The 529,235-nt window shown below is 43.2% G+C and overlaps 3 protein-coding genes across 9 annotated transcripts; 1 reads left to right on the top strand and 2 right to left on the bottom strand.

Moving 5' to 3' along the window:
* Positions 1 to 7,167: 7,167 nt before the first annotated feature.
* Positions 7,168 to 23,659, bottom strand: LOC115471235 (trefoil factor 1-like). The gene is made up of 3 exons (XM_030204939.1): positions 23,516 to 23,659; positions 9,648 to 9,788; positions 7,168 to 7,248 (listed from the first exon to the last, which is right to left on the bottom strand). Exons 1-3 carry the CDS (start codon positions 23,595 to 23,597, stop codon positions 7,238 to 7,240), a joined length of 234 nt encoding a protein of 77 aa, XP_030060799.1. The 5' UTR covers positions 23,598 to 23,659; the 3' UTR covers positions 7,168 to 7,237.
* A 19,173-nt stretch (positions 23,660 to 42,832) lies between these two features.
* Positions 42,833 to 275,329, bottom strand: TMPRSS3 (transmembrane serine protease 3). Its single transcript, XM_030203809.1, has 13 exons — positions 275,267 to 275,329; positions 244,223 to 244,364; positions 219,820 to 219,930; positions 211,710 to 211,826; positions 206,132 to 206,255; positions 203,394 to 203,522; positions 196,140 to 196,183; positions 186,815 to 186,980; positions 157,601 to 157,770; positions 146,410 to 146,505; positions 126,390 to 126,532; positions 116,799 to 116,951; positions 42,833 to 43,396 (listed from the first exon to the last, which is right to left on the bottom strand). Exons 1-13 carry the CDS (start codon positions 275,327 to 275,329, stop codon positions 43,376 to 43,378), a joined length of 1,479 nt encoding a protein of 492 aa, XP_030059669.1. The 3' UTR covers positions 42,833 to 43,375.
* BCL9 (BCL9 transcription coactivator) lies at positions 275,114 to 522,316 on the top strand. 7 transcript variants are annotated; one of them, XM_030203803.1, is made up of 12 exons: positions 317,484 to 317,601; positions 335,486 to 335,510; positions 354,340 to 354,406; positions 380,962 to 381,045; positions 381,706 to 381,743; positions 401,959 to 402,246; positions 414,259 to 414,575; positions 414,876 to 415,050; positions 429,367 to 429,466; positions 472,600 to 474,838; positions 494,197 to 494,457; positions 520,186 to 522,316. In XM_030203803.1, the coding sequence occupies exons 6-12, from the start codon at positions 402,014 to 402,016 to the stop codon at positions 521,298 to 521,300; spliced, it is 4,440 nt and encodes a 1,479-aa protein (XP_030059663.1). In that variant the 5' UTR covers positions 317,484 to 317,601; positions 335,486 to 335,510; positions 354,340 to 354,406; positions 380,962 to 381,045; positions 381,706 to 381,743; positions 401,959 to 402,013; the 3' UTR covers positions 521,301 to 522,316. The 7 variants fall into 7 exon arrangements, with proteins under 7 accessions (XP_030059664.1, XP_030059663.1, XP_030059668.1 ...); XM_030203804.1 differs by lacking the exons at positions 317,484 to 317,601; positions 381,706 to 381,743 and adding an exon at positions 275,114 to 275,337; XM_030203808.1 differs by lacking the exon at positions 381,706 to 381,743 and having other exon boundaries at positions 414,262 to 414,575.
* The last annotated feature ends 6,919 nt before the right edge of the window (positions 522,317 to 529,235 follow it).

Genomic DNA, 529,235 nt, shown 5'->3' with positions numbered 1-529,235 from the left:
TTTTATTCTTATACATATGGACACTTATCCAGTTTTGTGCTTTTAGGAGTCATTTTACCAAGCTGTGGGAAAAAGGACCATGTGCTAGCGGTGGGGGCCATTTTTCCCTTGCACCAGGGCCCTTTTTACCGCAGTGGGTAAAAAGCCCCCAAACAAACATGGCCATGCAGTAAATGAACTGTTACCGTGTGGCCATGCAGTGGGGAACCCTTACCACCACCCACTGAGGTGGCAGTAAGGGCTCCCGCAGTAACCCGGAGGTAACCGGGCAGCACATGGCGATGTCTGATTACCGCCGGGTTACCACTTCACAAGCAATTTCTGGGGAGTTTCTTTTTCCCCTGTAAATTGTGCATGCTCGGAGCAGAACTACCACTGGTAGCTGCGCTGGGCCGGTGTTAATCCCGATTTAGCATTCGGTAAGCCTGCATTGGGCTTACCAATGCTTTGTAAAAAAGACCACCATAATGTATTATGTTTTTAATATATGTATATACATTTTGTGTAATTGTTTACACAGTCATTTATTGTTTATACACAGCGTTTCTTGTGACCCCTGAGGCAGGCAGCTGTGTCCGCTGAAACACGGACCCGAGTCCGGTCATTCTACTGGTGCTTTATCAATAAAGAACTTCCGAATATCTCCTCCCAGGCTGGATGTCATTTTTTTTGCCTTTTGCTCCTGTGTTGTTGGTCTTGAGGACTTTATCGCACCTACTCTTTCAATGTCCTCTATTATATCAGTTGTGGTCCTCTGTGTGGAAGATAGGTTTAAATGAATAATTAACTTATACGCATTGTCATACTTAGGCCCTTTAGGCTTGAAGAACGCTATAACTGACAGCAACACCATTCTATTGAGAATTTTGTTGTCAATAGCCTTAAGAGCAAGTCTATATACCTAGAAAGACAACATGACTTTAAATTACAATGGGGCTCATTTTCAAAGCACTTAGCCTCCCAAAGTTCCATAGAAACCTATGGAACTTAGCCTCCCAAAGTGCTTTGAAAATATGCCTCAATGTATGGTGGAATACAGTTTGCACCACAGCTAAATATAAACAAGCCTCAGCTAAAAGCGCAATGTCTTATCCAAGTTTTTAAAAATCTGGGAACTCTTGATTGAGCATAGTGTACTACTCTAATTGCATTTCTATTACCTAAACTATGATTATCTTAAATGTCTCTTCAAAATATAATATTTTCATATTTTGTTTCCTGACACTTTACTATTGCTACTAACCCCCCCCCCCCCCCTGTTTACAAAGCCGCATTAGCAGCTGCCGATGCAGTAATGCTGACACAGCGTATTCAATTTGAATGGGCTCTGTCAGCATTGCCGCACGGCAGCTACTAGCTAGGCTTTCTAAACAGGGGGTAACAATCTAAATTAGAAGAACTCATGATTCTTCTTTTCTTTTTTTTTCTTTAATATTGAGCATCTCATGATGTCCTTTTCCTTGTTGTTGTACCTTATGTGGAGGGGCATTTTTGATAGAACATCTAAATCTGAGTTTGGATGTTTTACACAAAACGTCCGCATTCTAAACAGGAAAGAAGGTCATTTTTGAAAAAGAAAAATGTCTTGTTTTTGAAAATACTATGGACATTTTGTAATTTGGATGTTTTTTTTGGTGGGGGGAGGGCTTTAAAAAAAAAAAACATCCGAGTGCAAAATGTCCAAAATCAAGCCATTGGGAGGAGCCAGCATTTTTAGTAGACTGGTCCCCCTGACATCCCAGGACAGCAATAGGGCACCCTAGGGGGCACTGTAGTGGGCTTCATAAGCTGCTTCCAGGTACACATCTGACCACTGCTCCCTTACCTTGTGTGCTGAGCTCCCCAAAACCCACCCCAAACCCACTACCCCAAACTGTACACCAGTATCATAGCCCTTACAGGTGAAGGGGGCACCTATATGTGAGTACAGTGGGTTTCTGGTGAGTTTTGGAGGGCTCACAGTTTCCTCCACAAGTGTAACAGGTAGGTGGAGGTAGGAGCCTGGGTCCACTTGTCTGAAGTGCACTGCACCTGCTACTAAACTACTTCAGGGACCTGCTTGCTGCTGTAATGGACCTGAGTATGATATCTGAGGCTGGCAAGTAATGTTCTTAATCACAATTTTTGGGGGTGGGAGGAAGTTAGTGACCACTGGGAGAGTAAGGGGAGGTCATCCCTCCAGTGGTCATCTGGTCATTTGGGGCACCTTTTTGTGCCTTCTTCGTAATAAAAACAGGTCTAGCTCAAAACATCTAAGTTTTAGTCCTGGACATTTTTGTTTTGTTCCATTTTGGCTGAAAAACATCTAAGTCTTAGGAACACCCAAATCCCGCCTTGAACACGTCCCTGACACGCCCCCTTGAGATTTAGACAGACTTCTGATGGACTTCAGAGAAAAACATCTAAAAGAGGTTTCAAAAATACTGATTTGGACATTTTTGTGAGATAAACTCCAAATGCAGACTTATGTCACTTTTTAGATGTTTTTCTCTTTTGAAAATGAGCCCCATAGCAAACTTTAATAAAATTTTTGAACTTAAAAAATGTTTGACTGTCTTACCTCCCTCTGCTAGCATAAACATTGGCTCCCCACATTCCACCTGGTTAATTTCAAAGTTCTCGTTTTGACTTTCCAGTAATTATGTCTTTCCTTTTTCATCACTGAAGGAGAGCCTCACTAAGGGGCCCTTTTACTAAGCTGCATAAGCGTCTACACATGCCCAACATGTGCCAAAATGGAGCTATGGTGCATATCTAATATGCGTGTCTGGAAAATATATTTTATTTTTGGGCGTGTGTAATGGATGCATGCCCAGTGGCATTTGGCGCACTAGGTCATTACCACCCGGTTATCGCCTGAGTCTTTATCGCTAGGTCAATTGCTGATGGTAAGGTCTCAGACCCAAAATGGACGTGCGGCAATTTTCATTTTGCCGCACATCCATTTTTTGCAAAAACTTTTAAAAGGCCTTTTTCACAGGCACACTGAAAGATGGATTGGCGCGCACCCAAAACCCGCGCCTACACACCTGCAAGCCATTTTTCAGTGCACCTTTGTATAAGGACCCCTATGTCTATGTGCATTCTTTTCACATATCCTACCCTCCTTATGTGTCTTAGTTGTAATTCATATTTAGAAACTGTTCTCCTTTCTAATTTATATTACTTAATTATTTGTAACTTAGGCCTCTTTTATGTGCTTTTCTTTCTAACCCCATTTAATTTGCTATCAGACTTATTTTCGAAAGTGATCGCAGGTGATCTTCCGACATAAATCGGGAGATGGCCGGCGATCTCTCAAAAGCAGTGAAATCGGTATAATCGAAAGTGGCTTTTTTGACACCATCGCTGCTTTCCCGTCGCAACGCCAGCGAAAGTTCAAGGGGGTGTGTCGGCGGCATAGTGAAGGCGGGACATGGGCGGGCATGGGCTTGGCTACCAGATGGCCGGCTTTCGCGGATAATGGAAAAAAAGAAGCGGCATTAATCAGTATTTTGCCGGGTTTACTTGGTCCTTTTATTCTCACGACCAAGCCTCAAAAAGGTGCCCCAACTGACCAGATGACCACCGGAGGGAATGGGGGATGACCTCCTCGTGTTCCCCCAGTGGTCACCAACCCCCTCCCACACTAAAAAAATAAAAATAAAAACCTTTTTTGCCAGCCTGTATGCCAGCCTCAAATGTCATACCCAGCTGCCTGACAGCAGTATGCAGGTCCCTGGAACAGTTTTTAATGGGTGCAGTGTACTTCAGACAGGCAGACCCAGGTCCATCCCCCCCTACCTGTTACACTTGTGGTGCTAAGTGTTGAGCCCTCCAACCCCCCCCCCCCAAACCCATTGTACCCAGATGTAGGTGCCCCCCTTCACCCATAAGGGCTATGGTAATGGTGTAGAGTTGTGGGGAATGGGTTTGGGGGATTTGGGGGGGCTCAGCACCCAAGGTAAGGGAGCTATGCACCTGGGAGCTATTTGTATATGTTTTTAAACATTTTTAGAAGTGCCCCCTAGGGTGCCTGGTTGGTGTCCTGACATGTCAGGGGGACCAGTGCACTACAAATGCTGGCTCCTCCCATGACCAAATGCCTTGGATTTCGCCGGGTTTGAGATGGCCGGCATTTTTTGCCATTATCGCTGAAAAACAAAACCGTCGATCTGAAACCCGGCAAACTCTGGCATTTGGCCAGGCTAAACCGTATTATCGAAAAAAAAATGGCCGGCCATCTTTTTCGATAATACGGTTCCGGCCAGCTGTTGCGCTGCTGCCAAAATAGATCACCGGCGAACTATTTCGCCAGCGACGTTCAGTTATGCCCCTCTATGTAAACCGCTTAGGTTTTTTTTTATTTGCAATATATCAAATAAACATGAAATGTGAAATTAACTGCTATTTTTTTGGCACATCTCACTCCGTACTTTCATGACATGGCTATCCAAGGAGTCTATTCCAACTAGGTGCAACAGTTGTGCAGTATATTGAATAACATAAGCGTCATCCTCTTTCACCATTTTACTCATGTTTTTCCCACTGTCTATTACAAAATAACTAGGAATCAGGGTTCTCTTTCTGTCTCTGGCCTAGTTTTCTGTCCAACATTGGCCTTATTTCTCCCTAAGATATGGGTTGTAGTATGGCTATCATCTATCACATGGGTGTCTAGCACAGCCAACCTGAACACTGCTGCTTATGTATTCCTACTATACCTGCAGTGTATCCATAGGTGTCGAAAAGGGAAAGGAGCACAGGTACCATGGTACCCCCCAAATTTTCCTTCCCTGTCGTTCTCCTTCTGAAGTGTTTATTCCATTACCTTGCTCCCCTGGGATGTCAACTCCAAAATCCTTATAAGAGGCACTGGGTGGCTGGCCAGCACAAGGCCTTGAACATCTACACAAGCTCAAGGCCAACTGAGTTAATCCCCTCCAAATTAGAAAGTTTGGAGGAGGTGAGTGCTGGCCAGCCTCAAGCATGTGCAGATGCTCAAGGTCCAGTGCTGGTCGGCTGTGCAATGTTTCTTAACCCCGGAGGAGTGAGGTAATGGAATAAATGCCTTGCTGTAGGGCAGGAGAGACATGCTGGAGGGAGAAGGGAAAAAGAAGGAGGGAAGGAGAGAGATGCTGAAGAGGAGGGGGAGGAGAGTCATCCTGGAGACCATAGGGAGGGGTAAGGAGAAAGATGCTGGAGGGGGGAGAGATATTCTGAAGACCAAGGCAGGAGGGAGGGAAGAGATAGATGCTGGAAACCATAGGAAGGAAGTTGAGAGGGAGGGAAGGAGAGAGATGCTGGAGACCATGGGAGGGAGGGAGTAGGGGTGAAGAAAATTACTGGACACCATGGGTGGAGGAGAGAAGGGAAAGAGATGATGCTGAAGGGGAAGGGAGGGAAGGAGAGAGATGCTGGAGAGAGAAGGGGGAGGCTAGACATGCTGAATTCTGTGGTGGGGAAAGTGTAGAGATGCTGGGGGATAGGAAAGATGTGAAAACCATGGGTGGAGGGAAGGAGGGAAAAGAAAGATGCTGGCGACCATGGGGGAAGGGAGAAGGGGAGGAGAGAAGTGCCGGACACTTTGGGGGGGGGGGTTAAAATGAAGGGAGGGAAGGAAGGAGAGATGCTCAATGCAATGAGGGGTGGACTACAGGATGGTAGGGAAACAAAAAAGCATTATACTGCCCTTGAGTGTATCCCTTCTTTCTCCAGTTGCTAACACTATGTCATCAAGGAAAAGTAGTTTGTATAGAATACTGACTACTCCAGATATCATTAATGAAAGTACGCTGCTACCCTCTGACTTAGCCAGCTGTGTCTGTAGCCAGATATGACACTGGTTATAGACTGGGGCTTGCCCATCTTCCAAAATGATTTCTCCTACTCCAGCATGTTATTTGCATTTATTGCAGCAGAATTTGCTAGTAATTCCTTTTTGTTAACTAAAATGTAATGACATCATTAGATGGAACACTCTTTCCATCATTGCTCCCAAAGTGGTTTCAGTTTGTCTTCCCTCCCCCTCTCCCATGGGTGCAGTTTGTTCTGAAAACAAATGGAATGAATGATCGATTTAGTTTAAGCTAAACCCTAGTCCATTCAGTTGGTTTAAAAGTAATATGCATCAAAAATGCCCTCATTTTTCCATTCTTCAGAAAATGAATGTACATCCTGATCTGGGGCATTTGTAAAGACAGCAGTTTCCACTTATTTTAGTGATATAGGAATTGTTGCCACGTTTCATTGTGCATGCAATAATTAATTAGGTGTAGTGTACATAGGCTGATCCATATGGATCATAAGCTTGCTTTTCTTCAAAGGGATCTCCGTTGATACTGCTGCTGCTACTACTGGGAATATCCATTTTTACTCTCTAGCAATGATATCAGCACCCTCAGCACTCACTGTTCTGCGACTGACACAAAATGGATGCTCCCAGAATTGCAGAGTTCTCTATAAGAGAAACTAACTTATGGCTCTTATGGGTCTACTGATTATTGAATTTTCACCTGACTCGAGGCTGAATTTTGATCAGGAAACTTTGGGGTCAATATTCAAAGCGATTTAACTGGCCAGAAACTGGCTAGTTATGTCTGTTGTTCAGGACTAACCGGTCATATTCAGCGGCACTTTACCAGATAGTGCAGCTGAACAACTCAAAACCGGCTATTTTGGAACTATTCCGGGGCGGAGTCAGCACTTGGCCAAATATGTGCCGATATTCAGCATTTAACCGGCCAAAGTAACTGTTATAACAAGGAAGCATAAAAGTCAGTCCTATGTTTATGCAGTTCACCATAGTCAGTTTAGTGCTAAATATCGTACTTAACCAGCTATGTTTTCACCAGCTCTGTATACCTGGAAATTCAATCCTGGAGCCATGACATGGCCCGGCATTGAATTTCCAGGGATAATGCTGATCACCAGCAGCTGAATATCGGGCCCTTTCACTTTAGCACTCCTAAGCTGACAGTGCTCAGGTCAAATCTTTTCCAGAAACAAAAATTCTTCACGATAAAAGAAAAAAGACTATTTAACTGTTTTAAAAAAATTATTATTAGATTAGTCAGATACCTGGTATTAATAATTCCAATTTTGTAACACAAATTGCAAAACATTTCCTTGAACAGAATATAGTCCTAAGGTAGCCAAATACTCAAGAGAAACATAAAGCATAGAGCATGGGAAGCATACAGGCAACTTTATTCTCATGGGTGAGACATTCCAAAGGCAAAACCAGGATCGGAGTTTATCACAGACATTCTGTAAATGAAAAATAAATATTCATAAGTTAGGTTTCGATACAAAATCTAAATGAACAAGCATGCATTTAAATGTCAAAATGTGTTTTGCCCATAGCAGTGTTAGTCCATTGTCTTAGGGGCATTGAGCATTGGGCAGTCAAGCCATGGCCTAATGCTCCTGGGCATAGCTTAAAGAGGACAGCAACCGTACTAAATAGGCATGGCCAGAGTGCCCCCCAGCACAAACCTCATCTAGTGCCCCCACCCCCAAATCAAGCCTCCCTCTATATTCCCCCAATCAGAATACCCCTAACCTGAAGGGTGCCCCCTCTTGGAAAACCCACCCTGGAAGTTCCCCAACACATACTAGAAGACCCTCCCAAAGCCCCCCTCTCCCACCCTATATAAAAAACTTAGTTCCTAGGGGTCCAAGAAGAAGTGATCCCCAATCACTCCTGTCCTTTCTGGTGCCATCATTCAAAATAGCACCAGCCACCTCTAGCGTTAGTCTTGCGGTAATAGCACTAGGGCTTCATGTTTCCATGTAAAGCCTTTATACATAAACATGCCCCTAAGGAGTTGCCGGCAGCATTTTGAATGATGGCACCAGCAAGGGCAGGAATGACTGGGAATTGCTCCTGCCTTGATCACTAGGGACCAGGAATTTTATAAATGTAAACCCAGGAGAGCCTTCAGGATGGGGAGACCTTTTGAGAGTTCACAGCCTGGGGTGGAGGGGAATCTCCTGGGGGACTTCTGCAATAGGAGGCACCCTTCAAGTTGGGGGAGTTCTAGTTAGGGGGATGCTAAAGGGGGTTTGTGCTTGGAGGACGTACTCTGACATCACCTGTTTAGTATGGTTATTGGCCACTTTAAGATATACTTGGGAGCATCGGGGCTGCGGGTTGTGGTGCAAAGTTACCAGGCAGTAAAAAACAAACAAACAGATTTTGCTGGAGTTTGGCTGTAAACTGTGTTATAATATTCACATAGTAATGAGCTACATTACATGCATTTGCATGTTTTGCATATCATTACTATGTATTGCAGGGCACCAAAACTAGCAATACAGCTCTTTAACATGTATTAAAGGTCAAATAATATGGGTGTTAGTGTTCAAACACAGTGTGATAACTGCCCCCCTTAGAGGCAGATTATTAGAAATGAGGCATGGGGATTAAAGTGAGTTGCTCAAAGTCAGACTGTGTATGATACAGAACTAGAACCCTGGTGTCCAACTATAACACCTTGATCTGTTCTCCTCATCAAATTAATATCTAACATGTCTTTTAAGGTTCCTATTAAATGTATAAAAATAAATAGATCATTTTTGTTCAGTAAAGTTTGCATAGAGACTTAAGTAGTTCTATGCTTAGATTCTTTATTCATAAATGATTCAATTTAGTATCTTTTCAAGTGACGTATATTAGAAATGGATCCGCTTTTGATGAGGCAACCATAGTCTTTGCCACCCTCTGCTTCTCTGGAAAACACCTAATCTGGGTTTCACCTCCATAAAATGGCCCACCTCTAGTATATTGGTTTTTTTTTTTTTTTTTTGGGGGGGGGGGGGGAGGTTGAGATCGTTCTATTAAAAAAAATTAAGAACAGCAAAAAAATGTTTTTTAATTATATTGGAATAAATAGGAAGGAGGAAGTTTTTATGAGTGATATTGTGTGTGTTTTGCGATTAATTTGCAAAGAAATTGGCATCTGAAGTCTTTTCCTCCTCAAATATAATTAGATGGAAAGTTTTCAACGGGAATTTTTGATTAAGACTTAATTTAGATATTGTGAGATTAGAATAAAAAATGGTCAAGTGGCACAATACTCCAAATGCTGGTGAAGAGGGAAGATAAGTGCCAATCCTGTCAGGAGCATTACTGACTGAGGGGCCCTTTTACTAAGCCGCGAAGGCGCCTACGCATGCCCAACATGCATCAATTTTGAGTTACAGCCCAGCTACCATGTGGCCCTTGTGGTAATTTCATTTTTGACGCATGTCCGCTACGCGCGACGGAAAATAATTTTTATTTTCTGGCACATGGCAGAAATCGATCGGTAATCATCATTCTATGCGTGTAGATGATTACCGCCCGGTTACCACGTGAAACCTTACCGCTAAGTCAATGGCTGGAAGTAAGGTTTCAGACCCAAAATGGACAGGCGCCAATTTTTATTTTGCCGCACATCCATTTTCAGCAAAAATATAAAAAAGGCCTTTTTTACAGGCACACTGAAAAATGGATTTGCATGCGCCCCAACCATGCGTCTACACTAGCGCAGCCCATTTTTAAGCGCACTTTAGTAAAAGGACCCTTGAGCTTTTCTAACAGGAAAGTTATCATCCCTCAAGTTGCCCTCCTGTCTAACAATCCAGATCCACCCCCCCTGTAGACTTTATAGCAATTACATTACCATTTTGTGGATGGAAACACCAGATGGTTTCAGGTACACTGTTGTCAAAGCAGCATCCTTTGTCGTAGCATTCAGTAGCTGAGATGCCCGCTTGGCCACAATTTTCTCGCTGCTTAGGTGACTGTGAACATTGTTTTTCCACTGTTCAAGAAAACAGTTTATGTTACCATTATGAAACACTTTCAAATTTGAACAGATCTGTGATGGAGTAAAAAACAGACACTATGGGGTAAATCTTGAAAGAGGGAGTGCAAAATCTATTTAGACAGGTGTGATATACAAGCCTCCTTCACAGACAGAAGTGGGCAGAGATTTAATTGAAGGTATTCACAATCTCACCGATACTCAGCCAACGGCAGGCAGCGTAATTAGCTGCCACTAGCGGCGTTGACCCCAGATATTCAATTGTCGGGCCCTTTCTGGTAACCGGCATTGACTATCTGGGGGGGGGGGGGGTGGGGTTGGACAACTCCAGCTTAACTGGCTATGTGAATATTTAGCGCTGGCCGGTTAAGTTAATAGCGGGCAAATATAGGACTATTATTTATGCGGTTCGATTTGCCCGCTAAACTTAGCCGGCCAGCGCTTGAATATTCACAGATAGATGGCTAGCCACTAAGTACTAATATTCAGCAAAGATAACCGGCTAGCTCTTGCTAAATATAAGCGATTAGCCGGCTAAGCGTTATTTAACTGTCCAGGAGCTGTTCCTGGTCGGTGAAATAGTGCTAAATATTGAGCCCAATATATCTATGAAAGGTGATTTCAATATGCCAGATGTTGATTGAGGCATCCCTGTCGCGAGGTCATCTAGAAGTAGGGAGATCCTGGATCCTCTACAGGGACAACTGTACCAGAAGTTGATAATGGAACTCATACAGGATATGACCACGCTGGACCTACTGATTACAAAGGGGGGAGGGGGGTTTCTGATGTTATTGTGAGTGATCTTCTGGCATCCAGTGATTACTGGATGGTGTGGTTCAATATTAAAATTCACATGGCTAAGTTTTATTCAAAAGTGAAGATTCTAGACTTCAAAAATAATCTAACTGTGTCAGGATGGGGGAATATCTCAAGGAGTTTATTTATTATTTATTTATTTATTTGTTGCATTTGTTTCCCACATTTTCCCACCTATTTGCAGGCTCAATGTGGCTTACAATGCTCAGTTATGGCATTCGCCATTCCAGAGTGAGAAGAATACAAATTGGTATTACATTGAGAACATTAAAAAAAAAAGTGTAATAGAATTAAACAGTTATGCGAGCAAATCTTGGAAGAAATCAGTTTAGAATGTAAGGTACAGAATCAATATGTTGCGATTATAATTGTTGCTCATTGTGGTATGCCTTGTTGAAGAGGGGGGTCTTCAGGAATTTACGAAAGTTAGTTAATTCGTAAATCGTTTTTAGGTTAAGTGGTAATGCGTTCCACATCTGCGTGCCTAGGTAGGAAAAGCTGGACGCATGTGTTAGTTTGTATTTTAGTCTTTTACAGTTGGGGAAGTGAAGCTTGAGGAATGTGCGGGATGATGTTTTAGCGTTCCTGGGTGGTAAGTCGATCAGGTCTGACATGTATGCCAGGGCTTCTCCGTGAATGATTTTATGAACTAGAGTGGAGACCTTGAACACGATACGTTCTTTAAGTGGAAGCCAGTGTAGCTTTTCTCTTAGGGGTTTTGCGATTTCATACTTTGCTTTCCCAAATATGAGTCTAGCGGCGGTGTTCTGGGCTGTTTGAAGATTTTTCATGATTTGCTCTTTACAACCAGCGTAGAGTGCATTGCGGTAATCTAGGTGACTCAGCACCATTGACTGTACCAGGTTGCGGAAAATGGTCCTTGGGAAAAAAGGTCTTACTCTCTTAAGCTTCCACATTGAATAGAACATCTTCTTGGTTGTGTTTTTTACATGATTTTCTAGTGTTAGATTTCGATCTATGGTAACTCCGAGAATTTTCAGGGTGTCTGAGACGGGAAGGGAAAAGTTTGGTGTGGTTATTGTGGTGAATTTGCTTGTATTATGTTGCGATGTAAGTATAAGACATTGAGTTTTTTCTGCATTAAGTTTCAATTGAAATGCATCCGCCCATGAGTGCATGATTTGGAAGCTTTGGTTGATGTCATTGGTGATTTCCTTTAAGTCATGTCTGAACGGGATGTATATCGTGACATCATCTGCGTATATATATGGGTTGAGGTTTTGATTGGATAGTAACTTGGCTAAGGGTGTCATCATTAGGATAAAGAGGGCTGGTGAGAGGGGAGATCCTTGAGGGACTCCACATTCAGGTATCCATGGGGCTGATGTAGTCAAGTTAGATGTTACTTGGTATGATCTTGTGGTCAGGAAGTCTTTGAACCAGTTTAGAACCAGTTTAGGATTTATTTACCACCTTTTTGAAAGAATTCACTTGTGAGCTGGATGGGGATAGATGCATGCTCCTTTACATGAAACTGCTCAGTTTCACATAAAGGAGCATGCACAGGATGTCAGCAAGAAGAAAGAGCAGGGTAGCGAATGCGGCTGCACTGGAGACCGGCACTGAAGAAGGCTTTGGCTGGTGGTGGTTAGGGACCCCCACCAGCAACCCAGGGGCCCAGATGAAATTTGCAGGGGCCCAGGCTCCTGTGGCCCCACCTAGCTATGCCCCTGAGTGGAAGTGCAGTGTGCAAAACTGAAAAGAGCTATTTTGAGGGTGACAAAGGTTTTGTTATGAAAGTAAATAAAAGGAAAATGAAAAGAAGGTCACTTTTGTTCTCAAAAGAAGTAACTGAAAAAGTAAGGAAAAAGAGGTTACCCTTCATAAACTACATGAGATCATAGAAAATAGAAGATAGGCAACAATACTTAGAAAAGTAGTAGTCAAGAAAGCAAAGATGGAAATAAAAGAAAAAGTAGTCAATACGGCAAAGTGGGGGGAGAGGGAAGAAGACATTTTTTAGATATGTAAGTGATAGGAGGGGTGAAAAAGTGGCATTCTGAGGCTCAAGGGTGAAGGGAAATGAATACGTCGAAAATGATAATGATAAGAGGAATTGCTTAACAGATATTTCTGTTTTGTGTTCACAGATAAAGGTCCAGAAGTAGGACCATAAAAGACAAGAACAAATAGGAATGAAAGTGTAGTAGACCTTAAATGATTTTCAGAAGATTGTGTTTGTGAGGAGCTAGCTAAACTAAAGGTAGACAAAGCTATGGGGCCAGATGGAATACATCTGAAGGACTGAAGGAGTTTAGGGAAGTTCTAGTGTCTACACCCTAACTTTTTCAGTGCTTCTTTAGAGTTGGTAGTGATTCCAAAGGGGTGAAGAAGGGTGGATATGGTCCCTCTCCACAAAAGGGGGAGTAAGGAGGATGTTGGGAATAACAGGCTGGTTAGTCTGACCTCTATGTTGAGTAAAGTAATTAAATCAATGTTTCTAACACAGAGGATAGTGCATTTCTACTAGAGGCAGGCCTTGTCAGATGAATCTAATTGGATCATGGAACAGTGCTAGATGTGGTGAACTTAGATTTTAGCATAGCTTTTAACACGGTTCCACATAAGTAACTTATAACTAAACTGAGTGTCCTCAGTATGGGCCCTAACTAGACTGACTGGATTAGAAACTGGTTGAGTGAAAGATGACAAAGGGTAGAGATAAATGGAGTTTATTATGAGAAAAGGAATATTACAAGTGGTGTACCACATGGATCAGTTTTTGGTTTGGTTCTTTTTAATATTTTTGTAAGTAATATTGCAGAAGAGCTGTCTAGTAAGTTATGGCTATTTGTGGATAACACCAAAATTTGCAATAGAGTAGACACTCCTGACTGTGTGGATAACATGGGGAAGGATCTAACGAAGCTTGAAGAATTTAGCAGCTAAGATTTAATGCTAAAAAAAATGCAGGGATATGTATTTGGGCTGCAAAACCCGAATGGAGCAGTACAGTATAAGGGATGACATATTTCTGTGTACAAAAGAAGAGCAGGACTAGGTCGTATCTGATGATCTTAAGTTGCCCAAACAAGTAGAAAAGGTGACAGTAAAGCCAGAAAGATACAAGGGGCCATAGGGAGATAAATGGCTAGCAGGAAAAGGGAGGTATAGTGCTTTTGTATAAGTGTTATGTGCATATCTTCAGCACTCAGGCCCACACACTTATGCCAGCTCTAATTGTTGGAATGTAATTGTATTTTTACATGCATTGCCTGTCACCTATTATTTCTCTGTGATTACTCTGTGACCTCTGATGTGAATTACTTAGAGAGGTCACACAGCTATGCAACTTCCTGTGGGGGTTAGACACAGCAGATGCAGCAGATGCAGCACATGGAGCACATGGAGCTCATGATCTCTCCTAACCTGAGAGGATCTATGGTGGTGTGAGCATCCATTACCATCTAAGCACATGGAAGGAGCTGATAATACAAATGTATAGTAATATGTATATATAAGCCTGTCTGATTATAATCTAACTACAAACTGTGAGTAAACAGATGTTTTGTTACTTCAACTTTAAAGTGACTCAGCAGTGAATTATTCAGGGGTGAATGAGAGAGAGATGAAGAAAGAAATTAACATTTCTAAAGCTGAAGCTGTGTGTACTAAAATCTGCTAATTATTTACTACAAATAATCCAACAAAAGGGTTATGGGCCCAGGGCTCAGGAATTGAAAAAGAAGAGAAATATTACCAGGCAGAAAAAAAGGCCACATTTTTTCTCTTAAGTTTTAAAGGAAAAATTCAGTCTGTCTCTCTCTCCCCCCACACAGCAGACAGAAGGCTAAGAAAATGGCTGAGGGAAGAAATTCACCATTTTTCTATTCTCTCAAGGTGCCTAGATTAACTGAGTTTAATTATCGGCAGTGGGAACTAAGATTCATATGTCTCCTTCGAGCAAAAGGATTAAATATATGCTTAGACCAAGACAGAACAGCTGAAAATATGGCTGAATGGGACAATGCAAACTATTATGTGAAGTGCATGCTTTTGGAAGCTCTCTCAGAGAAACAAGCCATATTAGTGGAGGGAAAAGATACACCAAAGGACATTTTATATAAACTGAGAACTATGTATGCAACTACATATGCAAAGCAGCAACCAATTTGGTTGGCAGAGTTGAATGAAACCAAATTAAGGGATAAAAGTAAATGTAATGATCACATTATGCATCTTATGTCTTCATTTCAAAAATTAGAACTTTCTGGAATTCCCATGTGTGATGCATTGAAAAGAGCATTTCTTTTTACCTCACTATCAAAGAAGTTTGATGTTTTTAGGTCTGTAAATGAGGCCATTGAAGGGCAATCTTTTGAACAGACAACATCAAAACTAAGGCAGGAATGCATAATAAATGATTCTGAGGAGATGTGTTCTCAAAGTCAGTCAGAGAGAAATGAAACAAATTTCTTGGCAAAGAACAGAGGAAGGCGGAGCTATGGGAAAACTCCACCCAAGGGCAAGCTGATTTGCTACTCATGTGGAAAGGAGGGACATGTATCTAAATGGTGTAAGGAAACACAAAACACTCCCTCTAGCTCACCTAAGCCAATGGAACTAAAGAATTTTCAAACCAGGAAATGTATGAAGGACAAAGATAAACACAAGGGCTTTCTAATGGCAGAAAAATCTTTGACTATGGTAAATAATAATTCAAATGAAAGTACTTGGATTTTGGATTCGGGGAGCACATGCCATTTAACCAATTGTAAGAATTTCTTTCAGGAAATGTGTCCAGAGGAAGGTATTCTTAAAACTGCAAACGCAGGGACTGCTAAGATCCAAGCAAAAGGTATTGGATTCTTAAAATGCAAAGTGTCTAATGAAGTTAAAGAAATTCCTGTAAGTGATGTCTTGTATATTCCCCAAGCAGTTTGCAATATGCTTAGTGTATCTACATTAGATAAGAAGGGATTTGCGATTCATTTTGAAAACAGTAAGTGCACAATCTCTAAAAATGATGAAGTGTATGCTGAAGCTTTTATGCATAATGATGTTTATAAGCTGAACATTTCAGGTGAAGCCTCACATATGGCGCAAGTAAGGAAGAATGATGGTAAATGTAGTCTGGAAATCTGGCACAGCCGCCTGGGACATCGTGATTCTAAGGTGATCCAGGATCTTTACAGTAAGCAACTGGCCACCGGCATTCAGATAAGTGCAGATGCTGGTAAAATGGAGAAATGCATAGACTGTGTTACTCAAAAAGGTGTGAGACCCTCATTTCCTGCATACACAGGAAATAGGAGTAATAAAGTGCTGGACTTAATACACAGTGACTTATGTGGACCGTTTAATATCCCATCATTGGGAAATAACAGATTTGTGCTAATATTCTTGGATGATTTCTCTAGATATTGTGTGGCCTATTTGCTGAAAGAGAAAAGTCAAGTCACAGACATGCTGAAGAAATACGTAGCCATGGTGAGCAATAAATTTGAAAGAAAACCAAAGGTTCTTCAGACCGACAATGGTGGTGAGTTCACTTCACAAAGCATGCGCACATTTCTAGAACAAGAAGGCATTCAGCATATCACAACAGTAGCTTATACACCAGAGCAAAATTCTGTTGCAGAGAGAAAATTTAGGTCACTTGTGGAAATGACCAGATGTATGCTGTCAGATAGCAATCTCCCTAAAAGACTATGGGGGGAAGCCATTCTCACAGCAGTGTACCTACAAAACAGAATGCCAACTAAAGGCGCTGAGCGCACACCACATGAGACATGGCATGGTAGGAAGCCAAACCTGTCACACATAAGAACATTTGGAAGTACAGCATATGCTCATGAACCAAAGCAAAGAAGGCATAAGCTGGATTCCACAACAGAAAGGGGCATTTTAGTTGGCTATGCTCCAGGACACAAAGGATATAGAATTTTGAATCTGAAAACTGGCATTGTTGGCATAAGACATGTTACATATTTTGATGAAAACAAAAGGGTTGATAAAGGCTGGATTATCCCAGATGAGCCTTATCATCCAGAATATGAAACTAGAACCATAATAGACATGCCAGTGTATATAAATGCCATACCAAGGCAGATGTCTGAAAGCAACTCACCTGTATCTAACGAGGAACAGGCAGAGGAAGCAGACACAGAAAGGATCATTGAAGAAGACAGTACAGTTGGAGAAGGGGAATCAATTGGAGAAGGACTCTCAGATTTAGAGGATGCGGAAAGGTCAGACCAACCTGTTGTCAGACGCTCATCCAGGGAAAACAAAGGTGTTCCACCCCCAAGACTGTCTTACCTAACAAAGTCAGCAGAAGCTCAAGAGCCCTTAACATGGGATGAGATTGAGAAAATGCCAGCAGAAGAAGCTGCTGAATGGCATAAAGCTGCACAAGAAGAAATTGATGCATTGGATAAAATAATACTTGGATTCTTACAAAATTACCTCCTGGCAAGAAGCTATAGGATGCAAATGGGTATTCAAGTTAAAAAGGAATGCACAAGGAAAAGTGGAGAGGTATAAAGCCAGATTAGTGGCAAAGGGATATCTTCAAAAATATGGAGAAGATTTTGATGAAGTGTTTGCACCTGTAGTGAAACACACGACAATCAGAACACTTCTGAGCATTGCAGTCTCAAAAGGCATGCAAGTCAACCACATTGATGTGAAAACAGCGTTTCTTCACGGAGATATAACTGAAGACTTGTACATGGAACAACCAACAGGTTTCATAAATACAAAACAAAGACAGCTAGTGTGTAAATTAAACAAAGGTCTTTATGGATTAAAGCAAAGTGCAAAATGTTGGAATGACAAATTGCATGAAATATTGACAAATTTAGGATTTAAGCAAGGTGAAGCAGATAAATGCTTGTACACTAGGTGCACAAATGGACAATATGCATACATTTTGGCTTTTGTTGATGATCTGCTCATTGCAAGCAAAAGTGAGCAAGAGTACAAGGACATTGTAAAATATTTAAACCTCAATGTTGAGATAAAAGAACTTGGTAATGTGTCATACTATCTTGGTATAGAAATTGAGAAACAAAATGATGGTTCTTATCTTCTAAGCCAGAAGCAGAAAATAAATGAGCTTATTGAAAGTTTAGGTATGCAAGATGCCCAAGTTGTAAGCACTCCCATGATCACTGATTTTCTGAAGGATGAAACAGTAAGAGAACCTTTACCAGATAACATCCAATATAGATCAGCCATAGGTAAGCTTTTATATCTAGCTACCACATACAGGGCTGATATAGCAAATGCAGTAGGAATTTTGAGCAGAAGGGTCAGCTCACCTACCAAATCAGATTGGACTGCAGTTAAAAGGATGGTAAGGTATTTAAAGGGTACCATTGATTGTAAATTAAAGATTTCAGCCAATAGTAATCCAAAACTAATATGTTACTGTGATTCAGATTGGGCAGGGGATCATTCTGATTATAAATCCACAAGTGGATATGTGTTTATGTATGGAAATGTACAAATTTCATGGGCCAGTCATAAACAAAGTATTGTGAGTTTGTCTTCTACAGAAGCTGAATATGTGGCTGTATCGGAAGCGTGCAGAGAACTGATGTGGATTGAAAAACTTATGCTGGATTTTGGAATAGCTGAACAGAGACCAATCCAGATAATGGAAGATAATCAGAGCTGCATCCGACTGTCACAGAATGACAAGGTTCAGTCACGCACCAAGCACATCGCAACGAAATACCACAACGTGCGAGAGTTGGCAAAAGAAGGGGTCATCAGTCTACACTATTGTCACACCAGTGAGATGACAGCTGACATCATGACCAAACCGTTACCCAGAGAACATTTTGTGAATCTGCGTATAAAGCTTGGACTTTGTATGAATAAATAATTGCATGACAGTTATGCATGAGAAGGGGTTTGTTGGAATGTAATTGTATTTTTACATGCATTGCCTGTCACCTATTATTTCTCTGTGATTACTCTGTGACCTCTGATGTGAATTACTTAGAGAGGTCACACAGCTATGCAACTTCCTGTGGGGGTTAGACACAGCAGATGCAGCAGATGCAGCACATGGAGCACATGGAGCTCATGATCTCTCCTAACCTGAGAGGATCTATGGTGGTGTGAGCATCCATTACCATCTAAGCACATGGAAGGAGCTGATAATACAAATGTATAGTAATATGTATATATAAGCCTGTCTGATTATAATCTAACTACAAACTGTGAGTAAACAGATGTTTTGTTACTTCAACTTTAAAGTGACTCAGCAGTGAATTATTCAGGGGTGAATGAGAGAGAGATGAAGAAAGAAATTAACATTTCTAAAGCTGAAGCTGTGTGTACTAAAATCTGCTAATTATTTACTACAAATAATCCAACACTAATGCTGCCTTACGTGCTCACACCTAACTTATAGGCAGGGCCGGTCTTAGGGCGAGGTGACCGCATAGGGCCTCGCGTTCAAGGGGGCCCCACGTGGCGCGCCTGAACTCCGCCCCAACCTCCCGAGTTCCAGTCCCCCTCCCTCTGAAGTTTTAATGTGTGTCCTGACTATGGGGTTTAGTAGTCCTGACCTATACCAGGCCAAAAATTGTGCCTTGTGCAGGTACAACAGTGGTGCTCAGGTCAGGATGGAAGAGATTTGTTTTCCTGGTAGGTAGGATCCAGCTGGTGGAAGGCAGGTGTAGTTATAAAAAGTGAAGAGATGATCTGAAAGATGTTTCTAGGCTCTAGCTGTCAAACTTCTGCAAAAGGGGGGGGGGGGGGGGGGGGGAAACTTACTGTGTATTTTCCACACTTGTTTATCCACTCTCAGGTGTGCTCTTGCTTTAAGTAACATCACTCAGGCACTCAGTTTAACTGTATTTTACTGAACTGTAGTCTGCCCTACGGTATTGTGTAAGCCACATTGAGCCTGCAACTAGTGGGAAAATGTGGGGTATACATGTGTTAAATAAATAAATTAATTAAAAGTCATCTTAGTTACCTCGTTGGGGTTACAGCAGCAGGCGGCAGCAGTGAAAAGCGTGCGAGCTGCTTGGCGCTTCAGGAGCCTCCTCTTCCCTCTCTCAGCTCTGGTCCCACCATCCCGCCTTTGCGGAAACAGGAAATAAGGGCGGGAGTCGGGACCAGAACTGAGAGAGAGAAAGAAAGGCTCCTGAAGCATCTAGCTCGCACGCTTTTCACTGCTGCTGCCTGCCGCTGTAACACGACAAGGTAAGATGATTTTTAAAATTCGGAGGGAGGGTAGGAGGCCCCTGGAGCTCGGAGGGAGGCCTCAGAGGGAGGGAAACCTTGGAGCTGGGAGGGAGGGGGGTCTTGGAGCTGGGAGGGAGGGAAGGGCCCTTGAAGCTCAGAGGGAGGGAGGGGGCCCTGGAGCTCAGAGGGAGGGAGGGAGGGAGGATGGTCCTGGAGCTCGGAGGGAGCTCAGAGGGAGGGGTGGCGGCCCTGGAGCTCAGAGGGAGGGGTGGCCGGCCCTGGAGCTCAGAGGGAGGGGGCCCTGGAGCTCGGAGGGGTGGAGCTAGGGTAAGGTGGGGCTAGGATGGGGCCCCATCAAATTGGTCTGCACAGGGCCCCGCACTTGCTAAGACCAGCCTTGCTTCTAGGTGCGTATTTTCACTGTTATGCTAGTATTCTATAAAAGCAAGTAAACACCTATGTTCCTTAGTTAGCAGATTTCATGAATAATGGGATATTCTCATGAAAGATAAAACATCTAGATTTGTGATTCCTTATGCAATTAAAAACAAAGGTTTCAGAGCTGCACATGACCAGATTTTTGGAAAGAAGCTGTAAACTAGTTCTGACTGACACTCTTGATGAATTCTGATACCTGTAATGTTGGTTTTCAGAGAAGGAACTACAACATATCACACTGCAATAGGAAATAAGCTCAAAAATTTTAAATGAACTAAAGCTCCACTTTGCTCCAGGAACTAAGTCACTTGGAGGGGCATTTTCGAAAGAGACATATAAGTCGGAATTTGAACGTTTTACAAAGACGTCCAAATTTGGAGGTGGGGAGAAGGTCATTTTCGAAAAAAGATGGACGTCCATCTTTCGTTTCAAAAATACCAAGGATGTCCTTGGATTTGGACATCTTTGATTTTCGGTGATTTTCGAAACCAAAGACATCCAAGTCTAAAATGTCCAAATGCAAGCCATTTGGATGTGGGAAGAGCCAGCATGTCTAGTACACTGGTCCCCCTGACATGCCAGGACAGCGGTCAGGAACCCTAGGGGGCACTACAGTGGACTTCATAAAATGCTCCCAGGTACAAAGCATCTTGTGTGCTGAGCCCCCCAACCCCCCCCCCCCCAAAACCCACTACCTCCAACTGTACACCACTACCATAGCCCTTACGGGTGAAGGGGGCACCTATATGTGAGTACAGAGGGTTTCTGGTGGGTTTTAGAGGGCCCGCTGTTTCCTCCACAAATGTAACAGGTAGGGGGAGTATGGGCCTGGGTCCACCTGTCTGAAGTGCACTGCACCCCCTAAAACTGCTCCAGTGACCTGCATGCGCTGTCATGGACCTGAGTATGACATCTGAGGCTGGCACGACATATTTTTAAAGATGTTTTTTGAGGGTTGGAGGAGGTTAGTGACCCCTGGGGGAGTAACAGGAAGTCATCCCCGATTCCCTCCAGTGGTCATCTAGCCATTTCGGGCACCTTTTTGTGCCTTATTCGTAATAAAAACAGGTCCAGGTGAAAACGTCCAAATTTTAGTTCTTGGACATCTCTGCTTTTTTCCATTATGGCTTAAAGACATCCAAGTCTTACGAGCGCCCAAGTCCTGCCTTCACCATGCCTCCGATATGCCCCCCTCAGATTTGGACGTCCTTGCGACGGACTTCCACTAGAGATGTCCAAAATTGAGTTTCGATTATACAGATTTGGACGTCTCTGAGAGATGGACGTCCAAGTACAGATTTATGTCAAAAGATGGATGTCCATCTCTTTCGAAAATGAGCCTGTTGGTACTTCTTTTAAAGGGTTCCATGGTGCTTTACATGAAGACCGTACCATACACAGATCACAAAATACTGCTTGCTAATATTGATATTTCAACCACCCAAACTCGCAGTACTGTAGTGTCTATATTGAAAATATGGGGGAAAAGTCTCAACAAATTTGGCAACACTTTAAAACAATCAGTTGCTCGCAAAAAAAGTCATCATCGACTAAACCCCCCCCCCCCCCCCCCCCGTCAATTTTATAAATATTTTAATTTTTCAATTTTTCTGTCGCTCTTTGATCAGTCACTACACTGTTTGCTTTAGATAGCAATCTTGCATGAAATGCACGAATACACTTATCTTATAAGCTCCAGCTTGCGTGTTGATTCCAACAGTCCCATTTCGGTATTCTTCCTCAGGGAACCATACCGCAAGACTTTATTGAATCGTTAATTCAAAAGATGGATGTCCATCTCTTTTGAAAATGAGCCTGATAGTGAGTCAGTGGCAGAGCTCAGGAAGAGAAAGGAAGTATACGAAGATAGAGTGACTTTGTGAAGATCACACAGAAGGTTGGCAGCAGAGCTGGGACAAAAACTCAAGCATAGGGAAACACTGTTGTGCTCTTAGGGGCCCTTTTACTAAGTGGCGGTAAGCCCACCACAGGCTTACCATGTGCCAATCTAGAACTACTACTGGGCTACCACAGGAGCCCGGTGGTAAATCCCACCCCTAGTGCACACTATTTCCAGGTGCTACAAAAATACATCCTATTTTTGTAGCACTGGAACTTAACCGGCAGTAATCGGGCAGCACGCCGCCAGGTTAGCGCAGGAGCCCTTATCAGTGGGTGGTGGTAAGGGATCCCCCACAAAATGGCCGTGCTGTGTTTCACATACCACACAGCCATTTCTTTTCTTCAGAAAAAGACAGCCTTACCCACCGCGGTAAAAGGGGGCCTCAGCGTACATCAAAAACAAGCACTGACGCTAGCGCAGGCTCCCTTTTACCACAGCTTAGTAAAAGGGCCCCTCAGGCTGCAGAGTCTGCTTTAGATCCTGAGTCTCTATGATTCTCTTGATTCATAATTTGTGACAATGTTTTCAGAAATCAGCTTCAATCTGTTGCATATTCCAATATTTATCTTACATCTTCTTATATTTAATAGATTTCCATCATGGCTAAAGACTATTTACCTTTTCAGTTTCAAATGAATTTAAAGATGATTTCCAAACATGTTTGGTAATTAATTGGGAGAGGAGAGGCTGCACTGTAGCTAAAATACATTAACAATCTCTCAGTAAAAGGGAAAGGGAAATGGGACTTGATATACCACCTTTATGAGGTTTTTGCAACTACATTCAAAGCGGTTTACTACTACTACTTAACATTTCTAAAGCGCTACTAGGGTTACGCAGTGCTGTACAATTTAACATGGAAGGACAGTCCCTGCTCAAGGAGCTTACAATCTAAAAGACAGGTGTACAATCTAGAGACAAGTGTAGAGTCAATCTGATAGGGAATACTATATTTCTCGAAAGGTTAGGTGCCAAAAGCAGCATTGAAGAGGTGAGTTTTAAGCAGAGATTTGAAGATGGGTAAGGAGGGGTTTACATATATTCAGGTACTTATTTTGTACCAGGGGCAATGGAGGGTTAAGTGACTTGCCCAGAGTGCCCTTGGGAACCTCACCAGGTGCCCTTGGCCTGGATTGACTGCTGTCGTAGACAGGATGCTGGGCTCAATGGACCTTTGGTCTTTTCCCGGTGTGGCATTACTTATGTTCAAGGAGCTGCAGTGGGAATTGAACTCAGCTCCCCAGGACCAAAGTCCACTGCACTAACCACTATGCTACTCCTCCACTCCAATGTTTGGTACCTAGTTATCCTTCAGTGCCAAGCACAGCTCTGACTTCCACCATCTATCATTAAGCTGTTTCCAAGAATAGAAACTTTAAATTGATGCACTTACTGTATGCTGCTTGGCCCTCAGCCAAGCTGCTGAAACCTAGAACCAGAGTGATAGCCAGAACACAGAGCAACTTATATTCCATTGCAGCCTGCAGTCCACAGTCCTTCCAGTTTACAGATGAATGGAGATTTATCCCAAGGGCTCCTTTTTTATATACCCTCAGCAACATTTGGGAAATAATCTTGGATAATAATTGACTTGGACATGCTTTTTGGATATGCTTGTGCTACTTGTTCTACCTAGTTATTCTGAGTAAAAGATAAACTTATCAGTCTTTATTTTGGCTTCAGGTAGCACACAGCTTGGTTGCTCTGAGTCATGCTTATCTCACTTCTAAGCAATTAATACTGGCAGAATAATGTAGGAGGGAGACTGCATACTCTGACCCCAAAATGACTGCTTTCTCGCTTTTCTCCTTTCATCCCTCTTCCTACCTGTTTTATCCATTCTACCACTTACTATCTCTGTGGTTAAAAAAATGTAAAAAATCTCCTCCGCTCCCACTCATCTTCAGTCTACTCCACTTTCAGCTCTCTTTTCTGTGCTGTAGTGTCTGCATCGCAGTATTCTTAGAACAGCACCAATGTCATGGTAAGAGATGTGCTTCCTGCAACAGAGGTAGGAACTAAAACTGGCAAAGCTGGGATTGAAATCTTGGTTAAAAGTCAATTATTTTGCTGTCTCACTCTCCAGGAAAATCATTTCAAGAATTTAAATTCTTCTTCCTCCCACCCAGTCCTTTTGTTCAGAGTCTTGCCTGTGTGAGTGTTGTCAAAAGTACTGAGTCATATAAAACAGCATAAAATAGCCTTACTGGGTCAGAACAATGGTCCATCTACATGATCTACACCAGGATCCTACTTCCAACAATTGCTTAGCCAGGTAACAAATACCTGGCAGAATCCCAAAGCATAGCAAGATTCTATGCTACTGATCCCAGGAATAAGTAGTTGCTTTCCCAATGTCCGTCTTAATTGCAAATTATGGACTTTTCCTTCAGGAACTTGTCCAAATGTTTTTTTTAATGATTTATCATTTTTATTAATTTTCAACAACTTAAACAGGAATATTCTGATTAAGTAAAATACAGCCAATAAGAATAATTCTATTACAATAATCTATCATAACATATACTGGCTTCTTTAGACCCCTAGTATGAAAAAAGGGGGGTTAGGAATTTAGTGAAGATTTTAATTCAAAAATTTTAATACAAACATTGCAAGAAAATATGTCACCATAATTCTCATTACTTCCCAAACTCTATCGTTGTTTTGAGTCTAGGAAAGGCTTAAGCTGATCAGGCATACAAAATACATATTTTATCTGATTAAACCTCACAATACATTTACATGTTTTTTTTTAACCCAGACACACTAACCGCTGGTACCCCATCCTCCAGCAACAAGTTCCAGAGCTTAACTACTTAATGAGTAAAAAAAAATATTTTTTCCTATTCGTTTTAAAAGTATTACCATGTAACTTCATTGAATGTCCCCTAGTCTTTGTACTTTTTGAAAGAGTAAACAATCGATTCACAAGTCACACATTCTACTCCACTCAAGATTTTGTAGGCCTCAATCATATCCCCCTTCAGCTGTCTCTTCTTCAAGCTGAAGAGCCCTAACCTCTTTAGCCTTTCCTCATATGAGAGGAGTTCCATTCCTTAATCATTTTGGTTGCACTTCTTTGAACCTTTTCTATTTTCACTATATCTTTTTTGAGATATGGTGATCAGAATTGGGTACAATACTCAAGCACCACTGTTTACTAAGCCGCGCTAGGGGCTGCCAGTGCGCTAATGCTGACACAGCACATTCACTTTGAATGGGCTGTGTTGACATTTTGCCACATGGCAGCCACTAACACAACTTAGTAAACAGGGGGTTGGTGAGATCATAGCATGGAGCGATACAGAGAGGCATTATAATATTCTTTGTTTTATGTTCTATTCCTTTCCTAATAATTCCTAGCATTCTGTTATCTTTTTTGGCTCCTTCACATGGAGGGGAATAATCGAACGGGGCTGGCCAAATAGATTGCTGGCAATCTATTTTGGCGGCGCCGCAAACAGCTGGCTGAACCGTATTATCAAAAAAGATGGCCGGCCATCTTTTCTTTCGATAATACGGTTTGGCCTGGCCAAATGCCAGAGTTCACCAGGTTTGAGATGGCTGGTTTTGTTTTTCAGCGATAATGGAAAAAAATGCCGGTGATCTCAAACCCGGCGAAATCCAAGGCATTTGGTCATGGGAGGAGCCAGCATTTGTAGTGCACTGGTCCCCCTGACATGCCAGGTCACCAACCGGGGGCACCCTAGGGGGCACTTCTAAAAATTAAAAAATATATATACAAATACCTCCCAGGTGCATAGCTCCCTTACCTTGGGTGCTGAGACCCGCAAATCCCCCCCCAAAACCCACTCCCCACAACTCTACACCACTACCATAGCCCTTATGGGTGAAGGGGGCACCTACATGTGGGTACAGTGGGTTTTGGGGGGGTTGGAGGGCTCAACACTTACCACCACAAGTGTAACAGGTAGGGGGGGATGGGCCTGGGTCCGCCTGCCTGAAGTCCACTGCAACCAACAAAAACTGTTCCAGGGACCTGCATACTGCTGTCAGGGATCTGGGTATGACATTTGAGGCTGGCATACAGGCTGGCAAAAAAGGTTTTTATTTTTATTTTTTTATTGTGGGAAGGGGTTGGTGACCACTGGGGGAGTACGGGTACGTCATCCCCCATTCCCTCTGGTGGTCATCTGGTGAGTTGGGGCACCTTTTTGAGGCTTGGTTGGGAAAATAAAAGGACCAAGTAAAACTGGCAAAATACTGATTAACGCTGCTTTTTTTTTCCATTATCCGCGGAAGCCGCCCATCTGGTAGCCACGCCCATGCCCGCCCATGTCCCGCCTTCGCTATGCCGCTGAAATGCCCCCTTGAACTTTCGCTAGCTCGGCGACAGGAAAGCGGCGATGGTGTCAAAAAAGCAGCTTTCGATCATACCAATTTTGCCGCTTTTGAGAGATCGCCAACGATCTCCCGATTTGTGTTGGGAAACCGCCGGCGATCTCTTTCGAAAATAAGCCTGACAGTAACATAGTAGATGACGGCAGATAAAGACCTGTGTGATTGATCAGCTTTGCCCAACAAGATAAACTCATAGCATAAGGTATGATGCGATACTACATAGGCATATTTGATTTTGATTTGTCCTTGCCATTTTCAGGGCACAGACTGTAGAAGTTTGTCCAGCACTGGCCTTGCTCCCCAACTGCTGAAACTGTCATCAAAGCCTCACTCCAGCCCATCTAAATTTGTCCAGCCATGATCAAGGTACAACCATAGAAGTCTGCCTAGCTACGGCTTTGCTTCCCAATTACTGGAGTTGCCATCTAAACCCTGCTATATTTGTTTGGTTCCATTCTTCATCCATACAGGATTCCTTTGTATTTATCCCACACATTTTTGATTCGTTACTGTCTTCATCTCCAGTACCTCACGTGGGAGGGCATTCCAGGTATTTACCATCCACTCAATGAAAAAGTACTTCCTGACATTATTCCTGAGTCAGTCCCCCTGCAAACTCAATTCATGTCCTTTAGTGCTACTGTCTTCCCATCTCTGGAAAATGTTTGTATATTAATAGCTTCAAATATTTTAATGTCAGTATCATATCATGCCATCTCCAGGGTATACACCTTCAAGTCATTAAGACTCTTCCCATGTCTTGTGACGCAAATCCCATGCCATTTTTGTCACTTTTCTCTGGATTGCTTCAAGCTTTTTTACGTCCTTAGCAAGATATGGCCTCCAAAACTGAACACAATTATTCCACGTGGGGCCTCACCAACAAACTTGTACAGGGGAATCAACACCTACTTTCTTCTTCTGTTTATACCCTTTTCTATGTAGTGTAGCATCCTTCTGGCCTTGGTCTCCACCTTTTCACATTGTTTCATCACCTTAAGATCCTCAGACACCATCACTCCAAGGTCCCTCTCCTGAGCAGTGCTCATCAATCTCTCACCTCTTATCTCGTATATCTCCTTTGGATATCTGCACCCCAAGTGCATCATTCTGCTCTTTTTCACATTAAATTTTAACTGCCAGATTTTTGACTATTCTTCTAATTTTTTGAGATCTCTTCTCATGGTTTTTACTCCCTTCGGGATATCCACTCTGTTGGCGATCTTCGTGTCATCCACAATAACGGAAACATTCCTTCTTGTCATGGAATGCTTTTGTGTTTCATTTATATATTCTGACATTTGCCATCATTTGTTCATTTCTGATCTGAACAAGAAGGTATTGCCTTCTAATGCTAATCAAAAATGTATTGTTAGTCCAATAAAAAGGTATCATCTTATTTTCTTTATTTTGTTTTATTTCTATTTATTACCAGATCATTTGTAAATCTGTTAAATAGTACTGGTCCAAGTACAGATCCTAGGGTCACTCCACTATTCCCCTTCCTCCATTGAGAGAAATGGCCATTTATTTCTACTTTCTGTTTTTTATGTTTTAACCAGTTCCCAATCCACAACAGAACTTTGCCTCCTATCCCAAGGCTTTTTAATTTCCTCAGGAATCTCTCATGAGGGAATATGTCAAAACGTTCTGAAAATCTAGATACGCTAATAGATGAAGAAGGCTTTGTAAGCTGAGGCAATTAAGGATAATTCAACCTTATTTTGATGCTAAACGTTTTGCACTTTTGGTTCCGTCTTATATATTGTCACAGCTTGATTATTGCAACTCAGTGTATGTTGGTCTTTCTAAAAAGCAACTAGATGGACTGCAACTTTTGCAGAGTACAGCTGCTAAAATGATTTTTCAGTGTAGTAAATATGATAGTTACCCCACTGTTAGTGGACCTGCACTGGTTGCCAGTAAATGCCAGGATTATTTATAAGGTTTCCTGTCTGGTCTTTAAATCATTATATAGTGATTTACTTTATCATTCTTCATCACAGTTAACTTTAAAATTAAAGAACAACACTATTCTTCTTTTCCCTCTGATTTATCATCTTGTGTCTAAAAGAAACTATGAAAGATCATATTCATATCTGTCTAAAAAATCACTCAAAAATCCACTGCTGAAAAATAACCAAAATGTAAAACAAAGGAAGAAAAAAGCCTCAAAGAGCTCAAGATCAAAACAGATTCATAGAGCTGTAAACATCAAAACGATCTCATACTCATTCATCATTGGCAAAAAACCTTCAACTTTTTTTAAATTTGTGAATGTGCATATGCTTTAAATCCAAAGTCTTCACATAAGATTATATCACTTCAATAAAGACATTTGTTTCAAAATCATGTTGTACAAAACAAAAGCAGAAAAGCACTTATCTTTTAAAGAGCTAGCAGGTATACAGAAACGGAGCCCAGCCATCACTTCACAGACGGAGTATAATGCTCTGTGAATCTGTTTTGATCTTGAGCTCTTTGAGGCTTTTTCCTTCCTTCGTTTTACATTTTGGTTATTTTTCAGCAGTGGATTTTTTGAGTGATTTTATAGGAGTGCTGTGTTAATCCACACCAATTTTGTATTGCTTTAATTGAATACTACAGCAGAAACTATCCTAGAATTGCCAGAACCAAAACACTGGGACATTATCCTCGAGGCCAATGATCCACATGCCATGTTAATTTGAAAAACCAAATTATTTCAGCATTCCATGACAGGGGAGAATTACATACTGAGACACTTCTCTAATTACAAATCTAAAGGAGTCATTTACATCTTTCCTTGCAAATGTCCTTGCATATTACTATGGGGCCCTTTTTCTAAAATTTATGCTCCTAAATTTATAAGCATCATTTATGCTCCTAAATTATGAGCATACGCTAAATTATGAGCATACGCTAAAATAGATTAGGAGCATAAATTTAAGAGCATAGCCTTTATAGAATAAGGCCACCAAGAAGTCCATTTTATATCCAAGGGCTTCTTAACAGTTAGGGTGTACTAAGCTTTAGTAAAAGGGCCCCTATATGTTGGAAAGACTAAGAAACATCCCATATCCAGAATTATTGAACACAGAAGTGCAATCAATCGCAAGGTGATGGAATAATCACTAGTAGATCATTGACTTAAAAATAACCACTCTTTTGATCCATTAAAATTTGTGGTGATCAGTATGTTTTTGCATTTCATATTTATAAGTCTTAGAATGTTTATTTTATATATTTTTTGTTTTTATGATTATGACTGTACATTCATTTTAAAATATTTATTGTTTAAATCTCTGTTAGTAATCTGTTGTACTTTTTAATCTGCAGTTTTATATACAAGATTTCAAACTGCATTTATATAAGCTATTTGATATGATTTCACGTATGACAATCATTCACAATTTTATATTTTTAATTTTATTTCATATTTTAATGTAAAAGAATCCTTTAAAGTGTTTTTTTACATTTTTTTCACAGTGCCCCGATGCCAATGATATCATCACCATGCCATTGGAATACACAAAATGATCGTTGAAACTCATAGAATATTTTAGCATTGGGAGGTTTGGCACAGCGATTTTTGAAAATTTTTAGCAATTCAAGGAGGTGAGCATACAATACTCTATTGATTTTCACCATCACTTTTTGTTTTTAAAGATTTTTCTGAAGCATTCTTTTTAAGATCTAAACAATACTTTTTTTCAGGAAAGCTAAATAATGAAGTTCCATTTCTTCCTTGAGAACATGCTTATTTTTTTTAATATTTATATTCTCTTTGAGTAGTTTTGAACACTAATTTTACAAAGAATAACCTTTAACCTTGAAGAAGCGCATATACCCCTAAATTCTATAAAATTCGCTAAGTATTTCCTGATATAACTCCTAAGTCTACCACACTGCAACCTCAATTGATGTTGTCTAGCTCTACCACTTTCTGTCCCTGGAAAAGAGCTGTTTATATATCAATACCTTTCAAGTATTTAAGCATCTGCATCATACCTCCCCTATCCCTCCTTTCCTCAAGGATATACATATTCAGGACTCCAAGTGGGGCCTCACCAGTGACTGTACAAGGGCATTAACACTTCCTTTCTTTTGATGGTTATGCCTCTCTCTATTCAGCCTAGCATCCTGGTTCGCCACCTTGAGACCTTCAGACACTATCACCCCAAAATCCCTCTCCTGGTCCGTAGATATCAACCTCTTACCCCCTAACACTTGCAGCTCCTTTGGATTTAATACTGCACCTCTTCTGCATCATTCTGCATCTCTTCACATTGAATTTTATCTGCCAAACATTAGACCATTCTTCTAATTTTTGTAGATCACTTCTCATATTATCTACTCCCTCCAGGGTGTCTACTCTTCTGGATATCTTCATGTCATCTGCAAAAAGGCAACCTGTTCTTTCTAACCCTTCAGCAATGTCACTCACAAATATTTTAAATAGAATTTGCCCCAGCATCAATCCTTGAGGCACTCTACTACTTCTTTCTTTCCTCCGAGCGAATCCCATTTTCCTTGACCTCTTGTCATATATCAAGCAACCAATTTATACTATCCTGCTTATTTTCGAAAGGAGAAAAACGCCCATGTTCGGGAGATGGGCGTCCGTTTCCCGTGGGCGACCAAATCGGTATAATCGAAAGCCAATTTTGGTCGTCTTCAACTGCACTCCGTCACGGAAACAAATAAAGTTGACGGGGGCGTGTCGGAGGCGTGGTGAAGGCGGGACTGGGGCGTGGTTATCGGCCGAGCAGAGATGGGCGCGCTCGGCCGATAATGGAAAAAAGAAAGGTGTTGTTAGCGAGAATTTAGGACACTTTTTTTGGACCCTTTTTTCTCACGAACAGGTCCCAAAAAAGTGCCCTAAATGACCAGATGACCACCGGAGGGAATCGGAAATCACCTCCCCTGACTCCCCCAGTGGTCACTAACCCCCTCCCACCAAAAAAAAACCCACTTGCAAAAATCTTATTTCCCAGCCTCTATGCCACCCTCAAATTCCGTACCCACCTCCATGACAGCAGAATGTGTTTGATTCTCTGACAGCCTTTCCCTGGGTCAGATGTGGCTCTCGGGTGCACTGCAGGGTCACATCAGCATTGCATTGTGGTGGGTGTAGGGTATTGGGCTCCGTGATTTCACTAGCTTGTGTTACAGTCTCACGATGTTGGTAGTTGGTAGGCTCTTATCCCATGGTGCTTTTCCCTCTGCTTACTGGGTCAGAGTGTGCCCTGTTTTGTTTCTGGTAGTCCACAAGATAGTGGCCATTTTTGTAAGTCCATTTTAGATCCCTTTCGTGTGTTAGCCATGTTACAGAACTTAGTTCTTACCTTGAATGTTGCTGAAAGAGGGCATTGTACACCATTCTGCCAGCTCTGAGCTACTGCTAATCTTAGTACCAGGCAGACTCGTTGCCAGTGGGGCACAACCTCTGATCTGCAGTTAACTGTGAGTAAACGTGGTTATTGAAATAAAGGACGTTTTCTGCAAGATTAGTCTTACAGTGTGAACTGCTGTGCCAAGGTTATACAGCAGCAACAAGTCCTGTCCCAGGAGCACTTTTAGTGGGTAATGCAGTGCACTTCAGGCAGGCAGACCCAGGCCCATCCCCCCCTACCTGTACCACTTGTGGTGGTAAATGGGAGCCCTCTAACCCCCCCCCCAAAACCCACTGTACCCACATGTAGGTGCCCCCCTTCACCATTAAGTGCTATGGTAATGGTGTAGAGTTGTGGGGAGTGGGTTTTGGGGGGATTTGGGGGGTCTCAGCACCCAAGGTAAAGGAGCTATGCACCTGGGAGGTAATTTAATGTTTTTTCCTATTTTTTAAAAGTGCCCCCTAGGGTGCCCGGTTGGTGTCCTGGCATGTGAGAGGGACCAGTGCATTATGAATCCTGGCCCCTTCCACGACCCAAAGCCTTGGATTTGGTCGTTTCTGAGCTGGGACACTTCGGTTTCGATTATCGCTGAAAAACAAAAATGCCCAGCTCAAACAAACACCCACATCCAATGCATTTGCCTGGCACAAACCATATTGCGAAACTAAAGATAAACGTCCATCTTTTTTGAAAATACGATTCGGCCCACTCCTTCACGGCCCCTTTCTCGGAGATGGACGTTCTTACACATGGGCGTTTGCGTTCGATTATGCCCCTCCACGGGTCCTAATTTCAGTCCATTAAGTTTATTTATGAGCATTCTATGAGGAACCATATCAAAGACTTTGCTGAAATCCAAGTAGACAACATCTAGGGCATGTCTCTGGTCACCAAGTCAAAGAAATCAATCAGACTCATCTGGCATGATTTTCCTTTGGTAAAACCATTTTGCCTCAGATTTTGTGATCCATGGGATTACAGGAAGTTCACTATCCTTTCCTTCAGCAGCTGCTTCCATTACTTTTCCAACCACTGAATTGCTCACCAGCCTATAGTTTCCTTCTTCTTCTTCTCTGTCACTATTTATGTGAAGAGGGATCACATTTAAAGGGGCCCTTTTACTCAGCTGCGTAGGCACCTATGCATGCCCACTGCGTGTCAATTTGGAGTTACTGCCCAGCTACCTTGTGGCCCATGCGGTAATTTCATTTTTGACGCATGTCCGCACCAGAAAATATATTTTCTTTTCTGGCGCATGGCGAAAATCGGGCAGTATCTCTGACTTGTTACACATAGGTGATTACCACATGGTTAACATGAGCGACCTTACCGCTAAGTCAATGGCTGGTGATAAGGTCTCAGACCCAAAATGGACGTGCGCCAATATTAATTTTGCTGCACGTCCATTTTCAGCAAAATTTTTAAAAAGGTGTTTTTTACAGGTGCGCTGAAAATAGATCTGCGTGCGTCCACAACCGTGCGGCTCTCGGCTCCGCTAGCTCCCTGCTCCCTCTGCCCCGGGAAAAGGAAGTAACCTGTTTCAGGGCAGAGGGAGCAGGAAACCAGCAGAGCCAACAGGCACACGACTACTCTCTGCACCCCTCCAGCAGCGTGCACCCGGGGCGGATCACCCCCCACCGCCCCGTCCTTGGTACGCCACTGCTTAGCAGTCCATTTTATTCTCATCACTCTCCACATAGCGGTTTTTAGTGTCTTTCAGATTTTCAATTTCATTTCTAGCCTTTCTCCTTTCCCTAATATATCTAAAAAAAGTCTTGTCACCTCTCTTTACATCTCTAGCCATCCTTTCTTCTGTAAGTATTGCAATTAGGGGTTCTCTTACCAAGCTGCGGTAAGCATTAACATGTGCTTACTGCAGCTTAAAAGGGCTTATTGCAGGGCATGTGGAGGTGTCCTGCACTAAAATCCCAATATCTGTAGGTTGCCCATGTGCTAAACAATTAATTTTATTTTTTGGCCAAGAAGACATGCTTGGGGGGGGGGGGGGGGGTGGAGAGTGAGTGTGTCTGCACTAATCAGTTAATGCAGCCACATTGCCATGCGTGATTAATGTGTGAGGCCCTACAGTCTGACAAATGGATGGCGGTAAGGGCCCACGATATTAATGATAATAGGTCTGAGACAAAAATCTCATGAGGGAGTTTGTTGCATTAATGAATACAAAAAGAGTGCCACAGGGTCTGTCGTTGGGGAGGTGCTACACAGTGAGGCTTTTCTAGAACTTTATGTATAGGTTTTCCTTCATCTAAAAATGTACGTTATAAGTCTGTTCATGATAACTTATTCTCAGTTCAAGGGGCTAGACTGTGGAATTCACTGCCTTTGGACATAGAACAGGTGCTATCTCTTCCTCATTTTTGGAAATTTCTAAACACCTACCTCTTTGAATCTTAATTTTGTAATGATTAGTTGTTATAGGGTTCGATAGAAATATAATTAATGCAATGTTGTGGCCTAGTGTTTAGGGTGGTGGACTTTGGTCCTGAGGAACTGAGTTCAATTCCCACTTCAGGCACAGGCAGCTCCTTGTGACTCTGGGCAAGTCACTTAACCCTCCATTGCCCCAGGTACAAATAAGTACCTGTATATAATATGTAAGCCGCATTGAGCCTGCCATGAGTGGGAAAGCGTGGGGTACAAATGTAACAAAAAAATTTTCTTAATTTGTATATCACTCTTCAAGAGAAGGGTTTTTATTTGAATTTTATAAACTGCCTAGAAGCCATTGTGGATAATATGAGAGATATGTAAGACATAACAATATAGCATAGCAATAGCATAGCATCAAAGGGCTGGGGCCATGTGGGAGGGGATGGATGCCATGGGGGCACAAGGCTAATCATGAGTGGGGGAGGAAGACATCAGGGGGTGATTGGCAGGAGGTTCAGATATCAGAATTTACAGCTTCCACTTACAACAGTTTTAAGATAATTTACTGTTTTCAAGCTTACTTCTTTTATTATATTTGTTTATTCTTGGTTATTTTACTATTGTTATGCTGTTAACAGAATTGTAAGTTTTATGTTACTGTACCTGCTGCACACCACCTTGGGTGAATCTCTTCATAAAGGTGGTTAATAAATCCCAATAAATAAATAAATAAATAAACAGGCACTTTCATTTACCTTGGGGCAGCTGTAAATATCAACATCTATGTGAAATGGGAAATGCATATCTGTCTTGGAGGCTCACCAAGGGCACTCCCTCTCCCCACCCTACCCACTCCCCCTTGTGTAGCTATCTTCCATACCTGTAAATGGCCCCTGTATGGTGTCACAATTGTGACTTTTTCTTGGTTTGTGCTCCTCTCGCCCTCTGGTGGCCAGAACCGGTGGTTGCCATAGACTTTAGAGACTCTCTTTTCAGTCCAGTCCAGATATTTTAGCCCTCCAGTCTTGCTTGGATGTTTGGCAGCTAGCCTCACCCTTAGCTGCCTTGAGATTGCTGCAGCTGAGCTCAGCTGCTGATGGACTTATTAGACACCTGGAAACTTTCTAGTTTGCCTTTGCAAACGCCAAAGGTCCAGGTTAGTGGTTGGTGCTGATAGGAGCACTTCTGTCTTGTTGTGCTGTTAAGAGCACTTCTGTCTGCTTGTTTGAGCTTCCCTGCTTTACCCTTCTGGTGCTGATAGGAGCACTTCTGTCTTGCTGTGCTGTAGGAGCACTTCTGCCTTGTCTTGTGGCTTACCTGTATGCCTTGTTCTTATCTGGGTGCCTGTGGGCACTCCTGTTTTGAACCCTAACCCTGTTTCTGTCAAGCTTGTTCTGTATTGTTAAATATAATGAGAAAAAAAGAAAGTTCCTATGGTCAGTGGAATGCAAGTATTAAGGCAAAAGAGATATGAGTCACAAACCTGTGAAAATAATAAGGGAGTCATAGAATCAGCCTTGAGCTGGGTAGCCTTGTGTGAAACAGAGACAGTCTGTGCTAGGGTAGAAGGAATGCTGCTGACATTTGTAGATAAGAAAGAACAGGCTTCAAAGGAAAGGGTTGCTGACGTGCAAGCATTGGGTGCAGTACGAAAGTAAGTGTATATAAGAAGAGCAAATTACATGTAACATAAGCAAACATATATCTCTGTATTACTGCTGATCATATATTGTGAGTATACTTTGCTTCCAGTATGATGTTCTCATACTGCCTCTGTCCAAGGGAGGACAGTTGAAAAAATAAAAATTATTGATTATTCTTCTTTATAATAGGTGTCAGTTTCTTTGTTTGCACTTATATAAGGTGTAAATAAACAGTATGCTATTCCCTGTCTGAGAATCCCGTATCCTCAGTAGTCCTGAACCCTGTGTTAGTCAAGCTTGATTAGTATTCTGTTCTAGTCTGTCTGCAAGCTAGGTCCAGTAAATCCTGCCGGCCACCTGCACCTGGGGGGTTCAACCCCTGGGGAATGGTGGTCAAGCGCAGGTGAAGACCTGTTGCTCTGTCCTGCTTATTCCCTGCCTGCCTACTGCTGTAGTTCCAGTCCTGTGGTTCCAGTTCGGTTGTTCCAGCTTTGCCTGTCTACAGCTTCTCTGCCTTGCTTGCTTACCCAGTCCTGGTTGAGGGTCTTGCCTACTGTTGCCGCTTGTCGGCAGCGGTCCAAGGGCTCACATGGTGCCAGTGTCCGAGAGCCTGAGACCGTGACATGTGGAAATGGCATTTATACATCTGAACCTCTCCAGAATATTTAAATACAGCCATTTACACGTGGGGATGCTTCTTAAATAAGAGCCACTGTCCGTCCGATATTCAGCATTATTAAAACCTGCCAGGAACAACTCCTGGCCAGTTAAATAGCACTTAACCAGCTAAGCACTAATATTCAGCATGAGATAGCTGGTTATCTCCACTGAATATCTGCGGTTAGCACTTAGCAGCTAATCAGCTATATCGCGTGATATAACTGGCTAAGCATCCCTGTTTACTACTACTACTACTTAACATTTCTAGAGCACTACTAGGGTTACGCAGCACTGTACAGTTTAACAAAGAAGGACAGTCCCTGCTCAAAGGAGCTTACAATCTAAAAGACGAAATGTCAAGTTGGGGCAGTCAAGATTTCCTGAATAGAGGTGTAGTGGTTAGGTGCCGAAGGCGACATTGAAGAGATGGGCTTTGAGCAAGGATTTGAAGATGGGCAGGGAGGGGGCCTGGCGTATGGGCTCAGGGAGTTTATTCCAAGCATGGGGTGAGGCGAGGCAGAAAGGGAGGAGCCTGGAGTTGGCGGTGGTGCAGAAGGGTACTGAGAGGAGGGATTTGTCTTCAGAGCGGAGGTTACGAGTAGGAAGATGAGGGTAGAGAGGTAAGGAGGGGCTGCAGATCGAGTGCATTTGTAGGTTAGTAGGAGAAGCTTGAACTGTATGTGGTACCTGATCGGAAGCCAGTGAAGTGACTTGAGGAGAGGGGTGATATGAGTATATCGGTCCAGGTGGAAGATAAGACGTGCAGCCGAGTTCTGAACGGACTAAAGGGGGGATAGATAGCTAAGTGGGAGGCCAGTGAGGAGTAGGTTGCAGTAGTCAAGGCGAGAGGTAATGAGAGAGTGGACGAGAGTTCGGGTGGTGTGCTCAGAGAGGAAAGGGTGAATTTTGCTAATGTTATAGAGGAAGAAGTGACAGGTCTTGGCTATCTGCTGGATATGCGCAGAGAAGGAGAGGGAGAAGATGACTCCGAGGTTGCGGGCAGATGAGACGGGGACGATGAGGGTGTTATCAACTGAGATAGAGAGTGGAGGGAGAGGGGAAGTGGGTTTGGGTGGGAAAACAATAAGCTCGGTCTTGGCCACATGGTAGTGCCGACACAGCCCATTCAAAGTGAATGGGCTTTGTTAGCATTAGCACACAGCAGCTGGTAGCGAGGCTTAGTAAACAGGAGAGTAAGTTTAGTGGCCAAAGTGGACCACCTAAATAACAATCCTATTTTTGGCTGCTATAAACTTAACCGGCCAGCGCTGAATATTAACATGACCAGTTAAATTTAAACTGGCAAAAAAAAAAGGATATTCAACGGAAATGGCCTGAATATCCAGGCTCAGCGCTCATCGTGGGACTTAGTCAGCCTGTCTCCCACAAGTTGAATATCAACAGGCATATATCCCAGGTCCTTCCAAGGACTTTCACTAACTACACCCTCTCCAAAAGACATTACACGATGTGATACCCGCAAGCAAGCCTTCTCCGGAGTAGCCCACACACTCTGGAATGCATTGCCTGAAAGGCTCCGCTTAACAGAAGACTATCTCTACCTCAGGAAGCAGGTGAAAGCTTGGCTCTTCAACCAAGCCTTTAACGGAAGAAGTAACTAACTGGTTAGTCTCACTCACACACTCAAGGATTGACTCGGGCTGCACATACTGCAGCAGGATGTTTATCCACTCCTACCCTAGCTGAGATGATATTTAACCATCTCTCTGACCTCATGTGCAACTTTCTTCAAATCAGTCTAATTCTTCCTACTTTTTTACTCATCTATGTTACAACTTTGCCTTACCCTTCACTACCAATTATAATGTTCTATTACGTATTGTGTAGTCATTGCAAGTAGTATACCATGCCATACTTTGTATTGTTACTTGAATATTTTTACTGCTGTAATTGCCTATTGCTCATGTTTGATCTATTCTTACTGTACATCACCTTGAGTGAATTCCTTCAAAAAGGCTGTAAATAAATCCTAATAAATAAATAAATATATATTGAACTGGCTCCACACACCTGTTTTAAACTACAGTGCACACGGTTTTTGGAATGCACCACAGACTTTTTTTTTAAATATTGCCTGATGATTCCTGCTTACATGTCAACTGGCATGAAGTTTTTATCATCACTTTGCACAGGCTTGTCCTGTTTCTGGTTTTCTTGTATGGTAACATAGTAACATAGTAAATAACGGCAGAAAAAGACCTGCATGGTCCATCCAGTCTGCCCAACAAGACAAACTCATATGTGCTACTTTTTGTGTATACCCTACTTTGATTTGTACCTGTCCTCTTCAGGGCACAGACCGTATAAGTCTGTCCAGCACTATCCTTGCCTCCCACCACCGGCTGGCTCTGCCACCCAATCTCGGCTAAGCTCCTTAGGATCCATTCCTTCTGAGTAGGATTCCTTTATGTTTATCCCACGCGTGTTTGAATTCTGTTACCGTTTTCATTTCCACCTGGTATACTCAGTTATTTACATACCTGGTTTTATGCACAATGGCAACACAAAAAGAGGAAAACAAAAAAAAAATCTTCCACAGGAAGTCCACAAACAACCAACAAGTAGAGGAAGTCATCAAGAAGAAATGTTTCAAAGACAAAGAAAATCTTCTAAAGCAGCAGGTGTTAAAAACCATAGGGTTTATTCATTCAATATAGGCTATAGCTCAATCCAAAGAAAGACCCAACAAGGGCCATGTTTCAGCATGCAAGCCTTTCTCAGGAGTCCTATTCCTATGGTTGTTGAAACAAATGAATAATCACAACCAGATATTGAGGATAACCAGTCAAATCTTCCAGAAAGCTGGACAATATTGCATTATATTACATTAAAACTCTTATATACAGCATATACCTTCAGAGCAGTTAACAATAAGATAAACCAGACATCCCTGAGAACTTACAAGTTATACAATAACCATAGCAGTTAACAAGAAGACAATGCGTATTTCTGAAATAAATAAGTTTTAGGTGATTTTTTTTAATTTTTAATAATCCGATAACACCCATACTTTCTGGAAGAGAATTCCATACTTTTGCAGCTTGATAACTAAACATTTTTGACTGGATGGATCTCTACCTACAACCCCTTTTGGACCTAGAAAACTAGCTTATGAAGAAATCTTTTTTCATGTAGCACATAATTAAGCTCTGAAATCTGTGGCTGGAAGATATCATCATTATGACAAATACACTGAAATTCAAAAGAGGTTTGGGCAAGTTCCTAGAGGAAAAGGTCTATAAAATGTATTACCCAGGTAGATTTGGGTGAGCCGTTGCTGATTCCTGGAAAAGAGCTGTGCTCGCTGCTCAACAGGATAGACGAATGGTTTATTTTTGGTTCTAACCATTGCATGTGTTGGTAATATTTACCAATATTTGAAGGACCAAAGGACTTACATTGATGACCCCTGATGCAGGTGCTTTGCTTAAACACGGCCCGTGTCAGGTCCTTTAATAAACTTTAGATGCTAACCCATCCTTGGAGGCCCACTGTGCTTTTTTCACTTGGCATGCTTTCTTGTGTTTTGGACTCCCTCTCTCCTGTTTGACTTTTCAATATATGTCCATAATTAATCCATTTATCCTCTGGATGGGCCAAGGGTGTTCCAGAGGAAGGGCTTAAATCTATCCAGAGCGGCAATATTCATCTCTATCTCAATACATTTATATATGTAAGAGAATCACATAAACAGTATCTCTACATTTATACAGAAGACTTACTACTGGGGCCAATAAAAAGCAGTATATAAAATTTTAATAAACCATAAGGAAAACTGTGGAACTTAAAAGGATATTTGTATATGGTCAATGTCCTGGTGAATACTGTCCTCAGACAGGGATAATTTTAAAAGTTATTTCTACATATAAAGCAATGCAATTGTCTCTGTATGTTCTGTGCAGATACACATATATGTTAAAAAGTCCCTGTATACTTTGTAGCTCTGTTTCAGCTCTATCCAAACATACCCCTCAAGAACTTCTATATACAATCCATATAAAAGGACCTACGATATTGTCTCTGCATTTGCTTTTACACAGGTATACTCCAATGCAATTTTGCAGCAGCCATTTCCTGAATGTTAAGCTTGCCTTACGATGTAGAAAGAGGGAAGTTCTATAAAACTGAAACTATGCCAAAGTTGGAAAAAATGCCTACTTTAAGCCAATTTATAATGGCAACAAGGAGGGGTATAATCAAACAGGGGCACCCATCTATAAGGGTGTCCATCTCTAGGGACGGACCCATAAAGAAGCGTACACGACTGTATTATCGAAACAAGATGGGCGGCCATCTTTCGTTTCGATAATACGGTTGGGGACGGCCAAATCTCAACATTTGGGCCGCCCTTAGAGATGGCCAACATTGGTTTTCGCCTATAATGGAAACTATGGACGGCCATCTCAAAACCGACCAAATCCAAGCCATTTGGTCATGTGAGCAGCCAGCATTTGTAGTGCACTGGTCTCCCTCACATGCCAGGACACCAACCGGGCACCCTAGGGGGCACTGCAGTGGACTTCAAAAATTGCTCCCAGGTGCATAGCTCCCTTACCTTGGGTGCTGAGCCAACACTGCCATAGTCCTTAAAGGGAAACGGGGGGAGGGGGGCACCTAGATGTGGGTACAGTGGGTTTCGGGTGTAACAGGTAGGGGGGGGATGGGCCTGGGTCCGCCTGCCTGAAGTGCACTGCAGTACCCACTAAAAACTGCTCCAGGGACCTGCATAGTGCTGTGATGGAGCTGGGTATGACATTTGAGGCTGGCATAGAGGCTGGCAAAAAAATGTTTTTTAATTTTTTTGTGTGGGAGGGGTTTGGTGACCACTGGGGGAGTAAGGGGAGGTGATCCCCGATTCCCTCCAGTGGTCATCTGGTCAGTTCGGGCACCTTTTCAAGGCTTGGTCGTGAACAAAAAGGGACCAAGTAAAGTCGGCCAAATGCTCGTCAGGGCCGCCCTTCTTTTTTCCATTATCAGCCGAGGACAGCCATCTCTTAACCACACCTCCGTCCTGCCTTCGGTACACTACCAACACGCCCCCTTGAACTTTGACCATCCCTGCGATGGAAAGCAGTTGAGGCCGGCCAAAATCGGCTTTCGATTATGCCGATTTGGCCGGCCCTCAGAGAAGGTCGCCCATCTCCCGATTTGTGTCGGAAGATGGGCGCCCTTCTCTTTCGAAAATAAGCTGGATAGGCACCTATGTCTCTTTTTGAAAGACACCCAAAACGAGCCCTAGTAACGGATAAATCATCATGCACAAATTTATAGCTGCTCTGAAAAAATTGTAACTGTATGTAGGTACTCTAAGCATGTGCATGCGTATTATAAAACTCCACTTCCACCACAAATCTCAGTCAGGAGGTTCTTAATCAATCCAATAAAACACTTTGCTCCTGTTTATATAATCTTTATCAAAGACCTCAGTGGTGCCACTTACTGAATAAGATTTTGAAAGTCAACAAGATTTATGCACTCACCTCCTCATCGGTCTAAGGTGTTATTAATTTTTCTATATGATTTTTATGCTTTTTTCATATTCTTCATACTTTTTTCCTTTGTTTATACCACAGCCTTCAGCTTTCCAATTTGTGTTCCTTGAAACAGCTCCAGGGCAAAACATAGTCTATGTTGGATTAAATAATCCCCTGACTGAATGTTCCCGAGTTCATCTTGAGACGAGTATCGTTATTTAATTAACTCTATTGAAATGTTGTTATAAAGGTTTTAAATTGGAAAGCGAAAGGCTGTGGTATAAAGAAGGGGAAAAAGTAAGAAAAATATTTTAAAAGAATTAAAATCATATAGAAAAATTAATAACACCTTAGACCGATGAGGAAGTAGGGGCATAAATCTTGCTGACTTTCAAAATCTAATTCAGTAAGTGGCACTACTGAGGTCTTTGATAAAGATTATATAAACAGGAGGCAAGTGTTTTATTGGATTGCATATTATAAAATATGTGTGTATATTGTGACTCTGCCACAGATTTGCCCAAACTAAGGGGCCTGTTTACTAAGCCATGCTATAGGCACAATAAAAATTAGCACAAACTAATGCTAGAGATAACCCAGCATTACTGCGCGCTAAAAATGCTAGCGCACCTTAGTAAACAGGGCCCTAAGTCAGGAGGAGCACCTACACACAGATAACATAATAGTGACTACTTTTTATGTATATAAAACATGCTTTACATTCAAACAATGCTTTATAAAATTAAAAGTGTCTGTGCCTTCTTTATACCTGCAGAAAGTTTCAAAGAGAAATTACGGGCATGTATTTGTTTTGAAACTTGTAAATCTAGGAAGTAAAATATATGTGTGGTCTTTGTCCCAGTGCAAAAACTGTAAATATTGTACCCTGAAATTTTGTTTTTAAATAATCAAACATGTTTATTGTGATTTTGTCCGTATGATTACTGGTCCCTGTGAAGCAAGTGAAGAAAGGCTACTTATTAATTTTTTTAAGCCTTTAGAAATAATGTACATTTTCTTTATGAGGTTTTTCACTATTCGTAGCAGATTGGAGTGTGAAATGCTGCTCATTATAGGCTAGGCTGAGTTTTCCTTTAAACCACTTAAAATACATCTGTCAGATAGACCCTTTTGTCATATCCTGTATCAGCTGCAGGTGCACCCTAGTATAAAGAACCCACAGTACATGGTTCCCCTTGAGCACATAATCAATTTGGTGGCTCCGGCTGTTTGTCCTTGGGTGCAAGTGTCTACAATGTACACATAATACGACCATTTTTTCTGAAGAGCAGAAGTTGTAGTTGATCTGGCAGATTGATATAAAAAGTCATGCTTTCCGTTCTTCTCTCTGAATGTGAAGGAAAAGAAGAGGTATATTACAAGTGAGCTCTTGCACTATCATAATGGAAAAATGTGTTGCACAGCTAATAACTGCACGTTTAGTTTTCATACTTTTAATGTACGTGACATAGCTAGTGATTACAGCATAGAGTTCCAAATATGAATTGTAGAAATGTGTATTTTCATTTTGTGAATAATCAGCAAAATATCCAAAATCAGATTTAGACATCACATTGAAAATGCCCCTCTTAATAAAAATAATTGACTAGATGCATGTCAGCCTGGCTTCAGACCTGGGTATGGAATGGAGACAGTTTTTTTTTTTCTCTTTCTTAAACACTTTGGGGCCCATTTACTAAGCTGTGTAAGCGTCAATACCCACCCAATGTGTGCCAAAATGGACTTACTACCCGGCTACCGCGTGGCATTTTTGGCATGCATCTGATACGCGCGACCAAAAAATAATTTTTATTTTTAGATGCACGTATCGGATGCGTGCCAAGTGGCATTTGATGCATGTAGGTCATTACCACCTGGTTACCATGTGAGACTTTACTGCTAGGTCAATGGCTGGCGGTAAGGTCGCAGACCCAAAATGGACACGTGGCAATTTTGATTTTGCCACACGTCCATTTTCAGCAAAAACATTTAAAAGGCCTTTTTTACAGGCGCGCTGAAAAATGGATTGGCGCGCACCCAAAACCCACACCTACACTACCGCAACCCATTTTTCAGCGCAGCGTAGTAAAAAGACCCCTTTATTAACAAACAGATAAACAAGAACAACAAATCAATTTTATAAAAAGGATATTACATCACTCAGATGTGGTGGTTAATGTTGAGCCCTCCAAAAAAACCCAAAACCCACTGTACCCACATGTAGGTGCCCCCCTTCACCCCTTAGGGCTATGATAATGGTGTAGAGTTGTGGGAAGTGGGTTTTGGGGGGCATTTGGGGGGCTCAGCACCCAAGGTAAGGGAACTATGCACCTGGCAGCTATTTTTTTTTTTTAATTTTTAGAAGTGCCCCCTAGGGTGCCCTGTTGGTGTCCTGGCATGTCAGGGGGGCCAGTGCACTACAAATGCTGGCTCCTCCCCTGACCAAATGTCTTGCATTTCGCCGGGTTTGAGATGGCTGGGCCTGGTTTCCATTATGGCTGAAAACCGAAGCCGGCCATCTCTAAACCCTGCGATCTCAACATTTGACCTAAATGTTGAGATTTAGCCGGCCCCAACCATATTTCAAAAATACAGTTGGCTCCGCCCCTTTGCGGAGCTGGCCCCAAAAATGGCCGGCCATCTATTTGGCCGGCGCCATTCAATTATGCCCCTCTATGTATATCAACTCCTTAACAGTTAATCCTGAATCATTTACCTGTTAGTGCACTAACTTGTAAACTTGGACTCAGGAACTCCTGGTTCCTTGTAATTGGTAAAACCAATCTCAAGAAACACTGAAACAGCTATCTCTCTTCCTGAGGACTAATCTAGAAGCAGTTATCAAGCTGATAACAAGATCTAGGTGTATGCACCAATATGTCCACAGAGTACAGCACACACCCTTCTTATACCTTTGAGGTTCTGGTGGCTGTACAATTCAATTCATAATCTGAGTCACCATGGAAAACAGGAACAGACCTGACTTTTACTCTGAAGATGATTATGAGAACAGAAGAAAACAAATTCTTTCATTGATCACCACCAATAATGCATAGTTTGTTTTCATCTTCTAGGGCAGTGATGGCGAACCTATGGCACGCGTGCCAGAGATGGCATGCGCGCCGTCGCCTCAGCCAATCAGGCCTCCCTCCCTCCCTTCCTCCCACCCACCCACCCAGCATCAGGCCGCCCAAGCACCAGCTCGCCCGCCCACCCGCCCTCCCTCCGAGCACCAGGGCCCCCCTCTGAAATTTAAAAGTCATACCTGGTTGGGGTTAAGGCGGCGTCGGCAGCGGCAGTAAAAAGCGCTGGCTCGGCGCGCCTTCAGCCTTCCCTTCTGTCTCTCAAGCGCTGGTCCCGCCCTCATTTCCTGTTTCTGCAAGGGCGGGACCAGCACTTGAGAGACAGAAGGGAAGGCTGAAGGCGCGCCGAGCCAGCGCTTTTCACTGCCGCTGCTGCTGCCACCTTAACCCCGACCAGGTATGACTTTTAAATTTCGGAGGGGGGGCCCTGGTGCTCGGAGGGGGGGGGGCAGGCGACCTGGTGCTCGGGCGGCCTGGTGCTGGGTGGGTGGGTGGGAGGCAGGGAGGGAGGCCGGCCTGGTGTTGGGTTGGAGGCCTGATGCCTGATGCTGGCTGGGTGGGTGGGATGCCTGGTGCTTGGTGGGAGGGTGGGAGGGATGCCTGATGCCTGGTGAGAGGGAGGCCTGATGCCTGGTGCCTGGTGGGAGGGATGCCCGATGCCTGGTGGGAGGGAGGGATGCCTGGTGCTGGGTGGGTGGAAGGGAGGGAGGAAGGGAAGGAAGCCCTGGAAACGGAGTTAAGAGAACAGACAGAGAGCAGCAGAATCAGAGACTAGGACCAATATGGATAGAAAAACAAAATCACCAGACAACAAAGGTAGAAAAGATCATTTTATTTTCATTTTAGTGTTTGGAATATGTCCAATTTGAGAATTTACATCTGCTGTCTTATTTTGCACTGGGTATACTGGAGCTGTAACAGCTTACAGAAATGATTTATAATGAAAAAAAATCATGTTATTTTTTTCTCCTATACTAGTATAATATTTTCAATGATGTCTGTTTATATGCGCCATGGCTGGTGTAAGGGATGTGGCTATCATAGGGGTGGAGTCATATGTGGTGACCCCGCCCATAATGAGTACCGGCACCTGTTATTCAGGTTAAATTGCCCTGTTGGCACTTTGCGATAAATAATTAGATTTTGGGTTGCTGTTTGGGCACTCGGTCTCTGAAAGGTTCGCCATCACTGTTATAGGGCTTTCTATAAAGTGTGCAACTGGAGACCAGTTGTTATTGAGCAAAAATCCTGCAGTTGTATTTCTGCCTCTCTAAGCAGGCTTAAAGAAGTGAATTTCAGAAGTCTGTGGAATGCATAACTTTAAATGGATGAGAAATCCATTTAAATTTAGTGAATTTCAGTGGTTCTATCTATGCAAGTGATACAACTAGAAATTCACCAATAATTTTATACAGATTTCTTATCTTTGTAAAGTTATACCTACTACTCACACATTCAAACTTGAATGCTAAGTATCTTTCTTTGCATTCAGCTCCCTTCCCCCTCCCCCACCAAATCCCACTCAAATTAAAACATTTCCAGCACCATTTTATAAAAGTTGTGGAAGTGGGAATATAGAAAATGTGCAGAGCCTGTGATATATTTTGCAATACCAGGGCTGTTAAATGTAGATGTACTGCAAAATCAACATAACTCTGCCCCCCCCCCCCCCCCCCCCCCCCCACCAACATCTAGGAAGCATGAAAAATGTACAGGAGATAAACATTGCCCTGACAAAATGGAGCCATGGTAAATGTAGAAATCCAAAACATTCTGAAAAAGTGCACTATGCGTACAGCCTCTGGTTGCAGCAGTAAACATCTAGATCTACATGTCACATAGAAGAACCCTCCTGGCAATGAGCAGCACAGCCATGTGACCATGAGCTATCTCACACAATATATACAGTGCCCACAAGGATAAGACAATAACATGCTAGTTCACTAGTGGTCTATCACTCCATTCCATACCCTTAAACCTCCTTGGTCATAGTCTTTCACCAGTTAGTTGTTTCAGGTATCTTGGTGTAACTCTTGACTCTCAACTAAATTTTTTTCAACAAATTTCTGGGTTATGTAAAACAGGCTTTTTTTTATCCTTCGCCAACTTTGTTCGGTTTGTAGATTCTTTGATTATGACACTTTTCATGCTTTGATCCTCTCTCTCATCACCAGGCTAGGTTATTGTAATATCACCTACCTTGGCTGCTCTCAATCACTTCTTAAGAAACTCCAGACTCTCCAAAATACTGCGCTCAAGTTGCTTCACAAAAAATATGATCATGTCTCTCCTCTCTTTCTCAAATCACATTGGCTCCCAGTTGATCAACAGATCATTTTTAAAACTCTCTCACTCACTTTACATAAGTACATAAGTAATGCCACACTGGGAAAAGACCAAGGGTCCATCGAGCCCAGCATCCTGTCCACGACAGCGGCCAATCCAGGCCAAGGGCACCTGGCAAGCTTCCCAAACGTAAAAACATTCTATACATGTTATTCCTGGAATTGTGGATTTTTCCCAAGTCCATTTAGTAGCGGTTTATGGACTTGTCCTTTAGGAAACCGTCTAACCCCTTTTTAAACTCTGCCAAGCTAACCACCTTCACCACGTTCTCCAGCAATGAATTCCAGAGTTTAATTACGCGTTGGGTGAAGAAACTTTTTCTCCGATTTGTTTAAAATTTACTACACCGTAGTTTCATCGCATGCCTTCTAGTCCTAGTATTTTTGGAAAGCGTGAACAGACGTTTCACATCCACCTGTTCCACTCCACTCATTATTTTATATACCTCTATCATGTCTCCCCTCAGCCGTCTCTTCTCCAAGCTGAAAAGCCCTAGCCTCCTTAGTCTTTCTTCATAGAGAAGTCGTCCCATCCCCACTATCATTTTAGTCGCCCTTCGCTGCACCTTTTCCAATTCCACTATATCTTTCTTGAGATGCGGCGACCAGAATTGAACACAATACTCACCACCATGGAGCGATATAACAGCATTATAACATCCTCACACCTGTTTTCCATACCTTTCATAATAATACCCAACATTCTATTTGCTTTCTTAGCCGCAGCAGCACACTGAGCAGAAGGTTTCAGTATATTATCAACGACGACACCCAGATCCCTTTCTTGGTCCGTAACTCCTAATGTGGAACCTTGCATGACGTAACTATAATTCGGGTTCTTTTTTCCCCACATGCATCACCTTGCACTTGCTCACATTAAACGTCATCTGCCATTTAGCCGCCCAGTCTCCCAGTCTCGTAAGGTCTTTCTGTAATTTTTCACAATCCTGTCACGAGTTAACGACTGAATAACTTTGTGTCATCAGCAAATTTAATTACCTCGCTAGTTACTTCCATCTCTAAATCATTTATAAATATATTAAAAAGCAGCGGTCCTAGCACAGACCCCTGAGGAACCCCACTAACTAACCTTCTCCATTGTGAATACTGCCCATTTTTTAACCCCACTCTCTTTTAAAGCTTATCAGTTGGGACACCCTCCATATCTCTCTAATCTTATTCCCCAGCACATCTTCTTCATTCTATAAATGACCACTGATTATATCTCCCTAGTCCCCATTCTGCACAACTGGATTCTACTCGGCATCAGGCTTTCTTCTTTGCTGCCCCTTTCCTCTGGAACACTATTCCTTTCTCAATCCATTCTGAACTGTCATTTAAAAAAATTCAAAACAATGCTCAAAACTTGGCTGTTTCAGCAAACATTTAATTCCACATAAGGCTTTACCGTTTTCTACCCAGTTCCTACAATATCCCCTACTTTCCCCTTTCCCCTGCCTTTTACTGTATATGTGATTGTGTCTTGAATGATTGGTATCATGGAACACTGTCCTGTCAATTTTTGAACTTCTTTTCTGTTTTCTTTGTTTTTCGAATTGTACACCATTGTGATCTGCGAGTTAGTTAATGGCTGTATAGCAAACCCAAATAAACTATAACTATAAACTAGTGACCCTACTACTACTAATCATTTCTATAGCGCTACTAGATGTACACAGTGCTGTACATACACAGGGTGGTGAACGCTTGGAATGCCCTCCCGCGGGAGGTGGTGGAGATGAAAACAGTAACGGAATTCAAACATGCGTGGGATAGGCATAAAGGAATCCTGTGCAGAAGGAATGGATCCACAGAAGCTTAGCTGAAATTGGGTGGCGGGGGGAAGAGGGGTTGGTGGTTGAGAGGCTAGGATAGGGGAGGGCAGACTTATACGGGGTCTGTGCCAGAGCCGGTGATGGGAGGCGGGACTGGTGGTTGGGAGGCGGGAAATACTGCTGGACAGACTTATACGGTCCGTGCCCTGAAAAAGACAGGTACAAATCAAGGTAAGGTATACACATATGAGTTTATCATGGGCAGACTAGATGGACCGTGCAGGTCTTTTTCTGCCGTCATCTACTATGTTACTATGTATATGCAGGTACTTTCTCTGTTCCTAGAGGGCTCACAACCTTAAGTTGCTTTTTTTTGTACCTGCGGCAATGGAAGGTTAAGAGACTTGCCCAAGGTGGCAGTGGGAATCAAACCCAGGTTGCTAGGATCAAAGAAGGCTGCACTAACCAGTAGGCCACTCTTCCACATGCAAAGGGAGGATGGAGGCCAGGAGGGAGTGCAACTTTCCAGAGAAAGAGAGTGACCCACCCTCCTGGTATGCCTAGTCATACAAACTTAGCACCGGCTGTTCTGGGAGGGCAGGCAGAAGGCACCACAGGAAGCAGAAAGAAGGGCTTGTGAAGACATCTGGAAGACCCTGGGAAGGGAAGGTAAGGCACACACTGCCCAGAATCCCTCTGAGACCAGGGTAAGCCACAAAGCAACCATGTTGTAGAGTGCACATGTGCCCAGCTACAGACAGATGAGATCACAGCACAGTGGCAGGATATACAGTACACCACCACACTGCACACATGTTGCCTTGTGCAGATCCTGTGGAAGAACAGAACCCTCCCCCCCCCCCCCCCCCCCCCCCACACTCCAAATTCCAAAATCTGCTGTCCAGCACATCTACCTGCAACGGCCAGTCCTGTCAGGACCGCCCACAATGAATAGGTCACCCCATCCCCCCCCCCCAATCAACTGTGTGTGTTGTGACAGCAGATGACATATCGTTCCGAGAGATGTCTGACGCAAGACTCCAACAGTAACCACAGTCTCGAATTGGCTGCTCTGAGTGTGCCACTCAAAGGCAGCAGGAACCAGGGAGCATCATTCCCTAATGCACACAGGGTCTGATATTCAGCGCTATTTAATTGTCCAGGAATGGCTCCTGGGCAGTTAAATAGTGCTTAGCCAGCTAAGTGCTAATATTCAGCATGAGACAGACGGTTATCTCTGCTGAATTTTAACGCATAGCGGCTAACCAACTATATAGCATGATATAGCCAGCTACCCATGAACCCATGAATATTCAACTGCTGGCAGGCTGAGTTTAGTGGGCAAATCGGACCACCTAAATAGTGGTCCTATTTTTGCCTACTATTAACAGGCCAGCGCTGAATATTCACATAGCCAGTTAAGTTAAAGATGGCCACCCCACCCCCACCCCCCAGCCCCAGATATTCAATGCCAGTCACTGGAAACAGCCCGGCCTTGAACATCTGAAGTCAGCTCTGCCAGTGGCAACTAATCGCGCAGCCTGACACCGGCTGAATATCGTGGGGGACAGTGACTAACTACTACACGCATCTGGTGGATATCCCAGCAGCTCTCCTGGCCTGCCAGGGAGATCCTGAACACATGCTAGTGGAAATGTTCATAACAAATCAGTAGTGACAATGGAATAAAGTGTGTGGAATCCCCTCATTTTACAGAATTTTAAATGTGACCAGAGACTTGGAGGCCTAAAAAAGCCAATTCAGGGCTATTCAGAGGACCAACCCCCTTCTTGTTGGTGCGCCTTAGGCATCATGTACAATACTGGAGAAATAAGACCCCTACAAACATTCTCCCCACACACACACTTCCTTTCACAGTTTCACAAAAAGTCTAGCCCATGCCACAAGCTGTTGCTGCATGCATATCCCCACTGTGGAATATGGGCAAACCATGCTGTCACCCACCTCCTCATGCCTGTAGTCATTATCAACAGCACCCCAAGATCAGATCATGTGCATGGTCACGTCTGGGAGATGCTGCTACAAAGAAAATGATATCACCCACAATCACTGGCCAGACACTTACATATAGGTGGTAACGTACCGCATATGGCCAGCACATGATCCCAAGTCAGCATACCTGCGCTATCCTCTAAGTTTGGCACTGCTATGTTGGTAATGGCTAGGATCTGTACTAAGCAGGCTCTGCCTATGTATGAAGGCTAGCATTATGATAGAAGGTAAAGACTCTTCAGTCCGGGTTTTGCTTCCATTGAAAGCAATGGAAGTGAAAACCAGACTGGCGCAATCTGTCCTCCTTTTTCTGGAGCCATATGGTAACCGTATGAAGAGGTAAACCATGGCTCATATGGGGCTTGTGTGGGTCACACATTCTCCAGCATTAGGATCACATTGCAACGGTCAGAGGAGCAAAGCTAGGACCCTCCCCCCCTGGGTACCACCCAACAGTCTGGTGTTTCCTAGCAACCCTGATGATTGCTGATGTTTTATGACCTCAAACAGACCAATTGCATCACAATCTCTATTAAACATTGTGTAGGTAGACTCCCAAAGGCTAGGCTCACAAATGCAGACACCTCTGAGTGCTAGCAAAGGTGGGACTGCAGGTACCGAGGAGACAAAGGACATACCCCAATGGGTGGTGAGAAGGATAGAAAAGAGGCACAGGGAAGTAGAAAGCTAGGTCCTCAGAATCAACATCCCCTCCACATGCTGCAGAAATGTGCTATATACCCTACCCCTGAGACTTTTGGGAGTTGCTTCCGCCCACAGAGCAGATGGCTGTGGATGATGGTGAGGACGAGGAGGAGGAGGAGGAAGAGGAAGAAAAGGCAGAGGTGGTGGAAGCAGAGGGGAAGAGCCTAGAAACCTGCAGTCTGTTCAGAATACCATGGTAAGGTTAATTTTTTCTTTACACTAATTTGAATGAATTTCAAAATATTATGAAGAGCTTCACTGGTTGCCTATTGAGGACAGGGTGTTGTTTAAATTCTCCTATGTATTATATAAGGTTTTGAATGGAGACTACCTGGCATATCTTTTGGCCCATTTGGTTTTCACTACTTCTGTTAGACACAGGAGATTACATAATTATCAACCTTTCTTATCTTCATCTCCTAAGAGACTGAAGAGATATAATCTTTTTGAAAACTGTTGACTTTTCAAGCCCCAAAATTCTGGAAAAATGTATTAATAGGTATGCATATGATGACTGATGATCTGTATTTTAGGGAAAGTCTTAAGACTGTACTTTTTAGAAGATTTGTTCAATTCTATTGAGATTGATGATTTTATGGTACTGTGACTGCAATTTAAATGGCCAGTGTTCTGGAATACAAGCAATAGCCAGTGAACCTAAATATGAGGGCATATTCTAATAATATTTTCAGCTGAAATCCAGCTAGCACATTAAACCTCCACTTCCCTTTCCTTAGACATCATCTACCATCACTCACACCACTATTCAAACCGTGCGGGTGGTATGGTGATGCCAGCAAGCAGTATCCACAAAAAGCAGTCTACTCCTGAGGCATGGGCATAGACTGGGGGGGCGAGGGGGGCATTGCCCCCCCCCAAATGACGACGACTGGAACGGTGACTTTTACCCAAAGTCGCAGCAATGAACGGGCAGGCAGCACTGCGGTAGTAAAAGCAACAAGGAGGCAGGTTCGACTCCATCCTTCGCTTCCCTGCCTTCTGCATCCCGCCTTCCTCTGATGTCCTCTGAGCCCCCCCCCCCCCCCCGCCACCAAATGAAACAGTCAAACTACGCCCATGTCCTGAGGCACTACTTTCATCAGAACAACTGAACTCCCTCTAGAACAGAAAGCCTGCACTTGGGAAAGACTTACCTCAGTCATCACCTATCATCACTCAAACCACTATTCAAACCGTGTGGGCAGTTTGTGAAACTAGCAAGCAGTATCCACAAAAGGCAGCCTACTTCTGAGGCTGCTAGCACAGTTAGCCTGCACTTGAGGAAGGCTCTCCTCAGTCATCATCTACCATCACTCACACCAATATTCAAACCACTTGGGCTGTTTGTGATGCCAGATAGAAGTATCCACAAAAGATAGCCTATTCTGAAGCTCTACTTTCATCAGAACAACTGAACTCCCACTAGCTCTGTAAGCCTGCACATGGGGAAGGCTTTCCTCTATTATCACGTACTATCACTCACACCACTATTTAAACCTCTTTGGCAGTTTGTGACAGCAGCAACCAGTATCTACAAAAGGCAGCCTATTTCTGAGGCTCGACTTCAATCAGAGCAGTAGAACTCCAGATAGCAAAGTAAGTCTGCAACAGGGGATGGCTTTCTCAGTAAACATCTACTATAACTCACTCAAAATGCAAAGAAGATTGTGAAGCCAGGAAAGAGTATTCACAAAAAGCAACATACTTCAGCTGCTACAATTCCATCGGAACAGCTGAAATCCCATTATCACTTGAAGAAGGCAGCGGGTAGGTGGGCTGCAGGAGATCAGCTGAGGCAGCGGGCGCCGCGGTACTCTACGGCAGGGGCGTATCTGGACTCTGGCAGTAGGGGGGCCAGGGCCAGAGGGAGGGGGCACATTTAGCCCCCCCCCCGGCACCACCGACCCCCCCCCCCGCCATTGCCAGAGCCCCCCTGCCACCAACGACTCTCTCCACCTCCTCTCCCGCCGCCAACCTTCCCCCGCTGACGTTGTTTACCTTTGCTGGCGGGGACCCCAACCCCCGCCAGCCGAGGTCCGCTTCCGCCTGCTTTTAAAAATAATTCTTCAGCTGGCGGGGGACCCCAGCCGCCGAGGTCTTCAAAGTTCTTGTTCGTCGTCCTCTGTGGCCATGTTGTACGCTGCTGATTCGGAGTCTGTCTGACGTCGCACCACGTTGTACGCGCGTACAACGTGGTGCGACGTCAGACAGACTCCGAATCAACAGGGTGATGGTTGATGATTATTGAGGAAAGCCTTGCCCAAATGCAGGATTACTGTACTAGTGGGAATTGGATACACTATAAATCTATTATAATTCACACCACTATTAAAACTTCGACGGCAGATTGTGATGCCAGCAAGAAGAATCCACAAAAGACAGACTACTTCTCAAGCACCTGCATTAGGGCAAGGCTCTCCTCAGTTGTCATCTACCATCACTCACACCACTATTCAACCCACAATGGCAGATTGTGACACCATCAAGAAGAATCCACAAAAGGCAGCCTAATTCAGTGGCTCTACTTCCATCAGAACAACTGAGCTCTCACTAGCACAGTAAGCCTGCATTAAGGAAAGGCTTTCTTCAGTCATCATCTACAATCAATAACATCACTATTCAAACCGCTCGGGCTGTTTGTGACAGCAGCAACCAGTATCCAGAAAAAGACAGCCTACTTCTGAGGATCTACTTCAATCAGAAAAGCTGAACTCCCGCTAGCACAGTAAGACTACAATTGGGCAATGCTTTCCTCAGTAATAATCTACCATTACTCACACCACTATACAACCATTCAAGCAGTTTGGGAAGCCAGCAATCAGTCTTCCCAAAAGGCAGCATAGGTCTGAGGCTCTACTTCAATCTCCACAGCTGAATTCCCTCTAGCACAGTAAGCCTGCACTTGGGGAAGGCTTTCCTCAGTCCTCATCTACCATCACTTAATTCCACTACTCAAACCGCAAGGGCGGTTTATGATGCCAGCAAGCAGTATCTACAAAAACCAGTCTACTTCTCAGGCTCTACTTCAGTCGGAAAAGCTGAATCCCCGCTAGCACAGTAATCCTGCATTTGAGCAAGGCTTTCCTCGGTTATCATCGATTGAAACTTCGAAAAAACGAAGTGATCATTGGAACAAATGTTCATTGGATCTAATGATATTACTAGCAGAAACTTCGAAAAAATGAAGTGATAATTTTAAGATAGAATATAATGGATCAAATGAAATTTTAAAAAAACTGACACCAATTTTGAACAAACACACGAAGATTTTAATAAACGCATGGATTCTTTTAGATCTGAAATCAAACAAATTAAAAGAGATAAATTTAAATGCGATGAGAGAGATTATCGCATGGGTAATGTATACCCGTGGGGTAAAGCAAGAGACAGAAAGAAATCCTTTAGACGACCCATGTCCTCATCACGCACACGTAGCCCTAGGCGTCCTTTCTCTCATTCTAACAATACTAGACCACAGAACTCTATATCATATCCATCAAACCATATCACAGAGGTGCGTAGTAGGAAACGCATTAGGAGTGATTCAGATGAGGTTTTTACCTCACCTCCCAGTAGTCCAGCAATTAACCATGAAGAAAATGAAAGAGTATCTTTTTTAGATCGCATATGGGCGAGGGACAAGATCAGACCAGACCATGGGTCGTTTCAACACAGGGATCAATATTGGCAGAGACAATATCCCCCTACACGAGGGAGAGGGAGAGGCAGAGCCAGAGGTTGGAACACAATGAGATAGTGGCTAAAGAGTTGCCCATTTTTAATCTTTCCAGTTTTATATTTCAAAAAAATCACATCTCAGTCTTACATATATAGCAGAAATTAAAAGACAAATATATGATTTAGAATACTATCTTCCTCTTGAATCAGATCCTACCGAAGATCTACAGAAAGATATCAAAGAGATAGTTCAGTTCGCGTACACAGCTGGATACATTACCCAGAAAGAAAAAGATTTTTTGTTAGTGGAATACCCAACTATTCCTACCATTTACACATTACCCAAGATACATAAAAATTCTGTTAAACCTCCAGGTAGACCAATTATATCTGCAAATGGATCCATACTTGAACCACTTTCCATTTTTGTAGACCACTTCCTAAGGCCCTTTGTACCCAATATTGCATCATATGTTCGTGATTCTACACATATGATTAATGTATTGGATGATTTTGACAGAGATCTTACAGATACAATTCTAGTTACTCTTGATATAGAGTCTTTATATACCAATATCCCACAGTTGGAAGCATTATCTGTCATAGATCGAACACTAAAAGGTAGAACCAATGTATGTCGCATTCCAAACAGGTTCATTCTAGCTCTAGCCACTCTTACAAAAATTTTTTTTGCCTTTCAAGGCACTTTCTTTCAACAAATCAAGGGCACCGCCATGGGAGCTTCCATGGCTCCAGATTTAGCCAACCTCTATGTGGCACACTTTGAAGAGAATTTTCTCACAGAACACCCCTTTGTAAATGAAGTCAGATTCTACAAGCGGTATATAGACGACATTTTCATTATATGGAAAGGATCATCAGAACGCCTTGAGGAATTTCACATATGGCTGAATTCTAGGAACCCAAATTTAAAATTTCAAATGCATCATGACCCAGACTCAATACCTTTTCTAGATATTCAGATTCAGAAATCTGCTTATTCATTTACTACTACAATATACCGTAAACCCACTGATAAGAATGCATACTTGCACTATCAAAGTTTTCATCAAAGGACTTTGAAGCAACATCTTCCTTATTCGCAGTTTTTGAGATTGAGAAGAATCTGTACTGACCTTGGAGATTTTAAAATAAAGGCACAAACTATGCGCAAAAGATTTTTGGACAGAGGATATCCAGAAGCAATCATCAAGAAGGGATACCACAAAGCACTCTTTGCCGAACGTGAGACTCTATTACAACCGGCAGAAAACAAACTACCTCCTGATCTTGTATGTGTTCTAAAATTCTCACATTTATCACATCATATCAAAAAAACAATCAAAAAGTTTTGGCCCATTTTGGAGATACATCCTTGTTTCAGAGAGAAAAATATTGTGTTCGCACAAAGCAGAAATAAAAATTTAAGAGAAATTCTTGTACCCTCTACATTACCTGATATGGTTACAAATCAGATTGGTCCTAGAGGACATCAACCATGTGGTACATGCTCGGTGTGCAAACACTCATTGGACATTACACATTACGAGGATTACCAGACTGGAAGGAAATATGCTTTAAACCATCAATCAAATTGTAATTCTGACAATGTCATTTATGCCATCGTTTGTCCCTGCAAGAAGATCTACATTGGTAAAACCAAACGCCAAGTAAAAACACGCATAATAGAACACAGGAGCTGTATCAAACGCAAAATAGTATCGGCACCTTTGACAGACCACTGGATTTCATACAATCATTCCATAGAAGATCTTTAATTTTTCGTTCTCAGAAAATTCATTCCGAAATGGCGCAAAGGCAATCTGGACACAACCCTCTTAAGAGAAGAGCAAAGAATTATCTTCCTCTTTAATAGTTTACATCCCAATGGTCTGAATGCAGAAATTGATTATAATGTTTTTCTATAAAAAAAAATTTTTAATTGTAAACATTTGCAATTGTGTTCAGTTGTTTTTCCCTGCCATAATTAAGGTCTCTGTATGTCTGGTCGTAATTCTCCAATTTTTTGATGATGCATAATAAGATTCACATATGTCCTATAATCCCTGTGATTTTTTCAGAATTATTTAATGTATTTATGTCTTTTAATTATATGTCTTGGCTTTATTTAGATAATTGCTCAAACTTAATTGCTTCTATTTTTGATTTATTCACAACCACTTGGAAAGTTCTACATCTCTTCATAACAATTTTGAAAAGTTGTACAATTTTTTAAAAAATTTTTCATATTAGAATTCCATAATATTACATACAACACATTTTTAAAGTGGTCCCTGCACATCACATTACAAAATCTTTCATTCCTAAATACACACTACTATGTCCAAAATATTTTACTATCACTTTACATTTTTGCATTCTATATTAGCTTTGTAAAACTGGATACTTTAATTTAATCAAATATATATATATATATATATATATATATATATATATATATATATATATATACTTTTCCATATTTTTTAAACAAAATCATCATTATTAATTTTGTATGTTCTTTTAACTGCGCACTTTTTAAATTTTCCTTTAAATTGCTTTCAATTTTCACATATTCATATCCTTCACAATTTCATTATAATGGAAAACATGTTTTCATGTATTTTCTAATCAGCATTTTTTTGTAACACACGCATAATCTATTAAGATATCACTGTTGGTTTATTATTTATGTTTTTCTGTACGATTATTTACACTTATAGATTTGATTGCTATTACATTTCTTCATATGCTAAAACAACTAAATATCTCCTGTTGCCAAATTTAGTTTGTTCGCTCACTCTTAAGTTCTCCCGTTGACTGCAACACCTAAGTGGATTCATTAGGTATGTCTTAGTTTCCTGGTTGCCTGTTGCTGTCAGTTCATCTGTTGGCTAAACAATCAATAATTTATACAACATCTTCACCTAATAAATACATCTTTTTGAAATTTGAAGAACATTAACGATTATCACTCTTCTACACAATCTTTGTGGATAAATTCATATTTTATAAAGTAACCGTGGCCGATTTTCTTTTGGCACGATCCATACCGGCATTATTATATTCAAAAATACAATCATTAGTTAACCAATCCATTATTCAAACAATTGTTTTTTTTAATATCATATCTCTTTCAATACACTAATCCATCACGTTCATTAGCACTCATTTAAATTTAATGGTGTTTAAAATTACCCTTCATTTTCACATTATCTCAGCGTTTTAAATAACGTTCACCCCATTCACAATCATTCTTTTGTCGGTATAAACAAATTGGTAATGGTTATGCAATACAATCTATCATTAACATCACACAATTAGTTTAGTTTAAGAGTATTCCAATTTCCGCTTTCAATTAGCTGTCATTTTTTCAGACGTTTGTCTTTTTCCCTCCATTTTTTGAAAAACGTCATTTCCTCTATTTAAAAGGTATTTTCGCCACCGCCATTTTTTATAGCAATTGGCAATTGCACACGCTTTTTAGGAGAGGAGGTAAGCACTTACATCAATGCATTTCTTCTTTTTCACATTCTTTAATCATCATACAGATTATTTGTGATTCAGCTTGTAGATTTTTGTTCGTTTAGCATAGACATCGTTTTGGTAATTTATGTTTTAAATGGTTGGGGAGATACATATGTATAATAAATAGTGGACATAGTGAGATCCACTCAGTAAAGGTTTCACAAAAATTTCCTCCGAAAGCAGACATTACATAAACATATATTCAAGAGATCATTATACTCGTGCCAGCACAATTGATAAATCAGTTATATTTTTTTTTCAATTCGTTTATTTTATAAAAATTGGTCACTTATAATTCGATAAGCAAGCACCTTTTTCAAAATGACGTCACTTTACATTTTCACTCGCATTGTTGCACTTCATTCTTAATTAATTAACCAGTAGCTTTTTTATTCTTGCCCAATTTTCCTTTTTTCTTCTCTTCTCCGTAGCAGATCAGGCTTGTTTCTGGCCATCACGAAAAAAAAAATTTCTGAGGAGAGGAGGTAAGCTCATTCTATTCTTTATAGGTTATTTTCTATAGCACGTTTAGCACCTGCATATCTTTCGACAGGGCTCCACTTTTTTGAATTGCAATTTATATACACACACTTTACCACATTTTGTTTATAGCATAGAGTCAGTATCATTAATTATTTAATTATATTCATTTAGTATCCGGTTTTATATTGCATCTTTATAGATGTACTACCTTCATGTTTTATTTATTGCACATTTATTCCACTGTTTCATTTAAAATTATCCCAAATGTGATAACCAATTTACATTATTTATTTTGCACTATATTTTTAACATACATCTTTCGGTATTTCACAAATTTTGTTACTTGATGTTTTTTATGTTCACTTTTATCATTATACGTATAGACCCAAGAGAGTTCCGCCATATTATATTTTCACCGTGCACGTTTCACATCATACTACTCCAGGTATTTGATAATAATTTTATTATATTCCCATTGTATAAGTCATGTACAACTTTTAATTCTGTACGGCTAAGTTATTATATTGATGAGGTAATCAGTAATACAGGCAATTAAGCTTTTTCAAAGATAAATATATATAATGATATGTTTTTCTGTTTTGTTTTTATTCATTCATTACTTTATAATTCATTCTTATGGTTCACATTCAGTCATATGACAATTTTTTATAAATGCATATGTTCACGATTTTTATTTTCCAGTTATATATACATACATATATACATTATATACAACTTTTAATCTTTGGTCCCCACTTGTATACATACACAATGTTTATTGCCCTTTAACACACATTTATGCATTTAGCATTGTACATTCCACGCGTTCTAACATCCCACATTTGTTAATTAATATATATTTTAATTAATTTTCATATATCCTTGAAATAATTTTTAATTTTTAACATTCAAGTCAAGTTTTCAGATCATTGTGTTTGCATATATGTCTTTATTACAATGTTATGTTCATTTATAGCAAATGCTACATACCTGTAGAAGGTATTCTCCGAGGACAGCAGGCTGTCCACGGCAGCCCCCTCCAACCGGAAACTTCACTAGCAAAGGCCTTTGCTAGTCCTCGCGCGCCCATGTGCACCGCGCATGCGCGGCCGTCTTCCCGCCCGAACCGGCTCGTGTTCGTCAGTCCCGTATGTAGCAAGACAAAGACAAGGGAAGACACAACTCCAAAGGGGAGGCGGGCGGGTTTGTGAGAACAATCAGCCTGCTGTCCTCGGAGAATACCTTCTACAGGTATGTAGCATTCACTTTCTCCAAGGACAAGCAGGCTGCTTGTTCTCACTGAAGGGGTATCCCTAGCCCCCAGGCTCACTCAAAACAACAAACATGGTCAATTGGGCCTCGCAACGGCGAGGACATAACTGAGATTGACCTAAAAACTTATCCAACTAACAGAGAGTGTAGCCTGGAACAGAATAAAACATGGGCCTAGTGGGGTGGAGTTGGATTCTAAATCCCGAACAGATTCTGAAGCACTGACTGCCCGAACCGACTGTTGCGTCGGGTATCCTGCTGCAGGCAGTAATGAGATGTGAATGTGTGGACAGATGACCACGTCGCAGCTTTGCAGATCTCTTCAATAGTGGCTGACTTCAAGTGGGCCACTGACGCAGCCATGGCTCTGACATTGTGAGCCGTGACATGACCCTCAAGAGCCAGTCCAGCGTGGGCGTAAGTGAAGGAAATACAATCTGCTAGCCAATTGGATATGGTGCGTTTCCCCACAGCCACTCCCCTCCTGTTGGGATCAAAAGAAACAAACAATTGGGCGGACTGTCTGTTGGGCTGTGTCCGCTCCAGACAGAAGGCCAATGCTCTTTTGCAATCCAATGTGTGCAGCTGACGTTCAGCAGGGCATGAATGAGGACGGGGAAAGAATGTTGGCAAGACAATTTACTGGTTCAGATGGAACTCCGACACTACCTTCGGCAAGAACTTAGGGTGAGTGCGGAGGGACTACTCTGTTATGATGAAATTTGGTGTAAGGAGCCTGGGCTATCAGGGCCTGAAGCTCACTGACTCTACGAGCTGAAGTAACAGCCACCAAGAAAATGACCTTCCAGGTCAAGTACTTCAGATGGCATGAGTTCAGTGGCTCAAAAGGAGGTTTCATCAGCTGGGTGAGAACAACATTGAGATCCCATGACACTGTAGGAGGTTTGACGGGGGGCTTTGACAAAAGCAAACCTCTCATGAAGCGAACAACTAAAGGCTGTCCTGAGATCGGCTTACCTTCCACACGGTAATGGTATGCACTGATTGCGCTAAGGTGAACTCTTACAGAGTTGGTCTTGAGACCAGACTCAGACAAGTGCAGAAGGTATTCAAGCAGGGTCTGTGTAGGACAAGAGCAAGGATCTAAGGCCTTGCTGTCACACCAGACGGTAAACCTCCTCCATAAAAAGAAGTAACTCTTCTTAGTGGAATTTTCCCTGGAAGCAAGCAAGACACGGGACACACCCTCCGACAGACCCAAAGAGGCAAAGTCTACGCTCTCAACATCCAGGCGGTGAGAGCCAGAGACCGGAGGCTGGGATGCAGAAGCGCCCCATCGTCCTGTGTGATGAGGGTCGGAAAACACTCCAATCTCCAGGGTTCTTCGGAGGACAACTCCAAAAGAAGAGGGAACCAGATCTGACGCGGCCAAAAGGGAGCAATCAGAATCATGGTTCAACAAAGTCTTCCCCACCAGAGGTATGGGAGGATAAGCATACAGCAGACCTTCCCACAAAATCCAGGAGGAAGACATCCGATGCCAGTCGACCGTGGGCCTGAAGTCTGGAACAGAACTGAGGGACCTTGTGGTTGGCTAGAGATGCGAAGAGATCTACCAAGGGGGTGCCCCACACCTGGAAGATCTGGCGTACCACTCTGGAGTTGAGCGCCCACTCGTGAGGTTGCATAATCCTGCTCAACCTGTCGGCCAGACTGTTGTTCATGCCTGCCAGATATGTGGCTTGGAACCACATGCTGTAACGGTGAGCCCAGAGCCACATGCTGACGGCTTCCTGACACAGGGGGCGAGATCCGGTGCCCCCCTGCTTGTTGATGTAATACATGGCAACCTGGTTGTCTGTCTGAATTTGGATAATTTGATGGGACAGCCGATCTCTGAAAGCCTTCAGAGCGTTCCAGATCGCTCGCAACTCCAGGAGATTGATCTGCAGATCGCGTTCCTGGAGGGACCAGCTTCCCTGGGTGTGAAGTCCATCGACATGAGCTCCCCACCCGAGGAGAGATGCATCCGTAGTCAGCACCTTTTGTGGCTGAGGAATTTGGAAGGGGCGTCCCAGAGTCAAATTGGTCCAAATCGTCCACCAATACAGGGATTTGAGAAAACTCGTGGATCACGTCCTCTAGATCCCCAGCAGCCTGAAACCACTGGGAAGCTAGGGTCCATTGAGCAGATCGCATGTGAAGGCGTGCCAAGGGAGTCACAAGGACTGTGGAGGCCATGTGGCCAAGCAATCTCAACATCTGCCGAGCTGTGATCTGCTGGGATGCTCGTACCCGGGAGACGAGGGACAGCAGATTGTTGGCCCTCGTCTCCGGGAGATAGGCCCGAGCCGTCCGAGAATCCAGCAGAGCTCCTATGAATTCGAGTCTCTGTACTGGGAGAAGGTGGGACTTTGGATAATTTATCACAAACCCCAGTAGCTCCAGGAGGCGAATAGTCATCTGCATGGACTGTAGAGCTCCTGCCTCGGATGTGTTCTTCACCAGCCAATCGTCAAGATAAGGGAACATGTGCACTCTGAGCCTGCAAAGCGCTGCTGCTACCACAGCTAGGCACTTCGTGAACACTCTGGGCGCAGAGGCGAGCCCAAAGGGTAGCACACAGTACTGGAAGTGACGTGATCCCAGACGAAATCGAAGATACTGTCTGTGGGCTGGCAGTATCGGGATGTGTGTATAAGCTTCCTTTAAGTCCAGAGAGCATAGCCAATCGTTTTGCTGAATCATGGGAAGAAGGGTGCCCAGGGAAAGCATCCTGAACTTTTCCTTGACCAGATATTTGTTCAGAGCCCTTAGGTCTAGGGACACATCCTCCCTGTTTTCTTTTCCACAAGGAAGTACCTGGAATAGAATCCCAGCCCTTCTTGCCCCGGTGGCACGGGCTTGACCGCATTGGCGCTGAGAAGGGCAGAGAGTTCCTCTGCAAGTACCTGCTTGTGCTGGAAGCTGAAGGATTGAGGGTGTATCCTTGCCGGACTATTTGGAGGACCCACTGGTCGGAGGTTATGAGAGGCCACCTTTGGTGAAAAACTTTCAACCTCCCCCTGACCGGCAGATCACCCGGCACAGACACTTTGACATCGGCTATGCTCTTCTGGAGCCAGTCAAAAGCTTGCCCCCTGCTTTTGCTGGGGAGCTGTGGGGCCTTGCTGAGGCGCACGATGCTGACGAGAGCGAGCGCGCTGGGGCTTAGCCTGGGCCGCAGGCTGTCGAGAAGGAGGATTGTACCTACACTTACCAGAAGAGTAGGGAACAGTCCTCCTTCCCCCATAAAAACGTCTACCTGAAGAGGTAGATGCTGAAGGCTGCCGGCGGGAGAATTTGTCGAAAGCGTTATCCCGCTGGTGGAGCTGCTCTACCACCTGTTCGACTTTTTCTCCAAAACTGTTGTCCGCTCGGCAAGGGGAGTCCGCAATCCGCTGCTGGATTCTATTCTCCAGGTCGGAGGCACGCAGCCATGAGAGTCTGCGCATCACCACACCTTGAGCAGCGGCCCTGGACGTAACATCAAAGGTATAATATACCCCTCTGGCCAGGAATTTTCTGCATGCCTTCAGCTGCCTGACCACCTCCTGAAATGGCTTGGCTTGCTCAGAAGGGAGCTTGTCCACCAAGCCCGCCAACTGCCGCACATTGTTCCGCATGTGAATGCTCGTGTAGAGCTGGTAGGACTGAATCTTGGCCACGAGCATTGAAGAATGGTAGGCCTTCCTCCCAAAGGAGTCTAAGGTTCTAGAGTCCTTGCCCGGGGGTGCCGAAGCATGCTCCCTAGAACTCTTAGCCTTCTTTAGGGCCAGATCCACCATACCAGAGTCGTGAGGCAACTGAGTGCGCATCAGCTCTGGGTCCCCATGGATCCGGTACTGGGACTCGATCTTCTTGGTCCAGTTCGCCAGCAATGTCTTTTTTAGGACATGATGCATGGGTACTGTGGACGCTTCCTTAGGTGGAGAAGGATAGTCCAAGAGCTCAAACATTTCAGCCCTGGGCTCATCCTCCACAACCACCGGGAAGGGGATGGCCGTAGACATCTCCCGGACAAAGGCCGCGAAACACAGACTCTCGGGAGGAGAAAGCTGCCTTTCAGGGGAGGGAGTGGGATCAGAAGGAAGGCCATCAGACTCCTCATCAGAGAAATATCTGATGTCCTCCTCCTCCTCCCACGAGGCCTCACCATCGGTATCAGACACAAGTTCATGAACCTGTGTCTGAAGCCGTGCCCGACTCAACTCCGTGGAAACACGGCCACGGTGGGAGCATCGAGAGGTAGACTCCCTCGCCATCACCGGCGAAGCTCCCTCCACCGACGTCATCGGGGACTCTTCCTGGGAGTCGGTGGCAACCGGTACCGCAAGCGGTACCGATGTCGGAGACCTCACCCCGGGCAAAGGGCCAGCCAGCGCCTCACTCGACAGTACCGGTGGCGCAGGCACCCCCGGTACTGGAGGGGAAGGGTGCAACAGGTCTCCCAGGATCTCTGGGAGAACGGCCCGGAGACTCTCGTGCAGAGTGGCTGTGGAGAAAGACATGGAAGCCGATGCAGGAGTCGAGGTCAGAGTCTGTTCCGGGCGTGGAGGCGGTTCTGGGCTGTCCAAGGTGGAGCGCATCGACACCTCCTGAACAGAGGGTGAGCGATCCTCCCGGTGCCGATACCTACTGGTTGCCGACTCCCTCGGCGACCCAGAGCTCTTGGTACCGATGCGGGAAGGAGACCAGTGTCGATGCTTCTTTGATTTCTTCAAACGAAGCATGTCACCGGAGCTTCCCGGTACCGACAAGGAGGATGTAGAATCCAGCCGTCGCTTCCTTGGGGCCGAGGCCGAAGAAGGTCGGTCTCTGGGGGGCTGTACCGCAGGAGCCCTCAGGGCAGGGGGAGACCCACCCGAAGGCTCACCGCCACCAGCAGGGAAATGGACAGCCCTCACCTGCACTCCAGTCGAAGCACCACCGTCCGACGACATCAGCAACAGCGGAGGTGCCGGTACCACCGACACCGATGCAGGCTTCCGATGTCTCGGTACCGACGATGCAGAGGGTCGAAACCTCGATGCCGTCGATGCAGTCGATGCCGAGGTCGAAGACTTCGATGCTATCGACGTCGATGCACTCGATTCCTCCGGTGCTGTTGTCGACTAGGAGCTCGAGAACAACACGTTCCACTGGGCCAATCTCGCTACCTGAGTCCTCTTCTGTAAAAGAGCACAAAGACTACAGGCCTGTGGGCGGTGCCCAGCCCCCAGACACTGAAGACACGAAGCGTGTCTATCAGTGAGCGAGATTACCCGGGCGCACTGGGTGCACATCTTGAAGCCGCTGGGAGACTTCGATGACATGGGCGGAAAAATCACGCCGGCGAAATCAAAATTCGTAATGGCGACGAAGGGCACCAAAAATAAGGGAGAGAGAAAAAACCCATACCAAGGCCATGAAACAGGCCTACCCCGAAAGCGAAAGGAAACTTACGCCGGGGAAACAACTGGACACATGGGAAGCGACAAAGACCAAAAGGTCTCTCTTTTTTTTTTTTTTACGAAAATCGCTAAGACGCGCGAGGGTCAACTTGAGGGGCACGAAACGGCGGCAAAACACGACCGTCCCGAGCGCGGACAAAAGAAGACTGATGAACACGAGCCGGTTCGGGCGGGAAGAAGGCCGCGCATGCGCGGTGCGCATGGGCGCGCAAGGACTAGCAAAGGCCTTGGCTAGTGAAGTTTCCGGTTGGAGGGGGCTGCCGTGGACGTCACCCATCAGTGAGAACAAGCAGCCTGCTTGTCCTCGGAGAATATGTATTACTACATTTTTAACTTCTTAGGTGTCATTTTATTCCACTTTAATGCAATGTTATGTTACGTTCATTTATGATGTATTACTACATTTTCGATTTCTTAGATGTCATTCTATTCCACTTTTAATGTCATGTTTTATTTTTCTGTTTTCATTTGTTTTGTTCTAGATTGTTAAAGACCCCTGAGGCAGCCCTTTGGGCCGAAACACGGCCGTGTCGGGTCATTTTATATGAATAAATACAATTTTTGGTATCCTCATTCGTCCTCCTCACTTTTTTTCTATATCTCAAGGTTCCTTGAGGGTTTTTACCTCCTTGTTTTTGCTGTGGCTCAGTTATCATCTACCATCACTCACACCACCATTAAAATAATGCGAGCAGTTTTTGAAGCCAGCAAGCAGTATTCAAAAATATACCCTACTTCTGAAGCTCTACTTCAATCGGAACAGCTACTATAACTCACATTTTTCATACCGCAAAGGCGGATTGTCATGCCACTGAGAAGAATCCACAAAAGGCAGCCTCCTTCTGCGGCTCTATCTCAACTGGAACAACAGAACTCCTGCTAGCACAGTAAGCATTAATTTCAGCAAGGCTTTCCCCTGTCCCACCACTATTCAAACAGCTCGGGTGCTTTGTAAACAGTTAGCATTCACAGGAGGAAGACTTTGTTCAGTCATCTCCTACCATCACTCAAATCACTATTCAAGACGCTCAGGCGGTTTGTGGTGCCAGTAAGCTGTATCCACAAAAGGCAGCCTACTTCTGAAGATCTACTTTCATCAGAACAGCTGAATTCCCACTAACAAAGTAAGCCTGTACTTCAGAAAGACTTTCCTCAGTCATCACTTACAATCACTCATACAACTATTAAAACTGATCGGCAGTTGGTGACACAAGCAAGCAGGATCCAAAAAAGGCAGCCTACGTAAGAGGCTCCAATTCCATCGGAACAGCAGAAATCCCGCAAGCACAGTAAGCCTGCACTTTGGATGAATTTCTCAGTCATCATCTACTGTAACTCAGACCACTATTCAAACCGTGAAGGAGGATTGTAAAGCCAGGAAAGAGTATCCACAATAGGCAATCTACTTCTGAGGCTCCAATTCCATTGGAAGAGCTGAATTTCCAATAGTACAGTAAGCCTACACTACAGGAAGGCTTTCCTCAGTAATCATCTACCATTACTCACACCACGATACAAATCACAAATGCTGACTGTGATGCCAGCAAGATAAATCAACAAAAGTCAACCTACTTCTGAGGCTCTATTTCAATCAGAATAGCTGAACTCCCGCTAGCACAACAAGCCAACACTTGGCGATGGCTTTCTCTGACATCATCTACTATAACTTACACCACTGTCAAACCGTGAAGGAGGATTGCAAAGCCAGGACGGAGTATCCACAAATGGCAACCTACTTCTGAGGCTCTATTTCTGCTCGGCCGGTTTGAATACTGGTGTGAATGATGGTTGATGATTACTGAGGAAAGCCTTGCCCAAATGCAGGATTACTGTGCTAGTGGGAACTGGATACACTATAAATCTATTATAATTCACACCACTATTAAAACTTTGACGGCAGATTGTGATGTCAGCAAGAAGAATCCACAAAAGACAGACTATTTCTGAAGCACCTGCATTAGGGCAAAGCTCTTCTCAGTTGTCATCTACCATCACTCACATCACTATTCAATCCACAAAGACAGATTGTGACACCATCAAGAAGATACCACAAAAGGCAGCCTAATTCAGTGGCTCTACTTCCATCAGAACAACTGAGCTCTCACTAGCACAGTAAGCCTGCATTAAGGAAAGACTTTCCTCAGTCATCATCTACAATCAATCACATCACTATTCAAACCGCTCGGGCTGTTTGTGACAGCAGCAACCAGTATCCAGAAAAAGACAGCCTACTTCTGAGGCTCTACTTCAATCAGAAAAGCTGAACTCCCGCTAGCACAGTAGACCTACAATAGAGGAAGGCTTTCCTCAGTAATCCATCTAGGATCACTCACACCGCTATTGAAACCACTCAGGTGATTTGTAACACCAGCAACCACCATCCACAAAAAGCAGTCTACTTCTGAGGCTCTAATTCAATTGGATGAGCTGAACTCCCACCAGAAATGTAAGCCTCCACTTCTGGATTGCATTCTCAATCATCATATACAATCATTGAGACCGCTCTTCAAAACGCTCAGGCAGTTTGTGATGCCAGAAAGCAGTATCCATAAAAGGCAGCCTACTTCAAAGGATCCAATTCCATCAGAACAGCAGAACTCCCACTAGCACAGTAAGACTACAATTGGGCAACGCTTTTCTCAGTAATAATCTGCCATTACTCACACCACTATACAACCGTTCGAGCAGTTTGAGAAGCCAGCAATCAGTCTCCCCAAAAGGCAGCATACGTCTGAGGCTCTACTTCAATCTCCAAAGCTGAATTCCCAATAGCACAGTAAGCCTGCACTTGGGGAAGACTTTCCTCAGTCATCATCTACCATCACTTAATTCCACTACTCAAACCGCAAGGGCGGTTTGTGATGCCAGCAAGCAATATCAACAAAAACCAGTCTGCTTCTCAGGCTCTACTTCAGTCGGAAAAGCTGAATCCCCGCTAGCACAGTAATCCTGCATTTGAGCAAGGCTTTCCTCGGTTATCATCTACCATCACTCACACCACCATTAAAACCATGTGAGCGGTTTTTGATGCCAGCAAGCAGTATCCAAAAATACACCCTACTTCTGAAGCTCTACTTCAATCGGAACAGCTACTATAACTCATATTTTTCATACCGCAAAGGCGGATTGTAATGCCATTGAGAAGAATCCACAAAAGGCGGCCTCCTTCTGAGGCTCTATCTCAACTAGAACAACTGAACTCCCGCTAGCACAGTAAGCCTTAATTTCGGCAATGCTTTCCCCTGTCCCACCACTATTCAAACAGATCGGGTGCTTTGTAAACAGTTAGCATCACCTACCATCACTCAATTCACTATTCAAGACGCTCAGGCAGTTTGTCGTGCCAGTAAGCTGTATCCACAAAAGGCAGCCTACTTCTGAAGCTCTACTTTCATCAGAACAGTTGAATTCCCACTAACAAAGTAAGCCTGTACTACAGAAAGACTTTCCTCAGTCATCACCTACAATCACTCATACCACTATTAAAACTGATCGGGCAGTTGGTGACACAAGCAAGCAGGATCCAAAAAAGGAGGCCTACGTAAGAGGCTACAATTTCATCGGAACAGCTGAAATCCCACAATCACAGTAAGCCTGCACTTTGGATGAATTTCTCAGTCATCATCTACTGTAACTCAGACCACTATTCAAACCGTGAATGAGGATTGTAAAGCCAGGAAAGAGTATCCACAATAGGCAACCTACTTTTGAGGCTCCAATTCCATTGGAACAGCTGAATTTCCGCTACTACAGTAAGCCTACACTACGAGAAGGCTTTCCTCAGTAATCATCTACCATCACTCACACCACGATACAAATCACGAATGCTGACTGTGATACCAGCAAGATAAATCAACAAAAGTCAACCTACTTCTGAGGCTCTATTTCAATCAGAACAGCTGAACTCCCGCTAGCACAACAAGCCTACACTTGGCGATTGGTTTCTCTGTCATCATCACCTACTATAACTTACACCACTGTTCAAACCGTGAAGGAGGATTGCAAAGCCAGGACGGAGTATCCACAAATAGCAACCTACTTCTGAGGCTCTATTTCTGCTCGGCCGGTTTGAATAGTGGTGTGAGTGATGGTTGATGATTACTGAGGAAAGCCTTGCCCAAATGCAGGATTACTGTGCTAGTGGGAACTGGATACACTATAAATCTATTATAATTCACACCACTATTAAAGCTTCGACGGCAGATTGTGATGCCAGCAAGAAGAATCCATAAAAGACAGACTTCTTCTGAAGCACCTGCATTAGGCAAGGCTCTCCACAGTTGTCATCTACCATCACTCACACCACTATTCAATCCGCAATGGCAGATTGTGACACCATCAAGAAGAATCCACAAAAGGCAGCCTAATTCAGTGGCTCTACTTCCATCAGAACAACTGAGCTCTCACTAGCACAGTAAGCCTGCATTAAGGAAAGACTTTCCTCAGTCATCATCTACAATCAATCACATCACTATTCAAACCGCTCGGGCTGTTTGTGACAGCAGCAACCAGTATCCAGAAAAAGGCAGCCTACTTCTGAGACTCTACTTCAATCAGAAAATCTGAACTCCCGCTAGCACAGTAGGCCTACAATAGAGGAAGGCTTTCCTCAGTAATCAATCTAGGATCACTCACACCGCTATTGAAACCACTCAGGTGATTTGTAAAACCAGCAACCAGCATCCACAAAAGGCAGTCTACTTCTGAGGCTCTAATTCAATTGGATGAGCTGAACTCCCACCAGAAATGTAAGCCTCCACTTTAAGGATTGCATTCTCAGTCATCATATACAATCATTTAGACCGCTCTTCAAAACGCTCGGGCAGTTTATGATGCCAGAAAGCAGTATCCATAAAAGGCAGCCTACTTCAAAGGATCCATTTCCATCAGAACAGCAGAACTCCCGCTAGCACAGTAAGACTACAATTGGGCAATGCTTTCCTCAGTAATAATCTGCCATTACTCACACCACTATACAACCGTTCGAGCAGTTTGAGAAGCCAGCAATCAGTCTCCCCAAAAGGCAGCATACGTCTGAGGCTCTACTTCAATCTCCAAAGCTGAATTCCCACTAGCACAGTAAGCCTGCACTTGGGGAAGGCTTTTCTCAGTCCTCATCTACCATCACTTAATTCCACTTCTCAACCCGCAAGGGCGGTTTGTGATGCCAGCAAGCAATATCAACAAAAACCAGTCTGCTTCTCAGGCTCTACTTCAGTCGGAAAAGCCGAATCCCCGCTAGCACAGTAATCCTGCATTTGAGCAAGGCTTTCCTCGGTTATCATCTACCATCACTCACACCACCATTAAAACCATGCGAGCGGTTTTTGATGCCAGCAAGCAGTATCCAAAAATACACCCTACTTCTGAAGCTCTACTTCAATCGGAACAGCTACTATAACTCACATTTTTCATACCGCAAAGGCGGATTGTAATGCCATTGAGAAGAATCCACAAAAGGCAGCCTCCTTCTGAGGCTCTATCTCAACTAGAACAACTGAACTCCCGCTAGCACAGTAAGCCTTAATTTCGGCAATGCTTTCCCCTGTCCCACCACTATTCAAACAGCTCAGGTGCTTTGTAAACAGTTAGCATTCACTGAAGGAAGACTTTCTTCAGTCATCACCTACCATCACTCAATTCACTATTCAAGACGCTCAGGCGGTTTGTCGTGCCAGTAAGTTGTATCCACAAAATGCAGCCTACTTCTGAAGCTCTACTTTCATCAGAACAGCTGAATTCCCACTAACAAAGTACGCCTGTACTTCAGAAAGCCTTCCTCAGTCATCACGTACAATCACTCATACCACTATTAAAACTGATCGGGCAGTTGGTGACACAATCAAGCAGGATCCAAAAAAGGCAGCCTACGTAAGAGGCTCCAATTCCATCAGAACAGCTGAAATCCCGCAAGCACAGTAAGCCGGCACTTTGGATGAATTTCTCAGTCATCATCTACTGTAACTCAGACCACTATTCAAACCATGAAGGAGGATTGTAAAGCCAGGAAAGAGTATCCACAGTAGGCAACCTACTTCTGAGGCTCCAATTCCATTGGAACATCTGAATTTCCGCTACTACAGTAAGCCTACACTACGGGAAGGCTTTCCTCAGTAATCATCTACCATCACTCACACCACGATACAAATCACGAATGCTGACTGTGATACCAGCAAGATAAATCAACAAAAGTCAACCTACTTCTGAGGCTCTATTTCAATCAGAATAGCTGAACTCCCGCTAGCACAACAAGCCTACACTTGGTGATGGCTTTCTCTGTCATCATCTACTATAACTTACACCACTGTTCAAACCGTGAAGGAGGATTGCAAAGCCAGGACGGAGTATCTACAAATGGCAACCTACTTCTGAGGCTCCAATTCCATCGGAACAGCTGAATTTCTGCTAGCACAGTGAGCCTACACTACGGGAAGGCATTCCTCAGTAATCATCTACCATCACTCACACAACTATACAAATCACGAATGCTGACTGTGATGCCAGCAAGATAAATCAACAAAAGTCAACCTACTTCTGAGGCTCTATTTCAATCAGAACAGCTGAACTCCCGCTAGCACAACAAGCCTACACATGGCGATGGCTTTCTCTGTCGTCATCAACTACTATAACTTACACCAAACCGTGAAGGAGGATTGCAAAGCCAGGACGGAGTATCCACAAATAGCAACCTACTTCTGAGGCTCTATTTCTGCTCGGCCGGTTTGTATAGTGGTGTGAGTGATGGTTGATGATTACTGAGGAAAGCCTTGCCCAAATGCAAGATTACTGTGCTAGTGGGAACTGGATACACTATAAATCTATTATAATTCACACCACCAATGAAACTTCAACAGCAGATTGTGATGCCAGCAAGAAGAATCCACAAAAGACAGACTACTTCTGAAGCACCTGCATTAGGGCAAGGCTCTCCTCAGTTGTCATCTACCATCACTCACACCACTATTCAATCCGCAATGGAAGATTGTGGCACCATCAAGAAGAATCCACAAAAGGCAGCCTAATTCAGTGGCTCTACTTCCATCAGAACAACTGAGCTCTCACTAGCACAGTAAGCCTGCATTAAGGAAAGACTTTCCTCAGTCATCATCAACAATCAATCACATCACTATTCAAACCGCTCGGGCTGTTTGTGACAGCAGCAACCAGTATCCAGAAAAAGGCAGCCTACTTCTGAGGCTCTACTTCAATCAGAAAATCTGAACTCCCGCTAGCACAGTAGGCCTACAATAGAGGAAGGCTTTCCTCAGTAATCAATCTAGGATCACTCACACCGCTATTGAAACCACTCAGGTGATTTGTAACACCAGCAACCAGCATCCACAAAAGGCAGTCTACTTCTGAGGCTCTAATTCAATTGGATGAGCTGAACTCCCACCAGAAATGTAAGCCTCCACTTCTGGATTGCATTCTCAGTCATCATATACAATCATTGAGACCGCTCTTCGAAACGCTCGGGCAGTTTGTGATGCCAGAAAGCAGTATCCATAAAAGGCAGACTACTTCAAAGGATCCAATTCCATGAGAACAGCAGAACTCCCGCTAACACAGTAAGACTACAATTGGGCAACGCTTTCCTCAGTAATAATCTGCCATTACTCACACCACTATACAACCGTTCGAGCAGTTTGAGAAGCCAGCAATCAGTCTCCCCAGAAGGCAGCATACGTCTGAGGCTCTACTTCAATCTCCAAAGCTAAATTCCCACTAGCACAGTAAGCCTGCACTTGGGGAAGACTTTCCTCAGTCATCATCTACCATCACTTAATTCCACTACTCAAACCGCAAGGGCGGTTTGTGATGCCAGCAAGCAATATCAACAAAAACCAGTCTGCTTCTCAGGCTCTACTTCAGTCGGAAAAGCTGAATCCCCGCTAGCACAGTAATCCTGCATTTGAGCAAGGCTTTCCTCGGTTATCATCTACCATCACTCACACCACCATTAAAACCATGTGAGCGGTTTTTGATGCCAGCAAGCAGTATCCAAAAATACACCCTACTTCTGAAGCTCTACTTCAATCAGAAAAGCTGAACTCCCGCTAGCACAGTAGGCCTACAATTGAGGAAGACTTTGCTCAGTAATCAATCTGGGATCACTCACACCACTATTGAAACGACTCAGGTGATTTGTAACACCAGCAACCAGCATCCACAAAAGGCAGTCTACTTCTGAGGCTCTATCTCAACTGGAACAACTGAACTCTCGCTAGCATAATAAGCCTTAATTTCGGCAAGGCTTTCCCCTGTCCCACCACTATTCAAACAGCTCGGGTGCTTTGTAAACAGTTAGCATTCACTGGAGGAAGACTTTCTTCAGTCATCACCTACCATCACTCAAATCACTATTCAAGACGCTCAGGCGGTTTGTCGTGCCAGTAAGCTGTATCCACAAAAGGCAGCCTACTTCTGAAGCTCTATTTTCATCAGAACAGTTGAATTCCCACTAACAAAGTAAGGCTGTACTTCAGAAAGACTTTCCTCAGTCATCACCTACAATCACTCATACCACTATTAAAACTGATCGGGCAGTTGGTGACACAAGCAAGCAGGATCCAAAAAAGGAGGCCTACGTAAGAGGCTACAATTCCATCAGAACAGCTGAAATCCCACAATCACAGTAAGCCTGCACTTTGGATGAATTTCTCAGTCATCATCTACTGTAACTCAGACCACTATTCAAACCGTGAAGGAGGATTGTAAAGCCAGGAAAGAGTATCCACAATAGGCAACCTACTTCTGAGGCTCTATTTCTGCTCGGCCGGTTTGAGTAGTGGTGTGAGTGATGGTTGATGATTACTGAGGAAAGTCTTGCCCAAATGCAGGATTACTGTGCTAGTGGGAACTGGATACACTATAAATCTATTATAATTCACACCACTATTAAAGCTTCGACGGCAGATTGTGATGCCAGCAAGAAGAATCCATAAAAGACAGACTTCTTCTGAAGCACCTGCATTAGGGCAAGGCTCTCCTCAGTTGTCATCTACCATCACTCACACCACTATTCAATCCGCAATGGCAGATTGTGACACCATCAAGAAGAATCCATAAAAGGCAGCCTAATTCAGTGGCTCTACTTCCATCAGAACAACTGAGCTCTCACTTGCACAGTAAGCCTGCATTAAGGAAAGACTTTCCTCAGTCATCATCTACAATCAATCACATCACTATTCAAACCGCTCGGGCTGTTTGTGACAGCAGCAACCAGTATCCAGAAAAAGGCAGCCTACTTCTGAGGCTCTACTTCAATCAGAAGAGCTGAACTCCCGCTAGCACAGTTGGCCTACAATAGAGGAAGGCTTTCCTCAGTAATCAATCTAGGATCACTCACACCGCTATTGAAACCACTCAGGTGATTTGTAACACCAGCAACCAGCATCCACAAAAGGCAGTCTACTTCTGAGGCTCTAATTCAATTGGATGAGCTGAACTCCCACCAGAAATGTAAGCCTCCACTTCAAGGATTGCATTCTCAGTCATCATATACAATCATTTAGACCGCTCGGGCAGTTTATGATGCCAGAAAGCAGTATCCATAAAAGGCAGCCTACTTCAAAGGATCCATTTCCATCAGAACAGCAGAACTCCCGCTAACACAGTAAGACTACAATTGGGCAACGCTTTCCTCAGTAATAATCTGCCATTACTCACACAACTATACAAATCACGAATACTGACTGTGATGCCAGCAAGATAAATCAACAAAGATCAACCTACTTCTGAGGCTCTATTTCAATCAGAACAGCTGAACTCCCGCTAGCACAACAAGCCTACACTTGGCGATTGGTTTCTCTGTCATCATCATCTACCATAACTTACACTACTGTTCAAACCGTGAAGGAAAATTGCAAAGCCAGGACGGAGTATCCACAAATAGCAACCTACTTCTGAGGCTCTATTTCTGCTCGGCCGGTTTGAATAGTGGTGTGAGTGATGGTTGATGATTACTGAGCAAAGTCTTGCCGAAATGCAGGATTACTGTGCTAGTGGGAACTGGATAGACTATAAATCTATTATAATTCACACCACTATTAAAACTTCGACGGCAGATTCTGATGCCAGCAAGAAGAATCCATAAAAGACAGACTTCTTCTGAAGCACCTGCATTAGGGCAAGGCTCTCCTCAGTTGTCATCTACCATCACTCACACCACTATTCAATCCGCAATGACAGATACTGACACCATCAAGAAGAATCCATAAAAGGCAGCCTAATTCAGTGGCTCTTCAAAACGCTCGGGCAGTTTGTGATGCCAGAAAGCAGTATCCATAAAAGGCAGCCTACTTCAAAGGATCCAATTCCATCAGAACAGCAGAACTCTCGCTCGCACAGTAAGACTACAATTGGGCAACGCTTTCCTCAGTAATAATCTGCCATTACTCACACCACTATACAACCGTTCGAGCAGTTTGAGAAGCCAGCAATCAGTCTCCCCAAAAGGCAGCATATGTCTGAGGCTCTACTTCAATCTCCAAAGCTGAATTCCCACTAGCACAGTAAGCCTGCACTTGGGGAAGACTTTCCTCAGTCATCATCTACCATCACTTAATTCCACTACTCAAACCGCAAGGGCGGTTTGTGATGCCAGCAAGCAATATCAACAAAAACCAGTCTGCTTCTCAGGCTCTACTTCAGTCGGAAAAGCTGAATCCCCGCTAGCACAGTAATCCTGCATTTGAGCAAGGCTTTCCTCGGTTATCATCTACCATCACTCACACCACCATTAAAACCATGCGAGCGGTTTTTGATGCCAGCAAGCAGTATCCAAAAATACACCCTACTTCTGAAGCTCTACTTCAATCGGAACAGCTACTATAACTCACATTTTTCATACCGCAAAGGCGGATTGTAATGCCATTGAGAAGAATCCACAAAAGGCGGCCTCCTTCTGAGGCTCTATCTCAACTAGAACAACTGAACTCCCGCTAGCACAGTAAGCCTTAATTTTGGCAATGCTTTCCCCTGTCCCACCACTATTCAAACAGCTCGAGTGCTTTGTAAACAGTTAGCATTCACTGAAGGAAGACTTTCTTCAGTCATCACCTACCATCACTCAATTCACTATTCAAGACACTCAGGCGGTTTGTCGTGCCAGTAAGTTGTATCCACAAAAGGCAGCCTACTTCTGAAGCTCTACTTTCATCAGAACAGCTGAATTCCCACTAACAAAGTACGCCTGTACTTCAGAAAGCCTTCCTCAGTCATCACGTACAATCACTCATACCACTATTAAAACTGATCGGGCAGTTGGTGACACAATCAAGCAGGATCCAAAAAAGGCAGCCTACGTAAGAGGCTCCAATTCCATCGGAACAGCTGAAATCCCGCAAGCACAGTAAGCCGGCACTTTGGATGAATTTCTCAGTCATCATCTACTGTAACTCAGACCACTATTCAAACCATGAAGGAGGATTGTAAAGCCAGGAAAGAGTATCCACAGTAGGCAACCTACTTCTGAGGCTCCAATTCCATTGGAACAGCTGAATTTCCGCTACTATAGTAAGCCTACACTACGGGAAGGCTTTCCTCAGTAATCATTTACCATCACTCACACCACGATACAAATCACGAATGCTGACTGTAATACCAGCAAGATACATCAACAAACGTTAACCTACTTCTGAGGCTCTATTTCAATCAGAACAGCTGAACTCCAGCTAGCACAAGAAGCCTACACTTGTTGTTGGCTTTCTCTGTCATCATCTACTATAACTTACACCACTGTTCAAACCGTGAAGGAGGATTGCAAAGCCAGGACGGAGTATCTACAAATGGCAACCTACTTCTGAGGCTCCAATTCCATCGGAACAGCTGAATTTCTGCTAGCACAGTGAGCCTACACTACGGGAAGGCTTTCCTCAGTAATCATCTACCATCACTCACACAACTATACAAATCACGAATGCTGACTGTGATGCCAGCAAGATAAATCAACAAAAGTCAACCTACTTCTGAGGCTCTATTTCAATCAGAACAGCTGAACTCCCGCTAGCACAACAAGCCTACACATGGCAATGGCTTTCTCTGTCGTCATCAACTACTATAACTTACACCAAACCGTGAAGGAGGATTGCAAAGCCAGGACGGAGTATCCACAAATAGCAACCTACTTCTGAGGCTCTATTTCTGCTCGGCCGGTTTGTATAGTGGTGTGAGTGATGGTTGATGATTACTGAGGAAAGCCTTGCCCAAATGCAGGATTACTGTGCTAGTGGGAACTGGATACACTATAAATCTATTATAATTCACACCACCAATGAAACTTCAACAGCAGATTGTGATGCCAGCAAGAAGAATCCACAAAAGACAGACTACTTCTGAAGCACCTGAATTAGGGCAAGGCTCTCCTCAGTTGTCATCTACCATCACTCACACCACTATTCAATCCGCAATGAAAGATTGTGGCACCATCAAGAAGAATCCACAAAAGGCAGCCTAATTCAGTGGCTCTACTTCCATCAGAACAACTGAGCTCTCACTAGCACAGTAAGCCTGCATTAAGGAAAGACTTTCCTCAGTCATCATCTACAATCAATCACATCACTATTCAAACCGCTCGGGCTGTTTGTGACAGCAGCAACCAGTATCCAGAAAAAGGCAGCCTACTTCTGAGGCTCTACTTCAATCAGAAAATCTGAACTCCCGCTAGCACAGTAGGCCTACAATAGAGGAAGGCTTTCCTCAGTAATCAATCTAGGATCACTCACACCGCTATTGAAACCACTCAGGTGATTTGTAACACCAGCAACCAGCATCCACAAAAGGCAGTCTACTTCTGAGGCTCTAATTCAATTGGATGAGCTGAACTCCCACCAGAAATGTAAGCCTCCACTTCTGGATTGCATTCTCAGTCATCATATACAATCATTGAGACCGCTCTTCAAAACGCTCGGGCAGTTTGTGATGCCAGAAAGCAGTATCCATAAAAGGCAGCCTACTTCAAAGGATCCATTTCCATCAGAACAGCAGAACTCCCGCTAACACAGTAAGACTACAATTGGGCAACGCTTTCCTCAGTAATAATCTGCCATTACTCACACAACTATACAAATCACGAATGCTGACTGTGATGCCAGCAAGATAAATCAACAAAGATCAACCTACTTCTGAGGCTCTATTTCAATCAGAACAGCTGAACTCCCGCTAGCACAACAAGCCTACACTTGGCGATTGGTTTCTCTGTCATCATCATCTACCATAACTTACACCACTGTTCAAACCGTGAAGGAAAATTGCAAAGCCAGGACGGAGTATCCACAAATAGCAACCTACTTCTGAGGCTCTATTTCTGCTCGGCCGGTTTGAATAGTGGTGTGAGTGATGGTTGATGATTACTGAGGAAAGTCTTGCCGAAATGCAGGATTACTGTGCTAGTGGGAACTGGATACACTATAAATCTATTATAATTCACACCACTATTAAAACTTCGACGGCAGATTCTGATGCCAGCAAGAAGAATCCATAAAAGACAGACTTCTTCTGAAGCACCTGCATTAGGGCAAGGCTCTCCTCAGTTGTCATCTACCATCACTCACACCACTATTCAATCCGCAATGGCAGATACTGACACCATCAAGAAGAATCCATAAAAGGCAGCCTAATTCAGTGGCTCTTCAAAACGCTCGGGCAGTTTGTGATGCCAGAAAGCAGTATCCATAAAAGGCAGCCTACTTCAAAGGATCCAATTCCATCAGAACAGCAGAACTCTCGCTCGCACAGTAAGACTACAATTGGGCAACGCTTTCCTCAGTAATAATCTGCCATTACTCACACCACTATACAACCGTTCGAGCAGTTTGAGAAGCCAGCAATCAGTCTCCCCAAAAGGCAACATATGTCTGAGGCTCTACTTCAATCTCCAAAGCTGAATTCCCACTAGCACAGTAAGCCTGCACTTGGGGAAGACTTTCCTCAGTCATCATCTACCATCACTTAATTCCACTACTCAAACCGCAAGGGCGGTTTGTGATGCCAGCAAGCAATATCAACAAAAACCAGTCTGCTTCTCAGGCTCTACTTCAGTCGGAAAAGCTGAATCCCCACTAGCACAGTAATCCTGCATTTGAGCAAGGCTTTCCTCGGTTATCATATACCATCACTCACACCACCATTAAAACCATGTGAGCGGTTTTTGATGCCAGCAAGCAGTATCCAAAAATACACCCTACTTCTGAAGCTCTACTTCAATCGGAACAGCTACTATAACTCACATTTTTCATACCGCAAAGGCGGATTGTAATGCCATTGAGAAGAATCCACAAAAGGCGGCCTCCTTCTGAGGCTCTATCTCAACTAGAACAACTGAACTCCCGCTAGCACAGTAAGCCTTAATTTCGGCAATGCTTTCCCCTGTCCCACCACTATTCAAACAGCTCGGGTGCTTTGTAAACAGTTAGCATTCACTGAAGGAAGACTTTCTTCAGTCATCACCTACCATCACTCAATTCACTATTCAAGACGCTCAGGCGGTTTGTCGTGCCAGTAAGCTGTATCCACAAAAGGCAGCCTACTTCTGAAGCTCTACTTTCATCAGAACAGCTGAATTCCCACTAACAAAGTACGCCTGTACTTCAGAAAGCCTTCCTCAGTCATCACGTACAATCACTCATACCACTAATAAAACTGATCGGGCAGTTGGTGACACAATCAAGCAGGATCCAAAAAAGGCAGCCTACGTAAGAGGCTCCAATTCCATCGGAACAGCTGAAATCCCGCAAGCACAGTAAGCCGGCACTTTGGATGAATTTCTCAGTCATCATCTACTGTAACTCAGACCACTATTCAAACCTTGAAGGAGGATTGTAAAGCCAGGAAAAAGAATCCACAAAAGGCATCCTACTTCTGAGGCTCCAATTCCATTGGAACAGCTGAATTTCCGCTACTATAGTAAGCCTACACTACGGGAAGGCTTTCCTCAGTAATCATCTACCATCACTCACACCACGATACAAATCACAAATGCTGACTGTGATACCAGCAAGATAAATCAACAAAAGTCAACCTACTTCTGAGGCTCTATTTCAATCAGAATAGCTGAACTCCCGCTAGCACAACAAGCCTACACTTGGTGATGGCTTTCTCTGTCATCATCTAGTATAACTTACACCACTGTTCAAAACGTGAAGGAGGATTGCAAAGCCAGGTCGGAGTATCTACAAATGGCAACCTACTTCTGAGGCTCCAATTCCATCGGAACAGCTGAAATTCCGCTAGCAAATTGAGCCTACACTACGGGAAGACATTCCTCAGTAATCATCTACCATCACTCACACCACGATACAAATCACAAATGCTGACTGTGATACCAGCAAGATAAATCAACAAAAGTCAACCTACTTCTGAGGCTCTATTTCAATCAGAACAGCTGAACTCCCGCTAGCACAACAAGCCTACACTTGGCGATTGGTTTCTCTGTCATCATAATCTACTATAACTTACACCACTGTTCAAACCATGAAGAAGGATTGCAAAGCCAGGACGGAGTATCCACAAATAGCAACCTACTTCTGAGGCTCTATTTCTGCTCGGCCGGTTTGAATAGTGGTGTGAGTGATGGTTGATGATTACTGAGGAAAGCCTTGCCCAAATGCAGGATTACTGTGCTAGTGGGAACTGGATACACTATAAATCTATTATAATTCACACCACTATTAAAACTTCGACGGCAGATTGTGATGCCAGCAAGAAGAATCCATAAAAGACAGACTTCTTCTGAAGCACCTGCATTAGGGCAAGGCTCTCCTCAGTTGTCATCTACCATCACTCACACCACTATTCAATCCGCAATGGCAGATTCTGACACCATCAAGAAGAATCCATAAAAGGCAGCCTAATTCAGTGGCTCTACTTCCATCAGAACAACTGAGCTCTCACTAGCACAGTAAGCCTGCATTAAGGAAAGACTTTCCTCAGTCATCATCTACAATCAATCACATCACTATTCAAACCGCTCGGGCTGTTTGTGACAGCAGCAACCAGTATCCAGAAAAAGGCAGCCTACTTCTGAGGCTCTACTTCAATCAGAAAATCTGAACTCCCGCTAGCACAGTAGGCCTACAATAGAGGAAGGCTTTCCTCAGTAATCAATCTAGGATCACTCACACCGCTATTGAAACCACTCAGGTGATTTGTAACACCAGCAACCAGCATCCACAAAAGGCAGTCTACTTCTGAGGCTCTATTTCAATTGGATGAGCTGAACTCCCACCAGAAATGTAAGCCTCCACTTCTGGATAGCATTCTCAGTCATCATATACAATCATTGAGACCGCTGTTCAAAACGCTAGAGCAGTTTGTGATGCCAGAAAGCAGTATCCATAAAAGACAGCCTACTTCAAAGGATCCAATTCCATGAGAACAGCAGAACTCCCGCTAACACAGTAAGACTACAATTGGGCAACGCTTTCCTCAGTAATAATCTGCCATTACTCACACCACTATACAACCGTTCGAGCAGTTTGAGAAGCCAGCAATCAGTCTCCCCAGAAGGCAGCATACGTCTGAGGCTCTACTTCAATCTCCAAAGCTAAATTCCCACTAGCACAGTAAGCCTGCACTTGGGGAAGACTTTCCTCAGTCATCATCTACCATCACTTAATTCCACTACTCAAACCGCAAGGGCGGTTTGTGATGCCAGCAAGCAATATCAACAAAAACCAGTCTGCTTCTCAGGCTCTACTTCAGTCGGAAAAGCTGAATCCCCGCTAGCACAGTAATCCTGCATTTGAGCAAGGCTTTCCTCGGTTATCATCTACCATCACTCACACCACCATTAAAACCATGTGAGCGGTTTTTGATGCCAGCAAGCAGTATCCAAAAATACACCCTACTTCTGAAGCTCTACTTCAATCAGAAAAGCTGAACTCCCGCTAGCACAGTAGGCCTACAATTGAGGAAGACTTTGCTCAGTAATCAATCTGGGATCACTCACACCACTATTGAAACGACTCAGGTGATTTGTAACACCAGCAACCAGCATCGACAAAAGGCAGTCTACTTCTGAGGCTCTATCTCAACTGGAACAACTGAACTCCCGCTAGCACAGTAAGCCTTAATTTCGGCAAGGCTTTCCCCTGTCCCACCACTATTCAAATAGCTCGGGTGCTTTGTAAACAGTTAGCATTCACTGGAGGAAGACTTTCTTCAGTCATCACCTACCATCACTCAAATCACGACACTCAGGCGGTTTGTCGTGCCAGTTAGCTGTATCCACAAAAGGCAGCCTACTTCTGAAGCTCTACTTTCATCAGAACAGCTGAATTCCCACTAACAAAGTAAGCCTATACTTCAGAAAGACTTTCCTCAGTCATCACCTACAATCACTTATACCACTATTAAAACAGATCGGGCAGTTGGTGACACAAGCAAGCAGGATCCAAAAAAGGAGGCCTACGTAAGAGGCTACAATTCCATCGGAACAGCTGAAATCCCACAATCACAGTGAGCCTGCACTTTGGATGAATTTCTCAGTCATCATCTACTGTAACTCAGACCACTATTCAAACCGTGAAGGAGGATTGTAAAGCCAGGAAAGAGTATCCACAAAAGGCAACCTACTTCTGAGGCTCCAATTCCATTTGAACAGCTGAATTTCCGCTAGTACAGTAAGCCTACACTACGGGAAGGCTTTCCTCAGTATTCATCTACCATCACTCACACCACGATACAAATCACAAATGCTGACTGTGATACCAGCAAGATAAATCAACAAAGTCAACCTACTTCTGAGGCTCTATTTCAATCAGAACAGCTGAACTCCCGCTAGCACAACAAGCCTACACTTGGCGATTGGTTTCTCTGTCATCATCATCTACTATAACTTACACCACTGTTCAAACCGTGAAGAAGGATTGCAAAGCCAGGACGGAGTATCCACAAATAGCAACCTACTTCTGAGGCTCTATTTCTGCTCGGCCGGTTTGAATAGTGGTGTGAGTGATGGTTGATGATTACTGAGGAAAGCCTTGCCCAAATGCAGGATTACTGTGCTAGTGGGAACTGGATACACTATAAATCTATTATAATTCACACCACTATTAAAACTTCGACGGCAGATTGTGATGCCAGCAAGAAGAATCCATAAAAGACAGACTTCTTCTGAAGCACCTGCATTAGGGCAAGGCTCTCCTCAGTTGTCATCTACCATCACTCACACCACTATTCAATCCGTAATGGCAGATTCTGACACCATCAAGAAGAATCCATAAAAGGCAGCCTAATTCAGTGGCTCTACTTCCATCAGAACAACTGAGCTCTCACTAGCACAGTAAGCCTGCATTAAGGAAAGACTTTCCTCAGTCATCATCTACAATCAATCACATCACTATTCAAACCGCTCGGGCTGTTTGTGACAGCAGCAACCAGTATCCAGAAAAAGGCAGCCTACTTCTGAGGCTCTACTTCAATCAGAAAATCTGAACTCTCGCTAGCACAGTAGGCCTACAATAGAGGAAGGCTTTCCTCAGTAATCAATCTAGGATCACTCACACCGCTATTGAAACCACTCAGGTGATTTGTAAAACCAGCAACCAGCATCCACAAAAGGCAGTCTACTTCTGAGGCTCTATTTCAATTGGATGAGCTGAACTCCCACCAGAAATGTAAGCCTCCACTTCTGGATTGCATTCTCAGTCATCATATACAATCATTGAGACCGCTGTTCAAAACACTCACACCACGATACAAATCACGAATGCTGACTGTGATACCAGCAAGATAAATCAACAAAGATCAACCTACTTCTGAGGCTCTATTTCAATCAGAACAGCTGAACTCCCGCTAGCACAACAAGCCTACACTTGGCGATTGGTTTCTCTGTCATCATCATCTAGACCGCTCTTCAAAACGCTCGGGAAGTTTGTGATGCCAGAAAGCAGTATCCATAAAAGGCAGCCTACTTCAAAGGATCCAATTCCATCAGAACAGCAGAACTCCCGCTAGCACAGTAAGACTACAATTGGGCAACGCTTTCCTCAGTAATAATCTGCCATTACTCACACAACTATACAACCGTTCGAGCAGTTTGAGAAGCCAGCAATCAGTCTCCCCAAAAGGCAGCATACGTCTGTCCCACCACTTCTGCTTCTCAGGCTCTACTTCAGTCGGAAAAGCTGAATCCCCGCTAGCACAGTAATCCTGCATTTGAGCAAGGCTTTCCTCGGTTATCATCTACCTTCACTCACACCACCATTAAAACCATGTGAGCGGTTTTTGATGCCAGCAAGCAGTATCCAAAAATACACCCTACTTCTGAAGCTCTACTTCAATTGGAACAGCTACTATAACTCACATTTTTCATACTGCAAAGGCGGATTGTAATGCCATTGAGAAGAATCCACAATAGGCAGCCTCCTTCTGAGACTCTATCTCAACTAGAACAACTGAACCCCCGCTAGCACAGTAAGCCTTAATTTCGGCAATGCTTTCCCCTGTCCCACCACTATTCAAACAGCTCAGGTGCTTTGTAAACAGTTAGCATTCACTGAAGGAAGACTTTCTTCAGTCATCACCTACCATCACTCAATTCACAATTCAAGACGCTCAGGCGGTTTGTCGTGCCAGTAAGCTGTATCCACAAAAGGCAGCCTACTTCTGAAGCTCTACTTTCATCAGAACAGCTGAATTCCCACTAACAAAGTAAGCCTGTACTTCAGAAAGCCTTCCTCAGTCATCACGTACAATCACTCATACCACTATTAAAACTGATTGGGCAGTTGATGACACAATCAAGCAGGATCCAAGAAAGGCAGCCTACGTAAGAGGCTCCAATTCCATCGGAACAGCTGAAATTTCTCAGTCATCATCTACTGTAACTCAGACCACTATTCAAACCATGAAGGAGGATTGTAAAGCCAGGAAAGAGTATCCACAATAGGCAACCTACTTCTGAGGCTCCAATTCCATTGGAACAGCTGAATTTCCGCTACTACAGTAAGCCTACACTATGGGAAGGCTTTCCTCAGTAATCATCTACCATCACTCACACCACGATACAAATCACGAATGCTGACTGTATTACCAGCAAGATAAATCAACAAACGTTAACCTACTTCTGAGGCTCTATTTCAATCAGAACAGCTGAACTCCAGCTAGCACAACAAGCCTACACTTGGTGATGGCTTTCTCTGTCATCATCTACTATAACTTACACCACTGTTCAAACCGTGAAGGAGGATTGCAAAGCCAGGACGGAGTATCTACAAATGGCAACCTACTTCTGAGGCTCCAATTCCATCGGAACAGCTGAATTTCTGCTAGCACAACAAGCCTACACATGGCGATGGCCATCTCTGTCGTCATCAACTACTATAACTTACACCAAAAAGTGAAGGAGGATTGCAAAGCCAGGACGGAGTATCCACAAATAGCTCTATTTCTGCTCGGCCGATTTGAATAGTGGTGTGAGTAATAGTTGATGATTACTCAGGAAAGCCTTGCCCAAATGCAGGATTACTGTGCTAGTGGGAACTGGATACACTATAAATCTATTATAATTCACACCACTAATAAAACTTCGACGGCAGATTGTGATGCCTGCAAGAAGAATCCATAAAAGGCAGACTTCTTCTGAAGCACCTGCATTAGGGCAAGGCTCTCCTCAGTTGTCATCTACCATCACTCACACCACTATTCAATCCGCAATGGCAGATTGTGACACCATCAAGAAGAATCCACAAAACGCAGTCTAATTCAGTAGCTCTACTTCCATCAGAACAACTGAGCTCTCACTAGCACAGTAAGACTGCATTAAGGAAAGACTTTCCTCAGTCATCATCTACAATCAATCACATCACTATTCAAACCGCTCGGGCTGTTTGTGACAGCAACAACCAGTATCCAGAAAAAGGCAGCCAACGTCTGAGGCTGTATTTCAATCAGAAAAGCTGAACTCCCGCTAGCACAGTAGGCCTACAATAGAGGTAGGCTTTCCTCAGTAATCAATCTAGGATCACTCACACCGCTATTGAAACCACTCAGGTGATTTGTAACACCAGCAACCAGCATCCACAAAAGGCAGTCTACTTCTGAAGCTCTAATTCAATTGGATGAGCTGAACTCCCACCAGAAATGTAAGCCTCCACTTCTGGATTGCATTCTCAGTCATCATATACAATCATTGAGATCACTCCTCAAAACGCTCGGGCAGTTTGTGATGCTAGAAAGCAGTATCCATAAAAGGCAGCCTACTTCAAAGGATCCAATTCCATCAGAACAGCAGGACTCCCGCTAGCACAGTAAGACTACAAATGGGCAACGCTTTCCACAGTAATAATCTATCATTATTCACACCACTATACAACCGTTCGAGCAGTTTGAGAAGCCAGCAATCAGTCTCCCCAAAAGGCATCATACGTCTGAGGCTCTACTTCAATCTCCACAGTTGAATCCCCGCTAGCACAGTAATCTTGCATTTGAGCAAGGCTTTCCTCGGTTATCATCTACCATCACTCACACCACCATTAAAACCATGTGAGCGGTTTTTGATGCCAGCAAGCAGTATCCAAAAATACACCCTACTTCTGAAGCTCTACTTCAATCGGAACAGCTACTATAACTCATATTTTTCATACCGCAAAGGCGGATTGTCATGCCACTGAGAAGAATCCACAAAAGGCAGCCTGCTTTTGACGCTCTATCTCAACTGGAACAACTGAACTCCCGCTAGCATAGAAAGCCTTAATTTCGGCAAGGCTTTCCCCTGTCCCACCACTATCAAACAGCTCGGGTGCTTTGTAAACAGTTAGCATTCACTGGAGGAAGACTTTCTTTAGTCATCACCTACCATCACTCAAATCACTATTCAAGACGCTCAGGCGGTTTGTGGTGGCAGTAAGCTGTATCCACAAAAGGCAGCCTACTTCTGAAGCTCTACTTTCATCAGAACAGCTGAATTCCCACTAACAAAGTAAGCCTGTACTTCAGAAAGACTTTCCCCTGTCATCACCTACTATCACTCATACCACTATTAAAACTGATCGGGCAGTTGGTGACACAATCAAGCAGAATCCAAGAAAGGAGGCCTACGTAAGAGGCTACAATTCCATCGGAACAGCTGAAATCCCGCAAGCACAGTTAGCCGGCACTTTGGATGAATTTCTCAGTCATCATCTACTGTAACTCAGACCACTATTCAAACCATGAAGGAGGATTGTAAAGCCAGGAAAGAGTATCCACAAAAGGCATCCTACTTCTGAGACTCCAATTCCATTGGAACAGCTGAATTTCTGCTAGTACAGTAAGCCTACACTACGGGAAGGCTTTCCTCAGTAATCATCTACCATCACTCACACCACTATTCAAACCACGCGGGTGATTTGTGAAGCCAGAAAGTAGTATCCACAAAAGGCAGCCTACTTCTGACGCTGTACTTCAATTAGAACTCCAGCTGGAAAAGTAAGCCTGCAACTGGGGATGGCTTTCTCAGTCATCATCTAGTTAGCATGCACTGGGGGAAGGCTATCTTCAGTCATCACCTAACATAACTCAAACCACTATTCAAACTGCTCAGTGGGGGGTCGGGATTGTGATGCCAGAATGTAGTATCCACAAAAGGCAAGCTATATCTGAGGCTCAAATGCATCGGAACAGGTGAACTCCGGCTAGCATAGTAGGCCTGCACATGTGGAAGGCTTTCTCAGTCATCATGTACTATAACTCACACCACTATTCATACTGTGAAAGCGGATTGTCATGCCATTAAGAAGAATCCACAAAAGCCAGCCTCCTTCTGAGGCTCTCCTTCAATCAGAAAAGCTGCACTCATGATAGCACAGTAATCCTGCATTTGGGCAAAGCTTTACTCGGTTATCATTTACCATCACTCACACCACTATTAAAACCATGCAAGTGGTTTGTTACGCCAGAAAGCAGTATCCACAAAAGACAGCCTACTTCTGAGGCACCAATTCAATTGGAACAACTGAACTCCTGGTAGCACAGTAAGCCTACACTTGGGGCATGCTTTTATCAGTTGTCATCTACCATCACTCACACCGCTATTTAAACCGCACTGGCGGTTTGTGAAGCCTGTAAGCAGTATCCACAAAAGGCAGCCTACTTCTGAGGCTCTACTTCAATCAGAACAGCTGAATTCCCTCTAGCAAAGTAAGCCTACACTTGGGGAAGGCTTTCCTCAGTAATCATCTACATTCACTCACACCAAACCACTCAGGCGGTTTTGAAGCCAACAAGCAGTCTCCACAAAAGGCAGCCTACTACTGAGGCTCTACTTCAATCGGAACTACAGAACTCTCATTAGCACAGTAAGTCTGCACTTGTATATGGCTCTCTCAGTTATTATCTACTATAACTTACACCACTGTTCAGACTTTGAAGCGGATTCTGACACCAGCAAGAATAATCCACAAAAGGCAACCTAATTCCGAGGCTCTACTTGAATCAGCACAGCTGAACTCCCACTAGCACAGTTAGCCTGCACTTGATGAATGGTTTCCTCAATCATCATGTACCATCACTCACACCAATATTCAAACCACTTTAGCAGTTTGTGAGGCCAGCAAGCAGTATCTACAAAAAGCAGACTCTTTCCGAGGCTCTACTATACTCATTCTAGCACAGTAAGCCTGCACTTGGAGATGGCTTTCTCTTATATGATCTACTATAAATCACATCACTATTCAAACCGTGCAGGAGCATTGTGAAGCCAGGAAGCACTATCCACAAAAGACAACCTACTTTCTAGGCTGTAATTCAGTAGGAAAAGCTGAACTCACTTTAGCACAGTAATCCTGCATTTGGGCAAGGCTTTCCTCAGTTACCATCTACCTTGACTCACACCACTATTCAAACCGCACAGGCGGTTTGTGAAGTCAGCAATCAGTATCCACAAAAAGCAGCCTACTTCTGAGGCTCTACTTTCATTAGAACAGCTGAACTCCTGCTAGTACAGTAAGCCTGAACTTGGAAAAGACTTTTCTCTGCCATTAGCTATAATCACTAACATCACTGTTCAAACTGAGAGGGCGGTTTGTGACTCTAGCAAGCAGTAGCCGTAAAAAGACAGCATAATCACCCAGGATCTAAGGGAACCGCAGATCAAATTCATCTACTGATGAGGCAGACAATGAAAGTGGCCCAAAACAGCCCAACCAAAAGGTAACACACAGTTCTGAGAAGTTCTGAGAGAAGAGGACATTTCTCTGGTAAGTGAACGCTACTTTGCTTTGTGCTTTGGGAACTTAAAGATTGGGGTTTAAAGGAGGAACTGTAGGTTAGTGTTAGGCAAAATAAAAATATAAAAAGCAAATTTTAACAACTAATCACCATAGTCTTTTCCACTTAGTTTTAAAAGCTTTGTACCACAGCATTACCAGATATAATCTAACAAGCACTGCAGGATCTAGTTTAGTATTAAAGGGAAATAAAAGAGAGAGAGAGAGGGAAAAGCAAGCAGGACCTAGTTTAGTGTTAAGGGGGGAATAAAAAGAGAGAGAGAGAGAGAGAAAAGCAAGCAACATTAACTAGTTGCCATAGAGGGGCATAATCGAACGGAAACGCCTATCTCCATGGGCGTTTATCTCTGAGAACGGGTCCATGAAGGGGCGGGCCGAACCGTATTTTCGAAAAAATGGACGTTTTTGAGCTGGGCGTTTCTTTTTTTTAGCGATAATGGAAACTAAAAACGCCCAGCTCAAAAACGTCCTAATCCGAGCCATTTGGTCGTGGGAGGGGCCACGATTCATATTACACTCATCCCCCTGATATGCTAGGACACCAACTGGGCACCCTAGGTCAGTGCGGTGGACTTCAGAAAAAGCTCCCACATGCATAGCTCCCTTACCATGGGTGCTGATCTCCCAACCCCCCCTCCCTCAAAACCCACTACCCACAAATGTACAACACTACCATAGGTCTTAGGGGTGAAGGGGGCACCTACATGTGGGTACAGTGAGTTTTGGATGCCTCCCATTTACCAGCACAAGTGTTACAGGTGGGGGGGGATGGGCCTGGGTCCACCTGGCTGAAGTGCCCTGCGGTACCCACTAAAAGTGCTCCAGGGACCTGCATACACGCAGGCCTCTAGGACTTGTTACTGCTGTATAACATTGGCACACCAGTTTACACCTGAAGACTAATCTCTCCGAAAACGTCCTTTATTGGAATAAGCACGCTTACTCACAGTTAACTGCAGATTAGAGGTTGTGCCCCACCACTGGCAATGAGTCTCCCTGGTACTGAGATTAGCAGGTCAGAGCTGGCAGAATGTTGTACAATGCCCTCTTTCAGCCACATGCAAGGTAAGAACTAAGTTCTCTAACGTGGCTAACACATGGAAGGGATCTAAAACTGACTTACAAAAATGGCCACTACCTCATGGACTACCGGAAACACAACAGGGCACACTGTGACCCAGTAGGCAGGGGGAAAAGCATCATGAGACTGTAACAGAAGCTAATGAAATCATGGAGCCCAATACCCTACACCCACCACAATGCAATGCTGATGTGACCCTGTAGTGCACCCGAGAGCCACATCTGACCCAGGGAAAGGCTGTGACAGGATCGAACATATTCTGCTGTCATTTGAGGCTGGCATAGAGGCTGAAAAAAAAGTTTTTAGTGTGGGGGGGGGGGGTTTGTGGGAGGGGGTTAGTGACCACTGGGGGAGTCCAGGGAGGTCATCCTCGATTCCCTCCAGTGGTCATCTGGGCAGTTGGGGCACTTTTTTGGGACTTGTTCGTGAAAAAAAAGGGTCCAAAAAAGTGACCCAAAATCGCGGTAAAAACGCCTTTTTTTTTCGATTATCAGCTAAAGATGCCCATCTCTCCTCAGCTGATAATCACGCCCCAGTCCCGCCTCCACCACGCCTATGACACGCCCCCGTCAACTTTATTCGTTTCCGCGACGGAGTGCAGTTGGAAACGCCCAAAATCGGCTTTCGATTATACCGATGTGGGCGCCTTTGCAAGAAAAACGCCCATCTCCCGATTTGGGTCGAAATATAGGCGTTTTTCTCTTTCGATTATAAGCTGGATAGTGTACAAACCCTTTTCCCATAGTTTTAAACTGACATTTTCTCTAGAAATAGGCATTTTTCCCATAGTTTTAAACTGAAACCTTTTCTAGAAGTAGAAACTAAACAGCCAAAAACTCTTGTTCTAAAAGGCAGTTATGCCTTGGCTGCTGGAGAGGTAGCTCATCCAGCGACCTCAATTAAGTGTCAATTGTTCTAAAAGGCAGTTATTTTCTGTTTGTTGACTGCTGGAGAGGTAGCTCATCCAGCGACCTCAATTAAGTGTTAACTAAGGTGTGGGGAAGTAGAATACATGCATAGGTTGCTGAGTCAGCTTCAAAGAGCCTGTTTAAAAGAGGCCCCTTAGATTCAAAACTATATAAAGAGGAAAGGTCCCACTGAACTTTCTTTCTGAGAAGTTCTGAGAGAAGAGGACATTTCTCTGGTAAGTGAACGCTACTTTGCTTTCTGCTTTGGGAACTTAAAAGATTGGGGTTTAAAGGAGGAACTGTAGGTTAGTGTTAGGCAAAATAAAAATATAAAAAGCAAATTTTAACAACTAATCGCCATAGTCTTTTCCACTTAGTTTTAAAAGCTTGTACCACAGCATTAACAGAATCTAACAGGCACTGCAGGATCTAGTTTAGTCTTCCCACCCCTAGGACAACTCTTCATTTATAGTCAGTTATTGTAATTAGGGTAACAAGCAAGGAGTGCTCTTACAGAGTTTTAAATACATTTCATTGCCATCTAAGAAGGAAACACTAAATAAATCATACAATATACTATATAAACTAAAAGACACTTTCATTTCAGGCTAATATCCTTAATACTGTAGCAAGTTTTAAATTATTGAAAAATTCAAAAACACTAAGATGGGGTCAGCTGTCCAGCAGCGAGAGGGGTGCTATCCAGTCTTTGCGTGAAGTGTCGCATGTATGATTATCTCCCAGTTGGTGAGATATCATATGTGTGTGCCCGATGCAAAGAGCTCCTAGCTCTTAGAGAATGTGTCCATTCTCTTGAGGCTAGAGTAGCAGACTTGGTGGAGCTGAGGGAGACAGAGAGGTACATAGAGGAGACCTACAGGGATGTTGTAGAGAAGTCCCACCTCCAGTCTGGTAGCTCTTGTGCTACCTTGGAGGAGGGAGGTCTCCTAGAAGGAGAGCATCACCCTGGTGAAGTAGGAAGTGCTCCTGTAGCCAGGACCTGCCCACCAGGGGATGTACTCTCACACCAAGGATATGTCTCCAAGTGCTGCCCGGGAGGGAAAGAATAGGACAGCCGTTGTAGTTGGTGATTCGATCATTAGGCATATAGATAGCTGGGTGGCTGGTGGACGTGAGGATCGCCTGGTGACTTGCCTGCCTGGTGCGAAGGTGGCGGACCTCACGCGTCACCTAGATAGGATTTTAGATAGTGCTGGGGAGGAGTCGGCTGTCTTGGTACATGTGGGTACCAATGACATAGGAAAATGTGGGAGAGAGGTTCTGGAAGCCAAATTTAGGCTCTTAGGCTCTTAGGTATAAAGCTCAAATCCAGATCCTCTAGGGTAGCATTTTCTGAAATGCTACCTGTTCCACGCGCAGGGCCAAAGAGACAGGCAGAGCTCCGGAGTCTCAATGCGTGGATGAGACGATGGTGCGGGGAGGAGGGTTTTAGATTTGTTAGGAACTGAGCAACATTCTGGGGAAGGGGGAGCCTATTCCGAAAGGATGAGCTCCACCTTAACCAGGGTGGGACCAGGCTGCTGGCATCGGCATTTAAAAAGGAGAAGTTATAGATAGAGTTATTATTAGTGACTTTCGTTTTTGATTTAGATAGAAACAATGTTTTGAAATTGTATTTCCGATACATGGTTGATAGTTTTTTGGGTTCAAAGATGCATATATTTCCTGACACATCAAGGGAATCGCAGACTGGGAGGTGTGAGGTCTTGGCTTTTAAGCCAGGAATCATTGCCCTAGGTGGGACCTTCCTAGCGCAATTCCCTTGTAAGTGTTTTATTTCCTTATTACTTATTTGTTTGAACCTAAGAAATTATAAGAGTTTGTGGAAACAGATGAAGAATCCTCTGCAGCAACTTCCTTCAGTTACCACTGTACCAGCTGCAATAACCGATTAACCTTCCTCCCTTAGAAAATGTGAAGTGTAAGATTAACCATTTTGAGTTTTTCTTATTTTCTTTAAGATTGTTTTCCTGATCTTGGATCTTCCAATTGTGGACAATTATGTAAATATATATTGTTGAGAGAAAATGTTTTCCTTTTTATATTAATTTCTGTATTTCCTTACATTTATGTGATAAATGTGAATGTAATTAAGTAAAATAATAAATAAAAAAAAAGGAGATAGAGCAGCTTTTAAACTAGAAATGGGGGGAAGGCCGACAGTCGCTCAGAAGCGCATGGTTCGGGAAAAGGTATCTTGCAAAGATACCTCACAAACAGGGAAGATAGGGTTTCTGGATAGTGAGGTTGCACAACAGACCGTGGTAGGCCAGGTGCCCTTAAATACAACTAAAGATCAGACAAAAGATGTCAAATCAATAGTGTCAGGTACTAAGCATCATGCAAATAAGCACAACAAACATACTCTGAAATGTCTATATGCAAATGCTAGGAGTCTAAGAAATAAGATGGGAGAGTTGGAATATATTGCACTAAATGAAAAATTGGATATAATAGGCATTACTGAGACCTGGTGGAAGGAGGATAACCAGTGGGACACTGTCATACCGGGGTACAAAGTATAAAGCAGTGATAGGGTAGACCAGACTGGTGGAGGGGTAGCATTGTATATTAGTGAGAGCCTTGACTCAGATAGATTACAAATTCAGCAGGACACAAATCACACCTTTGAATCATTGTGGGTTGAAATTCCATGTATAAAAGGGAAAAGGACGGTGATAGGATGAGCCAGGATGAGCAGGTAGACGCAGAAATGATAAAAGAAATCAGAGACCCAAACAAAATGGGCAATGTGATAATAATGGGTGACTTCAATTATCCAAATATAGACTGGGTAAATGTAACATCGGGACACGCTAGAGAGGTACAATTCCTTGATGAAATCAAGGACAGCTTTATGGAGCAGCTGGTGCAGGAGCCGACAAGAGAAAGAAAAATTCTATACTTGGTCCTTAGTGGAGCACATGATCTGGTGTGGGACATTATGGTACTGGAGCCGCTTGATAACAGTGATCATAATATGATCAGTTTTGATATCAACCTTTGAAGTAACTATACACAGGAAGTCAAATACGTTAGCGTTTAACTTTAAAAAAGGAGACTATGATAAAATGAGAAGAACGGTGAAAAAAAAACTTAGGGGGACAACTGAGAGGGTAAAAACTGTACAACAGGCATGGATGCTGTTCAAAAATACCATCCTGGAGGCCCAGGGCAAACATATTCCACTAATCAGAAAAGAAAGATGGAAGTCCAAAAGACAGCCGGCATGGTTGAAAAGTGAGGTGAAGGAAGCTATTAGGGCTAAAAGAAACGCCTTCAGAAAATGGAAGAAGGAACCGTCTGAAAATAACAAGAAGCAGCATAAGGAGTGTCAAAGAAAATGCAAGGCGCAGATAAAGAAGGCCAAGAGGGATTACGAAAAACAGATAGCATTAGAGGCAAAAAACATAGCAAAAATTTTTTTCGGTATATTAAAAGCAGGAAGCCGGCAAAAGAATCAGTTGGGCCGCTGGATGACCGAGGGGTAAAAGGGGCGATCAAGGAAGATAAAGACATAGCGAAGAAATTGAATGAATTCTTTGCTTCGGTCTTCACCGAGGAAGATTTGGGTGGGATACCGGTGTCAGAAATGGTATTTCAAGCGGACGAGTCGGAGAAACTTACTGACTTCACGGTAAACCTGGAGGACGTAACGGGGCAGTTCAGCAAACTGAAGAGTAGCAAATCTCCTGGACAGGATGGTATTCATCCTAGAGTACTGATAGAACTGAAAAATGAGCTTGCGGAGCTACTGTTAGTGATATGCAATTTATCCTTAAAATCGAGCATGGTACTGGAAGATTGGAGGGTGGTCAATGTAATGCCGATTTTTAAAAATGTTCCAGGGGAGATCCGGGAAATTATAGACCGGTGAGTCTGATGTCGGTACCGTGGAAAATGGTAGAGGCTATTATCAAAAACAAAATTACAGAGCACATCCGAGGACATGGATTACTGAGACCAAGTCAGCATGGCTTTTGTGTAGGGAAATCTTGCCTGACCAATTTACTTCAATTCTTTGAAGGAGTAAATAAACTTGTGGACAAAGGGGAGCCGGTTGATATCGTGTATCTGGATTTTCAAAAGGCGTTTGACAAGGTACCTCATGAAAGGCTATAGAGGAAATTGGAGGGTCATGAGATAGGAGAAAATGTCCTATTGTGGATTAAAAACTGGTTAAAGGCAGGGCTGGTCCTAGGGTTTCTGGCGCCCTCCTGCAGCCTATTAGTCGGCGCCCCTACCCATCCAGGGGTGGGATCACTATGGCTCTGCCCCTACAGTAGTCACAACCCTTTTACTAGCCATGACATCATTGAAAATATTACACCTGTCTTCCCTTCCCTTCCCTCCATCTATGTCCAACAATTCTCTCCCTGCCCTCCCCTCCATCCACCCATGTCCAGCAACTCCCCTGCCCTCCATCCATCCATATTCAGCAATTCTTCTCTTTCTCCCCTGCCCTCCCCTCCATGTCCGGCAAATTCTCCTCTCTCTCCCTGGGCCCTCTCCTCCCATCCATGTCCATCCTTGTCCATCGATGCTCCTCTCTCCCCTTCCCTCCACCATCCATCCATATCCAGCAATTCTCCTTCCTCCTCTCCCCTCCATGTCTAGCAATTTCTCCTGTCTCCCTGGGCCCTTCCCTCCCATCCATGTCCATCTTTGTCCATCAATGCTCCTCTCTCCCCTTCCCTCCTCCATCCATCCATATCCAGCAATTCTCCTCCCTCCCCTCCCCTCCATGTCCAGCAATTTCTCCTGTCTCCCTGGGCCCTGCCCTCCCATCCATGTCCATCGATCAATGCTCCTCTCTCCCCTGCCCTCCCGCTCCCATGTCCACCTGCCCGCCCTCTTCTCTGGTTTAAATCTTGTGTTTAAATTCACCTCTGACGTCGCAGCAGCTGCACAGCATCAGTGAAAGCACTGCTGCCGACGTCTCCCAGCCTTCCCTTTGCTCGTTCGTTCCCTCAGTGTCCCGCCTTCTTCTGACTTCATTTCCTTGCGAGGGCGGGACACTGAGAAGGGAATGAACGAGCGAAGGGAATGCTAGAGATGTCGGGCAGCAGCGCTTTCACTGATGCTGCTGCGCAGCTGCTGCGACATCGGAGGTAAATTTAAATACAAGATTTAAATGCCCTAGGGCAGCGCGGGTACCGGAGCAAGAAACCAAAGGCAGGGCTGCTATCGGGGTCCAGGAGCTGAGGTAAGCGGCGAGGGTCAACATGGCGTGGCGGCACCCTCCAGAGGTCGGTGCCCTCCTGCCACGCTTACTTCGCTTACTGGGTTGGACCGGCCTTGGTTGAAGGATAGGAAACGAGAGTGGGGTTAAATGGGCAGTATTCACAATGGAGAAGGGTAGTTAGTAGGGTTCCTCAGGGGTCTGTGCTAGGACCGCTGCTTTTTAATATATTTATAAATGATTTAGAGATGGGAGTAACTAGCGAGTAGTGTCACGATTTATAGCCCATTCAAGCATGACCTAAAGGAAATCACCAACAAAATCAACCAAAGCTTCCAAATCATGCATTCCTGGGTGGACGCATTTCAGCTAAAACTCAACGCAGAAAAAACACAATGTCTCATACTCACCTCACAACACAACACAAACAAATTCACCACTTTAGCCACCCCAAACATTTCCCTCCCCATCTCAAACAATCTGAAACTTCTGGGAGTTACTATTGACCAAAATCTTACACTTGAAAATCACGCGAAGAATACAACCAAGAAAATGTTCCACTCCATGTGGAAATTCAAAAGAGTAAAACCTTTCTTTCCAAGAGCCATCTTTCGGAACCTAGTACAGTCACCTGGACTATTGTAATGCACTATACACTGGCTGTAAAGAACAAGTCATCAAGAAACTGCAAACAGCCCAGAACACCGCAGCCAGACTCATATTTGGTAAAACAAACTATGAAAGTGTAAAACCCCTAAGAAAGAAACTACACTGGCTCCCTTGAAAGAACGTTTCGCGTTCAAGATATGCACGATTGTTCATAAAATCATTTACGGAGATGCGCCAACCTACATGCTAGACCTCGTGGACCTACCACCCAGAAATGCTAAAAGATCTTCCCGCACCTTTTACAAGAGGACCTTATGAGACTGGGAGACTGGGCATCTAAATGGCAGATGACGTTTAATGTGAGCAAGTGCAAAGTGATGCATGTGGGAAAGAGGAACCCGAATTATAGCTACGTCATGCAAGGTTCCACGTTAGGAGTCACGGACCAAGAAAGGGATCTAGGTGTCGTCGTTGATGATACGTTGAAACCTTCTGCTCAGTGTGCTGCTGCGGCTAAGAAAGCAAATAGAATGTTAGGTATTATTAGGAAAGGAATGGAAAACAAAAATGAGGATGTTATAATGCCTTTGTATCGCTCTATGGTGCGACCGCACCTCAAATATTGTGTTCATTTCTGGTCACCGCATCCCAAAAAAGATATAGTGGAATTAGAAAAGGTGCAGAGAAGGGCGCCGAAAATGATAAAGGGGATGGGACGACTTCCCCATGAGGAAAGGCTAAAGCGACTAGGGCTGTTCAGCTTGGAGAAAAGGCGGCTGAGGGAAGATATGATAGAGGTCTATAAAATAATGAGCCACACCCCTTATATCAGCCATGGCGCATATACACAAGCATCATTGACAATATTATACCAATATACGAGAAAAAAATAACTTATGATTTTTTTTCATTATAAGTAATTTCTATAAGCTGTTACATCTCCAGTATACCCAGTGCAAAATAAGACAGCAGATGTAAATTCTCAAATTGAATATATTTCAAACACTAAAATGAAAAAAAAAACAGATTTTTTTCTACCTTTGTTGTCTGGTGACTGTTTTTCTGATCATGTTGTTCCAGTGTCTGATTCTGCTGCTCTCTATCTGTTCTCTTAACTCTGTTTCCAGGACTTTTGTTCATTTATTTCTTTAATTTCCTCCTTTCTTCTTCATTTGTTGCCCTACATTCATAAGTAAATGCTGGGTCCTCCATAGAAGTTACTGGAGGAGATAAAACGTGGATCCAGCTTTTGCCTATTTTCTCCATCCATGTGCAGTTTTTCTCCTTTCTTCCCTTTCCCTCATCTCCATCCATATGCATCTTCTTTTCTCTTTCCTTACCTCCATCCATGTCCAGCATTTCTCCTCTCTCTTCCCTCCCCTGTATCCATATCCAGCAATAATTCTCTCTCCCCTCTCCTCCATCCAGTATTTCTCCTGTCTCCCCTGTCCACCCCTCCATCCATTTCCAGCATTTCTCCTCTCTTCCCTGCCCTCCCCTCCTATCCATGTCCAACAATTCGCTCTTCCCTGCCCTCTCCTCCCATCCATATCCAGCATGTCTCTTCTCTCCCCTGCCCTCCCCTGCCATCCATGTCCAGCAATTCTCCTCTCTCTCCCCTGCCCTTCCCTCTCGTCCATGTCCAGTGATTCTCCTTCCCCCGTCCTCCCCTGCCATCTATGTCCAGCAATTCTCCCTCCCCCCGCCCATCCTCCTTCTCCTGCTGCCTGCCTGCTTGAGAGTCTGGGCCCCCAGCATCAGCCAGTGCAGCAATTAACAGAGGCTGCAGTGCCGGTGTCAGGGCCTTCCCTCTGTAAGTCCCGCCTACTTTGTTTCAACTTCCTGTTTCTGCATAGGCAGAATTCGCAGAGGGATGCCTGCAGCCTCTCAATCACTGCTCCACATTGCCGAAGGTAAGGAGGGTCACAGGGAAGAGGGGATTGAGAGGAAGGGTGAAGGCCAGCTGCAGGACTCGCCGGGAAAAGAAAAGGTGCCGGTACACCATACCGGTGCGTACCGGAACAGAAAAAGCCCTGACTATTCTGCAAATCTTTGAAATCATATATCTTTAATAAATTCTTGTCAACAGAAAACCAATCTTCTGTTTAATTTCAGCAAATGTATCAGGCCTCTATGCTTATCTTCCATATACAGTCATACCAACTCTACACGAGCCTCTAATTGCAGAACTTGGTGCGCAGTATGACTGATTTGGCAGATTCCCTCCCACCAGAGCAGGCTGAATCTCTTCGGCAGCTGTCCAAGCAGCAGAAGGCATGTTGTAAGTTTCTGGACAGGGGCACTTATGATACTTTCAATGTGGCATCTTGGATGTCTGCCCAGAGTATAGCGATGCGCAGATTCTCATACGCTGCATGTCTCTGACGGACCCAGCAGTCCAGCAGAGATTGGGAGATGCCATGTGCCTGGGGGATAAGCTTTTTGGAGAGGATGGAGGAGGTCACTGACCTCATCAAAAAGCATACTGATACCATAGATACTCTCTCCCACTGGACGCCTTCTGAACCCTCCTCATCCAGGAGGTTTTCAGGCAAGTCGATGAGAGATCTCTACTACTCTCAGAGGTGTAGGTAGACTCCTTGTTCTCCCCTCAGCAGGCCCAGACCCAGTGCACTTGTTCTCATCAACAGCATGCACCTAAGACCCAGCTGGTTCTCCAGCCAAACAGGAGACAAGTTTTTGACTGGCTCCAGCAATGCATAGTTACCTTAACAGTGACCATTTCAGATGACCTACCAGTGGGAGGGAGTCTGAGTTTTTTCCAAGAAAGGTGGCCCTTCTAACCTCTGACCTGTGGGTTCTCCAAATTGCCCGTCTTGGTTACGCCCTGCATTAGCGTCAAAGACTACCATAATTGCCCTCTGAAAGCATCTTGCTTCAGCTCTCAGCACAAAGAGGTATTTGCAGAGGAATTCTGCCCTTCTAAAGGCCCACGCAGTCAAGCCCATTCCACCAGGGGAGGAAGGGAAGGGATTCTATTTCAGGTACTTCTTTGTTCCAAGGAAAATGGGAGGGATGCATCCCATCCCAGACCTAAGGGCCTTGAACAAATTCCTGGTCAAAGAAAAGTTCAGAATGGTTTCCCTGGGCACCCTTCTCCCAATGATTCAGGAAAAAGATTGGCTATGCTCTTGGGACTTAAAGGATGCCTACACTCACATACCAATACTTCCAGGCCACAGGAAGTATCTCAGATTTCGGTAGAACATGTCACTTCCAGTACTGTGTGTTGCTGTTTGGTCAGCTCCCAGGGTTTTCTCTAAGTGTCTAGTGGTAGTCATTGCATCGCTATACAGTCTGGGAATCCATGTGTTTCCCTACCTAGATGATTGGCTTGTGAAGTGGGAATCCATGTGTTTCCCTACCTAGACGATTGGCTTGTGAAGAGCACATCGAAGGACGGTGCTCAGGAGTTCATGTGGAGAACTATTCGGGTACTAGAACTGCTAGGATTCGTTTACCACAATTCCCATCTGCTCCTGGTTCAGCAATTGGAATTCACTGGACCCCTGATAGACATGCAGCAGGCACAAGTCTCTGTCCTTGTGCCGAGGGCGGATGCTCTAGTCGCACTGTATTAGATCTGTATTAGCAGATCTTGAGGTTACTAGGCCTCATGGCCTCCACAGTGCATGTCACTCCCTTGACACATTTTCACAGGAGAACCACCCAGTGGACCCTAGTTTCCCAGTGGTGTCTGGGAATCTAGCAGATGTCATCCGGGTAATGCCAGAGTTGGTTCAGTCCCTCCACTGGTGGACAATTTTGATCCACTCTAACCATGGGATTTCCATTCCAAATTCCTCAGCACGAGAAGATGCTGACAACAGATGCATCCTACCTGAGGTGGGGAGCTCACTTTTATGGTCTCCACATTCAGGGTGCTTTGTCAGCTCAGGTTACAGATCTTCAGATCAACTTCTGGAGCTTCGGGCAATCTGGAATGCTCTAAAAGCTTTCAAAGATCGACTGTTCAAACCAAATTGTACTCAATCAAACTAACAATCAGGTTGCAATCTATTACACCAACAAGCTGGGGGGGGGGGGTACAAGATCATATCCTCTGTATCAGGAGACCATCCAGATGTGGTAATGGGCTGTCTAGAACAGGATAGTTCTCAGGGTCACATATGGGGAACCCCCTCTATGGATCTCTTTGCCACTCCATTCAATCACAAAGTCCCTCAGTACTGTTCCAGGGTCAGAGTACATGACAGACTAGTGTTGGATGCTTTCCTCCTCCATTGGAGGAATGGTCTTCTTTATGCGTATCCTCCCATCTCTCTCATGGGGAAGACTTTGCTGAAACTCAGACAAGACCAAGGAACCATGATTCTGATCATCCCTTATTGGCCTAGGCAGATCTGGTTCCCTCTTCTTCTGGAGTTATCTTTTGTATATTCTACACTAAGATGGGCCTGCTAGCTCTCATATTTGCTAAATTTGCTGTCCTCAGCATAAATTTAGTTTCTCCCTGCAGCTGCATGTAAGCAGAGTGCTTGATCAGTACATGTTACATGTCAAGGAGAAACTCAGGAGGAAATGAGGCTATGCAGCCCATATATGGCAGATACACATGGATATAACTTTGATGGTGTAGAGAGACTTAGGACCCTGCAAAAACCAAGATATTCCAACAGAAATATGTATTCAGAGAGAAGGGCACCAGGTGTTTCATACTACTTGTTTGCTACATGGGTTTGCACGCTGGGATCACACTTTACAGATAAGGGATTAGCCAATGGCCACAAAGTGAGCATGTGAACACATGCAGGAGAGGATGATAGAATAGAGGAAACTGTCATTTTGTAAAAATATAATAAATAACGGAATATAACCATATATTGTGTAAGAAGAAAACAGGAAAATCCATATATGAACTTTAAGTTAGATTAGGAGAAATCACATGATTTAGGAGAAATGAAACTTGTAACAGTATAAAAATGAAGAATCAGAAAGCATTGCTGAGCAGATTTTGTTATTCAGTCTTTGCGTCTGGTTTTTCTGGGTGACAACTTGCTCCAGAGAGAACAATTATTTTGTATAGGCTTAGTGAAATACCAATAAAGATTTTTACTGGTTGCGCCTACATCTAAGTCTGATTGTCTCTCTTATTCCAGCCACTAGGACTGAAGTGTTTTCCTCTCCCCAGGGGCAAGGGACGGGACTATACATTTTGATGCCCTCGGGCAGGGACTTGATTGCCCCCATACATGAACCCTGGGCTAGTCCTGCAGCTGGTCTGTGGAGACTTATCGATAGCTCAGAGAAGGGATTCTCCGGAGCAGGCCACTTGAGACGTGGTATTGAATCCAGCCTTATAGGCTGAGAAGTAACTCCTGCGCTTTTGCGAAGGAAGACCACAGCATATGGTGTTGTAAAGTCCACCAGCATAAAGCGGTGAGAGGTGCCGACATCAAAGGTACACTTGAAAGTGTACGTGTAAATAAGTTTGAAGCCGGCTGCTGTAAGTATTGCTATGTTTTTTTAATTTATATTTTGATAGGGGAAGTTAATTTTTAATTCTCAACTAATTTCATTGAGAGTAGGAAATGGATAATGCATTGAAAATTGTTTGAACCAGTAATCTTTTATTGGAGAAAGAACTTGTGAATGATTTGTGGAAGCGGAAGCATGATAAGAAGTCAGTATCTGTAGGATAAGTATGTACTGTTCTTCTCTTAATGGCTAGGATATTAAATTGTACAATGTAAAATGCCATAAATTCCTAAAGTCTAACTCTTTTTTGTCCTGGTCCAAGGAGGGATCTTTACTGCCCCGTTATCTCATAGCCTTGCTGAGAGTCTTGGAGATTTGTGAGAGGGCTAAAAGCTTGTCGCAGCATTTATTACTGTTTGAACTTTGGAATAAAGTGAGAAAAAGTGCTGGAGAGTTTATTGTAGGGAGAGGGAGACTATTTGTCCAGGTTTCTTGTGGTGTCACTTATTAGAGGAAAGAGGGATATATTTTAGTTGGAAACAGTCTGTGTTACTTGATAAAAGAGAACCATTTTGTGTACTAAACATTTATTTTTTGGCAGTTGATCTGGGGATAGAAAAGTTATTTCTTTTAGAATGTTCTTTTCCTTGCTTCCTGGCAGAGGTTATCTGGATTGAAAGCACAGATCATTTCTTTCTTTTTCTATCCTTTCATAAGTATGTGTGGGCGTGAGTGAAGTCCAGTTTGTGCTTTCTTTCAGGGGGATATCAGCTACCTGTATATTTAGCCATGTTCTTTTGTTAATTGCCCTGTTTTAAGTTAAGTGACAGAAACTGTTATGATTTTTTCTCACTCAAGTCTTCTGGGATTGATAGGCTATCCCTATTAGGGCTGATTTAATTGCATTTTATATTTAAATTGCACCAAATTTGTTTTTCTTTTACAGTATGAGGAACATCATTCCTGGCAACTGCTTCGTGTTTCAGGGCCCGATGCATGACAGCTGAGGAGGAATGTGATTTATATTTAAGATACAATATAATCTTTAATTTCCAAATTTGTGCAAAAGAATTCCAGAGGATTATGGGCTATTTCTTGCCTGATCTATGTGAATCTTGTAAAGGTCAGCCAAGGATTCACCTTTGTCTGACTCATTAGGATTTGTACTTTTTTACAGCTCACTTTTATTAGATTGGGTTCAAAGCTGGTCATTAATTCTTCTGATTTTCTGCAGTATGTTTCATAACTAGATAGCTTTTACATTAACTATGAGATTTACTGACAGGCTCATGCCAGTGTTTTTTCCTGTTTTGTCTGCATGTTGTCCACTTTTTACTCTTGTATTTCTGATGGAACGCTAATCTTTATGTTGTAATTTTCTTATTTCCAGATGATTGAATTCCTCCGTGATAAACAAGAGGGACCATATTATCAGCTATAGTGTGACTGTGAGGTTTCTAAAAGAAACAGGATTTCATGAAGTCCTGCTGGGCTCTTGCCTTAATAAAATTGGACGAAATTGATTCTCCTTGCAAATTTAGTTACAAGAAATGTCTAGTGAAGTATTAAATGTGTTTAATTATTAGATCTCATGATAGAGGTATATATGTGTGTGTTCTGTACCCCAGATAACTGAGATTTCAGAGCACTAATTCCCAGGACGAGTCTATCTAGATAAGCTTTTAGATTTTGAAGTTGTTAAGTGCGTTTATGTGCCTTGTTTGAAACTGTTTTGTGTTGCTCTAGGAAAAAGGAAAGTGCCTTTCTAGGCACCTGCCTCGTTTGCCACTTTGTTTAACTTGTCCTCTCTCTATCCATATAGGAGATGGGATGTTCGATTTCCTATTTGGGACTGTTATCTGAGTGGTATGCTTCCTGAATTTATTGTTTTATACTTGGTTTTTCCACTATTTCAGAAACAAGATGGATGCTTCTAAATCCCATATCATGCCTAATTGTAAACAAATAGAATGTTAAAGTTTCATCCTCTCTCCTTGTCCTTTGTGAGCTTTATTTTTTATACATGGGGACACTGTGCACCTAACTGATTACTTGATGCCCTAATCCTTTTTGTTCTGCAAGATACTACTTCATTTTCTTGGGTCAAGTGTAGCACTTTATTTCCACTAATTTGCATTGTTAAAAATAAGCTACTGATGTGATTTTATATTTTCCTCATTTGTTTTTCCATAAATGAAATGTGCCTATCTAATAATTTAAGCGAAGGCTTGCCTGTAGCAAACCTGGTTACCCATAGAAGAGAAAACTACCATAATAAAAATTTAAATTTATATTTTGAATTGTAGGGAGTCAAATTGTGAAGAAGATGGAAGAAATCTCCCAGTCATTCTTGGGTAATTCTATGTGAAAGGTTACAGAGATGTTCAAGTAAATGATTCGTAATGAAACATTGTAAAGTTATTAGCTGCCAATGTGCAAGTTGTGTGCACTGTTTAACAGTACATATTGTGAATAGTCACATGGCAGGTGTGCATGCTAGTATATTAAATAGCCTGTATAGAAAGTGAACTGTAAGTTGGTCAAAAGGTATACGTAATGTGAATATATGTGGAAGTGTTTGAACAGGAATATGTATATGATTTATGATATACTCTTTTGGGATAGACCCAGACTAGCAATTGATTTTATTCAGAATTAAGTATAACTAGAACTGAGAACATCATTCAGCTAATGGCATTTTGTTATGGAATTGGGCAGACATTAACCCATTAGTGCCCAATGTTCCCATATTGTTCCCAAATATGGGAACATTGGGCACTAATGTGTTAAGTGAATTGTTATCCTTTATGAACAGATGCCCTCATTTCCCTGCTCTGTTTAATTGATTTATTGTTTGGAGTCATGTTGCAGGTTCAAAGAACTGTCATTTCACATTAGTTGAAGCTTTCCAGTGGAAGCAGGACATCACATCATTTGAACCATGCCTGTGTGACCAATGCCAGTGCTAGTCTTCGCTGCAATTGTGTAAGGACTGCTGCTTCACAATACCAGAATCAAGATTGGCCTCTGCATACTCCTCTGTCATCGGGATTGTCTGCCTATCACTGCAATGAACTTTTGAAGTGACACTTCCTGGACAGCTTTCTAGATGTAACTTTTACAATTATGGACTTTTTCTAGTTTTCTTCTTCCTGTACTCAGCCTTTGGTTTGCTCTGTCTTATTCTGTTGTGGTGTCTCATGTATTGTATCATGTTGCAAAAGATATGCTACTAAAGTTCTAATTGTTAATGGTCCATCCATTTCTCATGAAATGCTTCCTTTAATTAATGCTGCTCCCTTGTACTATCAACCTCTCCTACACATCATGTTTTGTCCCATTATTCAAATATTTTTATTATTAAATTTAGCTATATCGTTTTGTTTTGTTTTTTGTGAACCCTTGTGTCCTTTGCCTCTGACCACTTGGTATGCACTCCCTGAAGAACCCAGTCCCTCACCTTCTTGTGTGTGAAAGGCCACAATATTTTTGACCTTTGGCCTTTCAAGAGGGAAATGTATATTCCTCTCTATACTAGGCCTCTAAGATGGGCCTGGTAGCCCTCAGATTTGCTAGATTTGCCGTCCGCAGCATAAATTTAGTTTCTTCCTGCAGCTGCATGTAAGCAGAATGCTTGATCAGTACATGTTACATGTCAAGGAGAAATTCAGGAGGAAATAAGGCTATGCAGCCCATATATGGCAGATGCACATGGATATAACCTTGATGATGAAGAGAAACTGAGGACCCTGCAAAGACCAAGATATTCCAACAGAAATATATATTCAGAGAGAAGGACACCAGGTGTTTCATACTACTTGTTTGCTACATGGGTTTGCACGCTGGGATCACGCTTTATAGATAAGGGATTAGCCAATGGCCAAAAAGTGTGCATGTGAACACATGCAGGAGAGGATGATAGAATAGTGGAAACTGCCATTTTGTATACATATAAAAAATAACGGAATATAACCATATATTGTGTAAGAAGAAAACAGGAAAATCCATATATGAACTTTAAGTTAGATTAGGAGAAATCACATGATTTAGGAGAAATGAAACTTGTAACAGTATAAAAAATGAAGAATCAGAAAGCATTGCTGAGCAGATTTTGTTATTCAGTCTTTGCGTCTGGTTTTTCTGGGTGACAACTTGCTCCAGAGAGAACAATTATTTTGTATAGGCTTAGTGAAATACCAATAAAGATTTTTACTGGTTGCGCCTACATCTAAGTCTGATTGTCTCTCTTATTCCAGCCACTAGGGCTGAAGTGATTTCCCCTCCCCAGGGGCAAGGGACGGGACTACACACTTTCAAAGAACCTTGGAGATTAGAGTGATTTCTGACTCTCATCATGCAGAATGAGAGATCTCTTCTGCATCCCAACCTCCAGTCCCTGGCCCTCACAGCCTGGATGTTGAGAGCTTAGAATTTGCTTCTTTGTATCTTCTTGAGGATGTCTCCAGGATCTTGCTGACTTCCAGGAAAGATTCGACTAAGAAGTGTTATTTTTTTCAAATGGAGGAGGTTTGCCATCTGGTGTAAGGACAAGGCCCTACTTCTTTCTTGCTCTACACAGAGCATTGGCCTTTTAATTGGAGTGGACTAGGCCTTATAGACAGTTCACCCAGCTTTTTGTTTCTTTTGATCCCAACAGGATGGGGGTTGCCATCAGGAACACACAATCTCCAATTGGCTGGCAGATTGCATTTCTTTCACTTACACCCAAGTTGGGCTGACTTTTGAGGGTCATGTCAAGGCTCATAATGTCAGAGCCATGGTTGTGTCAGTAGCCCACTAGAGGTCAATCTCTATAGAAGAAATTTTCAAGGCTGCAATGTGGTCTTCACACATTCACACCTCACTATTGCCTTGAACAGGATACCCGATGTGATGGTTGGTTTGGACAGACAGAATATTTTTGGGGTCTAGAACTCCACCCTCCTAAGTCCGTTTTGTTGTGTTCCAAGCTGCACTCTCACATAATCTGAATATAGTTTCATGTTGATTAGTATTTTGAACTCTCCGTTGCAAGTTCCGTTTCTCCTACTGTTGTTGTTTTCAGTGAGCCTGGTACATAGGCGCCCCCGTATAAGAGGCTTGCCCAAATGCAACCTCTTTTGGAGCGCACGTCACTTGCAGATCCTGCCCGAAAGAAGCTGGAACCTGCTGGTCGGGATTGGATCGGACCGGCTGCCCCAGCATTATGTTCTCAAAAAGAAAAAGAAGCTTAGATGGAACTTCCCTTCCATGCTGCCCTGCCGCCAAACCCGCTGCCTCTCCGATTCAGTAGCCATCCATCGTCAGCAAACAAACACTGTGCACAGAGCCATAGAGCTCCACATGGCAGCGCTGACAGGGTGGGAGGACCGGAAGAGCTGTCAGCGCTGCCATGCAGAGCTCTATGGCTCCTTGCACAGTGTTTGTTTGCCGACGATGGATGGCCACTGAATCAGAGAGGCAGCGGGTTTGGCGGCAGGGCAGCATGGAAGGGAAGTGCTTCCAGGCTCTGCGAGGATCGGTGCTGCTACTGCCTTCGGGTCCAGGTGATCTCCAAGTTCCGATGGGCTCCGACGAGATCTCCTGGCCAGAGCTCAGGCGCCTCTTCTCCGCCTGCAATGTGAATCATTCAGGGCTGGTGGAGTTCGATGACTTTGCCTCCCTCTGCTGGGACCTGAACGTGAAGCCCACCCAAGTCCGTCCGAAGCACTGTCCAGGGACCAGCATTAACCCCAAGGAGCAACCTCACAGAGGCACATGGGTGTTACTGAATTGCAAGCAGTGCATTCGTGCATAACCCTTACACCTTGTGACAGGGTGAAGACATAGTGGGATGAGGAGGAGGGGGAAGAGATAGGAACCCACCCCAGCTAAACTATTTTATTTATTTATTAGGATTGATTTGCCACCTTTATGAAGGAATTCATTGAAGGTGGAGGAGGCAAGAAATGGGAGGAAACAGAGAGGATGATGGGGGAGGGAAGAGGCAGAGGCACAATGTTGGATATGGGAGGGGGGGCAGACAGAGAAGCAAGGCTAGATGTTTTGAGGGAGAAAAGGCAGATGGGCAAAGCTGGATATTAGGGGGAGAGAAGAAACAGAGGAGCAAAAAGCTGGATTTTTTTTGGGGGGGGGGGGAAGAGACAGAGGAGCAAAGCTGGATAGTGAAAAGAAAAACAGGCAGTGGAAGAAGAGAGGCTGAGGTGTAAAGTGAAGAGAGAGAGGGAGGAGCAATGCTGGAAGGTGGGGGAGAGACAGAGGTGCATTGTATGGGGAGAGAGAGAGAGACAAGAGATCTGTATGGTATGTGAGGTAGGGTGAGGTGGGAGAGAGAGAGGAGATCCTGGGTGCCTGGGGCAGGGGAAGAGAGAGAAGAGATGCTGCATGGCAGGGAGGGGGAAGAAAGTTAGATGGAGGGAGAGAAACAGAGGAGATTATGACAGGCAGGGAGACACATACACAAGATCCTGGATGGTGGGGTGGGAGAGAGAGAAACAGATCCGATATGGCTGAGGGGGAGTTCAGACACACACACACACCCTGGGTGAAGGAAAAAGATGGAAAACAGGGAAAATGAAGCATGGATAAGTGAGTGGTCAGAGGCAGAAAAATGGAAGAAAGCAGAAAAGAAAATATCAGTGTCGGAGATGGATGTAGTAGAAGATGTGAAGAAGACATGCGAAGAGAGAAAAATGATAAATGGACAAGAGATATGGAAAGAGTTAAAAGACAGAAAGGCAGTAACCAGAGACTGCGACCTGCACAATTAGAAAAATTGGATGCCAGATAGCAAAGGTAAAATTATTTTTAATGTAGAATGAAGTAGCCATGTTAGTCCACTTTACAGGTTAATAAATAAAAATGAAACAAAAAAATGTAAAATAAGATGACAACTTTTTATTGGACTAAATACATTTTTGACTTGCTTTCAGAGGTCTAAACCTCCTTCCTCAGGTTAGTAAACTCCAAAAAGCTACTCAAAAAATGTATTAGTTAAATAAAAAGGTATCACCTTATTATACATTTTTGTTTCAAATATTTATTCATTTTTTAATTTAGTGAGTGGAATGTGTCAGTTTCTGAAATTTAAATCTGTTGGTATGACTCAATATGGCTATTCTTATGTTACAGTCAATTTACTTTATAGGTCCTGAGTGACTTTTTTAAGGTTTTGCATTACTTTTCAATATGCCTAATATTAGAATTTGGACTTAATTTAGCTCATAGCATTCTCAGTAGTAGCTCAACTTTCATTTGCTAACCTTGAATCTCACTAATTGGGATGGTACTTTTCACTTTTGGGATGGGACACCCTTGGTATCTCTGCACTCTGGAAATTGGACCTTAGCACTGGTGCTTTTGTGTCATCAAAAGTTCTGACTGCCTATTCTATAGAAATGCACTTTCCTTCCAACTATACTGTTCAGCCATCAAGTTCTCAGACAGTTTGAGCAACCACTTTATTCTTTGACATATGATACATATCTAATAACTAAATTTAATAAAAGATATTACTTGTTACTATTTTACGTTTACTTATTTTTTTTCTGTGTTGTCAGATAATTATGGATGTAAGCCACGCCCCCGGCACTTCCCCTGATCCCACCCCCTTTAGCCTCCCCAAACAGTTGGGCCACCGACCGCATGTGGCCTGGTAGCTACAGATTCCCACATTTGAGTATGATATGGCCTGCTTGTCCTCAGAAAAAGCAGATACTTACCCATCGCAGGTATTCTCTGAGGACAGCAGGCCAGTCATTCTCACATACCCTCCTACCACCCCTTGGAGTTGATTATTGGATAGCTAATATACTGTACTGCTGGTCCCATGCTCTCACAGTGGGCAAGAAGGCACTCATGCATGTGCAGTAGGGACGCTGGCACATGCTCTTTAATCTATATACCTTCTGAAAGCGTTCCGCACAGGACGACATGGCTGATGTCACCCACATGTGAGAATGACTTGCCTGTTGTCCTCGGAGAATACCTGCTACAGGTAAGTTATCTTCGCTATACTGGACCTGTTACGCCTATTGATTATAAATGTAGATAAAGAAGCCCATGATCAATTAGATCAAATGCTGGTGCCATGTCCAGTACATTGACTAATGTACTGTAGAGTTCACAAATCAAAGCTGCTGTTATTGTTTCTGTACTATGTCCTGCCTGAAAGTCCAACTGTCTCAATGAAATTGGTTAAGCTGTTTTAACTACTACCTCTCCACCATCTTAGACAGAAAGCATACATTTGAAAAACAGTTCTCAAAGTATCACATACAACTGCATGTTCCCAACTTCCAGGAATTATTCCACTACTGGAAAGTCAGCTTTTAATCTACTTGGATGGAACTGGATCCAACTGGCAATGTGTGATATGCATTGTTGATAATAGTTTAAAAGGAAAGTCAATGAACATATTTGAAATGACTGCCATTCAGCAGTAGATAAAGATTTTTTTGGGGGGGTGAAATTTCCAAAAGCCTATTCGATTCTAATTCCTCATTTTCATTATTCAGCCCCATATGAGACAAACCTATTGGCCTAATTCTAAATCTGGCAATTTATTTTTAAATCCAAATCCTTTTCCTCCTAAGTTTCCTCTCCATTGTATGGGATAAAGAATAGAGAAGTTCCAACAGCAGGCACAGACAAATCAGCAATAAGAGACCACAAATTGGTGGTTGAGATTGAGAATTCTATCTTGCATAAGGCACTATGTACAAAAGGGATTTCTCCAGTTCAAGAACAATTTTTGAAATCATTTTGCAAATTATACAATGGGAAGTGAGTTGTTTGAGAAATGTTCACCAAGTCAGCAAATTAAAGTTCATGCTTGTTCCACAATATAATGAACTTTTACCAGCATTAAGTGGAAACAAATTCTAGGGCACTTAGGGTGGCAATTGCAAAACTTGCTTAGCTTTGTATTTGCAAATCTATACACATCATTTTAGAAAAAAGATCTGCAAGGAAAGTAGGTGCAAATGACTGTAGGTATTTTTTTTCCCTTAGGCAATTTTCAAAGTGAAAGTACCCAACATACTTTCACTTGAAAACTGGGTTAAAATACATGGTTAAGAGTTACCCATGAACTTTACAACAGTGTGAAAACTGCCCTTCTCATATCCACGGGAAGAACTGTTTGCACATCTGGCCTTAAGAACTCTTTCTGAGTCTTCCAAGACCACTATTACACGTGTAATTAAAAATGTGTGGGAAAAGAAAGTAAGTGATGTCACCAGCTCTAATGGTTGCTTGAGCTGTGTGCTCTACAGGACCCCTAGGCAATTAGTGACCATAAAAATGCTAAAAGGACCTATGGTGCACTAATAGCCAGTGTAAGCATAGCACCAATTGATTAAAAGATGACCGCCATGAAAACCCTGTTAGAATCGTAGGAGTTCTCAGACCCCAGGGGAAGCCAGTGAAGGAGAGAGAGCTTCAATATGATGAGCAGCCTTGCCAAAAAGTTTAGAGATAAGCAAGAAAGAGCTACATAAACAGACCTAGATACCAGTTTGCAAGTCTCTCCAGGCAAGCTGTGAGACAGACTACAGGATATCAAAAGTGATATTGCCATGGTCTGTGCCAAAATTGTGACTCAGGTGGCCTAATTAAGAACAGATATGGCAGAGGTGGATTGGCACCTCGAAGACACTGAATTAAGGATAGAGGGGAATACTGAGGCACTGACTGTACTAAAGCAACAGGTGGCAGCCCTGAACAGATCCAACAGCGACATGGCAGGCATACTCTGCAGTTCAGAATGGTCCCTCTGATGCCAGAATGTAGTTTTTAAGAATGATTTTGTTAACTGCCAGAATGTCATTTTTAAGAATATCTAATCCCTCCTAGTCTCAGAGTTGTTGCTTGTACAAGACACTAGCGTAAGAGTGGAATGGGCTAATAGATCCTTGGGCAAGCTGAGACCCAATGGCCAACAAGCTATATTAATTTGCTTTGATGATTTTGCAACCAAGAATAGACTGTTACTAAAGTGAAGTTTATGAACTCTCTTATTTGGGAAATGCACAAAATTGAGATATTCTTTGTCAAACAAGCAGAAGAACATGAAAGTAGTGCCAGAGTAGTAAGTACTTATACTCAGGGAACATCAGTTATCACCAGCTCCATCCATTTGCCATAGCATTTACAATTAGTAATAAGACATATACTACTTGCTCATTAAAAGGTATGATACTAGATTTGCATGAAGCATGGTTGCAAGACTTGGAACTACCTCCACCCCACAAGGGAACAGATTATAGATTGGGGTGGGGGGTTTATTGCTGTTCAGATGCAGCAGTCATGGAGCTAAAAATAAGCAAATCTCTGGGGCTAGACGGCTACCCTCACCTTCTGGTGGCTGTGCTGGCTGAGTTTTTTAACATTGTATTGAAGGAAATGGTTTAGCATGATTGAAAAAGGACACCAGGAAAGCAGTGGGCTAGAACAGAAAGGAAGGATATAGAGGTCTAGATCTGGGTGAAAAACTGACAGAAAAAGTAGAGAAAATGGAGATCCATACAAGAACCTGACACTCTGAGGCATATTTTCAAAGCACTTTGGGAGGCTAAGTTCCATAGGTTTCTATGGAACTTTTGGAGGCTAAGTGCTTTGAAAATGAGCCTCTCTGTGTATTAGGGGTAGGAACAGAAGTCCTTGTTGGGGGGGGGGGGGGGTAAAAAGCCTTTCTAGGCTAGTATTCATTAGTCTTGTAAATGCTCATATTTTAGGAAGTGAGGATTAGAGAGCTGCACATGAATGGGGTTAGTGGGAATCCCGTGGGGATCCCCTCCAGATCCATGGAACTCTTGCAGGGATCCCCCTCCAGGTCTGCAGGGATTCCTCGGGGATGGACGCAGGTCCTGTGGGGTTCCCACAGAAGTATAGTGCCAGGCCAGCCTACCTATCCTTTCCTTGTGTTTCTAAGCTAGCTTAGCAATTATATTAGCACTAAAAAAAATGAATGGATATGGTCTTTATAGCACTGAAATCCCAATAAGCACTGAGAGGGGATGTTATCAGCATGGGCTGCTGTTAATTTGGGGATATTATGGTTAACACAGGTTATTTTAGTACAGGGGATGAGGGGGGATGGAGGAGATTCCAGTGGGGATGAGTGAAATTTCTGTCCCCATGCAATTCTCTAGTGGGAAGCTCCAAGGCTGGAATTTGTTGGGCAGTTGTATGATGGTTCTATTTTGATATCTTTAATCTTATGTCATTCTACAAGAATCATATGCATTACATACTTACAAGTCTATGCCTTTCTGCAATTGTACCATTTTTTAAAATATCTAATGAAGACCTGTTAAAAGAGATGACACCTTTTGAAACTGTCTTAAAATAGGGAAAGGACCAGCAAAGGCTGCTCTCAAAAATTTATCAAATGCTACTGTACTCAGACAATCTCACTCCCAAGCATATTAGCAGCTGGAAAAGAGGTCTGGGGGAGATCCTGGGAGATAAGGCTTGTAGGTTGCTGTTTTGCCATGTGAACAAATAGGAATTTCTGCTAATATAATAGAAATGGTACACAGATAGCATAAAATTTACAATTTGGCATACAAATTATATTGGAGATGAGATGGGCAAGTGGGTACAATATTGCATGTATGGTGGGAATGTCCTGGTATTAAGAGCTACTGGAATATGTGTCATAAACTAGACCCAAAAATGTTTCTCATGCTATGTAGCAGCAGCCTGCTGTTAACTAGCTAAGACGTGGAAATAGCCCTTAGCATCAGGCCTACTTACCCTCTGGCAGAGACTCTGGAGGATATACATTTTTGAGCAAGGTGACAGCCAAAGAAATTCTCTGGAGAGGTTCGAGGGCATTTGGGCTCCTTAAGCAAGCTGAGTTCAGAAAAATATCTGAGAGTCGTGCCCCACAAGCTCGGCATTGGGGAGTAGCATAGTAGATGATGGCAGATAAAGACCTGTACGGTCCATTCAGTCTCCCCAACAAGATAAACTCACAGCATAAAGTATGATGTGATATTTCATATGTATAACTGATCTTGATTTGTCCTTGCCATTTTCAGGGCACAGACCATAGAAGTCTGCCTGGCACTGTCCTTGTTCTCTAACATCTGAAGTTGTCATCAAAGCTCCACTCCAGCCCATCTAAATCTCTCCAGCCACAATCAGGGCACAGAATGTAGAAGTCTGCCCAGCACTGGCCTTGTTCTCCAACTTCTGAAGCTGAATCTGTCCAGTATTTTTCAGTGGTTTCATAACTATATTTGTTTACCTTAGAGTAGAATTAACCTTGTACTAACGGTGCTCAAACTTGTGTTGCTGTTAGAACAGGTAGAAAGGAGAATATGTTTTAGGGAGGGAGGAGGGAGACAGCAGTTATTTTGTGAGAAAGCATCCTTAGCAGAACTGTGGTTGATGACTTGTGTTTATAATGTACTTGATCAGTGATAACAACATAAATAAAATTATGTATGCAAAAATTAGAATGAAACATGAAAAATGGAAGAAACTCAGGAGGTTTAACCTTTGCAAAAAATTATAAGGTCTGCACAATTTTATACTGTATAGATCAGTAAGGAAAATCTGATAAGGCGAATGCATGAGAGGAGGGGGCTTTGGCGGGTGAGGTGGAGTCTGGAGCTGAATGCATGTGTCACACATCAAATGCGTGTAACTTGATATGTCTGAAAGTAGATTTAATGTGGTAAATAAGCCCTGCCACTGGTATGTAGTTTCATGAATTTACAATTTATTTAGACAGTTTGGCAAGCCACTGGTAAAATGCAAATGGTATTTTTCACTCTTGCTTAAGCACAAGAGCCACCTAGTTTAATAACTCTATCCAGTAGACCAGAAAAGAAAACAATAGTATTGAAATAGCTGTTTCAGTTTCCATATGGACTGGCCTAAGTACCACAGTGTATTTCCATCACGGAGAAGTCAGCTGGGGAAAACACAAACCTCCATCTGTTCATGGATCCAGTCCAGGAATGAAGTGATGCGTGAATAGACCCCTGGCTTGTTCTTCTCAGCACAGCCCAATCCCCAGCTAGTAGCTCCTGTCAGCTTCCAGGCCATCCTTTCCTCACATGCTAAGGGCCCACCGCTGTCCCCCTGTGCACTCAGAGAACAAAACAAATGTTGGGGTCAAAAGAAACAAATTATCAATTGCATACAAATGTAGGAAGAGAAGAACTCATGAGGCAATGTTACTACTTCAGACATTATGGGGGTAATTTTATTAAAGGGTGCCTAAGTGAAAAGTCCAAAAAGGTACCAATTTTAAGTCTACTTTATAAAAACAAGATAGGTGCAAGATACTCAAAATGAATATGCATGAGATACATTTGCATTTTAAAAACCTGACTGGCTAGGTATGTCCTGAGAATTGGGTTGAGAATCCTTGTCCTACAGCCTCAGCTGCATTTAGGAAGTAAACAACATGCAGATCTTTCCAAATGTATACCCTGGATGCTCTGCTAGAAAATCTTATTCATTGGCCTTCAATATTAATCATTGTGGTAGTAAAATTCACTCTTTGGGATGGGAAACCCTAGGTGTCTCTGGGTGGAGGGGGGGGGGGGGGAACATGGGCCCTGGCCCTAGACCCTAGACCCACAGCTCCTGCTCTCACCAAAACTTGTGCCAGCTGCTCATTTCTAGTACTTGCCTGGCCTGGCACCATTAAATCACCTGCAGACTTTGGAGTAGATTTGAGAGGATACCTGTACAGTCAATTAAGAAAATGTTGATGAAACTCTGTAAGAAATATTTTGTTCCCTTGATATCTTCCCCTCTTAATTATTAGCTGAAGTTCCTATGAATATTCTTTTTTGGCTTACTGAGTTTGTGAACTCTACAATCTGGCAATTACCTGGAGAAATTATCAGATATTGTACTGATCCCTCTTCCTAAATCTTTAGGCACCAAATTCAGTGCTGTTGAAAACTATCGTTCGGATGCTAGCATCCTCTGGATGGCCATGCTGCTGGAGGTTTTGGTGAATGAGCAATTACAAACTTTTCTGGAAACACATACCCCTCCCCCCCCCCCCCCCCCCCCAATATTCAAACCCATTTAACCGACCAGGAATGGCACCTTAACTGGCTATCCAGCGATATGCAGCAGGGGATACGCTGATTATCCCCCACTGAATATTCATGGGTAGAGTACCTAGGAGATAAATGGCTATCCAGCGTATTTTCGAAAGAGATCACCGGCAATCTTCCGACATAAATCGGGAGATGGCCAGTGATCTCCTGAACCCGGCGAAATCGGTATAATCGAAAGCCGATTTTGTCCGGCACCAACTGCTTTCTGTCGCGGAGCTGGCGAAACTTCAAGGCAGGGTACAGAAGGCGGGGCCAGGCTACGAGATAACCGGCTTCACCCGATAATGGAAAAAAGATGGCCGGCTCGAACGAGCATTTCATCGGCTGCACTTGGTCCATTAATTTTTAGGACCAAGTGGCAAAAAAGTGCCCCAATTGACCAGATGACCACCGGAGGGAATCGGGGATGACCTGCCCTTACTCTCCCAGTGGTCACCAACCCCCTCCCACCCAAAAAAAATGTGTTACCAGCCTCTAAGCCAGCCTGAAATGTCATACTCAGCTCCCTGACAGCAGTATGCAGGTCCCTGGAGCACTTTTAGTGGGTGCAGTGCACTTCAGGCAGGTGGACCCAGGCCCATCCCCCCCCCCACCTGTTACATTTGTGTTGAGCTCTCCAAATCCCCCCCCAAAACCCACTGTACCTATATGTAGGTGCCCCCCTTCACCCCTTAGAGCTATGGTAGTGGTGTAGAGTTGTGGAGAGGGGGATTTGGGGGGCTCAGCACACAAGGAAAGGGAGGTATGCACCTGGGAGCAATTTTTGGAGTCTACTGCAGTGCCCCCTAGGGTACCCGGTTGGTGTCCTGGCATGTCAGGGGGGCCAGTGCACTACAAATGCTGGCTGCTCCCACGACCAAAAGGCTTGCATTTCACCGGGTTTGAGATGGCCGGGCCCAGTTTCCATTATGGCCAAAAACCGAACCTGGCCATCTCTAAACCCGGCAATCTCAACATTCGACCTAAATGTTGAGATTTAGCCAGCACCAGCCGTATTATCGAAGGAAAAGATCAGGGCCGTGCCAACACGGTAAGCGGGGTAAGCACCGCAGGGGGGCGCCTGCCTTCAAGGGCGCCGCTGCGGTGCTGCCCCACCATACCGCTTGGGGGTTTAAATGTTTAATTTACCGGTCGCAAGCCGAGTTGCAGGCAGCGCCTCGTGTCTGCCCGGCTGCTTGTAAAACAAGTAAAATCAAATCTCTTCTCCTCGTCATCATCGGGCCTCACTGTGTCCCGCCCTCCTCTGAGGTAACTTCCTATTTCAACAAGGGTGGGGCACAGTGAGGCCCGACGATGCATTGCCTCAACTTCAGTTCTCTGGCTTCCTCCTGCAGTAGCCTCTGCCCCTGGCCAAGTTTTCTCAGTCAAGGTCAGGATACGTTTCTGAAAGAGAGAGGGCAATAAAAAACAAAGGCTCAGGGCAAAGCTGCAGCTCCTGCTCTCCACAGGCAGGCAGGGAGAGAGAGAGTTTCAATGATCTGCCAGGGGGAGGGGAGAGAAGTGCACCATTTCAAAACCTGGGGTGGGGGTGGTAAGTATCCCCCCTCAGTATGTCCCGTGAATAGGGCAGATTGAAGGGTTGAAAGGTGAGGACATTAGAGTAGGATTCACCAGTTTTCTCTGACCTGTTGTCTTTCTGTGATTTCACAAATTTAAGCAGCTGTGTGTGTGTTTTTTTAAACAGTTCTCTGCTCACATTGATCTATAAAAAGTGTCACTTATTAATATAAACAGCTACCTCCGTTTATAACACATCTTAGCAGTCCGCTTTGAAATTCAAAATACTTATGCCTCCCTCCTCCATCCACCCACAGACACAACACTACAATGTGCCTGGGGGGGGGGGTCCCCTTTCTGCTGAGCAAGGCAAGGAAGGACAGTGACAATCTGGGTGTCTTAGGGGTTTGTTTGTTTTTTGAGAGTGAGAGAGCCTGTTGTTAACTTTTTACCAGCACACCACTGGAGAGGGGTGTTGTGGGGGTTCTCAGATGGGGAGCGGAAGGAGTTCTCAGATGGGAGAAGGGGGGGATTTTCAGATGGGAGAGGGGTGTTGTGGGGGTTCTCAGATGGGGAGGGGGTTTTCAGATGAGAGAAGGGGGATTCTCAGATGGGAGAAGGGGTGGGGTGGGGGTTCTCAGATGGGAGAAGGGGGATGGGGAGGGGGTTCTCAGATGGGAGAAGGGGGCTGGAACTGGGGTCTGAGAAGGGGTCATGAGGGAAAATGGGGCATGCCTGGGTCAGGTGGTAGAATGGGTTGGGCTGAAAAGGGGGGCCCTAGTGCAAGGCATGTGGATGAAGGGAGCTGGAACTGGGGGCTGAAAAGGGGGGTAGGTGGGATAAGGGGGCTAGTACTGGGACTGGGGGCTGAAAAGGGGCAGGGGCTGAAACTGGGGACTGGGGGCTGAAAAGGGGACAGGGAGAAGTGGCTGGAGGCTGAAGCTCGGGACTGGTGGGAGAAAAGGGCTGGGGCTGAAACTGGGGACTGGTGGGATAGTGGGGCTGAAAAGGGGCAGAGAAAGGGGACAGATCCTGGATGGATGGGAGAGAGAGGGCAAATGGTGGATTGAAGGGGCAGAGAGAAAGGGCAGACAGTGAATGGAAGGGGGAGAGAGAGAGAGGGCAGACAGGGGCAGATGGTGGATGGAAGGCGCAGAGATAGAGGGCAGATGTAGATGGAAGGCGCAGGGAGAGAGGGCAGACATTGGATGGAGGAGACAGCAGAGAGGGCAGACACTGGATGGCAGAGAGAGAACAGAGAGATGCTGGATGGAAGGAAGACAGTGAAAAGAAGATGAGAAAAGCAGAAACCAGAGACAACAAACTGTAAATAAAATATATATTATTATTCTTTTGCTTTAGGATAAAGTAGTATTGTAGCTGTGTTAATAAATGTTTATAATAGAACTTGTAAACAAGGTAATATTTTTATTGGACTAATTTTAATACATTTTGGTTAACTTTCGGAGAATAAAACCCCCTTCCTCAGGTCAGGATAGGATACTGTAACAGCACTATACTGTATTGACCTGAGGAAGGATGTTTTGGCCTCTGAAAGCTAAATGTATTAGTCCAATAAATTGGTATTATTTTATTTTCTATATTTGTTTTATTTCTATTTGTTAATTTGTAAAGTGGTGATTGGTACTTATTAGTTTTTTCATATTTACATCTGCTGTCTTCATATTTTGCACAGTACTAGGGGACATTTTCTGTTTCTGTGGTGTTGCATTGTATGCAGAGTCTGGCATCTTGGGGGTTCAGTTTAATTTTTGTCTAAATAGAAAGTTTATTATTACCTATTCTATAGTGGATTAGGGTATATCTGTGTTTGTGAAAAAGACATGACTTTCAGTTGGCATTGACTGTGCAGGATCGGCGATCTGTATTATTCTGCCTGGTTTCATTTTACAGTAGGTGAATTGATGTTCTAGTGCTTACTGTAGTGTTTAAGATGCTTTCCTTTTCCTTGTGTGACTCGTAGAAATTACTGCTTATGGTATGGTAGAATTGCTCTATAGGTCCTGAGTGTTTTGTATTCTCGGCATGCCTAGAACTAGATTTTGGAGGGGGGTGTTAAAAAACCTGCACATGGATGGAGAAAATAGGCAGAAGCTCGATCCACTGGACAGTCAAGTCTGCAGAGGACCCAGCTTTTACTTACAGATTTAAGGCAAGAAATGAAGAAGGGAGGAGGAAAGTAAAGAAATAAATGGAAAGGAAGACCTGGAAATTGAGTTAAGAGGACAGATAGCAGCAGAATCAGGTACTGGGCCAGGATGATCAGAAAAACAAAGTCACCAGACAACAAAGGTAGAAAAAATTCTTTTATTTTCATTTTAGTGTTTGGAATATGTCCACTTTGATAATCAGGTGCTCAACGTTAAAAGTTTATATTTATTTACTTATTTATGGTATTTTATGCTAGACAGGGGGGGCGCCAACTGATAGTCTGCAGGGGGGCACCAGAGACCCTAGGCACAGCCCTGGAAAAGATGGCCAGCCATCTTTTTCGAAAATATGGTTGGCTCCGCCCATTTTCAGAGCCCCGTTCGATTATGCCCCTCTATATCTCACGATATAGCCAGCTATCCCCGAATATTTAATTCATATCTGGCTATTGTAAGCGGCCACATTGGGCCACTTAAATAGCTGGTATATCTTTAGCCGGTTTCAAGTTAACCGGCTATCTTTGAATATCGACTTAGCCAGCTAACTGTAAACTGGCTAAAAATAAACTGGATATTCAATGCCAGTCACCAGAGATGGCTCAGCATTGAAAATCCAGGCTGACCACCGACCGCGGGAGTTAGCCAGGCTCCCTCCTGCAGTCTGAATATCAGCCCATAATATATTACATCAAAATCAACATGGTTTTAGATCAAGACATAGCACTGAAACATTACTTTTAGTTCTCATATCTAAGGTTAAACATTTTTTGAGTAGGGGACAGCAGTTCTTTTGCTGCAATTTGATATATCTGCAGCATTTGATGCAATAAACCATTATTTACTCCTGCTTAAATTAAGCCCCCTGTTTACTAAGCCGTGCTGGCGGCTGTCGTTCTGCAATGCTGACACTCCCCATTCAAAGTGAATGGGCTGTGTCAGCATTAGCACATGGCAGCTGCTAGCATGCTTAGTAAACGGGGGAAATAGATTTAGGAATAACTGAGACAGTACTGAGTTGGTTTGAGCTATTTCTAAGAATCAGGATTTATTGCATAAAGAGAAGAGACACTACATCATCACATCTGAGCCCTAGTTGTGGGGTACTGCAGGGTTCTCCACTTTCCCCACTTTTGTTCAATATATACTTAAGCTCATTCAATGCTTTTTTTTTGTGGATGTGGGAATTACAGTTCTAGCTTACTCTGATGATATATTTTTTTTTTGCTGTGTCCTGTATTTGAGAAATTTGAAGACACTTTGACTTTAACATTTTATATTTCATTTATAGCTAAATGGATGTTTGATCATTTTTTTAAAAAATTGAATAAGCAAAAGACAAAAATTCTATGGTTTGGTGATTCTGATAACATTTTATGTAGGGAGATAGTGTTAACTACAGGTGAAAAGTTAACAATAGATGACTATTCCAGCAAGAATTTTTGTTTAAAGCTTAGACAACTCCGAGTAATTAGGTCTTCATTGCATTTACAAAATTTTAGGATCTGACTGATGTGGAGGGGCCATAATTGAACAGGGATGACTATCTCTAAGGGTGCCCATCTCTAAGGACAGCACCGCGAAGGGGCGGGGTAACCCGTATTATTGAAACAAGATGGGCGTCCATCTTTCATTTCGATAATATGGTCGGGGTCGACCTTAGAAATGGACGACCTTAGAGATGGGCGACCTTGGTTTTCACCGATAATGGAAACTGAGGACGCCCATCTAAAAAACGACCAAATCCAAGGCATTTGGTCATGGGAGGAGCCAGCATTCATACTACACTGGTCCCCCTGACATGCCAGGACAACAAACAGGCACCCTAGGGGGCACTGCAGTGGACTTCCTAAATTGCTCCCAAGTCCATGGCTCCCTTCCCTTGTATGCTGAGCCCCCCAACCCCCCCCCAAACCCACACCCCAAAACTGTACAACACTACCATAGCCCTTATGGGTGATGGGGGGCACCTACATGTGGGTACAGTGGGTTTCGGGTGGGTTTTGGAGGGCTCACATTTACCACCACAAGTGTAACAGTTGGGGGGGTGGGCTTGGGTCTGCCTGCCTGAAGTGTACTGCACCCACTAAAAACTGCCTCAGGGACCTGCATACTGCTGTAAGGGAGCTGGGTATGACATTTGAGGCTGGCATAGAGGCTGGCAAAAAATGTTTTTACATTTTTGTTTTTTGGGTGGGATGGGGTTGGTGACCACTGGGGGAGTAAGGGGAGGTCATCCCCGATTCCCTCCGTGGTCATCTGGTTAGTTCGGGCACCTTTTTGAGGCTTGGTCGTGAAAAAAAAGGGACCAAGTAAAGTCGGCCAAATGCTCGTCAGGGATGCCCTTCTTTTTTCCATTATCGTATGAGGACGCCCATCTGTTAAGCACGTCCCCGTCCCACCTTCGGTACACTGCCGACACGCCCCTGGGAACTTTGGTCATTCCCGCAACAGAAAGCAGTTGAGGACGCCCAAAATCAGCTTTCAATTATGCCGATTTGGGCGACCCTAAGAGAAGGACACCCATCTTCCGATTTGTGTCAGAAGATGAGCGCCCTTCTCTTTTGAAAATGCCCCTGTGTCACTAAATATCCGCGGATGGCCAGATCAATGGAGTTTAACCTGCCTCATTAAACTCTTTTGAATATCAGGCCCCTCCATTTTTAAACTAGACTGCCTAGGCTTCCTAGGTAAAATCAGGCTTCACATGCATTAAGTAATCCAAAAAAATGACTAACTTGTTTTTCTTTTTATTAACTTTTATTTCTCTATATACAACTATTAAACATCCTGCTTTACCCTCTGCCACATATGTGCAAGCATGAACATTGGTGACACTCAGCTTTAAGAGGACCTGAGCTACAGTTACACACTGTGAAATGTAGCTAGGTCTGAGCTGTCACAACTTCTGTTAGCTATTCTTGTATGAAGCCTGCAGCATACAAGGAAAAGAAATATCTTATGCATATTTGCCTTCAAGGAACTGCAAATTGATCTAATGTTCCAAAAGATAAAATTAGCAGAAGTATCGTTAGTAGGTGGCTTGTTTTATGATTGCTGATTTCGGAGGACAAACAGTAGGTAGTAAGGTAGACACCCTGTATGTTTATCGACATGTACATTTGCAGATTGAGATACAGTATCCATTGCTGGCTCCAAACATTTGCCATGGAAGGCATGGCCTACTATATCTCATTTAGAACCTGATGTACTATATGGGTTTATTCCCACTAAGAGAGGAATAATCAAAAGCATTTCCATGGGTTTGCAAAGTCTGTATCTTATTCAACAAGTGTACTTTTCACCTGCATGCTATGGAGGCATTCCCAGGGATGGGGTTAAGTTGGTGGAGGAACAAAGATTCATAGTTTTGTATTTTGAAATCTATGCACATTGTTTTGCTTGGGTAACGTGTACACAGAGAAAGCAAGCATCCATCTCTGCAGGTGTTTTATCCTCTGGAAATAAGCAAAGCATAACAATTTATGTAATTTTGCTGTGATTACTGGTACAAAACCTGTGGATAAAAAGTATATATGATGTTTGCACCAATGCAGATGGTTTAATGGGGGAAATGCTTAGTACTTATGACTTGTGGACGCTCATTTTCAAAGCACATAAACTTACAAAGTTACATATGTTACAATAAGGCTCATTTTCAAAAGTCCAAAAAGGTGGCATAAATCTGCATTTGGATGTTTTCCTTACAAAAATGCCCACATTGGTATTTTCAAAACCAATTTTTAGACGTTTTTCTATGAAGTCCTTCAGAAGTGCGTTCAAATCATGAAGGTGTGTATCAGGGGCGTGTTAAGGGCGGGATTTGAGCATTCCTAACACTTGGACGGTTTTCTGCCATAATGGAACAAAACAAAAACACCTATAAATTAAGCGTTTTGGTCTAGACCTGTTTTATTAACGAATAAGCCAGAAGAAAGTGCCCTAAATAACCAGAAGACCACTGGAGGGAATCAGGGATGACCTCCCCTTACTCCTCCACTGGTCACTTACCCCCTACTACCCCCCAAAAATGTGATTAAAACATTACTTACCAACCTCTATGCCAGCCTCAGATGTTATACTTAGGTCCATTAGAGCAGCATGCAGGTCCTGGAGTAGTCAACTGGTGGATGTAGCACACTGCAAACAGGTGAACCCAGGCCAATACCTCCCCCTACCTGTTACACTTGTGGTGGAACCTGTGAGCCCTCCAAAACTCATCGTAAACCTACTTCGCCCACATATAGGTGCCCCTTTCACCCATAAGGGCTATTGTAGTGGTGTACAGTTGGGGGTAATGGGTTTTGAAGGCTCAGCAAACAAGATAAGGGAGCAACGGTGAGATGTGTACCTAGGAGCATTTATTTGAAGTCCACTGCAGTGTCCCCTTGGATGTCCCATTGCTCTCCTGGGATGTCTGTGTGGCCAGTCTACTAAGAATATTGGCTCCTCCTATATCCCAATGGCTTGATTTTGTGCATTTTTCACTTGGATGGGCTTTTTTCAAAAATGGACTAAAAAGATAAATGCACAGCACACAAAAACATCTAGCAAATAGCCATTTTCAAAAAAAAAAGAAAAAGATAGATGTTTTTTTATTTTGAAAATGGTTATATTCCCCATTAGAATTTTGGGCTTTTTTAGCAAAACGTCCAAAGTTGAACTTAGACGTCATATCGAAAATGCCTCTCTATGTAACTTTTAGTCTATGTGGTTTGAAAATGAGCACCTTAATCTATTAAATTAGTATGATAGTAATTAAATTAATTACATACCTGGCAGGTATCCACCCCACCTTCCAAATAGCCAGCACAGAGCATGGAGGGGCTTATGATGCCCCCATACACACTTTTTGCATTGCAAACTTTGTTAGAAATTAGGGGGATTCCAGCATACTCCATAATCTGGTTAGACTCACCTGTTTCAAAACAATATACCAATGTCACAAAGTCCATATTACATGCATGTAGAGCTGCTTTTGAAATAAACTGATATCAGAGAGTAAATTCTTTTCATTAGTACTTCCTGAATCCCCTGCACTTTTACAGCACAATAACAGAATGTGTAAACTCGTGGGGAAATCATGCAGAGCATGGTTTATGGAATTCTGTGTGTATGTATGTGTATAATCCCTGTTTTGTATGTTTATTTGTTTTGCTTGTGTACTGTTGGTGGAGGTGTACATTGTACTTATGAAGGCCTGAACCAAGCAGTTTCAGTGCTGCTAAGTATCTAATATCTAAGAATTAATGTACGGACGATGAGAAGTGGAAATTTCTCTTTTTTCTGTAAATTACAATGATATTAAGCAGGCCAGGTGAAGCAAGTACCCCCACCTCTTCCCCCCCCCCCCCCCCCCCCACCTTCCTCTGACCAAGCAAGTGAAAGACAATGAGCTCCTGCCATTTGTTGTCCATTTGCTGTTCACATGAATGTGTGTATTATCCTTTGAGAGACTTTTAGGATGCAGATCAAAGGAAGTTCCAGGTGTAGGGGGCAGGGTTGACAGGAGAGAGAGAGATAGAAAATCCTGTAAAAAGGACTGGATAAGAAAACATTATTGCAGAAGGGGGAGAATCTCTCCCTTTGAATATGGCCAAGAGACGAAATTCTTTCCCATGAAGTAAGGCTACTATCCCGGACAGAAATACCCTTTTACAACCACACTCAGGTAACACCTTATTTCCTTCTCTGCCTAGAACAATTCAAACACTATCTCCCTGGTCCCTGGAGTCAAAAGCAATAGTTCTATTGACAAGAGAAACCTAACACCTCTATAGCAACTGGAAGCAGTAAACGTTTGTCTCCTCTTTTAGAATAGGGGAGATATTAAATTAAAAGTTAGAGAAATGTATGTCCAAAACATTTGGACAACAGACCAAATGCATCTTCAAAAGGAAATAGAAACAAATGCTATATATGTTTTTATTGTCAGGAGATCCTGCCTGACTATGGGATGCTAATTAAGAGGGTGTGACAACCCCTCCCCCTTGTGCTCCCTTTTTGTCTTGTAAGGGAAAGAAAGTTCTATATATTATGTCTTTGCCAGATAAGAAGTTGGTCAGTGTCTAGTGCACTCTGCCCCATGCCAGGGGATGGAGAGCCTGACCTGATCATTTCCATTGTCCTTTCATGTTTTTTCTCCTCTTTTCTATACTTGAATATTTTCTTATTTTTTTTATCCTAATCTCTGGATAATTAAATAAACCTGTGTTAACCCCAGGAAGTGCTTCCTTGGTCTCATTTTGTCTTTGTTGCAGTCTAAATAGTGCTACCAGTTGTCTGGTTCTTTTAAGGTACTGTGGTCGAGGGGATTGCATTTGTGTGAGTAGTGCCCAGCCGTGATTAGACTCTGGAGGTGTGGCACAAAAAGCACAAACAGTACCCATGTCTGAAGGCAGGTATGTCTGCACATTTTTCTATGTATATTGTAGGTGTGTGCAGGTGTGTGCATGAATGCTTGCTTGTGTGCGTGTCTGTTCATGCATGGGTGACTTTGTATGTGTGTGTATTTATATTTGTGTTGGTTTTGTGTGTTATATTTCCATCCTTTTTATATTTAGGCATCCCCCTGAGTCTATCCCATGCATTTTTGAATTCACTCACTATTTTTAGTTCTACCACCTCTCCTGGAAGGGTGTTCCAGGCATCAACTACCCTCTCTGTGAAAAAATATTCCTGATGTTGCTCCCTGCAACCTCCATCATATCTCCCCTCTTCCGCTTTTCTTCCAGATTTTTAAGTCTGTCCCTATACACTTTATGGTGAAGATCATTTTAGTAGTGGCCCTCTGGACTGACTGCATCCTGTTTATATCTTTTTATGGTGCCGCTTATAGAATACGCATAAGCGGAAATGTTTTCCACGCAGACTTTTTAAGCGCCATATATAGAATCTGGCCCTTGGCATGCACATTTGCTATTATAGAATACTAGCTTAGCACTCAGATTTTTGTCACCTAACTTTTGCTGCCCTTTATAGAATAGGCCCCATAATGCACTTGAATTTTCGGGTCAAACAAAACTCAAACCATGAAATTATTTTTATCAAGTTAGTTCTGAGGATGACCTATAATAAACAATGGATTCAGCACATTCAAATGAATAGCAGTCCTGAAACCCTTGCAGAAGCTCTGTGGCCATAGTCTAGATTTTCTCTTGAAGAGACCAACACTAGTTTATATAGACTTCCAAATATATTACTTCCAAAATGACATAATCATTCTCTTTCGTGAAGTTGGTGCCAAGGTTGGGTTCATTTGGGAAAGAAGAAGTAGGGAAGGCCATTTTCAATGGTATTTTACTCATGGTTCAGACTTCACAAACATCACCTTTAGAGATTAAAGAGAATCTCTCATAGTATAGCATGGTTTTGTATAATTGTGATGTATTTTTTATTAGTACATTTGTATTTTATTTTGTATGTGATTTTGTTCCCCGCTTAGACTGCTCCAGATTCAGTGGCCTATAAATAAAGTATTATTATTATTATTATAGTTTTGTAATCAGCTGCAATTTGGGGGCAAATGCACTGAAGACAGCAGCATACATTCAGCATACTGCTGAATTTGAGAAAAGGGTCATAAGGCATTTGTTGATATACTATGGTTAACTGACTTGCTCCTGATCACAAAACCAACACTAGTTTAAATAGATATGGGCGATTTGTTTTGACTTTCATGTCCAAGTTGTGGACAGGACACAGGAAAATTATATGGACATATTTTTGCCCTTATGCCCCTCCTCTACAGTGACATCATAAGTTGGGACACATTCCTCTCATATCTCTACTGCTGTTCCAAGTGTACATGGAATCATCTTGGCCAATATCCAGCCAGCGGCGGTGAGCATTTTTTAAAAAGTTGATCATCGCTGGCTAGATTAGCCCCAGATACTCAGTGTCAAGCCATGTCCGGGCACCGGCATTGAATACAGGGGGAGGAATTTGGTGCGGCTGGTGGCAGGAGCTTATGGGGGTCCCGGTCAATATTCAGCGATATTCACAGCAGCCATTTTCCTTTCACAGCCAAAAGCAGCAGTAACAAGTGGGCTTTCCTTCTGCCCCCACTGCCCCCCACTTGGATCATCAGGTATATCAGGTAGGCCCAGGGAGCCTATCTGGACTGGGAGGGGGTTGGGGGGCTGTCCCAGGGGGAGGGGGAAGGGAAGGTGGGGGTGCTACATTGGGGGGGCCATGAGGGGTATCACGGGGCTTTAAAAAAAAGTTAGTTATACAAACCGCATACCTAACCCAACCAAGTTAGGACAAATTTTAAGCTGTCCTAATTTGGCCAGGTTAACTATGCGGGTCCTGGCACTGAATATTGCCAGCACTCAAATAACTGCCAGCTCATCCCCAGTGCTGCCACTTGTACTGCCCCTGACCTGCCCACTTTTAACAAGGGAGGCCAGAGATGATATTCAGCGGCACTGTCTGGTTTAGTGAAGCTGAATTTTGAAGGTTGGACAGCTCATAGCAATTGAAAGGCCAAAGCCTTTCCTGCCCGCTTAAATTGCCCTAGATATCAAGCCCATCATGTATAATATATATCCAAAGCAAAGGATTTAAGAAGCCTGTTTTTAGTTCACGCATTGAAGAAACATGACCTGTTTCCCTCCATTTTTTGTTAGTGCCTTTTTTCAGGTGATGTTTATACCCACATTACCAAACATTCATTAACTGAGCAGGCCCAAATTGTTTGTATTTAGTTTTTGGCACGTCTTTCTCTATTTAAATAATGGACTTTTCAGTGACGCCCTTTTTCTTCATTCAAGCAATTTCTACACTAAGGTGCACTTCCCTGCTCTGACAGCAGTAGGTTCTTGATTCACTATACCTTTGCTAGGAATCGTTTAAGGGGTCGTTTACACAGAATTTTAAAAAACATTTATTTATATATATATTATTGATTGTAAGATTTTTAGACCCAATCCTTTTATAGTTTTTTAAGAATCTTGTCCAACAATAGACGTCCAAAATCAAAAACCCAGCCTTGCACCAGCTGTGTGTAATTAATGTTGTCACTCGCACTGATAGCAAACCACCTAGCACCCACTCTGGATGGAGAAAAAAAGCCTCAGTCCACCGCTCAACCAGCCTGAACATGCAGACTATAAGGTTTGAACTCGGCTTACCATCATTTGGCTTAGGAAAAAAACTCCATCATTTAACATACCAGCATTAATATCTATCCTCCAAATTCGTACATTTATACATTGGAGATGAGGAGATAACGATGTTTGCTGACGCAGCAACAGCGAAACGAGGGGCTCCCTGTCGTCGGGTTGCACAGCTGGTGGTACCGATAGGAACAGAGCACCATAGCAATTGGACTTTAAGCTAAGTGTTATCTGGAGGGTACACCAGGGCTGAATACTAACTGACACTTTGTATATGGAATTGATTATATCAAAGAACTATCAAATAATTGATCTGAGGAAGTTGAGACACACACACTGTTTAGATAAGAGTTGTGATTTATATACCTAGCAAAGAAATTTGGAGGATAGATATTAATGCTGGTATGTTAAACGATGGAGTTTTTTTTCCGAAGCCAAATAATGGTAAGCCGAGCTCAAACCTTATAGTCTGCATGTTCAGGCTCGTTGAGCGGCTGGACTGAGGCTTTTTTTCTCCATCCAGAGTGGGTGCTAGGTGGTTTGCTATCAGTGCGAGTGACAACATTAATTACACACAGCTGGTGCAAGGCTAGGTTTTTGATTTTCGGTCCTCCTCAGTATCAGCCAGAAATAGTTCTCATTTTTTTGTTTTTCTCTTTTTGTTTTCTTTCAGATTTACACCTCTGTTTTAATATCGGCCAGACAAAGGGTTTTACACTCACACAGGCTTTCTTTATTTTGTAGACCCTTTTTTTCTGAACACAAATGACATATATCGATGTTAGTACCCTTACAGTGATCCAGTCAGGCATTCACTATATAGAAGATACACCGTCTCTCTCATATAATAATTTTATTATTTATTATTCTATGTATGCAAACATCGTCTTCTTTAAAAAGAGAAACAATTTTTTTTATATCTCTTTATTATAATATTTTTTTTAGAAAGGAAGCATTTCATAATCTTATTTGTTCAGAATCTGTATCCATAAGGGCGTTCACCATTCACATTTTATTTCACCTCCAGCATCATTTAAAGAAAACTGCTGTTCCATATAAATGCATTTTATATACGCCCATTCTCTATACTAGATTTGGTGGGTACATATACATACATATATTTCAGACACAGAGAACTTTGTGTCTTTGTGTTTTTATTTCTTGAGCACTTTGACATTTAAAAATGATTCTTATAATAAGCGAGCCTTCTGCTTTATTTATAGGATGATATTAATACCTTATGTGAAAGTATTTTTTTAAACAAACCATCGACTATATACAATCAGCTATACACCATAAGGTTAGTATATCGGTTGGAGTATACTATATTTGTTCTTAACTTTTGTTTTCATTTTTGTGTAAAATATCTTCATGACAATCTTTTTTGATACGTTTAATGATTTTGGCACAGAACACCTCATAAATTGTCTTCAGATATATATAAATATTTTTTTTTGTTTTCCTTGTGTTCATATGTATTCATTTTTGTGTACAATGTTTTTTACATTCCTTTTTGATCTATCCATTCAGTTTATTTTTGTATACAACACTATTTTATTGACACAACTTGTTTTTATCCACGAACTCTTTTATCAATGACTGATTTATATATATATATATATATATATATATATATATATATAGTTTTTAAAATTAGATACGCTTTGGCAATGTGTTTTATATGTATTTATGATTGTCTCATATATATCAATATGGACTTTATCTACAGATGTTTATATATTTTCAAGTCGTGCTTTTGCTGTATATATGTGTAATTATTTTGGCATTCATCTATGGACTCATGTATAGCTTGATTAGTTTATTTATCTATTTATATGTAACATTTTTTATTTATGTATTGTTTTTTTTATACATGTATTGAATTCTTATATATTTTCCAGATATGTTCTTTTATGATATTGGTGATTTTGATTGATTTTTTTGTATATATATATTTTTAAACACCTTGTTTCATAGACTCCTGAGGAAGGCGCGTGGTAGCGCCAAAACACAGCTATGTTGAGTCCATTCTTTTTCGTTTTTCTTGCAATAAAGAATTGATTCTCGACAGACGTCTCCTCCAGTGTTTCAGAAGAGCCTACCCTTCCTACTTCTTGCTTCTGCATCTTTTCACGTAGGAAACCTCTTGGTGGTATCTTCTGTTTAATATATATCCAAATCCACAAGGATTAGTGATAGAAAAGAATGACCAGAGTTAGTTAATATAGTCTGGAGTCAAGAGCAGATACCAGCCTTACAGACTATATAAATCCTAGTTATATATGTCTGCTGAGATCTACAGAACCATGCTATTGCTGTTTATTGCTGAAAGCAAATTGGATAAAATAGTGTGGTTTCCATGTTAGGCTACTTTAAAAGTAATAAATAGAAATAAAAGAAAGGAAAATAAAATAGAACCTTTTTTTATTGGACTAACCTTAGGTCAGGTATGAGCAAAAGATGACAATATCAAATTATATTGTTGGGTGCCGGGATGCTGCTCACTGGGCACGAATTCTATATCAGCGATTGCATGTGTGGTTGCCGTTGCAGAGTGCTGGTTTAGGACCACAGTTATGTGCCTAACTTTAGGCATGAGTAGTGATGCCAGCAGAAAGGATGGTGTAAATGTTTGTGCCTTACTGCTGTTACTCCTGAATTTGCACAGAATTCCCACCCCCGCAGTACACACAGAATTCTACCATGGAGTACCATCAGGTCTGTCCTCAATCTCTCTCCCCTTCCTCCGCAGCAATCGTGTGGCAAGAGGAAGGGAAAATGAACCACTGCACATCGGGTTGCTTCCTCCTCCTCTGTCGGCTTAGACCCGCTGTTTAGATGAACTGAGTGGGCCTTCCTACAGTCCCACAATTCACCTAAACAGTCAGATCTAAGCCGGAAGAGGAGGAGAAAGTGACCCTATGTGCAGCGGTTCTCTTCCTCCTCCTTCAGCTGCGCAGTCTCTATGGGGGGAGGGAGACAGCAGCTGATGCTGAGTGTGCCATGAGTAGTATGCCATGGGGGGAGGGGTTAGAGCATGGAACAGGTGGACAGAGCATTGTCAGTGTGCCAGGGAGGGTGGGCAAACTAAGTGAGTGTGCTGGGGAGGGAGGGGCAAAGCAAAAAGTGTGCGTATGCTAAGGGGAGGGGCAGAGCAAGGTAAGAGTGTGCTAATGGGAGGGGGCAAAGCAAGGTGAGAGAGTGCAATGAGGAGGGTGGGTGACAGAGCAAGGTGACATTGTGCCATGGGGAGAGTGGGAGGAGGTGAGACAGAGCAAGATGGAAGTGTGGTATGGAGAGGGTGGAGGGGGGCAGAGCAAAATGAGAGTGTGCTCTGTGGTTTGGAGGGGCAATGAAAGCTGAGAGGGTGCCCATGGGGATTTTTTTTTTGGGGGGGAGCAGAGAAAGCTGAGAGTGTGCCACTAGTGTGGGGAGAAATCAAGCTTGAAGATGTACCATGGGAAAGGGTAGAGGAGAGATACAATGATAGTTAAGAAGAGGAGAAGAAAGAATGAGAGGTGGGCGGGTATCTGGGAAGAGGGAGAATGAGAGGTGGGGGTATTGCATGTGGGAAAAGACTTTAGAGGCAGACAGAGTTAGAGGGCTTGCTGAGAGTTAGGGGGAGAGAAAACTGCAATTAGAGTGAGAGATGGAATGGGGGGAGGCTGGAGCCTGAACATGGAAAAGGCAGGAGGGGATTTCAGGCCTTAAGATGGGGAAATTCTGTGCAAGAACACTACAAATGATCAATGCAGAATTTTCAATATCAATATAATTCTTATTGACCACGGTTTTCCATCACGGGTTCAACGCAGTGTACAAATAATATGAAAGAAAAAAAAAGCACAAAATACAAGTTTACAACAAAATACAATAAAATATACAATCTAAATCAAAAAAACAACAAATAATATGATTATGGACTATCAAACAAGAAGGTTTTTACCTTTTGAAATTTAAAACAATTTTTTTTCATTCCTGATATAATATCCAAAGAGACACGCTGCAGAATTTTTAAATATTGAGTGCAGAATTGGCAGCTGATTAAGCACTTAAATTGCACACCTGACTGATCCTGGGACCCAAGATGGCGGCGTGAGCGGAAGCACCCGCGGGAGCTCCTGAACCCTGCTTGAAATCGGCGCATCTGAGTTTCCTCAATCCCGAAATGGGTAAGAGGAAAGGGAAGTCCAACTTGCCTGTCTCCACGGGCAGGGTCGATCCCCCTCTGCTGTGTCAGACGACGTTACAGGAATCAGGCCTTCGAGTACTTGGGACCGGAGGTAACACTTTGGGAGGTCCGGGAGATCTCGGAGACCAGAGCGCAGAGGGAATTTTGTTGAGCCCTCCCCAGATAACAGTCCCCACAAGAGCGGGGGTTGAAACGAAGACAACGAGGGAGCGCTTAGCAGAATCCGGAAGTCGGTCCCCTGCAGGCGCGGCTGGAGACCCCGTTGCTTCTTCGACACCGGTGAGAACAACAGCTCAGACAGGTTTGCTATCTGAAGCGAAGCCCGGTGAACCCCTGTGGAATCTTGGAGGGTTGATTAAACCACCGACTGTTACACTTGATTTATTATGGGAAGCAATTCAAGGCTTGAATACCAACTTGCAGCAAATTACAGGTATTTTGAAGGGAGAGGTGACTGAATTAAAGCAAGTTCAAACTGTAGTAAAATCTGAAATTGCAGAACAGAAGACTAAAATGGAGACTTTTGATAAAGATTTAGTAGCAGTGAATTCTTCAACTATAATGCTGATAAAAAATAGTAATTTCCAGCAGCGAAAAATAGAATACCTAGAAAATCAGATGAGAGGGAACAGTCTACGATTTCTTAATTTTCCTAAAGCTCCCCTCATTCCGGCTCTAGATATGCTTAAAAAATATTTTTCAGAGGTACTAGGTATCCCCTCTGAGGGATTTCCGCCTATTACCAGGACACAATATATTTCAGGAGCCGGTCTGAGTAAATTGCCTACTAATCCCGTCTGATGTAAACTTGGCAGAATTTTTAGAGCAATCTTTGGAAGTAGTGACTGAAAGAACTACACTGCTGGTTACATTTGCCTTACAACTGGATCGGGATAATATACTCAAACTTTATTTCAGACACATGAACTCTCCTTTTCTTGGATCAAAAATACAGATATTTCCGGATTTTTGTAGAGAGACTCAAAGAAGAAGAAAGCAGTTCTTGGTGTTAAAAGAGAGGGTTCTCCGAATAGGAGGATCCTTTATGTTGAAATTTCCATGCAAGTGTTATGTTTCTTTGAATGCTGTTAACTACATTTTTTTTGATCCAGGGAAGCTAATAGGGTTTATTTCAACTAAAGAATAATTGCTGTGAAAGTCCTTGATTGCTAGCGCTTATCCTGGCTGTAATATTGAAGGTCCTTTCTGCTCTTTTTTTTCTTTCTCTTACCTTTTTTTTTTTTTTAATTTCCTAGATCCTGGGTCAATATTTGTGGACTAAATAAGAGAATAATTTTGCCTTTTTGAGATATTAAGCTTAAACTTTAATTTGTGAAGTGTGCATCTATGTATTATTGCATAAATGTAAAATTAATAATCTATAAATAAAAAAATAATAAAAAAAAATTGCACACCTGATACTATTCTATAACTTGTGCATGCAATTTTGCCCACTACGCATAAAGTTGAGTGTGCTAGATTATAGAATGCACAGGTCACACTAGGAGTGGAGACTCCAGAATTATCCTCATTTTAACTATAAAGGGACTATGGTCCTGCTGCATCATTTCCAAAATGCCTTAGATAAGTAGGATACTGGATAAGGGATTCATTCCATGCAATTAGAATCAATAGTGACTGTGTAATGATACTCAAGAGTACATCTCACCATTGCCTCTAATATTTGGAACTTTTAAAATAGTGTCTTGTCCATCTGTGTGGTGCTTTAGGAGTATTTGCATTATTTATCTTCTGCAAGGCTACAGAGCTCTCTTCCAGGACCTCTCCCTAGTTCTGACAGGTTTGAAAACTGTTCTATGGCTTGGTAAAGCCTTCATTTAGTGCTGTGCTATCTTGATGTTCAACAGATCTTAAAATGGGCAAAGATTTGCCCACTTGAATTTCTTTATAATAGTTTTATATGGATACGTAGGCAGAAGAATGTACTGGGCATGTCTTCAATCGTGTGATCTTGTCTGACATGGGATATGGATTTGCTTGAACCAAAACTGAGTTGAAAAACAATTTTGTATTTTCAAACTGAAGGAATTCCCCTCCCCAGACCAGCTCTTGCTTTGGCCAAAATCCACAACTGTAATACATTTCTGCCCTTACTGGATCCACAACGTGACCCTTCCAGCCTCCCTTTTATTCATTGGTTCCTAGCATGTCCTTCTAGTCCAGTTTAACTATCAGCAGATTCACAAAGAAAAGCTCTCTAAACTTGCTAAATAAAAGTGATAACCTATATAACTGGCATCATATCTTCTAGCACCTATACCCTCCCCTTCCTCACACAGACAAGAAAATGGTTTAAACTTGGCCAAAGCTTTATGTCCAATAGAAACAAACAACCTCAAGCCACCTATCAAGATAGCTTTATACAATGCAACCCCAAAATACCAGGTATCTACCCACCGTGTTACTAGCTAGGTGGTCCAATGCCATCCAAGCAGCTCTAAATCCTCTGAGTCGTAGTCCATACCATACTACTAGCTGTGAACTACCAGGTGCCTAGGCTTGGCACCCATAAAGTCCATGCCATTATAAACCATTGTCAACTAACTGATCCCAAATCCTCAGCAAAGCATACAACTCATCACCTTTACAGGCTCATTGGCTCAGACACCCCCACCAAGGCCCAGACATGATGTGAATAGAACCCCACCCCAGCGGTCAAGAAAAATGGGAACAGAAAACCCACTCCAAGGCCTCCTGCAGGCCATTAAGAAACAGTTCCTTTTCAGTCTCCAATAAATGAACCCCATCCAACTCCAGTAGTTGGAAAGCAAAGACAATGCCAAGCAGATTTCTATGGCCTGTGTCCCATATATGGAAGATAGATCAGGATAGGTTGGAGTGAACTTTGATGGCAGCTCCAGTAGTTGAGACACAAGGACAGTGGTAGGCAGACTTCTATGGTCTGTGTCCCAAAAATGACAAAGGAAGATCAGGATCAAGTACACATATTTTATACCACATTTGTTGTTAGCTTAATCATGAATTGATAATGAATGACACTGTTGGGCAGTCTGAATGGACCATTCTGCTACTACTACTAGTACAAATCATTTCTACAGCGCTACCAGTCGTACGCAGTGCTTTACAATTGAACATGAAGAAAAGACAGTCCCTGCTCAAAAGAGCTTACAAACTAAATCAAGACAGACAGACAGGACAAATAAGGGATAAGGGTAGGACAGACATAGGACACATAGGGAAAAGGGGACTATTGAAAAGAGGAAGACAAGATAAAGGTTATGAGCAGGTGACAGGTTAGGAATTAAAAGCAGCATCAAACAGGTAGGCCTTTAGCCCTAATTTGAAGGTGGCCAGGGATGGAGCTTGACGTAATGGCCCAGGCATAAGGTGCGGCAAGATAAAAGGAATGGAGTCTGGAGTTAGCAATGGAGGAGAAGTGTACAATTAGGAGAGATTTGCCTAGTGAACGGAGTTCCTGGGAAGGAGTGTAGGGAGAGATGAGGGTGGAGAGATAGTAAGGGGCAGCAGAGTGAACGCACTTATAGGTCAATAAGAGGAGCTTGAACTGTATACGGAAACGGATGGGGAGCCAGTGAAGTGTCATTATCTGTTGTATCTACTATAGGGCTCATTTTTGAAACAGAAAAAGTCTTTAAAAAAGTGACACAAAGTAGCAAATAGAAGTTTTTTCGCAAAAATGTCCAAATTGCTATTTTTGAAACTAATTTTTAAGACATTTTTCTATGCAGTATGCCTAAATCTCAAGGCTGCTTGCTGGATGTGTGTTCTGGGCAAGACTATAGCAGGCTTACGATTTGGATGTTTTTCTGCAATAATGGAACATTGTAAAAACGTCCAGGACAAAAAATAGCAACGATTAAGTGCCAAAAAGGTGCCCAAACTGACCAAATGACCACTGGAGGGATAAAGGTATGACCCCCCCCCCCCCCTAATCTCGCCAGTGGTCACTGACCCCCTCCCATCTGCCTAACAGGTGAAAGTGACAGTACATACCAGGCCCTATGACAACTGCAAATGATCATTCTTCTTAGATCAGCAAGCTGCTTTCTGGTTGGTGCAATGGACTGTAGAGAAGAGGACCCAGGCCCATATACCACTCTAACTGGTACACTTGTGGTAGAAAGTGTGAGCGCCCCAAAACCACAAAATACCTATTGAACCCACATATAGGTGACACCTGCATGTATAAGGGCTATTGTAGTGATGTACAATTGGGAATAGTACATTTTTTGCTATTCTTGGAGGGTTCACCATACAATATAAGGGGGTTTTGATGTGATTGAACTTTTTATGTGACGTTCACTGCAGTGCCTCCTAGGCTGCCCCACTGCTCTGCTGGTATGTCTGTATAGCCATTCTAGTAAGACTGCTGGCCCCCAGACATCCCAATGGCTGTTTTTGTGCATTTTTCTCTTGGAGATATTTTGTTTGAAAATGGTCCTTAAAGAAAGAAGCCCTGAGCACAAAAACATCTAAAATAGGGCGATTTTTGAACCAAAAAGATAGACTTTTTCTGTTTCAAAAATTACCATTGTTGGCAATGGATTTTTGGCCTTTTTTTTTTTTTTTTTTGCAAAATGTCCAAAATCGGATTTGGACATCATATCAAAAATGTCCCTCTGTATTACTACGTTATACATAAGTGAAACATGAAAGCGTTCCAATAACAGTCTTGAAGTAAAGTTGGGGGTGGGGGTGGATGTGGAACACAGGGAGAGATGGATGGGTAATCAAAAGGTGATGAGTATAATTGTATTGTTTATAATATTATGCATTATGTATTAGAGGTAATACAACTATAGTGAAATATATTTACCCTGTGTAAGTTGTTTATAATATTATAAGATATGTTATCTTTATTACACTTTATACCCATACATTGTAAGCCGCACTGAACCTGCTATCGAGCGGGAAAGAGCAGGGTATAAATAAATAAATAAATCAGTCTGAATAAATAAATCACACTGAATCAGTCACAGCAGCAGCAGCGAATATACAATGTTGTGGTCTCGAGAGCGGCCCCCAAACAGTGCCTATCAAAATATTTCTGCAAACACACCCAAAAAATATACCAAATCAAAACAAAACCCTCACAACAAACTATATCCTCAATCTGAACTTCCCCAGTTGTAAAGGAATCAAATATAAGCAGGCATACGCCACCACCTTCTCTTACAGAAGTACACAGCTATGGAATGTGTTACCCCTAGCCTTAAAAACCATGGACAATCTAAGCAACTTTCGCAAATCTTTGAAGACACATCTCTTCAATAAAGCCTACAAAAAGAACCCTTAAAGACACAAATCACAACACAACCCACCCAAACAGCTAAATACAACTCCTACACCACCCTAACACCCCTTCTCTATCTTCAAATATCTTCGTCTTACCACCGAATGTATTTAGGATCCTCTGATGACTATCCAGCTTATAATCGAACGAGAACAACGCCCAAGTTCCGACCTAAATCGGGAGATGGGCGTTTTTCTCACAAAAACAAATAAAGCGGTATAATCGAAAGCCGAACTTTGGACGCTTTCAACTGCACTCCGTCGCGGATGCGGACAAAGTGGACGGGGGCGTGTCGGAGGCGTGGTGAAGGCGGAACTGGGGCGTGGTTATCACCCGAACAGAGATGGGCGCCTTTCGCCGATAATGGATGCGTTTGTAGCTAGAATTTAGGGCACTTTTCCTGGACCCTGTTTTTTCACGAATAAGGCCCCAAAAAGTGCCCTAAATGACCAGCCAGCTTATAATCGAACGAGAAAAACGCCCAAGTTCCGACCTAAATCGGGAGATGGGCGTTTTTCTCACAAAAACAAATAAAGCGGTATAATCGAAAGCCGAACTTTGGACGCTTTCAACTGCACTCCGTCGCGGATGCGGACAAAGTGGACGGGGGCGTGTCGGAGGCGTGGTGAAGGCGGAACTGGGGCGTGGTTATCACCCGAACAGAGATGGGCGCCTTTCGCCGATAATGGATGCGTTTGTAGCTAAAATTTAGGGCACTTTTCCTGGACCCTGTTTTTTCACGAATAAGGCCCCAAAAAGTGCCCTAAATGACCAGATGACCCCCAGAGGGAGTCGGGGATGACCTCCCCTGACTCCCCCAGTGGTCACTAACCCCCTCCCACCACAAAAAAATGATGTTTCACAACTTTTTACTTTCACCCTCAAATGTCATACCCTCCTCCCAAGCAGCAGTATGCAGGTCCCTGGAGCAGTTGTTAGGGGGTGCAGTGGACGTCAGGCAGGTGGACCCAGGCCCATCCCCCCCCTACCTGTTACAATTGTGCTGCTTAATGCTTAGTCGTCCAACCCCCCCAAACCCACTGTACCCACATGTAGGTGCCCCCCTTCACCCCTTAGGGCTATAGTAATGGTGTAGACTTGTGGGCAGTGGGTTTTGAGGGGGATTTGGGGGGCTCAACACCCAAGGGAAGGGTGCTGTGCACCTGGGAGCTCTTTTACCTTTTTTTTTGTTTTTGTAAAAGTGCCCCCTAGGGTGCCCGGTTGGTGTCCTGGCATGTGAGGGGGACCAGTGCACTATGAATCCTGGCCCCTCCCATGAACAAATGCCTTGGATGTATTCGTTTTTGAGCTGGGCGCTTTCATTTTCCATTATCACTGAATAACAAAAACGCCCAGCTCACAAAGTAGCGAATAACATATGGGCGTCTATTTTTTTCGAAAATACGGTTGGCTCCGCCCCTTCACGGACCCGTTCTCGGAGATAAACGCCCATGGAGATAGGCGTTATCGTTCGATTATGCCCCTCCAGATGACCCCCAGAGGGAGTCGGGGATGACCTCCCCTGACTCCCCCAGTGGTCACTAACCCCCTCCCACCACAAAAAAATGATGTTTCACAACTTTTTACTTTCACCCTCAAATGTCATACCCTCCTCCCAAGCAGCAGTATGCAGGTCCCTGGAGCAGTTGTTAGGGGGTGCAGTGGACGTCAGGCAGGTGGACCCAGGCCCATCCCCCCCCCCCTACCTGTTACAATTGTGCTGCTTAATGCTTAGTCGTCCAACCCCCCCAAATCCACTGTACCCACATGTAGGTGCCCCCCTTCACCCCTTAGGGCTATAGTAATGGTGTAGACTTGTGGGCAGTGGGTTTTGAGGGGGATTTGGGGGGCTCAACACCCAAGGGAAGGGTGCTGTGCACCTGGGAGCTCTTTTACCTTTTTTTTGTTTTTGTAAAAGTGCCCCCTAGGGTGCCCGGTTGGTGTCCTGGCATGTGAGGGGGACCAGTGCACTACGACTCCTGGCCCCTCCCACGAACAAATGCCTTGGATGTATTCGTTTTTGAGCTGGGCGATTTCATTTTCCATTATCGCTGAAAAGCAAAAACGCCCAGCTCACACCTTGGCGAATAAAACATGGGCGTCTATTTTTTTTGGAAAATACGGTTCACTCCGCCCCTTCACGGACCCGTTCTCGGAGATTAACGCCCATGGAGATAGGCGTTTCTGGTCGATTATGCCCCTCCATGTCTCTATAATACTCTGCAAGCCACATTGAGCCTGCAAATAGGTGGGAAAATGTGGGGTACAAATGCAATAAATAAATAATAATAATAATAATATTCATGTGGTAGGAAAAGACTTCAGAGCTGTATGGGATGAGTAAGAAAAACCTCCACATATCTTTTATAAGCCAAAATAAGCTAATTATATTTATGAATTATATATAAAAATTCACTTTAAGACTTCCAGCAACAATCTTATCTTTAACTGCTTCCATCCTAAATGTATGGTCTCCGCTATATCTAACGTGGTGGGGGAGGGTAGAGGCTATCAAGATGGTTCTGGCTCCAAAACTAAATTACATTTTTAGTATGACCCCCCTCTCCTTTCCCAACTCACTCTATAACAAGCTTGATTCCCTCCTAATTAAGTTCCTATGGAGGCAGAAGCCTCCCCGCATTGCGCTCAAGAAGCTTAAATTACCGAAAGACTTGGAAGGTCTTAATGTTCCTGATTTTAAACACTATCACAAGGCTTTTCGGCTTGCCCAGTCTTTACGGTGGTTCCAAAGGGAAGTATCTCATCTCACGCCTCGATGGCAGATTTTTGAGGCAGCGTTGGTGCACCCTTGCCCTTTATCTCTTCTCCCGTATGCAGATTTGTACCCCTATACCAGACGCATTCGGCTGTTAAAAGCCTCTGCCTCAGATATCCGTACGTTTAGGGCTGGCCTTGGAATCCGTGCTATCTCTTTGGAGGATATATCTCTCTGGTATAACTCTGGTTTTCCAGCTGGTCTCCTGCAGTCTCAAACAGCGGAATGGCAAGAGAGGGGTGTATGGCAGCTGTCGCAACTGTATATTGCTGGTACTCTGTTATCGCCTGCTGCTCTGTCTGCATTGTATAATGTTTCTTTGCTAGATTCTAGCACATGGAAGGACATCTCCACATATATTTCAACCTTTCAGGTCTCCAATTCACTTATCTCGAATCCTTCAGAGTTTATCTCCTTTTGTCACACCATTACATCAGGTCGTAAGAAGGCTTCTCTGCTATATAAAAAACTTCAGGATCTATATGCCGATGCAGTTGCTCCATTGAGGATGACTTGGGAAGCGGAATTTGGTTTGGATGCATCTGAATTTGATTGGTCTATTTTCTGGGTTAACTCCATACGTCCCACGAAGTCAGCAGCAATATCTCAATCCTCATATTTCATCTTTCACAAAGCCTATTGGACTCCTGCTCGAGTGGCCAGAATCACTAAGAGTGTCAACTTCAACTGCTGGTCTTGTCAAGAAAGAGATGGTTCACTGGCACATATGGTTTTCTACTGTAAAAACGTCAGAGCTTACTGGCAACTAATTTGGTCAAAAATGTGTCTTATCTTTCACTTGCCTGAGTCCACTGTGCTCTCTTATGAGGTTGTGATCTTACGAGCTTCTTGTCCGACTATCCCTCTTTTGGAGTCTGATAAGAAATTGTATAACATACTGCTAGCTGTTGCCTTGCATTTAATTGTCTCCAATTGGAAAAATAATGTGTACCTGAATTATAATGAATGGTGGAGTTATATATGCGTGATCAGAAAATATGAAACAATTTTGGCCCATAGACGTCGAAACATTAAGTCTGTTTTGAGGACCTGGGCTCGTTTAGACCTTTTTTGTCAGGAGCCACATAGCACTCCTTGAATTTGTGTAACCCTGCAATTTGTCTCCGGGTGTTGCCATGGAACTTTGACTTTGATTATGCTTATGCTATTTTTTTTTTTTTTTTTTTTTGGGGGGGGGTGGGGTTAATTTCCGGGGGGGGGGGGGTTTGTTTGATTTTGTGTTTACTTTTGTATTCCACCTTGAATTTGATGGTTAAGCAGATTATAAATGCCAGTATTCTCTGTATGACAAAACCTTTAATAAAAATATAATTCAAAAAAAAAAAAAAAAAAAAAAAAAAAGACTTCCAGCAACAATAATAATATAGAACAGTGGCACTTAGCTGAAAGACAAGATACTTAATGGAGCCGTCCATTTCACTTGAAGTTTCCTCAGGAATTGGACCAGTCTCTACTGGTCAGACTGGATGGACCATTTTAGTCTTTATCTGCTGTATTTTATATTGCTACTAGTGAAAAAGGCCCGTTTCGGAGTGAAATGAAACGGGCGCTAGGAAGGTTTTCCTCGTAGTGTGTATGTTTGCAAGAGTGTGTGTGGGCGAGTGTGTGTGGAAAGAATACTTGTACAGGCAATCCTCTCTGTAAATGAAACACAGACTCTTAAGGTTGGAAGCGGAGCCGACACTGAATCAGTCACAGCAGCAGCAGCGAATATACAATGTTGTGGTCTCGAGAGCGGCCCCCAAACAGTGCCCTCTAGGTCCTAGTGCCTGCCTGAGCTAACATACAGAACACAGCACCTGCAGTCCTCCCTGCATTCACCTCTCCCTGGCAGAGAACGAAACCTGAGCTGTGCCTTTTACCTTGAAGCACTGGGCTGGACAGCTTGTTGAAAAAGCTTTACTCTTGGCAGAGGGCATGAATGTGGGAACTTGCTAGCAGTTCTCTTAATTACTTCTAAAGCTGTGTTATTTGTTGGGGTGGGGGAGGAGAAAGTCGGTGAACCTGGCGATCTGGATTGTGTGCTGTTGCTGGTAAGAATGTGCCTCCGTGTTGTTTTTTTTGTTTTATGACCCTGCCGATTTTAGCACCTCCAGTCCTCCCTGCATTCAAGCAGTGGCAGCTCATTGTGAGGCAGGGGGAGGATTGCTGGTAAGAATGTGCCTCCGTGTTGTGTTTTTTGTTTTATGACCCTGCCAATTTCAGCACCTCCAGTCCTCCCTGCATTCAAGCAGTGGCAGCTCATTGTGAGGCAGGGGGAGGAGTAGGGAAACTCCTGCCTGTGATTCATGAAAACGGATATCTACACCACCATGCAAAACGGAAGTGAGGCTTCATTAGAACGTTGGTGGTACCTTTTATCCTATATAATAATTCTCACCTCCAACGTTCTAACCTGCCTGGGACCGTGGCTCCCTCGGAGTTGGTCTGCTAGGCACATTAGAACACAGTGACGTCACTGGCCGCATTATGACGTGATCCCAGCAGACCAACTACGGACACAGGCAAAACAGAACGTTAGAGGTGAAAACTACTGGTAGTGCTGCTGGAGCTCCGACGACGGTAATGGTGCCGCAAACACCCCCCCAAACCCCTTCTGACGTTTCAGGACCCCACTCCACTGTTCTCTCGCCCACCCCTTCATAACAGCCACCTGCTTAAAAGTTCTTAACTCCTGCACGCAGGGATGCCGCTACCGACAGCCTTTTCTTCCGCTTCTGTTTCAGCTGTTCCTGTGGTCCCGCCCTTCAGGACGGGACCACAGGAACAGCTGAAACACAAGCGAAAAACAAAACTGTCGGAAGCAGCATCCCTGCATGCAGGAGGCTACCTACCCCCCTCCTCCTCCTCTTACCGGAGTCCCGGCGGAAGCATTGAAGAGTGAGCAGGCTCAGCGAGTCTGCTGCCTTCCCTTCTCTTCGCTCTTCGCTCTGAGCTCTGACTCTGGTCCCGCCCTTGCAGAAACAGGAAATGAGGGCGGGATCAGAGTCAGAGGAGCTCAAAGCAAAGAGAAGGAAAGGCAGCAGACTCGCTGAGCCTGCTCACTCTTCAATCCTTCCACTGGGACCCCGGTAAGAGAGGGGGAGAGGGGGGGGTTGGTGATTTTGGAGGGGGGGCAACGTGCACATTGGGGGATGGGGGAGGGAGGGGGACTGGAACTCGGAGGGAAGACAGAGTGAAGGAGAGTGACAAAGGGAGGGAGGAAGCCATGGAAATCAGAGGGGAGGAAAGGGGGCCGTGGGACTTGGACGGGACAGAGGGAGAGAGAGAGGGAGGGGGGAGGAAAACCTTGCTAGCACCCGTTTCCTTTCATACAGAAACGGGCCCTTTTTATTATTATATATAGATTATGTTGCTGTGTTTATGTGCATGTTAACTTTAAAGTTCTCACCTCCTTCTTCAGTTGCTCCCCATCCTGTTATCCAGCAGACCTTTCCCTCTGGGAAGACCTCCCCATAGTTTGGCAGGCAGATTGGTTGGATGAAACCTGTATATGCATAAACAAAACCTGCTTGAAGCTCACAGTCACTAACTTTTAGTTGATTATTCAATGATTTAAAAAAATTCTTAAATACATTTGTTTAGAGCTTCTTTCCAAAGTGAGATATAATTGAAAAAGAGACAAGGTACCTCATGAAAGGCTGCAGAGGAAATTGGAGGGTCATGGGATAGGAGGAAATGTCCTACTGTGGATTAAAAACTGGTTGAAGGATAGGAAACTGAGAGTGGGGTTAAATGGGCAGTATTCACAATGGAGAAGGGTAGTTAGTGGGGTTCCTCAGGGGTCTGTGCTAGGACCGCTGCTTTTTAATATATTTATAAATGAATTAGAGATGGGAGTAACTAGCGAGGTAATTAAATTTGCTGATGTCACAAAGTTATTCAAAGTCGTCAACTCACGAGAGGATTGTGAAAAATTGCAGAAGGACCTTACGAGACTGGGAGACTCGGCAGCTAAATGGCAGATGACGTTTAATGTGAGCAAGTGCAAAGTGATGCATGTGGGAAAAAAGAACCCGAATTATAGCTACGTCATGCAAGGTTCCACTTTAGGAGTTACGGACCAAGAAAGGGATCTGGGTGTCGTCGTCGATAATACACTGAAACCTTCTGCTCAGTGTGCTGCTGCGGCTCGGAAAGCGAATAGAATGTTGGGTATTATTAGGAAAGGTATGGAAAACAGGTGTGAGGATGTTATAATGCCGTTGTATCGCTCCATGGTGCGACCGCACCTTGAGTATTGTGTTCAATTCTGGTCGCCACATCTCAAGAAAGATATAGTGGAATTGGAAAAGGTGCAGCGAAGGGCGACTAAAATGATAGCGGGGATGGGACGACTTCCCTATGAAGAAAGACTAAGGAGGCTAGGGCTTTTCAGCTTGGAGAAGAGACGGCTGAGGGGAGACATGATAGAGGTATATAAAATAATGAGTGGAGTGGAACAGGTGGATGTGAAGCGTCTGTTCACGCTTTCCAAAAATACTAGGACTAGGGGGCATGCAATGAAACTACAGTGTAGTAAATTTAAAACAAATCGGAGAAAATGTTTCTTCACCCAACGCATAATTAATTCGTTGCCGAAGAACATGGTGAAGGCAGTTAGCTTGGCAGAGTTTAAAAAGGGGTTAGACGGTTTCCTAAAGGACAAGTCCATAAACCACTACTAAATGGGCTTGGGAAAAATCCACAATTCCAGGAATAACATGTATAAAATGTTTGTACATTTGGGAAGCTCGCCGGGTGCCCTTGGCCTGGATTGGCCGCTGTCGTGGACAGGATGCTGGGCTTGATGGACCCTTGGGTCTTTTCCCAGTGTGGCATTACTTATGTACTTATGTACTTATCTATTAGAAAATGAAGCAGCATTGTAATGTCTAATTGTATTATTTCTATAAGATGTATTTTTACATAGTAACACAATAGATGATGGCAGATAAAGACCTGAATGGTCCATCCTGTCTGCTCAACAGTCACAATCATCATCAATGAAAATGTGGTATAAAATGCTTGGTCCTGGTCTTTACCATTTCTGGGACATAGACCATAGAAGTCCACCTGTTACTGTCCTTATGTTCCAACTACTGGAGTAGCTATCAAACCCAACTCCAGCCCAGTCATATACGGGACACAGACTGTAGATGTCTGCCCGGCATTTGGTTTAATTCTTCACAGCCAGAGTTGCCATCTAAGTACCACTTGACACATCAACACACATGTAATCATTCAAGTTTTGTTTATTAAACCATTTTCTAATTAGGAATCCTCTGTGTTCATTCCATGCCTTTTTAAATTCCATTACTGTTTTTGTCTCCACCATCTCCCTCGGGGGGACATTCCAGGCATCGACCACTCTCTCCATGAAAAAGAATTTCCTGACATTACTCCTATGTCTACCAACCCACAACCTCAATCCATGTCCTCTAGTTTTACCATTTTCCCTTCTCTGGAAAAGATTTGTTTCTATATTAATACTTTTCAAGTATTAAAACACTAGTGAAAAAGGCCCGTTTCGGACTGAAATGAAAGGGGCGCTAGCAAGGTTTTCCTCGTAGTGTGTATGTTTGCGAGAGTGTGTGTGTGCGAGTGAGTGTGTGAGAGAGAGAGTGACTGTGCGAGAGTGTGTGTGTGTGTGTGTCAGAGAGAGAGTGAGACTGGGTGCGAGTGTGTCTGTGAGAGAGTGTGTGTGTGTCTGATTGACTGTGTGCGAGAGCATATGTGAGAGACAGTGATTGTGAGAAAGAGTGTGTTTCCATGAAAGTGTGTGTATGTTGGTGTGGGGGCTGGTGAGTTTGCTTGTGTGTATAGATGTGAGTGAGAGATGTTGATTTTTCTTATTAGATGTTGTGTATTTTTTGGGGGGGTAATGTTTGGCATTTGGGGGGGTGTTTGTGGGTGAGGATAGGGTTGTTTTGTAAGGGAACGTGCATGTTAGTGGCAGACAGAAATCATGTATGTTGTGTTTGTGGTTGGGGGGACTGTGTGTGTGGGGAGTAGAGGGTAGTTGCGTGTTTCTGTGAGTGAGTTTGATGTTGTTCCCCTGTACTTCCCTTTGTCCTGTTGTAGAGGGAGGATTTTGAGGGTGGGTTAGTTATTGTTTTTTTGGGGAGTTTGTGAGTTGCATGAGTAATCTGTGTGGCTATGTTGGTTTTGTGGGGTTTTCTGGGGGGTGGTGACCGTTTTCCCCACATCATGTTATGTTGCTGCAAATGCAAGAAAAAAAAATGAAAGACCTGGAAAGACAAATTAAACGTTACTATAAATAGAAGGCCAGCGGCAAAACGCTTCGCTCAGTACATTCCCTGTCACACAGCCTTGACTGAGATACACTTTTCCGGTAAGCGTTCAACTACTTGCCTTTTTGTGTGTGGAAAGAATACTTGTACCGGCTATCCTCTCTGTAAATGAAACACAGACTCCTAAGCTTGGAGAAGAGCCGACACTGAATGGAAAAATAAAATTGTTTTTTCTATCTTTTGTTTTCTGGTCATTTTATTTTTCAAATCATGTTGACCCAGACTCTGGTTTCTGCTATCCCTCTGTCTTATCTTAACTCACTCACTCACCAAAGTCTCACTCACCAAGGTCTCCTGTCCATTTGACATTTCTACCATATCCATGTCCACTAGCTTTCTTCTTCCATCACTGTGCCTCTGTTTTCCTCAACCCTTTCTGTGTCCCTGTAGTTCCCTGTCCAGCTTCTCCCCTAGGCCAATATGTCTCTTTCCTCTCCAACCCTACCCCATCCAGCTTATCTCCCTCTCTCCCCTCTTTCCAGCATCTGGTTTGCTTGCTCGATTGCCTGCCTGTCCACCCTCTCTCCCACTGTGAGGCCTGGCATCTCTGTTTGTTTGTTTATTTATTTATTGTTCACTTATATCCCACATTTTCCCACTCATGCAGGCACAATGTGGCTTACAAACATTAAATAAAATACAGAATAGGAAAACTTAGAAGAATATACAAGGAGTATGCAGGGGGAGAAGCATCTAACAGGGTGAACTAGCAGGGTAGGAGCCAGGGAGGGTGCATCAAGCAGCGGTATAAAGTGAGGAGTAGGTCTTGGCAAAGAAGTAGGTCTTCAACAACTTCTTGAAGAGGGCGTGGTCCGCTTGAGTCAGCTCCTGAACAGGCAGCCAGTGTAATTTGAACCGTAAGGGTTCGGCATGTGCAAAGCGTCGCACTCTCAGGATGAGTCTCGCAGCAGTGTTCTGAGCTGTTTGGAACTTTTTCAACAGAGAGGCCTGGCAGCCCGCTTAAATTCCGCTGCAATAGTCCAAGTGGGAGAGGACAAGCCAGTGGACAAGTGTGCGGAACAAATCTCTAGGAAGGAAGTATCTGATATGCCGAAGCCTCCACATGGTGTGAAACATTTTTTTGGTGACCAAGTGCACATGATTGTCCAGCTGGAGGTGTGTGTCCAGTTGCACTCCTAAAAGCCGCAGGCTTGTGGCAATCAGAAGGACAGAGCCCAATACTGGGAGCACCGTGTCAGTTACTGGAGTGTGGATGGACGAGAGGATGAGACACTGTGTTTTGTCCTTGTTTAATTTGAAATGGAAGACCTGAGCCCAATGTTCTAAGGTGGAGAAGCAGGCATCAATGAGGTGAACAATTTCTGACATGGTGGTGCGAAAGGGAATGTAGACTGTAATATCGTCGGCATAGATGAAAGGGTTAAGGGTTTCCCTTCCCTCCCCCCTTGTGCTGTTCCAGGAGCTCTATCCCTTCCATCCAGCCCCCTCCTCCTGTTCCTCCCACATCCAGCACCTCTCTCTCTTCAATCCAGCTTCCTCCTCCTCTTCCTCCCACGTCCAACAGCTCTCTCCCTTCAATCCAGCCCCCTCTTTCTCTTCCTCCCAGAAGTTCAGCAGCTTTCTCCCTTCCCTCCAGCCCTCTCCTTCTCCTCTCCTTCTCCTCTTCTTCCCACATCTAGCAGCTCCCTCCCTTCCTTCCAGCCCCCTCTTCTTCCTCCCACATCGAGCAGCTCTCTCCTTTTCCTCCAACCTCTTGTTGCCTTTCCTCCCACAGGTCTGGCTGTCCGAGAGTGTTGATTCTTCTTGCCTGCCCACGCTGCTGCCACTTCCACTTTCATTTTCAGCTGTTGCTAGCAACGATTCACACAGGCACTTCAGGGCAGTGTACGGACCTCTCTGATGCAACTTCCTATTTATGCGAGCGCCAAACACAGCAGAGAAAAGGTCACCCTAGAGTGCCTGTGTGAATCGCTAACAGCAATGGGCCAATAAATGAAAGCTGCAGGCACCACAGCAGCTGCGGGGCAGAGGGGAGCAGGAAGAGGCAACATTCCCGGAAAGCCGGACCTGCGGGAGGAAAGTAGCAAGGGATGTTAGATTGGGGATAGTTAGGGTGGGCCTTGGCAAAAATGGGTGGATCTGGGCCCACCTAGGCCCACCCGTAGCTATGCATGGATTCAGAAGCCTCCTATGAAACACCAGATGGAGCCCACATTGAAAATGAACATTCTCCTGTAAAAAGTATCATAAGATTGAGGACTTTGTCCTAATGCCTCACCTAGCTAAAAAGCTTCAACGGCCTCCTTCCATAACATTATGCTGGGGCATTGTGTCAGAACTGTCTTAGAAGTGAGGGTACCCCTTAATACCATGCTGAGACATTGGTTTAGTACTGGCTCAGAGAGAAGAATTCCTCTAACTTATGCTGAGATGTGTCAGTACTAAATCAAAGGAGGGTGTATTGTCTAACATCATAGTGGATCAGCACTGGCTAGAAAGGTGAGTGTCTCCTAACATTGTGCTGGGACATTGTTTAAGTACTGGCTCAAAAGGGAGGGTGCTGGTAGAGGTCAATCTTTAAAAGTACTTAAACAAGTTGTGGCACCAGTTTTATAAGTACTTTAAAAAAATCTGGGAGCTAAATGGATAATTTGGGGAATAAACAGGACTGGCCCAAGGGTATCTGATGCCCTGGCCTAGGCAAACCTTCATCCATGCACATACCATCTTCTCCAAGGCAACTCAAGACAATCTGCTGCAAATGATGAGATAGTATCACCCCTCCCCTCCCTCCAAGACAATTGAAAGGAAGAATTCCTTCACTCGGATTGTTGACCAGGCAGTTGCCCCAAGGAAAAACATACAATTTATATTCTCAGGCTATATATTAAAGAAATTAGTACTGTACAATCACTGGCTTTACCCAGCAAACACTGAAGTAGATAAATTATATAGCATAGGATTCATATATATCCGGGCTCATTTTCCATCTGTCCTTGGGGTTATAGACTACACACACTGAAAGGCTTTTCACTCCCTAAACATGCAGGTGGTCTTCAATCCCCAATGTGAGATAACAGATGTTTTTCACCTCTCAGAATCAATGAGAGTTTTGAAAGCAGCCAGATCACAAGATGGCTGCTTGGTAAGCCCTGCACTTACCCACACTCACACTTCAGAAATGCACATGGAAAAAGTTCCATGAACCCTCTGTCACAACATATATGCAGAAGCATCCTAGCTCTGACTAATCACTACAGCTCACAGCCTATTTAACACATCATGACTGATGTTTGAGGCATTCCATCCCACACAAGTGACAAAGACTATCCTCAAAGGATGTGGCTCATGACCCAATTGTGGCACCCCACAGTAAAGGAGAAGACTGCCACAACTTGGCCCACCAGCAAACCAGAGATATCGAGAGGACTTTTGGCCTGCTGAGAAGTCACTTATACTGCCTGGACCATTCAGGTAGTGAACTGCTGTATAGGTCAGACAAAGTCTGTCAGATCTTCATGGTATGCTGCATACTACACAATCTTGCACAAAGGCACAGACAATCCCTTCCAGAGGGTGCAGAGATGCAGGTCAGGTCACCAAGGAAGATGCCGAACCACCCATACTGGACAAGCCATCTCATCCACAACAGCTGACCCAACAGCTAGAAACCAACTCATACACAAACATAAGAAGTGAAGTATTGTGCATATATTTGAACAAAACGTGTTTGCAGTGCATATTATCCTTTTTTCTGTGACTCCAGTTCAGTGTTCAACCCCTCCCATCCACCCATGTTCCCTTCTGACCTTACCTCTTTCCCCTTCCTTTCCACATCTCCGACCATTTGTATGTTTACCAGCCTATGTCAAACCTTGCTGCAGGGCTGTTCAGGGGTAATTAGTAGAAGAAGGCCATTGAGTTTATGCTGTGCTGTGATTCAACATTACTCCCTTCCTTCCTCATACTGTGTGATTCATGTTCAAATCCAAAGCAAATAAGGAGAGGTAAAAGATCGAACTAGAGAGACCAGCAACACTATGGCGCTCATTTTCAAAGCAGATGGGTATCTCAAAATGCCCAAAATGTCCAAACTGTGATTTTGGAATGGCAGAATTTGGACATTCTACACTGCAATGAGTCGAAATAGCAAGGGGTTGTGTTGCGGGCATGTTGTATGCTGGGCTAGGGAAGGCCCAAAATTAGGATGTCCAACAGTAATTACTGAATGGGAAGAAACATCCAAGTCTATAAAAAAAGACGTTTTTATTTAGACCTGTTTAAATCACATCCAGGGTAGAAAAAGGTTCTCTGATTGAGCACCTGGTGGGATTAAGGCATGACCTCTCATGGATCCCTCAGTGGTTAATGTGTGTTAAGCTAGGCCTCAAAAGGTTAAAAGTACAACCAGTAAAATTCTTGCAATTGTACATTCACTAAAATGCTTATGTGACAGACGGTCTCTAGGCCCTTTCAACATTGGCTAACAAGGAAGTGAATGTTGTTTTGCTAGCAGTTTGCTAAGGAACCGAAATATGATTGCATTAGACAATGGTTTATAGACTGATGATTTTACTGAAATTTTGAGGTAGTCCAACAGGTGGTAAGGAATAAACAGAACCTGTGGTTACAAGGACATTTAAGTTGCAAATGAGAATGACCCTGATGACCCAGATGATAGGTGAAACTACTGTAAATGTAAGATTAAGCAAGTTTCGGTAACTAATTGCTGATTCTATGGAAATTCACTAATGCTGAAACAAAGTAAATTTTATACTGAAGAAAGAGAACAGAAATATGTATGACGCAAATGCATGTGATTTTAAGGGTATATTTATTTATTTATTTGTAACACTTATACCCCACGCTTTCCCACTTATTAGCAGGTTCAATACGGCTTACATAGTATAGCAGGTTTACAAAAAGGGGCATAATCGAACGGCGCCGGCGATGTATTTTGGCAGCGGCGCAACAGCTGGCCATAACCGTATTATCAAAAAAGATGGCCGGCCATCTTTTCTTTTGATAATACGGTTTGGCCCGGCCAAATGCCAGTGTTCGCCAGGTTTGAGATGGCCAGTTTTGTTTTTCAGCAATAATGGAAAAAAATGGCGGTGATCTCAAACCCGGCGAAATCCAAGGCATTTGGTCATGGGAGGAGCCAGCATTAGTAGTGCACTGGTCCCCCTGACATGCCAGGACAGCAACCGGGTATCCTAGGGCAAACAATATACAAATACCTCCCAGCTGCATAGCTCCCTTACCTTGGGTGCTGAGCCCCCCAAATCCCCCCCAAAACCCACTCCCCACAACTCTACACCACTACCATAGTCCTTATGGGTGAAGAGTGGCACCTACATGTAGGTACACTGGATTGGGGGGGGGGTTGGAGGGCTCAACACTTACCACCACACAGTGGCGTAGCGGGGGGGCTGCCACCTGGGGCAGGGCAGTTCGCCGTTGCACCCCCCCCCAGGTGCAACACGATGACACCCCCCTCCCCCCCCCGACCAGCTCCCGCACCCTACCTTTAAAAAGAATATCGGGAGGCGAGGCGCACGTTAAAAAAATGTGGACCGTCGGGCCTTCTCTCGCTCTGTCTGTCCCGCCCTTACGGAAATAGGAAGTTGCGTCAGCGGAGGGTGGGACAGATAGAGCGAGGGAAGACCCGACGGTCCACATTTGTTTTACATGCAGGGCAGGCGCGAGGCGCTGCGCCTCGCCTCCCGATATTCTTTTTAAAGGTAGGGTGCGGGAGCTGGTCGGGGGGGGTGTCGATTCACCGAGGTGGGGAGCTGGCAGGGAGAACCTCCCCCCTGAGCTGACACCCGGGGCGGACTGCCCCCCCTGCCCCCCCTTGCTACGCCACTGCCACCACAAGTGTAACAGGTAGGGGAGGATGGGCCTGGGTCTGCCTGCCTGAAGTCCACTGCAACCAACAAAAACTGTTCCAGGGACCTGCGAAATACTGATCAACGCCGCTTTTTTTTTCCATTATCCACGAAAGCCAGCCATCTGGTAGCCACGTCCATGCCCACCCATGTCCCGCCTTCGCTATGCCACCGACACGCCCTCTTGAACTTTTACCGGCTCAGCGACGGGAAAGCAGCAATGGTGTCACAAAAGCAGCTTTCGATTAAACCAATTTCGCCGCTTTTGAGAGATCGCCGGCCATCTCCCGATTCATGTCAAAAGATGCCCCGCGATCACTTTCGAAAATAAACCTGAAAGTAACATAGAATGGATAACAACTGTAATATAGTGTATAACTGACAGCCTAAATCATTGAAGATTAGAGAAGTAATACTGTGGAAATGCAATTTGCGTCCAGTTTACCGCTCTCATATGAGAAAAGCTTGTGGACTGTCTTGATTGATTAATTCTGATTTGATGTACTGCCTAATCTGAGATATTTACACTGGAAAGGGAAACCAGGCTGCCTAACATCAGGTATTATTGGCATTCTGAACACAGCAGCAAGCAGGTCTAAAGGGTAGCCTAGTAGTCAGTGCAGTGAAGGAAGGGAAGGGAAATGGGACTTGATATACCGCCTTTCTGAGGTTTTTGCAACTACATTCAAAGCGGTTTACATATATTCAGGTACTTATTTTGTACCAGGGGCAATGGAGGGTTAAGTGACTTGCCCAGAGTCACAAGGAGCTGCAATGGGAATCGAACTGACTGTAAACCAGAGTACCAGGATTCAAATCCCACTTCAATCCTTTTTTTTAAACCTTTAAATTATGAGCCCTCCAGAACCAGAGATATATCTAAACATTAAAAACACTTGCAAACCTAAGGGCTACTGAGGAGGTATGCAGTGGAATATGAACCTGGGTAGCCCGGACTAAAGTCCACTGCAGTGATGTTGCTCCTCTGCCCTGCAGGGACGTCTATGTGGCCGTTTTTGTACAAATGCTACTAGACAGATGTTCTTGTCCCTGGTTTTTTGGCATTCATAATTTGCACATTTTGTTTTGAAAAATGTCTGTTCATTTTGGATGTTATCATGCATTTTCAAACAGGAAACCCTGACATTTTTCCTGTTCAAAAATGGCTGTGAGATGAACATTTTTCTTGGATGTTGTGAGCAGGACATCATCATGATATTAAGGTTATATTTGAAAATAATGCCCCCCACCCGTTCATAGAGAGGAATATTAGAGGTTAAATGTTAGTATAGTAAATAAGATGGAAAATTACTAAATGCTGTCTTTTACCAGATGCAAGAAACTTTTATTAGACATAAACAAGTTTGGAAGAGAAAAGGGAAGTGAATGTGATGCATGCAGATGTCTGAGCATACAGATGATGCATGGAATAATGTATGATAGTTCCACATTCCTATAAACGTTAGATTTTTACTGAAATCACTAGCAGTTTTGGAAAGTACCCTTAACCCCTGAAGTTGCAGATGTAAGAAGAATATAATCTAGCCAATGATTTTTCAAAATTTGTGTCCCGTGGTTTGTGATGTAATCAGTTGATCTATGACTTAATGCATTCTTAATAAAAGAGCAAAGGACCTGAGAGATTTTGAGACAATTCTGGGTGGCCTCACTGCCATTATGTGAGACCCTCTGTACTCTCTCCCAAAGGCCTTTGATCTATATCTTTTTATTGGTTGTGTGTGTGTGTGTGTGTGTGTGTGTGTGTGTGTGTGTGTGTGTGTGTGTGTGTGTGTGTGGATTTCTTTCCTTTGGCCTCCTAGAGATTGAAGTAAAGAGCCGAGTATTTGTCCTGCCCTGTTGGGGTCTTAGGCAAACAATCACAATTCTGACTTGGATGTTCTTTCAAAAATGCCCGTCCACATGTGCTCACTGACTCCCATGGACAGTGGTCAGTTGAACTACCTTCCCGTGGTTCCAAAATTGTCCCTTACTTCACTGAAATGTCCTGTTTTCACACAATAGAGCAAGAGATGGCCTTTCAAAGTGGGAGAATTCAACCAAAATGGAGAAGACTTTATAGGTCAGCTGTTTAAATTTAATTAGGCTCTTTTCAATAACTAAGTTATCAGCTGGCTGCCCTTGGATTTTTGTTTTGTTCTGGGTTTTTTTTTCTTTGGGGGGGGGGTGATCCAGGCCTGGTTTTACTCCATGGTATGTGAGGATTTGAAGTACTGACTTCTATGGAGAAAACATAACTATACCTTCATGCAATGCACTGGTAAATCCAGGACTAATGAAATGAAACTAGTTAGTAACTGCAGGTCCAAGTCCAGCAATGCCTCCTTTGTGTGCATGTTGTCAGCAAAGCAGCCTTGCAGAAAGGGCAGAAGCCATATGAATAACTGAACAAGAGAAGGGAAATATCTTGAATGCTTACCATTGAATGTGAGAGGTGTAGTCAGCTTCATCAATGCTATGTCATTTGCCAACGAGCTAGATTTATATTTGTGGTGGAAAATAATTTTTTCCACACTGTTCAAAGGAACTTGTAGATTGAGCTGGTTCACAGTTCCTATGTGCACACCCCACATGGCAGGAAAGTACAACCTGAAAGAAACAGGAAACTTCTGAGAAAGTGAAACCAGAGACGCTTACGATATATAACTTTATCATGTGCCAGTAATCCTAAACCAACTGTTGCATTTTTCTTTTGGGGAGTGGGGGATAGGGATGTCATGTTACTGTGTTTTCTGCATCTGTTTTCTTGTTATTATTTATATATAACTTGAAAATGACTTAGAAATCCCACTGAATGTATATCAGTGGGATTGTACAACTTACAATTTACAACTTTGAAACTTGTAAATTGGGACAGCTTTTGGAAGGTGGTAATTTGAAGTCCTTTCCGAGTTTGCAAGGACAAAGGCCTTGGAGATATTTTAATTATTTATAAATATTCTATTACATAAGAGGTAAAAAGGTGAAACTAAATCTGGATAAGAAGGAATCAGATTTTGAAGTCTTGTGTGAGGGGAGTAGGAGGATTGAGAGGTGAGGAAAAACCAAGCATAAACTAGAGTGGGAGTGGGATTTGGGGGTAACATTTGTCTATCAATTTTTGGCTATAATGTTCTACTTCAGGTATGCTGCACTGCTTCCCATCCACCAACTTTCTTTACTGATAGCCATATGCAGGAATTTCTGGCTGGTCTCAGACTCTGATGGTGCCTCCTATTGCTAGGGCAACTCAGCTGCCTGGTATAACTTGTTACAAATGTAATTTACTGAGAAGAGGTGTGGCAAGGACAACAACTGCAAACCTCCAGCACATATGAAGGAACCAATTACAAGTCTTCAGCACATATTCAGCACCTATGATTGGTCCAGGGTCCAGAGGAGAAGTAAATGCTCACCACAGGCCTATACAATTACGCTGCAGACAAAGAAACTCTGAAAACTAGCCATGCTGGCAAGAGAGTTTCATAACCTTTCCATGGTCTATTTTTACCGAAGGGGATACTTCCCCCCCCCCCCCTTAAGAATACTTCTTTACAACTAAGAATCTTTCTTTCATGCATTCTTTATGACCAAGGACCCACTTGTTGCTTTGTATCTGCACTTGAAAGCTAAGTTACTCTTTTGACTTTCACATGCTATATGGATCCCAAGCTGATTCTGTTGAGCTTTTAGCATCTTTTAATTCATTTTGGAACTAAAAGGGTATTTGCCTACTTGGGTTGGAGGTTGGGTTAAATTCAGAGGCTTTTCCCTTAATTCCCTTTAAAACAGATGCACTCCACAGAATCGTTAGTCTATTGTTGAAATTACTATTTTTTGCCATTACATGAGAGAGTTTTGTTTTGTTGTATTCTTATATATAATGCCCTCTCACCCTCAGGTTGTTAAACATTTCCACCATTACAACAAAGGTATCACCTGTTAATGTTTTTCATTCATCTTTTAATGCTTTTCATTCATATTTCTAACACATCACTCCTTCATCCATACACCACAAATTTCACCAGAAAATATGTACATTTTATAGATTTGTGATTTCATTTAATGTTTTTTACAGTATCCATTTTACTTAATGTACCCATAAGTGTCATTTTACCTCATTTTGTGTACTATTTTATTATATTATTGCTTACCAGGATTGTTTTTATGTGTATTTTATTCATTTATTTACTTAATTATTGATGATTGTTACATGTTCATGTTTATTTTTATGTAGATCCACTGACCCCTGAGGCAGGCCTTTGTGCTGAAACACAGCCGTGCCGGGTCTTTTTTCAGCTGTTACCAACAAAGACTGTTTGATATCCTCCTTGGTTCCACCTCACTTTTTTGTTCATCTCTCACAGTTATGTGAGGTTTGCTCCTCCTTTTTGCTTGTCTTATGGTTAGAGATGTCAGAAAAGGTTCTGTCCTGGCGCAGGATATGGACAGCACTAGAACTGAACAGAGGGGTTTTGTATTCAAATCTGATTGTACTCAGGGCTGGTTTTGTTGCACTGATGAGAAAAATGAGAGAAAGAATATTAGCGAGAGAAATAGAAACTCTTTGGGTCACCCCAACAGAGAGAGACTGTCCTATAAGGAGGAAGGGAAAGTCATGCTGTATACTAAAATCCTCCCAGTATAGCCAAACCTACCTCTACCCTAGAATGAAAGATGGGGGGAGGATACCAAACTTCCACTCAGACTAGTGAGAAAGAATACCAGGCTAAAATAAATGAATTGGAAGATAAACTAGCAGGACTGATTCCCTAAAGGGAAGGATTTCCCCACTGAGGGAGTGGACTGACAGGCCACAATACAGCCAAGCCAGGAGTAATGTGGGGCTACCAAGAAGGCAGAGTAGATTATTTGATAAATGTTTCAGGTGTGGGAAGTTAGGGCACCACAAGTGAGAATGTGGATCTCTACCTGATATAACAAGGAGGGTTCAGATCTCTCCAATACAAGAAATAGTGAGGGCTCCTGGGAGAAGGAGCAGCCTGGAGCTATGTATGTCAATAGTTATCATTCACCCCTGCCACATACAAATTGGACAAGAACCTCTGTGCAAGAAGGGCTAGTGGGGGCCCTAAGATTGTTCCCATCTGTTTGGAAAATGTGACTACCCAAGCTCTATTAGACAGTGGATCACAAGTCTCCCTTCTGTACCAGAGTTTCTATGATGCTAAATTATCACATATACCCCTACAGCCTTTGTGGATACTGAATGTGAGAGGGTTTAGTAATTATAGTTGCCTCTATGATGGTTATATAGTGGTGACTATAGAATTTCCCCAGTACTTTATGGGGGAAATCAAGAACTAGATGTTTTGATGTTAATGTATCCAGATCCTCAGCCTGGATCCCAGACACCAGTACTACTAGGTACAGATTCACAAATGTTTGATAAGCTAGGGAAGGCATACCAGCGGGCAATAGGAAGCCAAACCTGGTATTCCTCTCCAGAAATTATGTTGTTATAGGTTTATTTGGTCATGTGACTGTTGATGCCACCCTCATTAACAAACCAGTAGTTATTGGGCCAATTGCAGAGGATCAATTGCCAGCAGGACTTGTAGTGCAGAATGGTGTACTCTCACTGGATGGAAGAAAAGACTAGAGGGTATTTGTGAAGGTGAAAAATGAGCCTACATACTCTGATCAAATACCCTCAGGAACTACGATATCTACAGTGAGCAGGATAGAGACAGTACAAAAAGTGTAGCCAAAGAGAGGGCCTACATAAGGAATTGACCCTAATATTTTTCAATATGGGGATTCCCCAATTCCCCCCAAGTGGAAGGCTCATTTACAGCAAAAAGCTGGCACAGCGAGCCAGCATGTTTTCATTGTCTGAATAGGATGAAGGGTGTGCTAAAGGTGTAGAACAACACATATCTTTAACAGATTACACACCCCTTTTAAAGAAAGGTCATCGTCACACCCAGGGCAGCTTTAATCACCTATGGGGCCCTGGGCAAACTTTTGTGGATGCCCCCCCCCCCCAGTCCAGCGGCACAGCCTTCTTAGCCCCCTACCAAAAAGAAAACCCAGCATAAATGTGTAGAGCCATTGTCAAGGCCATACCATTGAAGTACCTGCTGGTTTTCCCCTCAGGAAGAGGAAGTCCGTGCCAGAAAGGGGCCACACAGCAGAGCCATCAGCTGTGTATCCTAGACAGCAGCTGCACACCTTTATATTACTTTTTTTTTTAAAGTGGGGGTGGGGGGGTAAGGAAGCCGCCGGGCCAGGTAAGGAGAAGATGCTGGACCAGAGTGCAGAGATGCCTATGGTTGCCCAACCCAAAGAGTGAGAGTGAAGGCCAATGAGCGAGTTTTTCTCATGGTGCATTCAGGGAATAAATTTTACATAGTGGTGAACGGACCAAGGCCTGGGGAAGGCTGCTGGCTATTTTTATTGACAAGCAATACCTTCATATGAATCTAAAAATTGATTTGTGTCATAGGTAAAATGTGCCCCTATTTCCCCCCCCCCCCCCCCCCCCCCCACACACACACACACTTTTCAACATTACTCCTGTGTCCCTGTCCCTATCTTTCCCCCATATTCACCATCTGCTCTGTCAGTGTCCTTATCTCCCCCTCCATTTTCAACATTGCTCCTCTGTGTGCCTGTCTACCCCCTTTCAGTACTGCCTCTCTCTGTGTCCCTATCTCCTCCCATCCCTATCCCCCCATTCTCAGCATTGCCCTCCCTGTGTCCTCCCCCCCCCCACACACACACACACACTTTCAACATTGCTCTCTCTCTCTCTCTCTCTCTCTCTCTCTCTCTCTCTCTCTGTGTTCCTATTCTCCCCAATTTCAGCATTGCCCTCATCTGTGCACCTATCTCCCCATGCCTATTCCCCCACACACACACACTTTCAGCATTGCCCTCCCTCTGTGTCCCTATCTCCCCCCTTTCAGCTTTGCCTTCTATCTGTGTCCCTATCCCCACCTTTCAGCATTGCCCTCCATCTTGTCCTTATCTCCTCCCCCCCCTTTCAGTATCGCCTCCCTCGGTGTCCCTATCTCAGCCCATTCAGCATTGCCTTCCTCAATGCCTCTATCTCCCCTCCCCTTTTACAGCATTGCCCCCCTCCTGTGTCCCTATCTATTCTCCCCTTTTCAGCACTGCCCCCTTCCATGTCCTTACCTACTCTCCCCTTTTTCAGCATCACTCCCTTCTGTGTTCCTATCTACCCCCTTTCAGTATCACCCCCTTCTGTGTCCCTATCTACCCCCTTTCAGTAACGCCCCCTTCTGTGTCCCTATCTACCCCCTTTCAGTATCACCCCCTTCTGTGTTCCTATCTACCTCCCTTTGAGTATCATCCTCTTCTGTGTCCCTATCTCCCCTGTCCTCTTTCAGCATTGCCCGCTCTGCATCCCTATCCTTGTAGTTCCTGCCTACCTCTTCTCTATGTCCCTGTTTAACCCCATGTTCAACTTATCCCTTCTCTTTCATTGTTCACGCACCCTGTAGCACATATCTTCCCCCCCCCCCCCCCGCACACACACACACACACACACACACACACACACTGTGGTATGGCATCTTTCCAAACCCTCCCACCACAATATATCGTATTTCCACACACACACCCTCCCCGCTGCAGTATGGCATCTTTCCAACCTCCCCCCTGCCACAGTATGGCATCTTTCCAACCTCCCCTCCCCCGACGCAGTATGGCATCTTTCCACCACCCCCATGGTATGGCATCTTTATAGACCCTCCCCCATACCCCCTGATATGGCATCTCTCTTTCCCTCTCTCTCTTCCCCGGTGAGTTCTACATCTATCCCTCTCCCTTCCTCCTCCTCCCCCCCCCCCCCCCCCCCCAGCCCAGTCCATGCTTTTTCTAGTGTCTTCGGTGACTTGGCTGCTACAGCAATAAAGACAGGCTGCCAAAGTCGGGGCTTTCCTTCTGCGAGTCCCACCTACCTTGTTTCAATGGGAAGGCCCTGACACTGGCAGACTGTCTTAATGGATGCTGTGGCTGAGTCGCCAAAATAAGACACTAGTAAAAGTACGGCGGGTTGCGAGGGGTCAGAAGGAATGGAGAGGGATAGATGTAGCCAGGGAAGAGAAAGGAAGAGAGAGAGAGACAGAGAGAGAGAGAGAGAGAGAGAGAGGGTCAGTCAGGGCTTTAATGTACCAATGGGCAATTGTGTGGCTGGGCCCCCTTTATGCAAGGGTCCAGAGCAGCTGCCCCTTTTGCCCATTGGTAAAAGTGGCCCTGGTCACGCCTCTCACCTGGTTCAAGAAGCCACTAGAGTCCTGCATCATGCTGTGCCTGAGAGTCTTGTGAGCAAGGCTGCTGCACTTCCCTTTTATAGCCCTGGATGGAGCACTGACAGATGACCTCACTTCCTGGCTGGGGATATATAAGGAAGTGCTCTACACTCCTCCAGTGCTTCAGCAATAGGCTTCCAGAGTTGTACTGCTCCAGTGTTCGTTACCTGGCCAGTTCCTGCTTCCAGTCCTGTTTGTTCCTGCTTGTTCCAGCCCTGCTTCTTCCCACTTCCGGCCCTGCTTGTTCCAGCCCTTTTTGTTCCTACTTCCAGCCCTGCTTGTTCCAGTCTTCCAGCCTTGCTGTTCCAGCTACTTCCTGGCCTCAACTCCATCAGGCCAGCCCCCAAAGGCTCTTTTCAGAGCCACCCCCAAGGGATCTTTTCAGATCCATCCTCTTGACTGCTCCAGTCTTGTTCCAGCCAGTCTGCTAGGCTCTGCCTAGTCCTAAGCTTCAGCCAGTCCAAGTCAGGTCCTACCTTCTCCAGCTTCTGGACTCTGCCAGTCGGTCCCATCAGCAACTGTTAATGATGGCCTGCACAGCATTTACACCGCACAGGTAGAGCCAATCTCATCACAGCCCAAGGACATACCTTCCTCATCCATGACAGTCATAGAGGATAGCCCCAGGTGAAAGCATTTGCAGGAGCTTATACAGGCAGGGATTATCTCTGAGTCCCATAGCTCATATGCTTTACCTATTCTAGTAGTAAGGAAAAAGGATGGATCAGTTAGACTTTGTGTTGATTATTGCAGTCTGAACTCCAGGACCACTCCTGATCAGTACACTTCCCCCTGAAATGGTTCTCTGTTTTAGATCTGCCTAGTGGGTATTACTAAATACCCATGAATGAGGCAGACAAAGACAAAACTGGGTTTATATGTCCTCTGAGATTTTATCAGTTCAGCCAACTCCCTCAGGTGGTATCAGAAGTCCCTGCTACATTTCAAAAGCTGATAATTCATATCCCCCCCCCCCCCCCCCCCCCCCCACACACACACACACACACACATTTTGTCTATTTATTTATTTATTACATTTGTATCCCACATTTTCCCACCTATTTGCAGGCTCAATGTGGCTTACACAGTACCGTAAAGTTCCAGTGTATTTAGATGATCTAATTCTGTTTGTAAAGACTTTAAAAGAACATGAAAAAAGATTACTTAAGGTACTGGACCAATTTGTTTATGTTTATTAAAATAATTTGATATACCACAATTACCAGCAAAGTATCACAGCGGTTTACAAACAAATTAAAATTAAAAATATATAAACCAAGAAAAGGAACGCCATTATTTGAAAGTAAAACAAAGACATACATATTAAAAGAATCACATCAAACCTTACAGGAGTCCATTCAGTCCACCACTTAACCTACCTCTAATGTCACACCGAAGGCGCAATGGAAAAAAATGGGTTTTTAACAAGATCTTACATTTTACAAAAGATAATTTAGAATGAACCTCCCAAGGAAAGTTGTTCCAAAGTTTAAGAGTTACAAAGAAGAAGACAGACTTCCACATAGAGCCATAATGGGCAGATTTAGGAAAAGGCAAGACAAGACGGTTAGTGTCCAGTGATTGAAAAGCTTGATCTGGTGTATAAGGAATCACTACAGAATGTAGATATGAAAGAGATCCTAAGTGTAAAGACTTGTGAGCAAGAGAAAGAACTTTAAACCAAGAATGATTATTCAACAGGTAGCCAGTGTAGTTGCTTGAGGAGGAGAGAAACCGCGCACAAGTATTCTGTAATTTTTTGTAATTGAATATTTGGAAGATTCATATAGAGTTACAGTAGTGGATCTGAGAAATAATCAAGGTATGAATCAAAGTGTGAAGAGACTAAAAATTTAAAAAATTACAGTTGGTACGTAACCGATGAAGAGAAAGAAAGCCCCATTTGAAAACCTGGGAAATCTGGTCTACAAAAGAAAGACGGGAGTCAATAATGACCCCTAAATAATAAAAGGCTTTGACTGTAAAAAGGGGGATGCCAAAGAGAACTGAGTTTATGGATGGTGGAGTTAACATGCCAATAATCTAGCAAGCTGTTGTCTTGGAAGGGTTTAAGACAAGTTTGTTAGTAAGAATCCATTGTGATAGAGAAGAGAGACAAAGCTGCAATGGTAAGATAGCAACAGAATCTTGAAAAGTAGGAAAAAGTAAAAGAATATTATCTGCATATATAAAGAACCAAATATTGAAATCCTGGAGTAAATTTGTTAATGGGCCAAAAAATATATGTTGAAAAGTAAATGTGATAACAAAGAATGCTGAGGAACCCCACAGGAAACGGTGTGGGGGAGGAAGTTGAAAGCTGAGCCTTTACTGAAAAAGAATGATCTGAGAGATAGGAAGAAAACCAGAATAGAACAGCACCCAACAGCCCTAGTGAGTGGTCGAGAAAGAAGGAGAGCGTGACCAACAAGATCAAAGGCAGCAAATAGATTTAATGACACCAGCAGAACAATTATTCCAGCATCAAGGTAATGGTAAAAACTATCATTGGATAAACGTAAATTTTATCAAGCAGAAGTTAAATATGTGGGGCATGTCTCCAGAAATGGAATGGCCAGGCCACGGACCTTGACAAGGTAGCGCTCTCACTACCACATCCATCTCCATAGAAGCCAACTTTTCAAAATGATTGGGGGTGCTGAACACAACCCAATAGTCTCCCTCCATTTTGTATCCCTTTCCTTATTCAAAACATAACTCTTCACTCTTCTATATAAACATCTCTAAAGAGAGTTTTCCTTCTCAGTTCAAAATTACCAGTCAATGTAAAAAAAAAAAGAAAAACATATCCAAAGGGAGAAAACACACCATCAACTCTGCCAGAAAAATAAACCCATAGAAGCTAAACCTCACTGTTCACAAATCACTACTTTCCTCTCTTATACTGTGGAACATGCGGGAATTCCCATTAAATATGTAACCAAGAACTTCTTGGTTAGGTAGGGGTGGGCAAAGATTCAATTTCAATCATAATTAATTGTGTGATTAATTTTAATCACATGATTAATCGTGCTTAATCATGACAGATTCTCTCATGACCCCCTCCCCATCCTCTCCCTCATTTTCTCTTATGCCCCCTCCCCAGCCCTCACCCAGATTCTCTCACGCTCCCCTTCCCAGTCTCTCCCCCAGTTTCTCTAATGCCTCCTCCATCCCCAGCCTTCATCCAGATTCTCTCATGCCCCCTCCCCAGCCTCTCCCCTAGTTTCTCTCACGCCCCCCTCCATCCCCAGCCTTCATCCAGATTCTCTCATGACCCCCTCCCCAGCCTCTCCCCCAATTTCACTCATCCCCTTCCCTCCCCAGCCCTCATCCAGATTCTCTCATGCCCCCTGCCCCCTTCCCAACTTCTTCTTCTCCTCTCATGCCCCTCCCTCCCCAGTCTTTATCCAGATTCTCTCATACCCTCCCCTGCGTTTACAGCATGGTTTGGGATCTGGATTTTTGCTCCTTCCTCAGTGCTCCCTGTCTCCCCTGTAGGGCTGAGCTCTGCAGATACTTGAGTCATTCCCCAACTTCTTGCACTGCAGTGGCTCAAGGAAACAAGGAGCACCAAGGAAGGAGAAAAGGAGCCCTGATGGCTGCTGTAGAGGTAAAAGTAGAACGTGGGGAGCTTGTCAGCGACAGCATTAAAATATTAACATGTTAATACAGTTATTAACGTGTTAATTGCCCACCCCATCCCATACCAAGAACTAAAACATATTGCTATTTCATCAGCCAGTCGTGACTCCAGTCCTCTGGGAGGTGGGAGGCTAGGATGTCAGCTGCTGCTGCTCCTGCTGAACTCTTCCCATTGGCTGTATGTCTGGGCTGGCTCATCACATTCTTCTGCCTCACTCTCAAGCTGCACACAGTGCATACATCATACGTCTCGTCACTCTGGGAGTTTTAAAAAATTATATTCGCTTTGGGCCAGGGTCAGGCTAGGCAGGACACTTGTCTCAGAGAGGTGCAAGCAAGAATATTATCACCACCACTGGCCATGAATCTTGGAAGAGATCTTATGGTGTGGTGCTGTGCTGGGCTGGTGGCAGCATACAAAGCTCCAGCCAGCCTCTGTTGCATAGGGTCGGGCCCCAAAATATTGGGGGTGCTGGAGCACCCACAGCACCAACACAGTTGGCGCCTATGCAGCCAATAGCCCCTTTCAAACTCCTTCACCCCTTCCTAGCTCCTCTGTTCCTTTCCCAGTACTTTTTCTGTCCTTTTTTTTTTAAACCTTAATTGCTAAACATATGATTATGGCAACAAATGTAAAATTGCCATGTCAATAAAGTTATGTGACTCAGTTTCTCTCTGTTGCTTTTCCCCACCCTATTGGCTGCTTCAGGCAGGAAGTGCCTCTATCCTTGGTTAAAGCAGCTTCCTCCCCTGAAGCCCATCAGCCAGACAACATTCAGCCAATATGTTTATATTTGTTACAACATTTAGTATACCATTTAGCTAAATAATAGATCAAAGTGGTTTACAATAAAATATTAAAAATCACACATATAGACTAGATAAGGGAACTCCAAATATAGATAGGAACATTTCTCAGTCATACAATAAAACAAATATGTACATATTGATAGCATACAGATGCATCCAGTAGTGATTCATACCCTCACTAATCTGGCAAAGTAAATGCTATTTTAAAATATATGTTTTAAGCTGAATCTTAAAGTTATTCAAAGATTTTTCCTTCTGTAGGAAAATCAGCATGCCATTCCAAAGTGCTGGGGCCAACCAAAAAAGAAAAAAGCGCTTGTTGCCAGCCATGCCTTAGAGGCATGAGGTATAACCATCCTATTGTCTCCCAGTGATCTAGGAGACCTACTAGGGACATGGAGAACTGCCAATGATGACAGATAAGATGAAATATGTTCAAACAATACTCTGTGAGTCAAAATAAGTATTTTAAATCCAACTTGGTATTTTATTGGAAACCAAGTTCTGAGGAAGAGATCTTGAAAACTAATAAGATATCATCCACATAAAGGTAAACACTAATCCCAGAGTCCTGAATGAGAGTAGCCAACAGGCTTGAAAAGATATTAAACAGAACTGGCAATGAGGTTGAGCCCTGAGGTACTCCACATTCCAAAGTCTTATTATCTGATAGTTTGTCTCCACAGATCACCCAAAATTATGATTCAATAAAAATGATTTAAACCAAGCTAATATGCTACCTCCAATCCCAATGGAACACATTCTATGAAAAAGCAAATATGATCAACTAATTCAAAGGTGGAACTAAGGTCTAAAAAGACTGTAAGAGCCAAGTGTCCACTATCTAATATACTACAGTGCAATCTGGTTTAGCGCAAAGGTTCTGGACTAGATTTTTACTTGCACTTAACCGGAGTGTGCACATAACCGAAGTTACCTTTTTCTGTACAGTGTTTTGTCCATTTGTGTTGTAGACAAGGTTCAGCAGGTCATAATAATATTCATAACTCTGGCAACCATTACCCTCTAGATATGCTCTTACTATGTTCAAGCTTTGTAATGTAGCAGCAAATTTCACAGTGCGTCTTCCTTTACATTCACTGCCAACTTCCACCCCCACTGGCTCATCAACTGTGACTCCAACATCCTCAGCCACAGACTGCAACTCTGAGCAAATCTCTTCATCGTCTATACCCACAAATGTCCGCCGGTCGTCAGACAGCCACATAGCGGTCAAACTCCTCTGGAGTAACTCCTGCTGGGAGTTCCACAGTGGATGCAGGATTCTCATCATCATAGCATTCTTTCATAAAGCTAGCCTGTCCGTAGCAGTTGACAATTGTACTTCGGGTAACACGATGCCAGGCCTCCTTCTGCATGTGTAGTGAGTCCAGTAGGCTTAGCTTGCAAGCCAACTTGGCCACTCCCTTGCCAATGTTTTCATTATTGTCCATTGTCCTCATCAGATGGTGCAGCACCAGCACTCTAATGCTTATTGAAATTGGCTATGATACCCTGATTCATTAGCTGGATAAGTGAAATTGTGTTGGGTGATGGGAACACAACCTTAACATTTGATAGTGTAATGTCAGTGCTGCACAGTTGTCACATAGCATCAAATTTTCACGTTTCTGCCTGCGCATTGTGTTATCCAATCTTTTCAGCTATTGCAGCCAAATTTCTCGGGTCACCCAAGCATTTTTGTTTGCCTCATAGGCCACTGGGAGTTGTTTAACATTCTTGAAGCAATGTGGCTGTTTACTTTTCCCGATTTTTAGTGACTCCAATTTTTCACTTCCATTCATGTTGCATGAGAATAGCAGTGTTAATCTTTCCTTTGGCACTTTTGTTCTGACCACCTCAGCCTGCTTGAATACCAGTGGAATAGCTCTCCAATAAAGACCTGTTTCATCTGCATTAAAAATGTCACATGGTTGGTAATCTTTCATGATACCCAGTAGAACATTTGATACCCACCTCTTCACACCCATCTCATCTGCATCTTGTTTTTCACCATGCTGTTTCTTAAACTTAATATTGTGTCTTACTTTCCATTGCTCTAGTCATCCAACAATTGAACTGAAATCATCCAATCCAAGGTTTTTTCCCAAATGACTGGCTTTCTCCAACAGGAAGCTGACAGCTTCTCGCTTGTGAAAACCAGCGAAGAAAAGCTTCTTCTACATCTTCTGCTTTTCCAGTTCTCTTGTGTTTCCTTTCAGAATTGGTGTTGTTCTGCCAATCCTCAAGAAGCTTGTCCTTCTGCTTGTAGATGTGTGATATTTGGCTTGGATGCACCCCATTCTCTTTTGCAGTGAAAGACTGACATTCCTTATTGTCCAGTCTTTTTATAATATTGGTCCTTTCTGTGAGTGACAGCGCTTTACACATGCCTGGTGACATGGCCATTACTGTACAGGCAGAGTGTTTTTGGTGCTCAATTCAACTTTACAGGTCACACTTTTGGTATTCTGCCGCCACTACAGCCCACAGTTTTGGTACAGAATCAAACTTGCATTTAGGTGTTCGGTTCAACTTTCAGGCCACACTTTTGGTATTCTGCCACCACTACAGCCCCCAGTTTTGGTACAGATGCAGAATCAAACTTGAATTTAGGTGCTTGCCTTAACTTCACAGCCCACAGTATTGAAAGAGATGTTGAATCAAGCAGGCAAGAAAGAACATGGCGGTCACATGACCTCTTCACTCTGGACATCACAAGTTACTAGCCAATAAAGGAGAGAGTGGAAAGAGGGAGGACCTGAATGGATTACTTTCCTATTAATTATGCCCTGTGTGTGTGTCAGGCTTTCAAGGCAGAAACTAGGTTCATGAGCCCTTGGGCCACTGCCGTGGAGCAGCAGTGGCAGGCAAAACCACCCCACACCAGAGACAAGGCAGAACTCTGACAGAAACAGCTAGACTTCACCTGCACTTGGCCGCCCTTCCCCAGGAGTTGAGCCCCTGGGTGCAGGCAGTCGGCAGGACTTACCGAAAAGGGCAGGCACTGGATACCAACTAGGCTGAACAGGGACTGAAGGTCAGAGGGGAAAGGAATATACATGGGCAGCAAGGCAGGAAACTGGGCTAGGACTCACAGACAGACAATACTACACAAAGCAGGAAATGGACAAGCTAAAGGACAGGAACTGAAAGCTGCCACGCAGCCACTGAATCAGGGTACAAATACTGACAGACAAGAGACAGGACTGAAAGCTGCAGAGCAGCCACTAAAACAGGGACACAGACAAACAGAAACTAGACAAGGAAACAGACCAGAAACAAGACTAGGGAAATAAGCAAATAAACCTAAGCTAAACTACACACAGACTAACTAGAATCAGACAAGGAACAATACAAGAAACCAGACTAGGCAGAGGTGCAACAAAGCACCAACAAACCAGGGACCTTAGACGATGCAAAGGCAAACTCAGGTTTCCAGGTGGTAATAAACCCATCAGCAGCTGAAACTCAGATGCAGCAATCAGGAGGCAGCTACGAGTGAGGCTAGCTGCCAAACTTCAAACCAAGTCTGGAGGGCTGGAATATCTGGACCGGACCAGAAAGAAAGTCTGGAAAGTCTACGGCAGCCACCGATTCTGGCCACCAGAGGGCAAGAGGAACACAAACCAAGACACAGGCAGAAAGCATACTGAAGCACATAGAGGCTTAACACACACAGGTGCAGTATAGTGGAGTAATCAGAGCCATGCTGGGAGCAGCCAGCATACAGAGACAGAACTAACTCAGGAAGAACAGACAGAAGCCAGCTCAGAAGCTGACCGCCAGAAATAAGGTGAGTCTGAGAGGGGTCACGACCACAATTGTGACAGTGTGTGGTTCTTGTTTGTACCTGAAGAGACTACTTTTCAGTTAGCTTTGTTTTCAAGCTCTGCCTGTACTATTTCTGGACGTGTGTAGTTCTTGAGAGAGTCTGTAGAAGCTCGGCTCGTTCCTGATTACTTCGTTGCTGTGCAGCTGTGTCAGCTTTTCTCTCTCTCTGCCTGCCTTTCCTTTCCCTACCCAGCTGTGTGCTGGCTGAGTTCTGGTAAGAATATTCTTTGTTTGTTTTTCCTTTTGTTTGCTGTTATCCTTTGTCTGCAGTGTTTGTTATTTGGCTCTGGTGTGCACTGCTTCTTTCTGACTTGTGTATTCCTATGAGTGGCTTCCCTTTACCCTTGAGTGCCATGTGCCCAAGCCTTGTATATTCCTATGAGTGGCTTCCCTTTACCCTTGAGTGTCGTGTGGCACAGCCTTGTGTATTCCTAAGAGTATCTTTCCCTTATCTCTGAGTGCCGTGTGGCACAACCTTGTGTATTCCTATGAGTGGCTTCCCTTTACCCTTGAGTGCTGTGTGGCACAGCCTTGTGTATTCCTAAGAGTAGTTTCCCTTTATCACTGAGTGCTGTATGTGTTCCTATGAGTGGCTTCCCTCTTCCCTGAGTGCTGTAGGGTACAGCCTAGAGTATTCCTATGAGTGGTTTCCCTCTTCCCTGAGTGCTGTAGGGTACAGCCTAGAGTGTTCCTATGAGTGGTTTCCCCTTATCCTTGAGTGCTGTGTGGCACAGCCGTGAGTGTTACTTTGTGTGGCCTTGTCTTGAGTTTTCCCTGTGTGCTTTCTGTTTGAGTCCTCTCTGTGAGGTTTCTGTGTGAATTTGAGTGGGTTGCTCTTCTGTTTAACTATGACTACTAACGCCACCCTGAGCGGCCTCTCTATGTGGCACAAGTGGGTTGTTCTTCCGTTTAGTAGTGTCTACTAGCACAGTCATGAGCTGCCTCTCTGATTGGTTCTGTTTGTGTTTGAGTGGGTGGTTCTTCTGTTTAGCTGTGACTACTAGCTCAGCCTTGAGCTACCTCTCTGTGAGGCACGAGTGGACAGCTCTTCTGTTTAGCTGGGACTACTAGCTCAGCCCTGAGCTACCTCTCTGTGTGCATTCTCTTTGTCTTGGTTAGGACTATTAATTTATAGCTGTGGTTCTAGCATAGACCTGTGCTGCCTCCCTGTGTGGTTTTCTTATTTTACTTGTAGTTTCTACCATGTGAGTCTAAGTGGGGTTGTCCTTTCCCCTTTAGTTTCTTTGTGCCTGTGTGTAGGGTCTTTTGGCCCCTTGCTTGTGGCTCTGTTTAGTGCAGGGTGTGTGCACTGCTTGAGTAGTACTTGCTCAAGACATTCCATTTTGTTTCTTCTCCCCTCTCTCTGGTTTGAGTGGGTTCCAGTTCGGCCTTGCGACCTCTTTGTTCCTGGTTCCTGCTTTAGTCAAGTTCTTATCTGGTTTTCGCTTTAGCCAGGTTCTGGTTTCACCTTGTCTTGAGTGTGCTCTGTCTATTTGCCATGTCTGGTATCTTGTCTGATTTAGTGTCTGGTTCACCTCTGCTCTGCGCCTTCCCAGAGGACTTGTCTGCTGCAGCACTGGCTGCAGCCCAAGGGCTCACCATTCCAGGTTCCATGACACGCTCACACAGCATCAGGACTTTACAAGCCCTGGAGCGAATGAGGAAAATTGCAATTAAATGGAGTGAAGCTGTAAAAAATGTGACTCAGGACATTGCACTTAAGTGGAGTATGCGCTTATTGCTGGTGTGCCAAACCGGAGTAAGTTAACATTGGAATGAATGAGAGAAATTTGGGACTGTAAGTTTCTATTACAGGTAAGTGGAGTGTAGTGTATATACTTCACTCAAAAAAACCTGCTAAAACAGTTTCCGTGCTATGATCCTTGCAAAAACCTGCTTATTTAGGGTACAAAACATTTGTGGATTCTATAAAAATAATCAAGTAATCCAATACAATACTGTTTCAAAATAGTCCAAACTACTGCCTTTTTCCAATAAGCTGGAACCTCCCCTATACTTGAGGCTATGATTTATCAGCATTAATGCTAATTCTAATAAACCATCTTTGGAAATAGAAAGCCATTTAGATGGAATTGGATGTAACTACAATAATTAGCATGCATCTTGGCAAAGATCTTGGAAAGTACATCAATGATGGTAATTGAAAAGTATTCCATCTAGACAGTACCCGGTGAATAGCCACATGGACAGTTCCCACCCACCAATTGCCCTTACGACAATTCCCTTCTAGGCTAATTTCCCTTTGATAATTTCCCACCCAAGGGTGTCAGTTTCCCCCGGTTAATTCCCACCCTCAGCAGACTTCAGTTCTACAATACTAGTCTTACCTGCATTTCTGCGGCTGGTTTTCAGTTTCTGTTTTTTAGTTTCTGTCCCACAAGTTTTTCGTTGTGCAGTGCTGGGCCTGGATTAGGCAGTCTTTGAGTATGGCTGCCACTGGAATTTGTTTGTCTGACTACTGTTTCATTTGGTTAATAAAGGATTTAGATATGTGTGTTCAGTAGTTACATAGGTCACTTTTTTGTGGTTTTACAATCTGTAAAAGTATATTTGGCATTATATACAGTATGTTATTTGGGGGGGATTGTCCTTGCAGGAGGGGTGGGAATTGGCTAGGGGGAAATTGACTTAGGTGTCAATTGTGCAGAGGGCAATTGATGGGTGAGAACTGTCTGGTGGGAATTGACCTAGAACCCATCTAGACACATCTAAACTATAATCATACATTAAACCATCACAGCATATAATGGCAGATAGAGACCGGCATGGTCCATCCAGTCTGCCCAACACGGTGACCAGAGCCATGCCCACCACTCTGTGTGGGCCCCAGTCACCCATGCTTAAATGCAGGATGTCAAGTCTCCACCATGCCAACCATATGGACAACCAAGTAAGTGCTCATGATCATATTGTATCCTGGTCAAGTTCCCCGGGCTCCTACTCTCATCCACTTCAAATGAAGTACTTCAATGGCTAACACTTCACCTGAACAAGCTCTTATCCTCTGGTTCCATCCCCCCTGACATGGGTAAAATAGTACTGTCACCCTTGCTAAAGGGCCCTGGCCTAGACACAACTCTGACTCCAAATTACCACCCAGTAGCTAGCATACCTCTTTTCTTCAAAATATTGGAATCTTACATCAGTAGCCAACTCTCATCATATCTGGAAAGATTTTCTATCTTACATCAGTCTCAATTTGGCTTCAGATCAGCACACAACACAGAATCCCTTCTGCTCACCCTAACAACGTATGTCAAACAACACCTCAGCATGGGCTATCAGGTGATTCTCCTGCAATTCAATATCTCGGCAGCCTTTGACTCGATCGATCACTCCCTACTGCTCGAATGACTCGATCAAATAGACATCTCAGGATCGGTCCTTAAATGGTTCAGAGAATTCCTGTCCAACAGAAGCTATTCAGTCAAACAGAGCCATCACCTCTCTCAATACTGGATCCCAGACTGTGGGGTCCCCCAAGGCTCCCCACTATTGCCCATACTATTCAACTTCTTTATGTCATCACTAGGCTGGATCAACCTAGGGCTGGGTGAACTCCTACTATCTTATGCTGATGATATTCTACTCTTACTACTGATCCATCATCACAATCACAACCATTCCGACCTAGTTACTTCTGGGGTGAACACAATCCAGAACCGGGCACAAATAAATAAACTGAAATTGAATGCCCAAAAGACAAAAGATTCTATGGTTCCAGAATCCTGGATCCACAATACTAGCCTAAATACTGATTGACAAAAATAATGTGCTCCCAGTTGAACCAGAAACTAAAGCACTTGGTGTTCTCCTTGACTCCTCCCTAGACATGTCCTCACACATCAACCACCTCTGGAGAAAAACCTTATTTAAGATGAGGCAATTATGTCTCATGCATCCCCTGATTGACCAGGCAGCTTTCATTCTACTGGTCCAATCACTGATTCTCACCCATCTGGACTACTCCCAGTGCTTTTTTTGTGCCAGTACAGCGTACCGGCACCTTTTTTTATCAGGCTGACAGAACTCTCTCACAGAAGTCAGAGTCTCCTGCTGAGCGGCTCCGCTGTGGCGGTGGCTGAAGTTTGTCACGTCACCAACCCCTTACCCTATCAGCTTCGGCAGACAGGCCCAGCAACAGCACGCACCCGACAGCAACAAAGAGGTCACCTGAGCAATGGCGCGTGCGTGTTGTGAAGCCAGGTCCTGCTCCTGCCTGCCTCGTGCACTGCCTTGAATCGCGCGGGACAGAAAAGAAGAACTGACGCCATCAACAAGTGCTCACCAGCACAACTGCTCCCTCCGTAAGCTCTGAAGTTGGAAAAATGCCTGCAACAGGCAGGGTACAGCTGAGCACCGGCAGTGGGGCACCCGTTTGTGCTGCTGCGCCCCTGTCCCCCCCCCCCCCCCCCCCCGTGACAAATCAGAGGGGCTGGTTCAGGGCAGCAAGCAAGCTCCTCCAGCACAGCCCACAGCCTGAGAAAGAAAACATCGGTGCTGGGTGATCTGTTTGAACTGCTGTCGTTGCCGGCGGTCTGAAAGACAAGCTTGAAGGTAGGACGCTGGAGCTTGAGAAAGAGGGGAGATGTTGGACCATGGGCGGGGTAGGGGAGTGGAGGGGGAGATACGGGACGGGGAGGAGAGTGGAAGAGAGGGAGAGAAGCTAGACCGCGGGTTGGTTCTTGGTGTGTGTGAAGGCAGTCAAATGCAAGTGTTTTGGTATCTGCTAAGGTCTGCATCTACATCTAGTAGATTAGAGAAAGCTTATGCTAAAGAATAAAGATACTGACATTTGCATCTATTTACACCAACATGATCTCTAATTTGCTCTGGAAATGATTGATGTCACAAATACAAGATTAGGGCTTCAAGAAAATGAAGTATATAAAATGTAATGCTAAGGGCACTTATGAGCCAGAAAAGGCAAACAAACAGAGAACACAATGTGGATGGCTAGATATAGTTCTGAAATTAACAAATGCTTTAGATTTTGCTTTATTACTTTTTGTTCAGAACTGATCCAGGTATAGGTAGCAGTAGTGCAGAAATAAGTGATAGCAGGAAAGATTCGTCACTGCTTGAGAAATCTTAGTAAAGCTGGGAAAGAAATAATGAAACTTCAGTTTGTAGAGGAAATGGTTTTCATCAGCTTTGTTTAGGTCTATGCTGTTTTCACCGTTTATACATTTATTTTGCACATATGAATGCATGATGCTTCACTAAAATGGATTGATTTACAAAGGAATAAAAAGGAAGGTCTTTATTTGTTCCTGAAAGTTATGTTAGTGGACCTTTTTGTGTACTTTTTTCGTCTATTCATTTTATAGCACTTTACAGTGTTTTTAAATACTATCTATAGCAGAATTATGGACTTCTACATTTTTAGGTTCTTAATGCTGCTGGAATAAGGCAGGTCAGATTGTTAGTATTATACCCAGGCACTAAGATCAGCATTATTTATTGTGACTCCATCAAGATCTTCTGATATGTAGTTCTGTGTGGAACATCCTGTTTGTTATGTTTTACCAGTAAGAGATGTTATTGGTATTCTAGGGACTGGTGTAATATTCTCAAAGATGCTTTTTATATGCTCTATGGCTGGTAAAGGGGTGTGGCTACTGTAGGGGCGGATCTATATATGGAGCGGAGCATTTATAGTAGCCCCACCCCCCAGGTTGCCCTGCATGAGTACCGGCACCTTTTTTCTTACAAAAAAAGCACTGACTACTCCAATATCCTATTCCTTGGGATCAAAGCTAGAAAGCTTAATAAACTGCAGATAATCCAGAATATGGCAGTGAGACTAATCTTCAAACTGAAAAGACATGACAGCTCACACCCTTCCTGATCAAACTACAATGGCTACCAGTTTCTGAAAGAATTAGCTTCAAGGCCACATGCTTCATCCATTAAATTCTGTACTGTATCACATCTGGCCTGCTAACCACTATATCTTCTCCATAACTAGCCAGATCTGATAGACTAAAAAATCGGCTATTCCTCTCTTCACAGCCCTACAAAGGCTCAAGATATCTGAGACAGTTCAAATCCCTCTTCCCAGTAGTGAGTACTTCCATATGGAACTCACTCCCCATTGATATCAGAACAGACAACACATACCCCTCAGCTTTAGAAAAAAACTAAAAACCTTTGCTTTCCCAAAATCCGTACTGTGACAATCCTCCCCACAGGCTCGTGTGGCCAATAATCTCGTCCCCACACAAATGTCTATGTTCCTTCTCTTCTGATGCCCATGTCAATGAAGTGTGTATTGTAACATCTTTATAAAGTAACTATTTTAAACCGCACTAAACCCTGTTTAGTTGATTTTAGCAGTACATAAGCCCTAATTTGATTTGATTATAACCAAGACTCCAAGTATTGCTGATAGTATTCAACTTACCAGTCACAATGTCTTCCCCTCCCCCCTGAGCTGCATAGCACCCTCACTCACAGCATGTGACAAAATGATCTACAATGCTGGAGTTGCTGAAGCTTCATCTCTCTTTTGCACTTTGAGGGGCACAAACCATAGAAGTCTATTCACCATCGGCCTCAGTTCCCTCAATGCTGAAGTGTCCGAATCTTCTTTCAGTCTTTTGCCATTTACAGGACACAAATTATAGAAGTCTGTCTGGCATCGGCCTCAGTTCCCACTACTCTTGCCCAAGATAACACCTTAACAGCCATGTTGTGTTTCCATCCTTTTTCTATGTAGGCATCTCCCGTGTCTATCCCATGTATTTTCAAATTTGATCACTGTTTTTAACTCTACCACCTCTCCTGAAAGGTCAATCCAGGCATCTACTACTCTCTCTGTGAAAAAGTATTTCCTCACGTTATTCCTAAGTCTACCTCAATGCAATGTCCTCTAGTTCTACTGCCCCTACATCTCTGAAAGAGGTTTATTTGAATATTAGTACCTTTCAGGTACTTAAATATCTGTATCATATCACCTCTCTTTCTCCTTTTCTCCAGTACGGTGGTTGTCAACCTTTTTTCAGTCAGGACACACCTGACAGACACTGCTCGCATATGTGACACATTTCATACATGATCCTCATGGACCTTTAGTCTGATACAGTATGGCAGTTCATGTAAATTAAATGTTAACATGACCTGCATCCACAACCCCACCCCCCAAAAAAAAAAAAAAAATACTTTTTTAAAATAATGTTCAAAAAAATTTTGGTATGGGGGGAGGGGGTTGCCGGGTTCTTGACGCCTGGATTGCCCGCTGACTATTTATAGGTAGGGTTCAAACAACATGAACCCTACCTATAAATAGGCAGCAGTACAATATTACATGGGGTCCTAAAACACCAATACACCTACTACTGATAAAACAGAACAAGTGGGGTTGCTACAGAGTTCTACACAGAAACTACATGCAAATAGAATACCACATCTCAATCACATGCAAAAACACAGACAGACCCTATAAGTATTGCCACACTGGGACAGAACAAAGGTCCATCAAGCCCAGCATCCTGTTTCCAACAGTGGCCCAAGTTCATCTTAATAATGGCTTATGGACTTTTCTTTTAGGAAGTTATCCAAACCTTTTTTAATCCTTGCTAACTGCTTTTACCACATTCTCTGGCAACGAATTCCAAAGTTTAATTACACATTGAGGGAAGAAATATTTTCTCCGATTTGCTTTACATTTACTACTTTGTAGCTTCATTGCGTGCCCCCTAGTCAGTGGTGTACCAAGGGGGGGCGGTGGGGCGGTCCGCCCCTGGTGCATGCCGCTGGGGGGGGTGCCACGCGCCGGTCAGCATCGTTCGTTTCCATGCTCCCTCTGCCCCGGAACAGGAAGTAACCTGTTCCGGGGCAGAGGGAGCATGGAAACGAACGCTGACCGGCGCGTGGCACCCCCCTCCCCCCAGCGGCGTACACCCAGGGGGTTCTTTTGCCGGGGTGGGGGGTGTCCTTTTGCCGGGGGGGGTCACGCTGCACAGGGGGGTGCTGCACCCGGGGGGGGCGGGGCGCATTGGCGATCCGCCCCGGGTGTCAGCGCCCCTAGGAACGCCACTGCCCCTAGTCCTAGTATTTTTGGAAAGCATAAACAAGCGATTCACATTTACCACTTCACTCATTAATTTATAGACTTCTATCATATCTCCCCTCAGCCGTCTTTTCTCCAAGCTGAAGAGCCCTAGCTGCTTTAGCCTTTCCTCATAGGGAAGTTATCCCATCCCCTTTATCATTTTCGTTGCCCTTCTCTGTACCTTTTCTAATTCCACTATATCTTTTTTTACATATGGTGACCAGAATTGCACACAGTATTTGAGGTGTGGTGACACTATGGAGCAATACAAAAGCATTATAACATTCTCGTTTTTGTTTTCTATTCCTTTCTGTTTATTAAAGATTTTATTTATTTATTCATTTTACATTTATATCTAACAACATAAATGTATGACAATATCAGAAATAAACATTATAAGGCATTACCTAATACCTGAATTACAATAAAGAAAAATTTTCATTACTTTTGTCCACAATTATGTGAATCAAGATCTAGGAAATAACACCAGGAAATATTCATATAATCTACTAGCAGATGGGAGACACAGACATCCACAGCCGATTTAACAGCATCCTCAAATTTACAGAAGTACCTCCAGAGGGGGTACAACTTTTTCCTTTGATTCGATAAATTCTAATAATTTCATGGGATTAAAAAAGAGGTAATTCACCAACTCAAAAGAAATACAGCATTGACAAGGAAATTTCAGAGTAAAGGTACCACCTAACTTTAGAACCCTAGACTTATAAGTCAAGAATTCTTTTCTTTTCTTTTGAGTGGTGCATGTCAAATCAGGAAAAACTTGTATCTTTTGTCCCAAGAAAGTCATTAATATGCCTGAAGTAAGACCGTAAGATATTATTACGATCAGGCTCAAGTGCGAATGTTACCAATAATGTTGTCCATTCAGAGATCAGTTCAAGAGAGGTCTCCAGGAATTCTGTTAAATTTAAATCTTTAGAAGTAGCAGCTTGAGTTTTATCTTTAGGTAATCCTAATATTCTCGTTACATATTGAGATCTCGTTATGGGGGGGGGGGGTAAGCCTCCTCAGGGATCCCCAATACCTCCTTAAAGTATTTTTTAAGCATATCTACGCGTTTATCAAAGGAGATTTCGGGAAATTTAGAAATCTCAAGTTGTTCCTTCGTCCATTATTTTCTAGAAATTCTAGCTTTCTTTCCTGGATTTCTCTTTCTTTAATTAAAGCTTCTGTTAAATTTTGTAGTTTCACAATTTCTCCTTCTGTTTTCAAAGTTTTAACACTCTGCTCTTGAAATTGGTCGAACAATACCTGATTAGATTTTTTAAAATCAGTTATTCACTCTTAAATGAAGTATTCATCAAAAGTAAAGTATTGTTCATGCCCTGGATGGCATCCCATAATGTGTTCATAGTCACCACTGCTGGTCTTGTTAACCCTCCGGTACTCACGGTTCTGATCTCCTGGGCACTAGAAGCAGTTCCATGAAAGGATTCCTGCGTTGATGTCTCTTTGCCTGGGGTAGAAGTACTCATGGATCCTCCTTCTACAAGCGTCGAGGTTCTAGGAAGCTCCAAGGCCTCTAAACGCCGTGACCCCACGAGTAGTGAATCGCCTCCGGGTCGCGGAGGTGCGGTAAGAGATGGAGGACTTAGCGTCACTCCTTCAATGCTGCATTCGGCCCTCAAAGGGACCAAATCAATCAAAGTGGTTGTTTGCGCTCCAGGGTCTCCATCCAAAAGCTCTCCAAAGTCATCTGGCGAAGGACAGGGGTTGATGGTGGAACCGCGGAGGTAGGAACCACCGTTTTCCCCTTTCTCTTCCCCATCTCAATATCAGGAAGATTGAACCTACGTCAAGACGTTTGTTAGTAGCTCAGGAGCTACAGATCCCGACATCCGCTCCTGACGCCATCTTGATTCAGGTGTGATTCCTTTCCTAATAATATCTAACATTCTATTTGCTTTCTTAGCTGCCACAGCAAGCTGGTCGATGACATCTAATGTGGAGCATTGAATCACATAGCTATAGTTCGGGTTTCTCTTTAACACATGCATCACTTTGCACTTGCTCACAATAAACATCATCTGCCACTTGGATGCCATTCAAGTCTCCCAGTCTCGTAAGGTCCTCTTGTAATTTTTCACAATCTTCTTGCGATTTAATAATTTTGAATAACTTTGTGTAGTCAACAAATTTAATTACCTCACTAGTTACTCCCATTTCTAGATCATTTACAAATATGTTAAAAAAACAGTGGTCCCTGCAGAACCCCACTATCTACCCTTCTCCATTGAGAATACTGACCATTTAACCCTACTCTCTGTGTTCTATCTTTTAACCAGTTTTTAATTCACAATAGGACACTACCTCCTATCCCATGACTCTCCAATTTCCTCTGGAGTCTTTCATGAGGTACTTTGTCAAAGCCTTTTGAAAATCCAGATACACAATATCAACCGGCCCACCTTTATCCACATTTGTTCACCCTTTCAAAGAAATGTAATAGATTGGTGAGGCAAGATTTCCCTTCATTAAATCCATGTTGGCTTTGTCTCATTAATCCATGCTTTTGAATATGCACTGTATTTTGTTCTTTATAATAGTCTCTACCATTTTGCCTGGCACCAACATCAGGCTCACTTTTTTAAAAACTCGGCATTACATTGGCCACCCTCCAATCTTCCGGTACCACGTAGATGTTCAGGCTTATTTTCAAAAGAGAAGGGCGCCCATCTTCCGACACAAATCGGGAGATGGACGTCCTTCTCTCAGGGTCGCCCAAATCGGCATAATCGAAAGCCAATTTTGGGCGCCCTCAACTGCTTTCCGTTGCAGGGATGACCAAAGTTCCCAGGGGCATGTCGGAGGCGTAGGAAAGGTGGGACTGGGGCGTACTTAACAGATGGGCGTCCTTGGCCGATAATGGAAAAAAGAAGGGCGTCCCTGATGAGCACTTGGCCGACTTTACTTGGTCCATTTCTTTTCACCACCAAGCCTCAAAAAGGTGCCCGAACTGACCAGATGACCACCGAAGGGAATCGGGGATGACCTCCCCTTACTCTCCCAGTGGTCAATAACCCCCTTCCACCCTAAAAAAAACTTATTTTTTGCCAGCCTCAAATGTCATACCCAGCTACCTGACAGCAGTATGCAGGTCCGTGGAGCAGTTTTAGTGGGTGCAGTACACTTCAGCCAGGCGGACCCAGGACCATTCCCCCCTACCTGTTACACTTGTGGTGGTAAATGGGAGCCCTTCAAAATCCACCCAAAACCCACTGTACCCACATAGAGGTGCCCCCCCTTCACCCCTTAGAGCTATGGTAGTGTTGTACAGTTGTGGGGAATGGGGTTGGGGGGCTCATGACCCAAGGTAAGGGAGCTATTGTTGCGTTCTCGAGGGCCTTGGCATTCTGTCAGGTCCTCGAGGCAGGACTGGAGTTTGTGAGCCCTTGGGCCACTGCCGAGGAGCGGCAGCGGCAGGCAAGACCACCTCGGGACTAGAAACACAGAAGAGCAGTACTGGAACTCTGGACTGGAGTAGTAGAAGGCAGGCAACTAGAACAGATGAGACAGGAACAGCTTCACCTGCACCTAGCCACCGTTCCTCTGGAGTTGAGCTCCGAAGTGCAGGCGGCCGGCAGGACTTGCAGGATAAGGCAGGAACTGAAGATCCAGAGGACCCACCCTGGGTCTGGGATACACGAGGGTGACAGGGCACAGAACTAGACTCAGACAGTGTGCTGCTGCACAGCCACTAGCAAGACCCAGAAGACAGACCAAGGAACACAAGGTGTACAGAAGCTAGCAGGAGCAAGGACTAGGACAGCAACACACTAGGCAGAACGGGGATCCGAGAATACCCACAGGTACACCCTCTAGCTAGGTGGAGACAGGAATAATCACCCAGGAAAACACACTAGCCAGACAGATACAGGATTCAGGATATACCCTCAAGATATACAAGCAGGGTAGACACACAGGCTAGGCAAGGCAGGGTTCAGGGTAAAGAGAGCAAACCAGGAATAACAGGCCAAGGGTCTTAGGCAGGCAGCACAGCAAACAGAGTAACCAGGAAGAACAGGCCAAGGGTCTGAAGCCACAGCCGTTCCACACACTGACTGGGGAACCCACAAAGGCTGAGGCTTCGCATACAGACAGAGAACCAACCCAGACAAAGGCTTCATCCCAACCCAGGGTAAGCCAGGAACAGAGGCTTCATCCCAGCACAGGGTAAGCCTGGAGCAGAGGCTTCACCCCGATCACAGGGTAAGCCAGGAACAGAGGCTTCACCCCAAACACAGGGTAAGCCAGGAAGGACCCGCAGTCCACAGACAGACAACGGCAGGGAAGACCCCTCACGGAAGGACAACAGAGACACAGACACAGAAAGAAACTGGGCTGGAACCCAGAGAGAGGCTCAGCAGTAGTGCAGCAGACACTTACTAACCTGACCTGGCCTAAGAGCATAACACTTATGCAAAGGCCCGGAATGCCAGCACAGCACTTCCTTATGAAGGCTCTCACTGATGAGGTCACCAGCAGCAGGACAGAAGCAGGAAGTACCTTGACCCCAAAGAGAGGCTTGACACACATAGGAAGTGAGCCCACAGGAAAGACAAGCAGGAGCCATCTTGGAAGCTGGCATAGAGCCGGTGGCAGCCATCTTAGATGCTGGCTCCCTAGAGAGGCATAGCCCACACAGGTGAGGTCTAGTGAAGCAATCAGGTTCATGCTGGAAGCAGCCAGCACACCAGGACAGAGACAAGACTAACACAAACACAGAGAGAAGCCAGCAGAGCTGCTGACCCCCAGAAAGAAGGTAAGGTTGAGGGTGGTCAGGGCCACAGACGTGACAGCTATGCACCTGGAAGCAATTTGTGAAGTCCACTGCAGTGGCCCCTAGGGTGCCCGGTTGGTGTCCTGACATGTGAGGGCGACCAGTGCACTATGAATGGTGGCTCTTCCCATGACCAAATGGCTTGGATTTGGTCGTTTCTGAGATGAGCGTCCTCGGTTTCCATTATCGCCGAAAACCAGGGACGACCATCTCTAAGGTCGACCTAAATGTTGGGATTTGGGCGTCCCCGACCGTATTATCGAAACGAAAGATGGACGCCCATCTTGTTTTGATAATACGGGTTTCCCCGCCCCTTCGCCGGGGCGTCCTTAGAGATGGGCGCCCTTAGAGATGGTCGTCCCCGTTCGATTATGCCCCTCCACGTATTTTGACCTGAGTAATTGCTAGAGACTTCCTTGGTAACTTTGAGGGACCAGGCCAGGAACAAGTAACGTGTGCTGCTGTACTGAGGTAATAAGGTACATAGCGGCCCTGCAGGAGCAGGCCACATGAGGACATTGTTACATTTATGGACAAGTTTTATGTTGCCTTTTTCTTCCTGCCTGTGAGTGGAACAGGACCCCTGACCAAACAGTTTTCATAAATGTTCGTTTCGTTTACCTGCAGCTGCTGTGTGGCTCTGTTTTACCTGTGCTCTGCAGTTATTATAACCATATCCTGTCACACTTCAAGAAAGACCTTCCAAGGGAGTCAGATTGTCAAATGAACATTCGCTTTTTAAAGTATCATACTCAAGACTAATCTTTAGAAAATAATAAAATCTTTTTTTTTTTAGGATTTTAGCACCCATAGTTTAAGGAATGTATAGAACCCCATTTTAGTATGTGATATTATACAATCTTGTTCCTGAGGCAGCTCTCTCCCTCTTCCTCCATAGCTCTTTCTATTAGGTGTTTGGGGGGGGGGGTGTTTGTTTTTTGTTTTTTTTACTGGTGGTGGCTATACCCCTCTATAGGTTCCCTCTGTTTTTTTTCTAATCCTTCCCTTGGTGCGTCCCAGGACAGAAATTAAGAAAAGGGACCCCCCCCCCCCCCCTGATCTCCCCACCTGCATTGCTACTACACGGTCCGGGCATCTCTTCCCCTTCTCCCCACCACCCATCTCCCTCCTTTCCTCTCACCTTGCAGTTTTCTTTAAAATGTTTACTTCCCTTCTCAGAGGGGCCCAGGAATAGCAGCCATCCTCACAAGCTGCCTCCGGCTGTCCCGAAGCATTCCCTCTGCCGCAGTCCGCCCAGGTGGATACAGAAAATTGCCTCAGAGGAGGGGTGGATCGCGGCAGAGGGCTCAGTGTAAGGGATCATCATTCATGGGTCACAGACATTTCAATTGCACCATACAGCCCAAATCCAAACTGCAGCAGCCTCCAGTATCCTAGAAACAAGCCAGATGCTAAAGAAGAGATTTAATTTACATAAACATCATATGAAAAATGCCAGTGCCAACCAGGATGTCACCTCTGTGGGACAGCACTTCACAAAACCAGAACACTGTATCAATGATTTTATGGTGAGAATACTAAAAGGAAACTTTAAGACAATCCAGGAACATAAGACCTTTGAAGTCATAGTAACATAATAGATGATGGCAGATAAAGACCTGTACGGTCATCCAGTCTGCCCAACAGGATAAAGTCAGAATGATTAAATACTCTGACACCCACCAGAAGGGACTTAACAAAGATCTGGGTTTTCTAGCCCATTATAAACCATAAAATTCTATTGCTTTTGTCACCCTCTTATCACCATGCATCTCTCCCAGCTCCCATTTTTCTCACCTTACCCACCCTACCCTCTTCCAGTAAGACTGTCATTGGAATGCTTTGATATTTCACTTATATATACTGTTATTTATTATCATTTGCTAATCAAAAATGTATTAAGTTAGTCCAATAAAAAAGGTATCATCTTATTTTCTTTTCTATGTTTTATTTTACTTCCATTTATTACCTAGAAAATAGGAACCTTTTATAAATTATTTACTGGCATGTCTAAACTGACTACAGGTTGTCATTGTTAATACGGCTTGTTATATAACAGGCTGTAAGAACAATATTTAGTTAGCCTAAAACCTAAGCTGCTGTATTTCATTCACCCTTTATGATAATGGCACATTCGAGAGAAACCAGTGTATAAGATGAGGCTGGGTATCAAGGGATACTTACTCATTAACACAATGAGCAGCTGTTACAATCCACTGAGAGGTTATGAGGGATCCTCCACATAAATGGATTCCTTGAAAGTGAAGACTGACCTGCCATGGCCACTGTCCTTCAGATGATGCATTTCCACCAACTATGCGTGATGTAAATCTGGGTCTAATGCCACACACTGTGGGAACAGAGAAAGACAATATGTGAAGCATTTGATTTACTTACATCAGTCCTCATATATATATATATATATATATATATATATATATATATATATATATATATATATATATATATACAAACATTGAACTACAATCAAACCCCTCCCACCCACAACAGTGTCATCATATAATAACCAAAAAATTAAAAAGGGAAATTAAAAAGCAAGCATTTGCCTACAACTACTACTACTTACTACTACTTATCATTTCTATAGTGCTACTAGACGTACACAGCGCTGTACACTTGAACATGAAGTAGTGCTAGGTAGTGCTAATTTTTTATACTTTCGATGCTAGGTGGCTCTCACTGTGTGTGACTATAACTGATACCAGGTCCACTTTAGAAATCAGCACTCAAGAAAAAGACCTAGCTGTCATTGTAGACATTATGCTGAAATTTTCTACCAAGTGTGCGGCGGCAGTGGCCAAAAAAACAATCAAGATGCTAGGAATTATTAGGAGAGGGATGCAAAATAAGATAAAAAATATTATAATACCTCTGTATTGCTCCATGGTGCAACCTCACTTTGAGTATTGTGTTCAACTCTGGTCGCCGAATCTCAAAAAAGATATAGCGGGATTAGAAAAGGTTCAAAGAAGAGCAACCAAAATGATAGAGGGGATGGAACTGCTCCCATAAAAGGAAAGGCTAAAGAGGTTAGGAATCTTCAGCTAGGAGAAGAGATGGCCGAGGGGGTATGTGACTGAGGTCTACAATATCCTGAGTGATGTGGAGTGGGTGGAGGTGAATCGATTTTTCACTCACTCAAAAAGCACAAAGACCATGGGACACTCAATGAAATTGCATGGAAATACTTTTAAAACAAATAGGAGGAAATATTTTTTCACTCAAACAATAGTTAAGCTCTGGAACTCGTTGCTGGAGAATGTGGTAATGACAGTTAGCGTATCTGGGTTTAAAAAAGGTTTGGACAAGTTCCTGAAGGAAAAGTCCATCATCTGTTATTGAGATGGACGTGGGGGAAGCCACTGCTTGCCCTGGGATTGATAGCATGGAATGGTACTAATAGTTGAGTTTCTGCCAGGTACTTGTGACCTGGATTTACAACTGTTAGAAAAAGGATACTGGGCAAGATAGATCACTGATCTGACCCAGTATGGCTATTCTTATGTTCTTATGACTTAAATCTAGCTGGCTAAGGGGTCCTTTTACTAAGCTCTGTTATGTGCTAAAACATGTCTAACACAAGCGTTACACAACAGTTTTTGAATATGCGTGCACTAAATAACTTTTTGTATTTTGTGTCAGAGAGTGGGCATTCCTATGCTAACAAGTTAGCATATCTACATTACTGCACACTAACTGGTTAGCACATAGATAATGAAGGAGCCCTTACTGCCTACAAAATAGGTGTCATTAAGTGCTCCACCAGTAATTAAAAAAAAATAAAGGGTTGATGCTGGATCTAGTGCTCATGAATGGAGGAAGTGTTTCCAATATCCAGGTGGGTGCCCACCTATGTAATAGTGATCACCACACGATATGGTTTGATATAAGGGCAAAAGCGATGTGCGGATGCACAAAACTCAAAGTACTGGATTTCAGACGTACTGTTTTTGATAAAATGGGAGAGTACCTGAAGAAGGAGCTGTTGGCATAGGAAGGCGTAGGAGAAGTGGAAAATTAGTGGTCAAAACTAAAGGCTGCTATAAATATGGTGACTGATCTTTACTACAGACTGGTAAGTCTCACGTCGGTGGTAGGAAAAATAAAGGAGTCACTGGTGAAAGAACGGATAGTTAACTTTCTAGAAGCCAATGGGTTACAGGACCCAAGGCAGCATGGCTTTTACCAAAGGAAAATCCTGTTACCCAATGGTGGCTTATTACAAACTCATATAAGCCACATATAATCCTATATATATGACCCATATATACCAATATACTAGATGTTAAAATAAACAAAAACTGTAGCAACAGTCTCAATTGTATATAATATTAAGGATATTGAGGCTTACTTCCCTTAGGGATGTCTCCCGTGATTTTGTGAACACTCTTCTTGTCTCCCACATCTCATTCTTACTCCATAATAAACAATCCCCTTAACCCTGGCTGAGTTTCACTATTACTTCTTCATAAGGGGAACCTACAAACACACATACGACTATACTTAAATCAAAAGTTCCTTACACAATCAAAATACATCTTTCAAGGAGCACCTAACACATATATAATTCAAAATGCTTCAAAATACTTTACAACACAAACTCTCTCTCTTTCTTACGGTCACAAACCCCAAACAGGCTCCAACAGAGCTCCGCCCACACTGGGTACAGTACGTATTTCATCACCAGCCATGCTCATTCTTAAATATCCAACGAGCGTCAAAATTAATGCCAAGAAGTGCAGAGTGATGCACTTGGGGTGTAGAAACCCAAAAGAGAGATACCGGATAGAAGAGATTAGTAAGCTCATCTCAGGAGAAAGACCTTGGGGTGTTGGTGTCAGAGGACATTAAAGGTGAAGAAACAATGTGGCAAGGCGACGGCTATGGCCAGAAGGATGCTAGGCTGCATAGAGAGGGGTATAACCAGTAGAAGAAATGAGGTGTTGATGCCCTTCTACAAGTCATTAGTGAGACCCCACTTGAAGTATGGTGTTCAGTTTTAGAGGCTGTATCTTGCTAAAGATGTAAAAAGACTGGAAGCAGTGCAAAGAAAAGTTACAAAAATGGTATGGGATTTGCATTGCAAACCATATGAGAGACTTGTCGACCTGAACATGTATACCTTGGAGGAAAGGAGAAACAGGGGTGACATGATACAGACGTTCAAATATTTGAAGCGTATTAATCCACAAACTAACCTTTTCTGGAGACGGGAAGGTAGTAGAACTAGAGGACATGAATTGAGGTTGAAGGGGGGCAGACTCAGGAGTAATGTCAGGAAGTATTTTTTCACAGAAAGGGTGGTAGATACGTGGAATGCCCTCCCACAGGAGGTGGTGGAGTTGAAAACGGTAATGGAATTCAGACATGTATTGGATAAATGCAAAGGAATCCTGTTTAGAAGGAATGGATCAATGGAATCTTAGTGGACATTGGGTGTCAACACCAGCAATTGGGAAGCAAAACCAGTGCTGGGCAGACTTCGGTGTATGCCCTGATCGTAACTGAATAGATATGGATGGGCTGGAGTGTAGATTTGAGGGGCTTTCACATTAGCTTTGGAACTTGTGGTGCAGGAGCAGTGCTGGGCAGATTTCTGTGGTCTGTGGTCTGTGCCCTGAGAATAGCAAGGACAAATCAAACTCGGGTATACATATAAAGTATCACATACCATGTAAAATGAGTTTATCTTGTTGGGCAGACTGGATGGACCATTCAGGTCTTTATCTGCTGTCATTTACTATGTTATGTTACTATGGCCATATGCCAATAGCAACAATAGTACATGGCCATTAATGGAAAAATAGAAAACTGAGGGGTTTATGGCTGTGCTAAAAATAGCCTTAGGAAGTGTGAAAGACCCACGTAAAGGCACTCCAAGGAATATTTCTTACCACAGCTTAGCAAAAAGACCCCTACGTTTGGAAGCCTATAAGGAGGCTAACTTAAGATACTAACTACAGATTAGAGACTAGTGTCCTAAGTTATTAAGAGCCTCTTTTACTAAGCCACACTAGTTATTCCCAGTGCGGCAAATGAGAGGAAGTCCATAGAAATTGAATGGGCTTCCTTCCTCTCATTCATAGGAGCCAACTTTTCAAAATGATTGGGGTGCTGAATTTTTTTTTTTTACAGGTGGTGCATTCCCCCTCCCCCTCCTCCCCCATCCCCCTCCTCCCCAGTCCCTCTCCTGCCCTTCCCTCTCCCCTCCCTCCCCTCCCTCCTCCCTCCAAGTTCCAGGCCCTGTAGGGGTATGTCCCTGTGTCTCCCTTGCTGGTCTTGGCCTATACAAGCCTATGACATCTTGTTACTAGAAGATGGCTGCTGCAAACCTCTGACCTGCACATCTCTGTGTCAGAGTCAGCTTCAGTTTGTGGAAAATCACTGACAGGCTTGCTGAAGCCAAGAACACTCTGTGCTCCAATTATTCCCCTTCTATCTCGGAGATGATGAGAAGGGAGGCATGCATGGCACCAGAAATTACCATTTCCAAGGTCACAAAGAAAAAAACAAGAGGATAATTGGTATCACCTGACCGAGAGGCGCTGGAAGAGCGGGAAGAGTTGGGGAGTTAGTTAGTCAGAATCCTTGGAAGAAGGTGGAGGTGGAAAGAAGACCAGTGACCTAAGAAGGTCCACCAACTGATGAACTGTGTATCTGGAAGAGTACCGTGTGATTCAGCTACCTACAAGGTGTGACCTGTGCCTTTGCTGACTGCTGCAGAGTGCCTGTCATGGTTCTGACGAAGACTCACTGATATCTCAGCTTGAGTCTGGGAAGTAACCTGTGCTACTCCTGAGAGGCGTCCCCGGAGGTTGCCTGGTGAGAGACACAGTGATCTATCTCCTATTAGTCTGGGTTAGCGAGTGGTGATTACCTGAGCATAAGGCTGGTGTTAGTCATAACCTTGGTCGGGAAAGAAGCTGCTAATTACTATACTACCTCGTAACATAGTTATTTCATTCTAATCAGTTGTGCAAGTTTACCTAGCAACCAGTAAGAAATGTGTGTAGTGTGAGAATATAGTTGTAAGAATTACTGCCAGTATTTTTGTTCAGCCAAAGCTTTGCCAAATTTCTATTTTGTATATATTTTTTTATATTATCCGTAATAAAGCTAATAATATATATCAGCCTGATTTCTCAGCTCTCTCTCTGACCGAAATAGTGGCATGTAGGGCCATAGCCAAGGTTTTCCCCCTTCCCCTAGACAGAGAACAGAATATTTTGCTTGCGGATAGTTCTGTTGGGAAACCTTGTTTCAGGTAACTTATTATCTAGGAAATACGCCTACAGCCCTCCCTCCCTCCCTGTTCCAGACCTCCCCTCCCTCCCTCCCTTCGAGTTCCAGGCCTGCATCCCTCCCTTTGAGTTCCAGGGTCCCTCCGAGTTCCAGGGTCCCCTCCCTCTGAGTTCCAGGGCCCCCTCCCTCCTTCCCTCCGAGTTCCAGGGCCCCCTCCCTCCCTCCCTCCTTCCCTTCAAGTTCCAGGCCCCCTCCCTCTGAATTTTAAAAGTCATCTTACCACATCGGGGTTACGGCGGCAGCAGCAGTGAAAAGCGTGCAGGCTCGGCGCTTTAGCCTTCCCTTCTCTCAGCTCTGGTCCTGCCCTTATTTCCTGTTTCCATAAGGGCGGGACCAGAGCTGAAATGGCGATGGTAGCATGGAGTAAAGTAGATGTACAAGTACTGTATATCTAGTAAGAATGAGCTTGTTTGGTGATTGAGGGAGAAATAGAGTGTTTTCTCTTGTTAAAAAAAAAAAAGGGAAGCCACAGCACAGATAGTATTGCTGTTGCATTTTGATCCAGAGCAGTGTCTGCTGACAAGTAGTCAGCTTTAATCTATGTGATGTTATGGGAGATGGCAGCATGGAGTCAAGCAGATGTATAAGTATATTTACTGTAGAATGAGTTATGGTCTTTTGAAAGTTAGTTTCATTTATGCAGCCATGTCTTTTGATGATGTTATATAGTAAAGGCTGATAAAGTTTTAGGATTCAAGGTGGTCTATTTGTAGAAGATTTATAACAGTGAGTAAATGAATGCTTTACACCATGAAATATAGTCAATTATTGATATGATAAGAATTTTAATTGAGCTGACTGGTCAGATGTAGAGTTTGTGATACATGGGCTGATCAAGATGGGATTAATGTATATCTTTTTAATTTTGTTTTAGGCTTTTTTTGAAGGGGTATGTTTATCACCCCTGATTTTTAGGTATGTATTGATACATTATTGGATTTGATTAAATCCATCCAACGTTTTATACACTTTTATATGTTTGGAAAGTGGCTTGTCTTATCTCCTCCTCCATTTTACTTTTGAATGTGTAATGCATTTATTGTACTTTATTTTATCATTTGCTGTTATGACTTTTTATATATATATATGTATGTACATAACTTGAGATGATGTTATCACTATTTTTATGTTTTTATTTGTAGTTTTACCCCTGATGCAGCCTGAGGGCGAAACATGGCCACGTCGGGTACTGCTTTTATCTTGGTTTGAATAAATTATTTCTTTGTTTTTATATATGTGTATCGGTCTACTTTTTATAACAGACTTTTATGTAGCAAGTAGACTGTTGCCTTTTTTGTTTTTCTTTTTATCTTGGCCTGGATTGGACGCTGTCATGGACAGGATGCTGGGCTCGATGGACCCTTGGTCTTTTCCCAGTGTGGCATTACTTATATACTTATGTAACATATCTAAATCTCCACTACCCAAGCTGCAAAGGACTCAAATACAAATCAACTTATGCATCCAGCTTCTCCTACATAAGCACACAACTATGGAACGCATTACCTAACGCCGTGAAAACAACGTATGACCACCTAAACTTCCGGAAATCACTAAAAACTAACCTGTTCAAAAAGGCATACCTTACCGATCCAACTTAAATGCCTGAATCACTGCAACACAACGAAACCAAAGCTTGTACTGGACATAAATTAACTCTTCCCCTCTACGATTCCCTAATGTGTCTGTTACACATGAACTTTATTGTACCACTACATCACTTTGTATTTGTTCATACCGGAATTGGCGACCGTCATTACGGTACTATGTAAGCCACATGGAGCCTGCAATTAGGTGGGAAAATGTGGGATACAAATGTAACAAATAAATAAATAAAATAAATAGCTGGCTAACTTTTAGAAAACTTTTCAACTTCAGACTAGTCAGCCATGACTGAAAGTCACCCAATGTTAGTCAGATTTAAAGTAGCCAGTTATTTGGTTGTTAAGGGGGCAGTTCTTTAACTGGGTACCTCCTTTTAGGTCCACCATGGCCACATGGTAGGAGCCTATTCTATAACACAACCTAGGTTCTGTTATTGAATACTAGCATAATCTGGTATCGGCACACCTAACATGTAAGTGCCCACACTTACGCCCACCACAGAGCCTTACATTATGTTCCACTCAAGCTCTGTCCCTGTGTACCCCCCAACCCCTTGGCAAATATACGCTATGTAAGTTAAGCAAATATTTGCAGAATAGCACTTAGGCAGAATATTGGCATTTAAAAGTGAGCACCTAGAAGCCAATATTCAAACCATGGGAGTTAGACTGGCTAACTCCCATGGTCGGCACTAAGCCTGGATATTCAATACTGGGCATTGAATATCCAGTTTATTTTTGGCTGGCTTGAAGATAACCAGCTAAGTCGATATTCAGACTTAATCTTCAATCCGGCCGCTAAACCCAGTCTAAAAATCAGCAGATTAGCCAGTTATATTGTGTGATATAACCAGGTAGCCGCTAACTGGGGATATTCAGTGGGGAATAGCCAGTTATTCCCTGCTGAATATCAGCAGATAGTTGGTTAAGCACTATTTAAGTACATAAGTAATGCCACACTGGGAAAAGACCAAGGGTCCATCGAGCCCAGCATCCTATCCACGACAGCGGCCAATCCAGGCCAAGGGCACCTGGCAAACTTCCCAAACATACAAACATTCTATACATGTTATTCCTGGAATTTTGGATTTTTCCCAAGTCCATTTAGTAGTGGTTTATGGACTTGTCCTTTAGAAAACCGTCTAACCCCTTTTTAAACTCTGCCAAGCTAACCGCCTTCACCACGTTCTCCGGCAACAAATTCCAGAGTTTAATTACGCGTTGGGGGAAGAAAAATTTTCTCTGATTTGTTTTAAATTTACTACACTGTAGTTTCATCGCATGTCCCCTAATCCTAGTATTTTTGGAAAGCGTGAACAGACGCTTCACATCCACCTGTTCCACTCCACTCATTATTTTATATACCTCTATTATGTCTCCCCTCAGCCGTCTCTTCTCCAAGCTGAAAAGCCCTAGCCTCCTTAGTCTTTCTTCATAGGGAAGTCGTCCCATCCCTGCTATCATTTTAGTTGCCCTTCGCTGTACCTTTTCCCGTTCCACTATATCTTTCTTGAGATGCGGCGACCAGAATTGAACACAATACTCAAGGTGCGGTCGCACCATGGAGCGATATAACACTCACACCTGTTTTCCATACCTTTCCTAATAATACCCAACATTCTATTCGCTTTCCGAGCTGCAGCAGCACACTGAGCAGAAGGTTTCAGTGTATTATCGACGACGACACCCAGATCCCTTTCTTGGTCCGTAACTCCTAATGTGGAACCTTGCATGACGTAGCTATAATTCGGGTTCTTTTTTCCCACATGCATCACCTTGCACTTGCTCACATTAAATATCATCTGCCATCTAGCCGCCCAGTCTCCCAGTCTCGTAAGGTCCTTCTGTAATTTTTCACAATCCTGTCACGAGTTAATGACTTTGAATAACTTTGTGTCATCAGCAAATTTAATTACCTCACTAGTTACTCCCATCTCTAAATCATTTATAAATATATTAAAAAGCAGAGGTCCTAGCACAGACCCCTGAGGAACCCCACTAACTACCCTTCTCCATTGTGAATACTGCCCATTTAACCCCACTCCCTGTTTCCTATCCTTCAACCAGTTTTTAATCCACAAAATGACTTTTCCTCCTATCCCATGACCCTGATAAGCAGCCGTTCTGACCAGTTAAATAGTGCTGAATATTGGGGTGACAGTTAATAAAGTTGTTCTTCAAGCATTTTACTGAAAATTCATTTCTGGAAGGATATGTTTGGCTACTTTTAGGTTTTTGACTATTATGTGCCTCAGTGCATTATGGGATTTGGAGTTTCTACTTCTATCATTGTCAAAACAGTACTGTGGGTATCAGAAAGAATGCGGATGGGAAAAGAAAATGCCCAGTAGTGTCTTAAAGTCACTTGCCAGTTCTGCACTGCATTAATATCAACATTTCTTTATTTGGGCTGAGTCAACAAACACTCAAACACACACAAACACAACACAAAACAAGAATAATTTGAAAACAATCTAATTTGCAGCATAAATAAAACAAAACAATTTCCACTGAGGTTCACCACCTATCCTATCTCATCCGTCTCCCAAAATCTGGTGCATCATTCTTGCTTGAATACTCACCCACACATTTTAAGGTGATAACACTGCCAGAAGCACACTGGTCTCTGTAACAGCAAATAGGTGTGTTAGATGACATACCGTTTTCATTTTGTTTTGCACACACAGATGTCAGTCTCTCAATGGCACTGACCATAGTGCCGTTGCTAAGATGGTCTATGCTTTCATTACATTTACCAGAAAATCACAAAGAAAATTTCTTCCTGAAACATTTCTGAGGACATGGTATAGGCTTGAAGGTAGACCATATTGGTTGTCATCTTGTCTTACTGGTCAGTGCTCTAAGATGCATCATGTTTCCTAGAGAAGGAATACATCCAATGGCTGTGGCCTACTGTCGACAGATATGCAAAGCATATTTTCAGCACAGCAAAGCATGCATATTTGAGCAAGGTGTTTACTTTCAGGGTTTTCCACAGTAGAATTTGTAGGCTGTATCCTATGTTTTAATATTTTTCTGAAAGATGGAAAAGCAGCTAAAATAGAAATACCCTTACACTTTAGACTCATGTATACCACCGGTAAGAGGAATCAGGAGAATTCTTTAAGATTTAGACAGCATTTTAAGAAGAGTTACTGAAGGTTCATGAGAGAACTTTGAAGATTCTTATTGGTAAGGGGAACCATAGAATTGGTTCTGGCCAAAATCCAAGGATGAGGTAAGATGAACAGTTGGATGGAGCACTCCCTGCACTAGAAGGATATAGATTACTACCTTATTCAGCTATCACAATGAGAGGTATAGATGAAGGCTGTGAACCAAAAATATCAGGATTCAAATCCCACTGATGCTCCTTGTGGCCTTGGACAAGTCACTTAACCCTCCTTGGCTCAGATATCAACTTAAATTGTAAGCCTCTGGGGACCTGAATATAACTCACCTTAAACTACCACTGGAAAGGCACGAGCTAAATACTACAATAACATTTTTTAGCTGTCAACCAGTATTTGCCATTAGCACAATTCTAGAGACTATTACTTTATCAATAAATGATCTTTTTCAAGACCTCTCTTAGCGATTCAGTCTTTGAAGACTGGCTAATGTGTGATTTTCAGCACCAAGGACAGACAATATTGTGACTGTCATTTATATCAATAAGAGAGTCCTGAGGCAGGCACAGAAACATGGTACTGTGTTGAGACATAATTAAGAGTCATCAATAAAAGCTTTATCTTCATATTGGGTGTTCCTTGGTCTTTTCTGAAGTGCCTGATCCATTTCCCACTCCTGTGTCCAACATTTAAGCCAGCTTAGTGGAAAAAGGAACCCTGCTTTCACATTGTACCTGGGTGATGCTGAGATGAGTGTGAATCGAGTCAGAGCTTCCAGGTCAGAAGTAAGTAGCCTACTGTTTGTCTTCCTTATCTTAACGGAAAGCTTTTCTCTGTCTCAGGCCCTGGTATCTGAGGTAGTAGGCAAGGGTTTTGACTTTAATGGCAAAGCTAAGCTGCTCGCTTCTGGCTTCAGAAAAAAAGAAGGGTTTTTCCCAACTGTTCTCTTAATTTACTTGAGCAAGGGGTTCCAGAAGTCACTACCCTTAATTCACTTTTTCAGGCGATAACTATATGATGACCCTGACAGGAGAGCTTCTGCTGAGGCCACCCTATGTGGTCTCCATCAGGGAAACCACACTGCAGATTTTAGATAATAAAGAGTCCCCACACAAAGTGGAATTCATGGTCTTTGAGACAATATAAAGTAATGTTGACAGAATCAGTTAGGGAAGGGCTATCCCATGCAGTTGATAATCTACCTACTTCATTAAACTGTCTGATTGATTGATTGATTGATTGATTGATTGATTGATTCAGCTCGCTATCCAGATAGAGCACAGACAAAATGAGTAGAAAGCAGAAAAGGTCAGTTTTTATAAGCTTATTTGCATAACCCGTACTTTTCTACCCACTGTTAAGGCTTCAGCTGTCACTACAACCACCACTGAAGAACCTATGCCAATTGGAGCTACTAAGTTATCATAAGTACATAAAAACGTAAGAGTTGCCCTACTGGGTTAGACAAAGGATCCATCTATCATGTTCCAACAGTTATTGGTCAAGGTCACAAGTACCTAGTAGATTCACAAAAAAGTAGCAAGATTCCATGCTACTTGACTCCAGGGATAAGCAGCAGCTATCACCAAGTCAACTGTAATAGTGGTTTATGGACTTTTCTCCAGGAATTTGTCCAACCCTTTTTTAAACCCAGCTACATTAAATGCTTTTACCACTCAGCTCCACTAATGGCTTCCAGAGTATAACTATACATTTAGGGCTAGATTCTATATATCATGCCTAAAAAATCGGCACCAAAATTTAAAAAAGCCTAAGCGTATTCTATACAGTACGCCTTAATTTAGGCATATTTTATAGAATAAACCTATATTTCACGGTTTATAAAATACACTGAGTGGCCGTCGACGTGACTAAATTTAGTGGCGGCCATTTATACCATGTTTTACTTGGTGTAAATGCCAAAGCCTAAATTATGTGAGACCCAGTGTATTCTATAACAACGAACATAGATTTTAGAAACATCTATGACCCACCCATTCTATGCCCATGGCCATGCTCCCTTTACATGCATTACTGTCGCACCCCTTACCTGTGGCGCGCCTTGCTGGCTTCTCCCCACGCTCGCTCCTTGCCTCCGCCATCATGGGGGGGAGCATCGGCCATGATGGCAGCACCGACGCTCCGACGCCCACTGATGCTCCAACTCCCCTCGGGTCTGCCACTGCTGCCACGTTCCGCTCTGGCTCATCCCCGCTCCCGCAGTGTGGAGCGCAGGCGGTGTCAAGATGGCCGGCGCTCCAGGGGTGGGCTGGCTCTACTCTTCCGGGCACGGGGCCCAGGAACATTTGCTCCGCCTCCTGATGCTGGATTGGTCCTCGGCGGCATGACTCCACCTCCTCATATTGTGAGCCTACCAGGGGATTCCCTGACTAGCTGATTCCTCTTGTTTAGGATGGGAGAGGTACTTAAGGGGAGTCTGTTTCTCACTCCAGTGCTTCGGCTTCTTTGTTAGAGTGGCCTGTGCTTCGTGGAGTCTGTCTCTGCTACCTTTTTGCTTGACCTGTTTTGACCTTGGCCTGGACATTGACTTTTGCCTTTTGCCTGCCTCTGAACCTTTGCTTGGACCTGGACTTTGCCTGCCTTTGAACCTTTGCTTGGACCTGGACTTTGCCTTTTGCCTGCCGCCTGCCTTTGAACCTTTGCTTGGACCTGGACTTTGCCTGCTGCCTGCCTTGAACCTTTGCCTGGAACCGGACTGTGCCTTTTGCTTGCTGCCTGCCTTGAACCTTTGCCTGGTACTGGACTGTGTCTTTTGCTTGCTGCCTGCCTTGAACCTTTGTTTGGAACCGGACTGAGTCTTTTGCTTGCTGCCTGTCACGAACCTTTGCCTGGAACTGGACTGTGGCCGCTGCCTATCCTGAGTTCAACCTGGACTTCCGCCGGAGTTCCTGCCCTGCTTCCTCAGGTAAGACCAGGATTGTTCGGCCGCCGAACGCTGTTTGGCACAAGGGCTCACATCTTGTTATTGCAGTGCTTGACAATTACTTTATAGAATACGCTTAGTTGTGCATGTAAATTCTAATTATACCCATTTATTGTCAATAATTGCTTCTTAACTGGCAATTATCAGTGTTGATTGGCTTGTTAACTAAGTTGCGTGCACAAATACAGAATATGACTGTGCGCAGCAATTTAAGTCGCAGGTAAGTGAAAAAATATTTTAAATGTGCTACTATCTAACTTCATGGAGTGTCCCCTAGTCTTTGTACTTTTTGAAAGAGTAAACAATTGATTCAAATTTACCCATTCCATTCAGAATTGTATAGACCTCCATCACATCTCCCCTCAGCTGTCTCATCTCCAAGCTGACAAGCCCTAATCTCTTTAGCCTTTCCCCATATGAGAGCCATTCCATACAGTTTCACTAAAATGAGCATGCTGCAACGTGAGGGGAAGAGCAGGGCAGGCAATGCGGTGGAGACCAGCACTGGACAAACGCTTCAGCTGGCATGGGTTGGGGACCCCTGCCAGCCAAGCCAGGGGCCCAGGGCCAATTTGGGGGGCCCAAGCCTCCATGGCCCCCCATAGCTACACCACTGTTTGGGGGGGGGGGTAGAGTTAACATGGGGGGACACTAAACATATAGGTGCGAGTAGTTCTTGATATACTAAATAATGCCATACAGTACCCTTGATAATGGATTTCTAAGTAAACAGTCTGTCCTGCATCAACAATAACCCCATACACACTTATGGAAACTTTGGACATACTAACATTTTTAAATATAGTAGCATTATCCCATAACTTAAACTTTGCCATTATAGTAGACTTGTGTCTGGTCAACATCTCAACACACATCGCAGTATCTGGCAAAATAATTACCACTATGGCACATTTCCTTCAACTTTGCTTTATAACAAATATACATTTCTTATAAAGCTGTATTAACAAAACAGGTAAATACCTTTGAAGTAGTAGTTTAATTATGTAGCCTGAAAAGCTAATATACAAAAAATATCAAACCCAGACAATACACACTGGACAATCATGCTGTTAATTTAAACAAATTTTGAATCCACATAAATCTCACAATCCCTCCTCTAAGAATGATATTTAAAAAAAATAAAAAGATACATCCAACTTCAAATCTGTTTCTTTTACATTTCTTCCTTTTTTTATTTTTGCCTCTGTTCCTTTTAGATTTCTTCCATTTGTTATGTTTTTGCCTATCAATTCAGATTTCAATCTCCCTCTTTTTATTGTGTCTACCTACAACTTTCTATTTCTTTCCCTCACTCTGGCCCTCCCATTCTTCTTCCTCTTCTTCCTCAGTCTTTCAATAATTCTTTTCTCTTTCCCCCTGCCATCCAGAATCTTCTCTTTCTACCTTTGCCATCAAGTGTCTCTGCCCTCTATACCTCTCCCCCACCACCATCCAGCATCCCTTCTCTTCTCTCTTTCTCTCTCCCCTGCCCCGCCAGCCAGTATCTCTCCTCAGTCTCTCTCCCCTGCTCCGCCAGCCAGTATCTCCTCTGTCTCTCTCCCCTGCCCCGTCTCTTGCAATTTTGTCTTCTCTTTGGTTGCTACTTCCTCTCCCATACACCACTGGCATTCCCGAGGTCTCTTGGCCTGCCAGGCCAATGCACATTCTTTGTGTCAGAAGCTCCTTAGGCAAATTTTACTGGGTGGCACTACTACTACTACTACTTAACATTTCTAAAGCGCTACTAGGGTTACACAGCGCTGTACAGTTTAAAAGACTCCATGGATCAACAATCTTACCAGTTGTCAATTTAGGATTAAAGGCTTTGAGAAAATAGGTTTGAGAAAACAGCCCTTGGTAGTAAATTCAGACCAGGCCTGGGATATCAAAGGCTTCCAGTAATAGAGAAACAAATGACTGTACTTTGCACTTTTGAATTTCTTTGGAGACTTAAAGCAGAAAAGGTTGATGGTGGACTTTAGTTTTAACAGAATGTACTTTAGAAATAGTTATGCAGTTAAAATAAAATTTAATTCACAGATTGTAGTTAAGCACTTTGTAGTTTCTGGTTCTGATATGTGTTTTTGGTTTTGGTTTTTTATGCCATATTAATGGAAAAACTGTGGAGTGTACCTAATAAACTTTATTTGTGGAAAAAACCTTTGTCATAGATGAGGGGCAGAACCCTGCACAGGCAATGAGCTTGTGTACCCTAAATCTTTTTTATGACTTCTGTAATGGCCTCTGCAGGACACAGAACCTGCACCACATGCAAACAGTGTTAAACAGTGCAAAGACTAGAAGCTAATATAGTGGAAGTGGATTGTGTTTCATTTGTGTTCTCGTCGTAAGAGGTCTCATGCATTTTGTTTCAGGTCCATCCCTATTATCTTTTGCATCCAATCAGTAGAATATTGTTATAAGTACTAAACCTTAACATGTATGCATCATATAGCAGGACCCATGAAATGTGAGCACTTCATCCATCACCTGGAGTTCTGCGTATGGTGTGAAGAATGGATATGACTTACGAGGGTTGAATGAAAAGTAGTGCCTCCCTTTCCCATATCTTTTGTTTAAATTAAGATATTGTAATGAATAAAAAATGAAAATAATGCTTGAAACTTGCTCTTTTATTACATGTATTTACTTTTCTACATAGTTGCCACCATTCACCACACATTTCTGTTAAAGATAGACAAGCTTTTGAAAGCTGTCACAAAAAGACTGCACATCTTGTCTCTTCAACCAGCTGCTCACAGTCCTTTCCACCTCTTTCTTCGAGTGGAACAGATGCTATAAACAACCTGCATGCTGTGGTGAATTTCAATTGGAGGGACTCCTTCATAGTCAGAAATTCTATCATGGCACATTGTTTAAATTGCACTGACAAACGCTCACTGCAAGCTTCCATTTCACAAGCAATAGCAAAACAGTCTCTTCACACAGACAGGACTTGCCAACTGAAGTGAGGGAAGAGATTTCAAAGAACAAGTGAATATATATAGCATGTCAGTGCTGCCATCTGTTCAATTATGGAAGTGGAGGCATTACCTTTCATTCAGACCTCGTAAATACCCGTTCAAATTTGTGCAATTGAAAGGAGACAGCCTAAAGAACTGCCTGCTGCTGCTGTTGTTGCTCATCAGTGGTCTCCCAAACCATCTGAACTCCCTCTTCATTCTCCCCAACCCTTAAAGCAAGATTCCACACTTCCTTGATGCTGTCTTCCTCATCCTGATGATGGCATCCCCATGATCTCACCCCACCTTATATAAGATGTGGCCAGCCACCAGTTGTTTTGAAGAGGTAAACCAATAGGAGTCAGCCTTTTAGGAGCTTTTTCAAGAGCAAGTGAAATAAGTGCATCTATAGAGAATATGGGGCTAACACAAAAGTTTTTGATAATTTGTGGAGGATTCTTTTTTTTTGTAGGTTGGTTGTTGAGCCTAGATAGATAGACCAGTAGTTTATTCTTACTATGGTTCTAAATTGTTACATATGGATTGTATTTAACTGATGTGTTTATATGTTATGGATAATGAATGTATTTTGATTATGAACGGCTTCAGGTCAAACTTTTATTTGATGGGGCAGTTTACAGGTACAACATAACACAACATATCAAAACAAAACAAAGGAAAATGTGAATGTGAAGAGTGTTTCTATTGTTTCTTGCATGCAGCTGCATCATTCACACTTTCCTTTTTTTTCATGGCATCCTTACCAAATCATCTTTCCCAAACCTGATTGAAGCTTACCGCAGATATGTCATCTGGTGGAGAGATGTCATGTGACCCAGGGATGGTGATCCTTGTGCAATGGAAACAAAGCGCCTTTGAAATTCCTCTTCTGCTGCCTCTAGGGGCAGAGACCCTGAGCTCACATAGCTGCAAATAAGAAACACATGGGACATCAGAACATCTGCAGTTTTAACTCTTTACTGAGACTGGGGCTCATGCTTAATTTCTTTTAGAAAAATTAATTTTTCCCTTAGCTCTCATCATCTGTTCTGCCACCTCAATTTCCCTATGAGTAAAAATATATGAAAAGGAGCATGTTCATTTCATAAATAGTTTGCAGGGTAGGGGTAAGCCTCCTGGACCAAAAGGATGGGAGGGAAGCCTTCCAATAAAGTTAAATGTCACAATGGCAGTGATATTACCCTCTACCTTCTAACATATTTCAAAGACTGCCGCTGCAGGAAGCAGGGCCAGTGTTAGACATTTTGGGGCCCAGGCAGAAATTAAGGAGGGGGCCTCCCTGCCCTCTCCTTTGATCTTCCCTCCCATCATTACTACGACATATTAAAAAAAACCTTTAAATTACTTCTTCACATAGAAAACACAGAACTTCACCAAATTCAGAACACGGGATTACAAGTTACTAATAGAAATATGAAAACTAAAATTAAACTGGGAACCCCAAGAAATTAAACTCGGCTTGTACTGCAATACTGGAGAAATAAAAACAGAAATGTACTTCTTTTTGTACTGAACATAACAAAAAGACATCTGTGATGCACATATCCCAAAGCTAACATATTCCAGTTAATAAATTCAAAATAAAACATTGTATTCTACCTTTTTTGTCTGGACATTTTATTTTTTCATCATTTTGATTCCAGTTTCTCTCTTCTGCTTTCATTTCTATCTTCTGCTAATTCTCTTTCCAGTGGCTGCTGATCATTTGTCTTTTCTCTTCTCTCTTGTCTTGTTTCATTTCCTCATTACACCTGTCTCTGACATATTAAATCTTTCCGCCCCTTTTTTTCTTTTCTGCCTCTCCATCCATTCAAACTTCATCCTTTTCTTACCTTTCTCCTTTTTGCTTTTCAACTACCTATCAATTTTCACTCTCCTTCACTCACCTACTCTATATTACCATATTTCTACCTCAGTACTCACTATCCTTCTCTCATTAACCTCCTTGCCACCACCCCACAGCCTCTTCAAATGGTTCCACCATCTCCAGTATTTCTGCTCCCTCTATTCTTGTAACCCATCATCTCCCTCTCCCTCCCCCATTTTTGCAGCCAGGCATCTCCCTGTCCCTTTCCCTCCACTCCCAGCATCTTCCTGACTCATCTCTCTTACTTCTTGTCCCCCCCAATATGGTCCTGCATCCCTCTCTCTTTCCTCCTGTTCTCCCCTCCCCCAATGATCCAACAATCTCTTCCTCTCTCTTTCCTTCCTCCCTTCCACCCAAGGATCCAATATTTCTCCCTCTCTCTTCCCTCCCTCCCATTGTCTAGAGGCTCTCTCTCCCTTCCATTCACAGGTCTAACATCTCTACCTGGCTCTTCCCTTCCTCTCTCTCCTCCTCTCTACCCCACCCTGGGGTCCAACATCTCTCCTTCTCTCTTCCCTCCCTACCTCTTGCTGTCCAGTATCTCTCCCTTCTTCCTCTCCCCTCCACCCTACCCCAGGGTCAATATCTCTCCTCTCGTCCCTCTCTCCCTCCCTTCTGTCACCAAGTCCAACATCTCTCCCTCTCTAATCCCTCCCTGCTTTCTGTTGTCCAGTATCCAACCCTCCACCCCAGGATCCAACATCTCTCCTTCTCTCTTCTCTTCCTCCATCCCATGCCAGTCCTGAATTTCCCCTCTCTCTCACCCCCCCCCCCCCCCCCCGCCCCAGCTACCTTAAAAAAGCTCCAGGGGGCCCAGCAGCAATTCCCTTCTCTCCCTCCCAATTTACCTTACAACGCATTCTTCTTTACAGAGGTCACTGTCATGGCAACAATTCTGATATGCTGTCTGTCAGCTTTGGAACTTTCCCTCTGCCGCCCTCCACCCATGTGGAAACAGGAAGATGCAACAGAGGGGGCTGAGCACGGCAGAAGGTAAGCTCTGAGGCCGACATGGACAGTGTATCATAACCCCTGCCATGATTGCAACCTCTGTAAAGAAGAATGTGTTGTAAGGTAGATCATAAAGGGGAGGAAGAGGGAAATGTCTGATCGGGCTGGGGAAAAGGAAAGAAATACAGGACCTCGGGAGGCCTCCTGGAGCTGTAAGCCCCCCAACCCCCCCAATGCTGACCCTGAGAGGAAATAAGTGAAAAATCTCTATGCAGTTTCCTATCACTTCCTGCAAAACACCAACCTTCCTATTCCTCTGCTGCTAAACCAGGGGCGTAGCCAGACAACAGATTTTGGGTGGGCCTAGGCAAGAAGTGGGTGGGCACCAAGTGTTCTCCCCACCACCACCACCAAAAAAATATCTAAGCTGGCAGGAAAGCGCTTCTTTCCACCTTGGCAGTCTGCAAAAGGCATGTGCTGAAAACTGAGCATGCGCAGGTTCCGGGATCGTTGAGAGTAGCATTTTTGTTACCATTAGGCGGAAGTCTTCAGCTGGCGGAGCTTTGGATCCCCACCAGCTACCACTAAATGTGTGCTACTGTTGGGTGGGCCTGAGCCCTAAGTGGGTGGGCCGTAGCCCACCCAGGCCCACCTGTGGCTACGCCACTGTGCTAAACAGCCATCAATCTTTCTTTACCTTGGAAATCCCAGCTGTTTACATGTCATATTGCCATATATTACTTTCCAGTCATCCAAACAGACAGTCCTCCAGGAGCCAGATGTGAATACCTGAAGCACAGAATTCTGCCCACTCAACCTCACTGAGATTACAAGGAGACAAAGATTGAGATAATATAGTTAGAATATGATCTGGGCTTCGGTTCAGAAACTCATCACAGTTTATACAGCCCACCTCACAGCAACAGGAATGCTTTAGAGGGCTTTTAGCACAATGATACTTAATCCATATTGTTCCATACACCTAGGGGTCAATATTCAAAGCGATTTAATCGCTTGTCTGGGGTTAACCAGGCATATTCAACAGCATTTAACCTGATAGTGCTGCTGAAAATGCCTGGTTAGCAGCTAAGACAAAACCAGCTACTTTGTGGGCATTCTGGGGGCAGAGTTGACACTTAGCTGGTTAAATGCTAATATTCAGCCGGTATAACCACAAAAATAGGACTACATAAAACACAGTTCTATCTTCATGCAGTTTATTGTAGCTTGTTAAGTGCTGAATATTGTACTGGTTATGTTTTAATTGGCCGCATATGCCCAAATATTTAATGTCAGTGCCCAGTCATAGTCTGGCATTAAATATCCGGGAATAAAACCAATGGCGGTCAGCAAAATGCTGGCCACCACCAGTTGAATATTGACCCCTAGTTACTACTAAAAATTAACCCCCAGAGAAGCAGCCTAGAGATATTACTACAATTCTTGGAGAGGAGGAGAACCTGTGAGGTTACTGGGGATATAGTACAGATTGATGTTTTTGATGTATCTATGAGGTTGGCCAAGATTTGATATTGTTGATGTAAAATCCAATTTGATTCATAGGATCAGTGCTTTTTTTGTGCCGGTACGCAACGGTACGGCGTACCGGCACCTTTTTTTTTTGCTCCAGGGGCAGTGACGTAGAGGCAAGAGGAGGAGCGGCTGCGGGGCAACAGCCAATGCCTAATGGCTGTCTACAGTGCCGGGGTGCCGCGTTTCAGCCAGGTTTCAAATTTTTTTTTTAAATCTTCTTTTTCTTTGTGTAGCGGCCGCTGCTGCTCAACAGGAGAAGCAGCAGCGGCCGGAAATAGGGGCTGGTGCCGCGTGCGTCGCGACTTTGCGCCGTTCGCGGGAAACTTGGCAGGGAGAGGGAAACCAACAGAGGGAAGGATTGGGGAGAGACAGAAAGAGGGAAACCAACAGAGGGAAGGATTGGGGAGAGAGAAAAAGAGGGAAAACAACAGAGGGAAGGATTGGGGAGAGAAAGAGGGAAACCAACAGAGGGAAGGATTGGGGAGAGAGAGAAAGAGGGAAAACAACAGAGGGAAGGATTGGGGAGAGAGAGAAAGAGGGAAAACAACAGAGGGAGGGATTGGGGAGAGAGAGGGAAACCAACAGAGGGAAGGATTGGAGAGAGAAAGAGGGAAACCAACAGAGGGAAGGATTGGGGAGAGAGAGAAAGAGGGAAACCAACAGAGGGAAGGATTGGGGAGAGAGAGAAAGAGGGAAACCAACAGAGGGAAGGATTGAGGAGAGAGAGAAAGAGGGAAACCAACAGAGGGAAGGATTGGGGAGAGAGAGAAAGAGGGAAACCAACAGAGGGAAGGATTGGGGGAAGAGAGAAAGAGGGAAAACAACAGAGGGAGGGATTGGGGAGAGAGAGGGAAAACAACAGAGGGAAGGATTGGGGAGAGAGAGGGAAAACAACAGAGGGAAGGATTGGGGAGAGAGAGAAAGAGGGAAACCAACAGAGGGAAGAATTGGGGAGAGAGAGAGGGAAACCAACAGAGGGAAGGATTTGGGGAGAGAGAGAAAGAGGGAAAACAACAGAGGGAAGGATTGGGGAGAGAGAGGGAAAACAACAGAGGGAAGGATTGGGGAGAGAGAGAGAGAGGGAAACCAACAGAGGGAAGAATTGGGGGGAGAGAGAGGGAAACCAACAGAGGGAAGGATTTGGGGAGAGAGAGAAAGAGGGAAAATAACAGAGGGAAGGATTGGGAAGAGAAAGAGGGAAACCAACAGAGGGAAGGATTGGGGAGAGAAGAAGGGAAACCAACAGAGGGAAGGATTGGGGAGAGAGAGAGAGGGAAACCAACAGAGGGAAGGATTGGGGAGAGAGAGAGAGGGAAAACAACAGAGGGATGGATTGGGGAGAGAGAGAGAGAGAAAAAACAACAGAGGGAAGGATTGGGGGGAGAGAGGGAAAGAGGGAAAACAACAGAGGGAAGGATTGGGGAGAGAGAGAAAGAGGGAAAACAACAGAGGGAAGGATTGGGGAGAGAGAGAAAGAGGGAAAACAGAGGGAAGGATTGGGGAGAGAGAGGGGAAAACAGATGGAAGGATGGGGAGAGAGGGAAAAACAGATGGAAGGATGGGGAGAGAGGGAAAAAACAGATGGAAGGATTGGGGAGAGAGAGGGAAAAACAGATGGAAGGATTGGGGAGAGAGGGGAAAAACAGATGGAATGATGGGGAGAGAGAGAAAGAGGGAAAACAACAGGGAAGGATTGGGGAGAGAGAGAAAGAGGGAAAACAACAGAGGGAAGGATTGGGGAGAGAGAGGGAAAAACAGATGGAAGGATGGGGAGAGAGAGGGAAAAACAGATGGAAGGATTGGGGAGAGAGGGGAAAAAGAGATGGAAGGATGGGGAGAGAGAGGAAAAAACACAGATGGAAGGATTGGGGAGAGAGGGAAAAACAGATGGAAGGATGGGGAAAGAGAGAGGGAAAACGGAAGGATAGGGAGAGAAAGAGGGAAGACGCTGGATGGAAGAATGCAGAAAGAAATAGGGGAGACACTGGAAGGATGGGGAGAGAAAGCAGAGCTGCTGGATGGAAAAGGGGAATAGAGAAAGACTGGAGAATAAGAGGAAGGGGCATGGGGAGAACAAGGGTGAGGAAAAGATGAAAAGCCACAGGTAGATGAAGGAAATTAAAGAATGAATAGTAAGAATGAATTAAATCTGGACAGAGAGAGAGCCTGAAAAATATTGAAGAAAGCAAAGAAAAAGGAGACAAAAATGACAAATGGCACAGAAGAGTTAAGCGAAAACAAAGGAAAGGAGAATCACAGACTGGGACCAATATGGAAAGAAAAACAGTCACCAGACAACAAAGGTAGAAAAAAATCATTTTATTTTCATTTTAGTGTTTGTAATATGTCCAATTTGAGAATTTACATTGGCTGTCTTATTTTGCACTGGGTATACTGGAGCTGTAAGAGCTTACAGAGATTATTTATAATGAAAAAAAATCACGTTATTTTTTTCTCCTATAGTACTGTAATATTTTCAATGATGTCTGTTTATATGGGCCATGGCTGGTATAGGGGGTGTGGTTAATGTGGGTGTGGCTATCATAGGGGTGGTGACCCCGCCCATAATGAATGGGCGGGGTCACCACCCTTGTTTCTACAAAAAAAGCACTGCATAGGATCACTATACAACTTTGTATTTTTTATCCACCGACTGAGCAAATGTCTCTGATGGTACTATGTAAGCCACATTGAGCTTGCAAATAGGTGGAAAAATGTGGGGTACAAATGCAACAAATAAATAAATAAAATTAATAAACTTGTGTTTAAAGAAGAAAGCAGGTCAATTTTCAGTAAAACATCATTGGAATTGTTGAATTATTCCTATATTCAGCAGCACTATACATATGGCTAGCATCACCAAATATGTAAGTATAAATTATACATATAAGTATATGAATACATAGAATATCAGGGGTTCTAAATATAAGCTATGGTGGTCATTTTAGAAGTGCTATTCATGTATTAAATGTAAATATCCCAGCACATCGACATATCAATCACCAAAATGTATAAAGCACCATTTTAGAAAAGGCCAGGGCTAAATGTATAAGCCTCAAAAACATCTAAGATGGCCAGAAACATGTCAGAGGCAGTACGGAGGCATGTTATGAGCGTTGCAGTGTTCTTGATGTCTATCTCTGATTCCAGGTAGAACATCAACGTGCAGGCAACACTAGCTAAACATTGGGACTTAGACTGCCCATAAAGGACAAATAAATACATTGCAGCATGGCCCTGTGACCACAAGCATTGCTGCTGGGTGGAAGAGAGCTTAGAGACAGTCTGTGAGCTTGATTGCCATAATTGTCCACCCAGGTCTGTTGTCTTTAACTTCTATCAGTTCCACCCTTGCCACCTGCCCTCTGCCACCCAGCTCTCATCCCTCTGCTTTGCCTACTGCCACAACCCCACCCCACCCCAAAAACCTGTTCCATACCCATCTGTGCTCTCCACATCCCTTTCTGACCTGGCCCCATGTGAGCCCCTCTCTGTCAGCATCTGCCCAGCTGCCTCTCACTCCCTAGCCCCAAGTGAAGTTTGTGCCTGTGCCTGCATGTGTGTGCAAGATAGATGTTGTCTGAGAGTTGTGTCCTGTTGTCTGTCAGTGTCACATTATTATTTTTGATGGTAGGGAGTGCTCCAGGCATTGGTGGTGGGGAATACTTTGGGTGTTGGTGGTGGATTTTGATGGTGGGGAGTTCTCCAAGCATTAGTGGTGGATTTTGGTAGTGAGAATACTTTGGGTGTTGGTGGTGGGGAGCACTCTAGGGGGGGGGGTCGATGCACAAAGATTACCATGCTTGCAACATGTGCTTTATACCGGTTGTAGCTGGTCTAAAGCAAAAGTTATTTAGCATCTTTGGGATGCTTATTTAGCATCTTTTTGGGATCTTGCCGGGTATTTGTGACCTGGATTGGCCACTGTTGGAAACAGCATGCTGGGCTTGATGGACCTTTGGTCTTTCCCAGTATGGCAATACTTATGTACTTATGTATCTAATGCACAAAGGGGTTCTGCATCCCTTTTACCATTCGTCGTTGCAGCTACCAATAACCCTATGCAAAATTATTATAACAAGTTCATCAGTATTAAAATGAGCATTCCATGTGATGCACAAAGAGGAGCGCCTACCTTTAACATGCTAGATTTTACAGTAGGTCAGGAGCTGTCAGAGAGGAACCCTCCTCATCCACGCTAGCAACTCCGGGGCTGACCCCCCTGTCCAGTTCCTTTAGCCTCTGCCTTCCAATCACCCTCCCCCCCAGCCTGGTGCAAGGAGACCTCCCCTCATTCCGGCACTCTAATGACCTTGTTCAGCTTCAGCTTCACACACCCGAGACCCCACCCTGTCTTTACAAACTGGTTATGCAGGTCTCCCCACCACCACAGGCAGCAGCAGGAGCTCTCCCAGAGTCTGAAAGGGGAAGAGATTTGATATACAATCAAAGCAGTTTACATATTATATAAAGGTGTGCGCATGCACATGTGTCCATGTCTATGTTTGTATCTGTAAGAAGTTCTCACAGGGTAATGTAACAGAAAATGTTCGCTCACAAAGAAAAATGTTTGCTTACATGTACTTCAGTCCTTAGAGGAAACATTGCTCCATATGCCATATTTGGTTTGGCTAATATACACCTCTTAGATACAGAATAAAACTCAGTAATCAATCTTCAGTTCTACAAAAAATATACAAAATCTCCACACAAATCCTGTAACATTGGGTAGAACAAATTACCGCATCTGTATTCATCCTCCCCTTCTGGACAATTGGAAATACCATCACACCTTGCTGATTTCATAATGCATTTCAGGGATGATCGACATCGAAACTTCCCTGGACAGCTGTAGTGAACTGATTACAAGGACAGAAACACAGGTTTGTAAATGCATTTTCCTTTCACAGTCTGTACCTGTGACGAAACAGGGAACTTATGTCTATGACTTCTTATGTGAAAGTATGACATATTTGTTCCCCAGGGCATTTCCTTATTTAGCCAGCAGATGGTGACTGCCTTTTTCTTTATAAAGCTTTTTACAGAAATAACCGTTTTTTTCCCGCCTGAGCTGTGAGGTAAATTTTAATCTCAGTATGGGAGCACAGAGGTAAATATCTCTGTCCCGAGACCCTGTTCAAGGCTTGTGAGCAGTTATCCTGAAACTCCCCAGGTGCTACCCAGGTAGTGACAAAGTATTTAGACAATTGTTATATTGACCCTTATTCAGTTACCTGTTATTACCTGTTACATGATTCACTGTTCTAATTCTGTGACAATAAACCTTGTTAGTTTATTGAATCTGTTGTCCTGGACTGACTAAGAATCCTGGTGGTTTGTGCTTTGGGTCTGTGGGTGCTTTCCAGGAACTGTGGGACTCCTGAGAGCGTGGCCCCAGTAACCTAGAAATCACCGGGGAATAACTTAAAAGTGAGAGACTCGCCCAGAGGCAGGTGGGACCCAGTCAGTGGCAGAGACGTAGCCAGACCTCAGTGGGAGGGGGCGCCAGAGCCCGAGGTGGGGGGGCACTGTTTAGCCGCCAACCCCCCACCCCGCTGCCGCATCAGGTCTTCTTCAGCGCCGGTCAACTCTGGCGCCTTCGTTGTGGGATCATCTGTTTCTGTTGCCTTATGTCCTGCATGAGGCTACATGCACGGTGCAGGACGTAAGGCATCAGAAACAGATGATCCCACAACGAAGGTGCCGGAGTCAACCAATTCTGAAGAAAAAACTCTTTGGCTGGCGGGGTTTGGGGACCCCCGCCAGCGAACAAGGTACCTGATGCGGGCGGTGGGCGGCAACAACGGGGGGTGAAATGTAGAGGGGGCCAGGGCGTAATCTGTGGGGGCCCATGCCCCTGTGGCCCCACGTAGCTACGCCTCTGGTCAGTAGGGTGGAGGGTACTAATATAGAGCACATGCCCAGGTGCAGGTGGGCCTGAGCAGTGCTGAGGGCAGACCTTCCAGGTGGCTGCAGGGTTAACCCCAGGCAGATGCTAGGCATTTCATAACAGCACCCTATATAAAAGAACTGTGATAGACAAAATGACCAAACAGCCCAGATGAACTGAAGTAACAAAAAGAGCCTGAGAAGCAGAAGACAAGTGCCTGCAAATAGAATTAAGAATAGGAAAAAGAGAAACTGAAAAATGGATGTCCTGGGGCAAAGTTCTGGAACAGGGAAGGACAGAGTTTCCTCATTGTAGCTATGCCTTCCAGAATCCTTGAATGAGAAGGGAGCCATAATAAAGAGGGAATCCAAGAGTAAGAAGTATCTGGAGAGCTACAGAGGAACAGATGTAACAGATACAAGATAGATTTCACATAAGTTCTTGACCAGAGGAGTAGATAGGCTAAGAAGGGGTAAAGGGAATTGAAAGGGGTTACAGCCTGAGAGAAAGAATGATGCTATGAAGGACTGGAAGAAGCAAATGGGACTGTAAGAGGAAGAGAAGCCATGGGTGGAGTTTTGGAGTAGAGTGGCTGAGACTGTATCTGTGAGGGTGAGTTAAAAGAGGGGATATGGCTGTGGTAAGGAAAGGGTTCTGGGAGAAAGGGACATCATCTGGCATAAAGGGCACAAACTGCAGAAGAGGAACTGAAAGAGATGAAGAAGATTGGGAGAGGAGCTGTGAGGCACTAGAAAAGAAGGAGATTCAAAGAAAAGCTGTGAAAAGAAAGAGAAGTCAAGTTGGAGAAAAAAAGACATGAAGGTGATAAAAGGGAGAGAAAGAAGAGCCAAGAAAGGGAAGGTGGTGGTAGAAGGGGGTGAGACTAGGTGCAAGTGAGAGAAGCTGAATAGAGATAGGTTATGAGAGAGATGAGAGGAAGAGAAAAGAATGCTTAAGAAATGCCCCCTTGAACTTTGGCCGTCCCTACGACAGAAAGCAGTTGGGGACATCCAAAATCGGCTTTCGATTATACCGATTTGGACGCCCTGTGAGAAGGACGCCCATCTTCCGATTTATGTCGAAAGATGGGCATCCTTCTCTTTTGAAATGAGCCCAATGGTCAAAGAACTGGGTCTTATGCTATCACCAGGGATTAGATCCCAAACAGAAAAAAGGCTAGTTATAAACTAGCAATAATTTGTACTGGATTTTTCATTACCACAAAACTACGATAGTGGTCTACCTTTTCTGATACAAAAACACCATATTGGTTATTACAGACATTGTGGACTCCTGAAGCAGGCCATTAGGCCGAAACATGGATCGTGTTGGCTCCTTTGATATTTTAATAAAGGATTATTTTCATTGCACACTTCACTGTGTGTTGTGTCTTTTCTCCACTGTTTTTGTTTTCTTTGACTATTTGTGAAGATTTTGTCTTCCTTCTTCCTTTTTTTTTTGTATCAATAACTAAGGAATTTAAAAGCAGATGTGACATTCATTCAAGAGACTTATTTGCCTCAGAAAGATGAGAAAGTATTGTGATATGCTAGATATTTGACTACTCTATTAGCAGCAAACTAGAGAGGTCCAAAAACTGTAACCTGTTATTAAAATCATCCTTGGTACCTGAAGATTGGAAGTTGGCCAACATAACGCCAATGTTTAAAAAGGATTCAAAGAGTGATCTGGGAAACTACAGATCGGTAAGCCTGATGTCAGTGCCAGGCAAAATGGTGAAAACTATTATAAAGGATAAAATTATCAAACACATAGACAAACATGGTTTAATAGGACAGAACCAACATATATTCAGCCAAGGGAAGTCTTGCACACCAATTTGCTACATTTTTTTAAAAGGTGTGCATAAACATGTGGCTAAAGTGTATCTACATTTTCAGAAAGAATATTGACAAAGTCCCTCATGAGAAACTCCTGAGAAAATTTAAAAAACATAGGATAGGAGGCAATGTTATGTTGTGGATTGGGAACTGGTTAAAAGATTAAAAAAAACAAAGAGTAGTGTTAAATGGACAATTCCCGCAATGGAGGAAGATGAATAGTGAAGTACTGTAAGGATCTGTACTGAAACCATACTTTTAAAATATTTAAAAATGAACTGGAAATGGGAACAATGAGTGTGAGGTGATCAATTTGCAAATGACACAGAACTACTCAAAGTTGCAAAATCGCATGAGGACCTCAGGAGGCTGGAAGATTGGGCATCCAAATGACAAATAAAATTTAAAGTGGACAAGTGCAAAGTGATGCACATTGAGAATAACTCAAATTATAGCTACATGATGCTAGGTTCCACATTAGGAGTCACCAGTCACCACCTTGGTAAAGGATTTAGCTGTCATTGTGGATAATATGTTAAAATCTCCTCAGTGTGCAGTGGCGGCCAAAAAAGCAACAGAATGTTAGAAATTAATAGGAAAGGAATAGAGAATAAATCAAATAATATCATAATGCCTCTGTAGTGCCCCATAGTAAGTATTGGTTGCAGTTCTGGTCACCACATCTCATAAAAGATAAGTACATAAGTATTGCCACACTGGGACAGACCAAAGTCCATCAAGCCCAGCATCCTGTTTCCAACGGTGGCCAATCCAGGTCACAAATACCTGGCAAGATCCCGAAAAAGTTCAATACATTTTATGCTGCTTATCCCAGAAATAGCAGTGGATTTTTCCCAAGTCAATTTAATAATGGTCTATGGGCTTTTCCTTTAGGAAGCTGTCAAGACCTTTTTTAAATCCCCGCTAAGCTAACCGCCTTTACCACATTCTCTGGCAACAAATTCCAGAGTTTAATTACATGTTGAGTGAAGAAACTTTTCTCCGATATGTATTAAATTTACTACTTTGTAGCTTCATCGCATGCCTCCTAGTCCTAGTATTTTTGGAAAGAGTAAACAAATGATTCACGTCTACCCGTTCCACACTCATTATTTTATAGACCTCTAACATATCTCCCCTCAGCCATCTTTTCTCCAAGCTGAAGAGCCCTAGACGCTTCACCCTTTCCTCATAAGGAAGTCGTCCCATCCCCTTTATCATTTTCATCACCCTTCTCTGTACCTTTTCTAATTCCACTATATCTTTTTTGAGATGTGGCGACCAGAATTGAACACATGGACCAATACAAAGGCATTATAACGTCCTCACTTATGTTTTCCATTCCTTTCATAATAATACCTAACATTCTATTTGCTTTCTTAGCCGCAGCAGCATGCTGAGCAGAGAGTTTCAACGTATTATCAACAACGACGCCGAGATCCCTTTCTTGGTCGGTGACTCCTAACGTGGAACCTTGCATTACACAGCTATAGTTCAGGTTCCTCTTTCCCACATGCATCCCACAAGTCATCTGCCATTTAGACGCCCATTTAGATACCCAGATATAGTAGAACTGGAAAAGGTAGAGAGAAGGGTGACCAAACGTTTTAAGGGGATGGAAGGACAAATGAGGAAAGGCTAAAGATGTTAGGGTGCTTCAGCTTGGAGAAGAGACAGCTGAGGGAAGATATGATAGAAGTCTACAAAATCCTAAATGGAGTGGAATAGGTAAATGTGAATCGGTTGTTTACTCTTTCAAAAAATTCAAAGACAAGGGGGACATGCCATGAAATTACATAGAGGTGCATCTAAAACAAATATGAGAAAATATTTTTTTCACTCATCATATAGTTAAGCTCTGGAACTCTTTGCTGAAGCAAGTGGTAAAAGCAGTAAATGTAGCTGGGTTTAAAAAAGGTTTGGACAAATTCCTGGAAGAACATCCATAAACTGTTGCTAAGGTAGACCTGGAAAAAGCCACTACTTATCCTTGGAATTAAGTAGCATGGAATCTTGCTTCTTTTTGTGACTCTGCCAGGTAACCTGGACTGGCCACTGTTGGAAACGGAATACTGGGCTAGAAGGTCCATTGGTCTAAACCAAGAAGGCAACTCTTATATTCTTATGATCTAACAGCAAGGTAGGAATCTTGGTAGGGAAATCCCTATCCCATCAGATCCACCAGATATAGAAAGATGTGGAGGGGAGGAACCTGTGTGCTAAAATATTGATTTACAGTTTACAGTTTATTAAAAATGTTCTATATCTCCTAATCTAAAAATAGGTCTAGGCAGTGTACAATTAAATAAAATCAAGATAAGAAAAGAACGCCATTATTTTGATAGGAAAGTCATTCAAACTAAGAAAGCACAGAAAACAAAAAAGTCTTTTGGTTATCACTCCAGGAAGATTAGCACTGCACTAACATTAGGAAGTTTCATCATATGCCATATTATTTTTGTTACATTTGTACCCCGTGCTTTCCCACTCATGGCAGGCTCAATGCGGCTTACATGGGGCAATGGAGGGTTAAGTGACTTGCCCAGAGTCACAAGGAGCTGCCTGTGCCTGAAGTGGGAATTGAACTCAGTTCCCCAGGACCAAAGTCCACCACCCTAACCACTAGGCCACTCCTCCACTCCAGAGGTAGGTCTCAGCAGCAACTTAAATGGGTGGTGGTAAGGTCTCAGGCCCAAAATGGACACATGCCAATTTTTATTTTGCCGCACGTCCATTTTTGGCAAAAAAAAGGCCTTTTTTGCAGGTGTGCTGAAAACGTGACCTGCATGCATCCAATACACGTGTCTATACCAGCACAGGCCACTTTTTGGCGCACCTTAGTAAAAACCCCTTGGTTCTCAAATGTTAGATTAGAGTCAATGAGTACCTCCAAATATCTAAGGGAGTCTTTTACTAAGGCGCACTGGCGTTTTTAGCACACGCTAAAAATAGGCACACGCTAAAGACGCCCATAGGAATTCATTGGTATCTCTAGCGTTTAGCACGCGCCTATTTTAGCGCATGCTAAAAACAACAGTGTGCCTTAGTAAAAGACTCCCTAAAACAAGTTACCAGTTTTATTGCTAAACCCAATAAAGTAGGTGTAACAGCTGAACATTCCAAATGCCCTGTGATCCAGCACACCTTAGGGGTTTTCCACATTTCACACTAAATGGTGGATATTTTTTCTAATCCTTCTTGCAATTTGGATGTCAAGGGTTTGAGGAGAAACTCTTAAGGAAGTCAAAATGTTGTCTGTGTAACAGTAAGCACTTAATCCAAGACTGTATTAATGTAAGTAATGGACTAAGGGTATAGATTAAACAGCATTAATGAGAGGGTTGAGCCCTGGGGCACCCCACATTCTAATTGAAATGTCTAAGAATTAATAGCATTTAAAGAGACCTGGAAAGACCTATTGATTAGAAAAGAAGAAAAACCACTGTAAAACTAAACTATTCCTGAAGTATCTTTCTCTTTTAAATGCTGTAAGAGTAGATTATGATTTATCAAGTCAAAAGTCTAAGGAGACTATCAAGGCAAGGTCTCCTTTATCTAGCCAATCACACACTTTGCTTAACATTGCAGCTATCAGCATCTCTGTACTATATCCCGTTCTGAAGCCTGAAGGCACTAATATGTTATTTAACAAGTCAGCGGCCATGTCTGGCCAGTTAAAGAGCTTTGAATATCAGGGGGATAGCATCTAAATGCTGTAGCGAACAACTATGAAGGGGGTATGCCCATGGGTAGGTCAGGGGCATGTCTTGCTGTTGTGTGCATAAGTTATAGAATACTTTCACTTGCACAAGCAAACGTGCTCACGCCTAAAGTTAGGCATGTACATGGAGACTTTACAGAATTGATGTTACAGAATTTGTGCTTAGTGTCCACATTTTTGGCTCCTACTTTTTGGCACCCTTTGTAGAATATACCCCTATATGGTAAGATCATGCTCCCATATTGGAGGCTAAATGATAGTGTGTTGCAGATCAAGGAGAACAGACTAGAAGTGAAATAAAAGAATTTAGAAGTGAAATAGAAGAATTTTATACATATAATTGATACAGGGATAGTCACTCCAGTAACCCTATGGGAAAGCCTAAAAGTAGTACTGCAAGGGAAGTTCATAGCCTTGGTCTCACACAGGAAAAGAGAGGAAAAGAAAAGAATGGTATTGAAGGGAGAATTAACTAGGCTGGAAATGCTCCATAAGAATGGGGCTGGGACGAAGTGTTTCTGGTGATGGCTGGAGGGAAAACAGTAAGAACTAAGGGATTTGGACCTTGAAGAGGTAGACTTCCATATGATATGTCTGCAGCAACAATATTTTAAACAGAAAACAAGCCTAGCCGATTGATAGCCTAGAGCCTGAAAACATTGAAAGACCATAACACCATTCTGTCTATTAGAGATAAAAATGGGAAAACATTATTGCAGGTAGCTGATTTTAAAGAGAGATTCAGGGAGTACTATGAGAAACTATATACCCAGGAAAGTGATCCTCCAATGGAGAGGATGGACGAATATGTAGCTACTCTTCCTCTCCACAAGTTAGAAGCTCAACATAGGGAATAGCTTGAACATCTAACCTCCTGAGTAGAAGTGGGGGAGGCCATTAAGGCACTCCACCATGAAAAGCCCCAGCTTAGACAAGAAGGGTGCCAGTGTCGGGGGTTGGAAGTGAACCATGGACTTCACCAGTGTTCAGATGACCTGGGGGGGGCTCTTCATCTGGTAGAGCTTGAGGATCAGCCATGGTATTAATTTTTAAGGCAGGGTTGGTGAGGGGGGGAGCTCCAGGAGGAAATGTGTGGTCCCACTCAGAAATTCACTTTTGGTGATACATACAATGGAGGACAATGGGGACTGCCTTGGACAGAGTAATATCCTATGAGTGGTCACGCTCTGTGAATGGCAGCTCAAATATGTCTTTAGTAGTGTGAACAGAATTTGGTCCGTTTGTGTTTTCATCTACTACTCTGAATACACACAGAATTAGTAATGAAAACATATGACGAAACACCTACAGTAGACTAGTTTATTATTCCATCTGAAGAAGTTAAGTAGCTCACAACATTTCCTGCTTGAATAAAGAAGAATAAATAATGACTGACTCACCACCCAAACCAATGGCAAAGGCGAGGATTACAAGAAGTAAAAGAACCATAATGACTGGCAGAAGCTTTGCTGGGACAACACTGTGGCACTTAGAATATGCCTCTTGGGTATCTAGAGAAAAAAGAAAAGTATTGCAATAATTGAACAAAGGGAATCTAGAAGACTAGAAATCTTTTCATGTGTATGTGGCACCATTGCTTCCTCTTCTAGTCTTGCAAGGTTGCCTGTCATTATTTTCTAATTGAGTACATAGCAGAGCATTCCCCCCCGAAACAAAAGTGGGCCCTTCCCTGCAACCATTGCCATTTTAAACAGGTTTTCCATCTCTCATGAAGTAGTGTGTTTTTTTCTACAGATTGATCCCAATGTTAGATATATTATGATAGGGAGAGGCCATGCGGTGTAGCAGTAAAAATGCCTCTTTCATAGGCACTAGTATATACATTTAGAGCGACATTGTTATAAACATGTATAAAATGTAATAAAACTGTCAAAATAGAGATTTCCTCTTAGTATTAAGTCTACTTTAGGTGATTATAAAAAGCGGAATATCAATTGGCTTAATAGTTGTTCATCTTTTCATTTCTTTCTTTTCTTAATTTTTTTAAATTGATGTATTATTTATCACATCAATCCAAGTAAAAACAAGTATACAGAAAGGAAAAATCTAAATACAAATATAAAAGGGAAAATATTGCCACAGCAACAATTATAATCAAGAAAATACTCCTCAAGTCCTGTAAAACTGTCCATATTTTCTGTTAAAATGGGAGATGTGTTCCTTATTCAGGGGTCCTTTTACTAAACCGTGGTAAAAAGTGGCCTGCAGTAGTGTGGGCTTATGTTCTTGGCGTGTGTTGGGCTATTTTTTTATCACGACTAGGAAAAAAGGCATTTTTCAATAGGGCAGTAAATGGCTGTGCACTAAAACTAAAAGTAGCACACGGCTATGTACTGCCTGAGCCCTTACCCTAACCCATTGACCTAGCAGTAAGGGCTCATGCGCTATTTGCCGATTAACGCTGGGAATGTCCCCTGCAGTAGAAAGTAGAAAAATATTTTCTACCATGGGAAACAGCACACTCCAACTTCAAAACTACAGCAGGGCACCCATACTACCCCTGCGGTAGTGCTGATTTGGCACGTGATACCCGCGCATTAGCCCTATTACTCTGTAAAAGGTCCCCTCAACAAGATAATAATAAACAATATCTCTGTTCTGTAAGCACAGCTTATGTTTTTATATTTGTGTTATACTGCCACTGTGTGACATTTTTGTCATACTGACATCCTGTGATCTGCACTGCCCAGATTAACTCAAGTATTTGCAATAGTCATATAACATTTATCACATAGATCACAAAGATGCTGTGCATTGCCTTTCTTCATAAAGGAAGTTAATATATGCCAATAAATAAATACTGTATGTGAACCATTCCTTGTAATCCCATTGGAAACTTCTGACATTTCCTGAGAATATAATTAAAGATAGGGGGGTACCGCTAACCTTCCGATGACAAGACAGCACCAGAAAGCCAGGATATAAAACTATATAAACTTTTATTGGAAAAAATCACAAATTTAAGCCCAGAGGGGCACTGTAAAACCAACAATATAATTGACAGGAGATCTTTAATAAAGCACTATTGTCATGTCATACTGCTTTATTATAGACCTGTCAATTATATTGTTGTTTTTATAGTGACCCTTTGGGCCTATATTGGTGATTTTCCAATAAAAATGTATATATTTTTTATTTCCTGGCCTTCAGGTGCTGCCTTCTTGTCATCGTTGGAAGGCTCCTGGTGCACCCCCACTTTTGTCTTTTTTCAGATTGCATCACTTGTAGGGTATTTGTGCTTCTTTTGTTCCTTCCTTTGGGATGTCATTAAAGGGCCCTTTTACTTAAGCTTAGCATGAGCTAATACACATTAGCATGTGCTAAGTGACACTTGGCCCATAGGTATAAATAGCATGTGCAGCATTTAGCACATGCTAATGTCCATTAGCACAGGCTAAACTTTGGTAAAAGGGCCCCACATTTAAATGAATGAATACTTATTTATGATCATTAATGAGACCTCATTTAACCAATTGGTAGAGATGTGCATTCATTATAAAATGAAAAACACAATGAAGAACACTTTTTTCTCATTTGTTTCCCAAACAACACAGCAGAACAGTGAAAACAGCATTGTTTCTTTTGTTGGGGGGGGGGGGTTAATGTTTCATTTGCCATTAAAAGTAATGGGGCCATTAAAGTCTATGAGGAAGTAGAGACCCTGCACCTTTGCTCTTCTACCAGACAGATGGGGTATGGGAGAGTATCAGGTCTAGTCCCTTTCAGGCAGGTTTCCAAACAGCCAGACCCAGCCAGCTTATCTCAAAGTAAAGGTAAAACAGAAGCTGGCACAGCCACTATTTGTAATCCGGTATTTCTGTGGGTTTTCAGAAAAGGCAGAGAAGTTCAGAAATTCTTCATGAAAAGGGAGAGCACTTCAGAAATTCTTCACTCTTTAGGGACAAAGAGACAGTTTGAACCATTGTTTCCCAACTTCTTTAAGCCAAGTAACCCCTAAGTCAAACAAATTTCAACCGAGTACCCCCAAGCTCAGTCAGCTCTGGCAGATGTACATTCCAAAAACGAACATATTCTAATCAAAAATAGAAAATAAAATTACTTTTTCTATTTTGTTGTATAGTCATTTTATTTTTCTATTCTATTCTATCTAGTTCTTATATACCGACCATTATTCCTTTTTTAAAAAAAATATTTTTCCATGTCAATACAGGTAAAGTACTCGCATTAGGATTACATTTGGTATTGTTACATTGCAGATGTCATCAACAGTCATTGACAGAAGTTACACAATAGCCCAAAGGATAACAATCCCATATTGACTTTTATATTTAACAAACCAATTATTCCTCTCTCGCATCCCCAGCTATTCCAATCGTGCACACTTACTTAAGAGAAAAGCCAACATTTGTTTCACCATGCATTCATCCTCTCTCTTCTCCATTCACTAACCCCCCGTCTTCTCCACCCTCCCCATCAGGTTTACAGTGTTTGAGAATTGTGGTGGTTCAAGATCTCGAGAAGTCGCTGCCAGAGAGCCGCATACTGTCTATTATTTGCATTTAAGGCACGTACATAAAACATATTTTCGTATTTAGCCACCTCAGTCACTCTTGAAACCCAGCATGTGAAAGGCACAGGCTCCTCAGATGTCCAGAACTGCAAGATCGTTTTTCTTTTTTGGCCACCAGTGTTGCCATGTAAATGAGGTGCCTCTGAGGCTGTGTCAGCCACTGAGATAAGCAGGAGAGATTGCTCCCCCAGGAGCAATGTAGCATAAGACCACTCTAATGTACACTGGCAGACCTTGTTAAGCACAGAGAAAATCCTGTTCCACATATCCAATTTGGGGCACTCAAGAAAAGCATGCAGGAGAGTCCCGGGGCCGGTTTGGCATCTCAGACATTGAGTGGAGCCCCACATCCTCATCTGAGCCCCCTTCGCCCTCGATATATAGGCTCTATGTATAATATTGTATTATGTCTCTTGCAGATCCGCCGACTTGACCATCACATTTGCGGGCTCATTTTCAAAGCACTTAGCCTCCCAAAGTTCCATAGAAACCTATGGAACTTAGCCTCCCAAAGTGCTTTGAAAATATGCATGATAGTGTGGCAAATAATGTGCCAAACTATGAGTTTGAGTACTGAGTGTCTAATTCCTCATTCCATCTCTGTATGACGGTATCTACGGTGTTCTCTGGAATTAATCATTTCAATATTTTATACCAAGTAGTCAGTCTATTCCCCCCAGCTGTCATGTTCTTGATTGCGAGATCAGCCGCCCCATATGTCCCCCTCTCTCCATGTTTCATTCTAACTTGCTGCCAGTAGTGTCTGGCTTGCAGATATGTGTCAGACTTTTGAGTTATTGTACCAAGTACAGCGTTGCTGAGCCCAGTACTCGGACCAGGTTCTGCTTGGTGGCTGGACAACCCCGGGTTTCACCTGCTCTGACTGCCATTCCCCAGAGGTTGAGCCCCTAGCTGCGGGCGGCCTGCAGGACTTATGGGACGGAGCTGGAAGCAGGGTGATGAATGTATCGGCCAGGCAGGCAGCAGGTCAAGAGAGTAATACGGGTACAAGTGGCAATTAGTAGGCAGGCAGCAGGCAAGAGAGTAATCCATGTACAGGTAAAAGTCAGGAGGCAGGCAGCAGGCAGAAGGGTAATCCAGGTACAGGCAAAGTCAGCAACGAGGGACCAGTAGATAAGAAGCAGACTATGGAGTTAGAAACACCTACCAAAGTAGAAGCCAAAGCATGCAGTCCAGGGAGAGCTCAGCTGATAAAGTGCTGGCAACTGACATCAGCAAGGAGAAGGGGGACAGCCATAGGACAAGAGCAGGGGAAGGAGGAACAGGAAGACCAATAGGAGAGAAGCAAGGGAAGCCAGGCAGAGGAAGAGCAGACCCAGGCGAGTGGAAGCAAAGCAATCAAGAAGCCTGGAAGCCAGGCAGAGAGAAAGAGCAGAAACAAGTGCATGGAAGCAAAGCAATTAAGGAGCCTGCAACCACCTCTCTCTGAACAAACCCAGAGAGGACTACACACACATGGCTCAGGCAGTGTCAGTCAAGTGTGCGTGTCGACGGGACCCCGTGCAGCCCGAGCACGCCGCTTGCGTTGAGGTAGGGGGCATGACAATATGATAACATGTGGACATTATGAGGCCCCACTTCTCCTTTGCTTGTTAGAAGGAGAGGAACTGATCTGTACCCAGTGTGCGCATGTTCCCTATACTAATGCAGCCCAATCTCACCCACTCATGGAAGACTGAGGGACCCATACCGGCCAGGAAATCCATATTGCCCTCCAATCGCAAAAAGGGAGAAGTATCTTGGCTTCGTTGTTGCCGTCTTCTCCACCAACACCAGGCTGCACGCAATGATACCAAAAAACTTAGCTGCATATTATATTGAGTGCCTAGCCCGGCAGGTGTGTGCAAAAGGTTTATAGAAGAGTATGGCGCACACCATCCCTCTGGCCATCCCTGGGGGGTGAATTGGTGAATCCCCATAATACCCTCCGAAACAATCCTCATTAACGCTGCCACATTATACAGCCGCAGGTCTGGGAGATTAAGTCCTCCCACATTCTTGTCCAGGAGTATCCTATACGTGCTCCTTTCCCCCTCAATATGAAGGAACATATTGTGGACCTGAACAATTGTTCATCTTTCTTTTTAATCCATATTGGGATAGTTTGCAGGGGGTATAGTAGTTTAGGTAATAGCACCATCTTCATTAAAGCTACTCTTCTAAACAAGGATATTGGGAGATCTTTCCATCGCAAACACAGCTTTCTGATTTTATCTATCAGTTCTAAAATATTACATCTGTACATCTCAGCCTGTCGGATACTAAGAAAGATCCCCAGATAGCGCATGGGGTGTTTTACTGGAGGGATAGGCAAGGTCAGAAGTCTTGGGTCTGGGGGTTCCAGTGGGAGGAGCTCCAATTTATCACAATTAACCCGCAATCCGGATATGTCCCCAAACTCCCTGACTAAAGCCAGCGCTTTCGGGAGGTGTTTCATGGCATCTTTAAGGTAGAGCAGTATGTCGTCTGCAAAAAGATTAATGTGGATGTCTTTCCTTCCCACCTGAAGTCCTTCTATCTGATCGCTTTGATGAATTTTGGCAGCTAAGGGTTCAATGGCTAATAGAAATAGGATAGGAGACAGAGGACATCCCTGTCTCGTGCCTCGTTGCAGGTTGAAGTTCTCTGTCAATTTATTATTAATCAATAGCTGTGCTTGTGGGCGAATGTAAAGGTCCCCAACCCAGTCCATAATTTTGCCCTGGAATCCATATTTCTCCAGGACCCACATTAAGTATTGCCATGATATGCTATCAAACGCTTTCTCCATATCTAGACCCACAATGGCTAATGGAGGAGTAGCCTAGTGGTTAGTGCAATGGACTTTGATCCTGGGGAACCGAGTTTGATTCCCACTGCAGCTCCTTGTGACTCTGGGCAAGTCACTTAACCCTCCATTGCCCCTGGTACAAAATAAATACTTGAATATATGCAAACCACTTTGAATGTAGTTGCAAAAACCTCAGAAAGGCGGTATATCAAGTCCCATTTCCCTTTCCCTTCCCCTCCCCCTTAATGTATGTATGGCCGCCAGTGCATATATAAGGTTCCTAGAGGCATATCGGCCAGGTACAAAGCCCACCTGATTCTCATGCATGATGGATGGTAGAAAGACGTTCATTCGGCGAGCCAGAATGGCTGCCAACAGTTTGATGCCCTGATTAAAGAGAGATATGGGGCAGTAGGAGCCCACTTGTGACGTGTCTTTCCCTGGCTTAGGCAGTAATACAATATGGGCCAGGTTTTTGTGCTGCCCCATCCCATCCCATTATACATGTCACTCAGAGGCTGTGCAATTATATCAGATAGAATATGGTAGTATTCAGGCCCAAACCCATCAGGGCCCGGAGCTTTAGTTAGTTTTAGCTGTTTGATACCTATTCTGATTTCTTTTGATGATATTGGCTGGTTTAGTACCTGTATTTGATCAGCAGTAAGGTGTGGTAAATCCAATTCTCAGCACTGAATATCTGAGGCAAATTAAATTAGCGAGAGCTGGAGTGGAGGAGTAGCCTAAGGATAATGCAGTGACCTGAGAACAAGGAAAACTAGGTTCAGCTACTTGTGACTCTGGGCAAGTCACTTAACCCTCCATTGCCCCAAGTACAAAGTAAATACCTATATATAAAAAGTAAACTGCCTTGATTGTAATCACAGAAAGGTAGTATATCAAATCCCTTCCCTGAAGATCAGAGGGAAAGAAACCCAAAATAATTTCCCCTCCCATCCAAGATAATTGAGCTGGAAAGAAAACACTGTATTTCAGATGTTTAAATGTCTGTCCTTTATTCATACAGTGTTCAATTAATGCTTTTCCTTAACTTGTCTCTGAATATAGTTCCTGTGTTCATTAATCCTTATTTTAAATGTTATTATAGTCTTCCCTACGTACAAAAGGTTGTATGGACAACTCACAGATTAAACAAGTGTGGTATCACAGTTTGAAAACTGTAGGAGATAATTGATCATGGTCTTGTTGGGAGAAGTAAATTGACTGATTTGTAGGGTTTGTGCACAATCTTGTGTACATTAGAAAGACTCCATCACACCTCATCCTCCTCAGCTCAACCATGCCTTCTTGAGCACCTGCATCAATGAGAGCCATCTCCCGAGAGAGGAAATCAGCATTCTGATGGCCTTGGTCAGCACAATCCCACACATCATACTTAAAGGGTTACAGACTCGGGAATCACTGCATAATTTGATCGTTGGTTTCCTTATGGTGGGCTAGCCACTTGAGAGGGGTGATGATCCATTATCAAAGTACATGGGCACCCCAGCAAATAATATTGGAATGTTTCCGGTACCCATTTGACAGAGTCTCTATTTCAATCACCATATAGTTCTTCTCATAAGGAGCCAATTTCCAACTGACAAAAGCCATGGGTGCTCTTCCCCATCAACTTCTTGAGCCAAAAAATAACAATTAAATGTAGTTGTAACAAAGAGGTGAATGGCTTAGCTCCTGCCAAGCCATCAAGATCCAGAGTTCCAGTGTTCAAAAACACCCTTGGCCTCTTTTGGCAGTCTTCTAGTACTTTACCCTGAGTGGTGACTGCTTACCCTGGAAATCTGATCCTTGCTTCCCTGGCTTGTCTCCCCTCTGTGGTTTTAACTGTCCTGAGTTTACCATGTCCTCCCTGCTAAGCAATCCACGGCCCAGCCTTTTAATGTAGCCCAATAAGGGAGTGTTATTAAGGGAAACTGGCGACTTAAGGAAGGTCCCTTTTACTAATGTGTGTTAGGCTGATAACGCACTATTTAGTGTGCATTAATTAACACACAAACACATTAACACCCAACGTGGTACATTTACAGTGAGTACCATTCACAGAAGAAAGTGTTTACGAACAACTTGAAAAACTGAAAATGGACAAAGCCACAAGACCAGATGAGATCCATCCCAGGATATCAAGGAAGTTCAGAGAGGGTCTGGTGGTTCCTCTTAAAAATTTGTTTAATATATCCTGGGGCCAATTCTGTTTAATAAATAAAAGTGCAACATTCCTGAAGGGTTAGATGGAAAGGTATGTCTTTTTGCAGATGACACAGATTTGCAAGGAATAGAAAACATGAAAAGAGATCTACAAACATTAGAAGAATTGTCTAATGTTTGGCAGTTAAAATGTAATGCAAAGAAGTGCAGAATGATGCACTTGGGGATTAAGAATCTAAATGATCTGTATATACAAGAAGGTGAGAGGCTCATTTTGAGCCACAGCAGTGCAAGAAGTTGGGGAATGGCTCAAGTATCTGCAGAGCCTGGCCCCGCAGGAGAAACAAGGAGCACCAAGGAAGGAGAAAAGGATCCCTGATGGCTGTTATAGAGGTAAAAGTAGAATGTGGGGAGCAAGTCAACAACAGCGTTAAAATATTAACATGTTAATACAGTTATTAACATGTTAATTGCCCACACCATCTCCTACCAAGAAGTAAAACATAACTCTTCAGCCAGTCGGAAGCGGCTGTAGAAGGAGGAGCACCAAGCAGTCAATTGGGACTCCAGTCCTCCGGGAGGTAGGAGGCTAGGATGTCGGATGCCGCTGCCTGCTGAACACTTCCCATTGGCTGTATGTCTGGGCTAGCTCATCACGTTCTTCTGCCTCACTCTCGAGCTGCGTGCAGTGCATACATCAAGCGTCTCGCTGCTCTGGGATTTTTAAAAAGTTATATTCACTTCAGGCCAGGATTGGGCCAAGCAGGACACTTGTCTCAGGGAGGAGCAAGCAAGAATATCATCACCACTGCTGGCCATGAATTTTGGAAGAGCTTTTGTGGTGTGGTGTGGTGTGGTGCGGTGCTGTGTGGTGCTGTGCCAGGCCGGCAGCAGCATATAAAGCTCCAGCCAGCCTCCATTGCATAGGGTCGGGCCCCAAAATATTGGGGGTGCTGGAGTACCCATAGCACCCACAGAGTCAGCGACTAGTCAGCAGGATGCTAAGCTGCATAGAGAGAGGCATAACCAGAAGAAGAAGGAAGGTCTTAATGTCCCTGTACAATTCATAGCTGAGACTTGCTGAAGGTCACATCTTGCTAAGGATATAAGAAGACTTGAAGTGGTCCAGAGAAAGATGGTGACAAAGGTATTAGAATTGTACCAAAAGACGTATGAAAAAAGAATGGGAGACCTGAATATGTATCCCTGGAGGAAAGAAGTGATAGTTGAGATATGATACAGATATTTAAATACTTGAAAGGTATTAATCTACATTTCCAGAGATGGGGAAGTGGTAAAACTAGAGGACATAATTGAGGTTGCAGTGTAGTAGACTTAGGAGTAACATCAGGAAATACTTTTTCTCTGAGAAGTTGGTTGGTGTCTGGAATGCCCTCCTGGCGGAGATGGTGGAAACAAAAGCAGTGAAAGAATTAATAAATGCATGGGAAAAAGCACACAGGATCCCTGAGTTCGATTCCCACTTCAGGCACAGGCAGCTCCTTGTGACTCTGGGCAAGTCACTTAACCCTCCATTGCCCCAGGTACAAATAAGTACCTGTATACAATATGTAAGCCGCATTGAGCCTGCCATGAGTGAGAAAGCGCGGGGTACAAATGTAACAAAAATAAATTAAAATAAATAAATAGAAAGAGGATACCCCCTGATTCTATATATGGTGCACTTCCGAGATGTGCATGCAATTTAATTGGTTAACAAGCTGTTAAACTATTAACTGGAAACTAACAACCAATTATTGACGTTAATTGGCAGTAATAGGATTTGTGCACACCTCTGGCTGTGTGCTATACTGTAACACTGGGTGCCTAAATCCCATAGCATGCAACCCTTAAGGGGGAGTGGCCAAAGGAGGGGCATGGGCAGGTCATGTGCCTTCCAAAAAACTGTATGCGGTGTTATAGAATATTGGGTTTCTGCGCTCAACTTGGGCACTGGGATTTAAACCAGATTTCAGTTGGCGTAAGTCCTGGCACTCAGAGTTGGGAGCAGGAACCGGCACTATCTATAAAGGGCCCACGTCTTTTATAGAATAGCACTTTGGGCCTTATTCTGTAAAGGCTATGCTCCTAAATTTATGCTCCTAAATTACAAGCATACTCTATGCTCCAGAATAGATTATGCGCATAATTTAGGAACATAAATTTTAAGATGTGCATACGCTACTTATGGACTTTTCTTGGTACAAATAAGTACCTGTATACAATATGTAAGACACATTGAGCCTGCCATGAGTGGGAAAGCACGGGGCACAAATGTAACAAAAATAAAAAATAAAAAATAAAATAAAATAAATACCCACATGCTAAAAAATAACATTTAATTTAACGCTGGGACGAGTCTAAAAGCAGAGCGAACATGTTCAGCGCAAACCCCCTAATTCTATACAGGGCGCTTTGAGATGTGAGTGCAAATTTGGACATGCGCCCAAATTGCACATGCATTTTAATTGAATAATTAGCCAATTAACACCAATAATTGGCATTTTAACTAGATATTATTTGCGTTAATTGGAATCAATTAAGATGTATGCATGTAAATTTAGGCACAGATCACGTGTGTCCCGAGAAATGGGAGAGTCATGGGCGGTTCAGGGTGGTGACACGAGCAATTATAGAATTAGGGGGCTCTGTGCCTAAATTTAGGCATGGGCACATTTTCATTGGTGCAAATGGACATGCCTAAATTTAAGAGTGACCCCTCGGAATTAAGCACTATTCTATAAACCACACCTAACTGTAGGTACAGCTTATTGAATAGTGCTCAGCGGTTTGGGAGTTTTTTGGCACCATTTATAGAATCTTGCCCTAATCGGTCAGTGTGTGAGCATTGCTGCGTGCTAACCAGTTAGCACAGGTTTAGTGTGTGAGTCCGTACCATATGTAAAATGAGTGGTGGTAGCGGCTTACATACTAATGGGAACATTAGTGTTTGGCCATCAGTGGCGTAGCCAAGGGTGGGCCCGGGCCCACCAACTTTGGGCTCAGGCCCACCCAGTAGCAGCACACCTATGATGTGGCTGGCAGAGATCCCCAAGCCCCACCAGCTGAAAACTCCCAACAACTGTCCCTCCTGCATACCTTGTAAATAGCAGCGAGCAGCAAGTGATACATACTGCTCACACCGGCCCCCACAGCCTTCCCTCTGACATATTCCTGCCTGTGTGGAAACAGGAAGTTGCATCAGTGGGAAGGATGTGAGGCCAACATGAGCAGCGTATATTAGTTGCTGCTTGCTGCTGGTGAAAACCTGCTATTTAAAAGGTATGCGGGAGAGGGGGGATGTTTGAGAGATCATATGGCATGCTGGTGAGAGAAGGAGATAGCAAATCACCTGCCCACCCATCTTGTGCCCAGGTCCACCGAAAATTGGGTGTCTGGCTACGCCCTTGGTGGCCATTAATAAGAAAAATAGGATATTCAGCCATTTTATCCTACATAAGGACGCACTAAGGCCACTTTTTACCACTGTTTGGTAAAAGGGCTGTAGAGTTAAGATTAGTTTTTCTTTTTATTAATGGTCCTTAACAGTATAACAAGTTTTTTAAAGCTACCTTATAGTTTTTTCATACAGATAATATAGAAATATGTGTTGGTTCGATTTTTTTAATTTGAGCGGCTTGAATTTCATTGGGGGATGCCACTTTTAGGTGATACTGTGCTTACTGTATAGTTGCAATCTAAGAATAGGCATTTGGAGGATATCTATATAATAACTAAAAATACTGGTGCTGGAGTGCAGGAGTGCTCTAATGGTTAGTATAGTGGGTTGGGGAACTGGGTTCAATTCCCACTGCTGCCTGATGGCCAATAGTGGGTTGAGATCCTGAGGAGCCAGGTTCAATTCCCTCTGCGGCTCCGTGTGAACCTCCTTTGCCCCAGGTACAACAGTAGTACAAGTGCTACTTAGATTGTGAGCCCACTAGGGACAGACCCAGTACCTATAAAATTAAACTGTAAACCACTTGTATCCCACATTTCCCACCTATTTGCAGGCTCTTAGGTCTAAGCAGTATAGAAATGTTAAGTAGTAGTAGTAGTAGTATTTGGGTTTTCATTCTCTGACTCTAAGAGGAAATCTAAAATAGATCAATGAGTGTCTCTATATGAACAGTAATAACGATGATGAGCGACAGTACAAAATGCTGATGAAAACGAAGCTTCTGAGGGCTGAGAGAAAATTGTGAGTATCTAACAATTAAGTTAAAATGTGGGAAGATCCATTTTAAAATGGCAACGATACTCTCAGCTGAGTTTTTTGCTTGCGAGTGATTTGATTATGACCCTTTTGGCAGTTTTGCGATTTTTAAAAGATGTGTAAGTGATTGTAGGGTTCTCTTGAATATTAATATGAACTATAAGTTTGAGCATTTTGAAGTATGAAAGAAGGATAACAAAAAGCATTGTTGAAAGTATGAACTTAGAAATATCAGCGTCACTGTATTTCTCTATGTTTCAATGTAGTTTTGCTATCAGTGGGTGACATTGTTGTACATAAAAAATCTTCTGCTGAAATAATAAAGGCAGTTATAGCAGGTTTAATATTTGTTTTGAAGAGAGGATTTATTGACTATTTTATAGAGGTAATAGATGGTGGGAGATTTTAGAAAGTATGTACTGTTATACTTTTAAAGAAGTATATTGATCAGGTTGTTTTACATTGATAAAGAGAATATAGATTGTTAACATAAGATCGAATTTATCATTGCATCGTACTTTAATAGAAATCATATAAAAGGTTTAAAGTATTTTCAATTATTGAATATTAATATGGATCTTAGGGACTTGTTTTAGGTATACATGAGACATTGCCACATCCCTCACCTGGTTCAGGATGCTGCTAGAGTCCTGCAGCATACCATGCCTAAGAGTCTTGTGAGTGTTTACTTCCTAGTTGCTGTACATCCCTTCTATAGCCCTAGATTGGACACTGACAGATGACTTCATTTCCTGGCTAGGGATATATAAGGAAGTGCTCTGCACTCCTCCAGTGCTTCAGCAACTGGCTTCCAGAATTGTGCCTCTCCAGAGTATGTTGCTTGGCCAGTTCCTGCTTCCAGCCCTGCTTGTTCCTTCTTCCAGCCTGTTCCAGCTACTCCCTGGCCTTGACTTTGTTGGGCCAGCCCCCAAGGGCTCTTTTAAGAGCCAACCTCTAGACATACCCTGTCGTGTTCTATCTGCTCTGCCAGGCACTGCCTAGTCCTACGCTTCTGCATGTCTGAGTCAGGTCCTGCCTTCTCCAGCTCCCAGACTCTGCCAGGTGGTCCCATCAGCAACCATAGATGAAGGTCTGCATGCGCTTATGCCACACAGGTAGAGCCAACCTCATCATGGTCCAAGGGCTCACCTTCCCCAACCATGACAGATATCTACAATGAGACCTATGCATTTGTGATGCTGAGAAAGGTTTAAATTAGGGCTGCAAGTTAATCACAATTAACTCTGCAATTAATATATTAATTATTAATTGCAATTTAAAAAATTAATCACGTTGCAGCATCTCCTGTCTCCTCCAGGCATCTCTTCTGCTCCTTTCCATTCCCAACCCGTCTTTGGCATGACCTGGTATCCTTCCTTGCACTCACAATTCAAAAACATACACACACACTCACACCAGTCCTTGACAGCAATAGTGTAGCACATATATTGCCTGCAAAGTAGTCTGAAACGTCCCGCTCATGCATGATTTCGGAGGATGTTAAAAGGGCCAGAGGGAAAGCTTCAGAGGAGGCCACAGGCAACGAATGTGCAACGCTGCCACTGCTGAGGACCAACAGAACACCACCTTTAAGGTAGACCTGGGAAGGATTGAGGGGGGGCAGATGCTTAACTCCAGGTAGGGGGAGGAGAATGAGCTGCAAACTTGCAAGCAGACCTGGAGGGGCCACCGTTGGAAGCTATGGCCGAAGCAGTGAGCTCCAGCAGCTACAAGAAGAGCTTAGTGCTGCTCATGGGGGAGGAGGGGAGAAAGGGAGAGGTGCTGGACAATGGGAGGGAGGGAAGAAAGGAAGAGAGACAGAGAGGAATAATGGACCCCAGGAAAGAAAGAGAAAATGGATCTGGTGGAAGAGGGGGGAGGGAAAGAATATAAAGGGAGAGATGTTGGATCTGGGGGTGGGAGAGAGGGAGGGAGATTATCAATCCTTTAGTGAAGGGAAAGGGGGATGGGATTTGATATACTGGCTTTTTGTGGTTATAGTCAAAGCAGTTTATATATTATATACAGGTACTTATTTTGTACCTGGGGCAATGGAGGGTTTAGTGAGTTGCCAAGAGTCACAAGGAACTGCAGTGTGAAATAAATACCTTTAATTGTGTGATTAATCGCAATTAACATTTTCTAATCATGCAATTAATTACAATTTAAAATGTTAAGCAAAATGCAGCCCTAGTTAAAATAGAATATTAAACAATGGGGTAGAGACTGATATAAATTCTTTTTTACGGTAATACAGAAGATCAGTAATTTGGAGACAATCGTTGATTGATGTGAACATAAGGAAATTTATGTTATAAGATCTATAAGAATGAATTGTTATGATTAATGATTTCATTTATTATAATTTCTTACATACTACCTGCACACCCAAACAGTAGGTATTTTTTGGTCTCTGGAGAGCTCATAATCTGTTTGAACCTAAGGCAATTGAAGGAGTGAAGGGCACTTCTATAAACTGGCACCTCAGTTTATGCACCCCGATGCCATGCAATTAGTGCCAATTCAACAACAGCATCTTTGCATCAAGATTCCATTATAGAATAGTAGCATATGGTCCTCACTGACATGCTCATATGTAGGCATACCCTATTATGCCATGTCAATAGCATGCATATGATGGTGTGCCTAGGTGCGCCAAGTGATGCACATAGAGAAAAGGAAAGGGGATAGGATTTGATATACTGCCTTTCTGTGATTACAATTAAAGTGGTTTGGGATTTGATATACCGCCTAGTTTATAGTATTCTATAACTGGGAGACATGCCCATGACTTTGTAGGGGTACCAGTCCCTGCCACAGAGAACTGGTGCTTTACAGAGCTTGCCAACTTGTGCCTGAGGTACTATGAATACCTATCATAAATTCTGCAGTGCTCTGCTCCAATACAGATAGTTTTACTATGAATTGTAACTCTGCTGAGTCATGCTGGTTCTAATTAAAGACATTTACATGTCCAAATATCCTGTTGAGTGACCCAGATGATGCAAGTCTATGAAATATGTAAAGCTATTGGTCACAATGACCCTCAAGACTGTCAGAGCCAGAGTTCCAAGGAAAGCATCAAGATTGATGTTGAAAGACATTCTTATGGTTTTACAAAACATAACAGAGAGAACACAACCAATCATGTTGCACAGTGTTATCAAGGCATCCATAACAGTGCTGTTATCAGAATGGTATAAAGGCATCAACTCAGCCCATCAACAACAGCAATGAACCTGATTTATCTCGTCTATCTGGAAAACAACAACTCTCTGATCTTCATGGTGTGATAAACACAGTGTCTGCCCTTACTTGAGGAGGCCGCCAGAGGGCGCTCTCCCACTGAAAATCGGGAAAATGCCCATTCTGGTCACTAGAGGGAGCTAGTAGGGGAATGGACAGGTGGTGGTCGCTAGGACCAGGGAGAGTCCTGGGGTGGCAACAGGTGTAGCAGGTTATGGGCTAGGTCCTGTTTGGCTAATTAACCTCTTTATACCCACCTGAGTTGTGAAAGGGAGGAGAGGAGAGCTGGGAGGAGAAGAAGAGAGATCCCCTGGAAGAGACTGGCTAACCCTCTGGACTTGTGGTGGACGGTATGTCCAAAGGAGACAAGCAGGCTGAAAATCCTGGGGTAAGAAATCCCTAAAGCATTAGTGTTGGACTGTGTGTCCTCAGTACTTATAGGAACTGTGTGTTCAAAGGACTGTGTGGCCCAAGTAAAGAACTGTGTGTTCAAGGGAAGGACTGTGTGTCCAGGACTGTGTGTCCCAAGTACGGGCAAGAACTGTGTGTTCAAAGGAGGGAGGACTGTGTCCCAAGTACTGAAGAAAGCAGGCTGCAAAGCCTGGGGTTAGAAGTCCCCAAAGTATTGATGTTAGTACTGAGCCCATGTGCCTGTGTGGGGGAGGCTCAGGGTGAAGACCTATGAAAGTATAAAGTATTAAGCTAGAAGTGTGCCCAGGGGCTGGAATAAAGAGTTGCTTGAGGAATATGCTGTTGGTGAAACCTGTCTGATTTGTTTATTGAGAACCAGGTCACCCTGAGTGAGAAGGGGTAGCATACTAATCTGCATACAATTTGCATATTGAGAACCCGGTCACCCTGAGGGAGAAAGGAGATATTACAATGGGAATCCAGCAGTTCCCCAAAGGCACACTCTACCTGTACCAGATATGATTTTTAACGGTGACAATGCTGAGGAACTGAAAGAAATCTCTGAGAACCTGGAAGATGTACCAAGCCAAATAGACAAGTTAAAGAGTGATAAATCACCTGGACCAAATGGTATACACCCCAAGGTACTGAAAGAACTCAAACATGAAATTTCTGCTCTTTTGTTTGTATTCTGTAACCAGTCGTTAAAATTGTCCTTAGTAACTGAAGATTGGAGGGTGGTCAATGTAACACAGATTTGTTTTAAGAGTTCCAGGGTTGATCCTGGAAATTACAGACCAGAAAGCCTGACTTCAGTGCCAGCAAAATAGTGGAAACTATTATAATGAATAAAATTACGGAAGACGTAGACAAACATGGTTTAATGGAACAGAGTCAGAAGTCTTGCCTCACCATTTTGCTTCATTTCTTTGAAGGCGTAAATAAACATGTGGCTAACGGTGAGCCGGTTGGTGTAGTGTATCTAGATTTTCAGAAAGCTTTTGACAAAAGTTCCTCGTGAGACACTCCTGAGAAAATTAAAAAGTCATGGGATAGGAAGCAATGTCCTTCTACAGATTAAAAATTGGTTATTGACAGAAACAGAGGGTAGGGTTAAATGGCCATTTTTCTCAATGGATAAGAGTGAATAGTGGAGTGCCACAGGGATCTGTACTGAGAGCACAGGTATTTAACATATTTATAAATGATCTGAAAAACGGAACATGAGTGAAGAGATTAAATTCGCAGATGACACAAAACTATTCAAAGTTGTAAAAACACATGCAGATTGTGAAAAATTGCAGGAAGACCTTAGGAAACTGGAAGACTGGGCATCTAAATGGCAGATGAAATTTAATGTAGACAAATGCAAAGTGATATACATTGGGAAGAATAATCTGAATCAGTTACCTGCTTCTGGGTTCCACCTTAGGAGTCAGCACTCAAGAAAAAGATCTAGGTGTCATTGTAGACAATACACTGAAATCTTCTGCTCAGTGTGTGGTGGAAGCCAAAAAGCCAGCAGGATTTAGGAGAATTAGAAAAGGTTCAAAGAAGAGCAATCAACATGATAAAGGGGATGGAACTCCTCCCATATGAGGAAAGGCTAAAGAGGTTAGGGCTCTTCAGCTTAGAAAAGAGACGGCTGAGAGGGGATATGATTGAGGTCTATAAAATCCTGATTGGTGTAGAATGGGTAAAAACGAATCAATTTTTCACCCTTTCAAAAAGTACAAAGACTAGAGGACACTCAATGAAATTACATGGAAATACGTTTAAAACAAAATGGGAGGAAATATTTTTTCAACACAGAATAGTTAAGCTCTGGAACTCTTTGCCGGAGGTTGTAGTAACGGTGATTAACGTATCTGGGTTTTAAAAAGGTTTGGACAAGTTCCTGGAGGAAAAGTCCATAGTCCACTATTGAGATAGACATGGGGGAAGCCACTGCTTGCCCTGGGTTTGGTAACATAGAGTGTTGCTTCTATTTGGGTTTCTCCCAAGTACTTGTGATCTGGATTGACCACTGCTGGAAGCAAAATATTGGGCTAGATGGACCATTGGTCTGATCCATTATGGCTATTCTTTTATTCTTATGTTCTAATCATGAAGGTCATAAGTCAGTCTCTGTAATTGCTTTCCCTTTGGTAACAATCAAGTGGCCTAAGTGAATGCCATAGGGAGTTCTCTGTGTGTGTTGTCACAGGCAGGGTGACTCTGGCATAGTTCAGCTCTTTCCTCTGAGTATTCTCCCCTTATCCACATTCTTCAAAACAGTTCTAATAAGCATGCTTCCTTTCCCAAAATAACACTGCTTTTTATTGTGCTACTCACAGTAGCAAACATAGCTTAGGAAGACAAGTTATCCCTGCAGAACTCCGGCCACGACTTTCTCCACTATGGTCATACAGTCACTCTTTTTGGGTTCCCTCATTCACTGAGACCCAACTGGCTGTGGGGGTTTCTACCCACCAGAGTTTGGGAGCCCATTCCCCTTTCTTTTCCTTCATCTCTCTCTCTCTCTCTCTCTCTCTCTCTCTCTCTCTCTCTCTCTCTCACTTTTAAGTTAACTTGACAGTTTATTTAGCAACCTCTAATGCCCACACTTTTCCCCCCACTGCATTTCTAGCCAAACCAACAACAAAAAAATACAGCCCTGGGCTTTTAGTCCACAGCCTCAAGGGCTGGGCAACCTCCACCCATACAGCATTACTTGTACACTGACTCACCCGTAATTGCCTCAGCATTGCAACAAAAACTAATCAAATAACACTCAAGGGCTTATCTCTGTTTCCATGTCCTCTTCTTCATTGCCTTTCCACCCTTGTACACCGGCTTCAGCTACTTCCATTTCCTCAGGCCTCGCTGACTTCCAGCAGTTGAGACAGATATGAGATTGGAGGAGAACTGGTTATCCTAAACCATATGCTCACATTGAACAGCATTACCTACAGCAGATCCCACTCATGGGGTCCCATGGAATTTGTGGGTATCTTTATGATTCTCCATAGTAATAAATCCCTATATCAAACATATATTATTGTTATGGAAGAAGGTTACATAACAGTTGATGGGACATGACTGGAAATCTTGGTGCTTACCCTTAGTTTTAGTGCTAGGTGATAATATTCTGACTTATGATCAAAACCTTTCCTCCTGAACACGGCATGGGCTATGGTCTATTTGATTGTTGTTTACAGACGGCAGGTTAAAATCATTTACAGATTTACAGGAAGAATTTTCATCTGAGTTCCACTGATTTTTACAAATATTTGCAATTTCAACATTGTTTAAATAATTCAAGATTTAAAGATGTTATTCAGCATCTACTTTATCCATTAGAGGCCCTTTGGGATAGAAATACCTCATCTAAAGGGCTGATATCTCAATTATATAAAGTGGTTGGGCAATATAGATTTGTCAGGATTTGGATAAGCAGTGAGGGGAAATTGTTCAAAATGCTAACAAACTCTGTTTCAGCTTGACAAAAAGAGAACAGCTTAAAGATGTTAATGTGAATGTACACAACTCCACAAGGTCTGTCTAAATATATCTCAAAATATGAGCTGCACTGTTGGAGGATGTGTGAAGAATTGGGATCCTTTATGCACTTGTGGAGGTTTTGTCCATTTAAAAAATCTTTCTGGGAAGCAGTTCATTATTTATTTTCACTGCTCTGGTATTACTATACAGCTTACTCCTGAGATCTGTCTTTTGAATATGAAACCACCAACTGTAGACAAACAGAGAAGGAAAGCTATGCTTAGCAGCATTTATGCTACAAGGGCTACTATTGCTTCAGATTAGAAAATATGCACTCCTCTTTTAAATTGTTAGATGGCGCCAGAGACTTAGATATGTTATAATTATGGCGACACTAACAGCTCTATCTAACACACAAACTGGATCCTTTTGAGCACTACTGAGAAAAACTTCTGAAGTGTTTGGACTCAGGGTAAGAAAGAAGGAGGGAGGCTGAGGGTGGGTTATGTAGATTGTGAGACAATTGAGTTGTGGTTCTTTTGACTGTATTTGGGGTAAATGATTTAGGTCTGTATTTTGTATCATTTATCATTATTGTTATTTTAGTGGGGGGATTATATCGCTTTTGGCAGGCATATGTTTGTAAATGTTAAAAATTCAATAAAACTCAAGTTAAAAAAGAAAAAGAAATTTTGGGTATGGTTGGAATATGAAATATTGGGGAAGACCCCGTTGTGGGGCACTTACTGGCTGCCCATAGATCTGCGGGTAGAAAGTCAGGTGACGAACCCTTTCACCAGACTCACACTGCAAATATGAGAAGAATTATAGGGGTCCTTTTATAAAGGCGCACTAGCGTTTTTAGCGCACACTAAAAATAAGCATGTGCTAAATGTCAGAGACGCCCATATATTTCTATGGGCATCTCTAGCATTTAGCATTCGTTAATCATTAGCACACACTAAAAACACTAGCGCACCTTTGTAAAAGGAACCCCTAGAAAGCTATGTTGGGAGAGAAAAGGTATTCAGTTAATATGCCTATAAGATATAACCAGGAAATTTGTTTCTGGGCAGATATACCTGGTATATAACTGCTGGGAAGAGCAGGGATTTCATAGTACAGTGGTGGAAATAAGTATTTGATCCCTTGCTGATTTTGTAAGTTTGCCCACTGACAAAGACATGAGCAGCCCATAATTGAAGGGTAGGTTATTGGTAACAGTGAGAGATAGCACATCACAAATTAAATCCGGAAAATCACATTGTGGAAAGTATATGAATTTATTTGCATTCTGCAGAGGGAAATAAGTATTTAATCCCTCTGGCAAACAAGACCTAATACTTGGTGGCAAAACCCTTGTTGGCAAGCACAGCGGTCAGACGTCTTCTGTAGTTGATGATGAGGTTTGCACACATGTCAGGAGGAATTTTGGTCCACTCCTCTTTGCAGATCATCTCTAAATCATTAAGAGTTCTGGGCTGTCGCTTGGCAACTCGCAGCTTCAGCTCCCTCCATAAGTTTTCAATGGGATTAAGGTCTGGTGACTGGCTAGGCCACTCCATGACCCTAATGTGCTTCTTCCTGAGCCACTCCTTTGTTGCCTTGGCTGTATGTTTTGGGTCATTGTCGTGCTGGAAGACCCAGCCACGACCCATTTTTAAGGCCCTGGCGGAGGGAAGGAGGTTGTCACTCAGAATTGTACGGTACATGGCCCCATCCATTCTCCCATTGATGCGGTGAAGTAGTCCTGTGCCCTTAGCAGAGAAACACCCCCAAAACATAACATTTCCACCTCCATGCTTGACAGTGGGGACGGTGTTCTTTGGGTCATAGGCAGCATTTCTCTTCCTCCAAACACGGCGAGTTGAGTTCATGCCAAAGAGCTCAATTTTTGTCTCATCTGACCACAGCACCTTCTCCCAATCACTCTCGGCATCATCCAGGTGTTCACTGGCAAACTTCAGACGGGCCGTCACATGTGCCTTCCGGAGCAGGGGGACCTTGCGGGCACTGCAGGATTGCAATCCGTTATGTCGTAATGTGTTACCAATGGTTTTCGTGGTGACAGTGGTCCCAGCTGCCTTGAGATCATTGACAAGTTCCCCCCTTGTAGTTGTAGGCTGATTTCTAACCTTCCTCATGATCAAGGATACCCCACGAGGTGAGATTTTGCGTGGAGCCCCAGATCTTTGTCGATTGACAGTCATTTTGTACTTCTTCCATTTTCTTACTATGGCACCAACAGTTGTCTCCTTCTCGCCCAGCGTCTTACTGATGGTTTTGTAGCCCATTCCAGCCTTGTGCAGGTGTATGATCTTGTCCCTGACATCCTTAGACAGCTCCTTGCTCTTGGCCATTTTGTAGAGGTTAGAGTCTGACTGATTCACTGAGTCTGTGGACAGGTGTCTTTCATACAGGTGACCATTGCCGACAGCTGTCTGTCATGCAGGTAACGAGTTGATTTGGAGCATCTACCTGGTCTGTAGGGGCCAGATCTCTTACTGGTTGGTGGGGGATCAAATACTTATTTCCCTCTGCAGAATGCAAATAAATTCATATACTTTCCACAATGTGATTTTCCGGATTTAATTTGTGATGTGCTATCTCTCACTGTTACCAATAACCTACCCTTCAATTATGGGCTGCTCATGTCTTTGTCAGTGGGCAAACTTACAAAATCAGCAAGGGATCAAATACTTATTTCCACCACTGTATAGGGCAGTTGGTACAAGGAGGAGGATGATAACTTCTTTTAGAAATCTTAGAGAGAAATATGAAGTGAGAAATACGGAATTTCTGTACTATCTAAGGCTTATTTGCGAGCCAAAACAACTAGTTTAGGTTTGAAAAGTTTGGAACCCAGTTTAAGAGGGGTAAAGAGGCATTAGCTAACTTCTATACCATGCTCTGGGTCCAACTCAGGGTGAAAGCAGCATATATTATAGGATAGGAAAATTACTTGGACAAGACCCTGTCAGATGATGAATGGATGTAGATTCATAAAGTAGCCAAATTTACTAGAGCCACTGCACAGTTACAGAAGAATTGTTACAAAGTTCTATACAAGACTTATATTACTCATCTAAATATTAAACAATGGTATTAGTCAGGCTCTGGGTTATGTTGGAGGGACTGCAGGCAAGAGGGAAACTGGGATCACATGTGGTGGAAGTGTTCTGAGAGCTGGAAATCATTGGATGTATAGGAGCGTCCCCAGTGTGTCACCTTGTGTGCAACCAAGGCCTATGATAACATACAAGCCCGAACCTGAATCATCTCTGTGAACAAGACTATCATGGCTGCTTGAACATTTCCTGTTTCACTATCATCCCAAGGACACTGTTAGCACAGAGAGCATCTGCACTTCATATCAGAGTGAAGCTGGTTACCAGACAGATATATAGCCCCCCAAGTATGTGATAACATTTGTGGGCCCCCTGACTAATGCACCAACATGCTCAGGGAGAGTATCTGGAACACTGGACTTCTTTATCTTATAAGTCTTGGATTTCATCTACTGGACAGCAGGAATGTGTGTCCTGATTGGGCCATAAGAGTCACCTGAGGACAGTGGACGGAGGTATGCTCAGAACTTTTGGAAGACAAAGAAATGGTATTTTGCTTGGCATGGGACCAGAGTGGATGCTCTGCAGATAACTCTGGAAAGACACTGTCTCATAGTGCCTATGCCCTGAGCCTCCCTGTATAATCTTGTTACAGGGAAGAACATTAGAAGAACAATATGTATATGTCATGAAACACCTAGCCACCTGCCTGGGGCTACCCTGTGGCCACTTAGAGGGTCTATCCCCAGTACAGCTCAGGTATGCCTGCACCTGCTGCTTGTGCACTACAGTAGCACCCTCTTCCCACCAACTGGGTCACAACTGCCTCTGGGAGAGTCTTCCACTCTCAAATTATCCCCAATTATTTCTAGGTTACTGCAGTCACACTCCCAGTGGTCTCACAGTTTCCAGAAGGCACTCACAGACCCAACACCGGTATTCAGTAACACTATGTGCATCTTTAGTGAACACCCCTGACCTACCCATGCCCCTTCCATGGCCATGCCTCCTTTTACATTATATGCTAAAAGATTTGCACACATATCTTTATAGAATAGTGCTTGGCAAAATGGGTGTACAAATCCAAATTGTTGACAATCAACGCCAATAATTGATTGTTAGCTTCCAATTATTGGTGCTAATTGGCTCATTAGCCAATTTAGTTGTGCGCACATATCAGAATAGCATGCAGTTTTGCACACCATGTATAGAATTTGGAGGTCTGAGTGTTTTTTTAAATAACTGAATAATTATGACAACCGCAAACACAGCCCTAGACTTAACCGATATAAATCAAACAGGTGCCATGTAATCTTCCACAAATCCTGGATGTCCAGATCTAAACTCTCACTTTTAGACATACTAATTTATGAACCTCAGTAGTATAACACTGTGTTATTCAAGTTTTGCACAGTGATTTGCATACTCATATCTTCATCGGTTCAAAACCTACCTCCTTCCTAAACTTTTTTGTTTTAAAACTTTTAAGTCTTTGACTACTCAATATTCATCTTTTTAGAGTGAACTTCAAATCATTGTCGGCTCAGGGGCACTTTTTACTACGACATGGCACATGTTTCGCTGAAACACTTTTTCAAGGATGTCCCCTAATAACAGCCACTGCTCACCCTGCCAACATACAATTTTTATAGTTGTCCGTTAGAAATAATTGTGGTTACTTGATTTTGAGCCTATGAGAATCATAACAGCCTTTATAAAATATGCATAATTTCACATTTTAGCACCTTGCAATAAATCCATTTTATATTTTGTATTTAATACAGTTATTTATTTTGGATAATGCAGCTGCCTCCAGTGTCATGGCTCTATGATAAAATAATCACTAAAACATAAAGGACAAAATCCTTACCATTTCCACCTTCTCCTTGTTTGACTTTGGTCTGTGATAAGAAGAATCTTAAGTAGGAGACTGGAACCTCTACTTCTGGTAAATTTTCCTCTGTTATAGACACTATTTCTAAATTTGCTGTAGTATGGTTCTCTTCTGGTGCCTGCAGTATCAAAGAAAATCCCAGAATGAAATGAGCACACAGTGCTTCTGCATAGGCACTGTTATTTCATGGCAAGTACATTCAGTCTTCCACCAAGGCACATATACTGTTGTCACAACTGGCAGGAATGGTGAGCCCTTGGACCAAAGCCAGAACTTTGGCAGACAAATCACCGGGGCTGGCACAGGCAGGAATCAGAACAGACTGGACTAAGGTAAACTAACAGACTCAACAAGGCAGGACAGAGGTAACGAAACACAATGGACAAAACAAGTACCAGAACCAGACAAGGCAAGAAAAAGAAGGCAAAGGGGCCAGAACTGGAACCCAGACAGCACAAGGCAAGACTCGGAACTGGATTAAAACTGGGACTGGGACCCAGAAATGCAAGACAAGGCAACACACGGAAGTAGATTAAAACTGAAAAGGGCAAGACAAGGACAAGGCAAAAACTGGATCCGGACAGGACTAGACAGAAAGAGACAAAACAAAGCACAACTAGTCAGGCAAGACAGGGCAGGAGCTAGGCAACAGAATAACAGAAGCAAGACAATACACAAGGCAGGAACAGGATTCAGGATTCTCGAATAGGAATCTCAAACAGGCTTGGCTGGAACAGGATTCAGGATTCTCAAACAGGATTCTGGATTCTCAAACAGGCTTGGCTGGAACAGGATTCAGGATTCTCAAACAGGATTCAGGATTCTCAAACAGGCCTGGCTTGACTGGAACCGGATTCTGGAATGGGCTTGGCTTGGCTGGAACAGGCTACTGAAAGGGACTTGGCTTAGCAGGGAAGTGGGACAGAACTAGCTCAAACATAGAGCAGGAGCAGAACCTGGCTCAAACACACAACAGGAACAGAACTTGGCACAAACAGAGCTCAAGAGCCAGGAAGCAAACATATCAGGCAAAGGATTAAGCAGACTAAGGGAAGACAAACAAACAAAGAAGCAATGTGCTTACCAGTATCCACAGCTGGAAAGGGAAAGGCCAGGCAGATTGAGAGGCAGCAGACACACCTGCATAGCAGTGAGGTAATTAGGGACAATGTTGGCTTCTACAGACTCTCAGAATTAACAGACAAGAACTACACACACAGGAAACAGAACAGGGAAAACAGAAAACAGGAACAGAGCTTGGCTAAACACTGAGATGGGCTTAAACACGGAGCTTAATTATAGCAAGAGTCAAAAGCAGGGTATACTAAAAGCAGAAGCCAAGGGAAGTCAAACAGATACAGACACCAAGGGCAGGGTGTGGCTCTAGAACCAGGCCTTCAGGATCAAGGTTCAAAAGCAAACTCACAGAAACAAAACAAAGCATTGAAACACAAGACTCAGGGAAACACAGAACAGACCTTCAGGAGCAAGACTCAGGAACAAAGCCAAGCAGGGATATGACCTATACAGAGGCAAATTAAGAGACCCCTTGCAAAGGCAATGTAGGAAAGCTCCCTGGGTCCTCATAAAAGAGTAGGCTGATGATGTCACAAGTAGGAAATGAAGCAGAAGCAGGAAGACCAAAGTAAGGCTTGGCTTCAAGGACATCAAAGCAAGGCTTGGCTTACAGGAAGAACAATAATAGAGAAAAGGGCAGACTGGAGAGGTCACAGAGCTAGATACAGTGAAACAGTAGGTCTGAACATAAGGGCACGGCTACAACCGTGACGACTATGGCAGAGATTATAAATATTGCATGTTTCAAAAACACTTTATTTTAATATTAGTCTAGTGTGATAGGGTATATACCTATCATAGCATGAAGAGGGTGTTGCAAAAAAGAAGGCTAGGGGATTTAATACAAAGAGGAAGGAAATACAGTCACTAGGAGCTACAATTCCCATGAGTCCAAGGACTGGAGAACAATCTGGATGTCTAGGGGCAGTACTTAGGTCCACAGTATAAAAAGCAGTGGGCATAAAGGTGAGTTGGACTGTTCTGAGGAGGGAGAAAGCCTGACAAACACTCTGCAAGGTTGAGGTATTGGAGTCAGAGGGAGGTACAGTGAAGCTCAGAGTTGGAACCATACAGAGATAGACAATCTTCTTTCTTGTTGGAGACATGATAGAGGTATATAAAATAATGAGTGGAGTGGAACAGGTGGATGTGAAGCGTCTGTTCACACTTTCCAAAAATACTAAGACTAGGGGGCATGCAATGAAACTACAGTGTAGTAAATTTAAAACAAATCGGAGAAAGTTTTTCTTCACCCAACGTGTAATTAAACTCTGGAATTCGTTGCTGGAGAACATGGTGAAGGCGGTTAGCTTGGCAGAGTTTAAAAAGGGGTTAGACGGTTTCCTAAAGGACAAGTCCATAAACCGTTACTAAATAGACTTGGGAAAAATCCACAATTCCAGGAATAACATATATAGAATGTTTTTACATTTGGGAAGCTTGCCAGGTGCCCTTGGCCTGGATTGGCCGCTGTCATGGATAGGATGCTAGGCTCGATGGACCCTTGGTCTTTTCCCAGTGTGGCATTACTTATGTACTTATTGTTCCCTCTAAGCTCAGCGGAAGTCTTCCAACTGCATTGCTGCCAGTGGGGGGTGCTGCTTCAATATTGTGTCTTCCGTCGCTAGGGTCAGGCAGGTTCCCTGGAGCTTGCTTGTCCTTCACTATTAAAAATGTCATAGTGAGACAGCACCCCCCACAGGCAAGACTATAGGTGGAGGTCTCCTACTCAGGTTACAGGGAACAGTGCGGCATTTAATATCTGGGCCTGATTCACAGTGGCCTGGCTGCTGAAGCTTATGCAGGTCCCGGCTGACATTCAGCCAGGACCTGCATAAAACACTTATGTGGGTCCCAGCTGAATGTCGGCCGGGACCCACATAACATTTTTTTACCCAAATCCTGATGCTCCTGTCTTGATCCCCTCACACCACACCCTACCCTACCCCCAGAATTAAAAAAAAATCATACTCCATCCCAATCCCCCTCCCACCCCTCACCCCACTTGAATAAAATGAATCCCCTCCCATCCTCCCTTCTTGAAAAGAATCCTCCCTGTCCCAATTCCACCTCCTCCCCCCCCCCCCCCCAATTACCCCCAAAGATACAGCAGATATGCCCCTCACCCAGGGCTTACCTTGAAGAATCCCTTTTGGTCCAGTTGTATATGGAGCAATACTCATTTGCTCCTGCTGATGTCTAAGGTCACTGCAAAATGGTTGCCATGATGACCTCTAGCAGCAGCCTTGTGGTACTTCAAGTACTGCAGTACCTGAAGTATTCACAATACTTGAAGTATTGCAAGGTTGCCACTAGAGGTTATTTGCAGCAGCCTTGGACATGGGCAGAAGCAAGTGGGTATCGCTCCTGCCCATGTACCACTGGACCACCAAATATTCTTCAAGGTAGGCTTGGGTGGAGTGGCCCAGGCCTATCTACTGTATTGTCAGGGGGTGAGTAGAAAGGGGGAGTCGGGACAGAGGGATTCTTTTTATTCTGAGAGATGGAAGGGGGATCGGGATGGGAGAAGATTCTTTTCATTCTGAGGAGATGGGAGAGGAATTGGGACAGGAGGGTAGCTGGAGCCACTACCCGGAAAGTAACCGGGCACTTGTCAATATTCAGACCACTGCCTGATTATCTTCACCACTTAAAATTAGGGCAGTCTTTTTCTGTCCTAACTTTATGTGGGTTCCTAGCTGGCTGAAAATTGTCGCCGACCAGCTAGGTAACTGCTCCGCCCATACCCCACCCTCGGCCTGCCCCTAACCTCACCAGTTAGGGGTTAGCTGTTAAGAGGCAACAATCAGCGGCACAGTCCAGTTAAGTGCCACTGCATATTTAAACAGCCCTGAGCCTCTCCTGGTCATTTAAATCACTTTGAATATCAGGCCCACTGTGCTTATCTTTGTTAGACATCAGCATTAGTAATAGGATTTCTTAGAAACTGTTATTAAGATATTACTGCTGATTATTATTTCATTTATCTTGCTGTGCTAAATAAACCATTCTACTTTATGGACTTCTGTGGTCAGTTTTCTTTATCAGCAGATAGGGAGTTTGTGAGCCTTGCGAGGAGTGATCAAGTGTGTTTATTCCCTATTGTACACTAACAAACTGGATTGATTCAGAGGCATCATCAATCTCTCATTGGTGAAGCCAACTAATGTAGTTTATGACTATGAAAATGAAAATGATTGGGATGGATGACATACAACCTGGGGAATGGAGAGCATTCCAAGATGTATGGGAACCATTCTAAGAATCTTCTGTCACCCCAAGCAAGAAGTGCAACATTGAATAAGTAGTACTGGGGACTCTTTTTGACCTGTATTGAGTGGAAAGATGGACGTGGGCTTGCTGGAAATTATTAGCCTTCTTTTTTTGTATTATAGGCTGGAAGCATCACTTTCATTGCCCGGGGTGGGAAGTAGAGGGGATATCGGGGCGGTGGTGTAAGAAATGCTGGGAGAGATAAAAAGTATATATGAATATGTGTTGTTCAAGGGGTTGAGATATAAAATACAAAGTATATACTAACTGTAACTTTTCTGTATTTGTTCTTGACATTATATAAAGAAACATTTTACAGAATGTTACTACTTGCAAGTGATAGTACAGGGGGGATTTCCTATGAGAAGTTTATCATACATTGATAACTGTTCTTCCTAAATCTGGAAAGGAGGCAAAACTCTCAGAAGCTTTTCATCCCATTTGCCTTTTGAATGTAAGTCTGAAATTATTTACAATGATATTGGCAGACAAATTAGCAGTGCACATTCTAGAGGTAGTAAAAGACGACCATGTGGTATTTGTGAAAGTTCAATATTCAGTCCACAATATATGGGAAATATTAGCTATGGAGTTATGCGATGTGGGGACAGTTCCTACCCTTGCAATCAATAGTGATGCCAAGAAATCATTTGATTGAATTGAAAGATTTACAGCCCTATTTTTTTCATGATTCTGCATACTATATATTGTTCAAGTTCAATATATTTAATATATCACCTATATAACAAAAATCTAAGCAGTTTACAAAAGTCATAAAATAAAGGGCGGGATATTTTAAAAAAACATGGGTTGGGAGGCAGGGCTGGTGGTTGGGAGGTGAGGATAGTGCTGGGCAGACTTATACGGTCTGTGCCCTGAAGAGCACAGGTACAAATCAAAGTAGGGTATACACAAAAAGCAGCAAATATGAGTTATCTTGTTGGGCAGACTGGATGGACCGTGCAGGTCTTTTTCTGCCGTCATCTACTATGTTACTATGTTACATAAAACCAGTATGGAAATACTGCAATGGAGGGAAGGAAGGCATGAAGAAAATAACTGATGTTTTTATAATGATGTTGATATACGTGTATCAAGTTTTTTTGTTTTTTGTTTTGTCCATCTCTGACTGATTGTAAGTGAATGCCAGTTTATTGAATGTCCAGCCTGAGTATTTGAGCTTTACTGTCTATTGGAATTTCTTATACTATAAATTTAAGTTCATTTGTAATTGTTCTTGATTTTATTGTAAATCGTTTTGGTTTGACTACAAGGGAAACAGTATATCAAATATAATAAACAATAAATGATTTAAAAAAAAAAAAAGGAAAAGGAGTGAACACAGTAAAAAAAAAAAAAAAGATCCAAGGGCAGCAATTTGATTAACAGTCTTATCATGGGAATTTAAATAGTTGAAAGGAGCAAGACAGGATTGACTTATTTTGCCTTTCTTCTCCTTTTATTTTTTGGAACCTTTTTGGCAGGACCTGTGAGGAGATGGGAGATTGTGGGTGCAGGGGTGACACCCAGATAATATAATACTTAGGGGTCCTTTTACTAAGGTGTGCCAAAAAGTGTCCTGTGCTGTTGTAGGCGCATGTATTGGATGCTTGCAGGTCCATTTTTCAGCTCGTCTGCAAAAGCCTTTTTTTGTCGAAAACAGATGTGAGGCAAAATTAAAATTGGCGCGTGTCTATTTTGGGCCTGAGACCTTACCGCCACTCATCGCCAGTGGTAAGGTCTCATGTGTTAACTGGGCGGTAATCGTCAGCACTTGTACACTGCCGATTACTGCCCGGTTAGCGCCATGTAGTAAAAAATAAAAAACATTTTCTGCCATGCATATTGGCCGCACGTAAAAAATGGAATTACCACCCGGGGCATGCGGTAGCCGGGCGGTAGTTCCAAATTGATGCGCGTTAGATGCGTGCAGGTGCCTACATGCCTTAGTAAAAGGGCCCCTTTGTTTTTGCAGATTATATCTTTTTGTTGCTGATTCCTCTGTTCAACTCATTGCAAGAGGTGCTGCATACATGCAGTAGCTTTGGCAAGTATCGGGGTTGAGGTTAAACTGTCTAAATGTAGAACCATTTCTTGTAATGTTGACAGGGAGATGGCACAGGGTGGCAATTTTCCATTAAAATGGCCATGGGACTCAATACAGTACTCATGGGGGGAGGGGGTAATCTTATTTTGACTTTAGCAAACTTACCGGTATATAAACTGAACCTGGGTCCATTGCTGAGGGAAACTGGACAGTTGTTTCAAAATTGGAGAGTCTTATCCAATTCTGTTAAGAGGGTGGATTTTTCTTTATAAAAAAACTTTAAACACTTTTCTGACTAGGTTCTTATGGACACAAAAGAAAGCTCAAGTGAGCTTGCAGCTGTTGAGGAGAGGAGACCCTGCTTTGCTTGACATTCAGTTACACAGTGTTGCATGCAGCATGAGGTGTCCAGGGGACTGGTTACATAATTTCCTCACTACATACACAAATCCTGTTCTAGAAGGAATTGGTAAAACTCCGAAGGGTTAGTTGTGTTCCCTATGCGCAAGATGCCTGGCTTCTGGTCAATATTAGGACTAATGTTTTAATCAGATCTCATCGTGTCACATGAAGATGGCTCTGTAGGGGTCTTGGGTATAATCTGCTGGCTATTCCTTTGTTGACTTTCTTGGGAAATAGCAACTTCTAGGGAGGAATGACTACTGAGGGTTTGCTGTTTGGGACAAAAAGAGGCTGTTTACAATAGTGGATTTTGAATATGAGTGTGGGGGGTAAGACCCCTGACTGTAGCACTACAATACAGGCCCTGGCTAGTTAAAACTTTCCTGCAAGAGCCTACTGTACTACATACTACAGACATGGATTAAATTTCAGTACAGTGTTTGTCAGAATTTGCCAAGGTCTGCAATAGGTGGGCAGTAATTAGAGCTCTACCAAATATTCGTATTCAAAATGATTTGGTACCGAATATTCGTGTTCGAAATGATTTGACCCCAAATAGTGCGCCAAATACGTTATTCGTATTTGGCCAAATAGTGATTTAAATTTAAATATGAATAATACTTGCACTATAAAGGTGAACACCTGTTTGGTTTCAATTCTGTCCCGACTTCCCTTTGTACTTCCGGTTCCTTTGTTACTGGAGATCTGGCGGCTATTGCTAAGCTGTTCAAAACTTCATGAAAGTGTCTAACTCTTCAACAGTTTCTATGGCTCCTGCTGCTTCTGCAAGATATGAAACACTTCCTCCTTCACTCTCAGCCATGTGACCCATAGATCTGTGCATCACAAAGCTCTGAGCTAATGAAAAAGAGAAAGGAGAGAGGCAGGACCGCCCCCTCCAACATTATCAGCACACAGCTTCATGATGTACAACTGCCATGGAAACGGCGGAGCATTGAATGTCCAGGCTCAGCGTCAACCATGGGAGTTACCCGGACAAACTCCTGCGGTCTGAATATCGGGCTCCATGTCTCTTTCACACATGTAGAATACAAACTCTCACCCAGTATAGAATAAGTAACTATGAGCTAAACAGAGAAATAAAAAGTAAACTGAACCCCCAAGAAGCCAGACTCTGCATACAGTGCAACACCAGAGAAAGAGAAACAGTGATGCATGTCCCCCTGTACTGTATTTACTAGTGGAACCATGCCAGTTTCCTCAACAATGAAATGGGCCCTAGGAAGGCTGTCATGTAAGCTTTTTTTCTCTCTCTCCCCTGCCCTCCCCTCCATGTCCAGCAATTCTTCCCTCCCCTCCCCTCCCCTCCATGTCCAGCGATTCTCCTCTTCCCTGCCCTCCCATCCGTGTCCCGCGACTCTCTCCTCTACTGTCCTCCCATCCCATCCATGTCCATCAATTCTCCTCTGCCCTGCCCTCCCCTTCCCTTCCTCTCCCCTCCCCTCAATGTCCCGCGATTCTCTCCTCCCCTTGATTTGTACCTGAACGTTCTCTGGCTGGCTGGCGCTGGCTTCCGTTCCGTTCATAACATCTGTCCTGACGTCAGCTCACCTCCAGCATTCCCTTCCCTCTCACTGTTCCACCCTCTGACATCATTATGTCTTGACATGAGGGCGGGACAGTGAGGCGGAATGGAACGCTGGAGGCTGGCTGATGTCAGGAGATGTTACGAACCCAGGCAGCCAGGAGATGTTACGAACCCAGGCAGCCAGACATGGAATGTTGGAGGTGCAAATTATTATATAGGATTAGGATTTATTTACTGCCTTTTTGAAGGAATTCACTCAAGGTGGTGCACAGTAAGAATAGATCAAACATGAGCAATAGGCAATTACAGCAGTATTATTTGTATTAGCTGTACCTAATGTTTGTTAAGTCAACAGCAAACTAAAGGCTAGCAGAGCTGAAACCTAGTGGCCAATTTGCAACCTACCAAAAACATTGGATTTTCAAAAGGTGTTTCACAAAGTACCTCATGAAAGACTCCAGAGGAAATTGGAGAGTCATGGGATAGGAGGTAGTGTCTTATTGTGGATTAAAAACTGGTTAAAGGATAGAAAACAGAGAGTAGGGTTAAATGGTCAGTATTCTCAATGGAGAAGGGTAGATAGTGGGGTTCTCCAGGGGTCTGTGCTGGGACCGCTGCTTTTTAACATATTTATAAATGATGTAGAGATGGAAGTAACTAGTGAGGTAATTTAAATTTGCTCACGACACAAAGTTATTCAAAATTGTTAAAATCGCAAGAGGATTGTGAGAAATTACAAGAGGACCTTATGAGACTGGGAGACTGGGTGTCTAAATGGCAGATGACGTTTAATGTGAGCAAGTGCAAAGTGATGCATGTGGGAAAGAGGAACCCGAATTATAGCTACGTAATGCAAGGTTCCATGTTAGGAATCACTGACCAAGAAAGGGATCTAGGTGTCATCGTTGATGATACATTGAAACCCTCTGCTCAGTGTGCTGCGGCGGCAAAGAAAGCAAATAGAATGTTAGGTATTATTAGGAAAGGAATGGAAAACAAAAATGAGGGTGTTATAATGCCATTGTATTGCTCCATGGTGCGACTGCATCTCGAATATTGTGTTCAATTTTGGTCGCCACATCTCAAAAAAAAAAAGATATTATAGTGAAATTAGAAAAGGTACAGAGAAGGGTGATGAAAATGATAAAGGGGACGGGACTTGGAGAAAAAACGGCTGAGGGGCGATATGATAGAGGTCTACAAAATAATGAGTGGAGTGGAATGGGTAAAAGTTAATCATTTGTTTACTCTTTCCAAAAATACTAGGCCTAGGAAGCATGCAATGAAGCTACAAATTAGTAAATTTAAAATGAATCAGAGAAAATGTTTCTTCACTCAACGTGTAATTAAACTCTGGGATTCATTGCCAGAGAATGTGGTAAAGGCGGTTAGCTTAGCGGGGTTTTTAAAAGGTTTGGACGGCTTCCTAAAGGAAAAGTCTATAGACCATTATTAAAATGGGCATGGGGAAAATCCACTGCTTATGTCTGGGACAAGCAGCATAAAATGTATTGAGCTTTTTGGGGATCTTGCCAGGTATTTGTGACCTGGATTGGCCACTGTTGGAAACAGGATGCTGGGCTTGATGGATCTTTGGTCTATACCAGTGTGGCAATACTTATGTACTGTTCACATGGCCAATAGGAATATGATGGACTGGGGAGCCAGGGCTGAGAGCCAAGTGTTAAAGTACCTGAATAAGTGTCCAGAATACTGTAAATACTATTCTGTTCAATATGTTGTGTTATTTGCCATACATCATTTTGATTTTTTCAGTACTTAAGTCTCTGGAGTGCATACAGTGTATAATACCATCAGTACTGGGGGAGGCAGCTGGTAGACAGTGAAAGGGTTCTTCAAAAGTGCCCCTACTGTCCTTTTTTTTTTTTTTTAAGAGTGGTGCTCAAACAGGGGGAGCAGTGTTCCCTTTTAAGCTATGCTAAACATCCAGTATCTGAGTAAAATTCCAGAGTACCTATAAACTACAGGCAAACAAATAGGAAAAGCATGCAGAGTGTGCTCATGGTATTCTTTCCAACCTCCCTGCGAGTATTTATGTGTGTGTGTGTGCGTGTACATCTGTGTATATATCTGTCACATCAACTCAGTCCTTAGAGGGAACATTGGTAATGGCTAATGGGCAAGACACATGGATGACATCAGCATATCTTCCTGGTTACTTGCAATCTCCCCCCCCCCCCCCCCCCCCCCCCCGCTAACAGGTACATATGCTGTCAGACTTATGCATATATTTTACCACTGTGTGAGGGGAATTATGTGTTTCTGAATGTAACTGACAGCTTTGATACTTGTCTTCATATAGCTTCTTCATAGTTTCCTTTCACCAGCCCCAGTGAGATCCTGTTATTACATAACATAGTAACATAGTAAATGACGGCAGATAAAGACCTGAACGGTCCATCCAGTCTGCCCAACAAGATAAACTCATTTTACATGGTATGTGATACTTTATATGTATACCCGAGTTTGATTTGTCCCTGCCTTTCTCAGGGCACAGACCGTAAAAGTCTGCCCAGCACTGTTCCTGTACTAAAAGTTCTGAAGCTAACATTGAACCCCTTAAAATGTAGTAAGTGGAGATGTTTTGTCTATGGGCCACCTCTATATCACTTGCATTTAGACCTTTTTATACATGGAGACACTGTCAGAGACATCTCATTGTTTACTATGCACTTCTGACCTGGTTTACCTTTTCCATACCTACAGCCTGTTGGCACTTACCTCTGTGGGATAGGAAGCTCTCTTGTTAAAACAACTGGCCAGCCTTTCCGAGGTCTTGTACATCCTGTGTCCCTTCTCTGGCCAGGCACTGAGAATAGCCAATGTTCTGTCCCAGCATAATCCTGGCCAAGAGATGGATGTCTGCTTCTCCAAAAGTTGGCTTGTGGGCTCTGGCAGCCATTATGGGGATGTCTCTGCAGCTGCCACATCAGTGCACATAACACATACAAGTTTGCACTGATGGAGAGATGTGTGTGAACACCCTTACACCCAAGGGTGGACTGACCATTCAGGCAACTGGGTAGTGCTCAAGGGCCCAGAGGCTCTGTCCAGTTGCCCGCCACCGCCACACATTACAGCCCTCTCCTGTCCTACCTTGAAGGGCCCTGGTGGTCTAGTGGCTTCTGCAGGGGCAGGAAAGAATCCCACTCTTTCCTGGCTGCTGCTACTACTCTGCCTGGTGGTGCCAGCACTGCTGTGTTTTTAAAATGGCTGCTGAGACCCGCAAGACTACCGCTGTAAGTCTCAGCAGCCATTCTGCAAACACGGCGGCACCAGACACAGTAGCAATAGCGGCCAGGAAAGAGTGTAGTTCTTTCCTGACCCCCAAGAAGCCACTAGACCACCAGGGCCCTTCAAGGTAAGACCGGGGAGGGCCCACTTGCTCAGGGTGTGTGGGAGAGGGGCAGCAACTGCAGCAGTGCAGGGGGCTGTAGTGTGCAGGGGGGGTGACGGTGCAGCGGTGGGGTGGCAGTAGCCAGGGGGTCCCCAATGACCTTTACTGCCTGGGGGCCACAACCACTGTCAGTCCACCCCTGCTTTCACCCTGCCTAGGTGGGCACATACTTTTGGTCCTTTATACATACTTCCTATATAATAATTCTCACCTCCAACAGGATGTGCTTGGGACCGTGCCTGCCGGAAGTGGTCTGCTAGGCAGGCACGCACTGACCTCAGTGACATCAGTGACAGCCAATTTGGCAAAGCAAAACAATCTGAGTGCTGGCCATTAGGACACAGGGTTGATAGGAGAGTTTTAAAAGACTGAAGGAACCGAAAGTGTTAAATGGGGGGAGGGGGGAGTTCTGAACGACTGAAAGACATGAACATTTGGGAAAGGAAAACAATCTGAATGCTGGCCATTAGGACACAGGGTAGATCATTGGAGCCGACTCTGTGGGTGCTGTGGGTGCTTGAGCACCCCCAATATTGAGAAAACCCATGGTATGTGTCCAAGGAGGGGTTATTTTCATTGGGCTTAGCACCCCCAATAATTTTGAAAAGTTGGCTCCTATGGGGTAGATAGGAGAGTTTTAAAAGACTGAAGGAAACGAAAGTGTTAAACTGGAGAAGGGGGGGGGGGGGGGAGTTGTGAATGACTGAAAGACATGCAAATTTGGGACAGGAAAACAATCTCAATTCTGGCCATTAGCACACAGGGTACATAGGACAGTTTTAAAAGACTGAAGGAACCGAAAGTGTTCGGGGGGGGGGGGGGGGGGGGGGGCAAGTTCTGAATGAATGAAAGAAATTAAAATTTACGAGAGGAACACAATCTGAATGCCGGGCATTTGTACACAGGGTAGATAGGACACTTTTTTAAAAAAATGAAGGACGTGAAAGTATTACATCTTGGGGGAGGGGTGAGGAGGAAAGTGGTGGGGTATCCGGATACTGGGCGTTAGGGCCAAGGGGGTACATAGACTTTTGAAAGCCTTAAGGAACCCAAAGTGTGGGAAGGAGGAGGAAAAGGAGGGGAGGGAACGGGGTGAGGGGCATTAGGAACAAGGGAGGGGGCCCTGTCACACACTCTCATTCTCACACACACACTGTCACACAGACAGTCTCACTCTGTCACACACCCGCACATTCATTCTGGCTCTCTCTCTCAAACATACACACTCCCAGGAAAACCTTGCTAGCGCCCGTTTCATTTGTTCCAGAAACGGGCCTTTTTTACTAGTATTTTATAAAGTGTGCACTCACCTATGGGCATTGGTGTACTTTTGGGCAGGTTCATTTTGGGTTGTGCCTAGATAAAAAGATAGGCTTATGTGGTTCGAGGGGATATTTAGCAGCACTTTCAGGTTAAATGAATATCCCCAGATAGCCCCACATAGGTAATTTAAACAGCTGGAACCTCTCATTCCCGGTTAAATCACTTTGAATATTGACTCCTGTAATCCTTACATATCAAAATGCAAATCGATAAGGATTGATGTGAAATTTAATCTCATGGTTTTATATTAAATTGAGAAGAATAATTTTTTAAGGATTTAGTTACTCTTGTTCTCTTAAAGTGTGAGTTTTGGGAACTTTAAAGTGAAAATTAAAAAAAAAAAAACCTCCAAACTGAGATTAAGTCAAGGCTTGCCACTGAATTTGTTTCCTAGATATATTATAATCATGTTAACTAAAGCAGCTTTCCAAGCTTCTAGGATTTGCTGGAACCTTATTCCTTTCCTACCTACAGACCAGAGAAACAGACAATTTATTTTACAACCTTATGTTTAATAGATTAAGGGGCATGTTTACTAAAGAGACGTTTTTGCACTTACTGTGTGTTATGTGTAAAACTGAATGCATGGTACATGCAACGCCTTTGTGGTAAATAAATGGGGTGTTCTCAGCATCTGCCCTGCATTTACTGCAAAGGCACTGCATTACATGCAGTGCTAGATAGCACAGGGGCACATGTACTATCAGGCACCAAACGTAAATGTGGTACAGGCCCACAGTAGTTAAAGGAAAGTCATGATAGTGCTCCCCTCCCTCTACATTTTGCCCCCCAACACAAATAAAATGATTTACCATGTCGTAGTCCAAATCCTCACACCCACACACAACTGGACCCCTTAATCAAATCAATCCTGGCCCCAATCAAAACAATTCTGCCTCCCTCCACCCCAGAACCCCAGCCCTAATCTCCCCAGGACCTACTTGGGGCCCACTGTAGCAGCAAAGGGTGTCCCAGGCAGCAGCAGTCACCTTCCACTGCCACCCAGGTCGATGCCATCATCCAAAATGGTGCCTCTCTTCCTAGCGGGTGCCATTTTGGAAGACAGCAGGACAGCTGCCTAGGACTCCCTTTGCTGGTACAGCAGAGCCCCAAGTAGGTCCCAGGAAACAGTAAATAGAAATGGAGAAAAATATTTAACTAGTTTTAATTTTGAATAGGCTTCCTGCACATATATGTTTCACTTACCTTCTGTTGAGAGTCCATAGTCAACAAGTTAGTCTTTTTGTCTCTTGATTAAAAGAATGTATATGGAAAACCAGATATCAACAGAACGAGTCTGTCTACTAAAGCCATTTGACTATAAGGAAGTCCTTGAATCAGTCCTTCCAAGGAATAATAGCAGCAGCTCAGGTAATGTAACCTGGGACCAGGTATCAGGTGATGTGGCTATGGAGACCAGGCACATGAAACCCGCTACATGCTTCCATTAAGGTGATAATGGTAATTGAATATGGCTGCACCCTATCACATAATAGGATACTTAGTTGATTTTCTGTTTTATTCAAAGCATACATTTATGAGAAACATTCAAGATCCAATTCTAAATATCAGCAGTAAGATTAGTTAAACTTCTTGTAAATTAACTGGAAAGTGATTTAAAAATGTGTTACTATTGCACAACTGTGTTTTGATCAGCCTTGTTTTTATTATTACTTAGAAATTTGCAAAGAAATGAAGGAAAAGTCAGATTAACAAGTCTATATAACATTGTAACAGGAACTAAACTAATTGAATATTATGGTCCTTGTCAGGGATCCAATGTTGTCATTAAAAAACCACAGCTAATTTGTTTTATTTTGTCATTTGTAATCTAAAACAATACAAATAAAACTAAATGTATATATATATATAACAAAAAATAAAACAAAAAAGGAAAAACATTTCCGCGCATAATCCCACCCCTTCATTCTATACAGTGCACCAAAGGTTGAATGCCAATTTGGCACATAACTTCCATGCTACAATGGCACTTATGCGCCAAAGCAGGGGTGAAACGGCACGTGCATGTGTTAGCACACATAGGCACTATTCTGTATCTTGGTGCCTAAAGAATAATTTTACTAAGGTGCGCTGAAAAGTGGCCTGCGCTAATGTAGGCGCGTGTATTGGACACACGCAGATCCATTTTTCAGCGCATCTGTAAGAAATGCCTTTTTGGGGGCAGCAAATGGAGGTGCGTCAAAATGAAAATTGGCACGCGTTCATTTGGGGTCTTAGACCTGACTGCCACCCATTCACGTTTAGATATCAATTTGAAGAGCAGATAAGAGAAAGATCGTTATTGTGTTGGAATTGGTGACAAGTTTTAATGCAAGCATTGGTGGCTGTGGAACATATATGTGCATTCAGTTCAAGATATGAAGAGAACTCCTTTTCCATATTCGATTGAAGAAGGAAAGGAGGACATTGTATATCCATTTGATGTTAATAGACTGCCCTAACAAAATATGATAGATGAGGATTTTCAAATATAAGAATTTATGAAAATGTTCAGCCTTAGGTATATTGAAACCATTATGTGGATATAAAGATTTTAATGTGTCTCTCAGATGATAGTAGTGCATAATTCAGCCACTGAGTACAATGCTTGATAGTTAGAGCTCTGTATGATGTGAGTGAGTGTATGTGAGGATTAGGGAGATTTATTAATAATTTTGTAGGCATTTATAAGAAGTGTGAGAATAAAGTGAAATTCTGATGGCAAATAATAAGGTGGTAATTGAGAACTGGTATATAAAAGACATAGCGGAATTAGAAAAGGTTCAAAGAAGAGTGACCAAAATGATAACGGGGATGGAATTCCTCCGGTATGAGGAAAGGCTAAAGAGGTTATGGCTCTTCAGCATGGAAAAGAGATGGATGAGGGGAGATATGATTGAGGTCTACAAAATCCTGAGTGGTGTAGAACAAATAGAAGTGAACTGATATTTTACTTGTTCCAAAAATACAAAGACTAGGGGACATTCGAGGAAGTTACATGGAAATACTTTTAAAACAAACAGGAGGAAATATTTTTTCACTCAACGACTAGTTAAACTCTGGAGGATGCAATAACAGCAGCTAGTGTATCTGGATTTAAAAAAGGTTTGGACAAATTCCTGGAGGAAAAGTCCACAGTCTATTGAGCCAGACATGGGGAAGCAACTGCTTGCTCTGGGATTTGTAGTGTGGAATGTTGCCACGATTTGGGTTTCTGCAGGTACTTCTAACCTGGCTTGGCCACTGCTTAGAAAACAGGATACCGGGCTAGATGGACCATTGGTCTGACCCAGTATGGCAACTCTTATGTTCTTATGACGTTTTTCTTTTGAATATTTATGTATGATGTCACATATTGACGTCAAGGTTATTTATCTTTTGAACGCCTCAGGAAAGTTTCTTCACTTCATTCTGACTCTGTATTCGCTATGCTTCTATGACTTAGGAGGTTTGTAATACCCTTTTAAACATTTCTTTGTGCCACAGCATTTTCCCTATTTATTAGGGCTTTTCTCAACCATAACGCGTATCTTTGTTTTACAATGTGGACAGCATTTCTTTGTTTTTAGTCTGTTGTGTTTCTCCATATATTTTTATATTTCTATGTCCTGAGGGTTTTTTTTTCATATTCTTGAATGAGTGCATTTCCCTTGATATTATTGTGCGGCACATTGGATACTATGCCGATATTTTTTCATAACAATGGGTTTATAAAGTGGATTACTTCTCCTCATTCCTAGTTTCCTCATATGCTCTGATCAGCTTCAGAAGTTGCAGAACAAGGCCCGCTGGGCAGATTTCTAAGGTCTGTGCCCTGATTGTGGCTGAATAGATTTGGATGGGATGAAATGGAGCTGTTCAGGGGCTTTGATGTCAACTTCAGAAATTTTAGAACAAGGAGAATGCTAGGCAGACTTCTACAGTCTATGCCCTGAAAATGGCAAGGATAAATCAAGACCAAGTATACATATGAAGTATCACATACCATATGCAATGAGTTTATCTTGTTGGGCACACTGGATAGACCATACAAGTTTTTATCTGCCATCATCTACTATGTTACTATCCAGCTTATTTTTGAAAGAGAAAGACGCCCATATTTTGACCCAAATTGGGAGATGGGCGCCTTTCTCTCATGGGCGCCCAAATCAGTATAATTGAAAGCCAATTTTGGGCGCCTCCAACTGCAGTCTGTTGCAGGAACGGACAAAGTTGATGGGGGCATGTCAGAGGCATGGTAAAGGCGGGACTTGGAAGGAGAGATGGGCGCGCTCGGCCAATAATGCAAAAAAGAAGGGTGCCAGAAGCGAGAATTTGGGTCACTTTTTTGGACCCCTTTTTGTCACAAACAAGTCCCAAAAAGTGCTCCAACTGCCCAGATGACCACCAGAGGGAATCGGGGATGACCTCCCCTGACTCCCCCAGTGGTCACTAACCCCCTCCCACCAAAAAAAAAGAACTTTAAAAACTTTTTCAGCCTGTATGCCAGCCTGAAATGTCATACCCAGCTCCATCACAGCAGTATGCAGGTCCCTGGTGCAGTTGTTAGTGGGTGCAGTGGACTTCAGGCAGGTGGACCCAGGCCCATCCCCCCACTACCTGTTACACTTGTGCTGCTAAATGGGAGCCCTCCAAACCGCCCACAAAACCCACTGTACCCACATCTAGGTGCTCCCCTTCAGCCATAAGTGCTATGGTAATGGTGTAGAGTTGTGGGTTTTGGGGGGGATTTAGGGGGCTCAGCACCCAAGGTAAGGGAGCTATGAACTTGGGAGGTATTTTAATTTTTTTTTTGTTACAAGTGCCCCCTAGGGTGCCCGGTTGGTGTCCTGGCATGTGAGGGGGACCAGTGTACTACGAATCCTGGCCCCTCCCATGACCAAATGCCTTGGATTTGTTCATTTTTGAGCTGGGCGCCTTCGGTTTCCATTATCGCTGAAAACCGATACCGCCCAGCTCAAATCCGCCCAAATGCGATGCATTTGCCTGGCACAAACCGTATTATCAAAACAAAAGATGGGCGCCCATCTTTTTCAAAAATACGGTCCGGCCTGCCCTTTCGCGGACCCGTCCTCGGAGATAAACGCCCATGGAGATGGGCGTTCGTGTTCGATTATGCCCCTCCATATACATATGTTATATATATATATATTCATTGATTGGGGTGGTTACCTGTACTTTTATTTGTATCTTTTAATCTACTTATACAAGTATATTTTTTTAGTATCATTGTGTATGAGAGTAGTTAGGTTCATTCACATAGAAGTAACCACATGACTTAAATTACATTGCATCAGTAGTTAATATCTTTGTGTGACACAGGTTTTTTTTCTTATGGTTTCCACTTAGAGATAAAATCATAGGAATGTTTTTAGCATTAAGATTTTATTCTTTTTAATTTTTTATAGGCTCTTAAAGTTGCCTTTATTTTGGTGGTAACCTCAGTTCACTTATATGTGCTATGTTCATAGGTAACATTTTTTTCATTTTCCCCTTAAGGGCCCTATTTACTAAACTGTGCTATAGATGCGGTAGCATTTTTAGCACATGCTGACGCCAATATGGTGTCTCTAGCACTAGCATGCGCTAAAAACGCTAGCACATCTTAGTAAACAGGGCACTTAGTCATCTGCTGTTTCTTTTCACACTTTTTCACATTTCTCCCCTGTTCCCATACACTCATTGTGCTTTATATTCAGTTTGATATCATACCTCACATGTTCAAATTTACGCACATTAATAGTTTTTTTTCTTTAAATATTACTAACTTATGGCAATTATTCATATTGTGCACTGTCATCTTTTATCCATTCTTATTCACATTTTCAACTTTAATTTATATATTCATCTATTTATCTCATCTTTGTGACTAGTATCTTTTTATATTCACTTCTGTATTAATATGATTATATAGCATACTTGTATCACTCATTTGTTCATATTTATGTTCCTAAGAACCCATAAGGAATGCTTGCATGCCAAAACACGGCCAGTGTTGGGTCTTACTTCTTAAGTTGACTTGAGGTTTAACCAATTATGGATGAATACATTTGATGGACATCATTTTTATTGGCCTATTGACTTTTTATTTAAAGTCTTGAACATTTGGGTTTTTGGTGACTTCCACTTTTTGTTTTGTTGGTCTGCTGACTCCATGTGGAAGATTCTTTTGTTTTCCTCCTTTTTTCCAGAAGTAGAGAATAAGAAGTATAGAATGGGAGAGTGGAGCAGGTACGGGGGGAGGGGGGATATAAATCATCTTACCCCAAAACAAAAGTCAAACTGCATTGGGAGAAAGAAATGAAGGAAAATGAGAATAAGATGAGAGGAGGAAGTATTTATTTATTGGGATTTATTAACTGCCTTTATGAAGAGATTCACCCAATGCGGTGCAGAGCAGACATTAAGCTGGGGAGGGACTGAGAAAGAAGTGAGAATGGTCTGAGAGAAAAGAAACTGTATGGTGTGCACAGGTAGGGACGAGGGACTATTGAGGACTGGCTGGGAGGGGGAGAATATGGGTTGTATATGGGCCTGGGTGGACTGGAAAGCATAGCATGAGTGTGGTGTAGATGGGTTGGGAATAGGATGGTAAACTGTGGCAATGAGTTGGGATTGGGGATGAAGAGAAACTGGTGAGACTTGCCATGCTACCCCTAGCATTTCTTTTACCCACAAGTTCTCCCTATGTGTGTGCCACCTGATTTGCTCTTCATTTAAAGACAGCATGACCAGTTGTGTTTATAACCCACCATGCTTTAATTTCCTTTATATGGACTTGGTAATTTGTGCCAAGTTGAGCACCCCCAATCATTTTGAAAAGTTGGTTCCTATGGGCACTGATATGAAAGGCGCATGAGCGAATTGCACATCTGTGTGTGAAACTTATACATTGCACGTTAAGTGTCAGCATTTAGGTGTGCACTTTTACACCAGCTATAGAGATGGCATAAATGGTCACACCTAAATTTAAGCGCATTATCGCTGACTTACACTAGTATTCTAGAATGCTAACCGAAGAACATAAGAATAGCTATACTGGGTCAGACCAATTATCCATCTAGCCCAGTATCCTGTTTCCAACAGAGGCCAATCCAGGTCACAAGTACCTAGCAGAATCCCAAATAGTAGCAAGATCCCATGCTACCAATCTCAGGGCTTCCCCATGTCCGTCTCAATAACAGACTATGGACTTTTCCTCCAGGAACTTGTCCAGACCTTTTTTAAATCCAGATACACTAACCTCTGTTACCACATCTTCTGATAGCAAGTTCCAGAGCTTAACTATTACTTTGAGTGAAAATAATATTTCCATTTGTTTTAAAAGTATTTCCATGTAATTTCATTGAGTGTCTCCTCATCTTTGTACATTTTGAAAGAGTGAAAAGTCACTCTTTTATTAACAGACAGTTAATAAAAATAAACACATCTAACCCCACCTTGGAACCACATCACCCAATCCAACTAGGATACGTCAATGCAAGATCAGCAGTAAGCAACTAAGTAGACATACTAGATTGGATTACCACAGACAAACTAGACCTCTTATTTATCACAGAAACCTGGTTCCATAGTCCTACAGACCCCGCCATCCTACAAACATGCCCACCAGAATAAAAAATCACGCACTGGACAAGAAATGGAGAAAAAAGAGGAGGCGGAATAGCTATAATATACAAACCTGAATTCACCATCACAATCACAGGTGAATCTACCTCACCACAACTCGAAATTGCATCGACAAGAATCAACCATCCAAGCCTAATAGGACACCTCAACACAATCCTATTCTACAGGCCACCAGGAAAATGGCAAGACACCCAAACACAACTCATGGATTTCATCTCGAATACCTGCGTATCAGCCTCAAACATCCTCATACTAGGTGACATCAACTTACACCTAGAAGATGACACCCTACCAAGCACACGAGAATTCAAAGAATTCCTACAACTCTGGGATCTGCAAACACCCAGCTTACAACCAACCCACGAAAAAGGACACACACTAGATATCATAACAAATAGACTCGAACCGGACTCAATTATCACACTCACCAATACAAGATGGACACCCACACTATGGTCAGACCACCATAAAGCAAACGTTACTCTTTACTGGCGAAAAACACAACTAAACACAATCAATAAACATGAGTGAACAACCTACACAACGAGAGGAAAAATAGACCCCACAACATTCTGGCAACAAATCTACCAGAGCGAATGGACTACAAACGCTAACACCATCCAATTCCCCCAAGAATGGGACGATATAAGCACAACAACATTAGACAAAATCGCCCCAGCCCAAACCAGAACATCACACAGGAAAAATGCAAATCCATGGTTCACCGAAGAACTAAAAAAACTGAAATCACAAGTCAGGAGACTTGAACGAGCCTGGAATAAAAAGAGAGACGAACAAACACTAAATGACTGGAAACAACTTCGGAGAAAATACAAATACACTATCAAACAGACAAAAATACTACATTATAAAACATTAATAGGACCAAACTACAAAGACACACATAACCTCTTCAACCTCGTGAACAAACTGTTAGACACCACACCTGTTACAACCAATGACAAAGATATACCAAGTGTCGACAACCTTGCAAAATACTTCAAGGAGAAAATTGTACTATTACGACACAAAATACCCGCCAGCCCTACAGAATACACCACTCTCCTAGACTGTCTAGACCCAGAAGTAGGAACACACCCAGCAGACAGAACCTGGACCGAATTTGAACTATTATCAGAAGACCTCATCTCCAAAACTCTCAAAAAATATGCCAAATCCAACTGAAAAACTAGACATATGTCCAAATAGCCTCATGAAATCTGCTCCTCAACAATTCATAATAAACCTAACTAGCCACATAAACTACATGCTACAAAACGGACTCTTCCCAGAAGAAAAAGGAAAAATCTTACTCACACCAATTCCCAAAGACACAAAGAAAAACGCGAGCGAAATAACCAACTACAGGCCAATAGCATCCATACCACTAATAACCAAGATAACCGAAGGTGTGGTAACTAAACAACTCACAAGCTACCTAGACAAACATTCAATACTGCATGATGCCCAATCAGGATTCCGTTCGAATCACAGCACAGAAACAGTATTAGTCACCCTTATGACTAAATTCAAACAAATAATTGCAACTGGCAACAATATACTCCTCCTACAATTTGACATGTCAAGCGCCTTCGACATGGTTGACCATGGAATCCTACTACACATACTTGAATATTTTGGCATCGGAGGAAACGTCCTGAATTGGTTCAAGGGGTTCCTAACCCTGCGCTCGTATCAAGTCACATCAAACTCAACCAAGTCCAAGGCATGGATACCGGAATGTGGAGTCCCACAAGGATCACCTCTATCGCCAACCATATTCAACCTAATGATGATCCCTCTAGCAAAACTCCTATCAAAACAAAACCTAAACCCATACATATACGCCGACGATGTGACAATATACATCCCATTCAAACAAGACACCAAAGAAATCTCCAACGAAATCAATCAAAGTCTACATATCATGAACACATGGGCAGATGCATTCCGCCTGAAACTAAACGCAGAAAAGACCCAATGTCTGATACTCACCTCCCAATACAACACAACCGAATTCAACGTGATAAACACACCAAACCTAAAACTTCCAATCTCAGAAACGTTAAAAATCCTCGGTGTGACAATCGACCGCCACCTAACACTTGAAACTCACGCAAACAACATAACCAAGAAGATGTTCTTCAGCATGTGGAAATTGAAAAGGATAAGACCATTCTTCCCAAGATTCGTCTTCCGCAGCCTAGTGCAATCCCTCGTCCTCAGCCACTTGGATTACTGCAACTCATTATACGCAGGCTGCAAAGAGCAAATACTGAAGAAGCTTCAAACAGCCCAGAACACAGCAGCCAGGCTCATCCTCGGAAAACCTAAATATGAAAGGGCAAAACCACTGCGTGAGAGGCTACATTGGCTTCCACTCAAGGACCGCGTTACTTTTAAAATTTGCACGTTAGTCCATAAGATTATTCACGGTGAAGCCCCAGCGTACATGACTGATTTAATAGACCTACCACCCAGAAACGCCAAAAGATCATCCCGAACTCACCTCAACCTTCACTACCCAACTTGCAAGAGGTTGAAGTACAAGACGATACACGCGTCAACCTTTTCCTACATGAGCACGAAGTCTTGGAATACACTACCGCGCAACCTAAGAACGATTAGTGAACAAGCCTCCTTCCGTAAACTACTGAAGACTCACCTGTTTGAACAAACTTACGGAAAGAGCCAAAACACTTAGAAACCACACTCACTGTTCACCAACTCAATACACATCCACTTCTGATCCCCCATCCCTCTATCCTGTCAATCATTCACTTACTCACGGAACAATGTACATTATATACCTAGGTTTCTAACAATGCCCTTTTTTCCCATTGTCTCCTTCTAATGTTTCCATGTTGATGTCCCATTGTTATACTCCCATTGATATTCGAATGTCTCGCACAACTCTGTTCAATGTAATCCATAACTTAGTCGTATCAAATGTATTTCTATTATTCATGTATTATTGTAAGCCACACTGAGCCCGCAAATAGGTGGGAAAATGTGGGATACAAATGCAATAAATAAATAAATAAATAAAATTCACTTTTACCCGTTCTACACCACTCAGAATTTTATAGACCTCAATCATATCCCCCCTTCAGCCATCTCTATTCCAAGCTGAAGAGCCCTAACCTCTTTATTATTATTATTATTTATTTTTTACTATTTATTTGGATTTTGCTCATACCTTTTTTCAGTAGTAGCTCAAGGTGAGTTACATTCAGATATACTGGATATCTCTCTGTCCCAGAAATGCTCTTTAGTAACATAGTAGATGACGGCAGAAAAAGACCTGCATGGTCCATCCAGTCTGCCCAACAAGATAAACTCATATGTGTATACCTTACCTTGATTTGTACCTGCCTTTTTCAGGGCACAGACCGTACAAGTCTGCCCAGCAGTATTTCCTGCCTCCCAACCACCAGTCCCGCCTCCCATCACCGGCTCTGGCACAGACCGTATAAGTCTGCCCTCCACTATCTTCGCCTCCCAACCACCAACCTCTCTTCCCCCACCTGCTCCGCCATATTATTTCGTTTGTCTTATTCCTTGGCTTCCTGCCTTTTTTTTGCCTTAATATGCACCAAAATTTAATTACCTGAGCTCCCAGATGACCAATATTTTTCCAGTCATTTTGATAACAATTTCATTAGGTTTTAGGTATAACGTTTCCATTTAGTATTATGTTCAGATTATTAATCAAAAAGCATTGTCACCATTTTATAAGTGGATTAATGTACTCCAGTCTGTGCAATTGTAAAGCGTCTTAAATTCAAAGCACTAACACCCATCCATGATATGTAAATATGCCCTTATTGCACATGCCACCTCTCCATGTGTTTGCCCTGAAAACGTTAAAACAGAATCAACCTTACAGTCCAAGCGTGAAAAATTCAGATCCATTCTACTACAGAAAGGCAGTATATCAAATGCATTACCATACCAGTATCATATATGTCCCTTGTTAATTTCTATAATATCAATTTCTAAAATGATACAGTTTTACTAGGTTCCTCTGAAAGATGATGATAATGTGGCTATCTATATAAGAAGACCGGGAAAAATATGTTTTTCATCAGTTAGCCATGGACACCATAACCTTCCATAAGAGAAAAGCCTTGCTTAGCTTTCACATAATTAAACCTGGGTTTAATGTATCTAACATATTATTAAGCTATCAATACAAATTAATACATCAGTATAAAAGACTTGAAGGGCTGAATTAAAAAAATGATTAAACAGAATGTGATAATTAATTTGAAAGATTAGCCTTTCTATCTCCTTTATCATTTTGGTCACTCTTCTTTGAACCTTTTCTAATTCTGCTATATCTTTTTTGAGATACAGTGACCATAATTAAACCACGGGCAGGCCTGGATGGGCCCAGGCCCAGCCACTTTCCCTCCAGGCCCGCCCGCCCACCCAACATCCCTCGCTGTCGCTGCCTTTTCTCCTGCTCTGGGTACGGCCGTCCGGAAGCGTTCAGCAGCGTTGCCTGGCCCTGCGTGCCTGAAATTCTTCTTCTCTCCGCCACTGCCTCGGTCCCTGCAGATTTCTTCTTTTCGCCTGTCACTGGCAGCGCTCTGACCGCTGCCATTCACACAGGCAGCTCCGCTCCCCCTTGCCGCGTCCATCTGGCCCTATGTAAACAGGAAATGCATCAGAGAGGGCCGGATGAAAGCGGCAAAGGGGAGCGGAGTGCCTGTGTGAATCGCAGTAAAAGTTGGTTTGTTTTAGTTTTGCTGGTGGTGGAGGTTTGTGTTTTATTTGTTTTATACTTTCTGCATTCAGGATGGCAACTCGTCATGTCGTTGTGAGTAGAAAGTGGCTTGTTCTTATTTTCGGTGGTAACTTGTCTTATGTTGTATTGTGGCTATTAAATTTGCTACAAAAACTTAGTGTTAAGGTAATGTAGGCTGTATAAAGTTGGTTTTAAAATTGGTGTAGAATCACCTGTAGTCAAACTTGGTCACTGTTGGAAACAGGGTACTGGGTTATATGGACTATTGGTCCAACCAAGTATGGTTACCTTTATGTTTTTGTTTTTTGGAATTTATGTACAACACTCTAAATCACAAAAACAGCTGCAAAGGAAACGTGACTTGTTACTGGAGAATAATGAAGCAGCATTGTATTTTAGTATGGTGACTTATTTTGGCTTATTGTATGTTGGGTGTTTTTTTTTTTCTCTCTCTCCTGGGGCTTTAGCTACTTTTAAGAGATCCTGAAAACTGTGCCTATTTGAATTATTCACTCATGGAATTGTAAGTTATTGGGAGTGGGGTAGGTGTGCAGTAGGAGTAGGGGCATGGGCAGGGCATATCAGGTGCCCATCCATCCAACCTGTTGGCCCACCCAAAAATTGCCTTCTGGCTACACCACTGAATTAAACACAATACTCAAGGTGAGGTTGCACCATGGAGCAATACAGAGGCATTACAATATTCTTGGTCTTATTTTGCATCCCTTTACTAATAATTCCTAGTATCCTATTTGCTTTTTTGGCTATTGCTGCATACTGGGAAGAAGATTTCAGCGTATTGTCTACAATGACACCTAGATTTTTTTCTTGAGGGCTGACTCTTAAGGTGGACCCTAGCATCAGGTAAATAAAACATGGCTTATTCTTTCCAAACTGCATCACTTTACATTTGTCCACATTAAATTTCATCTGCCAATTCGATGCCCAGTCTTCCAGTTTCCTCAAGGCTTCTTTTAGAAAGTCGCACTAGCGATTTCCGCACGGCAAATGAAAGGAAGTCCATAGAAATTGAATGGGAATTCCTTTCATTTGCCACACTGAAAATCAGCAGCATGGCTTTGTAAAAGAAGCCCTAAGGTCTTCCTGCAATTTTTCCCAATCCACAAGTGTTTTGACAACTTTGAATAATTTTGTGTCATCTGCAAATTTAATCACCTCAGTCGTCATTTCAATTTCCAGATCATTTATAAATATGTTAAATAGCACCAGTCCCAGTACAGAACCCTGCGGCACTCTGCTATTCACACTCCTCCATTGAGAAAAATGGCCATTTAAACCTACCCTCTGTTTTCTGTTGAATAACCAATTCCTAATCCACACCAGAACCTTGCCTCCTAACCCATGGCTCTTTAATTTTTCTCAAGAGTCTCTCATGAGGAACGTTATCAAAAACTTTCTGAAAATCTAGATACACTACTTCAACTTGCTCACCTTTATCCACAAGTTTATTCACGCCTTCAAAGAAATGAGGCATACTGGTGAGACAATACTTCCCCACCCATGCTGACTCTGTCCCATTAAACTATGTTTGCCTACGTGTTCCGTAATTTTATTCTTTATAATAGTTTCCACGATTTTGCCTGGCACTGAAGTCAGGCTTACCGGTCTGTAATTTCCCAGATCACCACTGGACTCCTCTTTATAGTCTGTTTTTTGTACTGTGATTGCAAGTAAAACAGTTACAATCTTGCACAATAGTTTTTATGGTAACTAGATTGCTCCAAATAAGTGCTTTTGATGCAAAATTTTTGTAGGAATTTAAAAGTTTGTAAATTTGGGATGATAAGCTCCTTAGGAAATAGCCTCTCTGTGCAGTTATGCCGTCAGCTGTCACTCCAAGTGTGGCGCTAAGTCAAGTCACTGTAAAAGTACCATGTTTTTTGGTTTATGTTTTCATTAGCTATGGTTCATGTATGTGGAAGTTATTTTGCTTGGAGGTAGAATAGGGACTTTCATTTAATTACTAGGAAAGAAGGTCCGTTTCTCAGAGCAATGAAACGGGCGCTAGCTTTTTTGGGGGGGGGGGGAGGGTGGCTCACATATGGAGAACAGTGGTGATTTTCCTGGGCCGCCCCGTGGCTCGTCGCTGTTGTAGCTGGTTCGTGCGCCGCCACTGTTGTTAGTGTTGTCGTAGCTCTGTGTGGGTGGCAATTTTCCTGGGCCACCCTCGACGTCATCGTGTTTTGACGCGAGGGCGGAGCACCGGTACAGTAATAAAACTCACCCTCAATGTTTGCTCCGCCCTCGATGTCATGACGTTTGACGCGAGGGCGGGGCCCGGTGGCTTCACCACCACAAACCTTCGAACCTGAAGGAACTGAAGTCAGTGGCTTGGCTTCACTGACGTCAGTGTCCTCAGAACGTTGAGGGTGAGTTTTATTATAGTAGATGTTCTGGCTTTGGACAATTTTTGCCCGAGGCCTACCCTATCCCCAATCTAACATCCCTTGCTACCTTCCTCCCGCAGGTCTGGCCGTCCAGGATTGTTGCTGCTTCCTGATCCCCCACTGCTGCCTTGGTGCTTGCAGCTTTCATTTATCAGGCTGTTGCTGTTAGCGATTCACGCGTGCACTCTAGGGTGCCTGTATGAATCACTGTTAGCAACAGCTGAAAATGAAAGCGGCAGCGGTGCGATACGGGCAGGCAGGAAGAGTCAACGATCTCAGACAGCCAGACCTGTGGGAGGAAAGGCAGTAAGGGGTTGGAGGAAAAGGAAAGAACTGCTTGATGTGAGAGGAGGAGGGGGCTGGAGGGAAGGGATTTAGCTGCTGGATGTGGGAGGAAGAGGAGGAGAGGGCTGGAGGGAAGGGAGAAAGCTGCTGGATTTCTGGGAGGACGAGGGGGGGCTGGATTGAAAGGAGAGAGCTGCTAGATGTGGAAGAGGAGGGAGCTGGACTGAAAGAGGAGAGGTGCTGGATGTAGAAGAGGAGGAGGGGGCTGGAGGGAAAGGAGAAAGCTCCTGGAACAGCACAAGGGGGGGGGGGGAGGGAAACAGAGATGCCAGGCCTCACAGCGGGAGGGTGGACAGGCAGGCAATTAAGCAAGCAAACCAGATGCTGGAAAAGGGGAGAGAGAGAATCTGAATGGGGTAGGGTTGGAGAGAGAGATATTGGATTGGGGGAGGAATAGAGGGGAGAAGCTGGATAAATATAGGGACACAGAGAAAAGGAGATACTGAACATGGAGGAAGACAGAGGCACAGAGATGGAAGAAGATGGATAGTGGACATGGAGAAATGTCAAATGGACAGGAGACCTTAGTGTGTGAGTTAAGAGAAGACGGAGGGAAGCAGAAGCCAGAGTCTGGGATCAATATGATTTTAAAAATAAAATGACTAGACAACAAAAGTTAAAAAAATAATTTTATTTTTACATTTTGTGTTTAGAATGTCAGATTTGAAATGAACATCCTGCCAGAACTGGTGTTAGATATGGCCGGGGCCCAGGGCAGAAATTTGGGAGGGGACCCCAAAGCTTACTACTAGGCTGCACCTTCTTAAGCTTCCAACTGCCCTGTACTTCTCTCTGGCCAGGGGGCCAATGGCAGTTGCCCTAGTTGTAATCCCTAACACCATCTGTGGCATGTGCTATCATTATATTTTGCACAGTGTAACAGAAAATGCATCTCTTTCTATTTCTCTGGTGCTGTATGTACTACATGCAAGGTCTGGCCTCTTGGGATTTCAATTTCATTTGTTTATGGTCACTTATTCTGTATTTGCCATTTGTGTTCTGTGTGTGTGACCAAAGTATTGTTAGCATGAATTTTCTATGTAATATTCTGTAGTAATTTGGCCTGTTCAGTTGTCACGATAGATGTATTGATATGTTAGCGCCTCACTGAAATATTTAGGGCCCTAAAATATCACAGGTAGGATCCTTGTTTTGGAAGTTAGTGCTGGCATAATAGAATTGCTCTAAATTCTGAGTGCCTTTTTGTTTGATAGATTTTTTGTACTATACAATATGCCTTGTTATTGAGATAACACTAGAAACAAACATTTTTGTATGGTGAGTTTTATAGTGAAATGTCCTAGCTCTGCTCTGCATCCACTGTTGGGGGGAGGGTCAGGGGGTTCTATGGATGCAGAATATTTGGGGGAAGCATATGTGTGTTGGAGGACCAGGGTTCAAAGGAAGATGAAGAGTGCACCCTCTTGTACTTCCCCTAGCCCTGCATGAGACCTGCAGTCTCTGAAGCCGGCACCGCCACCTTCATTGACGTTACTGGGAGTGGGGTAGAGGCAGGGGGCATGGGTGCATCAGGTGGCAGGTGTTTCTCCAGTGCCCACCCATCCAACCTGTTGTTGGACCACCCAAAAATTGCCTTCTGGCTTACGCCACTGGTGGGTTTAGCAGCTGGATGTGGACTGTAAATGCCCAGCAGCCCTCACTGGTTCACATTCACACAACTTGGGTTTTTTGCAGAAAACCAGGTGATGGGTTTAGGCTGCAGTTTTCGTTTTCTCTGAAACCGTTCAGTCACTTTCAGCTTCCAGTGTCTCCCTATTCTCCACACCCCAAGTCTAACATCTCACTCGTCTGTCTCCTCTCCCAAATTCCCAGTCTAGCATTTCCCCGTTTCACTACTGCCCCCTTTGTCCAGCATCTCCCCCTCCTCCTTATACCCCCTCGTTTATTCTGTACTTTCTCTCCACTTGCCCTATTTGACTTCTGCACCAAACCTCACCACCCAGGCCCAGTCCAAGATCTGACAACCATGAAACGGCACTCCAGGCTCAAGTTTACCAGCAAGGATCTCTCTTCCTCACCTGCCAGTCAATTGTGCAGTTGCGTCGTCGCATCACCTCTACCCACTATTTGCGGCCGTATCAGAAAAGAACTACGGGGCTGCTGCTTCGTTGAGGTTGTGAGCGCGCTGAAAGCAAGTCTTAGCCGCATCCCATCCCATCCCATTCAGGGCGCTCACAAGCTCAAGGAGGCTTCGCTGGCATAGGGGCGACGATCGGCTCGCAGGTTGGGAAGGAAAACACATCGGTCAGAACAGTCAAAATCCTTGTATCTAGCACCTTCCTTCCTCCCCCCCCCCCCCCCCCAAAAAAAAAAAAAATCAGTTCTGGCTCGACCACTGACCCTTTTTAGGGGTCTGGACTACCACAGCATTCTTCTGTTATTTTGTGGTGAGAAAAGCAAGATCTTCTGCACCGTCGGAACTGCCTACATAGATAGGCTAGCCCACGTCGTTAATACAGCAGCCTCATTCACCAGCGTGCTGGACTAAAGAGAGAAAGAAGAAAAAGGGCGGGGGGAGAAGCGTGAGTGAAACCTTGTTTAGCTTGTCAGCAATTTCACGATACAAGCTTCCTTCCGTATGTGAAAGCTGGTTGGTAATGACTGTCTGGGCCGTACCAAGTGTCCCAGAAGCAAGAGGGGGAGTCAGGAGCTGCGCTTAGCCGAAAAGAACAAACAATAAGCCCCTGAAATCTTCGCCGCCAAAGGTGCTTTGATGTTGGTGTAGTGTTTTGCGGCTACGGATTACAAGCCAGGAGACTTTCTCCTGTTTCTTACCTGTTCGGTTGCTTCCTTCAGTTTCCCAACCTTCAAAGAGAGAAATCGGTAGGAAACCTGCATAAAGAGAGGTGAGAGCGGCCTTGCTAGCTGAGATTTGGAAGGGGGAAGGGGGAGGGGGGGGGGTGTTTCAGTTGCTCCGACAGGGACTCACGAGCGTCTCCCGAGGATTCCATGCAATGTCCTGCTCGGTGGGAGGAGAACTAGGCGATTGCTCAGGAGCCAGTTGAGGAATCGGATTTGCAGTGATTGCTGTAAAGGCCGGTGTATGGTGGAGACATAAACTAAGGCTGGCCCTCATTTTACTACTCACCCGCAGATCCTGGCAAAAGCAAGAAACTTCGAAGCCTTGGAACTGACCCGCTGTGTTCGTTTTTTTTTTATGCTTGTAAAATGATTTTTTTTTTTTTTTACAATAGTGAAAGTATGGCTTCATTCTGTGGGTGTGCTAAATTTAAAGGAATTATATTTCCACCTGTTGGGTTTTGTGACTTTGTTTTCAGAGGATGGTGGGAGTGGGTTACAGCATCGCTGATGATTAAGAACAGGTGTGAACGATTTTTGTTCCAGGAGCTCTTATTTACTGGGAATTAACCGAGAGATCCAGACTCAAAAGATTTTGTTATTGTTGCTGGTGGTGTTGCTGTTGGAGTTCAGTTATGCATACAAAGTATTTTATGTTTTGTATAGGTAATTAAACCATGCTTGAGTACAGTATGATGTGATAAACTTGCTGCTTGTAATAATTAGAGGCTTGTGGGACATAGATACCAACATTTCAAAATGGTCGGGGGTGCCACACTCAATACTAATAAGCCCTTCGTGGACATAATGAAGGAGCTTGCGGAATATTGGGGTGCTCAGCACCCACTGACTGGATCCACAGATCTGGCTCCTATGGTGTGGGATTAACATCAGTTTTAACCATTTCATCTTTGAATTTTGTTTAATATTTGGAAAGGCTTGTGATATCTTTCATTTGGGGGGGGGGGGAGGGGAAACATGAATGTTAAATAGAGATGCAATTTTCCAAACTACACATTTTTCATTGATTATCCCGTGCTTTTCTACTTCATTACTCTGGATAATTCTTACATGAAGTCATATCCTGCAGATAATCCAGTTTTCTCCAGGACTAAGGGGGTCTTTTACTAAGGTGCCCTAGCGTTTTTAGTTTGTACTAGAAATCAGCTAGTGCTAAACGCTGAGACACCCATTATCCTATATAATAAAACTCACCCTCAACGTTCTGAGGACACTGACGTCACTGTCAGTTCCTCCGGGCACTTCCTTCCGGTTCGAAGGGTTCGTGGTGGTGAAGCCACCGAAATCACTGTATTGGGGTCCCGCCCTCGCGTCAAACGAGGGCGGAGCAATGGCGTCAGTGGCTTCACAACCAACGACTCAGCACATTGAAGGTGGCGTTGGCGTGCGTTGACGAGGTCCACAACAATGGCGGTCAGTGCCTTCACAACGCCGAAGGGGTGAGCAGGGAGGGGGGGGGGGTTCGGGAGGAAAACCTTGCTAGCGCCCGTTTCATTTGCGCCTGAAACGGGCATGTTTTACTAGTATTCCTATAAACGTCTAAGTGTTTAGCACTAGCTGATTTCTAGCAAAAACTAAAAATGCTATTGCACCTTAGTAAAAGATGCCCTAATATGGTTCATAAACTGCTGCAGTTCTAGATAAGGGTTTTGGGAGCTATTTTCAGACATTCTATTCTAACCCTGGCCTCATGCAATGACAGCTCCAGACCTGCCGGAAAACTAAAGGTAGGCGCTCCTTTCTGTGCATTGTGCAGAATTCTGTGTTAATACTAATGAGCTCGTTGTAATGTATTTGCAAAGGTTTATTGGTAGCTTTTACTGCAAATGGTAAAAGCGATGCAGAACCCCTTTGTGCGTTTAGATGCTGAATAACGTGCGTGCTAGACTCGCTACAATCAGTCTAAATCTAATGTTGCAAGCACAGTAAGCTTTGAGCATCGGGGCACATTGAGGCTTATTTTCAAAGCACTTAGCCTCCCAAAGTTCCATAGAAACCTATGGAACTTAGCCTCCCAAAGTGCTTTGAAAATATGCCTCTATGTCATCTTGAAAGTCTGATCATGCCCTATCAGCTTTCACAAAGATGGGGTTTAAATAGCCAGACCTAGATTACAACAGCTGGTTTCCATTAAAAGTGCATTGATAGAAACAGAAATTTAAGTGGGTTGTGTTTTGTGGTGGTGTGGGTGCAGGGAATATAATAGTATTAAAGTGAGTTCCTATTCTGCCTGGCTGTTAAGAAAGACAAAAAGTCTAAAACGTCCAAATGCAGATTTATGCCACTTTTTGGACATTTTTCTCTTTTGAAAATGAGCTCCTAGGTAACTTTATATGTCTAAGTGCTTTGAAAATACACCTCTATGTTACAACAGTCCATCAGGCCTCTACAGCAGAGCTGAAAATATCCTTGAGGTTCAACCCATATAGGTAACATTTTGAGTTGAGCCACAGTAGTATAGAGCTTGGTGAAGCCTTTATGATAGATGCACACTCTGGTCAGGTACTAAAAGAGAACTTAATGCCTCAAATGTAAGGAGCAACTTTTGCCCTACAGAGCTCCAAATGTTGGCACTTCTATAGGCCTGCAAAATAGCTGTTTTATCTGCAAAGTTCAAGATTCATGCAATCACAGGCCCAGACTTCCCGCTTCCTGCAACCCTGAGACAGCCAGCAGCTCCTGCTCAAAGACTTACAAAGTTACTACTACTACTATTTAGCATTTCTATAGCGCTACAAGGCATACGCAGCGCTGCACAAACATAGAAGAAAGACAGTCCCTATTCAAAGAGCTTACAATCTAATAGACAAAATATAAATAAAGTAAGCAAATCAAATCAATTAATGTGAACGGGAAGGAAGAGAGGAGGGTAGGTGGAGGCGAGTGGTTACAAGTGGTTAAGAGTCAAAAGCAATGTTAAAGAGGTGGGCTTTCAGTCTAGATTTAAAGGTGGCCAAGGATGGGGCAAGACGTTACTTACTATGGGCTCATTTTCGAAAGAGAAAAATGTCCAAAAAGTGTCATAAAACACCACTTGGATGGATTTCTTTTCAAAACCTGTTTTACAGATGTTTTCTCTATACATTTTGTCTGCAGTGTGTCCAAACCACAAGGGAGCATTTTGGGGGCATCTTGAAGGCTGGATTAGGGCGTGCCTAACACTTGGACGTTCTATAGCCCTAATGGAACAAAACCAAAATGTCTAGGGTGAAAACTTTGTTTGGTCTAGACCTGTTTTTGTAATGAATGACATAAAAAGGTGTCCTAAATGACCATTGGAGGGATTCAGGGATGACCCCCCCCCCCCCCCCCCAAAAAAAAAAAAAAAATATATATATATATGAATAAAAATAGTACTCACCAGCCACTGACAGCCTCAGATGTTATAACGAGATCCATTAGAGCAGCATGCAGGTCCCTGGAGTAGTGTAGTGGTGGGTGCAGTGCACTGTAGATAGGTGGATCCTGGCTCATACCTCCTATTACCTGTTACCCTGGTGGAAACTGTGAGCCCTCCAAACTCACCAGAGACCCACTGTACCCACATGTAGGTGCCTCTTCACCCATAAGGGCTATTGTAGTGGTGGGTTTTGGAGGGCTCAGCAGACAAGAGAGCAATAGTGAGATGTGTACCTGGGAGCATTTATATGAAGTCTGCAGCAGTGTCCCCTATGGTGCCCCATTGCTCTCCTGGGATGTCTGGGGGGGGGGGGGGGGGGCTAGTCTGCTGCCCCTCCTACATTCCAATGGCTTGATTTTGTACGTTTTTAACTTATACATTTTTTTTTTGAAAATGGCCTAAAAAGATAGACGCACAAAACCCTGTTCAAAACGGTATTAAAAAAAAAAAGACATTTTCTTTTTTTGAAATTATATTTCCTATTTGGATTTGGTGCGTTTAGCACAAAATGTCCAAAATCTGATTTACACTATCAAAAATGCCCCTCCACATAACTTTGTGAGTCTGTTCTTAGAAAATGAGCCTCAAAGTAACCTATGGAACTTTGTAAGTCTACGTATTTTGAAAATGAGCCTATAAGGAGTTCATTTTCAAAATGCTTAGACTTACAAAGTTCCATAGGTTCCTGTATAACTTTGTAAGTCTCTAAGTGCTGTGACAATATGCCTCTGTGTAACTTTGTAAGTCTAAGTGCTGTGAAATACACCTCTTAAGTGTATCAGAGCAAAGTTTACCCTCATCCTTTTATAACCAACATTAGGAAAATGTATTGCAGTGAGGTAAAGAGGCCCTTGTTTATTTTTCTCTTCTGTTTTATTGCTTGATTTGATTTAATCTTAGGGCTGTACTGATTATTCATATTGATTTGGCCCCAAATACATTATTCGTATTGGGCTGAATAGTGATTTAAGGGTCCTGTTTACTAAGCCACGTTATAGGTGCATTAACATTCTTTAACGTGTGTTAATTGTGTACGCACCTACAATATCCCTATAGGCGCTTACATGGTTAACGTGCGTGCTAATTGTAGGTGCATTAAAAACGCTAACACTCCTTAGTAAACAGGGTCCTAAATTCGAATATGAATAATACGGGGCTGTACTGTGCTAAATCCTACTGAAATATACACTTGGATTCTGATTTCACATTGCTTCTTTTACTATTTCTGATTTCGCGTTGCTTCTTTTAGTTTTTTGTTATGTAAAAGCTCAATGCTGAATAATACTTTTCATTATTTGTATATGACTGAATAGTATAATATGCTATTTGGTACAGCCCTACTTAATATTCCGACTGTCATAACAAATATCATCCTGAGTAACAATAAAAACAGTGCACTAGCACTTTATACAATATTTATAATAAATCACATAAAACACAAACCTAAAACAGCACATTCCTATCACCCTCTTTAGGTAAGTAAAAAAGCAAAGGCCCAATATTCAAAGGATTTATGGGCTGAAATTCAAAGGTGCTTATCTGGTTAGCAGGCAGTTCTAACTGGATAAGTGCTGGGGAGGGAAATATTCAATACAGCAGCACTAACTGTATAGTGCAGCTGAATGTTATCCGGATGGTGTCTGGGCAGTCCTCAGTGGAGCTTGGGTGGAGAAAGAGGTCATTTGGTTAGCGGCTATATTCAAATTACTGACCAGATAAAGGAGCCCTTTTTCTAAGATGCACTAAGAAATGGATCTAGCACATTTTATGCAGGAATTTCCCATACACTGAGCCCATTTCTTGTGTTTCCAAATTGGGCCTTTTTTTTCTTTTTGCTGGTCCTCTGCTAATTTTTCTATTAGTGCACAAGATCTGCAAAAATAGTAACACCGGAGCAGTTTCTGCCTCTTTAGGATCCACACGTGAACCAATTAGTTAATGAGCTGCTTATAATCAATAATTGGTGTTAATTGGCAGTCATGATATATGCGTGGATCTGCCCTGCGTCCACACGCGCATCTAAACTTTACAGGATGCAACTCAGAATGGGTTGTGACCATGAGATGGCATGGGCGGGTCAGAGGCGTTCCCAGAATTTAGGCGTGATGTTATAGAATAGTGTTATTTATGAGCCCAACCAGCAGGCGTAAGTGCTTGCTTATTTATTTATTTATTCACTTATAGCCCACATTTTCCCACTCATGCAGGCACAATGTGGCTTACAAACATTAAATAAAATACAGAATAGGAAAACTTAGAAGAATATACAAGGAGTATGCAGGGGGAGAAGCATCTAACAGAGTGAACTAGCAGGGTAGGAGCCAGGGAGGGTGCATCAAGCAGCGGTATAAAGTGAGGAGTAGGTCTTGGCAAAGAAGTAGGTCTTCAACAACTTCTTGATGGTCCGCTTGAGTTTTAAGGTGTTGCGGGAGAGAATTCCAGTGCTTAGGACTCCAATAGCGGAAAGACGAGGCGAAGATCCTCTTGTACTTGACACCCTTACAGTTTGGGAAGTGAAGGTGGAGGAAGGAACAAGCAGCAGGTTTGGCATTCCTGGGCAGGAGGTCGATCAAGGGGTGCATACACTCCGGGGCAAACCCATAGATAATTTTATGGGTCAAGGAGCAGAGTTTAAAGGCAATGCGCTCCTGAACAGGCAGCCAGTGTAATTTGAACCGTAAGGGTTCGGCATGTGCAAAGCGTTGCTCTCTCAGGATGAGTCTCGCAGCAGTGTTCTGAACTGTTTGGAACTTTTTCAACAGAGAGGCCTGGCAGCCCGCGTAAATTCCGCTGCAATAGTCCAAGTGGGAGAGGACAAGTGTGCGGAACAAATCTCTAGGAAGGAAGTATCTGATACGCCGAAGCCTCCACATGGCGTGAAACATTTTTTATGCCCAAGTTAGGCTCGAGATCCATACTAAGCTAGAATTCTGCAAAGGACACTGTATAGAGTGCCCTCTGCCGAATACTAGTGTAGTGTAGGTCTTCCCGGTGCCTTATTTTGGGTGCCATTTACTGAATTCTCCCATAAGGGCCATATTATATATTTGGTGCCTACAAAATCCGCATGGAAAACATTTCCACCTAAGTGTATTCTGTAAGCGGTGTCTAGATTTAGGCATGGTATGTAGAATCAGGGGTTTTTTTGAGGGGGTACTGAGTACCGGCACCTTTTCCATTGTCTGCTAAAATTGACCCATGGTCCCCAAGTTTTAATGAAAGAGCTCAAGCTCTACACACCAGTTCTGCCTTGTCACAGATTCTGTGACTGGTTGCAGGGGGCCTGGCTGTTGTAGGATGGGTCCCTCAGTGATCACCCCATCCTGAATGGTGGCCTGGCATTTGAATACCGGCACCTTTTTCGCTAGAGAATATGCACTGTGTAGAATATACTTAGTCGATAGACTAGCGCCTAAAACTATGTGCATCCATTTACACCAATGAAAATGTGGTGTAAATCCCAGCATGTAGATTTAGGTGCAGAGGACCATATTCTATAACTATGCCTGTAAATTTTGGAATGCATATGAAATGACTATTTCCCTGCCCATAATCACGCCCCTTTTTGCCTGTGCGCATTAAAATTTAGGTGCAGTGCATTACTGAATGCTTTTAGGGAGTTGTGCGCATAAATTCTAATTATTGCCAATTAGTGCTCATTATTGCTTGTTAAATGCTGTTATCGGTGATTGGCTTGTTAAGCCAATTAATTTACGCATGTTATAACAGAATGCGCTTGGATTTTGGCGCAGATCTCTATGAGCGCTATATAGAATCTATGGGTAAATTCTCCCATAATAAGTAAGGGTTAGCCAGGTCACATGCTAATGCGAACGTTCTAATTGAGTAATTTTAAGCTCCTATTGCTACCAAGTAGTATGGGCTTTTGTTTTAAACTTTTATTGTTTTAGTTCATTTATCCAGAGCTTACATGCACATGGTATTGCTTGATAAACCCAAAGTCAAAACCTAAAGGGTAGTTAAACAATTTGGTATAAACTGTGTTGTGCTGTAGAAGTTAATGTTTACTTTTGCAATGTATGTTTGGACGCCTGTTGTGTGTGTATGGGGTAAGTTTAAATAACTGTCTATACTTATGGCTATGATTTCTGAACATGTGGCATTATTAAAGGATAGACTTTTAAATGCCCAGTTGGGTATATATGCTAATCTCACATGTTAAATGTTTCAGACGTATCCATCAACTTGCTCCCATGGTGTTACTGAATTCTATTATTCTGTCTCACTGTACTTCCAAACTTAAGCCACATTGAACCCGAGTTTGCTTGGGATAATGTGGGATATAAATGTCAAATAATAAACAAATTCTTTATCCTCCACCTTTTAAGGCACTACCTATCCAACTGGATAGTGATGGCCCAAGGAAAGCAAGCTTAGTCCAGTGCAGACTAACTCAAAACATCCTGTTCCTTAGCTGGGCTCTAGTATGACCATACCATGCCTTTGTGATTATATTCCACTAATAAGTTAAATGATTATTTGGTTTTCTTGAAAGAATTATGCAAGGATTATGGATGCATGACTAGGAACAAAAACAAAAACTTTCTTATGCAATATCACAATTCCTCATGTACATCAACAAAAGGATGGATAGTGTTCACAATGAGCTCCTTTTATTATCGATCAGATAGAAAGAAATATAAGAAAACCAATGGAATGCATTAGGTTAGGACCCTGTTTGTTAAGGCGCATTAGCATTTTTAACGCGCCTACAATTAGTGTGTGCGTTAACCGTGTAGACACCTATAGGGATATTGCATACACGGTTAACGCGCGTACATGTTTAGCTTGTGTTAAAGACACTTATGCGCCTTTAATATGGCTTAGTAAATAGGCCCTTAGTTATGTTTAAACAAATTAGAAATCTGCATGAAACAAATACTTATTTTAATTATGAGTTACAAAACCATTTGTTCCTGAACCATCTCAAAACAGAATTATCCACTTATGTATCTAAAATGTAAACTTCTACAGATGAGTTGAAGTGAAGATGTGATTCCATTGCCCCAATGAAAGGAGAGTTTAATTTCAATATATTCCATCTTTATAACCACCAGGCTTCCCAAGGCAGACTTCTACAACAGTTAGGATGAACCCATCAGAAAACAGGATATCCTCACTGAAATTTGGCCATGTATTACTGCAATCTGTAAACCAAAATACAGATTTGTACTGATGTTTCTACGATCTACAATAATTTTTAAGCTGTTTTAGTGATATTCAGTTTTATTTCATGATATATATCTAGCTATGGAAATCTTTCAGATAAATAAAGCTGTGAAATATGTAAATAAATAAATAAAAAGTCCTTTATCCTCCACCAGGGCCGTGCCTAGGGTCTCTGGCGCCCCCCTGCAGACTATCAGTTGGCGCCCCCCCCCCCCACCACCCCCCCCCCCCCCCCCCCCCCCATGAAAATGATCACGTCCCCACCCCATGAAAATGATCGCTCACCACTTGCCACACTGAAAGGAATTGTCAGCAATATTCTTAGAAACAAATTGCTATACATTGCAAAATAAGATAGTAGATGTAAATTCTCAAAGTGGACATATTCCAAACGCTAAAATGAAAATAAAATAATTTTTTTCTACCTTTGTTGTCTGGTGACTTTCTTTTTTCAATCATGCTGGTCCAGTATCTGAATCTGCTGCTATATGTCCTCTTAACTCCATTTCCAGGGCTTCCTTTCCATTTATTTCTTTACTTTTCTCCTTTCTTCTTCATTTCTTGCTCTATATCCATTTCCAGCAATTTCTCCTCTCTCCCTGGGTCCTGCCCTCCCATCCATGTCCATTCTTGTCCCTCTCTGCCCTTCCCTCCTCCATCCATAGCCAGCAATCCTCCTCTCTCCCCTCCCCTCCATTTCCAGCAATTTGTCCTCTCCCTGGGCCCCCATGTCCATCCTTGTCCCTCTCTGCCCTTCCCTCCTCCATCCATAGCCAGCAATCCTTGCCTCCTCTATCCCCTCCCCTCCATTTCCAGCAATTTGTCCTCTCCCTGGGCCCCCATGTCCATCCTTGTCCCTCTCTGCCCTTCCCTCCTCCATCCATAGCCAGCAATCCTCTCTCCCCTCCCCTTCCCTTCCAGCAATTTGTCCTCTCCCTGGGCCCTGCCCTCCCATCCATGCCTCTCTGCCCTTCCCTCCGCACCCTGGGGCCTTTAAATCTTTTACTTCCGGTCGCAGCAGCGTCAGTGAACGGAGCGCTGCCGACGTCTCCCTTCCCTTTGCGCTCTTGGTTCCCTCAGTGTCCGCCTTCTTCTGACGTCAGAAGAAGGCGGGACACTGAGGGAACCAACGAGTGCAAGGGAAGGGAGACGTCGGCAGCAGTGGCGTACCTAGGGTAGTTGACACCCGGGGTCGGTCATTGTTTAACACCCCCCCCCCCCCCCCAAATCCAGTACTAGGCATACCGAGAATACAAAACACTCACGACCTATAGAGCAATTTTACCATACCATAAGCAGTCGTTTCCACGAGTCACACAAGGAAAAGGAAAGCATCTTAAGCACTACAGTGAGCACTAGAACATCAATTCACCTATTGTAAAACGAAACCAGACAGAATAGTACAGATCGTCAATCCTGCACAGTCAATGCCAACTGAAAGCCATGTCTTTTTCACAAACACAGATACACCCTAATCCACTATAGAATAAGTAATCATAAACTTTCTATTTAGACAAAAATTAAACTGAACCCCCGATGCCAGACTCTGCATACAATGCAACACCACAGAAACAGAAAATGTCTCCTAGTACTGTGCAAAATATAAAGACAGCAGATGTAAATTTGAAAAAACTAACAAATACCAATCACCACTTTACAAATTAACAAATATAAATAAAACAAATACAGAAAATAAAATAATACCATTTTATTGGACTAATACATTTAGCTTCCAAAGGCCAAAATCTCCTTCCTCAGGTCAATACAGTATAGTGCTGTTACAGTATCCTATCCTGATCTGAGGAAGGGGGTTTTGTTCTCTGAAAGTTAAGTCAAAATGTATTAAAATTAGTCCAATAAAAAGATTACCTTATTTACATGTTCTATTTATAAACATTTATTAACACAGCTAAAATACTATATTCTAAAGCAAAATAATAAAAATATATATTTACAGTTTGTTGTCTTTGGTTTCTGCTTTCCTCATCTTCTTTTCACCGTCTTCCTTCCATCCAGCATCTGTCTTCGCTCTCTCTCTGCTCTCCAGTGTCTGCCCTCTCTAATGTCCCTTCCATCCACCATCTGCCCCAGTCTGCCATCTCTCTCTCCCCCTTCCATCCACCATCTGCCCTCTCTCTCTCTCCTTTCCCTATAGCATTTGCCCTCTATCTCTGCCCCCTTCCATCCACTGTCTGCTCTTTCACTCCCTTCTATCCACTGTCTGCCCTTTCTCTCTGCTCCTTCGATTCACCATTTGCCCTCTCTCTTTCCCCCTCCCATCCATTCAGGGTCTGCCCTCCCTCTCACTCCCCATTCCATCCAGGATCCCCCTCTCTCACTGCCCCCTCTTTTCGGCTCCCAGTTCCCACCTGCGGCTGCCCCTAGTTCCAGATCCATTGATTCTCCCATCCACCCCTGCCCCAGGCATGACCCCATTCTCCCTCCTGCTCACTTTTCAGACCCCAGTTCCAGCTCCATGCCCCTTCTCCCATCTGTCTCCCACCCAGTCCCTTCTGCCCATCCGAGTCCCCCTCACCCCATCTGTCTCCCACCCAGTCCCTTCTGCTATCCAAGTGCCCTCACCCCATCTGTCTCCCACCCAGTCCCTTCTGCTATCCAGTGCCCCCCACCCTCACCCCATCTGTCTCCCACCCAGTCCCTTCTGCTATCCAAGTGCCCCCACCCTCACCCCATCATCTGTCTCCCACCCAGTCCCTTCTGCCAATCCGAGTCCCCCTCACCCCATCTGTCTCCCACCCAGTCCCTTCTGCTATCCAAGTGCCCCGCACCCTCACCCCATCATCTGTCTCCCACCCAGTCCCTTCTGCCCATCCGAGTCCCCCTCACCCCATCTGTCTCCCACCTAGTCCCTTCTGCTATCCAAGTGCCCCCACCCTCACCCCATCTGTCTCCCACCCAGTCCCTTCTGCCCATCCGAGTCCCCCTCACCCCATCTGTCTCCCACCCAGTCCCTTCTGCTATCCAAGTGCCCCCCGCCCTCACCCCATCTGTCTCCCACCCAGTCCCTTCTGCTATCCAAGTGCCCCCCACCCTCACCCCATCTGTCTCCCACCCAGTCCCTTCTGCCCATCCGAGTCCCCCTCACCCCATCTGGCTCCCACCCAGTCCCTTCTGCTATCCAAGTGCCCCCCACCCTCACCCCATCTGTCTCCCACCCAGTCCCTTCTGCTATCCGAGTTCCCCCCCACCTTCACCCCATCTGTCCCCCACCCTCACCCTGCCTCGTCTTCTCCCTGCCACCCGGTCTTTAAAAAGAAATTGCCGACGCGATAGCGAGCGCAGCACCTCGTGTGGAAATAAAAGAAGCGGATCCGATCATCTCATTGGGCCTTCCTTCATTGTCCCGCCCTAGAGGAAATAGGAAGTTGCGTCAGAGGAGGGCGGGACAGTGAGGGAAGGCCCAATGAGATGATCGGATCCGCTTCCTTTACTTCCACACGAGGTGCTGCGCTCGCTCAGCAAATAAATTTAAAGGGCTGGTGCGGGGGGGGTTGCCAGGATGAAGAGCAGCGGGAGCGGCGGCACCCCCCTTTCTGGTGACACCCGGGGCGACCAAAAGATTTAAAGGCCTCGGCGGGGCGAGGGTAAGCACCGCGGCGCCGCCCTCCAGAGGTGGGCGCCCCCCTGTGGCGCTTACCTCGCTTACCGCATCGGCACGGCCCTGTCCTCCACCTTTTAAGGCACTTTCTATCCACCTGGAACAGTTTTGGACTTTTCACAGATGGACCATGCATAGACAGTCTGTTATTTCTAATAATCTTTTGCTATTGTTTTTAATAGCATTTGCTATTGTTTTGAGTGAACTAAAATGCTGGCAAGTTCCGCCTACTGGCTTCTGACCACATAATGGGACAGGTAAGCTCAGGCCATCTCCTGTCTCAATCTAACCTCCTTGGTCGAAACACACTGGTGTGTCACCAGGAGCTGGGAGGTGTATCAGCAAAAATTTGATAGCAAGCTTGTGCTTTCCTTAACCATGTGTGCAGCAGGTTGGGGAGAGCTGAGAACCAGGAAGCCAGTTAACTTTGAAATCTCTGTAATTAGTCCCGTCTTCTGCCACCAGACCCAACTGGAAATGCTGCAGGTCTCCAGCAGCCATCACCAAGAGGGATTACGAAAAAAAGATAGCATTAGAGGCAAAAAAACATAGTAAAATTTTTTTTCGGTATATTAAAAGCAGGAAGCCGGCAAAAGAATCGGTTGGGCCTCTGGATGACCGAGGGGTAAAAGGGGCGATCAAGGAAGACAAAGACGTAGTGGAGAGATTGAATGAATTCTTTGCTTCGGTCTTCACTGAGGAAGATTTGAGTGGGATACCGGTGTCGGAAATGGTATTTCAAGCGGACGAGACAGAGAAACTTACTGACTTCACGGTAAACCTGGAGGACGTAATGGGGCAGTTCAGCAAACTGAAGAGTAGCAAATCTCCTGGACCGGATGGTATTCATCCTAGAGTACTGATAGAACTGAAAATGAGCTTGCGGAGCTATTGCTAGTGATATGCAACTTATCCTTAAAATCAAGCGTGGTACCGGAAGATTGGAGGGTGGCCAATGTAATGCCGATTTTTAAAAAAGGTTCCAGGGGAGATCCGGGAAATTATAGACCGGTGAGTCTGACGTCAGTGCCAGGGAAAATGGTAGAGGCTATTATTAAAAACAAAATTACAGAGCACATCCGAGGACATGGATTACTGAGACCGAGTCAGCACGGCTTTTGTGTGGGGAAATCTTGCCTGACCAATTTACTTCAATTCTTTGAAGGAGTAAACAAACATGTGGACAAAGGGGAACCGGTTGATACTGTGTATCTGGATTTTCAAAAGGCGTTTGACAAGGTACCTCATGAAAGGCTACAGAGGAAATTGGAGGGTCATGGGATAGGAGGAAATGTCCTATTGTGGATTAAAAACTGGTTGAAGGATAGGAAACAGAGAGTGGGGTTAAATGGGCAGTATTCACAATGGAGAAGGGTAGTTAGTGGGGTTCCTCAGGGATCTGTGCTAGGACCGCTGCTTTTTAATATATTTATAAATGATTTAGAGATGGGAGTAACTAGTGAGGTAATTAAATTTGCTGATGACACAAACTTATTCAAAGTTGTTAAATCGCGACAGGATTGTGAAAAATTACAAGAGGACCTTACGAGACTGGGAGACTGGGCGACTAAATGGCAGATGACGTTTAATGTGAGCAAGTGCAAGGTGATGCATGTGGGAAAAAAGAACCCGAATTATAGCTACGTCATGCAAGGTTCCACGTTAGGAGTTAGGGACCAAGAAAGGGATCTGGGTGTCGTCGTCGATAATATGCTGAAACCTTCTGCTCAGTGTGCTGCTGCGGCTAGGAAAACGAATAGAATGTTGGGTATTATTAGAAAAGGGGTGGAAAACAGGTGTGAGGATGTTATAATGCCGTTGTATCACTCCATGGTGCGACCGCACCTTGAGTATTGTGTTCAATTCTGGTCGCCGCATCTCAAGAAAGATATAGTAGAATTGGAAAAGGTGCAGTGAAGGGCGACTAAAATGATAGCGGGGATGGGACGACTTCCCTATGAAGAAAGATTAAGGAGGCTAGGGCTATTCAGCTTGGAGAAGAGACTGTTGAGGGGAGACATGATAGAGGTATATAAAATAATGAGTGGAGTGGAACAGGTGGATGTGAAGCGTCTGTTCACGCTTTCCAAAAATACTAGGACTAGGGGGCATGCGATGAAACTACAGTGTAGTAAATTTAAAACAAATCGGAGAAGTTTTCTTCACCCAATGTATAATTAAACTCTGGAATTCGTTGCCGGAGAAAGTGGTGAAGGCGGTTAGCTTAGCAGAGTTTAAAAAGGGGTTGGACGGTTTCGTAAAGGACAAGTCCATAAACCGCTACTAAATGGACTTGGGGAAAAATCCACAATTCCAGGAATAACATGTATAGAATGTTTGTACGTTTGGGAAGCTTGCCAGGTGCCCTTGGCCTGGATTGGCCGCTGTCGTGGACAGGATGCTGGGCTCGATGGACCCTTGATCTTTTCCCAGTATGGCATTACTTATGTACTTATGTTATTAGCAATAAAATGATATATAGGGTTGTCTTATATGTCTAACTGCAGTATTCAGTGTGGTGTTCACATGAACATTGTCTATCAGGGGTGTCGTAACAGAAGAAAGATTGAGAACCACTGCTGTAACCTTTTTGATTCTCTACATTGGTGCAGGCTGTGCGGCCATCACAACAGGCCTTCTTGTCACTTCGTCTGCATATTCAGTTGTGCTTAGACACTACTCGCCACACCACTGTTAGTTATGTTGGACCTCAGTTATGGAATTCTCTTCCACTGAATCCTTGTTTCATAAGCTCAGAAATCAGATTAAGTCCTGCTTATTTCACCTTACCTATAGCCATCACCTGGCTCCTTCTGTTCCTTTTATCTTATTAACCATGTGTATGAGCCTGTATCTTTTTACCTCTTTGTTTCTTCCTATTTTTTCGTTTTTGTTTTTTATGTTGTTAAATGCAAGTTTTGTAAACGGATTAGTAGCACCATGGTGTAATGGGCGGTACATCAAACTGTTGTAGATAAATAAATACAAAATAATGTGTTGCAAAAGAAGGGATACTATAGTGCCTTTATACTGGATGCCAGTCAGAGAGTGCTGTATGTTTAAAAATCAAGGTTAATAATTTAAAGTACTGAAATATCAGGCACCTAAATTATTATTTGAGGAGTTAATACTCCATAATTTGTGTTCTATGCAAACTAATTGATTATTATACCTTGGTAAGGATGTACTCAAAAAGCAGAAGTGGTGGAGAAAAGTGATTGAGTGGTGGTTGATTTTATGGAATAAATTACCGGATACATTGAAAAGGGGGTTACCTTATTTAGGGCTCTGTTTACTAAGGTGCGCTAGTGTTTTTAGCGCGTGCACAAAATTAGCGTGCGTTGTGTAGGCTCCCATAGGAATATTGTGGGCGTCTACACAGCATGCGCTAAAAGCATTAACGCTCCTCTAGCGCGGCTTAGTAAACAGGGCCCTTTTGTAAAAAGTTTGAAAAAGATTCTTTTGCCTTCTGTTTGTTATTACTGTATTGTGTTATGATCTTCTGTATCTGATTTTAATGCTCTGCTTTTTATATTCTGTACACTGTCTTGATTTTGGATTTTCACAAGAAGTGTATAACCTTGTTAAATAAATATATTTACAGTTTTACCCACATTGAGTTAAACAAAAAATATTCATTTCATTCCGCCCTCTCGCACCTCACAATAAAAAAAAAATTCCTTTCTTTTCAATAAGTCTCAGAAAATGTGTAAAGGATGGCTTTTGGATTCAACAGCAGAATAAGGAAACCTTTTAGGGCCCTGCTTACTAAGCAGTGCTAAGGGCATGCTAACATTTTTATTGCACGCTAAACGCTATTGCCCATAGGAGCTCCTTGTGACTCTGGGCAAGTCACTTAACCCTCCATTGCCCCATGTAAGCCGCATTGAGCCTGCCATGAGTGGGAAAGCGCGGGGTACAAATGTAACAAAAAAAAACCCCAAAATATATATATATATATATATGGGTGGTTAGCATTTAGTGCGTGCTAAAAACTCTAGTGCACCTTAGTAAACAGGGTCTTTAATCTGTAATGACTTTATATTTCAGGGAATATTTTCTTATGTAGACTTATCATGGTCTTGCTCATTGGTCAAAATAAACAAGAACTTCCCCCATTTGCTTTCTAAAAGGTCCCCCTTGACCAGTGTGAACTAAGCTGTTACCTTTTTTTTCCCTCTGGATTTTCATTCAGATGAGTTTTCAAACTCTGGTAGGTGATTCACATATCCAAAATTTATAATTGACTGTTATGAAACTATTCAGTTCTGTTTCAGGGGAGAAAATATGTTTTCTACACTTTAGACTAGATATAAAATTGAGTAAAAAATTATGCATAAAGTCTCTATAATTACCAGCATTTTGCATGCCCAATTTATTTTCACAGTTATGCTGTGTTTAACTGCACATCTTTTAGCATTCTGCAAAGGAAATATTACACAAAATAAATTGCAAAAAAAGAGGAAACTAATTTCCTTATACAAGTTTGACATAGCATACATTTTGCCTCAGGCATTGGTATCCAGTAAACTAGCACAAAAATAGGTGTGTGCTAAAAATGGGTCATTATCATATCAAGACTGTTGCCTAGTTCTATCTAGCCGCTTGCGCTCACAGTTCTGTCCTGGAAGCTTATTTTGCAGAGCAAAGCAGGTTAACAGCAGCAGTGGCATTGGAAAGTATATTATTGCGCATCTTGATGAGTATACCAACTCAGTATTACTCTTGATGTAGGGCAGGGGCTCTCATCTAGGGCAGCATATAGGTCCTATTTTTCAGGATATTGACAATTACTATTTGTTAGATGTATTTGCATATGTGCCAGAGCCGGTGGTGGGAGGCGGGACTGGTGGTTGGGAGGCGGGGATAGTGCTGGGCAGACTTATACGGTCTGTGCCAGAACCGGTGGTGGGAGGCGGGGCTGGTGGTTGGGAGGTGGGGATAGTGCTGGGCAGACTTATACGGTCTGTGCCCTGAAAAGGACAGGTACAAATCAAGGTAAGGTATACACAAAAAGTAGCATATGTGAATTTATCTTGTTGGGCAGACTGGATGGACCGTGCAGGTCTTTTTCTGCCGTCATCTACTATGTTACTATGTTGTGAGAGTAAGGGAGGCCTTTATGATCAGGGCTAATTTGCATAAATGTGGTTACTTTAAAACCAAACATTTTTGTTGTGACTGAGGACTTCTCCCCTCTACCCCCCAGCTTTTTTAGGTTCTGGGTTAATCTCTCTGTAAGTTGGTGTACTGTTGTTTATATTAAACTTTTCAATTCAGATTCTTCAGGGTAGGAAATTGAGTCCAAAATGTGCAAATGAACCGTATTCTTAAATTGTATGTAGATATAATTGAGTACTTTCTGATTGCCAAGCCCTATTGTGACCCTGGAAGACCTAAGTTAAGAATATATGGCTTATCAATCAATTATAAGGCAGATAATAGGGTACAGCTGCAAATTACATACGTTTTCAGCACCATTTTAGATAGGTCATATATGTGAGAATATCAACATTTTAGAGAAAACTTGCAGAACATGTGACATAGTTCACAAGACCATGGCTGTATGGGTATAATAAAATCATTGTATCTGCACCCTTGCCAAAGACATCTGTAAAGTGGAAAAAAACACTTAGGATCTCACAAAATACTGTCACGGTAAATGTACAAATCCAGAATGGTTCTAAAGGGTGCCAAAACCCCCGAAAAAAGCCCATACACTTGTAATAATCAGCATCCACTAGGCCTTCTGGCCATGGAAGCTGGCTGTGTAATGCCTGTAGAGAAAAAACATTTCCCTGGGATACTGTGGTGGCATTGCCCATGCAGGGCTAGATATATAACCTCCATCCAGGCTCTGGCAGCAGCGTAAATATCGAAATCTGGTGAGATCATATGATGACCGTGAGCAGGCTCAACCTGAGGCGGCAGCTCCCTATGACCCTTCCAGTAAAGTCACTTAAGTGCAGTGTCTGTAATCACCCCAATGGGAAGTAATCTATTAAAAGGAAACTGGAGCTACTGTGAAAGGTTTTGGGGGTCACCATTGACATTGTCTGGTAAGGCTATGAGCAATAAAGTGAGGCAGAGAAACTGAAAGTGGCTGACCTAAAATGGTGGTGGGTGCAGACCAACCTGTAATATTTATGTCTGAGGAGGTGGTGAGGTGTCTTATGCAGTGTGTTGCTGGAGTCCTCGAAGATAAAGGCCAAATTTGCATTTGACCCTACAGGAAATGTGGGAGTTTTTAGCGACACAAGCAACAAAAATAGAGGACGATTGCTGCAGAATCATGGCCCAGGAGATGGTGACTGAGCAACTTGCAGAGCAGGTGCCACAGTGAAAAAAAAAAGCAAAATGCACTACTTACGGATAGCTTTGATGACCAGGAAAACCAGAATAGATACAGCAACCCAATCTCCAGGAGTCTGTGCTGGTTCAAGACTAGATGCCTGTCTTTGAGCAGGAGCTGCTGGCTGTCTCAGGGTTGCAGGAAGCGGGAAGTCTGGGCCTGTGATTGCATGAATCTTGAACTTTGCAGATAAAACAGCTATTTTGCAGGCCTATAGAAGTGCCAACATTTGGAGCTCTGTAGGGCAAAAGTTGCTCCTTACATTTGAGGCATTAAGTTCTCTTTTAGTACCTGACCAGAGTGTGCATCTATCATAAAGGCTTCACCAAGCTCTATACTACTGTGGCTCAACTCAAAATGTTACCTATATGGGTTGAACCTCAAGGATATTTTCAGCTCTGCTGTAGAGGCCTGATGGACTGTTGTAACATAGAGGTGTATTTTCAAAGCACTTAGACATATAAAGTTACCTAGGAGCTCATTTTCAAAAGAGAAAAATGTCCAAAAAGTGGCATAAATCTGCATTTGGACGTTTTAGACTTTTTGTATGATGACTGTCAGAAGTGGGTTCAAATCACAAGGGGGTATGTCAGGGGTGTGTTAAGGGTGAGATCAGGGGGTTCCTAACCCTTGGATGTTTTTCAACCATAATGGAACAAAACAAAACCATCCAGAACTAAAATTAAGTTTTGAACTAGACCTATTTTTATAACGAATAAGTCACAAAAAGTGCCTTAAATGACCAGATGACCACTGGAAGCAATCAGGGATGATCTCTCCTTACTCCCCTAGTGGTCACTAACCTCCTCCCACTCCCCCAAAATGTGATTTAAAACATTACTTGCCAGCATCTGTGCCACCCTCAGATGTTATACTTGGGTCCATTAGAACAGCCTGCAGATCCCTGGAGTAGTCTAGTGGTGGGTGCAGTGCACTGCAGACAGGTGAACCCAGGCCCCCTCCCCCTACCTGTTATACTTGTGGAGGAAACTGTGAGCCCTCCAAAACTCACCGGAAAACCACTGTTCCCAAATATAGGTGCCCCTTTCACCCGTAAGGCCTTTGGTAGTGGTGTACAGTTGGGGGTAGTGAGTTTTGGGGGGGCTCGGCAGACAAGATAAGGGAGCAGTGGTGAGATGTGTACTTGGGAGCATTTTATGAAGTCCACTCCAGTGCCCCCTATGGTGCCCTATTGCTTTCCTGGGATGTCTGGGGGATCAGTCTACTAAAAATGCTGGCTCCTCCTACATCCCAATGGCTTTATTTTGTGCGTTTTGCACATGGATGATTTTTTTCGAAAATGGACGAAAACACAAAACATCCAGATCACAAAAACCTTGTTCAAAACAATATTTTCGAAAAAAAAAAGACGTTTTTCTTTTTTGAAAATGACCTTCCTTTGGCACATAATTCATTGGAGTATATTCAATGTGCACCTTGGGGGTCAGCGCTCAAGAAAAAGATCTGGGTGTTGTTGGAGATAATACGCTGAACTCATCTGCTCAGTGTGCAGCGGTGGCAAAAAAAGGAAACAGGATGCTAGGAATTATTAGGAAAAGGGATGGTGAATAAGACCAAAAATACTGTAATGCCTTTGTTTCACTCCATGGTGCTTCCACACCTTGAGTATTGTGTTCAGTTCTGGTCGTTGTATCTCAAAAAACATATAGCGGAATTAGAAAAGGTTCAAAGAAGAACCACTAAAATGATAAAGGGGATGGAAATCCTCTCATATGAGGAAAGGTTAAAGAGGTTAGGGCTCTTCAGCTTGGAAAAGAGACGGCTGAGGGGAGATATGATTGAGCTCTACAAAATCCTGAGTGGTGTAGAACAAGTAGAAGTAAATCGATTTTTTACTCGATCCAAAAGTACAAGGACTAGGGGACACTCAAGGAAGTTACATGGAAATATTTTTAAAACAAATAGGAGGAAATATTTTTTCACTCAATGAATAGTTAAGCTCTGGAACTCTTTGCTGGAGGAAGTGGTAACAGCGGTTAGCATATCTGGGTTTAAAAAAGGTTTGGACAAGTTCCTGGAGGAAAAGTCCATAGTTTGTTATTGAGAAAGACATGGGAAGCAACTTCTTGCCCTGGGATTTGTAGTATGGAGTGTTGCCATGATTTGGGTTTCTGCCAGGTACTTGTGACCTGGCTTGGCCACTGTTTGGAAAGCAGAATACTGGGCTAGATGGATCATTGGTCTGATCCAGTATGCCTACTCTTATGTTCTTATATTACCATCTGTAACAGAGGTACTAGGGGTTGAGATGGAGAAAAGTGACACAGTGGAGGAGTCTATCACTGCTGTGTTCAAAAGTGACCCACTATCCATTTACTGCTGACATGGGCATCACGCCAAGGATTTTAACTTGTTCTGCCATGCCCCATCCTACCCCATCCTAGTCTAGTCCATCTTTAAGCTCCACAGCGTCTGTCACTGACCACCTATGACTATGCCCGCTACTTGGACTGGCCTTCCTCCAGTAAGCCAAGGGTGGCAAGCCCAGAAATCCTGCCTTTAACCAAGGGCAAGCACACAACTGGAAGAAGTGGCCAGGACAACACTCTGTCCTAGATTTCAGTCTTACATTAAATTCAACTTGCATCTAAAGCTGTCTTTCTAGCCAGGAATATTGAATAGTAAATAAGATTCATGCCTGGGAAACAGTATGCATATACATTTTAGTCAGAGATATCATAGTAACATAGTTGATGATGGCAGACCTGTATGGCCCATCCAGTCTGCCCAACAAGATAAACTCTTTACATATGGTATGTGATACTTCATATGTATACGTGATCTTGATTTGTCCTTGCCATTTTCAGGGATAGACTGTAGAAGTCTGCCTGGCACTGTCTTTGTTCTAAAATTTCTGAAGTTGTCATCAAAGCCGCTGAAAAGCTCCACTCCAGCCCATCCATTTCTATTCAGCCATGATTAGGGCATAGACTGTAGAAGTCTGCCCAACACTGGCCTTGTTCTCCAACTTCTGAAGCTAAATCTGTCCAGCAACAATCAGAGCACACACTGTAGAAGTCTGCACAGAACTAGCTTTGTTTCCCAATTATTGGTGTTGCTACCTAATCTCCGCTAAGCTTCTTTGGATCCATTCTCTCTAAACAGGATTCCTTTATGTTTATCCCACGTGTTTTTGAATTTCGTTACTGTTTGCATCTCCACCCCCTCCCACAGGAGGGCATTCCAGGTATCTACCACCCTCTCAGTGAAAAAATACTTCCTGACATCATTCCTGAGTTGGGTCCCTTTTAACCTCAGTTCATGTCTTCTAGCTCTACCATCTTCACGTCTCTGGAAAATGTTTGCTGCAGGTAAATACCTTTCAAATATTTGAATGTCTGTATGGTATCACCCCTTTTTCTCCTTTCCTCCAGGGTATACGTGTTCAGGTCAGCAAGTCTCTCTTTGTATGTCTTGCTATGCAAACCTCATACCATTTTCATTGCTTTTCTTTGAACCAATTCAAGACTTTTTTTTACATCCTTAGCAAGATACTAAACTGAACACAATATTCCAAGTGGGGCCTCACTAATGACATGTACAAGGTTATCAACACCTCCTTTCTTCTGATGGTTATACCCCTCTGTATGCAGCCTAGCATTCTTCTGGGCATGACCACCGTCCTGCCGCATTGTTTCATCACTTTGAGATCCTCAGTCACCATCATCCCAAGGTCCCTCTCCTGAACCGAGCCTACCAATCTCTCCCCTTCTATCTGTTGCATCTCTTTTGGATTTCTGTACTCCCAAGTGCATCACTCTGCACTTCTTGGCATTAAATTTTAACTGAAAAGTATTATGAAACCCAAATATTTACATATACATCAACTAATTCCTCAACAATATGATATACAATAAATATTGTGATAAGTGCTCAGTTTTTGGTGCATTAGCATTACACTGGCTGGAACCTTCTCATATATAATGCAACCAGTCCACCATCATATAACCAGTGTCCATCCCTGCCTACCTAAAGTTCTTAAGATGTCTCGTTGGAGGTGAGCACCACAGTTAAGTTCTCCCGAGGACGCCTATTAATGGCAAAACATGGAACACGAGTTAACAAGTCACAATGACATTCACTATGGATTATGGGCACTTTTAATCAGGTTTAGGTGCTACACTGAAGGAACATCTGTTTTAAGAAACATACCTTTTCATCAAGAAGAGACCATCCTAAGCTAAGTGAAATTGTTTATAGTTTTGGCTGCCTATATATTGAACAAGATTGCTGATTTGTGGACTGTGTGTTGTACAGCTCATAATGACTTTAGGTAGGCAGGTGCTATGATGGTGGATTGGTTGCATTATATATGAGAAGGCTCTGGCCAGTGTAATGCACCAAAAACTGAGCACTTATCACAATATTTATTGTATATCATATTATTGAGGAATTAGGTGATGTATATATAAATATTTGAGGTTTTATAATTATTTCAATTGAAAATACAAGAAACCGGAAAGGATTGATAACCCAGTATTATTTAATGATTAAATTTTAACTGCCAGACCCTTGACCATTCTTCCAATGTTTGGAGATCTCTTCTCATGGTTTCTACTCCCTCTAGGGTATCGACTTTATTGGCTTTGTGTCATCCACAAAAAGATGAACTTTTCCTTCTAACTTTCAGCAATGTGTCTCACAAATATATTAAATAGAATCAGCCCTAGCGCCGACCCCTGGGGCACTCCACTACTCACCTTCATTTCCTCCATGCGGATTCTATTTACCACCACCCTCTGTCGTTTGTCAGTCAACCAGTTTCCAATCCAGTTCAGCACTTTGTGTCCTAAATTCAGCCCTCTCAGTTTATTCATGAGTTTTCTGTGAGGGACTGTATCAAAAGTCTTTGCTGAAATCCAAGTAGATTACATCTAGTGCATGCCGTACATCCAGTTTATGTTCTTTGGCCACCCAGTCAAAGAAGTCGAACAGATTCATTTTGCAGAATTTTCCTTTGTTAAAGCTATGTTGCCTGGGATACTGTAATCTGTTGGCTTCTAGAGTATGAGGGAGATATAAAATAGAGGGAAAGTTTCTGACTAGTTGTGAATGAATGCTCATGGCTTCAGGTCCCAACCCTGGTTGTAACTGAGCTGGAAAAACACACACACGCACCCCCACACACACACCCACACACACACACACACACACACACACACACCCCCACACACACTCTCTCTCTCTCTCTCTCTCTCTCTGTAATAGTATGTCCTGCCACTCCTAATTATCTTGTTTTTAGTTGTATTTAGGGAATTGGAATATTAGTTGACATTTTTTTTATATATTTTAGCTCTTTTAATGTGTTCAGTAGAAGGTTAGATGCAGACAGGATAGACAAGAAGTCTAGGGACTCAGACCCTTCAAATAATCCAGCTGAGCTTTATTCTCAAGACATAATTCTGCATTTTTTCAAAAAAGAAGTTTATGAAATCTCAAATTGAATTCAGCTAATACTTAGAGTGAGAGGATGAGCTGCAGAGAGCTCGACGGAAAGTCTATTTATTTAGAACGTGAGGACAGTGCCGTGCAGACTTTTATGATTTGTGTCCTGCAAATGACAAGACTGATTCGGATAGGCTACACTGGGCTTTGTCGGCAGCTCCAGTAGTTGGAACATAAGGACAGAGCTGGGCAGACTTCTGTGTTCTGTGTCCCAGAAACAACAAAGAAAGACTTCCAAGTATATAATATCACGTTCATTGTTGATTTAATCTTGAATTAAGTCTTTTTGTCCTTTTGTCTTTTAAGAAACCTTTGTAGCTAGGTATTCCCAACAGTAAGAATATGTTATTTTGCTTGCTCACAGACAAAGCAAAGTTACTCACCTGTAGCAGATGTTCTTCAAAGACAGCAGGACAAATATTCTTACTGACCCTTCCCAACAGTTGTAACATCAAACTGAGCTGGTCCCGCACGTCCATGGTGAGTAGGAAGGCATGCGCGTCCACAGTGAGCTGCTTCCAAAGACCTACTACAAAAGTGCCCCCTATACTTCCCTGTCCGGCATCTCCTCTGTGTCCATCTCCCTGCATTCATCATCATCATCATTCTGTCTCTATTCTCAACCTCTGTATCCAGCATCACTCCTCTGTGTCCCTATGCCCCCAAGTCCAGCATCTCCCTTATATGTTTTTATTCTCCTATATCTAGCATCTTCCCTCTGTGTCTCTTTGTTTCTCTAAGGACAAGCAAGCTTATAGATTCTCACAAGTGGGTGATGCCGATCCACGTTGCCCAGTTCAGGACTTATGAATAGCATAAGTGGAGATTTGTGGAGCATGAGACATGCTCCACCGCGCATGAGCGAGTGCCTTCCCGCCCGCAGTGAGAAATTGGTCTCCTCAGTTCTTTTTCTACTACAGTGAGGAGAGGGTGTGTATTTTACCATCTCCTCACTTTCACTTGGTCCAAAGAGCTTTTTTGTGCTTTGGCAATTTTTTTCATCCATGATGGTGTTCCTGTTTGTGGAATCTCCTTTTTTTTAAATGTTTTTCTTTAGGTTCTAGTTTTTTTTTTTTTTTTTTTTTGGGGGGGGGGGGGGGTTGGTTGCCCGGTTTTAAGTTTCCTTTCTTTTTCATCGTCATTCAGCTGCTTTTAGGCCTTGACTTTAGCTGGGATTTTTCCCTTTCTTTTTGCCATACATTGACCCTTTTTCAAGCACCATTGCTTCATTTAATTTAGCTGAGGAAGTTTTTCCTTCCATGTCCACGAACGTTCCCAGTGCCTTTAAGCTCTGTACCTGGTGCAATCGGATGATCTCTGGGAAAGACACCCATTCCTGGTGTCTTCAGTGTCTTGGGCCCGATCATAGCCCAACTAACTGTGTTCTCTGCCTTCATATGAAGAAGAGGACACTGATTTCCAGAGAGGCTCAATGAGAGAGGATTTTTGGAGCCAAGTCCGGTTCCTTGACGTCAGCATCGACATCGAGGTCGGAGGTGTTGGCTTCGATGTTGAGTATCGTACTGGCATTGGGAGTGTCAGTAAGAACCTTTAGGACACTGGGAGCTAGACCTTTAGATACTGGGAGCCAGTGAAGCATCGAGTGAGTCGCCACCTGCCTTCAGGTCTCCTACTGTGCAGGGCCCCCAGGACCGTCCATTGTTGGACATGACTCCGAGGCGATGTGTACATTCAATGTCGTCCTCATCGGCACCGAGAAGCCTCGATGACGACTTCGGGCGAAGGCCAAGAAGCATCGGCATCAATTGCCCTTGACACATGGTGCCAGGAGCTCTGGGGCATCAAAAGATTCGGCACCTGAGAAGCATCGGCGCCGGGAGGACCGCTCCCCTTCCATATAGGAGGTGCCGGTACATCGGTCTCCCAGCAGCCAAGACCCATCTTCCGCATCAACCCCAGTGGTTCTGCAACCTGCTCCTGAGCTGGCACCCCAGTCTTTTCCAGTGTCAGCCCTCGCATCTGGGCCTTGCTCCCTAGCTTCTGGACGGCTTACTGCAATGGCGTGCACTGGCATTAGGGGTGCTTGCCCCTACCCTGCCTGCCATTGCAGCCACACTTGGCCTTCAGCCTGCAATGTGGCCACCAATGCCACCTAAGCCGGTACTCCCTCGACGTCAGTGGAGGAAGCGTTGCTGGAGTCGAGGCGGGAACCGACTTCTTGATGCCATTCTCGAGGATATAGCTCCTCCACTTCGAAGCAGGTTCGGTCTCGACACTTCACCAGGAGGTTCTGTCTGACACCGAAGAAGAGCGCTCATGGGATTCAGAGGAGGATCCAAGGTACTTTTCCTCTGACTCCTATGGAATTCCCCCTGAACCCTCCCCTCTACCTGAAAGGAGAAAGTCTCCTCCAGAGAGCCTTTCATTTCCTTCTTAAGTCAAGGAAATGCAATTCCATTTTCTTTGGTAGTGGAGGTCGAGCCCAGGGTCAAGATGGTCAAGGTCCTGGACTACACGTCTCCTCCTAGGGAGACTGTGACTGTCTCTGTCTATGAGGCGAGGTACACCAGGAAGTCCTCGTTAGGAGTCCCATCTGTCGATCCCGGTCATGCCCAAGATTAGTACATACATAAGTACATGCCATTCTGGGACTGATCAAAGGGTCCATCAAGTCCACCATCCTGTTTCCAACAGTGGCCAATCCAGGTCACAAATACCTGGCAAGGTCCCAAAAAAAGTACAAAACATTTTATACTGCTTATCCCAGAAATAGTGGATTTTCCCCAAGTCCAATTTAATAATGGTCTATGGACTCATCCTTTAGGAAGCCGTCCAAACCTTTTTAAAACTCTGCTAAGCTAACCACCTTACCACATCTCTGGCAATGAATTCCAGAGTTTAATTATACGTTCAGTGAATAAAAAGTTTCTACGATTCGTTTTAAATTTACTACTTTGTAGCTTCATCACATGCCTCCTAGTCCTAGTATTTGTGGATCTCCTCTGGAACCTTTTTAAAAAAATTGGCATTACAGGGCACCTCCAATCTTCTGGTACCATGCTCATTTTAAGGATAATTACATATTACTAACAATAGTTCCACAAGTTCATTTATCAGTTCTGTCAGTACTCTGGGATGAATACCATTCAGTCCAGGAGATTTGCTACTCTTCAATTTGTAGAACTGCCCCATTACATTTTCCAGGTTTATTGAGAATTCATTCAGTTTCTCCGACTCGTCAGCTTCGAATACCATTTCTGGCACCGGTATCTCTCCCAGATCTTCCTCGGTGAAGACTGAAGCAAAGAATTTATTTAATCTCTCTACTATGGCTTTGTCTTCCCTGATCGCCCCTTTTACTCCTTGGTCATGTAGCGGTCCAAACTGATTCTTTTGACCGGCTTTCCTGCTTTTAATATACCTAAAAAAAAATGTACTATGTGTTTTTGCCTCCATTGCAATCTTTTTTTTTGAAGTCCCTCTTAGCCTTCCTTATCAGCACTTTGCATTTGACTTGACATTCCTTATGCTGTTTCTTATTATTTTCAGTCAGTTTTCTTCTTCCATTTTTTTGAAGGATTTTCTTTTAGCTCTAATAGCTTCCTTCACCTCACTTTTTAACCATGCTGGCCGTTGTTTGGTCTTCCATCCTCCTTTTTTAATACGCGGAGTATATTTGGCCTGGACTTCCAGGATGTTGTTTTTGAATAGCATCCACGCCTGATGTAAATTTTTGACCCTCGCAGACTCTCCTCTAAGTTTTTTTTTTCACCATTCTTCTCATTTTATCATAGTCTCCTTTTTTTAAAGTTAAACACTAACGTATTTGATTCCTATGTATACTTACTTCAAAGCTAATATCAAATCCAATCATATTATGATCACTGTTATCAAGTGGCCCCAGCACCATTACCTCTTGCATCAGATCATGCTCTCCACTAAAGACTAGGTCTAGAATTTTTCCTTCTCTCGTTGGCTCCTGTACCAGCTGCTCCATAAAGCAGTCTTTGATTTCGTCAAGGAATTTTACCTCCCTAGCATGCCCTGATGTTACATTTATCCAGTCAATATTGGGGTAATTGAAATCACCCATTATTATTGTGCTGCCCAGTTTGTTTGCGTACCTAATTTCCTTTTACATTTCTGCATCTGTCTGTTCATCCTGGCCAGGTGGACGGTAGTACACTCCTATCACTATCCTTTACACTTAGAATTTCAGTCCATAGTGATTCCAAGATGTGTTTTATTTTTTGCAGAATTTTCAATCTATTTGATTCAAGGCTCTCCTTAATATACAATGCTACCTCTCCACCAATTCGATCCACCTTACCACTACGATATAATTTGTACCCTGGTATGACAGTGTCCCACTGGTTATCCTCCTTCCACCAGGTCTCAAAGATGCCTATTATATCTCATTTTTCATTTAGTACAATACATTCTAACTCTCCCATCTTATTTCGTAGGCTCCTGGCATTTGCATATAGACATTTCAAACTGTGTTTGTTGTTCCTGTTTACATCATGCTCAGTACTTGACAGCATTAATTTGCAATCTTTTGTCTGATTTTTATTTTTCTTTAAGGACTCCTGATCTACTATGGTCTCTTTTGCAACCTCACTATCAGGATACCCTATCTTCCCTGTTTTGGTGATATCTTTTAAAGATACCTTATCCTGAACCATGTGCTTTTGAGTGACTGTCGGCCTTCCCCCAGTTTCTAGTTTAAAAGCTGCTCTAACTCCTTTTTAAATGCCGATGCCAACAGCCTGGTCCCACCCTGGTTAAGGAGGAGCCCATTCTTTCGGAATAGGCTCCCCCTTCCCCAGAATGTTGCCCAGTTCCTAACAAATCTAAAATCCTCCTCCCTGCACCATCGTCTCATCCATGCATTGAGACTCCGTAGCTCTGCCTGTCTCTTGGGCCCTGTGCGTGGAACAGGTAGCACTTCAGAAAATGCTACCCTAGAGGTTCTGGATTTGAGCTTTCTACCTAAGAGCCTAAATTTGGCTTCCAGAACCTCTCTCCCACATATACCCGCAGAGCAAATGCCACCAGGGGAGCCCAGAGGGTGCAGGGTTACCAAGGAAACCGAGAGAAACCTGAGAGGCCTGCACTAGCCTCAAAATGTAACATTTCTCACAGAAACATCTAGTCAACAGCCTTAAGCCTGACTACTAAAACACTGTACTGCCATGTCTGAGAAAGAAGAAGAATGGAAAAGTGAAAACCTAGGGTAGGATCCCTAATCCTGATCCTTTCCTCCCATCCATTAAAGATGTACACACCCCCTGAACCTCCTTAAGGAGGGTCCAGAAATAGTCTTACTGTAACTCACCTCGAGAAGCACAGGCATCTCTATCAGGAGACTTTCAGATAGGCAGTACTTTCCAAGCAGCAGCATAAGGCTCTGTCACGCACAGCTGCAGGGACTAAAGGGTCACCTACCTCGCCCCTAGAAAGCTGAGGAAGACTCAAAGCTGTGGAAAACCAATATGCAGAAACTGGAGTGCTCCACACTAGGTTCCCAATCACATTCCTGAAAGATCTACCTATAAAACTGCAAGCACATCAGACCCCAGGGGAGCACTGGGGCCTCAGCAGTGCCATGTGGAGTGGCAATAAAGATGGAGCTATACTAGATTGTAAGCTCTTGAGCAGGGACTGTCTCTTTATGACACATTGAGCCTGCAAATAGGTGGGAAAATGTGGGATACAAATGCACTAAAGAAATAAAATAAAGAAGGGTTCCAGAGGAGATCCGGGAAATTATAGACCGGTGAGTCTGACGTCGGTGCCGGGCAAGATGGTGGAGGCTATTATTAAGAATAAAATTGCAGAGCATATACAAAAACATGGACTGATGAGACAAAGTCAGCACGGATTTAGTGAAGGGAAGTCTTGCCTCACCAATCTAATGCATTTTTTTGAGGGGGTAAGCAAACATGTGGACAATGGGGAGCCGGTTGATATTGTATATCTGGATTTTCAGAAGGCGTTTGACAAAGTGCCACACGAAAGACTCCTGAAGAAATTGCAGAGTCATGGAATCGGAGGTAGGGTATTATTATGGATTAAGAACTGGTTGAAAGATAGGAAGCAGAGAGTAGGATTGCTGTGGCCAGTATTCTCAGTGGAGGAGGGTAGTTAGTGGGGTCCCGCAGGGGTCTGTGCTGGGTCCGTTGCTTTTTAATGTATTTATAAATGACCTAGAGATGGGAATAACTAGTGAGGTAATTAAATTCGCCGATGACACAAAATTATTCAGGGTCGTCAAGTCGCAGGAGGATGTGAACGATTACAGGAGGACCTTGCGAGACTGGGAGAATGGGCGTGCAAGTGGCAGATGAAGTTCAATGTTGACAAGTGCAAAGTGATGCATGTGGGTAAGAGGAACCCGAATTATAGCTACGTCTTGCAAGGTTCCGCGTTAGGAGTTACGGATCAAGAAAGGGATCTGGGTGTCGTCGTCGATGATCCGCTGAAACCTTCTGCTCAGTGTGCTGCTGCGGCTAGGAAAGCGAATAGAATGTTGGGTGTTATTAGGAAGGGTATGGAGTCCAGGTGTGCGGATGTTATAATGCCGTTGTATCGTTCCATGGTGCGACCGCACCTGGAGTATTGTGTTCAGTACTGGTCGCCGTATCTCAAAAAAGATATAGTAGAATTGGAAAAGGTACAGCGAAGGGCGACGAAAATGATAGTGGGGATGGGACGACTTTCCTACGAAGAGAGGCTGAGAAGGCTAGGGCTTTTCAGCTTGGAGAAGAGACGGCGGAGGGGAGATATGATAGAAGTGTATAAATAATGAGTGGAATGGATCGGGTGGATGTGAAGCGACTGTTCACGCTATCCAAAAATACTAGGACTAGAGGGCATGAGTTGAAGCTACAGTGTGGTAAATTTTAAAAACGAATCGGAGAAAATTTTTCTTCACCCAACCGTGTAATTAGACTCTGGAATTCGTTGCCGGAGAACGGTGGTACGGGCGGTTAGCTTGACGGAGTTTAAAAAGGGGTTAGATAGATTCCTAAAAGACAAGTCCATAGACCGCTATTAAATGGACTTGGAAAAATTCCGCATTTTTAGGTATAACTTGTCTGGAATGTTTTTACGTTTGGGGAGCGTGCCAGGTGCCCTTGACCTGGATTGGCCACTGTCGGTGACAGGATGCTGGGCTAGATGGACCTTTGGTCTTTCCCAGTATGGCACTACTTATGTACTTATGTACTTATGTACATGTACCAAGACATCCGACTCCTCCAAACACTATCTAACATCCTATTTAAGTGATGTGTGAGGTCCGCGACCTTCACACCAGGAAGGCAAGTCACCAGGTGATCCTCATGTCCATCAGCCACCCAGCTATCTATATGCCTAATGATCGAATCGCCAACTACAACAGCTGTCCTAACCCTTCCTTACTGGGCAGCACTTGGAGACATATCCTTGGTGCGAGAGGGTAGTACATCCGTGGGCAGGTCCTGGCTACAAGAGTACTTCCTACTTCACCAGGGTGATGCTCTACTTCTAGGAGACCTCTCTCCTCCAAGGTAGTACAGGGGCTAATATACTGGAGGTGGGACTTCTCTACAACATCCCTGTAGTCTCCTCTATGTACCTCTCTGTCTCCCTCAGCTCCACCAAGTCTGCTAGTCTAACCTCAAGAGAACGGACCCATTCTCTGAGAGCTAGGAGCTCTTTGCATTGGGCACACACATATAACTGCTCACGAACTGGGAGATAATCATACATGTGACACTCATTGCAAAAGACTGGATAGTACCCCTCTCGCTGCTGGACTGATGACTCCATCTTAGTATTTTTGAGTTTTTCAATAATTTAAAACTTGCTAAAGTATTAAGGATATTAGCCTAATATAAAAATGTCTTTTAGTTTATATGGTATATTGTGTGATTTATTTAGTGTTTCCTTCTTAGATGGTAATGAAATGTATTTAAAACTCTGAAGAGCACTCCTTGCTTGTTATCCTAATTACAATAACTGACTATAAATGAAGAGTTGTCCTGGGGTGAGTGGGAAGACTAAACTAGATCCTGCAGGGCCTGCTAGAGGCTATGTATTAATGCTGTGGTACAAAGTTCAAGTTTTAAAACTAAGGGGAAAAGACTATGAAGATTAGTTGATAAAATTTGGTTTTTTTTTAATATTTTTATTCTGCCTATCACTAACCTACAATTCATCCTTTAAACCCCAGTCTTTAAGTTCCCAAAGCACGTGTTCACTTACTACAGAATTGTCCTCTCAGAACTTCTCATGTACCGGACCCACAGTATGCCTGGTTTTGGTATGCCTCAGTTGCCTCACAATTCCATGGTGGAGGAATCTGGTGGAGGAATCTGCTCTCAAAAGAGCCAGGAGTTCCAGGGACTATGCCTTGGCATCCCCAGGTAGAGAATCTAGAAACCTGAATTCTTTTGGGAGAAAGATGTTCCAGACCTCTGTTCTCATCTCCTGAATGCAATCCTACCAGCTCTTCATGAATGTCTACTTACAAAACTTGGTGCGCATGTTGTCAGACCTGGCTGAGGTTTCCTTCTGGAACAGGCCAAGTCACTTTGCCAGTTGGTCAAGCAGCAGAAGGCATGTCAAAAATTCTTGGCGAGGGGCACTTAAAACACTTTTGATGTGGCATCCAGGATCTCTGCCCAGAGTATAGCAATGTACAGACTCTCATGGCTGCGTGTTTCTGACTTGGACCATTCTTTTCAACAGAGGTAGGTGGATGCCCCATGCCAGGGGGATAACCTTTTTGGGGAGAAGGTTGAGGAGGTCGCAGACCACATCAAAAAACATATTGATACTATCGCTTCTCTGTCCCGCTGGGTGCCTTCTGCATCAGCCTCCTCAGCTAAGAGGACTTTTGGCAAGCTAAGGAGGAGTACTTATTACTGTCAGATGCATAGGTACAACCCATCAGCTTCACCAGTCTGCTCAGGCTCAACCCCATTGTGCTTGTTCACGTCAACAGCATGTGCCAAAGAACCCGGCTGCTCCCAAGGCAAATCAAGGGATGAGCTTTTGACTGGCTGCAGTAAAAGTGTCTATCCTGGAACAACTTGATGGTTGGGGGGAGGCTGAAGTTTTCCATGAAAGGTGGCCCCTTATAACCTTCGACCAGTGGTTTCTTCAAATAGTCCATCTTGGATATGCACTCAGTATGTAAAACCTCCAAATTCCTCTGCAAGTACCTGCCTGTGCTGAGAGCTGAATGAATGAGCTCTCAGCACAGGCAGGTACTTGCAGAGGAACTCTCAGCCCTTCTGAAGGCCCATGCGATTGAGACCATTCCACCAGGGGAGAAAGGATGGGGATTCTATTCCTGGTACTTACTTGTGCAAAAGAAAACAGGGACGATGCATCCCATCCTAGACCTAAGGACCCTGAAAAAATTCCTAGTCCGAGAAAAGTTCAGGATGGTTTCCTTGTGCACCCTTCTCCCAATGATTCAGAAAAATGATTGGCTATGCTCTCTGGACTTAAAAGATGGATATACTTCTAGCCCACTGGAAGTATCTTCGATTTCAGCAGGGAATACATCACAGCAGGGAATACATCACTTTCAGTACCATGTGTTGCCTTTTGGCCTCGTGTCAGCTCCCAGGGTATTCAACAAATGTCTAGTGGTAGTTGCAGTATCGCAACTAGGAGTCCATTTGTTCCCATATCTTGACAATTGGCTGGTAAAGAGCACCTCTTCGGATGGTGGTCAGCAGACCATGTGGATGACTATTCGGGTGCTTGAGCTACTAGGGTTCATTTAATTTTATTTATTTATTTATTTGTTGCTTATATCCCACATTTTCCCACTCGTGCAGGCTCAATGTGGCTTACAGTAAGTTAAATAAAAGTACAAACTTAAAGGTTATGCAAGCATCTAACAGAGTGAACTAGATAGGGAAGGGGACAAAGGATACATTAATCAACATTGTAAGTTGAGGAGTAAGTCTTAGCAAAGAGGAATGTCTTTAACAACTTCTTAAAAAGGCCATGGTCTTCTTGAGTTTTAAGGTGATGAGGTAACAAATTCCAGTGTTTGGGACTCCAGTAACGGAAGGACGAGGCAAAGATTTTCTTGTACTTTACTCCCTTACAGGTCGGAAAATGGAGGTAGAGATAGGACCGAGCAGCAGGATTGGCATTTCTAGGCGGAAGGTCAATCAAGGGGAGCATGTATTCCGGTGCAGTCCCATAGATGATTTTATGCGTCAGGGAACAGATCTTAAAAGCAATTCGCTCGTGTACAGGCAGCCAATGAAGTTTAAAGCGCAGGGGTTCGGCATGTTCAAAACGCCTTACTCTAAGGATGAGCCTCGCCGCAGTGTTCTGAGCCGTTTGGAGCATTTTCAATAAGGAGGCCTGACAACCCACGTAAATACCACTACAATAGTCCAGATGGATAGGACAAGCCAGTGGACAAGGGTTCGAAACAAGTCTCTTGGAAGGAGGTATCTGATGCGCCGAAGCCTCCACATTGCCTGGAACATTTTTTTGGTGACCAATGTACATGATCAACCAGCTGGAGATGTGAGTCCAGATGTATTCCTAAAAGTCTCAGGCTGTTGGCAATCGGGAGGGCCGAGCCCAGAACTGGAAGCATAGTGTCAGATACATGAGCGTACGTGGACGAGAGGATGAGACAGTGAGTTTTTTTCCCTGTTGAGCCTGAATCGGAACACCTTGGCCCAGTGTTCTAAAGTGGTGAAACATGCATCTATGAGTTGGCAACTTCTGATATTGAGGATTGAAAAGGGATGTAAACTGTAATATCATCCGCATAGATGAAAGGGTTGAGGTTTAAGTTTGCAAGTGCTGTGGCTAACGGCATCATCATAATATTGAACAGGGTAGGTGAAAGAGGAGAGCCCTGAGGGACCCCACAGGAAGCATTCCACGGTTCTGAAGTGTGGGAGTTCACCATGACCTGATAGGACCTTGAAGTCAAGAAACCCTTGAACCAATGCAAAACTGGCCCTCCTATACCGAAAGAATCCAGTAGATGGAGCAGGAGTTCGTGATCCACCATATCAAAAGCACTAGACATGTCAAATTGTAGTAGAAGAATCTTCCGTCCAACCGATAGTTCTCGTCTAAAGTTAGATAAGAGAGTGACCAGGACTGTCTCCGTGCTGTAATGAACTCGAAATCCTGATTGCGAATGGTGGAGGATATCAAAATTAGTCAAAAACTCGTTGAGCTGAACATTGACCAGACTTTCCATCAGTTTGATAACTAGAGGTATCGAAGCCACTGGACGATAGTTGGAGATGACATCTGGCTTGATCTTAGGATTCTTTGGGATTGGGGTGAGAAGGATGTTTCCATGGCCTGACGGGAAAAAAACCTGCGTTTAACATATAATTGAGGTAACAAGTCAATTCTTCAATGTAACATTTTGGTGCAACTTTTAGGAGGTGGGTTGGACATACATCTAATCTGCAGCTTTTATTTGTGAATTTACGTAAAGCCATAGTCACCTTGTCAGGCAACAGGCGATTGATTTGATCCAATAGCGGTCAGCCGGGCAAGCGCCCAATGGCACGACCAGGGATGCCAGGAAGTCGTCCACCTTAGAGAGGTTACTGACGGTTGAAGACCGCAGGGTAAGGATTTTCTCCTTGAAGTAAGATCCTAGTTGTATAGCTGAAGGAGGACTAACACTGGAGCATTCTAACTTGCGAGTATCTAGAAAGGTGTTTAGTAGCTGGTATATCTGTCGGATGTCCCGGCCTGCCACCTGCATCTTAGATGAAAAGTAGGTGCGCTTTGCAGATCGGATAGCATATTTATACTTGCGATGACTACTTTTCCAGGCCTCCCAAGCCAGATCGGTTTTGCATTTTCGCCAAGTTCTTTCCGTACGTCGTACCTCACATTTCAAAGCTCTCAGTTCTGTTGAGAACCAAGGTGATAATCTACGATTGTACGAGGATTTAAGACGCACGGGTGCAATTGTATTCAATACTGTTTTGCAAGTGTGGTCCCAATCGGAGAGATAATTGGGCGAGGATGGTTGCAGATCCAAACCATGACTGTAGAGAGATCTCCAGAACAAGCTGGGGTCGATGACGCCTCTGGTGTAATATTGGTGAGACTGACGAGGTCGGAGGGGACTTGAGGTTTGCCAATGCAGGGTGAACTGCAATTTAAAGTGATCCGACCAGGCCGTTTCCAGCCAGTCAATATCATGAACAGAAAAGTTACGATCTTCTAAAAATTTAAATGAGAGGAAGTCCAGTGAATGGCCTTTACAGTGAGTTGGACCTGAGATAGGACATTCAAGATCACAAAGGTGGAGAAAATCCAGGAACTGGGATACATCTGGAGAGGTGGTATTATCCAAATGGAGGTTAAGATCGCCCAAGAAAAGTGTATTCGAGTTATTCATGCAGACATTAGAGATGAAATCCAGAAGCACAGATTGACTGCTTGACCAGGAAATTGGTGGTCTATAAATCAGCACACAGGCTAGCTGGCCATGAAGGGAGGAGTGATGAACATTGACAGCAGCGACTTCCAGCAACGAGGAGGTCAAAACCGAAATTGTATCTACTATGAGGTAGGAGCGGTAAATGAGCGCTAACCCGCCCCCTCGCTTGTCTTTTCTGTCCCAGTGGATGATTTTGTAGCCTGCAGGGCAGAGATCTAATACAATGGGGTCTTTAGGTGTTCTTATCCAGGTTTCTGTGATGAACAACATATCTAGAGCGTCGGAGGAGATCCAGTCAGATATCATTTCAGGATTGCTCACTACTGATCTCGCATTTACATAGCCCACATGTAAAGATTGGAATTGCACTTGTTTCGCTTGCACAATGGGAACCGTTGAGTAATGATATTGCTTGTGAGGATGGGACTTAGAGGCAACAGAGACAGATAGTTGATCAGCATGTGACGAGTTGCAAGATGGTGTGCGGGATGAGAGCTTCCTATGTCCAGTGATGATGGGAATGTGACCATAAGAGGATTCAGTAGCAGTTAGGACGGAGTGCAACAGGGCTGACAGGTAGAGAATTTGAGTTATGGAGGACGAGAACATGATTATGCCAGGAGGTGGCAGGAGATGAGATTGTAATCTAGTTAGTCTAATTGTAATCTTGCTAGTGAAGAAGGGGAATCCATTTGTAACAGGCTAATCTTGGCAGATTAAATAAAGCCCGGAGCATTCTCCACAGATCTGCAGTTAGGGCAAACAGGAGGAAGGGAGATGCAACAGCTGATTAGTTGCAAGACGTCCAGTGCCGAAACAGGCTCCTCCTTCTTCAAGCAAAACAGGCAGCTTAGAATCAAGGTGGGGCTACTCCTCTTCTAGAGCCACTAAAAGCGGCAACATCGCTCCGTATCGACAGCAGATTTTGAGAAAAGATGGCGAATTCTGTGGGAGACCGTTAAATGGCGGCCTTAATGCTGTTTCTAACACGACGTCTGCACCACCGACCTCAACGAACGAAACCGCTTGTTCAACCTGCAGCAGGGAGGATAACAGCTGATCGACAACAGCGGCAGTGAGCGGAACTGCTCTCTAGCGACGGGATTATAAGAGCGATCAGCTGAGAGGAGAAGACAGGTATCACGGGGAGACCCGTTGTGTTAATGTCAAGCTTGTTAGAAAAATTAATGAAAATTGGAGAGCAGTCAGTGCATCAGCGGGGTCCAGGGAAGGCTGTCAAAATCGAGACTAGCAGGAAAAGTCAATAGGTTTTGGGAGAAGCAGTGAAGGTATACGGAGCTGTAGTTATTGAGTCCGTTAGTTGGCAGCCATCTTGGAATACTACCCTAAGTCCCATCTTTGCCCTGTCCAACAATTGGAGTTCATAGGAGCCCTGCTCGATACTCAGATGGTTAGAGCCTACCTTCCGGAGACGAAAGCGTACACACTTGTTGAACTCGCTTCTGTAGTTCGAGCTTCTCAGCAGGTCTCAGCTCTGCAGATGTTGAGATTCCACAGTGTATGTTACACCCATGACACATTTTCACATGAGATGAGCTCAATGGACCCTGGCTTCTCAGTGGTGTCAAGCCACGGGGAGCCTGGAGGATGTCATCCAAGTGTTCCCGGAGCTTATACGCTCCCTTCAGTTGTGGACAATTCAATCAATTTTGACTCTGGGACTTCCATTCCAAATTCCTCAGCCACAAAAGGTGATAACAGTGGATGCACCTTTCCTGGAATGGGGGGCTCATGTAGATGGGCATCACACCCAAGGTGTTTGGTCCACCCAGGAAACAAATTTTCAAATCAATCTCTTGGAGCTCTGAACGATCTGGAACGCTCTAAAGGCTTTCAGATCAAAACAGACAATCAGGTTGCAGTGTATCACACCAACAAGCAGGGAAGCACCGGATCACGCCCTCTGTGTCAGGAGGGCATCCAGATGTGGCATTGGGCTCGCCACCATGGCATGTTCCTTCGAGCCACGTATCTGGCGAGCAATAACAATACCGTGGCTGACAGACTGAGCAGGATAATGCAACCACACGAGTGGTCTCTCAATATGGGCATAGCCTGCAAGATCTTCTGAGCATGGGGCACCCCCTCGGTAGATATTTTTACCACTCAGATCAATCACAAAGACCCTCAGTTCTGTTCCAGGCTTCAGGCCCACAACAGACTAGCGTTGGATGTCTTTCTCCTCAATTGAGGGACAGGTCTTCTGTATGCATTTCCTCCTATACCTCTAGTGGGGTAAATTTTGTTGAAACTCAAGCAAGACCATGGAGCCATAATTCTGATTGTGCCGTACTGGCCACGGCAGTTATGGTTCCCTCTACGTCTGGAGTTATCCTCAGAAGAACCGTGGAGATTGGAGTGTTTTCCAACCCTCATCATGCAGAACGAGTGATCTCTTCTACATCTCATCCTCCAGTCTCTGGATCTCACAGCTTGGATGTTGAGAACCTAGAATTTGCTTCTTTGGGTCTTTCGGGGGGGGGGTGTCTTCCTGGTTTTGCTGGCTTCTAGGAAAGACTCCACTAAGAGGTGTAATTCTTTCAAATGGAGGAGGTTTGCCATCTGATGTGAGAGCAAGGCCCTAGATTTTCTTTCTTGCCCTACACAGACCCTGCTTGAATACCTTCTTCACCTATCCGAGTCTGGTCGCAAGACCAACTCCGTAAGGGTTCACCTTAGTGCAATTAGTGCTTATCATTAGCGTGTAGAAGGTAAGCCTATCTCTGGACAGCCTCTAGTTGTTTGTTTGCCTGCCTTGGAGGTTTGCGTTTGTCAGAGCCCCATGTCAGACCTCCACCCGTGTCATGGGATCTTAAACGTTTTTCTCACCCAGCTGATGACAGCTCCTTTTGAGCTACTGAATTCCCGTCATCTGAAGTACTTAACCTGAAAGGTCATTTTCATGGTGGCTGTTCAGCGCATAGAGTCAGTGAGCTTCAGGCCTTAGTGACTGATTTCACCTGATACTAAGTTTCATCACAACAGAGTAGTCCTCTGCACGTGTCATGAACTGTCACGGAGTCCGGAGTAGTGAGCCCTTGGGCCACTGCCAGTGACCGGCAGCAGCAGGTGAACTACCCAAACAGGAAGCGAGGCTGAACACAGACAGGCTGGAATAAGCAGGACTGGAACAACTGGATTCTGGAACGGGCTTGGCTGGAACCGGATGCTAGAACTGGATTCTGGAATGGGCTTGGCTTGGTTTGACTGGAACCGGATTCTGGAATGGGCTTGGCTGGAACCGGATTCTGGATTCTCAAACAGGATTCAGGATTCTCAAACAGGCTTGGCTGGAATGGAAGCTGAAAGTAGACAGGGTTGGAACAAACAGTGGAGGAACTGAAGCTGAAGACAAACAGGGCAGACACAAGCAGGATTAGAACAAGCAGGGTTGGAGTAGAAGTTGAAGACTGGCAAGACAAGAACTAGCAGGGCTGGAACTGCAACAAACACACACAGACGAAAACTCATCTGAAGACCTCTGTTGCAAAGGCAAGCCTGAAAGTTCCTAGGTGCTTAATAAAGGCAATTACAGATGAGGTCACTAGTAAGAGTGAGGCTTGGCAGCAAAAACACCAGAGCACGGCTTGGCTGCAAGAGCACCAAAGTGAGGCTTGGCTGCAGGAACCTCAAAGCAAGTCTTGAATGCTGGAACATCAGAATAGGACACCATCGGGAAACACACCATTTCTAACTGGATTCTCACAATCCCTCTGACCTCCCCTTGGAGTTATGTCCTTTCTTGTTTTTACTGTTTTGCTGTAGTATAAAACTGAGACCGCATTTTTGCGGCAGGTGGGAATGAAGCTATACCTAAGTTCCGGACTGCACGATTCAGGTCAGTGTCACCTGCTGTCCTCGGAGAATACCTTGTACAGGAAAGTATCTTTGCTTTGCCAGCAGCCCCCTCCCCCCTGCAAGCCCAGAAGAATATTCAAAGTTGCCCTGAGGAGCTTTGATCTGATTTGAGTGAAATAGGACTGGAAGACCTGAATGTGTATACCCTAGAGGAAAGAAGGGAAGAGGAGATATGATACACATGTTTAAATATTTGAAATATATTAATATAGAAACAAATCTCTTCCAGAGAAGGGGAAACGGTAAAACTAGAGGACATGAATTGAGGTTGCGGGGTGGTAGACTTAGGAGTAATGTCGGGAACTTCTTTTTCACAGCGAGGGTGGTCAAAGCCTGGCATGCTGTCCTGAGAGAGGTGGTAGAGACAAAAGTGGTGACGAAATTCAAAATGGCGTGAGATGAAGACAGAGGATCTCTAATTAGAAAATGGATAATATAAAAAAAAAAACCCTAAACTTAGATGGTGATGCTGGCTGTGATGAATTAGGGCCTGTGCCAGGCACACTTGTACGGTCTGTGTCCCATATATGGCAATCCGGTTTAGGATAGGCTGGAAAGGGCTTTGACAGCAACTTCAATGGCTGGAATCTGAGGCCAGTGCTAGGCTGATTTTTACGGTCTGTTTCCTGCAGATGACAAGATGGATAGACCGGAGTGGGCTTCAACATCAACTCCAGCAGTTGGAACAAAAGGACAGGGCTGGGTGGACTTCTCTGTCTATGTCCCAAAAAAGCTGAAGAAGACCACGATCAAGTATGTTACATCTCATTCCTTGTTGATTTAATCATGAATTGATAATGAGTGTGACTTGCAGACCGGGTGGACTGTTCAGGTCTTTATCTGCTGTCACTTACTACATTACTAGTTGTAGCAGCTGAGGGGAAGCTGGAAGAATATGAAGAAGAAGGTGAGGGTAATACAGCAGTGTCTCTCTGATCTGGAGAAAGTTAGTGAGTATATTCTTCTAAAAATTGAAGACATGGAGAATTGCTCCAGGAGGAAAAATCACTTTCCTGCTCCAAAGAGTTCATATCCACCTTGGACATGTCCTGTGTGGAAATTACTGAAAATCTCGTGTTTTGATTTTTTTGTAAAGGGTGGGTATGGAGAAGGGTGATTGCCTGATTTTGAGACTGAAAGTGCTCATCGATGTACGTAAAGATATAGACCCAAGGATCTTACAGTATGTTTTCTGCACAATCCAGATAAAGAGCGAGTTTTGCTAGCAGGAGGGCTGGCTGGCCAGGTCAAATAGGTGAACAATTCCCAAGTAGTTGTAAATGAAGGCTTATATAGCCAGATCCCAGCCCTTAGTTGGTTCCCATTGAGCTGGACGTGCAAAAGTGCATTTTCATAGGTGAGGTTTAATCTAAGGCTTGTTTTGGGTTCCAGTAGGATTTAGCAGCATACTGTTCGTGGGTTTTGAAACGTCACCAAAACATTAAGGTTTGTGCTCGGCTCATAACTGTTAGCCAAGAAAAGGTTGGGTCATGATCTTGCATTCAGTTATCGTGGTAAACGAAAAATGCAAAGGCTTTGACGCTTTAAGGATGGTGGCAAGTGATCCCTAAGTTGTTTAGGGATGTGAGCGGTCCACACGAACGAACGATCATTAGGCTACCCAACAAACATCGCACGTTCCACAGGGAGGGCGGTACCATCGTGACAAAGAGGGGCGGGGCTTCTATAAGCGAGGACGCGATACCTGACGTCAGGCACGCATTGTTTCTTTAAGAGGCAGGTCCGTGCGAGAGGGTGGTTATGTGTGTGGTTGGGGAGGGTGGGGGGAGGAATGGAGAAAGAGAGAGAGAAGGCGGGGGGAAATAGCGCTGGTCGAGCCGGAAAGGGGGAGGAGTGAGAAGACAATGGAGCTTGTGTGTGGTTGTGAGGGGTTGGAGCCGCTGCTGGGAGTCGCGGTCGCACGCTACCGGGTGTGATCGACGCTGGAGAGAGTTCGGGCCTGTACCCTGCGGTGAGCGCTGGGTAGATTGGTGGCCGGGTTTCGATCTTCGCTGAAGGGGAACAGTGCCCGGCCTTCCCAGGGAAACTTTCCAGGGCAGAGTTGGGAAGGGGAGGCAGGCAGGAAAATCTTGTGGCCAGAAAATTGGGACGGGGAGAAAGAAGAGTAGTGAACCGGAGGGACCTGAGAGAAGAAACAGAACGACAGGGAGATCTGGGGACAGAGAGGGATTGGGAGATGAGGCGCTGGAGAGTGAGACTCCGCATTCCATAAGAAAAGCTCCGATTCATGGTTTAGTACTGAGGTACTGCTTAAGTTGGCCATCCAGAATGTAGAAGAGAGAAGTTGAGAGGGAGCAGTAGTGCATCCTTATCTTGGATATGGAGTCCTGCTTGCGAGAGAGCTCTGATTCTGATTGAGTATGAGGGAGGTCACGGACGGTTCTGGGGAAAAAGCATGTATGTATATATATATATATATGGGGGGGGGGGGGGAGTGGTTACCCTAATCCTGCTTGTGAGGGTTGTGGCAGTGCATGTGCCTGATTCAGGATTTGAAGCAATGCAATTTTTGCACACGTACTACATTTGTGATTTTTAATTGTTACTGCTTCTGTGCTCTTTTCACGTATTTGAGATGTTTTGTGTACATCCAGGTTAACAAAAAAGCTATATGGGGTACTGTCTGTCTTCAGTAATAGTAACAATACTTTCTAATGAGCTCTCAGGCGCTGCTCTTCCATAGGTCAAACAAAATGAGAAGTGATGTGTGGTATTCACTACCACACACAACACACACAAGCAGCTGCAACTATCTCTGTGGCCCAGTTCTTGATGGTTTGACTCTTACCTCAGAGTTGAAATTGTTCATCAAGAATAAGCAAGAGTGACTGTTATTGCTCAGGCCAATTTTGCTATGTTAATTCCAAACAAGTTTAGTATGATCATAACAATTGCTATATTGGTTCACACCAAAGGTCTACGTAACATCTTTTTCTGACAGTGGCCAATCCAGGTCACAAATACCTGGCAGGATCCCAAAAGTAGCAAGATTCTATGCTACTTATTCACAGGGATAAACAGTGGCTTTCACCAGATCTGTTTAATGGGTTTTGGAGTTCACTTCCAGAAATTTGTCCAAATCTTCCGTTAAACCCAACTATGCTAACTGCTTTTATCACATCTTATGGTTTAATAGCATGTTTCCTAGTTCTTATAATTTTTGAAAAATAAACAATTTCTGTTTGTCCATTCCACTCAGGATTTTATAGATCTCTATCATACCTCGGTTGTCTCTTCTTCCAGGGGAGTAGCCTAAAGGTTAGTGTAGTGGTCTGAGAACCAGGGGAACCGGGCTCAATTACAACGGCAGCTCCTTGTGACTCTGAGCTAGTCATTTAACCCTCCATTGCCCTAGGTAAAAAATAAGTACCTGTATATAATATGTAAACTGCTTTGATTGTAACCACAGAAAAGCAATTTCTTTATTAGGATTTATGTACTGCCAGGAATTCACTCAAGGTGATGTACAGTAAGAATAAATCAAGCGTGAGCATAGACAATTACAGCAGTAAAAATATTCAAATAACAATACAAAGTATGGCATAGTATACTAACAATGTCAACACAATACGTAGTAGAACATGTTAATTGATATTGTAGGGTATAACAACTATTTTCACTGGCTTTACTTGCTCCTTAGAAAATATTGGTATACAAAACTAGTAAGTAAAGTCACGTTTGCTAAAAATAAAAAATACAAGGAGGAAAAAGGACTTCAATGGCATAGGTCACATCTGAAACAAGGCTTGGACTAATGACCTGCCCTACTTCATCAGCCCTGAAAAAAACTGTATATTTGAGTCCATAATTCTTTAATTTTTTAAAATTTTTTGTCATATTTCAGTATTAAAGTCCAAATACAATCAAATTTTCCCAGGTACTTGTCTGGAACGAATGCTGCAATGCTCTACAGCATGACTGTTTCACCTCGGATTCATCAGGAGCGTTATAATCACGCAGCACATTCAGTACCCTACAAAACATATTTAGCAAATTATCCAAAACATGTCTACTTGACTGCGCTCTTAGGATTATAACATTTATAATGACATCAAAAAAAATATATTTTGCTGATATTTCTTACCTCGCCACTCTATATTCGGTCTTGAGAGTATAAACTTCCAAAATGGCGCCTAAACTTTAAAAGGATGCCTAGAGTTATCAGCCAATCAGATGATATCCTCTCTGATTGGTCCAAAGAAAACTAAACGCTGAGGGGTCCAAAAGCGATCCATTTTCCAACCCTTAAATAATAATAGTGTTAAAGAGACGGCAGCAATTGTATTAAAAAAAAAAGGCTTGCCACTCAATGGTTATAGTTAAACCATCCTGTTGAAGAGTTTTCAACCTGTTTATCCAATATTCTCTTTGTATTAATTCCCCCCCCCCCCCCCCCCCCCCCGTCTCCTCCTCTTATGGATTCCTGGATTGGCTAATAACTCTAGGTGTCCTTTTAAAGTTTAGGCACCATTTTGGAAGTTTATACTCTCATGATCAAGTATACTGAGTGGTGGGGTAAGAAATATCAGCAAGATACATTTTTAATGTCATTATAAATGTTATAATCCTAAGCTTGCAGTCAAGTAGACGCTTTTGGATAATTTGCTAAATATGTTTTGTAGGGTACTGAATGTGCTGCATGATTATAACGCTTCTGATGAAGCAGGAGTGAAACAGTCATGCTGTAGAGCATTGCAGCATTTGTTCCAGATAAGTACCTGGGAGAATTTGATTATATTTGGACTTTAATATTGAAATTAGACAAAAAAATGTTAAAATTCAAGAATTATGGACTCAGATATATAGGAGGTATTTTTAGGACTGATGAAGAAGTAGGGCAGTTCATTAGTCCAATCCTTGTTTCAGACGTGACCTATGAAGTCCTTTTTCCTCCTTGTAGTTTTTATTTTTAGCAAATGTGACGTTACTTGCTAGTTTTCTACAGTGTAGGGTGTAAGCAAAGATGGAATCTATAGATAGGTAAGAGAGTAAGACGAGTTAGAAAGTAAGTTGACTAATTTAAAGAAAGTTGCACATGAGGTCAGAGAGATGGTTAACATATAGATAGGTAAGAGAGTAAGAGGAGTTAGAAAATAAGGTGACTAATTTAAAGAAAGGTACACGTGAGATCAGAGAATAGTTAAATATGATGATCACAGGTAGGGTAGGATTGGACATGGCCTTCTGCAGTATGTCCCATCCCCTTTCCAGACTGAAGAGTTCCAGCCTCCCTAGTTTCCTTTATTTTGTTGCCCTCTTTTAATACCTCTTCTAATTCTGTTACCTCTCTTTGGAGGTGCAGCGACCAGAATTGCTCATAGTATTCAAGTTGCAGTCGCACCATGGAACGATAGAGGCTTTTTTTTTGTTGTTGTTGCTCTTTATTCTCGTTCTAATAATTGCTAACACCTTTTCACTGTACTCCTGGAGGAATTTGTAAGGCTAGTCGAGTCACTGTACTAGATATCCATTCACAAAATTTCCAAAAACTAGCTGCTTTGCATTTCTGGTAACTAGTATTATAAGGTTGCCCATAGATTGAGTTTTAAAGCACTGACAAAAACTTTATTCTAAATTGAGTGAGTGGGTTTCTTATTTCACTGATGTGCTTTAAAAGGAGCCTTATGATTGGCTGTTGGTTCAGTCTAGTTTTGTAGAAGCAGCAAGGAGGAGGAAAGCAATTCTGGTAGATTAACCCAACTAAAAACAGAAAACTTATTTCAAAAAGATGTTAACATCAAACACATACCCAGAGGAAAAAGCAATGACTTAAAAATACAATGTGATGTGAGCTGCATCTACATATGCTGGGAGTTGACAATAATAAATCTTTATAATAAGAATGAAAGCACTGATCAGAAGACAAGTTAAGTTACAGGCTAAGACAAAGCACATATAATAGCCATAAATATTTTTTTCTTTTCCTTTAGGAGAAACAATACCACACAAAAAAAAAAATCACATACCTTGCTAGATAAGGTATATTTAATATCATGGCATCTTTGGGCTTTAAGGTATGGATGCAAGCTTTTTGATCTGTTTATATTCTTGGTTCAGAAATATATCAACAGGATAGTAAACACTGTCAAAACCAATAAAAAAAAAAAGCTATGTATAATGTTTACTTAGTTAACTACTAGTGACCCCTACATCACTATATATAACAGCATTAAAAAAAAGAAACCTCAAAGCTCCAGGATGAAAGTATATATCACATTTACCATCCATAGTGGAGACCCAGTGTTATAACAGGTTTCAGCCTGAAAAAAAAAACACTGGGAAAAAAAAACTCCCTGGTTTACTTATACCTTTTCTTTATGTAATGTTATATCTATAGTACCATGTCTCTTACCATCTGAAATTAAACAAGGAAAAGATGAAATTCCATGGTAACTTGTGTGGAGACCCCACAACAGTGCCAAAATTGATGGTAGATGGAAATAAATACATTTTAGCTAAGCAAATAAAAATCATGATGATAATCCTAGAGAATGCATTAATTTGAGTCGCAAAAGATAATGTTTTAACTAAAAGAAGTTTTTGAATGTTGCAGAAACTGAAGCAGACAATTCAGATTAGTAGTTCAATCCCTAATTTTATCTCAGACTATTGTAACATATGTGGGTTGTAGGGAAGCCATAGTTTAAAAAAAACAAAAACTTCCGAAGTGCTTTGGATTTCTGCAGCCCGGTGATTGTTCGGCATCCAAATATGACAAGATACACTGCTATTTGTTAAGTTACGTTGGCTTCCAATAGAAGCTAGGTCTTGTGTAACCTTAATATTATTTATTTCCAAAAGATGTAAAGCAAATATAAGCAGTTCTGTATAGGCTTAAAAACGTTATTTCAGGAGTATGTTTTAAATAAGCCTTTATTAGAGAAGGTTATAATTATAAGTCTAAGAATACCTAGTACTTGATGTAAAACTGCATTGAACTTCATTTAGGTATATGTGGGCTACAAATCTCTAATAAAATAAGGGATATACAGTTGATGCCCCTGAGTTTTGCCCTATAAGAGGACAGTGTCTTCATAGAGAAAACCCCCCTAAAAAATGAGTCCCTCAAAAAGTCTTAGAACACAGTAAAACAAACACATGGCACAGAGGAGTAGCTTAATGAAAAGGAATGGGACAGTGCAATAAGCAAATCTGTGAAAAGGCAACAAATCACTTGAACAAATTAAACCAAAAACAAAAGTCCAATATCTTGCAGCCAAATAATTGCTCTTACTGACATTTGGTCATTTTGCTGTTATGCAGTTACTGTGGTGTAAATTGTGTATGTCAGACTTTACCTGTTGTGCACCACGTTGGGTAAATCTCTTCATAAAGATGCTTATTAAAAATAAGTCCCCTTCAACTTGTATCTATATTTGTTGCTTAAAATATTTCATGGTATGCAGAATACCATGCTTTGCTGTAAGTAACAGTGCATGCTGTATGACTGAAATGCCCTTCTGAAAAGTGGTTAAAGTGTGGTTCCCTCCTATCCCAACCGTTTGGCAACCAAAAGAATAATGGTCTCCTAAAAACTCAGTAGCCACTTCTTTTAATTACTTTGGCTCCTTGCACCCCATGGAAAATGCTTGGGTGTAGTTAGCACCAGCTAGCTTCTAAAAACACTGAGATTCCCTTTTATACTTGGAGCGTTCATACCTCACATCACACTTGTGCTGGTGGGTTTTGTCTGCTGTAGCAAATATAAGAAGTTAACTTGTTGCTTTATATTGGAGTGGAGGAGTGGCCTAGTGGTTAGGGTGGTGGACTTCGGTCCTGGGGAACTGAGTTTGATTCCCACTTCAGGCTCCTTGTGACTCTGGGCAAGTCACTTAACCCTCCATTGCCCCAGGTACAAATAAGTACCTGTATACAATATGTAAAATGCATTGAGCCTGCCATGAGTGGGAAAACGCGGGGTACAAATGTAACAAAAATAAAATAAATAAACTGATACATTGCAGTTTTCATAGTTGTATTATATAACTTAGTAATTTTATTCTGTACCCACTTTGGCCTATCAGTAAAGTGGAAAGTGAAGTAATCCTCTTGGTTCCCTTTTCACTTTAAAAAGATGCTAAGGAAAATGTCAGTCTACAATTCTAACATTTGCCAGTTCTAATATGACTACAAATGCATATATGAAAAAGGTATGTGGAGGACAACTAAATCATATGCATTACATTTTCCTATATGAGATGAGGTTAAGCTGTGTTCAGGATCACTTGGCCTAGGTGGCACCTTAACCTAGGGACCAAGGAGAACTTTAAACATGAAAGAGAAGCATGTTTTATATTTTGTTTAAAAGTCATGTTTACATTTCTAGCAGGTCACCTTTTTATTTTCTCCATAGCCCCAGTAGCTCAGATAATGAGTTTGTGACGAATGGGTGTTAATAGGAACCTTCTGGTTAAGCTGTGGAATGACAGCCTTTTTAATTTAGTCTGGGAGGACCCTGGTTATGGAGTCTGTATAAAGTTGTTATGTTTTGGTGGTATTTTATGATCTTAATTGTGTATGTTTGGTTGTATTCTGCTATGAACAGTGGAATGAGCAGAATATAAATTTAAATGTCTTGTGGTAAAATCATGTGTATATATTCATTCTGACTAAAACCACCTCTGTTTTGGAGGCCTCAGGGGCTACTTCAGTCAGTGCTTCTCGAGCTTACGCGTTGACCCAATAGCCACTGAGGTTTTGAGGATATCTACAAAGGGCCAAATTCTATAAATGGTGCCAAAAAACCCCACATGGTTACCGTGATTCTATACACTATTCCTAAAGTTAGGTGTATGGAATATGCCTACGTGCTATTCTTGGGACTAAAATTTAGGTAAACCCATTTAGGCCACTTAAAACCACTTCTAAATACCTGTACCTAAATTAGACGCAGATCGGATGTATTCCATAATAGTGCATATAGTTTTTTGAAATGCCTACAACCCGTCCATTCCATGCCTATAGTAGTGCCACTAATTGGTAACCAGTTATCAGCGCTGATTGGCTTGTTAATCAAGTTGTGCATGCGGCCAAATTAGCACACACAACAAGGTGCAATATAAAGATTTTAGGGGAAAGAGTGTACATTATCCCTGAGATTCTATGTATCGCACTGAGATTTCTGCATGGAAATCGAAGCATATTCCATAACAATGTGCATAACTTAGTTAAGCTAATCAGTGCCGATAATTGGATGTTAAGCAATTATCAGCACTAATTGACATTAGAAGTTACATGCACTGATCGCTAAGCATATTCTGTAACATGGTGCATGTAAATTCTAAGTCATATAGTTGAAAAGTGGGCGTGGGTATGGAATGGACAGGTCGAGGGCGTTTCTAAAATCTATGCACTCGCTATGTGCCAAACTTAGGTGTCTGGATTTGTACCAGGCTTTAGTTCACATAACTGACTGTGACTAAATTTAGTTGCATTGACTGGCGCTCAATGAGGCTTATTTTCAAAGCACTTAGCCTCCCAAAGTTCCATAGAAACATATGGAACTTAGCCTCCCAAAGTGCTTTGAAAATATGCCTCAATGTATTCTATAAACCGTGTGTAATTGACCGTGACTAAATTTAGTCACATTGGCGCTCAATGTATTCTATAAACCACATGTAAATTTAGGCTTAAAGTACGCCTAAGCGCATTTAATTTTGGTGCCAGATTTTTAGGTGTGATATATAAAAATATAGTCCTATGAGTGTGGAGAACATTAAAATTGACTATGAGCCGGTTTTTCCCAGCCCTTGAAGATGGCAATAACTCAGCACGCAGTTGAGCATGGCACTGCTCATAAGAGCTTCAACAGAGAACTTTAAGTGTCTCTAACTGATTTTAAAAAAATCTTTTTTTTAAATACAAATTAATTTGTTGAATTTTGCACATAACTTTCACAAATTGAAGGGGTTAGACTTGCTTGTAATCAGCATTTGCTTAACTTTGCAATTAGTTAACACTTCAGTGAGTACCTTTCTTACTGATTTCTCCCCCGCACTTTATTCATTGTTCAGTATACACAGGTTTTTTTGTATATATTTCTATTGTACATTGGACACCCAGCATATGCGTATCAGTTTTGGGTATTGTAAAAGCCACTGGCTGCAGGTCACTGGGATAGGTTTGGTAGTCACTTGACTTAAAATCTAGTGGTCTGTCTGCTGTCCTTGTAATCTAGATTTGGTGTTAGGATTAGTAGAGGCAAAAATTGAGAACCCTTTTCATAAGTTGTTGAAATATGGAGCCAGTGTGAGAATCAATTTGACAGCTATATGATCAGAGGGTGAAAGGGGCATTAAGGGAGAAAAAGGCCAAAGCAGAAACCATAAATAAATTCTTTGTTTGTTGGTCTTTGAAGACAGTGGCAGGGAGATGCCCATGTCTCAGGCAACTGGTATTTTTAGATTCTGGTACTTAGAGGAACTTAACCAAATTGTTATGAACCTAGAAGATGTATTAAAACAAAAATTTTTTTATTGCATTTTCATATTTATACAACTCCAAAATAGAGAAGATTGAAAAAAGAAAAGAAAATCACAATATTACAGTAAATTTTAATTATGTCATATACAGACATTAAATGAAATGAATTAACAACGCTTTTGTCCATAAAGTTGTATTAAAACAAATTGATTGATTAAATAGTAACAGATCACCAGAACTGGATGGCACTCATTAACTGATTATAAGGATAGACATGGTTTAATGAGGGAGAACCAACATGGAATGAGCAAAGGGAAGTCTTGCCTTTACAGCTATTGGATGTTTTTTTGACGGTATTGATACACGTCAGCCAGCTGACATGTTTAGTTTTTCAGAAAGCTTTTGACAGTCTCTCGTGATGGACTTCTTAGGAAATTAGAGATAGGCTTTACTGTAGAATTTCATTATCTCTGAAATTCATCATTGATTCCGTGTGGGTCTTCATAGTTGGATTGTTTTCTCTCCTTCCTCTGGTACCACCCATCAATGGGATCAAAACATGCTGGCAGTGTCTCTAGTGAGGGAGATCTAACTGTAGTGTTATTCACTAGTTCAGGTGTATTTTTTCTATTTTCATTGTTTGGCATTTTACTAACAGGAAGAGATCTTAATCATTCCTACATTTAGATCTACTTATGGGGCATGGAATAATGTGGGAGTATAAAAGGGGTATTCTCTATTTTCCATCACAAACCTATAAGGGGATATGGACTGTATTATATGAGGAGAGTGTGGCCCTGCTGTTTGATATCCTTCTGTTACTTTTTTCCCTGTAGTTATGGGGTATGGCTGCTAAGAAAATATGTGGAGAAATCTTCAGTTTGTGAGAGGCTTGAGGGAGGAGTCTGTATTACAATGTGTTACTAGGATTCTGAGAGTGTCAGGGCTTTATGTATGGTAGTAGCTGATATAAGATAATACTAGCAATGGTTATAATTTTGCATACTTTTACCATGCATTTAAGGCTAGATTTTTATTGATGACTGAGATTTGGATTGATGAACATAGTTAAGTAACTTTAAATTCCTTACTGTCCCACCAGCCCAGCCCAGAAAGTGTGGGGTTATGCTCACCAACCAGCAGATGAAGAAGCTGTGAGCCCAGACATATATTAGTGACTATATACAGCCACAGCGCCTCAAAATTCTCTGTCTCCAGCAGATGGTAATGAACATATTTCACAGCGTGTGCTACTGATGCAAAAACTCCCGGGCCTGCTTAGAGAACTGGTTAACCTGGTATAGTTTGGGAGACAATGAGGAAAACCACTTCTGCCTAGCTTGAGGTAGTCTGGGGTTGGGTGGTCCCCCCAGTTGGTAAACTATGTAAAAAAAAAAAGTGCCTAGTTTTCCTTATTGTACACAAGGCTTGAAGGAGAAGGTCTAGTTAGCCATGTGGGGGTCCCAGAAAGTGTCAGGAGTGGTGCACAGAGGTCGTAAGAGAGAGTTGGAGCAGTATGGGCAGGGGTTATTTCTGCTGCACTCTCCTCAAGCCATATGGCACTAACCTTTACTTAATGTCAGCATGGCCTGGAGAGGTCTACAGAGGAGTTTTTGTCTCTGTGTGTTGGAGTGAGCAGTAGGGGAATTGTTTGCTGCAGGCTGTTTGCTGAGGCTTCTCTAGTTGCAGCTTGGAGCAGGTCAGATTGGGTGGTGGAGAGCCACGAGCTAGGCTGCACTTGTTCCTGCTCCTTATTCCTCGCGCAGATGTTGGGCATGGCTACTTAAGTGCCTGCAGCGGGCCTTGCACACACAAGTGCAGTCTAGGGGAGTCCTTCAGCCTTAGGACTTCCCTAGCTGAGGAGGCGAAGCACTGCTCATGGTGTGGTAGCAGATGCAATGGCTCCTCTGTTGCCTGCTCAAGTTGTAGAGCACCTTTTCAAAGTGGTGTTGGGTCCAAAAACAAAGGGGGTGGGGTAGCAGGCAGTGGCCAAACGGGCCTTCTCTCAGCACAGGAAGAGTATTTTTTTTAATGTATTTGTTAGATCTGTATCCCACATTTTCTCACCTATTTGCAAGCTCAGTGTGGCTCACATAGTACTATAAAGGCATTAGCCAAGTCCGGTAAAGAGACAATTACAAGGTAATATTGTGGTTGGATAAGGTACATGTGTTTCAGGTACAATGGGGGTTGAGGAGGGGTAAGGTTAGATAAGTGTCCATTACGAGCTTTGGTTTTGCTGTGTTGCAGGGTGTAAGTAATTTATGTTGGGTCGGTAGGGTATGCCTTTTTGAACAGGTTGGTTTTTAGTGATTTCCTGAAGTTTAGGTGGTTGTAGGTTGTTTTCACATCTTTTGGCAATGCGTTCCATAGTTGGGTGCTTATATAGGAAAAGCTGGATGAATAGGTTGCTTTGTGGCCTTTGCATTTTGAGTAGTGTAGGTTTAGGTATCTTATGTGGGCTGCAGCAACAGCGTATGGGGTGTTCTCCCTTGCTGGAGAACTCAGAAATCAATGCGGTTGAGCCTGCTCCTGTTGAGAGAGGTAGCATGGTGGTACAATTTCAGCAGTGCATAAGAGATTTTTCCCCTGAGATTGTCCTGCTCCCTCATAAAGCTTTTATCCTCAATATTGCCAGTGCCTTATACAAAGAGGGCCAGGCTGGCAGCATCTGAGGATGAGTCTCTCGGTCTCCAGGGAGGCTGACTTAGATCTGTGATCTCAGCATCATAGGTAAAGCATAGTCTAGCAGAGCCTCTGGCGGAGGGGGAGTTGGCAAGAGTACTGTTGCAAGTAGATTACTGCAACATTATTTCCTTAGATTGTTCTAAGATTATTCTAAGAAAACTTCAAACAATTCAGAACACGGCTATTTGTCAGATTTATTCTTTATCTAAATCAAATCACATTTCTTCTTTTTTTGTGTGTGTCTTCATTGGCTTTTAGTGGAGGTGAGAGTACTATTTAAGATTTACTATTTTCTTTTTAAAGGTGAGGCACATATCGTCATGTATGACTTCTTAAATTTTACTTTGAGTACAAAAATACAGTAGCTAAAATGTGAGTCCCTTTCAATTTCCAAATCCTAGAGGGAAAAGTCAATTAAATTATTCAATTCTTCTTTTGCTTTTTAGTTTGCAGAATTCTTCCAATATATCTTAGGGATATTTCTGCTTACAGAAAATTTAGAAAGGGTTTAAAAATTTGTTACGTGTTAATGGATTTAGCTGGATAATTTGTTTTTCATTGTAGTGCTATGTTGTAACTCCTGTGAATTTACCCAGTTCTCTTTAACGTACAGTCCATTCTCGCTATTCGCTGGGATTAGGTTCCTAGAAAACAGGGTGAATACCAAAATACAAATACATAACCATTGATCCTATGGGAAAAAGAAGGTTAGGTTCCTGTGCGACCCTGTTACATAGCAAAAATGTACAGTGAACACCATAAGCTCATTTCATGTAGCCTTGTAAAGAACAGCTTACTTATTATATTGTGCATTTATTTTGTACAGTTTTTTGTAAAAGTACAGTATAAACTAGTTTTTGAGGAGGTCACATGTCGCCATTCTGGAGAGAAGACGTTGAAATCACCCTGCTTATTAAACACCGTTGTTTTTTAAAATATATTATCCCTTTAACCCTCCGGTAGATATCTTTGGGTGTTCCCGGTTCCCCAAAAGAATGGTTATTCTGCCCAGTTGGCTCTACTTGCTACAGACATTGCCGCTCTGTTTGTTGGGTAGGGACCATAGGACTCTACATCGGCTTTTTTCCAAATTCTGTTAGGCTTCCAAAAAAAACTAAATTAAAATTTCACCTGCTGTTGGGGGGCTGAGCATGCCAAACATAAAATTATATAATCGGGCTTGTCTCCTTCGTCACTTGCAAGACTTGGTTGTATGGGAAGTTCCGTTTTACCCCTGTGGATATTAAGTGAGCCTTTTATGCCCCCCATTCCTTTTTTTCTTTGTTGTACTGCACCACCTCTCTAATACCTAGACAGTTTTGAGGGGGACTGTGGTTACCCAGATACGAGCGATATGGAGGATATTGGGAGGGGTTTGGGCGAGGATCTCAGAGTAACCGGTCAGCTTCTGCCTAGGGGGAATGTTTCTTTTTATCCAGGGTGAGAGAATTTTATTTTTTGATCTTGGGAAACACCTGGTGGGAGAGACAGGATATCTTTTTGACTATGAAATACTCCAGCGGAGAGTTGGGGGAGCCTGGGTGACCAGGTTCACATACTGTCATTATATAGCTTCATTGGCAGCAGAGCCACTTCACATGCATTTGGGGAGGAAACTGCAGGCCTTTTTTGATGCCATCTGAGAGGGGAACACATAAAGCTTTGCTTCAGCTGACTCCTCCTAAAGATGTAAGAGATATTCGGGAGCACTGGGCTCATGACATAGGGAAAGATCTCACGGGCTGGGATATGTTCATTAATCTTAGGAATACCTCTCCTGGGTCGGTATATCTGGCTACAGGATAGTTATTGTATACTTCTAGGGGCTTATTGTATCCAAATGCAGTTGTATCATGCAGGGGGAGCACTCTCGCCTCAGCGTGAAGTGCATCTCCAAAGGTAGTTCTTATATACATGCTGTTTGGAGGTGTCCTTTGGTGCACAGTTTTTGGAAAGACCTGGTGGAATACTCCTGTGCTAGGTAGAGGGGACATTGGTTCTATCAATCAGGTACTCCTGGATTGAGCAGGGGCTTTTATAGGTTTCTCCGGACAGGCGAGCTTATTTTTAAGAAAGTTCTGCTTGGTTGCACGTTTTCTGCAGTACTGGACCTCTCAGGACCCACCTAACTTTTGGCATTGTAGAAATCAAATTCATCTTCTGGTGGTGTGGGAGGTTCGAGATGCTAGGGGCTCACCTAAATGCAAAAACTGGTATCTATGAATTTGGGACCCCTATCTGCAAACGTTATCCCCTAGGGGGCATAGTATGATTTTGAATACTATGTGAGTAAGCCCCATGTGGGTCTAGGGACCTTTGGAGGCTGTGGGAGGCTGATAATATTTTTTTTTCTACCTTGGACAGTGATGGTGCTATGGAGGTTAAGCTTCCATATAACAGTATGGAGAGGGTGCAAGACACAAACTCTCTCCATACTTATGGTAGTCAGAATGAGGATGCAGCTGAGATTTGCATCTATTAATGGAAGTTTGACCAGCACACCTGGGAGGGGGGAAGTTTTTCTGTATGCTTTCACTGTTTGCATTAATCAAGTTTCAGGAGGGTGGGGATGAAAATTGTAAAAATGTTGATAGGCAATCATTTGTTGTTGTTGCATATATTATGTTTCTTGGTCATCAATAAAAAATGTTAAAAACTAAACAGGTTTTTGGTGTAACAATACTCACAGCGCTATGAATATCTTCCTTGGGGAACACACTTTCATTTACACTTGTACTACACTGCAAATAAGCAAAAATGCCTGTGAATAGCGAGAATGGGTTACACTTTTATCTTCTATGATTAAGCGAATCCGTGAATACCAAACATGCAGATAGTGAACGGACTGTAATCCGCATTGAACCTGAAGTTTTTAGGCCTACGCAGAATAGAAGAATAAATGCTATGCTATGCTTATTCTGTAAGGAGGGGCTACTGTACATGATTTCCCAGGCTTTGAAGGCCCTAATGAATGAGGAGCCTGTAGACCCAAAGGCAGGAACCTCTAGAGACTGTCTTAGAATGCATTCAAAGACAAGGACTTTTCCATTCAAGCCCTTATTTCAGCATAATGGGAGACCCTAGGCCTGAATGCCAGAAGAGCAATGGGAAAGCTCTACACTCTCCTTCTGAGGAGAAGTTGAAGTCCTCAGAGATGGATACCTTGGTTACTGCCGTGACAAAGAACAAAAATTCAAGGATGTAACTACCTTAAAAGATTTGAAGGATCATAAATTGGAGGCTTTGCTTAAGTGGCTTTTGAGGTTGCTGCATTGGACCTACAATTGGCCATTTGTGTGCTTATATCAGGTGGATCCAGTCCACTGAAGTGTGTGGGACAGTGGAACCCAAAGGATGTGGTCCACCTGGAGTATGGGTTAGCATACATGTTGGATGCCTTGTATGACCTCATTAGAACCTTGGTCAGGTCCATGGCTGTCTCATGGCATCAATGCATGGCTCAGCAGATTCTCCTCACAGGGGTAAGATAGTGAATATTGTGGTGAGCTGAGATTCTAGAGGCTCCTGGAAGACAAGTACAAAGCATCCTTGTATTCTTCTAGGAAGTCATGCTTCAAGGAGTCAAGACAGTACCGTTTGGGTGGGACAGGGGCCATGCAGTGCTTGCAGAACTTAGAGCCAGGAGTCTTCCTTTCCTTTCAACCACAGGAAAGGAACCTGTGACAGAAAGCCCCGAGGATCTCAAGAGGATCCCATTGAGACTTTAGGGGTCCATTCCCCCACTGGAATGGACATGAGAACTATCTACATTTGTGGAGAAATGGACCCAGATCAATACCAATCAGTGGGTGCTACAGTAGATGTGGGCAGGAGCAGCTCCAAGGTAGAGTTTTCCTGCCCCTTGCCAATGCTTTTATGGAAATTCAGAGAAGGCTGCAAAATTTGTCGAGCCTCGGTGTGGTTGTATCTGATCTTGGTGGTACTGAGGGAAAGGTCGCTACTCCTTTTACTTTATGCCAAAGGAGGAGGTTTCTTTTTGGCCCATTTTGGATTTGAAGGCAGCGAACAGAGCCCTGTAAGTTCCACACTTCAGGATGGAGACCCTGAAGTCAATCACTGATGATGACCGACCAGAATGTAAAGGTCCTGCTCTTCAGTCACAGGAAAGAACTGAATTCAGTACGTCTGGATGTCTTTCTCCATGAGTGGCTGTTGATGGGTCTTTTCTCTGTGCATTTCCGTTGTGGCTGCCAGTAGGCTGAATCTTGTCATACGTTCAGGTGGAAGAGGGCCTCCATTTACCACAGGGCAGAGTTCTGCTCCCCCCAAAGTTCAGTGTTCATGGAAGACTTCTGCCTCAAGCATGCCCTAAGAAAGAAGGGAGACAAGGACTGTATAAAGGCCAGTGACTTCATGCTTCTGCAAGCGAGGAAGTGTTCCACATCCCTGGCTTATTCGAAGGTCGTGCTTATGTTTAAAGGCTGCTGTGTTGAGTGATCTTTCTCTTTCCCCATACCCCATATTTTTTCTTCTAGAAGGTTTTAAGAAGGAGTTGACAGATTAGCCTTGTCCTGTTTTAGAAGTGGCTTTGGAGAGTTGTCAGCTTAGAGTGCACCCAGATGTGGTGTACGTGTACCGCAATCCCCCAATTTGGGGTGTGGTTCTGTAATAGAATCTCAGGCTACTGTTGTGAGCACTAGCATCTCTGCCTGTTTAGTTGTTGAAGACAATTTCAATGAAGGCTATTAGAAAGACCACTTTCAAAGTGAGATCCATTCCTTTAGCTAGAAGGATCTCAGAACTGCAGACCCTTTTTGATGTGGATCCTAGAAGCAGGGGTGTCTGTTAGAATAGTTAGTTCTTTTTTTCTTCCAAAAGTGGTTTCAGCCTTTTCATATCAATCAGGTGGTCGCCTTATCCTTTCGGGAAGACTGGAGTTTTGAAGTGCATGGATGTCTGTAGAGTGCACCTGTAGTAATTAAAATTAATGAATGAGTTTCACAAGTCAATCACCTTTCTGTTTGGAGGTCAAGAAGGACGAAGTGGCTTCTGAGACAACTATGGCCATTGGATTAAGGATGCTATCACCTTGGTGTGTATACTGAAGTGATGTGAGCCGCTGAAAGGTCTGTGAGTGTATTTGACCAGGGGTGTCTTGGCATTCTTCTCAGTGGAGATCAATAGGGCTGTAACCTGGTCAACATTGCATTCTTTTGTGGAGCATTACAGAATGGCCAGAGAAACTGAGGCTTTTGGAACAGAAAGCCTCTCAGTATTTCTGCCCAGTTTGAGAAGTGCTTTGCTGCATGCTATGCATTCAAGGCTGGTCTGGTGGGATGATAGTTAAGACCAAAAGTTTCCTTCCTTCGGTCCATGCAGAACAAATGCCCACCTTGTATTCTTGTGGCAGCAGCAAGGTTCCTTTTCTTTCCTGAGATTGTATTATTTTGTTCGAGGGGATCTAAAATCCTTTGGGCTCAGTGTACTGGGTGTTCTAATGGGGGACCCAGGGTTCTTCACCATTAGTTTCAGAAGTTAAGGATTTTACTCTGACACAGATTATTGAGTAGCCATGGCTGCACAATAGCTAATATAGGTCTGGACTCCTAGCTTTGCAGTTTGTCTCCATCTTCTGGATAGCAAACATAACCTCACACATTCTGGTCTGGTCTGGATAGATTCAAGGAAAGAAAGATAAGACCAAATTTTTCCTTACATAAGCTCAAGCAAGTTTATGAATCTTCACTGTGAAAATGAAAATAGGGAAGGAGGAGGTGTGACTGTATTGTTCAGAGACATTTGAGTATTGTAAGAGAGTATGTAAAAGTCACAGAAGCAGAATGTCTTACGTAGAAAAGAAACATAGAAAAATGTAGGCAGATAAAGACCTTTTCCTTAGAATGCGCTCCATTTATCTCTACCCTCTGTCACCTTCCACTCAGCTAACTCTTAACCCAGTCGGTCACTTTAGGGCCCATACTGAGGGCACTGAGTTTTTAGGAACTGTGTTAAAGGCTTTGCTATCTAAATATAGCGATCTCCCTCAATCCTACTCTCTGGTCACCCAGTCAAAGAAATTAATTAGATTTGTCCGACAAGACCTGCCTCTAGTGAAACCATGTTACTTTAGGTCCTCTAATCTATTAGATTGCAAAAACTTTTACTATTCTGTTTTAAAAGCGTTTTCATTAATTTACTTACCACAGAAGTCAGATGTACTGGCATATAGTTCCCAAAATCTTCCTTTCTTCTGCTTTTGTGGAGAGGGACCATATCTGCTCTTCTCCAGTCCTCTGGAGTATAGGTAGAAAATTTACTTTGGGGTCTTTGTTATAACGACCCTTGGATGGGACAAATTAATTTCTTAACTACTTTTTGCATTCAGTTTTAGTGTCTCTTTTATTACTGATTTGATTGAAAATTACTAGTACAATGTTCATGGACTATGTAAGTGGAGGTATGGGAGGCCAAGTTTGTTATAGAAGTGGATTTTAAGCTGTATTTTATCCAAATGAATAGGATATATCTACTCATCAAGCAGGGCTTATTTTAGATCTGACATTTTATTGTTTTAGTGGGGAAAAAGGTTCTATAAATTAAATGTACAGTTTATGGAACAGTTTAGGTACCACTGCTCAAATTTATTTCTGATGAACTCTTACTGAAAGAAGCTAACCATGAGCTCTGCATAATACAAAGATAAAAGGAATGTGTTTGCAAATTTTAATGCATAATTTAGTAATTGTTTTTGTTTTTTTTCTCAGATGCAAAAGTTTGGACACCCTTTCTGTGAGTACTTTGTTATTATGTCCTTTGGACAATATAACAAATTTAAATGTTTTTCATCCAACTAAGTCTTTCTAGTCTTGCCTCTTCCACCCTCCTCCCCACCCCCACACACACCCATTCTTACATGACTTTCTAGTTTATAATTATTCTTGCATGCAGTACATGTTTGTAAACTTTTGGGAGAGCTCAGTAAACAGGTCTTGGAAATGAACTCCATTACAAAATCTTCATACTTCTTTCCAGCTAAGTAATTTGTGGTTGATTTTTGTGGTATGTTTTGGGTATTTCAGTAAAATAATCCTAATCTCTCATCAGCTTCAGTTTTGTCATTGACAGTGGGACGTTTGGATTTGACTAAATATCTAGAAGCTGTTCTTCCTTTCAGTGTTTCCTATGCTTCTGACTGCCACACAATTCTGATGCTTAACAGTTGGGAAGCTGATATTAAAATTCTTTACCTTTATTCTACAAGTATATTTTGTTGTGAATAAACGGTTCAGTTTATTTTGTGTTTCTGCAGTCCAAAGCACTTTCTCCAAAAACTTTCATGTGTATTGAGGTTTTCTTTTGCAAACTAAGTAGAGAGGTGTGGTAGCCGTGTTAGTCCACTCGTAAAGGTTATCAATAGAAATCAAACAAAATAACACATGGAAAAGAAAATAAGATGATACCTTTTTTATTGGACATAACTTAATACATTTCTTGATTAGCTTTCAAAGGTTACCCTCCTCTCACCTACCAACACCCATTCTGTTAGAATTTCAATGAAATGCTTTGATGTCCCCATGTATACCCCTACCCTCCCACTCTGTCAGACTCTCAAAGTAATGCTTTGATGTTTCTCTTATACATACTATCTGCTACCACATTTGCTTATTTCCGATCTGACCAAGAAGGGCAACCTTCGAAAGCTAATCAAGAAATGTATTAAGTTATGTCCAATAAAAAAGGTATCATCTTATTTTCTTTTCCATGTTTAATTTGGTTTGATTTCTATTGATAACCTTTTGCAAACTAGAAAGATGACTTGTGATGAAATTGTAGGAGAGTTGTGTTTGTTTTTTGTTTTGTTTTTTTAGAACTTTTCTTGCAGATCATTATTGCGTCAGTAGTGCTGTATTGGGGTCTGGTGGATGTGTTTATTACGTATTTGATAGACTAACTTTATGTTGTGACATCTACTCTAGTGCCAGCTAAACTTTTCAGCAGGCTGTTTTCAAGTGATCTGTGGGTTCTGTTTTTGAAATCCTAACTAGTGTAACCCCTGGGAGTCTGGATTAGTCCTTACAGAGCTACATCATGCTGTTTGGCAGACTGGGAGCACACCTTTGGTGGGGGGGGTGGGGGGGGGGGGGAGAAACACTGTAATTCATGGCTATTCTCATTGGATACTGTATTTGAGTTCAAGTTGGGACTAGGGTACTACAAGGAGCAGGGGACGTCAGTGTTAACAACCTAATCCACACTCTAGCTTGGCAGCATTTATTAACTCAGTACAGACCAGAATTTTGGGCTGTGAACCAAGAGTTTACTTAATAAGTTTTCAAGCAAAAATGACAGATGTTATAATAAGGCATAGATAGAGTGCAAAAAATAGCTTGCCTGTATGTGTGTATATATATATGAGTGTGTATATATATGTGAGTGTGTGTGTGTGTATATATATATGTCAGGCCTATACCACGATCTGTGAGCCCCTGTGCCAAACAACGTCTGGCAGCCAGACAGTTCTGATCTTACCTGGAGAATCAGGACAGGAACTTCCTAAGGAAGGCAGGACTGACACAGGATGGACAGCAGACAGATGGCAAAAGGCAAGGTCCAGGTCCAAACAAAGGTTCAAGGCAGGCGGAAGGCAACAGCAAAGTCCAGATCCAAAACAGGTTCAAGACAGGCGGCAGGCAAAAGCAAAGTCCAGGTCCAAACAGGTTCAAGGCAGGCAAAAGCAAAGTCCAGGTCCAAACAGAGGTTCAAGGCAGGCGGCAGGCAAAAGCAAAGTCCAGGTCCAAACAGAGGTTCAAGGCAGGCGGCAGGCAAAAGCAAAGTCCAGGTCCAAACAGAGGTTCAAGGCAGGCGGCAGGCAAAAGCAAAGTCCAGGTCCAAACAGGTTCAAGGCAGGTAAACAATCCAAACACACAGAACTCAGGAATCCACACAAGCAGAAGCCGAAGCAAAGTGTTCTGCCAGCGTCTGTACTTAAATAGCCCCTCCATCAGGAAGACAACCATCAGCTGTCCTGGGGTGGAGCCTACAAACCAGCCCCAGGGCTCTGGATAGGCTGGTCACAGAGAGAGGGCGGAGTCCAGCCGCGACCAGCCAATCCGGACCCAGAAGGGGCGTTCTCCATGCTCCCGGGTCCAGCGCCCGGAAGAGACTCTCCAGCTTGTGAGCGCCGGCGCTGCCAAAATGGCCGGCGCTCTCCAGCCGCCACAGCACTATAGCAGCGAACCGGCACCGTCCAGGAGGCAGGCAAGCTTCCCTGAACACGCCGCCCGTAGCCAGCGATACCCCGCTCTCTCCTGCTCGCGGAGCGAGGCATCACTGCGGGCAGGGCGGCACAGGTAAGGGACGTGACAATATATATATATATATATATATATATATATATATATATATATATATATATATACACACACACATACACACACTCCTTAATTTCTACTAGGACACTTCAATCCTAAGATGTTCCTCTTTTTCTTAAACACCATCAGAGCTTGATTGAACTCATGAAATGGTCACAGATGTAGTTTTTATGGCTGCCTTGTTCCAGTGCAAGGGATGTCTTCTGTATCCTTTTCTTTCCTTTTTCTCCTTAAAAGTAGGGGCATGCTGGTGCAGTTAGCCAGGGCACAGTTTCAAGAACATGCAGAAGCCTAAGCAAACCTGGCACCTGTTACTACTACTCTGCTCTTCCTGGTACAATGACTGGCTAGCCAAAGACCTTTGTCCCTTTGGCAGAGCAGTGGCTTGATATACCGCCTTTCTGAGGTTTCTTTTTGCAACTACATTCAAAGCGGTTTACATATATTCAGGTACTTATTTTGTACCAGGGGCAATGGGAGGGTTAAGTGACTTGCCCACAGTCACAAGGAGCTGCAGTGGGAATTGAGCTCAGTTCCCAAGGATCAAAGTCCACTGCACTAACCACTAGGCTAAAGGATATCAGTTGGATTTAGTTGCTTATAGGGTAGGTGATCAAGGAGGTATTTTTGTATCTGACCCATTTTGAGAGCCAGTTATTTGGTTGGATCATTTTGTGTTAAGGGAAATAAAAAAAAACTGTGAATTATTTTTAAAAACAAAGAACTAAGCCTCGGGGGAGGAAAAATGGATGAGAAGGAATTTTGGTCCAAAATTGACATTACAGTTGAGATTGGATAAGGGTGAAATCTCTTTTGAGAGCTGGAGTGAGGACAGATTACTAATTTTAGAAGAGATTGCTCTGTTAAAAGAAGTATCTACACATCAAAGTAAGTGTCCTGTATGGTACACATTAGAATTACTCTTTTTAAAAAGGAAATGCAGGCACCTGGAAAGCAAGTGACGTAGAACTCTTTTAGTTATAGATAAGGAAAATTGGCGGAAACATATTAATAATTATAGATGGCAAAGTAGGCTAGACAAAAGATTATGTTCATCAATAGTGCGAGAAAATATACTTGACACCAGTTAAAGATTTGATATAACTTTTTTGTATCATCTTTGCATATATTGGAAGACCACTCTCAAATTCCATCAGCCAATGATTTAGCAATGTATTTTAGGACTAAGAGAAATTAAGAACTTCTTTAACATCTGGAGATTGGCACTCTTTTATATATGAGGATTATAACATCAGAAATTTGGGAGGAGTAATCTTTGATAGAACGCCATATCATTTAGGAGACACCAGGAAACAAGAGTTGATTCCTCATTTGTGCAAGTTGTTTTCCTCACATTTTGCTTTGGATAATTGTCCTAATAATCTATCGAAATGCCCTTCATTTAGTGTTTTTGAAGTACTTGCAGAAATGTCTTGAGGACATTTGTCTAGCGGACTATTTACTATGGAGATGGGTAGAATAATATTAACACCTATACCTAAAATTTAGAAACTCTCATTATCTGATGTAACCAACTATAGGCCAAATTGCATCTATACCTTTATTAACAAAATTAGTTGAGACTATAGTAGCAAAACTATTGATGGAATATTTATTCATTATATTCTTCTAGACTCCCAGTCAGGTTTTAGAAGATTTGTTTTTAGTACTGAAACCGTTGTAGCTTCTTTATTAGCCTATGCTCAAAGAGAAATAAGTAGGGGTAACAGAGTGTTGATAATGCAGTTTGATATGTCCAATACGTTTGATTTGGTGGATCACGACATTTTGTATCACTGTTGGATTTTTATGGAATAGGGTGATGATGTTTTTAGATGGATTGAAGGGTTTCTTAAGTTTTGATCTTAAGTAAAGAAAATGAATGGTTTTTCTCCCTGTTGGATTACAGATTGTGGAGTTCATCAGGGATCCTCGCTTTCTTCCATTCTTTTTAATGTCTTAATGTCCCAGTTAGCTGGCCTTTTTGATAAAAAATGGTTTTAACACACACAAATATATGCAGATGTTAGTGATTCCAATTTCAAATTCCCTATCAGAAATTGAGTATGGTTTTAGCATTTTAAATGAATGGACCTCTGTGTTCCGTTTAAAACTAAATAATGAAAAAACGAAGAGGTCTGTTTATTTATTTATTACATTTGTACCCCGCTCTTTCCCACATACAGCAGGTCCAGTTTACTAAGCCGTGCTAGCGTTTTTAGCATGTGCTAAATGCTAGAGTTGCCCATATGTTCCTGTGGGCAACTTAGCGTTTAGCGCGTACTAATCAGCGTGCAAAAAATGCTAACACACCCTTAGCGCTGCTTAGTAAACAGAGCCCTAAAGTTATAGTTTTGGGAACTCAGTATAAACCTTTTGGAGAATCAATTCTTATCACCAATAATATTACATTCCTTGTCGTCAAGCAGATGAAGCCATTACGTATGGGTTGTGTCCATCAACCAGCAGGGGGAGATAGAGAGCACTCAACTTTTCACAGTGCCTCATGGCCAGCCAGCTCCACTGCCTCTTCAGTATTCTCTATCTCCCCAAGCAGGGTGGCTGCAGCTTCTTCGAGCTCCATCAAAAATCTGTCTTGGCTTGCCAGTTGTTAGCCGGGGTGTTAGAGGCTATAGCAGCTTCACTTTGAAGGCACATAGGTCAGCCCTTTCCCTGCCTTACCCATGCTCCCGTGGATGTGGACATATTAGCTTGCTTTTCCCTGTCCTTTCCCACTCAGTGGATGCAGGCACATTGGTTCGCCTTTCCCACTCATCTGAGCCTCCGGAGTTCTTATTACCTCTGCTTTTCTCACAGCGTTTAAAAAAAAAAAAAAATGGAACAGAGGTTTTCCTTTGATTCTTCTATAGGACTGGAGCTGTGATACTCAGTCCGGTGAGGTAAGAGTGTTTTCTAACTCCTCTGGGGTGTGCCTGCGATCGGGGCGTTTTTGGCGCGAAACCGCCATTTTGAATTTTCACTCCGTTTTCGGCGATGGCTGCAGAGAATGTAAAGCGCTGTTCCCGGTGTGGGTAGCGCAAATCACCAGCGGGGCTCTGTAAATCGTGCTGTACAGATGTAAGAGCCGGCCCGAGCATGGCGAGTGATGATTCTTCCCGCTCAGAGCTGGCAGCAGACGCCATTTTGAATTCTCCGCATGGCGCAGCCTCCGTAGAGACGGAGAGCCCTGAGCCCGGGGGGGGGGGGGAGACCTCGAATTGAGGCTATTCAGGGAGCGGCTAACCCCGGACGTGATCTGGGTGCCCAGGGTGAGTTTTTCTCCCCTGGTTTTGTGTTGTTATTGCATAAAGCATACATGCTGAAAAGAGCTCTCCCTCAAGGGTCGTCTGAGGCCCCTTCTATTGTCTCCCCCCCCCCCCCCCCCCCCCCCCCACCGGTGGATTCTGGCCTGGGACTGCCCGCTGAGGCTATTCTCCCTGATAATTGGCATAAAGAAAAGCGTAGAAGGGCTAATTCCCCTTCAGATTGTGGTGCACCCCCCCCCCCCGGTCAGGCTGTGAGGATTCTGAGAGTGCTGGCAGGCCTTCGTGGTCTGAGGAGCCAGACTCAGGTGCAGAATTACCACAGGATCTGGATGATCCCTCCGCGGTGAGGATTTTCCACCGTGATGAGCTGCCAGCGCTTATTTCAGATGCCCTACAGGTCCTTTCTATTGAAGAGCCTGACAGTGGCACGGCCTCCTCTGTCAATCCTAGGATGGCTAGTACCAAAAAGCCTGCTCGAGCCTTTCCTTTGCATGACTCCATCCAAGAGCTTATTTCCGCTCAGTGGGCTGACCCCGAGGGACCTTTGAAAGTTTCCAGGGCTATGGGGCAATTATACCCTCTGCATAAGGAGCATTTGGCTCGCTTTGCAAGGCCTAAAGTAGATGCCCTAGTCACTGCGGTGACAAAGAGAACTACCCTCCCTGTGGAAGGAGGAGTTGCCCTGAAGGATATACAAGACCGTAGGCTGGAAGCAGCACTTAAACGGTCCTTTGAAATTGCAGGTCTTACTGTTCGGGCGTCTGCTTGCAGTTGTTATGCTCCTAGAGCCTGCCTGGCGTGGTTGCAACAGGCAGTGGAACAGCCCAGAAATGGAGCGGAGCCCTTCTCGGATGTGGCTCCGTGGCTGGAGTCGGCCTTGTCCTTTTTGGCTGATGCCCTTTATGATATTGTCAGAGCTTCGGCTAAACAAATGGCAGTAGCAGTGGCGGCTCGCCGTCTTATTTGGGTAAGACATTAGGCAGCAGACATGGCCTCTAAGCAAAGGTTGGTGAAGTGGCCCTTTCAAGGCCTTCTATCTGGTGAGGAGTTGGAAAAAAAATTGTTAAAGGCCTGGGAGATCCTAAACCCCAGTGCTTGCCCGAAGATAGGCCGAGGCCTTCCTCCAAGAGCCAGGTGGTCCACTCCTCTTATAGACCTCGCTTCCGTGAAGCTAGAAGGTACCGCCCGGGGCGTTCTGCTGGGTCCACTTCTAGAACGTGCCCATTTTTCAGCAGAGGAACTCCTTTCGCTCGGACAAGTGTTCTGCAGCCACCGGCTCTAGGCCTGGAGTTCAGGGGCGACCCTCTCAATGATGGTGCGCCGGCCCCCTCCTCGCTTCCTGTCATTGGAGGACGTCTTTCCCTCTTTGCCGAGGAGTGGGCCAATATTTCCTCAGATCAGTGGGTTCTGGACCTGATCAGAGATGGCTACAGAATAGAATTCAACGCCCCAGTAAGAGACGTGTTTGTGGAGTCCCGATGCAGTTCTGCCGCCAAATGGGCGGCGGTAGAGGAGACTTTACAAGGTCTGATTCAGTTAGGGACCGTGTCCCCGGTACCTCCTGCCGAACACGGCTACAGCCGATACGCCATCTACTTTGTGGTGCTGCGAAAAGGTGGGTCTTTTTGCCCTATTCTGGACTTAAAAGAATTAAACAAGTCCCTGAGAGTGCGGCATTTCCACATGGAAACCCTGCGCTCCGTCATTGCTGCGGTACAGCCAGGAGAGTTTCTCACGTCTGTAGACCTGAAAGAAGCTTACTTGCACATACCAATTTGGCCCCCGCACCAGAAGTTTCTGAGGTTTGTGGTGTTGAGAAAGCATTTCCAGTTCTGGGCCTTGCCTTTTGGCCTCGCCACAGGTCCCCGAACCTTTTCGAAGGTAATGGTGGTAGTAGCTACTTTGCTCAGGCGAGAAGGTATCAGGGTTCACCCGTACCTAGACGACTGACTCATCAGAGCAGACACTGTAACAGAGAGCTATCCAGCTACAGCCAGAGTGGTCTCAGTACTTCAATCTCTAGGATGGGTCGTCAATATGGCCAAAAGTCACCTGACCCCCTCGCAATCTCTAGAATATTTGGGGGCCAGGTTCAACACAGACTCGGGCTATGTATACCTACCCGAGCTAAGGCGGTGCAAGCTTCAGAATCAGGTCCGTCTGCTCCTGAGGATGCCCCGCCCGCGAGCTTGGGACATTGTCCAGCTGCTGGGATCGATGACAGCCACATTGGAAGTGGTGCCCTGGGCGAGAGCGCACCTGAGACCTCTACAGTATTCCCTACTACTCCAGTTTCTCAGGATTATCAATCCAGACTTTCTTGGCTCCCTGCGGCCCGACTCAGCATGGAGTGGTGGCTCTCAGACAGCGTGCTGCGGCGAGGAATGCCACTGGCGCTCCCCGATTGGTGTCTAGTAGTGACAGATGCCAGACTGAAGGGCTGGGGCGCACATTGCAAGGGGAAGCATGCCCAGGGTCTTTGGACATCCGAGGAGTCGGAGTGGTCCATCAACCGCCTGGAGTTGAAAGCGGTGTTTCAGGCGCTTCTGGCCTTTCAAGTGACCCTGGAAGGATTGGCTGTCAGAGTGATGTCGGACAACACGACAGCAGTGGCCTACATAAATTGACAAGGCGGCACTCAGTGCAGAGCACTGGCCGCGCAGGCCGAACAGATTTGCCACTGGGCCGAGCTGCATCTTCAGTTTCTGTTGGCAGCTCACATTGCAGGTCAGAGCAACGTGCAAGCCGATTATGTAAGCAGGCATCAGATCGATCCAGCAGAATGGGAACTAGCAGACGAAGTATTCCTGCAGATATGTGCCAAATGGGGCAAGCCAGTGATGGATCTAATGGCGACAAGTTCAAATGCCAAAGTCCCATGCTTCTTCAGCAGATGGAGAGATCCTTGCTTGGCAGGGTTGGATGCCTTGACTCAGCCCTGGCCTCCGGGCCTATTATATGTGTTCCCTCCGTGGCCCTTGATAGGGCGCGTGCTCCTGCGGATTCGGCTGCACCCAGGAGAAGTGGTCCTCATCACCCCGGATTGGCCCAGGAGGCCTTGGAATGTGGACCTCCGACAGATGCTAGTGGAGGCTCCCCTTCCTTTACCTCTGGTACCGAACCTGTTGTCACAGGGCCCGGTAGCCATGGAGGACGCCTGCCGCTTTGGTCTTATGGCATGGCGATTGAGAGGGCGCAATTGAGGGACAAAGGCTGTTCAAACACAGTCATTTCCACTCTCCTGCAGGCCCGCAAGTGTTCCACTTCCGTGGCTTATGCCAGGATTTGGCGCCAGTTTGAGTCTTGGTGTGCTTCTAAAGCGATCACACCCCTGCAGGCTCCTGTCTCGCCGATTCTGGACTTTTTGCAGGATGGTGTACAAATAGGCTTGGCCTATAATTCCCTGCGGGTGCAAGTGGCAGCGTTGGCCTCCCTTCGTGGTAAGGTTGAAGGCGTGTCTTTAGCTGCTCATCCAGATGTGGCACGGTTTCTTAGTGGGGTGCTTCGGCTCCGGCCTTCCGTGCGAGCACCCTGTCCAGCTTGGAACCTGGGGCTAGTTTTGAAGGCCCTGCAGGCTTCTCCTTTTGAGCTGCTTCGGCAAGCATCGGAGAAAGATTTGACACTAAAGGCCGTTTTTCTGGTGGCCATTACTTCGGCGAGACGGGTGTCAGAGCTCCAGGCGCTATCCTGTAGAGACCCATTTCTGCAATTTTCAGAGTCCGGAGTCACAGTTCGGACCGTGCCTTCCTTTATGCCTAAGGTGGTGTCAGCCTTTCACCTAAACCAGCCTATTTTCTTGCCCTCCTTTGATAAGGAGGAGTTTCCAGAATCTTTTGGGCAGTTGCACCTGTGGATGTGCGCAGGGCTATGCTGCAGTATCTGCGAGTTACTATCTCTTTCAGGATCTATGATCATCTGTTTGTTTTGCTATCAGGTCCTTTATTGCCCGCTGGCTCAAAGAAACTATCTTTTCAGCTTATCTGCTTGCCGGCCGGTCTCTGCCTGTAGCCTTTAAGGCGCATTCTACCAGAGCGATTTCTTCCTCTTGGGCAGAAACTGGAGCAGTCTCTCGTCAAGAGATATGCAGTGCAGTAACATGGGCTTCTAAGCTCTCTCTTGCCCAACATTACAGGCTGGATGTGGCTGCTAGGAGGGATGCGCGTTTTGGAGCACAAGTGCTAGCGCGTGGTGTGACCTGTTCCCACCCTATATAGGGATTGCTTTGTTACATCCCATACGTAATGGCTTCATCTGCTTGATGACAAGGAAGGGACAATTAGGTTCTTACCTTGGTAATTTTCTTTCCTTTAGTCATAGCAGATGAAGCCATGAGCCCTCCCTGTATGATTGTCTGTATGCTGTGAATCTGTTTCAGGTTCTGTTCTTGTTTCCTGAAGTTCCTTCCTTGGGAGAAAGTTGGAAAACAGGATTCATGTTCACTTATAGGAGGATGAGTCCATTCCCTCCAGTTTATGTTTTGGAGGATGAGTTTATTCCCTCCAGGAGGTTGTGTGTATCCCCTCCAGTTATACAATAAGGAGGACGAGTTTATTCCCTCCAGGAGGATGTGTTCATTCCCTCCTTTTGAGTTCATGCCCTTGTTAAGAGGCCATCGTTCGCTGTGAGAAAAGTTCATGTTATTCCCATTGCGGTTTGCCATACTGCTTTGGAAGCTTCAAATACTGAAGAGGCAGTGGAGCTGGCTGGCCATGAGGCACTGTGAAAAGTTGAGTGCTCTCTATCTCCCCCTGCTGGTTGATGGACACAACCCATACGTAATGGCTTCATCTGCTATGACTAAAGGAAAGAAAATTACCAAAGTAAGAACCTAATTTTCCCTTCCAATTGGAAAAACAAAGATTTTGAGGGTAATTTTTATGAATAATTATCCTTCGAACCCCATATGAATCAAATTTTTAAAAAAGGGTTTTATAATGTGAAAAGATTAAGGAGATTGAGATCTGTCTTGAATTTCAATGCTTTTAGACTTTTGGTACAGTCTTTAATTTTTACCTTAAATATACTACTGTAGTGCAATATTAGTAGACTTGTCGGAAGGCTTATGGAAAAAAAACTCCAGACACTTCAAAATACAGCAGCCAGTCTGATCTGTAGTTCTTCTCGTTATGAATCAGCTGCCCCACTTTTACGAAAATTGCATTAGTTGCCTGTGAGGGTGCGAGATGTTTAAATTATGCACAATAATAAGTTTCTCTATTTTAAATGGCTTTGCTCTGCATATTTATCAGATCTTGTGATTTGTTCACAACGTCATGGTACCCTTTTAGCTAGATTGGCTTTCTTATTGCAGTATCCTAACCTTAAATGTGTTATTTATAGGTCTGTTTTTGATGGGATTATTTTCCTTTCAGTCTATGAAATGGTGGAACTCTTTACCTTTGAATATTAGAACATTAGGTCAGACTAAATGGTTTAAGAAAGGTCTTGAAACATATCTTTTCCATTTATTTAATAAGTAATGTAATGCATTTTCAATTTGTGTAGCTCGCAATGAATGCCTTGTACTTTTATCTTATTGTAAACCGCAGAGAGCTCTTTTTGGGAACTTGCGGGGGGTTTAAGTGCCTAAATAAATGTAAAATGAAAACCTGACTGGCTGGGTGTGTCCCAAGGACTGGGTTGGAAACCACTGATTTTAGTTCGGTGGTTCCCAAATCTGGTCCTAGAGGCACCCCAGCCAATCAGGTTTTTGGATATCCACAATGAATATTCATGAGATATTTGCATGTACTGTCTCCACTGCATGCAAAACATTTTCATGAATATTCATTGTGGACAAAAACCTGACTGGCTGGGATGCCTCCAGGATCAGGTTTGGGAACCACTGGTCTAGTACTATGCCTTTACAATATGTATAAGGGTGGAGGTTATTCTAGAATCCTTACTAGATGTTTGTGAGAGGTTTTGGAGCATTTTTCTGAAAGTGATTGTGATATTTCTGCAAAAGGCCTCTTTTCAGAAAGAGATCAAATATTTGGGTGAAGCTAGTAGGGGTGGGAGGTAGAAGATTAGAGTACCCCAAGAAGAAATGGGTAAGAATTTGTTTATGAAGTCCAGTAGAATGAGACATACAAGTACTGTATTGAGGGCGGTGGGGGTGGTCCACCCCAGGTGCAGTTAGCAAGGGGTTGCATGGGCAGTCACGTAGCTGTTGGCTCTGCCAGTCCCCTGCCCCCTCTGATTTTACTTACTATTCAGGGGCAGAGGACCCTCAGAGCCGACTGATCCGTGCACCCCCTTGCTAAAAAGAAGGGTGATTGGGATGATGCGCCTCAGGGTGGTGTATGACACGCACCTCAGGGGGGCGCTCGACACTCATGGGGGGCATAGAGGTGACCTGCCCCAGGTAGCAAGCATGCTAGGTATGCCATTGGGTTAGGTTAAACTATGAAAGCAGGTATCGAGTAGAGGATGCCTGGGAGGGGGCAGGGAGCGAGGTAATGAAGTAGCTCCAGCTTAATGTGAGAAATCCTTGTCACCCCCTTCTAATAAGAAATCTAAAGATGCTTTGGTGGAGAGGGTGCAGAAAATTGTATATATAAAAAAAATTCTCTGAGGACAAGCAGGCTGCTTGTTCTTGCAAGTGGGTCGACGTCCGTGTCGGCCCAGGAATCAGCATTTTGCAAGGGAAAAAAAATGAAAAGTTTTGCCAGAGTCTTCTGGCGTGCGTGGAGCGCGGACTGATTTCCCACCCGCTGCGTGTGCCCCTTCAGTTTTTCTTTCTCTGCGTTGATGTACGGCAAGTTTGTTCGCTTCTTTTTCTTTACTTATTTTTTCTTATAAGATAAAAAATAATAATAATAAGGTTCCCGTAGTTTCCTTTAGTTTTTTTCACCTATTTTAAGTTTTCTTTCTTTTTCGTCACAGTCGGCCTTTAGGCTGCCCAGTCGGGTTCTCCCCGTTTCTCTTTGTGCCTTTTTCTGTCCAATACCGACTCTGTAGCCTGGGTCACCTCAGAGACCATTTCTGCTACCCAAGCCGAGCTCACCGAGATGGACCCGCCACAGTCTGCCGCCGCCATCTTGGCTCCCTCCGACGGATGCTGTTTTTCTTGTAGTTTTCTTTGAGATTTAGACACCATATGATTTTTCAGCTCTCTCCTCCGATAGTTCAGAGCTCCAGGTACATCTAGCCACCAGCTGCAAAAATTAGCTACTTCAGTCTGTCTGGCTTGTGGGGAATTCGGGGAGTGAGGCCTGGGAGCTCACCTCACCTATGTCCGCTCACCAGCGTGACATCATGTGATCTCCCTACAGATCCTTTTAAATCCTCTGTTTTAGTCATGGGTTTCGTGAGGCCCTGTGCGACAGGTCAGGAAACCGCTATCAGGGTTTCCACTTACCCTGCAACAACCCACCTTGCATGATGGCAGAATCATCTTGGCTTCATCTCTAGGTGCATCTCCCAATGATGGGGTCTCTGTTCACTCCTCGGGTTTCATAATAGTGGGACTCATCTATGAGTTTCATGAGGAGTGGACCAAGATTGACTAGCGCCAGCTCTATCTGTAGAACCCTGGCTAGTTCCGGCTCTGTCCGGAGAGCCTTACCTTGCTCCAGCCTAGTTCTGGCTTTGGCCACAGAGCCTCCCTAGCTCCGGTTCCGGCCGCATAACCTGGTTTAGCTATGGCTTCGGCCAAAGGGCCTGTTCTAGCTCCTGCTATGGCTGTGGAGCCTTGCACAGCTCCAGCCCGGATGTAGAGCCTGGCACAGCTCTGGTTCCTGCCATAGAGCCTTTGCTAGCTCCAGTTCTGGCCGTACAGTCTTGCCTGGCTCCGACCATTGGGCATGGCCTAGTCCCTCAGCTTTTGGTCCTGGCCTAACCATGGTTCCGTGTGTTCTTTCTGGCCTACCAACGACCTCAGTATGGGGCTGCTGAGACTGGCTTAGTCTAGTTCCGGGCCATCGAGCTTGGCCTAGTTCTGTTATCAGCCATCGGGTTTTGCCTGACTCCGCTGGCATTGGCTTTAGCTGGCGTTTCCTTGCCTAGATATGGCTGCACCCACTGGTCCCTAGTGGGCCCGCTTGCCTGGTTGCAACATTTCCTTCCCTGGATTCGGCTGTGGCCCCTGGCTACTAGTGGGCTTACTTGACTGGTTACAGCTCTGTCCATGGGGCCCGCCCTTGGGTGCTGGTTCTGTTGGTTGCTTTTCAAGCTTTGCCCCGATTCTGTCCGTTTTCCTTGTGCTGGTATGGTCTGCTCCGTTTACCTTTGAGGCCAGCTGGTAGCCTTTGCAGCAGCCTGATGGTAGGTCCGGTTCGGTCTCTTGCCAGGGACACATCCGTCTCAACAGCTTCTGTCTCTGCATGACCTATGTGGCATTTGCAGCGGATGTCTTGTCATTGGGAGATTTTTTTTCTTTTTTCCCGGTGACAGACAGAGCTAGGCATTGGTCTGTGCTCTTGGCACTTGATTGCATCTCGGCATTTTCTCCGGGCTCCTGGTTTCTTTTCAGTTTGTTGGTTGAGATCCAGGTTTAACCTGGAGAGCTCTGGTCACCCTGTGGTTGTTCCAGGTGGTCTGGGAGGGTGCTCGCCATACCCAGATGCCGCTTTGGTGTCTGTCTCTCTCTTGTTCCTGTTTTCCTTTGTGGGCCGTTTTCTTGTATGCTGCGGAGGTAGCTGGACACGTTCCCTCGCTTCAGTCCTTTGCTATTCTTTGGGTCTAGCTCTGTAGGCTGCTCCACCATGAGCATGGGTGCCTTATGGGTTTCCATGCAGGCAGTGGAATCTCGTGTCAGATTCCATGTTGGGAACTTAGGTGCTCTCCAGGCTTCTGAGGGTTTCTCCCGGGGATGTCCCAGTCGGACTCTGCCTACTAGGAGTCTTCTGTTCTCGGGCATCTCTCTCTCAGAGCCCTTTGCTGAAGAGGATTCTGTGTTAAGGTGGTTCCACATGACCACATGTAGTAAGCCTCTGAAGTTCTCTTTCTTCACCTGCTGGTAGAGAGACATATTCCACTCATCTCTGGATTGAGCTGTTGGCACTAATGCAGTGGTTGCCAAACCTGATCCTGGAGGCACTCCAGTCAGTCAGGTTTTCAGGTTATCCACAATGAATATTCATGAGAGAGATTTGCATCAGGTGGAAGCAGTGCATGCATATCTCTCTCATGAATATTCATTGTGGATATCATGAAAACCTGACTGGCTGGGGTGCCTCCAGGACCAGGTTTGGGAACCACTGGACTAATGGAAAGAAAATTATCAGGTAAGGGCTAATTTTAATTTGCTTCCTTTGAACAGCAATACTTATCAGAACATAAATACAAGTACTTTGGAAATGATACATTGATGACATCTTTGTCATGTGGAAGGGAACTGTAAGTGAATTGAATGATTTTTATGTCTGGATAAATGATTTAGACAAGAACCTTAAGTTTGAGATGCATTTTGATACACGGACTGCACCTTTCCTGGACATTCAAATTAGTGTGCGTGATGGAATGTTTTGCACTGATATCTATAGGAAACAAACAGATGTAAACAAGTTACTAGACTACCGGAGCTGCTATAGCAAGTCTCTGAAATCAAACTTGCCTTATAGTCAGTTTTTAAGACTCGCTGATCAGATGATAAAATGTACAATGTAAGATCTATGGATATAAAGAAGAGGTTTAAAGAAAGGGGGGGGGGGGGTATCCAGAGAAATGTATAGATGTTTTAGAAGAGCAGCTGCTATAGAGAGGAACCCCTACTCAAACCTATAAATAAATAAAAAAAATAGTGTGCACAATGCCCTTCATTCACATGTCCAAAAATACAGTTAAGGATCTAAGGAAGCACTGGCATGTGATCCAGAATCTTGTGTATTTCTCAGAGAAAGGAATTGATGGTTACTTAACAAAAGAGAAGTAACCTGAGAGACCTGCTTGTGCCTTCAGCATTTCCTCAGGTTAAATGTAATAAAAATGAACTCCCCGTTGGCCACTATCGATGTGGTGGTAGTTCTGTTTGCACAGTCAATACGAAGACTAAATGTTTTATCCATCTATCCACTGAAGAAAAGTTTGTTTTGAGGCACTTCTCAAACTGTAAAAATGTTAGAATGGTGTATGTTGCTGTATGTCCATGTGGTCTGCTCTATGTGGGAAAAACAAAAAGAACATTTTTTGGCTCAGTTAGGGAGTATGTTTTGGGGAATTCAGTTTGCTGCAGCCCTACGGGCCATATTTTGGATCTGGTAATTGGTCCTGAGGAAAGTAGGGTTAGACTACACCTTAGATTTACAGTAGACACATCAGTTTTGGTCTGTTTACTATAGGGCTTAAGAAGAGAAGTTGAGTGTAGAATAGGAGGAAGGAATTAGGAAAGAGGGGTTTTGTAGATATGATTAAATTGCAAGATACTTTAGAATCTGTGCATAGGACACATTTGAACTGGAGAGGAACTTAGAATATTTCTTCTCATCCAAACTTGCTTGTAGTTCTTGCTTCCAAGTCTTCACTATTTTCTCTAAGACAATCAGAGGGAAAACAAGTTCTTATTAGCAAAGATAGGTTCAGCATCCAATTGCTTAAGCAAATTAGTTCAGTATAAAAAAGCTCTTGGTGAAAGGTAATGGGGAGAAAATAGGGTGGTTACATCTAATATTGAGAGAAGAGAGATTTTGAACAGAAAGCTAAGAACTGTACAGTCGGGGTAAACTGTGTCAGATGAAGGGAGAGGTGGAGGGAAGAGAGAGTGAGATTTTTCTTCTATTTCAGTACAGCAGCTGCAGTTTCTTTTACATAAACTTAAACTAGGACCTTGTAGTTTGGATTGTTGCCTCTTTTCATTAGTGGAGAATTTAGATGGGGATAGTTTTGATGGTGCTGTAGGATATTGAGTGTGCATCCTTAGGGAGTAGGGAAGCCCCAAAATGTTGAAGAAATCTGTGGTTATAACCTATTTTGAAGGGTGAGCCAGTAGACCCGACATGCTGTGTAAGCTATAGATGTCATCAATCAACCATGGCTGGTGAAGCTAGTGGATAAAATGTCTGCGCAGGTTTCAGTTTTTGTGGAAGATCATAATAGGCTAGGGGTGCTAGTTTCAGTCACTGTGTGGGTCACTTGGTGTTATACCTCTCTGAAGTGTTTGATTTAGTAAATCATGAGTTATTGAAGGCTAAATAAGATGGGGTAGAACAGTGTTGAAACTAGAACTACTTTTTCTTCGAGGAGTGAGCTCTCCTTGGAGGGTTTGTGAGATCTGTGATCCACAGGATTCCTCTCTTTTTCCTCATAATATTTTCTTGAGGCCATTGGATGAGGTGATTTTGTGTTTTTCAGGAAAGGGTACATATATGCAGATTGTATACTGTTGATTATCCCTCTAGGAATGTATGTAGGTCATGAACTGGTAGAGCCCATCATTGTTTGGAGCAAGTCATGTGGTTTGTTAGGGAAATTGGAAAGGGGGCTAATCTTGAATTGCTTTTATCTGAACAGTTGCTTTTAAAGAACAGCAGCCAGAAATGCTTGTAAGTAGAAAAAAAATAAATAAATGAATAAATAAAAGGGGTAGTGGTATAGTGTGTTTGTACAAATGGATGCCAGAAAGCAAGGAAGTATTGAAAAAATGTCAAGTAGTAGGGCGGGTATAAGGCTGGGTAGTTGTAAATAAGATCCCTTTTGTCTTTGTGGTGGCTTGCCATTCACATGAGCATTCTTAGAGAATTGTTGGTCTTGTGTGTTTTGAGCTTAAATTTTGTTTCACGTTGTGTGAAGTTTTGTTTTGCCATTAGTCCTGTGTGTTTGCTGTATATTTTGTCTGTTCTACCATTAGCTGTGTGTGTGTGTCAGTCATGGAGAATGAGACAGCAGTGCCCATGAAGGGGATAGTTGAATGCAGGGAGGTATGTCCCAGGTTGCAAGGAGGTGAGCAGTGTGAAGAAGCAAAAGAAAAGGGCATAGCTCAAGCTAGAAAAGACATTGCTCAACTCATGAGTAGCTAATAGTAATGAGTGGGTAGGGGACTCCATGCAGCAGAAGTGTATTTGTGCAGCACGCTTCATGGAAGAAGAGGGAGTGCTAGTCTGGTGTGTCTGTGTAGAATACAACAGATTATTTGGGGCATGGACATCTGGAGGAAGAAAAAAATTATGGGTGGCGATTGCTTCAGAGGTTAGTGCATTGGGGGTGTAGAGGTGCACTGTTAGCCAAATTAGTCATTGTTAGTGTGATGTAGCAATTTAAAGAAAAAAATCTATGAAAATATGGCGCACACACCATCACGGGGTGGGCCAGTATGTTCATTGCAGCTGATACTCCTAGAGGACCTGGTGATGGTGACTATACAGCCAGACATCATTAGCAATCTATTACAGGGTACAGACACAACTTAGGTGCCCTCAGATGTAGAAACGGATGAGTTGAGTTTGCACATTAGCAAGATGATTATAGTGATTTTGAAGGGTCAATGGGGGGTGGAGGCATGTCAGTGTTTAGCTGTTTTGTTTATTTTATCCTATTATACCCACATGAGGGTGACTACAACTAGGGCAGTAGTAGAGGGCTTGCCTGCTTCTGACATGATATGGGGGGGGGGGGTCACCTAGAGACTGTTGAGAGCCAACCTGTGACTCACATTCACTTGGGTGGACCCTGGTAGGCCTGATAGCAGTGAAGCACCATTGGTACCACCCATACATGGGCCTACAGAAAGCCCAAACACTTGCAACTGACACCCCTTCAGCATCAGCTTACACAAATATATGATTAACAGGAGAGGTGGAATGCTGCCATTCTAGGGGTGTTGCAGCAATGTAAGTCATGAGATGTTCCTCTTCTGCCTGGAGAAGAGGAAGCATAAGGAAAGGATAGCTAATATACTTTTACAAGCTATCAACCATCAACCTGTCACACTTCTGGTGGTTCATCAGTGGGGTTTTCTATGGTATGTGGATGATTTTCGTATGGTGATTCTGTTTGTATTAGACTGATAGTGTCTGATGGTCTTTTCTTGTCTTATCTCCACAGGCCTCCACTGCCATGTAGTCACCTACTCTTTCCAATCCCACCAAGCCCCATGCTGCTGTTGTTCCCGGTAAGTTGTGGCTCTCGCTTTCTTTTCAGTTGATCTTTTGCTGTACTGTATTCCCTTTCTTTTCTCCACAGGTGCCCTCCATAATATGGCTACTTCTTCTCTTTCCCTATCCCTATCCAGTTTCACATATCCCTGTTCTTCCCTCCCTTTTTCCTGTTAAGTTATGGGTCTCATTTCCTTTTTAATTGGTCCCCTACTCTTAAATGCTGAACCATCCCTGATGGTTTTTCCCTGTCTCTCTTTCTTCATGGATACTCTTCATAGTATGGCTGCTTCTTTCATCTCCCCACTGCCACCTACCTGCATAGCTATCTCACTGTCCATGGTAAGTTTTTGGCTCCCATTTTCTTTGCAATTGAACCTCTGCTGCCTGGCAGTTGGAATTCATTGGATCCCTGCTCGATACACAGAAAGTTCAAGTCTTTCTCCCAGGACTGAGAGCAGACACTAGTTGCACTGGCTTCTCAGGTTCAAGCCTCTCAGCAGGTCACAGTTCGGCAGATGTTGAGGTTGTTGGGCCACGTGATGTCCACAGTTACGTGACTCTAATATCACTCCTTTACATGAGAGCTGCCCAATGGACCCTGGCCTCTCAGTGGTACCAAGACACGGGAGGTCTGGAAGATATCATCCAATGTTTCCATTAAGACCCTGAACTTCCATTAAAGACACTACCTTGAAGACTGTCTTCCTGGTCGCAATAATCTCGGCCTGGAGAGTGTTGAAGTTCCTGACTCTTTCTTGCTGAAACCTTTACACCTTCTTTTGGAGGATTCAGTGTTGATTCGCACTGTACCCTCTCTTCTTCCCAATGTGATTTCTCCATTTCATGTGAGTCAGGAGGTGTGTTTTCCTTCCTTTGTGGAGGGGAATTTGGATTCTTTAGCCCAAGGGCTTCATATGCTGGAAGTCTGCAAGGTTCTTCTTTGTTACTTTGCAGGTCATGAATGAGTTTTGTCTCTCAGATCACCTCTTTGCCCTTTTTCATGCCATTGAAAAGGTCATGCAGCCTCCAAGGCCTCCATTGCAAAGTGGATCAAGATGGCTATTGAGGCCATTTATATTTGCAGAAACAAGATAGTGTCTCCTGGGTCATGAGCTTATTGTACTCAAGCTAAGATGACTTCTGGCCAGAGGTCTATGCAGTCTCTCCAGCGGGCATCTGTCAGACGGTAACATGTTCGTCATGTCAGTCCTTTGTAAAGCATTATAGGATTGTGCAGGCCACAGCCCATTGGGCTTGGTAGAACCGTCCTTGTCTTTCCCCTGCCCATTGAGTCTACTTGTCTACATCTCTCGTGTCCAGGACAGTATGGCTTTGATGACTAGGAAGGTAAATTTTGTTATACCTGTTAATTTCCTTTCTGTTAGTTAGGTTGTTCCGTCCTGTGACCTAATCAGTAAAGGTGCCATTATTCCCTGTTTCGAAGTCATTGAATCATCCCCTACTTCTGTGGTTGTGTTCTGTGAGTAAAGCTTTTTCTGTTGTGGAGTATTATTTCTCTTTCTGATGGGAGAGCCTCATAGGTGCAATCTATTGCACTCACCACATGAGACATAAAAAATTTCAAGACTCCTGCCACTGTACTTGCTGCTCTGGGAACTGTATATAGTCCCGAGCTATGTGTTGTTAGAGCTTGTAATACCTGGTTTAAATGCTTATGGAAAGATGATTAGTTCATTCCACCGGCTGCTTCAACCATATTCCGGAATGATCAGTACCCAAGAAAATGCAAAGTGCACATTAACTTTGCCAGCCTTAGTATGGCGTGCCCTCAAGCTGTCGCTGGATAAATGTTACACTTTATTTCTTCTTACAGGGACAAAAGCACCCTTGTGTACAATCGATAGTTGTACACCATGGATTTAGTGAAGGAAAATCTTGCCTCACCAATCTATTACATTTCTTTGAAGGGGTGAACAAACATGTGGATAAAGGTGAGCCAGTTGATATTGTATATCTGGATTTTCAAAAGGCGTTTGACAAAGTACCTCATGAAAGACTCCAGAGGAAATTGGAGAGTCATGAGATAGGAGGTAGTGTCCTATTGTGGATTAAAAACTGGGTAAAAGATAGAAAACAGAGAGTAGGGTTAAACGGTCAGTATTCTCAATGGAGAAGGGTAGTTAGTGGGGTTCATCAGGGGTCTGTGCTGGGACCGCTGCTTTTTAACATATTTATAAATGACCTAGAGATGGGAGTAACTAGTGAGGTAATTAAATTAGCTGACGACACAAAGTTATTCAAAGTTGTTAAATTGCAAGAGGATTGTGAAAAATTACAAGATGACCTTAGGAGACTGGGAGACTGGGCATCTAAATGGCAGATGATGTTTAATGTGCGTAAGTGCAAAGTGATGCATGTGGGAAAGAGGAACCCAAATTATAGTTACGTAATGCAAGGTTCCACGTTAGGAGCCACTGACCAAGAAAGGGATCTAGGTGTCGTCGTTGATGATACGTTGAAACCTGCTCAGTGTGCTGCGGCGGCTAAGAAAGCAAATAGAATGTTGAGTATTATTAGGAAAGGAATGGGAAACAAAAATGAGGATGTTATAATGTCTTTGTATTGCTCCATGGTGCGACTGCACCTCGAATATTGTGTTCAATTCTGGTCACCGCATCTCAAAAAAGATATAGTGGAATTAGAAAAGGTGCAGAGAAGGGCGACAAAAATGATAAAGGGGATGGGACGACTTCCCTATGAGGAAAGGCTGAAGCGGCTAGGGCTCTTCAGTTTGGAGAAAAGACAGCTGAGCGGAAATATGATAGAGGTCTATAAAATAGTGAGTGGAGTGGAAAGGGTAGACGTGAATCATTTGTTTACTCTTTCCAAAAATACTAGGACTAGGGGGCATTCGATGAAGCTACAAAGTAGTAAATTTAAAATGTATAATTAAACTCTGGAATTCATTGCTAGAGAATGTGGTAAAGGCAGTTAGCTTAGCGGGGGTTTAATAAGGTTTGGATGCCTTCCTAAAAGAAAAGTCCATAGACCATTATTAAAATGGACTTGGAAGCTCCACTGCTTATTTCTGGGATAAGCAGCACAAAATGTTTTGTGCTTTTTGGGATCTTGCCATTTATTTGTGACCTGGATTAGCCACTGTTGGAAACAGGATGCTGGGCTTGATGGAACTTTGTTCTTTCCCAGTATGGCAATACTTGTGTACTTATGCACTCTGTGTGTCTGGCATCCCCTCCAGTGTTAACCTTAAGTGAAATATGTTCTGGCTTAGTTGTCTGTTATGGGGCTTTTATTCAGAACTTTATTATTATTATTATTTTATTGCATTTGTATCCCACATTTTCCCACCTATTTGCAGGCTCAAAGTGGCTTACAATATTTCATGGATAATGGAAATGAGAAAAGAATATATATTTGGTGTTACAGAAGGATTTTGGGATGTGTGGTAAGGAAATACATAATAATAATAAAGCAGAAGGCATTATTAGACATTCCTTGTCATCAAGCAGATGCAGCCATTACAGATGGGTTGTGTCCATCAACCAGCAGAGGGAGATAGAGAGCACGCTTTTTTCAGTGCCTCATAACAGCTTGCTCCACTGCCACTCTTCAGTATTCTCTATCTCCCCTAGCAGAGTGGCTGCAGCTTCTTCGAGCTCCATCTAAAATCTGCCTGGAGGTTGCTCCTGTGCTTTTGCCAGTTGTTAGCAGGGGTGTTGGAGGCTATAGCAGCTTCACTTTAAAGGCACATAGGTTCGCCCTTTTCCTGCCTTACCCATACCTCCGTGGATGTGGACACATTGCTTAGCTTTCCCTGTCCTTCCCCACCAACAGTGGATGCAGGCACATAGGTTCGCCCTTTCCCTGCCTTTCCCACTCACCTGAGCTACCGGAGTTCTGTTTACCTCTTCTTTCCTCACAGCGTTTAAAAAAAAAAAAAGTCGCGTCGCGCTTAGATGCTGGAACAGAGGTTTTCCTTGCCTTTTTCTGTGGGACCGGAGCTGTGATACTCGGTCCAGTGAGGTAAGAGTGTTTTCTGACTCCTCCGGGGTGGGCCCACGATTGGGGCGATTTTGGCGCTAACCGCCATTTTGAATTTTACCGCCGTTTTCGGCAATGGCTGCGGAGACAGTAAAGCGCTGTTCCAAGTGTGGCAAGCGCAGATCAGCAACGGAGCTCTGTAAATCGTGCTGTACAGACGTTAGAGCCGGCTTGAGCATGGCGAGCGACGATTCTTCGTGCTCTGAGCTGGCAGCGGGCGCCATTTTGAATTTACCATATGGCGTGACCTCCGCTGAGACGGAGAGTCCTGAGCCCGGGGGGAGGCCTCGGAGTGAGGCTGATATGGGAGCTAGTAGCTCCGGCAGAGATACGGGTGCCCAGGGTGAGTTTTTCTCCCCTGATTTTGTCTTATTAATGCATAAAGCATACATGCTTAAAAGAGCTCTCCCACAAAGCCCGGCACGGGCCTCTTCTAATGCCCCCCCCCCCCCCCCCCCCCCGGTGGATTCTAGCCTGGGTAAGCCCTCTGAGGCGTTATTCCCTGATAATTGGCAGAATATGAAGCGCAGAAGGGCTCATTCCCCTTCAGAGAGTGCTGCACCTCCTACCCCCCCCCCCCCCCCCCCCCCCCCCCCCCCGTAGTCAGGCTGCGAGGATTCGGAGGATTCTGGCAGGCCTTCATGGTCTGAGGAGCCAGAGTCTGGTGCAGAAGTGACTCAGGATATGGACGATCCCTCCGCAGTGAGGATTTTCCACCATGATGAGCTGCCAGCGCTTATTTCTGATGCCCTGCAGGCTCTCTCTATTGAGGACCCTGCCAGTGGCACAGCCTCCTCTGTGAATCCTAGGATGGCTAGTACCAAAAAGCCTGCTCGAGCCTTTCCTTTGCATGACTCCATCCAAGAGCTTATTTCGGCTCAATGGGCTGACTCCGAGGGACCTTTGAAAGTTTCCAGTGCTATGGGGCAATTATATCCTCTGAATGAAGAGCATATGGCTCGCTTTGCTATGCCTAAAGTGGATGCCCTAGTCACAGCTGTGACGAAGAGAACTAACCTCCCGGTTGAAGGAGGTGTTGCCCTGAAGGATATTCAAGACCGTAGACTGGAATCAGCATTTAAACGGTCATTTGAAATTGCAAGTCTCACTATTCGGGCGTCTGCATGCAGTTGTTATGCTGCTAGAGCCAGCCTGGCTTGGTTGCAACAGGCAGTGGAACAGCCCGGTGATGGAGCGGAGCCCTTTTCAGATGTGGCTCCGCGGATGGAGTCGGCCTTGTCCTTTCTTGCTGACGCCCTTTATGATATTGTCAGAGCTTCGGCTAAACACATGGCAGTAGCAGTGGCGGCTCGCCGTCTTCTTTGACTACGGCATTGGGCGGCGGACATGGCCTCTAAGCAAAGGTTGGTGAAGTTGCCCTTTCAAGGCCTTCTCCTGTTTGGTGAGGGAGAAAATTGTGAAGGGCCTGGGTGAGGCTAAACCCCAGCGCTTGCCCGAAGATAGGCCTCAACCTTCCTTTAAGGGTGTGGCGGTCCACTCCTCTTACAGACCTCGCTTCCGTGAAGCTCGAAGGTACCGCCCAGGGCGTTATGCTGGGTTCACTTCTCGTGCCCATTTTCAGCAGAGGAACTCCTTTCGCTCGGACAAACGTTCCACAGCCACTGGCTCAAGGCCTGGAGTTCAGGGGCGACCCTCTCAATGATGGTGCGCCGGCCCTCTCCTCGAGTCCTGTCATCGAAGGACGTCTTTCCCTCTTTGCCGAGGAGTGGGCCAACATTTCCTTAGATCAGTGGGTCTTGGACCTGATCAGAGACGGTTACAGAATAGAATTCGATTCCCCTGTAAGAGACGTGTTTGTGGAGTCCCGATGCAGTTCTGCCGCCAAATGGGTGGCGGTAGAGGAGACTTTACAAGGTCTGATTCAGATAGGGGCCGTGTCCCCGGTACCTCCCTCCGAACACGGCTGCGGCCGCTACTCCATCTACTATGTGGTGCCGCGAAAAGGAGGGTCTTTTCACCCTATTCTGGACTTAAAAGAATTAAACAAGTCCCTGAGAGTGTGGCATTTTTACATGGAAACCCTGCGCTCCGTCATTGCGGCGGTAAAGCCAGGAGAGTTTCTCACGTCTCTGGACCTGAAAGAAGCTTACTTGCACATTCCAATTTGGCCCCCGCACCAGAAGTTTCTGAGGTTTGCGGTGATGGGAAAGCATTTCCAGTTCTGGGCCTTGCTTTTTGGCCTCGCCACAGCTCCCCGCACCTTTTCGAAGGTTATGGTGGTAGTAGCTGCCTTTCTAAGGCGAGAGGGTATTCGGGTTCACCAGTACCTGGACGACTGGCTCATTCGAGCAAACTCTGCTGCAGAGAGTCAGCATGTAACAGCCAGAGTGGTCTCAGTACTTCAATCTCTGGGCTGGGTCGTCAATTTGGCCAAAAGTCACCTGACCCCCTCGCAGTCTCTAGAATATTTGGGGGCCAGGTTCGACACAGCCTCGGGGTATGTGTACATACCCGAGCAAAGGCAGTGCAAGCTTTAGAATCAGGTCCGTCTGCTCCTGAGGATGCCCCGCCCACGAGCTTGGGACATTGTCCAGCTGCTTGGATCGATGACGGCCACCATGGAACTGGTGCCCTGGGCGAGAGCGCACCTGAGACCTCTACAGTATGCTCTACTCCAAAGATGGTCTCCAGTATCTCAGGATTACCAATGCAGACTCTCTTGGCTCCCTGCGGCCCGACTCAGCATGGAGTGGTGGCTCTCAGACAGCATGCTGCAGCGAGGAATGCCGCTGACGCTCCCCAATTGGTGCCTAGTGGTGACATATGCCAGTCTGAAAGGCTGGGGCGCACATTGCAAGGGGAAGCATGCCCAGGGTCTATGGACAACCGAGGAGTCGGAGTGGTCCATCAACCGCCTAGAGTTGAAAGCGGTGTTTCAGGCGCTTCTGGCCTTTCAAGTGACCCTGGAAGGATTGGCTGTCAGAGTGGTGTCGGACAACACGACAGCAGTGGCCTACATAAATCGACAAGGCGGCACTCAGTGCAGAGCTCTAGCCGCGCAGGCCGAACAAATTTGCTACTGGGCCGAGCTGCATCTACAGTTTCTGTTGGCAGCTCACATTGCAGGTCAGAGCAGCGTGCAAGCCGATTATGTAAGCAGGCATCAGATCGATCCAGCGGAGTGGGAACTTGCAGACGAAGTGTTCCTGCAGATATGTGCCAAGTGGGGCAAGCCCGTGATGGATCTAATGGCGACAAGCTCCAATGCCAAAGTCCCGTGCTTCTTCAGCAGATGGAGAGATCCTCGCGCGGCGGGGTTGGATGCCTTGGCTCAACCCTGGCCTCCGGGCCTTCTGTATGTGTTCCCTCCGTGGCCCTTGATAGGGCGAGTGCTCCTGCGGATTCGGCTGCATCCAGGAGAAGTGGTTCTCATCGCCCCGGATTGGCCCAGGAGGCCTTGGTATGCGGACCTCCGACAGATGCTCGTGGAGGATCCCCTTCAGTTACCTCTGGTTCCCAACCTGTTGGCACAGGGTCCGGTGACCATGGAGGACGCCGACCGATTTGGTCTTATGGCCTGGCGATTGAGAGGGTGCAATTGAGAGGCAGAGGCTATTCCAATAAAGTAATTACCACTCTCCTGCAAGCTTGCAAGCGTTCCACTTCCGTGGCTTATGCCAGGATTTGGTGCCAGTTTGAAGTCTGGTGTGCTTTCAGAGAGATCACACCCCTGCGGGCTCCTGTCTCGCCGATTCTGGACTTTTTGCAGGATGGTGTACGAAAAGGCTTGGCCTATAATTCCCTGCGGATGCAAGTGGCAGCATTGGCCTCCCTGCGTGGCAAGGTTGAAGGCGTGTCTTTAGCTGCTCATCCGGATGTGACACGGTTTCTTAGAGGGGTGCTTCGGCTCCGTCCTCCCGTGCGTGCACCTTGTCCAGCTTGGAACCTGGGGCTAGTGCTGAAGGCCTTTCAGGGTGCTCCCTTTGAACCGCTTCGGCGTGCTTCAGAGAAAGATTTGACACTGAAGGCCGTCTTGTTAGTGGCCATTACTTCGGCGAGACGGGTGTCAGAGCTCCAGGCGCTGTCCTGTAGAGACCCTTTTTCTTCAGTTTTCAGTCCGGAGTCACGGTTCGGACCGTGCCTTCCTTCTTGCCTAAGGTGGTTTCAGCGTTTCACCTAAACCAAACTATTTTTTTGCCCTCCTTTGTCAAGGAGGAGTTTCCAGAATCTTTTGGGCAATTGCACCTGTTGGACGTGCGCAGGACTCTGCTGCAGTATCTGCGAGTTACTAACTCTTTCAGGACCTCTGATCATCTGTTTGTTTTGCTATCAGGTCCTCGCAGAGGGTCTCCAGCGTCTAAAGCCACTATTGCTCGCTGGCTTAAAGAATCTATCTTTTCAGCTTATTTGCTTGCCGGCCGGCCGGCCTCCGCCTGATGCCTTTAAGGCGCATTCCACTAGAGGAATTTCCTCTTCTTGGGCTGAAACTGGAGCACTCTCTCTTCAAGAGATTTGTAGTGCAGCAACATGGGCTTCTAAGCTCTCTTTTGCCCGACATTATAGGCTGGATGTGGCTGCCAGGAGGGACGCACATTTTGGAGCGCAAGTGCTGGTGCGTGGTGTGGCTTGTTCCCACCCTGTCTAGGGATTGCTTTGATACATCCCATCTGTAATGGCTGCATCTGCTTGATGACAAGGAAGGGAAAATTAGGTTCTTACCGTGATAATTTTCTTTCCTTTAGTCATTGCAGATGCAGCCATGATCCCTCCCTGTCTGATGCTATCTGCTGTAAATCTATTTCAGGTTCTCTTCGTGTTTCCTGGAGATTCCGTCCTTGTGAGAAAGTCGGAAAACAGTCTTCAGGATTCTTGTTCAATTAAAGGAGGATGACTTAATTCCCTCCAGTTTCATGTTTTGGAGGATGAGTTTATTCCCTCCAGGATTATAAGTTTATTCCCTCCAGTTATGTCTCAGTGGAGGATGAGTTTATACCCTCCGGGAGGATGTTTCATTCCCTCCATTCTGAGTTAATGCCCTTTGTTGTAGGGCCATCGTTCGCTGTGAGGAAAGCTTATGTTATTCCCATTGCAGTTTGCCATACTGCTTTGGAAGCTTCAAATACTGAAGAGAGGCAGTGGAGCAAGCTGGTATGAGGCACTGAAAAAAGTGTGCTCTCTATCTCCCTCTGCTGGTTGATGGACACAACCCATCTGTAATGGCTGCATCTGCTATGACTAAAGGAAAGAAAATTATCACGGTAAGAACCTAATTTCCCTTGTCCTACACAGACCCTGCTTGAATACCTTCTACACTTATCAGAGTCTGGTCTCAAGACCACCTCCATGAGGGTTCACCTTAGTGCAGTTAGTGCTTATCATCAACATGTAGAAGGTAAGCCCATCTCTGGACAGACTCTAGTTTGCTTCATGAGAGGTTTGCTTTTGTCAAAGTCCCCTATCAGACCTCCCCCAGTGTCATGGGATCTCAACGTCGTTCTCACCCAGCTGATGAAAGCTCCTTTTGAGCCACTGAATTCCTGCCAATCCAAAGTACTTGACCTGGAAGGTCGTTTTCTTGGTAGCTGATACTTCAGCTTGTAGGGTCAGTAAGCTTTCAGGCCTTAGTAGTGGATGCACCTTATACTAAGTTGCAGCACAACAGAGTGGTTCTCTGCATGCATCCTAAGTTCCTGCTGAAGGTGGTGTCGGAGTTCCATCTGAACCAGTCATCGTCTTTCCAACATTCTTTCCGCGACCTCATACTCATCCTGGCGAAAGCAGATTGCACACCTTGGACTGCAAGAGAGCGTTGGCCTTTTACATGGAGCAGACGAAGCCCTTCAGACAGTCTGCCCAGCTTTTTGTTTCTTTTGAGCCCAAAAGGATGGGGGTCGCCATTGAGAAACGCACCATATCCAGTTGGCTAACAGATTGCGTTGCCTTCACTTATGCCCTGGCTGGGCTGATTTTGGAGGGTCATGTCATGACTCATAATGTTATAGCCATGGCTGCTTCGGTAGCCTCCATTGAAGAGATTTGCAAGGCTGCGACGTGGTCTTCAGTCCACACATTCACATCTCATTACTGCCTTGACCAGGATACCTAACGTGACAGTTTTGACAGTCAGTGTTGCAGAATCTGTTTGGGGTCAAGAATTCAACTCCACCCTCGTAGACCTGTTTTGTTCTGTTCCAGGCTGCACTCTCATCTAGTTTGTATATAGTTTCAGGTTAATCTGCATTGTCCTCGCCGTTTCAAGGCACAATTGACCAATGTTTGTTATTTTGGGTGAGCCTGGATGCTAGGGATTCCCCATTTGTGAGAATATTGGAGCCCACTTGTCCTCAGAGAAAGTGAAGATACTTACCTGTAGCAAGTATTTTCTGAAGACATCACACTTCATATTCTCACAATCCCACCCATCTCTCCTTGGAGTTGTCTATTCCATGTTTTTATTTGGTTGTTGCTTTGAATTAAACTGAAGCGGCACGTTCGTGCGGCGGACTGGAAGGCATTCGCGCAATTACACTGGAGTGTGGCTTGTGCTCCTGAAAGCTCTAGATTTTTGTCTCTGGCAATTTTGCTGAACCGGGCAATGCGGGATGGCGTCTATTATTTATTATTGCATTTGTATCCCACATTTTCCCACCTATTTGCAGGCTCAATGTGACTTACATGATTATATTAATATTGTCATACCAGGATATCAAATACAGTAGAATTGTGCATAGTTTAAGTAAGGGAGGATAGAAGAAGGAGGGAGTGATTAGGGTAGTTATAGAGGGTGGGCTTTCATAACTGATTGGGTTGGTGAGGTATAGTAGTGAGGTTGTCAGTTATCGGTTCTCATTGTAGGCTTTGTTAAAGAAGTATGTCTTCAGAGACTTGCGAAAGATAGTTATATCGTTGATTGTTTTCAAGTCTGTAGGTAGTGCATTCCATAGCTGCATACTCATGTAGGAGAAGGTAGTGGCATGTGTCAGCTTGTATTTTAGTCCTTTACAGTTGGGGAAGTGCAGGTTGAGGAATTTGTGGGATGATCTTGTGGCGTTTCTGGGAGGTAGGTCTACAAGGTCTACCCACTTGTGAGAACATGAAGCCTACTGTCCTTGGAGAATACCTGCTACAGGTAAGTATCTTTGCTTTATGGCATATGTTGGAGAGGATGTGGTCAAGGTGACTAATGCAGTGGCAAAGCAACGGATGGGCACAGTCCCACTCACTTTGAATTCAGTCCCACTCAGCAGCAATGTGGCTGGTGGGGGGGATCCCCTAGCCTTCGGTACCTTTCAAATCCTTCTCTTCTTTGCCGGCAGTGAGCTGGGACTCGTGCCCACTGCTTGAACTGACCCCGAGCCTTCCCTCTGACATAGTTTGCGGGACCAGGAAGGTTGTGTCAGAGGGAAGGCTCAGGGCCATTGAAATCAGCAGGTGTGAGTCACTGCTAAGGAAGAAGAGAAGGATTTAAAAGGTACCAGAGGCTTGGGGGAGTGCAGTTGAGAGACCCCCGATTGTTGGGGAGCGAGCAGGGAGAGATGTCAAGCAGGGTGTTTATGCACACCCACTTTGGGCTCAAGCCAGCCCTAAATTTGATGTCTGGCTACGCCTCTGGACTAATGTAGTGGATTTATAGAAATTTGGACAAGATCCTGGAGGAAAAATCCGTAAATTATCAACTGGGTGGACTTGGGAGAGCCATTTTTCATCCCTGGAAATGAACTGTGAAAAGTAAGTCTGTTTTCTCTGAGGACAAGCAGGCCATCGTATTCTCATAGATGGGTGATATCAACTGATGGAGCCTGGTGCGGACGCTAATGAGATTATTGAAGAACCTAGCAGTGTCTCACTGCGCTTGCACTTGTGCCTTCCCGCCCTATGCGTTAGCATGGGTCTCTGTTTCCTTTTTTCCGTGGAGCAGGGAAGTCATGTTTTGTGTTCTCACAATGAGTGCATTTCTCTTCCATAGTGTCTTTCCGTGTGGGTGTTTTTTCATCTTAATGGCTATTCTTCTTCTTGTTTTCTAATTCCCCTTTATTTAACTAGGTTTTCAGCACTTCGTTTCCTTTATTTTCCATGAGCTGCTCAATCCAGTTGAGGAGACAGAGGGCATGGTAGGTCCAACAGGAGAGAGTTTTTGGCTCCTCATTTTTATCAGCATCGAAAGCATCGACCTCGATGGCTGCCAAGACTTGAACATCCATGGGGTGTGCACTGGCATTGAGAAGGTTTTCACCTCTCTTGACATCGGGTGCTGAGAATAGGCCCTGGGACTGGTCAGCATCGGAGCTGAAGCTGAGGGCACTTATGGGTTCGATGATGTCCTCATTGGCACCAAAGGATCGCAATGTTGATCATCGGGAAAGCTCAAGAAGCACAAGCACTGGTTCTTGTTGACTCGTGGTGCCAGGAGCACTGTGGCGTTGGCTTCGCCAGTCCCTGAGCAGCGTCGGTACTGGGAGGAGCACTCCTGTTTGGAAGAGGTGCCAGTGCACAAGTCTTCAGACAGCCGGATCTCTGTTACCGGTTTGGCACCAATGCTTTCTCAGGCTGCCTGCTTCCCCGCCTTTGCCAGTGTCTTTCTTCAATGAGCGGTTCCAAGCCAGGCTCAGAGAGGAGCTGCTGCAGCTGCAAACCACTCAGGCATTGAGGTTGCTTGTGCCAGCTGCAGAGCCTCAATACTGACACCTCAACGTCAGGAAAGGAAGCTTCCCTGGAGTCGGAAGGTAGTGGTTCCATTGAGCCAAGGCAGGCACAGACTCATTTAGCCCAGTCTGAGTATGGTAAAAAATCTGAGTGGGACCATTCATGGGACTCAAAGGAGGACTCTCACTACTTCTTATGAAATACCCTCTGATTCCTCCCCACCTGAAGAGAGGTGTAAATCTCCACCTGAGGGTCTTTTTCAGTTTGTTTGTTTTTTTTTTTTTGTTAGAGAGATGGCTTCTGTCATCCCCTTTAAGTTAGAGACAAGAGACTTCCGGTGACGTCATGACCGAGAGAGGTTGAGCACGTCGATCTCTCCGGCTCCTAACCTCCCTTTGAAGCCGTTAAACGGTACAAATAGGACCCCAGCTCGCAACAACTAGCGAACCGACGACTCCTCGATCAGCTGGTCAATTTTTCTAACTCTCCGGTGGCGAAATGATGGCGAAAAACGCCCCGAAAGACAGACTCCGCGCCCGGGTAGGGGAAGAGAAAATGGCGCCGCCCGCGAGCCCGCCCGGCCCGACGGTTTCGACCGCATGGATCGCGGAAATCACAGCGGAGATGACAGCGGTGATGGACGATCTCTTGAACCGCCGGCTGGCCCCTATTGATAATAAACTTGAACGGGTGCAAACCCAACTTACAGATCAGTCTAAGGACTGTGCTGCTTTTCAGTCGCGGGTCAGCGAGGTGGAAGACCGCGTCACGGTAGTCGAGGGCGCGCAGAATCAGATACAGGAAAAGCTGCGGTGCTTGAAGATAAAGTTGAGGACCTTGAAAACAGGTCCAGAAGAAATAATATTAGGATGGTGGGACTCCGGAGAGCATACGGGGCCTGGAGACCTTTTTGGCCCGGTGGCTGGCTGAGGAACTACAACTCCCAGAAGCCCTGGGTCCAATTCACATTGAGAGGGCCCATCGGCTGGGGCAGAAGGGCACAGGAACTGGTAAGCCCAGAGTAATCATTCTGCGCTTCTTGGATTATGCGCAAAAGCAAGACATTTTTCGGCGACTCAGAGCGGGGAAATCGTTGGAATACGAGGGGCTGCCGGTTCGGTGTTTTCAAGACTATTCTGCAGGGGTGGCAGCAAAAAGGCGCCAATTTTCGGCAATATGCTCCAAGTTGTTCCAGAAAGAGATACGTTTTGCACTGCAATACCCGGCAAAGCTGCGAATTACTCATAATGGAGCTTCTAAAATTTATGAAACAACAAGCGCAGCCCAGGAGTTCTTAAAGCAGTTGGACGCAGCCGCACCAGAGGATCGCTGAGAGGGGAACCGAGATATCAGCTGCCGGCAGCAGACCGGAGAGAGGAGCGACTGTGAGAAGAGGAGTTGGTATATAAATATGTTTTCTACAGTGCACAGACAGGAACACTGAGGTTTAAGTGTGGTTGGAAGCACTATGCAGAAACTCTTTACATTAACATGTTCATGATGCGTGGTTGGGTCTTTGAGTGCCATGGATAAAATTTGTTGGGAATTTGTATTGGCTTTCGAAGGGAGGGGGGAGGGACGTAGGAAGTGATGGTCCCAGTTAGTGGGTCCGAATACAGGGAACAGGGGAGGGGTGGGGAGGGGGAGTATGGGGAGAGGGGTAAAGGGACGGAGTGGGTTGGGGGGGTGGGCAGTGGGAGCTATTTCAGGACTAAGTTACCGGGGAATAAGTGTAAAGGGACAGGGGTCCCAGAACATTTTGAAGACAGGATGTAGGAGTTGGTGGGGGGCTTCACTGGTGGGTAGAGGACAGAAAGAGATACAGGATCAGGCCTACGGCCATCAACTGGATAGGAGAACACGAACTGAGGGTGGGCAGAGGCTGGGATGCCCCCCCTCAACAACATCACAGTTATTTGGTATAAGTAACATCTTACTTCAGCTAGCAATATGGTACAAATTGTAAGCTGGAATGTAGGAGGGGTAACGTCACCTATAAAACGGTCCAAGATTCTGCAGCAGCTCAATAGACAACATGCAGATATTGCTCTTTTACAGGAGACGCACTTGTCACGGGTGGAACATGCTAAACTATGCACTTGGTGGGTGGGTGACTGCATAGCGGCGCACGCGCAGGGGAAAAAGGGAGGTGTTGCAATTTTGTTCCGTAAAAGCATTGCTACAGCAATCTGTCCACTCTTAGTGGACCCCGCGGGGCGCTATGTCATTTTGGAAGCCACAGTGGGCAAACAAAAATTGTTATTATGCAACATCTATGCACACAACAATTATGACAAACAGTTTTTTCAGCCCGTGATAAATTTTCTCCTTAAGCAACCACATGCAGAGATCATAGTAGGTGGAGACTTCAATGCGGTCTGGGACCCATCAATGGATAAATCAATGCCTAGCACCTCTGCGACCTACTACAACAACAAAGGCTTGTTGAAGTTGAGCCAGCTGTTAGATCTGACGGATGTTTGGAGGGTGCTTCACCCGGGGGTGAAAGATTATACCCACCTTTCGCGGGCTCATTCAACTCAATCCCGCATTGATTATGTTTTAGTCTCCCGGAAGATGTTTGGGGAAATGTTAACAGCGGAGATTGGACCTTATGTAGTGTCAGACCATGCATGGGTTCGAGTGGAGTGGCAGCCCCGGGGCCAGGTCAGACGGGCTAATAGGTGGCAGTTCCCCATAGAGCTTTATACAGACCCCATATTAAAGGGACGTTTACAAGCTGGCTGGGAAGGCTATGTCACACACAATCAGGCACATAGGAACGACCCGATTTTGTTCTGGGAGGCAGCTAAGGCCGTGCTACGTGGGGAAATCATTAGTCACGCTCACCACGTTCGGACATCGAGAGATCGAGAAATATTACGATTAAGTAAACAACTCTGCAGTGCGAGGAAACGGTTCGGGGAGACGCATGCGGCAAGCCATAAGCAACAAGTGCTCGAATTACAAACAGCATTGAACGAACTCTTACACGGGCGCGCTCGGAAATCGCAGATTTATTACCGCTACATGCTCTATAAACATGGGAATAAAGCGGGCAAATTGATGGTCAGACTCCTTAAACCAAAAGGGGGAAATAGGAATATTCTTACCCTTCGGGGACAGAGGGGAGGCCTTACAACTTCCGATAAAGATATCTGCAACATTTTCCAGTCCTTTTATAAAGATTTATATGCCCCCCCAGAAGAGGTGGGACTTGATAATCAGATGTATTTGAATAATCTCAATCTCCCTAAGCTCACACAACAAGAACGGGATTGCCTTAACCAATTAATTACGGAAGAGGAGGTGTCTCTGGTAGTTGCTCAGAGCCCATTGTTAAAGGCCCCCGGACCGGATGGTCTACGTGCAGAATTTTATAAATTGATGGGAGCGGGAATCATATCAGATTTAACCAGATTTCTAAACCGCATGATAGACTTAAAGGCAATGCCTTCCGACCTAAATAAGGCGCAAATAATAGTGCTGCTTAAACCGGGGAGAGACCCGGTAGAACCGGCATCATATCGCCCCATATCGCTGTTGAACTACGACACCAAGTTGGTAGCTAAAATCTTGGCCAATAGGTTGGCGAGGCTGTTGCCCCGCCTCATACATGACAGTCAAGTGGGCTTCGTAGGAGGCCGGACAGTGAGTAAGAATTTGAGGGCAATTCTGGCATCCTTAGAACATAGCATGTGCAAGGGTATGGCGTCACTGCTAGTCAGCTTTGATGCCGAAAAAGCCTTTGACAAGGTGCATTGGGCCTTTCTTTTTGATGTATTGGAAAGCTATGGGTTCTCGGGCAGATTTGTAGAGGCGATCCAAACATTATATGCTAACCCGAGCGCTACGATGTGGGTTAATGTGGTGGAGTCATTGAGTTTTCCCATTAAGAGAGGGACCAGACAGGGCTGCCCCCTATCCCCACTCCTTTTTGTTCTGGTGTTAGATCCCCTTATTAGGGACATATTGGAGAACCCCTTGATTAAAGGAGTAAGATTGGGCGCCCAGACATTTAAAATTGCAGCCTTCGCAGATGATCTTTTAGTACACCTCACATCCCCAAAAGTGTCGCTAGAAACGTTGTTAGAGTCTTTCCAAGAGTATGGGGATTACGCGGGCTTTAAAATTAATTTAGACAAGTCCGAAGCCCTGGCATCCTCGGTAGAGTGCAGAGAGGAATGGGGGGATGATTTCCCTTTACGGTGGGCAAACCACTCCTTTAAATACCTCGGTATTAAACTCACAATGAATACCGCAGAATTGCAGCAATTAAATGTCAAGGCCCTCTTAGATTACACCAGTCAAAAACTAGACTCCTGGAGGGGACTACCATTGTCCTTGATGGGGCGCATACACTTGATCCAGATGGTGATCTTCCCGCGCTGGCTATATGCCTTGCAGACGCTGCCCATCCGCTTGTCGAAAAAAGAGTTGAAAGGTGTAAATCACTTATGGTGTCAGTTTTGTTGGGCCGGTAAGAGGGCAAGAGTACGACAGGCTTTGTTAATAGGCGGTTGGAAGCAAGGAGGCATCGGCTTCCCGGACCTATTTTTATATAACCAAGCATGTCTTTTAAGACACGTGAGAGATTGGCTTCTCGAGACGCACTACTATAAGCCCACATCGTTTGAGAGAGCCTATTTCGCGCCGCATGATATGATTGCCCTATTTCATCTATCGCGTGATAGAATACCTCCTCACTTCAGACGAAGCATACTGCTCCACCCTCTTCGAGCAACATGGCAGTGGTGGGTTGGGCAATTGGGGGGACATCCAGGTGTCTCTGATCAAATCCCGATTGTAGGGAATGCAGCATTCGAAGCTGGAATGGGTAGTTCGATATTTGGAGGCTGGGGACGGAGAGGCCTTACGAAATTGGAGCATTTGCTGCATGAAAATGGGGACTTAATACCATATGAAGCTTTACAAGTCAAGATAGATCTGGCTGGGGGACTAGATTTGCCTACATGCAACTTAAACATTATATGCAGACATTGAATCAGGCTGCCTTGGGGGGACGTTTGGGAGAAAAGATTCGAGGGTTTTTCGAGGACCTGGCGTCCGAGAGGCACACGATTTCTGATTTATATGGAGCCCTGGTCCGGGGGGGACCAATAATAAAGTATGAAGGTATTAAACTAAAATGGGAGCAGGATCTTGGGACTTCCTTGGCGTCCTGGGACATAGCGGCTTCATTGAAGGGGATCCGACAGTTAGTTAAGGACGAGAGACTGAGAGAATGTGGCTACCGGGTGATCCTACGGGGTTACATGACCAAGAAACAGCTGGCTCATATATAGAGGTCGGAGAGTGCTAGTTGCAGTAAATGCGATGATGGCCCAGGCTCATTTTACCATGCTCTCTGGCAATGTCCAAAGGTGCGGGCATTTTGGCAACGTGTCCGTGGTTTTTTGATAAAGCTGGGCAATAAAATCCAGGGAACTGACAGGCAATTTTTGCTGGACCAATCTAGAGCTTTTGCCCCTCTAAAGGCGCCGGCGGCTCTTTTGTGTAGGAAACTGTGTTTGGTGGCTCGCAAATGTATTATGCAATACTGGACTTCCAAGGAAGCTCCTGCATATTGGCATTGGAGAAACCAGGTACATCTTCTGGCCTCATGGGAAGCTCGTGACGCTAAAACATCACCCAAACGCAGAAAGCAATTCCTTCAAGTATGGGCCCCTTATCTGCAAATACTGAGTCCGAGAGGGAGAAGCTTGCTTGTTAACACCAGTTGAGGGCCCCAGAGGTTTGTTCGAGACTCCTGCTTAGCTAAGGAAGGCGGGGAGGGAGGGTGAGGGGTAGGGATGGGGGGGGGGGGGGATGGAGGGGGGGAAGGGAAACATCTGGTTTTGCACTTTGTAGTTCACTGGGTGCAGTGTTGATATATTAGTTTGGGCGGATGGCGAGCTTTGATTGTTTTGTGTTATGGTTACATAGTGAAATGTTTAAAGTTTCTGTACCACAGATTGGCGCATAAAAGAAACTGGCAGATACTTATTTTTGTATGGGAACAGCTTAAGTAACTGCGGGGGGAAAAGTATTCGTAAGCTACCCGTAAGTAGTTAACGGGTACAGGTGCACAGTGCACAAGTAATGATGGTTCGCACAGAGGAAGAGTGTATAGGCAGGGGGCTATCAGACACAAGGCCCTTTTGCCCTTTGCGATGTATTCTCTTGACTGTATTGGTTATGGTGTCACAGGTCTTATTATGTAATAGCCATTACCTTTTGTGTACAATGTTATATAAACCTCAATAAACAAATTTGAACATAAGTTAGAGACAAGAGGAAGAGCCTAGGGCAGAAATACTACCTAGGGCAGAAATACTGCGTGTTGTAGACTACAAGTCTCCTCCTAAGGAAGTGGTCTGGGAATCTCCCCTCTCAGTGCAGTTTGCGCCTAAAAAGGTGGATACTCAGTATTGTGTCCAGAAGCTTCCTGGATTCTTGAGGGCCCAGCTGCCTCACCAATCTTTGGTGGTCAAATCCTCCCTCAAACAAGGTAGGAGCTCCAGGTCTCATACCTCAGCACTCCCAGGTAGAGATGCTCAGGCACTCAACTCATTTGGGAAGAAAGCTTTTCAGGTCTCGATGCTTATTGCCCAAATCCAGTCCTACCAGCTGTATACGAGCCTTTACTTTGCAGTGTTTGGTCTGCAGTACACTGTCTTGCGGGTTCTCTCCTGCAGGAGCAGGCCACTGAGCTTTGTCAGTTGGCCAGTAAACAGCTGAAGTGTAGAAAGTATTTGGCCAGGGGCACATACTACTCTTTTGAAATAGTGTCCAGACTCTCTGCCATGGATGTGGGGATGCGCAGACTCTCATGGCTACGTGTCTCTGACCTGGAACCAGTGGTTCAGGAGAGGTTGGCGGATGTTCCTTTCTAAGGTGACATCCTGTTTGGAGATGAGGTAGACCTCATCAAGAAACATACAGATACTATACAAACCCTGTCTCAGCAACCTCCAGTTGCAGCCACCTCTTTCTAGGAGGTTTTCAAGTGGTCCCAGGTGGTGACCCTGCTGCTCTGAGTCGTAGCTTTCCACCAGCACCTCGCTCTGCTCAGAACCCCCAGGCCCAGCATTCTCAACCTCACCAGGCCTGCCTAGTTCCACAGTCAAAGCAAGGGACAAGCTTTTGACTGGCTTCAGGAGTGCATAGCTGTGCTCAAAGTAACCATCCCGGACTGCTTACCGGTAGGGGGAGGCTGAAATTTTATCAACACAGGTAGTTTATGGTTTATTAAAACTTGCTATACTACTAGCTGCCATAGCAGAGCGGAGCAGTGTACAATCTAAATTTTTCAAAAAAGAGAGGAACTCCGTTGATGACAGGAAAGGCACACATTCATACTAATAAAGTAAGAAAATAGCAGAGCAGGATATTAAAATAAAGGTACATTTATCGATCTCTGCAGTGTCTCATGGTTTGAGTGAATTTTGGGCTAGGTAGGACCAAATGGTGGCCATTAAGTGAATGGAGAACCCTAGCAGGAGAGTAGGGTATCGTAAGATGAGAAAGGTGATCAGGGATGCCATTTCTAAAAGCTTTGAAAGTCAGAAGTGCTATTTTATAAGTGATATGGCATTCAACAAGCAGCCAGTGTTGACATTTTAGCAGAGGCTTGATGTGATCAGTATGACAAGCATGGTACAAAAGTCTTATTGCAAAATTTTGTAAAGTTTGTAACCTTTTTAATGCTATGTGCAGTAGACGTGCATAAATGACATTGCAGTAGTCAAGGCGAGAAGTAAAGAGTGAGAGAACGAGTGTATGACAGTTGTCGTGATCAAGGAAGCGACAAACAGTCTTCAGTTGACGGAAAGTGAAGAAGCAGTGTCTTGATAAATGAAGAAGCTGAGGTGTGAATGAAAGGGAGGAGTCCAGAATAATTCCTAAGTAATGAAACAATGGAACTGGTTGAATCAAAGACCCAAAAGAGTAATAGGGGAAGATGGAGGGTCAGTCGATCCTGAGAACCAGCATATGATGGTTTTATTCTTATTTAAGAACAAGTTGATGTTCATGGAGCCAGGTTGCAGCTTCATCAAGAGAAGCCTGTAGTGGGATGATCAAAAGAGATGAATTTGTAGGGAAAACTAGAATGTTGTCTGGATAGAAATAAGCTGAAACACAAAACGATTGAATAAGAGCAGCCACAGGATTCAAGAACAGATTGAATAGGAGGAGAGAAAGAATTGAGCTCTGAGGAACACCACATCAAAGTTGTCGCTTTTGAGACACACAAGTAGGGGTAAGCACCTAAAAAGAGTGGTGGGAAAGAAAGGATGTGAACTAGGCCAGAACTATACCTGAAATTCTCAAAGATGACATGAGAAAAAAAGAAGAGTGGTTAACAAGACCCAGAAGCTAAATGGGCACCAACCAATATTCAGACCAGTGCTCGGTTAGTTTTGTGGCTAGAGTCCTATTATTTCCCTATTTGGAAATGCTTACGCTAAAGACCCGCCTAGCATCTCTAACTTCTGAATTGCTGCAGTCGTAACGACATATTGAACTCTATTACTCTTTCTCCTTTTCCTCTCCTTTGCTGTTACTCACTAATCTCTTTAACTTCAAAGTATTTGATTGTTTGCTGAATTGATGTATGTTTTTGCAGACTGATGTAAGCCACATTGAGCCTGCCCCATGGGTGGGAAAATGTGGGATATAAATGCTATAAATAAAAGTGAGAGATTGAGGGAGACTGCTAAAACAATGTTGATCAAAATGAGAGAGAAGTTTATTTATTTTTATTTATTTATTGCATTTGTATCCCACATTATCCCACCTCTTTGCAGGCTCAATGTGGCTTACGATTCATCATGGATACTGGAAATAGAAGTGAATAGCACATATGAGTTATCTTGTTGGGCAGACTGGATGGACCGTGCAGGTCTTCTTCTGCCGTCATCTACTATGTTACTATGTAGTTGTGTTCCAGGCCAGGCTCAAATCACATGGAAGACTAGCGTCAGATGCTTTTCTCTTACATTAGGGGAAGCGACTTCTGTATGTGTATCCTCTGATACCTCTCTTAGAGAAGACTTTGCTGAAACTCAAGCAACAGTGGGGAACTGTGACCCTAATCGCACCTTTCTGGCCGAGGCAGATCTGGTTTCCTCTTTTTCTGGCGTTGTCTAAATATCCATGGATATTGGAATATTTTCCGACCCTTATCATGCAGAACAGGAGATATCTTCTGCATCCCAGCCTCCAATCCCTGGCTCTCACGGCTTGGATGTTGAGAACATAGAATTTGAATCCTTAGATTTGCCAGAAGGAGTCTTCCACATTTTGCTGGCTTCCAGGAAAAACTCCACTAACAGGTGTTACTCATTTAAGTTGAGGAGGTTTGCTGTCTGGTGTGAGAGCAAGGGCTTATATCTTCTCCCCTCACCTGCCCTACACAAAAACTGCTTGAATACCTCCACCTTTCTGAGTCTGGTTTGAAAACCAACTCTATAAGGGTTCATCTAAGTGTCGTAGGGAGAAAGCCCATCTCTATACAGCCTCTAGTTGTTCACTTCATGAGAGGTTTGCTATTGACAAAGCCCCTGATCAAACTTCCAACTGTGCCATGACATTTCAACATTGTCCTCACCCAGCGTGTGAAAGCTCCTTTTGAGCCACTTGATTCTTGACATCTGAAATATTTGACCTGGAAAGTTGTGATTTTGGTGGCGATCACTACAGCTCAGTGTCAGTAAGCGTCAGGCCCTAGTAACCGATCCACCTTACGCTAAGTTTCATGCATCCTACGTTCTTTCCTAAGGTAATGTCAGAGTTCCATCTTAATCAGTCAATAATCCTGTCAACATTTTTTCCAAAACCAAATGCAAAAATGTACTGCATACCTTAGACTATAATTGAGCCTTAGCCTTCTATCTGGAGCAGAATAAAGCTCATAGATGGTCCAACCAACTCTTTGTTTCTTTTGACCCAAATAGGAGGGTGGTAGACATTGGCGAACATGCAATTTCTAATTGGCTAGCAGATTGCATCTCCTTTACTTATGCCCAGGCTGGGATAACTCTGGAGGTTCATGTTAAGGTTTATAATGTCAGAGCCATGGCTACATTGGTAGCCCATTTGAGATCAACCTCCATAGAGGAGATTTGCAAAGCTGTGATGTGGTCATCTGTACACACATTCACATCTCATTATTGCGTTGAGCAGGACACCCAATGTGACAGCCGGTTCAGGCAGGCAGTCCTGAAGAATTTGTTTGGTGTCTAGAATTCAACTCCATCCCCCAAGGCCCAGATTTCTTTAGTTCCAGGCTACACCTTCACAACTAGAATGTAGTACGATGTGTTAGTGGTGGCAGAGTCTTGCTTGTAGTGAGGCACTGTGTTCTGGGAGGGTATAAGTGAGAGTTGTTGGGAAGGGAGGAAGGGTGGTGGTATTATGGCTTTTTTAGGGGCAGTTTTGGATTTTAAGAAATTACAGATGGCGGAAGTGGGAGGTGGAGTGGAATGTTTAGTGCTACGAAATTAGATTTTGTTGCCCACCATGCATTTTGGATATGGATTGTACTATGGTTTTGGAATTTTTAGCTACTCTGCCATTAGATTTAGAGAGGGTTTGTGTGTTGGGGGATTTTAATATTTCTTTGAATCCCTTGTCAGCACAGTTTGTAATGCAAAATCATGTAATTTTTGAGGCCATGGCAGCCTGTTCATTGAAACAAATTGTGAGGGTGGCTACGCATAAAGCAGGAAATATTGGACATTTTTTTTTGTCACCATCTTTCTTAGAAAATCTGCTATGTTTTATGATTGCAGAAGTGGGTTGGTCAGATCATTTCAAGCGTCTGTTCACGCTTTCCAAAAATACTAGGACTAGGGGGCATGCGATGAAACTACAGTGTAGTAAATTTAAAACAAATAGGAGAAACTTTTTCTTCACCCAATGCATAATTAAACTCTGGAATTCGTTGCCGGAGAACGTAGTGAAGGCGGTTAGCTTGGCAGAGTTTAAAAGGGGGTTGGATGGTTTCCTAAAGGACAAGTCCATAGGCCGCTACTAAATGGACTTAGGAAAAATCCACAATTTCGGGAATCATTTGTATAAAATGTTTGTATGTTTGGGTAGCTTGCCAGGTGCCCTTGACCTGGATTGGCCGCTGTCGGGGGACAGGATGCTGGGCTTGATGGACCTTTGGTCTTTTCCCAGTATGGTATTTTCCCAGTATGGCATTACTTATGTACTTATATGTACTTATGGGTTCTCTGAAACAGGGACAGCATGGGTATACATTTTAGACGTATCCTTTTTTTGTATGTGTCAAGCAGTGGATTTTGAATGTATGTGATAGTGGTGTTGTGTCTGTAAATGAGGTGGTGGTTGGTTGGTATGAAAGTTTGGAGGAGGCATTAGATAAGGTTGCTCCAGTGTAGATAGTGGAAGTAAAATCAAATAGTGGTTTATGTCCATGGTATGGGATAGCGTTAAGGACATTGAGGAGAGAGAGGACAGATGGAGAATGTGTGGAGGCATACATGAGCTGTGGATGATTGTGAAACATATAAATTGAAATTAGTGGAATATATGGTTGTGTGAGAATGAGCAGAGTGCTTATTTTAAAAAGAGGATTAAAATTGCTGTTAATTGACCTAAGAAGTTGTTTGAAACTGTTAGGTATTTGTGTGGTGGGACAGGACAGTGTGTGGGCTCAGTAGGACTAAGTGGAGAGGAGTTTGCACATTATTTAGTGAATAAGATTGAAATGTTGGAAGGAAAGGTATGGAATGTTGTGGGGGTAGTTGATTTAGGGAATGGCTTAATGTCTACTCAGTTGGTACAATTTCAAATGGTTGATGTCTCTGCCATAGACTGTTGTGTGGCCTGAGGCCCACAGAATCAGTAGTTGACCCATGTTCCTCTTTGGTTGTTAAGCAGTTGGCTGACCATGTGGCTCTGTCGTTTAATGTTGTGGTGAACTCATCTTTATGGCTATGGCAGTTTCCTAATATTTTGAAGTTGGCAACTATTAAACCATTGTTGAAACCAGCAGCATTGGATTTGGAAGTGCTGTATAAATGTAGGCCAATCAATATCAGTGCTTCCGATGGTGGGTAAAGTGATTGAGAAGATAGTATTGTGTCAGTTGGAGGCGTTTGTGGATCAAGTACAGGGGTTGGACCCTTTTCAGTTTGGGTTTAGGAGAGGGCATAGTGCGGAAACGCTGTTGATATCATCTGTAGATGAGATACGCAGGCGGATGGATAAGAAAGTGTATTGTTTAGTATCATTGGATATTTCTTAAGCATTTGAAACTGTTAATGTGCATTGCTGTTGGCTAAACGGTTTCAGTTGGGGTTGTGGGATACAGCTTATGTGTGGTTTAAATCTTATTTGAGTGGCAGGACTAGGCAGGTGCATGTGAGAAGCGAAGTATCTTCGGTGTATCCATTTAAGATGTGAATTCCAGAGGGGTCAGCTTTGTCGGCTTTGTCATCATTGGGAGTGGTATTTTGGAGATTGGGAATTAGTTATAGAATGTATGCAGATGATATTTCAATTTTTTCCCTGTTTCATTGGAGGGAATGGTTGCCATGATGGCGGATTCTATAGCGAAAGTTAGTAGTTGGATGCAGGAAAATGAGTAATTGTTAAATGTAGTGAAGTGGTAGTGATTGGGCGCCTGACAACATTGCTGTGTGATAGATGAGGGCTATGCCCTGGTTGGGAAATGTATGAAGAGTTTGAGGTGATTGCAGATCATAATTTGGTTTTCAAGGAGCAAATTTGTCAGACAGTTTGGTCTGTATTTTTTAGTTTCTGGATGGCGTTGAAACTGAATTCTGTTAAGTACCTATGATTTCCCTGTAGTCGTGCAGGCACTGATTTGTTGAAATTTGATTTCTGCGGCGCCCTGTATCTAGGGTTGACTAAGATATAGTGCAGGGCGTTGCAGTTTTTCCAAAATGCTGCTGCACGGTTAATCATATGGGCCTCAAAATTGGAACATGTGACTTCATTTTGACTGCCAGTACAGTATCATATTCACTATAAAGTGCTGACGTTGATTTATCAAGCACTACATATGGTAGATCCTCAATATTTGAGTCAGGCATTATAGTGGTATGTTCCTTTATGCAACTTACAATTGGAAAGTGAAAGACGTCTGGTGGTACCAACACCTAATAGTATTTATTATATAGCGACGTCAATCTGTGCTTTTTCTGTGGCAGGATCATTGCTATGGAAGAGGCTTCCAGGGCACCTTAGATGTTGTTCAACTTTGCAGCAGTTTAAGCAGATGCTAAGGACACATTTATTTTTCAGGCGTTCTGTACAGAGTGAATGATTTTGTGGAGAGGTAAGAGATGGGACCAAATATTTATTGTGGGTGGTGTAGTAGAGGTTTTAGTTTTTGTATGTTTGGTATGTAGTGTGTCATTTTTGGGTATGTTGTGTGTTTGCATGTCATTAAATTATGTATGTTGTAGTTTTATTGTAATCCACTTAGTGTTAAGCTGGGTATAAGTTTGAAATAAAATAAATAAATATCTTCAGGTTAATTGACATTGTTTCGAGTCCGTATTCTCCTAGCATTGTTGTTTTCGGTGAGCCTGGTAGCTACGGATTCCTATGTGTGAGAATACAATGGCCTGCTTGTCCTCAGAGAAAGCAAAGTTACTCACCTGTAGAGGTGTTCCGAGGACAGCTGGCCAAGTATTCTCACATACCCTTCCGTTGAAGTTTTATTCTTTAGCTATCTTAGAAGACTGAGGGACCTGCACTATTACGTCGGGCAGAAAGGCACCACTGCATGTGCGGTGACCCAGCTGACCACTGTGGAGATGGGATGCTGGCCTTGATAGACCTTGGTGTGAACACTAGATGGCTTTTTGTGCTGTCATCTGAGTCTGTGCACCCCTCTGTTTCTGCTTGTTTTGAGTGCTCTATTTTCTTTTTTTTACAGAAAGTGCTGGTAGTACTGAGGAGAGGATCCTTGATATATCACCTGCAGAGTAAATATGACTGTTTTGTGACACCAGGGAAACTGGTAAGTATACTACTGAGGAAACTGAATGAAAACCTTGAATCTGTTTATATAACAAGTAAACAACCTTATACCTAAAGAACTTGATAGCCATGAGAATGCTTGCAGCAACTAGTAATTTGGGGAGATCAATTATCTTGAGTTTTAGCCTTTTATGTGCTGCTAGTGGCTAAAGTGGCCCATCTTTAAAACGTTTACAAATTTTGCAGAACATAGCTGCAAAATTGATTTGTGGAGGACATAAATTTGATCGTTACTGCTTTGTTACAATCCCTTCATTGGCTTCCTTTTGAAGCAAGGTGTAAATTTAAACTTTGTGTTCTTATTCATAAACTGTTTTACGGTTTTGTTCCAGATTATGTAGTGGAGTTATTCACTGTGGGAGCATCAGTTCGCTCCCTTATATCTAAGGACCATTGTTTCTTGCAATTTCCATCTGTAAAAAATGTGAGATATAAGTCTTGTCTTATAGCTGCAGTTTTGTATATTGTTCAGTGCAATATTGGAATTCCCTTCCTTTGGAGCTGAGATTGGTAGCATCCTGTTTAAGATTTCGTAGATTGCTAAAGGCTCATCTGTTTTCTGCTTAATGTAGTTTTTATTTAATGTACTGATATTTCTTGGGATTATATAAAATTGTGTAATCTTTGTACTTTTTCGTAGTGATGGCCTATTCAGATTGTGATCCGCATTGATCCTTGGTGGGTAAATAGACGAATATAAATTTTATTGTATTACATTGTATTGTATTATTGTATAGTGCCATGGTTCCAGGAGCTCATTTTGGAAAAGGTGGAAAACAAGCATAGCGTGGCAATTTTAAAGCCCATCCTGGATTCTGACATACTGGAAATGGTGTCATTTTTTCTCCCTTTCTAATGCTGTTGACTAGTGTAGTATTGTAATTTAAGATTGTGAACACTGAAGCATGAAAGTTAAGATGAAAGGTGAACGTCAGGTCTTCAACGCCAACACAAATTTATTTAATCACCGACGTGTGTGTGAGAAAACTATGACAAAATATGCAGAACTAGCAGAACATTAAGAACAGAGTCCTTTTTTTATATTCTTCATATGCTCATGTAAGAAAACACCACTTATTTCTTAAGCAGCATGTCACTTACCAAGTGCAGAAGACTTTGGATATATAACAGTAAAATATAATAGAACATGGATGCCAGAGCAGAAAAAAGTATTTATTTATTTTATTTTGACATTTGTACCCACATTATCCCAAATATGTTTGAGTTCAATGTGGCTTACAATAAATAAAATAATAGGCAAGGTTTACATTCATGTTTATAGTAATTTCTTTTTTAATCCTCCAGGTAGTGTTTGTTTATTACAAACTTAATATACTGCCATTCATAGATCTATCAAAGCAGTTTAGTACTGATAAGAAGTAAAAGGTTAGGTCCATACTAACCCCTCTTCTTCAATAATTGATAAAGAAAATGTATCCTAAATAAGGATATAGTGTTTCCTGCTAGTACTGTGCACCCTCAGAAGTACAATCCTAATAAATTACTATCAAACCACTTATTCATCTGTCTCCAAAATAACTAGAACCTTTAACGCCAAAGGATGTGGATATTGAGAAAGCAATAAAACACCAAACACTTCAAATATTTATTGTGGGTCATTGGACATTATTGTAGAACAGATTCCTTTACTGAGGTGTCTGAAAGCATTTTAGACTTTTGCAGATGACTGTTTGCCTGTACTCCAGATCTACCAGTGACATGGCAAATTCTGTGGAGGAAAAGGTGCAGAACGTAAAATACTGAAACAAATTTTGACCAGAAGGTGAAAACATTAAGGGGTAATATTCAGCCCACAGTAGTCATTGTTTTTTTTAAATGCTGACAGCTGCAAGCAGAATTAGTCCCAGATAATCAATGCTGGGCCATGTCTAAGCACTGGCACTGAATTTCCAGGGCTAATTCGTGGCCTCTGGAGCTTATATGGGTCTCAGCCGACATTTAGCTAGGGCGTGCATAACTTTTTTTGTGTGTTTATTTTTTTTTTCTTTTGTTCCCCCTCCTTCCAAACCCTCTCTTCCCATACACCCTCCCCCAGACTGCAACAGTATGAATCCCCCATCCCTGTGCCATCCCCAGTCTAGATAGGCCCCCAGGCCTGCTTACCTACTACTACTACTACTTATCATTTCTAAAGCGCTACTAGACGTACGCAGCGCTGTACACTTGAACATGAAGAGACAGTCCCTGCTCGTCAGAGCTTACAATCTAATTAGGACAGACAAACAGGACAAACAAGAGATAAGGGAATAGTAAAGTGAGGATGATAAAATAAGGGTTCTGAACAAGGGTTAGGAGTTAAAAGCAGCATCAAAAAGGTGGGCTTTTAGCTTAGATTTGAAGACGGCCAGAGATGGAGCTTGACGTACCAGCTCAGGAAGTCTATTCCAGGCATAAGGTGCAGCAAGATAAAAGGAACGGAGTCTGGAGTTAGCAGTGGAGGAGAAGGGTGCAGATAAGAGAGATTTACCCAGTGAACGGAGTTCCCGGGGAAGAATGTAGGGAGAGATGAGAGTGGAGAGGTACTGAGGAGCTGCAGAGTGAATGCACTTATAGGTCAATAACAGGAGTTTGAACTGTGTGCGGAAACAGATAGGAAGCCAGTGAGGAGAGGGCTAATATGAGCATAACGACACTGGGGGAATATTAGTCGTGCAGCAGAATTTTGAACAGATTGAAGAGGAGAGAGGTGGCTAAGTGGGAGACCTGTGAGAAGCAAGTTGCAATAGTCTAAGCGAGAGGTGATAAGAGCGTGGATGAGGGTTCTGGTAGTGTGCTCAGAAAGGAAAGGGCGAATTTTGCTGATATTATAGAGAAAGAAACGACAGGTTTTAGTAGTCTGTTGAATATGTGCAGAGAAGGAGAGGGAGGAGTCGAAGATGACCCCAAGGTTACGAGCTGATGAGACAAGAAGAATGAGAGTATTATCCACAGAAATAGAGAATGGAGGTGGAGGAGAGTTTGGTTTAGGGGGAAAGATAAGAAGCTCAGTCTTGGTCATGTTTAGTTTCAGATGGCGGTGAGACATCCAGGCAGCAATGTCAGACAGGCAGGCTGATACTTTGGCCTGGATTTCAGCTGAGATTTCTGGTGTGGAGAGGTAGATCTGGGAGTCATCAGTGTAAAGATGATACTGAAAACCATGGGATGAGATCAGAGTACCAAGGGAAGAAGTATAGATGGAGAAAAGAAGAGGTCCCAGGACAGATCCATGAAGTACACCAACTGACAGTGGGATAGAAGTAGATGAGGATCCTCTAGAGTATACACTAAAGGTACGCTGGGAGAGATAAGAAGAAAACCAGGAAAGAACAGAGCCCTGAAATCCAAGTGAGGACAGCATATCAAGAAGTAGGCTGTGATCAACAATGTCAAAAGCAGCAGATAGATCGAGAAGGATGAGGATAGAATAGAGACCTTTGGATCTGGCCAGGAACAGATCATTGAAGACTTTAGCAAGCGCTGTTTCAGTTGAATGAAGGGGGCGAAAGCCAGATTGAAGTGCGATGGGAGCAAGAATGAAGCCCACTAGCTTCTCCTCCTTGCTGCAACCATAAGAAAATGGCTCCATGACCTCTCGTGGCAACCTCGTGATACTACACAGCTTTTGAGCAGTCCTAATTTTGGCCATTTAGCTATGCGGGTCTCAGCACTGAATATTGCCGGCACCTGCCTAACCACCAGTTCTGCCACCTGTATCATCCCTGACTTGTCCACTTTCAGCATGGATGGTCGAAGGTCAAATTCAGGCACACTGCTGGTTTACTGCTGCTGAATATTGGCGGTTGGGCAGCTCAAAGTAATTTGGGTAGGAGCTCCTCCTGCCCACTCAAATCGCTTTGAATATCGTGTGGTAAAGACCTATTGCAGTGATTCCCAACCTGGTCCTGGAGACACCCCAGCCAGTCAGGTTTTCAGGATATCAACAATGACTATGCATGAGAGAGATATGCATGCAGTGGAGGTAGTGCGTGCAGATATCTCTCATGAATATTCATTGTAGATATCCTGAAAATCTGACTGGCTGGGGTTCCTCCAAGACCAGGTTTGGGAACCTCTCACTGACCTAATGTAAATGACATTGGCAGTAGAATGGAAAATAAATGACTTTGATAGTACATGGAATATAATCAAGAGAAAACTGAGATTAGACTTCTATAGCAACAATGTGTAGATCTATAGCAACAATGTGTAGGCCTACAAGCTGGTCTCATTATCAAGGTAACCAAAACATAAAAACTAACTTCATTCCATCCTGCTTAACTTCAGAAAAGTATACTTGCATACATTTGGTCATGAATCATGTATGCAAGTATACTTTTCTGAAGTTAAGCAGGATTGAATGTTTCACAAATAAATGATGTCAGCTGACAGAACCCACAAGGGAAAGTTTTGCTTTAGTTTTTCAAGCTTACATTCTTGAGTTGGGGGGGGGGGTGGTAGTTCAGTGCTACACATTGTATGGAGCTGCCTCAGTTCATTTCCACAGAGGTGGTAAGAAATAATCCCTTTTTTGTGAACCATTTGTTTATTCCTAAAGTAATTTTGTTCTCTGATGTGGTTTTCTTCTTATTCATAGTCTTCCCTAGTTACTTTTGTCTCTCATTTTGTAAGTATTTTCATTTGGCATGAACTGTGAGTGAAGGCAGTGACTAGTTCTCAATTGTTATCTGTTAATTAAATGGCGCATATTGATTGCTTTGATTATGTATGTTAACACTGTAATCCACTAGGAGCAGTGGACTAAGCAGAGCATAAATGTTTTTAAATAAAATAAAGATCTAACAATTACTGGAGAACTCAAGCTCTAGATAAATTATTACAAACTGATCAATGGAGCTTGAAGTAGAAATGTAGTAAGTTTTAAAGTGTCCCTTAAACAGGAGGAAAAATCCAACTTTTACAAACTATATCTAACAAATGAAACCTCAAACCTCCAACAAGGGACCATACCAAAGTACTTATAACACCTTGTATATACAGGAGTAGATTACTTCATAGGTTCCTACTAAGAAAGGAGAAGAGAAAAAAAGCCCAAACGTAAAAACTCATCCTAAATGAGAAAACCGTATGGGTTAAAAAACTGTCCTCCCCTCTTGTATTTAAAGACACTGTAAAAGGAACACCAAAACCAAACCTACCTACGCTAACCCCTACCCAGAACCAGACTACCTATTAGGAGACCCCTCGGGAGAAGAGAGCCCCAAGCAAACTAACTCAAGCACTAGAGCAGTAAGGGAAAACCCCAACCTGCCCACTGTTAAGTAAACTTAGAAGCCCCCCGTGGCCAAGCATCCAAAATGAAAAAAATTCTTGTACTTAGCTTTGTCCCGACATGGAAACTTCAAAACGAGCCTGCATAGTTGATATATGAGGAATGCTGGCCACTAGCGATCTGCAATCCCCCTAGGGCTTCGGAGCCTTACAAAAAGTGTAATTAATTCGACGAAAGACGCCGACCCTCCAATTAATTCGACGAAAGACGCCGACCCTCCAACAAGAGCGCCTTGTTTCGCCACCCTCGTGGCTGCTTCAGGAAGGGCGCTTAAAATCCATCAGCTACTGAAAAACGACGCTGGAAACTGAGTCTCTGTCGTATAAGTGCCACAGATGGTATAGGAGCTGGAACTCCGGCTGAAATTCAATTTCTTAAATGTTACTATGACGTCATGACGTCACGACGTCCTATCTTACCCAATCATGGTAAAAAGCAAAGGAAACCACACCTCCAACTTAAAAATAAGCATTCCACTCGATATTTTTGTTTAATCCTGAGGGTGCAACTGTTTTAAGTACGTAAATCCAGTGTTGTTCCTTACGCCATAAGATTTTTTTTAAATCCCCCCCTCTCTTACCCATAAATACTTGATCAATAACCATACATTGTAACTGATCAAACTGATGTTGAGCCTGTTGACAATGGCGAGTCATAGGTGCTTCCCACTTGGAATTGGTAATGCAATGCCGGTGTTCAATCACCCTTGTTTTAAACTGTCGAGTAGTGTGCCCTATGTAGATTAAATTGCAAGGGCATCGAAAAAGATAAACCACATTCTTAGATTCACACGTGGTACGAAACTTAAGTTTATAAGTCCTACCATCTGTAGACTTGAACTCCGAACTTTCCACTGTTATGGAGCAAATAGAACAATGACCACATTTATGATGGAATCCCTCAGTGTGTGTGGTCATAGACCACACATCTGCCACACTGAGTTGATCCTGTAGATTCAGGTTCCGAGCATAGGACAGCATAAGATGATGGTCTTGAAATGCTTCCTGTGTCAACATTATATTCCAATGCTTCCTTAGAATTGCAGAAATTTGAGGAGATCTATATGTAAATTTTAACACACAGGAAATAACCTTGTCCATACTGTTAGACCTCTTTGGCTGATTATCTTGAATCAGAAGATCTCTATGTTGACTCAAAGCCCTCTTATAAGATTGTTTCACTAATTTATCTGGGTATTCCCTTTCCTTAAATTTATGATGCAATTCCCCTGCTGATTCTTGGAATTGTTGAGTTGTATCACAAATCCTCCGATATCGCAAAAACTGTGAATAGGGCAGACTGCGTTTGAGATGGTAGGGGTGCATGCTGTCATACCTCAACAGAGAATTCCTATCTGTTGGTTTGACAAAGACATTTGTTCTTAACATCCCACTCTCCTTTGTAACTAAAACGTCCAAGAAATGGATGCTGTCAATATGGGAATTATATTCGAATTTGATAGTGTTATGACAACTGTTAAGACAGTGAACAAAGTCCCTTAACTGTTCCTCGGAACCCTGCCAAATCATAAACACATCATCAATGTAGCGACCCCAGTATTGTACACAGACAAACCCCGTGCTAGTGTACACAAATTGTTCTTCAAACTGTCCCATAAAGATATTTGCGACGGAGGGGGCAAAAGAAGCCCCCATGGCTATGCCCGAAGTTTGAAGATACAACTCTTTATCAAAGATGAAATGGTTGTTTTACAGGGCTAGCTGAGTAAGATCAATAAGGAAGTCCGTAGGTACCACATGAGGGCGGAGCCGATCTTCCAGAACCTTCCTCACCGCTTCCAAAGCTTCACATTGTGGTATAGAGGTGTATAATGAACATATATCCAATGTTACAAGCAAACTAGAGTGGCTAACATTTAGTCCACTCAAAATCTGTAAAAAATGTGATGTGTCTCTAATATATGCTGGTATGTTTTGCACCAACGGTCGCAGGAAATAATCCACATACTTACAGGAACGTTCAAGGAGAGAATTCCTTGAAGATACTATCGGCCTGCCAGGGGGAGCTTGCAACCGTTTGTGTATCTTAGGAACTGTGTAGAAAATAGGAATAACAGGATGAGTTGGACATAAAAATTGACTTTCTTTTTTAGAAAGGAAGCCCTGTTGAAGAGCCTCCTTAGTCACCTCCTGTACCCTTTTAATCAAACCGTAAGTAGGATCTTCAGTTAACTTGCGATATGTCTTTCTATCTGCCAATTGATGTTGAATTTCAGCCATATATTCAGATTTCTCAAGTACAACTATTGCGCCTCCTTTGTCTACTTTACGTATAACAATCGACTCCTCCATTTTCAATGTTTGCAAAGCATTGAATTCTTGACGTGACATATTAGTTCTACCCCAAAACTGTGTATGTTCTAATTGCTGCACATCTTGAAGAACCAACTGTTTAAAGATCATTAAAGCCGGGTTAGGTGGACCCGGAGGCGTAAGGAACAACACTGGATTTACGTACTTAAAACAGTGCACCCTCAGGATTAAACAAAAATATCGAGTGGAATGCTTATTTTTAAGTTGGAGGTGTGGTTTCCTTTGCTTTTTACCATGATTGGGTAAGATAGGACGTCGTGACGTCATGACATCACGACGTCGTAGTAACATTTAAGAAATTGAATTTCAGCCGGAGTTCCAGCTCCTATACCATCTGTGGCACTTATACGACAGAGACTCAGTTTCCAGCGTCGTTTTCAGTAGCTGATGGATTTTAAGCGCCCTTCCTGAAGCAGCCACGAGGGTGGCGAAACAAGGCGCTCTTGTTGGAGGGTCGGCGTCTTTCGTCGAATTAATTGGAGGGTCGGCGTCTTTCGTCGAATTAATTACACTTTTTGTAAGGCTCCAGAGCCCTAGGGGGATTGCAGATCGCTAGTGGCCAGCATTCCTCATATATCAACTATGCAGGCTCGTTTTGAAGTTTCCATGTCGGGACAAAGCTAAGTACAAGAATTTTTTTCATTTTGGATGCTTGGCCACGGGGGGCTTCTAAGTTTACTTAACAGTGGGCAGGTTGGGGTTTTCCCTTACTGCTCTAGTGCTTGAGTTAGTTTGCTTGGGGCTCTCTTCTCCCGAGGGGTCTCCTAATAGGTAGTCTGGCTCTGGGTAGGGGTTAGCGTAGGTAGGTTTGGTTTTGGTGTTCCTTTTACAGTGTCTTTAAATACAAGAGGGGAGGACAGTTTTTTAACCCATACGGTTTTCTCATTTAGGATGAGTTTTTACGTTTGGGCTTTTTTTCTCTTCTCCTTTCTTAGTAGGAACCTATGAAGTAATCTACTCCTGTATATACAAGGTGTTATAAGTACTTTGGTATGGTCCCTTGTTGGAGGTTTGAGGTTCCATTTGTTAGATATAGTTTGTAAAAGTTGGATTTTTCCTCCTGTTTAAGGGACACTTTAAAACTTACTACATTTCTACTTCAAGCTCCTTTAAATAAAATAAGAAATAGATAAAAATCTTTCAGTAGCATGTCCCAAAAGAAGGCCTGCAGTGGCTTTGAGATTTGGGTGGTATGGAAAAACCATATTTGTCACAGAACTAGTGCTTATGATGCCTAGGCTCAGATCTAAGTGTAAGGCATCAGCTTGTAACAAGCGGAGATCTTCATGGACATGAAGAGAAAAAGGAGCGCCTCTTCAAAGTCTACACTTTTCATTGGCAGTTTGACCAAAGGACTCTCAAACTATACTAGATGCTGGGATGTTTGTTTTAGATTCTCGATATACTGCCTTTCTGTGCTACAACCAAAGTAGGCTACATATTACATACAGACACTTTCTCTGTCCCTAGTGGGCTTACAATCGTAAGTTTTGCACCTGGAGCAATGGACAGTTAAGTGACTTGCCCAGGGTCACAAGGAGCAGCAGTGGGAATTAAATTCAGTTCCTCCGGTTTTCATCCCACTGCACTAACCATTAGCACCTGGTTATTGGAGACCTCGATTTTCCTTGAGGTTGGGCATTACCCATGGAGATCAGACGTCAACCATTACTTAGTAAAAGAAGTAAACTCTTAGTATAATTTGTACCAACACGGAAGTATATTGATATTTTGATGCAGGTGAAGAAACAAATCATTGATACTCTTGTAGCATGATGCCAGGAGAACACAGATATTGGTGGCTGTCACATCTGCTGAGAGTCTTAAAGAGAGGAATGCTCTACCTCCTCAATGTCATGTGGGGTTCATCGGACTCTGAAGGTTTGAAACCAAGGCACCAAGTATACCTCAGTTGATCCAGAGGACCTCTTTTAACATCTGTTAACTTCATGGAGGAGCTGGACTCAGACCTGGTTATGGAACAGAAGTGATCCATACTAGATTAGTTTTACAGAAATCGAGACGGGGGATTTGCCTTGGTGTTAGTACTACTGGATTTCTCAGCAGCTTTTGACACTGTGGATCACGATATCATGCTAACTTGACTGGCAGAAACAGGTATCGATGAAACAGTACTTGCTTGGTTCAGGTCTCTATCTGGTGGGGTACCGTAAGGGTCGATACTGTCACCTATGCTGTTCAAGATCTACCTCAAGCCACTAGCCGAGCTGATTTGGTCGATGGACACTCAGTTCTACATCTACATAGGCGATGTGCAGCTACTCATACCCATTGAACCTAACTTACCCACAACCCTGAATAAATCAACTACCTTTTCAACAGCTTCAAGAATGGGCTAAACAGCAAAGTTTGCCTGAACCCAAGTATGACTGAGCTGCTATGGGTCCCTAAAACAAGTGGGTAATTGCATAGCACAGGTGGAGCTTCTCTCTCCACGTGGTTTTTGTCTCTGCACAGAAGCTGGACGGAGTTTAGAGCTCTCAGATAAGACTATTTTCTGATTACCCCTACCTTACACTTGTGGCTCTGGACAACTCTGTCTCCCCAATCCTAGTCTGTCACTGTATTTCTATTATACCAGGAAAAAAAAAAAAACAACCCCCCCCTATTTTTTATCTGCTCAGCTAAACTTGTGATCTCATAATCTGTGTTTCCTAACTAACTGCTTAGTGGCTATTTCTAATTGATATCTGTATTCTATGTAAAATTGCTTATTGGCTATTTGTATTTGATAGTTGATAATCTGAGAACTGGATTTAACAAGTGCTTTAAAATCGGTAGTAGTTTCTCTTGTGTTTTTTTTTCCCTTCTGTTTCCATACTGTGTGGAGCCCCTCCCCTCCCCCATCTGCTTTTGTTGTAAGGTAATTGCATAGCACAGGTGGAGCTTCTCTCTCCACGTGGTTTTTGTCTCTGCACAGAAGCTGGACGGATTTTTAGAGCTCTCAGATAAGACTATTTTCTGATTACCCTTACCTTACACTTGTGGCTCTGGGCATTTCAATGCTGTTCTAGAGATAGGTTACAGCAAACACATTCCATAGGTCTTAAGCTTAAGCCCACCCACCCCAAGACTGACACTTCCTATATAGCTTTACCAAATATACTACATATTATAAATTAACCCCACCCTAATTACAACACCATCATAGTACACCTGTTCATACCCATTTCAACAAATCAAGATGACTTTTATTCTCTGTAATAATTGTGGTGCTTTAGTTTCAAGACCAAGCTTCTGGAGACTTAAAGCTTGTCCTATCTGTCTTCAGCTTGCTAGTTTAAAACAGGAGCTCAGCAAAGTAAAGAAGGAATTGAATGCACTTAAAGCAAATTCTAGGACTGCACACACAGAACCATACCAAATTCTCACCACTGCCTCAAAGGATAATACCACCTAAGAATAGATGGTTCACAGTAGGCTCAGGCAGCTTCGTTATGTGACACAGAAGCATCCGCCCTCACAAGTGTTGCCCCTACAGAATTCTTTTGCTCCACTACAGCACTGTGATGTTCCTGAAAATAAAACTGAGGCGAAAGAAAAAGCAAGGAAGGTGGAACAAAAAGATATGAAGGTAAAAGAGAAAAGACACCCCCAAATCACTAAAACCGAAACACATACTAGGAAATGTAGATGGAAAGCGATGACCACAAATGCTCGCAGTCTAAGCAATAAAGTTCATGATCTTCATGCCCTGATGTTGGAGGCAGACTTGGACATAGTTGCAATCACGGAGACATGGCCCAATGGTTCCCATGAATGGGATGCAAACATACCAGGCTATAATCTTTTTAGGAAGGATAGAGAGGGTCGTAAAGGTGGAGGAGTAGCTCTGTATGTGAGAAATGATATCACAGCGACTGAAATGACAGGGAACTGGGGAAAGGAAGAAGCGATATGGATCACCTTAAAAAGAGAGGATAAGAACCTCTGTCCACGTGGGTGTTGTCTACAGACCCCCGACACAATTGGAGGAACTAGTTAAAGATCTGATCGCTGATATTCAAAAGTTGGGGAAGAAAAGAGAGGTGCTGTTGTTGGGAGATTTCAATCTGCCGGATGTAGATTAGAAGGTTCTGTCTGCGGAATCAGAAAGAAGTAGAGCGATCGTGGATGCTTTTCAAAATGCTTTGCTCAGACAAATGGTGACGGAACCCACGAGGGAGGGAGCGACGCTAGATCTGGTACTCACAAATGGGGATAATGTGTCAAATGTCCGAGTGGGTGCCCACTTGGGCAGCAGTGACCATCAAACAGTTTGGTTTGATATGACGGCTGAAGAGGAGGGTGGCCACTCAAAACTCAAAGTCCTGGATTTCAAGCATGCTGACTTTAGTAAAATGGGGGAATACCTGAGGAAGGAGCTGATGGGATGGGAGGAAATACAAGAAGTGGAAGGACAGTGGTCCAGGCTGAAAGAAGCTATAAATAGGGCCACAAACCTTTATTTAAGGAAAGTAAATAAAAGCAAGAGAAAAAGGAAACCGATATGGTTCTCCAAGCAAGTGGCTGAGAAAATAAAGGCTAAAGAGTTGGCGTTCCAGAAATACAAAAAAACTCAAGAACAGGAACACGAGGAGGAATACCGGACGAAACTGAAAGAAGCCAAGAGAGAGATACGTCTGGTGAAAGCGCAAACGGAAGAACAAATGGCTAGAAATGTAAGGAGGGGTGGCAAAATTTTCTTCAGGTATATTAGTGAAAGGAGAATGACTAAAAAGGGAATTGTGAGACTAAAAAATACTGCAAACCGCTATGTGGATAATGATGAAGAAAAAGCACATTTGCTAAATAGATACTTCTGTTCTGTTTTCACAGAAGAAAATCCTGGAGAAGGACCACGATGGACTGGGAAAAAAAAAAGTACAAATGAGATTGAAGTGGATAGAGCACCGTTCATGGAAGAGAAGTGTGTATGAACAACTTGAAAAGCTAAAGGTGGACAAAGCCATGGGACCGGATGGGATCCACCCTAGGATATTGAGGGAGCTCAGAGAGGTTCTGGCGGGTCCTCTTAAAGATTTGTTTAATATATCCTTGCAGACGGGAGAGGTTCCAAGGGATTGGAGAACGGCGGATGTGGTCCCTCTTCACAAAAGTGGTGATAGGGAAGAAGCTGGAAACTACAGGCCGGTAAGCCTCACTTCAGTAATTGGAAAAGTAATGGAGGCGATGCTGAAGGAAAGGATAGTGAATTTCCTGGAAGCCAATAAGTTGCAAGATCCGAGACAACATGGTTTTACCAAAGGGAAATCGTGCCAAACGAATCTCATTGAATTCTTTTATTGGGTGACAGGAGAATTGAATCAGGGACGAGCTATGGACGTAATCTACTTAGATTTCAGCAAAGCTTTTGACACGGTTCCCCACAGGAGGCTCTTAAATAAATTGGATGGGCTGAAGATAGGACCCGAAGTGGTGAACTGGATTAGGAACTGGTTGATGGACAGACGCCAGAGGGTGGTGGTGAATGGAATTCGCTCGGAGGAGCGAAAGGTGTGTAGTGGAGTGCCTCAAGGATCGGTGCCGGGGCCGATTCTGTTCAATATATTTGTGAGTGACATTGCCAAAGAGTTAGAAGGTAAAGTTTGTATATTTGCGGATGATACTAAGATCTGTAACAGAGTGGACATCCTGGAGGGAGTAGAAAACATGAAAAAGGACCTACGGAAGCTAGAAGAATGTCTAGGTTTGGCAATTAAAATTCAATACGAAGAAATGCAAAGTGATGCAATTAGGGAGTAGAAATCCACGGGAGACGTATGTGTTAGGCGGGGAGAGTCTGATAGGTATGGATGGGGAGAGGGATCTTGGGGTGATAGTATCTGAGAATTTGAAGGCGACGAAACAGTGTGACAAGGCGGTGGCCCTAGCTAGAAGGTTGTTAGGCTGTATAGAGAGAGGTGTGACCAGCAGAAGAAAGGGGGTGTTGATGCCCCTGTATAAGTCGTTGGTGAGGCCCCACCTGGAGTATTGTGTTCAGTTCTGGAGGCCGTATCTTGTTAAGGATGTAAAAAGAATTGAAGCGGTGCAAAGAAAAGCTACGAGAATGGTATGGGATTTGCATTACAAGACGTATGAGGAGAGACTTGCGGACCTGAACATGTATACTCTGGAGGAAAGGAGAAACAGGGGTGATATGATACAGACGTTCAAATATTTGAAAGGTATTAATCTGCAAACTAACCTTTTCCCAAGATGCAAAGGCAGTAGAACGAGAGGACATGAAATGAGATTGAAGGGGGGCAGACTCAAGAAAAATGTCAGGAAGTATTTTTTCACGGAGAGAGTAGTGGATGCTTGAAATGCCCTCCCGCGGGAGGTGGTGGAAACGAAAACGGTAACGGAATTCAAACATGCGTGGGATAAACATAAAGGAATCCTGCTCAGAAGGAATGGATCCTAAAGAGCTTAGACGAGATTGGGTGGCACAGCCGGTGGCGGGAGACGGAGATGGTGCTGGGCAGACTTATACGGTCTGTGCCAGAGCCGGTGGTGGGAGGCGGGACTGGTGGTTTGGAGGCGGGGATAGTGCTGGGCAGACTTATACGGTCTGTGCCGAACCAGTGGTGGGAGGCGGGGCTGATGGTTGGGAGGCGGGGATATTGCTGGGCAGACTTATACGGTCTGTGCCCTGAAAAGGACAGGTACAAATCAAGGTAAGGTATACACAAAAAGTAGCACATGTGAGTTTATCTTGTTGGGCAGACTGGATGGACCGTGCAGGTCTTTTTCTGCCGTCATCTACTATGTTACTATGTTACATACCTAACATCAGAATCTCTTTTCACAAATAACGTCCCCTCAAATCACAAGTCAGGAACCTTGGACTACACCTGGACCACACTCATGCTGATCCCCCTAATCTAAGCAACATTTAAGAGATGCTTCTCATGCCCCTCTCCTTACATAGAGATGGCTGTTTTTGTCGCAGTTGTGCATGCCATGATAGCATCAAGGCTGGATTACTGTAATGCACTCTAGACTACAAAGGGGTTGCACTAGTTCAATTGATTCCAAATGCTGCACACATCACACCATTTTTGCAAAAACTTCACTGGCTACTAGTCCAATACAGGGATAAATTATGTCTGATCTTCAAGGCCCTTAAAGGAAATGACCTAGAATACTTGAACAGGATCTCCCTGTACACACCTCCAAGATCATTAATGTCCTCCGAAGGAGTATTCCTAACCAAGCCTTGTCCAAAGGACATCACGCAATATGATACCCGCCAGTGAGCCTTCTCTGGAATACACTTCCCGAAAGGCTTTGCTTAACACAAGACTCTTTCTACTTCAGGAAGCAGATGAAAGCTTGACTCTTCACCCAGACCTTTAGTGGAAGAAATAACTAACTTGCTAGTCACACACACAAGGTGTGACAAGTGGTGCACATACTATACCAGGACATGTTTATCCACTTCTAACCATAGCTGAGATTATAGTCATGCACCTTTCTGACTTCATGTGCAACTTTCTTTAAATTAGTCCCCTTATTTTCTAACTCCTGTTACTCTTACGTATTTATATGTTTTATTTTTGCGTATGCTGTTCATTAAAATGTTTTATTGCATATTGTGTTGGCATTTTGTTGTAGCATAGTATACCATGCCCTGTATTATTTGATTATTTTTACTTCTGTAATTTTCTGTTGCCTATGTTTGACTTATTCTTGTTGTACATTGCCTTGAGTGAATTCCTTCAAAAAGGCAGTAAATAAATCCTAAGTACGAAAGGAATAAATGAAAGGAAGATCAGGTAATGGCTTGATCCACAACCATCTGGGCAACTCAGCTGTCGAGTTGTGGGCGGATCCTTGGATCGCTCGACAGCCGAGTTGTCCAGATGGTTATGTACAATAGTTCCTTCTGATGAAGAAAATCACGAAATGCGGTCTCGCATAGGGGGACTAGAGGAACTAAGGTGGAATGAAGTTCAATCACAGGAGTGACCTTATTTGTGGTTTTTCATGCAAGCCTTTCGCATGCCGCGCAGTGGATCCTCAACAAGAGTCAAAACAATGCTCAGTGGATAAAGATATAATTGAGGAATGAATAAATACTGAAATCTATCATTTTTTATATATGGGGAATTTGAGCGTTTGGAAACAACTGACATATTGACTTTGATTTTTTACATTTGGGATTATACAACAAGAATAGACTAATAAAAGCGCTCCGTGTTGACTATTTGTGGAAGTGGTGGACTCAAATCCAGCAAGAAACAGTCCTCTTTATGCTTTAAAGGACTTATTAATGCTGCTTTATTTTAAGTAGCAAACATTGAAATGTATGTGGAATATATGAGTGTGGTTTGACTGAGTGTGTGAAGCTATGAATGACATTTGAAAGAGAGTTGCATGGAAACTTAGACATCAGTACATTTATTGTTTCCCATTTGTGTTTATAGATAATTCCACATTTCTGTTTGAATCTAGTAGTGGAGTGAGTGATGCACTTGGGGTGCGGAAACCCAAAAGAGAGATAACCGGATAGGAGGGGAGAGATTAGTAAGCTCGATTTAGTAGAGAGACCTTGGGATGTTGGTGTCGGAGGATCTGAAGGTGAAGAAACAATGCGACAAGGCGACGGCCGTGGCCAGAAGGATGCTAGGCTGCGTAGAGAGGGGCATAACCAGCAGAATAAAGGAGGTGTTGATGCCCCTCTACAAGTTGTTGGTGAGGCCCCACTTGGAGTATTGTGTTCAGTTTTGGAGGCTGTATCTTGCTAAAGATGTAAAAAGCCTGGAAGCGGTGCAAAGAAAAGCTACGAAAATGGTATGGGATTTGCGTTGCAAACCGTACGAGGAGAGACTTGCTGACCTGAACATGTATACCTTGGAGGAAAGGAGAAACAGGGGCGACATGATACAGACGTTCAAGTATTTGAAAGATATTAATCCGCAAATGAACCTTTTCCAGAGACGGGAAGGCGGTAGAACTAGAGGACATGAATTGAGGCTGAAGGGGGGCAGACTCAGGACTAATGTCGGGAAGTATTTTTTCCACAGAGAGCGTGGTGGATATGTGGAATGCCCTCCCGCGGGAGGTGGTGGAGATGAAAACGGTAATGGAATTCAAACATCCGTGGGATAAACACACAGGAATCCTGTTTAGAAGGAATGGCTCTGTGGAATCTTAGCAGAGATTGGGTGGTGACGCCGGTAATTGGAAACAAAATGGGAGCTGGGCAGATTTCTACGGTCTACGCCCTGATCACATATGGTATATGGTATCACATAGTCCAACGAAGCAAACACCCACAGAAGGTGAACTCTCCACAGGAAAACCAATGAAAGGCAAAACACACAGTGGATCCAAAAAAGTCCTCTCACAATGAGTGTCTTCCTGAACAAGGTCTTTATTGACAGTAGCAGAAATGACCCGACACGTGACGTGTTTCGGCCGTGAGGCCTGCGTCAGGGGTCTAGTATTATCTGTAGAAAAAAGTACCTTGTAGATCAGATGAAAAAAAGCACTAAAGCTGCTAACAACGATATCGTACACAAGAAAACGCTGTGCTGCTTTGTGAAACGAAATGTATACAAGAAAACGCTGTGCTGCTTTGTGTTTTGCCTTTCATATGGTATCACATACCATGTAAAATGAGTTTATCTTGTTGGGCAGACTGGATGGACCGTACAGGTATTTATCTGCCGTCATTTACTATGTTACTATGTATGTTACTATGTATTAAGCTATCATATGTCTCTTAAATTTATTTTCTGTTTGTTTTTGTTGCATTTGTATGCCACATTTTCCCACCTATTTGCAGGCTCAATGTGGCTTACATAGTACCGTAAAGGCGTTCACCAATTCCAGTATAAACAGTTACACAGTGATGTGGTAGAATGAGGTTCACGTGGAATAGACATATTAGGGAATCATATAGAGGAAGAGTTACGTTATGTCCATTACGTGCTTTGGTTTCATAGTGTTGCAGGGTTCAGGCATTTAAGTTGGGTCGATAGGGTATGCCTTTTTGAACAGGTAAGCTTTTAGTGATTTCCGGAAGTTTAGGTGGTTATACGTTGTTTTCACGGCTTTTGGTAATGCATTCCATAATTGTGTGCTTATGTAGGAAAAGCTGGATGCATGAGTTGATTTGAATTTGAGTCCTTTGCAACTTGGGTAGTGGAGGTTGATATGTTCGTGTTGATCCGGTTGTATTTCTGATTGGTAGGTCAATGAGGTCTGTCATGTATCCCGGAGCCTTGTCGTAGATAATTTTATGAACCAGGATGCAGATTTTGAAAGCAATATGTTCTTTGATTGGGAGCCAGTGCAATTTTTCACGGATGGGTTTGGCGCTTTCGAATTGCGTTTTTCCAAATATAAGCCTGGCTGCCGTGTTTTGAGCGGTCTGAAGTTTCTTTATGAGTTGTTGTTTGCATCCTGCATAAATTCCATTGCAGTAGTCTATATGGCTTAGAACCATTGATTGTATCAGGTTGCGAAATGTTTCCCTCGGGAAGAATGGTTTCATGCGTTTGAGTTTCCACATTGAGTGGAGCATTTTCTTTGTTGTAGATTTCACATGGCTGTCTAGTGTAAGGTTGTGGTTGATTGTAACACGGAGGATTTTCAGGCTGTCTGAGATGGGGAGGGTGTAATCTGGGGTGTTTATATTTGTGGGGGTTGTTTGCGTTGTATTGGGATGAGAGGATGAGACAGTGTGTTTTTTCTGTATTGAGTTTTAGTTGAAATGCATTTGCCTATGAGTTCATGATGTTCAAGCTGAGCTTAATTTCGTTGGTGATCTCTGTCAGATCATGTTTGTAAGGAATGTATATTGTGACATAGTCTGCATAGATGAAAGGGTTAAGGCCTTGGTCGGATAAGGACTTGGCTAGTGGGGTCATCATTAGGTTGAAAAGGATCGGTGATAGTGGTGATCCTTGAGGTTTGAATTTGATTTCACTTGATATGTTCTAGTGGTTAGGAAACCCTTGATCCAACTAAGTATATTTCCTCCAATCCCAAAGTAATCTAGGAGTCTTAGTAGTAGTATATTATGGTTTACCATGTCGAATTGGAGGAGAAGTATGCTTTTATCTGTTGCTATTTCCTGTTTGAATTTGGCTAGGAGAGTAATTAGTACTGTTTCAGTGTTATGGAGGGGGCAGAATCCTGATTGTGATTCATGTAATATTGAGAATTTGTTTATATAATTAGTAAGTTGGTTGGTTACCATGCTTTCCATCAATTTGATTACAGTGGGATAGATGTTATTATGTCCTGTGCCAATTACAAAATAGTAATTTTAGTCACATCATAAGAACATAAGTTGCCCTACAGAGTCAGGTCCATCTAGCCCAATATCCTGTTTTCAACAGTCCAGGTTCTTGGTAGAGTCCCAAAAAGTAGCAAGATTCCTTGCTACTTAACCCAAGGGATAAGCAGTGGCTAACCACCTTAATGGTTTGTAGACTTTTCTTCCAGGAATTTGTTTTTTAACATAGCTACATTAACTACTTTTACCATTTGCTCAGGCAACAAGCTCCAAAACTTAATTATTTTCTCCTTTTTGTTTTGAATGTGCTATTATGGAATGCCCCCTAGTCTTGTACCTTTTGAAAGGGTAAACAATTGATTCATGTTTACCAACCTGTTCTACATCATTAAGGATTTTATAGACTTCTATTACCAGTCTCCTCTCCAAGCTGTAGAGCCCTAACCTCTTTACCCTTTCCTCATATGAGTTGTTCCATTCCCTTAATCATTTTGGTTGCCCTTCTCTGTACCTCTTCTGGTTCCACTATATCTTTTTTTGAGATGTGATGACCAGAATTGCATGCAATACTCCAGGTGTAGTCCCCACCATGGAGTGATACAGAGCCATTACGATATTTTTTGTTTTATTCTTTATTCCTTTCCTAATAATTCCTAACATTCTCTTTGCATTTTTGGCTGCCACCACACATTGAGCAAAACATCTCAACTTCATTGCCATTCATATAAGAATACAAAAGTTTTTTTAATCTTTTTTTTTTTTTTTTCTTCATTTTGAAGCACAATTTCCTCTCAAACAGCATCAGTCAGCTTTTTTCTATTTATAATTTTTAATGTTGTGTTGTAAACTGCTTCGATGATTTGATGGATGGCATATCAAATTTTTAGAAAAGATGTAAAGAAAGATGTAAATATTAATCAGTGAATGGACAGCCATGGTAAAAAACAAAAAACAAATGAAGCCAATTAGCTTATTGCATTACTTCCACATTCTTCCCTGATGAAATAGTCTTCAAAACAAGTCCAGTCCTTTTATACTTCTCCAATCAGTACTTGAAAATAAACTCAACATTGATGTTTCAGCTCATTCAAGGGTATGTTCTTATGACTGCAAATAATAACCATGCCCTCCCTACTGCTGTCCGTTGATCAATCAATCAATCAACCACTGTTGTCTTGCTCAAACAAAAATTTTAAATCCAACCTAATAAAATGACTATTTAACTGCCCCTCAAGAACTGAATGTATATTTTATTTGCACATTGGTGCACTGTAAACAGCGTTGGATCTGCAATTTACATTTAATCCTCCGGGGGCAATTGTTTGCAGATTTTGAGCTGTCAAAGCTGATGCTGAGTTGGGAAATATTGGTCCAGCCGTGGTCCCATTGACCTGCTCCATTCTGCGCCTAAGCATACACATATACGGGTGTACTGATGCTTACAAACCTGCACATAACATACAAACACACACACACAGATATACTAGTCCCCACTCACAGACATGCACACAAAACACACACACACTGTGTAGACACAAATGCACAAAAATGTATGTGCATGCCCCATACGCAAGCAGGGGTTAAAAAGAATTCCATTTGCTAAGCTCTGCACTTGTTAAGCTGTAAAAAGAACTGACACAGCTCCACATGAGGCTGTCAAGCTCAAAGCAGTTAGATTTAAAATGATAGGGGAGAGCTTTCCTCCATGGACTTGTTAGAAGTCACCCTTTTGTGAAGACTTTCTTGCAGTCCACATAGAACATTTTTTGGTTAACTCTGTTTTCTTCAATAAGGATAAGGAATTTGATATACCGCCATTTTGTGGTACAACCAAAATGGTTTACATATTATATACAGGTACTTAAGTGTTGTGGTTTTCCTGCCATCTTTACCCTGTGCACCCCTGTCCTGTAAAGCACATATGTGTAACTGTGTTTCATGCCTACTTGAATTTGACTTGACAAAACTTTCAATCTATTTCCTCTTCTGGTCTTTTGCTGGGATCCTGTACAGTGTACCCTGGAGATGTGTGAAGGTTCATCACAAGCGGGAGGCACCCATCTGGAGAATGCTGGAGCTGCAGGAGGGAAGAACGCAGTTCAGCAAGAGAGAGCGGATCAAGAAAGAAACGGACAACACTGACAGAATTCCAGCATTCAAAGTCCACGGACCACAGCCAAAGTCACCAAGCCCCCCAAAGACCCTGCCCAGCCCTTCGGCATCTCCGAACAACTCTGCAACACCATCAATGCATTCCAGCAACCCCAAAGTAAGAAACTCACCATCAGCAAATACACAAAGGTAAGAAACATCAGTGATGATCTCCATGTGTGTTAGACTCCTTACCATCCCCTGTTTCTTCTGCAGTGTACTATCTTGAGAACATGTTGATGCGAGGTAAAACACAGCAGAAGAAATGGTTGTCATAAAAAGCTCTGAATAGCCTGGGGAATCTCACTGTCAGGACGTTCCACAAGGGGTTGCTGGGAGGCCATGGCATACTGTTCTGTGGAATTTTACTGTCATACGAGAGATTAGGATGATCAGGAAGGCTCTCTGTGCAATCATGGGACTCTTACTGTCAGGCAATTATGGTAGGTAGTGAGGGGTCATGGAAGGGATTGGCAGCACCTGGGCTGTTCAGTGGTGTGGCATTTTATTTAGCTTGCGAACCAGAAACAAAACAGGAAAACAAGATCTTTCACAGGCAAACACAGGAGTGGAAGAAGCCAACCACAGTCTCCAAAATGATCAAAGAAAAAGGTTTTATTTCCAAGATTCAACATGTGATACTTGCTGACAATAGAAACCCAACACGGGCCGTGTTTTGGCACCAGAGCCTTTGTCATGGGTTCTTAGGAGTCAGCTTTTGCACCATGGACTGATGATAAGAAATGAAATAAACGAACATCAAGCAATGAAGCTTCGTTATCATGGAAAGCAAAAATTGCCTTTTTAAAATAAGTTGCAGCTTTTTTTTAAAGAGGCACATTTTTTTAGCTTGTACTTGCAGTCCCCTGTAATGAAGCATCATTGTTTAATGTTCATGCATTTATTTCATTTCTAACATCAGTCCATGGTGCGAAGTGACTCCTATAAACCCCTGATACCGAAACACAGCCCGAGTCGGGTTTCTTCTGTCAGCACGTATCGCATGTTGAATCTAGGAACTAAACATCTTTCTTTGATCATCTTGGAGATTGTGGTTGGCTTCTTCCACTCCTGTGTATTTCGTGTTTGTTTAGCTTACACATTTTCATTGTTTTTTTGTTTTGTTTTTTAATGGCTGTTGGCTACAGTGCAAGATCTGTATCAGAAGTATGATATAATTATAAAGACTATAAAACTATTTCTGAATGTGTAAACACTGTTGTACTGGGATAGAATCTATATGGATAGAATCTATATGGATTTAGTCAGGGGAAGTCAGTTGATCTACCCCCAAATTCTACATATGACAGTCAGAACTGTGTGTTAATTGAATAACAAGCCAATTGTTGCCAATAATTGGGTGCTAAGTACTGGTGCTAATTGTCATTAATTAAAATTGATGTACACATTTTTAGTTGCAGGGATCAGCGTGTATAATTTATGCATGGCTCTATAAAAGGGACATGACCATGGGTGGATCGGGGCGTTCCTATAATTTATACGCGCTGTTATGGAATAAGGGGAATCCGCACCTAATTTAGGCGTGAGGATTTACACCAGGCTTTACTTGGTGTAGATTCTTGCATCTAAAGTTAGTGCTGATCCGGTGCTAAGCATTATTCTATAAACAGCGCTGTTTTTAGAATAGCACTTTTTTTCTATGCCAATTTTTTTCAGTGCTATTTATTGCATTTGGTCCATATTGTATATAGATTTTCAGTAAACATTTGAGAGTCCCTCATGAGAGACTCCTAAGGAAATAAAAAAAACAATACAAGGGAAAGGAGGCAATGTCCTCTTGTGGATTGAAAATAGAGCAATAGGGTTAAATGGCCAGATCTTTCAGTGGAGGGAAGGTGAGTAGTGGTGGGATATGTACTGGAACACTACTTTTTAACATATTTATAAAATGGGTCTGGAAATGGGAATGATGAATGACATGATCATATTTTGCAGATGACGCAAAATTATTCAGTTATTAAAAGACGTGCAGACTTAAAAATTGCAGGAGGACCTTGTGAGGCTAGAAGACTGGACATCCAAATGGCAGATGAAATTTGATGTGGCCAACTAAAGTGATGCAGATTGAGAAGAATAACAGAAATTATAGCTATGTAGTGTTAGGTTACACATTAGAAGTCACCACCAAGGAAAGGGATTTAGATGTCCTTGGGAAGAATACATTGAAATTGTATGAGCAATGTGTGGCAGTGGCCAAAAAAAAGCAAACAGAATGTTAGGAAAGGAATAGAGAATTTAAAAAAAATATCATAATGGTTTCATGGTAGGACTGCACCTTGAGTATTGTGTGCATTTTTGGTCTTCACATCTCAAAGATATTGTGGAACTAGAAAAGGTACTGAGAAGGGTGATCAAAATGTTTAAGAGAATGGAATAGGGAAAAGCTAAAGAAGTTGGAGCCAGTCAGTTTGAGAAGAGGTTGGCTGAGAGGGAGATATGATAGAGGTTTATAAAATCCTAGGTAGAATGGAACGGGTAAATGCAAATTGAATAATCTTAAAAAAAAAAAAAAAAAGTACATGACTAGGGGACACTCAAAGAAGATAATACGTTTAAAAAACATTTTTTCACTGAACACATAGTTAAACTCTGAAACTCATTGCTGGACACATGGTATAAAGCAGTTGATGTAGCTATGTTTAAAAACGGTTTTGGACAGATTCCTGCAGGAAAGTCAATAAATTTAGACCTGAGGAAAACTACTGCTTATCGCTGGGGTAAGCAGCATGGACTCTTGCTACTTTTTGGATTCTTCCAGGTACTTGTGACCTGGCTTTAGCCATTGTTAGATGAAGGATACTGGGTAACTCTTATGTAATTGATTTTTCGGAGGTCAGGTAGGTATAGCAAGTCCTCACAAATAGCTTATGTCATCCATCATAGCCCATGCATGAAGCCTCTTCATCTTAATGTTGGGAAACTTTTAAGAGACTCTGCTAGTCTATCTTGTTGGGCAGACTGGATGGACCATACAGGTCTTTATCTGCTGTCATCTGCTATGTTACTGGGACTCTGTTGAAGATGTCTGAATCTTCCCACTTCTTACTCTTTATTTTGTCTTCATTTTTTCCTTGGAACCAAGTGAGCGTCTCCCATTTTGGTTTCTTGTCCATTTTGTGAAGTAAATTGTGAATTTTTAAAGTTTTTCACTTTCATGCAAGCCTTCTTCAAAATTTATCTTCGCTGTCCCTATGTAGGCATTTTGGTCATTTCTTAAGTTTACCTCCCCCCCCCCCCCCCCCCCCACACCCTCCGTGTGCACCCATTCTTGCCCCATTTGTGAGCTTAGGGAATGCATTTCAAAATAGTGTGATTTTGTTGTGGCTTTTTTTGTGACATGTCTCAGAAGAAAACTTCCAGCGACTTCAAGAAGTGCAGACAGTAATTCATAAGTAGTGCTCGCAGTGCCTTGAGCCAGAAAAGGCACCATCTCAATGTCATTTTTATTCCCTGATGACAAAAAGAGGGATTCAGAGCCATGAAGTACAACATGAGAAAATCTGTGAACTGCCTAAGTCTTGTCCTTTTGATATCAAGTGTCAGGCAGGGACCTAGAAGTGTTGACATCCTACCCAGTGGTTCCCAAACCTGATCCTGGAGGCACCCCAACCAGTCAGGTTTTCAGGATATCCACAATGAATATTCATGAGAGAGATTTGTATGTAGTGGAGTCTGCATGCAGATATCTCTCATGAATCAGGAAGGACCTGATTTGGGAACCACTATCCTACCCCATTGCTATGCCCTTGAAGCAGTCTTGCATGGAAGACTGCTTGTCCTTTATGCCAGCAGAATTTCAGTAGCATCCAGGGACCTGAGACCAGGCCATAGATGACTCAGGAGGATGTGGCCTTACCTACTGTACCCTGTGGCCTATCAAATCTGCCCGTCTATGCCATCTACTATCCCTTTCTCTCCCTTTGAGATCTTATGTCTTATCCCAAGCTTTCTTGAATCCAGACACAATCTTCGTCTCCACCACTTCCACTGGGAGGCTGTTGTACGAATTCACCTCCCTTTCCATGAAGAAATATTTCCTTAGTTGCTCCCGAGTCTGCACGCTTTCATCTTCATCCTGAGACCCCTCGTTCCAGATCTTCCTTTTCAATTGAAAGACTCGCCTCTTGTGCTTTTAAGCTACAGAGGTATTTACACATCTCTATCGTATCTCCCCTTTCCCGCTTTTCTTCCAAAGTATATTGAGATCTTTAAGTCTGTCCCCATGTGTCTCATGATGACCAATGACCATTTTAGTACTGCCCTGTGGACTGAATCCATTCTGTTTATTGCTATTTGAAGGTGCATTCTCCATGACTGTACGCAGCACTTACAAAGAGGTATTTTCTGTGTGCCCAGGCATCCTTCTAGCTTTCACCATTGCCTTTTCTACCCCTAAGTCCTGCGCTTCTTTTGTACACAAAAGTATTTTTCCCCATAAACTATACCATTCCCTCTGTTTTTTATAGCCTTAAATGCATGACTCTGCATTTTTTTAGCATTAAATAATAGCTACCAAATTCTGGACCATCTGTCCAACTTCACCAGGTCCTTCCTTATGCCATCCAGACCATCAAGGATGTGTACCCGAAGAGGCAAACCTTAACCAGACAGCCCTTCTGCAGTATCACTTAGAAAAAATTTAAGGACTGGACCAAGAACTGAACCTTGTAACACATCACTGGTAACATCCCTTTCCTCAGAGTGAGCTCCATTTACTGCTACCCTTTGTTTCCTTTCAATCAACCAGTTCCTAATCCAGTTAGTCACTTTAGGGCCCACACCAAGGGCACTCAGTTTGCTTATAAATTGTCAGTGTTTTGTCCAATGCTTTCCTACTTATAGATGTTCCCATCCATGTAACAACTCTGAGGTAACCCCATCGCAACAAAGGGTTTTTTTGTTTGTTTGTTTTTCTTTTCTTTTCTTTTCTTTTAATGTTTTTTTTACGCGCTTTGAATGAACCCTCTGGAGAGGGTTCATATAACCTGCCTTAATATTGAACCACACCATCTGGTGGTCGCTGGATGTAAGATAATCATCCAGTATAACATCAGAGTCATTCTCCCCATTCAAAAGCACTGAGTCTAGTATGGCCCCATCCTGCATGGGTTCCATTACTGACTGCTGGAACAGTTTTTCTTGTGGGGAATCCAGGATCTTCCTACTTCTAGAAGACCCCACAAAAGGAATACCCTGATCAACATCTGGCATATTAAAATCACAAGTTAGTAGTACATCCTTTTTCACAGCTATATTTTGAATGTTTTCAATTAAACCTTTGTCTTCCTTTTCTGTATGTGAAGGAGGCCTGTATATCACAGTAATATAAATACATTTTGCATGCCCTCTTTCCAGATTTGACCCACAGATTTTATTTATTTTATACCACCTGTAACGAGGTGGTTTTACAAGGTAACATTCACATTATTCAACAAAAACAACTACATACATATACCACACAATCAATTATAATTAGTTCAATTTGTCATAAAAAATTTTAAAAGGCAGATATAAATTATTGTGTTTTCAACAACTTTCTAAATTGTGTTTTATTACTGCATTGCCTCTTCCTTACCCTGTAAGTCCTGCAGTTCTGTCACTTAATATTCTTTAACATGTAATGTCACTCCTCCTTCCTTCCTGTCTTCCTACCCTTTCTTTCCTGATCTGATTATAGCTCAGTATAACTATATCCCAGTCATGGTTCTCCGGAACCACATCTGTGTGACTGCCACTAAATCCAAATTAGCCTCTTCCATCACAGCCTAACATGGATGAGCAGTATTGGATAATAAGCTTAATGAATCTTGGCAAGTTCTCTATAACATCTCGAATCTTGGCACTTGGCAGACAGCACATCTCCTGTTACATCATATCTATTCGGCAGATGAACACCTCTGTATCCCTCAGACAGGAATTGCCAATCGCTGACCTTTCGCTTCCTAGTGGTCACTGATGCATCGACTTTGAGGATTTTGGACTTTGGTTCCTCCTGTTTCTAGGATGCTGTCACCTCCTCCACTTCCAGGGTTGCATACTTCAGTTCAAGGGCAAGTGGAGTCATGGTATTGATCCTTCAGGGTTTCGTGACCCGTGTCCAATTGTCCTCTTTTAACACAGTTGCTTATTCCTTACTGCTGGAGATTTTTGATGCCATGCCTCATGAAGTATTTCATTGATGTATTTTTCATTCACAGAGATGCTTCTCAGCCTTGCAATCTCCTCTCTGTTTCTCTACTTCTTTCATTAGTGACTCAAGCTGCAGACATCTCATCGGGGCTCCATCTGCTCTTACCAGATTTAACATCTTGCCTGTATGCTGCCTCAGATCCACTGCCTGCTGTGCTGTCACTGTGGTTACCATCATCTGAGCTTTCTGAGTGTGGGAGTTTGCTCCACCCACCCTGTGATGTCAGACGCTGTGCAGTTAAGAGTGCGACACCAAAGGCGTGCTCGATAATTCATGTCTCTGCACAATAACTTGCAGAAGATATATGGTTCTTGATTGCTTTGCTATATTTTATTTTATATTATTTATTTATTTGTTACATTTGTATCCCACATTTTCCCACCTATTTGCAGGCTCAATGTGGCTTACATAGTACCATAGAGGCATTCACCAGGTCCAGGTCCAGTAAAGAACAAATACAAGGTTATGGTGTGGTCGAACAAGGTTCATGTGTTTCAGGCATATTGGGATCAAGGGGAGGAAAGATAATGTAATGATTTTATGAACTTTGTTTTTGCTGTGTTGCAGAGTGTAGGCACTTATGTTGGGTCGATAGGGTATGCCTTTTTGAACAGGATGGTTTTTAGTGATTTCCTAAAGTTTAGATGGTCGTAGATTGTTTTCACCGCTTTTGGCAATGCTTTCCATAGTTGTGTGCTTATGAAGGAGAAGCTGGATGCATAGGTTGATTTGTATTTGAGTCCTTTGCAATTTGGGTAGTGGAGGTTTAAATATGTTCGTGATGATCTGATTGTGTTTCTAGTTGGTAGATCTATGAGGTCTGTCATGTATCCTGGGACTTTGCCGTAGATAATTTTGTGGACCAGGGTGCAGATTTTGAAGGTTATACGTTCTTTGATTGGGAGCCAATGCAGTTTTTCTCGGAGGAGTTTGGCACTTTCGAATCGTGTTTTACCAAATATCAACCTGCTGCTCTTTTTTGAGCGGTCTGGAGTTTCTTTGTGAGTTGTTCTTTACATCCCGCATAAATTCCGTTGCCATAGTCTACATGGCTTATTACCATTGATTAGATTAGGTTACAAAATATTTCCCTCGGGAAGAAAGGTTTTACGCACTTAAGTTTCCACATTGAGTGGAACATTTTCTTAGTTGTGGAGTTCACTTTGCTCTCAAGTGTAAGGTTGCGGTCGATTGTAACGCCGAGTATTTTCAGGTTATCTGAGATATGGAGGGTGTGGTCTGGGGTGTTTATGGTAGTGGGTTTGTACGTATTGTATTGAAATGAGAGGATGAGGCAGTGTGTTTTTTCAGTATTCAGTTTCAGTTGAAATGAATTAACCCATGAGTCCATGGTGTTCAAACTGAGCTTGATTTCATTGGTGATTTCTGACATATCATGTCTGAAGGGAAAGTATATTGTGACATTGTCTGCGTAGATGAACGGATTGAGGCCTTGATTGGATAAGGACTTGGCCAGTGGGATCATCATTATGTTGAAAAGTATTGGTGATAGTGGTGATCCTTGAGGTACTCCGCAATCTGCTTGATTTCACTTGGTATGTTCTGGTGGTTAGAAAACCCTTGATCCAGCTGAGTATATTTCCACCGATCCCAAAGTAATCTAGGAGTCGTGTAGTATATTGTGGTTTACCATGTCGAATGCGCTCGACATGTCGAATTGGAGGAGAAATATGCTTTTCCTTGTATTTCCTGCTTGAATTTGGCCAGGAGAGTGACTAACACTGTTTCGGTTCTATGGAGGGGGCGAAATCCTGATTGTGTTTCATGTAGTATTGAGAACTTGTCCGTGTAATCAGTGAGCTGTTTGGTCACCATGCTCTCCATCAATTTGACTGCTAGTGGGATAGATGCAACTGGGCGGTAGTTGGCGAGTTTGTTTGTTTTTTTTCTTGGTATCTTTTGGTATTAGGGTGAGTAGGATGTTGCCATATTCCTTGGGGAAAAGACCTTTTTGGAGCATGTGGTTTAGGTGGGATGTGAGGTCTGCTATGAAGCGGTCAGTGGTGGATTTAAGTAGGTAGCTGGGGCAGGTGTCCAATTTGCAGTGGGTATTGGAGAACCTCTGAGTCGCAAGGGTAACTGATTCAACAGTGAGGAGAGCAAAGTTTGACCGGGTACGGTCTGCTGGGTATTCTCCAGAGGTTGGGTCCTGCTACAGTTTCTCAGCTACTTATCCATCTATTCCTGTATTAATTTCCGATAGAGAAAGGTAGGAATATATTTAATAAGAGTAGACTTCAGGTTTTAGTTCCAGTTCCTCTCAGCAACTGCCTTAATTGTAAATGGCTAAATGATGGGCTTATTAGTGTGAGAGAACCATCAACAAAAAAAAGTTTGTAATTAATGATTGGATTGTTCATGGTATAGATTTTCTGGGTATAACTGAGACTTGGATGGTTGAAGGTTTGTCCTAAAGATTATATTTGCATTAGCAAACCACGTGGTTTTAAAGGAGGGGGGTGATCTTGCTTTTATTTCTCATTTTCAGTGGAAGTTTTTACAAGTTGATACAGTAGATCTGATGTCTATTGAATGTCTGACTACGTCTAAAGTATTTTCAGGTTTGTATATTCTAATTGTGTACTGTCCTCCAGATTTAGCAACAGAACATCTTAGCTCAGCAGTTGTTTATTATTATTATTTATTATTTACTGCATTTGTATCCCACATTAACCCACCTCTTTGCAGGCTCAATGTGGCTTACAATTCGTTGTGGATACTGGAAATAGAAAAGAATATACATTTGGTTTATAGAGGGTTTTGGGTTACATGGTGGTGAAGTACGTGGTTGTATTAAAGCAAAAGACGTTATAAGACATTCCTGTATATATTAAAGATTGTACAATTACACCTGTTGATCTTTGTGATATATCTTGTCAAAGAGATAAGTTTTCAGTAGTTTGCGGAAATTGGCCAATTCATGGACCGTTTTCAGGTTGCGTGGTAGTACGTTCCATAGCTGTGTGCTCATATAGGAAAAGGTAGATGCATGCAACAATTTGTATTTCAGACCTTTACAATTGGGAGATCTGTCCTGAAAATATGATAAATTTTTAGCATTAGGAAGTAATATGCCTCTAGGCTCCAAGAAGAATAGTATGTATGGTTTATTTATAGATTCTATGGAGAACTTGGATTTCATTCATAGTAACATAGGTGCCCTTGACCTGGATTGGCCACTGTCGGTGACAGGATGCTGGGCTAGATGGACCTTTGGTCTTTCCCAGTATGGCACTACTTATGTACTTATGACGGCAGAAAAAGACCTGCATGGTCCATCTAGTCTGCCCAACAAGATAAACTTATATGTGCTACTTTTTGTGTATACCTTACCTTGATTTGTACTTGTCCTTTTCAGGACACAGACCGTATAAGTCTGCCCAGCACTATCCCCGCCTCCCGCCACCGGCTCTGCCACCCAATCTTGGCTAAGCTCCTTAGGATCCATTCCTTCTGAACAGGATTCCTTTATGTTTGTCCCACGCATGTTTGAATTCCGTTACCGTTTTCATTTCCACCACCTCCCGCGACTACTCACAACAGTGAGTAGTCAGCATGTGTTAAAAAAAACAAAAACAAACCCCCTCAGCACTGCTAGCATGGGTTCTTGAGCTTCTGCACGTGCTTAAGGCTTGCAGGGCAGTGGCATAGCCAAAGGTGGGCCTGGGCCCACCCAGTTAGGGCTCAGGCCCACCCAACAGTAGCACACATTTACCTTGGCCAGACTTCCCCTTGATTTATTTATTTATTTAGCATATTTATACTCCACATTTTCCCACTAGTTGTAGGCTCAATGTGGCTTACACATAAACGTAGGTAGGCTACAGTTCAGAAAAGTACAATTAAACAATGTAATAGTAAGATAGTAATCAAATAGGTATCATATAAAGCAGCAAAGATAATACAAGATAAATACTTCTCACATAACTGCTTAGCTGTTCATGGGCCTGTACATGTGAAACATTGCGCCGGTTAAGGAATTCAGACTCTTCCCCAGGATAGGTTTGCACAACCTTAAGTCACTTGTAAGTAAGGGGAAGGAGTTTAAAAAGTATAGTTGGTCTCTCATGCTTTTGAAATGGCATTGAGAGCCCTTTCTCAATCCAAGTAAACTCAGCGGGAATCTCGAGCTTGTACCAGACAACAGAGCCAAAAAGCCACAACTTACTCATCAGCCAAAACTTGGGAGAAGGGTTTCTGTCTCCAGTCAGATATAACCATAATTCTAGTATTCTTGCTTGACAACTTTCCAGAAGAAGGAAGGCTAAAGTTTCTTTTGCAAACTGTTGGTCTTTTATAACCTCCAGCTGTTGGGTTGTAAAAATGTTCTGTCTGGGATACAGACTTCATATTTTCTAGAGACCTCCAAATTGTTCACAAAGTGTCTTGTTCAAACTCTCAGGATCAGGATATACTTATCAAGCAGCTCTCTTCCTTGTAGAGACCAGTGTGATTGAACCCATTGTGCCAAATAAAAAGGGTAGGAATTTTACTCCAAGTATTTCCTGTAGTGGCAAAGGAGGCAAGGGTCTATCCCATGCCATCCTTAGATATGAAGGGCCTTGAACAAGTTCCTGTGTTGGTTCAGAATGGTTTCCCTGGTTACCTTGATTCCTTATCCTCAAAGGAAACTCTTCTCTGGACAAACTATCCCATGCCATCCTTAGATATGAAGGGCCTTGAACAAGTTCCTGTGTTGGTTCAGAATGGTTTCCCTGGTTACCTTGATTCCTTATCCTCAAAGGAAACTCTTCTCTGGACACAACTGCCCTGACACATCTCAGAATGACCCTAAGCTCCTAATGAACTCAGGAGGGTTGGAGATGCATGTGAGGGGGGGGGGCAACATGCTAGTGGTTAGGGGGGCTTATACATGGTTTGGGGGAGAGTGGAATGGATGCTTTCGGGGGGGGGGGGGACTGGGAGGGGATTGCAGCACTAAAACAACAACAACAACAAAAAATTATGTGGGTCTTGGCTGATATTAGCTGGGGCCCACATAGCTGTCTTATGTGAACCCCAGCTGGATATTGGCTGGAACCCACATAAGCCCCAGCAGCTAGGGCCCTTTGTTAGACCCAGTCAGTTTTGATGCCCCAACATGGCCCGGCACTGAATATTGGGGGCTAATCTAGCCAACAACGGAATTTAAAAAAGAAAATGCTGACCATCGCCGGCTGAATATTGGCCGGATTCTCTACATTAAGCACCACTTCTTTTTTTTTTCTCCTTCTCCCTCCCCTCATCATCCTCTCGTATATGGTACTTCCCAATCTCAATGCACTTAAGAGTATATATGTTGAGCAGTATGCAGGCCTTTGACCATATTGTAGATGGATGATTTGCTGACACCCTGTCCATGCGGGGGTAGGGATAAATATTTACCCACTGAAGTCATTTTTGTAATTTGTCCAAAAAAAATAAAACAAAATTTTTTTTTCTACTTTTTGTGGCAACTGATGGCAGTCAGTTTTCTCCTTTATACTTCAGCTCAGTTAAAAACCAGGGTAGGGATCCAAAGCAACACGAGCTTTGACTCACAGCTACCTACCTGGGTTTTTCTCTTGCTTTTTCTTTAAATACTCAATTCCAGTTCAGCACTTGGGAGCCACAAATATAGCCCCCATCTGGAACCCAGATAATTTGGATTCTGAGGATGACAGTCAACTTTTTGAGAAATAGTTGACAATTTCTTCCTTGAAACACTCCCACTATAGTATTATCAGCCTTTGCTGGCCTAAGAGCAGAAAACTGGCCTTTTTTAGACTTGAGCACGGATGTTCTTAATGGCAGTCTGCAGCACTTTCTACTGGGCCGACCTCATGGAGAAGTTAATTGACATCTGTCAGAGAGTAATTCAACTGGGAAGTTTTTAGATTGTTTTAGGCACACACAGGTTGCTTACAGTATTTGTCTACTCTGTTTTTCAGTAGCCCAAAATCTAAGCAGGAGGTGATGGTCCGGCCTCCCACCGTGATGTCTCCATCCAGTAATCCCCAGTTGGACTCCAAATTCTCCAGTCAAGGGAAGCAGGGAACCGCTACCAGCCAATCACAACTTTCACCCTGTGAGCCTAAGAGCAGCAACCATACCCCTAAAACACTGTCAGGCACTGCTAGCAGTATGGGACTGAAAAATGGTGCTGGGAATGGGGCCAAAGGCAAGGGCAAAAGGGAGCGTAGCATTTCTGTGGACTCCTTCGATCAAAGAGATGTGGGGACACCCAGCACAGACTCTGAAATCAAAGGTATGAGAATCTGGTGGAGATAGTATGTCATCCAAATATGAGCATTTGGTAAAAAATTGCTTTGCGCTGCCTTGTGCCTTGTCAGAGTCATTACACTTTCAGTGGCAACCACTTTCTTGTCATTACTGTCAGTTTATGCTCTGCCCTGGGAATATGAATTTTCTTTTAAAAGACAAGCTTGCAGATTATGTCATTTGGGACTCAGAGGATAGCCTTTGCTTATCTCTCTGTACCTGAGTATTTCACTTAGAAAGGATTCAGATAGTCTAATGAATTGTATTTTCCCTTTCTTTTTGACAGACTGCACTTCTACGGACACAGTCCTATCACAGGATTCCTCTGTGACACCATCCAATGCCTCTGCACCTCGGTCTTCCACGCCTTCCCATGGATCAACGCTAATGCCTGACACAGCAGCTGCACAAAAGACTACAACCAAAGTAGTTTATGTTTTTTCTACTGAAATGGCCAATAAGTAAGTTATTGTTTAAACCTATCTTTTCCCTTGCTTGTAGCATGCCACTTGACTCCACAACTTTACTTGTAGTAAAAGGCAACAGGTCAGACACACTGAAAACAAGAAACATGATAGCTTTACAATGATTCTGTGCTATTACATGGTAAATCTGGCCCAGCCAGGTCACTATACCTAGCTGATGCTGAAATTTAGCACGTAGAAGCTTTATGCTAGCTAGGGCAAGTTTAGCTTTCTCTTCCTCCTGTGCTTTCCTTTCCCACCATTCCTGATATTGGTTTGTACCTTTCCTCCTCCTACTTCTCTTTTGTGTATTTCTTCTTTTGTTGTTGGTCTATCTTCATTGCTATTGTCTGTATGTCTTTTCAATTTCCCTTATATTTTAAATTATTTTGTAAACCACTTAGATTTTTGCTATATTTGCAGTATGTTATCAAATAAATTGAAATTGGGCTTAACTTTGCAGGTAAATATTAAGATGGGGTTTTTTTTCCATGTGTTTGAGATGCTGGTTTAGTGTGGTTTCTTGCTTCAGTGTTTTTAAAGTTGTAGCTTTCCACACTCTTAATTTAATTAATATTCATAAATCCAGTAGCATTTTCCTTGGCAGTCTTAAGTTAGTAAATGCTGAATGCTTGTACCGCTTCTGCTCATGAAGGATACAGTACAATGTGAGGTTGGAAGTTTCTGCTGTCATTTCAGATCTACTTGCATATACCCAACCTTTTCACTCGGAGCTAAAATAGATTTCGGTACTGAACGGGATGAGATCACCTGCTTGTGTGTATTGTAATATTTTGAACTGAGGTATAGAGGCATGTGGACAGCCAAGCACCAGTCCTTTGATGGCCCTGGTTAACATTTGTTTTTGTTTCTGGCATTATTAATTAGAAAATACATACAGCCGCATGGCTGTATAAAACAGAGCTGTCTATATGAAAGTATGTGGTTAAATATATCAGAATATCTTTTGACATTGTGGTCCAAGGCTTCTGTGCCTTATTTGGTCCAGCTTACTTCTAGACTACTACTGCTCCTCAGCACAGGAATCTGTGTCATATACCACACATCAAATTTAGCAGTATCTTCTTCACCCAAGGATGGCTTAATGTCTTGTTTAAGCATTGTTAAGCAAATTGGGGAGCCCTCTTTGGGTAGGAGATGCCAAATTATTAGCTGTTATCTATCCAGGGTAAGAGACTCCTTTTAATTTTCAACAATTTTTTTATTGATGATTAGTTGCGAATCACAAATGACAACCAAAATCTTTAGCTCCAATACAACTTAGCCAACAATATAGACAATTAAGCAAGATAACATTTTTGAATAAATGAAAGGAGGCCCCACCCCACCATTAAGAAGACCCCACCAAGAACTGATTACTCATACCCCTTACCCACTCCTCTCTCCCCCCTCTCTCCCCCCTCTACCAATCTGACCCCCCCCCCCCCCCCCCACAAAGGAAGCTAAATGGTTTAAAGGCTTCAACAGACCAATGTATAACAAAATATTATATAGTATTGAGATGCAGACTACGCCCCCGAGGACTCAACAATTGCAAATAGGGACTCCACGTCTGCGTAATATATGCTTCTGGGACCCCTTAGCCTCTCTTGCCTCCCAAGATATCAGTATATGCACCTGATTCCTCCAGTGCCAAAAAGCATTGTCCAATATTGCAATATGCTTTTCTGGGTCACAAGGATTAATTTGCGACACAAGAGGCGAGCACCTCTAGACAAAAAGTGGAAAGCCATGGGCGTATCCAGCATAAAATGATCCCAAGTCCCTTGTACATCTCGTCCCAATATTTTAATGATAAACCTCCTGATACGCTCCCAAAAGGATTGTATACTTGGGCAAGCCCATAAAGCATGATAAAATGAGTGAGGTCGATGGCCACATTTGACGCAAGCACTATCCCCAGAATGCCCCACATGAGCCAACTGCTGCTTAGTCATATAAGCTCACATAACCACACTCCCGAAGCCTCTCTTCTATCATCAGGTTCGGGATACCCCGCAACGTAACCACGATGTCCCACCCCGCCAAAGAGGACCCCGATTCCTTTTCCCACCTATCCTTTTTAAGTCCGTATAATTTTTGGGAGGTTACCTCTTAACTAACGACTTATGAAGCCCCTAAACTGACAACCCTATGTCCACTGTTTCCTGAAAGAACTTTCTCACTCTGGACTCCAGGTGATCTCCCAAAAGGGATTTATCCAATGCGGCAATATAATGTAATTTGGGCATACGCAAAATGATTCCCCTGTGAAGTCCCAATCCTGGACTGCAACTCTCCATATTCTATGAAGTCTAACCCCCCCCCCCCCCCCCCCCCCAGCAAATGCTCCAATCTAGTGACTCCTTGCCTGTCCCAGGAAAGAAACGTAGGGTTATCCACCCGGTTCAAAGGTAATATTACCCCTAATGGTCAGTTGATCAGACACTAACGAACTCCCCCCTCCCCCAATCTCTTCACCAGTAGTCCCCATACCTCCCTTAGTGGACGGAGCAACACACAGTGTTTGAAACGTTGCGGGATTTGACTGGGGTGATGTGTAGCAATGAAAAAAAATCATAAGGGGCAAAATATTCCCATTCTAAATCAGTTGGGGTAGAAGGGGGGGAAGGGGGGGAAGGGGACATAGGGGGAGATCTTAAAGAGGTGGAAGAACAGTCAGATAACAATCATTATTCTGGAAAAATTACAAGAGTGGTTGGAAAGATAGATCATATTTGGGATATGATGTGGTTGGATGAATGGTTTAAAAAATTAGAGCCAGAACAACAAAAGCATTGTAAGACAGAGTGGAGCTATAGGCTGGGATGGCTCCGCTTGATCACTATAATTGATCATCAGACATTAAGCAATGAACTAGGAGATGGGGGGGATTAAAGTAGTGACTTGGAATGTAGGGGGAATTCATTCACCTATTAAAAGGTCAAAAATACTACAATACCTTCAAAGAATTAAGGCAGACGTGGCCCTTTTACAAGAAACACACCTAACAGACCTAGAACATGCAAAGTTGGCCAGATGGTGGGTAGGAGACTGTATAGCTTCCGCAGCAGCGGGGCGGAAAGGGGGGGTAGCTATTTTATTTAGAAAAGGGATTGCCTCACAGATTCACCAACTGCAGAAAGACCCGGAGGGACGATTTGTCTTTTGTAACGTAACCATTGCACGAAGAAAACTTAGGTTAGGAAACATCTATGCGCCAAACACATTAGATATGAAATTTTACAAGAAATTGACTATGATTCTTAGTGCGAATGACTCACTGCCTATGATGATAGGTGGCGACTTTAATGTGGCCTGGGACCCACAGATGGATAGATCTCATCCCTCAGCGACAGGAGGACGCACCAGAACAAGGGGGTTACCAGACATGTGCAACACTTTAGATCTTATAGATGTATGGCGCACGTTACATCCTGGAGATAAGGAATACACTCATCAATCAAGGGCACACCATACACATTCGAGGATTGATTATCTGTTAGTCTCGAGAACATTTTTTACCCATATTAGAGAAGCTGTCATAGGTCCTTGTGTAATCTCTGACCATGCAGCAGTTTGGATGACTTGGCAGATAGAAAACTCAGATAATGATACAAGGGGGTGGTCGTTTCCCAGTTATCTATATGGCAATGAAAAATTCAGTGAATTCTTAGGTAAAAAATGGGAGGAATACAAGTTATTTAATGAAGGAACAGTACAAAGTGCCTCGATTTATTGGGAAGCAGCTAAAGTGGTACTGAGAGGGCACATAATTAGTTTTGCTAGCCATTATAAAAAGTCTCGAGATAGAGAGATATTACGATTAGAGAAGCGATTGGCTAAATTAAGGCAACAATTTGGGAGGGCCCCAGGTGTTGGAGTGCGGAAAGATTTGGAAGCTGATCAAATAGCATTGAACTCATTACTCCACGAGCGAGCAGTAAAATCCCAAACATACTATAAATATCAGCTATACAAACATGGGGATAAGGGGGGCAAACTATTGGCAAGATTAGTGGCACCGCAGTATACATCAAAGCACATCCTAGGTATCAAAGATAGGGAAGGTAGAGTGGTGCGCACTGATAAAAAAAATTCAAGAGGTCTTTTGCGATTTCTTTCATAATCTTTACAAAGCAGGAGACTCGCAGGGTCTACAGGGGGAGGTGTATCTGCAAAATGTGGTGACTCCTATATTAACGCAGCGAGAACGTTTAAAATTGAACTCTCCTATTAGTAGAGATGAAGTTCATTGGGCCATTGGCCAAAGTAAGTTGGGGAAAGCCCCTGGACCTGATGGATTTAAGGCCGAATTTTATAAAATACTGGGTGAGCATATAACCTCCGCTCTAACTGGGGCTTTTAATGAATGGGTGGAGGAAGGGCGCTTGCCTGATCGGTTAAATCTGGCTCAAATTATAATACTACCCAAACCTAATCGAGACCCATTGTTAGCATCTTCCTATAGGCCTATTTCGTTGTTAAATAATGAAGTGAAGCTATTCGCAAAGATATTGGCTAACCGTTTAAACAAAGTATTGCCAAGATTAGTCAACGAAGCGCAAGTAGGCTTTGTCCAAGACCGGTCTGTTACCAAGAACTTACGGTGTATACTAACGGCCTTGGAGAAGCTTAAGCAAGACCCGGAACCAGCCATTTTGATTAGCTTTGATGCCGAAAAGGCCTTTGACCGGGTGGAGTGGGCATTTTTGTTTGAGGCCTTGGATGGTTATGGATTCCAGGGTTGGTTTATACAAGCGATTAAGGCGCTATATTCTTCACCTAGAGCCAGAATAATGGTGAATGGAGGGAGATCTGAGGACTTCGAGATTAATAGGGGGACTAGGCAAGGTTGCCCTTTATCTCCGTTGCTGTTTGCTCTTTATTTAGACCCCATGATCAGAGACATCCAAGACTGTCAGGCTATAAAAGGAGTGCAGATAGGACGGCAGGAATTCAAAATTGCGGCATTCGCCGATGACCTGTTGGTCATAATAACAAAACCGAAATCATCCTTGAAAAATTTACTAGAGCTTATTCATGAATATGGGGATTATTCAGGCTTTAAACTGAATCTGGAGAAATCAGAAGCTATAGCAGTAACATCAGAGACTCGTAGCCAGTGGGCTGAAGGATTCCCTTTGACATGGACGGAAAAAGCATTCCGATATCTGGGGATTCTCCTGGCAGCTAACACTGCAGAGATATACAAATTAAATATTAATAGACTCTTAGAGCAAACAGAAAGACAATTAGAAGCTTGGAAGGTAGTGATGATGCCTTTGGGAGGTCGCATTAGTCTCATCCGGATGGTGATACTGCCTAGGTGGCTATATGTGTTGCAAATATTACCATTGCGACTCCTTAAAAAGGACATTAGGCAATTTTATAAAGCAGTCATGAGATTTTGCTGGGCAAAAAAGAAGGCAAAACTTAAATTACAGTTTTTGATGGGTAACTGGAGTCAGGGAGGATTTGGCCTACCCCATCTAAGATATTATAACATGGCCTGCTTGCTAAGATCCTTGAGAGATTGGCTGTTTGGGACTAGTATACATGTGCCGTGTGAATTGGAGAGGGCTTTTTTTCAGCCTTTTGATTTAATTGCTTTATTGCATACCAGAAAACAGATGATACCAAAAGCTTTTAGACATAGCATTTTATTAGAGCCCCTCTGGGATGCATGGCAGTTTTTGGGGAGAAGTTTAGGGGGAGACCCGAAGATATCCGAATTAATCACGATCAAAGGGAATCCAGAATTCTCACCAGGACTTGAAAACTCGGTTTTTCAGCAATGGGCAACCAGAGGATATTGTAACTTAAAAAATATTCTGGATGCCTCTGGAGAAATCAAACCCTTAGGCCAATTACTTTCACGTGATGAACAGAGATGGGGGGATATTTTTGCATATAACCAGATCCGACATTATGTTCAATCCTTGGGTAAGGAGAATCTTGTAGTCAACCTGGGAGAAAAAGTACAGGCCTTTTACGATGAAATCTCGCCTGAGACTCCATCTATTTCGGGAATACATAGAAAATTGTGGGTCTTGATTCCGAGAGAAGGGCTGGAGCATCTCCGACAGCGATGGGAAGCAGATCTAAACCTAGACTTAACCAATTGGGATATTGACAAACACATTAAGAGGATACCTAAATTAGTTACAGGTGCCCGGTATAGGGAATGTGCTTTTAGGACACTCCATAGGGCATACTTTACACAAACACAATTGTTCCGGTCAGGGGGAATTCACTCGCCAGTGTGTTTGAAATGTGGCCAACAGGAGAATACATTATATCATGCCTTTTGGGAATGTGTTAGAACACAGAGATTTTGGAGGGGAGTAGTGAAATTTTTATCTGATATTTTATCAACACAGATAACAGGTACCCCATGTCAGTTAATATTAGACTGTTTAGGATCATTCGGGGATTTGACCGCGGCTAAGATATTATTGTGCCGTAAATTGAGTTTAGTTGCTAGGAAATGTATATTACAGGTATGGGTGTCAGAAAATCCACCAGAATATTGGCACTGGCGTAATCAAGCGCATCAATTGATGGCTTGGGAAGCGCGGGAAGCAAGAGGATCCTGCAAACGTAAAAAGCGCTTCCTTAGCATTTGGGGCCCCCTTTTGGGGACTCTAACTCAGAAAGGTAGAAGCCATATTCTTAACTCGATGTGAACTCGTTAGGTTCTGGCACAAGAAATGAGGGAATATTTTGTGAAGTACAACCACACACACATAAAACTATACAGTTGTTTTCCACGATAGGCAAGATAGGATAAATTAAAGGGTTAGGGAGGGGGGGGGGAAAAGGAAGGGAGGGGGGGGTATACATATGTTCAATGGTGATTGGAAGCATAAAAGCATATGATCAGCGATGGGATGGAGAAATGATTAAGGAGGGTCACAAAGATGAGGGGGGGGGGGGGGGGGGGTAAAAATGTAAAATGTTTGATGACAGTAAGTAGAGATGTTTATTTGTTATGTAATCACCGAGCATGCTGTAATATTGTATTGAGGTTCCTGTATTGAGATAGATTTGTCTTTCTTGACTTGTCATCAATAAAAACCGTTGAAAAATAAATCAGTTGGGGTAAACAACTGAGATTGGCAAAACCAGTCTCCCAAGTGACTCAAGAGGCATGCTTGATTATACAAATACAAATCGGGGAGAACAAGTCCTCCCTGAGTCCAACCCCTCAACATAAAATTCAGCTGGATCTTAGACTTCTTGCAGGCCCAACAGAATCTACTAGAGATCCTATAAATACTTTTCAAATCTTACTGTAAGAGCCGTAGCAGGAGTGTCTGTAACACATAGAGCCATCGTGGAAATAAGACCATTTTCAAAGGACTCACCCTTCCCCTTAATGATATCGAGAGATCCCCCCAGATCTCCAACTGTCTCCTCGAATCTCTCAGAAGCGTGGTGATATTAAGAGCATATAAAGACTCGCAAGTCCATAGCCAACTTAATGCCCAAATAGTTAAAAGAGCGATCTGCCCAGCTCAAAAGGAAGTCCGGACCCAACAGCTACCTCACCTCAGGAGAAAGACACCAGCACCTCCGATTTAGCCAAATTTAAGCATAAACCCGTGTAGTCACCATATTCCCGCCACGCGTCCTTGAGTGCTAAAACAGAATCTTGCGGGTCTGTAAGAAGTACCAGCAGGTCATCAGTAAATGCCACGATTTTAAAACAGTGTTGGCCTATCTGTACTCCTTTTATAGAAGGATTCCCTATGATATCCCGAACAAGGGGGTCCAATGAGAGCATAAATAGCAGGGTCGACAGCGTGCACCCCTGCCTTGTATCCCAGAGAATGGGGAAGGCCGGCGACTCCTCTCCATTAACCAACACCTTGGCACATGGAGAATGATAAAAATCTCGGATAGCTGACACAAACCGCCCCGAAAAAACCGTATGCCCCCAGGGAATCAAACAAAAAGTCCCAATGGACCTTGTCAAAAGCTTTCTCAGCGTCAAAGCTTATGAGCAATGACTGCACACCACTCTGTCTCCTGACTTCCAACGAGGCTAGAATTCTCCGTAGAGTTTTTGCTACCAATCTACCTTCCACAAACCCCACCTGCGCTGGGCCACGCGGATAGCCATGATCTTTGCCAGTAATTTGGCTTCACATTCAATAAGGAGATAGGGCGATAAGACTCCAGTCTCAAAGTGTTCTTGCCCAGCTTTGGCAAAACTATAATGTGTGCCAAGGCCAGAGTGGGCGGCAGTTCCTCTGTATCTACTATAGTATTTAAATAATTGGTTTCGGCGCTACTATATCTGCCCCCATAAGTTTGTAGAACTCCATTTGAAAGCCATCTGGTCCCGGGGTCTTAAGCAAGGGACCGCACAACAGCACCAAGGCAACCTCATCCTCCCATATAGGACTGTTTAAGAACTCCAGATCTGCCCGACCAAGAGAAGGTAGGTTAAGATTGTCCAAGTAAAGTGAACCCAGAAGTTCCTGCTGAGGGGGTGCATCATATAACTGCCTATAAAATTTATTTTAAACATTGCAAATAGCCTCATCCAAGCGAACATTAATTCCCCGCCCATCTCTCATAGTGAGAACCCTACGAGCTTCCCCTCTAGGATGTGCTAGCCTAGCCAGCAATCGACCCGCTTTATTACCATTTGTACAACCTATAGCGGTAATACATTTGAGATTTAAGGATATGCTGATGAATGAGCTCGTTTAAAGCCACCTCCAAATCCAGGAGCTGTTGTTTGTGTGCTTCGGCATGTGTCTGACCAAAGAGTCTACGGGCTTTGCTCACCTGTGAGCCCAACCTCAAAATCTCTCTATCTCTAGCTACTTTGACAAAGTGCGAATAGCTATAACTTCTCCCCTCCACCCCCCACCGTAACACTGCTTTTGCTTCTTCCCAGTATAATATTGGGTCCCCCACATGTGGCTTATTCTGGGACTCATAAACTTGCCTGCAGCTTAAAATCCTCTCTCAAAAAGCTGGGTCTCGTTACAACTCCAGCGGAAATTTCCAGGAGCTACGTCTAACGTTCTTATGACCTTAAGGCCCAGTCCAGCCACACCCATGCATGATCCAAAATTGTATAAGGCCCTATCTCTGTTTTGAGGACCGTACCAAACAATGCTCGTGAGACTAGAATATAATCAATCCATGCCTGAGTAGAATGTGCACGCGAGAGATGTGTGTAATCCTTATCTGAGGGATGTAACGCCCGCCAGATGTCCACCAGATCTAGCAGTTGGCCCAGACGGTGCAAACCCCTGCCTGAGAGGCCCGCGTCCGACCGCCCCACATACGGTCTATCAAGGAGGGGATCCCAAACTGCATTGAAATCACCCACCACCAGGGAGGCACGGGGATACCTGAGAAGATGATTAAGATGATTAATCACAGTTTGATAAAAAATTTTATCATATTGATTGGGGGCGTATACGTTGCAAAGCAGTATCTTTTCACAATGGCTTTCCATCTCTACCAATACATATCTACCCCCCGGATCTATTGAAATGGGCCTTACCGCTGCTGCCACCCCCTTCTAATTAAAACTGCTACTTCACCTTTCTTCCCCTGAGCTGCAGCAGCCACACATTCTCCCACCCACCACGATTTTAATTTGGCATGCTCTGCTTGACTGAGGTGTGTCTCCTGTAGTAGCGCAGTATCAATTTTATGTCTCTGTAGCTGTTGCAGTATTTTTGTTTTTATCGGTGAGTTAATTCCCCGTACATTCCACGTTACCAATTTCACCATAAACAGTGAGCGATAATGATACAGTTAAAGGAAAAACTCAAATACAAATCCCAGGGTGGTGTCCCAGCCAGCACGCACCCCCCCCCCCCCCCCCCCCCGCAGCATTCAATAATCCAAGGCTATCACTCCCCCCACTCTGCAGTTTCCTTTCCCCGCCTACTTCCAAATGCTCCTCATGCAGATCTGCTTCCATTCTATTACAAAACTGAAAAAACCAAAAAGCTTCCCCCCTCCCTCCTCTCCCCTCTCCCTGCCCAAAACCCCATATTTGAAGTTTCCCTCTTGGGAATTATCACATCAGCGCCACCCTTCAGCTCCCCCCTATATGTAACATGCTGTTCCCAAACAGATTCCACATTCCATCAAGCATTAAAAAAAAAAAATAAAACACGGGGCAAACTTGATTCGTTCATAACATTAAACATCTGGTTTTCAAAAAAAAAACAAAACTGCAGCATCTGTCCCCAAAACCCCAGTCACACTGTTTGCCCCAATACCCACACAAACCAGTGAGCTCCAACTGGCCTCGTTCTCTGTTCCTTTTGACATTTCCTTCAGAGTAAACAAATATGTACAAATGTCTCTTCTTCTGACTTCTATGATCTCTTGTCATTCACAAGGCCAAGTTCACTCCGCTGAGGCATATACACAAACCAACTGGGTCGATGCCTTCCTGTACTCTCAACAAGTAAAACTGTAAAGTCCAAGCTCCCACACTAGGGTGTTGCTGCTCTTTCACTCTCCTCTGTATTTTTCTCCTCCATTTGTGTCACAAACACCCTCGCCTCCTCCACTGATTCAAACAACCGAACTGACCCCTTATATGTGATTTTCAGCATGGCCGGATACAGCAACGCAAAACATATCTTCAATGAGACGAGCTTATAGCAAAGAGGTGTAAAGGCCTGGCGCCTTGCTGCCATGCCCGCCGAATAATCCTGGAAACACAAAATGCGTTTATTTTCAAATGTCAGGGCTTTGCCTGAACGTGAGGCTTGTAGTATGTACTGCTTATGGGCAAAGTTCAACACTTTCAAAATGGCCACCCTTGGCTTAGTGGAGTTAGGATGCCGTGGGCCCACCCGATGAGCCTGTTCCACCTGCAAAGGGCTCATACAGTCTGGAAAAGATATTTCTTTGGTTAGCCAGCGCTCTAAAAAGCCTCCAATCTCCCTATCTCCAAGGGTTTCAGGCAGCCCAATCAAACAGAGGTTATTCCTCCTTGATTGATTTTCCAAGTCCTTCATTTTGCTTTTTGAAAGTCTCTTGGGTCCTCTCCTCCACTGTAACTATATCTTCCACCTTACTTGTTCTAGTTTGGAAAGCCATGCACTCGCGAGCTAGGTCCTCCATTTGAGTGTGAAGCCATTCCAGTTTTGTATCTATGGGGGTCAGACGTCTCTCCAACAGTTCCTCCAGCACCATAATCATTTCTGCCTTAATTTCCACGACCCAAGCAGATGATACTGAGGGGCTCATGTGACTCGTCGAGGCCGCCATCTTGCTCTCCACCGACTTATTCCTCTCTTTTTGTGATGTTTTCGCTGCTTGCCCCAGACGAACCGTCCGATCACCAAAGTATTCAGCCACCGTTCCGATTATAAAGATGATCATATGGGGAGTCCAATATTAGATACCTGGGGGGAGTGAACGGGGGCCGAAGAAGTTCTCACAGGCGACTTCTCTCTGGCATGGCGTCACTTGACCCGAGACTCCTTTTTCATTTCCAGATAACTCTTATTTTAGAATCATCCACATGTGTAAATTGCAGTTTGTACATATGTAGATTGGCATATATGTATAAGACTTTTTAGAAAGGGAGCTATGTACCTGTGATGCTTACCAGGTTTACTTTGCCAAGAGGTGCGGTAGGGGTTTGGGGAGGCCTAATGTATTGACATGAATTCCTTATCTTACAAGGCGAATACACATAGGTAACAAAAAAGCTGATGTTGGCATTTACACCTGCCCCCAGGCATGCATAAGTGCCTGCTTTTAATGGCAAAGTGGCAGTGCTAAGGTGAGACCTCCCTCTTTGGGGCAAAGCCAGTGGGTCCAGTCTGTGATGGAGTCCATTCACAAACAGTTATAGTCTGTCAATTAGGGCAGACCTGGTGAGGAACATGTTTACTTAAAATGAAAATACCACAAAAACCTTTTGGCTTTTATGAAATAAACAGGGAAAAATCAAGAGACAAACAAATGGTGGAAGCAGATAAGGGTGACTTGAGTTACCCAGTCTTCCCATATGTGCTGCCTACTGTGCAGTCACAGATCTACTCATTTTATGGTGATCACTCTCCCTATGCCACTAATCTCCTATTAAAAGTAGTTTTATAACTCTGTAGGTATAAAATTTACATGCATATTATTTCTGTAAATTCTCTGTGTGGTTACTAGTGAATTTTGAAATGAAAATAAGCTCATACTTCCACTGTGAAAATTATGCCAGAAAATTTTACGTGCATATATTTACATCTTATTGGTGCACGCCAATTTCCTGTGTTAATTTATGAGAGTATATAATAAAGAATGTACATAAACAGTAACCCTCCCCCCCCCCCCCCCCCCCCCCCCCCCCGTCTCTGTTCAGTCTGGTTAAAGTTTTTGTGCACAGAGACTGTGTGTGTAAGTTTATATGCATTTCCATAGCATCCCACAGATCAATGCAGAGAATTGTGGGTTGTGTCCCTCTACCAGCAGATGGAGATACAGTGGCATAACCAGAAGGCAATTTTTGGGTGGGCCAACAGGTTGGATGGTTGGGCACTAGAGTTGCCAACTTTTTTGAAAGAGAAAAAACAGCAACCTGATGCACCCATGCTCTTTCCGTACCACACTCCCCATAATTTCAATGAGGATTACAGTGCAGGCTTCAGTGGCTGCAGGCCAATTGAGAGCTAAGGGAAGTACAATAGACTGCACTATTCAGCCCCATTGAGCCATGGTCCTCCAACACATATATGGTATTGAAGCCAAACACATTCTGCATCCAGAGAACCTCCTGGCCCTCCACCAACAATGGATACAGAGCAGAGCAAGGACAATTCTCCATAAAGCTCATCATGCAAAGAAATTTTGGTTTCTAGTGTAATCTCAATTACAGACATATTATAAATTAATTTTAAAAATCTATAAAACAAAAGTCACTCAGAACCTAGAGCAAATCTACCATGCCAACACTAACTTCCAAAAACAAGGATCCTACCTATGAAAAACTACTACTACTACTATTTAGCATTTCTATAGCACTACAAGGTGTACGCAGCGCTGCCTTAAATATTATAGTAGGGCCCTAAAATACAAATACATTTATCAGGAAAGCTGAACAAGCCAAATTACTACAGAATGCTACATGGAAACTTCATGCTGACAGAATACCTCAGTCACACACACAGGACACAAATGCCAATTACAGAATAAGTGACCACAAACTCTAGAAATATAACAGAAACCCCAAGAAACCAGACCTTGCATGTAGTACAACACCAGAGAAACAAGAAAGAAAGGCATTTGCTCTTGTGCCCGCAACCTTGTAGTCATCTTTGACTCCTCCCTCTCCTTCTCTGCGCATATCCAGCAGACAGCCAAGACCTGTCGCTTCTTCTTCTTTAACATCAGCAAAATTCGCCCTTTCCTCTCTGAACATACCACCCGAACTCTCGTCCACACCCTCATTACCTCTCGCCTTGACTACTGCAACTTACTCCTCACCGGCCTCCCACTTAGCCACCTATCCCCTCTTCAATCTGTTCAGAACTCTGCTGCACGTCTTATATTCCGTCAGAACCGATATACTCATATCACCCCTCTCCTCAGGTCACTTCACTGGCTCCCAATCAGATACCGCATTCAGTTCAAGCTTCTCCTTCTTACTTACAAATGCACTCAGTCTGCTGCCCCTCACTACCTCTCTACCCTCATCTCCCCTTACGTTCCAGCCCGAAACCTCCGTTCACAGGACAAATCCGTCCTCTCATTACCCTTCTCCACCACCGCCAACTCCAGGCTCCGCTCATTCTGCCTCGCCTCACCCTATGCTTGGAACAACCTCCCCGAGTCCTTACACCAAGCCCCCTCCCTGCCCATCTTCAAGTCTTTGCTTAAAGCCCACCTCTTCAGTGCTGCGTTCGGCACCTAACTCTTACCTTTCAGGAATTCCAGACTGCCCAATTTGACTGCCCCTATTGGTCTGACTGTTCACGCGTCCTTTAGATTGTAAGCTCTTTGAGCAGGGATTGTCCTTCTATGTTAAATTGTACAGCGCTGCGTAACCCTAGTAGCGCTTTAGAAATGTTAAGTAGTAGTAGTATGGTGTTAGGGGTTGCAACTAGGGCAATTGTGCTTGGTTCCTTAGCCAGAGAAAGCCTGCATGCTGGAAGCTGAAGGCGCAGCCTGGTAATGGACTTTGGGGTCCTTTCCTAGATTTCTGTCCTGGACCCCAGCCATGTTTAACATCAACTCTGGCAAGATGTACATTTCAAATCCAACATATTATATTGTGAAACTTCAGGGTATATATTTGATATAATCTCTTCCTCTCTGCAGAGCTGCGGAAGCTGTGATAAAGGGACAGGCTGAATCCATTGTTTTGTTCCACATTCAGAGCACCTCAAACAGCAAAGCTGAGGCCACATCGCCACCTGTGGTAGGTACAAGAGTTCTCTTATTTATTTATTTATTGTATTTGTATCCCACGTTTTCCCACCTCTTTGCAGGCTCAATGTGGCTTACAATATATCATGGATAATGGAAATAGCAAGAGATATACATTTGGTTTTACAGAAGGATTTTGGGTTACATGGTCATGAAGTACAAGATAGTGGCATTACAGAAGACATTGACAGACATTAGGAATACGAGATAGTAGTATTACAGAAGACATTATCAGACATTAGGAATAGAATATACTGGTGTAAGAGAGACATTGTGAAACAATGGACATGTTACACTGTTTGTAGGTGTATTTGGAGATATTACATATTTTATTCTTTGTGGTATATCTTTTCAAAGAGATGAGTCTTTAGTAGTTTACAGAAGTTAGTTCATAGGTTGCCTTCAAATAGCGTGGTAGCGCATTCCAGAGTTGCGTGCTCATATATGAGAAGGTGGTGGAGTGTGTTAATTTATATTTCAGACCTTTGCAGTTGGGGAAATGAAGATTAAGGAATGTTCGAGAGGATTTTTTTGCATTCCTGGGTGGCAGGTCTATTAGGTCTGACATGTAGGCTGAGGCATCTCCATGGATAATTTTATGAACGAGGGTGCATATTTTGAACGTGTTTCGTTCTTTCAGTGGGAGCCAGTGCAGTTTCTCTCGTAGGGGCTTTGCACTTTCATATTTTGGTTTTCCGAATATTAGTCTGGCCGCTGTGTTCTGGGCTGTTTGGAGTTTTTTCAGTATATGTTCTTTACAGCCGGCATAGAGTGAGTTACAATAATCCAGATGACTGAGTACCCATGATTGTACCAGATTGCGGAAGACGATCCTTGGAAAAAATGATCTTATTCTTTTTAGTTTCCACATTGAGTGAAACATCTTTTTGGTTGTGTTTTTCGCATGATTCTCACATGTTAGATGCCAATCAATGGTGACTCCAAGAATCTTTAGGGTATCTGAGATTGGTAGATTTAGTTTTGGTGTGTTGACGGTGGTAAATTTGTCTTTGTTATGTTGCGAGGTGAGTACTAGGCATTGGGTTTTTTCCGCATTCAGTTTCAGCTGAAATGCGTCTGCCCAAGAATGCATAATATGTAAACTTTGGTTGATTTCATTGGAAATTTCATTTAGGTCTTGTTTGAATGGGATAAAGATCGTTACGTCGTCAGCGTATATATATGGGTTGAGGTTTTTCATCGATAGTAGTTTGGCTAAGGGTGTCATCATTAGGTTGAATATGGTCGGTGAAAAGGGGGATCCCTGTGAAACTCCGCATTCAGGTGTCCAAGAGGCTGATGTAATCGAATTTGCTGTGACTTGATATGAGCTTGTAGTTAGGAACCCCTTAAACCAATTGAGCATTTTACCTCCGATACCGAAGTATTCGAGGATGTGTAATAAAATTCCATGATCAACCATGTCGAAGGCGCTTGACATGTCGAATTGTAGAAGTAGTATATTCTTGCCAGGTGCTATCATTTGTTTGAATTTGGTCATGAGCGTGACTAGTACGGTTTCGGTACTGTGGTTAGAGCGAAATCCTGACTGGGAGTCGTGTAGTAATGAGAACTTGTATAGGTAATCTGTGAGTTGTTTGGTCACCAACCCTTCCATTATTTTGGTAATTAAGGGAATGGATGCAACTGGTCTATAGTTAGTTAAATCGTTAGCATTTTTCTTTGCATCTTTAGGTATGGGGGTGAGTAAAATGTTTCCTTTCTCACTTGGGAAGAGTCCATTTTGTAACATAAAGTTCACGTGGTTCGTTAGGTCTATTATGAATTTTTGAAGGGCTGATTTCATAAGGTTATTTGGGCATACATCTAATTTGCAATGTGATTTGGCGAATTTTTTAAGTGCTTGCGAGATGAGATCTTCTGATAGTATTTCGAATTCAGTCCAGATCCTGTCTGCAGGGTATACTCCTGGGTCTGGGTCTAGGCAGTCTAGTTATTTCCATGGTAAGCTGAAAAAGCAGGGAAGAGGGCAGGTGGGCACCAGTAGGAATAAGGATTTGGTTCTCCTGTTAGGTAAGCTTTCATTAGTTTTATGCCAGGCATCTCCTAGCAAATACAGGTTTAATTATGTGAAAGCTAAGCAAGGCTTTTCTCTTGTGGAAGGTTATGGTGTCCATGGCTAACTGATGAAAAACATATTTTTCCCGATGTTCTTATATAGATAGCCACATTATCATCATCTTTCAGAGGAACCTAGTAAAACTGTATCATTTTAGAAATTGATATTATAGAAATTAACAAGGGACATATATGATACTGGTATGGTAATGCATTTGATATACTGCCTTTCTGTAGTAGAATGGATCTGAATTTTTCACGCTTGGACTGTAAGGTTGATTCTGTTTTAACGTTTTCAGGGCAAACACATGGAGAGGTGGCATGTGCAATAAGGGCATATTTACATATCATGGATGGGTGTTAGTGCTTTGAATTTGGGACTTGCTTTACAATTGCACAGACTGGAGTACATTAATCCACTTATAAAATGGTGACAATGCTTTTTGATCAATAATCTGAACATAATACTAAATGGAAACGTTATACCTAAAACCTAATGAAATTGTTATCAAAATGGCTGGAAAAATATTGGTGATCTGGGAGCTCAGGTAATTAAATTTTGGTGCATATTAAGACAAAAAAAAGACAAATGAAATAATATAAGTGAAAAAATATATTGAGCACTCTAGTTAGTATTGATGCAAAGCTACTATTTTTTCCATGGGATTGCTATTGGTTTGTGCTACAGACCAATGCATCTAGAATTTGCAAGCTGCAATTCATGTTTCTGCATAAATGATAAGAGGCATTCTCCTAAGAGATTTGTCTCTGAGAACAAGCAGGATATCAAGTGTATTCACAACTGGATGACATCATTAGATGGAGTGGAAAACAAAACAGCAAAGAAGACAAAAAATGAAGATGACGACACTTCAGATGAAATCCAAATAAAAAATGTTTATTGATCATTGAACAAGACTCGACACAGCTGTGTTTCGACCCTCTGGCCCTGCATCAGGAATCTATTTATACATCAACATGTAAAAACAACATAAAAAGACAGTAAGTAACGTAAATTATATAATGAGGGTTCAAAACATAAAGATATAAAATATCAAATAAAAGACCAAATAATAGCACTATAAAATCCAATGTCCATATAATACATAGAAAATCTTTTCACCACAAAGTATAAGAAAATTTTTAAGATATTAGAATACTTTATATTACAATTTGTTTTCAGAGAGAAGAGTCGTGTATTACGATTTGACAAAGAGAACATCGATATTTAATTTATAAAGGATAAAAATATATATAAGAAATTGAGACATGGTACGTGAAAATTGTATATAACATAATTAGAATTCGTGGTCAGTGACAACATAATGCATAATCCAGAGAACATAACATAATAAACTTTATATACAATAACAGCACAATAAATGAAAAAATAGTAATAGTCAATGACGATAAATTATTTCATAAAGATGAAATTATTTGGATAAATCACACTGCTGCAGTATATATCTAAAAGAGAAGCTTTTTTGTGACATTGCAACGTTGTTTTTAAAAAATGCAAGCTTTTTGTGACATTGCAACATTATTTTTATAAGCTGCTTGTAGATTTTTAGAAACTGCTCCTGGTGCTGTTTTTACTTACAGGTAATAAAGAGATGAAGTGGGAGCCAGGAGGAGGAGCAGGAAACATTCTTTGCCACTTCTAAGTATGGTCCATTAATGTCTACATTGGAGGCATCAGCCTTAAAGGGTGCAGGAGTAGCTAAATGTTCAATATCAGGAACCCAGTGCAATACCATCTTAATCCAGTGACATAACTCCTGTAATTCAATTTGCTTCTACTTTCTACTCATAACCTCAAGGGGGGTCAGTCTTTGCCACGCACCTTTCTACTTCCTGAAATTAGCTCTGAATTTCATTCTTCCTAAATTCTCCCTGGAAGCAGAGGTGTACTGTACAGGAACTCTGATCAGTCTCCTCCCTTAACATGAAATGAGTTCCTTTATGAGGACATCTCCTATCTCAGATTTGTTCAGCACATGACAAGAAGTTCTATTTCTGCTGCAGCAAGAAGCAGAGCTAGAAGTTCTTAGAGGCCTTAAAGACTATAGTGTATATACTTGTTCATAGCCTTCTACAAAAGAAGAAGCTTCTTACTTGACAGGACCCCCCCTCCCCCCCACACACACACCCTTACATAAGTATTGCCATACTGGGACAGACCGAAGGTCCATCAAGCCCACATCCTGTTTCCAATGTTGGCCAATCCAGGTCAGAAGTACCTGGCAAGATCCCCAAAAAAGTACAATACATTTTATGCTGCCTATTCTAGAAATGAGCAGTGGATTTTCCCCAAGTCCATTTTAATAATGGTCTATGGACTTTTCCTTTAGGAAGCCATCCAAACCTTTTTTTAAACCTCACTAAGCAAACTTCTACATTCTCTGGCAACGAATTTTAAATTTACTACTTTGTAACTTCACTGTGTGCCCCCTAATCCTAGCATATTTGGAAAGAGTAAACAAGTGATTCACGTCTACCCTTTCCACTCCACTCATTATTTTATAGACCTCTATCATATCTCCCCTCAGCCATCTTTTCTCCAAGCTGAAGAGCTCTTGCCGCTTTAGCCTTTCATCATAGGGAAGTCGTCCCATCCCCTTGATCATTTTCGTCACCCTTCTCTATACCCTTTCTAATTCCACTATATCATTTTTAAGATACGGTGACCAGAATTGAACACAATATTCGAGGTGTGGTCACACCATGGAGCAATACAAAGGCATTATAACGTCCTTATTTTTATTTTCCATTACTTTCCTAATAATATCTAACATTCTATTTTCTTTCTTAGCCGCCACCGCACTCTGAGCAGAGGGTTTCAACGTAGCATCAATGTCAACGCCTAGATTCCTTTCCTGGTCGGTGACTCCTAATGTGGAACCTTGCATTATGTAGCTATAATTTGGGTTTCTCTTTCCCACATGCATCACTTTGCACTTGCTCACATTAAATGTCATCTGCCATTTAGATGCTCAGTCTCGTAAGGTCCTCTTGTAATTTTTCCACAGTCCAAAAAGATAGGTGTGAATTATAAGGTTCAGCGTGCTCCAAGTTTCAGGAAAGTTCAACTCACACACTCTCTCTTGTGGTCAAGTTGGCCATGAAGGAAGTATGGAATGGAGTGGATTTTCAAACGTAACCTTCAAGTTTCAAGTTTATTTAGTAATTAGGACATGCCATCTAAACGTTTTACAATTGTGATAAAATGGAGGGGGAAATGAAGTTACAAACAATAGAGAGAACAGACGCCTATTTCCTTGTGCCATCAGAGTCCAGAGTGAACAAGCAAACTTTATTTAGGTTGATTCATATGTCTTTCTAAAAAGATATATATTTTAGGAGTGACTTAAAACTTTGATAAGAGTGTTCCATATGCAAATAGATTGGGAGGTTGTTCCAAAGTGTTGAACCAACAACACTAAAAATTGAGGATAGAGTTGATTCATAGATGATTTGGTGAGAAGAGGGTACTATTAAAAGCTGCTGTTAGCTGGAGCATAAAACTCTGAACTGTACATAGGGAATGAATATACAAGAAAAGAGTGGGGGTAACCTGATTGAAGTATTTTGTGGACCAGTGTTGAGATTTTGAAGAGAATGTGGGATGATATTGAGAGCCAGTGTTCTTGTTGACTCAGCGGATTAGTATGGTCCTGATGCTTTGCCCCCCAAATGATTTTCACAGCTATATTTTGAAGTAGTTATCTTTTTATTTCGGTCATCTGGAGCCTGGCGAATAATGAGTTCCAATAATGTGGAGCAGTTTATGTAATGCCAGTTGGTCAAAGCAAGGTTTTGTTGCTTATTGTTTTTTTTCACCTTAACTGGGAAATAGGTTTAGGTGGTTTACGTGCTAAAACATAAAAGCCAAAGAAAATAACTAAATATTTTGATAGAACAGCAACATTCATTTTAAGAATGCAGATTAAGGTTCATTTAAGGGAAGGGAAAGACATCATGAAGACAAAGGACCATCCGCACCATCCAAAGCTCCTGTGCTGAACACCTAATTAAAATACTACGTCTTCAATAGTCTTAAATTTCGTTAAAAAAAAACTGCTTGATCTGTAAATATGGGGGGAGTTTGTTCCATAATTTGGGGACTGCAAAATAAAAAGCTGCATGTCTTATGAATTCTAGATATGCATTTTTAGGTGAAAGGAGAATCATACGGTTAGAGTTCAAAGATAATAATCTAGAGGGGGTATATGGGATGATGACAGAGGCTAGGTAAGGTGAGATCCAGAGTGAAAAGCCTTATAAGGATTTTGAAAAATACACAAAATGGGAATGGAAGCCAGTGAAGACACAGAAATAAAGGTTTAACACAATCATCTGATTTGCTCTGCAAAGGAATTATGCTGTAGTGTTATGAAGGGTTTGAAGTCATTTTGTCTGAGCAGATGTAATGCCTGCGTAAACAGAGTTGCAGTAGTCAATTTTTGGTATCGAACAAGAGTGAATTAGAGAATGTAATTTTTGAAAGTTTAGGAATGGGCAAGTAGTCCAAAGTATGCATAAAACAAAGAATCCTTACTTTAAGACTTGTGAAATCTGCTGTTGGAAGGAAAGGCGAGAATCTATAATAACTCCCAAGTAAAGGAAGGAAGGAAAGAACGGGAGTAATAGGCAGACTAAATGAAGTCAGGGATTCAGCTGGCTGAGATAATGAGCCTGTAACCCAACAGGCCGTAGATTTTTCTGGGTTAAGAACCACTCTTTTCCAATAAACAAGGTAGAAACAGTCTGTAAACATGGTCTTAATGGGAGAAGAATATTGTCTGCATAAAAATAGAAACTAATATTCAAAGTCTGAATCAGAGTAACCAACAGAATCAGAAAAACATTTTTTTTTAAATCAAATTGTAAAGCCTTATGGGACACCACAAGGTATAGGATGTGAAAGGGAGAAGTCAGAACCTGAATGAACAGAAAAAGAGCCATCCTGCAAAAAAAGAGGAAATCCATTGTAGGGCTGTTCCAGAAAGCCCAATAGAAAATTGATGCAGTAGTAGTAGGGTATGATCGATACGATCAAAGGCCACTGATAGATCAAGAAAGACAATCAAAATTATGTTCCCTGTATCCAGGTAAGAATACAGTTCACTCATAAGGGAGGTAACAACTGTCTTTGTTCTGTGATTGTTGGAAACTGACCTTTCAGGGATGGAAGATCAAAGTACTTTCACAAAAAGGCAGCAGTTGTGAATAAACAATATTTTCTGTCAACTTGGGGAAGTGGAGATTAGAACTGGATGATAGCAGGCACAGAGGAATCTAATGAAAGTTACATAAGGATGAGTGGAGGATAGCAGATTTCCATGGCACTGGCACTAAGCCAGAAGTTAAGCTATTAGTCGTGAGAATCAAAGCAAGTGGAAAAAGACCTTGTATATCAAATTTCAGCCACTTAAAGGGGATATGATCTAGATCACAAGTGAGTTTCACGAAGACAGCATCTTGAATAGTCTCGTTAAATTGTGAGGGGTAAATGTACTTAACAAGGCCAAATTGCCAAAAGAACCAGAGGGTAAACTAGAAACAGCACCTGAGGGAGACAAACCAGGAAACACTGGAGAAGATAATTGAGGGAGAGATGTTGTAGAGTTTCAATCTTGGACACGAAGAATTGAGCAAGGGAATCTGCTGTCAGATAAGTCTGAGAATTCTTTACATCTGGAGGTGAAGACCACTTAGACATCATGTGAAACATATTTAGAGGTGTTAGTATGTGATGACAATTGGGACTGAATATATACCTTTTAAGCTAACCGCAATTGAGAGTTGAAATAGTGAATTTCTAGCTTACACTTTCAATGTGGTTCAGGAGACCGATGTTTGCGCCAAAAGCGTTCAGCTCTGCATACCCTCCATTTAAGTAAGCGGAGGTCGGGATGGTACCATGTGACTCTAATGCCAGAACACTGGGATAATGGTTTAAGAGGAGCAAAATCATCCAAACCAGATGAATTGACTTATTCCAGGCAAGGGCCTGTACCTCCAAAGAGAGGGAGGCAAAAGAATCAGGGAAAGCCTTGAACAAGGGAGGGCAAGCAAATGGGTCAATGCAGTGTAAATTGTGGGGGAAACCATGGAGGGGGGGGGGGCAGGGGATAGTAGTGGATACTATAAGGGAAGGGGTAAGGGAGCAGGATCAGCATACAAACAAAAGAAGATAATGGTTGGTCCAGGACAACAGTAAGTTGAAAATCTTTTCAAGAATAAGAGCTTGAGAAAGATGGGAAAGCACTAAGTCCAATGTATAATTTGCAGAGTGAGTTGGGAATATAACATATTGAAGAAATCCAGGATCATCAAAAAAACACTGGGAAGGAAGTACCTTTCGAATTTATTCTAACATCCGCATGAGAATTGAAATCTCCCACAACCATAAGGTTGTAATATTTAAGTTACGCATCAGCAAGAATTTGTAGTAGACTATTCCAGACAGCTGGGGGGGGCTTGAAGGAGGACGGTAGAAGGTCAAAAGATGTAGTGATATAGGGGAAGGGATGTGTATACCCAGTACTTCAAGGTAGAAGAAAGTTGAAGAAGAAACCTCAGAAGCAACAAAGGAGGAAGGGAAAAAAAGACAGCTATCCTCCCTCCTGATCATGCTCTACATTAAATATTTCATCAGGAATCCAGTCCTATTTCCCAACTTGTTTGACATTGTTGCCCAGATGTCCCTCTGTCACCTTAAACTCAACATGGCCAAGGCAGAAATTCATATTTTTCCTCCAGAGCTACTTCTCCTCTCCCTATCTCTTTTTCTGAGGGTAATACTGCCATCCACTTTAGTTCCCTCAGCTTGTAATCTGTGGGTTATCTTCAACTCCTCTTTCCTTTTCTACACACATAGAAAACATTTCTGTGTAAGTTTCACTAACATTTTTGCATTCCATCCTGAACACAATACCAAAATGTTTATCTGCGCTCTCATCTGCTAAAACCACTATAGCCTGCTCCACACTGAACCATCTATCTTCATGACTGTCAGTTTAAAATGTTGCCATGTGATTTGACTTTACTGGTGTAGCTACATCTATATAGCTTCTCTTCTGCATTGGCTCCCTATCTGCTTCCACATAATGTTCAAAAGCTTTTTTACTCATCTATCAGCATGTGCACTTCAGCTTCCCACTACCTCCCCTTTTCTCCCTGCATCCCACTTGAACTGTATTCATCAAGCAAATTCTCTTCTTTGCCCTTCTCCACTCCTAACTTTGAATTTGCACTTCCTAGCCTATTGTAGGAATGCTTGGAATAGACTGAGCTGATGTGTTTACTCTAATGCATTCTAAAAAAAAAAAAAAATCCTGATCATAGCCTTGTTGATGTAACTATTTTCATAATTATTATTATTATTTATTGCACTTGTATCCCATATTTTCCCACCTATTTGCAGGCTCAGTGTGGCTTACAAAGACCTGATATGGCATCGCCATACCAGGGTAGAGAATACAATTGGTGTTACAAAGAAGTCAAGGAAACAAAAGGAGTTGGTCAAGCAGTTGTGGAAAGATACATTCTGATAAAGGAGGATAGGTGTTAAATTACTGAAAGCCATTTTGCTCTCTATATTGTCTTGATTGATTATAAGCTCTGCTAAGTCAGGATGCGGTACTGCTACTACTTATTTCTGTAGTGCTGAGATTTTTTTTTTTTTAATTTTTAGAAGTCTTTATTGAAGTATGGAATACAGAACAAAAAGAAAAATACGTTCAATTCAACTCAGCTCATATCAATACAAGCTACAATAAATGTTTCACCAATGACAGTCTTGAAAAGATAATGAAATTCTGTGTCCACTTAAATTTAGATCAAATTACACTTCAAAACATTTTTTATTTTATTATTAACCCTATCCCCCCCCTTATCCTACCCCCTCCCGAGCCTTGTTCCCTTCATCAAACACTTGCATTCAAAAAAGGTTTCCAGGCTTTTTCCCACTTTGGCAAGATTTTATGTTTAATCGCTGTCAATCTCTCCATCTCACAAATATATTTCACTTTCGTAATCCAGGACACCAATGAGGGGACCCGCACCCCTTTCCACTGCTGAGCCAAATTAATGCGGGCAGCGGCAAAGACCCCCTCACCAGAACCCACTGATCAGCCGTAAGACCAGCTGGCCTCCGGCCCAGGATAACATAGTAACATAGTAGATGACGGCAGAAAAAGACCTGCACGGTCCATCCAGTCTGCCCAACAAGACAACCCACACCTGCCGCTCCCTGTGCACACCCCACCCCGACCCGTACCTATGCTCCTCAGGGCACAGACCACACAAGTCCGCCCCGCACTATCCCCGCCTCCCAACCACCGGCTCTGGCACAGGCACAGACCGTATAAGTCTGCCCAGCACTATCCTCACCTCCCCAGCCCTGCCTCCCAACCCCGGCTCTGGCACAGACCGTACAAGTCTGTCCAGCACTATCCCCGCCTCCCAACCACCAGTCCCGCTTCCCACCACCGGCTCTGGCACAGACCATATAAGTCTGCCCAGCCCTATCCCCGCCTCCCAACCACCAGCCCCGCCTCCCGATCTTGACTAAGCTCCTGAGGATGAAAGTCAAAGGATGCCACTGCACAGCCCTTCCCATCCAGACCTGAATTCGCACCCGCACACTTTTCCAATATGCCTGCGCTTTAGGGCAGGTCCACCAGATGTGGCCCATAGTTCCTACTCCTACACACTGTCTCCAACAGTCTTTTGAAACATGGTTGTACATACGATGCAGCCTTAGCGGGGTAAGATACCATCTATAAAATATTTTAATGGCATTCTCCTTTACGGCTACGGCCCGGGAGGAGCGCAAAATCGTCCTCTCAAGCCTAAGCCAGTCCGCCTCCAGTAATGTGAAATTTAAGTCCTGTTCCCACCGCCGCCTGTGCAATGTGTATGGCTTAATCTGTGTGCCCACTAGCTCATACAAGTGAGTAATCATACCCTGCATGGGCCTTGAATTTACACACACCTCCTCCAGAGGATGTACCTCTCTTTGCATGCATTCTAAATAGCTTGGTCCCTGCAGAAAATGCTGTAATTGTATGTATGCACATCTGTCCTCGGGCCTGAGTCCGTAGTCTTCTACCAGTCTGTCAAATGGTATCATGTCTGCACCCACATGTAACTGCCCACACATATCTAACCCCAATTCAGCCCACCTGCAAAACGTGGTATTCCCCACTCCCGGGCTAAAGCTTGGATTGTCTACTATGGGTGCCAACCCAGACACCACAGGCTGGTGGCCCTCAAACATACGATCCCAGTAGTGGAATGTGGCTTGAACGGTCGGTGGGAATTTGTCCACCTGTCCTCTATGTTTACTCGGAAGCCACATTAAATGCCCTAATGTTCGAGTCCCAACCAATGCTTGTTCAATGTTCACCCATATTTTGTGATCTTCCTTTCGGAACCACTCCACCGCTGCTCTCGACTGTGCAGCGCAGTAATAACCATATAGGTTGGGTACCCCCAGGCCCCCATCCCTTTTATTTTTATATAAGAAAACTCGTGGCAAACGCGGTCTTTTGTTGTTCCAGATAAATCAGACCAGACTATCCTGTAACCTCGACAGAAAGGTTCTTGGGAGTCTAAGTGGAATAACCTGGAACAAGTACAACAGCCAAGGCAAAATATTCATTTTAAGGGCCGCTATTCTCCCCATCCAAGATAAGCTCATTGGCATCCATCTCTCCAGATCCTGCCGTATTTCTTTCTGAAGACCCGGGTAATTAGTGTCAAACAACGCCAACAAGTTATTCGGAATCTGCAGCCCCAGATATTTTAGTTCCCGTTCCTCCCATTTAAAAGTAAAGGATGTTTTCAATGATTCTAACATGGCCTCTGGCACACCCACAGCTAGCCCAATCGACTTACTCGCGTTAAGTTTGTATCCTGACACTCGAGTATATCTCTCTATCTCTCGCATAACATTTGGAAGGGATATCAGGGGTTTGGTTAATGACAATAGTACGTCGTCTGCGAATAATGCAATTTTGTATTCCCGTCCTCCCACGCTGACACCCGCTATGTCTACATTCTCCCGTATGGCCTCCGCCAGAGGCTCCATCGCCAATGCAAATAGGAGAGGGGACAAAGGGCATTCCTGCCTTGTACCACGTTCCAGCTTGAAGGCCTCTGAGTTCCCCCCGTTAACTCGTACACACGCCCTTGGGGAAGTATAAAACACCCGAATCCAAGTTCTGTAAAACTGTCAAATCCCTACTCTCTGCAGAACCTTGTCCAGATAGCCCCAGTGGACCCTATCGAATGCCTTTTCAGCATCTAGTCCTAACAGCACTATCGGGCTAGCTTTCTTTTGTGCTTGAAACACCAGGTCCAGCGTTCTACAAATATTGTCTCCTGCCTGTCTTTTAGCCACGAAGCCAACTTGGTCCGGGTGGATCAAGCATGGTAACACCCTTCCCAGTCGGTTCGCTAGTACCTTTGCTAATATTTTAACATCTGCGTTAAGTATTGAAATTGGTCTATACGCTGCACAGTCAGTTTTATCTTTGCTTGGCTTCGGTATGACTGCCACCTATGCCTCCATCATGGTCTTAGGGAGAGGAAAGCCCTCTCTCACCGAATTAATGACCAGCGCAAGGTATGGGGCCAACATTCCCCTAAATGTTTTAAAAAAACTCATTGGTAAATCCGTCAAGACCCGGTACCTTCCCGGTTGGCAGAGCTTTGATAACCTGAAGCACTTCAGCCACCTGCACAGGAGCTTCTAAATCACTTTTTTGTTGTTCTGTCAGTCCCCTTAGTCCCCTATCCTTCAGGTAGTCCTCAATTTCACCTGTCTGTACAGCGGCATCCTCTGAATACAAAGATTCGTAATATTGTGCAAATCTTTCCCTAATCTGTGTTGAGGTATGTAACATAGTTCCCTTATCATCCTTCACTCTCAAAATGTGTCTATCTGCTCTCAGCTTTCTTAATTTATTAGCCAATAACCTCCCAGGTTTATTTGTGGACTCATAGTACACCTGTTTCAGACGTGCATGTACAAATTTCAAGCTTTCCTCATGCATATCTGCTATCTCCATTCTCAGCGCTTGGAGCCTTCGATAGTCAGACACAGAGCCAGAGGCCCTCTATCCGGCCTCCAAGGCTCCCAATCTCTCCATGCACTGGGCCAGCCGTTCCTTACGTATTCTATTCTTCTGGCTAGCACACTTTACAAAATATCTCCTAGCCACCGCCTTAAAGGCGTCCCACACTACGTCCAAGGCCGGCCCTGAGTCCATGTTATGCATAAAATACTCTTGCAATACCGCTATAAATTTAGCCACAACTGCTAGGTCTTGCAGAAGAGAGTTATTAAGTGTCCATCATTTATCTCTCGTCTCTTCTCTCAAAGAGGGGAGGTCAGCCCACGTCGGCGCGTGGTCTGAAATAGTAATATGGCCTATGTGGGAATCTCCTCCCCCCTCCGAGAGAGTCTTATCAACAAATATATAATCCAATCTAGAGTAAGATTGATGCACCTGGGAATAATAAGTATAATCCCTCCTTCTAGGGTGTCCCACTCTCCACACATCATATAACCCCATCTCCTCTACAAAGATCTTCAGGGATCGAGATATCTTCCAATCGTTTGGAGCTGGAGACTTTGACCTGTCTAGTCCAGGTTGCTTGGTAGCATTAAAATCTCCAGCCACCAGCAACTTCCCTCTGGTAAAAGCCTGCAGGTCTCTACGGAGTCGCCCAAAAAAGCGCTCTTGTCTCTCGTTCCGAGCATACACGTTAACTAGAGTATACTCCTCCTGCTCCAAAAGGACGTGTAAGAAGAGATATCGTCCCTCCGCTTCCCTTCTCACATGTAGTATCTGGGCTTGTACATCCCTATGGAACATAATAGCCACCCCTCTCTTTTTGGCTCCCTTGGCATCAGAGGTAAAGTACACTGTCGGGTATTGTTTAAAGGCCAAATACCTCTCGTGTGTTTTTATGAAATGAGTTTCTTGTAGGAATACCACATGTGGGTGCATCATTCGTAATTCCCTCCCCAAGGCATGTCGTTTATATGGAGAGTTCAGGCCCTTTACATTATAAGTTAGCAACTTAAAATTAGCCATGAACCTCTGCTTTTACATTGCCTTTTTTTGATGAAAAGTTTATGTGAACCTCATAGTCCACACTCTTATGATCTTCTCCCTCCCCCCTGCTCCCCTCCCAATCTATCCCCTTAACCATGTCCCGCCCTCTCTCTACCCCTTCCCCTCCCCCATCCCTAATCCCCCCTCTATCATTGCCCACCAACTAGCGCTTACTAGCACTACTTGGGAACCAGGAGAAAGAACCCCCCCCAGCTGAATTGAAAGTAAGATTGGATTCTATGAACCCCCAGAATATGACACTCGATCCCCCACGCCCCAACCCCCCCCCCCTAAATCCCTCTCTTAATCCAACTGCGATCCTCTCCCCATACCCTTATGCAACCCTTATTATCATCCCTCCAAATTCAGAATGCCCGGTAAGCAATAACTTAGATAATTCACCCAGGCCAGAGCCCAGTCTCTCATGTCTTGTCCACAGTCCTTTTGCTTGTTTTCTCCACTCGTTTCCACTTCTGCATCCGATTCTTGGTAGATGATGCCATACCCACAGGCACAGTATCTGTCGGGGTCAATCCCGCTTCACGCAGGACCTTCCATGCTGCCTCTACCTTTCTGCAGCGGACATTTTCTCCTTTTAACGCAAAGCAAAGAGCGAATGGGAAACCCCATCTGTAGGTTATTTTTTCCTTCAACAGAATCTCTATAGCCGGTTTCATGGCTCTCCTCTGGGTGAGGGTGAATGTAGATAAGTCCTGGTAAATCGCCACTCGTGCTCCATTAAACTCCAGAGAAGGGTTCTGGCGCGCCCTCTGCCATATTTGCTCTTTGCTGACATATGAAGTGAATCGGACCACTATGTCTTGTGGCCTATTGTCTCTGCTTTTACCCAGCGCTCTATGGGCTCTGTCCATGCCCATGGCTGCAGCGTCAAAGCTCTCTCCCATCAGCTGCTCGCATATGGTTCTCACCACCTTCTGGACATCTTCCATATCTTCACTTTCCGGGACTCCCCTGAATCGTAAATTCTGTCTGCGCCCTCGATTCTCAAGGTCATCCATCTGGTACTGCAACTCCTCCGCCCTCTCGTCCAGCATCCTTAGTCTCCTGTCCACCTCTACGTTCTTTCCCTCCTGTTCATCTGCTTTCTCCTCCAGAACCTCCACCCTGCTCCCCAGCTCCCTCAAGTCCGCACTCAGCGCATCTACATGCTCCAGGATTTCGTCCTTGGATGCACGGATTTCGGCGCGAATTACCTCCAGGCATTTTGTCAGGTCAGTCGGGAGAGCTGGTATCAGGGCAGAGTCGCCGTCGCAGGAACAAGCAGCTTCGGAATCGGCCATCAGTGAGCCTCGTGGTTTAGGAGAGGCTGGCTGTGTTAGGCCCCGCGCCAACTGCCTCGTCGAAAGGCGCTCATTATCTCGCGGGAGGGCAGCAATTTTTTGCTCATATTGATGGCAAGGTATCTACCGTCACGTCAATGCCGTTTTCGCCCAATATATTGAGGGTTAGCGCAGTTACTGCTGTATAAACGGCGAGGGATCGCAGAGCGAGAGGATCAAGTGTCCATTCGGCTGCGTGACGTCACTTCCTCCTCAGTGCTGAGATTTTAACCATGGACCATCTATGCTTCACCCCCAGTTTTTTTTTTTTTTTTTGTGGCACTATTTTTGTACCACTTCTACTTAAGAATAAAAAATTTTTTAATTTCTCCATTAATATATTTTAAGGAAAAACATTTTATTGATCTAAATCATTTGAAAGTATTTCTGCAAGATAGATACATCTGATTTGTAGGGTATATTTTTGAAAAGGCTATTATGTTCTCCCCTTCTGACTGAGAATACTTTGGGACAGGTAAAATAAGTTGCATATAACATTCTCACAAGTTTAATGCTTTGTGTTCATCTCACTCCATGTAGGGAATTTTGGGATTATCTGAATTACTGTTATTGTTGAAGCTATATTGTCTCACATTCCAATGGTTCTCAATCTGTGTGTAGTAGTGACAAGGGCTCTTGCCTCATCTATATAAGACAGTGCCCCAGAAAATATTCCTCTGCTCCAGCCTCCTTTCAGGCAGCATGTACGAAATAGATGAGGAATAGTGAACCTAGACTGGTTGTTGCAAAGAAAAACTTTTGTATTACTAATCTGCTCATCTCTTTGCCATTCAGGTATAGAGGGAGGGATGTGCCTTCAACATACTGTGTAGCAAAGAAATGCCCTGTCCTTTCCTGCTACAGTCTCCCTCTCTCCTGTTCTAAAGGCAAAATACAACAGTTTGAGAGAGAGGAAGGGTTAGAGCACAAGCCAGAAAGGCTGTTCTTTGCCCTGATGTGTCAGTTCCTGCCCCTTCTCTCCTCACCCAGTCCCCTATCCCTCGAGAAACTGTATATTGACACAGGAGGAAGGAAGGTTGTGCAGAAGTCACTCCATGCCACATCTGTGTTTCCTGGAGTAATTTATAGGGAAAGAAAGATGTAAACTTGGATGCTTCATTCCTTTGGTCTCCTAGCTTAACACTTGGGGTCATCTTGGAAAGTGAGCTTTTTTGAGCTTCATGTTGCTCTTACAATGAAATCCTGTTTTTTGCCCTGCCATAGTTATGGTCTATGAGGGGAGACAGTCTGACACCCCAAGGATGCATGGTAGGTGTGTTGATGATGGTACTTAAGCCTAGGGAAAGACACACCCTAAACACAGGTCTCTAGATCCTAAAATCCCTTGTTACCTACTGATAAGAACCATGGACCACAAAAAGTATATTGCAAGCAAATTTATTCTGCACAGCAACACAGATAAAGTGCAAACAAAAATAAAGGTTTCTAGGACAAATCAATAAGTCCCAAACTCTATCTTCTAATACAAATTCTTAGGATAATAAGCAGAAATCAGAAAATGCCAGCAAACACTCCTTATTGGCAAAAGCCACTTGTAAATCCAGCTGAAATAGTGATCACAGAACTTAAACAATACAAACTTAGTACGTTAGTGGAGTCATCTCACAGAGACAACTGGAACAGCAGGGGCAGGCAATGCAGTAGATGGTGCTCTCACTATAGATCTTCTGTTGTTGTGTTGTTGCTGATGAAGTTGTCGGTGGTGTTCTGGTGTGTCATCGTTGTGTCTCTCTCCCTCTGTAGGTGCATCTTTATATCATTTGTTATCAGCAACGTCCTTCACACACAATATCATCGTGACAGGTGTTCTGCTGGAGTCCTTTTGTTGTGGCTAGGCAAAACTACAGGAAAGTCTCTTGTGTCTTTTCCGGGTATCCCCAAATACATGGGGCTGCAGGTAGTCTGGGGCTGCATAAACAATAGTCCTTATCCAAGGTTGCCTGCATTCCTCCAGATGAAGTCAAATGGGACCAGATAGACAGCTTGATCAGGGTCAAAGCCATTATGCTTCTCTGATACAAGGCACAGCAAAAGTCCTTCAGCAAAGAGCATCCACCTGACATCACAAGTCAGCACCATAAGTTTGGTCAGGTTAAGTTCTGTGATTCACAGGTTGTGTTATGGCAGGGGCTTCCCCTTTCCCCCTCTTTTAAGGTGAGAAGGAACCACTAAGGGAAAGGGGATAGAACTTGATATACCTCCTTTCTGTGGTTGCCATGAAAGTGTTTACATATTATATATAGGTACTTATTTTGTACCTTGGGCAATGGAGGGTTAAGTGACTTGCGCAGAGTCATAAGGAGCTGCAGTGGGGATTGAACCCAGTTTCCCTGGTTCTCAGGCTACTGCACTAACCCATGAGGGGTGCCTTGCATCTTAAAATTTAACTAAAATATTTTTAGCATATGTTTATGTTAGGACACGAGACAGCTGCTTTGAAAGCTAGTACAGCAATAAATGAATAACAGCAAATATGTGGACAGATATATTGCTAATCCATGTAAATACTAACACCACCTAAGAGAAGGAAAATATTTCATACTAATTAGTCAAGTGTATGGATAAGCAAAAAGTTCATAACACCATGAATATGAAAAGATAAAATACAGCAATACAAATGTAAGTAAAGTAATGTAAATGCAGAAAGTGAATGCCCATGAAAGTAAAATGGCCTTTTCTTTGAAAGTTCAATGGTTATAGGAATGATGTCTTGTAGTTTCATTGATGGTAAAAGTCACATTTGTTGACAAAGGTCACATAGTAGTTCATTAGCCTTCTCTGATGCAAGGCAGAGCAAAAATCTTTCAGCACAGAGGAATTCACATAACATCACAAGTCAGCACCATACGTTTTGCCAGATAAGTTCTGTGATGCACGGGTTATATTACGGCAAGACTTTACCCCTTACTGGTAGATCTGTTCTTTTCTTACCAGAGACTCCTTACATATTTTATTGCACACTCTTATTACAAGCCATCTTGTTTACTGTAATTCTTTATTGAATGGTTCACATCAAACATTAAAGCATCATTTAAAGATGCTTTATGGCCAATTACTATCATCAAGTTACAACTTTATTTTGCCTCTACTGTTGGCTTTCTATCGGTTTCAGGATTAAATTTAAAATCTTGGTCCATTATAAAGCCCTGAGAGTTGTCCTGCCAGCACCTCTCTGATACCCTAATACTGCTTGTGTCAACCTGCCATCTTTGCTCCAACAATGATAAACTTTTGTCTGTCCCACCCCCATATCTGGCTTATTGGGAATCTACCAGAGATTCTACCTTAAAAAAAAAAAAAAAAAAATTAGTCTTCTTAATGAAAAATTCTCTCCCCAAGCATGTTTGTCTTAATTTAGCCTGCTTAGATTTAATTTGGCTTTTAAAATGTATTTTTTGAAGAAGCCCTGGGGGGCTCCTGACCCTGGTTTGTGTAACAAATCACTGTCTTCTGCTCTTCCTTTTCTGCATTCTCTGTCTACTATAGTTGTATTTTGTTATAAACTGTTTTGACTTCTTTATAAATTGTGGAATATCAAACTTCTGTATAAAGAGGGGGTTGATGAATTTCAGATGAATGAATCTCACTGAAGTTTGTTGCCAAACAGACTGTTTGCACTGCCTTTTCTTCCCCAAGGTCCACTCTTCCATATGTTTTGATAGATAAAATCTCCTTCAATATCCTTTAAATTGCAGCCACAAATATCTATTATTTTGAAAGATACATCTAACAGACCTTCATCTGTGGGGGAACACTTGAGCAGACAGTAATCAAATTTATCTTGAACACCAGATATGGTTCATAGTTCACCTTTATTTGATATAACGGCAATCATAGGATAACTAATTGGTTTACAATAATATAAATTAAAATAAAGTATCAGGAAGAATAGGGATTGTTCAGTAGGAGGCCTAAGTTACAATGTAGTATAAAATCAATAAGTAAAACAGCCTAATAAAATATCGTAATATACAAAATGAGGGAAAGGAGATAGGAAAGAGAAAACAGAAATTGCAACAGACATTCCAAGTAATCTAAAAGTAGGGACTTCATAGGGAGGGTATTATCTAATCAGGGAAAATGTCTTTTTAGAGCCTGTTTGAAATTTTTTTAAAGGTAGCTTCTAACTGGATATCCAGGGGAGGAAGATTCCAAAGGATAGGGGCAACAACCTTAAAGCAAGATGAATGGGTCTCTTCAAATTTAGTTGTCCCTTCTCAATTCATAGTTGACAGATTATGGTGAGCTTAGTTTAGGGATTGAGCAGGGGTGTAGGGAGTGAGTGCATTGCAGAGAAAAATGGAATATTGGTATTAAAAAAAACTGATCTGCTATTGTCATTATCTTAAATGGATTCAATATGAAATAGGAGACCAGTGTTCTTTTTTGAAGCTAAGGAGTAACCTATCAATTTTATTTTCTTTCCAAAAAGTAATTTTTTGGCTGCAAGCAGCACATTTGAGAAGAGCTCAAGTCTGAGAGTAAAGAATTACAGTAATCAAGTCTGGAAAGAACAAGTGAGTGAATCAGAAGGCTAAGCTCTGGTGTATCCAGGAGTGATCAAATGGAATGGAGGAGTTGTAAGATTTAAAAAAAAATCTTTTAGCAAGAGTACAAATGTAATTATTAAAGCTGAGGGTATTGTGTACTATGGTGACACCCAAGAACTTCAGAGTCTCTAAAGAGAATAGTAATACCATGAGTAGAAGGTAGACATGATCAGGTTAGGTGAGTTACTGGTAGAAAACTGTACAACAGTGGTTTTTCCTGGATTCACCTGAAGACAATTACTGGTGAGCCAGTCTGCAATAGAGTTCAGTTTGAAAGATAGCTCAGAGAGAGGACAGGAGGCAACAGTGGTAAGCAGCTGAATGTTGTTGTTGTCATCATACATAAAAGAAATTGAGTCCTAAGGACTCAGTAAAGAGAGCATATGGTGCCAGGTAGATGTTAAAGAGAATAGGACTCGGGAACACCACAGGAAAGAAGGTGAGAAGAAGAGCTAGAACCATACCAGTGAATATGAAAAGACCTGTTAATTTGAGAGCTATACCTGTGATATTAAGATCAGGTAACCGCTGATGAAGAATAGAATGATTAACCAGGTCAAAAGCAGCTAAAAAAATCAAGTGAGAACAAAAGAACATCCCAACCAGAATCAGGTAAGTAGTGTATGTTTGGTGCTGTGATTTCTACAGAAGCCTGTTTGCCTAGGGTGAAGAGCATTAGTTTTTTCTAAAAATGTGACTAGCTGGACAGATACAAGTTTTTCAGTCTGGTTTTGAAAGGAAAATTGGAAACAGGAAAATAATTTGAAGAGGATGGCACATCAGTTTTAGGATGTTTTCATTTTGAAGGGAAGATATCAGTCTGAAGGCTAGTATGAATAATAGAGTGCAAATAAGGAAGGAATGGGACAGAAAACTGTTTTGAATAAATGAGTAGGGAGGGGATCATCTAGGGAACACATTACAGATATGGTCTTTGAGATTTCCGGGGTAGGTGGCAGAGCAAAAGTATGCAGATTACTAGTTTGGAATAATTGATACAGTTTTACTGTAAAGGAAAAGCAACGGGATCATCAGGGGATGAAGAGGAGGCAGAATAGTGATGAGGTGAGATAACCTGTGATTAAAGAAGCACTGAGCAATCCACGTAGCATCAGAAGTCAGCACCATAAATTTGGCCAGATTAACTTCTGTGATACACAGGTTATTTTATGGCAGACACTTTACCCCCCCTCTACTGCTGGTTAAAGCATGAGAGGGTGGAGAGGTTTGCTGCTGAAGAAACAGTCTAGCAATGGTAGGATCTTTCTGAATTCCAGATAGAAAAGAATTCCTTCTTAGCTGTAGTAATAGTAGATCTATAGGTGTATGAGAATTCCTTATGTTTAAATCTTTTTTATTAAGAACAACCAAACTTATACAGATTATGCAATGAAAAGAGATCAATACAATTATCAAAATTATAACTCCAGTCACCATGTAATTATTAGTGTTTTATTCCCCCCCCCCCCCCTCCTACTTCCCTCCCCCCTGCCGGTTATTAACGAGAACCATCTTTGTAGAATGCAACAACATGTATGATATACTGTTCAGGGTACTTTATAATAAGAAAGTCTCGTCAGAGCCACCACCATCCTTCCTTATGAGGCAGTAGCTTAATGACACGACCTACTGCAAAGGGCCTTGTTTCTTATAACCCTTCATCTAGCTTCACCACCTCTTATATGAGTCTTACAGCTTTATTAATGATATCAACACCCTTAAAGAATAAAACAGTTTCCACAATATCAGTCGTCAGCGGTACTCATCTCAGAGTTAACCCCAAACCCACCCCCTTCTCCCCCCCACATGACTTCCCCCTACCCCACCATTCACTCTAAACTCCACATTCATCCTCATTCACTCCAGCTCATTCAACACCTGACTTCTAGCTCTGGGAGCTACTACATTCAAATATGCTGTCCATGTTTTAATAAAGTGTTTCCTCCTTTTCGGAGTAAATCGGGCACCCCTGGCCTCCCATATCATAAGCGCATGCAACTTGTTCCTCCAATACCAGTAGGAGGGCGGTATGTCCATTAACCAATGATTCAATATGCATTTCTTCCCCAGTATGCAGGACTTACTCAGGAACAGCTTCTCCTCTCTTGTTCCCACCGCCCACACTTGGCGAGCTAAACATGACACGTTCAAATGTAAACTGTATTCTACATCCCAAGATCTTCGATACAAACCAGGCGAGAGCTGTCCAGAAACCCCGAATACGCTGACACTGCCACATCCCATGCGCCAAAGAAGGCATGCCCATTCCACATTTCCGGCATCTGTCAGCCTCCACTATCCCTGCATGCCATGCTTGCTTACCCAAAAAGTATGCCCTGTGAATTGTTCTAAAGTGACACTCCTGCAATTCCGCGCTATGCACTACCCCTGTCATCCCTTTTAGTGCTGTCATCACCTTTTCTATAGCAATTGAACTCCCCAACTCTTGTTCCCATCTCCCCACTACCTCCTTAACATCTTTGGGGGGGTTTCAAGTCCCTCAATACCTTATGAAACCAAGAGATTGATGTCTGCCCTACTGCATCCCCTTTCAGAAAATCCTGAATTTTCTTCCCAAAATCCAATGTGAGTGCAGACCGGGGCAAGCTTCTGAAGTAGTGTTCCAGTTGTAAATAGACCAATCTCGCCAGTGAACCTCCCGCACACCTCCTTTCGAATTCCCCATAGGGCAACAATGACCCATCTACTTGAAGAAAACTCTCCAGTAGTGTCACTCCCTGCCGCTCCATATCTTTAAAAATTCGATTCTCCCTACCCGCCGGGAACTCTACATTCCCCACTAACGTTAACAGCACACTGGTCTCCGGATCTTGCCCCCAGAAACCCAACAACACCCTCCAGGCGTAACGTAAAGGTTGCAAGAGAACACTATCTTTGAAAGGAGATGGTATCCTCGCTTTTTTAGAGTGTAATAAGCAATTTAAGGACCATGGCCGAAAAAAAAGCTTGTTCCCAACCTATGTCAGTATAGGTTGTTGACTGCAAGACCCAGTCTCGCAGGTGCCTGGCCATGCAAGCCCAGTTGACTTAAAAGATTATGTCAGGCATGCCCAACCCACCCTCACGCTGAGCCCCATACACATGTTTCCACTTCATTTTCGATTTTTTCCCCGCCCAGCAAAACCATGCTATGTGCCTCTGCAGAGCTTTCAGATCTCTAACCAACAGCCTGATAGGTAATATCTGCAGCATGTACAACCATTTCGGGAATATGACCATGCGGTATAAATGTATTCTACCTAGAAAAGACAACGGCAAGGAAACCCAAGCCGTCAGTTGTGCTTTAGTTTCCCCAATCAGACGAGGGACATTAACCCTGTATAGTTGTGCCGGGTCCATCGACAGTTGCACTCCCAAATACTTAAATTCCGTGCATGCTTGACGGATCTGGGACCGACTCCAAATCATTGGATCTACCCCCGCACTGACTAAAGCCTCCGATTTCTCTAGATTTAGTTTGAAGCCCGTAAAGTCCCCATATTCTCGCATACTCTCCAACAACTGAGTCAACGATTTCTGCGGTTCCGTTATCAGCACCAATAAATCATCTGCAAATGCTGCAGTTTTAAATTCCTGATCCAGGATCCGAACACCTTTAATTTCTACATTGCTGCTAATTTCCCGTAAAAGCGGATCCAGAGTCAATACGAATAGTAGCGGCGAGAGCGGGCATCCCTGCCGGGTACCCCGCCCTATAGCAAACCAGTCAGAAAATAACCCATTGACACTAATTCTCGCCTTAGGATCTGTATACAACGTCTTTATAGCCTTTCCAAAAAAACCCTTTATACCATAGGCCTTTAAGGTCTCAAACATAAAGCCCCAGTCCACCCTGTCAAAGGCTTTTTCAGGATCAAAGCTTATTAACATAGCTTGCAAACCTTCGTCCCTCACTCGCTCCAACTCCCCAAGTATTCGTCTCAGATTCCTGACCACTTTCCGACCTTTCACGAAACCCACCTCTGACTCTTCCAACAATGACGGCAAGAACCGAGCCAGTCTATTCGCCAGTATTTTAGCTAAAAATTTTGTCTCTGAGTTCAGCAAAGAAATAGGCCGATAAGATTCCAGTAGATGTGCTTGTTTGAGTGGTTTCAGTATGACCGTAATATTAGCCTTATTCATATGGTCAGGCATCCGTCCCCTTCTGACCACTTCATTAAATACCTCCGCTAATTGTCAACCAATTCCCGTTCTAAGTAATTTATAAAATTCATTACTGAGGCTATCCGGTCCAGGTGTCTTACCCAGGGAACTCTGCTGCACCACCCAATCTACTTCATCCTCTGTTATTGCTGCATTTAAGATCTTTAAGTCTGCAGTATTCAATTTTGGTAGCTCCACACTTCCAAGGTATGCTGCGCTCGGAGTTACCACCTCTGATTGCGACTTATACAACTGTTCGTAGAAGTGCCTAAAAATCTCTGCTATTGCACTATCCGTGTGTTTCAGTTCTTTTTGTTTATTAACTAGTGAGAGCACTTTTCTGGGCCCTACCTGTCTTTTCAATAGTCTAGCCAGAAATCTCCCCCCTTTGTTAGCAAATTTATACAGTTGATATTTGTAGTACATGCAGATTTTTGCGCTGACTGCTGCAGCAGTTCATTTAAGGCTTGCTGCGCCTCTAACAACCGGGCCCGCACTTCTGGTGTCTGAGTGTGACCAAATTGTCTCCTTAAAGTTGTTACCCTCTTCTCCCATCTCAATACTTCTCGCTTCCGTACCTTCCTTTGAAAACTATTATAGGCTATTGTCTCACCCCGGAGAACCGCTTTCGCGGCTTCCCAAAAGAGCACCGGATCATTTCTATGGGCCTCATTTTCCCCTTGATATTGTTCCCACCTAGTCTTTAATTGTAACTGAAATTGCCTATCCCGATAGAGGTATGTCGGGAAACGCCAAGAAAAGACTCTCTGCACATTATTATCCAGTCGCATCTCCATCGAGACCCAGGCATGGTCAGAGACAACTATTGGCCCAATCTTAGTCCCCTGCACTTGCGTTAACAGTTCCCTTGCAATCAGTATGTAATCAATGCGGGACAGTGTGGAATGAGCTCTGGACAGATGCGTGTAGTCTTTTTCCAACGGGTTTAAGGTTCTCCAGACATCTATCACATCTAGCGCCTCCTCTAGCAAACCCAACCCCTTCTGGCCTCTGGACAGCTCCCTCCCCCGTCGGCCTCGACCTATCCAGTAGCGGGTCTCTGACTTCATTAAAGTCGCCACCCATCACAACCAGGCTTTCACCCATGTCTTGTATTCTGCGCAAAAGCGTCTTGTAGAACACCTTCTCAAAAGTATTGGGCGCCTATATATTACATAACAGCATTGATTGTCTCTCTATTTCAAGAGCCACCAGGACATACCGCCCTCTAGTATCCCTTACAATTTTCCGTATTTTCACATGCATCCCTTTGCGGATCAGTATTATCACTCCTCCTTTCCCTCCTACTGCGGGGGAGTCCATGACTTCACCCACCCACCATCTCTTTAGTTTCTCATGTTCTATGTGTGTCAAGTGTGTTTCTTGCAGGAGAGCTATTGTTGTTTTCTGATCATTAAGGACTTTCAAGATTTTTTGCCTCTTTATTGGGGAGTGAATACCCCCCACATTCCAAGTCACAATCTTTAAATTCGTCATCTCCTCTTACTAATGTACCATTCCATATTCTGATTTCCAATTTATAACCACCCCGGAGATGTCCCAGCCTCCACCTCCCGGGTACAGGTCTTTGTCCTCCATCTCATGCCGCACACCACTATTATCAGACAGCCACATCTCCCTCTCATGCATCCACATTCGACCCCTCCCCTTAACCCTTCCTTGTCCTACCCCTCGAATCCTGCTCCACCCTTCCCTCCCACCCTTGACCCCTCCCCCCCCCACTCCCCTCCCAACATACTTTACCCCCAACATGCCCAAAGGCGGCAAGTGAGCTTCTGTGTCCCCAGGATTAGGACACTCTCTTATTGCTCTGAGGGTTACAACCCTCTGGTGTCCTTGTCCAAATAACAGTCTGCACATAACCACAAATAGGAACCCTTGTGACTCGCAACGACGAGTCAGCATCAACAGGTGTGTCAGTCAACGCAAAATCTCCTCCAAACTCCTGCAGGTTTAAAACCCCACATCTATTTCGCCCTGGTCTGCAATCAGGTGCTCCTCTCATCCGTTGTTCTCCTCGAGCGCTCCTCCATCTACTTCTTTCAGCTTACGAACAAATTCCTTAGCCTCCCGCACTGTTTCAAAGAAGACTGCTTGTCCATTGTTTATCACCTTCAGTCGTGCTGGGTACAGGAGGCTAAACTTGTATTTAAGATCAAACAAAGTTGAGCAGATGGGGGCAAAGTCCCTTCTGGCTGCAGAAACCTTATGTGAATAGTCTTGAAAACATAAAATTTTCTTTCCCTGGTATTCCAACTTCTTCCCTGCTCTCAGGTTCTGCAGGGGCATAGTTCAAAATCTTTAATATGGTGACCCGTGGTCTCTCCACGTTGTCACGTCGGGGGCCCAGCCGGTGCGCCCGCTCGATTCTCAGCTTACCTTCAAGACCCGGCTGTTCCAACGCTCCCGGCAGCCATTTTTCAAGGAAAGCACCCAGATTTTTTTCCCCCACACTCTCTGGGAGACCCACAAGTCTCAAATTATTCCTTCTTGAGCGGTTTTCAAGATCCTCCAATCGCAATTTGAGTTCTCCCAACCTACGGGCCATTTTTGGGTGCTCTTCTGCTACTTTCCGGATCTCCTCCTCCGCCTGCCCCACACGCTGCTGTACCTCGTGTAGCTCCGTCATCAGCGTGGTTTGCCTCTCGTCCATGCCGTCCAGCTTGTCTAAGATCAGCTGCAATTTCTGGCCGATCGTCTGCTCCACTGCCGCTTTCACTTCTTCAGTGATCTCCGCGGCCCAGAGTGAGCTGGGCGAGGGCGAGTCTGGTGCTCCCTTGTCCGACATTTTGTTTTCTCCTGGGCGCGCTCGGTCTTTAGGCTCTTTCCACCTCAGCTTCGCTGCCATGACTCCCGGTTCTCTGCTGTTTGGCTCTCGTCCGTGCAGGACACACTCCCGCTCTCAAATTAGCACTTTATTTACGGGTAGGACGCAGTTTGCGAGTGCAGATCACTTTGTGTCCCGGAGTAGCTTCACCTTCCGCCTTTCTACTCCATTCCCCAACCGGAAGTCCAGGTGTATGAGAATTCCTTAAATGTCCGTACATATTCAGTAGAAGGCTTGCAGTCCCATATATATTCTAGTTGGTGGGAGTTGCCTCTTCATAAGACAGAGAAGGGGATGATACCATGGGGATGAATGTCTAGTATAGGGTTTAACAGTTATAAGGGGGGCAGATTTATCAAAAGCAGAATGGAAGGTTGAATGGAAAGTGGATAATTACTGCTGTAAAGGTAAAGAGTGAAAGTCATTTGGCAATGGAGAACAAGAAGTGTCAATAGTAACATCCTTAGTCTTAGGAAATGTTTTGTTTGAAGCAGGAGCATTGATGACTAGTTGAAAATCTGAGCAAGAAAAGGACAAGATAATGGTCAGACAAAGGGACAGGAGTGAATGATATATCTGAGATTAACTATGAAGAAGAGAAGGAAATAAGCAGACCCAGAGTCTGGCCTGCTGCTTGTGTCATCAGTCCTAGCTTTCATAAGTATAAAATCCAAGAAATTAACTATTATAAGAACTAGGATTGATTATATCTGTTCAAGATATACTTGATTGCTGTTTGCTAAAGAGTGTGCATCAACAGATGAAGGCCCATTAGATGTATCTTTCAAAATAATACATATTTGTGACTGCTGTTTATAGGCTATTGGAGAAGCTTTTTTATCTGTTTCACTCTACTTTGAGATTTTTAGATACCCATTGTATGAAAATCAGCACTAGGACTGCAGAAACAGGGGAGCTGGGAGAGTATCGGAGTAGAAGGTGCGTGAGAACCATGTTTGGTGTGTGTGTGTGTGTGGGGGGGGGGGGGGGGGGGTTAAAAACAAAACGATCAAAGTAACATGAGAGGACAGTTGAATGACTTATTTCCAAAATTTTCTAAGTCCAGTGCAACTAATATAGAAATTGAGAGTAAGAGGAGTGGCTATGGGAGGAGATTCAGGAGTTGGTGGTGAGTGGTATGAAAGCCACAGAAGGTGATGGGAGAAGAAAGGAGCCAGATAGGAATAGCCTGACTGAGTGATAGCTCAGTAAGTTGGAGGTGGAGAGCTAAGCTAGGAAAAACTGGAGATTGAGAACACAGTGTATAAAGGAAAAACTGGAGAGTGAGAACACAGTGTAGGAATGGAGAAGGAGGGATGAGATCCAGATATGAGTTGTTAGCATGCAAAGAAATGATGCTATAAGAGAGAAATTTAGAGAGGTAGAGTTCCTGCAGGAGAGGGGCATATTGCCTGATCTCAGACATATGTGAGGCCTGTAGGAGCTATTTTCAGCATGGCAGGCTTCTTTGCCTGGGCTGCAACAGGGTGCACTGTGTCCAGGTAGTAGAGTTCAGTGTACAACTCTCTCCTGGCAGTAGGAGTTTGGCAGGTCAGGAAAGCACATAATTGCCCCCAACCCCACCACTGGATTGCACAGCGGCAGTAACAGTAGCCATTTTGGATTTCAGCTATGTGTCACCTGCACTGCTGCCTGATTTGGGGCACCACTGTTCCCTGTAAGCTGAGCGGAAGTCCTGCCAGTGGGGGTTTCACGATCACATTTTCAATAGTGAGGAACAGGCATGATCTGGAGGATTCCAGGGGACCTGCCTGTCCCTAGAGATTGAAAAAACAATATTGAAGCACCACCTCCTACTGGTAACAATGCATTTGGAGGATACCCACTCAGCTTAGAGGGAACAGTGCACCTGGAGATCATCAGGTTTGGGGGAGGAGGGGGAATGACAAGAGAGCAGTATTCTGGCAAATCTTTTATGAGAGCTGCATTTTTTATGCAGGAGCTTGAAGTTTGCCTGGAATGAGCATTTAGTGCCCTGCATACCACCACTGTGGAATCGTTAGGTGCAGGGGAATGTTTAGGGAACATCCCTTGGCTCTTTTGGGATCCAAGAAAACTAAACCCTCAAAAGTCAGCCAGTGCAGATCCTAAGTAGTCTTGGTCGTCTTCCCATAGAGGAGAGTGAGTTTTTTCCTTGGAAAGGATGAGGATCCTTCAGTTGTTTAGGTGGGAGTTGTCCTCCCTCATTTTGTGAGTCATGTTGGCTCTTCACATATGTAGAGACAATGAGTAATAAGGTGTTGAAAGGGGACTGTACATTGGAGGAGATTACGAAGCTTTGTAGGACTTTTCCTCTCACAAGACCTTCCACAAGACAGTTGTGGTGGAGTTGGAGGTCCCAGAGGGAATGTTTAAGGGGAGCAAGTTTACGAGGAGGTTCTGTTTTCCCCAGGAAGATTTGGATATACAGTAAATGAAAGCAGATAAAGACCACATGGTCCAGTCTACCCAACAAAGTGGCCTGAGCCCTGTCCGCCACTCTGTGTGAGTGTCAGTCACCCATGTTTAAACACTGGTTGTCAAGTCTCCACCATGCCAAACCTTATAGGCAGCCAAACATGATGGAGACTTTGTTATAACCACATATCCCCAAGTATTGCTGACAGTGTTCAGCTTACCAGTCAAGATTTCTTCCCCCTGAGCTGCACAGCACTCTCCCTCGCAGCACATGCCCATAAAGTGATTTGCAGCACTGTTCCCATTACTCTTTCCCAAGGTAACTCCTCAACAGCCATGTTGTTTCCATCCTCTTTTTATTTAGGAATCTCCTATGTCCCACACATTTTTTAATTTGTTCACTGTTTCTGACTCTATCACCTCTCCTGGAAGGGCATTGTAGGCGTCAACTAACCTCTCTGTGAAAAAGTATTTCCTTACGTTACTCCTAAGTCTGCCTTCCTGCAGCCTCTATTCATGTCCTCTAAATCTACTGCTCCTACGTCTCTAGAAGAGGTTTGAATATTAATACCTTTTCAAGTACTTAAATGTCTGTATCATATCACATCTCTCTCTTTTTCTATTGCGTATACATACTGAAGTCATCCAGTCTCTTCTCATACGTCTTATGGCACAAACTCTGTACCAGTTTCCTCGCCTTCCTCTGAACCACCTTGTCTTTTTATGTCCTTGAAGAGATAAGCTTCCAAAACTGGACACAATACTCCAGTGGGGCCTCACCAACAACTTGTACAGGTGTATCAACGCCACCTTTCTGCTGGTTATTTCTTCTGCTGGTTATGCCTCTTTACAGGCACATTGAGAGCACTACTACACTCAACTTTTATAAAAGGTCTTTTTCAAGACCATTTATTTCTTTTGTCACGTTGACATTTTGGATGGTTCTAACCTATAGACTTAGTGGAGAGATGTCTGATTGAGTCATTGCTGAAGCACAGTGCTGTGTTGAGTCCGAGTCGTCAACCATCAATAAAGATTGCCTCTTTGAACTCTTGGAGTTGTTTTGGTTTGTCCTAGAAGAGCCAGTGTCCCCACTGTCCTTTTTGTCCCACTGGTCACCCCATGTCTAGGATTCAACATGCAGCTTCTCCCAGTTGGTTAGACATGACTTAGGACATCAGTCCAATAAATTGGGGGCCCATTGCTTGGGACAGGTGGTGCAGGGTCTCTAGTCACTTCAGGAAGCCTTGTCCATCAACAGGTAGGGAAAACAGGACCATTCATCTCACATTGCTACATTTCTGGGAGCGGTAGCTGGACACTCTGGCCTTCCAGTTCATAGTGGACTTCTGGGGCTCCCATCACAAATTCGATTGCAATTTGGAATGCTGAAGTTCCTAGAAACTTAAGCCGCAAAAAGAGCTTGGTTCTGCTGGCATGGACACCCCCCATACAACAGTGGCCTCAGGAGGGGCTGCTACATGTGTTTCTGCCATGGCTGTTTATCAGTCAAATGATTCAGAGAATAGATCATCATCCACATCTAGTCATCTTGGTGGCTCCAGATTGTCCCACACAATTATAATTTGATAATCCATTGAGGACTGTGGCAGGTCCAGCTGCCTTGCTCTCTTGGGGATTTAGATTGCTTCATTAGGGACTGAGTTAGATGGAGGATCTAGATCCTTTTTGGCTTATGGCTTGAACCTTGAGAGGCAGCACCTGCATAGGAAGGGATATTCTTTGTTGATAATATGGGTGCTTAGGGTGTAGTGGATGGTTGATTGGTGCCATGAGCATGACCTTTCCACTTGGTGAGCAGTGCTTTATCAATTCTGGCTTTCTTCATCAGAGCCTTGCTCTTAACTTGCTGAAGGTACAGGTTGTAGCTCTCACATGTTAAAGGTAAGGTGTGATGCAGTTCCTTAGTGGTTTATCTGGACGTCTGTTTTCTACAGAGTTGAGCAGATTTGGCCCCTTTTTTTAGATGGTGATTCTTCAGTGAGGATCTCAACTTAATTCTGAATGCATTAATGTTGACATCATTTGAGCCATTTATGCACATAGTACTGAAATACTTGACTTTGAAAAGTCTTTCTGGTGGCTGTTTTCTCCATTGGGGGTCAGACTTGTAGGTAATCTCATAGGAATCCCTAGTTTAGATTTTTGCTGCATTTGGTGTCATGTCAAGTCCCTTCTTTTTTGCTACACGTGATTCAGGTGGTTTTCCTCTTAGCATTTCCCAAGGGAGAGAGGAATGAAGGCCTTACAGGTCTTCATGTAGTGGATATTTGTAGGATTTTTGCTCCGCTATTTGAGGGTCATGAAAGCCTTAGAAAATCAGGTTGTTCCTGGTGTTTAGTAGGTTCTAGAAAGGGGGAGGGAGCTTCCAGATTGTTTCTGTCCCATTAGGGACAAAGACATATATTTTGAAGGGAATTCTAGTGGCAGTGGATCTTCATGCACACTGTATAAGAGCCCAAGCAGCAGCGTAGGCTGAAGCCAAGATAGTCACTAAATGACATTTGCTGGGTGGCTGGCTACCTGGTACCTCCTGTGTTATCTTTGTGAAGCACTACAGATTAAATGGACATGCCAGATAGAGTTTTGCTTATAGGAAGGTGGTCCTTCTGGTAACCTTGGATTCCTCCACCCAATATCTTAAAGCTTAGTCCTTCCCATGTTCCTTGGCTGATCTAGCAGGATATTAACAAAGATGAAATTTAGCTTACCTCATTTCTTTTCCTTGTATCCTTGCAGACAAGTCTACAACCCTCCCTTTGAAAACTGTGGCAGCAAGGAGAGTTTCTGTTAATTTCAGTGAAGAGGGTATTGATGAGCTTGTCTTTATCCGTCAAGTATTTGTATCTGGGAAGTTTCAGGGCTCCATCACTCTTTATAATAGTGATAATGTCTCCATCTGCTGGCAGGGTACATAAACCCAAGCGTCTGGCTGACAGAATTCAAGGAAAAGAAAAGTAAAACTACATTCCGCCCTGAACTACTGATCCTTTGCAGGTTATCCATGTGCCTCATTACCATTCTCTAATCTCCAGGGATATCTGTTTATTTATCCTATACTTGTTTTGAGTTCCATTACTATTTATCTCAACCTTCTCTAAGAAGGCATTCTAGGCACTACTTATTTTCAAGATATTTCTTTTATTTTAAACCATTTTATAATCGACCATAAAAAGGAGTCTGCACTTTTTACTGTAATGCCGAAGTTCCAACATTGAGATCATAGGCTTCGATGACCCTTAATTGCCCCATATAACTCATGTCTTTATCAGTTTAAAATGAAATTAAACCAATTGTTTTTTTATGTAGGGTGGTGCTTTTCAACCAGTGTGCTCTTGGGAACCTCTTGTAATGTTGGGTGAGTCTCTGACCCTGCATCCACAGTCTTACCTGAATGCAGGTGTGCAGTAAGTGCCTCCTGATTTTTATATTCCTGAAGCTGTTACTGCTGCTTGGAGGAGCTCTCTCTGTGCTGTAAAACAACCTTTCTGTGACAGCCTTTCTGCCACTACAGAGCCTTCCTGTGGAACTTGCTGCTTCAGACCCTGTACTGCATGGCCAATATGGGGGTAAATTTGGAGTTAGCTCATACCTTTTTCAGTAGCAGTTCAAGATGAATTACATTCAGGAACAGTAGGTATTTCGTTGTCCCCAGTGGGCATCAGTGAGATTTGAACCCTTGCTTCCCTGATTCTCATTCTGCTGAATTAACTACATAGGATTTCTGAAGCCAAAAAGAGGAGAAACACCCCCCTCCCCAACCACTGCTGCTGCCATTATTGTGCTTCTTGCCAGAGAAACCCCATCCCTGTCACTGCAACTGAGTCTGAAGCCCACCCACTCTGTGCTGTTGCTGTTTACTGTGCCTTCTCCAGACCCAAGAAGAGTTTTGAGGATGAACCCTCCACCCTCCCCAGCACTATTGCCACTGTTGACACTGCTTTAATGCTATGATTTTAATATGCCTTCTCCCAGAGTGAAAAGAGCTATGCAGAGGCGCTCAATTGCATCCTGCCGCCCTAAGATTAAGTAAAAATGGTGGAAGGCTAAGAGGAAAGTCTGCCTGTGGATATGGGAAACCAAACAAGAACTAGCTTGGGGAAAGGGTAACAAAGAAAAGTGCTACTGGAGTTGGAGGGAGGGGGGAGAGAAATGTGCTGCTCTTTGAGGGGACATGCTACCTGTATGTGTGTCTGTGGAGAGAGGACAGAGAGAGAACTGTAATACCTGTGAGTTCGAGGGGGTGGATGCTGGCTCTATATGTGTGAGGAGGGGAGAGGCAAAAGGGGCATATGCTGGCTGTATATATTAAATATTTTATATTAGCTAGGTTTATCCTTTGTAAAACTAGAAAGGGTGTCTCCTTTATTGATTTACTTACATTGGCTTCCTGATTTTGCTCATATAGAATTTAATATTTTGTGTGTGTGGGGGGGGGGGGGGTTAATTACTTCATGGAATAAGTCCATTTTTTATTTGTCTGTTTTGATCCCGTTATAATCAGTGAGTCAGATCAGGCAAATAAAATTGATATTTCATCTGTCTCGTCAATTAGGATAAAAGTTTAGAGCAGTGTCTTCTAGTCTCTGGAATTCTCTTCAACCTGCATTGAGATCTGAATGTAATTTGACGTTTCATAAATCTTTGAAAACTTGGGTGCTTTTTCTAAATATGTATCTTGAATTTAGTAGAGGATTATTATGCCCTTTTTATGTCATGTATTGTATTTTTTTTTTGTGTGTGGGGGGGTCTTTGTGTGTTTATAGCTATTTTGATTTTATTATATACCTTTTTATGTTGCATCTGTAAAAGGTATTTGGAATTGGATCAGGATTTATGGATGGGAATATTGATTTATCATTTTTCTCTGAATCAATTTGTTTTACTATAAGTTTAATAGATCATAAAATAACATTTTTTGCCATTTTTATTTTTTATAATGGACTCTTAATGTTATCAGACTCCTCTGCTGGCTTGAGATTGATATCTGTGTGCAATGTCCTGTAGTCTTGCTAACCCCATGTTGGATGAATGCTAGCAAATGAGGTAGATGTAGGTAATAAGGGGTTTGATCTTTTTTGGCACTACTGCAGATGTTCTTTGTATGATGCTGAGAAGACCACTGACAGCCTTTCTACAGGTACTTTTCCTTTATAGGCCAAATGTAATGAGCATTTTTTCATAATAAAACATTAAATTCATAAATTTGAAATGCCCAGTAAACTCCTACTTATTGGGTGATCTTTGGATTTTCAGCAATACATTACCGGATGATGCCACTGAAAATCCAAGGGGACTACTGCAAAACTATCCAGTTAGGGCAATCTGGGAGTGGAGTTGGGTGGCCCGTTGATATTCAGTGCCAGTGCCCATTCATTTTCTAAGCTAAGTGGCTTTTGAATTTTTAACATAAAACATGTAATAAAAAATTTGGGGACCAGCGAGGAGTGTGCAATACTGCATTAAGAAGTTGAATATTTGTAGCATTTGCATTGTGATATCTGAAGATCCCCTTAGTTTAAAAAATATATTTAAGTATTAACAGAAAAAAATTATTTAAATGTTTAACATATGAATACGGTTAAGTTTGGCACTGAAAATTTCTACGTTAAGATTGCTTGCTGGGAAAAACTAACTGACAAATAACTATCTGAGCATGTAGGACCACAAACATACCTGTCCTAACTTGTCCAGTTAGTTATCCAAGTATAGGAGCTGAATATCAAATATTCAATGCTGGTGCCAAAGCAGCAGCACTTTAAAAATCATTTACCACTAGAGGCTGAACATTGGGCCCTTAGTACACTTGGAGGCTCATTTTGAAAGCACATAGACTTACAAAGTTCCATAGGTTACTATAATAGACTTACAAAGTTCTATAGTAACTTATGGAACTTTGTAAGTCTAAGTGCTTTGAAAATGTGCCTCTTTGTAAGTCTGTGTGCATTGAAAATGAGCACCTAACTATTTTTTCTGTGTGTATGGGAAAAGACGATTTTTTATTTATTTTTTTAAACTGCCCAGTTATGGAAATCAAAGGGATTGGATTAGGATCTGTAGTAATGCATGGTGCTAATCGTATTCTTTCTTGAATTATGATATTAAATAAAAGGCTGGTTCGATAGTATATCACAACCTCTTTCAAGTGTGAAGAAAAGACTGCTGAAGTGCAACATAACAATAAATCATTGAAAGTTTTTCTAAAAAAAAATATGGTCAAATTCACTTAAATGTTCTCTTCTTTAGACTTTCAAGATTTGAGAAGCATGAACTTGTTTAAATGTCAATTATGTAGATTTCGAATTCATCTTCAAGCTAATCTAACATTGATGTTTTGGCAAACTCTTACATTCTGAAAAAGATTTAAAATATTATTCAAGCTGAAGTAAATGAACAACTATACCTTGGTTACATAGTGTCGATCTCCACTCATAACATTCTTCTCTTGTGTTCCACGTGAAACTATACCTGCTTCAAATGTGAAAGTCAGTAACACAGAATATAACTAATATATTTCTCAAACCGCTTATTAAATTGTCCAAAATAAGTACAATGCTAGCATCTATAATAAACTCATTAATAAAAACCAGTCCATTCTAAATCAAGATTTGGTCCCAAAGCAATATAGTATATAAACTGTAGATCCATTGTTGTTGCAACAATTTGGCATCGGGTTCTGTTCCCCGCCTCCACCCCACCCTGGTGAGGAAGAAATATCCCATATAATAAAATGCACCTCCAACATTCTGAAGCCGAGAAAGTGAAGCCTTGAAGCATTCCTGCAACGTTCCGGAACTACGTGTCGTCAGTTGAGGAGATGGAGCCTTACAGAGCGCACGAATGCTTCAAGGCTTGAAGGCTTCACTTTCTCACACACACACACACTCACTCTCTGTCTCTCACATACACTCTCTTACACACACTCTCTCTCTCTCTCTCTCTGACACACACACACACTCTGTCTCTCTCTCTCTCTCACATACACACTCCATCTCTCACCCACACACTCTCTCTCAAACATACACACTCCGAGGAAAGGGGGGCATGGAACACGCTGGGGAGGAGAGGGAGGGGCATGGAACTCGGAGGGAAGGGGGGGTAAGAACAGAGGAGAGGGAGGGAGGGAGGGGGGCCTGGAACTCGGAGGAGAGGGAGGGAGGGAAGGAGGGGGTCATGGAACTCGGAGCCCCACACACACACACTCTCTCTGTCTCTCACATACACTCTCTCTCTCACACACACTCCTCTCTGTCTCTCACACACACTCACTCTCACACACACATACACTCTGTCTCTCACACACTCTGTCTGACACACACACACACACACACTCTGTCTGTCTCACACTCTCTCTCAAACATACACACTCCGAGGAAAACCTTGCTAGCGCCCGTTTCATTTGTGTCAGAAACGGGCCTGTTTTACTAGTAATCCATAGTAGCAAGCTTGAACTGTGTAAATTCATGTCCCATTTCAGAACAGTGTTAAAATCAGTGCTTCCATGTCTCATTTAAGCAGGTAGCTCTTGTTGATCTTCTGGGTGCAGAACATCCTTTTGGTCTTAATGATATATAAGAAAACAAGATCAAATAATGGCACATATTAGTGCAATGTGGAATAATTAGATCTTGCCATTATCCCCCTGTACTCTTCTTATAAATCTCTAAGCCTGTCTAATTATGTTTTAAGCATTTTTATACTGTCCAATATAGTTAGATGTAAGTACATTTTCTAGCTTTTCATAGTCAAGAGGCCAAAGATCAGCAAATTCTCTGACTTAGCAAAATGTGGTTTGGTATACCAGGAGGATGAGGCAAATGCAAGCATGTGCTGAATCTAAAAGGTTGAGAAGCACTGGTTAGATGACCAGTTGTTCATACCTTTGCCCCCCTTATGGTATCTTGGAATGTTCATACCACTGTATACACTGTTTTGCTCTTTTGTAACCCAAACAGAAGCAAACAAGGAATAGGCTGTACCAAGTCCCACTTTGGGTTGAATCTTCCACAAGTGTGGGTTTTCCAGTAGGGATAGTAGGCAGCTGCTTAAACATCCGGAGGATTAAATCAGCCAGTAATCTCTTGGCATACTGCATAGGCTTAGCCTGCTTTGCTTTTCTAATAGTATAGTTTCATGCCTTCATGAAATGCCTTCAAATTATTTTTGGATTTCCTTATAGTTGGTTATGAGTTGTGGTGAAAATAGTTAAAAATCCATCGAAGGTTAAAGGAATTTGGAAAGCACTCTGAAGACAAATTTCAAGAAAGAATGAAGCTATAACATTAGCAGTGAACAAAGTCAATGCAGTATGCCCAGATGATTCAAACCAACAATATGCTCAAGGATGGCGTATCCCTTTGCTTCTGTCAAGGTACCAAGAGGGGAAAAGCAGCACCAACAGTTGCATGAACAGCTCAAGGCACCAAGAGGGGCAAAATCATCCCACTGAATAGTCCTTTCCTTGATCTATGTGGATACAAGACTGTTGCAGTACTAAAACTAATACAAAGTCCAAACTGGTGAAGGATTTTCAAGTAAAGAATTAAGATGGGCAAGTGTTGTTTATTTCAGAGATTGTACCTAAAAGGATAGATTTGCTACCAGGCAATAACTACTTGCAAAATAGTTTGCAAAGTGGTTTCTTCAACTATGATCTTAAGGCATGTTTTAAAAAGCCTGGAAATACCCACTCAGATGTATTTACTAACTGTGAGCACAGGAAGCAGTATCTCTTTAACTTTCCTTATCCAAATTGAAGGGATTGAATCAAACAAAGAAGTAATAGGGTTTAAACTTTATTCAGCCTAATCAAACTTGGAAACAGAAATTAACCTAAACTACACCAAGTATCTATTTTATCATCCTCATACATATCTATCTGGTCCACTCTATCTAGCTCTGTCCTTGTGTATACTAATCGCTATCTGCACAAAGTCATCTCCTAATTCATCCACAGTTGGAACCTCAACTATTACATTGCTTTATGTTTACACTAGTGAGTTCACAAACCAATCCATAAAATTCCCTGGGCCTAATTAATGACCTGCTTAAAACAGAGGTATAATAATCTCTCTGTTGCTTCTTTTATAAAGTCTCTATTACCTTATTTTCTTCCATTTACACTCAGCATTTCTCAATTGCCTTTTTAAGACCTGCCATCTTGGATGATCTTAAAGGGGCCCTTCCTTCAGTTTGTATTTTATGCATAGAAACTGGCCCCAAGACATCAGATGATGTACTTTTTATTCCATCCTTGCACCACCTCATCCAAAGAATGGTGGAATAACCCAGTCTGCTAATATTCTGATTAGATTTTATACTGTCATATCCATCCTACTTCTACAAGTCCTTTGTTCAACAGTAATAGGCTTTAGTATGTGGTGACAGAAAATGTAATTAGAGAACAATCAGTCCACAAAAAGACAGAAACTATGTTTGCACATTTAGCAATATCTCGTTTGAAGCAAATATTACATCTAAAATACCCCCCCCCCCCCCCATAGGTAGATTTATCCACAAGCTACAATATCCCTAAGACTGACATAAACTCTATAACCTTCCCAGCTGCCTTAATCAACTTGTCTACCTGATATTAAAATCCCCCAACACTTAAAAAAAAATCACAGGATACACAAAACTCAAACTAGAGAGCATAATTCCAATAATGAATACCATAATTGAGCACCTGGTGTCAAACTGTTAAGGCCCAAAGATCCCTATCTGTGATATCGTGAATTAATATTCTACACCTTCCACATGACCTAAGCATTATAGCTGAAAACATAACTCTGGTTTAACAGCCATTGCCATACTTGCCTCCACCCCCCCCCCCCCCCCTTTAATATATCTTGTTCACAAATAAAATGTGTATCCTGAGGGACAGATATGTATGTGGCATAGTGAATGTATATCTCTCTGCCATCCAAGTCTCTGTAATACAGAGACAATCAAGAGTGGAATCTAAAATCAGTCTCGTTATTCATGATAGTATACTTCAAGTAAGGCAAACTGACAAAAGTCTCCTCCAGTCCTAACAATAGGGAGTTTAGGAATATACTCGTAAGCTGCCCCAGCTCACATCCCTATCAGTCCTTTTTAATATATATATTTTTTTATTTGTTGCATTTGTATCCCACCTTATCCCACCTCTTTGCAGGCTCAAAGTGGCTTACAATACATCATGATTAGTGGAAGAAAGTTAATAAGTAAACATTTGATATTACAGGATTTTGGTCATTTTGATGAAGGTATAACATACAGAATAAACAATTTCATAGTGTACAAGCAGATATTAAGAATCAAGTTCTGAAGTGTATATACGAGTTGTGCCTTTTCTCATTTGTTAATCTTTGTGGTACACTTTATTGAAGAGATGTGTCTTCAGTAGGATGCGGAAGTTCGTTCTTTCGAATGTCGATTTCAAACTGCGTGGTAGTGCATTCCAGAACTGTGTGCTCAGGAAGGTAAAGTTTGACGCGTGCATTATTTTGTATTTCATTCCTTTGCAGCTGGGGAAGTGCAGATCAAGGAATGTGCGAGATGATAATTTGGCTTTCCTAGGTGGCAGGTCTATTAGGTCTGTCATGTATGCTGGTGCATCTCCATGGAGAATTTTGTGGACTAGTGAGCATATTTTGAACGTTATGCGTTCTTTGAGTGGAAGCCAGTGTAGTTTTTCTCGTAGGGGCTTGGCACTTTCGAATTTTGGTTTGCCGAATATGAGTCTAGCTGCTGTCTGGAGTTTCTTGATTATTTGTTCTTTGCAGCCGGCATATAGTGCGTTGCAATAGTCTAAATGACTGAGCACCATTGATTGTACTAGGTTACGGAAAACACTCCTTGGGAAGAAAGGTCTTATTCTTTTTAATTTCCACATAGAGTGGAACATCATCTTGGTTATTTTTTTCGCATGGTTCTCTAGTGTTAGGTGTCGATCAATGGTGACTCCAAGAATTTTTAGGGTTTCTGAAATAGGGAGGTTTAGAGTTGGTGTGTTAATGGCGGTGAATTCTTTCTTGTTGTGTTGTGAGGTGAATATTAGGCATTGGGTTTTATCTGCATTGAGTTTTAGTCGAAATGCGTTCGCCCAGGAATGCATGATGTTAAGACTTTGGTTAATGTCATTGGAAATTTCTTTTAGGTCTTGTTTCCACCATCTTTCCTCCACCTTCATAATGATAGAATAAGTCTCGATAGGCAACATATATTCACAGTATTTAATGGCAAATAACAGGTAGGCCACACCTTACCTCTCTAGCATCTGTTACAGGTCCCACCCAAAAACTAAATAAAACAATAACATTCAACCCAGTCTTGCTTAGCCAACATAAAGTACTCCCATGCCACAAAAAAACTCAGAAAAACAGACTTAAAATAAAGCAGTGGGTTTCTTGAATTTTTAAGCCGGGGCCACTTTGGATGCAAATGAGCTGAAGGAGAACCAACAAATATCTTCCCATGTGAAGCCATAACCGCTAACAAGTGTTATATGAATGACATGGTTTATTTAAAATTTTATATACCACCTTTCCTGAAAACATCACAGGGTGGTTTACAGTAGAATATCTCATAAGGAAAAGAGTGCCATTATTCAGAAGTAAAGGACCACTCATACAACAGCCAACCAAAATGATGATGAGGGCTGCCCTAGAGGCCTTCAAGGGCCACCATCAGCCTCCGTACCTTGCATTAAAGAACACTGCAATAGAGCAACAGCCATATACACAAAATAAACCCCATTTATTTTCTGTCTACTTCCATCAATAGTTTTACCAAGGACTCTGTGAAGGTGCTTGCTTAGGAGTGTGCCCCTTATGCTCTGCCCCTTTGACAGACATTCTGCCTTATAGGAGGCATTTTCAACTGTAATGGTCCTAGAAGCACTGGCATAGGGTGAGCAAAGGTCACTACTCCATCCTTATCCTCCTTGACCTATCTGCCTCTTTTGACACAGTCAATCACAATTTACTTCTTGCCACATTGTCCTCATTTGGGTTCCAGGGCTCTGTCCTCTCTTGGTTTTCCTCTTATCTCTCCCACCGTACCTTCAGAGTACACTCTCATGGCTCTTCCTCCACCCCCATCCCGCTCTCTGTTGGAGTTACTCAAGGATCTGTCCTTGGACCCCTTCTTTTTTCAATCTACACCTCTTCCCTGGGCTCGCTGATCTCATCTCATGGTTTCCAGTATCATCTTTATGCTGACGACACCCAGCTTTACCTCTCCACACCAGACATCACTGCGGGAAACCCAGGCCAAAGTATCGGCCTGCTTGTCCGACACTGCTGCCTGGATGTCCAACAGCCACCTGAAGCTGAACATGGCCAAGACTGAGCTTATTGTCTTCCCACCCAAACCCACTTCTCCTCTCCCTCCACTCTCTATCTCAGTTGACAACACCCTCATCGTCCCTGTCTCATCTGCCCGCAACCTTGGAGTCATCTTCGACTCCTCCCTCTCCTTCTCTGCGCATATCCAGCAGATAGCCAAGACCTGTCGCTTCTTCCTCTACAACATTAGCAAAATTCACCCTTTCCTCTCTGAGCACACCACCCGAAGCCTCATCCACTCTCTCATTACCTCTCGCCTTGACTACTGCAACCTATTCCTCACTGGCCTCCCACTTTGCCACCTATCCCCCCTTCAGTCCGTTCAGAACTCTGCTGCACATCTTATCTTCCGCCTGGACCGTTATACTCACATCACCCCTCTCCTCAAATCACTTCACTGGCTTCTGATCAGGTACCGCATACAGTTCAAGCTTCTCCTTCTAACCTACAAATGCACTCGATCTGCTGCCCCTCCTTACCTCTCTACCCTCATCTCCCCTTAAGTTCCTACCCGTAACCTTTGCTCTCAAGACAAATCCCTCCTCTCAGTACCGTTCTCCACCACCGCCAACTCCAGGCTCCGCCCTTTCTGCCTCGCCTCACCCCATGCCTGGAATAAACTCCCTGAGCCCATACGCCAGGCCCCCACCCTGCCCATCTTCAAATCCTTGCTCAAAGCCCATCTCTTCAATGTTGCCTTTGGCACCTAACCACTGTTCAAGAAATCTAGACTGCCTCAGCTTGTCATTTCTTCCTTTAGATTGTAAGCTCCTTTGAGCAGGGACTGTCCTTTTTGTTAAACTGTACAGCGCTGCGTAAACCTAGTAGCACTATAGAAATGTCAAGTAGTAGTAGGGCTCTGCCTTGGGACCAAATCAGCTTTAGAGCAATGATGGTGATACTAGAGCAGAGGAGAGTTATCCAACATTTGTTCACTAAGTTAAAATACATCATTTCTACAAGGGGCTTTGAGTTTTGAGTATTAATGTCAAGATGAATTTGCCTGAAATACTAATAGGCAGGTTTTGGTGTGTAATAAATTTGTGGCAGAACTGTCTACCTCTGCTCAGAAGGTCATGTGAATACAGCCAAAATACTTTTGCATGTGTAACATTAGTATAAATGTATTGATTTGTTGCAAGAAAAAGTCAGTATTGATAATGTAAGTCTTTAAACTGGAAACGTGACTTAGGATTTTTTTTTTCTCTTTATTTTCAGAATGCCCAGCTTTCTGCAGTACGAAATGAGCCCAAACCTCAACCTCAGCAACCTGTCCCTCAAGAGCAGACCCATTCACAGACAACCACACTGCAGTCAAATCCTACTGCCACATCAAAAGCCATTGCCTCCTGTTGTCCGCTCAGCCAGGACAGTGCTGGAGTGGAAAGTAAAGTAGGAACCGCATATAGCCCCGCCAGCACCACCCCACTAGCAATGGAAGCATCGCTGCAAAATGCATCCCCCAGTAATCAAGCAGCCAGCCCCCTTCCCCAGGATAGCACCCTCCCAGGAGACCCAAAAGTGGAACTGAAAAGTAGCAGCACCTCTCAGACATCTAGCAGGGATGCTTCAAATTTAGGAGACAGTGTTGGTGGTCTGTCACAAGAGCAGTTAGAGCACAGAGAACGCTCCCTGCAGACCCTTCGGGATATCCAACGTATGCTGTTCCCAGATGAAAAGGAGTTTGCCCTGAAAGAAAATACAGGCCAAATTGAAGGGTCTCAACAGAACTCTGGGCTACTGGATGGTCCTCAAAAGAAACCTGAAGGGCCAGTACAGGCAATGATGGCTCAGTCCCAAAGTGTAAGCAAAGGGCCTGGACCTCAGACAGAGGGAGGGGTTTCATTTGGTCCCCCAGGACAGAGAGAGATGCCTTTCTCTCCAGAGGATATGGTACCTCCACCTATGAACCCCCAGCCTGGACCAAATGGACAGGACCATTTGGATCATATGACACCAGAACAGGTTGCATGGCTGAAGCTTCAGCAGGAATTTTATGAGGAAAAGAGGAGAAAGCAAGAACAGACAGTGGTACAGCAGCGCTCCCTACAGGACATGATGTTGCACCAGCATGGGCCTAGAGGAATGGTCAGAGGTCCCCCACCTCCTTACCAGATGAACTCTGGAGAAGGTTGGGGTCCGGGAGGGCCGGGTTCTTTTCCTGATGGAATGAATATACCACATTCTCTGCCTTCCAAGGGCATGGCGCCACATCCCAATGTACCTGGAAGTCAGGTATCGCGCCTCCCTACTTTTGTAGGGATGATGAATCCTGATATGGAAATTCATAGTGTCCCCAACACCACATGCAGACCTGGGCTTTCAGGAGTTGGCTGGCCAGAGGAAGTATCAAAAATTCCAGATGGTCGAAATTTCCCTTCAGCGCAAGGAATCTTCAGTGGCCCTGGGCGAGGTGAGCGATTCTCAAATTCTCGAGGTTTACCAGAGGATATATTTCAACAGATGTCTGAGAAGCAACTTGGAATGGGCATGGAGGGCCACCGAACTAGTGTGGAGATAAATAGACCAGTGATGCCACAGAGACAAATGGAACCAGGTGGTGTCATTTTTCCTCGAATGCCAGGGGATGGGCCCTTGAGTCCCTCAAGAGCAGAGTTCCATAAAGGAATGCAACCCCAGTTGGTCCCAAACAGGGAGGTGGAATTTGGCCTAAGTCCCAGAAACATGAATATGAAAGTGGATATGAGCTTGAACATAAATATGAATTCCAGCCCTCAACTGATGCCTCAAAAGATGAGAGATGCTGGTGTGGGGCCAGAGGAGGTGATGAAAATAAGGGCTGGGACTTCTGAAATGCTGACACCCCAGCAGAAGATGATTCTGTCTTCTCATTTTGGTGACCATCCTCAGCAGGAGTATGGCATGAGCTCTAGACCTTGTATCCCCATGTCTCAAAGTCCAAGTGGAGCCCTAAGACATTCCCGAGAACAGATAGGACCTGAACAAAGAACTAATACCCGTCTCAGCCACATGCCATCACTACCTCTTAACTCTGCCAGTAATCCAAACAGCCTTAGTGCTATGCCTCCAGTTCAGCGCAGCTTGGGTCGCAAACCTTTGGATAATGTTTCTGCTGCACCCAGTCAGGTAAACTCTCCAAGTGTCAATCCACTGAAGTCTCCAACCATGCGTCAAGTCCAGTCACCCATGCTGGGGTCTCCATCAAGCAACCTTAAATCTCCTCAGACTCCATCCCAGCTGGCAGGGATTCTAAGTGGTCCAACTGCTGCTGCTGCTGCTTCCATAAAGTCTCCTCCAGTTTTAGGATCTGCTGCTGCTTCCCCTGTCCATCTCAAGTCTCCATCTCTCCCTGTACCTTCTCCAGGGTGGACATCATCCCCAAAGCCTCCCATGCAAAGTCCAGGGATCCCTCCAAGCTCCCACAAACCTTCTCTTGGAATCACCTCACCAGCCATGATGGGAAACGTTGACCCAGGTGAGTTACCATGTTTTCTGTTTCATTACTGAGACTGGGTAAATCTGAGGGTTGAGAAGCGAGGCATATTTAAGGAGAACAATACAAACCAAGATAACAGACTTTAAGGAGCAGGTCATCTTTAAGTTCAAATCACCAACTTCTGTAATAAAGGTTTCTAGATAGCAGCTGCAAAAATGTCTGTCTTTTGACATATAAGTATTGGTTGGGTTAGTACTTGAGTTACACCCAAAGAATAGTTATCATTAATGTTCTTATTTTCACAGTTAACTGGAAATATTTGTTGTTTAAAGGCTAGTGGTTCACCGTAGTGTCACACAGTTGTGATCCAGTAGGGCACTGTTTATGAGCATATCCTATATAATAAAACTCACCCTCAACGTTCTGAGGACACTGACGTCACTGTCAGTTCCTCCGGGCACTTCCTTCCGGTTCGAAGGGTTCGTGGTGGTGAAGCCACCGAAATCACTGTGTTGGGGCCCCGCCCTCGCGTCAAACGTGATGACGTCGAGGGCGGAGCAGTGGCGTCAGTGGCTTCACAACCAACGACTCAGCACATTGAAGGTGGCGTTCGCATGCGTTGACGAGGTCCGCAACAATGGCGGTCAGTGCCTTCACAACGCCGAAGGGGTGAGCGGGGTGGGGTTCGGGAGGAAAACCTTGCTAGCGCCCGTTTCATTTGCGCCAGAAACGGGCATGTTTTACTAGTTTTCTATAACTTTCTAGGAAATTCCTAGAGATTGAGTTGGCATGGTAGTTTTATGCTCAGCCCTATACAGCATGCCTCAGTTCTTTGTTTTATTGTAGCCTCAGATGCTTTTTCAACATATCATTTATTTGTTGGGAGCAGCTAGCATTTTTACATTCTTTCAGGCTAAGTACCTCAGTGATTTTAATCTCATTTATTTAGTGAGTGCGTTTGGTTGATTTTAAAGATTTTTCTGCTGTCCTTGTTATTTGTGCATGTTGATAATGACTTCTGATTCCTCATAGTGGACTCCTTTTTTTTATTAACCCCCCCCTACCCTCCCTTGGACATTTTAACGGATTGGAATAAGGGAGGACCAATTCCAGTGAACTAGAGAGATGAATAAACATACATAACAAATACTGTGATAACTTTTCTAAACCCAATAAAATACAAAAACATTGCCTGATTCAATTACTTACAGAAAAAAGTTTGCAATACACATGAAAATGTTGCCAGTCTCAACACAGATCTGTGTTTCGGCGATAAATGCCTGCCTCAGGAGTCACAAGATCTAAAAACACAGATAGGAAACCTACAAATAAGCATACATATAAGAGACTTTGCAAGAGCAAAATGTATACCATTTGGATTATTTATTTATTGTGATCACTTATATCCCACATAATCCCACTGAGGCAGGCTCCATGTGGCTTAAACCTTCAAGAAAAAGAATAACACAGTAATTCTAGGACAACCTCAATACATACGTTAAATAATATAAGAGAACCTAAGGCTATGACAAATGAATAAAATACATCAATTGAACTGAATCAAATGAATAAACAAGAAAATCAATTAGATGGCAATTTCTAAAAACATATCAAAAAGTATGTAAAAATATATGGCCACGCCAAATAAAGAACTAAAACACTTAAAATAAGAAGAGGAGCATACCTAGCCAATACTATGTCTGATTTGTGTATAGGCAAATGTTGCCAGTTAATAGGCATGTGTTGAACAAAAGGCAGAACTGAGAAATAAAAATGAAGAGAACTGCAACATCTAAATCATACAAACACTGAAAATGTAAACTTTTGGTGCAGAGATCAAGCACAGTAGATAATGTATGGCACCAAAGGTACCAGACCTGCCAAGGGGTCCCGATTTTTGAGAGGAAGATTTTAGTACATGCCCCAGCCCCACCCACTCTACCTTGGCTCTGCCCACTCTACCTCATGTCATCTTTTTCTGTTGATGTAGGCATAAGAAAAAAAAACAATTTTTAATGTTCCCAGGTTTCAACCCAATTCATGTTTAATGTGGGATATAAATGATATAAATAAATAAGTAAATAAATAGATAGAAACTCTGAATGTTGAGCACCTGATTCTCATAACATGATGTCTGTTTTAGAGGCCCTTTACATTGAGAAAAAAAAAATCTTTGCCTTGGGTGGGGCGGGGGGGGGGGGGGGGGGTAAGAGTTCACCTTACAGAAGAGCATCACCTTGGTGAAGAAAGGAATAATCCAGCAGCAAGGACCTGCCCTCAATAGGATGCAGTATCCTCTTGCATGAAAGATTCATCTCCAGGGGCTTCTGTTCAGGAGGGAAGGGTTAGGATGGCTGTTCTAGTAGGAGAGTCGATCATCAGACATGTACATAGCTGGGTGGCTGGTGGGCATGAGGATTGTTTCGACACTTACCTGCCTGGGGTGAAGGTGGAGGACATCACACATCAGCTAGGTGAGATTTCAGATAGTGCTGGGGAGTAGCTAGTTGTCTTAGTACATGTGGATGTCAATGACATAGGAAATTGGGGGGGGGGTGGGAGGGGAGAGGTTCTGGAAGCCAAGTTTAGGCTCTTAGGTAGAAACTTAAAATCTAAAACCTCCAGGGTAGCTTTTTCAGAAATTGTCGATTCTCGAGTTCCAGAAGGGAAAAGGGATTTGATGTGATTTGATACCACCTTTCTGTTGTTACAGCAGGGCCACCGAGAGAGGGGGGCAAAATTGCCTGGGCCTCCAAAGGGGGCCCGACGCTGGGGTCTCTCTCTCTCTCCCTCTCTTCCTGTCCCTCTCCTGCTCCTGATGGGACCTGGGTGATCGTGTCCCGACAGGAGCAGCAGAGAGAAAACTCCTGCGCCAGACCCCCCTTGGAGGCTGGGGAGGACCTGTATTTGCATTGCAGTTGCGGCAATCCAGGGGGGGGGGGGGGGGGGGGAAGCAGCGACAATCGTGGGGGGAGGGGTGGTAGCCTGCCCCAGGCCCGGCTCAGTCTCTCGGCAGCCCTGGGTTACAGTCAAAGCTGTAGGTGACGAAGCTCCAGAGTTTAAGCACGTAGATAAGACAATGGGACAGGGAAGAGGGATTTAGATTGTTAGAAACTGGGCAACATTCTGGTGAAGCCTATTCCATAAAGACCTTAACTGGGATGGAACCAGGCTGCTGGCATTAATGTATTAAAAGAAAATAAAGTAGCTATTAAACTAGAACCTGGGTGCAGCAGAGTGTGCATAGGATAGGAGGAGAGAGAGGGGCTTGATATGAGGAGGGGGTGGGTCAGAAGGGCGGGTGGAACATAGGGACCAGGGGGGATTTGGTTTAGGGTATATTATATGATATAGGTTTGCTGAATGTTCTATGACTGGTATCTGATATGTGCTCAAGGAGGGAGGAGATGATTAGACTAGGGGGGGGGGGGGCAGGTGCTGGGATATGAGGAGGGGGGAAGGGAGAGGGAAGCAGGACAATTTGTTAAAAAATTTGTTAAAAATGCGATGAAACTGGTATAGTTGATACTTGTTAGTTTGAAACAAATGATTTGGATTCTCTGTAACACGTATATGCTGTATGGAAGTATGTATCATCAATAAAAATATTGAAACATAAACTAGAACCTGGGAGGAAAAACTGATAGTTGATCGGTGGCACCTGGTTCCGAGTTGAGGTATCGTTTGAAGGATATGATCAAAATAGGGGCATCCTTGTTGAGAAGGTGCAACAAATGCAAAAGTATGATAGGTGCCTTTTAAGGGAAGAGCAAACAGAGTAAAGATCACAGTTACTCATACAGGGTAACTCATCTAGCCCAGTATCTTGCATCCTAAAGTGGCCAATCCAGGTTACAAATACCTGGCAGAAACCGAAATAGTAGCAACATTCCATGCTACTGATCCCAGGACAAGCAGTGGCTTCCCCCCTGTCTGTCTCAATAGCAGACTGGACTTTTCTCCAGGAACTTGTTCAAACCTGTTTTTAAACCCAGATACATTAACTTCTGTTACACATCCTCTGGCAATGAGTTCCAGAACTTAACTATTTGTTGAGTGAAATTGTTTTAAAAGTATTTCCATGTAACTTCATTGTGTGTCCCCTTGTCTTTGTACTTTGTGAAAGAGTAAAATAAAAAAATCGATTCACTTTTACCCACTGTACAGCACTCAACCTTTCATAGGGTGACAAGTATTCAAAGAATCTATGAAATAGTCCAAAGCTTGTTTACTGGCACACCAAATCATAAAATGTCATCAAATGTAAACGAGTTTATCTTGTTGGGCAGACTGGATGGATCATATAGGTCTTTATCTGCCATCATTTACTATGTTACTATGTAATGAAGCACCACCAGCTAAAAACATGTTTAAAAAGCAGAAGTTTATAGATGATTTGTTCTTCCAGGTGAGCCATGAACAGATTAGCCACTGAAGGGGCAAAAGATGCCCCATGGCAATACCCGAAAGTTGCATATATAATTCATTATTGAACAAAAAATGATTAAATAAAGCCAATTTTATTAGTTGAAGAAGAAAAGTTGTAGACACAGTAACAGGTCTAGGACGCTGATTAAGAGCTTGCTCAAGGACTTTTATCGCCTCCTTTTGTGGAATAGCTGTATATAGTGACTGAACATCCGGTGTTACAAGGAGAATAGACTCTGGGATAGATGATATATTTGTATTTTTTTGTAAGAAAGTGAGTAGTATCTTTGATGTATGAAGGAATAGATGGAACCAAAGGTGCCAAAAAACTGTCTACATATTTGCAAATTCTCTCCAACAAAGAATCGCGGGCCAATACAATAGGACGGCCTGGCGGCTGTATCAAGGTTTTATGTATCTTAGGCAATAAATAAAAAATTGGTATTTTTGCCTGCTTGTGATTCAAAAAAGCATATTCATTTTTAGTCACAAAACCTTGTTGAAGTGCTTCTAAAGTAATCTGTAATACTTGTTGAAGATCATCCATGGGATCCACCATTAATTTTTTATAGACTGATACATCCAATAATTGACGGTAAGCTTCTTCTAACTAATCCTGTCTATTTAGGAGAACCACTGCACCGCCTTTATCAGCACGGCGTATAATAAGCTCAGAATCATCCGCTTTCATTGCTTCTCGTTCTAGGAGGGTGAGATTCCGTTCTAAAATATTAATATCCCACAAAACATGGCAATAGAGCGTATCAATCACGGGATCTAACGGCCTGGAGGGGACCATTTGCTTTTCTGATGGATACCAGAGAAGGTAGATCTCATATCACTGTTATCTGAAAAATGAAGTTTCAATCATAAAGTTCTAATAAATTTGGCCAAATCTACTTGTGTTTGAAACGGATCGTGCCAATGAGTAGTCACAAATGTTAGCCCTTTTGCTAGGACTTGCACTTGTATCGGAGATAATTGTTTATCCGATAAATTAATTACAGGGAGTGGTCCCTCTGACAGCGTCTCCCCGTGGTTTGACTTGTTTGAATGTCACTTTGGATCTTCCCCGGTTCCTGCCTGGTCCTTTGCCTCGACCTATACCTGACCCTTGAATATTGAACGCCCCCGGTTTTTCTACAGAATCTTCGTCGCCAATAGATGAACTTGACGTAAGGTCTCCACCAGTTTTCTTAGAAGAAGTCTGTTTAGAATCTTGGCCCAGCATCCATGTATATACATAGCCTTCTGAGTAGTCATGTTTGTCATGTGTTAATTTCTTGTGTTTATTCATCTGGAGATCTTTTGTGAATTTATCTAACTTCGAATTAAATTCTATTAAAGATCTTTCTAATCCCTCACATGAGAAAAAGACTTTCTTCTGTTCTTCCAATGTTGTTTTTTCTGTTGTTATTTTTTGCTGTATTGTCTGAATCAGTAAGAGCATGAGGTCTAAAGAGCACTGATTAAGTATGCTGTTCCAATTTTTGACAAATTCTTCATCATCAGGAAATAGCTTAGAACCACTTTGCATCCTTAGACCTCTTGGTATAATTTCAAGTTTACAATATTCCACCAGTGTAGCACTGTGGAGTTCCCATTGTGTATATTTTTTATAATCCTCCAATAATTTTAGTAATTCTAAATTATCTGAAGCTGTCACACCAAACTGAGATAAAGTGGGTTCCTGTAGTATTGCAGCTCGTTGATCTGCTGAAAATGTCAACACAATATGTAATGAAACTTTTTAACACAGCGTAGTAAAAAATTTTAATAGACACCGTAGGGTATAAGCAAAGATGGAACATATAGATAGGTGAGAGAGTAAGAGGAGTTAGAAAATAAGGTGACTTATTTAAAGAAAAGTTGCACATGAGGTCAGAGAGATGATTAAATGTTATCTCTGCTAGGGTAGGATTGGGGTAAACATGTCCTGCTGCAGTATGTGACTCCTTGTGTGTGAGACTAAGAAGTTAGTTACTTCTTCCATTAAAGGCCTGGTTGAAGAGCCAAGCTTTCACCTGCTTCCTAAACTAGAGATAGTCTTGTGTTAAGTGGAGCCTTTCAGGGAGTGCATTCTAGAGTGTGGGGGCTGCTCTGGTGAAAGCTCGCTTGTGGGTATTACATCATCTAATGTCTTTTGGAGAGGGTGTGGTTAGGGATACCCCTCAGGAGGACCTTAGTGTCCTTGGAGGTGTGTAGAGGGTCATCATGTCTCGGGGTCATTTCCTTTAAGGGCCTTGAAGATCAGACATAGAGTTTTAAATTTAGCCTTGTATTGTACTGGTGGACAATGAAGTTTTTGCAAAAATGGTGTGATGTCACATCGCTTGCAACCTTCTATGAGTCTTGCTACAGCATTCTGAATCAATTGGAGCTGATTCAGACTCTTTGTAGTCAGACCATTGTAGAGTACATTACAGTAATCCAGTCTTGATGTTATCATGGCGTGCACAACTGGGATAAGATTTTCCTTCTCATTGTAAGGAGAGAGGCAGCATAATTGTCACAAATAGTAGAAGCAGCTCTTGAAGGTTGCTTGGACTTGGGGAATCAGAGTAAGTGTTGAATCTAACTGTATTCCAAGGTTTCTTCAGAGCTCCATGTTTCCATTTTCATTTCATGTTTCTCTTAGTCCTGTAGCTACTAAGATTTTGGTAATAGCTGCACTTACTGTGCAGATGATATTTTGTTTACTACACTAGCTTCAACAACCCAAATCTAACCCCCTTGAAATAATGTTTAGATGCAGTGTTGCGTTGTTGGCTTGTGGATCATCGCCTTGTGCTCAATCCAGGTAAGACAAATGCTTGCTGAATAACAGGCCTTCTACACTTCCATCTCTTGAGTACCGATTATTCCGTCATTTAAATATTTGCAGTTTTTTTGGATTTGAACCTTCTTTTACTCCGCAAGTTTCTTTAGTTATAAGGAAGGGATTTTCTTCTTGCATCAACTACATACCCTTCATGGTTACTTTATTGATGCTTCTCTGTGTACTTTGCTTAATGCTCATTTAATGTCTTGTTTGGATTATTTACTCCTGGAAGAATTCTGCTGTACTGCGCAATGCAGAATATGCTAAGGATTCCCCACCTCTGTAGATGATGCTTTTCACACACAGAATTCTGTGCAGTCCACCTCTGTAGGCAGAGCGGCACAGATACTGGCAGCCAGAAAGTGACTCCCACCCTCCCTACACACTTACCAGTCCAGCAAATAAATATGAAGAGGGGCTGCTTTCTCCTCTGCTGCGGTGGTTCCTTTAAGCTGTGTGGCTGTATAGAGGCCTGCACAGCTCAAAGGAACAGTTGGCCCAGGACGGCAGAGAAGCAGAAAGCAGCCCAATGTGTAGCTCTGCAGCTCCTCCTCCTCCTATACTGAACCCAGTGCAAAGGGATGGGGGGTATGGAAAATTGTAGATTGACTGTGGGTGGAAGAAGGGGGGCTGGAAATAAAATGAATGGTGTGGGGGTGTGTACCTCATGGGAGTGGAATGGAAATCTGTATGAAAGTGCATGTGAAACTGGAGTGGGGGATATTTCATGCCTGGGAGAGATGCTGGCCCTTATAATAGGGGAATACTGCACAAAAATTACAAATAAAGGGATCCTTTTACTAGGGTGCACTAATGAATTTAGTGTGTGCTAAATAAGATGCCAATTATAGTCTTGCCGGTGTCATATCATTTAGCTCATGCTAAAGCTGTTAATGCACCTTAGTAAAAGGACCCCAAAATGTTGTAGAATTTTGCAGAATTTTCAATTTTTGTGTGCAGAATTCCCCCTATAGTAGACTTGTTCTTTTTTTTTCAGCCTTTCTTTGGAATGATCTCACCTTGTTTTTATACGCTAAACTGTCTTTTATGTTTGTTTATAGAGGTGTAGTAGCCGTGTTAGTCCACTTTTAAAGGTAATGAATAGAAATAAAACAAAATAAAACATGGAAAAGAAAATAAGATTATACCTTTTTAATTGGACATAATACATTTCTTGATTAGCTTTCGAAGGTTGCCCTTCTTCGTCAGATCAGAAATAAGCAAATGTTGATAGATGACAGTATATATAAGTGAAACATCAAAGCATTTCAGTGACAGGATGGGGGTGGATAGGTGAGAGGCAGGAAGAGTCGGGTGCAGTGGCGTTCCTAGGGGGGCTGACACCCGGGGCGGATCGCCGATGCGCCCCGCCCCCCCCCCCCTGGAACAGTGCGACGCCCCCCCCCCAACGAAAGAACCCCCCCCCCCCCAGGTGCACGCCGCGCGCCTGCCAGCTCTTCGTTTTCATGCTCCCTCTGCCCCGGAACAGGAAGTAACCTGTTCCGGGGCAAAGGGAGCATGAAAATGAAGAGCCAACAGGCGCGTGGCGTGCACCCGGGGCGGACCGCCCCCACCGCCCCCCCTTGGTACGCCACTGGTCGGGTGGAGGAGGGACAGGGAGATATGCATGGAGACAGGAGGGTGACAAAGCAGTACAATTTTATGGTTTATAAGCACACAACTCTGGAATGCGCTACCTAATGCTGTGAAAACAACGTATGACCACCTAAACTTCCGGAAATCACTAAAAACTTGTCTGTTCAAAAAGGCATACACTACCGATCCAACTTATTTATTTATTACATTTGTATCCTGCACAATTCCCACTCATCGCAAGCTCTATGCAGCTTACATAGTAACAAATCACAAAATCATGAAGTTAACAAAATCACAAAATTATGAAGTTAATAAAATGATGAAGTTAACAATGATTTAAAGTATTATATAAAAATAAAACATAATTAGACTAAGGTAGGTAATAAGGAGTGGAGAGATAGTGAGGCATGGAAGAAGAGGGGAGAGAAGCAGGGAAAAGGGAAGGAGGGAGGGGAGTAGGAAAGGGTACAGGGAAGAAGGAAGGGAAAAGAAAAGTAGGGAAATGGTATGGAAGAAATCAGATGGTAAAGGATAAAGGGGACGTCAAAGGTAATTGACTATTAAGTGAGTGAATGTTTAAAGTAGAGAACTATTGAGTTGAATAAACTTAAAATAAGTGGGTTTTCAATAATTGCCTGTACCCTGCAATACAACGAAACCAAAGCTCGTACTGGACATAACTAAACTCTTCTTCCCTACTATTCCCCAATGGGTCTGTTACACATGAACTTTACTCTTCCACCACATCACATTGTATTTGTTCATACCGGAATTGGCGATCGCCTCTAAGGTACTATGTAAGCTACATTGAGCCTTTCTAATAGGTGGGAAAATGCAGGATACAAATGTAACAAATAAATAAATAATGGCTAGAAAACCCAGATCTTTAAGTGCTGTCTGGTGGGTGTCAAAATATTTAATCATTCTGACATCATAGGTCTTACATTCCTGTATTGTTTTAAAGTTACCTTTGAAAATTCTTACCATGAAATCACTGGTACAGTGTTCTGATTTTGTAAAGTGCTATCCCACAGGCATGACATCTTTATTGGTACTAGCATTTTTCATATGGTATCTATGTAAATTAAATCTCTTCTTTAGCATCTGACTTGTGTCTCAGTGTAGCAGCCTTCATTGCATTTTTTACACTGAATGATATATATACCACATTGGAAGATGAGCATGTGAAAGATTCCTTAATGCTGAATATTTTTCCTTTGTGAATGACCGTGGGGTCTTATGAAATGTTTTGGCATAGTTTGCAGCTGGATATATTGCAAGGATGTGTGCCATTCTTTTCTTTTTGAGTCTGTGTTGGGAGCTTACTTCTAATTAGCTTGTGTTTAAGTTGGGTGACTGTCAGAAAGCCAGCACTGGTGGGGATGGAAGTATCTCTTTCAGTAATTCATCCTCCTGGAGTAGAGGCTGCAGATCTTTTATGATTTTTCTTAATTTTTCCAGCTCTGGGTTGTATGTCACTATAAGGGGGATTCTGATTGTGGTTTTTTTTTCTTTGTACTGTAGCAGATTTTTGTTTATAAAATACTTGATATCCCACTATTACTATGCACAGGCCATAGCAGCTTATAATAAATTAAATTACAGAGATTTAAAAGAACACCAGTTAAAATATATGAAAGAGACAGACCAGTCACACCAAGGAATAGGCGAGAGCAACAATCACAATTCACACACCCTGACTGTCGAGACAATGCAGGCCCCTCCAGACTCAGGGGCAACTGATAGAGGAGCCAAATGCTAGCTCAAAGAAGTGAGTTTACAAAAGGGCCTTAAGATTAGGGAAAGACAGTTCAGACCTAAGGGGAAGTAGTAAGCTCTTCCAAAGAAAAGAAAAAAGCAGAAGTGTGGGTGGACTCGTAGTGGGGAAATCTAGGGGAGGGAAGCACCAATCGGTGGGAATCAAACAAACGGGAAGGGGTAATAAGGGATTATAAGAGAGGAGAGACAGGATGGAAAACCAAGGTGGAGGGCTTTTAGATGAAGACTGAATCTTAATTCAAGGAAGCTTGGGACAAATACATAGAATCTCTAAGGGAGAGGAAAGGGTAGTAGATGGCATGAATGGGCAGATTGGATAGACATATGATTTTTATCGCCTTCATTTTTCTCTGTTTCTTTGGGTTTTGGGAAGGAGGGTTTAAGAATTTTAAATCTCTACTTAAACCCCGCCCCCTTTTTTTTTTTTTTTTTTAAAGGCACAGGAGCTAGCTTTGAGATTATCCTTTTCTTTAGCTGTTGGCTGTTAGATTGCCTACTTTACTGGGTGTGAGTGTAGTCTCTGTCCTATGATGATGATGTAGTTCCTTTCTACTACTTGTATATTATAAATGTAAACTGCTTTAATCTGTGCACAGACCTGCCAAGTCTCCCGCTTTGGCGGGTTATCTCCCACACTGCCACCAAAGGCGGAGAGTCTTCTGCTGAGCAGCTGCAGTGGCCAAGGAACAATACCCCCCACAGGCCCAATAACACTCGTGCCAGCAATGAACAGGTGCATGCGTGCTGACGTCGGCGTACTGCCTTGTGCACTGCATACTTTAGCAATGGGCAGAAGAGAGGGTCTGTGCAAGTTGAGCTCTCTCACCTGCTACTCCGAGAGGGAAGCTGATTGTTAGTGCCAACCGAAGTCCATCGGGGAGGAGCCAAGAGGTAAAATGGTCCGGTATGGGTTGAAGCTAGGGGCATGAGAATGAGTTTGTCCTACGGCAGAAAAGCTACATACTCTAGGAGCACAAATATGTTCTTCAAAAGCTGAATCCTTCGCTGAGTGCCTCTCTCTTCTGGGGCCCATCTCCTGAGAAAGAAAATCTCCATTTTGAGGGCCCTTGCCCACTCTGTGTTGTATTGTCTATTATAGGGCTTGATATACCACCTCATGTGGTGCACACAGCTGCCAAGGGATTTGGATTACTGAGAGGAAGATTTTAGCTATGACCCTAGCTCCACCCACTCCTTCCAGCCATGCCCCTGGCTTCACCCCATACCCTCCCACTTTACCTCTTAGCTCCTCCCCAATGGACTTCTACATTTAACTAGGCAAGCTCATAGGTACTTGGAAAGATGGACATTGTTGCTGCTGTCTTGGTTTGGTAGAATTGCTGTGAATATTTTGCTAAGGCTGACGTCCATTTCAACACTTCTGGCAAACTTCGGTTAATAAAACCTCTCAGGCTAAGAAGACTGCAGAGTGGTATTAATCCACAATTTGGAAACAGAATTTTAAGACTGAGCAGGATCTGGTGAGCTCAGTTTGGCTTCCTGTTCTTATATGGCTGCAAGCAGTAGCGCAGAATGGACCATGAGGTAAGCTCTGCAGGTTATGATGTGGGGACAATTGTTTGATGATGATTAGCCTCTTTTGAAGACTTGGTATTTAACAAATTCCTGTATGCCATCACTTTGTGTACAGGTAACTACCTGTACATCTATTAACCTCCAGAGAGAATAAATTGAGTGAGAGAATATGTTTCTAGAAGATTTGAATGAAGAATTTTCTGGGTACCAAGGGATTGATTTCAGCAATATATAAATCCTTTGCAGCAGAGGTCCTAAGAGCCTCATCGGGCGGAGTGAAAGCTTGAACTGGGGTTGCTTTATGAGTAGCAGGAATGGATGCAGATGGAGGCAGTCTTGGCAACAATCTCAGAAGCAGTTAATATTCATGGGGAAAAGTGTGAAAGTTATATACCAAAAGCACATGACACTAGCTCAGCTCCATAATTTATTCTCTGTTGTGCAGATGCTCTGTTGATGTGGAAAAAGAGGCACTATGTGGGATATTTGGTGGGCCTATCCTAAGACCAAAACATACTGTAAAGCTATTCAGTATAAAATGTAGAAGTGGACTGTGTGAATCGGACACATTCATGCTTAACAAGAGTGTACCTGAATTGATGATATCTCAGAATGAATGCTTTTATTAGGCACTGCTTTAACACTACAAAGTTGTTCTTTGAGGTGTGTAGAAATTTGAAAGAGTACCTTTTTGTCAAAAGTGGCTTGGTAAGCTTTGGTACATACATGATATGGAAAAACTTCTTGCAGAGAAAAAGGAAGCTCTTTGTAAATGAGCAAAGATTTGGGGTCCGCAAATCCAGTTGCATTTGCCTGCTGATATTTGGTTATTGAGATAAATTCTTTCAGGGAGACAGTATGATTCTACATATGTGGGTAGAAGAGGGTGCTTGAGGGTATTTAAAGGGGGAAGGGGTAAAAAGTTCTATGTTTAATGGAAGTTCGCTGAGCCTAGTTGTGGCTACTGAAACATGTTGGTTTTTTACAAGGTACTTTGAAATCCCTGTAAGTTAGCAATCTTAAGACTTCTTTTGTACTGTGTGGGATATGGGTGTCACTCTGGCTTATTTGTTTGCAGTAGTGTTTAGTCTTACAGCAAACCTCTTCCATAACATTAAAACAAAATAGGGTAGTGCCAATGAAGGTTCATTGTGCCAGAATCCCAACCCTGACTCTGATTGAGCTGGAAGAAATTGAAGAAAACATGAACAACCAGGCCAAAAATCATTCTAACAGCTCTTAAAAAAAAATTGATTAAGGGCCCCTTTTATCAAGTTGCAGCATAAGGGGACCTGCACTGGCATCAGCAAATGCACTGCGGTCCCCTTTTACTGCAGTGGGTAAAAGGGAAGTCTCTCTTTCCTGCAGGAAATGGCCGTGTGGCAAGTAAAGCACTTGCTGCAAGACCATTTCAGGGAGGGAGGGGAGCCCTTACTGCCACCCATTGAGTTGGTGGTAAAGGCTTCCGCGCTAACCCAGCGGTAACCGAGCAGCAAGCAGCACTGTCCGACTACCACCAGATATGACAGCGCGCTAGGGTGGGAAGTATCACCAGGCTGCTGCGGTAGCCCGGCGGTACTTCCTGTTTAGCAAGCAGTAAGCTTACGTTAAGCTTACTGCCGCTTAGTAAAAGGGGCTCTCTGTTCATTCTTTAAAATCCTATTTTTTTTTATTGCTGGCTATTGGTTCTTAATGGTTTTATACTAATGTAATTTCAGAATTAATTAAGTAGGGTTATTAGAGTGTGTACTGTACTGTCTACTGGATTGTCAGTGTTTGGATGTTTTTTTTGTGAATTATTTCCATAATTCTAAATTGTGGAACTGACAGTTAAGATTGCAAATCAGTTTTCTTTCTCCTGTCAGGATCAAGTGGTCTGGACTAGGTACAGTGTACTTTAACATACTTTAACTAAGTATGTCATATAAAACATTCCTGAAAGAGTCAAATGTCGTTGAACCCCTACATAAGAACATAAGAGTAGCCATACTGGGTCAGACCAATGGTCCGTCTAGCCCAGTATCCTGTTTTCCGAACGGTGGCCAAGCCAGGTCACAAGTACCTGGCAGAAACACAAATCGTGGCAACACTCCATACTACAAATCCCTGGGCAAGCAGTTGCTTCCCATGTCAGACTATGGACTTTTCCTCCAGGTATTTGTCCAAACCTTTTTTAAACCCAGATACATTAACCGCTGTTACCATATCCTCTGGCAAAGAGTTCCAGAGCTCAACTATTCATTGAGTGAAAAAATATTTCTTCCCATTTGTTTTAAAATATTCCCATATAACTTTCTTGGGTGTCCCCCAGTCTTTGTACTTTCGGAACGAGTAAAAAATTGATCTACTTTTTCTATAGCACTCAGGATTTTGTAGACCTCAATCATATCTCCCCTTATCCCTCTCTTTTCCAAGCTGAAGAGCCCTAACCTCTTTAGCCTTTCCTTATATGAGAGGAGTTCCATTCCCTTTATTATTTTGGTCGCTCTTCTTTGAACCTTTTCTAATCCCGTTATATCTTTTTTGAGATACGGCGACAAGAACTGAACGCAGTGCTGAAGGTGCGGACGCACCATGAAGCAATACAAAGGCATTATAGTATTTTCAGTTTTATTCACCATCCCTTTCCTAGTAATCCCTGATCATTATGTCCTGCTCACACAATTCTCTTGTGTTTTTTTACAAGAATGATCAAGATACAGCCTTTTTGAACAGGAAACAAGACAAAATATGACCAAGGGAAAAGAATAAAGGAAGGGGAACCCCCTCCCCCAAGAGCAAATTACTAGAAGTACATTTGTCAAAAAGACCACTAAGTGGAGCGTGGTCACAGAAATTAGGCTAGATCTTTACACAAATAAAGGAAGTTCAACTGTTAAATAAGAAATAGCTAAGGCTAAATGCAGGTTATTATGGTTTATTAAAATTGTATATACCGCCTTTCTTAAATAAAGTGCTTTACAAACATACATTATTACTTCATCCTCCACCACCCATAATCCCAGGCACAGAAGAGACAGGAAACTTATGATCCAAGAAACTTTTTTAGTTGAGTGGTGTTATAATCCAGTCTTTTTACCATCACCCCAAAACAATTATGTACCAGCCACAATATTTTGAAGTGATAAAAGACTAGGAAGGCTACGTATGAGAAAAGCAATCTTTTTTATTTACTTACCAAAATACAGATATATAAAGGTACAGATATAATCAATAGTTTCTCATGGGAGAACAGCTGCCGCTACACATAAGTGTTCTCTGCCACTGTCTCTCCAAAGTAATGCACAGCTTCAACTGTTTATATAGCCTTTATTTTCACATAGGTTTAACAAATATCTTCCTCAAAGATCATTCTGTTTTCTTTCAATACCATCTGCTTTTTCTCTGTCGTTAAACCACATTTTTCTTTCTCTTCATAATTGCTCCTTTCCCACGCTTGCTTGCACGCAAGAATGTCTTATCAGATCATGAGTCTCCAGCTCACATACTTATCAGCTTTTGCCTTTTTGCCTTGTCCTGTTTCAGGGTGCCCTTTCGCTCTGTTTCAAGGTGCACACCCGTGCTCATTATCTACAGTGGAGTCATAAAAGATACTTTTAGCATAAAGTATCCAAAGTTCCCATCCCAGGTTTGGGAGGTAGTGCACATACATGAGCTGTCACTAAACAAGCAGGAACTTCAGAGTTCACTTCAGTTGAAGGAGTCATTGGAGGAATTTCTTCCTTCTGTCTTCTGACTGCGATGACCACACTTAAATGCTCCACCATTCCCTCCGGGGTTCCAGTTGATATTTCAGCATCTGACCTTACCCCAACTTCCAGGCAAACAGTCCTGTCAGGATCAATTGCTGTGCCCTGAAACTGTTGTACACACACTCGAGGAACCTGCTTTGGAGGAAGGGCTTGAATTCCCAGACTCAGTGAAGAAGAATCCTTGCTCCTGTAAGAGACACCCAATCTCAGCTTAGCATTCCATAGCAGGAGATGCTAGAGTTTACCAAATGCAGGATTGTTGGGGCAGACTGAGGCCAAGGCAGCCCATCCTTGGGACTCGCTTTTCCCAATCGCAGGTCAGCACAGTAAGCGACTTCATACACTCCCTGCTTCAGCGGCCATCTCGGACTGCACCCTTTCCTGGCATTTCTTTAACACTGATGGTTTACTGCATTTCATATTTGGAGAGACACAGAGACATTATTGATGATGCTAGATAAAATGTATTTTCATTTGGATAAGGGTATTCCAGTTTTGTTTTTATTAGATCCTTCTATATCGTTTGATCTAGTGAAGCTGCCTTTGTTAGAGAGATGTTAGCATTAGATTTGTTGGTATAGCATTGAAGTAGATTGCTTCTTTTTTAGAGGAAAGATATTTTCGTGTGAGTTTTGAGGGGGCTTTGGACTGACCTGTAGTTCTGGAAGTGGGAGCTCCACACAGCTGCCTTCGGTTCCCCCTCCTTTTAAACAAGATATGGTAGTTTGGTCAGGAAACAGAAAAATTAAGGCAGATAAAGACCATATGGCATATTCAGTCTACCCATCCATGCCATCTACTATCCCTTTCTCTGTCTTAGAGATTCTATGTATTTGTCCCAAGCTTGCTCAAATTCAAATACAGTCTTTTTCTCCACCACCAGCACTGGGAGGCTGTTCCATGATTTTACCACCCTTTCCATGAAGAAGTATTTCGTCAGTTTGTCCCCTTTCACCTTCATCCTAGTCAAGAGATCCTTCCAATTGAAAGAGACTCACCTCCTGTGCATTTATGCCATGGAGGTATTTAAACATGTCTATCATTTCTCCCTTTTCCCGTCTTTATTCCAAAGTATTCATATTGAGATCTTTTTCTGTCCTTATATGCTTTATAGTATCCCAGTAGAAAAACTCACTGTGGCTAATTAGCTTATTTAAATTGTCTATTATAACCAAATAATAGCTAATTCTCCCTCCTATATATAAAAATATATTTTAAAAATTGTAATTGAGCAGTAATATAGAAGAGAGAATTAACTATTATTTGCTTATATGCTTTATGGCAAAGACCACTAACCATTTTAGTAGCTGCCCTATGGACTGACTCCATCCTGTTTATATCTTTTTTTAGAGCTGCACATCAACCAAAAATTTTAATCGCGAGATTAATCACATAAAGCATCCCCCCTCACATTACTCATGTTTAGTGCAAAATATAGACAGCAGAAGTAAATTGTCAGACGTAACATGTTTCAATTACTAAACTGAAAATAAAATCATTTTTCTTACCTTTTGTTTGGTGATTTTATTTTTCTAATCTGGTTCCCTGTCTCTAGTTCTGCTTCCCTCTCTCTGTGCTCTGAACTCTGTTTCCAGGGCCTCCTGTCCATTCACTATTTCTTTTCTCTCCTCTCTTCTTCACTCCCTGTCCTATGTCCATCTTTCACATACAAATTTCTTCCATTTTTCTACCTGCTCAAATCTGTCTAGTTTCCAGCTCTTCGCTTTCCCTCCATCCATGAACTGCATCTCCTCCATTCTCTTCCTGCCATCTATATGCATTTCCCCTCTGTTCCCTTCTCCTACCCTCTGTTCATGACCACCATCTCCCTTCCTTCCTTCTTTCTTTTCTTTTTTCCATCCCCCATTTCCACATCTATCCCTCTCTTCCCCTGCCATCCAGCATTGCTTCTCTCCATCATCGACCCATCTCTCTCTCTCTTCCCCTCACCATTCGCATCACCTCTCTGTCTCTCTCCCTCCATTGTTCAGTATCAGCCATCTCGTCCCTGTCATGCACCATCGCCATCCAACATTGTCCCATCGCTTGGTCCTGCCCCTCAAGCATTTACCATCTCTCCTCCTTCCCCACCACTACTACCACAAAAACAAAACCATCATCCCTCATTGTCTCCTCCTATATCCTGCATTGCCCCATCTTTTCCCTTTCCCATAGTCTGCACTGCTGTCTCTCTCCCCACCCTAGTAGTCTGCACTGCTCTTTCTCCTCACCTTCCAATATCCAACACTGCCCCGTCTCTTCTCACCCCCCATATCCAGCACTGCCCCGTCTCTTCTCACCCCCCATATCCAGCACTGCCCCGTCTCTTCTCACCCCCCATATCCAGCACTGCCCCGTCTCTTCTCACCCCCCATATCCAGCATTGCCCCGTCTCTTCTCACCCCCCATATCCAGCATTGCCCCATTTCTTCCCCCATATCCAGTCTTTCCCCATCTTGTCTCCTTGTCCTCTCCCCCTCCAGCTAGCTTACTCATTTTACATGGTCTAGAAGTGCGCTGATCCCCTGCTTCTCTCTTCTTCTCTATTCACCGAGGCTCTACTGGAAGCAAGCAAAAGACAGGCTGGGACGTTCCCCTCTGTGTGCTACTGCTGGCTCCACTGGACCCATAAACAGGAAGTTACGTGTGATTAATTTCCTGTTTCTGGGTCTGGCAAAGCCAGCGGCAGCACAGCAAAGGGGAACGTCCCAGAGCCTGTTGTTTTTTTGCAGCTGCCTGCCACAGCTGCAGTGAAGAGACATGACGGGGCAAACCTGGATATGGAGGACACAGAGCAAAGTGTTAAAATTTTTAATGCGTCAGTCGCATTATTAACGCATTAAATGTGCAGCTCTAATGTTTTTGAAGGTGTGGGCTCCAGAACTTTACACAGTATTCTAAATGAGGTCTCACCAGGGAATTATGCAGAGGCATTATCACCTCCTTTTACTGCTGACCGTCTCTCTATGCACCCAAGCATCCTTCTAGCTTTCACCATCGCCTTTTCTACCTGTTTTGCCACCTTAGGACCATCACATAACATCACACCCAAATCTTACTCCTCTTTCATGCACAAAAGTACTAAACTGTACCACTCCCTCAAGTTTTCGCAGCTCAAGCTTCTTCAAGCTTCTTCAAGCTTCACTAGATGTCTCCTCATGTTATTCCACACCATCAGGAGTGTCTACCCTATTGCAGATTTTGGCATCATCCAAAAAGAGGCAATTGAATAGAGTTGAGTGAGGAATAATGAGGTTTGTTGCATGTGAATAGACTGTATGGTAGTTTGTAGTAGGGTTAATAGGGATAGATGAGAAATAGACTTGTTTTGATCTTGTAATGGGTTTCTATCTTTTCCTTTTATTAATGGCTTAATGAGTTGTAAACCATTTTCAATGAAACTTTCACTAAGATGTCATATAAAATGTGATCGATAACCGCAGAATTTTCTGTATCCTGATTAGTACCTCTTTCTTCTCCTTTAGGAGGTCCACTTACTCCAACTTCCAGTCAGCCAGCTTCCATCAATCTCCCAGGAAGTCTTCCCTCCAGCAGCAGCTACACAGTGCCTGCTGAACCCACTCTCTCACAAAATCCTCTTTCGATTATGATGTCCAGGATGTCCAAGTTTGCTATGCCCAGCTCTACACCTCTCTACCATGATGCCATCAAGACTGTGGCGAGCTCTGATGATGATTCTCCACCTGCCCGCTCTCCAAATTTATCATCCATGAACAATATGCCAGGTAAGCTAGTGATCCTAGACTAATGCCATGGTGGCAAATATAAAGAGTAAGCACATTCTTGCAACTGGAGTTGGAAAAGGAAGCAGTGAGTGTATTGAAGTGCAGTATGACTTGAACTGCCAGGTCAGGATCAAATTTTTTCAAAAGAATTGGGTTTCTCAAAGTGGAACATAGCACAGAGTTCAAGATGAGGCTGCCCTTGAACATTTGTCTGAGAAGCTTCTGATCAGACTCTGCATGGCATAAGGCATTTTGTTATTTAAGGGTAGACAGGATGTGTTTGAGAGGTATAGAGACTTCTAGGCTGACCCTGTGGGTTTAGTATGTGTTGTATTTTGTTTTTATTCATATCTTCAGTACCTAATAATACCTTCATATTCTGCATGCTCCTTTGACAGGATGTATGTGGAGTTTGAGAAACTAGAAAAAAGTGACTTGGCAACTTTTTAGCCTTTGAACACAAGGTGTATTAAGCCATACAAATGGGTGATATTCAGTAGCACCAACACAGCACATATTTTGAAAGCTTTCCGGGAAGAAACCAAAGATCCCTCTGTGTATCTGTAGCAGTTCTTGCAACTATTCAATGTGCCAGTTTCTCATCTGTGAGAGCCATGGATGCTACTGCTGTAATTGTCCCTTTTAGGGAAACGTATTATTTAATGTTTGGGGTTTTTGCAAGTGCAGAGTATCCAAATAGATTAATCTTGCACATATAACAATAATAACCTCACTACCAAGCTGGGTATACAAGGAGTATAATCGCAGTTTCTCAAATTTATTACTAACTAGTAAAAAAGGCCCGTTTCTGACACATATGAAACGGGCGCTAGCAAGGTTTTTGTCGGTGTGTTCTCATCCGCGCGATGCACCCGCCACCGCTGCCGCACGATGCCCCCCTCCCCCGTCCCACCCTACCGTCTCGTAGTTTTGCTGGCGGGGGACCCGAAATCCCGGCAGCAGAAGTCCTCTGTTGTGTGCTGTGCTGACTCCGACGTGATCTTCAGCATTGCTAACCTGTGCAGGGCGGGGTTCTGTGCGTCTGACGTCCTGCACGTGCAGGACGTCAGCCGCACAGAAGCCCTGCCTGCAGAGGCTCGTAATGCTGAAGATCACGCCAGAGTCAGAAGACAGGACTTGTTCTTGCGGGGTTTCGGGTTCCCCGGTGGCAAAGCTACGCGTCGGTGGGTGGGTAGGGGTGGGGGTGGGTGTTGCTTCATCTGCATGTTGTTGCTTTGCTTATTTTGTTGCCTGGTTTTTCGTGGGTGGGTTGGTGGAGGGGTGGCGCGGGGGTGGGTGTTGCACCTCCAGCATGTTGGAGCGGGGTTTTTTGTTGTTGTTGTTTTTCGTGGGTGGCTTTGGGGGGGGCGGCGCGGGGGGTGGGTGTTGGACATCCAGGGGGAGGAGTAGGGAAACAAGCTCCGCGTGTTTCCCTACTCCTCCCCCTGCTTGTTTGTGATTCATTCCTTGTCACCCTTAACATTCTGTGGGCAAAGGTTGTGAAGTCACAGCACAATGTTAAAGGGTTCGTTCGTCGTCATGATGTTTGACGCAAGGGCGGGGCACAAAGTCATAGTGGGATGGCTTCACCACCATGAACTTACGAACCCTTTATCGTTGTGCTGTGATTTCAGAACCTTTGTCCTCAGAACGTTGAGGGTGCGTTTTATTATAGTAGATGCTTGCCATAGTAGTTGCATTGTGTAAAGAAATCTTCCATCTGACATTCATAGAACGTGCTCGGATATTGTTTTACTCAAACCAGTGGCACCCCGGATATTGTTTTAGTCAAAACTGTGGCACCCAGTATGATAGGAAATAACTCTTTCTGCCACATTTTCATGGTCTCGGACTATTCCTTGATGCTTAGGGTCTTCTCTTATCTCTGTTGAATACACAAAATAATCACTTGGCACTGACAGCTCTGTTATTAGTGCTGCTATTGTGGGGGGGTTCTCTTTCACCACTATGCCCAGTTTTCTTGCATCGTTTTTGGTTGAAATGGAAATACCCCAGGTGATCCCAACTTCTTCATTATCCATATTTCAGGTAGGATTATGATCCAGTACTTTTCCAGTAGAGCATCAATGTTATGGTGTAAACAAATCTTCCAGTAGATGAGCTAAGCCACCTCATTGTGCTTTTCTGTATAGAAAGTTTTTGCCATTGGAACTTTGTAGCCAGCTACAAGCGAGTAACCGTTTCCAGGTTTCCCCCTATAAAATCTGCATATATCTGATTTTAACAAGCTGTTGTAAGCCATCTTTTCTGTTTTCCTTTCATGTTATAGTCAGGCTTTATTTTTGTTGCTTTGTTTGTGTTCTGATGATCCTATCAGCAGGTCATTAAGATCACATGGTGAGGCTCTTACCTTAAAGAGTTAAAGAAGTCTTGATCCAGTGAACCCCTCCTGAAAGAGCTGTTGAAGCACAAAACCCATGTGACTATAGATTGCTGGAGGGTCAGAAATTTTGGGCAAATTCCACATTATCAGCTTGTGCCGTGTATCAGGCACTAAATTCTTGAGCATAGAACTGAGGATTAATAGCTTAAAAGGCCAATTGAAAGTTTCAGCACTAACAACCCTCTTCACATGGCTCTGAGGCCAGAAGAATACTGCACTCACACCCCTAAAGTGGCCTTGCGTAGAGGAAAGCTGTACTTCCCTTCCTGTGCACCCACCTCATCAATCTCTGGAGGTCTAGCTTTGAGCTTTTAGGTTGCAATGCGACGCCTCAAAGGCCAACTTTCTCAACAGGTTTGTCCTTTTAGGTAATATCAGAAGGCTAAAGACAATGGGTAGTTCTGAAGATTTTTCATTAAGCATAAAGTCTCTCAGTCCCAACTGCCACACCATTATGTTAAAAACATGTCAAGATGATGCCAAGAAGTGTGAAAAGGAAATCTTGGATCATTTTGGAAGAAGGCATTTTTAGAATGCAGTGCAATAATCTTGCACAGTATGCTGTGAGACCTGTATGATCTAGCCCTCACCATTCTGGAAAGCACTCATTAATTAATGATCACCTTCTTTAAGAGTGTCGGGCTGAATTTAATTTGCTAATGGTTCAAGATAATGACTGCACAGAGTATCTGATCCACTCAGCTTCCAGTGTCTTTGAGATTACATCAAGAGCTTTTTCAATGGCTGTAGACAGATGGAGCATTTAATGGCTGTGGCCATCTAACCAACATAAAAAAGGTTTAATTTATTTATATTTGCTTAACCGTCATTCCAGATATCCCAGCAAAGTAGTATACAAAAAAATTTAAATATAAAAATCTTTTTAAAAAATGTATAAGGTAAGTTAAGAGATTAAGGACCTCTTTTACAAAGACATGCTGGTGATTCTTGTGCAGTGTCATGGGCAAGAGGGAATCTGGTATGGTTTAGGCCTGTTTCTGTAACACGGAACAGTTCTTACAAATACGCCAAGGAGCTTTATTATAGTTCTTAAACAAAACACAGCCTTCACTGTTGACAGATAAATTCTCTGCAGTTTCCAACCAATAAACACAAAGGGGCTCATTTTCAAAGCACTTAGCCTTCCAAAGTTCCATAAGGTAATCAATAGAAATCAAACAAAATTAAAACATGGAAAAGAAAATAAGATGATACCTTTTTTATTGGACATAACTTAGTACATTTCTTGATTAGCTTTTGAAGGTTGCCCTTCTTCGTCAGATCAGAAATAAGGGCAACCTTCGAAAGCTAATCAAGAAATGTGCTAAGTTATGTCCAATAAAAAAGGTATCATCTTATTTTCTTTTCCATGTTTTAATTTGTTTGATTTCTATTGATTACCTTTAAGAGTGGACTAACACGGCTACCACACCTCTCTACTTAAGATCAAAGTTCCGTAGAAACCTATGGAACTTTGGAAGGCTAAGTGCTTTGAAAATATGCATAAAAGTCCTCAAGCATAACACTTTGTGCAGTTCCCCGTTCTTCCTCTCAGCACAGTTCAGGCACAAAATAAATACAGCCCTGGCTTTTAGAGCTTCGGCTTCTGGGTTGAACAGCCAGGCCTCACTTCTTTCCAGGGTATTAAGCCTTCTTCAGCTTCCAGGTCCAGCATTCTGAGTTCCCTGTGTCCCCTTGGTAGCTATTCCCCCCTGAGCACTCTTTGCCACGGGCCTTATTTTTCACCACTATTTCTCTAACACCAGCCTAGTCCTTTCCTCGCTTGGAACCGCCTTCTTTATGGGCCCTAACCACTTTGGTCACCTTCCCCTTCCCAGAATTCCTACCTGCTCCTCTAGGATTCTACTGGGGAACAATTTTACCTCATCACCAAATTCCTTTTATCTCTTTCACCACCACCCCTCTTCTCAGTAATACGTCAACTGAGGGGTTGGACTTGAACCTAGAATTCCAGGGCCAACTGGACTCCAGTGGATTTATTACTTCTTCCTGCTTCTGTTTCCCCAAAACTAAGCAAAGAAAAAGAAGGAACTGCACCTCGTGGATCCTACCACCAGTCCAGTACAAATGTCCTTCAGGCTGTATCACTTTTCCAGCAACTCTTCCTTCTGCTGCCACTGCTATTGCTGCTGTCTTTGTTGATCTGCTTTCTCTGCTGCACTCCTCACCAGACAAGACTGGATCTCCACACACCTGGGTTCACCAGCTGGACTCCGCTAACACCTCTGCGTCTCCTGGTAGACTGCTTAGGAGGCAGCTGGAAAGTGCCTATAACTTGGAGTAGTGTTTGTCTCCGGTCACCGGATCCTTGAATCCGCATCTGGCTTGTAACTAGTATCCCTGGAAAACATAGCGCACACTCGGGCTGCAGTGCTCTTCATATGATCCTTCAAGGCTCCACTGGTTTTGGCTGTAGCTGGTCCCCCACGTGTTGGCTCTTTAGCCCCACCCCTGGTACCATTATGTAATAGGCTCATTATCTTCTAGACCATAGTGCTGCTCATGGGGCTCTTCAGCCCCAGAACATGGTGATCCTCATGTGGCTCTTCAGCTCCCCATTCGGGCCACCATTTATTTCATGGGCAAGGGGGAATCTGGCACAGTTTAGCTCTTTCTCTTGGTTTTTCCCCCTCTCAGACACAAGTAACACGGAACAGTTCTTAGAAATATGCCAAGGAGCTTAATTATAGTTCTTAAACAAAACACAGCCTTCACTGTTGACAGATATATTCTCTCTGCAGTTTCCAAACAACAAACACAGCTTTATCTTTGATAGATATATTCTCACTGCAGTTTCCAGACAATAAACACAGCCTCAGCTTTCGCAGATATAGTCTCATTGCATTTTCCAATCAATAAACACAAAGTCTTCAAGCATAACAGTCTGTGCAGTCCCCCATTCTTTCTCTCAGCACAGTTCAAACACAAAGCAAATACAGTCCTGACTTTCAGAGCTTAGGCATGTGGGCTGAGCAGCCAGGCCTCAGCTCTTTCCAGGATCTTAAGCCTTTCTCAGCTTCCTGTTCTGGGGTCCTCCATGTGCCGGGTTAGGAAACCCACTTACTCCTGCTGGCTGCCAGCACCCACAACTTCTTAATCCAGCTTTTACTTTAGGTTCCTCTTTAACCTGGGTTGGGTAGCCCATTTACTCCTGCTGGCTATCAGTGTCTATAGCTTCTTGGTCCAGCCTTCACTTTAGGGTCCTCTCTGCGCTGGGTTGGTTGGCCGTTTATGCCTGCTGGCCGGTTACTATGAGGGAGTTCCTGGCCCGGGGCACTTTCCTTCAGGTTCTTATCTCCCAGGGTTCTCTTTCTGTCCCTTTAGCTCCCTCCTTTCTACTCAGGAGTTCTCAAATCCCTTCCTATGGGGCTCTTCCTTCCCTTGATTGGCAACCATGTGTCTAGGGAAACAAGAAGCTGCTCTCACTAGGTGGCAACCTTGGGATTCCACTCCAGTTTTTTTTTCTTCCTGAGCCCTATATCCCTCCTAAGGCTCCTTTATACAACTAAAGTGGAATGGGTGCCCTGACTGCTTTTCTCAGTTCCACAGCAGTAAATGAAAGAAAGCCCATTCAATTCCTATGGGCTTCCTCTTGTTTGCCATGCGGGAATCGCTAGCATGGCTTTGTAAACAGAAATGCCTCTTTATATTCTGAAGTAAGGAAGCCTAAGTTTTCTTTGCCCTGCCAGGAATTTTTTCCATGCCAAACGGACATTGATGCAGATTTCTCTGCTATTCGTACTTCGGAGTTTGCAAGCACCCAATTTCTGCACTTGCTGTGTATGCGTGAGATTACGGTGCATTTGCAGACTGTCTGATAGAACCACCTTTAGCACTTTGCTGCTGGTCACTGGTTTATGGCTGTATTTGTCATCTCAGCTCTGGATACATTTAAACAAATTAAAATAGAAGTGTCCTCGGCTTCTGGCAGCTTCTACCTTGCTTTTATTTTTCTCCATGTGAAATCTTAACTCAGTTTTGTTGTCCTGCCTCTGGTGCCAAAAAATGCAGGAGCAGCAATCTAGGTGGTAGTTCAGAACACTGTAGACCAGATAATAATGGGGTCCTGTAATGTTAATGGTATGAATAACCCAGGAAAATGCAGTGTAGTCTATAAGAATCTGAGTAGACTACAATGGGACGTAGTTTGTTTGTTTGTTTGTTTTTTTGCAAGAGACATAGTTGCGCCCTCGGGACTTTACTACTACTATTTAGCATTTTTATAGCGCTACAAGGCGTACGCAGCGCTGCACAAACATAGAAGAAAGACAGTCCCTGCTCAAAGAGCTTACAATCTAATAGACAAAAAATAAAGTAATCAAATCAATTAATGTGTACAGGAAGGAGGAGAGGAGGGTAGGTGGAGGCGAGTGGTTACGAGTCAAAAGCAATGTTAAAGAGGTGGGCTTTCAGTCTAGATTTAAAGGTGGCCACGGATGGGGCAAGACGTAGGGGCTCAGGAAGTTTATTCCAGGCGTAGGGTGCAGCAAGACAGAAGGCACGAAGTCTGGAGTTGGCAGGTTGTACGTCCTTTTGGGACAGTTGTGGCACACCAGGGTCGGGGGGGGGGGGGGGGCAAGTGTACAGGTGGTGTTGCTATTTTGCTTAGAGATGGGTTTGGATTCACTATTCATAAGGAATTTAGAGATCAAAGTGGGAGATGCTTAGCTTTGCGGGGCAGTCATCAGGGCTGGGAGCTCACGCTAATAAATTTCTATGCTCCAAATTCGGGCCAGTCGGAGTACTTCCGGACACTCTTGGGAGAGTTGCAGGGGCTCGTAAAGGGGATGGTGATTGGAGGGGGGGGGATTTTAATGTGATCCCAGATACACGCTTGGGCCATTCCTTGGGGGGTGGACTATATAGCGAGCCCCACAGGAGGGCATTGCTGGAACTTTTTTTGGGGACTGGAGGTGGTGGATAGTTGGCACTTGACACATCCAACATATCAAAATTACACATTCTATTTGCATGGGAGTGCCTCTTACACACGGATTGATGGTCTCTGGATCCATCATAATTTTATGGGGATACCTGGGGGAAGCTGAAATTGGGAACATTCAAATTTTAGACCATGCTTCTGTATGGATTAAGTTTAAGGGCCTGGGGGGCTAGAGACAAAGGGGTTTTTGGAGACTAATGAATCCCTATTAGGAGATGAGCAGGTATTCAAGGCGGTAAAAAGGGTTATTCAAGACTATAAACAGGATAATGATACTGGTGAAGTTGGAGATGGCACACTTTCAGATGCGCTGAAGGCGGTGATCCAAGGGCTGTTCATACAATGGGGGGCTAGGAAGAAGAGGGAGCATATCCCTGCAGTTGCGTAGTCATCTCCTTGATTTAGAAAGCCAGCATAAAAGAGCACAGAGTCCAAGGGTTTTAGGTGAGCTTCGTAAGGTATGGAATGCACTTTCTCAGTTGCAGATGGTAGCAGTTGAATTCTATCAAACTAAACTTAAACAGGGGTTTTTTTTGAATTCACTAACAGTTCATGAGCGAGGTTAGCTCATTACCTTTGGGCCAGGAGGGTTAATTCAAGTATACAGAAGATTTGAGGTAGAAAAGGAGAATGATGTTATACAGACTCGGCTATTCACTCCAGCTTTCGTCATTACTATGGTGAGCTCTATCGGGCAGATGGGGTGGTGTTATCGGAGGCTATACAGCGTTTTTTGAATTCAGTTTCTATTCCCCAGTTGTCAATTGTGGAGAGAGAGCAGTTGGGAGAACCCATTTGCTTGGGAGAGGTGGTAAGTGTCGTCCGGCATTTAAAGAATGGTAAGGCCCCTGGCGAGGTGGGGGATCTCTTGGTTTGAGTAAGCAATGGAGTCCTGGAAGGGAAGTTGTTACTGTCATCTATGGCTGAGGTGGGCATTACTGAACTGCCCAAGCCTGTAAAGGACCTCTGTCCGTGGGGTGTACAGACTATTTTCCTCCTCAACGTAGATGTAAAAATCTTGGCCAAGGTCTTGGCTAATAGACTGGGAGGGTTCTGCCACGCCTCATTTATGTGGATCAGTCAGGGTTCATACCACACAGAACAGTGGGAGATAACATCTGCAGAACTCTGCATTTGCTGTGGGTGGCTCAGCAAGGTAATGATCGGATAGCCCCTTTTGGCATTAGATGCGGAGAAGGCTTTAGACAAGGTGAGCTGGCTCTTTCTGTAGGAAGTCATGAGGAGAATGGGATTGGGGAATAACTTTAGCGCGTGGGTTGCAGCATTTTACGTGGACCCCAGGGCTTGTCTTCGTATTAACGGGTTATATACTTCCTTCCCTATTGGCAAGGGAATTTGCCAGGGATGTCCGTTGTCTCCCTTATTGTTCGCAATTTATATGGAACCCTTGGCTATTCGTAGTCAGAACACTGGGTGGCCATCTTCACATATGATGTTCTATTATATATTAGGGACCCGGGATACCTTGCCAATTTATCTTGGAAGCCTTTTGCAAATTTGGAACAATATCCAGGCTTAAAATTAACATGGACAAAAGTGAGTTGTTAGGGGTTACTACCTCCAAAGGAGAAGAGGAACGTTTACAAAGGACCTTTTTCTTTCATTGGGTGTCCACCTAGTTTCGCTATCTGGGCATTCAGGTCCCTCGGATCTGCAGACTCTTTATAAGCTTAATTATGACAAGATCTTAGGTCATATTCGGACAGATTTGGGGAGATGGAAGGGTTTGTGGTTGTCCTGGATGGGCCAAATAGCAGTTGTGAAAATGAATGTACTGCCGAGACTTCTTTTTCTATTTCAGAACCTACCAGTTCCGATTCCGCAGGGAATGTTACGTTGTATGAAAGCTATTATTTCTTGTTTTATTTGGGAGGGGAAATGCCCTCGCCTGCCTAAATGAGTTTTGTGGGGAGCCCCGGAACAGGGCGGTAGAGCAATTCCCAATCTAGATTGGTATTATATAGTGTTCCAGTTGAGAATGATACTAGATTTTTAGGAGATTAGCTTGAATAAGCCGGGAGTGGTCCTACAGCAAGAAAGGTTTCATGGATGACAGTTGCACACATTGCTTTGGAGCTCCTGGGAAGCTGGGGGAGGGGACACGGGGCCCCCCAAATCCCTTTTTGTACCATTTGCTAAGTATATGGAGAGAGGTGCATAAGAGGTGGGGTCAGAAGGATCAGGCGTCTACTTTGGCAGTAATAAGATGGGAGCCCAAATTTGAGACAGGACGAAGGGGAGGGGTATTTAATCGTTAGGCACAGAAGGGTCTGATCCGCTTCTGTGACGTCCTTGCGGAAAGGGGCATGGTCTCATTTGAAAGAGTCCGGGAGATCCATGATCTGCCAATGGGGAATTTTTTTTTCCATATATGCAGTTAAGACATTTTATAGTACAACAGGGCTGGTTGCGGGAGACCCCAAGGCAAAAGAGTGTCTGGAGAATCTCTGGCTCCTACTGAAAAAACTCGGCCTATTTCTCTGATTTACAAATTTGAGGGGCTGGAAGTGGTCTAAACACGCCTTCATGCTTAATTGGAAAAAGGACTTACAATGTAATTTTTCTACTTCAGTGTGGGAGAGAATATATGGTGAAGTCCATAAGGCATCGATCTGTGTATTAGTACAAGAAAATGCATATAAAGTACTCACGTGATGGTATTACACACCAGACCGACTTCAGAAGATGTTTCCCCAGGTGTCTAACGTGTTGGCATTGTATGAGTGGTAGAGGTACATTTTTACATGTGTGGTGAGAATGTGATTTAATATCTACTTTTTGTACTGCTGTTGTACAAGCATTATCAGCAGCTATTGGTGGGGAGGTTCCCTTCACTCCCCAGTCATGTTTGTTGGTTTTACATGGGAATGGCTGCCTTTGGTGGCAGGACAAACTGATTTGCTGGTCATAGCTGCTGCGAATTGTCTCATTGTGCTTTACTGGAAGAAAAATACACCTCCTACTATGGAAGAATGGAAAGAGAGATTGTATCGCCTGTACCAGATGGAACAATTGACTGCTCAGAGAACAGACTGTTTCTTGTCACATAAAAGAAGTTGGCATACTTTACAGAACTATTTTGCTTCTGCTTAATTCTTGTTGGGGAGGGAATTGAAGGGGAAAGGAGGGGGGAGGGGTTAACAGATGTGAGGAACTAGGGGATATGGTGATTTTGGAGGGGGTAAAAAGGGATAAAGCTGCCAAGTGTGATTTATAGCTGTTAGTCAAAGATATTTTGATATGGATTATTAGTCACTTAGTTAAAGAAGGGTGGGTAAGTGTTGGGGGGGGGGGGGGGAATACCTATAAAGCACCAAGTATAGCATGTTTATTGAGACTAAATGTATACAAGCAAAATATTGTGTACCATATGTAATGTGCTGCATATTTGTTGGGCAATAAATACAATAAAACAGTCATTGAGAAAAAAAATGCAGGAGCAGCAGCCACCCTTGCTTAGATTTCATCTTTTCTGAAGTGCTGCTTCTCACAGATTTACAGCCTTTTCTCAGGCTTCAATTTCACCTCATCTGTTGTCTTTTATGATGATCTGTGACAGTTTCTTTGAAATGGGTACTTTTCTACTCTCATACCAGAAAAAAAGTGTCTTGCTTGGATTCCTAGAGTCAGTTGTATTATGGAATTCAGTTATGCATACTCTTTTAGGGCTTCTTTTACTAAGGTGTGCTAACTAAAGTGCACTAAATGCTAAGAAGCCCATTTTATTCCTATGGGCTTCTAAGCATTTAGTGTGCGCTAAATCTGTTAGCGCACCTTTAGTAAAAAAAAAAAAAAAATCCTTAGACTGCTGTTCTTTTTCAGTGTAATCAGCATTGATTTATGAAAGCACAGTGCCAATGCTTCTACAATGTCTAGCAATATAGCCAGTGGTTTCTGTTGGAGTGCAGTTACCCCTCTCCGACATTCTCTACTGAAGGTACCTGGGTACACAGTTCAGATTATATTTACCTCGCTTAGCTATAGTCTACTGTTTTCTGTACCTATATGGGCAGAGGTTTTCTCTGGAAATGCAGTTGATAGTTGTTAATTGCAGATGTACTTTCTCTGGATAAATGTAAAATGACTTCTGTAGGATCTCTCAGTTGTTTCTTTTCAAGAAGGCATTGAGGTATTAGGATTCCATACAGTCAGACTTTTGTAGTATATGATATATTTTATGTTATGTGTTTTACTAATTGTCCCTGTATCTAATGATTGATTCTTCTGTACTTTTTGAATTTAAGCTCTTTTCCTTGTTATCAGTTTTTGTTGTGAACGGCTGTGCTATTTGCCAGAGAAAGCCGGTATATAAAGTAGAATAAACCATAAACCATCATAAGACGGTCATAGACTGTTGAAGTGAAGTTGTGTGTCGAAAAGATTAGGTTCCATACTGGGTGTGAAGGTTGTACTAGTGATTGACACACCTTGTGATTTAAGAGCATTGATCTTTAATTATCTAGGCAGGAATTTAATGCTAATAGATTAGGATCTGATAGATCTGCACTAACCATAAGCTGAATGTCTTCAGCAAAATAATAGCTATTTAATAGATATTAAACAAGAGGGATGTAAGAGTCAAGTTTGAACAGTAAGAAATGAAATGACTAGCCCAGCCCCTTTTCCTTTAAACAAATAGAAGTGAGACACTTAGTCGGAAAATGATGACCTACAAGACCAAAAGCAGTGGTTAAATCCAGAGATACCACTGTAACATATTTTCCCTGATGTAGGAAGCTCCATATATCGTTAAACAGGGAAGTTAACTGTTTCTCTGCTGTGCCCTTAATGAAACCCTGCCTGCTTGGGATGAAGAATAGTCAGTTTATTGGTAAATTAGCTGCAGAGAAACAACTTTTTCCACAAAATGTGATGCAAATGAAAGATTAGAAATGAAACAATTACTTGTAATTGTAGGCTGTAGAGTAGAGGATAACAGGGACAGGGACCCACAGTAACTGTGGGGTTGGGGACGGGGTCAGAGCAGATGGGGACAGAGCCCATGAGGACGGGGACAAACTTTGTACCTGTGTCATTTTCTGCTTTGAAGCCTTTTAATGAACTGGACTGTTGTTTATGTTTGAGTGATGCAGACAACGATACTTTGATTTTTTTGGAAAAACAAGCAAACATGCTGGCCACAACTAGCAAAATTTGCATGGGGGGATCCTGTACATCCTGCTACCAGCGCATCTTCTAAGAAGACATCTTCTATTGCGGGAAGGACTGTGGAAGACAGGAGAGCTAGACTGAATCCTGAGATTGTTGATGACTCCTTATTCATCCACAGATTAAAAAATCATAACGGTGCTTCATAGGGCATATTTCTCCCCTCTAGGGCATACAGAATGGGTTGTATTTTCTACCCTTGTACATTTTAACAGGGTGGATTAGGATTCCTTGGGGTAGTAGAAATCGGCTGTTGTTGGGGTTGGAAGGGTAGAGGGTGGTGGTGAGGAGGATTATTATAGCTGCTCGCTGTTATTGTTTTTTATTTGTAATTTATACACAATAGTTGCACAGCATATTGTTCCTTTTTATACTTTAAGAAAAAGATTTAAATATAAAATCATAATTGTTAGAGGCTTCTGCAGATGAGGTCAGAGCCCATGGGGAGAGAGTGGGACGGGGACAGAACGGGCAGGGATGGAGACAGGACCTGTGGGGATGGAGACAGAACACATGGGGATGGTGACTAACTTTGTCCCCATGTCATTCTCTACTGTAGAGGATTTCTTTAAAATTGTTCTGATGATTGCTCACTTCCATGAAGCTTGTACTTGGCAAATGGTAATAGAAGACATAGCAAGTAAGGATCCAGAAAAGATCTGGTACTATACATAGACAAGACTGATTTTCTCGAGACTGGCACCAGAAAGAAAAGAAAGATAAATATTCAGAGCTATAAGACATGATATTCAAGGAAAATTGTCTTCATTTATGAGGTGTTTAGAGTGCTTAAGTTGCCAAATGAAACTCTGTCCTGATATCATTCATCCATAGTACCTGAAGATTGGAGAGTGGCCAATGTAATGCCACTTTTTAAAATGGTTCCAGGGGTGATCCAGGAAATTACAGACCGGTAAGCGTGACTTCAGCACCAGGGAAAATAGTGGAAACGATTATAAAGAATAAAATTACAGAACATATAGACAAACATGGTTTAGTGGGACAGAGTCAGCATGTGTTCATCCAAGGGAAGTCCTTGCCTCACCAATTTGCTTCATTTCTTTGAAGTTATAAACAAACATGGAGAGGGGCATTACCAAGATGGCGGATGTGTGAGCGTGTTCGGTGAGATCGCTCCCTGCTGCTCGAAAGTGAAGCATTTTTTCTTCTTTGCTGATGCCGCATACAAAACGAAAAGGAGCCGTGAGGCTTCCACCATCGCCCGCTGCTTCCTCCTCTCCACTCCAGGGTAGCATGGAGCGCTTCCTGACCCACCCGTCGCAGAATGTAGAGACGGAGTTGCCTGCTGCAGGGGCATCCGGTGGAGCGGAGCCCCTGATGGGCTTGGAGACATCTTTATCCCCGCCCCCCCCCCCCCCCCGACTCTAGATGCCCTCCGTGCCCGGCTACAGAAGCGGTGAGGGGAGCAGGTATCCGAGAACCCGTTAAGGGCAATAAGGAGCCAGCAGACGGAGGACCCATGCCACAGAAAAGTAGCCAGGAGAGAGAGGTCCTTGGGTTTAAAGGACCCAAAACAACTCCGGAGGTTAATCTAGAGAGGATCTGGCTGAAGTTGAGCAAGATGGATTCCACGATTTAAAATGCTTCAGACAAGGTAAATACTTTATCTCTGAGAATTGAGGACATGGCAAAAAATTTAGGAACGGTTAAAGAAGACCTGACTACACAACTAAAAGATTTAAAAAAAGATATGGATCAATTGCAAGAATTTAAAGTGACGGTGATAAAAGATAATTTGACAATGCATAGAAAAATTGAACAGATTGAGAATTTTAATAAAAGATTGAACCTTCGAGTATTGAATTTTCCTAAAATTCCTGACAAGACACCTATTGAATTATTTAAAAAATACCTGCAAGAAAATTTGAAAATGCCTCAAGAACTTATTCCTTCTATAAATAAGATTTATTATCTTCCAACAAGATTAAGTGGAAAAGAAGACAAGAAAGAAGGTTTGGATGTTATAGACTTTAACAATCTGTCTGAAATTATTGAAATAGTTCCACAAAGAGCCACTCTTTTGGTTTTGTTGGTATTTGAACAAGATCTCAATGCAATATTGAAATTAAATTCTCAAAGGTTCCTTTTTATGGAACAAAAGTATGGATATTTCCAGATGTTACTAAAGTAACGCAAGAACGTAGAAAATTATTTTTGGCATTGAAACAGGATGTTCTTAAATTGGGTGGTTCTTTTTTGTTAGTTTACCCTTGCAAATGCTTGGTCAGGTTTAGTGGGATAAAGTATGTATTCTATGACCAGAACAGCTAAAATCCTTTCTGGACATGAAACAGCTTAATCTAGAATTAGTTAAATGGCATGTGACGAATTATACACATAAACCGCATTTTCTACTTATTTATGTTACTATACCTGTATAAAACTCCACTAAACTGTAACACCCCCCTCAATTTGAGGTCTAAGGAAGCATTTATAATTTTTCTTATTACTTATTCAACGTTTGTATTATGCTGTTTTTCTGTAACAAGTGATATGCTTGTAAGAAATTGGCAAATCTTATAAATAAATAAAAAAAAACCAAAAAACAAACAAACGTGATAAAGGTGATCCGGTTGATGAAGCGTATCTGGCTTTTCAAAAAGCTTTTGACAGAGTTCCTCATGAGAGACTCCTTAGAAAATTAAAAAGTCATAGGAATCAATGTCCTCCTTTGAATTGGTTATTGGACAGAAAATGGGGTAGGGTTAAATGGCCATTTTTCTCAATAGAGGAGGGTGAATAATAGAGTGCCTCAGGGATCTGTACTGGGATTTGTGCAATTTAACATATTTATAAATGATCTGGAGAATGGAACGACAACTGAGGTGATAAAATTTACAGATGACACAAAACTTTTCAAAATTGTCAAAACACATGCAGATTGTGAAAAATTGCAGGAAGACCTTAGGAAACGGGAAGAATGGGCATCCAAATGGCAAATGAAATTTAATGTGGAGAAATGCAAAGTGATGCACATTGGGAAGAATAATCTGAATCTTAGTTACCTGATGCTAGTGTCCACCTTAGGAGTCAACACTCTTAGTGGTCTAAGGAAGAGAATAGAATTACCTGACTGAAATAATTCCTACATATTACTTTCTCTGTATTTCCAGCAAGTTGTTTTATCGCTTGTAAAAATTTAAATGATTATAAATAAAAAAAGGAGTCAACACTCAAGAAAAAGATCTAGGTGTCATTGTAGACAATACACTGAAATCTTCTGCCCAGTATGTGGTGGCGTTCAAAAAAGCAAGTGGGATGCTAGGAATTATTAGGAAAGGGATGCAAAATAAGACCAATAATATTATAATGACTCTGTATCGCTCCATGGTGTGTGACCTTACCTTGAATATTGTGTTCAGTTCTGGTCGCCATATCTCAAAAAATAAGTAGCAGAATTAGAAAAAGTTCAAAGAAGAATGACCAAAATGATAAAGGGGATGTAACTTTTCCATATGAGGAAAGGCCAAAGAGGTTAGGGCTCTTCAGCTCGGAAAAGAGATGGGTGAGGATGGAATATGATAGATGTCTATAAAATCCTGAGTGGTGTAGAACAGGTAAAAGTGAATCGATTTTTCACTCTTTCAAAAAGTACAAAGACCAGGGGACACTCAATGAAATTTTTTCACTCAAAGAATAGTTAAGCTCTGGAACTTGCTGCTGGTGGATGTAGTAACAGCGGTTAGCGTATCTGGGTTTAAAAAAAAGTTTGGACAAGTTCCTGGAAGAAAAGTCCATAATTTTTTATTGAGATGGACATGAGGGAAACCACTGCTTGCCCCAGGATTTGTAGGCTTCTAGAGGCTGTCTGAACTGTGGGGAAAAGAGTAGAGAGACTAGTTAATAAAGTTTGCGTTTTTAAATTCTGTCTTTATCAATAAACCTACCTTACCCCTTTTCTAAACCCCAACCTTTAAATCACCAAAGCACAGAGTACAAAAAATGTTCACTTACCCTGAGAAATGTCCTCTTCTCTCACAGCTTCTCTTCTAGGATTTGCTTTCTAATAGACTATCTAGTCCCATATGGTGACGGGGGGGTGGAAAAGCGTGCATGGTGTGGCTTTCTAAAAGTTGCTGAGAAGTTCTCTGCAACAAAACAAAAAACAGCGAAGATGACTAAAAAATAAAAAAGGATGACGCTTCAAATAAAAGTCTAGTTAAAAATAAAATTTAATAATCGATAAGATAAAATATAAAATTTTCCAATTAGGATGGTCGATTAGCAAGACTTGACACAGCTGTGTTTCGGCCTACAGGGCCTGCATCAGGAGTCTTTTACCATCGGATTTGTTAATTCTTAAATCTTTCACCATCAGATATGACCAATCGTGTTTTCGTCTTTCAATTTTAGATCTTGTAGTGTGCAGCGTCTCTTAAATCGAACTCAAATAATGCTTTTGGAGATTTTCTAACCTCAATCCGGGTTAACACTCAAGTCACAAGGAGCTGCAGTAGGAATCAAACTCAGTTCCCCAGGATCAAAGTCCACTGCACTAACCACTAGGCTACTCCTCCACATATATTCAAACACACTGTAGTGTTTAAACCGTCAGCAGCATTCTATAGGAAAAACAGAAGTATCATAAAAGTGTCAGCAGAACTGAGTTACTAACTCATCTAAACAGCATCCGCGAAGATGAAATAGCAAACAAATTCTACAGTCTTGAACAGTAGCTCTTAAGCAACTGAGGCATGTAACTCAAAGCACTAGTAGGCATCAGTGAGGGATAATTTAAAAAAAAAAAGTAACATTCTGCACAAATGATCGCAGTACAAAGTGCAACTGAAAAAAAAATAATCAAAGTTAAAAGCCTGGGGAGGCTAATCTGGGGGCTTTCTCCACCCTGGCTTAACTTTGCAATAATAATCATTTCTCATCAGTATTTTTTGATTTCTGGGTGATGCATAGGAAGGCTAGCATACCCTACCCATCGGTGGTGGGCAAAGAAGTACGACCGGAGCTGCAAATCTTTGCCTATAAGGCGGTGAATCCAGCGAGCTTGATGGGGCAAATGGAGGTGGTAGCATCGGAGTCACAGCGAGATGTTCGCAATGACACTTCCAGTGAGTGTGCATTTGATTCAGTTCCTCATCAGGCACCCACTACTAAAGAGGAATTAAACTTATGGATGGCAGATTTTAAAACAGTAATCTTAAGCGTTAAGTTAGATCTGTATGCAGATGTAGAGGGCCTGCACAAGAAAATAGACGATATGAGTCAGCGACTTAATGATTTCGAGAAATGCATCATCACACATGATCAAGATGTGATGGACTTGCATAAGTGCCATGACACTCATGATACAAAATACAAAGAATTGCTTTTAAAAGTAGAAGATGGAGAAAATAGAACCTTATTGATATATGGTCACTCATTATTCTGAGGTGCATGATTCCCCCTCTAGGATAGACATGTGGCTAGTAGGGAAAGACCTGGTCCCATTGGCATGTTCTTCCTCTGTGGAGAGTATGGTTTGGACTGACCGTGCTCCTGTGACTATGGCCTTCTCAATGTTGGAGCTCCCTAGAGGAAGGCAATATTAGAAAATGGATGATAGTGTGTTTTTAGATCCTCAGAACTCAACGCAAATTGAAAACGAATTGAAGGAATACTTTAATGATATGCCTGAAGTGTCCCCTAATACTTTCTGGGAGGCCATGAAATCGATGATACGGAGCAAGTTGATAGCGCTGAGTAGCCATCAACAGCGAGTGAAATCCCAATAGCGATCTACTTTGCTGATGCAACTATATCACTTAGAACATGCTCATAAGCGGAACCTCAGAACAGGTAGTAAGGCTTCAGAAACTTCGCACCGATATTCAGGTTCTTGACTTAGAAGAGATTAGCATTCAGTTGCAATCCTTAAAACAAGAATATTTTGAAATGGCAAACCAAGCAGTGAGTTTGCTGGCCCACAAATTAAAGGAGCAACAATTATATAATTTGGAGTTGCGGATCTGGGACCATCAGGGGAGGAATTGTACAAAGATATTACAAATACAGCAGACTTTCACACACTACTATAAAACCCTATATATACCAGAGCGGCACGTCGCAAAGTCCAATATTGTCAACTACCTGAAAGAGGCTCCGATGCCTATACTAACCCAAGCAGAGGCTGATCAGCTGTCATGCCCCATTACGGAGGAGAAAATATGCTGGGCTATACGAGATCTCCTGGGCGTTTCGATGGATTCACCGCAAAATTTTATAAATTATTTAAATCACATTTAGTGGGGCCTCTGACAAAGCTCTTTAATAGCTGGGAGGAAGTTGTAGTTCTCCCTGCATCATGGAGATTGTCAGGGGTCACCCTCCTTTTAAAGCCAGGGAAGCATCCTGACAGCTGTGGGTCTTAGCAACCTATCTACTTTCTAGATACTGACTGTAATCTCTTTACAAAAATATTGGCTTGCCGTTTGCAGAGCTATCTGCCCGTTCTGATTCACGATGATCAGGCAGGTTTTATTAGAGGTCGGCAAACTTTTGATAATATTAGGAAGGTGTGCCACCTCATTGAGCAGGTACAAGCTAGGCCTGAACCAGCTGTAATTCTGGGGATAGACGATGAAAAGGCCTTTGATAGGGTATACTGGCCCTATCTGTTTTAGGGAAGGTGGGTATACTTACATTGGATCTGCACACTTTTCACTAACCCAGTGGCAAACTTCCGCATCAACGAGGCATATACACAGTTTTGGTTTGGCTAGGGGGTGCACCAGGGCTGTGCACTGTCTCCCCTTCTGTTTGCTCTGTTGATGGAGGCCCTGGCCCAACTAGTCCGCCAGAATGAGCAAATAAAGGGTGTAACGTGGAGGTTTGCAACAAACAATATTTGCAGATGTGTCTGTACACATGAACCTTATTCTACCACAACATTACTGTATTTGTTCATACCAGAATTGAGCCTGCAAATAGGTGGGAAAATGTGGGATACAAATGTAACAAATAAATAAATGTACTTTTCACTCTCACAGATCCACGCTTATCTCTAACAGCAGTTTCTGGAGCGGAAAGTCTAAGGTAGTGGAAGGGATAGTATTAACGGTTATATCGGCATTACTATCGCAGATCCACATACCACTTCACTATAAAGAATCATGGGAGAATATACTGGGTACAATATCTGAGGTTCAGGAATGGGAGAAGAACTTGAGTATTTGTTATGGATCTCCATAGCATCCAACATGGTAGAGAATGGTTACAAGATGCTATACCAGTGATATATAACCCCAACACGATCGAGGGCCGTATTTGGGCTTCCAGGTGTGAATAATTGTTGGCAGGGATGTGGTGCTTGGGAAATCTTTGAGCATATTTAGTGGACTTGTCCTAAAGCCCAATTGTTTTGGGACCAGGTGATGCATTTGGTCTCGGATATTACGGGCCAGTGGGTAGATATGTCTATGGCTGGCTGTTTGCTAAATTTTGGTCCTCCAAACTTGCCCAAAACTAAGAGGAGATTGCTACACCAAATAGTCACTGCTAGACGCCTTGTATTAGCGTTGGCGTGGAAGGGGCCGGAGATACCGGGTCACTCAATAGTAATGACTAAACTACACCATAACTATGTGATGTCAAAGCTAACTACACTTAAACACAATAGTTGCCTCGCTTTTCAGTGCGTCTAGGACAGTTACATTACATGGATTGAGGCGAATGGTTCAGTGATGGATACTGTGGATCAAACCTTATTGGACATTGACAATCTCTCTGTTTGCAGGACTTTGGGTGGGGAGAGGGAGGGATGTGGAATAAGTGGGTTCTGATGATTGTAGTTATCATAGTCACAGTATGTCATGGAAAATATGATCGGGATTTGGGGATGTTGGCTTATATAAACCTTTAAATAAAGCTTAAAAAAAAAGTTAAAAGCCTGGTGCTGCTTGATGGAACTCATAAATATACCATACAGCCACCAACTAAAGCAGAAAAAAAATACTAACCGTCTTGGTGGCAAAAGTGTCTTCCAGTCATGACAAAATAATCTAAAAGAAGGTTATAATGGCTGGCATCTTCCTTAAAAGAAACACTGATATGTTACTGGTTGACATCGTATGGCAGGAAACACAAAAAATCACTGTGGTCAGAAAGGAAAAAACATTCAAGACACAATGATCAAAAGTAAATTCGGGTGCTAGAGGCCACTAGCACCTACATTTACCCAGCGTGGATGATCAGAGGGAGTCTGGTGCGAGTGCGCAGGAAATATCGCAGAGCTCATTTAAGTTATATTTAAATGTAGCTGTCCAATATTCCACCCGTATGATCAGAACATTGTTCTCTGATCGTATGGGCCGAATAGCGCCCTACGTCAGATCAGTGCTGGCATTAGGGTTCTCTGTTCTTCCTCCCCCCCCCCCCCCCCCCCCCCGTCCATGCCAGGCTGCCACCGTTAGTCCTGGGGGTTCAGTGGACCCTGGACCCCCCCCCCCCAATAACTGAGAACCTGGTGGCCTAGTGCCCCCAAGTCCTCACACACATCCCAGACAGCGACACGGGGGGGGGGGGGGGGAGCTGGAGGTCCAGCAAACCTCCAGCCCCCTAACCCCCCCTCCCCGACACTAGTGCAAAGGGGGCTGGTGGTCTGTTGAAACTCTAGACCCCCCTAACCCCCCCACACACAAAAAGTAACTTCCTGGTGGCCCAGCAGGCTACATACCCCCACCCCTCACCCGCCCTGGTGGTTTAGCGGCCTCCTCACCCCACCTCGTACCTTGTAGTAGCGAAGGAGGGAGTAGCACTTCCTCCTCCTTCCAATGGTAGCGCCCTGCCCAGTGCATCCTGGCATGTACTGGGCGGGGCTTTCCTCATATATAAAGGAGCCCAGATAACAAGTGCAGGAGCATGCCCAGACGCACGTCCCGCACTTTCCCCGGATGATCAATGCTAATGCGTCTAAATTTGCATGTTATTAGCATTGATCATTGGGGACGTAATTCCCCATGCTGTTCTAGTGCTATTTTTAGGGTGCTGTTTTGGAACAGCACGGGAAATTGATCATTGGGGCCTCAATGCACATATCGGAAAAATAGATGATCATCCACTGTGGAAACGAGACTATATGGTCACTCTTACAGTCCCTATATTACCATGCAAACCTTTCTATATTAAAAAATAAAATTTAAAAAAAGCTGAAATGAAGCACTGTCCAAATAAATGATCCTTCTCTGTAAAAAAAAAAAAAAAAATTTGACCTTAATATTGCAAATAATTAACTGTAAAAGATTACCGACAGCCCAAAACACCGCAGCCAGACTTGTTTACAAGGTCATGTGTTTTCAGAATTCATCTCCTTTGCTGCGAAAACTACACCGGCACCCTATAAAAGCCAGAATAGCCTTTAAGCTCTGCATATTCATTTTCCAAACTCTATATGGTTTAACCCCAGATTATATGCAACCTTTAATCAATCTACTCTTATGTAACGCTCTTCCTGGTTGCAGAGATCATTTAACTCTCCATTATGCTAGTTGCAAAAAAGTGGTATATAAATCAGTTTTCACAGCAGGGCTCCTTTACCAGTGTACCAAATGGTGGAACTCCCTCCCGAAACTAGTCAGATAGGAGCATAATTTGAAATTCCAGAAATCCTTAAAAACCTTTCTTTTTAAGAATTTGTTTTATTGATGGACCCCCTCCCAAAAGCAAAAAGCCTAGCACAAAGTGTCCATTTCCATTCTTTTTCACTTCATAATTTTATTCTTTCAAATTAATTATCACATTCTGTTTAATCATTTTTTTTTAATTCAGCCCTTCAAGTCTTTTATACTGATGTATTAATTTGTATTGATAGCTTAATAATATGTTAGATACATTAAACCCAGGTTTAATTATGTGAAAGCTAAGCAAGGCTTTTCTCTTATGGAAGGTTATGGTGTCCATGGCTAACTGATGAAAAACATATTTTTCCCGGTCTTCTTATATAGATAGCCACATTATCATCATCTTTCAGAGGAACCTAGTAAAACTGTATAATTTTAAAAATTGATATTATAGAAATTAACAAGGGACATATATGATACTGGTATGGTAATGCATTTGATATAATGCCTTTCTGTAGTAGAATGGATCTGAATTTTTCACACTTGGACTGTAAGGTTGATTCTGTTTTAACGTTTTCAGGGCAAACACATGGAGAGGTGGCATGTGCAATAAGGGCATATTTACATATCATGGATGGGTGTTAGTGCTTTGAATTTAGGACTTGCTTTACAATTGCACAGACTGGAGTACATTAATCCACTTATAAAATGGTGACAATGCTTTTTGATTAATAATCTGAACATAATACTAAATGGAAACGTTATACCTAAAACCTAATGAAATTGTTATCAAAATGACTGGAAAAATATTGGTCATCTGGGAGCTCAGGTAATTAAATTTTGGTGCATATTAAGGCAAAAAAAAGACAGGAAGCCAAGGAATAAGACAAATGAAATAATATGGCGGCGCAGGTGGGGGAAGAGAGGTTGGTGGTTGGGAGGCAAAGATAGTGGAGGGCAGACTTATACGGTCTGTGCCAGAGCCGGTGATGGGAGGCGGGACTGGTGGTTGGGAGGCGGGAAATACTGCTGGGCAGACTTGTACGGTCTGTGCCCTGAAAAAGGCAGGTACAAATCAAGGTAAGGTATACACATATGAGTTTATCTTGTTGGGCAGACTGGATGGACCATGCAGATCTTTTTCTGCCGTCATCTACTATGTTACTATGATTGGGAAAATGTGGGATATAAGTAAAATAAATAAATAAAAACAAGAAAATAGGAGCACGATCACAGTCCCCCTAGTACCAAGCAAACCTGTATGTGTCATAAAGTTAAAAGCCAAACTGAAATACTATCTGCTTACACATCCGCCTCCAAAAAAAAAAAAAAAAAATAGACACCAACTTCATGAGAATAAAAAATTGAATTTGCTACCAAGCCTGATGCTTCTCAAGTCATTATGGGGCCCTTTTACTAAGCAGCGGTAAGCGCACTGTAGGTTTACAGAAGCAAATTACATTGAAACAAACAAATTCCACATCTTATTTGCTACGTTAAAAAAAGAATCTGATTTGTTTTTCAATCTGTCATTAATTTCATGAGTGTCCATGTTTTTCTGGTGATTGACTGGCTTAAAAAGCTCTTCCCTTTTTAACTCTTCCACCCCACTCCAGACATGGCTCCAGTGATATCAGCATACTCATGTCCTAAAGCCTGCAAATAGGAGGTTTTGCTGATCCCATGAAGGGAAGATGTATTAGGAAGAGTGCTTTCTCAGTAATTGCACAGGTGTTTTACTGGATGAATTTTAGAGGATGTACAGAATATATTTACTTTTGGAAATTATTAAAATCCTAGTTGCCATACTGGGTCAGACCAAAGGTCTATCAAGCCCTGTATCATGTTTTCCACAGTGGCCAATTCAAGCCACAATTGCCTGCCAGGTTACCAGTAAACATTAAGTCTGTGCTGTTTAACCCCAAGGATATGGCTGTTATGTATTAAATAACAGCTCCATCTAAAAAATAAAAAAATAACTCCTCGTTATAATGCAGGATAAGAGAATTGGGTCATGATAGTCTCCTGAGTTATTTTAGTATTGGTATAGGTTTACTAAAAGCGTTATGTCTTAGATTTAAGTTCTTCAAACAGAAGGGCTACAAACCCAAAATAATCTCCAAGAATATTGCCTCCTCCCTCAAAACACCCAGGGAGAATCTGCTACAGTACAAAAAGAAAAAATCCACAGACAGAATCCCGCTTGTAGTGACATACAATCCAGAGCTGGAAAAACTGAGGAAAATCATAAGAGATCTACAACCTATACTCCAGGAGGATGAATTACTGAAAGAGATATTCCCATCCCCACCAGTACTGGCCTTCCGACAGCCACCCAATTTAAAACACAAGCTAATCAGAAGTAAACTTCCTTCACAGACTGAAAAGGAACAGAAGGGCACACTTCCCTGTAATTTATCCAGTTGCAAACTATGCCAAAATATTTCACAGGACCCCAAAGTCATCCACAAAGGAAAGATATTCAACATAAAGGGATCTTTCACTTGCTCATCTTCCAATGTGGTATATATCATTCAGTGTAAAAAATGTAACGAAGGATGCTACATTGGAGAAACAGGCCAGATGCTTAAGACAAGATTCAATTTACATAGACATCATATGAACAATACTGGTGCCAGCAGGGTTCCCACGCCTGTTGGTCAACATTTTACAGGACCAGGACACTGTACCAGTGACTTCACAGTGAGAATCCTCAAAGGTAACTTTAAAACCATACAAGAACGTAAGACCTTTGAAGTCAGAATGATTAAATATTTTAACACCCAACAGAAAGGACTTAACAAGGATCTGGGGTTCCTAGCCCATTATAAACCATAAAGCTGTATGTCTCTGTTGATCACCCTCCCCTCACCTATCCACACCCACCCTGTTAGAATATCAATGATATGCTTTGATGTCCCCATGCATACTTCCTACCCACCCCCCCCTCCTCCCACCCTGTCAGACTGTCATAGTAATGCTTGAATGTTTTCACTTATATACACTGTCAGCTAGCACATTTGCTTATTTCTGATCTGAGGAAGAAGGGCAACCTTCGAAAGCTAATCAAGAAATGTATTAAGTTATGTCCAATAAAAAAGGTATCATCTTATTTCTTTTCCATGTTTTATTTTGTTTGATTTCTATTGATAACCTTAAGAGTGGACTAACACGGCTACCACACTCCACTACTTAAGTTCTGTGATTGAAATATGTTATAGAATTTTATTCATATCAATGCAAATGGTTACTCTGGAGATGGAACAATTAAAACAAATAACTTAGATGTTCTTCCCTCTTAATTAATCTTACAAGTTTCTCTCCAATAGTTATGAAATCATTTTAATTTTTATAACAATCACCTCAATCTACTTCCTAAGAAGGATAGTAATTATAACCCAGTTGACAACATACTAGTTTGAATATTCCACAGAGAATGCAGAATTGTGATCTCATTATCTTTGTAGCAGTTTGGCAATGTGGTAGTTTCAACTGATACTTTGGTGAGCCTGAGAGAAAAATATTTAAATATTTCTTTATACCAGGCTAATCTTTGTCTCTTATGTTTCTATAATATCTTCCTTTCTTTTCTTCTATAGGAATGGCCATGAACTCCCAGAATCCTCCCAGGTTGCCAGGTCCACACCCTGTAGCTCCAATGCCAACACTTAGTCCAATGGGGATGACCCAGACTCTTTCTCACTCTAACCAGATGCCGTCTCCAAATACCATGGGACCTAGTTTACCATCTCATGGGGCTCCCATAGGATCTGGGATGCTGCCACATAATTCCATGTTGATTCATGGTTCTCAAGAACCTTCTTCAGTGGTGGTACCTCAGGGACGCATGGCCTTCTCCCAGGGGTTTCCTCCAGTGCCATCTCCTCCGCAGCAGATCGCCTTTCCACACAGTGGTCCCAGTGGAGGGCATGGAAACTTTCCAGCTGGAATTGGCTTCCCTGGAGATGGACCTCTGAGACGTCCAAACAATCTTCCCCAAAGCTCCACAGATCCTGCACTTTGTAAGCCAGGAGGCCCACTGGGGCCAGACTCCTATATCATGGGAAACAGCATGCCTTCAGTCTTCACTGACCCAGATTTACAGGAGGTTATCCGACCAGGGGCTTCTGGGATCCCTGAATTTGATCTGTCCAGGATTATTCCCTCTGAGAAACCCAGCCAGACACTGCAGTATTTCCCTCGTGGGGAAGTTCAAGGCAGAAAGCAGCCACCAGGCCCTGGGCTTGGATTTTCACACATGCCAGGAATGATGGCAGAGCAGAATACAAGAATTGGACTTCCAATACCTGGCATGGGTGGCCCAGGGTCAGTTGTTACATCAGATATACCCATAGCTGCTCCTTCCATGCCAGGTCATAGTCCCATGAGGCTGCCTACTTTTATGCAACAAGGATTAATTGGTCCTCACCATCGGATGATGTCAACAGCACAAACAGGAATACCCAGCCAGCCAGCTTTGATGGGTAACCCTACAACAGTGAATATGATGGCAGGCAAAGAAAGGGTACCTGCAGGGCTGTACAACCACCCAGGCCCTATGGGCTCTCCTAATATGCTGATGTCAATGCAAGGGATGATGGGACCACAACAGAATCTTATGATTCTCCCACAGATGAGACCCAGAGGTATGGCTGCTGATGTGGGAATGGGTGGTTTTAGTCAAGGACCTGGGAATCCAGGAAATATGTTTTAAGCTGCTAAGACTCAACTGACACTTGGAGAAGTGGGACTTGTGTTCCCATAGAATCTTCTGGGATCTGAGGAGTACTGGCTGGCCATGCAAGAGGTAGAATATAAAAGACACAAATGTATTAGAAAAAAAATGCGAGAATGTATGAAATTATCCAAGATTTACTTGCATTTACTCAAGATGTGTGCTTTTTTACCATTAACATTTATTTTTTAAAAATTATTTTTGTGGCTTGAGTATCCTACAATGGCACCTCCTTAGAAATCCTTGTAGCTGTATTTTGAGAATTGCCATTTGTCATGAGTTGCACCATTTTCTATATGTTTACATTTTTTAACTGACTTCTCCCAGGACACTTTTTTGTTTTGTTTTTATGTACTGTAGTATATTGTAAAAGGGAATTTAGCAGGAACTTTAGTTTTTGGGGTAAAAGGAGATTGTGATTCAGTGATGTTTTTTTCTTCATGTGGGTAATCTTCAGAACTTGCTATTTTCTTTTAAACTCCAATGTATAGTAAGCCAAATTCTGACCTCAGACAGAGTATTATTGAAAAGCACAAAAATGAACTGTTGAGTCCAGTTAGGGAAAATGTTTGTTTAAAAGAAAAAGAGAGATATTTTTCAGTTTGAGGAGCAGTATTGTCTCTGTTTCTCTCATTTTCTTCCTTTTCTCTCTCCTTCACTGGTAGCTGCTATATGTTGTATATAATGGGGAAATGAAAAACACAAAGCAGCTTACCTTTGTTGGAAAATGGTCCCCTTGCTTTAGAGAAGAAGTCAGGATTGGGCGCTGTTATCTCATATATGCAGTAATCTTTCTATAATGGTTTTATAGTTTACTTTTGTTTTTTTATGTTATTTTTAATAGGAATCCCAAATGACTTTTAATGTGGGAATGGAAACTGATTTGAAATATGTTTTCCCTATATTTTGTGATGGTTACTTTTATGTCCCCCTCCCTTTTGCATTGTGTAACCTCTATTAAATTTGGTACAAAACCACTTGCCAGGTCTGTGGTGTTGGATAAATAAAATATATTGTTTCTTACAAGGTGAGGTGAGATTTTGTTCCTAAATTGGCAGGTCAGCCTCCTTACTAGAATTAGTGGTTGGTTCTCTCCATAGGCCACATTAGAAATGTCATTAACATCACATTTTCTCTAATATATGAAGATTCTATCCCTTGCCAGATTGCCAAGACTCCTTGTTATAGGTACAGGTATATTTGTGTTTAGATCATCTGCTTCCTTGATATGACTTCACCAAAATATTTTCTAATCCAAACCAAGTTTCAATCCAGTCCTGGCTTTAATACACATCCCAATAAATTCTGTAGGTGGGAGGGAACTAGACTGCATTGGACTAGAGTAAACATCATTTGATAGAGATGCTAATAATAGTTTCTGTATTTATCTGATTTGCATTGCATTTTCCTGCGCAGACAATTGCAGTCAATCATTTCTAGGATTTCAGCATTTCTTATCTAGCATAGGACCAAACCATTTTGTACCTACGGTGTTCTCTCCTCCTACATCTTCCATTTACACTTTCTCCTCAAGTGGGGAATAGTGTGACACCACATCCAAAGCAGAGGTGGTCAACTTTGTTTCTTCTTTCTTTTAAGGATTTTGTGACCATTTCAAAATATTGTAAAAACAAGAATAGGATAAGGATTGTTATATGGTTATGGTTTATACAATTTCTTCTTGAGTTCAGATTAGTAGACTGATCCTCAATTACTCTAAAATAGTTGCTGCTATTCTTGACCAAAAACTTCTCCTTTGAACCTCAGGTTACATCGTTGATCAAGACTAGTATTTTCACATTCCGTCAGTTTCATACAGTTCATTCTTTTTTTTTTTTAATTGCCTCCCAAATGACATTTCTTTATGCTATGTTCATTTCTCAATTGGATTATTATAACATTGTTTATGCTGGTCTTTTTCAGTCTCTTCTCAGACATTTGCAATATTCAAAGTACTGCCCTTAGGATCTTTTCTCATACTGAGAAGTTCGATCACATCAGCACCTGTTTAGTGAACATCACTAGCTCCCTGCACACTATCAGATTCAATTTAAGATTAATACTAGCCGTTAAGCCCGTTAAAACGGGCGAGTTTTTTTAATTTCACCTCCATGTGTAGCAAGTCTGCTCTGTCCCCTGTCCTCCCCCCATGTCCAGCAACCCTCCTCTGTCCTCTTCCCTCACCCCATGTCAAGCCACAGTCCTCTGTTCCCTGCCCTCCCAAAGAGACAGTGAGTGTGAGAGTGAGCAGCTAGTGTGTGTGTGCTTGGGTGTCTCTGTGTGTGTGTGAGTGAGTGTGTGAGTGAATGAGTGAGAGAGAGTGCTTGTGAGCTGTTAGTACTCCCTGTCTCAGTGGAGGTTCAGTGTCTCCTTGTAGTCAGTTGTTGGAGCTGTGTGGCAGTGGAGGTTCAGTGTCTCCTTGTAGTCAGTTGTTGGAGCTGTGTGGCAGTGGAGGTTCAGTGTCTCCTTGTAGTCAGTTGTTGGAGCTGTGTGGCAGTGGAGGTTCAGTGTCTCCTTGTAGTCAGTTGTTGGAGCTGTGTGGCAGTGGAGGTTCAGTGTCTCCTTGTAGTCAGTTGTTGCAGCTGTGTGGCAGTGGAGGTTCAGTGTCTCCTTGTAGTCAGTTGTTGGAGCTTTGTGGCAGTGGAGGTTCAGTGTCTCCTTGTAGTCAGTTGTTGGAGCTGTGTGGCAGTGGAGGTTCAGTGTCTCCTTGTAGTCAGTTGTTGGAGCTTTGTGGCAGTGGAGGTTCAGTGTCTCCTTGTAGTCAGTTGTTGGAGCTGTGTGGCAGTGGAGGTTCAGTGTCTCCTTGTAGTCAGTTGTTGGAGCTTTGTTGCAGTGGAGGTTCAGTGTCTCCTTGTAGTCAGTTGTTGGAGCTGTGTGGCAGTGGAGGTTCAGTGTCTCCTTGTAGTCAGTTGTTGGAGCTGTGTGGCAGTGGAGGTTCAGTGTCTCCTTGTAGTCAGTTGTTGGAGCTGTGTGGCAGTGGAGGTTCAGTGTCTCCTTGTAGTCAGTTGTTGGAGCTTTGTGGCAGTGGAGGTTCAGTGTCTCCTTGTAGTCAGTTGTTGGAGCTGTGTGGCAGTGGAGGTTCAGTGTCTCCTTGTAGTCAGTTGTTGGAGCTGTGTGGCAGTGGAGGTTCAGTGTCTCCTTGTAGTCAGTTGTTGGAGCTTTGTGGCAGTGGAGGTTCAGTGTCTCCTTGTAGTCAGTTGTTGGAGCTGTGTGGCAGTGGAGGTTCAGTGTCTCCTTGTAGTCAGTTGTTGGAGCTGTGTGGCAGTGGAGGTTCAGTGTCTCCTTGTAGTCAGTTGTTGGAGCAGTTTGAAACGCAGGCTCATTTTTCAGTCGTGTGCCGGTCTCCCTTCCCCCCTCCCCGCATACATGTTGTTGTTCCGCCCCTTCTGCTGACTCCTGCTGTTCAGTGAACCAAAGGGGCGGGACAGCTATGTCTTTGCTTCATGCTGCAAAGCAGGACTTGTGTGTGTGTGTGTGTGCTGTGAGTGAATACACCTGTTTACCTTTTTCTGTTGGCCCCAGAATGTTTTTTGATCCCTGCTTGGTTTCTGCTGTGGGTTTTTTTAGTTGCCTCGGCCACTTCGTCGTTCCTGCTGTGCCCTTGTACATGGTGGTTCTCTTCTCCATCCTCCCTCCCTCCCTCCCTCCCCCATTGATGTCCACGCCCCCTCCTTCCCTCCCTATTGGCTGCATTACGTCCTCCTTCAATTTCCACGCCCCCTCCCCTCCCTATTGGCTGCATTACGTCCTCCTCCGATTTTCACGCCCCCTCCCCTCCCTATTGGCTGCATTACGTCCTCCTCCGATTTCCACGCCCCCTCCCTATTGGCTGCATTACATCTTCCTCCGTTTTCCACGCCCCCTCCCCTCCCTATTGGCTGCATTACGTCCTCCTCCAATTTCCATGCCCCCTCCTTCCCTCCCTATTGGCTGCATTACGTCCTCCTTCGTTTTCCATGCCCCTCCCCTCCCTATTGGCTGCATTACGTCCTCTTCCGTTTTCCACGCCCCCTCCCCTCCCTATTGGCTGCATTATGTCCTCCTCCGATTTCCACACCCCCTCCTTCCCTCCCTATTGGCTGCATTACATCCTCCTTCATTTTCCACGCCCCCTCCCCTCCCTATTGGCTGCATTATGTCCTCCTCCGATTTCCACGCCCCCTCCTTCCCTCCCTATTGGCTGCATTACGTCCTCTTCCGTTTTCCACGCCCCTCCCCTCCCTATTGGCTGCATTATGTCCTCCTCCAATTTCCACGCCCCCTCTTTCCCTCCCTATTGGCTGCATTGCGTTCGGTACAGGAGCTGCTGGTAGAGGCGGGGTTTGGAGTGTTGCTCCTTGAATGTTCGGTCTCTACTGCGCATTTGCGGGTGAGTACGGTCACTCGCAATTTATATGTTTGATTCTCATTCACAAAGTTTTTCCACATAGGAATACCACCTTGTTTCTTAATTTCTTCATCTATTTCATTATTACTCAGTCCTCATTATTTTGTTATTACTACTTAATGTATACTACCCTGCATCACCTTTTGTACTGTTAATCACAATAAGTTGTTAGCCACATTGAACTTGAAATATAGGGATAATGTGGGTTATAAATTAAATAAATCTGTTGCCTCCTTTGTCCTTTCTAGGATCTTGTGTTCTCTTAATGACCATCTTCTCTATGAGCCGTCTGTTTCTATTGCAAGACTAGATTATACAAGGAACAGTGCTGTCGATTGTCTAACTCCTTCTCTTTAGAACACCCACCCAAAAGCTCTTCATCTTAAAGACTCATCACTCAAGTTCAAGTTTGCATTGAAAACTCACTTGTTTTTTTAAGCCTTTGGTGAGCGAATTGGACAGGGTGGGTTGTCAGGGGTGTGAATCCCATTGCCTGCTTTGCTTGTTTGTTGGATTGCCTCTTAAACATTGACTCTTGAAATGATTCTCTTGCATGCATGATCTCACTGGCTTTCTGTTTCCTCTGTCCTGTCAAATTCATGTTGGTGTTTTTTTCTATTTCTCCTGGCTTTTAATGTATACACTGCTGGGTTTTTTTTTTTTTCAAGAAGAGCAGTATATCAATTAATAAACCATAACCATGTGCATTGTTTACTGTTACCCTTGACATTTCTGCTCATATGTTTCCTTCTTCTCTTCCCTGTCTCCCTCCCTTCACATTTTCAGTGTGGAAGTTGAATGCAGAGTGCTCCTCTGGACAGTTTTTTTCCAAAGAGAATATCTTTATTCTTTTGCTTTTGTGTTAGTGTTTTTCCTTGCCATGTCAGAAACAAGCCAACGACTTCAGATTCTGTCCCAAATACATACAAAAGATGTATATCACTCACCATCATGAAGTATGCTGTATCCACTTTTGGGGCGAACTTCTCTAAAGACTTGCATCCACAGCTGAATGCAGCAAGTGCCAAATCTTCAGAGAAGAGGCTGTGCCTCTTGACTTGCAGTTTCAAAAAACTGTACATGATTTAAAGTTCTGTAAACCCTGAAATAGCATCTGGATTGGTTGTGTTAAGGCCACGTCATGCTGTCCTTCCCAATGCCAGGAACAGCAAACAGGAAGAACCTCCATGAAGCAAACATGACCAAACAGGAGTAGAGGATGGCCAATTGATGCTCCAATACAGGAAATAGTGCTTAAAAGATGTTTTATTCATCACTTGGACAGAATGACCCAACATGGTCCGTGTTTCGGTGTAAACACCTGCCTCAGGGGTCATAATGATGTTCTAGAAGACATATACATACATATCACACATCATGTTAACATTAAAATCACAAAAAACATATATGAAGAAAAATACATAAAAAATCAATTAAAAACATGCTTCATATAAGATCCACATATAAAAACTAAATTAAAATCATAAGTTGTGTAAATGTTAAAAACTGAATGAAAATAACATAAGATAAAATACATGGGCATCTCCCCCCACATGCACAACATCTTCCTTGACCCTAACGCACACACACTATCCACTTTTTTCCAGGCATCCCCGTCCCTCTCTGCCTACCTGTACACGCACTGTGGTGCTCCTCTCTCTTGTCACACTGTAGTATGGTGTATGTGCAGGTAGGCAGAGAGGGAAGGAGGCAGCCAGCTGAAAACCAGGCATATTCTGTGCTGTGGTCCACAACAGCAGACTGCACAGAATTCTGTGCAGGAAAAGCAGAATTCTGCCCAGTCTTCAGAGGAGGGGAATTCTGTGCAAATTCTGCATTGCGCAGTAGAGCAGAATTCCCCCAGAATTAAGAAGTTCTCCACTTAGGATGGTAGATGTGTGGACTAGAAATCTTTGAAATAAATAAATTAAATTACCTCCCATTTCATCTGTTCTCTACTATATATAGTGATGAACCCTTGCTTTAGGGCAGATTTGTTTTTTAACCTGTGTAGTTTGTATTACAAACTTACACTCCGGTTTACTAAATGCTAGCGGCTGTCCATGCGCTAGCCCAGCTTCATAAACAGACCCCCTTAGATTTTATTTTCCAAAAAAATAAACCAAAACATTCAAACATAAGAGTTGTGTTTTTACCTTTGGTATGATGCTAGGCAACAACATTCGTGTTTCTCTTACCAGCTGATACCAATGTCACAGATTAAAGCTCCCATTATCTATATTCCTATGCAAACAGTTTGAACCTGGACCTAAATGTTTATCATTTTATGCTGCACTTCTCAAAATATCTTCTAAAGTGAATTTGTCTTTAAGCTGTCCTGTGGTTGCAGAAGAAAATATGTCTATTCTGGCTGATCTGTGTGAAAATGGGAAAACATGTTTTGCTTGGTTTCTCTGCAGTGAACTTGCTGGCTTTCCCTTGTGAAATATTAGGACTCCTGAAGGGGGGCTATTATGTTGGATAAATAAATGTTTAATTTACATTATGATGAGACGCACTTTCTTCCACCATTGTAGGGCAGTATAGAAGATGATGGTGATACCAAATCTTTGTTACTAGGTCTTACAGGTACTTGTGCCTCAAATTCAAAGGGTACTTTTAGGTAAAGCTTGTTCAACCACATAAATTAGTGTTTTTACATTGGTTATCAACTGGTTTTTGGCCTTATCAGTCAAAGCCTGGTAACCATGTGAGGATTTCTTTTATGCCACATACCCTTTCAATCCTAATCAATGTTACTTTCCTTTGGAATCCTTCTCACTTCTAGTATCCTTGTTATGTTCTCATGGTAACTTGATATTTTTTAGTTTTCTTTCTTCTACAGACCTCAAGTTTGAGTTTTGCCCATATTCATCAGTTTGCCTTCCTGCTTTCTTTTCTTTTCAGTTTCTCTGCTGTTGGCAGATGCCAACCAAACAGTTTTCAGAAGCTGCATCAACACCTACTTTTCCTCGTAGAGTTGTCGGCCCATTCCAGTGTCTATTCCTTCCTGTGAGGCAATATTTTTTCTTTCTGTATATACACTGTGCCTCATTTCTAATTCAAGGATTACAGGGGCCCAGGTTTGATCCCTGGACCCCGGCTTGCCTGACAACTGTCATTGGTACCCCTCTTCCACTATTCTCCTTTCAGATATTGGGGAACAGGGATGTGGAGAGAAGAAGAAGAATCTGTGCTGTTTCTCGTACTGCATTATGGTTGCAAAAGGAGTTTGCTATTCAGTCTGATAATATGGAGTATCTTTCTTGCTTAGATAACGTTTGGCTCTTCCTGTCTCTGCCACTGGGCAGCTCCAGTACTAATCTGGTTAAATGCCACTGAGGACCCTTATTTTAATTTTTTTAGTCTCATTTTTGAGGCTGTGGATGTCAGAGTGTATACTGCATGCAGAGCTACTTTTTGACTGAGGTCTTTCTCCACTTTTCTTTTTCAGTTATTATCAGTTTGAGAGTACGTACCCCACATTGGGTATTGGTAGGTGTATTGTTTTGATTTTCATTGTAATT

This window comes from Microcaecilia unicolor, chromosome 5 (assembly GCF_901765095.1).
Source record: "Microcaecilia unicolor chromosome 5, aMicUni1.1, whole genome shotgun sequence".
Taxonomy (NCBI): Eukaryota; Metazoa; Chordata; class Amphibia; order Gymnophiona; family Siphonopidae; genus Microcaecilia; species Microcaecilia unicolor.
Note: the sequence above shows the minus strand (reverse complement) of the source record. Positions and strands in the feature narration are given on the sequence as shown.

What these genes read in the sequence shown, in the direction of transcription:
- LOC115471235 (XM_030204939.1), bottom strand. Translation starts at nt 23,597, where the DNA reads ATGGAATATAAGTTGCTCTGTGTTCTGGCTATCACTCTGGTTCTAGGT. An exon ending in TGAGGGCCAAGCAGCATACA is followed by an intron (nt 9,789 to 23,515) that starts GTAAGTGCATCA and finishes TTTCTTGAACAG; the next exon opens with TGGAAAAACAATGTTCACAG.
- TMPRSS3 (XM_030203809.1), bottom strand. Translation starts at nt 275,329, where the DNA reads ATGCAGGTTTCCTACCGATTTCTCTCTTTGAAGGTTGGGAAACTGAAG. An exon ending in CACCAGATGACATATCTGCG is followed by an intron (nt 196,184 to 203,393) that starts GTAAGCTTCAAT and finishes TTGCTGTTACAG; the next exon opens with AGACCAGTGTGCTTCTGGCA. An exon ending in GGGAGCAACTGAAGAAGGAG is followed by an intron (nt 126,533 to 146,409) that starts GTGAGAACTTTA and finishes GTTTTGAAACAG; the next exon opens with GTGAGTCTAACCAGATTATG.
- BCL9 (XM_030203804.1), top strand. Translation starts at nt 402,014, where the DNA reads ATGCTGGAGCTGCAGGAGGGAAGAACGCAGTTCAGCAAGAGAGAGCGG. An exon ending in TCTACTGAAATGGCCAATAA is followed by an intron (nt 415,051 to 429,366) that starts GTAAGTTATTGT and finishes TCCTCTCTGCAG; the next exon opens with AGCTGCGGAAGCTGTGATAA. An exon ending in GATGGGAAACGTTGACCCAG is followed by an intron (nt 474,839 to 494,196) that starts GTGAGTTACCAT and finishes CTTCTCCTTTAG; the next exon opens with GAGGTCCACTTACTCCAACT.